Source organism: Equus przewalskii, chromosome X, assembly GCF_037783145.1.
Source record: "Equus przewalskii isolate Varuska chromosome X, EquPr2, whole genome shotgun sequence".
Taxonomy (NCBI): domain Eukaryota; kingdom Metazoa; phylum Chordata; class Mammalia; order Perissodactyla; family Equidae; genus Equus; species Equus przewalskii.
In genome coordinates this window covers 118,564,172-119,140,887 of record NC_091863.1, presented here as the reverse complement: position 1 = coordinate 119,140,887, position 576,716 = coordinate 118,564,172, and the positions used below count along the sequence as shown (strand labels likewise).

General features: G+C 41.4%; 1 protein-coding gene and 1 long non-coding RNA gene across 7 annotated transcripts; both read right to left on the bottom strand.

Moving 5' to 3' along the window:
- Positions 1-91,880: 91,880 nt before the first annotated feature.
- Positions 91,881-564,029, bottom strand: AFF2 (ALF transcription elongation factor 2). Of its 6 annotated transcripts, none has more exons than XM_070604228.1 (21): positions 563,584-564,029; positions 411,434-411,566; positions 401,290-402,150; positions 277,725-277,769; positions 249,605-249,691; positions 244,471-244,507; positions 244,152-244,185; positions 201,749-201,845; positions 184,871-184,908; positions 136,901-137,060; positions 134,064-135,080; positions 132,381-132,502; positions 128,267-128,489; positions 122,719-123,008; positions 121,592-121,655; positions 118,012-118,148; positions 110,111-110,182; positions 109,669-109,762; positions 107,292-107,344; positions 100,876-101,066; positions 91,881-96,432 (listed from the first exon to the last, which is right to left on the bottom strand). In XM_070604228.1, exons 1-21 carry the CDS (start codon positions 563,628-563,630, stop codon positions 96,311-96,313), a joined length of 3,924 nt encoding a protein of 1,307 aa, XP_070460329.1. In that variant the 5' UTR covers positions 563,631-564,029; the 3' UTR covers positions 91,881-96,310. The 6 variants fall into 6 exon arrangements, 5 of the variants coding, with proteins under 5 accessions (XP_070460329.1, XP_070460325.1, XP_070460328.1 ...); XM_070604224.1 differs by having other exon boundaries at positions 411,446-411,566; positions 563,584-563,779; XR_011535908.1 differs by lacking the exon at positions 118,012-118,148 and having other exon boundaries at positions 563,584-563,779.
- A 3,299-nt stretch (positions 564,030-567,328) lies between these two features.
- On the bottom strand, positions 567,329-573,895 carry LOC139080920 (uncharacterized). Its single transcript, XR_011535783.1, has 3 exons — positions 573,744-573,895; positions 571,842-572,022; positions 567,329-570,027 (listed from the first exon to the last, which is right to left on the bottom strand). It is a non-coding gene; the product is annotated as an uncharacterized lncRNA (long non-coding RNA).
- Between the last annotated feature and the right edge of the window lie 2,821 nt (positions 573,896-576,716).

Here is a 576,716-nt window from a genome sequence, read left to right as displayed (position 1 = left end):
CATGGAAGTCATGACTATTTTATTTCTTTTTATTGTGGTAAAATGCGCATAACATAAAATTTACCATATTAACCATTTTTAAGCATACAGCTCAGTGGCATTAAATACATTCACACTGTTGTACAACCATCACCACCATACATCCCCATGATTCTTTTCCTCTTGTGAAACTGAAACTCTATACCCATTGAACATTAACTCTCCATTCTCTCCTCCCCTCAGTCCCTGGCAACCACCATTCTACTTTGTCTCTATGAATTTGACTACTCTAAGTAACTCATATAAGTGGAATCATGCAGTATTTGTCTTTTCATGACTGGCTTATTTCACTTAGCATAATGTCCTTAAGTTTCATCTGTGTTGTAGCAAGTGTCAAAATTTCCTTCCTTTTTCAGGCTGAATAATATTCCATTGCATGGATTGACCACATTTTGATTATCTATTCATCAGTCAATGGACATTTGGGTTGCTTCCACATTTTAGCTATTTTGAATAATGGTGCTAATGAATATGGGTGTACAAATCTCTCTTTGACATCCTGCTTTCAACTCTTTCAAGTATAAACCCAAAAATGGAATTTCTTGATCACATGGTAATTCTATTTTTAATTTTTTGAGGAAATGTCATACTGTTTTCCATAGAAGCTGTACCATTTTACATTTCTACCAACAACACACAAGTGTTCCAATTTCTCCATCTTCACCAACTCTCATTGATTTTTGTTTTTCTGGTAGTAGCCATCCTAATGAGAGTGAGATGGTGTCTCATTGTAGTTTTGATTTGCGTTTCCCTAATGATTGGTGATGCTGATCATCTTTTCATGTGCTTATTGGCCATTCATGTATCTCCTTTGGAGAAGTGTGTAATCAAGTCCTTTGCCCATTTTTAATCAGATTGCATGCTTTCTTGTTGAGTTTTAGGAGTTCTCTATATATTCTTCATATTGATCTCATAAGATATATGATTTGAAAATATTTCTGCCATTCTGTGTGCTGTCTTTTTACTCTGTGGATAGTGTCTTTTGATTCATAAAATTTTTAAATTTGTCTATTTTTTCTTTTGTTACCTGTGCCTTTGTACCATATCCAAGACATCATTGCCAAATCCACTGTCATGAAGCCTTTGTCCTGTTTTCTTCTATGAGTTTCATTGTTTTAGGTCTTACATTTAGGTCTTTAATCCATTTTGAGTTAAGTTTTGCATATGGTGTAACGTAAGGGTCCAACTTCATTCTTCTGCGTGTGAATAATCAGTTTTCCCAGCACCATTTGTTGAAAAAGGAAGCCATGATTATTGATATTAATTTTACAAACAGATTTGAATCAATCACCTCCCCCACCAACTTCTAAGTGTTTTTTAGAAGAACAGAAAAGGTAACACGTTTCTCAACCCATCATAATATATATGACTAAAAGGAGATGGCCGTAACAAGATCTGAGAAACTCATAAAAACGGTTTGAGGAGGACAGTCTGAATACGATCTCCTGCTCTTTTTCACTTTACCCATCACAGCCCTTGGATCCTCCACATTCTCCTATTTCCCCAACTCAACTCCAGCAGCCCTCCCCATGGGGAACTGCCATCGGTCTCTGCTCAATGTTTGCCTGCAGTCCTAACTAATTGCAAGTGGCAGAGCTGAGATTGGGCCTTGATTGCCCAGAAACATGTCAGTTATTTGATGAAGCAAGTAGAATTAACTCTCGGGCCTCTGTATCCTGGTCCTCAGGGATGTTTGTAGGAACCAGCCTTGTTTCTGTCAGTAAGAGGAGCCACAAAGCTTCACCTCTTGCAGCCGCTGCTACTAACATAGATTAAAGCTGGGGTGGCAATTAAAGTTGCTTACAGCTCTAGTGGAGGGGACTCTCAGGGGTTGAGGCGGAGGCCTGCTGAAATAAAGGGAGGCAATCTCCAGGATGTCAAACAAGCCCAAGTGTGTAGGAAGGGTCAATGTGCTGTTTTTACAGGTGTCACCCTGAAGACGCAGTCCTAAAAGAACAGTGTTTGTGAAATGAAACTAAAACTTTTTTCTTGGCAATTAATAAGGATAATCGGTTGCTAAATAACATATACAAACCAGTTGTTATAGTGCAGCATCAACTTCCAAATTGAACTAGGCATTCTCTACTCAACCAAAACACTTGATAAGGTTTAAATAAACAGTGAAGTAATAGATTGCTCAAATAACACACTCTTTGTAGGAGATGAAGGTAACTATAGCCCATCCCGTCAGCAGCACACGTGCCTTGAGTTTGGGATTACACTACATCATTTAAACTCACCAATAATAGTGATGGCAAAATAGCAGCTCCTATCCATTGAGCACCTACTAAGTTTATATAGTAAAATATAAATGCATGATTTTACTTAATTGTCACAACAGACTTTCAAGTAAACAGTATTTTTTTCCTTTTCACAATGGGGAAAATTGAGAAAAATGACATAACTTGTCTGCATTCACACTGCTGGTAGGTTCAGTTCTCACTCTGCTACCCCAGGCTGCCATTTTACTTGTGTTCTTGTCACAGTGTGGCTAGGGAGAGACCACCCTAACAGTTAAGAACCATATGTTCACTTCCTACTCACTGCTCTGTGTCTTCTCTCCCATACTGATGACCTTCTAGAAGTTTCATCCCTTCTTGATCTGGCTTTTTGGCAAAATTGATGTTCCCTGGAGGAGAGAGTAGTGGTTAGAAGGCGGCATGAGGAAGACTTTTGGGATCCAGGTAACAGTCTCTTGATCTGGCTGGAATTCCACGGGTGTTCTCACTTTGAAAATTCATTGATTTTTATACTTTTCTGTACACTATACTTTTTCTAATTAAAAAAAAATCCTACCCTGTTTACCCCGATCTCTGTCTCAATTATTTATCCCCACTAAATCCATCATTTCATCTCCGGGTAACTAGCCAGGAGAAAGGTCCTATGACAAAGTAGTGGGAAGCTAGATGGGATTAAAGGGATAGCAAGCTACATGGCCAAGTGGTCCACATGTATGTAGATCAATCTGGAACCATTGGTCTTCGAGCACTGTGCTCTGTAGATGATTGAGCTAAAGTAGCCAGTCACCACAAAGTAGCCCAGCCACAAATTGGCCTTTTGCATCAAATCCAAATGGTTAGTTTCCATCCCTGGGTGTGCTCTGGTCAGACCTATAAGCAAAGCCTTATCATTTGCATGTAGTTCTTCTGAAAAAGAAAATTGGCTCTTTGGGATACTTCTGAGCACACCTCGCTTAGAAAAGATCAGAAAACAATCTGCTCCATTGATTTATCCTAGGACAGAAGTCAAGTACAAGTTGGTGGCAAGGGTAGGGGTGTTTATCTCCTCACTCCCCATGTCCCAAAGGGGTTGGAGAACTGTGATAAATTTCTCTGACCTCAGGGAATGCCCAAGGCACATAAGCAAAATGGTGGTGGTGAATGATCCTATGATGTTTGTTGAATATCTCATGTGTACTTAGCAAATATATTCTCCTCTTGTCCTGGTTAAGTAAGCACAATTATGTCTATTTTACATATCAGGAACATGATGATCAGAGCATGAAAGTGGTTTGCCAAGAACATATAAGTTGAAGGTGGCAGAACACAGGTTAAAACTTATCCTTTCCACTATCCTACGGTATCCATATACCCAAATCACTTAGCGGAAGGAAATACGTAGGTGAATTGAATCAAACAACTAATTATTTAGCACTGTATATTTAACAACTATATCCAAATTAAAATCGGTCTCTCTCTGCTAAAAAGAAACTTCAACGACATTTTTTTCTTCATATTGGCAAACATGAGTTATAAAGACTTGGAATTGGAGGACCAAACCTGGGTTGGACTCCTGACTCTGCCACAAACTGTGGGACCTTGGAAAAGTCATTTCATCATCTTAAGCCTCAGTTTCTTCACCTGTAAAACAGGGATAGTAAAGCCTTCTTATGTCACAGAGCTGTTAAGAAGATCATATGCACTAACATATATGACAATTTTTGAAAATCAAAAATGTTCTATGTATAAGGAAGAATTATTCGAATATAGGGTAAACAGTGACAAAGCACAACAGAGGTAAAGGGCGAGTATTCTGGGGGTATCAGAAGAGGGAGTAATCACCTCTGGCTGTGGGAAACAGAGAAGACTTCATGGGGGAATGGACCTTTGAACTGAGTCTTGAAGGATGAGTAAGATTTGGATATGTAGGCATGGGATGAGGGCAGGATGTGAAAGATGGAAGGAATAGCTTAAGCAATGAGCCAAGGCTTGGAAATTCTGTTCTGTGTGTGGGGAACAGCAAGTAGTTCGGTTTAGATGGAAGAGAGGATCCCTGGAGGGTAGCAGTACCACAGCATTGGCATGGCAGGGTGGTGCTGGTGGGTCTTCTGGACTCTCATGGAGGTTGACTGTGAATGCCAGGGCAAGGGAATAGAAATTTCTCCTGCAAGCAAATTGAAGTCTTTCAGGGTTTTACGACAGAAGTGGCAAGTAAGGCGGCATATACTTAGGGCTGTGTTTCAGGATAAGTGCTCAGCCACAGTGTGGCAGGTGGAACAGTACAGGTGCATTCATTGGGTGGAACGGCAGGGGTGTGCAGACCCTCAGAGAGATCGTTACAGAATCCCAACAAGAAGTAACTAGGTGCTGAGTGGGGGCAGCCACAGTGAGGATGGAGCAGATAGAAGAGTCTATGAAAGAGAGAAACAACAGGACATAGCAATTGATGAGAGGCAGGAAACAAGGAACAGGAAGGAGCCAAAGGTGGCTCAAAGCCTAGGGCCAGAAGAACAGGCAGGGTGATGATGGGGCAGTTTTTGATGCACGAGGGACTGTAGGCCCACTGCTAGGGTCTGGAGCATTGACCCTCCCAAGTCTGGACACCTAGATCAATCTGCTTCTGCTACTACACAGGGACAAACAGGCAAAAGGTCACACCAGCTTGGGTTGAATAAAACCTCTGGTAAGGATAGCTTTTCCATTGTATTGTTGCTAATAATATAGTCTCAACCACATCTATAGAGAGAGTTCCAATAATATATTTACCACTCTACAAATCCCAAGTTCCAGCACTGGTAAAATTGTAGCGTGCACACAGCCCACTGCTCTCTGGGGTTTAATATGCCGTGAACGCCTTTCTGCATCTTTAACTGAACATAACGCATTTACTCAGACCTCTGGCCTTGTCTCGGACCCATTGTTAATATGATAGACGCAGCCAAATGCTATCAGAGAAGTATGATTTATACATGAAAGATATTGTCAGAAATGGTTGGGGAAAAATGCATGAAGGAAAGGGGCTTTTCATTTGTCTTCATGTAACTCTTTAAAACCAGTGAGAGTAGCAAGATGACTGTGTTCTTCAATAAACCTTTGATAAGGCATTAGGACGCTGACATGGGAGCTCTTGATGGGCCATTACTACCTGCTTTGGATGCCAAGTACTTTCATCCACTCCAGAGGTATATTAATGAGGCAGGAAAGGCGTATCTGGGAAATAAAATCATCATCTAAGCATGGCTTTTCTTCTTTGTTAATCATCACCTCTTTCTTTTTTCTCCTTTCTATTTCAAAAGTTGGTCTGGGCAGAGTGAAGCCTGCTGGAGTTTTAGGAACAAGAAACACACGCTACTGGCTCCCACTGGGTTTCCCTGTTTTTTTTTTTTTTTTTTTAAACACATGCAGGGTGCCCGCATTTTGATGTTTGCTCTAGGACGGCTTTTCCCAGGTGCTTTCCTCCCTCCAACTTCCCCTTTTTGCCGCGCTTCAAAGGGGTAAATGAGGAGTCAGTGGCTACATTTAGCAGCTGAAATAGAAACAATGGCTTTTCAAAGGGGTGCCCCAGAGGCGGAGGTTTGGAAGGTGGCTCCAGCGGCATTTCTGGGAGCAAGGAGAGTTCAGCAGTGTGTGGCAAGTTGCTTCGTCCAACAGAGCTTTGCTAGCATTCAGGAGACTTTCAACTCCAAGCTTCTGCATTTATTTTATTTTAAAGGGGGCAAGAAAAGAAATCGGGAACATTCTTCAGATGCGAGTCACTAGGAGCCCTGCCTGTCTTCTGCACGGAAGCCTGTGTTAATCCGTAAAAAATTGATTTATGTCACTGCCAGTTATGTGCTCGTGTGGAGATGAGAGCGGGCCCCATCGAGATGAAGGGACGCTCTTCATGCCGCATTCGTATGAAGAACTTAGCAACAGAATCACCCTGGTCGTCTCCCCGGCTCCCTTCTTCGGGGAAAGACAGATTTCGGGTGTGTTAAAGAATAGTGTTTGCTTAATGATGCACTTAATGAAAGTCCTTGATCAATGATAATTTGTGGGCTTGTAGTAGGGGAGGCTTGAAAAGCACAATCATTTAGCTAGTAACTATTTTCTCAGGCGAAAAGGGGGAAAATCAATGCTTCAGGTCTAGCAATCTGCAAGAATATGACAGAAAGATATGGATGGATAAATGCTAGATAGACAAAAGCTGTGGATGAGGCTGGGTGAAGGGGTGTAAACCAAAGTGATAATTGGCGAAGCGGAGATGAAAAACGGTGAGAGTGAGTGACGGTGTAAACAGATGGGTTAAATGAAATGAGAGGTGAAATAAAGAGCAGAGTGGGCAGCAAGGGCGTCATTGCTGAGATCAACAAGTTGGGAGAAAAGCACAATATGGAGATCAAAACCAAAATTAAATTGTCTATAAAGCAAGACAGCAAAACAAGGTAAGTGGTTGTTAAGTAATCAGCCACTTGGCATGTAGGAGGCAGTAATTCAATCAGTAATTCAACCAGTGAGGGGAGCTGCTGCAGCAAGGAGAGAGCAGTGCAGTAGAAAGCCCCCCCACACACCCCACGTGACCGGCAGGGACCCAGAGGCCACGGGGAGGGGAGTGACACCCAGCACCCAACCCACCAGGGGATCCCTTGGCTAGAGGGGTGGCCAAAGAGTCTGTGGCACCTGACTCAGTCCCGCCTGCCACTCCTGCATGCCAAGCAGTGCATCCGCTACTTAAAACCAGGGACCCTTTAGGCCAACACATCGTCTGATACTCCTGCCTTCGTCCTTCCCCACCAATCAACTCTAAGATGGTCATCATCAGTCCAGAAGACTACCGTAACTTTGCATTCTGCGGTTGGCAATAAAAAACAAATAGGTTTCCTTCCCTTTTTGAAATATTCAATTATAATATATTCGCATGCCTTTTCAAGTTCCACATACTCTGAGAATCTGATACACCCCCTACCTTGGGGAGTGAAGCCCCCACTCCCACTGAGAGTCACTGAACTAGTGTATCTTTGAATAGATAGTAAGAGCCAATTAACACGAATCTTTAAAGGCAGATTCTTAGAGCTATCAATACCCTTAAACTAACACTTCTCTTTAAAGATGAAGAAACTGAGGCCCAGAAAGGAGAATGTTGTTTAAGGTCACACTTGGAGTTGAAGGCTGAGTCAGGGTTGGAACATAAATCTCTCGAGCCGTGATTTGCTGCTGTTTCTGCCTCCTTTCATTAATTTCTAATTCATCTTGGGTTGAGCTGAAATATGCCTGAGCTTGATCTGGAAATAAAAAGCCAGTTAAGCAAAAGAATTTTGTTGCCTAAATTGTAAAGGAAGGTGTTTCATGTGTCTGCTTCAGGAGTCTGGGAGCAGTGCCTAGCACCTAGCACAGACACTGGCACATCCTGAGAGTGCAGAAGATATTTGTCAAATAATAAATGAATGAACAAATAAAAAAGCAATCATGAGAAAGCTGCCTAGTTTAGGACATAGCCCATGGTGCCCCTTTCTCGGGTGAGCCTCAGTTTCCTTATCAGTTCAAGAAGAGTAATGATGCTCTCTGTCTCAAGTCATCCTTGTGAAGCTCAAATGCGTATTAAAGTGATTTGCAAATAGGAAAATATGAATATGAGCTGGAAGAGCTCAGTGAATTTGTTTGATAAGAAGCCCAGAGAACAGAGATAAATAAAGCCCCCCACCAAACAGAATTATACAAATCCTTTCCCTACTGTGAGTTTCCCTCAAGTAAAGTTCTAGTGTACAGAGCTTTATCTCTGTATACTTTACCAGACACAAATCTCTGGGTGAGTGTCTGTGAGTCATTCCTGAGAGGGGTAATTAAAGAGTGAGGGACCTGAGTGGAAAGAGAAGTGGAGCGGATGTTCAAGCAGGAGTGAGACTGGGTAGTGAAATCAAGCTGGAGAGTAGAATGAAACTCTACTGTAGTTAAGACTATGGCAAACATTTCTAAAATGCAAAGCAAAATTTCAAAGACACAGATTTAAAAATCACAATGACTCACATCTTGATTACACCATGCGTAACATGATATTTACAGGATAACTGTTTTAAAAAGCCAGTCCTCTTTAAAATAAAAAGCAAAATGGGAAAAAAGGGGCCTTTGAGAAATTTGGCAAAATAAGGACAGGCGTAATTACTTGTAAATAAATTGGAATAAGATTTGAATAGGTTATTTTTCTTACTTTAGCTCAGACTTACTCATTGTATTACACACACACCTGTATTCACACACCAGTGTGTGGCATCTACAATTCAAGTGTACAATAATTATAGTTCAGTTCTCTACAAAACAGGTGAAAGATTTGCATGCATAAAAACAAGAAACATTGGTTTGATGAAGAAGGGACAGAAGTTAGCATACTCTTTGAGGTAAGTGTCTGGGAGCTTGGAAGAGACCCAAAAAGTGGAAGTTAACCACATAATTCTAATATAGGAAAGTTCTTGAATGGAGAACTAGATGTACAAAAATAAAATTGTCTTCTCCATCATGTGTAACAAAACAAAACAAATGTAGAAACCTCTAATTCCAATGCTGGGAAGGTGAGATCTAGGGGACTTCCTAGTTGGTGAAGGTTGGTATGTATCAATGAATTGGACAGTTTTCATGTCTCTCGTTTGTGACGTATAAACTCTCGCTGAGATCTTTATTTAGTGATCTGTATTTACTGCTTTATTTTTGTGAAAGTAGAAAGTATTGTTAAGCATTTTTAATTGCTACCTTGGTCCCTCAAGACTACTTTTGGATAAGGTCAGTCAACTGCCAACACAGGAAAAAAAAACAAAACATCATAATAATCTGTTGATTAAGCAAAGCCAATTTATTGCTTACTGCAGTAAGAGACGCCAATATTTGACAGTTTTAGTAATGTCTAGGAAAGGGGAAGTCGAGGATGAGATGTGTATAAGCTTTTAGGGGTCTGATTTAAGGTAGATAATTCAATGCTGGGTATGCTTAGGATTGAACATCCTTTGTGATATATTAAAAGTTTGGAATGGTGGACACAGTGAGGTAAGGGTTTTGAAGTAAGCATTGAAGAGTAACAAGCATATAAACAGTCCGTTGAATGACCTGTCATTTTGAGAAGGGAGCCATCACTCTGGTGAGGGTTAGTTGAGTGTTCTTTTGCTCAAATAAATGAATTTTGAGGAAGTCTATGAAACAATCAAAAAGTTGTGTACAGTTTCATCTTCCTGGATAAGAATTTCATAGGATGGTAAGAGCTTGTTGTTAATCCAATTAAGCCATGTGCCTGTAGATAGTTTCAGTTCTCAAGTGGCAGAATTGAGGCTGAGGGAGTTCTGGTTTCAGATAAGATGGAGAAACCACATTCCACCCTGTCTGTCCTATTGACTGAAGCTATAAAATTTAGGCAGAATACATGGAACAGCTATTTGAGGACTTTGAAAAGTAAGTAGTAAAAGGCAAATTGAAAAGGAAGACCAGATTTTGAAGTACCACCAAATTGGTGGTGATTTTCCCATTTTTTCCTGCCATATCTTCAGTCCTGGGCCCAAGGCAGCATGGAACCTAGAGAAGGCTCCAGGAGAAAACTTCTAGTTCTGGCTCAAGAAGCAGGAATGTGGATAACTAACACTCAGGAAGAGTAGTGGGAATCCCCCATTTTACTCTTTTTCTTGCCCTCATCCTTTTTCATCTCAGCCCCCAGCAATCGCACAGTGATAGTGGTAGTGGCAATAACAGCAATAGCAGCAGGGCTCCTAGGTGCCTAAAACTCTGAGAAAGGGGAATCTTCATCTTTGATCATTGGGGCTGGGGTCATAGGAGTCCCACAAATGGAGGAGAAAGAATGCAGTACAAGAAAAATTTGAAGAAATGATGACTGAAAACTTCCCAAATTTGACAAAAGACATAAACTGGTAGATCTGAGAAGCTCAGTGAAGTCTAAGCAGGTTAAAACCAAAGAAACCCCTGCCCAGACACATAACAATAAAACTACTAGAATTAAATATAAAGAAAAAAATCTTGAGTGCAGCCAGAGAAATAAGAAGACATTACTTAAAAACAATCACTTGAATGACTATGGATTTTTCATTGTAATGGAACAACTCCATCATGGCACTCTGCCTGCTTTGCATGCATCTACATAGACCACACAGTAAAGGCTAAAACATAATTTGACCTAAGCTGTGGGGGACAATTCTGTGATTCTCCCAAAACACGATGAAATCTGCAGCCTTGTGAGGAGCTATTGCTTGCCTCCTTATCTTGCAAGAGGCTGCCATGAGCCAGGTCCTCATCTATCTCCCTGGACTGTCCACCTTGCCTCCTCCCCTTAAGATACAACTGCAGGCAATAAAACTATTTAGCTACAGTGTAGAATTGACTTTTCCATGAGTGAGCTCTGCTCACGTTGCTAATCATTTAGCCCATCAGGTTCAGTGTCATTCTGTAGGACGAGGGATGCAGAGAACTGCCCCCACGCTGATCTTGCTTATGCTGTCTAGGTAACCAACCATCGAACTCCATTTGGGCTTGCTGTCTTCTTACTAGCCAAAGAAGCAAATGCCAGGAGGAAAATGCAAAACATTTTTAAAGTGCTAAAAGAAAAGAACTGTCAACCAAGAATTCTGGGTGGAAATATCTTTCAGGAAGGAACATAAAATAAAGATATTTATTTTATGATAAAGGATGAAGGAAACCCAAGAGAATTCCTTGCCAGTATAAATTCTCTAAAGATTTGCTAAGGGAAGTTCTTCACTCAGTGGGGGATATGATACCAGAAGGAAACTTGGGACATCAGGAATGAAAGGAGAGCAACATAAATGGTAAATATCTGCGTAATTATAATAGACTATTCTTTCATCTTGAGTTCTTAAAATAGATTTGAGAGTTGAAATCAAAAGTTATAACATTGTCAGATTGGGTTTTAATGTACAAAGATATAATACACAACACAATTACAACATAAAATGGGGGAGGGTAAAGGGATCAGTATGGTGGTAAGATTTCTATACTCCTTTGAAGTGGTAGTATATTGATTCTAAGTAGACTGTAAAAAGTTAAATATGTACATTGTAATCACCAGAAAAAACAAATAATAAAAAAGAACTAGTCAAAGATATATAATCCAAAATACAATAGATACATTAACACGCATTACTAACATTTAAATAACCCCAAAGAAGGCAGAAAAGTGGAAAGATATGGGTGAAAAATAGAGAAAACAAATAATAAATGGTAGATCCAAATTCAAACTTATCAACAATTACACTAAACGTAAATGATTTAAGCACACCAATTGAAAGAGATTGTCAGAATAAATTTTAAAAACCCACAGGTCCCAGCTATAGGCTATATACAAGAAACTCACTTTAAATATGATGATAAAGGTAGATGAAATGTAAAAGGATGTGCAAAAATATACCATCAATCATTAAACCAATGAAAGCTGGAGTGGATAAATTAATTTCACAGAAATAAGAATTCAGAGCAAGGAAGATTGTCAGGAAGAAAGAAAGCCATTATATAATGCTAAAAGTGTCAATTCACCAGGGAGAAATAACAATCCAAAATGTGTATGCACTAGCAACAGAGCTTTATAACATATGAAGCAAAAACTGACAGAACTGAAAAGTAGACAAATCTGCAAGTTTAATTAGAGACTTCAGCACTCCTCTCTCAGTAACAGATAGAGTTAGTAGACAAAAAATAATCTAGGATAGAGAAGAACTGAACACCATCAACCGAGAAGAATTAATTGACATTTATGGAATACTCCAGCCAACAACAGCAGAATAAACATTCTTTTCAAGTGGACATGGAACATTCACTAAGATAGATTAAAGCCTGGTTTGTTTGGCTGGAGTTCAGAGATGGAAGAATGGTAGGAGATAAGGCTGGAGAGAAAGGCAGGGCCCAGATCCTACTGGGTCTTATTTAGCCATCTTAAAGACTTTGGTTCATTTTCAGACCAATGGGAAGTCATTGAAGTGTTTTAAATTGCATTGTCGGGGGAACGCGGGTCACACAATACGTTTGTTTAGAAAGACCCACTCTAACTGCAGTGTGAAGAATAAATTGGAGGAGAGTCTATGTGGATGCAGGGGGCTCATTTAGGAGGCTGTTGTGCTATGTGGGTCCCTTTAGGGTCTCCATTGGCATGCAAGAAGGGTCTAGTTAGAGATGTCAGCTGTTATGCACCAGCCTTCAGGGTGAATTTCACTAAGCCCCAAAGCGTGGGTTAAGGAATGGGCTGTATTGAAGGAAATAAAAACGTACAGGGCCAGAATAGCAAGAAAAAAAATGATACAGACCCTCCATTCTCCTGTCATCCAATGGAGAGATGAGCCAAGGGGCAGAGCACCACTAGGTCTCAGTAAAAGAGAGCACACACCCTGTAAGTCCTCCTTTTTATAGGGCAAATGTGAAGAAGCTGTCTTGTCAATAGGGGACTACACAAGCAGCTGAGCAACAGGCAGTTTGGATTTGAGCTGTCAGTGGTTTACAGGAGTTGTCTGGGAATGCCAGGTGCCCAAGGAATGTTAGAATCTCCACTGCTGGAATGAAAAAGGCACCAGTCTTACGGTAACTTGAGCTTGGGTGCACCCCCTTCCCTTCTAGGAGGGGAAACCCTCAGTATCAGCTAGCTCATTCTCCATACGACCCAGAATGAACTGCCAAGGTCATGGTCTGATAGTCCTGCTCATTGGACTGCAGGGGCTGCTGCAGTAGTCTAGAGCAGGCGTTTGCAAACTTTTTCTGTAAAGGGCCAAATAGAAACGTTTTGGGTTTACAAGCCATATAGACTCTGTCACAATTGGATAACTCTGCTCTTGTAGCACAAAAGCAGCCATAGACAATATGGAAACAAATTGATGTATCTATGTTCCAATAAAACTGTATTTACAAAAATAGGTGGGGGGTGGCCAGCCCGGTGGCATGGTGGTTGAGTTCCCGTGCTCCACTTCAGCAGCCCAGGGTTCGTAGCTTTGGATCCCAGGTGCAGACCTACACACCCCTCATCAAGCCATGCTGTGGCAGCATCTCACATACCAAAACTAGAGGAAGATTGCCACAGATGTTAGCTCAGTGACAATCTTCCTCAAGCAAAAAAGAGGAAGATTGGCAACAGATGTTACCTCAGGGCCAACCTTCCTCACCAAAAAATAAATAAATAAATAAAATAGGTGGTGGTCTGGATCTGGCCTGTTGGCTAGAGTTTGCTTATCCTGGGTCTAGGCAAGAGTCAATGGTGCCAATTTATTTTTGACAAAGTTGCAAAAACAATTCAATGGAGAAAGGATAGCCTTTTCAATAAATAGTGCTGGAGCAATTGGACATCCATAGGCAAAACAATAAAGTTTGACCTACAAAAATTCATTGAAAATGTGTCATATATCTAACTGTAAAACCTAAAACAGCAAAATCTTTTAAGAAAACAGAAAAATTTTGACCTGAATTTGGGAGAAGAATTCTTAGCCAAGATACCAAAAACACAACCTGTAAAAGAAAAAAATGATAAATCACACGATCAAAATTAAACATTTTTGCTCTGCCAAAGCCACTGTCAAAATAATAAAAAGGCAATCACAGATTGGGAGAAAGCATTTGTAAACCACATATATGACAAAAGATTTGTATGCAGAATACATACTGAACACTCAAAACTGGACATAAGGAAACAAACAACCTAATTTTTAAAAAGTGAGCAAAATGCTTCAACAGACATTATCAGTGAAGATACACAGAAGGAAAATAAGAATATGAAAAGATGTTTAATATTGTTAGACATTAGTGAAATGTAAATGAAAACAGTAATGAAATACCATTACAAACCTATTAAATGGCTAAAATAAAAAATATTGACAATATGAAGTGCTAGCAAGAATGCAGAGCAACTCTTACACATTGCTGGCAGGAATGCAAAATGGTAGAGCCACTCTGAAAAACAGGCAATTTTCAGGGTCTATTCATAATCACCTGAATAATCAATTGGAAACATAGTCAAACTAGAAACAACCCAAATATCCTTCAATGGGTGATTGGTTAAAAAAATTGTGGCACATTCTTACAATGGAATATCACACAGTCATAAAAAGGGATGATCTATTGATATACACAGCAACTTGGATGAATCTCAAAGGCATGCTGAGTGAGAGGAGCCAATCTCAAAAGGTTGTATATTATATGCTTCCATTTATATGACAATCTTGAAAAGATAAAACTGTAGTGATGAAGAACAGATCAGTGGTTGCCAGGGGTTAGGGTGGGGGGAGAGCGACATTATAAAGCCATAGCGGTGGGTGGGGAGTTTTATGGGATGATAGAACTGTTCTGTGTCCTGACTGCGGTGATAGTCACACAAATGTATACAGGCGTTAAAACTCATAGACCTATACACCCGCAAAAGTCAATTTTACTTTATGTTAATTTAAAAAATAAAATAAAAATCCAGTTTGTGAATAAGCAGTGATTGCTAGAATTGTCACAATTCAGCCTATAAAACAATTTAGTGTTTGTATGATAATTATTGCCCAGAGTCACATTCTCAGGAAAATGCCCCTGTCAGAACCTGAACACAGCACTGTGACTCCAGGTCCCACTTTCCCTCCCAGAGTCCTTAAGCAGGCATTTATTTGTTGCGGTCCCCTGAGGCACCAGCATCTCCCCAGTAGCTGTGAGGGTCACAAACCAGTTACCTGCGTAGGAACTCAGCCAACCAGGACATGGGGATCCAGCTTTCCTACACAGGCAGAGATCTAGCACACCCTCCACCCGCCTTCTTCCCTGAGAAACTCAGTACCTTGCCCCTGCTTAGGGCCCTGCCTGAATGTATCCCTCTGAACTACCCGCTTTTTCTCTTTTTTTTGGCTGGGAAAGATTCGCCCTGAGCTTCCATCTGTCACCAATCTTCCTCTCTGTTTTTCCCCTCTTTTCCTCCCCACAGCCCCAGTACGTAGCTGTATATTCTAGTTGTAGGTCCTTCTAGTTCTTCTATGTGAGCCGCTGCTACCATATGGCTACTGACAGATGCGTGGTGTGCTTCCACGCCCAGGTACAGGACCCGGGCTGCCAAAGTGGAGTGTGGCGAACTGTAACCACCACGCCATCGGGGCTGGCTCGGTACACACACTTTTATGGTAGCAATTGCTTGCTGCCCAGAGAAGAAAAAGGAATCTCTTAAAGCTAATTTTAGAGCAAATTAATAACATCAACAACAATAATTACCAATATGCATTGCTATTCTTTTAAGTCAAATTATATGTTGCTACAAACCAGACCTAAAATACGACGTTCTTTACTAGTGAGTCTTAATTAAAATGATGCATTTTAATATACTTTTGCTACATGATATAAATTATTTCTCAGTATCTCCATTTTTGTATTCTTCCCTTTAATAATCTTTGCTGTGCAGTGTTGAGGAAGAAGAAAACTGGTGATTAATAAAGGCGTGAACAGGTGGCTACACTGCTTCTAAGGGATCAGTAGTGTAATAATTTCTTAATTATTATTATACTCTGTAAGGGTTTTTAAATGCATGATGATATATTTCCTTCTTCTGCTTCTGGCACCCTATAGCTCCTGGCGTTACATTTCATTTCAAATAATAATTAATGAGAAATGAGGTATCTCTATACATTTTATTCCTCTGTTTTAGTCTCTTAAGTAACCATCCTGTCACATTTGCTATGCAAATGCCGCAGCACGGCATGTCATTTCAGCAATATGGGAGACTGCCTCTCAGAATGCCTTCAAGTACTTTTTTGGAATTAACATTTTATTCCTGAAAGCAGAATTTTCCATATGTCTTTCAAAGAAGCAGATGAAAGCTGCATAATTGCTCTGTTTTCATCAAGGTGAATGAACCAATGAAACATTGAAAGTATCAGACAATGGAGGGAAAAATCAGCTTGTCTTTCCTCTGGCACGCTGGTGTCTGAGAAAGGATGCTAAATGTACAATTAGATACAGAGTACCTGCCATCTCCTTAATAACCACCCACTTAGTCGGATAAGTGTCCTGCCTGTCCAGATAAGGCATGTGTTTGATTAAGGGAAATCATTCAGAGTAAATGCTGGTCTATGTAGCCAATCAAAGGCGGAGTCAGCTTGTCTATTATGGATCTGTCAATCTTGTCTGTTTGCTTATTAGAGTTCCTTTGGCAAACCCAGTGGCCTCCCTTTGGTATGCTAAGTAGTCCTGAACGGTGCTAACATCTTGGAGTGAAGTCACAGGCCTTTGAATGACTCTGGGAGAATCTACAAGCCTTCCCCAACTTACCAATGCTGTTTTGTTCCAAAAGTTTGTTTGTAAGTCAGTTGTTTGGAACTTGAGAAGCATTTTTCCCATGGAAACAATGTTACAAATGGTGAGAAGGTTCCCAGGCCAGTCCACAAAAGCCTATTTAACCCAGAATATGGCTGGACTATAGGGCCCATAGTACTAGGGAGCCAGCCACCATTAAGGTCATTGTTTCTATGGGAAAATGTGCTCCTGGGGCTAATTGTGGATGCCAGGAGCAACTCCCCAGTCTTTTCTAGCCTCTGGCAGCTGGAGCCTAGACTCCTCAGTTCCTCCTTCCTGCAGGCTTGCAAGGTGGAAAGGTGGAAAGTCCTGGGGAATCAAAGAGAGGGGTGTGGGAAGTCTAGGGGCCTGGCAGGAGACTCCTGCTAGGGAGAGGGTGGCCAGATGGGCAAATAGTACTATTTGGGGCCTGGTTAAAGTTGACTTTCAGATAAACAATGAATACTTTTTTATATATGTCTCATGCAATATTTGGGATATTCTTACGCTTTAAAAAGTATTTTTTTATCTGAAATTCCAGTTGAACCTGAGTCCTGAACTTCCTTTCACAGTCCTGGGGAGGGATCACAGGATTGGTGGGTTGCCATGGCTGTAAGGATTCTGAAGTAGACAGGCAAGCGTTCAAGCAAGAAGGGTGGAATCTTCACAGGTCAGGGAATGCCTCTTCCAGGAAGCGGCAGAATGCTGCTGGTCCGTATAAGGGCACATTTCAGTTTACAGCCTTCAGCTCAAGATGCTTTGGATTTGAGCCGTTTCCATTAGAAATCTATTGAAGGCAGAGCATATTCTTCCTTGCCTTCTTCAAAGAGTGAATATAAGTTCATCTTGATGATTTAAGAGTGACGTTATGACCTTGGGAAAATTCTTTAACCTTTCTGTGCCTCAATTTCCTCATCTGTAAATGGGGATAATAATATTATCTTCCTCGTTGTTTCGCTGTGTGGGTTAAATCTGTTAATACGTGTAAAGGGTTTAGAACGGTGTCTGGCTCATAGAGTTTTATAGATGTTTATTGTTGTTGTTATTTTATTGTCTTCTATGTTGCCTACTCTCTAAGGAATAGTGAGCTCTGTGGAATTTCTCACCCCACCACTACATGGCCCTAGCTAACTTTTTCCTTCTCTCTCAAGCTCTCTCTCTTTATTTTATATATTAGCTGTTGCCTTTCTCATTGTCTACGTGCCTCAATGCTTCAAAATTGGTGCCTTATTTTGTGTAATTGATCGCAATAAAGCCTGAGGTTTGCTATGGCTTCCCGCAGAGTATAGAACATATGTTTGGATATATAAAAATAATTTCCCCAAACATTTTATAATGAAAATGTTCACTTTACAGCAGACTCCTGTAATAGGTAGCCTTCCAAGAGGATCCCCCCTCCAATATTCCCCACATTCTGATACGAAGGCCTTTGTGTAATCCCCTCCCCTTGAGGGTGGGCTGGACCTAATCACTTGCTTCCAATGAATAGAATATGGCTGATGTGATGGGGTATCACTCCCAAGATTAGGGTGCAGAAGACTGTGACTTCTGTCTTGCTAGCAATCTCTCTTGCTCTATCACTGGACACTCTGAGGGAAGCCAGTGACCGTGTTGTGAGTTTCCCTATGGAGAGACCCATGTGACAAGGAACTAAGGGAGGTCTCTGGCCATCAGTCTGTGCGGAATTGAGTCCAGCCAACGAGCTCTTAAGTAAACTTGGTCCGCTCACAGACAAGCTTTAAAATGACGACATGCTGGTAACACCCTGATTGCAACTTTGTGAGAGACTCTGAGCCAGAAGACCCAGCTAAGCCATGCCCACATTCCTGATCCACAGAAACTTTGAAATATTGAATGTGTGCTATTTTAAGGCACCAACCTTTGGAGTTATTTGTTATACAGCAATAGATATAATATACCCCTATATATCTATATTCTACAATTAATCTTTTACTACACTTGCTTTATCACTATACTTGCTATACCTATCCATCTATCCATCCTTCTATGCCTCTGTCAATCCATCTTATTTTTTGTTTGTTTGTTTGTTTCTTTTATGGTTACATAGCTTTTTCACTTCTGGATTGATGGCTATGTTCCAGATGCCTGAGGATGTCAGAACACTGACCTTTGGATAATTAAAGTAATGGAGTGTTTTATTCTTCCTGAATTATGGCACAAATAGTAATAATCCTATAACCTTGGGACATTGTCCAATAATTTAACCTTGAAAATGAGACTATTGCCTCCAAGCCTTTCTTCCCACTCTGCCTGTGAATCTTTTTATACTGTATTCATTTATTTATTCACTTTTCAACATTACATATTAAGATGTTGCCACCTTTCATTGCTTTAGCAAAAATTTTCATTTTATCGTTCTGTTCCAATTACTATTGCTGCATAGCAAACTACCCCATGAAACAACAACCATTCATTTATTATGCTCCAGGATGCTGTGGGCTAAGAATTTGGACAGGGCACAGTGAAGATTGTTTCACATTTTCTAGGGCCTCAGCTGGGAAGACTCATGTGACCAGGGTAACTTGAACAGCTGAGGACTGGAATTACCTGGAGGGTTCTTCATTCACACATCTGACACCTCTGATGTCTTCAAAGCTAGGCTCAGCTGAGACCATTGACCAGAGCACCTGTATGTGGCCTATCAATATGACTTGGACCTATTATAATATGACGGCTGTTTTCTGAGAGGAGTATCCTTAGATGGAGCCTTCAAAGAAAGCAAATGTTTCAAGACAGCTAGGCAGAATCTGTGTGGTATTTTATGACATAGTCTTGGAACACAATGGCACTTCTGCCTTGCTCTCTAATTGTCAAAGAAAGTCATAAGCCCACCCAGACTCAAAGGGAGGTGGCATGGACCCCATATCTCAATGGGAAGAGTGTCAAAGAATTTGCAGCCATGTTTTACAAGCACCAGGCGTCTTAATTTCTTTTAACTGTTCTCTGTGCCTACTAAAGAAGTAGAATATCTTGGAAGAGGCTACGAAAATTGATCACACACCACTTTCAGACAATCACAGGAAACAATAGTTGACTCAGTAAACAACGTAATTTCCAAACCACAGCTGTTACATGATACTTGAGAAAAATTGATAGAAGTAACTGATGACTCATTTGCAAATTTGGGAATAAAAAGTTGTTGTCATTACAGAGCATGCTGCCATCTCTCACTATCTCAACTGCCAAGAAAGCCACAGCTGAAACACAGACAACTTCCCCCTAAACCATATTTCTATGGGACCTTAAAGTGTACATGCATGTAAGAATCTATGTCCTTCATGCTTCTCTTTTCAGTCATAAACCTACTCATTCAATGAGATGACTCACAACCGCTTAATCAAATAACCTCTTCAAAAACGTTTGTTGAATGAATAATTGAACGGACACATGAATAAAAAATAAATGATTGTTCCTTTACATACGTGAAAAAATATTCAGTGAACAAAACTTATTGGATTTTGGGTCAGGAAATGGAGACCTTTTACCAGATATGAAGAGTAAATTCTGGATTAAGGAGATGACTATGTTACCAGTTTAGTCATCCACCTATCCACCCGTATTTAAGATATATTTGGAACCTAAGTCTCAGAGAACAGAAAGACAGTGGACAAGTAAAATATCTTATTTATATAATGAAAATATATACTGAATACTATGAAGGAGAAGGCCAGGGTGTTCTAAGAGATAATCATGTGGAGATCTACTTAAAGTAGATGGTCAAAGAAGGATTCTCCGAGCAGGAGACATTTAAGCTGAGACTGAAAAACTGGAATGAAAGAATCAAGTGAGGAATGGAAGATAGGGAAAATAACGTGCGTAAAGTCCCAGAAGTAGGGAAGGAGTTTGGAGTGTAGTTGGATTATAACGGACAAAGGAAAGAGTGGTACTAGATGATGTATAGGATTGGGTAAGAAGTTCGGAAGTTTTTAACCAAGGGAGTGATATGATCTGATTACTATTTTTCAACGAACACTCTGACTGCTATATGAATAATGGAGTATAAGGGGTGAAGTTTGCTTTACCCATTGCTAGCCTTTTCACTCTTTGAAATAGGTCTTTTAATCAAAATAAGTTATTTACTGTACTCCAACTTATTAATATTTTCCTTTATTGTTTAGAGCTTTTTGTGTCCCATTTAGAATTATTTTTACGCCTCAGGTTTTGAAGACACTCTCCTATATTAATTTCTAAAAGGTTTACTATGTTGCCATTCACATTTAGTTCTACAACACGCTAACAATTGACTTATGTGTATAAATAAATGAAACGCAGGCTCAATTTCATTTCTTTTCAAATATATATCCTATTGATCCGATACCACTTATTGGGAAGGCTGTCCTTTCTCCAGGGCTCCACAGTGCCACCTTTTACGTCAGACAAGTGTCCATATAAGTGTGGGTTTATTTCTGGGTTTTCTATTCTGATCACTTAATTTCTCTATGTATTCATGCCGTACCGTCTTAATTACTATAGTTTATAACAAGTCTTGATATCCAGTACGGCCAATCTTCCCATGTTGTTCTTATCCATGCACATTCTTGGTCCTATGAATTTTCATATAAATTTTAGAATCAGCGTGTCAGGTTCTACACACACACACACACACACACACACCTGTTGAGTAGAATTGGCACTGAATGTATAGATTGGTTTGGAGAGAATTAAGACATTTTCAATATAGAGTCTTCCATTCCAAGAAGATGGAATATCTCCCCATTTATTTCCATATTCTTCAGTTTCTCTCAATATTATTTTGCAGTTATCTGTACAGATGACTAGCACATTTTTGTTAGAGTTATTTTTGTATAATTACGGTGCTATTTTAAAGGTTACCTATTTAAAAGTTGTATTTATTCAAAACTGTAATCGATTTGTGAGTATTGCTTTTGAATCTAGCAAACCTCTTAACTCTTATTAATTCAAATAATTTACCTGTAAATAATTTTGGATTTTCAATGTACATAATTATATTATCTGTGAACGATAGTTTTGTTTCTTTAAAATTCTTACACTTTTTTCCCTTTACTGTGCTGACCAGGAACTCCAGTACAACGCTGAATAGAGGTGGTGATAGTAGACTGCTTTGTTTTCCTCTTTATCACAAAGTGAGAGATTTGAGTGTTTCACCATTATGTTTGTTGTAGGTTTTTGAAACACACTTTATCAAATTTTGAAAGCTCTCTTCCAGTTAAGAGGGTTTTTTTGTTTCTTTGTAAACATATGTTGAATTTTATCAAACGATTTCCTTGTCTATTGATAAAATCATATGAATTCTCTCTTCTATGTTAATTTAGCGTTAATTTTTCCCTCTGTATTAATGACTTACATAGATTAATATTCTAATATTAATATTAATATTAACCAACTTTGAGTTCTTGAGATTAATCCAATGTGATAATGATGTAGTATGTACTTTTTCCACGTATGATTGGGTTTGATATGCTAGTATTTAAGACTTTTACAATTGTGTCTATGAGCGAAATTGACATCTAATTTTTTTGTACTGTACTTTTCAGGCTTTATATCATAGTAATATCTTCATAAAATAAGTTTGGATGTGTATCCTATTTTTCCTTACTCTTGAAAAATTTGTGTAACACTAGAATAACTTCTTGAAGGTAAAATTCCCCAGTGAAGTCATCCGGATCTGAAAGAACTCAGCTCACACAGAGCAGCTCTGGCTGCACAGTCACTTGATGATTCAGTGTCAGGCACTTCATCTCTATCAGAGCTCAGTAGCCTGCCAGGGACTGTTTCATAAAATGTGTATAATTCTCTGTCATAGATGGTATGGCCTTGGTCTAGAACCCTAGAGGTCTTTGTGATTCTCCTATTTGGGCTTGCCATAAACCCAACTGACAAAAGAAGTTTCCATTTGGCCTTCTCCACTATGGTACCTCTTATATTGCAGGCCAAGAAACTAGTGCAGGGCTTGCGCCAACTTCCATGTATGTCCATTCCAATTCTATACTTGGAGTCTGGATAAATGTCATCAGGTGGCTCTGTGGATCCACTGGACCCATTGTGAGACAGGCTTGGGCCAGGACTACATTTATTATCTGGTCCTCATATGCCCCTGCTCTATGGGGGGATCATGATGATGTTTCAAGTACATGGGTATCAATGGAAACTTGGATTGTATGAAATGTTTGGATAGTCCCCTTTCATGAGTATACAGTTACCCAAGTAAATAGCCATTTGTTCTTTTTGAGAAAACCCAGAAGAACCATTACCATATACACTTGCGTGGTGCTGCAGGATCCTCCCTCCTAGAGACTTAGTCTCGCCTTCATTCAATTGATTTCAGGTCTGAAAAGCAGCTCAGGTGGAAATTAAGCAAGGGATTTTACTTTTTTGTTGTTGTGACTGCTCACATCCTCTTGCTCAACCATCCTTGATTTCTTCTGATGGTGTAGATTGAGTACTACACTTGCTGGCTGCCCATCTGTCTTGTCTCTAGGGGTGCTGTGTTCTCTTAATTATCTCCGTAGCTTTCTATGGATGAGGCCCTCCTTGAAACCCTGATCTTGCTGCTCACTACAGTAATTGCACACATGTGGTTTCTGATGGTAAAATGTCACCACCTGGCCTTTAGTGTTATCTTCATTTCTATCAGTGAACGCAGCTCTATGATTGCCTCTCCTACCATCTACCCTGTCCTGCAAGGGAGATCCACCACTGACCTTCCTAGTGATGCTGGTGCCCCTCTCATGGGAGCTTTCTGGATGGCCTTGGGGAATGGTATATCCTCCAGGCCCTCCTGTAGAACATATTCATCTGGTAAGGATTCCATACTTCCATGGAATAGCTACTCTAGCATGCCCACTTCTGGGAGCCTTTAATCCCTTTTTCTACTGCATGCCTCAACATTTCTACCTTGCTTGGTGTGGACCATTACTTTTTCCATATTTCTACAATTCATCCTAAGCAGTGTTTTCATATTCTCTCCCAGGGTCCTTGCCAGGATGCTAAATCTTGTATCTCTAGTGAGTGCTCCCATATCAATATCTTTTATCCGATAGTATGTCTGCCTCCCCCTTGATCAATTACATTCAGAATTCTGTCCCATGCATACTCTCCTGGCTCCTGCTGGTTCATGCTGACTAGGTCCAGCTGCTCCTTTGAGGTCGAACCCCTTTCCTCCTTTAACAAGTCCAGCACTTCCCCCAGCCGGGTTATACTGTGATGTAATCCTAGCTATTGTCCTATTGGCCAGAAGAGGAGGCAGATGCAGATCCTGAGGGAGCCCATGTCACTTTTCTAGGAGAAGCCTCTGCATCATCCCCAAGAAAGGAGGGAACATTTATAGAAAAGTTTGGGCCACTTTTGCAGATGCAGAAGTTTCAGGGGAATCCTGAGGATTCCAGATTTTCAGGCACATCAACCCACATGTTCCCCTCCCATGATTTGGGGCCCCATTCTTTCCCAACCAGGGCCCTAACCTTGGTCTAACAGATCTACGCTTGGGAGTTTAAGCTTCTATGGAGCTCTGCTACTCAGATGATCAATTTCCAGGCCTGGAACTCAGCTTCCTCTGTTCTCTGGATGTAAGAGGACGAGAACCTCTTTACCTCCTACCAGGGAAGCCCTCTGGTTTTCACATGTAGCTTTTAATTGCTGATTAATCACTCACAGCCTTCTGTTCTCTTTGCCCAAAGCATCAATCTTGCTTAGCAAAGGCCACCCAATTCCACTCTTGCTAGAGAATTTCCTTTCACAAGTATCACATCCCAGTTCCCACAGGTACAAGTGTTAATGATTGAATTGCTACCTGTGCTGGAGTTATTCCTGTGTTACCTATCTCCAGTGAAGGGGACCTCAGTGCCAGCTGTCCGGCAGGGGGTTCCACTCCAGGGTGCTGTCTTAGAGTTTGCTTCCTCAGATTACTGGCACCAACCTCTGCAGTTTAAGTTACCCTGTATTCTGAGAGGGAAATTAGTGTGCCAGAATATTTTTAGGGATTTTTCTTGAGATCAAGTGCTCTTGTGGAATGGCAGCAAGCAGGACTGGACAGAGAGAGAAGTTGGGCTGTGACATATGCACAAGCGAAGACTTCAGTCTCCTCCTTGGTGGGTGCTGAGGCTGGAAAGGCCCTTCAGAGTTGTCCCACATTGCAATGAGGTGGCTGTGTCCTTAAACTTCACCAATGACAAGTCGTTGCATGCAGGCTATGCCCGAGAAGGTGTGAGCTTTCCAGTTAAGGTCAAGTGCCAGAAGCATTCCCAGCAGCGAGGAAATAAGTTCTTCAGTCCCTAAAGGGGCATCTGTATGGCACAGCACAGGATCCACATAAGTGTGTGTGTGTGTACAAAATTAGCTAGAAGAATCAGGGAAGCCCTCTTGGGGAAGGTGATATTAGGGCAGAGGCTTGATTAACAAGAAGGAGCCAGCCTGCACATCTCATCAGGAAGTGTTCCAATTTTGAAGCATCAGGGCTCTGAGGCAGGAGAAGCTCAGCTTGTTTGAAGAACAGAAAGAAAGCCAGTGGTTGGAGCATGGTGAGCGAGGGGACCAATGCCCCAGATGACAATGGGGACATGAACAGGAACCAGCCATGTCATGCAAGGGCCTTGTAGGTCATACAAATCAACAAGAGTTTGATTCTGTTCTAACTGCAATGGAGCCATTGGAAGGTTCTAAGCAGAGGCTTGTTTTAGGTTTGATTAGGCTGTTTTATCAGGATTACTCTGGCTGCAGTGTTGACAATAGGCCAGTGATTTCCAAATTTTGCTGCACATTGGAATTACCTGGAAAGTTTTTAAAAAAAATGCTGGTGCCTGGCACTGACCTCCAGACTTCGTGATTTGATTAGTTTGGAGTGTTCCATGGGCATGGGAAATTTTAAAACTCCCCAAGTGATTCTAATGTGCAGCCAAGTTTGGGAACCAGTAGAATAGATGAAGGAGGCCAAGGGCAGAGGCTGGAAGACCTGTTAAGGAAGCTGTCGTAGGAATCCAGGCAAGAGACGGTGGAGACTTAGACCAAGATGGTAGCAATAGCAGAGGTTAGAAGTGGTCATATCTTGGCTACCTTTCTGAAGCCTTCTTCGACCTTTCCCTTACAACGCTATGCTGCTCTTCTCGCTGTTCCTGGCTCACCAGCTCATTTATGCCTCAAAATGTTTGCACTAGCTTGGTCATCTGACTGGAACACTTTCCCCCAATCTTTGCAGGGTTTGCTCCCCTGCTGCATTCACCCCTCTGTTCAAAAGACACCTCTTCAAAGACACTTTCCTTGATCATTCTATCTGAAAACAGCACCTCTACCCCTAGCCTCACTTACCGTGTAACTTATGGACCCTTTGCCCTGATTCATTTTGCTGCATAGTGCTTGTTACCCCTTGATATTATATGTCCATGTGTTTGTTATCTGTCTCCCCTACTAGACTGCAAGCTCCGTGAGGACAGGGTCTTTGTCCAATTCATTCACTTCTATAAACTCTGTGCCAGATTGGGGGATACATAACCAGCTTCTAGAAAGCTCATAGGACATGTCACCCTGATGCCTGATGTAGTGGGGATTTGTCATCATGACTGCAGTGTTCTTTATGCATATACTCTAATGTCATGTAAACCACAGGGATGAGATTATAAATGAGTGTTCTGTGCCTGGGGTTAATTGATGTTCCTGGTCTGCCTCCATCCATCTTCCATTCTTCATCCCAGCACTCAGAGCCCCACTCCTCCTCCCTTTGGGCTCAGGACCTCACATGTTTATGTAAAGAATATTGACAGATATTAGAACTCTTTTAGGTGGCATAGGCATAAGTAAATGTTGACACCCAACCTGATTAAATTCTGGGCCATCGAGCATTTCAAGTCTAGGGTTTCTTCTACCAAGTGCCTGTGTGCTGGGCTCTTTCCCACAAAGCACAGCAGCAGCCCCTGGCTAAGATCTGTTTTATGGGATCTAATTTTTTTAACATCCCCAGCCTTGATTTGAAGAGGGCTGGATACATTTCACCTCTTGTGACTCCCATGGAACCATCTATGATTTCTCATATTTAGGAGATTAAGCAAATTATATAGATATTTTTCAATTGCCATTTCATGAGTTAGAAAGAAAGTGGATATTTATTGAGCATCTTCTCTGTGCCAGGCACTGTGCTAGATGATTACACGTTACTCATCTAATTTTCAAAATGTACTGGGAGTTAGATGTCCATTTCACAGGTGAGGAAAATGAGATTTAGGCCAGTGAAGTAATTTGTTGCAAGTTTCCAAGTTAAGAGGTAGTGTCTCATTTTGGGTCTAGTATAATTAGGTTCTTAATAAATGTTTTTTGAATGATTGATGGAGGAGTGGAACTGGGATGAAAAGCTGGCCCAGCCAGTCTCTAATCTCAGACCCTGTCCAGTTAGAGAAATGGCTGGAGAAACACCAGGGTCATGGGGGCAATGGCATTAAGGAGGCCTGCCATCCTTTATTTTGTACATCCAAATAAATCATGATGCCCTCACTTGACAGTAATTATACATTTTTGGCATCAAAACGTGTAATTTCTTAATCATTTGATTAAGAAAATGCAGAATGACAGCAAACTACTTAGATTTGGTTACATTTCAAATAAATTTATATTTAAACAAATTTGTGTTTATTATAATAGCTTCTATAGACATTTGAAAAATTGTGGAAAGTGTATAATAATGATCAAATATTTATATGCTTCACATATGCTAAGCCTTGGGTGAATATTATTATTTGTCCCTATTATATAGATGAGGAAACAGGCACGGCAAAGTGAGGAACTGCCAAAACAGCAGAACAGGGATTGAACCCAGGCAGTGTGGCTCTAAGGCCCCTCTCTGACCACTACACTATAGTACCTCCGTGAAGCATTGCACTATTTCTTCAGTCCGAGGTGGAGGCCTGCTTTTCATGCTGCACTCTCTGCACTAACTCCAAAGCCCCTCGAAGCTTTGTGGGTTTGCAAATTGGGAAACATTGATCTAGAGCCCAGGCCAATGGCTCTCCTTCTCTTGTGCGCCCCTGGCCCCCTTTCTCTACCACTCCCTCTGGGCCCAGCACAGTATCAGGCACACAAATGTTCTGCAAACATGTGTATGACTGAGCAAGAGCATGAGGGGACAGAGTCGTGGATGACAGATGAATGAGCTCAGTCAAGTGTGCTGTTCTGGCTCTGAAATGCTGAGCCTGTCCTCAGAAAACATTAGCAATTCCAGCTAGAAGTTGTCCTGAGAGCCGCTGGCCCCAGTGTCAGCAGAATTGGTAGCCTGAGAGGCCCACGGGTAAAGCCCAAGACCCTAGCTTCATGCTTTGTTCCTCGTCTTCTCGCTTGCCAGCGCTGCTCCTCGTGGCCTGTTGGGGTCCATGTTGTGCTTGAGCTGTGGCTGAAGGCATAGGTGATTCAAGTGGCCTTTTAAGATGATGGTAGACATAAAGTCTTATCTGTCTTGTTTAAGAGGAGGAGTGATATATCCTAACAAATAATGAAAAAAGGGTGAAGGTGGCAGGGAAGTGGGATCTGTGCCCAGAGTGGGATCTCTACATCCCCCAACCATTCTGGGCTGGGTAACATCATCTGGGCCCACCACCAACCCAGTGCAGCCAGCGACTTGCAGCTACTGTTGATGCAAATAAAGGGTTATCTTCTTTTTTATTGTGGTAAAAGACACATAACATGAAATTTACCCTCTTAACACATTTTTAAGTGCACAGTACAGTATTGTCAACGGTAGACACAATGTTGTACAGCAGATCTCTAGAGCTTTTCTTTTGGCATGACTGGAACTCTATATCCTTTGCACAGCAATTCCCCATTCTCCTCTCCCCACCAGCCCCTGGCACCACCATTCTATTCTCTGCTTCTATAAGTTTGACTGTTTTAGATTCCACATATAAGTGGAATCATGTAGTATTTATCCTTCTGTGACCAGCTTATTTCACTTAGCATAATATCCTCAAGGTTCATTCATATTGTCACATATGACAGGATTTCTTTCTTTTTTAAGGCTGGATAATATTCCATTGTATGCATGTATACTTTTTATCCATTCATCAGTTGATGGATATTCAAGCTATTTCCACTTCTTGGCTATTGTGAATAATGCTGTCATGAACATGAGAGTGCAGATATCTCTTTGAGATCCTGTTTTCATTTCTTTTAGATATATACCCGCAAGTTGGATCATTGGGTCATATGGTAGTTCATTTCTAACTTGGGGGAGGAACCTCCATATCGTTTTCCATAATGGCTCTACCGATTTACTTTTTCAGCAACCACGTATTAGGGTTCCACTTTTTCCACATCCTTGCGAACACTTGTTATTTTTTAGGATTTTGTGTTTGTGTTTGTTTTTGTTTTTAATAATGACCATCCTAACAGGTGTGGAGTGGATTATCTTCTTTTTTTCGCACGTTGCGTTTTTGCCTGTTGCAAGAGTGGGGCAAAATCCTTAGAGGCAAGAGAGACAAAGCACCAGTGTGGAGAGCACATGATTTGCAGCCTTTGTCGTTGGAAGGAATTTGTTTGCTTTTCTGCCTTCTCAGTTTGGAGCGTATTTATTTGTAAAATCAAATATGTTTACTTATCCTGATTAGAACCTGTTGCACTCCAGAGATTCATGTACTTATGAGAACTGGTCTCTCCAATGAGGGAAAGCTGGGATGAGGGCTGGGAACAGCTACTGGCCTGGCCTGCCTCAGAGATCATTGACTGATGACTGGTATTTGGCAGTCTTTTCAATTTAATGGGCCTGCTCCTGTTAACGAGAAATGGTGACATTAGTGGTTCACAAACCAAGTAACCAACATGTCATATCATAGGAACCCTAAATGGTTAAAGCACCTGAAAAGTGAGCTCTTCCATTTCTTTCGCGTGGCAGGTCAGCCAGCACTCCATTAGCAAAGCATGCTTAGATCTTTTTTTATTATTATTGAAGTATAGTTGACACACAATATTATGTTAGTTTCAAGTGTGTAGCATAGTGATTCGACATTTATGCATGCTCAGATCTTGGCCCCCTGTGAATAAGCCTCTCTGACTATATGTCATAGATGAAGGACTAGGAAGGCTGATTCATGTAGCATTCCCAGGAGTGCTGTCACAGGTCAGAACTGAAACGCCTGCCACAGTACCTACGCCACCACTGCCAAGCCCACTGTCATGATGCTTCAGCTCTAAACACTCAGAGGGGGCAAAATCCATTTTCCTCCAAATTTTAGAAGTTCCTGCTCAGTCCATTAAAATAAAGGCTGAAATGTAAGTGGACATGGATATGCTGGTATGATTTGGAGCCGTTGTGGCAGGAGCCACTTAGGAAGTGGAACCCTCATGCTTATCCTCATCCTTGGAAAAAGCAGAGGACACAGTGCAGAAAGGAACTCCTTCCAGGGTAAATTCCTGGCAGGTGCAAAATGCCCGTTTCTGTAGTTGGGTCACTTTCGACTTGGAGCGACTGTGTGAGAAATAGATATGGCTTATGTTCTACACGGCAGACAAGAGCTCTGATTTGTAGCTAGCAAGTTAGAAAAGGAAGGTATGAAAGGAGCAGCTTGTGGTTCCCCGAATATACCATCCTCCAGGACGTGTGGTCATCAGCATTTGAAATCTGCTTTCTCAGATCTCCATGGTTGTTGGAATAGATGGGGAGAAACAGGGCTTCAAAAAGGACAAAGCACTTTCATTTGGCTTGAACTCTACTCAGGCAAGGCAAGTGAGGTTTCATCTGGGGTCCCCCACATCCTGTGCTGCTTTTGGAGTCTGACCAGCATATTTTGCTCATCACCTTTTCCTCATGTTAGAATTTGTGAGCGGTTGAAGCAAAATCTCATCCAGATGTTGCTGAATCCTTTACAATTATAAAAAGGTCATAAGGGCCTTTTTATGTCCTGACAATCTACAAAGCCTTTGCCAGCCCCTTTCTTCTGACTCAGAAGCAGAGGACACCACAAGGCTCCAGCAGGTCATGGCCTCATTTCAGAACTTAGAAGTCAAGAGTATTCAAAGATTTCAACTCCAGCAGGCAGCCTGTATTGTCTACTTGCAGGGCTGCCCTGGGTTTCAAGGTATGGGTTCAATTGAAAAGTGAAGGAACGAGTTCCATATGTGTTTTCCAGATGCAGACAGGAGGCCCCAGCAGCTGGTGTCCTGGTTTTGTATGCATGCCAGATTTGGGAGTCACAGCAGGCCAGCATGAGGACCTGCTGGGAGGAGTGTCCTGAGAACCACGCACTTGTTTGCTGTCTATGTTAAGTGCATCTATCTATGTCTTTCCCATGTGAAATAGGACGAGAGAGTCAGAGAATTATTTGCAACTGGGAAGCAGTACAGCCATGGGACTCTAGCCCTCCTACTTAGAAGTCGGCGCTCGTCACAGAAATTCTGATTCCAGAGCCCTGAGGGTGGGGAAAAAACAACTGCATAATTTCCAAGGCTGAGTTTAAAATGAAAACGCAGGCCCCCTGTTTAAAAATTATTACAAATTTCAAGACTCCAACAGTAGAGCATCAAACCAAGTACAGGGAGCCCTCTCATGAAGTTGGCTCTGGCTACAAAAAGCTTCCAGCTTCTTGGAGGAGACACTGCGTGATCACATCCTGTCTATATAGCTCCCTAGGTAGAAGGTCTCCCATTTAGGTTTATGGCCCTGGAGCAAAGGCATGGTGGGCTTCACAGCAGGCCTTATATCCCTAATTGACTAGCAGGTTCAACCAGCCTGAGGCGCTCACCTGCGCACACAACTTTTTGGTTTAGTGGGGCTTCCAGAGTTTCCTATGAAGCACTCACTTCCCGGTGTACACTGGTTGCTTACTCACCCAGGATGCATCAAACTGTTTAAAAAATATGTGTGGTTTTTTTTTTTGTGAGGAAGATTCGCTCTGAGCTAGCATCTTTAGTCAATCTTCCTCTTTTTGCTTGAGGAAGATGGTTGCTGAGCTAACATCTGTGCCAATCTTCCTCTATTTTGTCTGTGGGACGCTGCCCCAGGATGGCTTGATGAGCTATGTGTAAGTCTGCACCCAGGATAAGAACTGTGAACCCTGGGCTGCCAAAGCAGAGCACGAGAACTTAACCACTATGTCACCGGGCCAGCCCCCAAACTGTTTAAAGTTTTAAAAGGCAGAACAAAACACGCCATAAAATAAATCAAAAGACAATTGACAAACTGAGAAAATATGTTTGTAACTTATATTATCTCTGATAGAGGGCTAATATCCCTAGTATTTAAAGGCTGAAAAATTTTTGGATAAAGGACCAAAAACCTGATAGAAAAATGTGAAAAACACATGAGCAGATAATTCACGAGAAAGATATGGAACTAGCCCTTAACCATATTAAAAGTTGTTTAATCTTGCTAAGGTAAGAAAATTGCAAATTAAAAAAGAAAACTATCCTAAGAAGTGGAAACTGACCCAAAACTGACACAGATTTTAGAATTAGCAGAGACATTAAAATAGTTATTATAACTGTATTCTATATGTTCAGCTTAGTAGAGTCATAGAAGACATAAAAAGACTCAAGTTGCACTTACAGAGATGAAAACCACAGTGTTTGTCGTGACAGATACATTTGATGGGATTAACTGTAGACATAGCAGAAGGAAAGGTTTCTGTACTTGAAGACAGAGCAGTGGAAGCCATCTAGAATGAAACACAGAGAGTTCATCAGTGTATACAAAGGATAATACACCATGATCAAGTTAGGTTTGTCTTGGGAATGCAGAGTTGGTTAAACATTCGAAAATCAATCAGTGTAATTCATATTACAGTCATGCATCACTTAATGACAGGAATATGTTCTGAGAAATGTGTCATTAGGTGTTTTTGTCCTTGTGCGAACATCATACACAAACCTAGATGGTATAGCCTACTGTACACCTAGGCTTTATGGTACTAACCTTTTGGGACCACTGTCGTATGTGCAGTCCATCATAGACCAAAACGTCGTTATGCGGCCCAAGACTACTAACAAACAAGAAATGAAATGAGTGTGATCATCTCAATACATGCAGAAAGAGCATTTGACAAACTCCAACACGCATTCCTTATGGAATCTCTTAGCAAACTAGAAATAGAAAGGAAATTCCTCAGCCAAAACAAAGCAAAACAAAAAGCCCGCACACTGGAGTTAAATTATAAAAATTTGAGATAATAAAATTTCTCCCAGCAGTAACATAAATACTGTATTCCACACGAGAGAGGAGTAACATTTAATACTCCCTCCTCAATAGAACAAATTTTCAGTAACATTCATAAATTAAAGAAAATAATAATAATGTTTAGAAAATAAACATAACAAAACATTGAACTTTTATATATAATTATAATTATATATGATGTCTGTATAAAAATATATATTTTTACATTCATATATAATTATATAATCATATATAAAATTATATAAAAATAGGAAATTTTAAGAAAACAAAACATCTGCAGAAGATACAATTTAAGCAACCATAGTTAATGTAATTTTATTTTCTTTCTTCATTCTGTAGTTACAAAATAACTGACAATTAAAGAAGAATAAATTTCACTTTTAAATATATTTTTCAAATTCAACAAAATATTTTATGTTCCAATACAAGAAAATTTTGTACTTCTCAAGCAAAAGTTTGTACCTTGCAGTTTACCCTTTGTTTCACTGATTTAGACATAAGTAAAAACAAGTTAATCCATTGTGTCTTTACATTTATAATCTCTGTAATATCCCTGTGTGTTTAGAATCTACCGTTTAAGTAGGATGTGTGTATTACATACACTGCCTTGGGGACTACAGACTGGAAGTGCGAGGAAAGTGATCTCAAACTATTCCAAACCACTAAGAACTTTCTATAGAAGAAGCAGTGACAGCTGTGCCAGCCTCTATTGTGGCCAACTGTGTAACAGGGACTTCTCCAAATTACCTCCCTTTTAGAAGACAATGATTTTTAAAGATAAGCACTATAAATGTGGTCATGTGAAGTGTTATATACACTTTTTTTCTGGAGGTATGCACCTTTTGATTAATATATAAAATATTAAAACAACATAAATCACAACATACTTTTAGGACTTAGACCAATAAAAGTTGGTATTGGCGAGTAAGAGTAATTACTGACGTTATTTTAAAATACTAAAATATGGAGTGATAATAAAAACAGGACTGGTTTTTACTTGGTTTTATTCTCATAATAAAACTGTCTGCAGTCTATGCCGCCCCCCCTTTATTGCCTGCACTGGGTGCAGACCACTGCCCCACTCTTCACCCTAAATTTCTCAGCAAGAAAGTGGCCTAATCAGTGTTTGGTTTGTGAGCTCCAAACATGCCATTCTTCCAGTCCTTTGGACTAAGTTTTAATGGGGTGACATATTCACTTCTTTTGAGGGCCATTGGTTGCTGACATCATAGGACTGGATTGAACAAACACTACTATGAGGTAGGTGGCCTGCAGGCAATTACTTTGTGTGCCTTTTTGGAGACTGGCACTGCCACCCCACAGAGGACACCTCTCCCCGACTAGGTCCACACCCCTGCACACACACACAGAGAAACACCAAGTCCTTTCCTCTTCTCCCGTGGGAAGTTTTTCTTCAGTGCTGCGTCCTGACCCAGTCCTTATCCCCACTGTCAGGCTAACTGGACCTTCTGGTCTGACCCCCGACCCTGCAGGACTCACCTCCCTCCCCCTCACACAGCTGCCTCTTCCCTTCCTTCCCCGCTCCCCCCATGAGAGAACTCACAGAAACACACACATTTTCACAACAGGTCCCTTTTATTTAAATCACCATCAGGGCACCCTGCTGCTGTCAAATGACATCGGCACCACTGGCCATTTCTCAGGGGTCAGACGTTAGAGACTTCTCAGATGATTCCTCTCTGAGGTCTGTGGCCTCGCTCTGAAGTTGCTGGTGGTGCAGGTAGGCACATGAAGTGCTGGGCTTCTCCATGCTCTCTGGGTCCTCCTCTGGCTTATCTTGATTCAGCTCTTCATTCAGCCTGTGATAGTGACCGAATAGGGTTGTTCCTCTCGCTTCCTTAGATTTAACTGAAGAGGTGGGACGTTTTCTAGAGGCTTTTTTAGTGGATCTCCTTCGAAGGCGTCTTTTGGCCCACGTGATTTTCTTGGCCGCCTGGAAAGACAATAGGGTGAGCCCAGAAGGGCATTGGTTTGAGGGAAGAGGGTGGGGGATGGGTGGGAACAGGGGCTTCCTGAGAAGGGACGTGGGCTGAGGAGGGGCTGTGTGCCAGGCAAGGACAGGGGAGTCGTCTTGGTGGGGGGAGTCAAAGGGGAAGAGGAGGAGCTTGGGCGGGGTCATCTCACCTTGACACTCCCTCCGGACCTGGGTTGACAGGAGCCCTTCCTCATCTTCCTCTCTTTGTTCTCTGGCGACGGTTGTTCCGTGACTGTGCTAAAAGCCTCGGATTTCCCGGTCACCTTCGCCATGTCAGCGCCTCCCAGGGGTCTGTCTACCCGAGGTCTGCTGACCTGCCTATATATACCCCTCTCCAGCGAGGGGCCACGCCCTTCAGCTTTGTTTGGTCAGCAAGGCTCTCCTCCAGCCAATGGTAGCCTTGGGTGGGGCCTAGACATCACAAAGCCCCACCTTGACGTCTCTTGGGGAGGATGCGGAGCAACCAAGTTGTTCTGGTTGAGGAAAGGTGGCGTTTTTTAACAGCCCTAAAGAGCCTTCCAAACTGACCTGCCCCCCTCCTCATCTCCCCAGTCAATGCTGGTGGCTCACATGGCAGGGAGAGAGTGTTTCCTCCAAACCTTTCCCCACAGCCACCCTATTCAGTGCTTCATTCTCTTCTTTCCCCCTTCACCACTATCTGGTTTGTGTATGTCGTGCCTAAAATCCACCCATGGTGCTGTGGCTGTGTTTAAGTCTCTGTGGAGATGTGAATCATCCCGCTTCCTGATTACAAATTACTCTAATGCGGCTTGAAGACGATTCGCTTCTGCCAGGGACCTTTTCCATCCCACCTCCTTTTCTCAGGGTCCACATTGCTCTGCTCAGTTTTCTGTTTTCCAGTCTGAAATCACTGCCATCAGGCTGTCAGACTTTAGTGAATAGACCTGTTCCACAGGGTATCTAGTCTTGTTTCAAATCTGGGAGTCATGCTCATTTCATTATGTGTAGTATCAGACTTGGGTTTTAATACCGTAGGGCAATGTGGCAGGTATTCACATGCCAGGAGTTGTGCTGGGTGATTACACGCAGGAAACTACAAACAAAGACTGATGACTATCCTTAGCGAGGGCCTTGGCTTAACCAGAGGTGTGTGAGCCTCATGTGCAAAGGTCTTCTCAAAGTGTGTTCTCACAAACCAGACACTTTAATCACTTTATTTTACTGCTAGCAATGTTAGTGTCCTACCTCTTTTGGAGCTTACCTCACTGTTGAGACAGCGGTAGAGTTCATTTCCATGAATACCTACAACAAGCGTCCAACTGCTTGGAGGAGACACTGCACGATCTAGTCCCGTTCTTATAGGTCCCTAGGTAGAGGGTCTCCCATTCAGGTCGTTGGCCCTGGAGGAAAGGGGAAACAGGTTGTGGGATTCACTGCAGGCCGTATGTTCCTAAAAGAACAACAGATTCAACCAGTCTGAGGTGCTCACCTGGGCTCACAACCTTTTGGCTTAGTGGGACTTCTGGGATTTCCTATGAAGCAGTCATTTCCTAGTGTCCACTGGCTGCTTACTTACTCAGGATGCACCACCCTACTTAAAATTTTAAAAGGCAGAACAAAGCATGCCATAAACAAATTCAGAAGATAACTGACAAACTCGGAAAGGGGTATAGTAACCTAGACCATAAATATCACTAACGTATAAAGACTCTTAAAATTTTTGAACAAAGGACCTAAAACCTAATAGAAAAATGTGAAAAAGACATGAGCAGACAATTTACTAAAAAGATATAGCATGGGCCTTTACCATATTAAAAGATGTTTAAAAGACATGAGCAGACAATTCACAAGAAAGATATAGAACTACCCCTTAACCATATTAAAAAGATATTTAACCTCACTAAGGTAAGAAAAATCAAATTAAACTCCCTTGAGAAATCAAAACTGACCCAGAACTGACACGCATCTTAGAATTAGCAGACAAGGACATTAAAATAGTGATAATAACTATATTCCATATATTCGAAAATTAAGTAGATACATGGAAATTATAAATAGACTCACATTGATCTTATCGAGATGAAAATGATAATGTCAGATGACAAACACAGTACACAGAACTAACAGCAAATTAGACATGGCAAAAGGAGAAATTTGTGCACTTGAAGACATAGCAATAGAAACTACCCAGGATGAAGTACAGAGTCCATCAGTATATAAAATACACCATGATCGAGTGAAGGTTACCCCCCCAAGAATGCAGAATTGGTTAAACGATCGAAAATCAATCAGTGTAATTCACCTTACTAACAAAACAAAATTGAAAAGCCATACAATCATCTCAATAAATGCTTTTCTTCTAAGATCAGGATCAATAAAAAGATGTCAGCTTTCATTATACTGAAGTTCTGCCCATGAAATCAGTCTAGAAAATGATAGAAAAGGCATCCAGTTTGAAAAAAGAAGAATGAAACTTTTTATTTGCAGGTGACATCTATGTAGACTATCCATTGGAATCTACAAAAAAACCCCTACTAAAACTAGTAACTAATTTTAGCCACGTTGCAAGATACAAAGGCAATATATAAAATTCAATTAATTTCTTTTCTATATACTACGATAAGTAATTGAAAATTAAAATTAAAATGTAATAGCATTTACAGTAGCATAAAAACATGAAAAACTTAGGGTTAAACTTGACAAAATACAGGAAAGACAACACCACCAAAAATGGACAAAAGATTTGAACAGGAACTTCACCAAAAATGATATACAGGGGGCAAATAAGCACCACACACTCAAAGGATGACTATAATGAGGGAACAGAAAACAAAAAGTGTGATGAGTATGTGGAAAAATTGAAACTTTCACACATTGCTGGTGGGATATAAAATGGTGCCAAAGAGAATTGCATACATATGTTTATCCAAAGACTTGCACATGAATGTTCATAGCAGCATTATTTACAATAGTCAAAAAGTAGAAACAACTCAAATGTCCATCAATTGACGAATGAATAAAGAAAACATGCGATAGAATATTATTTGGCCATAAAAATGGAGTTCTGATACTTGTTACAACATGCTATAGCTCTGAAATGATTATGCTAATTGAAACAAGCTAGACAAAACGGCTACATATTGCATTATTCCATTTATATGAGTAAATATGTCCAGAAAAGGCAATTCCATAAAGACAGAAAGCAGATTAGTAGATGCCAGGGGCTGGGTGAGGGGGAAATGGAAAATGACTACTAACTGATACAGTGTTTCTTATTGGAGGGATGAAAATATCCCAGATTTAGATAGTGGTAATGGTTGCACAACCTATGAATAAACTACAAATCACTGAATTGCACACTTTAAAATGGTGAGTTCATGTTACGTGAACTATAAATCAATAAATAAAAAGTTTTTTTAAAAACCACCAACCTAGACTTTGACGTCCAAAAAAAATTATCCTTCAAAAATAAAGGAGAAATAAAGACATTCTCATACAAACAAAAACTCAGGAAATTCATTTTTAGCAGACCTGCTTCACAAGAAATGTTAAAAGAAGTTCTTCACACAGAAGGAAAGTGACATTGGACAGAAACGATGAGCTAAATAAAGAAAGGAAGAGTGTCAGAACATGAATAAATGAAGGTAAAATGAAATAAAATCTTTCATTATTCTTATTCTTAATTGGTAAAAGATAAATGCTTGCTTAAAGCAATTGTAATATGACTGTTTTGAGTCTTTATAGAAAACGGATAAGTTAAATGAATGACTGCAATGTCACAAAAGACAGAATGAAGGAAATGGAAATACTCTGCTGTAAGGTACCTGCATTCCATGTGAACTGGCATAGTGTTATTTGAGGGTGGACATATGTTGTTTTACAATGTTTATTGTAAACCATAGTGCAACACTAAAAATGTTTACAAATGAAGTATAAATTTTATGTCAAGAAAGAGGATAAATTGGAATCAGATAAAATGCTCAATTAAAATCAGAGAACACAGAAAGAGAGGGAGAAAAAGAAACAAAGTAAAAATTGGAAGGAACAGATAGAAAACAGTTACAAGGATGGTAGATCAATAATCACTCTAAATGTGAATTCTCTAAATATGTCAGTCAAAGGCAGTGTTTGTCAGAATGGATCAAAAAAAAAAAAAAAAAGAAGACCAAAGTATATGTTGTATGCAAGAAACTCACTTTAATTATGAAGACCCAAATCAGTTAAAAGTAAAGATGGAGAAAACTCCATTATACCAATATTAATTAAAAGAAAGCTGAAGTAGCTATATTAATTTCAGACAAAATATACTTCAGAATAAGGAAGGTTAAGAGGAAAAAAGGGACATTACATAATGATAAAGAAGTTACTTTTACAAAGACACATAGCAATCCTTAACATTTATGCACCTAACAACAGAGCATCAAAATACATGAGGTAAAATCTGATAAATATGAAAGGAGAAATAGTCCACCATTACAGTTGGAGACTTCAAATCCCCTATGTCATTAATTGATAGAGCCAGCAAACAGAAAATCAATAAAGATATAGATGACCTGAACAGTACTATCAATCAACTTGATCTAAATGACATTTATAGCATAATCCATCCAACAACAACAGAATACATTCTTCTGAGGGTCATGTGAAACATTCACCAAGATAGACTACATTCTAGGTCATAAACACCCCTTAACAAATCTAAAAGCAAAGAAATTATATAAAGTTTGTTCTGTGACAAAAGTATAATTAGACTAGAAATCAATAACAGAAAGACAGCTGGAAAATTCCCACGTGTTTGGAAATTTAACTACACACTTCTAAACAAACCATGGGTCACAGAACAAATCTCGAGAGAAAGTTAGAAATATATTGAACTAAATGAAAATGAAAATACAACTTATCAAACTTTGTGATAGAGCTAAAACAATGCTTAGAGGGACATTTATAGAATTACATGCAAATATTAGAAAAGAAGAATGATCTAAAATTAATAACGCCACCTTCTACTTTGGGAAATAGAGAAAGAATAACAAACTAAAGTAAGCAGAAGAAAGCAAATAATAAAAATTAAGCCGGAAATCAATGTAATTGTTGTTCAGTGAAAACAGTAGAGAAAATCAAGAAAAGGAAAAGGTGTATTTTTTAAAAAAAGATCAATAAAATTGATATCTCTAGGCAGGCTAGTGAAGGCAAAGAAGAGAGACATAAATTACCAATATCAGGAATGAAAAAAGGTTCATACATATTGATCGCATGGATATGAAAAAAAGAATACAATAATACTATGAACAACTCTATGCCGACATAGAGTTAACAACTTAGATGAAATGAACTAATTTCTTAGAAGGCGCAAACTATGAATATTCACTCAGTGAGAAACAGGCAACCTGAAAGTGCTATATTTATTAAAAGAAATTGAATTCATTATTACAAATCTTCCAAAAAAGAAAACACCTTGCCCAGATAGTTCTCCTTGTGAGTTCTACCAAATACTTAAGGAAGACTTAATACAAATTTGACACAATCTCTTCTGGAAAATAGAAGAGGGAACACTTCCAAACTCATCTTATGAGACCAACATCGCCCTAATAGCAAAATTAGGCAAAGACATTTCAGGAAAAGAAAACTATATGCCGCTATTTCTCATGAACACAGATGTAAAAATTCTCAAGAAAATGCTAGCAAATTGAATCCAGCAATACATAAAAAATATAACACATTATAACCAAGTAGAGTTCATTGCTGGAATGTAAGGCTGTTTTAATGTTAATAAATCAACCAATGTAATTCATCATAATAACAGAGTGAATAGGGAAAACAATGTGACTATATTAATAGATACAGACAATTCATACGACTAAGTGCTACATCATTCATAATAAAAACTCTCAAAAGGCTACAAATAGAAGGGAATTTCCTCATCCTAATAAAGGGTATATATGAAAAACCTACAGCTAGCATCATACTTAATGGAGAGAGACTGAATGCTTTCCCCCTAAAATAGGAAACAAGTAAGGATGTCCTCTCTCACCATTCCTATTCAACATTTTATTGGAAGTCCTAGCTAGTGCAATGAAATAAGAAAAAAATGTGTAAAGATTGGAAAGGAATAATGTCTTTATTCAAAGATACATGATTATCCATGTAGAAAGCCACAAACAATTTACAAAGTACTCCTGGAACTAAGAGGTGAATATACCGAGATTGCAGGATACAAGTCAATACACAAAAGTCAAATGCTTCCCTCTATACCAGCAATGAACAACTGGAATTTGACTTTCATAAAACAGCACATATAATAGCACCAAAAAATGAAATACTAAGTTGTTAATTTCACAAAATACGTACAGGATCTATACACAGAAACTATAAAACACTGTTAAAAGAAATCAAAGTAGATCTAAAGAAATTGAGAGATAGTCCATGTTAATGGATTAAAAGACTCAATTTTGTAAAGGTGTCGATTCTTCACAATTTGATCTATAGATTCAACATAATCCCAATTAAACTCCTAGCAAGCCTTTTTTTGGTAGATATTGGCAAGTTGATTCTAAAACTTTGCAAGCAAAGGACTTATAACAGCCAACACAATTCTGAAAAAGAAGAACATAGTTGGGGGACTCATGTTACCCAGTTTCAAGACTTTCTACAAACTGTAATCAAGACAGTGTGGTATTAGTGAAAAATAGACATAGAGATCAATGAAACAGAATAGAGAGACCAGAAATAGACTCACACAGTTATAGTCAACAGAATTTTGACAAAGGCACAAAGGCAATTTAATGGAGAAAGATTGTCTTTTCACCAAATGGAGATGGAACAATTAGAGACCCATATGCAAAAAACAAAACAAAGCAAAATAAAATGAACAAAACAAAACAAATGAACCTAGACACAGATCTAACACCCTAAACAAAAAATAAACCAAAATGGATTAAAGACCTAAATGTAAACTGCAAAACTTTTTTTGAAAAACAGAGCTAGGCCCATAATACAAAACTTTTAAATTTCTAGAAGAAAACAGGAGAAAATCTGCATGGCGTTGGATTTTGGTGATAAGTTTTTGCATATAACACCAAAAACATTATCCATGAAATAAAACATAGATAAGCTGGACTTTATTGAAATTAAAAACTTTTGCTCTGTAAAAGACATTGTTAGGAGAATCAAATGATAAGTCACAGACTGATAAAGGACTTGTATCCAAAATACACGAAGAACTCTTAAGACTCAACAAAAGAAAACAAACAACCTAATTTAAAAATGTGTGGACATTAGCAACAACATGGTGGAGTGAGTTATTCCCTTTATCTCTCCCTTTTGAACTACAACCAAATGTACATTCATTGTTCAACGGAGGATGCCCACACAGCACAACAAGATGCCTGAGAGACCCACACAGCTATACATCTGAAGGTGGATGGACTACCCCAGGGAGGTGGTGGAGATAGGTGAGCACTCTCCAGTTCCCTGGCAGCCCTGTGCATGCAAGCGACTACTCTCCTGGCTGGAGTGTTCATAGTCACACTGTGGCCCCAAGGGTGGGAGCACGCCTTGGCACAACTGTGGGAACAGGTGACACCAACCCTGATCCCCGACATGATCACTTTCCCATCCGGTGGGAGAGCCCACAGTGCCACCATGGTCCCAGGGAGTGGCCCAGGCTCGGACCCAGTAGGGAGGCCCTGCCCAACAAGCACACTGACCAGTACAACCTAGGAAGACGCAGTGGCGGATCTGCATGCCCAGGCAAAGAAGTTCCCAGCTGCCATGAATGCCTATAGTACTGCTGTGGCCCCGAAGGTGGGAGCACATCTTCATGGGACTGTGGGAGCAGGCGGCAGCAGCCCTGAGCCCCAGTGTGATCACTTTCCTATCTGGTGGGAGTGCCCACAGTGCTGCTGCAGTTTCAGGGATTGGATCAAGCTTAGACACAGTGCTGCCCACCAAGCATAATGGCCAGTGAGACCTAGGAAGAGTTGGCGGTGCATCTGTGGGCCCAGGTGAATGAGTTCCCAGCTGCTGCAAACACCCACAGTGCTGCTGTGGTCCTGAAGCTTGGAGTATGCCTCTGTGGGACCGTGGGGGCAGGTGGCAGCAGCCCTGAGCCCCTGTGTGATTGCGTTCCCATTTGGAGGAAGAGCCCACAGAGTTCTTGTGGTCCCAAGGAGTGTCCCAGGCTTGGACAGGCACAGTGGCCAGGGATCATGGCAGGCCCAGAATACACAGCTCCTGCCCCCCTCCAGCTCAGTAGTGGCAGGTTGAATCTGCAACCAGATACTATCATTATATGAAGAAACAAATCCACCCCATCAAATAATATGAAGAGGTATGTTAATACTCCAGATCAGAAGGAAAAAGACAAATACCCAGAAATCAATCCTGAAGACAGAGAAATTTACAGTCTAAATGACAGAGAATTCAAAACGGCTATCATAAAAAAACTCAACAAGTTACAAGATAACTCAGAATGCCAGTTCAATGAAATCATGAATAAAATTAATAAACAGAAGGAATTTTTCACAAAAGAGATTGAAAATATAAAGAAAAGCCAATCAGAAATGTTGGAGATGAAACACACAATGAATGAGATGAAGAAAAATCTGGAGTCCTTAAATAACAGAGGTGATATTATGGAGGACAGAATTAGCGAATTAGAGGACAGGAATATAGAAATGCTACAGATGGAGGAAGAGGCAGAACTTAGACTATAAAGAAATGAAGAAATTCTCTGAGAAATATTCAACTCAAGTAGGAAATGGAACATAAGGATTATAGACATTGTAGAAGGGGAAGAGAGGGAGAAAAGAGAAGAGAGCTTGTTCAAAGAAATAGTAGCTGAGAACATTCTAAACCTTAGAAAAGAGGTGGAATTACAAGTAAAAGAAACTAATTTAATTCCTAATCACAGCAATGTAAAAAGACCTTCTCCAAGGCATATATTAGTAAAATTGGGAAAAGTCAATGCCAAAGAAAAAATATTAAGAGAAGCAAGGCAGAAGAAAATAACCCACAAAAGAGCCCCTATCAGGCTTCCAGGAGATTTCACAGCAGAAAACTTACAGACTACAAGAAAGTGGAATGATATATTAAAGTTCTGAAAGACCAAAACCTTCAGAGAAGAATACTCTCTCCAGAGAAAATATCCTTCAGATATTGCAGACATGATGGAGAAATAGAAACTTTCCCAGATAAACAAAAGCTCAGGCACTTCATCACCACAAGACCCCCCTACACGCAGAAATGATCAAGGAGGCCCTCATACCTGAAAAAACATTACAATGAAAATCACAGAAATACAAAGGATTATAAGCAAATACTATGAAAAACTATATGCCAACAAATTGGACAATCTAGAAGAAATGGATAAATTCCTAGACTCATACAACCTCCCAAAACTGAATCAAGACTAAATAGTGTATCTGAATAGACCAATCACAAGGAAAAAGATTGAAACAGTAATCAGAAATCTCCCAAAAAATAAAAATCCAGGACCAGACGGCTTCTCTGTTAGAACGGCTATAATTACCAAGACAAAAGACGACAAATGTTGGAGAGGATGTGGAGAAAAGAGAACTCTCATTCACTGCTGGTGGGAATGCAGACTGGTGCAGCCACTATGGAAAACAGTATGGAGATTTCTCAAAAAATTAAAAATAGAAATACCATAAGACCCAGCTATCCCACTGCTGGGTGTTTATCCAAAGAACTTGAAATTAACAATTCAAAGAGACTTATGCAGCATTATTGACAATAGCCAAGACATGGAAGCAACCCAAGTGACCTATCTACCAATGAATGGATAAAGAAGTTGTGGTATATATATACAATGGAATACTACCCAGCCACAAAAACAGACAAAATTGTCCTATTTGCAACAACATGGATGGACCTTGAGGGTATGATGTTAAGTGAAATAAGCCAGGTAGAGAAAGCCAAGCACCATATGATTTCACTCATATGGAAAGATAAACAAATATATGGACAAAGAGAATAGATTAGTGGTTACCAGAGGAGAAGGAGGTTGGGGGGTAGGCATAAGGGTTAAAGCGGCACATGTATATGGTGACTAACAAAAAATAATGTACAATTAAAATTTCACAATGTTATAAACTATTATGACATCAATAAAAAATGTGTGAAAGGTCTGAACAGATACCTCACCAAAGATGACATACAGAGAGCAAATAAGCATATGAAAAGAAGCCCGACATCATTTGTCATTAAGAAACTGTACATTAAAACAAAAACAAGATACCCCCACACACATATTAGAATGGCTGAAATCCAAAAAAAACCTGACAATTCTAATTTCTGGTGAGGATGCAGAGCGATAGAAACTCTGATTCATTGATTGTGGGAATGCAAAATGGTACAGTCACTTTCCTACGCAATTTGGAAGTTCCTTGCAAAGCTGAATATAGTCTTACCATATAATCCACCAATTGCACTCCTAGGTATTTACCCAACTGATTTGAAACATTTCACACAAAAAAACTGCAAATGAATGTTTATTGCAATTTTATTCATAATCACCAAAATCTGGAAGCAACCAAGATACTTCAATAGGTAAATACATCAACAAACTCTGGTACATCCATCCAAGAAAATACTATTCAGTGATAAGAAGGAATGAGCTACGAAGGAAGCCAGTCTGAAAAGGGTACACACTGTATGATTCCATTTCTATGATGTTCTGGAAAAGACAAAATAGAGACAGAAAACAGATCAGTGGTTGTCGGAGTTTTGGGGAGGAGGTAGCATTGAATACATAAAGCACAAGGAATTTCTTAGTATCATGAAACTATTCTCTGATTACCGTAGTAGTAGATACACAATAATATGCATTTGTTAAAGCCCATAGAACTGTACAGCACAAAGTATGAATTTTTTTAAATCAATTGGGAGATCATGAACCCCACTTGGCAGACTATGACAAAACAATCTAGCTGTTTTACAAATGTATGACATAACTTCACTGAAGGGGTGGGGGACAAAGGTGCTGACCTCAGTAACTTTGGAAATGAGTGGAGATGCTAAGTCTAGAGACAAAAAGAACTGTATATAAGCACCGTATTCTAGTTGGTGAAGTTGTTTCCCATTATATGCGTTAACAATTCTGAAATCATTGTACATGTATAATGAGATTGAAAAATGAATAAATGAATGGCAGATGATGGGAGCTGGGTTTCTCACTGTTAGAGTGAGAGGATAGAGACAGGCAAGGAAGGCAGGCTAAAATGAACTCTGTGGTCCTGGAGTAGAGTCAGAGACAACAGCATGAATTTATCTTTAGCTTATTACAGAAACTAATGGAAATACATTCACAGATAGCTATAGAAATAATTATAGGTATATGTATATACATGGGTTAGGAGCATGGACATATTACCTACCTCTTTCCACTGAGACAAACTAGAAACAATGACACCCCCATAGCAACAAGTGTACCTAGTATCTGGAACTTGGTTTCTAATTCCATTATCCAAAGAAAGAAACCAGGGCTCCTGAGTGAAATGGCAGATTTCAGGGCCAGGGAAGGAAATATACAAGATCAGCCTGGAGCATCTTGTAGTGCCAGGAAGTAAGGACGTGCTCAAAAACACAAAAGGATGAGGGCATGTCAAAGTCACACAGGGGCCAACCTGAAAGAGCTCCCAATGGCCAGAGCTAGAACAGCTGAGTAACAAAATAAGTAAGATAATATTAGATTAGAACTCAAAGCATTAAAAAACCATTCAGGTCTTTACTGACATAAATAAATGATTGAATCAATGATTAAATGAAGGAAAACAGACAAATCTCCTGTACAGAAGTCCCAATAATTTACGTAGATACTACCCCCTTAAGGAGGTAGTGCCTAACTCCCCATCCCTTAAGTGTGGGCTGCGTATAGTAACTTCTTTCCAAAAAGTACAATATGAAGAGGAGGGAAGAGTAACTGCAGTGTAGAAACCTGACACACACTACCTCGGCCAGGTGGTCAAGGTTAATGTCAACAGTGAAAAGTCATACGATAGCATATTCCCTCGAGATGATGAAATGGAAATGGCACTTTGTCTCTGTGATCTTCCCCCAAATCCATAACCCAAGTCTAATCATGAGAAAAACATCAGACAAATCCTAGTTGAGTGTCATTTGACAAAACGCTTGACCAGTACTCCATAAAACTGTCAATATCATCAAAAACAAGGAAAACCTGAGAAACTATCACAGTCAAGAGGAAGCCCAGGAAATTCAGCAGAGTCATCATTATCACATTACCATTACGGTCTTCATTCACATTTTCTATAACACTTACTGTAGTGCACCTTCAAATTGTCCCCATTTACAGATGAGCAAACTGAGGCTCAGAGAGGTGAAATGACTTGCCCAAGGTCACACAATTAATGAGAGGGACAGAATTAAGAGTGGGCCTAGAGAATACTCTAGCAGATGGGCAGATGGCAGAAAGTTGAGGTGCAAACTTGCCTTTTGGTCCTGATTTCATCAATGAAGTAGGAACACAAGAGGGAATAGGTATTGTGACAAGGTTTGGGTGGATGGGAGAGCCAGCTCGTGTCAAATACCAGACCTCCAGAAGTGTCCTCGTCAGCATTTTCCACAGCTCAGGTGTATGTGCAGGCGAGACGGATTAAGTGGCGCAGGAGCAGACAGTCCAGGCCCACTTACCTTTTCTCCTCCATTCCAAAGAGACGGGGGGAGGAAATCATTAAAACCAGTTGTTTGACAAGGCCACCAGTTGATTGTCTGATGTATTTTACCTTTCAGGTTATTTTATTGGCACTTGTGTAGACAGCCTGAGGCCAGGCCTCCAGGCCTGTAATTATACAGGCAACTAAGTCAGTGTTTTCCTTAACTACACAGGAAATGAAGGAGAAGAGGATTATTTTTTCAGCCTGAATTATACAGTCTGACTGCCCAAATTTACAAGGCATTACCAATCCTCTGGACTTGGCAGCCTGGATTTGTCTATGTGAGTTGCAGCGCCTGTACCAACTCCCATGCTGAGCCTAACTGGGAATTACTGCCTCTCCTCTCCCCTGTTAACCAATTTGTATTGTGAAATACACCTTTTTAGGGGGCGAATACATTACATCTCTGTGCTAAAAAATGCAGTTGATCTCCTGCTCAACATCAGCCATCTACATTTGTTTTAACTGCCATGGAGTCACGATTCAATGAAAGCCTAGTAATTTGACTTAAAGGTGATTATGGCATCTCAGCTGAGTTTTGCATTTCCTTCACTCTGTACAATCACATTGCTATTTAGTACGCATTTAAATGGAAAAGGGTATTTATCAAGCAAAGACAAAAGGATGATATGTCCTAATTTGGCAAAAGAAAATGTGGTTTTTATGTTAAACATACACATAACTTTATATCTGTGAACAATAGACAAATTTAAAAATACAATTTTATGGAAGTTGAAAATGTCCACCCACGCAGAAATAATTTCTCATCTTAGGAAGGAAGAGCTATTAAGTAGCCAGGTTGTATCATGGACCCCAAACACCAAAGGGCCTGAGTGCAACAGCCCATCGGGGTCAACTAGATGAGCTTCTCACCTTGCTGCTAGGCTGTGGCCAATAAGCATCTCAATAACCACCATGATGGGCAAAAGAGTAGAGGCTCTTCCTCAATTTTCTTGGATTGAGTAAGCCATGTTGTTCTTTTCAAGTCCATTGGAAATGAGGAGGTTCTCCTAGCATCGCTACCAGTAAGAAAAACAACAAAAATGATGGAGCTCTGTGGAAGGCAGAATAATGGCCCCCAAAGATATCTGTGTCCTAAATTCAGAACCTGTGAATATGTTGCCTTACGTGGCTAAAGGGACTTTGCGAATATGATTAAAGTTAAAGACCTTGAGATGAGGAGATTATCCAGTTGGACCAACTCTGATCCCGAGTCATTAGAAGCAGAGAACCTTTCCTGATTCAGAAAGGGATGTCATCATGAAAGAAGGGTCAGAGAGATGTGACATTGTTGACTTGGAAGGTGGAGGAGTGGGCCATAAGCCAAGGAATGCAGACAGTCTCTAGAAGCTAGAAAGAAGAAGAAAACAGATTTTCCCCTAGAGCCTCCGGAAAGGAGCACAGCCCTGCCAACCCCTTGGTCTTAGCCTAATGAGACCCATGTTTGACTTCTAACCTCTGGAAATGTACGATAATAAGTTCACATTGTTTTAAGCCAATAAACTTGCGGTAACTTATTAGCAGCAATACAAACCAATATGAGCTCAGAAATTGATCAACAAGTGCCTGGTCAGGAAAGTTATTTTCGCTATGAGAGGACAACACTTGCAGCATAAGGGGATATAGTGTGTGCCTCTCACCCAGTAGTAATAAATTCTAGCATGAATAAAGTGGAATTCAGTCTAGCAAGCAGGATTTTTGGTTGGGATAATGCCAAAGAAATGCTCTGAATAAAAAGGCCTACTACATCCAGTTCGTTGTTTTGACTTTGGACTGATGCTGGCCCTGATATCAGTTCCCCTACATCAAACCCAGCATATATGGGGTTAAAACCAAAGCACTCATTCCCTGCTTGCTCCCTGGCTCCCTGGCTCCCTGGCTCCAGAATCCACTATCTGCCATGGAGACAGACACAGCCAAGGACAGCCACCTGGATTCCTTATCATCTGCTCCTCCCAAGGCTGAACGCAGGCTGGTGGGAAAGCTCCGAGCATCAAGGCCACTCACTCCCCTGCCTTTCTACAAGCAGCCACATTTCTCACAAACCTTTAAAACCCCTCACGTCCTCTCTTCTGGGGAGATGAGATGAAAGGAGACAAATTTGAGGGCTCACTCTTGTCTCCCAGCTGATGTCATCGGAAATAAAAACACTTTCATTGCCATAAGCCTGGCATTCCAGTTTTTATTTGGCCCCTCTTGTGTGGCAGGTAAAGAACCTATGTTTGTAGGCAGTAACAGGACCATCAGAACCAACACAGCTTTCCAAGGCACACTGGTCCCTTACCCATGCAGTTTCTGAGGTAGATACACTTAAAGGAACAAGAAAGTAAAATTCAGAGAGAGCAGGAGAGGGAAAAGAAGCAGAAGAGTGTGCTGCCAAATGTTTTTGGTTAAATTTAGAATATTTGATCTTGAAACTCCTCTTAAACATCAATTTTAGCGGTTTTTTTTTTGAGGAAGATTAGCCCTGTGCTAACATCTGCCAATCCTCCTCTTTTTGCTGAGGAAGACTGGCCCTGAGCTAACATCCATGCCCATCTTCCTCTACTTTATATGTGGGACACCTACCACAGCATGGCTTTGGCCAAGCGGTGCCATGTCCGCACCCTGGATCTGAACCAGCTAACCCCGGGCCTCTGAGAAACGGAACGTGCAAACTTAACCGCTGCGCCACTGGGCCAGCCATGAAACTTGGGAGTTTTAATGGCCTAATCTTAAAGAACAGTCTCATAGCATACATCATGCATTCTCCTTTAGAATGTCTTCTGATGTGGTTGTTTCAAATTGCTGCCCAAAGTGGTTGATGTATGCGTGTGTGCACACACACACACACACACACACACACGCCTACATGCCAAATTGGGTAAAAGTGATCTGTAGCTTCAGTCTGCAAAGCACAGAATACAAATATAAGAAGTCACCTAGAGCGTGGGCTTAATGGAGTCTGTCATTTTCTCCAATTTTGCCCAAATGAGGTTTCCTTTTTTAAAAAATCACATTGACACTCTTTCCTAAGATGTTTGTGTGTGTGGTTGGACTATTCATTCTCTATTCACAGAGCCATCCTAATCTAATATGTAACAAGAGTCTAAAAGCTAATCAATAATGGAACACAGATCTGCCTATGGAAGTACCCATGCCTCCTTGGAGAGGAAGCTGCACAAGAGAGCGAGCCTCCAAGGGCAGTTCCAACTTTATATTTATTTTATGATGATTCAACGCCATGTGTAATTCTTTGTATTGTCACTTCCAATTATTTTTGGAACAAAAACGCCAGGGAAATGAGTTACTCATTTCAAAAAGCACATTCATATTTGATAAATAGCTTACAGATTAGAGAGAAGATGTTTACTGAAACCAGGATTCAAAGCTCTTTCCTGGGGATCCGACTAAAGTGCTGGATGAAGGATGACAAATCTGCATTGCCCAGATTATCTGAAGCTAATAGTGCAGGGCTGGGCTAAGTTGCTGGTGAAGGCACTTCCCTGGGAAGTAGCGTTAAGATGAGGCCTTCAGTGGGGTTCTGGCCAGATGCAAGACCCTGGGAGGCCTGCAGCCATCTCCAAAGTTCACTTTCAATAGCTCAGGGGACAGACAGAGTGGCCAGGGTACTCTTCTGGCTTGAGTGGTGAGAACTAACTTCCATCTTTACTGTCCTGGCTGCCCCAAGCATCGTGCTCCTCTGCTCCTGAGTCCTCGGTTCCTCCCCCATTTCCATTTCAGGGCACAGCAGAAGTTTGGGAAGCAATGGAATTCTTTCTCTGTGTCCTGGGCTCTGGGTCCTGCAAAGTAGAAGTGAAAAGCTCTTCTTCCCAATATACTTCTGTTTGTTATTTGGCTATTGGATTGTCAGTCCAATCAGCCTACTATAACAAAATATTACAGACTGGGTGGCTTATAAAGAGCAGACATTTATTTCTCACAGTTCTAGAGCCTCGAAGTCCCAGGTCAGGGTGCCAGCATGGTCGCCTTTTGGTGAGAGCCCACTTCTGGGTTACAGACGGCCATTTCTCATTATAGCCTTGCACGGTGGAAGGGGCATGTGATCTCTGTGGGACATTCATTCCTGGGGGCTCCACCCTCATGACCTAAGCACCCCCCAAAGGCCCCACCTCCTAACGCCATCGCATTGGGGGTTAAGATTTCACCATGTGCATTTTGGGAGGACACAAACTTTCGGACCAAAGCATGGATCATTTCACATAAATCTTTGCTGAAAAAACTTAATATGCTTCATTTGTTTATTCACGTGTGCCACACATACTATCTCAGTATTCTATTATAGGCTGGGACGTACACTAGGTGCTAGGGCTTCAGATCATTTCCATAACTCATCTCAAAAGTAACACCTCTCTTGATTCTTTTGTGTACCTTAACCTCAGCTGACCTCAATTCACAAGCAGAGGGCAGTTTGTTTGGACCGGGAAGATGACTACACATGAGCATCTCCTACATCAGGGTCATTTGGCCCTTTGAAGAACTAAGCAGCTACAGGAGCCTCATTCTAGCTAAGGTCTAGGAAGGTAGTCGGAAGTCTTGACCTCTTTGAGCATCTTCTTCAGAGGGTTGTTTGTGAGCATTAAACAAACATATGTACAATGCTTAGAACTGTGCCTGGCATGTGATTAATGCTTTAGGAATTAAAGATGGTATTTAAGAGTATTAAAAATAATTAAGACCTGGTCTATTCCAGGTGGAGCCTGGAGCCTATGTTAGCCAGTGGGTATGCTGGTTACCATTTCCTACCTTCATAGGCCCTCAAACAACTGGCCAACTGGTCTGGGGAAGCCCTAGTAATTCTGTGAGGAGGGATTGAGCTCTAGCAGGTAATGAAGGCATCCCTCTTTGGTGGTCTGGTCATTCAAGGTTAATTAAGAAACACCTGCACTGGCTCTAGGAGAGAGACCTTGGGTTTTGGGTCTTTCTACTACCGGCTCGAAGACAAGCAACTTGGCAAATGCTGTGGTGGTGGTGAGGAGGTGTAGTGGTTGAGGGCTGAGCTGATGCTGCAGAAATCCCTGGACTGAGCCATGGCAGTGCTTGCTCTGACATCTTTCAGCTACATTTATTGGGGCCTACTAAGTACAGAGCAGCAGGGCTAATGGGAAGACCAAGGGGCAGACTCAGCAGTGGTCCTGGCCAATACCAGGCTATAGCCCCTTGAGTCTCCAGGATCTACTTTTGACTGACTGAGCCATGTCCAAGCGTAACAATCACTGAAGACACCTTTTACCCTTCCAGGAAATTTAAGCTAGAAAACTACTTCAGGAAGGTCACTGAGCATTCCCTTTTTTGAGCACCATATTAAAATAACAATAACAATAATAACAATAGCAATAATGTATAGTCCACGCAATATAACCAATCACCATTCTATAGATAAGGGAGAAATAAGGTGAGTTTTTCTTGAGCCAGAGAGAAGATTATAACCTGAGAAGGCCTTAGAAAGCACTCCAGAGAAGAGTGGTTTTCAGTAAAGTCTTATATCTTTTTAGAACAAAGAACACACATTAAACACACCCAGGATACATTTTCATCAAAGTTTCAAAGAGGCTTTTAGTTGCAAATTAGAAGGTCAACATGACCCTGATGTCAGCAAAGGGGCTAATCCATGCGTTACCAATAGGGCATAGGGGAGGCAGTCTGCATTCTTATCTTAAGGGAGTATATTCTTTACTTTAAGGGTTAAAGCAGATGTACAATGCATGTTTGATAGGCCATGAGTCAGGCTTCTTTAGTTCAAGCCAAATCAGTTTTGAACCCGAATAGTTACCCCATATACCTCAATATGTGAAAATCTCTTGTCAGTATTAAAGATGTAATGAATTCCAGGTACTGTGCTAAGTGCTTTACGTGTATCCTTCCATTAATTCTCAAAACAACTCTATGAGCCCACTACTGTTATTCTCCGTCTTTTACAGATGAGGAAGTTGAAACTCAGAGGAAAATGAGTTTTCTAATATCACCCTACCAGTAAGTGGAAGGGCTGGAATTTGAATCCAGGCCTCTTGGGCTCCAGAAGCTGTACTCTCAAACACTGCACATTACTGTCTTCCCCAACAGGACTACACCCTTGCTGAGAATAGGAGCTCAACCAGGTGTTCTGTCAAGACCCCCCCCCCCCCCGGCTGCAGTGAGTACATGAAGAATGGCATATCCGTCCAATGGGAGTGTTGGATGGAGCTTCTCTCGGGGTGGATGGAGCTTCTCTCTGCTGAGTACTGCAGAAACCTCCCCGGGCCCCATTCATTCCAAAGACGCCTTGACTAGACACTGAATTGGATCAAGGCTTGCTGTACCCAACCACTGGGGCATCCTAGTCTTCACTGCTTGGGGCCAGTATTTGCCTTTCAAGGGCTTTTATTGTTTAATACACAGCACGGATTGTAGGCTTCTCTTTTCAGTTTAAATGGGAAGGCAATAGCTTCCATGTTTGAGGCCTGTTACAAGACTCTAATGATATTTATCTCATGCAGAATAAATACTGTTATGGTTATTGAACACATTGAGCATTATGTCATGGCTATGTCTTCCCAATTAAGCAATTGGCATGTTATGTTGCTAATAATGTGCTAACATAGGAAAAAGTCTTTTAGAAACAGAGAAAGGGGCAAAGTGGGATTCATTGGTAGATGCCAGGTGCATCTGGCTGCCATTTCATATTTTGCTTAGAAATCAAAGTAACATCAGTGTGAACAAAGATCCATTAGGAATCAGCAATACTGTGAACGTCACTTCAACATTATTGTTATATTTGATTAGGATTATAGCACAACTGACATGGTTTATGTGGATGTTCTTTTCAAATTGTGGTAAGAAACACATAACATAAAATTTACCATCTTAACCATTTCAAAGTATGGGGGAGGAAGAACTATTTCCTCTACACTTTAGGTTCTTTTGGCTGATCTAAGAATTAAATTGACATGAGTCAGAGTAACAGGAGAAAATCAAACAAAGGTTGGTAACATGTATACATGGGAGAAACCCAGGAAATCTGAGTAACTTTCCAAAATGGCTGAAGCCACCACTTTAAATACCATCTTCAGCTGAGGACAAAGGAGAATGTTGGTGGTAGTGGTTTGGGACTTCAAAGGGGAGGAAGGCCATTTACATGGAGATGGAAAAGCAAATGTGTGGTAAACAAGTGTTTGCTGGGCCATCTAACTTTGAGAAAAATGGGTCTTTCCAGGTGCCTTTCTATCTAGCACACATAAAGTTATCCATGGTGATAGCTCCTTCCTGGGACAGGCCTTTTATCTTAAATTCTTTTAGGCAGTTGGGGGATGCTCAGAGTTTCTTTTAGAGTCTTTCGTCCTTAAAAATAATCAAGTCAAAGAGACATATTTTGGGGTGGCCAATTCTGATGCCCCATAAAAGTATATGGTTGAGTAATGTTAGGTATATTAGCATTGTTTGCAACCAGTCTCCAGAACTTTTTCATCTTGCAAAGATGAAACACTATTCCCATCGTGCAACAATTCCCCATTCCCCCTCCCCATAGTCCCTGGAAACCGTTCTGTCTCCATGAATCTGACTAATCTAGGTACCTCATATATGTGAAATCATACAATATTTGTCATTTTGTGACTGAGATATTTCACTTAGCATAATGTCCTCAAGATTCATCCATGTTGTACCATGTGACAGAATTTCCTTCTTTTTTTAAGGCTGAATATTACACTGTATGTATAGACCACATTTTATTTATCCATTCATTCATTGACACACACTTGGGTTGCTTCTACCTCTTGAGTATTGTAAATAATGCTTCTATGAACATAGATGTTCAAATATCTCTTTGAGATCTTACTTTCAACACTTCTTGGTATATACCCAGAAGTGGAATTGCTGGATCATAAGGTAATTCTACAATTCTTTAATTTTTGAGGAACTGCTCTGTAAACCCTCCAGGAGGAGGCAGTGATTGTTCCCTCTGTGCCGCATGGCATTATATTGTTGTTCTTTGTCTACATGTCTGTCTCTCTCCTCTAGCCTGTGAGCTTCCCGAGGCAAGGTGGCTATATTTCTAGCACCTACTAGATCTGAGCCCAGTGCTCCATATTGAGGATTGGTCTCTCTAATTCATCTGAGAGCATGCTTAGCTCTATGCTGTTTCTGGGTGCATCTCACAGCACTGCGGAACAGTTAAACAGGGTCATAGTGTGGGCTCTGGGGTCAGACTGTCCGGGCTTGAATCCCAGCTCTGTTATAATTTGCTTTGTGACCTTGGGCAAGCTACTTCACCTCTCTGGGCCTCACTTTTCTCATCTGTTAAATGAGGATAATAGTACCAACTTCAAAGACTTATCGTGAGAAGTAACTTAGTACATATAAAATGCTTAGAACAGGGCTTGGGGAATAATAGGCACTCAGGTATGTTAGCTCTGAGTGTAGCTATAAGTGTTGCCATTACTGTGTTACATTCCAGTCAAGTTCAAGTTGTCTGGGTAGTCCATGGTAGCTGTGCTATGCTCAGACTCCCAGTGTCTATCCCTAGAAAAGGTGGACTCTTCGACAATTATAACTAGATAGGGTGCCTCGAGGAAGGCAGGAGAGGGTAAGGGGATCTAACTTCCCTTTAACTGACAGTTTTGAGTCTACTGTTTAGGGAGTGCAGATCTCTGAGTTAGTACGCCAGGGTGCTTCCCAAGATTGCTTTTGTGGAGATTGTAGGTAGGCCAGGAGCTAGGATGGGACAGGGCCAAGGCATTCTCTAGAGAATAAAACAAAGTTTGCAAGACACTTATCTAGATCCTCGCCTACCTTGGTTAATTTTCCAGTTTTTATTCCTGAGTCCTTAGCAAAGTCCTGTAAATTCTTATTTAAATACTCCAGCTGTCTCTGTTATGCTATGAAGTAATAAAGGGCAGGGTTCTATGTCCACACTGTAGCTGGAATGATGGATAACAGGATGGGCCCACCGCCGCCGCCATGCCCACTCTCTGCCTCTAACAAGGCCAGGGTGCCAGCCATGTCAGGAATCAGCGAGGACGTCATATGAATGGCGCTGTTTGATAGATTGGGGTATAAGACACAGCTTGGAGCGTCACCCTTCTCGCTTGAAGAGTCTCCCTCTGGCATGAGGATTTTCTTAGTCTGCTCAGGCTGCTATAACAAAAATATCATAGACTGGGTGGGTTTAAAGAAAGAAATTTATTTCTCATAGTTCTGGAAGCTAGATGCCCAAGATCAGGGTGCCAGCGTGGTTGGGTTCTGGTGAAAGCCCTCTTCTTGGTTTGTAAATGGCTGCGTTCTTGTATCCTCATAGGGAAAAGAGAGAGATCATCTCTTTGGTGTCTCTTCTATAAGGGCACTAATCCCACCATAAGCGCTCCACCCTCATGACCTAATTACCTCTCAAAGGCCTCAGCTCCTAATACCATCACACTGGGGATTAGGGCTTCAACATATGAATTTGGCAGGATACAAATGTTCAGTCCATAGCAGGGATTGCCAACCACAGTGGTATAAACTTTATTTTATTCAGGAAGGTAGTAATTTCCTTAAAGTCGTCAGAGCCATCAACACAAGTTTATGAACAAAATTTTGTTTAGAAGTATTTAATCCTATGGTGGCAGGACTGGCCTGTAAGACTCTCTGGTTGATCCACTCCTCATTTTATAGCCAGAGAAACCAAGGTTCAGAGAAGAGAACCCTTGTTCCCAGGCACAAAGCTAGAAACTAGTAGAGCTGGAATGAAGACCCAGGCCTCTTGTGCACTTTCTTCTCTACCCAGACCTGTCTCAGGCCCTCCAAAGAAGTTAGAGAGTGAAAGTCAATTGACATCATCTTGGTCAACTATCCCCAACTGAGAGACATGGACCCCCGGAATTTTTGTGAGGACTCTATCAGTTCATGTAGACACTTGAGTATAGATTAAATAATAAAGACATTAAAAATGTTTAGTTAAAAATTCTGCTTTTTTACACGTAGTTAAAATAATCCCATTTTTCACTGGTTTTGCTACCCCTCTGTTACCCTGCAGGCACTCTATTTCCCCATCTCCAGATTAATTAATTTGAGCAGTGATTTTGGCATTGGAGGAGAGACAGAGAGAATCTAAATTTGAATACAATACCTAACATGATGTCCAGAACATCGTAATAATGACACATAACATTTCTTGAGGCCTTCCTCTGTGGCAAGCATATAGGATTTTACCTGGTTTAACTCATTTAATTCTCATGACAACCCTATGTGGGAGGTGAGTCCTATTATCCCCATTTTGCAAATGAGGAAAGTGAAGTACAAAGAACTTAAGTAACTTGTCCTAAATTCACACAGCTACTAAGTGGCATTGCACATGATAAATTCTTAATAATAGGTGGTATCATTATATAATTGTTATGAATATTATTGCCACTAAAAGGTTTAAATTAAGATGTTGAAACTGAAGGACTCTGTAGAGACTTTGTCCAAACTCTCACTTCCCTGATGGAGAAGCTGAGACCCAGAAAATGGTCAAGGTGTCTCTGGGGTGAGTGCCAGAGCCAGAGCGTGAAACCAGGGCTCCTGACTCAGATGGTGTGGTGAGCTTTCACAACCCTGTGACTGCCTTGTGTGAAAGGACAGAATTCTCCATGAAGCATTTCAAAGTCATTTTACCTACCTTCTCTTCCTGTTTGTTGGGGGCTGTGTTGTCGTAGGACTGAGGCTGGATTAGAAAACTCTTCTCAAAATTCCTCAGCAAGACTGCTGGAAGAATCATGTCAGGAAATTCTTGGAAATGAGAGTGGAAAAGACGTTTCTGCTCACTCCTCGTGAGTAAGAGAAATGGTGACCATTACTTAGGTCATACTAGGAAGATTTAGTACCACATTCGTTTTCAAAAGGCCTTTCATTCTTGAAATCTCCTTAATTTCAAGAGTTTTTTCCCACTGGCCCCTGTCTATGGGCTCTGTGAGTTGAATGAAATCCACTCTTAGGCCTGGCATCCTCAGGGAAGAGCCGCCTCTGTGTGTGCGCAGACAGTGCTGACCTTGTGTGTGGGCCTGGAGGGAGAAGCGCTGCGCTCTCACTGGAGGGCGGCAGTGCTTCTGGGACCAGCCAGTATCGGCAGTGACAGAGATGAAGAAGGCAAGAGCAGTTTACCCTTCACAAACATGGATAATGACACAGAACACAAAGCTATAGAGAGATTAAGAAAGTTCATCGGGAGTCTTGGGAGCTTTCCGAACTTTTGAGGATTTATCCAAAATGAACCTTTACCCTTTTTCAGTTCATCCTCAGCTAATAAAAAGAAATCAATTGCAGTTATGATCCTGATGAGTCCTCCAAGAAGGAAGCCATCAGAGAGGACGAATTTTGAGATGTATCTGTCCTTGGAAGACTGGATACAAATACAGGAAATCACTCATTCTCTTTAAACAATATCTTTCTGGCAAGCTGCCCTCCCACCCTCAATGCTTGCAAATACACTGCATTTTCGGGTCAGAGAAATTTCTCTCATTTTGGAGATGAGGAAAAAGCAATTACCACGTGATTCGAGGGACAGCAGTAAGGCTGGATTCCAAACTCTGGATCTGCCACAGAGACAGGACACACTTCCTTAGGCCAAGGTCGCACCAGGATGGGAAGAACCCAGTGCTTTCTCTGAATAGCCCTGGGAAGCAAGGCGATGAAACCCCGGTAGTGAAGGCCTAGGTTCCCATCTTGGACCCATCACTTTCTGGCTGTGTCACTTAACTTGTAGGAGTCCCAGTTTTGTATAAACAGAAGATTCTTATACTACAAATAAGATCATGGCTATTAATAAAAGCTGAGTAGTGAACATTAGTTGGGGGCTTGTTATGAGCTGGGTACTCTTCTCACTCCTTTTCCTGTGCTATATCATTGAATCTTCCCTGCACTCCTATGAGGAATGTTATATTAACCTGAATCACACAAAATTACCAATATTTGACCATTTCTGACCTACAAAATGGCAATTTCATATAGTTCAATCTAATATGGCCCATTTTACAGATGAGAAAACTGAGGTGTATAGAAGCTAAGTAACTTAGACCCAAAACTTGTAAGTTATAGAGGGATTAAGAAGTAACATCTACTTCCTAAGGCTGTCTCAAGGCTTAGATGAGATGGTGCATGCAAACCACCTAGCACAGTGCCAAACCAGAGCGATTGTCAGTTAACACTAGCTCCTAGTATGAACAGATCTCTACTGAGGACAGGGCGAGCCACAGAAGTTTTGAGACCTAGTGCAAAATTAAAATATGAGGCCCCTTGTTCAAAAGTCAGGGAAAAGGTGCCGATAAAGTTACAAAAATCTAAGACTTCTTTCCTTTCTTCCACTGTCTCTCTCTGGACCTATCCTGGTGATTTTTATTTGCTATTTAATGTCACATTCACTTGAGCACAGAGATACTTGCAAAGCAAGTATAGACTCTCAAAGGTGCCCAGGGGGCCCCATGAAGCCTACCAGTTGCCAGATTCCTCCTCCCTCCAGCTGCCAGGTAGTCACACAGTGTCCCAGCTGAGGCCTTGAGGAAAGTCAAGCCAGGGATTTCTCTTTCCTAGCAGACTACCACCTCAATCCATGGCATACAGGAGACCTCCACCCCAGGACACACTCTATACCTAGACCAGCGTAGATATGACTCACCTCTGCCTTGTTGCTGAATGTGTGGTGATGCTGCCAGTCTGGGGAATGGAGGGCCATGGCCAGGTCCCACCCTTATACTTGGCAGTGCTTGTGTGCCTAACTCCGACCCTTCCCATGCCTGTAGCCAGGCCCCTGCCAGGGCCAGAGGGCAGCAGTGGGTCTCTGGCAGGTGGCACTGAGGGAGAGGCCAGGTGCTGCCCAGGAGTACCAGAGTCAGGGGAACAGGTAGCCAAGAACTCAGTCCAGGGAGGTGAGTGGGGTGGGAGGTGCACCGAGGCTCCCAGTCTTCCTCTCCCACTAGACTTCACTTACAAAACTTAAAGGCAAAGATAAGTATTTAGAACTTCAAGACAGTGACCACAGAACATTAAACCAAGCCCAGAGCCCTTCTGAGCTCAGAGCCCTGGGTAGCTACCCTGGCCAAGTGCCCGTGAAGCCAGCCCTGACTAACCACCTCCTCGGTCCCAGGGTCTGTGCCAGTTGCTGCAGAAACCACAGAAAGGAATCAGAGCCTGCCCAGAGCAGAGGCAACTCAGTGAGCACTGTGTGGGCCTCCGGTGCCAGTGAATGGATCTACCATAGAAAGGATGCTGAGAGATGCACATCAGAGGGGCATTCATCCCTGTCCCTGCCTGTCCCAGGCCATCAGGCTGTACTCCAGGTCAACTCCCTCCCCCAGCGCCCTCCTGCCCCTCCACCAGCCACCTGGCTGCTCCAGGCTTCTCACATTTCCTCAGACTCTTCTCAGGCACATACCAAATATGTGTCTGAATTCTGGTTCAACATAAACTCTTTTCTTCTTATATCATTCCCATGACAAGCAATAAAATTCTACGCCTTGGATTTCCAAACCATCGAAAAGAGGGCCATTCCCCTCTCTGGGAGTGGGCCGGCCTCATCTTGGTTTGAGAGACGGGTGAGACATACACTCACAAAGGAGACGCTGTGGAGTTTAGCTAGTTAATACAGTTAAAGTATTTTGAAGATATAAAGTGTTGCATTAATTCTACATTCCATTATTACTAATAAATGCTCAACCTTCACACATTAGAATATCCAGAAAGGGACATTTGATTCATGATGAGCCAAGAGTGATTTAAAATGTTGACCCTAGCTCTAAGCATAGCCAGAGTTTTATGTGCATCATATAATGCAATAATTGCTATGGTAACCGCTCATTTATATTAATTAGAGGAATAAATAGAGTTCCGTAATATATATTCCAGGCTAAGGCCGAGAGCATAAGTAAGATCTCCCCATTGAAAGGTTTAATTGATGCACTTGCCTTGTAGGAAAATTTGCTCTTTTTTCTTCATAGGTATATTTAGCCCATTTAAAGCAATTTTCTTTTATTCTTCCTCTCCCTTCTGCCTTGCACTGCCTCTAGGATTCCAAGGCAATTAGCCATTTGTGTGAAGGAAAAAGAGGCCTTAATGTGCAGCCATCCTGAGATGTTTTTTCTCTGTGAGTACTGGAGACATTTCATGAGTAAATAATAGGAACAGATCCTTCTGAGGCCCTGGCCATTGGAGCAAATCTTCTAGACACGAAGTGTAAAAAGTATAAGGTGAAGTCATCAGTTGCTTTTAAGCTTATCATTTGAAAGATGTTAGAGGAGGCCTATTCTCTGCTCCAGTTCATTTGGATCTCAAATTTGTCAGGAGAAAAATGAGAAACCCTAACAACAATAGAGTATCACCTGGACAGATCCCTCAGGAGGATCTCTGAATGCTGCGATGACCAGAATGCCCTTGTGCTGCAGTAACAAACAATCCCAAATCTGAGTGGTGTGACACAGCAAAGGTCTGGTTCTTGCTCCTGCTATGTGTCTGACATGGGTCAGCAGAGGGACTCTGCTCATCTCAGCCCTTCTGAGACTCAGGCCAGAGGAGGTTTCAGTTCAGTGTGTGATCTCATCATTTCCTCAGTAAGAGGAAGACAACTCAGTGAATTGCTCCCAGAAGTGACATGTGTGCCTTGCACTCATATTTCATGGGTAAATCAAGTCACATAACCAAATCTAACTTCCAAGAATAGGGAGAATAGGAAAGTGCAATCCTACCATGTGCTCTAGAAGACAGAGAGCCAGGAACGTCGGGTGAGCAGCACTGATGACTCCCACAGGAAGACAGACGCAATTGGTTATCCTAAACTGATGTTGGGGGGGGGAGGGGGTTGAGCTAAGGTTACAATATTTCCATGTTCAATAACTCTATCCCCAACACACTACGACAAACCCTCAGGACTCTGGAAAGACGAAGGTCGTTTTTGCAATTTACTTTTCTTTCATTTTTGAAGAGACATCTTCTTTTATTATTACAAAATATATGTCATTACCATAGAAACTTACGAAAATACATAAAAAAGAAACAAAAGAAAAATCACCAGTAATCACATTTTCCAGAGATAACCATTGTAAGCATTTGGAAGTATATCTTTACAATCTTTTCTCCTCCTGTTTTTTCTTTTCTTAAGTCTAAAAATACGTTATCTTGATTGAGCATTCAAGAGTCCCAGCTTTCTGGTCTCCCTCTTCATTTGTACTTAATTTTTTTCCTCCTCTGGCCTCTCCATAAGCCTCTCTCACTCAGAAAATGTTGATTCCGTCCTGCTTTCCTCTTGATGGAGCTGGACGGGAAGATCATAGTGAAATATCTATAAGGAAGCAAAACTTTCTCAAGCTAATATTTACCACCTTTTATGGAATAATTCCAGTGAGATTTTATATCAATGGCTTCCAACTTCCCAAATGCCCCTTCCAGGAAGGGAATGTGGAACTTCTCCCTTCGAGAAGCTCTGCCCTGCATTATGTGCGAGCTGTGTGACTTATCGAGCCCGTCGATTTCTTCCTCCCGTAAGTTGTGCTGACAATTGCTGTCTGATGTCGTTAAAAGTGCTGAATCAGATTGATGATGTTCCTTTGTCACTGTACAGTCATCTCTTCATGACATCTTTTTGACTTCCTTTTCACTCTGACGTGACAGGTTTTACTACTTCATATCATTTCTGGTGCTTCATGCATCCCACTCTTTCCTTCTTGGGTCACTTTTATTCATGCCACTGAAGTGTATCCTTTAGTAGTGGTGGTAAGCTCTCTTATTTTTTGTATGAAAAAACCCGTGTTTTATCTTACCTTTAGTCTTGAATGCTATACTAGTTTAACTTGATATACAATTCTATATATAATGAATAATTTTGCCTACTCCAGAGCTATGATTTTTTTAAAATAAATATTTACTATTCATTGACTTTTGAAGAAACATCTTTCTTATTATACCAAATTTATCTTGGAATAAAATTCTAGATTGTTGGTTATTTTCCTTCAGCATTTTGAAGATATTCTCCCATTATCATTTAGAATCCATTATTGCTGATGAAAAATCTGCCGATATACTTTTTGTTTCTTTATCAGTAATCTGCCAGTGGTAGGCCACCTCTAAAATGAATGGTGCTTCATGATCTCAACCTATTGCTGTGTGTCCCCTTGTATAGTCCTCTGCCCTTTAGTGTGGACTGGGCCTAGTTACTTTCTTCTAATGAATGGAGTATGACAAAAGTGATGTGATTTCGCTTCCAAGGTTAGGTTACAGAAAAACTCTGGTTTCCATCTTGGATGGCCCCTGTTTCCCTCCCACTTGGTTGCTCTCATGAAGTCAGCTGCCATGTTGTGAGCTTCCCTTTGGAGAGGCATACACGGCAAGGAACCAAGGAAGCCCTCCAGCCAACACCTAGAAAAGCCCTGTGGCCCAGTCCAATAACCAGTGAGAAACTGAATCCTGTTAACTTCACATGAGTGAGCTTGGAAGCCAATCCTCCCTCAGTTGGGCCTTCAGATGACATTGTTGTCCCAGCTGATGCCTTGATTGCAGCCTGTGACAGACCTTGAGGCAGAGTCAGCCAGCTAAGCTGCACTCGAATTCCTAATCCACTGAAACTGTGAGATGATAAATGATTGTTGTTTTAGGCCAGTAAGCTTTGGAGTAATTTGTTATGCAGCAATAGAAAAGTAATACACTGCCTTTATGGCAGTGTTTAAGATTTTCTCTTTTCCTCCATATCAGAACATGAGATTTATTATGATGTGTATGGGTATGGTGGGTAAGAATTTGGTTTTATTTATGCTAGTTGTCACTTTAAGTACACTTTTAAAAACTTTTATTACAGAATATTTCACACCTAAAATGATAATTCCATGATATCATCAAATAATCAGTCATGGTTCAAATTTACTTTCAAATTGTCTTATAATGTTTTATACTTGGTTTATTCAGATCAGGATCCAAATACATTATGAATTTATGCTAATACTTCCAATTCAAAACCAGTATTGTAGATTTTATAGTTAATTTCTTCAGTATTATGTTTCTATTTCTTTCTTCTCGTGCAGAAAATCCTAATTGCTGGTGACATTAACATAATTCCTTATTTGTCTTATCTATCTATTGATAGATATATAATTGATTCAGAACAATACCAATTTTTTATTACCAATATGATTACTGAAAACAGTTTAAGGATTTTTTTTCTTGTTTGTTTTCTTTTGTTGTTCTAGGGTGTTTGGTTTGGGTGGCTTAGGTTAGTTTGCTGCTGTTGTTATTTGGTTGGCTTTTTCTGTCCTAGAGTATATCCCACTAGGGATGAACAGTCAAATGACTGCCACTTGGAATAATTCCTTTCTGTGTGGTTCTGCCACTAACTCAATACACAATTCATTTTATTTGCTTAAATTCATTTTCAGCTTGTAAGAATGGGTTTTGTTTTCATTTTCATTTTACTTTACGTTACAATTATGTAAAATGTTTATATCATTCCAAGTCTAGTATACAATCCAAATATACTCTAACAGATATGGCTTTTACCCATTTACTCTCATCCTGTGTCCCCTCTTTCCCTATGAGCAGGCATTTAAAAAAAATTTATGGCTATTCTTCCCTTTCTTGAGGGGGGGTATAAGAAAGACACACAGGGCGGTGTGTGTGTGTGTGTGTGTATTCATGTCTTCCTCCTTTCTAGATAAATGAGAACATATAAACTTTTTCTCCCTACCTTGATATTTTTCACCAGCAGTATATCCTGGAGATTTTAGAAGTCTCTTGTCCATTATAAATCTTCACATGCAGAAATGTGCACAAATCCTAGGGGTGTGGTTTGAAGAATTTTCACAAAGTGAATACATCCATGTGAGTGCCATCTAGATCAAGCAATACAGCACTATCGGCACCCAGAAGCCCTTGCACCCTCCCAATCACTTTCCACACCCTCCTCCTCAAAGGTAACCACAAGTCTAACTTCTACTACCCTAGATTAATTTGCCTACTTTTTGAAGTTTATATACATGGAATTGTACATTATCTACTGATTTCCTTCTGTTTGCCACTGTTTGAGACATTCATCCATGTTGCTCCATGTAGAAGCAGACCATTCATTCTATTATATAAATACAGCATAATTTATTGATTTGTACTGTTGATGGACATTTGGGCCTTAAAAATAGTGCTGCTATGAACATTTGGGTGCATATCTTTTGGTGTACTATATATACTTTTCTGTTGTTTTTAGCTAAGAGTATAATTGTTGGATCATAAGGTATGCACGTATTCAGCCTTAGTAGATACTGACAATTTTCCATTATAGCTGTACCAATTTATACTCCTCCCACTAGTGTTTGAGAGTTCTGGTTGTTTTACATGCTGATCCACACATGATAGTATTGTTCATCTTCTTTTTTTTAAACCAGTTTGGCGGGTGTGTGGTTAATATCTTACTGTGGTTTTAATTTGAATTTCTCTGATGATTAATGAGGTTGAGCACCTTTCATATGTTTATTGGCCATTTGGATAACTTCTCTTATGAAGTGTCTACTCAAGTCCTTTTCCCATTTTTCTAAAAAATGTCTTTTTCTTATTGAATTGGAGGAATTATTTAAATATTCTGCATACAAGGTCTTTATCACTTATATTTATCACAAATATATTTTCTACTTTGTTTCTCGCTTTTTCAATTTATTAATTGTATCTTTGGATGAACAGAAGTTCTTAATTTTAACGTAGCCCAAACCACAATCTTTCCCTTTAGCGTTAGTGATTTTTCCTCCTGTTTAAGACATCTTAGTCTACCCCAAGGTCATGAAGATATTCTCTTATGTTACTGCACTATTTTACTTTTTACAAGTTTTCCTTCAACATCTAAATCAATAATCCATGCGAAATTTATTTGATATACTTTCACATCCTTCTTTAAAGTTCTGGAAAATTCTAAGCTATTAACTCTTCAAATATTTCTTTTCTACCATTTCTTTACTTCCGTAATTCTTAAGACAGGTATGCTGGAATTTCTAAACCTATACTTTATGCCTCCTAACTTTTTCTTTCTTGTACTTTTTTTCATTTTTTTTTTTACTGTCTTTGTCTCTCTGTGCTGATTTTTAGATGAGTCCTTCAGTATTATCCTCCAATTTACTAATTTACTCTTTGACTCTTAATTCCTTCCCATCTATTGAGTTTTATTTCGATCTCTCACTGTGTGTGTCTCTCTGTCTCTGTCTCTGTCTCTCTCTATACAAACAAAATATGGAGCGATAGAACAATTTGAAATTAGAAATACTGGAAATGACATACACACACATATATTTATGTTTGTTATATATTTATGTGTGTATATGTAATTTCCAGTATGTTTATATGTGTATATAATTTCCAGTATCTTAAATTTCTAATCATTTGATTTCTCCATATTTTTGTTTCATAACTTATTGCTCATTTTATTAGTTGCCCCTTCCTTTCTCTCTTTGAGGCTTATAAACATGCTTATTTGAAAGTCCTCATCTAATGATTTTGCACCTGCCTTCATCCAGCCTCCTGGGCCCACAGTCCGGCATAGAACTCCCCTCTTCTCCATGATACTGGGATTATCACAGATCCAACCATAAGACCGTCAGCAGGCTGGCCCAAGGCCTAGATGAGCAGTTTGGTCTGTTTCTTCCCACGTGCCTGGACGGTCAGTGCAGCTTTATATAAGCAGTAGCTCCAGGTACAGTGAGTCACAGCTGGTTTCAGCCTCCATTTGCAGTGGGGGAACCCTATTCCAGCCCATCATTTCAGGCATTTCTTGCCTCTTTTTCCATAGCGTGTGGTATATTCCTGTGCCCCATTACCCATCAGACACTGAACTCCTAGACACTTCTGGTTGTTTTCAAAATTGGTGCCCTGCAGGCTCTCTTGGACCCTTCATCCCTGCTTACTACTTTGCTTTACAGTACCATTTTAAGTCAAGAGATATTATTTTGTTGTGGAACGTGGCTATGTTTTCTTTTTAATTTTCTCTCTACATTTCACCTCACATTGGTGTGTCTGGAGAATGCGAAGGGAAGGCAGGTGGGAGAAAGGGTGATGTGGCAGGACAAGGCTCAAAGTCTGAACCTACAATGCCATCTTGAGTAGAAGTATCCAATTGTTTCTTTGCAAAAACATGCTTGCATTATTATTTTTGCATAATATTGAAAGAGTGTTATCTCTCCTTTTTTATAATCTAGTATATCTCAAACATTTCCACATGCCATTAAATATTATTCTACAACAATATACTTCTATTCATCTTGCTCAAACTTGTGGTTATCTACATGTATGTCTCCCCTGCTATACTGTGAAATCAGAGGCTTTTGGTCAGGCCTTGTTTATCTCTTTCTGTATCCCCAAGGCCTAGCACAGAGCAGGCCTCAGAGAATATGTATTTAATGAATGAATGAGTCAGTGAAGAAGTGACATTTGATTCCTACTATGTGTACATCATTGAGTTAGACTTACTGAATGATTGCTTGGAGGGATGTATAAAGACAAGTAGCTGACAATACTCCAGCCCCAAGGGACTAGTGATACATCTGGAAGCTGACAACCAAGTTGTGATAAAGATGCTGCTTTTCACGCTGTCTCTATCTCTCTGTCTTGCTCATATAACTCCATCATTTAGCTCTGCAGTGTTTCTTGGGCTCTGATAGCTGGGTAACCACAAAAGAAGTGATCACACTTGCTGGAAACTTCCAGGGTTGGAGTAAAGCCAAGACATTTCCTATTGGGATGAGTTCCTGTGTTAAAACAGCTAAAAATGAATTGTCCTTTCTATTGTTTTCCAAGGCATGATTGCTGTGGCTGGAAATTCCAGAATTAATACCTGGCGCCCTCTTGACAGCTACTTTCTGACTAAAACTTTACAGTTCTTAAAGATTCCCAATTTAATTTAGGATTCTTAATGATCTTCACTGTCTTCTTTCCTATTACAAGCCTGCATCCTGTAAATCTGGAAGCTGCTCAGCACGTATGCTGTCAACCACTAAAAATGTCAATATGTTTCAAATAAGTACTGTTGCATCTCATAAAAATCTGTTCCTCATGAAAATCCTCCATTAAATCAATATCATCCATTATTAGTGTTCTATATGCTATATTTCATGGAAAAATGGAGACTATGAAGGACCAGGAAATCATGTAGTCAATCAAAGCTTTGCGTAATAAATTCAGGGAATGCAAATCAACCTCAATACCTCTCTCCATTTATTTCTTTGGCCCCAAAGTTAACCCCCATTATCCTAGGTCCCCTATTTCTAAAATGGCTCCTGGACTTTGGGAGAATTTTGTGGAGAGGTCAGACTCAGCAGTCAGAACCTAGAAGAGCAGAGTCAGTTTTGCAGAGTACAGCTAGAAATGCAAAAATGCCCAAAAGACAGACAGATCCCTCTTGCTCATTCTTTTTCTCTGAGCTGTGACCACTAGGTATTTGGTATCTTCATGTGCTGCAGTCCCATTGAATCATGAGCTACTTCAGGCTTAATAAGGTCACTGGTAATCGGGATGCTAGAAGACAACTTTGGAGAGCTTTAACAGTGTATCAGCTCTATTTTTAATGTAAGCCCATGTAAATGTGGGCTGCACATTTTGGATAATACTTGGTTCACTAACAAATAAACCTCCCAAATGTCAGTAGCCAAACACAATCAAAATTTGTTTCCCATTCAGGTAGCAATGCACTGTGAACATATCTGGTTGGCAGCCTTTACTCCACATGGTGATCCAGGGACCCAGAGTCATTCTCTCTTGTGGCTGTGCCACCACTAAGGCCTCAGATAACTCTGTTTCCAGCTGGTAGAAGTGGAAACAAAAGCAGAAAAGTCATACCTGCTCTCTAGCTAGCTTAGCCTGGAAGCAGCACACTTCAATGCTACTCATTCTCTTGGTGAGAACTAGTCTTATAACTCCACCTAGATTTAAGGAGAGCCTGGAAATACAGCCTCTTGCTGTAATACCACCCTCAGGCATGAACAAGCATGTCCTCTTTCTCATTCCTCAGGAGGTCCCCTCCTTTGGGATACCTTCCAAAATTATCTAAGACCTCCCCTCTGGTGCCTGGGACTAGCCAGGGCCAGCAATGTCATTTAGGCACAGTGTTTCAGGCCTGGACTAGGTCCTGATCACTATAAAGGTCTTCCTTGAAAAGTTTTAAGTTCCCTTCCAGTGACAGAGACCAGCTGGACTGGCAGTGCCATCTGAGCAGGGCACCCTGAGCCTGGACAGGGACGCATGTATATCTCAGTCTCCATTTCTCCTCTCTGGGTACTCTCAGACTATTTCCCTGTGGTGCCCTCACTCTTGACCTTGGGATCAAACAGATGCCCCGGGGAGCTCCCAGACTCATACCTATGGGTTGTTTCAGTGTGTTGTGTGGCATTTCTCTCATGACATTGTACAAGATTGGTTTGCAAGAATAGTGCTGACATGCTGATTTGATGTGACTCTCATTCACGACTGACACAGGATGAGTTCAGGGCTCTGAGCCCCTGTTAGTCTACCACCAATCCTTGGGCTTGAGTTGCACGTATGGGCCTGTGTATGGGGCCTTGCCTGTCTGTGTTCTGACCACAGCCCACCTCCAGTCTGTAGCACCTGAGGATAGGGAGTAGTGGCAGGAATCCTCTCCTTGCTGTGGCCCCTGTTACTGGCACCCAGGACACCATTCCTTCTGTGGGTCTGTACCACTTGTCAAGAAGTCATATGGAGGTGACTGTTGCCTCATTCTTCCATGGACCTTTCTGATAAATGTCCTCTTTTGCTTTCAATCATATGGTGATGTCATGTTCATTCCTTACATGAACGGAACTACTCTTCTTGCTTCATTGATGGCCCCTCAATTATCCTCCCTTCTGGTGGCAGTGTGTGGAATGCAGGGGTGCAGTCAACATGGAAGGAGATCCTAGTCTAGGAACACAGGGATTACATCCTAGGAAGCTCAAGAGAGGACATGGTTGAAAGATGCATCTTCTGCATTTATGCTATAAAATGCCAAACAGTAAATTGAGTGTGACCAGAAAAAAACTTATCACTCACACGTTCCTGCATACTCTGGGGGAGGCTTGCACTGGTGGTCACCTTCAGTGAAACACAGTGACAATGCTAAGAGTCAATGGGAAGCCAAGCCCATGTCCACGAGTGGCCTGAAGGATAATGGCAGTGTCACGAGTAATGGTGTAGCCAGCATGAGGTTAATGGTATCAGGGACCTGCAGAGCCAAGAAGATCTAGATCGTTCCAATACAAGCAGGTTCTGAAGAGTCACAGCATGTGAGAAACAACAGCACTACTTCCATTTCCTCTCCGTGAGAGATATGAAATTATCCATGTTTGGTGCATTGGACAATAAGGAACATGAAGAGATGGTTCCTGGACCTGAATGGCGCCTGAATCCTACATGAACCTTCACTTGCACTGATGGGTCAGTAAACACACAGGGAAGTCCCTTCCTTTCTCCCTATTGTGCTAAATCTTCAGGGACAAATCCCTATACCTCACACAGGTCCATACATTTTGTTATATATGTTTTCCTTAAATTGTTTATATAGGTAGGGGTCCACTGTTGGCCAGGCACTGTGCTAGGCCACAGTGAACAAGACATAAGGGTCTCCCTCACCAGCAGGTGTGACCTATGTGTTTCCCAACAGTCACGATCACTGCACACATTTACATGCAGCTCGAAACAGGAGCGTTTTCCTGTGGGTTGCCATCTCTCCTGCACACGGCTCCTGCTGCTTCTGTGATCTCTGTGAGCTATCTTTTAAGCATGGAATTTGTCTTCAAATGTGGCTCTCCTGTCCACAGCTCTCTGTAGAGTGGCTCAGAAGAGCTATTTGCTGTGCCCCATCGTGGTTCACGCTAACCCGCCCTTTAGGCGCAGGCTTTTCTCCCTGAGGGTATCCCCGGTACCATCTCCTCCGTCAGTCAGACCTCATTAGGCCGGCATCATCAACATCTTAAAATGAAAAATGAATCGGCCTTTGCCAGAAACAGGGTGGAATTTTCATTTTCCCCACCAAGGTTCCATTGAGTGAGTGATTTTCGGACTTCTGCAAACACTCCCAGCCGAGCAGGCTCGGCAGATGCAGCCTTCGCTCATCTCATGCTGAAAGAACCACTCTTCCATGACAGGCGTAGTCCACTCTCACGTATGCAGACATCAGAATGGTAGAGAAATAGCTAGAGAGCAGAGTGGCTAGCTCTTGGTGAACCATTCATAGCGCGGTATATTCAGCTCCACTCCCAAGCAATTCATTCATTCATTCATTTTATCCATTCATTCAGCAAATATTAAAGGAGGGCCTACCATGTACCAGATGCAGGTGACAGGGACACAGCAATGAGTAGAACTCTGTCCTCACAAAATTTTCAGACACAAGGACACAGGTCCCAGAGTCTAGGAAGCCCGGTTAACTATTTTAAAGGGAGTGGCATGAAAATGAAGTAGAACAGTGATTCTTGAAGTGTGGTCCATGGACCCATAGGAGTCCCGAGATCCTTTTGGGGAGTCTATGAGGTCAGACTTATTTGTATCACTTGCCTTTGTCACTGGGTTGACATTTGCAGTGATAGTACAAAAGCAACAGTGGGTCAAACTGCTGGCGCCTGAGCAGGAATCAAGCCAGTGGCCCCAAACCATACTAGTAGTTTGTGTATTCTTCACTGCCACGCGCTTGCAGTTAGCAAAAAAAATGTCAGTTTCACATAAGAATGTCCTTGATGAAGTAGAAAGACAATAACTAATTTTATTAAAGCTCAAACCTTGAGTGTATGTCTTTTTAATATTCTCTACGACAAAGTGGAAACTATGTGTAAAGCATTTGTTATACACCGTGCTGTGATGGGAGACTCAAAGAAAACCACTTGCGCATTGGAGTTGTGAGCTGAACTGGCTGACTCTTGTTTTTTCCACAGGACTCCATTTTTACTTAAAAGAATGAGGGATGGAGAATGGTTATTTAGACTTGGGCATTTAGTAGATGTTTTCTCAAAAGTGAACAAAGTAAGCCTGTCACTTCAAGTAAAACAACTGACAGCAATTTGTTTCTAATGAAAAAAATCTGAACTTTTAAGCAACAATTCTAACTTTGGAAATCTTGGATCCACCACTGTGAGCTTGACAGAGTCCCACTACTTAGAGACTTTTCCCATCAGATTGATGGTGATAGTAATAAACATGACTTTTAGGTATTGCATAATGAAAGGTGCAATCATTTGGAAGAGTGACATAACTCAAGGCACCGGTATTTTCCAAATGACTAATACACAGTGTTACAAAATTATGACTGCTTAAAAGATCCATTTAAAGTAGAAGAGAGACCAATAGATTTTAATACAGCGGAGTACAAAATGGTCATTGATATGGTTTCAGATCTTTATTGTTACTAACCTTTAAAAAAAACTTCCTCTTTTTGAGATTTTCATGTTGTATTAAAGAAGAATATCCACAATTATCTGAGAAGTCTATTAAAATAGCTTTCATTTTTCCAAATCAAATCTATGTGCATTTTCTTCATATAATTTAACTATAACAACATATTATAACAGATTCAATGCAAAAGTAGATATGAGAATGCATCTATCTTTCATTAAAACGATATTAAAATGCTACAAAAATGTAAAACAATGCAACTTTTCTCACTAAATTGTTTTTATTTTGGAAAATATAGTTACTTTTCTTAAAAAATGTTATTTGTGTTACCATGTACTGGATTTATTTTATTTTAAAGTGAATTAACACATTAATACTTTTTAAAATTCTCACTTTTAATTTCTAACATGGTAGATAGTGATAGACAAAACCCACACACATGCAATCTCTCTGGGGTCCTCAATGATTTTTAAGAATATAAAATGGTCCCAAGACCAAAAAGTTTGAGATCTACTGATATGGAGGAAGGGGTGAGGCATGTGGCTATGTCTACATTAACATCCACAGATCACTTAGCACAGGTTTTGTGGGGGCTTCTTGTCTGTCTTCCTTTGAGGAGGGGAACCTGTTGCGTTCATTTTTGTATCCTCCATGCCCTGCATGGTGGCTGGCATATAGCTGGTGTCCAGCGACTGTTGAGCTCATGCAGGCATTAGTGGATAAGACACTGAATAGCTTCAAAGAAGATGGGGGCTTGGAAGTCAGGTAGAGCAGTTCGATTCAATATGAAGCCAGACCTGAGTGGAACTAAATAATGAGATTGTACCTGAAGATCCACTCCAGCTCCTTCAAAAGTGTTGCTTAAGCTGCAGGACCAGCTGTCAGGGCTTATGCCCTTGGCTTCTCTCAAGCTGATCCAGTAGGCCAGGCTGACTCATGGATACACTGGGGAAGGATTGTTACAGGACAAAGAAACTTCAAATAATGTATTTTGCTTGGCTTCATAGCAATGACACAATTCAAAGGGAAATGTGTATTGTCCTGGCTGCCGCCACCATACCAACCAGGCTCATGAAGGCATCAGAGTCTGGGTGGGCACATGCCTATGAGTGGAACCCACTCAGCAACAGAAAGGGCTTTAAACTGCCAGCTTGGTTTATTTAATCCCTTCTGGCCTGAATTTACATGCATCACATGCACTCTGTAATGGCCATTGTCGTGTGCAATAGGCCAAATATGTTGGTCAATCTCCTGCATATACAAGCCAAAGAACCTAGTCATCCTTTCCATGAAGGTGTAGATAGGCCACTACAATGGAAAGATCCTTAGTGGTTCTGCCAGGCCAGAGCCTGGCACCCCAGACAATGGGAATTTTTCTAATTGGAGAGACATGAACGTCCCAGTGGACTTAACATGTTAATGCAGAGCCATAAATCCTTTGGTGCATTTGGAATTTGGGCTGCTGTTTGATGGGGGAGCAGCAGAAGTATGCCTGACACCCATAGGATTTTGATCAATTGAGAAATCTGTCCCCAGCTTTCTAGGCCAGAGAGGACTGCCAGATCTGCCCAATTCCTGCACATTCTTCCAACTGACTATTTCCAAATTAGTACAAGTGTGTGCTTTCTAATATCCTTCCCACCATGAACTTCCTGCTTTATAATCTTAATGTCTTCCATATGAGGAGGATATTCATTTCTCCACCCCTCACCTTGGACTAACTGGGTCCTAACAAGCTCCCAGAAATCCTAACTGGGGATCAACTTTCTGCCTTACCCTTCTGTGGTCCCCAAACCCTTCACCTGGCATGAGCTGGCCCTTTATTGGCCATTGTCTTATTTGCCTGAGGAAGGACCTTGATTGCTTTCACATGCCACTTTGTAGTAACCCGTGAAAGAGCAGAAAGGACTAGCAATTCAGATGTGCTGGTTTTGGCTGGGCCCTCAATCTGAGGATTTGCGGAGGGGAGGGGGCAGAGTAACTCTGAGCTTCCCATGTCTCAGATAGGACTTCCTCCGAGGGAGATTTTGGGCTCCACATGGCCAGGGGCCTTAAAATATCATTTTGTGTTCAAATGGGACATGACAGCCTATTGGCCTGGGCAGCGTTCTGGGGAAGCTTAGTTTTCTCTTTTGAAAAATAGGGACTGTGCTGCAGCTCCGGGAAGGGAAGCATTAACTAGACAAGGGGAAAGGTAGAACAATTCAAGTTAACCGTCACTTTCAGGGCATCAACTCCAGACAAGGCCTTGTGCTAATTGACAGGAAGAAGGAGACAAGGGACACAAAAATGAATCAGATTTTACCAGGCAAAGATGGAGGGATAGGCATTTCTAGGTAAAGAAAATAGTGTGGGCAAAGGAGATCACAAAGTATTTTTTGGGAAAATGGAAAGTGGTTGGGTGTGGCTGGAGTGGAGGAGGGTATGAGAGTATGTTGGAGGGACAGGTGGGGGTGTTGGCAAGAGCTAAGATCTATGAGAGACTCAGCTGGGACAAGGAGTTTCTTGAGTTAGGCATTTATCCTCTAGGTAGCATTTCCCGAACAATGTTTCTTAGAACATTGGAACATTTCATTCTAAGGTGTGTGTGCCAGTGTGTATTGCCTTCCCTTCTCTCATGATGGATGGACTGTCTGTACTCCTATCTAGTGCCAACCCTCCCCAGTCATCCTCTTGCCTGACCTTAGTGCACTTACTACCTGTGTTCTAGATATATGAGTTTATTTTGTGCACTGCCTGTCTTCTTCACTGGAACATAAGCTCCATAAGGGCAGAGACTTCGCCTTTTTGTTTTCAATGATATATTCTCAACACCTAGACAATTCACAGCACAAAGAAATCACTTAATAAATAGTTGCTGAATGAGTGAGGTTACTAGTTGTCCAATAAAAGCCATTGTGGAATATATCTGGAAATCCCGAGGGCTAATTGTAGTTAAACAGCTTTCCTTTTCTAGAGATTTCTAAGAGTCTTCAATAGCTAACATGCAGGTGAGAGATGAAGGTAGCTCGGACTAGGGTGGAGGCAATGGAAGTGGAGAGAAGGAGACAGCTTCTATGGATAGAGTTGACAGGACTTCTTGATGGATTGGGTAGGAATGATTATGGAAAGGAGAAAATCAAGGATAGTGTGTGTATATGTGTGTGTGTGTGTGTGAGTGTGTGTGTGTGTGTAATTTGGGCACCTAGGTTGATTGCTGGCCCATTCACTGACACTCTAAAGGAGTTGGTAATTGGCTGCACCAGGAGGGAGGAGACATCTGGAGAACAAGGCAGGAGCCAGGTCATCCAGGCCTTGTCAAGTCGTGCTAAGTCTTCTGGACTTTATCCTGGCGTAATATCCTGGGCTGATGGGGAGTCCTTTAAGGATTTTAAATGGGGGAATGGCACGGTCAGATTTGCATGTTAGAAAGATGTCTCTGACTGCTGTGTGGACAGAGTATATTGATGGGGGCAAGAGCAGAGGCAGAGAGAAGATAGGAGGCTGTTACTACAGTGCAAGGATGGAGAGCTCTGAACCTTCAAGTTTGCCAAGCAGGTGCCAGTCAGGTTACCTGAGCCAGGTTTAGATCTGATCCTCCCAATGCTCACGTCATCACTCATTCTTCACATTCCCTCCTTCAGAGGACCCTGGGTCTTCACACATTTGTGTGGGATAATGTGCACACACACACAGACCCTGTGCCTAGCAGCCAATCCTGCTGCTGAGCCTCAGATACACTGCCATGGGCACCCTCCTCATTGGATTAGTTTCCATCCAGCCATTGCTATGGCAGGTCAACAGCCCACGTGGTCAGCTGGACTCACCACTTCATCTTATTTCACATTCTCATTGCTGCCTCTTTAGTCATTGTCTAATTTCACTTTGTTGTAGTTCTGCAAATCACAGTCTATGAACTATGCAAAGCCCACTCCATTGGAAGAGAATACGTAGCCGTGAAACAGTGGACAACGTGAGTCTGGGCAGTTGGAAAGTGTGGATATTGAATTCATGAGGTCCAACAGTTCAGGGGGAAGATGGTTCGGTTGTACTAATGGCCAGGTGATGGAGGTGAGACTGGCTAGATGTGGACATGTCTTGGATCTGTAGACTGTCAGAGCTTGGTGAGCACTTAGGGAGCATCTACTCCAACACTCTTACTCTGAAAACAGTGAAACTGAAGTACAGAGAGGGTGATGAGTTGCCAGAAGGATGTGTAGCTGGACTGTATGACTGAGCAATGGGAAACGGGCAGCATGGGTAGGAAGAAATGGGGAGATCTGCCAGGAACGTCTGAAGAGCCATTTTAGATCTATATCTGCTCCTAACTTCCTGGGCCTCAGTTTCCCCATCTGAGCAATGAGGGGGCTGGGACTGGGATTCAAATACAGCACATGGTCCTTGGCTTCTCATCCAGGTTCACCTGAACAGCCTGCAGCGACCTCCCTCCCCCCATGCCAGGTTGTCACCCCTGTCCTCTATAGGCAAGGATGAGGTTTCAAGGACAATAGTTTCAGACCAGCTTCAGACCAGGTCCTGAGTTGCATGAAGAGCATCTAAGAAAACTGCCCAGATCCTAGGCAATGGAACTCAACAAGGTAAAAAAAAAAAAAAAAACCCTACCTGCTTCAAAAGTTTACACCTGAGCAAAAATAAAATGTTATCCAAACAGCAAACCTGCTAGGCTGCAAGTTTAATAAGCTATTAAACGGCACCATCTGAAACCTGCAATCAAAGCAAAAACACTGTAAAATAAATCAAGAGAGATAAGAAGATTTCACATTGTTAAAAGTTTATGCTATTTCTGACTTCTCGAAATGTTACCATTAACCTGGGAGTTAATCAGGGTTTTTCATTTACCTGTTGTTCAGAGCCATAATGAGCACTTTAACAGGGTAAATAAAAAGATCTAAAGAAGCAATAAACGCGAATGTCACAAGTGGCAATCATCTTACCTTGTGAGGCTCATGCGGTACAAAGCGTCGCACAGCTGGAAACAAATGATTCCTCAGAACACTGTAAATAACCTCCAAGCCCACTCCTAATTAAAGTGAAGCCCCACTTTCTCATGGGCATTGAATATATGAACCAATTAAGGCAATATCATTTCTTTCCTGAAAGGGCTGTGTTCTCTTCTCCCTCTCTCTACCTCTCTCTCTCTTTTTCTCTCTCTTCTCTCCTCTCTCTTTCTCTCTCTCTTGCTTGCTCTTTCTCTTTCTAAAAAATTTCCACCAGAGAGCTGGCCCCCGATGCTCCTGAGCCGCAATAATGAGACATCCCTGCTTTAAGCAAATTTTGCACCTGTAACCTGCAGAAATATAGCCATAGCATTTGAAAAATTACCTCCATGCTGCACAGTGCCATGAAAATTTATCTTTGAGATGATTTTATTGCATGGTTACCCTAGGCAATTAAATCAATAAATCTTAACTGTCAGGAAGGTTGGCCCCGTGCCAGAAATAAATGAAATGTGCAAAATCAGTAAATAAAAGGTTCCTGACAACTCATTCCAGAAATTATTTAGCAGTTGGGGTTGTGGGGGGTTTTTCACTCCCCAGCCTTTATTGACATCCTTTCTGAGAAATGATTATGCTAACAAACACAATGGCTCCGCTACAAAGAAGTCAGAGTTTGCCGAGCCATAAATTATAGTCCCTGAAAAGCAGGAAGGAAATACCGCCACATGGCCAGAGGTGGTAGGCCAAGACCAGTTTGGGTTGAGGACAGGTCTAGGGAGCAGCTCCCTCGTGCCCCGGGGAGGGAGCCTGGCCCTGCCTCCTCCTCTTGGTTACCACATCCTCATCCCACTGGCCTTTGCCCTGGGGGGAGGTGCCCTCTCCTCAGGGGCCCAACTTGCTTGACTGACTTGTCACGCTGCACCACCTGTAGTCGGCTATGAATCTAAGGATGTTTACTCTTATGGTTAAGGTCTCTCTGCCATTCTCCATTTCCAGAAAAAATAACCATTCCAAATGTGAGCGTGGCAGGTGGGGTGGGTGTAGGATGGCTGTTAATAATAATAGTACTTATTATTGAGTATTTCTCCCGTACTGTACCCTTTATATAGGTTCAATACTGGGAGGCATCTTTATTATCTCCATTTTACAGATGAGGAAATCAAGACTCAGAAAGGTTAAGTGATGTGTTTGAGATGACTTGGCTGCTAGGTGGCAGAGTGGTGATTCAAGCCAAAGTCAGCCTCCTCATGGCTCTGCCAGGTAAGACGTCTGCTGTCTTTAGTGCATGTCTCATGGCCCTAGGGAGCTGAGAACTGAAGATAGTGTGTGGGCATGCTATTCTTGCCTTAGCTCCCAGGATTTCTTCGCATGTGAATTCTCTCTCCCCTGGCAATAGGTACAGTCCAGTGAGGGTCCTTTAGGGGTGACGTCCCAGAGCTGGCGAGGGCTAAATGGCACTGCTGCGTGGGCTGTGAGGCTGATGGGCATGTTTGAGAGCCCTCTGAGAGTCTGAGCACAGGGCCTTGGCACTGCTGCTTCCTAGGCCTTAACCACTCTTCCCTCTCTGCCATCTCTACTCTCAGATTTCACTCACTTGCCACCTCCTCAGTGAAGCCTTCCTTGACCTGCCATACTCCCATTACAGGCTCCTACAGCACCAGGCAACGTTTCTTCACGGTATTCACCTTCATTGCAATTTCATATTTATTTGTGTGACTATCTGCTGAATGGCTCTCTCTCCCACTGGCCCATAAGCTCCATGAAGGTGGGGAGGGTTTGGTTTTGCCCCCCAAGAGGCCCCAGAACCTCATACTGTGCACATAATGACTATATACTGAATGGATGGATGAGGACAGGTATATTCATTTGCTGGGGCTGCCATAACAAAGTCCCACAGACTGGGTGGCTTCAGCAACAGAAATGTACTGTCTCACAGTTCTGGAGGCCAGAAGTTCAAGATCAGGGTGTTGGTAGTGTTAGGATCTCTTCCTGGCTTGCAGATGTTCACGTTCACGTGGCGTTCTCCCTGGACATGAGTCTCGTCTCCAAATTTCCCCTTTTTGTAAGGACACTAGTAATATTGGGTTAGTGCCCACCTTACTGACCCCATTTTAGCTTGATTAATTCTGTAAAGACTCTGTCTCAAAATAAGGTCACACTCTGAGGTGTTGGAGGTTAGGACTCCAACGTATGAATTTCGGGGAAGACACAATCCAATCCACAACTATAGGCCACTGACCCAGGGACAGAAGTTTCTCAGATGTCTTAATGGCAAGCATTTAGAATTGTTTTCCGGGTCAGAGCTAAGGAGAATAACAGGTCCATTCCCAGCTTACTCCTGCAACCCTGCACATTCAAATCCAATCATCCTGTGCCTGGGAGGGTGGTGGCTGAGCTGCACAGCCCTGTTGCCAATGGCTGCATAGGAGTCTCTTGCAGCTGGTGGAGAGCTGGACTCACCCAACGGTACTGGGCCAGACACAAGCCCTCAGGCTTGGGTGTCTCTAGATTAAGGCTGCTTTCCTTTCCCTCCCACCTACTTGATCCTCTCTCCTGCTATTTATCCATTGACTCCCACGGTGGGCTATGGAGGCAGAGGCTGGGCTGGGCCTTGGGGAGTGATCAGAGGAGAATGGACTCAGGAGGACTAGGTAGGGCTGGGGATGGAGTGGAGTCTTCCCTAAGGGATAAAGGCTAAGCCAGTGGAACAGAGATCTCATATGACCAGCACGAGGGGGGCGTTGCGAGGAAACAGCTCAGGAGGGTATACATAGCCCAAGGGGAAGGGACAGAAGAATGCAGAGACTCGAGAGGGAGGCTCAGATGAATAAGGCTTGGCCCCTTGCAGAGTGTAATGCTATCCGGGGAGCTGGGCTCAGATCTTCCAGGAGGGCCCAGGAAGTGGGGACCAGGAAGGGAAGTTGCCCTTCGCAGCCTCCCAAAGCAGGAAGCCCCAAATCATCTTGGGGCAGCTGCAGCTGCAGTCAAAAGGGAAGAACTGTTGTGTTATACCCCACCCATCAAGAGACTCGGGCTCCTTGGGGCTGTGGGAGATGCTGGAAGCCAGCCCACCGTATCATTCTGCAGTCCCTGGAAGGCAAGAGAGGCAACCAGTGGGAATATGTTCCTCCGGCTTTCTCATTGGTTCTCCTCTTTGAGCTTCAGCTAATGCAAATCTCTTTTTATAATTCTTGCTGGCAAGTTCCCAGGGCAGATAATTCCCCATCAGCACATCATGAGCACCAAGGTGGTTATTTTGAAATTAATGGTTTGAAGCAAAATACGAGCATTGTTATTGAACTGAGGGCCGATAGATGGCAAAGGCACAGTGCCTAATAACTAAGTGCAAAGTTTGTAATGACAGCCACAAGATTTCAAAACAATAATAATTTGCATTTCGATAGCACCTTTCATCTGACTAATTAGCTTAACACAATTAATCCATTAATTTATTATGTTCCCCTAAGCAGCACAGAGTAAGAATTGCTTCAATCATTTTTGCTTGGAGAAACTAAGGCAGGGAGAAAAGGACTAGGCTGGTGGCAGGGCCACAGTTCAAGAAGCTCTGTCTACTGCTCCAGAGATCATGGGGAGGGGGAAGAGTCTGCTACATAGGAGGTGAAGTCTTGTGGTGCCTAGAGAATTCTAAGATGGCCCCCAAGATTCCCATCTCCAATGTACATGGCCTGTGTAAGCTCCCTTAAGTGTGGGCAGGATGTGTGAATAGAATGAATGTCACTTGTATGACTAGGCTACAGTATATGGAAAAGGTGCCAGTATCTTGCAGAAGTAATTAAGGCCCCTAATCAGTTTTATTTAAGTTAATAAAAATGGAGATTATCCTGGGTGGGCCTGACCTAATCAGGTAAGTCCTTTAAAAGAAGGTCTAGAGGACAGACTCCCTCTCCTGCTAGCCTTGATGAAGCAAGGTAACATGAGTTCTACAGCTGCAAAGAAATGAGTTCTACCAACAACCTAAGGGAGGCCGAGAGGCTAGTTGGTCCACTGTTGAGGCTGTCCACATTAGGACAATGAGAACATCAACTGAGGCAGTGGCCAGGGTGATGAAGCGAAAGTGCAAGATTTGAAAGCTATGTTCAGATGTAAACTGATAGTGCATTTGAACTAAAAAGGACCTTAGAGGGTATGCAGGTCAAGGAAATATGCTGAGAGGTTGCTGAGCCATGAATGAGCAAGGAACATCTTCCTGGAGCGTGAATTTAAAAGTTTTAGGGTGAAAAAGGTAATTTCTATATTGATACATAGAATCCATGGAGTCTATGGAATATAATGCAAACTACACAAAAGTGTTAGGATGAATCAGGGGCTTAAAAGAAAGTGTCTGGGGGCCGGCCCTGTGGTTTAGTGGTTAAGTTTGTTGTGCTCCACTTCAGCTGCCTAGGTTCAGTTCCTGGGCACTGACCTCCACCACTCATCGGTGGCCATGCTGTGGCTTCAACCCACATACAAAAAGGAGGAAGATTGGCCACAGATGTTAGCTCGGGGTGAATCTTCCTCAGGGAAAAAAAAAATGTGTCTGCTTTCAGAAGTTTCTTTGGGTAATGCCTCAGACTTTGGGGGCGGATGGGCAGGAAAGGAGGGCACATTTTGAGTCTCCTCCATCCCTGGGGAGAAGAACCAGCCAAGGTCTCATATTAGTTCCTCTGTCAGAGACTGTATGCCATGCCGTAATCATAGCTTTCACTGGGCATCAAGCAAAGCTGTCGTCATTCTCAATGTACCAATGGGACACTGAGGTCCAGAGAAGGGACAGTCACCAGGGAGTTCATGCAGAGCTCAGATGCCAACCAAGGCCTCCTCTTTGCCCCCAACTAAAGGTTATACTCTAAGGCATGTCTTAACTCATAAGGGGGTACAATGTGCACTTGACAGTTGGGTTAGTAACTGTTTTGTGGTTGATTGTTTCTCTTGGTAACAGATTCCACAGGGATTTTAAGAATATTCGGGGAGCCCAGGAGGACACCATGGGGTTTAGATAAGAGGTCCCAAGCCCAAATGTCTACTGGTTTTTCAATGACCTTTGATGCCCTGCCAGAGACAGGCTATGGACCCAGAAATTCAGCCATACACAAGGATCCAGTCTACCAAGGTCAGACTGAGTGGAGGGTGGGGTAAGAGATGAGGTACAGCCCCAGCTGGAGGAATTTTGGCTAGAAAAAATGATTCTTAATCCTGACTGCAATGGAATCACCTGGAGAGCTTTAGCAACTACCCACCTGGGAGGTTGGGGTGGGAGAGCAGTCCTCAAATCAACTAGATCAGAATTGCTTGGAGTAGCCCCCAAGAATTGGTAAGATATTGGGCTGGCCCTGTGGAGTAGTGGTTAAGTTTACATGCTCTGCTTTGGCGGTCTGGGGTTCATGGGTTCGGATCCCAGGCATGGACCTACACACTGCTAATCCAGCCATGTTGCAGCAGCATCCCACATACAAAACTAGAGGAAGATTGGCACAGATGTTAGCTCAGCACCAATCTTCCTCACCAAAAGAAAAACAGAAATTGGTAAGATATTGAGCTCAGCCAAGGTTGAGGTGCCCTGTGTCAGAGGCTGAGAGATGAACTGGGACTTAAGTCCAGAGCAAGGGCAGATGCTGGCTACCAGCTGGCTGAAGCATGGGGCCCGGGGAGACAGCCACTAGAGCAGAAGCTGGGCCTGAGTGACAATGGGGCCCCAGGGGGACCTTGGGGGAGCAACTCTTTCCTAGTGAGGATTTGCTTTAGTGTGTTTGGTGGCTATCACAGGACTTGTTCAGTGAGTCAAGGCCACGACTTGGCCAGTTTAGGGGGTCTCTGGTGTGCTTGGGGACTGCTAGAAGAGGACCCCAAACGGAGCCTGCTACCCCTCCCTGTCAGCGGATCCTTCAGCGCCTGTTTTGCTGCCTGGGTGTAGTGAGTTTGAGGGATTTGGGGGCTGACGGAGGGAAAAGATATGACCACGAGGTGGCAGTAGCACATAACCAGCTTTATTTGCGTGGCACTTTGGCAGGTTTGCAGGTGGGGGTAGTGGTGTCCCTCACAAGAAGAGAGCCAGTGGCCTCCATCCAGAAGAGGGAGAGAATTCCAGGGAAAGGGGGTCAGAGAGTGCCCTAAAGTGTCCAGGTGATGGTGCTCAGCAGCACCATGGGGAGTTGCTGAGCCAGACAGCTCCGAGGGGCCGCGGAGGCTTGGGGCCTTTGTAGCCCCAGAGTTTACCTTATCTATAGCTAGCAGATGTTGGGCAAAGTTTCATGGGGTATGCGAAGCAGGCAGGCTCTAAATGGGTAAAAATCTGTTTATCTGGACTCTATTTAAAACAAATGGATGTGTAAAGTTTTGAGGTCTTTGCTAGTGGGCTTTTGAGCTAACCAGTCCTGGTCTACTGTGAGAAAGTAAACAGCATGGGACCAATGCACAGAGGCCATCATTTACCATTTATATACCACCAGGAGACCTGGGAAGCTTGCCCCCTCTGCTTCGTCTGGAGTTCTCTGTACTGCAAACGCTTCAACCAACTAGGGCTTACAGAGGGTCTTTCTAAACAAAATTCTGTGAGGGAAGCTTCCTGCCTGCTCCCTGGGTTATGCTGGGTCCACAGAGTCAGGAATTCTGGGAGAATCTCAGCTCACCACCATCATCCTCTGCCTAGGTCCAGCCCTGCCCAAGATAATGTTTCCAGAGAGATGCAGCCCTCCTCTTTGGGTTTTCATTCACATGTCTGGCCTGCTGCAGGGCCTCCCTTATTTGTGAAATGACAATAAGTTCAAGTGAATTGTGGTTCGTGCTAACTGGGAAACACCTGGAGAGTTACAAAAGTGTGAAAGGAAATCTTTCCCTGGAGAAGCATACTCTGAGCTTGGATTCCTGTGGGATGTTTTCTCTAGAGGACTAGAAGCACATTACCTCCTGTTCCCTTTTTACTCTCAAAATCTTTCTCCCATCACCCTCGGGAAAGTGAGTAGGATGAAAGGTGGAGAGGCACAGGGCTGGAAAGACAGGGCTTGATCATTTCCTGGCCCCCACTAGCCTGCTGAAGTCACACACTAGGTCCTGTGACTGTCAGTTCCAATAGCCCCCAGCTCACAATCTGGACATACCTATTCACAGTTACACAGGGCCCTGAGAATGCATGTCAATTTCTAATGCATATAGCTGAAATGTGTGGGCAAAATTCTCCTTAACAAACTAAAGTGATCCCTCTTATATCACAGCTAAAGGTTCTACTATTTTATTTTCTTTTCTAAAAAAGGGGAGGGGGGGACAAAATAGCCCACCCAAGCCCAAAATGTGTTTCCTGGAGAAATTCACAAAGCTAAATATGTTCTCTCTCCAAAGCATGAGGCTCAGTGCACTCCTAGCCCTCCATGTGGTACACTCTGCCACCGCCTACCCCCTTGTGGCATATCCCCTGCCAGCAGTGCAAACTTGCAGGTGCCCTCACTACTCTAATACCCTCGGAGGATGGATACTACTGGCCTTCATAATGGCAGTATGTCAGGGGAAATTATTTGGGGCAATACATTCCTCAGTTGTCAAGAGGGGATGTAGGATGAGAAATACTGGTCTTTATGACATCTCACTCATCTCTGGAAGCAGGGAGAAGACTGGTATTATCAACTCCATTTTGTAGAGGAAGGAAGTGGGGCACTGAAAGGTTAAGTATTTCCTTTAAGTCAGGCGGCAAGCGCCTGCTCTAAAATCCTGCCTCAAAGCCTAGGGCACTCTCTCCCCTGGAATGCTCTGCTTCCCTTCTGAACCAGTGTCTGCATGTCAGAGGCAAGGAGTTAAGCCACATTGGGCCTGTCTTCGAAGTGAACTGATTTAAAGCTCTGCCAATCCAAGGCTTGACCATCACCCCAGCAGGAGTGTCCAGCTGGGCCGAGAAGGTGGTACAATCTCTTCTATTGGCTACTTCCAAGAATAAGGGGTCCCACCTCACCGAACCTTTACTGACTTGCTAATTTCACTTGGGCCCTACTCTCAGCCTTCATGCAAAGAGGCATTTCTTGAAGCCTGGCCCAATGCCTTTCCTTTAGAGTCCTCTGGAAGGATCAAGAGGACATCCCTCCCTGAGGGCTCAAGACCCTTCTTTACTTTTGTTTCTAAAATGAAATGATGCTATAGCAGCAATAGCATTATGCACAATAGTGAGAAGTAGAGGGCAATGTTTAAGATCAAGGTCGTTGGGGCCACACTGTCCAAATCCTGGCTGTGTAACCTTAGGCAAGCTGCTTAACCTCTCTATGCCTCTGTTTTGTCATCTATAGAAGAGTGATATAATAGTACCTATATCATAGATAGGAGGATTACATAAGTTAATATATAAGAAAGTGCTAGAACAGTGCCTGGCACATAGTAAGTGCTGCATAAGCTGATCAATTAGCATAATCCCAGCACTCTAATTTTTAAAAATGTCATTCTGCATATTTCTTCCCAGTTCTTCTCTGCACGCATACATACTTTTACCGAGGCATGAGCACGAGTTATGGCATCAGGTTTTTGAGAGAAATAGAAAACAACTTGGTTGCTTGAGAATAAATTTATAATTGATTTAGCTCTATTTACTCAGATCAAATATTTCTTTATTATCTTGTAAGAAAAATGTTCATATTTACCAATATTGTAGGCTTCAAATTTTGGAAAGGATTTAGAATTCTTAGTGATTGTTTCAGCCACATTTAACTACATACATTGTTGTTCACGCATGAACTATGATTATGCAGTTTCAAAATATCAGGCCAAGCAAAACGTAGTTGATTTGTTCACAGGAAATTCAGCTAAGCTGATTGCTAATGTTGCTCACTTACAAGTGTTTTGTCCTGTATAGTGTCTTAGCATTGCGATTTCTCCCTATGCATAGCTGGAGCATACATTCCATAGAAATGAAATTTCCAGATTCCTGAAACCTTCTCTTTCACTGTCTGGAACATGTTTAACACTGCGAAGGAAATAGTTCCAAAATATATGGCATGCTCTTCTGCCTCAGTAAAAAAGATATACTTAAGATAACTTAATCTTTTCCTGATGACTTTTAATCATTACTATGACCAGGCCAGTGGCTGCGTGCCCCTGTGCTAAATGGCCACAGTTGGCTGTACCTGTAAGTTTTTAGTCTAGTTTTGTAATTTCTTCTGTCTCCTCTCTCAGCAACTACTACAGTTATAAGTTTATACTTTGCAAGCTTTTTTGTGCTGTGTACTAGGAACTCAGATCATTAAATATTTGACAATTTTCTCTTAAGTGGGCTTTGAATGATGGTCCAAGGGTCTCTCTTATAAAATGAATTGGCTCTGTGACTTATTTTCTTGATGGCCTTCAGAGATGTTGAGGTGGGTGGGAGCATTGACTATGTATTATAATGCGAAAGAAGTGGTAACAAGGTACTTATGGCTGGAAAGTCTGTAAGCGGAATAATCTACATGTCTAAAATGAGATTTTCATAAAAATTTTATTTCGCATTTTTAAATAATTCAATGCATTGGCAGTATAGTTAATGCCTCTATGAGAGAAACCAACGCACCAGCTCAGCCAATATCATTTTTACAGAGACATCATGTTGGAAAACAACAAAACTACATTAAAATGTTTGTACACAGAGTTACTGTACTGAGAACAAAGCACCAACAAAACGCTTGTGCGCCACACATTTGAAATGCAAAGCAACACAGGCAGATACAGTTTTATACATATAAAGCACATGAAACCAGGTTTTAGGAATCAGATACCATTTCATTCATTGCTTGATGTTAAAACAGTTACCTTGGTCTATACATAACATCTGAACTTACTGAAATTCTGATGAGAGGATCATGCTTGTTAAGAACAGTGACGGTGAATCTGCAATGAGTATGAATATTGGAAATCTGCACCCAAGAAAAAGTGGTTCAAAAGACTAATTGGATAATGGTAAAACAAAGGGGGCACTTTATTAATTATCATGGCATTTCAATGGCCACCTGGGGGGTCCCACCAATGTGGAAAAGGGTCTTCCACTGGGGGCAGGGCCTCAGGAAGTTTTCTTCTCAGGAACCAGGCCAGGCTATTTCTGATCATTCTGCTTGTTTACTGACATGGAGGAAGCCCAGGCCAGGACATTGGCCTAGGGATTTGAGTGCAGTTCAAGGCAAGCTCACTCCAACCCTGGGGGCTCAACTCAGCTCATATGTTGCAGCTGACGTGGCCTCCATCTTCCCTCCCATGCGTATTGACCTATAGTTTTCTCTTGGAAACTCAGCTGGATTTGAACAGAGCCTCTTTCCTCACAAAGGCCAATGGAATCCATGTGGTTGAACCATAATATTATGATAAAAGCTTCCAAGAGGAAAGGAGTTTTCATTTCAAATCACTGCCTTCATATAGCAATGTAGCCATGGCCTCCTGGAACTATGAAAGAATGTTTTTCAAGAAGGGAAAGCTAAAATCCCATGAAAAACAATAAGCCAGACATGTCGCACATGCGCGCGCACACACACACACACACCCACACGGGCGACGTGTCCTACTCCTGCAGTTATGGCCTGCCACAACGGTCCAGTGACACGGCATTGGTGAGCACCCCCCATACAAAACATATGATGACAATTAAATTCCCATTTGCATCCTGGTTACTCAATAAATATTTTCTATGACACTTAAATATACAAAGTTTCTGTTTAAAATATGCATGAAAATGTCTTCTTTTTTTCAAGAACAAGAGAAAGGTTTATAGAGTCACATCTTCATTTACAACATGTGGGGATTAATTTTCTGGTTCTTATATACAGGCTAATGGGAATGTTAGGAAATACTTCAAATGAGCACACAAGACACAAATGTGCCTCTTAGGTACAAAGCAAACACACACACTGTAGACCAGGCAGAAGACACCCCTGGCAAGTCTCAGGGGTATTTTTCAAGTATCAGTCAATGACTTAGTGGAAAAATGGGTGGAGTCATCTGTTAAACTGCATTAGGTCTCAGAGGCTATTATAAAAGTGCCCTTCTGCAAATACTCCCTCTGTCCTTCTTACCTTTTGTCAGTGTGGGGTATGGAAGGGCCCACCGAACATGGAGTGTTCCTCTTCGAAAACCCATCAATATCTCTATAGAGTTAGATTTCACTCCTGGTCTATACATTGGTCTAATGCAGATTTACCAAAGACTCCAGATTTCAGTATTTTAACGTGAGAGACAGAGAGAGAGAAAAAGAGAGAGAGAAGAAATATACATTGCAATCAGTGAAAATATTTCTTCATCCGATAATAAACTCTTTCAAAAAAAAGGAAAAGAAGAAAGCAAAATAAAAGGAAAAAGATGAATCTAAAAAAATACCTTGACTGAAGTGTTCTGGGAAATTTCTTGAACAGAAATTTATTCTTCATGTTTATAATGGTTACAGCAACATCCGAAGATGTTTGCCATTGCCAGGCCTCCAACTAAAGTTCATCGAAAAATCCTGATAGAAACTGTCTCATCTGCCTGCAACCACTCCACTTGCTCCAAAATTATGTTGTAAAGGTCAAAACACTGCTCCACAAAGTTATACAATTGGACAAATGAATTCAACAGACTAATATTTATACTGCCATATAATAATGCAGTTATTATAATACCATGGTTTCATAATACAGCATGCCTTTCCAGGTGGCATGTTTTAAATCAGAACACATCTATTTTATTAATCTGTTATGTCTCAAAAGTGTGAACAAGTACAATTCAGAAGCTCACATTTAATTCAACTATTCATTTGTTTAGAGAGAGAAAGAGCCCGAGCAGGAAAGCGAAAGCCAGAGCCAAAGAGAGAGAGAGACAGACAGACAGAGAAACAAGTAACAACAACAACCACAGCCACAGCCACGACCACCACAAGAACAGAAAAGAAACCAGTCTCTGGAGGATCCTAAGAATTTGTCGCTCAACTAACCAAGTGTGCCAAGGGGAAGAATTTAAGTATCTTCTCAGTCCAAGAAGCATTCTGATCATGGTATCTCTACTGGGCTCACTTTTGACGTATTATTTTATCCGAAGACAACACTACATCAAACGATTTTCAGAAGCACTACTCTGATGAAAACAGGAATAAAATAGCCATTTGTAGAATTGAATAAATGTGAGGGATTTCATCTCAGACATTTTTCTCTCTAAAATATCCAGAGCAGAATCACCCAGGAAGAAAACTATTTGACAAGTAGTCTTGATATAGAATCAATCTCATTTGTAATATTTGTGGGTGAATGTGATTGATTAGTGAGGATGGTTTTGAAATAGCAAATCACCGGATGATGATGAACATATTTCTAGCTCTCCATATCCATGCAAACTGGTCCATTGCCTAGGGCCACTGTGAGTCCCTGTGTGAGGGTGATGCCAATTAAACCAGACCCAGATGTTACCATTCTCCAGGCAGGACAAACGTTGCAGAAACACCACGAGGGGACAGAGGACCCCTCCCCCCCACAAACCCTGTTACTGTGCTGGCCACAGAAAGGACTGTGGAGGCAAAAGAGAGAAAGGCCAGAAAGAAAGAATAAGACATGAATCTCCTCCAGGGCTAACATTCAACCATGGACACAGGCTTGAACAAAACATGGAAATAGTTGAAGAAAAATAGGATTTTAGGGAAAGTTCTTCAACCTTTCCAGATACAAACCTCTTATTAACTGTAGAAGATGCATAGGATGGGAGAACGGGACCTTGGAGACTCTATTCTACCCTCAGGATGATTTATGATGAGAAGTTCTAATAAAAAAGGGTGTGTGTGTGTGTGTGTGTCTTTAATGAAAAACTCATTCTCTTAGAAAATATACTAAAGTTTATGTCTTCTTGTTAGTGACCTTGGTTTTCTTTATATTGGGTAGAAAAGGGAATTATTTTGGTTTGGATAACCATTTCTGAATATTAAACATGTAATTGATACAGGAGACATTCTGGTTTGAATTCAGAGCTAGGACAGTAAGTAGATACTTTTAACTAAAAGCGCACGTTAAATAATAACTTCTATCCCTAATAACTAAAGTAAAAACCTTCTGAACAACAGCAGGGAGATGGGAGAATTATTGAGTTTCCATATTGCAAGAAAACAAGACAATTTATTTTGGATTGTGCTATTCTCCATAGAGACCCTAATGTTTCCTAATGATACAAAGGCTGTCATTAGAAGGAGCAATAGTAAATAATTTATCCAAGTTACATTTACAAGTTAGAAATACCACTTGGACATTTAAAAATATAATAATAATAAAATTACACTTACCTATCCTTATTTTAAACCAATCATGAGGGTTTTCTAAGTGCTTATCTCACTTCCATTTTACCTTCAAGATATAGAGATGACCAAACCACCCCCATTGATCCATCTGTGCTTTGGGCTTAAGAGAGCTTCATTCTTTTCTGCTATCTCCTGCTTAAAACCCATACCTCTAGGGTCTCATCATAAGCTATCTACATTCATAGAGGATTGATTTATATTTGAAAATGATGTAATAGTTTATCATTGAAGTGTATGTGTGTGCATGCACATGAGTGTGTGTGTGCACATGAACATAAATGTGAAATCTGAACCCTCTTTAACTGGCTGCATTCAAGTAGTGCATTGGAACTGGCTTGTCCAGTCTTCCAACTTTGCATGCATCTCTTTCCAACTCTGTGTTCAGTGACATCATAATTAGTAGCTTGAAATCAGCCATGGTGGGAGTATTTATACCATGGAAATTGGCAAATACTACAAATCAAGTGCTTTCTATTCTCAGAGAGCTGGCTGTTAAACATTTCACCAGTACACAACTGGTTGTTTGCCAGGCTGACCAAAAGAGAAGCTAGCTCTTCATCTGGGCAATGTGGCACCAACTCAGGCTCTTTGGGAGTTTCTCCAATTCTGCTTCCTGCCCAGGGGCTCCTCTTCCACTGATTTCACAAGTACTGCAGAACCACAGAAGGGAATGAGCATCAGGGATGCATTTGAATCTCCACTGTCACCCTGCGGGGCTCTACTCTCAGAGACACTTCTCCTATTTGGTAGCCACATGAGTGATGCAGGCCAAACCAAATAGGTAAAGCACTTGCAATTCTTAAGCTCCAGATATGGCAGCTGGCTTCCTGCTGCAGAGGCTTGAGAACAATGAGTCCCTCAGTAGGAACAAGCTCTCTCCAGCTGAAAGCATCCACTGGGGCATTCTTCAGGAGGTTTCCCACAGCTGTTCTGCATGCCGCTGCTCACTAGCAAGTGCTGGCAGTCACTGGGTTTGCCACTGCAGCCTCCTGCCTGGGACCTGGCAGCAGGCTTCCTTTGCTTCCCCCTTCCCTCCTCAAAGTCTGGTACAAATCAAAGAGCCAACAAAATTGAGGTCACTGGCAAAAGAGTTTGAAATTTTGAATGATTTTATTAAACACCATTAGTCTACACTGCACAGTTAATGAAACAGCAAAGCTCCAATCTCTTAGAAGAACGATGATTGATCATGGATTGGAAAAGCAGTTCAGTGTCCCCTAACCCAATGTGAGCCTGATGAATGATGCATTAACATCTCATGTCAGAAGCAGAAAGGGGCAAGAACTGCGGCCTGGCCTGGAAGGGCTTCCTTCCCCTCCACCCCCCACCCTCACCCCCCTCCACCCTCCCCTCAATGCAATTTTCTTTTGAGTTGGTGGATTACAGAGGAAAATGTGATGATCTTGGTAAAGAGGGCTTCTAGATTTGTGAGGAGGAGAATGGAAAGGGAATTAATACTTTTTCTTTCCCTGAAAATATCAGATGGTAGGATTAATGTCTGAGACCAGCCTATCCGATTAACCTCCTGCCAGGGTAAATGCTGATTATCAATACACAGATGCCATTTCTGTTGTTGGAGTTTGCTAACACCAAAGAGAAAATGAATCAGAGTTTAATTATGAGAATAAGGCTGTGCGAGTGGAAATGAGAAACAACAACAACAACAACAACGATAACGACGAAGAATTTAGTCTGCCAGTCGCGCAACAGAGCAGTGACAACTGGCTCAATATGTTTTCCCCACAGAATTGAATTTGGGGGCACTGAGTCGACCCATTCACTCGACATTGTGTAGCTATATCATCTCGCCACACATTTTCTCAATGGGGATAGCGATGCTTCTCTAAGCAAGCAGTTCATTGCCTTACTGAGTAGTCCTACCCAGCGATCCAGTTTGGTTCTCCCACCTGCCAGCTCACGCAGGTGAATTTTATCATGTCTGTTGAGAAGTACGTGAGAGCTTCACCCTCACAGCTAAATCGATTCTGCCTTCAAAATGCTTTCCAACTTCATACTCCAACTTCAACCTCCGGCATGCAAATTTGAATAAAACAAAATCCGAATTAGATAGCTTTGGGAAAGATACGATAGAACAAGTGTCTTTCCAATGCAGACCAAATCCAATGCATTTAGTAATGTGATGTCCAAATGAAAATCCATCCATTTGGAAACTCAACAAAATACGTTTTAGCCAATGGTTTCTAATTTAGCAACTTGGTTTTAGTGACTGAAGATTTGAATCTTTTAATGTCATTACACAGAAAAAAGGCATCCCAACCTCAATTCTTTTCAAAGTTAGCAGCAGCTAATCTGCTTTTCCAATTATGTCATCCAAATATAAAACTACTAGTACTTTCCCAATGAGATTATTAAGCAATTAACAGTCTACAGGCTGGCTAACAACATGCTTACGGCTAAATTCTACCCCGAGGACCACACTAGTATACTCTTTTCAAATTAATCCTACCTACCAAACTCAGACAGTAATATGACAAAACCACTAAAAAATCCAAAGTTAATTAAAAATACAAAGCCAAGCCAACACCATAACACAAATTTGTCAAACTCTCTGTGGTTGGAGCTTGGGTGACAAAGGAAGGCATAGTGGTGGCCCTACCTGGGTCACGTTGCAGGGCTGAGAGCCTCTGTGTCCTCGCGCAGGTGGAGCTGCCCATTACTCTGCCCATTACCCTACCTCCACGTGCTCATTGAGATGCATCTCACCAAGCCTCCATCAAGGTCTTGAGGCAGGATCTCTCACTGCCATCCACGTGTCCTGTATCCCTCCCACAAACTGGTACACTGAAGAGATTTACTTGACAAAATATCTCAGTCCTTCAAATAGCTGCACACCTATGACACACATCACCATTTACAACGTGATGAATAGAGTGCCTAGAAAACAGCAACAATCCTTAATCATGAAACCGAAAGACGTCTCATCTCCAGGGACAGGAAGGCAATTCATCCTCCATGTTTAATTGGTTTCTAAGCTGCTTTACAAATGGGTCTACTAAATAATCAAGTGGCGATTCTGAGCTCGACTGTCAGATTTGATAATCGTGCTGCTGATTTGGCACACACTTCACACTCAGCCACCAGAGGTGACATCAGGCAACAGCAGATTTTCTGCTGCCTCTCTGTTGTATGTAAAGTAGATATAACGACTCGCTGAAACTAGAGCTACAAGTCTTTCATCAGGGCTACATGCTTGTTTCCCTGGGAAACTGCCCCTAGCATTCTAATGTCTAGTTTCTGGAGATTGAATTTCAAGAAGAATCTACTCCTAAATCCATGATGGTCTAGGATCGTGGTCTAGGTTGAACTTACAAGTCAAGCCAGTGGGCTTCATTATATGGTAATAGTCAGGCACTCTACCTGGTAAGCCATGGAAAACAAACAGAGAACTTGAGTCACTGCAAAGCCATCAGCTTAATTTTTATATGTGACACCCACCTTGGGTGTTCAGAGTCTTTCATGTTATAATTTCCCTCATTTAAGAGGCTCAGAAAAGATTCTCTCAGGTTTCATTTGTCTGTGTGTGTGTCTGCACGTGTGAGTGTTGTTGCTGAGACTGCAAACGTAAAGCTCAACCACAGTGGGAGCATAAAAAGTGCTGGGTTGAGCTGCTGGGATGCTCCCAGCAGATATCTTAACAACGTGGCCTCAGCCATTGGAGTACGACTTCCACAACCTTATTATACAACAAAGGGCCTTAAACTCACAGATGACCAGAGCAGAGCTGAAGTCTGGCTCTTTTGCAACTGGGGATATATCTAACCTTGACAATGAGAGTGCAGAGTGATCCCTTGCTGTTCCTGTCACAGACTTGCATGACCTGCTTAAAAATCATACAAGTTTGCATCTTTCATGTGCATATATCTATCATTTATCTGGTCATAACAGTGAACAGAATTCAATAACTCAGCAGATTAAAGGCTACCTGGAATTAAATACTGGCAGGTAATTACAAGGAACTAATGTATGGATAGTGTTTACTACATGTGGGAGATTCTTCTGGTGAGCTGGAACACCAAAGATGATATTTACATTGTGATGTTTATGGACATAAAATGAATGTAGAGGATCATTGCGACTTTGGGGATAGTCACAACTGATGTGGAAATGTCTCCCAATTATGTAAACTGTTCCCAATCTTTTGCGCTTTTTCAAAGCACCTTAGAGTGAAGCATTACCCCAAGACCCATTTTTGTTAAAAGGCTAGATATTATGCAGAGAGTTTGGAGTTTTCTTTGGAATTTTCGTGAAATGATTCATGCTAATAGAGACTTGAATAAAATTGATTGCATTTCAGTCAAAAGCTAATGAGAACAAAAAAAAAAAAAGAAAGAAAAAGGAAAAGTAAAGAAAGAAAAAAGAAAGAAGAAGAAAAGAAACCCTGTAAAATAGAAAATGAGAATAATTGGGCAAGTCCAGATTTTAAAGCCACTAGGAAGCAAACTGCATATTATTACTTCTAGGTAGTGATAACTTTTGTTCCAGAGATTTGAGGAAAATACAATAAAAGAAATCCTGCCAGTTATGGACCCACCTACCAACTGCAAAAGAGGCAGCAGTGTAAATTCCTCGGACATTTTCCAGACCTCTCCTAACTCTTACCTCTAACACTGGAGTGTAGCGTTTTGGCTACGAGGGCATGCACCCACTAAACTGCCCCTGAAAAGGAGAGCTTTACACAAAGAGAGAGCTTTACAAAGAGAATCCCAGGTGAGGATTTACGCTTCAAGTCATGGAGTTCAAAAATATTTATGCCAGCTGATGTCTTTAAGTTGTCGAAATAAATGTTGCCACTCCTTCTCATCATTAAAATTTTAAAAATAGGAAATCAGGGAAGGGATGCTAACAAAAAGTCCTCTAGTTGCATGCCACAGTATCATCTTAAGAGTGGCATTGCTATGCTCATTTACTTTCTTAATACTCTTGATTTTATGATGTTGCTACAACATCTAACCAGTGGGTTTTGACAATGAAAATTCTCACCTGAAGATTGAGTCTGTGGGAACCACAAAAGTTTAACAATGGATTCTGAGATATGTTCTTTTCTGGACATAAAAGTACAGTTTGGGGAATGGTTATTGCTTAAAATTTGAATCTTTGCAGGCCCTCTATGTCTAAGTTCTCATATTTATATGTAAGACACCACATTTCATTTCTCAGGAACCTGTTATCATCACAAGTCCTTTCCATTCTGTGTTTTGGGTAGTGTGGACTGAAAACAATACTGTAGGGACTGTGTCATTCCATCAAGCACATAAGGATGGTGGGATCTGAGAAATGCATATAAAATACTGAAAAATGACTAAGTAATAAAACATACATTGTTCTCAAGTTGTAGTGTCCACTTACAATGACTTCTGTTTTTCACAGCTATCAAAAGAAGCATAAAAACAAACATAATCAAAGAGAACTTTCCCAAATGAGTGGAGTTCCACCAGTGACCGTCGGTGCTCTGGTAGAGGTAGAGTGATGGGTGGTGATGTTGGAGATAGGGGAGCACCCACTACAACAAATGGGCATCGATGCGCAGCCAACACAGTCCCTGGCGAACGTAGCGGACAAGATTGGTCATGCTGCTGTGCTGGGTCAGAGGCCCCATCAACGTGTCCAGATCGCCAAAGAATTCTGAAAGTCAGAGCAGACCTTGGTCAGGTCTTTAAATGATATCATGGAAATATGCACCAGCTTGCTTAAGCTGCCTTAACACAACCACATGGACACTGGAAAAGTTATTCACTGTTTGTTCATTCATTCAACAAAAAGTTACAGAGTATCCACTAGGGGGTCAAAACACCATATGCATGTCGAGCACTGTTATTTTAGTCTTTAGTTAGCTCCCAAAACTCCGCAGCAAAAATAATGTTTGGAAGTGTTCTTGTGATTAATAAGGCACAAATTCATTTAAATCTGTTAATTCATACTAAGTGTTTTCAAATAATTATAGATTTTCTCAGACAGCAGATTCTCAAAGTACATTACAATCCTGTGGAAGTTTGTGAGATACATACACACGTATATCACAATATGTATATATTATATATAAAAACACATTTTTCTATATATTTATATAATAAAGATAGATAATATTTATATATTAAAATATACACACAAAATTGTGTATATAAAATAAAATGCATTTAAATATATTTTTATACTATATATTGAATTTATATTTTTATATATTATAAATTTATATTTAGAAAGGGATTCTTATACACAAAATGGTAGGGAGCCATGATCTATATGATATCAAGCTGTTTGTCATTCTATATGTTATTGAATTGAAAATAATTTCTTTTCCTTTTGTCCAAATGAACTGAGTCTACCGATTTTTCTTGGCATGATGTAGACACAGCCAGTGAACCTGGACAGCAATTATAGACATCAGCATCTAAGGCCAAATAAATGTCTAGAAGGCATCTGATTTGGTAGGTCTTATTACCAATTACTTTAGGGAAGGAAAACAAGCTGCAAGTATCTGTCATGTAACAAGTCTCCCCGCCCCCAGGACGTGGATGGCCAGAATGCCAGGCTGATCCCCCTCCAGCTGACTTGGGGAAGGGGCAGCACTGAGGCCACACTGCTAACCAATGTGACTGGAGTTTTAGACTGTGTGCTTTGGCGTAGGGTGGGGGGTATGTGGGAAAACTATATGATGTCAAGAAACTAGCTAGACGTCCCCTTTTCACATCAGAATTGAATTGTCTGGCACTCCGTGGATCTTGGTTGTGAGAGGGCTCTCAGGCATCCTCCTCGTTAGCTCCTGACAGAGGAGGCAGCCTCAGCCATGAGGAACCACGCCTGTGCCAGTTGGCGGGGAGGAATCTGGTGAGAGTGTGCTGGAGTCCACTTTAAAGTGGTTGGGATGCTCTCCTGCCTTCTTGGAAAGCAATTTTCATGCATGGGTTACATGTGCCTGATTGCCCAGCAGATGGTATTTCACTAAACAATGCATTTATTCTTCATGTTATGTATAACATATGGGCTCCTTCTCTAGGTATCAACTTCATTTGATTATGTGATACTTTTTAACCTTTACTATGCAATAAAAACAATTTCTGCTGATAAAGGAGTAAATTATTTTTGGCATCTAAAATACTTTCTTATGTAATACAATATTAAGGAAAATGTTAAAGGGCCTAGTCATTGTTGAGCAAATGTGAGCCAGGATCTCCCCTGGGTATTCTGTACAAAGCCTGCTGCAGCATACTTAACTAGATACCCAGGTCACAGTTTTAGTAACTGCTTCAAGTAAGCAGCTGGGGAGGTAGGGAACAGGGCTTCTAGACCACAGGCCAGAGGGGGAGCATCAGCCCCACTGGCCTATTTTAGCACCAGAATCTTCTTCAATAAGCCATCTGCAGCTGCATGGACGGGCAGGCACAGGGTGGGGTGGAGACCTTCCACTGGGAGAGAGAACCTCACCCATCTTTGCATAACTGGATGGAAAAAGGTACAAGTACATGGCTGTCTCCAGTGGGATGTGGGGTACCAAGCAAAAAGGAAGCTTCTCGGTTTCCCCATTTCTATGTGGATAGGAAAGATGTGGGAAGAATCCCCAACTCTAAGCAGTTCAGAAATGACAAGTGTGTGAAACTCAAGGTTGTAAACAGAAGATTCCAAACTAGGTCCTTTCTTTAGTCCGCTGAAAATCCCAATGACAATATTAGCAGAATACATTCTATTTCTGCTGGTAGAGTGATGGAGTTTTTTGATTCAATATTAGGCAGGGAATTTAACAACTCCTTGACACACTCTGCCAGGGATAAGATTAGCACCAACTCATTTGAACATCAGCACAGCCACCACATTGCTCCTGGAAAGTTCTGTGGTTAATTTGGAAGGAATTACTTTAACAGATTTTGAAAATGGATGCCATTATGAAAAAATCCATAAATACTGAGTTGCCCTCCAGTTACCAATACAAAATGAGATAGTGGTGGAGGCAGAAAAGCTGGGCAAGCCTTAAGATGCTTATGCCTTTGCTTGTAGTTCTAGAACCCTTGGATGGGGCTGGTTGTCTGGGCCAGTTGTCTTTGGATTTCCAGAAGCCTAGAAAAGTAGACAAGTTAAGAAATGCCCATTACTCAGGTAACTGAGGGCAGGCGCTCACTGAAGGTCTCTAAGGACCCGTTATTAATCTTGCTCTCTAGATGGGCAGTGTAGTCTATTGGTTAAGATTTCAGACTCTGGAATCAGACAGCTGTAGATTCAATTCATGCTTCAAACAGTAAGAGCAGTGATATCACGGGTGAGTTTCCTAACCTCACTGAGCCTCAGTTTCTTCATCTACAAATGAGGATAAATGAGACAATGAATGAGAAAGCGCATAGTGTGGTGCCTGGCATATAGAAACTGCTGCACAATCACATGTAACCAATACATGCAAATAGTCCCAGGAGTCAGTGCAAGTTTATAGCTGGGTTGGGAGTCTCAAATTATGGAATGTGCTTTGATAGCCGCAGAATCTTTGAGTTGTATAGATATATAATAATATGGAGTAAGGAAAGAGAATAAATATTTGTAGGATTTCTACCTTGCACCTGATATTTTATGGTAAGTGCTTTACAATTATTATTTCATTCAACCCATTGCTACCATCTTTCTGGGTAGTTTCATCACCATTGTCATATTATTATTACACTCATTATAGAGATGGGAGCTAGGAAGTAGCTCACGGATTTAAGTAACTTGCCTGAGGCTGCCCAGCCAGTGCATGACCCAGGCAGGATTCAAACTTAAATGATCAGGTTTCAAAATCTGCAGCCTTCCTACTTCAATGGGCCTGCTTCCCCACATGCTCAGCAATGCAGTAGTGAAGGGGCAGCAAGGAGGAGAGGCCTCATTCCATAGTCAGGCACTGGAGAGAAGCACTCTGGAGACTAGCACAGCAGCTTTTCAGAGAGAAGAGAAGCAGGCCAGAACCCTAGGGCCAGAGTGGAAACGAGAGGAGAGCTGCCTGGGCTGTGAGGACTCTGAGGATAGGAAGAAGAGTTGGGCCAGGAGACCCAGTAAGTCATTTTTGACCAAGCCGTGGGACCCGCCACCTGCATCTAGGTGTCCTGCAGCTCCAGCTCCAACCTGATTCCAGGAAAGCCCGATCACGGCTCGGGACCTAGCAGCATCCAAGCCCACGCCATGCGACTTGTACCACATGGTGTCCCAGCAGCAGCCCCCAGACCGTGCAGGATGCCCGTGCCTCCCTGTTCCTGTCAGACAGCTCTAACTGCTCTAAACTGCTGGTCACCTCTTTGCAATCTGATTCTGAAAGGCCCACCTCCATCCCCATGTTGCCTGGAGCAGGGCTGTCTGTAACTGCTGGGCCAGAATCAGCCAAGTCAAATGAATGGCCAGAGCAAAAGTGTGGTTTATTTTTACTTTCCACCTTCATTAGGATAGAGAGGCTTCATTTTGAACCTAGATGACAGCTTGGGTCGCAGATGATAGCATGAGTCACCAAGGACACTCTGGCGAAGCTGGGTCCTCCTTGCATTTGTTTTGTGGCAAACCTCACGTGTTACCATGAACCGGACCCTGATCCTTCATCCCAGCTGTCAGAGTGTGAAAAATGCTAGCTGAGCTTTGGTCCTTGCTTCTGAACGCAAGCTGCATTATCATGGACTCACAGGAGCTGATGATTATATTGAAGGTATAAGGCCTTAGTTTAACCTCACCTCTCCAAAAAAAAAAAAAAAAAAGATTAAAATTGAAAACAGAAACCAATAGGATCTTAATGAATTTGCAAATTTGCAAATCATTCCTTTTTCCTTTGCCTCTGTTTCTCTGTGTGGATCCTTAGCATTGAGTGAAAATCTGAAACAGTCATTTGTCAACACATCACAGTTCCAATTAGTTTAAGCTTTAAAGGAGAACTAAATCCCAGGCCTTTTTCATTCTCTTAGCAAAAATCGGTCACTGTGTCAGCCCTGAGTTAACCCCCTCTTCCCTCATCTAAGTCCTGGAAATCAGAGAGACAGAAAGATAAAGCCACCATAGAAAACTCAGTCCTTCAAAGCACAATTGACTCCACCATGGTCTGTGGGCAATGGGGAGAGCAGGTGAGCATACCTTTGTTCTCTCTTGTCAGTTTGTCGGCCATGTCCCAGTGTTCGTATCCCCGTAACACGTTGCTAGTGATGTTGACATGGCTGGCGGCCATGTGGTGAATGCGCTGAGGGATGGTCACTGGGCCATTGTTACAGTTCCCCATTGCGTTGATGGGAGAGACGTTGTTGAGAGACACCGGGGACGGAGTGTTCCTGGGGAGTGGGAAGAGACAGGCCTCATTAGGCTGGTTGGGAAGAGTGACAGCAGGGCTGTAGGCCTCCCTTATCACACTGGGACCTCATGAGAACACCATTTCCCAGAGCGAGGTTTAGCGTGGTGAACATTTAAGAAGCCCAAGTGGAGTGGAGCTTGTTCCCACATCCCACTGACTCTCCTCAAAGGACATCCTACAGCTTTCGCCAACACAGTAGCTTTCTCCAGAGGCCCCATGGTAGAGAGAGCTTATTATCACCCCATTCCTGCCTCACCTGACCAATCCACACAGGGCTACAGTGCCAGGCTGTAGAAGGAGCCATCCTTCTCTTTTTCTAACGTTCAACACAGAAGTCTCACTGCTTTTGACACCCATTGATGATTCCACGTGCGCTGCTACTTTGGTTTTAAAATACCAGAGATTGCTGAGTGAATTTTTCTCTGGCATTAATTCTACCCACAACTGTAGCTCTTACTTTGAATATATACAACAAGTGTTGTGATGTTTCAAAGAAAGAAAGAGCTCAGAGCTATGATGATTTCTCTACCTGCTGCCAAAATGGCTATTGGCAGTTAGAAAATACTTGACGTGCAATATCGGTCTATTATCAAAGTGTTTTGTGGAAACCACAATGACAGTTTGCTCCAAATAGAGTCACCACCATACGTAAAACGCAATTCTTAAAAGCCCCCCAAGGAGCAGTATTAGAGAGGGTAGAAAAAGTAAGATTCTGAAGATCTCTAGGTTTTTTTAAGACATGCTAACAGGGATGGCTGCTAATTGTTGACCATTCACCTGCACGCTGCTTTATAAAGAGAAGTCGTCGGAGTTCCTACTTCGGGCAGTACCAGTGTTTGGAGATATATTTTTGGTTAATTCTTTAATGTCAGCAACAAGGAGTCACCTGCTGGCTGCACATAGCGTGGAGGGCCTGGACTTAGGTTGGTCTGCTGCAGGCTTGTCCAGGGACAGTCCCATAGGCATGGGTGGCTTCCAGTGCGCCTGGGCAAGGTCCATGTGCACTCCTGGCCTCCCTATCCTCTTTCAGCCAGACTTGGAACAAGTGCCCAGGCAAATGCACCACTTGATTGTGACTGGACATTTTGGGGGAGTAAAAGAAATGGGGGAAAGCTATGTTTGAGACTCCCTGAGTGTCCCTGTTTGAAGAAACCTCCTCCTCATTCCTCTGAATACACCCGCACACCTCAAGGAACCCTCTCTCACTCCCCTCCCCTTTACCAGCTGCTGCCATTGGCAACCCTGGATTTCCAGGGTGGCTGTATTCCTCAGAGCCAGCCCCTGCTCGCAGAATGGATGTGCACCCGACAGGCAGCATCCACAGAGGCTCTGGGGGAAGAGCAATCACAAAACACCAAAATGCTGAAGTGCTGCTGATCCGATCTGGGAACAATTCAAACTGATATACTCGCCTCGAGACTCATGCAGGCTGTGCTACAGCCGCGTGAGAGCTTCTACAAACAGAGGATATCTTCTGGTATGTTCTGGTATGAAGGGGAAAGAGGATCCTCACACTTGCTCTGCACTTGTCTGGTGTAAGAGGGTATGAAGGTTTACCAGCTCTCTTTATAATTTCTGAGATGTTTTGATAGAAAGACTTATTCTCAAGCCAGGGGTAGGGCAGGGATATGTCCAAGCTAAGGGACCTAGGCACAGAAGGGTTAGCTAATGACAAAAGAAAAGCAGTGAATGCTGGATTTCCTTGTCATGGCAGATTGCAAATGCTATTTTCTAGGCATTTTCCCCAGTGGAGGTCATTAACTCTCAAATGTCAATTTAAGGCAAGAAAGGAATAGGTTCTCATTTGTAATCTCTAGAGAAAATTGCAAAGCTGTCAGGTGTCACAAATGTTGAAAGGGGGACTGTGTGGTGCTGGGAACAAAGTACTGGAATCCCAGGAGACCTGGACTCTAGCCCTGGCCCTGCCTTAAGACTGCTGTGTGCTCCTGAGCACGTCCTTTCCGCTCACTGGGCCTTCCCTCCACTGGAAGAAAAGGTTAGATTCGGTGATTTCCACTCATGTCCAGAAGTCACAAGGGGAAACAAATCACTTCTGTTCACCTCGTCCATCTTGAAAAGGCCTTCTTAGTTTATAACACTGAAGTGCTATTGAGGGGCTTTCTTACCCTTCCACTTCCAGTTTCCTTTCTTTCAAATCCTCGGTAGCAGAGGCAAAGGGAGCTAGGGCATGGGTTTGCTTTCGGTCATTACTGATCTCACACGAGGTTCTGTGAGCTACCCTCCTGAACAGCATGCCTGCACACCACATCGTACTAACGAAATGAAAACATTCAAACATGCCGAAGGAATTGTGACTGGCTAAAAGAGGGTGGATGCAGCGCTCATCTCGGTATGCCTCTGACTCCACCTGTCTCTCCCCATTGCTTGGTGTTCCCCAGCCTACGCTCTTTCTGTGAGTCTATTTGCAGATCTCATCCTTTTCTTCCTGTCTATGGCACATGCAAATGAGCATGCACACACAAGCACACGCTTCTCACCACTTCCACCTTCGTCCAACCCACGTCCTCTCTCACCTTCCAGCAACACTCATGCCTTTGCTGTTCTTCTGACTGATTAGTTTCCGACTCCAGAGGTGGTTGCTGTTCCTCTGCTTGGAATGCCCTTCCCCCAAGTATCTGCGTGGCTCACTCTCCCATAGTCCTTCTCTAATGTCCCTATTCAAGATTGTTCCCCTGCTCCCTCCCCAATTCCCAGCAGCTCTTTCCATCTCCTTCCTTCTTTCAATTTGCTCTATGACATTTATCATCATCTAGCATACTGCACATTTTTTGCGGTCTTTCTCCTCCAACAAAATGTGACTCGATGAGGACAGGGACTTTTGTCCACTTCATCCAGTGTTGTACCCCAACATTTAGAACAGTGCCTGCTGCACATACTATGTACTTAATGAACACCAGTTAAGGAAATGAGTAAATTGCCTTCCAGCCATCCCTCTATTATTATTCAGTACCCACTACATATAAAGTGCTCTGGAGAGGTAAGAAGGAGAACAACGTATAGCACAAGGAGAGGGGACATGTTTGTAAAGCGCCTGGCAGAGCGTCTCATACATAGTAGCCACGCAATATTTGGTGAATGAAAGAACGGATGGCCCTATTGAAAAGAGCTAATACTCTGATAGGGCAGCAGAATTCATTAATTTCTGGCAATCTAGGGTAAGGGCCAAAAGCGAGGTATAGATGAAGAGGGGTGGGAGTTCTAGGGGCGGGATCACTTGTGCTTTCCAACTCAAAAAGGTAACAATGATAACAAAAACCGTGGCAGCGGCAGTAGCCACTGTTTGATAAAGTTACTGTGCACCAAGCATGGTGCTCTGGGCTTCACTGATCTTATCCCTAAGCCTCAGGACAGCTCTGTGGTTGAGTATCTCCTGCTACTGTTTCAGAGGTGACAAAAGGGCTCAGAGAAATTCAGCTCCTTTCTGAGGGCCACACAGCAAATCAGCTGAAGAGCCAGGGTTTGAAAAGCAGGTCTGTTTTCCTCCAAAATCCATTTTCCTTCCCTTCCACCGTGTTACCTCAAAGTCTTCCATCCTACTAAAGATTTCACCTGATGTGCGTGTCCACCTCTACCTTCACACTTGTGTCCACAGCAGATTCTTGCCACTGTTCTCCCCAGGCCCATAGGTATCTCATCTATCTTCACACAGGTACAGCCCTCCCTAAACTTGGGGAGAAGTTTTGCTTGATGTGGATGTTCCCTCCAGTGACCACCAGAATCTTCATAATCCTCTTACTAGCCAACGTCTCAAACAAGTGGAGATAACCCTTTTCTTCTAACCCTTTCAATATGGCAGCCACATCCGCCTGTCTCCTGAAACAGCTCTTCTCAAGGCCTCCAGTGGCCTCCTTCTGTCACAATTCCATAGCCTTCCCAGCCTTCTTTCTTCTTATTCTCTCTGTGTGACATTTGAGATTCTTGCTCAGCCCTTGAAAACACTCCACAATGTGGCTTCCATGACTCTATATCAGGGGTCAGAAAATCTAGCCCGCTACCTGCTTCTGTATGGCCTGTGAGCTACAAATGGTTTGAAAAGATAAACATTTGCAATCAATTTGATGAAAAGGAACACTAACTTTGAACCTCAATTAAGCAAAATGTTATTTAAATAAAACTCCATTTTTCTCCTTAGTAGACTTATGTTATAAAAATTGTACTTAGTTGTTATATTTTTAATTTCATCAGCAAAGTTTTTATGGAAATTTGTTTTCTCATTTATGTTCTTTCTCTATAATAGCCTCAGTTTTGCCTCTTGGCTGGCAAAGCCCCAGATCTGCACTATCTAGCCCTTTACAGAAAAAGTTTGCCAACTCTTGCTCTATACTGAGCAGATTTTTCTTCTTCTTCCAGCTGCTTTGTTATACTTTATTCCCCTAGCCCTTAAAGTCAGAGGGTGCTGCTTCTGGAAGGTGCTGTGAGAGGCCCCGTGTGGGGCCGGCCAGCCTCATCCACTGGGGAAATCAGGCTATAGTCTTGCTTGCAGACAAGAAGCCCTCCCTTACCACCAAGGGAGGTCCAAGCTCTCTTTCACTTGGGCTTCCACAGAGCTTTGTTCATACCTGTCGCCTACCTCCCCTGGACTGTGTGTTTCTGGAGTGCAGGTGTTGCAAAGAATTCAGCTGTGTCTTCAGCCCCTTGTATAGAATACACCCAAAGTGTCTGCTGAATGAACGGGATGGAACCCTGGGCGACCATTTTGAGTCGCCTCATTCCAAAGCTCTATGGCCTGCCCAAGGGAGGATGCTTTCTTCAGACAGAAGGTGCTTAAAAAATCATTTCAGGAAGGTTTTAATGTGACTTCACAAGCTTAGGATGTGTTTCAGTTCTTTCGTTTCAGAATTAAAAGACAATTTTTTTTTTTCCCAGTGATTTTAATGGTTGCTTACCTGAACTTGCCCTTGCTCTACTCTGTGCTCAGAGAAAATAGCTTTCTCTGGGCCTTTCACTGGTTATTTGTATTTTCTGAACTTCCGGAGAGAAGCGTTCTTTCGCTTTTGTTCATCAATATAAGGGTAAGACCTAATTCAACAATTTAAACTGTACTTCCTTTCAATACAGTAATTGAGTTAACACATCGGTTTTAATAGATGTGTTCCCTCCCTCTGAATGTTTTTATGATCTCAAAGTAGAGTTCATCATCCCACTGCTTTGGGAGTGAGCTTTGTAGTTATTTATAAAGTGGCAGAGGAGACTACTAACTCTTGAAGAAAGTGTTTTGATCAGAGATGCAAGAATTTTGAAATGGTGAAAAATGGTAAAAGCAGCTCTTTGCAAAAGTATAATCCCCAGTCATCTAGTTTCCCTTCTCACTACTGGTGGTAAGTGGGCTTGGGGTGGTGAGGGAGGTATTAGGATCAGAGGAGAAACTGATGCTCAAGCAAGTAAGCACAGGCACATAGCCAGTTCATGGCTGAGACAGAAGTAGGATTCCAAAGCTCCCTCTTAAAAGGAACATCTCTTCGGATGGGCCCCAGAAGTCATCGGGTCCAACCCTTTCATTTCAGGGATGGAGAAACAAGCCCACAGAGAGGAAGGGGCTCACTTAGCTTACCCCTGGGAGCTAAGGACAGTCTCAGGCCCAGGTCAATGGTTTCCTGACTCTCACCCTACTGAGCTGGCCCAAGCACATACAGCTCTAAATATGGCCGCAGGAGCCGCTAAGTTCATTGAGCCTTAGATCAGCATTATAGTAGATGCTTTCATATTTTAGGTCAGGGTATTTTAGTATTAATATAAAAATCATCATGAAGGCTCAGATAATTGGCTGACTAAGTGCCTTCACATTTTTAGCATTATTATGCCTTTGGTTTTATTAAACAGCACTTACCATATATCAATGACTATTTCATTGGTCTTTCATTACTGAATGAATCATTGAAAAATCACTGCAGTGGAGTTCACTTTACCCTGCCTCTCTGAAATGGCATGGTGCTTGCCATCTCATTAACAGATATTTTTATGCCCATAATTTGGCTTCAAGATCAAACAGTTGAAGAAATTTGGAATCACATCATGTTAAACTTTTCTGTCCCGCCATTAGCTGAAACCTGACCAGAATTTTGTGTGCACAAAAATAACTGTAGTCTCAGAACTGAGCCTTCATTCCCTAATTGTCAATGCAAAATATTTAGGGTATATTAAATCACTGATTTTCATGTAAAAGCAATTTTCATAAGATACTTACTTTCCATTGCCTACCCATGGAGATGGTATCTGAGTGACTTTTGAAGCATTTTGCTAAAAAAGAGAGAGAGAGAGAAATAAGGACATCTATTTTGTGTTTTATTAATTCAGAAACAGATGGAAGTGTGATTTCGAGGACATTAATATTGATTGCAGCATTTCGGGATGCCTCCTGTTTCCTTAGCAGAGCTGGTGTGTATGTGCACGTCAGCACACCACGACGCATACTCGATGAAAATAGCTGGTTAGGATAATTAGTGGGCTCCAATCAGGACCATGAAAGTCACTTGATGAAAGATCTTATACACTAAAAGGCCCAGCGAAATCAGACTCGGTTTGCCAAGAAGTGGTTTAATTATCCTCATCTGAAATTTATTCTGCAAAACAAGCTCTTCAGAGTACAGACAAGCTTTTCACCTTTTGCTCCAGTTGCAAACTTTTTCCCTGGGATGCAGGGTGGGCTGTAATTTCTGATGTCCCAGGAATGTGCCAGGAGCAAGCAGCATCTTTTGGTTTGTTTTTTCATGAATCACCTTGATTTGCTAACTTTACATACAAATCCTCATGGCTGACAGTTTTCCCTGTTTAGCAGTACAACTGGTCCAGGGCTGCGTTGCGATGGAGCACTAAAAATTCTTTTTCCCTCTGATGCCACTGGGCTGGTTTAAAGAATGGGCCTCCTGTATCCTCGTGAAGCACAGGGAAGTCTGACACTCAGTGCCACTACAATAGGACATTGACCTCACCATGTTGGAGCCCAAACAGCACTAGGCTAGGACGCCTGTGTTACTGAGCCCGACTCAGGCCTGCCTCTTCACAGTCACACCCCAGTTATGCTCGTCCTATGCCTCTTGGGTTCCGGCCCAGCCCCCTTTGCAAAAGGGGTGCTAGCAAGAGCATCTGCATTTTCAGAAGCCCAATGAGAATGCGCCATTTCTCTGGAGCAGCAGAGACTCATACCCAAGGTGCATTCTGCAGACTCCAGTTTTTAACCTCAAAGAAGCTAAATGCGTTGCTGGAGGAGTGAGTTATGCAACATCTGTTTGGTATTTTGCAATGCCCTGAAAGCTACACAGGACAGGTCAAAGAGGACAGATACTAGAGCACTGGCTCTCTCACAAGACCAACAGCATCAGCAGCACCCGGGAACTTGTTAGAAATGCCAATTCTCGGGCCCTGTCCCAGGCCTACAGAATCAAGACACTATGGGGATAAGATCCAGCATTCGGCTTTCTCAAGCCCTCCAGAGGATTCAGATGCCCACTCAAGTTCAAGAACCACCCTTCTAGAGCATAGGTTGAGACTGCAGACATACGAAGGGATGGGCAGCTGTTGTAGTTGACCCTGTCCACCTACATGAGCAGTAGCTTTATGGCATTATGGCCACAACATGTAGTAGCTGGCGAACTCACTCTTTTTCCCTACTGTCGGTGTCCTCGTACAGCTGTGCACCACCACACGCTGGGTTTGGATGTTTGATGTAAGGTCAAGATTTGGTTCATTTCAAACAACTGCTTTGGTGCAATTTGGCCAAGCAGTCTCATGCACTTGGTAAAAAATTTAATAATAATAATAAAATTGTCTTTTTCTTTTGAGATCTGCCCAGCAGAAGGAGCCCTGAGTCTTCTCAACTCTAGGTCATGACCAGTGTTGGGGGACAGAGGTAGCAGAAGCCCCAAGGATCAAGCCAGTGGCAACTGGTACAGTGGCCCTGCCTAGCACCAGGCTGCTGCTTGCAGTTTTCATCTAGGCTCATTCCCAAATTTTGGCATTGCATTTTTGCAGTTGAAATATCTTTTCTTGCTTGAAAATTAAAAAAAAAACTTCAGCTCCCTAAACGATGGATTTATTTGTTTATTTGTTGTTTATGTGTTTATTTTGGTAACCAAAGCATTCAGTTGTCTTAAAGTACAATCACTACACTCCAAGACTCTCCATAACCAAAGAACTCCCATGGGTGTGACTATCCTTCCAGAGCCCAGAGTGGCCACAGTGACTTCTCTCACTGCTGAGAAATCTCTGGGTTGGCTTCTCCTTTGACATGAGACTGACCATAGCCACAGCCACAAGCTGTGTCCCCTGGTGGGTCCACTGTGCAGAGTGGGACAGAAGGCATAATCCCCCTGACTGCCAAGGGCCATTTGGTCAGTCTGGAGAATAATCAGGGGATTGCACAAGTGTACCTTCTCTCCCTGGAATCAAATCAAACCTAAGCTCTCCACTGAGCCCCAAGCAGAGGTGGGAGGACTATGGGCAGCCAGGATGAGGGAGGTTAAGCCTTTGGCAACAACAATCTTGACATTTACTAACATGCCTGCTATGTCTCATTAGAGATTTCATTTACCCGGCACCTATAAATTATACAAAATAAAGATTACCTTAAAATATTCCATCAGTGATCTGGAGTACTTCATAGCATGGTCCTTCTTCAGTTTAAACATCCGCAAGTAGAGAAGTGATAAACATCGGTAGCTGTGGTGATGAGGAAAGGATTATGTTAATGCCAGTGCTTAATGAAACCTATAAACTATAAAAAATGCTGATTTATATTTTGTGGTTGCTCTCCTATGGTTATTGAGGAACATAAGTAAAAGAAAAAAAATTAAGTAAAGGGGTAAGCATTAAAATCCCATCTTGATAAGGGTGTAAATTAGGAGAGTAAATGTTTAGTCAGCGACTGAAGAAATCCATTAGTTATCCTTTAATAGTTTAATGGAAAACAAGAATAATGATCTGAGGTAAGCAGCTTAAGTTGATCTGGAGTTTTCAAATCCTTCTGCGACATTTCAGCTGTTTCCTTGTAGCCTCCATGAGACTTACCATAATACTGCCAGCTTTTTGTCCCCTTCTGAAGCCAAGGGGCTTGCAAAGTTCTTCAGTCTCATTGCATACCTTTGAAGAGAAAGGACAAGCTCACGTGGAATCTGTATTACCCTTCAGAAAGCCCCAAAGTCACTGGTATTCTCACTCCTGAGTGCATTAACCCCACCTCTGCTCTGGGCAGGAGGCCTGATAAGGGCATGTGGGCAAAAGCATGCTTTCCTGAAAACATAGACAAAATGATGATCAGAGAGAGCCACAATAGCACTGATGTGACATACAGAAGTTAACTCTGGAGAAGTCAGCTAAAACCGGAGCCCACATTCTAGGACAGTGCTGTGGAATTACCATTAGTTTGGTGTGTATATAAATGCTGACGAAACACTGTTTCTAGGAACATGCTAGCTAAACATTATTGCTTTTCAATGAGAGATGGACACAAATGTCAGTCTCAGTGGAGTTTATGACAGATGAGGTAAATAATACACAACTATGTCTGACATGAGCATGGGGAGGCTGCAATCAGACAGTTAAAAAGGTCTTTTCTAATGGCTCAGGTTTAGAATATATTTCTATGGAAAGTGGTTTTGTTATTTTTAAAGGGAAGGTCGATGTCACAGCATTTGAAGGTCTATGTGCCCTTAATTTATGGTGCTTGTATATTTTGTCTTTCCAGTCTCTTTAATTGTTACTGTTCCACACTGGGGTGATCGAAGGTTGAGTAGTTTCCATTTTATTCTTCTAGCTGAGCACATTCCATTCTGGGCATTTAGACTCTTGAAAATCAATTCATTGCATAAAATCATTGTCTGAGCTTTAATGCAATTTCACAGGTACTTGTGGTGGAATAAGTAACGAAGTTCAGTGTTGCAGAAGGAGGTTGAAAGTGTGCAGGCATCCTGGGCTAGTTCTCATTTATGAAAAGGTGACGGAGAGCCTGCAGCGACGCTGTGCTTGTGCCATGTACTCCTCATGTTCAGCAGCCTTCCCAGAACACCAGCACCCCTGGGCTCGCCCCCCAAGACTCTGCGGCTCCTTGACGTGTTCTATCCACCCTGCTTCCTGGTTATTGTTCCAGTTCTGTTGAGTGAACATTTTCCAACAAAAGGGTCTGTGCACTTGATGTGAGTGCCTCCTCTTGTTGCAATATTAAGCAACAGGATTTTTATTATGTAATAAATCTAACTATCTTTGACAATTGGATCACTGAAATGTCAAGTCATTGTGGTGCCCCACTTGTTTTCACACATACATTTCTGTTGCAGATTCCCAAGGCTCAGAGCAACTATAATTACTTGAATGAAGAAAATGGGTCTCTTTCTCTGTAGCCAGCATGCTGTCGGGGAAAGAGTAATAAAAATATCTGCAACATAATATTATACTACTAAAAACTATGTTCATATCACAGCCACCCTCTAATTGCAACCACTTTGGAAGTGATTTGATAGTGGAGCTTCAATTGCCTAAATGGACCAGAAGACATAGTTGCTTTAGCTCGTTTTATTCCCAACTGAAACTTCTCTCAAAAGAAAAACTATACACAGACATAACTTCATAGAAAACATTAAAAAAACTATATATTTAGGCTCTGGCCTGGCGGCACAGCAGTTAAATGCACACATTCCACTTCTGTAGCCCAGTGTTTGCCGGTTCAGATCCCAGGTGCGGACATGGTACTGCTCAGCAAGCCATGCTATGGTAGGCATCCCATGTATAAAGTAGAGGAAGATGAGCACAGATGTGAGCTCAGGGCCAGTCTTCCTCAGCAAAAAGAGGAGGATTGGCAGCAGATTTTAGCTCAGGGCAACTCTTCCTCAAAAAAGAAAAAAGAAAAAGTCAGTAGAAGGAGGGAAATAATAAAAATTAGAGCAGAAATAAGTGAAATTGAAACAAAAAAGACAGTAGAAAGGATCAATGAAACAAAGAGTTGGTTCTCTGAGAATATAAGCAAAATTGACAAACCCTTAGCCAGACTCACTAAGAAGAAAAGAGAGAAGACTCAAATAAATAAAATTAGAAATGAAAGAGAAGAAGTCATAACAGATACCACAGAAATACAAAAGATTATAAGAGAATACTATGAAAAACTATATTCCAACAAATTGGACAATCTAGAAAAAATAGATAAATTCTTAGACTCTTATGACCTCCCAAAACTGAATTAGGAAGAAATTAGAGAATCTGAATATAGCAATCACAAGTGAAGAAATTAAAACTGTAATCAAAAACCTCCCCAAAAATAAAAGTCCAGGACCAGACAGCTTCTCTGGAGAATTCTACCAAACATTCAAAGACGATGTAATACTTATCCTTCTCAAACTATTCCAGAAAATTGCGGAAGATGGAGCACTCCCTAACATATTCTATGAAGCCAACATCACCCTGATCCCAAAACCTGACAAGGACAACACAAAGAAGGAAAACTACAGGCCAATATCAATGATGAACATAGATGCAAAAATCCCCAACAAAATTCTGGAAAACCAAATACAGCAATACATTAAAAAGATCACAAACCATGGTCAAGTGGGATTCATACCAGGGACACAGGGATGGTTCAACATCCGCAAGTCAATCAACGTGATACACCACATTAACAAAATGAGAAACAAAAACCATATGATCATCTCAATAGACGCAGAGAAAACATTCGACAAGATCCAACATCCATTTATAATGAAAACTCTCAATAAAATGGGTACAGAAGGAAAGTACCTCAACATAATAAAGGCTATATATGACAAACACATAGTCAACATCATACTCAATGGGCAAAAACTGAATGCCATCCCTCTGAGAACAGGAACAAGACAAGGGTGCCCACTATCACCACTCTTATTCAACATAGTACTGGAGGTTTTGGCAAGAGCAATTAGGCAGGAAAAAGAAATAAAAGGAATCCAAATGGGCAATGAAGAAGTGAAACTCTCGCTGTTTGCAGACAACATGATCTTATATATAGAAAACCCTAAAGAATCCATTGGAAAACTATTAGAAATAATCAACCACTACAGCTAAGCTGCAGGGTGTAAAATCAACATACATAAATCAGTAGAATTTCTATACTCTAACAACTAACTAACAGAAAAAGGACTCGAGAACACAATCCCATTCACAATCACAACAAAAATAATAAAATACCTTGGGGTAAATTTAACCAAGGAAGTGAAAGACCTATACAACGAAAACTACAAGACTTTCCTGAAAGAAACTGATGACGACATAAAGAGATGGAAAGACATTACATGCACATAGATTGGAAGAATAAACATAGTGAAAATGTCCATAACACCTAAAGCAATCTTCAGATTCAATGCTATCCCGATCAGAATCCCAATGACATTCTTTACAGAAATTGAACAAAGAATCCTAGAATTCATATGGGGCAACAAAAGACCCTGAATCGATAAAGCAATCCTGAGAAAAACGAACAAAGCTGGAGGCATCACAACCCCTCACTTCAAAACATACTACAAAGCTACAGTAATCAAAACAGCATGGTACTGGTACAGAAACAGGCACACAGATCAATGGAACAAAATTGAAAGCCTAGAAATAGAACCACACATCTATGGACAGCTAATCTTTAACAAAGGAGCTGAGGGCATACAACGGAGAAAAGAAAGTTTCTTCAACAAATGGTGCTGGGAAAACTGGACAGCCACATTTAAAAGAATGAAAATTGACCATTCTTTTTCACCATTCACCAAAAATAAACTCAAAATGGATCAAAGGTCTAAAGGTAAGAGCTGGAACCATAAGGCATCTAGAAGAAAATATAGTCAGTCCACTCTTTGACATCAGCATCAAAAGGATCTTTATGGACACCATGACTTCTCAGACAAGGGAACAATAGAAAGAATAAACAAATGGGACTTCATCAGACTAAACAGCTTCTTCAAGGCAAGGGAAAACAGGATTGAAACAAAAAAACAACCCACCAATTGGGAAAAAATATTTGAAAGTCTTATATCTGACAAAGGGTTAATCTCCATACTATATAAAGAACTCACACAACTCAACAACAAAAAATCAAACCACCCAATCAAAAAATGGCTTCTCCAAAGAAGATATACGGATGGCCAATAGGCACACGAAAAGATCCTCATCATCACTGATCATCAGGGAAATGCAAATTAAAACTATACTAAGACAGCACCTTACACCCGTTAGAATGGCAGAAATAACCAAAACAAAAAGTAACAAATGTTGGAGAGGTTGTGGAGAAAAAGGAACCCTCATACACTGCTGGTGAGAATGCAAATTGGTGCAGCCACTATGGAAAACAGTATGGAGATTTCTCAAAAAATTAAAAATAGAAATACCATGTGACCCAGCCATCCCACTACTGGGTATCTATCCAAAGAGCTTGAAATCAGCAATTCCAAAAGCCCCATGCACCCTTATGTTCATTGCAGCATTATTTACAATAGCCAAAACGTGGAAGCAACCTAAGTGCCCATCAACTGATGATTGGATAAAGAAGATATGGTATATATACATACAATGGAATACTACTCAGCTATAAAAAGGATAAAATCATCCCATTCACAGCAACATGGATGGACCTTGAGGGTATTATGTTAAGTGAAATGAGCCAGATAGAGAAAGACAATCTCTGTATGACTTCACTCATATGTGTAAGTTAAACACGTAAACAAAGAGAGTAGATTAGTGGTTACCAGGGAAAAGGTGGGGTGAGGGGTGGGCACAAAGGGTGAAGGGGTGTACCTACAACACGACTGACAAACAATAATGTACAACTGAAATTTCACAAGGTTGTAAACTATCATAATCTCAATAAAAACTTAAAAAAATTAAAAAACCCAAAACTATATATTTATATATATACATAGATATAGAGAGGGAGAGTGGGTGAGAGAGAGAGGAGACACACAAAGGAGTGCATGTAAAACTGGTGAAATCTGAAAAAAACAAAAACAAAACTGGTGAAATCTGAATAAAGTCCATGGATTATATCAATGTCCATGTCCTGGTTGTAGGACTGTACTACAGTTATGCAAGATGTTACTGTTGGGAGAAACTGGGTGAAGGGTACACAGGAACCTTCTGTATCATTTCTTACAACTGCATGTGAATTTACAATTAACTCAAAATAAAGTTGAAAACTATCGACTTTTTTTTTTTGAGGAAGATTAGCCCTGAGATAACTGCTGCCAATCCTCCTCTTTTTGCTGAGGAAGCCTGGCCCTGAGCTAACATCCATGCCCATCTTCCTCTACTTTATATGTGGGACGCCTACCACAGCATGGCTTGCCAAGCGGTGCCATGTCTGCACCCGGGATTCGAACTGGTGAACCCTGAGCCGCCGAAGCGGGACGTGCAAACTTAACTGCTGCGCTACTGGGCCGGCCCCCAAAACTATCGACTTTAAAGTGAATGTCCATAAATTCTCCATTGACTTTCACCAGGTTCCACCGAAACATACTCCTATGGGGAGTAAACTATCATGTAATGAAAAAAACAAAACAAAACTGTGCTTAAAAAAAAGAATTTTTTTGTGAACAATTAAGAGAAAAGAAGGTTTTTTAATGGAAAGGAGTATTACTCAATGATTCACATTGCATTTTTACCAAAAATGAAATGTGATGTCTTGCTTTTACATATATATGTATATATATATACATATATATATATATATATATATATATATATATATATATATATATATATATATTTGAGGAAGATTGGCCTTGAGCTAACATCCATGCCTATCTTCCTGTGCTTTATATGTGGGACGCCACCTCAGCATGGCTTGATAAGTGGCATGTAGGTCCATGCCCAGGATCCAAACCAGTGAACCCTGGGTCGCCAAAGCGGAGTGTATGAACTTAACTACTATGCCACCAGGCTGGCCCCTTGCTTTGTAATTTTAAGAGACCGTGTGTTTTCCTAAAAGAAAATTAATGAAAAAGAAAGATATAGAAAGAAGTTAAACACCCATAATTTTACCCCCCTATTAACAGCTATGATCTCATTTCCCTTTCAGGTTGGTCCACATGCAGAAACATGCTTTTCATGGGCAGGAATGTCGTGTGTATATAATTCTGTAGCTTGCTTTTACTTTAACAACATATTATAAACATTTCCATGCAGCTACATAGTCTCCATCATTATTGCATTTCAATGGCAGCAAAGTAGTCGGTTGAGCGTACTACGATGTAATTAATTACTCTTCTATTATTGACTATTTGGTGTGCTACTAATTGTGTGCTATAATATATGCCAAACTGAACACTGTACAGATAACTCGTTCTACTCATACAATTATTTTCTTCAGTACAGGAAATTCAAATTTCCGGAAGTTGTCTTACTGCCTCAAAAGATATAGATGGTCACTTGCGTAGGTTTCCCTACACAGTGCTAAACTGCTCTCAAGTCATAATGACCAATTTCCACCCCCATCACCAGCATAGAAGAGTCCTAGTTCACCACTATTTTTGTGTGTGTGCTAACACTAGGTATTAACATCTTTACATTTTCTTGTTAATTTAAAAAGTGCCTTATTTTATTTTGCATTTTGGGATGAATAGCGGGCATTGATGTTCTTCATGTTTGTTCATTAATGTTTCCCTTCAATTTTGAATCCTTATCATTTTTATCAGAATCTTCATCTTGTGCATCTTTGACAATTGCAGACAGCCTTGAATAGACACTGAGAAATCAATTTCCCCTTGAAAGCTACAGAACGGGGGTGATAGCTTTCACAGTACGTGAAGTAAGTTGGAGAGACACTTCATCTCAGAGCAGCGAAAAGCCAAAGATGGCTCACTGGTAAGGCAAGGCTGGAGCTTTCCTCATAATCTCCCTACTTTTGTGATTTTAACTTAATCTTCTGATTCCATGTGAACATAGTTGTTTTTTTAAGAAAAAATTGTTTTGATCTTTTGGAATGCTTCCTGGGAAAACATGCATGCTAAATTTGTCCAATGTTTGTCTGAAGGTTTAGGTACAAGTGTGCTCAGATTTGTAACAGTTTATGCAGATACAGCAACAGTAAAAACCAGGCCTGGCATTATTGATTAATCAGTTAATCGAGCCGGAGGTGACCGGGATATAAGGGCCTCTCAGGTGAAGAGGCACCCACTCAATCAAAAGCAATTATGTAGTTCATCCAGAGAATGATGGTGCTTAGCCACTATTCAGAGGTGGATTAAATTATTTTACAAATATCTGCAGGTTACGGAAAAACATTAGAATGGATATTATTTCTTCTCTTTCTCTTTCTTCCAGGAATTTTTTTGATTACCCACAAATTCTACTCCACCATGACCAACAGGCCAGAAAATTTCATTTAAAATGCAAATGAAACCAATAATCTGTGCAGTTAATATACCTTTTCATAGTCTCATCTCTACCCCGCCCCCTGCTACCACTTTGCCCATTTCCCTTAAATTCCAGATGCATGGAAACTCTACTCCACACCTGCGGCCTTAAACACCAACTTTGTGTTGGAACAGTGCTCCCTCCCTTTTTAATAACCAAGGCAGAAATTCTTAGAAAACCTGGTTTGTAACAGAAATCCTGATAGCACCACTTCTTTTGAATTATAGAACTGCACTGAAAAGACAAGTGTTGATGCCAAACGGTGAAATTATTATACTTCCACCCACTATGTTTCCCTTTTAATCTTATGAATATTGCAAATTACAACATTCGCATTATAACCTCTGAAGGGGATAATTTATAAAAGCAGTGTCCATCAATCATAAATTTTCCATGACACTAATAAAATGGCAAGAACTAATTATGATGACTTCTAAGAAGAAAATGCCTTGGACAAATCATTACTATGTGGAAATGATATTTTTAAAAAACATAGCAGCTTCTAATTGTGACTGAAATGAGCCTAGGAAGATGGCTGCAGAAAGGCCATTAACCTGAGGAGCTCCACAGTCTCGGAGTACATGGTATACGGAGACTTTGCTTCCAGAGGGTCGCGCTCCATCGCATTGCCACATTCGGTGAAGGACAGAGCTGCATCCGCATAATTCACGGCTTTGCCAAATTTCTCGAACTGAAACAGGAAGATCGCTCGTCAACATGATGTTCTCTCTTTTCTCCCACATAGAAAGGAGTGGTTCTCAACCTGGGGCAATTTTGCACCCCTCCCCCACGGAACATTTGGCGATGTCTGGAGACATTTTTGGTTGTCACCACTAGGGACAGGGGGGATCTGGTGGGCAGAGGCCACAAGATGCTGCTAAACATCCCACAATGCACGAGACAGCCCCACAGTGGAGAATTACCCTGCCCATGATGACAAAAATGCCAGTGTTGAGAAACTCAGATATAGAGTGGGGATAATGTATGAATTTGTATTGACAATGACGTAGCTGATTTAAGGTTCTATTGTAATGACACTGAGGCTCGTTGAGAAGAGAAAAATGCAGCCAAAGTATCATGTATGTCGGTATTATCATAGTTATGGTATTACTGTTGTTGTTATGATCTTTTTGGTGGACCAGAATGAAAATCACTGCCTTCACTGGTTTCAATTCACTAAATTTATTAGCCTGGTCATTGCAGTGTCCTATACACAGAGCTTGCAGTGAAACTATGCTTTCTATAAGCCTCACGGACAACAGATGCACACAGTCTTCACTTGGAACTCTTCGCGGGCACATCAAGCCCATCCCCAGGAGAAGAGTAACAAATTGATGCTATTGTCATGAAAAATGTGAAGCTGCAGTGTGACTGTTGACAATAATCACATCACTTTCATTGTAAATGATGGTCTGAAATAGTGTGTCAAAAAGTAAAAAAATATAGCACTACTAAATATTTTAGTTTAGTAAAATTTTATTGCAAAAGGTTTTAGCCCTGATAATGGTCGCGATTAAACTGACTTAGACATACTGATTTCTTTTTTATGTGTAATGAATATTATATATGACATTTTTATAGTGAGTATTTTATAACAGTATTTAACATTTTCAATTTTTGATAGCTGGACGTAAGAATTCCACTAATATGGAATTTTATGTAAAAGAACCAACATAACGCAGATTTAGCTATTTTAATTTCCTTGTACACCTTTTATCAAAATATTTGCTATGCAACTGTGAAGGTTTCAATTCTCAAAATGGTAGAGTAGCTGTCTCTAGCAAAGGATTAAGTGCAACTATAAAATGATGAGTTACAGGCCCTGCAGAATCTCTTGTTGTAAATGACTCTCTTTACAATAAATATTCTTCAGCTTTTATGTACTGCAGGAATTCTATGGCTTCCTTTCTGTAAGCTGTTGTGGAAAAAATATCGGTTTCAACCAAATTCAAAGTGATTTTATGAAAACTCATGTGTGTATATGCAAACTATTGCCCTCTTCTCTTGCCTTACAAGATAATTTCCTTAGGTCATCTCATTCTGACTGGCTGTCCAAGTGGAAACTAATCTTTACATCCTGATTTTTGAAAATGACTTTTCATTCACAAAACCATAGCTGGAAGGATCCTTAAAGATCTCCTAGCCCGAACCTCTCTTTTTCCAAAAAGAGAAACTGAGGTCAAGAGAGAAGATTACATGGCCATAGTGGCAATTAGCGGGCAGGTCATATCCTCTTCCTGGGCCTCAGGTTCCCCATATGTAAGGTTAAGGGCTTGAACTACAAGGCTTCCAGCACTGGTATAGACATAAGCCTAGCAAATATATATTCCTCTAAATGAGTTTTTCTCAGCCTTTTTTTTTTTTTTTCCATTATCGCAACCCCATACCCACCACCAAGGGAGCTTTTTTAGATATTTTTTTCACACACCCCCACTGAAACTTTAATACCAAAGATACACTGATTATGTCTTTGTGTACCATGGCCATTTGGAGAGTTGCACACCATTGCAATATCTAAGACTTTTTCACCTCACCTCCCCAAAACCAATTTTTGCCCCCCATGGGGGCAGAAACTCCCCAATTGAATACGCATTCTCTAAATAGATTAGACCGAAAGTGGTTTTGGGGGGACACATAAACACAACCCTGGAAGATAGAGAGTGATGTTGATTTTTAATCATATGTATGTATCTCCATGGCTCTGATTTTTCTCCGTTCTTCTAACATTTCATTGCCACGGTCTCAGATGTGCATCCTGGTCTTCATCAGCTCATGGAGCAGGTTGTCAAGAGAACATCTATGAGCTCCATTGCCCTGATTTTGACAGAGGACAAACTCCAGAGCCCTTCTGCAGTGCTGCAGAGTTGAAGACATTTAGAGAAAATCTTCGGTCTTCAAGTCAGCAGCACCTACCCAATGCCTTCCAAATCTCTGGCTGCCCACACAGTCGTCACAGGCACAGTCTTTCTAGCATCTCTAGTGGAGCTGGCACCCAGCCTGCATTGTCATTTTTGTCTATAGGAACAGGGGATAAGTGTTTCCAAGGGACAGTTCACACCCTAGAAAGGTTAGCTGCAGACAATAGCTGAGCAATTTGGACCACAGTGAGAAAATGACAGAAAGTAGGGAAGTGGCAGATGCAAGGGCCACACACAAGTCATAGTGCAGAGACTGCCGTGGTACTCCATGACAGCCCTCCCAGTGTCAAACACCACGTGACAGCTAATTCTTGGCTGGACACAATACAATGATGGAGGATATTGTTTTTAACACAGTGGGGTTGAACTGAGACTTCTAAGTGTGCTGGGCTTTAGTCAAAGGCGAGGAGCCTGAATTTAGGGCCTTCTGGAGGGCAGTAGTTCTCAATCTTGACTGGTGTTGGGAATCACCTGGGAGCTTTTATACCCATGCCTGGGTCCCGGTCTCAGGAATTTCTGATTCCATTTGTCCGGAGTGTGGCCTGGGCATCAGGGTTATTTTAAAGCTTCTCAAACGATTGTAACATGTGGCTGAGACCCCTTGTTACGAGGATCAATCAAGTCAAACAACTCAACATGTTGACCTCATCACTGATCATGGTGGCCAAAACCCTTATAGACAGCGGGGCCAAGTGTCCTGGGAAATCCAGATGACAGAACTTCCTTTCTCTGTGCAGAGTCCTAGCCTGCCTGTGGGCCTCACTCTGGAAACCTACAATTAAATGCAGCAAAGAGCTGAATTTTTCTACAGACCCGAGTTTTCCAAAGCCAATTTTTGAGGCCACTTAACCAGCTCTCAACAACCCTCTCCCTGCTCACATCAGTTCTGGTTTACTGGAATCACTGGGAGCTCCCGCCTCCTCCAGGGCAGTTTCAAAAGTCATTTCAAATTCACTTGAAAGACAACAACAATAGTATATGCCATTTAGCTTCTGAAGCTGGGGTAAGGGAAAGAACAGTGGGAAAACAAATACTGTTGGGTCAACACAGTGCAAAGGCCTTTGGGAATTACAGTGCTAAGGAATTAATCAGCTCTGATCTCCCTATGTCAGAGCAGCAATGAGAAAGTTTGACTCAATTGTAAGGTGCCTTCTTTGTTTTCCTTCAAACCATAATACCTTAATGGGAGGAAAGCAATGAGAGGAAGGAAACCTACCAGTGCGTCAGCTTTGTGCTTCAGCTTCTTAGCCTCTTGCATGTAATAATCAGCATTGTGAACCCTAAACAAACAAAACGAACTCTTTCAGAAATCATTGTTTCCTCTTTTCATTAAACTACTGAATAGCCAAAAATGTTTTTGCTATAAATCCATTCCTATGCAGTAGTCCCCTCTTATTCATGGTTTTGCTTTCTGCAGTTTCAGTTACCCACAGTCAACCACAGTCTGAAAATACTAAATGGAAAATTCCAGAAATAAACAATTCATAAGTTTTAAACTGCACACCGTTCGGAGTAGCGTGATAAAATCTCACACTGTCTCACTTCATCTCACCGGGAACCTGAATCATCCCTTTCTCCAGTGTATCCACGCTGTACATGCTACCTGCCCACTGGTCACTTAGCAGCCATCTTGCTTATCAGATCAACTGTCACGGTATCGCAGTTCAAGTCACCCTTATTTTACTTAGTAATGGCCCCAAAGCACCTTTAATCTCTTACCGTGCCTAATTTATAAATTAAAGTTTATCATAAGTATGTGTGTATAGGAAAAAAAAAAAAACATAGAGTATATAGGGCTTGGTACTATCCACGATTTCAGGCATCCACTCGGGGTCTTGGAACATATTCCCCATGGATAAGGGGGGACTACTGTACAATGCCTCTAAAAGGGAAAGTGAATGTTATCATTTCTATAATAACCAACCTTGAAATAATCCTGTAAATGAAATCTGAAGTGCATAATGGCCCACTAGGATAAATAACCACATCCTCCAACCCCAACCATTCCAGTTGTCCAAACAGATCTACCAACACCTAGCTGTAAATCTCTTTGTTGGCACAAACTTCTGAGGTCACAGATGAAAAAAGTGGACAAAACAATCTAGCATTAAGCATCTGCTTTTGGAAACAGTAACAGAGCTCTGTGATTAAAATGGGCCAAAGATGTTTCTTGGTGGGGATAGAGGTATGTCAGGGAGGAAGGATATACTTTCAAGGCTATAGGAGCTGCTGCTGAGGTCTTATGTGGGGTGACACATGCATGGTGCTAGAAAAGCCCTACTGCCCCCACCCCCCATTCACCACTCCCAAACTGTGTCCATGATAATCTGGAGGACAACATACGAGTCATCAAAAGTGAGCTTGGGTCTCCGGACATTGGTGGTGCTGCTGGACAGAAGAGGCAAGGCCGCCCAGGACGTCATCTCCAGGTGACTGCTATCCATGAGGCCAGTAGTGATGGTAGAGGTGATGGTGGAAATGGTAGTGGTAGTGGTTGTGGTAGTGGCAGTGGCAGTGGCCGTGGCTGTGACAGTGGCGGTGACAATGGCAGTAGCAGTGACAGTGGCAGTGGCAATAGCAGTGTTGTTGACAGTGATGGTGGCAGAAGCTGCCTTTTTTGGAGTGTCTCCCTCCTGGGAAAAAGGAGGACAAATAGCTTCCATTAGGTCCAGCTTTTGAGAACATCTTTTCATAAATACTATGACTGTCAAGCACACTAGGAAACAAGGCAAGAGAAGAGAACACAATGCACACATCTTGAGGATAAGTAGTTGACCCTGGTATATTTTATGAACTCCGTGAATCACGAGCTTATGTTTTATGATGATACCAAACACCAAACTAGTCAGGTGCTGTGATTACATAGCCTCATCATCCCATGAAGACAGCCATTTGCAAAGGTCTAAATCCAGTAGGGGATGTGTGAGGGGAAGGGGAGGAAGGGGAACGTGATGGAAGGAGAGAGAGAGAGAGAGGGAGAGGCAGAGGGGTGGGAGAGAGAGAAAGATACGACTCTGACATATATATATTTGATAAAGGAACCAGCCCAGAAACTTTCACTAGCATAGGTAAAGTACTCAGGTCATTCTACACAATACCAGATCCAGTGCAGCAAGTACCAGCAAACCAGGCATTGTACTGCAGCAGTCAGCACCCTGGGACCAAGGCTGAAGCTGCCCTTTTCCTCATGTGAGGAGCTTGACTGTTTTCCGGCTAAGTGAATGCCACATGAGTGCCTCCTCATTTTGAAGTCTTGGGATGGTGAAAGTTCATTTCCACCAGGTCAAAAATCAAATGAGTAAGAGACTTCTGAGTTTCACTCTGAACTGTCATTGCCAAAGAAATAAAGGGAAATAAATAATGGGATCCAGCTGAAGAAAGTTGGTGGTAAGATTTGTAATTAGGGGCAGGCCCCATGGCCAAGTGGTTAAGTTCGCGTGCTCTGCTTCGGCGGCCCAGGGTTTTGCCGGTTTGGATCCCGGGCATGGACATGGCACCGCTCATCAGGCCATGATGAGGCGGTGTCCCACATGCAACAACTAGAAGAACCCACAACTAAAACATAGAACTATATACTGGGGGGCTTTGGGGAGAAAAAAAAAGATTTGTAATTAAGTGACAGTATATGTCACGAGACCATGGGCTGTGTTCCATGGCAGACTCTGCCCTCCCCATCTGGCAACTGTGGGATGATCCTGACTGTTCTATGTCTGACCATACTTGCCATGGTGCTTCATCCTTCCTCTGCTCTTCTGAGTTGGTATCTCCCTAAGGTTGGTATCCCCCAGATTCATTCCTCAGCTCTCTTCCTTCTTGACCTTGACAGGATTTGCCAATCCTGTATGCACTGGCACAGATCCAACAATAAGCAGATAACTCCCAAATGGAAACCTCAATCTTACCCTCCCTCCCAAAGCTCCAGACCTACAGTGACCAACTCTGGATAGTTCCACCAAGATGGCCCATGAGTCCCTCAAATTTCCTTGAAACCAAGTTGATAACCAAAACAGTTCCCACTTTCTGTTAATGGCAAGATAATCTTCCCTGTCACCAAGGCTGGACTTCTCCACGTCAGTAAGGGCGTTGTGGTTATCCCTGGGCGAGAAGCATTGGAACCCGCGCACTCTCTGTCTTGCCTTCCATCTGAGCTGCTCTGCTTTAATCAGCTTTATATAAGAAGTTCTGTAAATTTCATTTCAAAAAAGGATAATGTTCCTAAAACTCTTTTTGAAAATCCTTGCACTATTTCATCTTTACTTTCTTCTTCTCTATTACCCTTATCCAATTAATTACAGAGTCCTATTCATTGTATCTCCCCAACAGCTCTCAAATCTGTCCCTTCCTACTCTGAAGCCTCCAAGGATAGGCCTTCATGGCTTCTGACTGAAACAATCAAAGAGCTTCCTGGCCAGACTCCCAACCTCCAAGCTAGCTTTTTCAATCCACCCTCAATGTGCTGCCTCCCAGCGTGAGCTTCCTAAACAAAGCTCCACATGTTTCCTGGCCTTGAACCCAAATGCAAACTCGAGGCCGAGCTCCTCTGTTGGCATGGAAGGCCCTCCGTGATCTGGCTGCAGCTTTCTGCCTCATCTCCCACTACTCCCTCTCATGGACCTTTCACCAAACGGAACACTGTCCACTTTCTTCACTTTCCTGCTTTGGTTTGTGCAGTCTCAGGCTTGAAAAAGCCTTCCTTTTGTTACCTTTTTTCTCACCTTGTGATAATTTACTCTTTTTTTAATTTTCAAAATTGTGGTAAAATACATATAACATCAAATTTACCATCTCAACCATTTTTAAGTGTGCAGTTTAGTAGTGCTAAGCACATTCACATCGTTGTGCAACCAACCTCCAGAACACTTTCACCTTGCAAAACTGAAACTCTATCCCCATTGAGCAACTCCCCATTGCCTCCTCCACCTAGCCCCTGGCAACTACCCTTCTACCTTCTGTCTCTATGAATGTCACTACTCTAGATGCCTCATATAAGTGGAATCATACATTATCTGCCCACTTGTGACTAGCTTATCTCACTTAGCATAATGTCCTCAAGGTTCATCCATACTGTAGCACATGTAAGAATTTCCTTCCTTTTCAAGGCTGAATAACATTCTATTGAATGGATAGACCACATTTGTTTGATCACTTCCCTTCATTTCTAAACTCTACTCTCTATTAAGGCTCAGCTCAACAAATACCTTCTCCTCCAGGAAAGCTGCCTTATGTGTACGGCCAGAAGTGCTTTAATTCTCCTTGGTGCCTTTGGATATCTGAAGGGTCTGTCTTGATCCTTTCTCTGTGACTGCAATCATGAGCTATTTTATATTCTAGTTCTTTGAGTACCTGTCACATTGCTCACCTTAGATTGAGAGTTCTTTTTTCTTCTTCTTCTTCTCCCCAAAGCCCCCCCCAGTACCTAGTTGTATATTCTAGTTGTGAATGCCTCTGGTTGTGCCATGTGGGATGCCACCTCAGTGTGGCCTGATGAGCAGTGCCATGTCCGTGCCCAGGATCTGAACCAGCAAAACCCTGGGCCACCGAAGTAGAGTGTGCAAACTCAACCGCTCAGCCACGGGGTGGCCCCAGATTGATAGTTCTTTGAATACTGGAGCCATCTCCGATTTATGACACTGCTACCCCTACCCCTTCCCCCTTGCCCCACAGCCCAGTGATCTCAGTTATTTGTTGAATGAATGCATGCATGCTTGTCTTAATCAAAAAGGTCACTTTAAAGATAAAAGCCAAATGTGAACATTTCTTGTATCCATGAAAGTCTATTTTTTCTACTTGACCCTGGACCTTCTGATTATCAAAAATTCTTACCACCAAGAGCTTACTAAGATAAATGTGTTAAGAGGCTGCATATCTAAAAATTATTATGATGAATATGGAGAAAATAGTTTAAAGATTATCATGGATTTTATTCAACCCACACACATAAAAAAATCAAAGTCTTCTGAAACTCCAAGCCAGCTCCGTGTTTCTACTGCCAGAGCTAGATGGCCCAGACCAAATGGTGGAGTCAGCCAAGATAGTGCCTCTTGTCTATATGGTCAAGATATGTGACAAGAACCCTGAAACACCACGTCCACCACACACGTGGCACTGATGTCAATTCTGGCACATCTGATTGGAAATGCTGCATTCAGCCATGATCACGTAAGTTATATAAACATGTCCTCTGTCCACACTCACCCATCCCTTGAGTCAATAAACAGGATTCCATGCATAAATGGAATAGAGAAGAGAGCACAAAATTGAAAACACTTTTGGAGTTGGAAGAAGCCTTATAGACCATCTAGTCAAATCCATTCATTTTATGGACTCAGAGAGGTTTCATAATTTGCCAAGGTCACAGAGCAAATTTGCTATAGTGTTAGCACTCTGCATCAAGTCTCTTAACTCTCAGGCTAGGATAAAAATATACCTGGATTTCAAGCCATTAACAGAAAGAAAGAATGGCCAAAGAAGAGGCAATGGGTGCTCAGTCCTATCAGTGGGGAACTCCATTGATTTCCTTAAGAAGGATGATCCATTTCTAGGTACAAATGTCATCATATTTATCAGGTTTCCCTAGTAGTTTTTAACTCTTGTGGAAATGACTTTGCAGATTCTTGAAAGCATTATCATTGTCATAATAACATCCATATTAAGCAGCTAATTATTTGTGACTATATACTAGGCACTGTACAAAGAAAATTGCCTAGATATGGTATACGCTCTCCAAAAGCTTTCAATAGAAGAGAGCATCAGTTGGAGTTTATAATATTAATTATATTCAGTATGAAAAATAGGATTGGTATTGTAATTACTGTTTAGAATAGATGGCTAAATTCCTAACATTAGAGTCAGTATCTTTAAACATGAATGCAAATATTATGTGTGTGCACACAAACACGAATTTCAAATAGGAAATGACTTCATAACAAAGCAATTTCTTTATATCAGTGATGAAATTTACCTAGACATGTATGTCATCTCAGATGACGGAGGACTAGAAACTGGGATACTTAAAGCTCAGAGGCCTCATGGCATTTCATGGGGTGTTAAATGGGTACTTTTGGTTCAGGGTCTACCACGTTGGCACCAGACATTTGAAAATTCATTGTTTTTTATATTACATTTAAAGAAGACCAGATACATATAGATGCTACATCTGCATATACATGCATTTACATGGGAAGGTGGAAAATTTGTCATTAATATTCACTAGTGGCACTATTGCTAGTGGTGTACATAGTTCATGTACCTATACCTGAGACAGATGAAAAGACATTGAGCATGGATGTGAAAAATGATATAAATTCTCAATTATCTATCTAATTCTGCAGCAGTGCAAAAAATTCAAAGGACTAGATAATCCTTTAGTGGGCTTAGAACCACAATTGTGTGATTTTAGCAACAGAGTCACCTTTTAAATTCTGTCCTTTTTAGTCATTATTTTTAAAAACAATTCACACCTGCTAAGCTGGGTGGTGGAAAGATGTAACTTGGAGTTCCAACCCCAGTTCAGAGACCTTGGGCAGTCACATCCATTTGTTCTTTCATTCACTTAATGATGGGTGCCTACCACGTGCCAGATGCTGTGGTCAGTATCTTGGAAGTGTCTCCCACCCCCAAGATATGAAGGGACTAGACCAAAGGATGCCCAAGGCCCTGAATCTCTATATAATAATCTGTTTGGAGACGTAAGACTGGAATGAAAAATTCATCCTAAATTAGAATCATCGAGATTTGAAATAATGGAGAGTTTGTTTGTACACACATACTTATATTTTCTCTCTGTCTCTTTCTCCCATGCCCCTGGCAACATCCTCATGTGGTCAAGTTCAGTTAGATAAGCTGAGTCAACTTACTTCTACCTGAGAATTATTTCTTCTAACATGCTTACATTTACGGATATCCCTTTGAAAGTAGCACAGAATTTGCCTTCACTCCTCTTAGGTTTGGTAGAGGTGATCTGTCCAATCATAGGGATGTTTTTGTCTTGACTGAAGGGACCATTATTGCCACTGATGTTTCTGCGGCGTGGAGGGTCCTCTGGAAGTGGGGAAAGTGGAGGAGGGAACAGCTTTTCTTCTTTCCTTCTATTTGCTCTCCTGGATGAATTATTTCTGTGTAAACAAAAAGGGTAGGGTGTCATCAAGTTTGGTCTCTCTTTGCTCTGATTTTTCCCACAATGCTGGTTACTTTCAGCTAAAGTAATATTTTAGTTGATGGCCTTTTACCTCTGATAAAGAGTATATACAAAAATGCATATATACATAGATATCTATAGAGAGCTATCCTTCTCTACAGATAAATGCAAACATATGCATCCAAGAAGAAACACGTCTTTGAAGCAGAACTCCATGATAAATATAAATGTCTAATGGAGTGTGCTACAGTGTGATATTTGCAACCTTTCAAGATTACTGTTAATTAGATTTTTATGGAAACTCCAATGCAGACTTTAATCCTATCATTTTTTAGGACGTTACCTACTTATTTTGCCCTAGGTCTTAACTGCACAATCATGCAACAAATGGTACAATAGACAATTAACGGAAGGATATTTTCTCAAGAAATACTATGTTTATACATGACTTAGAAATAAATAATGCACTAAATACTTTGGTGATGCATTGTGAATTGTATGTTCAAAATGTTCTACCGCAACACCAAGGCATAATGAGCCTCCGACTTTAAGTCACTATGCTGAGGTACTGATGCACTTCACTTTACAAGACTCCATTTGAAAAATATTTTGTCATATCGCCACAAGACATCTGCAGTCCTGGAAGTACTCTTGTGCTTTCAAACTGATTTATCTGTCCACTAAATGGGCGCCATCAAATAGACTGAGACTTCAGATAAAACAGAACAACTAAAACCTTATGCGAGCTGCTTAACATGGTAATTGGGTCATGGATTTTCATTTTAGTTACTGTCTTAGACTAATCAATGAAGATTACTTGAATTTTAATCTTTTCTTAGACAACTAATATTGCACTGTGCAGCCATTTACTTTTCATGATTATTGACTACAATTTTCAATAGCAAATTAAGTCAACAAGAATTTATGTTTTCCTCTTGGTCAATTTCAGTCAGTGTCTAGGAATATAGATTTACAATATCTCAAAGCAACAAATCAAAGATGAACAAGCATTCAAGTGGTTTGATTTCCTGAGACGGTAGAAGTCAATGTAGTCTCCTTGTCCCACTTCTGCTGTGTTGCCTAAATTTGCCAATCACAATAATACTTGTCATCTCCACCTCTTGTTTCACAAATGTGGCTCTATGTCAACTTTTGTCATGCAGCAAAACTTTAAAAAACTTAACTGTTTCTGCTATTACCTTAATTGGTTAAAATTAATTTAAAAATATTTGCTAATGGATTTTTAAAGTGCTTTGACATGTAAAACCATTTTAAGATAGTTGTGATGCCTGATTAAAATAATGGTGAACATGTGGATTAAGATTTGTATCCATGGGGAAGTTCTGCAAACATCAGTCTGCACTAGGTGTAATCATTACAGAGGCATTGAACTTTTGGGAATTTACACAGAGAGATTTCAAGCACTGCTGCGGCATTTATAGGAGGTGAATGGTTCATTGGCTCTTCTACCTGAGCTGCCTAAGGAGGTAGAGGGGACTACCAGGGGAAGAGCTGTTTCCCAGAGGCAGTTGATTTGCCATTGGTTACTCTAGTCACGTTGGGTCTTCCCATCTGCCATTGTACACAGTACATTGTACACAGTACAGTACATTCTGTGCAGCGGGCATCAGTTACCTGGCCCCCTTTCCACTTATTTGGTAGTGACCTAGAACCATGGGGCCTCTAATGACTTCCTTGGTGAAAGACATCTATGGAGCATTTTCTAGAGATCACTCTATCACTGTTATGGCTTCTTACTATAAGAATAGTTTTCGCTACTTTGGACACCTCTTGTAGTAGGCCAGAGGAGGACAGCAGACAATAAAATTGCATCAACACCCCCACTCAATGCCTCAGAGGCCCTGCTGATGGCTCAAGTTCCAAAGAACAGGGAGGAACTCAGCAGGGCCCTTCTGTTGGACCACGGGGAACTCCAGCTATCATAGTCTGGTGTGGCATTCTTTGCTAGGTTTAGAATATTCATTTAGAAAAGTGAAGGTTGTCTCATAGAAATTTCCAAGCATTTCGTTTGAAGGGTGAACAAAGCACAAATGAGCAGACAAAGCTTGAGGAGAGTGTTCCCGGGAGAAGACCTCTGAGAGGCCCGTCCTTGCTTTGTTCTCCCTCAACCCTAGAGATTGTTTCGCAGACTTGGATTTGTTAGATGAGCATAAGAACCTGATTCAGGTCCTTCCTGAATGATAAGTGCTACTGGGTAAACACTGCTTTCCTATCTACTACAAAGGCAGAAAGACTATAAAGACGATGAGTTAAAAACACCGTTTTATGAGAACAAATTCAAATTATCGGACATCGACTTAAGACTTGATCATCTCTCTCCCATGAAACAGGAAAAGTGACAAGTTATTGGGTTGCTTAAGGAGACTAGCAATGGAGACTGATGATGTGGCAATGCCCCACTGTCCCCTGCCTTTCCCTTTTGCTTCCAGGTGGCCTGAATTGGTCAGAGCCTGGGAGCTGGGAGGTACTACCACTACAGTGATGCCATTGTAGTCCATCCTCGTGGAGAGGAGGAGGGCCCTGGAATGATGATGTTTGACCACTGGGGAAGAAGCATGTGCCCCCACATGCCTGGCCCACCCTTGGGTGAAGAAGGTCAGCTTGCTCCGCTGGAAGAGTTTCTAGTTCTGACAACTCCAAGTAGGTGAAGGGATGTCTCAGATCAAAGTTATACCAGGAAATACAGATGCATGTCACAAAGAGCAGCAGGTTTTCAGGGAGAGGGGCAGTCCAGGGCCCAAAGCCCCTTATTCTATCCAGCACATCTAGTGGTAATTGGTCTTTTCCTACATTTCATCTTGAAACCACAAGGATCCAAACAAATGTGAGCTGATAACTTATTTCCCACATCCTATCTGTGGCAGATTGATGCCATATCACTGATGTTAAACAGTAATCTGTGAAATCAATTGTTAGCAGCAGTTAGCCAGATTGCCTCTCTGCTCTGGGCTGCTAATAGGCTCCAAAACTGGTCTTTGATGGAAGTAATCTCTAATGTTGAATGAATTTATTGCAATAATTATCCATACGGATTGGTTCCAGTAGCTGACACGATCATTAGTTAACTGATATTTATAAGATGGAAGAATCCGGTCCCATGCTTGGTAGAAACAGAGGGCAGGACTTCTCCAGGGAAGGCTGGGGCCATTTGAGTGAGGAGGAGACAAGGAGGCCTCCTGCCTGATTCTGGCACATTCTGCAAAGAAGGAGAAAGGAGAGGAGGTGCCAGCCGATTGGCTTTCCCCAACACAGAACTGTCCAGCGGGAGGGTCACTCCCAGACAGCTCATCTCTGTGGCCTCCCTAGATGTGTCATTCCCTGGGCCTCTGAGGAGTTCAGAATGTAGTTATTGGTCCTCAAGCTTTGCATTATGGTTAAGTAATGACACAAAAGAGGACGCAGCAGCTGGGTCATCCTGTCAAGGCCAAGTTGTTGAATCACCAGGGAAATTCTTTAATCACCATCAGAACTGGAAGTTGCCCAGAAGCAGGTGATCTGGTTCAAGGGATAGGTGTCTCTCGATGCTGCCCTTTTTAATTCATTTACTTCCTTTTACACTTCACTTAGTGCTAATAGTTCACTTTGGCTGATTTTGGTGATCAGTCTGAGTTGGAGTAAAGAAACATTGCTAGAAAGCTCATGGTGTCACCCAAAATCTGGCAGCCTGTATTCAGCCCCTTATCCACCCTTCGTAGACCAGCGGCCAGGGACAGCCGTCAGGACTGGTCTAAGCAAGTCTAGTTTTTTACCTACCATTTCTCTGGGACAGGACCACCCAAAAGGCTTCATTTGGGATTTTTGAGAGTCTGAACGACCGAAGTATCATACAAAGACAGGGCACACTCACTCTTTAGTGTTGGGAGGCTTGTGGGGTGGGGCTGGCGAGATGCAGGGGGGGAGCAGGCAGACAGTGGCAGCCTCCTCCAGGCGTTGCTTTTTCTCAGGGATTTTCTCTGCAACTTCTGTTGGCTTTAACAGGAAACAAAATACACAGAGTTTGAAATACATGGCACACGCAGACATTTAAAAACAACGAGCAAGGTGGACAGTTTGCTTCTATTTTAACTTCTAGATTAGGTAATGGGGTTCAATGTGCACCTTTGATCAGACAGACAAGCAATCAGCCTTGCCTAGCCTCCGCCTACCAAGAAGCTGGCATTTGAGAGAGTTGAGCTGTGATGTGAACCTCTGATTAAAGAATGGGTGGCGCAGGAATCTCATACCCAAAGTAAAGAAAGTCTATAATTTTCGGACACTTCTCCCATCAACAGTGCCCTCCAAAATGAGTAGTTTAGAAACTATCATTGCAACTCTAACCTGGCATAAATCCTGCCCCAGCAGCATGGGGATGGTGGGTAACATATAAAGGTCACTTACACAATCAACAACATGCAAGGAAATTAACCATGTGCAAGGCACGCCTTTGCACCTTTGCATGTGCTGGTTCTGAAAGTCCACTTTTACCTCTGGTTGTATTGTTGTCATCGCTAAGAGTGGGGAAACAGTGAAAGGGCAAGGGCGCAGACTTCGGTCCCTATTTTGGAATATTCTTATTGAACAAGTGGGTGCACAGCACAGAGATAATAGCCTCTGTTTTTGAATCAGTAAAGCGGAGTGAAGACACAAATCATCCTCGCAGTATCCCATTCAGCAGTATGGCCTGGCCACAGGGAGGACTGCTCCCTAATGAGCAATCTGAGCCCTTTCTGACCTTTCTTAAGTCTCTTCTGCTAAGGGTCAGGAAAAACGGGTCAAGGATTAGGAATCTCGTCTAGCCACTATGGCAGCCATTAAAAACAATATTACCCACATATCCCGTGAGATAATGTTACTTTAAAAAACTACCACAAGATCTGGAGATACGAGAGAAGCCTATTAGATACAAACACTTCGCTAGATGTATTTGAAATGGAAGAGGCCATTCTGGGTTTCACCTTCTGATTGTAGCCCTGGAATTCTGCCCTAACCTCTTTCAGGTGAGATTTTCACAAGCCAAGCTGCCCACACAGGTCAGGGGACCCAGTGGGCTGGGCAGAATACATGTCAAGTGGGAGCCAGGATAATCAAAGTGTAACTGGGTTGCAAAGATGCTGATGTTTGTCCGGAGAAATTATCAAGGCCCAGAGGATGTATTGACCTCTGGAGCACTTGGGTGCTCTGCTGGTGTTGGGATGGGGGACTACAAAGTAATGACCCATGAGTCCGTGAAAGCAGAAGCAGCTTAAGGAGCTGACCCCAGGGATGGGCTGCCTTGGGAAGGAGACTGTCTTCATCTTCTTTTTCCCTACACCTCATAATGCCTCATGTACCATATTGGATACTCTTGATATCGGCTGCCAAACCCTGATCATTCCTCACACTTTCTCCCTGGTCGTATGAAATACTGCATTTCCCATGGAAAGCGTCACTGCCTTCACCAAAGACTGCAATCCACTGCCATTGGCCTCCTTGAAAACGAGACTCAAGATCAAGTTAGCCAACACACAGCCAATGTTCATGAGCACTTGGCAGACCATATCAGACAGCTTACCTTGTGCTTACGCTTGCCCTTAGGGGCGGGTTTTTCTGCAGCTGCAGCAGCAGTCTGACGCTTGGGTTTTGAGGCAGTCTCCTTGTGGTCTGGCTTGGCTGGTGCTGCTTGGAGTGAGTTGTGGCCAGGTACTCTAGACAGCAAGTCAAGGTCAATTTTCACCCAGAGATTTTTCAGATTCTCGTGATCTCGTAGAGGGGAGAGAAGCTCAGTGTGCATGACAGGGATGGGTGAAAAAGTTGGCTCCTCATTATTGATGGATAAGTTGTTGCTGTTGTTGCTGCTGCTGCCACTGATTAAGGTGCTGAGGGTCAGGCTGGCACCACATGTTTCCTTGGATTTGGCAGTATTGCCCCCAGGAGCAATACAAGGAGGCAGGACTTTGATCTGCAGGGTCTCTTCCTGATCTGTGTTGGAATCAGACGTAGACGAATCCGTTTCAATGAATTCCCGGGACTTTGGCACGATCCTGCCAGGCCCTCTATACTTCTTCTTCTCAGAGGCCAAGGGGATGTTAGGCCTTGGTTCTTTCCTAGGGATGGGTTTGTGGGCAGTGGCTTTGTTGCGGCCTCTTGGTGGGTCAGGTAGCTCCACACTTTCTTTTTCTTTGGGAGTGCTGCTGGTAATATTTGGTTTGGGCCAGGTAAACTCATCAATGCTGGTGTTCTTCTCGACCTTTTTGGGCTGTTTTTTCCCAATTGTCCTTTGAGAAACTGTCTCAATAGTTGCTGACAACTTATGCTTCAAAGCCTTTGTTTCTGGATTTTTCTGAGTGGGCCGTGGACGGGCTTTCTCCCTGATGAGACTGAGGAGAGGCCTCTCTTTGGGTTCAGCCAAGACTTGGCTGGGGTTGCTCTTCACTTTAACCTGGACTTCCATTGGTTGGATGATTGGAGGAGGCACTGATATCGTCTCCATGGGTGTTTCATTTTGGCCACAAATAAACGATTTGTTCTGGGATGTCACTTTGTTAAGCCATTTATCCAACTGCCACTTGTTGGTTGAGGGTGGCTCAGGCTGCAGATTGAGAAACAGCAGCAAGAATGAATTTGACATTTGGGAAGAATTCAGGAGGCCCCGCGGTGCACTGGCTGTTTGCTGATGGAAGCTTTGGATGTTAAGTGACCACACGTTTACAAACACATATACATAATCCACATAAATGAACTTACCTAGATCTCCAAATACTCCACAAACAAGCCCCGATCTACTTATTTAAACTAATTTCCACTCCTCTGAAAATATCCTCCACTCTGGCCAGAAAGGAAAGAATTACTCAGAGAGAGTTTTTCCAGAGAGTGAGCAGAGAGGCCTGGGAGGGAAACCTGTTCCCCAAATCCTTTGGTGGGGCTCATTACTCAACCTCTCACCAGGAGGCAGAGGTAATGATCTCTGGTCCTGAAAAGAAATGTAAGCGTGCCTCAAGTGTAATTCAAAAGGAAAGGCCTTCTATCTGCCAAAGTGCCAGTGCCTCCTATACGATGCTGTAATTCACTGCAAAAGAACGGGCTTTTTGTATTTTTACTGAAGGATGAAAAGATTTGACTTCCAAAAAACCACTGCACTTTCCTCGGTGTATGGGCAATAACCAATTTATGGGGACATGCATGCAGACATTAGCGTTCGCTATTAAGCCATGGAAATGATGCGTACAATTCAGGTGCTTGATTTCCAACTCTGAATTCGGCCTATTGAACTAAAAGAGCCATCATTTTTATTAGAACTGCTCTTCTTTTGAAAGCCATCAGCTGAGGCTTATGGCACCAGCCAATAGAGGGTGACAGAATTAAAAACACTTGACTAGCTGTGATTCCAGCCTGCTCAGGGCAATAGCAGGCAAGGGTCGAGGCAACCATCAGCTGCCACTGTTGGCAGCAGAACTCTGGGGTTACGGGCACTGGCTCTGGTCACACATAGAGCCTTATTTCAGTTGTGGCTCTACCACTGTCTACCTGTGAGATCCCGGCAAAGTGCATCCTTAACCTCTCAGAACCTTATTTTCTCATCTGTAAAATGGGGGTAATATCAAGGACCCCATAGGGTTGTTATGAGGATGAAATGAGAACATGCAAGAGCATCTCATAGCCCCTGGCACATGATCCACGTTCAAGAAGGATCAGCTATTACTAATAGCAGCAACACTAGTGCTGCATCTTCTGCTATTATTCTTTTCTGATTCCTGAAAAACAAGTGTGTAAGGAGCCCTGGAAGCATCTGCTGGCTGTACAAGGCGCAGGCTCGGGGGAACTGAGGAGCTAGCGGGGACTCAGAGAGGATGGGAAAACAAAGGCACACTTTTTATTTCAAAATTATAATTTTGGTATTTTACGGGGCTACGTTAAATGTTTTCATGATTTATTATCAAACACACTCAAAGGATGCAAACAGAAATTTAAAAAAAAAAAAAAGTGACCTTTCAAGCATCACACTTCTTGGGTCTTACTTGCCAAGTGGCAATTCATCGATTCAACCTAGAGCAAGGGGTGGTGTTCCTGGGCCCAGAAGTGGTTCCTGACTGGCTTCACGGGTTCTCTCAAACGAGAAGCTGCTAGCCCAGTCATTGCTACTCCAGTGATACATGTGAGGAAGCTTGAGAATCAGAGCAGCTGAGTCACACAGCAAATCAGTCACATAGCAGGAAATGTCTGTCTGTTAGAGACTGTGAATCTATGTTTTAGAGGAATAAAAAATGCTATCAATTATCTGAATACTTTTCTGAAGTATTTATTGTGCTAAAGTAATTATTGTGCTGAAAGTGTGTGTGTGCCTGTGACACGTTGGGGGTGCTACCTCGGTGAGAAGCAAATTGCGGTTGGGGCCCTGGCCACTTCACCCACCTCTGGAGTGGCTGCACGAGGTGCCTCATTGGATTCGCTGTCAGTGGTGCTGCTTTCAGTGTCTGAATCTGACTCGGAGCTGCTCTCTGAGTCACTGGAGCTGCCGGATCCCCCGCTGGCTTGCACCGCAGGTGGGGGCTGAGGTGGAGCCAAGAGCGGGCTGAAAGAAAAACAACATCATTCATTGCCTCATTCAGTCTCAAACCAGCTGGCAAAGAGCCTAGTTCAGCCTAAGGACCTCTGATCTGGGAGACAGAGGCAGAGTGAAGCCTACTGTCCCATTTTGCAGATGGGAAATGTGAAGCTCTGGAGCCAGAGGCCCAAAGTCAAACGTTTCATTAGAACCAGGTCTGTGCGTGTCCAAGTACTTTGGGTTCCAGCACACTGCCTTCCCTCCCAGGAAAGCCTTGCCTCCCACCCTCCGTATGAAAACTTTAAGCCAAGGTTGCATGCCTTCCGGATGCATTTACAGACACACAGTCTTAGATTCTTAATGGTCCCGTTTGTTTTTTTTTTCAATTAAGGTAATTGTTCATTTTCTGTTGCCATCTTGTTCAGAAACCCACAGGTTTGTCAAGGGGCTCTGATCTTAGCTATACACATGGTATAGTCCTCTCACCATGAAGAGGGGAATCAACCCTCATTTTAAAGGAAACTGAGTTCCAGAGAAGGGGAGGGGTTTGCATCTGCTTCACAGCTAGTTGAGAAGCGAGACTAGAACCACGGCCTCCAAGCTCCCTCAAAGGGCAGGGGCTGTGCAAAGCATATTCACTGCCGGGTGCCCAGGGCCCAGCACCAAGGCGACCAGAATTGACTGTAAGAATAAGGGGATGAAAGGATGCACGTCCAGGCCTCCTCCACCGTATTTGTGTGAACTCTTTTGTGAAACTCTTACCAGGAGGTATGATTATAAAGGACCAACCATCTCTAATGATTGATTTTAAATTTGTAAAGCTGACCAAGCAAAGCATTTGAAAATTGACACCATTTGCTACTCTGCATTTATTGATAATCAATATTCCTCCTACTAATCGTTTGCTCTCTGTGCCCCACAACAAATCAACCTCGGCTGCCTCTTGGCATGCAGGGGTATGTCATCGCCTTTCTGTCCTTTGACTCATCGCCTCTTTGGACTGAGTTTTGCTCTGCTTTCACTCAGAAATGGAGCTCTAAACTTAGGGAAGGGTTCTCATCTCCCTCTGTCTCATCAGCCCAATTGCCTCTTTGGAGACAGGTTTAATTGCGGTGAGGGGTGGGCTGGGGGCCAGAGCATATTCACTGCTGTGCGGTGCTGGCCCACCTATCCTCCTGGCTGGCCATCCAAACCTCGCTACCTCTCACACTCCCAGCTCCTGGCCTGGGTCCCCCCCTCGGCTCAGTCAGGTGAGCCCAGTCCTGGCCCTGGAGGGCATCTGGTCGTGTGGCCTCGCCTTCAAACCAGAGAAAGAAGGACCTCAAAGACCTCTCTGCCCAAGACTCTGGAAGCATAGAGCATTATTCCTTGCCTGGCCCCACCCCATGCCCTCATCGGAGCCTATTCTTCTCCAACATTATAGCTCGTGCCTGCTGAGCTGGAGCCACACTCAGCTGCTGCTTGAGAAGGCATAGGATCCCTTTCAAGCCAGCATGGGCTCCTCGTCAGTCACTATCCAATGCAGAGAGCCTTTTCATTACATGTGCCTTGCGTCCCTAAAGACTGCCCCTTTAATCTCCCAGGTAGGTATTTTCTTTCATATAGCAAAAGCTCATTTTAAAATGCTATCTGCTAAGTAAACGCTGTCTGCAAGTACATTTCTCTGCCAAATACATCAAGAGTTTAGGGGAAGCAGAAGAAATAGGGGACAATATTCCTTGGGAAAATATGTGTGTGTGTGTGTGTGTCTGTGTGTGCGTGTGTCTCTGTGCACGCACGTGTGTCTGTGTGTGCCTGTGCATGTGTGAGTGTGTTTGAGTGTCTGTGCATGTGCATGTGTGTGCATGTGTGTGCACATGTGTCTGAGACTGGGGGCAAGGATCTACAAGTCAGTGCCCTCATTTCCCTGCATGCCTTTGCAGATCTCTCCTTAATGTCAGTAACCGCTCCATATTTATGCAAAGTACCCTCTAAATCTAATCAATTGTTTTTCTCTTTGGTTACTAAATAAAGACTGAGGGAACATATTTAATGAGACTAATCCAAAGACTATGCTAAGTTGGCCTCAATTCTCCGCAAGTAAAGTTTCAGATACAGCACAGAGCATCTGCAATACTGAGACTACTGGCTGGTGGATGGAGAGAGGAGATGTAGCTCTCATACATTTATGATTTTCAAGTGAAAAGGCTGTTTCCTAGTTTTCTTTCATCTATGCATTCATTTCTGGCTTCTCGTAAGATTCTAGTCCTGCTAATGTTACCAAACTAGAGTTTAGATTTACTTTGGAATATTTCTGGAGAGAGGTCTGTCTACTGGATTATTTTTGAGCTGCTTCTGTAAGAAACAAAACAATCCCAGGGATTATTCCTTCAAAAGCGAATGCATTGGAGTGATATACATAAGGCACAAGTGTTTTATTTACCAGAATCAACTTATTCTTCCTAAATCAAAACAAAGCCTTCACAGACTTAGTGGGAAACTTGTAGGTGTGTGTTTTATACAGGTGTTCCTGATCCAAAGCCCTTTGGAGGGCAAAAGAATTGTGATATTCAGATTCTTTTTTTAATTTTAAAAAAGTAATTTGGTGAATATTCCATATATATAATACCCCCAGTGGGATCTGGGGAAGCATCCCTTAATAAAATTTGTTAATATTGCTGCAGTAATATTCACAGTAAGAGGAATAAATACTTTAAATACATATTTGCACATCAGTTTAGGTCAGGTTTTGTCATCAAATAAGTGCACCTCAAAGTTACTGAAAATAACAGTTTTCAGGACTTTTTGAATTTCAGAATTGTGTGATTAAGAAATTGTGTATGTGGACAGAAACCATATATAAAAATTGACTATAAGTATATGTATAAGTAAATATAGATCTATAGATACAAAATAAAGGCTATTTCAAATCTAGAGTACCCTTGACTGAGACCCAATAAAATGAGACCCGAAATCATTTTCCCTAAGACTTCTTACAACTAATCTATTGCTGTGTTCTCAGGAACGGCCCCCTGACCAGTCAACATTGACAATGACCACTTAGGGGAAACTAGTATAGAAAGAACAGGAAGAGGTTCATTAGCTTTTCATACCCACACTGATAGACATACACATTTGGGGATGAGAGCGAAGGTGGACTCGAATTCAGAGAGGACACCATGAGAACTCAAAATGGGGGTGAAGGACTTCAGCATCTTTGTGAGAAAGAACTGCTTTCTCCAGGCAGTTGCACAGTCGGAAACAGGGAGAGCCAGCATTTGTGGGAGGGAATAACAGTTGTTTAAAATGGAAACAAAATGCTCTCCTCATTACCTCCTATGCCTCTACTATCTGTCTGCTATTCCCGATGTTGCTGGAGAATCTGGCTGCACTCAGCCTGCTGAGGAATGTAAGCCACACATCTGAGTCTGACCCTTACCTCCTGTGGGCCCACCTTGCACCCAGCTGGGGCCACTCCCAGGGACAAAAAGTGAGTACAAAACCAAAACACTGTCTTCACAGGCAGAACAAACAACAATATCAGAAAGATTGGCCCAAGGCCATGTTCTTATCTAGAATCTACCGTGGAACTTTCAAGCTGGCAAATCATCACAATATTGCACTTTCAGTTTTTCCTGAAACCCGTTAGTTGTTCAGCTAGTTAAATTCCCACTTCTGCTACATTTATTTTCATACGTCGCTGGTTTACTTTCCAAATGTATATTAAAGTGGCTAAGAGTGAAACTAGCCCATGCAATACTTGATTCTGCCTAGGAGATGAAGGACTAACGTGCAATTTGTACATTCTGATTCACCAAACTGCATTCGAATTATTTCCCACACACCATTTCTCTCCTATTTTGATAAACTGCTTTTAAAAAGAATGCTAGCGGTTACAACAAAGATAATGTGTGATACTAAAAATCATTAAAATTTAATATAGTAAACCATCTACTCCAAAGTCTGTAAATATTCAAAGTGTATTCTATCACTTCACCCCTGATGTAATAAAACTTCTCAAAGGACCCATGTTTGTAACAACTTCAAAGGCAACTGCTCAACCTTTTCAAAGATCAGATTTTGCTTTGTGTTCCTCAAAGTGAGCAGTCTTTACTGAGAGGAGCAAAGCGTCATTTTAGTCCCATCCCTATTTGGTAGATCTTCATGGTCATGGGCCAGACTGAGGGCAAAGAAGTTGGCTTAGCAAGTCAATGACCCTACTGAGGAAATCTAGGGCTGGGGAAGAGGACCAAAGAGCAGGCCAGTGGGAGAGACGTTTGGAAAGCATTTAAGATGCCTTCTCCAGACAAGGTTGGCCCTGGTGTGGAAGACTTGAGAGAACCAGGGGGGAAAGATGGGTTTTGAGTGGTAATTTAGGAACCTTAATCTCTAGACATGACAGTCTCTCTTTGCTTATACTGACAAGACCTCTTCTGCAATAGAGGGCTCAATTTGTGATACCATAAGATAGCCTGGAAGCCATATGAAGGAACTGGGACTACTTTTGCCTGGAGAAGACTCTGGGGTGGGGAGGAGGGTGGTTCATATGACGACAGTCTTCAAAAAAACTGAAGGTCTGTCCTGTGGGAAAGGGAGCGGGCTTGTTCTGAGGGCCTGCCAAGGTAAAACTAGTGCCAATGAATTAGAGATCTAGCCAGGAAGATTTCACCTCAACATCAGGAAAGATTTTCAAAAATCTATGCTTGGCCACAGAAAGAAGGCACTACTTCGTAGGCCAGTGAGCTCGATACCCTTAGGTGACCAGAGAGACGGCAATCAAGGCTGCGGGAGAGGGATCCTTAGTGTGGGACCAAAGTGGGTTGGATGATCTTTAAGGTGTCTTCCAATTCAAAGATTATGATCCTTACGAAACTAAAGTGTAGGGGGGATTTTAAGGAAGACTGTTTATGGACCATAGAGAAAAGGTGTGAGGAGACATTTGTACAATCCAACCCACTCCTTAAGGTGGGTCTGAAGTGACCTGCTCTTCACAACACTTTATCAGTCATAGAGCTCTTGTATGAACCTTAGAAGATTAAAGCTGTATTTCTGGAGGGCTATTTCATAAACCAGACTTTTCACTAATTCAGATTAACAGCTTCCAGAAAGCCAAACATCTGCATTGGTGCTCTCTGACTCCAATCCTAATTTAAGTGTAAATTCCTGTCTCAAGAGATAAACAGGGATGATGAATTGGCCACTCTGCTCAATCAAGCTGTGTGGACATCAAAAAAGAAATGTTCGAGAATGGGTAACAACATTGTACTTGGAAATGTACATGGGAAGGATTCGACAAGCAAGTCCATGGGGTTTCGATCTTGGCAACATATTTCACAAGTCCCAGAACTTGCCAAAGACATATAGCATGAGATGTTTGATGAAGGAGTCCTGTATTAAACCCTTGTCTTTAGTTGAGACTTGTACGAATTTCATCAACACGACCCTTTTCCAGCTTTACAGGGATCAGATGTCTCTCTACAAGATAATTTCAAATGCTTCCATGAAATCAAATGTTTTTGATTTCATCAAGTTGTAAAAGGATGGCCCTGATGCAAAGGAATCAACATTTATAGCTGATCTTACCTCTCTTCTTCATTTTCTTCTCTGAACTCTGGCTTCCAGAACTGGAATAATATGTCTGCCTCACCACACCAGGCCACCAGAGGCAGACACTCTGAACACTGAACCTATCCCAGCTAGGGGATGGGAGGAAGCCCTTTTTGTTTGAGTCAGTAATTTTGAAATCTACCCCACCCACTCTAGAAAATACATTTAGACCAACTGTCCAATAGAAAGTGTATGCAGAAGCATAATACATAAAACACATAACAGCAGAGTTGCTCTGGTAGAAACAAGGGATAGGGTAGAAAGTAGGGGGAGGGTATCCCCAGCAGTTCGTCCTCCTCCCTGGGATGGTCCCCAAACACAGTCAGAAAGTAAAATGCTTCATATCCCAATATGATCACAAGGAACTCAGAATAAAGTATGTTCTGTGTTAATGCACTGATGCTATTTTTTTTAACCACTTCAGCTGTGTCCTTCTTCTTTTTTTTTTTTTTTTTGGTGAGGAGATTGGCCTTGAGCTAACATCTGCTGCCAATCTTCCTCTTTTTTTTTTCCTCCCCAAAGCCCCAGTACATAGTTGTATATCCTAGTTGTAGGTCATTCTAGTTCCTCTATGTGAGATGCTGCCACACCATGGCTTGATGAGCGGTGCCACGTCCGTGCCCAGGATCCGAACTGGTGAACCCTGGGCCACCAAAGCTGAGTACATGAACTTGACCACTCAGCCACGGGGCAGGCCCCTTCACTGATGCTATTGATGAGTGGATAGTAAATCACTGTCCAGTTGTAATCCAGACCACACCCTGGTGTGGCTTTGAGGAGATAATCTTTGTCCAACACGTGTATACCAGGTATTTGTCCTTTTGTCTTATGCTGGTATTTGAAATGGAGTCTGCTCATTTATTTGCAAGGAGCAATAAGAAGAGGCACACCTATCCACTCATATTCATTTTCCTGGGCAAGTTACCATACACGACATTGTTTACGGTTCTGATTGACTGAAGAGATCTGTGGTCGGCAAAATAATGACCCCCAAAGATGTCCACTTCCTAATCCCTGGAACCGATGAATATGGCACCTCACGTGGCAAAGGCGATTTTGCAGATATGTATAAATTCTGGATCTGGAGATGGGGAAGTCATCCTGTGTAATTTGGGTGCCCAATGTAATCACAGGATCTCTGGGAGGCAGAGCTCAGCATCAGGGAGGCGCTATTAGATTACTGCCAAAGCAATGTGCGATGAAAGAGGTTGTATCTTCCAGAAAAGCTGCAAGATGACCACTTAGAACCTTCTGGATAACTGGAAATGACGGGCTGATCACATTTTTTGATCAACAGCAGTTAGTGCCTGTTTCTCCTAACTTAACTGACACCTATCTCCTTTGTGAGGCGATAATGCCGAGTGATTTTGGCAATGGCTTTTCACAATTAGATCTGACTCACAATCAATCCCAGCTTCATTACCCTTTGGGTGGACTGAGCAGACCCAGGCCCTTATCTTCCTTTCCTGCCTGCATCCTTTCTCCCATTTTTAGTCTATTTCACATATCTGAATAGTTACATTTCCCCTACTGCTTTTAAAGTGGTAGTTTTAGTGCGGTGGGAAGAGCGTGAGATTGGAAACCAGATAATCTCCTTTTGAGTGTTGCCTTGGATACTTTATTATTGTGTGACCTAAGGCTAAGCTCTTAACATAAGGGTTTCAGTTTCCTCATCTGTAAAATGGGGCTAATACATCACATAAGCTTATAAGAGGACTGAGTGAGGTAATTTAGGTGAGAGAACTCTGTTAACCAGTGCTTCTCAAACTTTAATGTGTGTATGAATCACTTGGAGATCCTATTAGCATGCCGATTCTAATTAGGTAGGCCTGGAACAGGTCTGAGTTCTGCATTTCTTTTTTGTTTTTCTTTTTTGGTGAGGAAGATTCACCCCTGAGCTAACATCTGTTGCCAATCTTCCTCTTTTGTTTTTTTCTTGCTTGAGGAAGATTAGCCCTTAGCTAACATCTGTGCCAGTCTTCCTCTACTTTGTAGGCGGGATGTCTCCACAGCATGGCTGATGAGTAGAGTAGGTCTGTGCCCGAGATTCGAACCCATGAACCTGGGCTGCCGAACTGGAGTGCACAGAACTTTAACCACTAGGCCACAGGGCTGGACCCCTGAGTTCTGCATTTCTAACACAGTCCCACTGATGCAGATACTCCCGGTCGGTGGACCACAATGAGTAGCAAGACGAAAACCTACATGGGCTGTTCAGATGTAAGCTGCTGGGGAAAAAAAATAAGGTGGTGGATTTAAAAGTAAAGGCTAAAACAGTTTTGAGATCAACTGTGAGTTTCATTGTTCTATAATTATCCTGTCCTTTTTTAGCAACAGAGAAAATTGACTGCCTTACGTCATTTTTACTCTAACCTGGTCAAGTTCAAGCTTTCTTTAGGCAATTGTTTCCAGAGAGGTTTTATCAGATTCCCTCTGATAAGCACTGCCTTCAGCTTAGGACTCTCCTGAAGCTACCTGCTTGCACCAGTAGTTGATCAAATGTGTGATTCTTTCCTCTGAATGTGTCCTATGGATCACTGCGAGGGTCAGAGGTGGCTTGCCACTGTCCCAGCCAAGGGTCAGGGCAGTATTAGACTGTATAAATGGCCACGGCGGGACCTAGAGCATAATTCATAATGGCAGTGCTAGTCTTAGCTACGATGTCTGGAGCGTGCTCTGTGTGCCAGGAACCAGGTTCAGCACTGTCCCTGAATTTTCTCTTTTAATCCTCACGACAGCCCAATGAGTGAGACACTCTTACTACTTCCATTTTACGCTGAGAATACTGAGACTTAGTACCAAATGATATCAAGTTGAAAACTAGTTTTAAGGACACTAAGGGATCAATCTTCAATATGCAGTTTCAAAGAAAAATGAAAAGAAACGAGGCATCTGGATTCAGCCCCCTGCAGTAGGGCACTGTGGAGGATGCTGGCGTGCTCCCAGCAGGGCCGGTCAATGCCGGCTAACAGGCCGTTCATGCCTTGAGAGCATGGCAATTTGCATTTGGGAGAAGAAACCGATTTATTTAAATTTTTCTGGAAATGATTAAAAGCCACACTGACTTTTCTGCTACCAGAGCTGTTTCAATCAAACAGATAAACAAGTGGAAAAAATCATATACGACCAAGTATTGTTGTCCCTTTTCCTTTAAAGTCCGTTAAAAAATGGGAAGCAAGAGGACGTGAACGCCGACTCCTGTGAGCCCTCTCTCCACCAAAGCAGAGGATGAATGACTGGCAGCTCACATTCACAAGGAACCAGAGAGGGCCAGATGCCAGGAATCTATAACAATCTATTGGAAGGTCAAAGCCTTTCGGTAAAGAATTACATCAGTCATGAATCCTAGGTGGAGCAGGGGATGTACCTCAACCAAGTGACTTCAACCTGGAAGCTGCTTCCATGCAGGAACCTCCCCACCGTGTCTACAGAACTGGTCTCGAGATGAGGCCCAACTGCCTGTCACGAGAGCCCAGTCAGTGGGCAAGCAGATTCCCTAGGAGAGTACAAAGCAGGCTGGAGACATGCTGGGCTCAGAGCTGCTTAGCACAAGCCTCTGCCTTTTTCGTTGCTTCATGTCTTCTTTCTGTCGCCCATCATGCTTAGAGCCGCCTCTCGACTTGGGAAGTGGGTGTTCCTCTTCCAATCTCTCCCTAGACTACATTTCTTCTTTGATGTCTCTCAACGCCAATCTCCTTATCAGTATTGTCTGCTCCCCTTCATGTCTGATTTGTTACCTGATGTATCACAAACACTTGATTTAGAGGGTAAGCTTCCAAGGCCAGAGGCTTTATCAACCCCACACACACTGTGAAATGCTTGGTGCACTTAAGACACCCCAGAGTAAAGCTATAAAGAAGACTTCTCTATAGATCTCTGGGAGAACTGTCCCTGGGCGCCTCCACTGCCTGCTGTCTATGGCCTTATGTCCTAATAGGATATCACCATCATTGGATCAACAAGACCAAAATACTTTTTGAGTGCAGAGCACTTGATAATGTTCCAGCATGTTCACTCCCATGACCTCATTTGATTGCTATAAGAACACTGGGGGAGGGGGTATAGACAGAACAGGTATCCTCTCCACTTTACCCATGAAGCTCTAGGACCAAAGTCATGTAGCTGGGGTCTGAGGGGGGTTTTTCACCAGGCTACTGTGATTGTTTCCTAAACACCGAGTCTAGCTCGAGGAAATAAAAAGAACCAAGCATCCAGGACAAAATCCACTCTTGTAATCATGTCAAAAGGCAAAAGAAACACAGAATTAATCCCAACATTTCCTTCAAGTGACCTAATGAGGCAGGCTGCAAGAATTTGGTATTGAAAACACTGAAAGCCATCAACCCTTTATGCTGGGAAAACCTTTTTGCATTTGACTCATTCAAATGACAAACCTCACTGAGGCTAGAGGAAAAGATTTACAGTTCATAGCTGATAACTCGTTCCACATAAATTAAGAGTTTGTGAAGATTAAATAGGGGAAATTTAAATATTCTTTATGTTTCATGTCATAGTGTTTATTCAGAAATTCTATTTTTTAAATAGATAATAAACATGGTACTAAATTCAAAAGATAAAGAAAGGGATACAATGAACAGTATATCTTCCGACCCCCTACCGTCACGGCGTCCAGTTTTCCAAAGTTTTCCACTATTACTAGTTTCTTTTAATTCTTCCAATGATACATTTATGAATATTGATATGTGTGCTTTTAAAATAAAGTTTTTTTAAATTATAAAATACCTAAAAAAAAGTTCCTGTATGTGGAATACCAGATATTCAAAAAATGGCATTCAAAGTCACGTACACAATTTCTAAAATAAAACTCATATAGTTTCTTTACTGAATGTGTCTTCAAAACCATGTCTGAAATATATTGTAAACACGAGCATTAAAATACCGAAGTGAAGGGCAAAAGTTGAAACTTGCAAAATTGCAGTGTCTAAGCCTAACACGAGAAAGAGGCAGTAACATAACACATAGCCATGAGGAGTAGAAGTTGCTCAGATAGCCCTTCTGGGTGGGAACAGGCCACAGGTTCCTAACCAGAAAACAGTGGCTGACTGTCCTCCACCATGAAACTTCTTAAAGATGTGGTCAACACGTGCCGGTTCCACTTCTTTACCACTGGAAATTTCTATAAGCCCAGTAATCGGGCTTTGCAATTTTTTTGTTTTGTTTTTTGTGTTTTTTTTTTGAGGAAGATTAGCCCTGAGATAACATCTGCTGCCAATCCTCCTCTTTTTGCTGAGGAAGACTGGCCCTGAGCTAACATCCATGCCCATCTTCCTCTACTTTATATGTGGGACGCCTACCACAGCATGGCTTGCCAAGCAGTGCCATGTCCGCACCAGGGATCCAAACTGGCGAACCCCAGCCCACCGAAGCGGAACATGCGCACTTAACTGCTGCACCACCAGGCTGGCCCCAGGCTTTGTAACTTTTTGATCCACTGAAACTGCTGTCTCAATTGCCATCATTGACCCCTGTCCCGCCCACTCTCCATTACAAAGCAGATATTCTTTCCTAATTCTCCTTGGCCTTAGCTCCCTGTTAGAATAAGAGCTTTGACTTATTTTGCACTTGGTCCCAGCGACCATACACAACATGAGATCTCTTGGTTGCAGAATCCACAATGCCTTCCTTACACATAGATGTACTCTTCTTTAAGATTTTCCAAGCTCTGTCTCCATCACTTTAGTCCCAGTTTTGATTTCCCTCTATTCCCAACACACCTGCCACTTTTGTCTCCTCCCTGCTTCCACACGGCTTCCGTGCCTTTGCTTATCCTGTTTGTTCTGTCTAGAGTGACACTTTTTCCCCTCTCTTCCGCCTGCTTAAATCTTGATCTTTTAAGCTCAAATTCAAATAACATGAGGTCTTCTCCCATGACTTTAATTCTCACAGATACCTCCCTGTTCCGATGTCTTTTCGCTAACTGCATCACAGTTCATCACTTAACTATTCTTGAATTATTTCATTGTGCTAACCTTTTCCCTGCTCAACTAAATTGTACATTCCTTGATGGCAAGGGCCAGATTGCACAGTCATTTTGTGTATCCTAGGGTGACTAGCATGGTAATTTGTATATAATTTTCGTGTTATGAAAAAATACTACAAATGGCCTCCTAATGAATAGAAAATCAGCACAAACAAGGTCACCTGGTAAAAGAACACTACTTAACTATGAAATGTCTATGTATTGCTGACTCTTAACACAAGTCAGTACTTAGGCCAGCCTACCTAACACCAATACATCCTGAATCATAAGTTAATTTGATGAAAATAATTAAGCAAATAAGTTGCCTGATGATGGATTTGTGACCTTTCAACTGGTTGTGTGGGTGCTGGCCCATCACAATGCCTGATTCTTTCTTCAGCTTCAGTTACGCTGACAAAATGCAACTTACTTGGATGGATATTTTTAATGTAATTGGTATTTAGAGCAATAGCTGTTGGTGGGTCGTGGAGTGCACATAAATGCGTGAACATAAGAAATAAATGGTGTGACTCTTACTGAAAATGAGTGCTACATACACACAGACCTCCTATTTCTAATTAAAATGATGATTCCATTATTCCGATTTGTGTGAAATGTGAGCTACTCTCATCATATCATTTTGATACATTAACCAGCCCAGTCTACATCGTGCCTGATATTAACTCCCTTTCTAGTTGATGATTTTTCTAGTGCCATAATTAATTTCCTCATGGAAGAAAAAATATTCAATCAATTTGGGATTAAATATGAGGGTGAAGGGCGTTCACAAAAGACAGAACTAAATCTCCTAGCCTGCATGCGTTGCTAATTATGACACACTCACATTAAGAACAAGAAGGTGTTCCCTTCCCAAGGCAAACGGGCCTGAAAATCCTCCCCAGCATTTACTATAAATCACAACGACCATTAATAAACAGGCAGGAAAAATGACAGTTTCTACAAGAATTCACTCCCATTCTTTGCGTAAGACTATCAATGTCATATTTAAAGCTGACATCTTAAGTCTTCTCTGTAGAAGCCCTCTAAGTCAAAAAGCCCGGCTATTTTAAACAGAATTTCCTACGCCTGCTATTTTGAATGACAGCAAAGGAAATACTGGATCTTTAATCCCGCAATGCTATCTGCCTGAATATCTTGCCTTCCAGCGAACAGTCTCCCTTCTCATCAATGCTAATTTAAAGGAGATCAAGTGCAAATGAGAGAAGAAGAGGGGACCACACTTTCCTCATACTTGGGGAGCACGTTTGATCTTGCACCCAATTCACTTTTGACGTCAAGAGGAAAAGTCTGATCACGGCCACCAGTAATAAGATGGTTAAGTACAGGCAGCCTTATTCAACGTTGACTCCTATAGATGGAAGGTCAGGGCTTACGCTTGAATCTAGATCAACAGCAGCAAGAATGGCAATCCTGTATTACAAATGAACACAGAGCCACTTAAAAGCTGACCTAGAAAGAAATGGAAACAAACTTAGGCATTTCTCCAAAAATTAGGAGGATCTGTGATAATGACAAACAAGCTAGTAGTAATAAGGTCAGGGTGTTTGGTTTTGTCATTAAGAGGAATTTGTCATGTGGAGGCATTTGTCATGTAGAGAATTTTGGAAATTTAGCAATTCCAAAAAAGGGCAGAATTTAGAATAAAAAAGATTTAAAAAACAGACAACTAAAAATGCCTTTTGAGGTTAAGTAAATGACATTTGTGGTCATCAGAAAAACCAGAAGATATTGTTGCTGTCCAACATTTACGTTAATCCCCACTTGGGTTCTAGCCGTGTTTTAATATCACACAAATATGCTTGTTTACATGTATGAGAGTCAAACATTACACAAGTTCTCATCATACACATGAAGGTTAGTCTTACAAATAAGAATACAAGAAGGCAAAAAATTTGAAAGAAGTGAAAGGGTGGTTATTTTTCTATCTGTCGGACATGGCATTAAATATCAAAGGGAAATGTGAACTCTTTCAGTTGGCATGAAACTTGTGAAAACTGAGGAGCTTGCCATATATGGAAACAACCTAAGTGTGAAGAGATGAATGGATAAAGGACATGTGACATATACACATATATACGTAATAGAATATTATTCAGCCTTAAAAAAGAAGGAAATGCTGCCATTTGCAACAACATAGATGAACTTGGAGGACATTATGCTAAGTGAAATGAGCCAGACACAAAGAAAGATACTGTATGTTCTTACTTACATATGGAATCTGAAAAAAAATATCCAACTCATAATAACAAGAGAGTAGAATGGTGGTTACCAGGGGCTGAGGGGGTGGGAGAAAAGGGGAGAGGTTGGTCAAAGGGTACAAACTTTAAGTTATAAGATGAATAAGTTCTGGAGACCTAATGTACAGCATGGTGACCATAGTTAATAACGTATTATATACTCAAAATTTGCTAAGACAGTGGATCTCAAGCGTTTTCATCACAAAAAGAGAAGGTAACTGCGTGAGGTGATGGATGTGTTAATTAGCTTGATTGTGGTATTCATTTCACAATATATATGTATATCAAAACACCACATTGTACACCTTAAATACATAAAATTTTTGTTCGTCAATCACATCACAATAAACTTGGAAAAAAATCCTGATATGCCTCCAGTTGTTGGTAGCACAGTGATAAATTCCTGATGCTGGCGCTGTGGTTTAGATGGAACGGACCTACTCTTCCAGTAGTATAGGTGAGCTAGCGTAGATCTAGTATTGATGATCTCTTTGATGATTTCTGTAGTTTTTTTATCTTGTCAAGAAAAACAACAAAGCATAGAATTGCCTTTCTTTCCTTCTTCCCTCTTCTCTCTCCTCCTCCCTCGTCTTCTTCTGTCTTGTTCTGGTATCTTACTTGTAAAAGTCTCATTATTTAACGTAATACTGTCTATTTTTAGTGGTCCTTTATTTCTTAATTGTATTAGAAAATCACTTGAAAAAGTCCACTTTTAGAAATGTTTCAGTATATGTCTTTTTGAATTATTTGAGTCATTATAACAGGAGAATTTCTTTTTCCAAATCTCCTCTAAATATCTTGTATGCCTATAACAGGCTAATGCCATGAAAAATAACAATACAAGTCAAAGATTTAAGTTTTTAACATCTATATTTCAAATAAGTCTCAGTTAACTACATTCCAGAATGAGCAAGGAGAAAGAACCCAACCTCCTCTAATTTGCATGTTATTAATGTTGTTACAGAAGGGCAAGAAGGGGCATGGCATCAACCGAAACATAAGAGATTTTAATCAATGCTTCCCTTGCTGTGCTCTTTCTTTAGAGACTGCATCTTTGGGCGTCCATCCTGTGTTAATTGTGTTTCCAAATTGTACATGAATCTGAAAGAGGAGACCAAAGCAACTTTTGCTCTGTGATATTACTTTCCTTTAATATGATGGTTTATACACTGTGGTTTATTCATTTATTGGTCTGATGGTTTTTATGAGTTGTGATTCAACATAGGTTCTTTTCTAGTATCGTGTTTTATAAAGATGTGGAGAATGTAATATAAGTCTGATACAATTATGGTTATGTGCCACACAAGACAATACTGTAAATACGAGGAGAATCTGAAAAGCTGCTTAGTAAATGATCTTAATATACAAGGCAGTGTGAAAATGTAAGAGGAATCTATAATGACAACGAAGATTAGCCATTTGCTCTCTAACCTTATTTACAGAAGCAATCAGAGGTATTCAGGTCGAGTTAATGACCCTGTCTCCAATTAATTCAATTGTCTACAAACAACACTGGTGCAGTGGCTGTCTCAAAGTCTGCCACACAGTCTCAGAGGGAATACATAAGACTCCATTAAAAGTGACAATAATAATGCATTTATTACTGAAACACTATTGTATTATAAATAAATTCCTCATGTTAAATTATGCTCCACGCTTTAACAGAAATTCAATTACTGAAATAATAAAAAGATGGTGTATTTGCCAAGTACTTGGACTATAATTTGGCTGCTTAGTTACCAGCGGTTGGCTGTTTTGCAATTTTTCCTTCATAGACTATTTCTTTTGAATAAATGCCAGACTTTTTCATACAAATTTTATGAACAAGTTGCAAAATGAAATTTTGAGCTTTTGAATCCAATTATGAAAGACATAACTAAATCTATTATTGAAAAAAATTCTAGTAAGCCCTTTCTGCCGTTGTTCAGAACTGTCTGGTAATTGAGGTAAGCACAGGTGCTGCTCATTATGGACCATTGTGCACCATCTGAATTCTGGGAACTGTGGGATTCAGATGGTTTAAACTCTGTTTGTGTGAATAACAAACAGGCCTGATTCTGCGCTTGTTTGTACAAGCTTGTACACAGCTCATTTGGGACTTCGAAGACACCTGCTTACCCTTCTGAAGCCAAAACAGTATCATTTATGTTCTGGCTATCCTTTCGATGACAATTTTGCAAAAGCAACAGATTTTGTGCTCTCCCTTCATTCCCACCATCTCCTCTACCATGTAGTAACTTCACATCCTTGTCTTCAGTGATAGGAAAATTAGTTGAGTCAAGCTATGGCAACTATCCAATGACAAGAGAAGACACAGAGCTGTAAGACCAGGCAGAGAGAAAAGAAGAACCAGCTCATCCCATGGGAAGATATCTTTGACAAATCAACTGTCTAGAGTGGACTAGGGGTACGGTTTATTTGCATTTAGGACTAGGAGAATTTTTGTCCTTTCTTTTGCCCTTTCTCCTGGGTTCTCACATTTCTCTTTCTAATGTCTAATCTCCTTGTCTTTATTTTTTTCCAGCCTTGTTGAGATATAATTGACATATAACACTGTGTGGGTTTAAGGCGTACAACGTGATGACTTGATATATATTGTGCAATGATTACCACAATGAGGTTAGTTAACACCTCCATCACCTCACATAATTACACTTAGTGTGTGTGCGCATGTGTGTGTATGTGTGTGGTAAGAACATTTAAGATCTCCTCTCAGTCTCATTGTCTTCAGATGGGTCCTCTGAAAGCAGAGAACCTTATAATAACAGAGACTCGTTTCCTGCTTTCAGAATGCGAAGGAAAAGCTACCCATAACTGTGGTCTCCTCTCCTGTCCCAGAGGGCCACAGGCCAGCGGCGATCAGTTGAGCTGACTTGCCTGAGGATGCTGGAGCCTGCACTGCAGTCCTGAACTTCTGAGTATTGTCACACGCCAACCTGAATATTCCAGGCTGCAGTAGTTTCTCGGTGCTATGGCTAACTTTAATTATTCAGTGACTTTGCACTTTCTCTTGTTTCACGGAGGTCTTACCTGCTATAAGGAGAACACCTAGAAAACATGTAGTAGCAAAGCGGTAGTTCTTTTGCACAGCAGAAAACAAATCTAGATTACCCCTAATCCAGCTCCAACTCTGGGTCCCTCCAAATGCAGCTCACCCACGCCACCCACAATGACTAGCCATGAGGTGACATTCTAAAATCCTGTGTTTGTGAATCCTCATGGTGGGAGTTTGCTTTCATACGACTGCAGGAAACAGCTGGAGATGTAGGGAATGAAACCTACAATCAAGGGAAGAAATTATGGACGCAAGGTTTTAGGTTTGAAAGGTCTACTAGGAGACACCCCAATTCACCCATAGTGTTTATAGAATCCGGAATATAATTCTTCCGCCTTAGCAAACACTCACACTCCAAGGTCCTGGAGAAGTCTAATGGCGAAGCAGAGTAATCAACTCATGTCCATGTGGAAAGGCATAATGGAATATTACCCAGCGCCCTGCGAACCTGACACTTTGTGACCCTTCTATTTACCTTGTCCATCACGCAAACTTACGGCCATGACAATGCTTAATAAAGCCAGTCAAAGTACCGATCAGCCAAAGTAAGTCCCTGTATGTCAGATATTAAATATGACTAATGTGGCTTGACAGTGCTCCACGGAAGGTGCACTGGAACCTCACCTTTTCCCTTATCATTATCACAGAAGTGCAAGGTAAAGCTCTGCAGGAGTATAAATAATTTGGAAACCCTCATAGACAATATTCTGCTGTGTGTCTCATTTGCACTTAAAAAAAGCTGCCCTACAGACCTTATGTACTTTTAAGATTTATCTGAAAGATACTTGAAGAAGACTTCCAGCCAAAAAAAAATGTACATATTTAATGGAATTAGATCTCTAGGCAAGAAAATGTCAAAAGAAAAGGCGAAATATTAAAGTGAATGCGAGGTACTCCTTTCCACAGCTTTCCTGCTTTGATAAATATCTTCTGGGATGTCATTTTCTAGAAAGTCATGGTTTTACAAAATGAAAAAAACCCTGGACTATAAAATATACTCTCTTTATTGCTGAAGTAAGTTGCTACTTTCACATTTCTCTCTGAAATCTGCTTTTGTCAGCCAGAGGCCTTGATATTTGCCTTTATATCTGCCTTTTTATCATTCTTATTGAAAACATGGCAATTATTGTGAAATACTCAAATTGCAGGCAAGCTTCTGATTACATGGCAGGGACAGAGCTGGGGCTCTGCGCTGGCTCAAAGTCCTCATCGCCCTTCCAGCCTTGGGAGGAGGCAGTTTCACCAAAGATCACAGAGTAGGGGTGGGCGGCGTCTGCCAAGAAAGCTGCAGGAAGGTCCAGGAGGAGGTGATGTGGACACAGCTTGTCCCCGAGAGCAGAGAGCGCCAAAAGCATTACCTCTGAAAATGAGCTATCGAGATAGAGGAGGACAGCAGGAATAAGAAATTTGGGCTTGGAATTGTGTAAGAACACATAGATTATATACATAGTTTCAAATCGCAAAGAAATTAAACTCATTGTTAGCCTATCAACGATCTGTAGCTTATAAAGAGAAAGTCTCATATAAATCTAATTTCAAAATAGGTTAGGTTCCTCTCTCTTCTGAGTTTGATGCCTGAGTATAAGACCTGCCCGAGTTATTAGGAAACAATATATATACATCTTTTGTCCAACATTCTTTTACCAGCAAAATCTTTGTTTACCACCATTACCACTCACATTATATGTAATAATGATAATACTACTACTAATTAATTTTATTGAGTTCTTAATGTGTGCCATGACTTGTCCAAGGTCTCATAGCCAGTCAGTGGCTAGGAAGAAACAATCCCACTTTTTGGTTATTTTTCCGTTTGTTTGTTTTGCCAAAACACACTGTGAAAAGTTCTGCTCTATTTCAGCCAATCTCCCATCCATATGTGTATTTTCAGACAGATCTACTGGAGAACATGTACTAAAATCTTTAAAAATATGCTTTCGTGAAATTATTTGCTGTCTTCTCTACTGACAACTGAAAATGCCTAATGTTTACTAGTTATTCTTCAATTAATAACGATGATGATGATGATGGTAGCTACTATTTTATTAGGCTCATGCTGTGTGCCAGGTCCTGTGTCAACCACTTTTCATGAAATCTTACATAATCCTCACAATGGCTCTATGTGTGCATACTGTTAGTATCCTCATTTTACAGGTGAGAAAACCGAGGTTTAGCGAGGTGAAGCAACTTGCTTCAAGATTTGAATGAGGGTCTTTCTGAGTCCAAAGGCTACGAGCTTTTACTACTATGCTATATTGAATTGACTTGGGATTAATTCGATATATAATTTAAATACAATACCCATCACCATCATTTAGGTTTCCGGTTTTGCAAATACCCAGTTTTAAGAGGCAAATGGCCTTCAAACAGCAATTTCATAATAACAGAGCCACATCATAGTATTGTAGAATCATATAGCTGGAGACGACCTTGGGGATTTATTAACCCATGTCTCCGAACTGTCAGAAGAGGAACTGAGGCCAATCAGCAGTATGTTCAGTGAACTAAAGGTGATGTGAGTGAGCCAATCAACCTCCTAACCCTCCATCCTGATGAGATCGGCGGCAGCCAATTGGCTTTGGTGGGAACAGTAACTGATGAATACAGACAATCCAGAGAGGGAAAATACTGTATTTAAAACAACCAGGTCTTTTATTTTGAAAGCTGATTAGTATTCGGCCACAAGCCAGGCATTTGACTGATTCAATGGTCTAAAAACCTAACAGTGACAACATGGTGTGTGTAGTTGTATATGTGTACCTATGCTCAAAGCAGGAAGTCTGATCCATAGGTCTCAAGAAGTGACCTCATACCTAGATTTCTTAACAAGCTTCATAGGTGCATCTGATGTATGTCCAAATTTAAGAGTTGCTGGCTTAAGAGAAATGTCTTTATGTATTTTGGACATTTCCCCTTCATTATTGGTGTTAGAAAGATAATAAGCAACTAACATCCTCCTGGTCCATTTAATGGAAAAAATTATCCAAATATTTCCATATGGTCTCCTTGTTATGCTGTTAATAATAATTATAATGAATTATGCAGTTAATAGCAGTAACATTTTTCCAAGTGCTCAGGCTAAAAATCTTGGACTCACAGGCTAAAACTTTTGGAATCATTCTTGACTTCCGTATTTTTTTCCTGTCTCCAATCAGCTCGCCAGCAAATCTTATCTGTTCTCCCTTCAGAATATATCTCTAATCCATCCACTCTTCACTGCCCTCACCACCACTACCTAGTCCAACCCACCACCACTCTCACTTGGATTATAGCAAAGCTCTCCTTACTGTTTTTTCTGCTTCCACCCCTGACCTCCACAGGCATTTCTCAATAGCCATAGTGTGATTCTATCATGACATAAATCAGATCAGGTCTCTCCTCTGCTCAAAATCCTCCAGTGGTTCCCAACTCAGACTCAAAGCCAAAGTCTTTCCAACGGTCTACTATCTCTTATACAATGATTCTCAGGGAACACTCTGACCTCCTCTCCTAACATTCTCACCCTTATTCTGGTTCAACTGAACTATCTTTACTGTTTCTCGGCACAACAGGGACACTCCTGCCTCAGGGCCTTTGCATGTGCTATTCTTCTTCCTAGAATAGCCTTCCCCCAAATCTCTGCAGAGCTTATTCCTTCATTTCCTGTAGGTCTTTGCTCAGATGCCAGCTCTCAGTAAGCCCTACCGTGACTACCCTGTTTAAAACTGCAACTCCACCCCATCCCTCTTGAGCAGTATCCCCTGATTTTTCTCCATAACACTTATCGCCTTCCAACATATTTTATCATTAAATATTTATGTTGTTTGTTGTCTGTCTCCACCCAATAGAATGTAAACTCCACTAGGGCAGAGCTTTGGACTGTTTTGTTTCCTGCTCTATCTCTAGCTCTAGAACACTGCCTGGCATCTAGTACGTATTTGATAAATATTTGATGCATGAATGCATGAATGAATATGAATAAATGTAAAAGTGTGTGTTTTGTAAATTAAGATAAGGCTGATGGATTCAATGACTGACAAAGTAAACCACTAACAGCAGATGATAGGAATAAGAATGCCATTTATTGAGCATCCACTCTGTGCCAGGGACTGAATACCTGACACAAGTTACCTCAGTCCTCACACTAATTCTCTGAAGAGATGGGAACAGTGTTGGAACCCAGTTGAACCCAATTGGAGGGAGAGAGTGTTTGAGTTTGATGTTGAGGGTGGGAAAGGAAGGCTCCTTAGAGTGTAGCTGGAGCCAGCTTCCTACACACTGAGGCTCAGGAAGCTTAAGTAAGCTTGCCTAAGATCACACAGCTAATAATTGGAAGAGCTAGTAGTCAACTCCAGGTCAGCCTGTCTCCGGAGCTCTTTCTCTTATGCAGAAGGGAACAACAAAGAGAGTGGTGGCTGCGCATGCACCACATTCTTCCCAAACACAAAGAAGATTAATGGCTGCTAAGCAGGCCTGGAGTTTACAGTGAAGTTCCTGAGAAACCAAGAGCAGCCCTCACTTGTTTCTAATCTGGAAAATTCTTAGGAGATTAAGTTGCCCCAGGCCATACCCAATCTCAAACTGAGCTGTACCTTCAGTCCCATATGACTCATCCTCAGAAGCAAACCCAAACTCATAACATTCCACATGGAAATTTTGAGAGTTGGACTTGGAGAATGTCTTACCCATCCCTTTTCCTTAACAGCAGAATAAACTGGGGCCCAGAGAGTGAAGGGACATGCTGAGTTGTGGGCAGATTTGGTGAGAGAGTGCTAGTCTCTTAGCTCCCAGCAGAATCTACTACACATTTGCCTTACTGAGGCTGACATTGGCCTAAGTCATGTTTCCTGGTATCAGCAGTAGCAGCAACAGTGGAAAGATACAAATAAAGCCCCAGTTACATGTCAATAGCAAATGAATGACAAAAATGGTTGGGTTTAAGGATGAACAGATTCTGATTGCCACTCCTTTCCTTTTGGAGTGGATGCTTCCTATAACAGTGTTCTGAGTTAGTCCTCCAGCACTGGGCCAGTCAAGAGACTCAACTTCCTAATGTGCTTTCAGAAAGAGAACCCACCCCCACTACAAGTGTGACACAATACTCGGAGCAGAATTAAATCAGGCATATCAGTCTTCATCTTACTAACAATCATAAGGGAAAACAAGATAATTTACCTTTATCTTTCTGAGTCATGTTAATAAATTTATTTCAACAGCATCAGTCATTATAGACGACAAAAGTGGTGCAAGACATGCAAATTAGAAGATGCCAGCTTGGTGAGATTTGTGTTTATATAATGACTAAGGTTACCAATTAATTGGAAAAGTACCATTTATAACTGTACTCCTCTGATAAATGGGTTATAATGGTTATTATAAACCTCACATTTTTTCTTTTTATTCTAAGAAGCAGAGATATTATTTAAAATATCAATGCACTGCAATAGGCAGATACTGTGAAATAACAGTGTTGAGAATGCAAATCACAAACATGGCTTGCATATGAATTCTTAAATGCTCATCTTAGCAGAAGCACTTTAAAATGCATGCAGTCTTTGATGAAATGAATGAAACCCATTACTCAGAGGCATTTGCAGCTCGCAAAAATATCACTCATCCCAAGAGTCCCTATCTGAAGTCAGCCAGCAGCAGCTGCCAAAATAGTACTGCCTTAGTGGCCACAGGACCAGGAGCACTGTGTTATTTAAACTCCCATCAGCTGCAGGTAAGCAATTAGCAAGATGATAGACATTTTCCCAGTTCCACTAGCCAGAGGCTCCAAAGAGTTCTTGCTTTATTTGTGATGTATGTACATGGTTTGGGACCAATGCAATTGAAATTCGAAGGTTAGAATGCCAGTAGTGAATGAGGATGGAGGACAGAGTATTTGGAGACTTGGTGACTTGAGGGCAAGGCACTGCTGCTCATTGGGCCTGGCTATTTGAGGCAAACCAGTTTCCAGGCTGGAGAAGGAATGCTGGGACAGTGAACTTCACAGAGGTCACAATGGTCCAGGCTGGCTTGGGGGCACAGCGCTCCTGAGTAGTTCCATTCCAGCATAGATATGGCAAGTACCCTGCATGACTCCAACCCCACCAGGGCCTCCATTTTTGCTTTGGCTCCCCCTTTGCTGAGAGTTGCTGATGTGTTCAAGGTGAAAGGTTTTGCAGGTGATTCATAAGACACTCTCTAATGTCTATTGTAGGCCAGAACATGTCGAGGTTTGACATTTTATCCAGTCCTTTCGCCAATGCATGGTGAGAATAATCTCATGTTAGTTTATAGCTTCTTATAGCTTACACATCATTTGGACAAAGAACATTCTCTGTTGTTCCTTGAAGTAACCTTGTGAAGGAGCTAGTGCAGAGATTATTATCCCCATTTACCAGTGAAGAAACTGATGCCCCTGAAGGAAACTGACAAGTTCAAGGCCACAGAGCTAGTATGTAGCAGTGTCAGGATGGCCTGGATCTGTCTGACACACGGTTTCTCATGTCATAGCTCTGCCTGAGGCTGTGACAATGCATGGCACACCCAGGCAAGGTGTGCTGACTTGGTGCCTGTAAGTGGTCCAGGTGGTGGATGCCCTCCTACTTCCATGCACTTGGGCTTGACTCATTTTGTAGGGTCTGTCAGAAGCTGGCTGTGAGCCCTGGCTGGGAACTTCCAGAACTCTTCTGGACTACCATGAATCTGAGTTTCTTTTCATCTTTGCTTTTTTAGGCGAGGAACGGGGATAACACCCACTGGGTCCCGGCTTGTGGGCTGGCTCCCAGCTAAGTGAAGACTAGTGAGCCATCTACAGAGAGTGCCCTTCAGTCATGGAATCAGGATGACTGGGGAATTCTGCAGAACACAGAAACAGACATTTCTGTCTGGCCTCAGAAAGGCTACCTTAGATGGAGACAGATGACAAGGGCATCAGGTGGAATTTGTTTTGCCATATGAAGAAAGTACTTCAGTGAATCACAAGTGGTACAAAAATACTAGGACTCTTGCCTCAGCTGCACTACAACCTAAAGATAATTATGAGATGTCAGGTTTTCTAATGATATTAAAAGAGGTAGTGCTGCTTTTCATTTGATGAAGAAATTGGATTGAATACAGCCGAGATGGAATTTCATTTCATGTATCTTCATTAATGGAGTGCTGCTCTTTAGAGAAATGTTAACTGAAGGGAAACCAGAAACTACTTTTATTGCTCAGATGGAAATATAGACCTAGGTAGCCTGGCTGTGCATTAGCTTGTGATCAACAGTGAATCATAAAGTCATGCTAAAAGACTTGCAATTGTAATCCAGTTAGTTTTCTTACTCTTTGGGGGGATTAATTTAGAGCTAGTGCAAGAAATGCAGAATAGTACATATCCAGGAGATCCGTCAGCTCCTGTCTCCAGTCTGGGAGAACTTGAAGATTAAATTTCAATGTGGTACTGCCAAGAGTGACCCAAGCAGAAAAACATGTAAGGTTTGTGGCTCTGGCCATCACCTGACTCATCAAGTGGAGGAGGAGCCTGTTGTCCCAGCAAGATGCCAGATGGGGAACCCAAGCAACTCTAGGTTGGATTCTCAACCACTGCTAATTAACATTTCTAAACCTCAATTTCCTCATCTGTAGAAAGAGAATAAGGCATTGCAGAGTTGCTGAACTGATTAAAGATGAGACATGTATAATGTGTCATGCCCAGCAGGCGCTCAGTATACATGGCAATTACTGCTGAGATCGCTTTCAGAAGGCAGGCTGGGTCTGCAGAGCCTGAAACGATGGACGAGGCAGGTTGTCTGCTAGTATGAAATACCAAGCACGGCCTGCCTCTGTATGCCATCTTGCAATCTTGGAGTCTGTATGGGATCTCAAAAGCAAGCCCACTCTTTCACTTACTCTATTTCACAACTATCCATCCATTATTTGTAAAACTATTCTTTGAAAGATGTAAATCAAACATCCTGGGATGATTCCCAAATTTGTTACTGATAAATGATGTTGGGTGGCACCTTCCTTTTCTGTGGCTAAATTAACCCAAGAAACACTAATTGCTTTGAAGTTAATAAAAAGACTTTATTGGCTTCAAATAATCGGTGTTTGGTTGCTCAGATTATAGTTATCACACTCTCTACATAATATAAGCTGGCAGAAGTTTCTACCTTTTACAAGTTTTAAATCCCAATAGAATTGACAGAAAAAGCTATAACCACAAATTGGTTTGCAATTTTCCTCTTTCTTCCCAGCAAGTCCTGTACAGTTATATTATGAACCTTGCTTCACACAAACTGCTTGTGACTTTTATGGCCCTTTTGTGATCTAAATGGCTATCTCATAAGATATTCCATTGCAGCTTCTTTTTCAATTGCTTTCACTGTGAAATGCCCTTGTGGAGAGTTCTGGGGACCATTTCACACCCTTATGGTATTGATTTGCTAGACCTGATGATAGGTTTACATTTAAGATACAGTATTGTATATGAACAGAGAGGGAAGCTTATGAAAAACAGAGCCTGAGCTTCCACTGAGGAGATGTTGGATACCACTCGGATGATCTGGATTACAAGGAGAATCCCTAATCATCTTTGCATTCATCTCCTAAACTCAGCAGAATGAAATACCACCTGAAAAATGGCAATATGGTATATTTAGTAGTTCTTTCCCCAATGCTGTTACATTCAAATGAAGTGAAATTTAATAGTGAATACATAAAAATATTATAATATCATTTGTTCAGTCTACTAAAGTAGGGGGTTTGGCAGTGCTTTCATTATAAACGTTTTTCATGACCCTTCACGAAAGAAGCCAACATCTGGCTGGAATGCGGAATGCACGGTCTCTCTTTGCCTTTGGCTGAATTGCTGTTTAGTGCTGGAAATAATAACCAAATGCGAGACTAATTGGAGACCCCTTACCTCTAGTCCAGCCTTCAGTCATTTTTGTTTTCATTCTATAAGTCATAGTGTAATGAGAACGAGGCTACATTTGAGTCCAGGTGAGAAGAATATAAGAATGTGAGACAGAGAAAAAGGAAATGAAAGAGAAGCCAGGGCTGTGAGGGAAAAAGTAAGACAGAGGGAGGCAGGCACAGAGTACGAAGGAAAGAGAAAACAATAAAAGAGAGAAAGGGGAGAGAAGAAAGTAGAAAAGGAAGAATGATTTGCAGTAACAGAGTTATTTATTTAAATAGGAAAATTATGAAGCTTAGCAGTCCGGCTGCTGTCAGGCAGGTCTCTGCCAAGACATATTTCCTGCCTTGAACCTGGCCTCAGCCATACTCCCTTTCTCTAAAGAATTCTCCAGCTACAGCATTAGTTGTTATTAGAAATGTCTATGTACAAGGTCCCAATTTCTCTTCCTTCCAGAATCTATTAGTCCTCTGGATAAATTGAAAAGTGTAAGTCTCAAGCATACTGTAAAAAAAACCCCTAACATTACTCAAACTGGCACCAAAAGGTAAGCCGATGATTAGGATTCATAAACAAAAAATCTCAAACAGAATCACAGGAGAAAACGAGGCCTTAGATCTCAGAGTTGGAGAATCTTAAATAATCTGGGAAGAAACAGAGTTGCGAGGAAGGCACCAGCTGAATGCTTTGTATACTTTTCAATTAGAGCATCAGGGAAGAATTCATAAGCTGCACTTTCCATGTGACAGCAAGGCTTTTAACCTAAGAGATCACCCAAATAGATCCACCAATAAGCTTCCATTTGAACTACAAAAATCAATGAATATGGATTGAAGTGGTGTGCAAGGTTCAATCGCCGGGAAAATGGCGAGGAGGTCATTGCAATTTGGCAATGCTTTGATGTGGGAAGGAGTGGATTGCTGCAAACACCACCAAGATGGACTCTAGCGCATATCCTCTATAATTATGAGCTATATATTCTACTCTATGTTCTCCATATGCTACGTCTTCATTTAGAAACCATGGCATTCATGGCTACTTCCATCTCAGCTCTGCAACGAAATTGATTTCCCCATACATCCTCAACAAGAGTGACTCACAGGAACTTTGATGACTTCCCTTTCTGCTTTGCATAGAAAAGGTGATGTGCCTTGTGGGGCGGCATTGTCCTCCTCCTGAATTATACCATTTGGCCAATGTCAGTAGTGGGGAGCTCATGCAACGAGTGTGATGCAGAGTGGGAGAATGTCCACTCACTCTTTTCATCTCAGAAGAGACCAAATAAATAGAATTGTCAGGCTTTGATGTGGCTAGGCTGCTTTTGGCAAAGGACATGAACACATACTTGGGTATTTTCTTCTATGACATAGAAAGCTTAGAACTAAAATGGAACTTCCAGTACAGCATTGATGCAGCCCCACCGTTGGACTTTTTACATATTGCACAGTACATGAGAAGCAGTAGAGCTGCAAGACAAGGCAAGGAAAATCCTAGAAATATCTGCTCAGCTGAATTGTGGCTTGCTTTTGTGGGAACTTCTCTAAGAACCTGCATCCAGCAGACTCAGCAGACGTTTATCCAGCACTTACCATCTGCCAGGGATTTTTAGACACATTACAAGAGGCATTATCCCATCCTAGAAATAGGGAAACTAAGGCTGAGAAAAGTTAAGAAAACGGCCCAAGGCCACAAAGCTAGCCAGATTGCAAATCCCTGTCTTCTGATACCTGGCCCAGAGCTCTTCCCACTGAACCCAGCTGGTAAGCCTTCCAATACAGGGGCAAACATCATAGCAAACACTTGTATAACTACACTACTCCAAGTGCCTTATGCATAGTAACTCATGTAGTCGCCATCACACCTTATGAAGCAGGTTCTATCATTATCCCCATTTTACAGTTGAGGAAAAGGAGGCAAAGAGAGGGGAAGTAATCTGTCCAAAGCTACCCAGTGGGGAAGGGGCAGGGCTGGGATTCGAACTCAGACACTAGAGCCTGTGCTCCTCACTTCTCCAGACTGTGCCTCTTATAAAACTCGTTCTTTAAAAGCCAGGTAGACAGCCTGGACTCCTGAGGCCAGTGCTAGCAGCCAGCATTTTGCTATGGACGTGACCTATTAGCATCCCTTGGGACAAATGTGTGTGTGATATACTGTGGAAATGCTGTCCTAAAGGCTGAGGTTACCTTTAATATTTCTTGCATCCACTCATCTAAACAAATATTAAATGCCTACTGTGTGCTAGGTACTGACTCTTTATAAACAGGTTAAAACATAAAATTACTTTTCTAAATATAGAGATGATAACATCGTGTCCTTATGATAATATCTTTAAAATTGGGGATAAAACAACTGAATATTCTCAAATTTATCTCTATGGCTGTTCACTGAGAGGAAGCTGTACATTAGGAGAAAGGATTCATGGATTAGACAGGATTGGAGCCACCTGGAGCCTTGGAGCTCATGCATTTCCCTCTTTCATTTGATTCAGGAGGAAATGGAAGCAAACTGGACAGTTACTCTTAAAAGCAAATTACTAAAATAATCCAATCTAATATCATGTGGACCTACTGTTTCTCACTATCTGTGGAATGGTTAGATCTGGATGTGTGTGCAAGTGTCCTGTTATATGCATTTACTTGTGGAGTAGATCTGCCTGGATTGTTTGCTGATATTCAGCATTTGAGGAACCTCCTGGTAAAATCTGAGATAGATGGAGAGCACAGACATTAGAACTCATAAGCGGCGTAAACCCACCTTACCCAAAGCTTGTTGGAACCAGCAGGATTTGTGTGTGTGTGTCGCGGGGGAGGGGGGTGTTGAGTTGATTCTAATATTTTTTAAAAATTATTCTGCATCACACTTGGGTCGGCATCTATCTGGAAGTGAAAGCATCTGTATATCTGAACTCCCTCCGACCCCACAACTAAACTCTAATGCCCCTGTGGGCGGGTGTTGGCGTCCTCATTTTGGCATCCCCTATAGTGTCTTGCAGAGTAGGGGCTCAGCACATTTCCATTCAAGTGCATCAAATCATGCAGAATGCTTTCCCTGGAAGAGGTACTAATTGTCCAAATTATTTCCATGTTCATAATCCCATAAAAATTAAGCATTGTTCATCTAGATGGAAGGCAGAAGATGTAGGTAAGGACCCTGAAGCTAAACAGGTTTGCCTTCAGTGACAGAAAATTGATGTTTGCTAAAAACACACACACGGTAGATTTTTTTACAAGTCTCACTATTCTCTTTTCATTAGCTGGTAGGTTTAATCACTATCTTTGGTCATTAATTATGTCCCTGAAACAAATCAAAGTGCACACAGTACAAGACTTTTATATTTTGAGTTCCCATATTCGCCCTTCCACTCTAAGAGGATTTGAGGCTCATCCATCTGTATAAAGGTGAGATTCAATTCACTTTTTATAGAAAAATCTAAAATCTTGTGGTCATTTCTAATGTTATTATCTATGTCAATAGAGCTGAAGTCTTAAATTTAATTAGGCCCCATTTATCTGCTGGTACCTGCCAAAGTCTAAGCTGTGGCTCCATTTTGACATATTCTACTTTTTCACAAAAGATAAACAGCCCCAGAGAATCACCCCGAACTTTCTTTTTCCGTAAAAAACACATGCAAACAGTCCTCCTCCTTCTAAGGTCTAGATACTCACCAGCCTCATGAACACATGTAACCAGGGAAGCGTTTGGTGGGATTTGGAAAGTGATGTGGGATCCTGTGAGAGGGAATATTTGGTACACTGTGGATTCCCTGGCAGAGAATAAAACCCTTCTAGGCAAAGACTATGTATATCCTATGAGCAAACAATCATGTGTTGTCATAGGAGTTGAAGGAGTTTTCCATTCTCTATGCTCTATCTATGGGACCCTATTCAACTCTGCTAATGCACACTGCGATTTTTAACACATGTCCATATTTTATCTATCACACGTGTTTTGTTTTTACTTACTAGTGAGTTAGACGTGGTTTGCTATGTTTCAATTTCCAGATTTCAGCAAACAGCAGTAGAGTCTAATATTCATGCACTTAGATCTCCCATCACAAAGCTGATCTTAGAGGTAATATTGAGGAATGGCTTTATTAGGGAAGCCACCTTTTAATAAGGTGCTTTTGGCAATTCAGGGACAAAACTCCTTGTACTAGGCATATAAGGACAAAAGCAAACCATTCTAACCCTCAAATCTACAACGTCTGATAAAAGCAATCTATAATTGTCTCAAACTATCATTTAGTCTATTACATATGGGCCAGGGTGGTATGGATATTCTTTTGAGGCATAAACTCCCCACAGTTGTTGGTATGTGAATGGCATTATTTGTTTTATTATCTTAAAAATGTCTGTGTACTTTTTAAAGGGCACCTGTGTAACAATGAGCATGGTGAGGGCCAAAGGACATTAATGCATGAAGAGTGCCAGCCAATTGCTTGCTCTGGCTTCAAAATCTGTCAGTGAAATCTGGCAGAGTCATGTGCTTCCCATAATAAACTTGTTCCTCTGCCCGTGGCTGTTGGATTCCCACACGCCAATGAGCTGTTTTGAGTTTGAAGCAAGAGAATATACCTTGGCAAAGAGGAAGCATTGCAATGAATAATGAATGCTCCTCTTCTTTGCTGGTGGGGAGGGAGTGGGACGGGAGGGGTTCTTCATAGACGACCGACATTGAGTGGCGGGCAGAAGGTTGGAAAACAGGGATAGTAAGTGGGAAAAGATTTAGAATCAAGTATCGGTGTTCTGCTGAGAACATCCGAATAACTGGGAAGAGAGTAGGGATGTCAGAGTGCCCAACAAACAGCACCAAGGTATCTAAACCCCCTTGGCAAAGTCATTCCAGCATCTGAAAAGACAAAGGGAGGGAAAAGAAGGTCCTGAGATATGAACTACTTTCTATTTCTTTTCTTTTTCCAGAGAATATAAAGATGAAACAGATTCACTGAATTCCCAAAAACCAAAACTATACTCCATGAAGACCAAATGGTGCAACATTCGAATTATTCTTTAGCCACAAATTAACACCTCTTAAGAGCTTCATGTTTTTGAGCCATTGATTTTTGATAAATCCTGATTGGCAAATGTGAGAACAGATGTAGGTGTGCCAGATGGTTTTTCCAGACTTACTCAGGTCTAACTGCCAGACTTTCAGCCAACTAAAGCTGAGAAAATTAAAGAAATAATTTATTCTCTTTCTCCTGACTCTGGGGACGGTTCTCTCCGTGCCCACTAGTTCATGCACCATGTGCAATGCCATCCCTTTGGAAGAGAATCACTTATTCAACTTCCAGGCCAAAAGAAATATACCTAGAGAGGGAAAACAAAAAATAGTTTCAAAGAATTAAAATATGCTGGAAAACAGGGAAAATACCAATTATCAGTTATCCAAGATTTTATGAGAAAACGCTTGATTCCTTTGAGCCAAACACTGTTTACAGTTGCAGCAATGAAAATTCTAATTTTGTGCTCTAATGAACACAAAACGATCCATACTCAACCTTGGCAAAACTTATAATGGCTGTGTAATTGAAGTGACTTTGTCATATTAAAATATTTCATAAAATTATAAAAACTGCCAAGAAGTAAGAACATGGACCGGGAAGCTTCGGTTATGTGATACAATAGCCACACCGCCCCCCTGTTTTTTAAGTAGAATGAACAGTTTACAGAATTAAAGAACACCATTCATACTTAACACCAGCTTACCAATCCACAAGATGTTAGATGTTTTTAAGAAGGATCCACACAATAGAGTGATTTTATTCTAAGCATTAAACATATTAAGTTATAAATCACTTTTGTTGCAATGTCTCTCAATATACTCAAAATGCTATTAAATTCCTTCTCAGTATACATTTGGAATGTAGAAAAAGGAAGACTTTTTTCCCTGGTGACATTCCCTACTTAGAGTCAGCTGGTGGTTCTCATTCACTATGGAGGCTACGGGGACTCACAGTCTGCAGCATGGTTATAGGGGAAATACAAATCCCAGGAATTTCTGAGTGCAAACACACAGACTCGGAAAGGACCTTGATCATACCTTAACTCAAAGACTATTGAACAGATTTGAGATCTGATGCCTAATCCCATTCTCTTGGGGCTCTTGGATTCAGAATTGGAAACATCCATTTCTGTACTGAGCTAAAGCTTTTGTCTTTGTGTCACACATACAAAGTCCAGATATCTACTCAAAGGTTGCCTTCTAAACCAAAAGGCTGTGTCTACACAAGTAAAGAGAAGTTAAAAAATGTGTAATTGGGACCAGAATAGCCAAAACAATCTTGAAAAAGAAGAACAAAGTTGGAGAAATCACACTTCCCAATTTCAAAACCTACTATAAATCTATCGCAATCAAGACAGTGTGGTATTGGAATAAGGACAGATATATAGATAAATGGAACAGAAATGAGTCCAGAAATAAACCCTCACATTTATGATCAACTGATTTTTGACAAAGATGTCAGGACAATTCAATGGGGAAAGAATAGTCTTTTCAAGAAACGGTGCTGGGACAACTGAGTTTTTACATGAAAAAGAATGAAGTTGGACCTCTACCTCACACCATATATAAAAATCAACTCAAAATGGATCAAAGACCTAATAATAAGACCTAAGACCTAAAACTCTTGGAAGAAATCATAGGCGCAAACCCTTAAGACCTTAGGTTAGACAATGGGTTCTCAGATATGACACCAAAAGCACGAGCAACAAAAGGAAAAAAACAGAAAAGTTGGATTTCATCAAAACTAGAAACTTTTCTGCTTCAAAGGACATCATCAAGAAAGTTATAAGACAACCCACAGAACAGGAGAAAATTTTTGCAAATCATATAGCTGGTAAGGAACTTGTATCTAGAATTTATAAAGAATCATTACAACTCAATGATGAAAAGACACAGATTATGAATAGGTATTTCTCCAAATAAGATATAAAATTGGCCAATAAGCACATGAAAAGAAGCATAACATCATTAGTCATCAGGTAAATGCAAATTGCAACCACAAGGAAATCCTACTTCACACCCACCAGGATGGCAATAATCAAAAAGACAGATAACAAGTGTTAGTGATGTTGTCAAGAAATTGAAAGCCTCACGCACTGCTAGTGAGAATGTAAATGGTGCAGCCACTGTAGAACATAGCCTGGTAGGTTCTCAAAAGGCTAAAAGAGTTACCATATGATACAGCAATTCCACTCCTAGGTACATACCTAAAAGAATTGGAAACACACATCCACACAAAAACTTGTGCACCAATGTTCATAGCAGCACTATTCACAATATCCAAAAGGTTAAAACAACCCAAATATCCACCCATTGATGAACGGACAAACACGATGTGATCTATCCATAAAATGGAGTATTATTCAGCCATAAAAATGAATGAAGTACTGATTCATGCTACAACATGGAGGAACCTTGAAAACATTATGCTAAGGGAAAGAAGCCAGACACATAGGACCACCTGTTGTATTATTCTATTTATGTGAAATGCCCAAAATAGACAAATCAATAGAGACAGAAAGTAGATTAGTGGTAAGAGCTTGGTGGAGGGCAGAAGGGAGAGTGACTGCTTAATGGGCACAGGGTTTCCTTTTGGGGTGTTGGAAATATTCTAACATTGATTTTGGTACTCGTTGCATAAATCTGTGAATATACTAAAAGGCATTGCATTGTATATTTTAAATCAGTGTACTGTATGGTACGTGAATTATATCTCAAGTCTAAACAACCTTTTGTTTCTGGCTCAGGGGAGGTAGTCTCAAATGAGCATTACTTTGCTTAACCCACTGATGAGCTGACATCATTAATGCAATCCAGCTTTACTTATTCCAGCACGTCTCAAAGTAGATTCAGATATTCCATAAACGAAAGGCTTCTACGTCATGTAAGTTTGGGAAACACTGCAATAAACCATTCCTCCTCTTAGAGATGCAAATGTACACAGAATATTAAGGACTCAAAATTCAACTTAGAAGAAATCTTTTTTAACTCAGCCTTGCCCATATTTCTTTGACCACTCTTCGCCAGACGCACACCCCCACATGCACATGTTTGTTTGCTTTGTCTCCTGCATAACATCGATTAACATCCTTTAAAACACTATCCATAGAACACACTTGGGGAAATGCTATCTTAGCCCATCAGATTGGCTGAAGGAGGAGAGAACCATGACCTTGAAGCTTTCACTGTCTGAATACGTTACCTTGCTTTGAAGAATTTTAGTCTTAAACAATTGAACATGGATGCACAATACTCGAATCCCCAGAATCAGTGTTTCCTAACCATTTCCACATCTTGGTCCGCATAGGAAAGGACTGAAACAGCATGGCTTGCAGTCAAGAGACTCCAGGGCTCCTGGGCCCTGCCAGCCCAAGGATTACAAGGATCATTATATCTGCATTTCTGGACTAGGTGCCATTAAAAGCTGTGGGGAAGTTCTGTTCATGATAACCTATTGCAAACCACCCTAATTCAATGATTCTCATGTTGGAGAATTAGTAGACAAACTGTCTAGGTGACACTTGACTTATCTGGACATTGGAGAATTTGTGCAGACACTACCATAATGCTTTTCACATCAATGTGAGATTGAGTAGAGTTTTGTTGAGGCAGTAGGAAGTGGGTAGAACAAAGGGGTGATTTAACACAAAATTACCAAATCCAGGAACAGAGCTGGACACTTTGAGGAATGAGACTGAGCATGAGTGCATCTAAGCACCTAGAACTTTTTCTCCGTCCTTATGGAGATATAATTGACATATAACATTATGTAAGTTTGAGGTATATAATGTGATACACTATATCGCAAACTGATTACCACAATAAGGTTAGTTAACACATCCATCACCTCACATAGTCACCATTTTGTATGTGTGTGTGTGGTGAGAACTTTTAAGATCTATTCTCTCAGCAACTTTCAAGCATACAATTCAGCTCTGTTAACTATAGTCACCCTGTTGTACATTACATCTCCAGAACTTATTCATGTTATAACTGGAAGTTTGTACCCTGTGACCACTTTTACCCATTTCCCCCACACCCCAGCCCCTGGCAACTACCAATCTACTCTCTGTCTCTATGAGTTCAGATTTTTTAGATTCCACATATAAGTGAGATCATACAGTATTTGACGTTCTCTGTCTGTCTTATTTCACTTAGCATGATGATTTCAAGGTTCATCCTTGTTGTCACAAATGGTAAGATTTCCTTCTTTTTTGTGGCTGAATAATATTCCAGTGTGTGTGTGTGTCTGTGTGTGTGTGTCTGTGTGTGTATTGCATTTTCTTTATCCATTCATCTGTCGAGAAATGCTTAGGTCGTTTCCATGTCTTAGCTATTGTCAACAACGCTGCAATGAACACAGGGGTGCAGATATCTCTTTGACATAATGTTTTCATTTTCTTTGGATATATTCCAAGAGGTGAGGTTGCTGGATCATATGGTAGTTCTATTTTTAATTTTTTGAGGAACCTTCATACTGTTTCCACAGTGGCTGCACCAATTTACATTCCCACCAATAGTAAGCACCCAGAACATTTGAGCAACTAGGATTCATGTGTAGATGGCACGATGAGAACCATTCATAGTGTTAATTTTTTATGGTCTTTCTGAATCACCAAAGAAGGATTAGATTATGCCTGGCATTGTTTCTTGCTGAGGATATTCAATCTCTTCCAACTGCTTGAAAATTGCTGTCTCTATATGTGATAGTTCTGTTAACTAAATTATTTTGATTAACCAGAGCATGTCTTTCCCCAGGCCTGTCCAATATCAAAAGTAGAAATATAATCTTTTTTTCAAACATAGCAATTTTGTTTTTATTATTCATTTGTTGCCTTATTCTTGGTTTGGGGAATTTTAGGTATGTTTATGATTTTTGTAGCAGTAAAAATATTTCAAGGATCAGATTTCAGAAGGCTTCACAATATGCTTTCACTTGAAAGACAAATCCAATTCGACATGAATTTTCATTATGAAGAAACTGTTACATGCGATGACACTGGTTATTGAAAATTGAAATGAAGTGAGAGGAAGCTAACACTAACGTGTATGAGATTCTGCTTTCTTTGAATGACACAAAGAACTCAATATATCTAATCATCTCCGTTATGCCCACTGGGAACTGAGCTCCGGTGATATTGCACAAGGTTGCCTTTTGATTGCTGGAAACCCAAGTATTAAGCCATATGCCACTTACATCAGTAGTTAAAAAGCTTTGTGCGACTGCTGGAGCCTGGGAATTGTTTTACTTTCCCTCTCTTGGTTAAAGTAAATAAGAGTAATAATCTAGGCATCAAATTCATAAAAGAAGGGTACCACCATCCAGCACAGCCTGACATTGTGGCTTTTACACTTAATGTCTGAATTATTACAAACCTAGAAGTAGGCATTAGGCACATCGTCGCTGATCAAGCTTTCTTGTGTTCTGATGAGTGGCCTAAGCAGAGAGACTTTTAACAGGTACACAACAGGGGAATCTGCTCTCTCCTTCCTAATTGTAGGCTTTGCCTAAGAAGCTTGAGGGCTGAGATGCAGTATATACTTTGATGAGCAGCCCCTCTGCTGTTTGCCTCTCTTGTTCATAAAACCATCCTTTCTGCCACCCCCAAACTCTCCTGTGTTCATGAATCAAATCAGCTTTTGAGTACCTTTCCTCTAGCCTCCAGAATCAATGTCATTCCAAGGTTACCTGAGCTCCCTGAAGTGTGGCTTGTGTATCAGTTTCTTCCTTCCCTTCCTCCCTCCTAGAGACTCAATGTATCCTATCTATAATTTTCTCAGTTTCCACTTGGTGGAGTTTGAGAGCTGGGGTACAGTTCTGAACTCGGGTCTCCTGGTTACTTGTGCTGCACTGTGCTGTCAAGATAACTCTGGATTCTTTTTATAATTAAAAAAGTCAACAAGCATGGAATGATTGATGGATGAGCCATGCCTACAAAGGTAGTGTGAGAGCCTCACTACCCAGTCTCACCATCCTCTCTCCTCTCACCCTACCCTCCATAATTCTGCCCTGTCTTCCATCCAGGATCTTTGAGGTCCTAGATCATTACGCAAAATAGTTTTATGATAAGCATTTGAAGTAAAAACTACAGTGAGTCCTGCCACTTCTAATAAAATATTTAATGTGCATGTTAAAAGTTTGATTACTGAACTGTTAGCAAGTAAGTCCCCAAAACAATTCCAAATAAATTTCCTTAATATGTCTAGTTATGCTACCCTGCCTGAAGGATTGCTAATGAATGTGCTGCCTGAATGAACAGAAAGATTGGGAACTCAAATATCACCGGCCTGGATAACGTGCCACTGGCACCGGTAACCAGTTCCATCCCATGAAAAGCTTCCTCTGGAGTATGCTCCTCGTCCAGAGGTGATTTTCCAATAAAATCAGCCTCGATTATTGCAAGCATAAGAGCAATCCTCAAGGGAGGAGATCAGGCAATCCAATTCTAGGAAACGTTGTATGAGGCAAAATTAACCTTGTAGCAGTATTATTTCCTGAAACATGGTCTTGTTTTTTAGTCTCTTTCATACACATCGATATAAAGTGAGGAATTTTTTTAACCCCATCACTGAGATGCGACCAAAGGATTTAATTATTTACATATTCGTGAAAGTAACATGAAAGAAAAGAAAGCTTGTTTAGTTTTACTGCTCCGCAGAGTTGTTGCCTAAACCCTTGTGACTAGAAATGTCTGTGACTCTGTGTGTCAAGCCTTGTTTAAGGACCAGTTCCCTTAGAGTTGCCCTCTCTGGAAGCATCCAACTTCTGAGACTATGGGCCAATGGGGAAAGTCACCAAGGCTTCATGCTGTGACAGTGGAGTATGGTGAGAAAGAGAAAGGGGAGATGAGGTGCTTCTCAGACTCCCCACCTCTGAGGAAGAGGGCAAGTGTGCATGTTTTAGCATTGGCTACTATGAGTCCCATCCTGTTAAATTCTGAGCATCAAGATGGCCTTTGAAACACAGGAAATAGCATGTGTTGTCAGCTGTTAACTTAATGACCTTTCTGTTTCCTTGTCCCACAGTGACAAAAATATGCCTTCTTTCCTTCTTGAAAATGCCTAATGACATCAAATGCAACTGCCCATGCACAAGCCCCACCTACAGGGAGGCTGACATCTTTCCCCCTGTGCCTTCCCTTCCAAACCAAGAGTGGGAATATACTCTGAGTAAGAAGATGGGTATAGACCAAAGGAATCATCTGTGAGGTCAAATTCTAGCTCTATTAAGACAGTCAAACTAACGTTATAATGCCTCAGAATAAAACCAATATGGAATATAGACTATTTTAAAAGAACACTTGGTTCCTTTCCAGGAAAAGTCAGTAACTCACACGAGAGCTAATAAGGTCTTCAGTGACTGTCCAAAGGGCAGTGCAAAATCAGGCTTTCTCTAAGACTAAACTCATGCTCATACTCAACTATGATGGCTGAACTTCAGAGTCATATCCTTAGATGCCTGCATTCATTCATTCAACAAATACTGAGCTCCTACTACATGACAGGTACTGTTTGAGGTGCTGGAGTTACAGCAGTGAATAAAGCAAAGTTCTCGCTCATATGGATCTTACATTCTTGTGGGAGGTGACACTTCAAAACATAGATGATAGATAAATGGATAGATCGATTGATAGACAGACAGACAGATAGATACAGTGTGATGATAACTGCTAAAGAGGAAAAGTAAAGTAGGCTAAAGGGGAGAGGGATGTATATGTTGGTGGGGTTGCTTTTGTGCATAGGGTGCTGGTCCAATGATGTTGCTCTTGCACTAAGCCTTGGTAAAATTCCTCTTCAGGGCATTCACTAGCTGCAAGAGAAAATCACTATTATTTTGAAACAATACCCACATTAATTGCCTTGATTGACCATTTTTTCAACATCCATGGCTCTGAGTCACTGTCTTGGACTAGTCTTCAAAAGTTAAACCCATATTCAAAGGCCTACCACCCACCACTAAGGATCAGCAGGAGAACCTCACACATGTGTGATGGAACTCCCAGAAGATCCCCCAAAAGGCTCTGCACCACAACAGCGTCACAGCAGAAGGGCCTCACTGTGCTCAGTTCTGTCATTGTAGGACAGCTGTCATTTGGGTGGATTTAAAAACACATAGCACTTTCTAGTTGCATCACATGCCCAAAAAGATGTTTCTGCAGTGCTACAAAATAGTAGGGTCTCGGTTTCCTTTAAATTCGTCCTCTACAATCTTGTTTCAATCATGTCAAATCCATTTTTTGGAAAGAGGTGGGATTTAAATTATATATGAGTGTACATAAATATGTGTAGAAAGCGTGTATACACATCTACACATATCTTTAAAGCAAGTTTGCCAGCATGTCTAATTTGCTTAGTAAACCCTTGCATCATAGTTTGAGGCAAGTTAAACTTTCACTTTGCCAATGCGGGTAGTGATACATATCTCCAGCTAGTGGGAAAGATGAATAAGGTGTGCTTCTACATGTAGATACTATTATTAGCAGATTCCTGGCAACTCACACTGCAGGGTTTGATAATGCAGAGGTGAATGAGTATGAAGGAGTCCCTTGGCTGTCCTGGGCTTGCTCTGCCACTACTTCACAGGGCTTGCATGGAGGTACAGTCATACACGCCCTGAAGCTGCTAAGACATAAGCAAAAAGCCACAAGAGTTTTCTGAAATATCTTCCCCAACTACATGGAACCCACTTCTTGGAATCTGGTGCTGAGAGAAGGTGGAAAGCAGTCAAAATATTAGGGAGTGGTGAGAAGAGAGAAATGGACACTGAGAAAAAGATCTGAGAACTTGTATAATTATACCTGCCTCTGCCTGCCCATCTCCAGCAACAATTCTATCTTGGATTTAAATTACTATGGAGCATGAGGGTATATTGATATATGGAGTATATAAATACATGTGCATCTAAAAACTGGATTATAACGATGTGTATATAAATGCACGTGTATATAACAACTGGATTATAACGACATGTAATCTACTGCCACGCTGTAAATTCTACAAATGGAAACATTTTATTGTGGAAGAATGAATTGCCTTTTTAAAAGAATGTTCTCTAGATAACTGCTGTTGGTTTAGGCAAAAGCTTTAATAAAGCAGAAACTACTTGTTTTCTATTTCAGTCCTTGGCCACAGTGAGTCATTTCTATAGTCCTCTGTCCCCCAAGACTAGTAGTCATCTAAACAATAACTTATGACCTGGGGCTCCTGACTTTGAACAAGCTCTGCGGTTGATGGAGGACTGATTGACTGTTTGGAGCCCTGCCTATGATTACCATGGGGGCATGCATCATTTCCGCAGAAATAAAAATGCCCCTATTGTGCTTATGTTCGTGGCTGATAAAAATATATTCAGAAAGAATTTTTGTGTCTGTGAAATGAATTCAGAAAAATGAAGCTAGAATAACAGTCTTATGTGTCCTAAAATACTATATCTTAGTGTATCCTAGATGCTTGAATAATGTGAAAAGAACTATACAAAGTAAAATTTTTAATAAATAAGAAACAATCAAGGGTCGATAAAGCCACAAGGGCACAGCTTGATGCTTTGAGGAGCCCTACCTGAGCTGAGATTTACATAAAAGTCCACAGGGGAGGATTAGCCAGATATAATCAGAAAGCATTTGATATGTCTATTTCTCTGCAAACAGTTTAAAGGGTACCTTATAATCCCTCCCTAACTCTAACCTTTAACTTTCTAGAACAAAAGAATCCTTTTTAGCATTTTCTTAGTTTTGTTTACATTGCACTGCTCTCCTCTTAATGTCAAAAGTGGAGCCCGAGTCTTTGGCAATGTGATGCTTTAGGTATCCTGGCACACGCAGCTACTCTTTCCCTTGTTGTCTCTCTTGCAATTCACAAATTTGGCATTTCCTGCTACTGTGAAAAATGCCCCCTCTTCTTAGCTGCCTCTACCTACCAGACATTGCTCACAACACAGCATCTGCTTTCTTCTCGTCGTGCCTTTCGCAAGTGTCGTTCTGCTCTCTTGAATGGCTTCGTCTCCACCGTTCACTGGGGGCCTCCTGCTGAGCTGGGGAGAGCCCACTCCAAGCAGGAGCTCGCTCCTTCATCTGTGCCTCACTGGATGCTGCACATGCTTCGGTTGCAGAGCCTGTCTTTTCTGTAGTGCAATGATGTGTTTGTTCCCCTACCAGAGGGTGAGGACTTTCAGGGTAGAGACTCGATCTTATTCACTGCCCTATCAACTGAGCCTGGCATACATTAGGCGCACAATTCATGGTTATTAAAAGAACACATGTGCACGGCTTGCTTGCATTTCTAGCAGATCAGCTATTTGATTCTGAGTTTTCAATGGTTTTGGGGAAGATTACTGAATGGCAATGTTAAAATAAAATTCTAGGTCTAACTCTTGTGTACCAAAAACTGAGTTGATTTGTATGAATGGATTAAACAGAGTCACCCGTTCTTGTCTAAGCGGCAAATGCTAAAAAGCACAGACTTAGAAAGTAAGGCAATACTTCATAAAGAACTGGATAAAGAGGTATTTATAAAGGTTGTTGCTAAAAAAGTGGCTTAATTTCCTTTACAATGGTTTGATTCCACATTTGCTGGCTTGTTTGGGGACCCTCAGCTTCACCAATAAATGGGTGCTTTCTATTTCTGTTTCATTATCATGGTTATTAGAGTGTTAACTCATCACCTAAAGAAAAAAAGTTCTCATAAAGCTTTTGGAAAGATGAGTGATGGCAAATGAGTGACAAACCAACTTGCCTGAAGTTTTGAGGAAACTCTTCCTTATAAAGCTAAGATAATCAAAGTTGGCATAATTTTTAAAGTGCCTGCAAACCTGCCAATTCATTAAGTTTTGGAACATTTCATGCCATATTCTAAGAAAAAAAACCTGTTACATAAAGTTGGATAATATGATTTTAAAAACTGACAACAAATTTATACACATTGAAAGTGAACAAGTATGTCTGAAGAGGTGATGAGAATGAGGCAGTGGGTCCAAAGTGGAGAGAATTTCTGGAATTGTGGTGTTCTGGGCAGTCTGCTCTCTAGGTTTCAGTTGTCTCATCTGAGATTGCCCAGATGATGCAACTCCAATTATGAACAAAAGGGAGGGTATCCAGAAATTTGTGCAAGTTTCATTAGCTGTGAGGATGAATGCTGGAACCTTCTGCAGTTGATTATAGTTATATGGACAATACAAAGAGCACAGTTTATTTTACACAGCTATTTAGAGAGAGTTATCTTTCCTTTAACTACCCTTAAAATGGTCAGGGCTGATTAGAGTTTGACTATACTTTTGTTAACATGGTAGGGAGCGCAGTGGTCTGGGTGCCTCACTGTCATGAAATGAGTGGGCCAGGCATCTCATCTACTGCTCTGATGAGGCTCACTGGGGACCGCTGGGCTTCATGGATCTCATTCAGAGAGACTTAACTCTAAATGGCCCTTACCCTCATTGAGGACTTCTCCTTAGGTCATTCGCAAGTCATAAAAATCATTTAGAGTGTGACACTGTAAAAGAGACAGAGGAGATATTTTATCACTTCAGACTTGAGGGATTTCTTTCTTTTCCATGGTTGACTTTTTAAATAATCTGCTCACTTCGAATACTCTTGTTAGAGACTGAATGTAAGTTATTAGGTCCTAGACTTTCAAACTGCCTACAGAGGCCAGGTCTCCATGTGGTCATTTTATTTTACACGGATTCGAGCATCCAATCCCATGGCCCATGAAATACCATGCCGATTAAAGGTGTTCTCTGGTCAAACACATGTGGGAAACCTTGGATAAGACCAAGTTCAGCAGGCCTCTTTCGACAGGACTTCTTGGAGCCTGCATTATGCGAATATGCAAAGGGGCGCTCTAGGAAAGCGATGTGGTAGTGTATGCCAAACCCCTTTGGTGCTGGAGCCTTTTCTTCCTGAAGGAGATAATCCCACAAGACAAGTGTTTGGCAGAACACAGTACAGAGTCCATCGCCTTATCATTCTGAGGGAATGTCGTGATTTCAGTGACATTCTACAGGTCTGTGATGTGCATGTGTCCAAGGGCATCACACGAGATACAGACTCCATCCGCAAAATTACCTTTGGTCATAAGGGGTCATTTAAAAGGCTCAACCCAATGTCCTTGGAGCCACAGTGTTCTCCTATCTAACATGTCTCTTTAAAACTCTGATGATGTGGTTTCTTGACCCTCATTTCACAAATGCACAAGGCAGAAATGATGGGAAAAGGTATCACGTGTGTATGTGTGCATATGTGTATGTATAAATACATATGTATAATATATGCAATGTTTATAATGTATGTGCATGTATGCATCTATATCAAATGTTAACATCAAATATTTCCTAAAATAAACAGAATTATAAATCAGGATTTCAAGCTTTGGCTTTCTTTTAAGAGGTGGAAGAACCATATAAATAATCTAGCTGAGGTCTGTAGCAAGGAAAGAACACGCCCAATTCATATCATAACCTTGTGTCAAATTCAGGACTAGATCCCAGGTCCATGGATTCTTTGTTTATGTTTAATAATTTGGAGATTAATTGATGATTCACAGTAACAAGCTAGAGCTCTTAAATGCTATTTGACTCTACGCCAAGCTAATCTCTTTCATCTGGATAAGCCTCAATGGCCCTAAACCATCATTTCTTCCGGCCTCAAATGACCTTTGACTACCTGCCACCTCAATACCAGTGTCTCAAACCAGCAGTCTTTAAAGTCCTGGTACAAATGTCTCCTTCCCCAGCCCCCTTCTGCAATAGTGACAACTAGAAGTACTTTCTGTCCTTAGAGCTTCCCTCATACTTTATCTGTCCCCTACTTAACAAATGTATCTCTATCTTGTACTTAGTTCTTTACAAACTGATTTTCTCTCTCCTACTGGACTCTAAACTCCTCGAGGGTAAGACCTGTGTCAGATTTATTTTTAATTCCCTCAGCATCTATCACAGTTCCCAGAATGCTGTAGATCCTCAATACATATTCATTGGAGGAATAAATGAATAATACACAAACATCACGGGCAGGAAAGTCTTTATGGCTATTTGTCATTTTCAATAATGAAACCACCGTATCTATAAGATGAGTTGGTTCCTAAATAAAGCTGTAATTTCCTAAGCAGGGTGAATTCTGATCCTGATTTGTGAAAGACAACAAGCACGTTATTTAACATTGTTAAAGTGTAAAAAGGCAAGGAAAAATTTTATGCTTGATGACTGCTTGCTGTTTCCCTCTCTCTCTGTCTCTCTCTCTCTCCCTGTCTCTCTCTCTCTCTACCTCTCTTTTGGTAACAGATGTCAACCTCGGTTAGATTCAACTCAACTTATTAGTGCATGGCTTTTAGCCAAAAGCAATTCACATTTGCAGAAGTGTACTATCACATATGTCTTAATAACAGAAACGTGCTTTTAAAAAAATGTATGTGATAAGTCACATATGGCAGAAAAAATCTGTACATCTCTCAGGCCTTGTTGTCACAATGAAAGCTTGGAGATAATTGCTGCAGAACATTAATATACAAGTGAAAGTCTCTCTGACACATTAAAGAGCCACAGTTTGAACATACTAATCAAGCTTTGATACCGGCATGGTTCCAACAGACTGAGAAATACATGGGCATCTCTTGTCCTGATCACTGATCTTAAGAACATTCAATTTTGATTCTTATCCTCAGAGGTAATATTTAATGTTTCAAGGTAAAGTCATTAGCGTATCCAGGTACATTACGTGCTTACATTCACTAAGCATATATTTAATTTCTCCTTTATATGGAGTGTAATTAACGCGTACCACAGTCTCCCTATGGTGATGAAAGAAGCTTACAACCATGAAGGTATTAAAAATAAATTGAACAAGTGGTTGAGAAATAGGGAGGGGGAGGTGAACCTTTAGAGAGGAAAATATACAAACTACATGGAAATTGTGAATCATTTACCACCACTCTAGTTGAAAGTTTATTTAGCCTTATTTAGATCTTGAGAAGTTACAGAATTTTAGAAAATGCACGTGACTTTTGCAATATATCCATCCACACACAACTTGGAAGACTAGCAGTATGCTCTAGCTATGTGTTTGTTCACTGGTTTCTGAGGCATCACTGCCCTGTCAATGATCTCACATCCATAATGATTTTCAAAGATAGTGAATTAAGAGTGGTCTCTTTGCTCTGAACGAGAATTAGGTGGTATATCAGCCCCAGAAAGCCCAGAACACACAATAAGGGCTTGGTGAATACCTACTCAATGCTTTAAAGGATAAAAAGAGAAAGCGTTGATAGTTGAACCATCACAGTCATGGAAAAGCTTACATCTGTGCCTTTTTCTACATGATCAACTAGAGTAAGGGTTAGCAAAGTTTTTATGTAAGAGGCCAAATAGTAAATATTTTTGTTTTTGTGGTTTGCACAGCCTCTTTCACAACTACTCAACTCTGCCATTGTAGCACAAAAGCAGCCACAGACAATATGGAAACAAACGACCGTAGCTGTGTGAATAAAACTTTTTTATAGACATTGAAATTTAAATCTCATATAATTTTCACTTGTCATGAAATATTCCTTTTCTTTTGATTTCTTCCCCAACCATTTGCCAAACTCTGCATCCAATCACACATATGATCATCTTTACCAATCTGTGTTCATACTTTAGGTGTAAAGGATGCCTCCAGACCTCTACTTTTCCACCAAGACTGTACACGCTTTCCAACCAACAAGCAAATGTTAATTCTTGCATATGAGATCAAACCAGTAACTGGTCGGAGGCAAAGCAGCTAGAAGGAACCAGAGCAACATGGGAACATTTGACGTGTGGCGTAAGTCAAGAATAAGAGACTAGATGACTTGGTCAGTTACAACACACAGGCTCTTCTGATCTGACACTCTACTAGAGTAAAGCCACCAGTCCTATTAAGCCTGCAGGCCAGGTTCCTGAAAGGACTGTTTTCTGGGATGTGTCCAATTTGTTTACTTGTTCATTCATTCAGAAAACATGTATTGAATCCTTACTTTATCTGGGGTCTCAGTGCACTGTGTAAGTGGAATTCTCTGACAGACATCAGAAACGGAAAAAGGACCACTGTACATAAAACTTTTAAGAACTCCGCTTCTGCTCTGCTGTCAGGCAGTGTAATTGAACCAGGCTCTGGAATTTCTGTCCCTGAGCCAAGGTCTTGAAGAGGCCTCTCTTCTTAAAGTGCCCAGATGGTTGTGGCTGGGCAAGTGAGTTAGGTTTCGTGAGCCCAAATGCAACAGGACACCCAAACTCACACTGAGAACAGTACCTAATTTAATTACAAGACATTTCTAAACATCTACCAGTTGATTGTGACTTAGGCTTATTACCAAGCAGATTTTCGAATATATTTAGAAATAAAAAGCTTCATATTCTAGCACTAATCCTTTGGCTCTTCTAGTTTTCCTGTTTTCTCTTTGTAATGTTCCTTAAAGGGCTAGACATTAGATCGAGTCTGCACTGTGAATTAAGAAGAGCTCATAAAAAAAATAGAATTATCTGTAGTGTTGAATCCTCACAACGAGCAGAGAGAAAACTGGTCCCACGTCCAGCTCATGAGAGTGCGGCTTAATGCAACCCCACACACTGCCAGTGGGTCACCTTGTGCACGTCAAGATGGAGCTTAGGACTCACTTCCTATCGAGAGGGCTTGAACTTGGAGATGTTTGTCCCACTGAGGGCCTAGATTTACACTCCTCCAGCCCTTGCCCCATGCCTTGTGACCTGGGGCATACATCTGTATGCAGGTGGACTAGAGGGAGGGGTGCAGTTGGACTGGGGAAATGAAGATCACTAATGGCCCACTCAAGGACTGGAAATCCTGGCCTTGGCCTCATTAGGGCCCTCCTCTAATCCGTGGAGCTTGCCTGCCACGGGCTTGCAGTAGAGAAGCCTTCTGGGCATAGACAGAAAAGAAATTAGGCTGCAGAAGAGATTTCAACACCAACCAAACAACCAGACAAAAACTCAGCAACTAAAAATACTCCCATGGGATGACTACAGCATACCACATGTCCAGACTACAGACACACCTCCAGAGGCTGCAGGAGCCCAATAAGGAACATGCTGTGGTCTAAGAAAAATCAAATTTACAAACAAAGTTCACAAAACCTTTTGGAAAAGTGAATTAGAGCTTGGATTTAATGGTGTGCTAACCACTACCCGGGTGACTTGGAAAAATTAATTCTTTTACAAACATAAACACAAGCAGTCTTCTTGTCATTGGTATTAACTGATCCATTCTCCCAGGAACACTATTAAAAATCAATGCACTCCCCATTTCTGCATTTGGTACCCACTATGATGGAAGTCAGCTGGCATAAAGCAACACGTAGTTCCTAGAGATGTGATATTTCTAGACTGATAATAACCCAGCAAATAGAGCAGGTCTTCCCTAGGCCACATGGTTGGCGGGACTGGTATGCATCATAACACTGCAATCCGATGTCACAAACCCAAATGACAAGACGGACATCCTTCTTAATTTGAAAGTCTCGCTTCTGGAAAAGACAGAACGTCTAAGATGTACTATATTTAAAACAGTGCTGTGTGGCTTGTTTATAATTTAAGAGTATCCCACAAAATGGCTTGGAAATAGCTCTCTGTTAGCTAGAAAGACGTTTAGTTAAATATATTTTTATGAGATTTTCATTAACAGAGTAGCAAGGCCTTGATGCCAAGGTGTCAAACCTCCCCACGTGGCTGGAAATCACTTGGCACATTTTCAGCCATTTACGTCTCTGTCATAGGTCCAAGGTTTGCAATTAAAAATGTAATCTTTTTAGCATGTGCAAAACCCAAAGGCTTGAAGTACTATGCATTGAATATGACTGTAATAGTATTTGGCAGCTATTCACGGATGGCACATATTAATTTATGTAAACTGGGCACAACTTGGGGCACTTCTGCATCAGGACCACAGCAAAAAATAAAAGCTGGTCTTTGCTTATTGGGGTATTTTTTTTTGCTTGTTTTCATTTTTAAATTGTCATGAATAGAGATTAACTCAAAATCCAAGTCTCTTTTGTGACCTTATTTTTTCACATGCATGGAGTCCATTAAAATTAAAATTTCCAACGAATAAAAAAATAACTTACTTCACAGGATTATTCTTAGGTTTTGCCTTTTCAACAGCCTGTAAACAGAAGGAAAAAAAGACAATTAGACAACATGAGCAGGCATAATCTTTGCAACTAGTTACCAAAACAATAAGCAATATAAAATGCTCTTCAGAAACATAAGGAGCTAACGGAAGCAGGCTGCTGGAGGTAAGCAGACAGGAGATGCAGAAAACAAATTTTCTCTCCTGAGAAACGTGGGTGCCTGTCCAAGAGTAGCTTTCAGACACAGGCGGGCACTGTCGGGGCTGCTGGAAAGTTCAGCTGTGCCCATGCGAGTGGGCCCTTAGGTTCACGGCTCGATTCTCCTCTGCCCGCCTTTCACTCTAACCTCACCCATTGTGTGAGCCTAGTGGGGCTCTTATGACAAGGCGAGGAGGTTGGTGTGGAGGGAGTGAATGGTCATGGGCATATGGAGTTTTAGATTTGTGGTGGGGAACCGTTTACCCTGTGTTACTATTGACATCTGGCTGTACCTGCACAGTGATAGAAAGGCCAAAGTATCCATTTCTAAAATCATTTTTATTAGCAGACACCACAAAAGGGCAAGGGATGGCCGACTGCATGGATCAATTTTTTCCCATGGAACCTTTAAGAAAACACACACCAAATCATCGAAATGAGGAAATCTCTGGGCCTCTCGGCCTGCGTCGCCTTAGACATGGAGCCTGGTTCCAGTTTATTGCTGAACCCATTGATCTGTGTACAGTCCATTTATCATTCATGAAAAGAGCTAGTGATCTTCACAGTATATTAGAAGAAACAACTCAGATCATCTGTCAACAGCCCTCTTATTTCTGTTTCCCTCTCCACAGGGATTGCATCTCCTTCGATTCTTCTGGAATTAAAATGTTGCTAAGCAACACAGCTGGGGGCGCTGATGGCAGCATGGCTACAGTCTATCAAACTGTTTAAGCACCTGGAGGGGTTTAGTGATGATTTTTTTTTCATACTTCTGTAGCATAATTATGTAATCAGAACCAAATTTGTACTTCCCTAGACTTTTTCAGGCTGTAGAAATAACGCTTAACAGGGGGAGTGTTGAAGCAGTGGTTTGACAACCTCAGGGTTCTTCAGACTCTTTTAAATAAAAGTATCCATTTGGAGACCTTTATATTTGTGAATCCTGGAGGTGGGTGAGGGCTAAGAGAGGAAGACAATACTGTTGTAAATTAGAATGCAAAGGCAACCACTTGTAACAGAGACAATTTACAATCTAACATTGGACTTGACATTCTGGGTGACCAGTGCATAAGCATACTGAACCCTTATATGCATAACAACAACTCAATGCACTTTGAAGCAATTTTTTAAAATAAATGAAACACTTCCCAAGTTTAGACATTACTGTTGGAAATCCAAGTCCTTCTCATGTCTATTAAGTCTCAGGTTCTGTTGCTAGATAAATACTCATTAATATTTGGGCACTTTTTTTTGGCTCAGTAGGCAAAAATCATTTTCTCACCATCTGTGCCTGAGGTTCAATTTTGGCAAGTGGAGAATAGCAAGAAAGCTAGAGAATGAGGTAACAGATGAAAACGATAAAACAAGGAATATGTGTCTAGCTGGCCCGAGTCATGTCTCACATGTGTTTAGGTTATGAATGCAGTTCCTGTAAAGGATGCTGAAAGGAAGAGAGGGATGCTGGTGAGGAGTGGTGGGTGGACATCCACCTTCACTAGTCTGCCTTTTCTGGCACTTTTCTCCCCCAATCATGGCTGGTTTGGAATAGGATGTGGTAGTGTGCTGAAGACATGTCATTGTGGAAATCACATGGATCCACCTGTCTTGATCCCTGAAAATCCAAACAAGTCTGTTCTAGAAGACTTAGGTTATCATAAAGTAATGGGCATGGTGTTCAAGTGGTTTCCTTTTAAAGCACGCTGGATGTAACAGTATGAGCATGCCACTGGCAGAAGATGGGGAGGGGCGAAATCAAAGCGACATTGCTTAACCTAGCTCTGATTCAACGACATGTTTTTTGAAAATGCTCTCTCTTCGCTGTGCTCCGGGATTGCCAACTAGACCCAGTTATTCTTCTCTGCTCAGGAGGAACATGATTTCGTTCAAGGCCAGTTTCTTTGAAACATATGTCTTTTTATACAGCCATTATAGGAAAATAACTTCCTTCAAATTAATTTTTCCAGGTTGCTTGGCTATTGATTGAAAATATCTGTGCTAAAAGGTTCTCTTTTCTTTGGAAATTAACTCGGGATCATTCCAGAGTACCAACAGCTCGAGTCAGATGTGCTCATGTTATCCTCCTGTGTGCTCAGTACCTTTAATCTCTAAACTAAATGGTTGCAGGGAGTCTCTGCCAGACACAAAACACAGCTCACAATTTGTGTTCTTCACTTTCACTGTAATTTGTCTTTGTTTTATTTTTTATTTTTATCTTTTTAAAGATTGGCCCTGAGCTAAAATCTGTTGCCAACCCTTCTTTTTTTTTCCTTCTTCTCCCCAAAACCCCCCAGCACATAGTTGTATATTCTAGTTGTAGATCCTTCTATACCTGCTATGTGGGATGCCGCCTCAGCATGGCTTGATGAGCAGTGCTAGGTCCACGCCCAGGATCCGAACCGGCAAAACTCTTGGGATCCTGGGCACGAACTTAACCACTCGGCCACAGGGCAGCCCCTTTGTCTTTGTTTTAAGCATGCTATTGGGAATTATTAAATTAAGAGAACTTGAAGAAAGGTTAAGTGAATTATTTGTGTGCAAAATATATATGCCTTTAAGGCATAAGAATTAATCTACAAAACATACAAGAGAAAATTCCTCTTTTGAAATTATAGGACATGAAAAGACAATCCCAAATTCCAGCTACATGTGCCAGAATGTGAGATATTCCGCAAAAGGAAGGGAATCAAAATGACATGATATAGTGTAATTCACCAAGCACGAAGAGGGTTACATATTGGGATTACAGCTAATTTTGAGTTGAAAAACATACATTAAAGTAATTTGAACTGATTGGAAAATAGAGGCTACATAGTTAACACTTATGCTGCTTTAATTTGTAATGCCTATATGCTTTTTAAAGCCTATATTCTACTTATTTTGTGCCATGTTTCCCTAACATAATAGTTATCTTGCCATTAAGGAAGCTCTAGTATAAGAAAGGATGATAAAATATATTAAAATGTTAAAAAAAATAGACTCCAATATGGTGTAATCAGAGGCAACGGGCTAGGGTGGGAAGAGTCTGTGCTAGAAATCCAGAAACCTGTGTCCCACTCCCAGCTTTGCCACTTACCGTTATCACGACATTAGCAAGGTGTCTGACACCTCTGAGCTTCAGCTTCCTCCTTTTAAAAATGAAGATAATCAGTCCTGCTCTGTCTAAATCAAGAGTGGTTGTGAGTAGCCAACATCCATGACAGTGCTCTAGAAAACAGAGCACACTATGCAAACACGGTGCATCTTGATTGTGACTGCTTTCCACACTGGCATTGGCATATAAACTTTTACAGCCAGAGAGTTCATGGGCTTCCTGACCAGGTTGCAGCATCAAACCTATGTAGTTGTTCCAATGAGGATTATAGGAGTCACTCTTTTCCTCTCTCCATATCAGGAGTAGTTCTGGAGTGAATAGAATGCTTCTGTCTGGGCAGTCCTACGCGAGGAAGACTTTGATGTGTTGAGATCCTGACAGACCTAGCCCAGCAGTAGAGAGGGTCCTATACCTTCACGCAGGCCTCTGCCCTGAACCTTCTTAGGGGCTAGTGTTGATGGTAGAGGGGTCAGGGCACCTGAGGTGCTGTGGGGGCACAAGCACGCGTACGTGCACTCAAACCTCTCTCTCTCTCTCTCTCCACAAGGAAGCCTAAGAAGTATCCCTCTTCTCCAGGTGACTCTTCCATTAGCAGTCCTGCCTCTCACACCTCACTCTATCAGGAGGGTCCTTCACTTTTTCACTAATATTTGACCTTGAGGTTGGGAAGTCCTGAGGATGCTACCCCTGGTGAGCCTCCTCCATGATATGTATCTCCAGAAAGTATATGCCACAGAAGAAGGCACTTCTCTCACTCAAGGAGTGTTTAAGAGCTGACTCTTCTCTCGTTACCAGCATTGTACTATTCGTGGTATCCTGCTAAGCAGCAAATTTATCTCCTCAGGAGGAATGATATGGCTAAGGGCATACTCATAGTTGCTCACTCATTAAATCTATCTTCTTAAAATAAGAAGGGCCTTGTCTTTCTGTTATGTAGAGAATCCTTTTGCTGCACTGAAGCTGAAGTGACTTGGGGACCATACTCAACTAAGTGAACCATAAAATGTAGAGCTATCATGAAAAAATAGAGAGAAAGAAGGAAAGAAAGAAAGAAGGAGAGAATGTGGTCGTCTATTGAGTCGCAACCTCCACGGCATACATTACATCATATTTCTTGAGGGAGAAAATGCACATATGAGGCACTTAGGAAACTTTCTAGTCATCTTTTATGTACTGATCGAACTTCTTTTAAATTCTGACCCAGTGATTACATATCATTAACTGTTATTCTAGTCCCAATAGACACATGTATATATTTATAAAAAATTTTAGAGAATATTTTTGGGCTTTTAAGAAGCATGCTCTGAACAGTTATATCAAGACTATGACATTACTCGCCCCCACTCTGAGATTTACAGAAAATAAACTCAATGTAATATGTTTCCTGTTCATTGAGACTGTCAAAGTGAGCCCTTGGATGGCCTAGAGATATTGTAGCAAGGCTACAGATTCAGGTACTGTTTTCTTCCTTAATCAATAATAATGCTGTCAGTCAAGCACAAAATGTGACTCTATTAGCATTGCTCTATATGGCTTCTACATTTCCTGCTTATATGTTTTTTCCTGGCACTATACTAATAGATACACTCAAGCAGGGTCTATACAATACATTTCTTGATAAAAAGTGAAAAGTGAATCATTCAGATAATTTCAAATAACTGGATATTAGGCATTATGGAACAAGACAGAAGGACAATTGGTTGCATTGGTTTTGTGTTTCTATGTTTTAACTTTTTTTTCACTTTTGACAGCACTATTCTACAAGACACAGCCATATCTTAATCTAGCGGCATGTATTGGTAAATTGCATCGATTGCCTAAGTTCAGAAGAGAAACTCCTCTATTAACAAATGAACTCATCATTAGGGTATTCAGATGGTCTAAAATCAATACCTACAGAATTGGTTAAATCAATTAAAGAGACATAAACTGAGAGCACTTGCCCAAATATAAAAATGAATGGGTTAATTACAGCATTTAAATAGATTTCACTGGAATGAGTAAAATAGTAAGAGGCTATATTATATTCTATAGGCTAGGATTTCAGCTGGCAGCATGCATGCACAGCCAGGATTGCAGATTAAGAGGAGAAAATGTCACTCAGCATTTTGCAACACCTGGATGCCTGCCTGAATTTCTGACCTTACATCCAGGGACTGCAATCTTTAGGAAAACACTACCCATGATATTTAACCTTCTGGATAGGTGCCCGGAAGGAAATGTGGAAACGTTCTGTATTTGAACATCGAACCTGTAGGAAGCAAAAACATGTTCCCTATCCATAGAGTATTGGTTTTCTCCCATTTTAATTTAATTCATTGTTTTCTATGCATATGTGAAGTAGGGCTATGCTAGACATAACGGGGGCAGGAACAGAATTTTGACAGGCAGAGATTGGAGGAAATGTGTTCCAGGTGGAGAGAATTGTGTGTTGCACCTAACAGTCACTTAATAAACATAGGGTAGATAAACAAATTGGGGATAATTGTGGAGTCTGAGAGGCCTGAACACTGCCCTGGGTTTGAAAGAGTACCGGAGGGTCTCAAATTCTGTGCAGAGGATAAAAGTGGCCTCTGAAGGAAAAGCCGAGCTCCAGGACCATGTGCATCTGGATCTGTCCTGCAACTGCATGTGAGGTCATATTCACACCCCAAAGAGGAGGGAGTCCAGAGCACCGGCAGGGTAAATTTCCCATCCCGCTTTCTGGCAGAAGGCTGTGCTTTTCTCATTCTTCCTGCAGCTACGGCCGAGCTTGATCCTTATTACTTCTCACCCAGACAACGGCCACTGCCTCTTCACTGGTCCGCTGGTCTCCCTTTTCTTACCCCATTTTATGCTCCACTTTGATCATGTCACTTTTTCTCAGAACCCTTCATGGCTTCCCATTACTCAGTGAATTACTTAAGCAACTTTACCCACTCTGCCTTTCAAGACCCTGCCAATGCCAGCTGAACATCGGCCTCATAGCGGGTCCTATTTGTCCCTGCGTGTGTATTTCACTAAAATGGCAACGAGTAGGAGTTTTTTGAGTGTCTGGTCCAAAGATGATGTGACAACAGGATTTAGAAGTGCATGCATCCCATCAAGGCTTGCTCCCTCCAAGGCTTCTATTTTGCTGGATAGAAAACCCTTCAGCAAGATCCATTTGTCAACTGGCAATTTTGTTTATAACTAAAGTTTTGGCATATTGTAACTTAATGAAAAATGCACTGTCTTTGGCGAAGATGTATGTTTCACTCGCAAGAATCATCTGCTGACACTAATCATTCTCTAAGTGGAGTAAATATGGAAACACCAGGTAGAACATTTCAGTATTGGCTTGAGTTATTTACTCTTCCCATTAGAAGGGCAAATGTAAGTGGCACTCAGTTACTCTGTTCCCCTGGTGTTTGTGAATTCAGTTGAATTTTCAAATCAGCCAATCTGATCCCTCTTGCCCCTGATGCTAGGCGGGCACCCATCACAAAATGACGTGTGTCCTTTGATAGGAGACAATCAATACCTAATAGAAGCTCTCTCCCTACCATGTGTAACCAGGAAAATGGGAAGAGTATTCTTAGCACATAGTAGGTACTCAATCAAGTAAGTATTCCAAAACCTACATGAGAGCGAATATTGATGATGCATCTTTAGCTTTAGCAAACTAGTGTGTTCAGGCTTTCTGTCTTTAGAGCACGTTCTTCTCTGGATGAGGATGCTGCATCCACCTTGAACCACATACCTGTATTAGAAAAACCAGTAGTCTTCCACCTACTCTCACACTGCTACCATACTCACAACACTTCTGATGTGTGGGCTTTTTTCCAACCCAGCAATTCTGTGACACCAGCCGGGTGTCCTACAATTTAACTCAGTTTGGACACTATCTATCTGGCGATAGTGTCAGATCACAGGTTAAGGTTTCAGTCCCACAAGACTGTCTCCTCCTCCCCTTGAGATACCAGTTGCAAGTCTGAGTTGTCATCTGTGCCTCTGACCAATCAGCTGTAAGTCAGAGGGTCCCATGGCCCCCTCCTTGGGTTGGATTAATTTGCCAGAGTGGCCCACAGAACTCAGAAAACCAGTTACTTAACGTTTACCAGTTTATCAAAGGATATGATAAAGGATACGGATGAACAGCCAGATGAAGAGATACATGGGGCAAGGTCTGGGAGGGTCCCAAGCATAAGAGCTCCTGTCCTCAGGGAGTTAGGGTGCGGTCGCCCTCCCGGTACATGGATGTGTTCACCAGCCTGGAAGCTCTCCAAATCCCATACTGTTGGGTTTTTATAGAGGCTTCTTCACATAGGCATGCATGATTAATTATTAACTCCATTCCCAGCCCCTCTCCCCTCTCTAGAGAAGTAGGGGGTGGGGACAGACAGGACTGAAAGTTCCAAGCTTCTAATTCTGGCTTGGTCTTTCTGGTGACCAGTGCCCAATCAGGACCCCATTCAGAGTCGCCTTATTAGAACAAAAGATGCTCTTATCACCCAGGAAATTCCACGGGATTTAGTACCCTGTGTCAGGAAACAGAGCCAAAGACCAAATATTAGAACAAAAGATGCTCCTAGTGCTCTTATCAGTGAGGAAATTACAAGGGACTTAGGAGCTCTGTGCCGGTAACTGAGGGCAGAGACCAATATATATATTCTGTACAATCTCACAATGCCAAATGCCAACTGACTTCTCCATGCCTCGGTGTCCTTATTGGCAAATGTAGACAGCTAGAGTAAAGACTCTCTATGGTCACTTTAAGGCCTGCTAGTCTCTCTATATATTTTTTTAAAGATTGGCACCTGAGCTAACAACTGTTGCCAATCTTCTTTTTTTTTTCTCCTTTATCTCCCCAAAACCGCCCCCGTACATAATTGTATATCTTAGTTGCAGGTCCTTCTAGTTATGGCACGTGGGACAACACCTCAACGTAGCCTGACGAGCGGTGCCATGTCCGAGCCCAGGGTCCGAACCAGCGAAACCCTGGGCCGCCACAGCGGAGTGCGCGAAATTAACCACTCAGCCACGGGGCTGGCCCCCTGCTATTCTATATTTTAATACACAAACAAATATTTCAGATATATATCATACATGATTCAGGGCTAAATATGAAACCTGAGTCCACCTTCATTAGCAAAAAACAAGATTTATTGGCAAGTTTATAAATGTTTATATCTAATATTCCAAAGACTCCTACAAGACTCTGTGAAATAAGCGTTATGCCATCCCATTCATTCTGGAAAGGTCTGCTGCTTTTATCCGCACATTCACTTGACCTTTGAATGGTTAATTGTGGATTGGTAGCTAATCTCAAATCTGGACACCTCTTCTGTGTACTCACACTGCTTGTGCTCTTTGCTCTTGCTAAATAAATAGCAAAAATTAACTAGAACTAGGACTAGGACAGACTCTGTTTTTCATCCAGGACAAGTGCTTGGGTGTTTGCAGCCTGTCTGCTAGCTCCTCCAGCAGAAGGCAGGGATTCGGGGGACAAGTAAAGCATTCCTGGGCCCTAAACCAAGCCCCAGTAAATTTTTCAAAGCCAGCGTATAAATCTCAAAATCTTATATTTTCAGTCTGGCAAAGTGTTTTATTACACAGCTTTTACTGGAGATGTTCATATTGCTCTCGTATGTACTAGAACCCTAATTAAACTCAAGACTTGGAAACTTCCAATAAACTTCGGTGCACGTGGTACCCTGTCCGGGGTTTGTTAGCTAATGACTCCAAGACAGAACTTCCAGGCTCCAACAACGGATTTGGGACCCAAATTGGGGTGATGGAGGAGCCTAAGGAAAAGAATAGGTTTGGAACAAACAAGGAGTGGCGTGAGACTGGAGGGAGGACCAACGCTGTCTAGCCACTTCCTCCAGCCAAGGGGCAGCAACAAGGGCAACACGGTAATGCCTCTGCCTTCCAGCACCTCAATTCAAATCAACTGAGTGATCCCCAGCTTCCCAGAGGTGGCTGCTACTCTCCCTACCACCCTCTTTACATAGCCACATATATGCCACATGTTCTTTGTGGACAAAAGGCTGTGGTTATCCCTGTCCTATATGAGAGTTATCCATATTGAAATAACAGATCATACCCATTTGTTTCTGTGTGGATCTTGGGGCAAGCAGCACAGCCTCACCAATATCTGATTTAAGGGCATTATGAGAAAAGTGTTAAGCTAAGCAAAATAGCCATTGGCTTTGCAATTGAAATGCTCATAGATGGATATTTCACAAATTGTAGTGGACATTAGCCAGTATCTGGTCATCAGCTGTGACGAGCACAACATGTAAAAACGTTGTGCTTCTCTGCATCTCTATGTGCTCAAAGCATTTTATTGAGATTACAATAAAAAGGCAATCTATGGAGATTACAAGTCAAAATATTTGGTACTAAAAGTAGAAGACCTAATTACAATGAAAAAATTCAGCATGCAAGATTCTAAACAGTCACAGACTTGCCTGGAGCATATTAAAAATCACATCATACAAGCCCTAAGCAGTTTCTTATTAATCTAGTCGCTATGCTAATAGAGCCAAATGGGAAACACAATCTTGGGGATATGAAGGCCAATGTTATTCTATTAACCTTATATGTTATCCTATTTACTTTCCTGTCTTTAATGAATAAATTAAAATGTCCTCTCATTCTCTAATTGCTGGATAGTTAGGGTATGATAATGTACCGATTTTATTCAGCTACATTCTGTAGCCTTAACAACCCAAACTCGATCATATTGTGGGGGATTTCAACAAAAGGCAATGACAGAAAAACTGTTTACATTAAAAGAGTCTATCAAAGTTATTTTGCACCTGGTTTCATCCTAATCCATCTGCTGTTTCTATATCTCTGACAGGCTGACCTCTCTGGTTGAGAAAGCTTGGGAGGTAACAACTTATCGAGCACAGTGAAGGAGAACTGTGGCTAAAACATAGAAACAATTACAGCAGAGAGGAGTTTCTGTCGTCACAACAAATGCATTCACTACAGCACGTCAACTTCAAAAGAGCCAGCTGATAGCAGGAGTAAATTTATTGCATCGTTTTCATTAGCAAACCTTAAACACAAAAGTGGGCTTGCATTTAACTTGGCTGGTAGGTTTTGAAAGTTCAGTATGCGTTATAGGTAGAAGGAACACATCCCAAAGCCGTTAGAAAGTTCAGATTTTCTGCTACCATGGAATTTCATCTCATTTGCAATTATCGAGTAACAACCTAGCTAGTTGAGCTGGTCCAACAATAACAACAAAAACAAACAAACAAAATTGGATCAAATATAAAACCAAATGTAAACCTGCATTAAAAGCAAGCTGTTTTGTGTATGAGGTAATTAGTGATCTTCAGACAAAAAAGAAAATTATGAAGTGGAGGAGAAGAGCTAAGAAGACAATATTTTTCTGCACATGTTAACATGTTTGAGGTGCAGCTCTGCCACTAGCATCTAGTTGAAAAGTCCACACATGCCCAGTAACATGCTTTGAATTAAGTGCACATATCTAAGGGTACCAGGGCAATCCTTTGGCAGAAAAAGGGAGAAGACTGGGTAAAATAAAAGTGGGGACACTTACAACAATATATACAGACACAAGTCATTAGAATGCCTTTGTGCTCAAAGAAAATTTGAATTGTTCAACTCTGCTTTTAAAGCACCGACACCACTCCAAGCATTATCTAGAGTCCTTTAGCTGAGCCTGGTCACCAATTAAACCTTTCCAGTCATAGTACCCATTTTCTGAACTTCTACCTGGGCTAAATGAAGTCATCTAAGGTTTCAGTCTAATTTACATAGTAACAAGATGGTATTAATATTAAAATGCCTTGAAGGTGGTTTCTAACAACGCCTATTTCTTTTATGGCCTTTATATGTCTAAAGTCTGCTGCTTCTGATGCCAATCTGAGATGATTAGGGCCTGGGAGAGCCATGCACAGGTCTCACCCAGCTTCAGAACCCTGGCATCACAGACCATCCAGCCACCAGAGCCTAGTAACAGACTACATGCTTAGAGCTGTGTAAATGAAACTATCACTCAAGGCAACATTAAGCAGATGTTTACCTGGTTCTATGAATGTGTGCTCGAGGGAGCTCTGGAGTTTGGCTACCACACATTCTAGAAGCCTTTGGAATAGGGCAAATTGTGGATAGCTTAAAACTTTAAAGACAGCAATTTTGATAACCCTGTCAATACAATTTCTTTGTTAAAAAAACATTTGAGACTGATTAGGCTGCTTATATTGAAAGAGAAGCACAAGGTCTATATCTTTAGATCTTTTATTGAACTCCAAGCACAGCATCAATAACTGCTTCTCAGCTGTAAATGGAAATTGATTCCAGGTTTAACCCCTCATTTTCAAGGGTTCTTTTAATCCCGAGAAACATAAGGAAAAAAATTTGTCCAAAAGGAAAACTGAAGGTTCAGTGCTATGAGGTGAGAGCATTCAGAGAGCCCTACCCCTACACCTACACACTCCCAAGATGCCTGTCCTACTGGAGCATGCCACTCTCTGGCCGAACCCCAGTGGACTCATCCCAGCATCACTGCCTGATCTGGATGGCTTGAAAATGGCAATTCAATAAGTGTTGTATGGGGAAGGCCAGGGCTGGGTTTTGTATGTATGATGCCAAGAGCAGCAGCTGAGAAGTAAAAACGCAGTCAGCTGGCTAATGGACATCCTGAAGCCCGCACATCCCAATCATGTTATGGATATCCAACCTAAAAAAAGAAGATACTGCAATGCATATGTTTATGCAGACACTAAGTACAAAACACTGCGTCCAATTCAAACACTGTTCTGGAACATGCCAACGTCCAATATCAACTTCAAATGATTATTTATTTCCCATTCAGGGTGAGCTCCTGAGAGAAAACCAAGGTGAGTACAGACTTTCTCCAGGGCAGAGTGAGAGCTCAGAAAGAGAAAGTAAGAACTGCAATCAAAAAGGATGACTCAACTCTCCACCCATGGAGAGTCCTTTGAAGAAAAACTGTTTTTTAGAGACGTGTCATTTTCCTGGAGGACTTAGTACGGTGTCGTTGGCAACCAGGCCTTTCTTCCTAGGATGTCTGGTTTAAAACTTGTCACGGCTCGGAGGGGAGGAAGGGTCATTCACATCCAGGGGATGCCTTTGGGATGTAGTTAGGACATTCAATCTAGTTGTTAGGAGATCCCTATGGACACCAAGGCCAAAATGAAGGGCAATATCTCTTTAACAATGGATCCAAAAGCAGGTGGTTCATTAATGTTCAAAAGGGCCATAAGGAAGAATAACCACCTATTTGTGTAGTGCTTGTGGTTTTCAAAGCATGTTTTTATACATGCTCTTCATTTGATCTTCACAATACTCCTAGGAGTTAGACAAGATTGGTTTATCCTAGTTTATTGGTGAGAGATCTGAGATTTAGAGATGTTGGGCGACTTGTCCAATGTCATGCAGCTAGTATATGATAGAGCTTGGATTGAAGCCCAGGATTCTCTTTTCCAAAAACCATGCTTTAATGGCTATACTTACAATTCCTCATGGCCAGAAACACACAGCTAATACCCGTTAGGACAAGACAGAACCTTTTCATTCAAGTTTGCCACGTACTGGCTGTGTTCCAGGTAGTTAATTCAGCAGCTCTCTTTAACATCTCATTTCTTACAAGAAAAGGGAAAGTAATGTATCTAGCATCTCAAAGACATTTTAGATTGTTCCTGGTAGTAGTAACAATGATGATGATCATCATGGAAAGTGGTGAGCACTTACTATGTGCCAACTACAGTGTCAAATGACTTTGCCTGTATTCATTTACTTAATCACTGAATCCTCACTGTGACCCAATGAAGTAGCTGCCACTGTTACCTCCATTTTATAGACACTTAGGACTTTAGCACAAAGTCACCCAGCAAGTGGCAGAGCTAGGATTCAAATCCATTTGACTACACACCTATGCTCTTGCTCACCATCCTACTCTGTGCCAGCACTGCCACACCACCTTACAAGACAGCACGGACATAGCTACTTCCCAAATAGGCCAAACCAAGAAAGCAAAATGCAATGGGGGATGCGGAGAGAATGCATAAACATTTAACAAATATTTTTAGGGTACAACCACTTTTGCTTTTTCACTGAAACCATGTGCATGTGCGATTGTGTATCTCTGACTTCAAAGAGTCACTAGAAGGTAAAATCTTTTGTTAAAAACGTTTTCTTATATCCCTGAGTCTCTATGGCCTGCCATTTGGCATCTTTAATTTGTATATTATAATTCTCCCATTCTGGCCACATGCAGCAGTTTTCCATTTGCAGGAATTATACTTTGCATTTAAACACATCTTAATTGCTCTACTGGTATTTGTGCATAGGACCTGCTCAGCAAGGCTAACACTGCTGTGGAAGGTGCCAGTGGTGGGGCAGGGAAAGGACAGGTCGTTCTGATTATGAGAGGCTTGGGACTGAAATGTCAAATTAGAAACTGACACTACTTGATCCTGTTTTTCATTTTCATACGGGCATTTGAAATGCATTCTCTTGGGATAAGGTCTTAGGAGCTTTTTGGATAAGACTGGTGTGTACTCACAATTTAGCTCTCCTTAGGTGACTCCAGGTGCAGTGAGTATGGATGAGATGATCGAGGATGTCTCCAGAAAGCTAATAGCTTTTTAATTGGACTATGTCTACACAAATGTAGCCGCCGGGTTCTGAGAAAATTTCTAAGTAACATTGCCTCAAACCAATGGTGCGGTTTGGCCCCTTGGACACATCATTGAATGCAGCAAGGCATTTGTTCGTATGCATTCCCCCTAACTGTCCTGCCACAAATAGAATAATTTTGCAATTCCGTACCTCAGACACAAGACCCTAACTTATCTCTAAGGTTTGCTGCAAGGTTTGAATGAGACAGAGCACCTAACAATGTCTGGTGTAGAGCAAAGGTGGCTCCATAAATGGGAGCTCTCAGCATTCATCCTGATGTAGCTGCAGGTATGATGGTCCCATTTATAAGATGAGAGAATAGTATCACGTTATCTATGTGGCACTATGTTGTCTCACCTGTAAAGAAAGTGATTTTGGTGGTTTTTCATTAAGTTAAACATAAAATTACTACATGACTCAACAATTCTACTCTTAGGTATATACCCCAAAAATTGCAAACAGGTGTTCAAACAAAAACTTATACATAAATGTCCGTAGCAGCATTATTCGCAATAGCCAAAAGTTGGAAACAACCAAAATGTCCATCAATTGATGAATGGATAAACGGAAAGTAGTAAATCCACACAAGGGAATATTATTTAGCCATAAAAAGGAATGAAGGACTGCATCCGTGAAGTGACAACATGGGCGAACCTAGAAAACATTATGCTAAGTGAAAGAAGCCAGATACAAAAGGTCACATATTGTATGATTCCATTTATATGAAATAGGTAAATCCACAGAGACAGAAAGTAGATTAGTTGTTGTCAGGGGCTAGGAGGGAGCAGGAAATGGGGAGTAACTGCTTAGTGGGTGTGGGGCTGCCTTTTGGGGTGATGAAAATGTTCTGGAACTGGTGATGAATATACAACCTTGTGAAAGTACTAAATACCACTGAATTGTACACTTTAAAATGGCGAATTTTATGTTATATGAATTTACCACAATAAGAAAAAGAAAATGATTCCAATCCACACATCTTTGAAAAAGAATATTGGGCATACGTAATAAAGCCAGAGCTCACCAAACATTGCCGTCACAGTCACCTCTGCTGTTGCATAAGCGTTCTCTCATGGCCTTTAGCCTTCCAGCCTTTTACCTAGTCCTCAAACTCTACAAGGAGAGTTTATTTGCAAATATTTATAACCTTGTGCCCACTTCTTGCTTCCTGGACCCAGATAGGGAGAATAAGTTGTCATTCTGCCTTACCTTAGGTCTCCCAATTCAACCTTCCCTTCAAATGAGAAGCTTCGTTGAGGAAAGCCTGACTGGTCTAAGGGCAGCAGGCCATGGAAAGCTTCCCACTCACCACTTGGGATTATCCGAGAATCTCAGCACTTACACAGAGCCACCACATACATCCTAAACACCCGGATGATTCCGGTCAACACACCTGATGCCCCTTATTCAGGAAAATACAGAAAATAACAACTTAAGAAGCTAAAAAGCAGACTGCATTTACGTACTCACATAGAGAGGAAGTCAATGTGCAAAATCTACTTTCACTTATTGTTGATTACTGCTTTAAACATTTCCATTAAAAAGTAGTGTTGCATCTGTCAAAATCAATGATCTAGAATTTGTTTTTTGGTTTTATCTACCAATACAATGCTCTTGTCATTGGTGTATTAAATGCAGAAAGCAGGAATGGCAGACACTGGAATCTAACTGTGCATTTTACATTTGCGCTGTAGCCCATGACTCAAATAGGAGAGGGGCCACTTGCATTCAGGAAATGTACAGCAAGCCCCTGGGAGACAACTGTGCTTGTTCTTGATAAAGCACCAAAGTTGCAAAGAGGCAATTTTTACATATTATCAAAAATGCAAGCAGAATAAACTGAAGAAAGTAAAGGAGAGAAAAGTATTGACCACATGACATTGAAGATGTATTCAATTTTAAAATTATATCGAATGGTAGAAGTTCTAGTGTGCTAAACAACTGTAGATGAGAAAGGAGTAGGTGAGTCTTGAGAGTTTTTCCTAAGCCTTTCTTTGCAGGCTCCTTACAAAATATTTAGTGAATATGGATTTCCATATTTGTTAACTACTTTGAAACACCAGTGCAGAGCTTTCCTTAAAATAGCCTGGTTTCAGTTTTATAACTTGGCAGACTTTGCCACAGAAAGAACTTGGTCAGGTATTGGCTTTAAAAAATGGCAATCCTTATTCTGTGTTCCTTATTTGAGGTTATAAGCACCCCCAGAAGGACCCCACATGTGGGACAGTTCTCTGTCACAGAGAAAACACACAAGTACCATTGACACCACACACTACATTGCCATCCTCGTGATTCATAAACGATGCTTGGCCTTTTCAAACCAAGGAGTCTAGGCTCGTTAGAAATGCTGAAAACACATATTCCTGTCATCTAATTTTGTGGTAAGTATTGTAAATACTTATAATGCAGAATGAAAGAAGACAGGGCAACAGAAAGTTTTTGCCAAATGCTTTTTGACTGCAGGTTCATGTAAGCTGCAAGATGCTGGGTACTGATGCTCAGCTGTGTTCTGAAGTGGTGCACCTGGGAAAGGTGAATAGCGCAGTCACATTTATACCCTAATTAATTAACGAGTGTGGGCTCTAAACCTCACACTGGAGTCACTAAAGGAAAGTTACGCCTCAGCCAAGACAATACTTAGTCCAAGAGAGGGAAAGACAATCTCTATTGCTTATTGACGACCAGTATGTGCGTTTGGCAAGGAGGGAGTGAAGGGAGGGGGTGAAAGCAGTTTGCAAGAGTTCAGTGTCCTACTGTAGCTTTAATGAGAGTGTGAGTTGATTCAACCTGTTCCAGAACACTATACCTATATTTCCTTCCTCCCTCTCTCCATTGCCCAGAGACGAAGCAGAGGGTAGGCCTGAGGATGGCAAAACCACCCAGTCCCTTTAGCTCCCTCCCTTTAGATCCCAAACCAAGAGCTAAACTGTTCCTACCTGGTAGAGCTCAGTGGCAGTGCACTGAGTGGCCAAGGGCTTCACAGGCTCTAGGTCGTCTTCGTCACTGCTCAGCTTCAGGTCATCCTCAAGCATCCTACAAAAAAAGCAGAGTGGTGCTCGTGTTAGAAAGCATCTTTTCTAAATCACCCTCAGATACATCTTGCAACAAGGATAAAATATTGGAGCTACAATCTGACAACTGCGATTCTGTCAAAGGTGCAGAGGGAACCAGGATTCTTTCAGCTAATTAGATATTTGAGCTCTTATATTTATGTCATACTCTGCACACTTCTACCCTCTCTACTTTCCTCTAAATCAAGGGGAAAAAAGGACTATTTCAGCATCTCCAGAGATGACTGGAGTCTATATATTTTTACTACTGAAAGTGTAATAAATGTACTGATCAATCACTGCAGAGGTAGGATGTGGCATTGACTCTATGGGAAAAGATGCTCCAAGTCTCCCAGGAAAGAATAGAGGCCTGATCACAGCCCTAGATGTAGAAGCTGTTGTCAAAGTCTGCTCGGGCTCTCGGGATGACAGAGGCAAAAGGCCCAGTGAACTTCCACCACCTTTCAGTGTCCTTTGCACTGTGGCAGCTCAATGGCCACAAAATAGCTGGGCAAGAAATGGCTAGTCATTAACCTTTTGATATATGACCTATCACTTCCTGTAAAATTTGGTCCAAGAGATGTAAGTCCATGATGCAGATAAGAAATCTTTCTCTCCTAAGGCAAGGTACCTGAAAAATACGAGTGGTCTGAATTTTGGTGATGAACTAGCACTTTCAAAATTGTTTATCGAGCACACAGAGCCTTTTGTTTCTACAGGGATATTAATTCCTGTGCCACCCGCTCTATCTCCAAATCTAAGCTACAACAGGAAGAGTGACTTATTATCTGAAAATTCCAGTTACACAGCCTTCAAAGACCACTTGGTGTTTGTATTTTTGTTTATTAAATACAACTTTAAATCTCATCCCCATGTGCCAACTGGGGGCAGCCCCAGCCTCTCTGGACTGATTCCCATTTTCTGAGCTTGCTGTGCTCCTTCTGGCTTCCACACTCAGCATCACGCTCAGCTCCCAGCCTAACACTCCCTTCTTGAACTCTAGAAACCCTGTTTTTCCTCCATAGCTCAGTCAGATCCTACCTCTTCCACAAAAGCTTTTGAGACAGAACTCCCATCTCAGAAAGAACACCCTTTCTCTCTGCCCCACTCCCAGCTCCAGCTGGATCACAGCACTGCTTTCCCCTGAGTGTCTCCTCCACCAGACCCCAGCTCCCACATGGGCAGGAGTTGCAACTTATTCACCTCCGTGTTCTTTACACCATCTTCTCAGAAATGATACAGTCCACCAGCCTCATTTTGCAGACAAAGAAAGAAAGGTTCAGAGAAGCTAAGTGCTTTGCTCAAGGTCACACAGGTAGTTAGTGCTAGAACCAGTCCTAAAACTCCCATCTTCTGATTCCCACCTGTGTATTTTTCCCAGAAGGGAAGCTGGAAGGCAAAAGATAGCTTCTAATTTGATAAATATGGGAACAAGTTATCTTAGACGTTATGTTCAAATGTTAGAAAGATGTTCAGGTCAGAGTGGGTATCCAATAACTCTCCAAAGAAAGCATAGCTCCTCCACTTTCATACTCAGCCACATAGGACCAGGAAGTGTTCACTGAGGTCTGAAAACTGAAGACTGATATAAAGGATGATTGGTGGAAGGACAACTCTTAGAGTTGGTTTCAGATAAACTGAATTTGCAGGATTTATGACTGTCCTTCAAGAGACTAATGGATGTTTTGAAGATCTTAGAGAAGGAGACAAAATGTATCTTCGCATTTCTTTTGCAGTGGCAGGCTTATGACTGTGAACAAATAATTCGTTACAACACATTGTGGTAAGTGAAAACTGTATCAATCTCATAAGCTGTAGAATTCAAATATTCAAAATCTACCTATGCTGGTCATAACGGGCTTCATTCTCCTGTGTGCGTGTGTGTCTGTCTGTCTCAATACAGGTAGGCAACGTCTATGTGGCACTTTATATGTAAGTGGTCAGCAAAATAAATGATTCCTATCATTTAGAGGATCCATTTCTGTGTCAGGGAAGGTGCTAAGAATTTTACCAGCAGCACGTAATTTGGACCCAATGAAGGAAGTGCTATTATCAGCCCCATTTTCCAGATGGAAACATTGATCGTTAGAGAGGTAACGGAATTTGCTCATGATGACACAACTAGGAAATCATGGAGGCAAACATGGAACTCAGACCATCTCCAGCCAGAACTTGAGTATATAATGTTTTCCTAGAGGGTGTAACTTACAAAGGATGGTGTATTTAACAAAATCAACAGCAACAACTACAACAAAAAACACAGAACAAAACATACTGACATGGAGTCAAGATATTTTGGCTGGCTAATCATAAACTCTGATATCTTAAGTAAGTCATTGACTGTCTCTGAGCCTCATGATGTGTCCCTTATCTGTAACATGGGACAATAATTAAACTCTTGCACTGGGGGATGGTGGTGGTGAGCATAACATGAGCGAATGCGTGTGAATTGCTTTATGAAAGCACAAATTCAATGCAGGGCATCGTGATTAGTGTGGAAATATGTCATCTCCATTAGAAATAATGTACATCTTTAACACTAGTAAGAAGTAATCAAAAGCAAAGTCTTCATGAGCTTTTGTTCTTCTCATTTTATTTGCCAAGCAATCTGAAGGTAAGTCATGGTGACTTGGGAAGTGTCTCATGGCATCTCAAAGCTGGATCTAGAATAGGCTCATAGTCTTCAGGCTGCTCTCCGTCAGGTAGAACCAGCCCATCCAGAGCCAGAGCACAGAGGCCTGGACTCAGCAGTGATTTTACTCTCCAATCATCTCCATGTGATTTTAACATGGAGATGAAAGGCCTCCCCACGTCCAATTCTGGAAATGGGCAGCCAAGCTACATAGTGATTGACCCTAAACACAACCCATGCAACAAGCTTGGTAATGATTTGGTTGTTAATAAATTGCAATTTGACGGATATATTCAAGTCTCAGTAAACACAAGTCAAGGAAGTTACTAGGAAGGCAAACTACCATGAGTTACCTCTGGAGGTGTTAGGCATTCATTTCATTCTGTTCCTTCCCTGACCTATTAAGCTTTATTATTGAATATACATGTGCTTGTTTGCATTTCCATCCACAGCTAATGCCGAACATTACTCTAGGGAAACCATGGGATTATGAAAGATTTGGGATTTAATTATTATAGCAGCACCATTCACACCCATTGCAGTTAAGGTAGTCTCAGCAGAAAAATGGTAATCTCCTTTCATGAGGTTATAATTCCATAGACAAATTCATCACACACTGGTATCCCAAAATGTGAAAAAAACATGCTCATATAAATGTGTGCCTGCCTGTGTGAGATCTTAAGAAAGGACAACAGGTGTTCTTTCACTTTACACCTAGATCAAAACAGACCTGGTGGCCTCAGAGGGCTCTTTGCACTGGGATAACCTAGGACACTTTGATATGACAGGCCTCATGTGAGCTGCAATCTTAAAATTACAGAAACCTTGCCACGTTACATGGTGATTTGAAGAGGAAAAAATAGAGGACTTGAAATATCATTACAGAAGGTTCTATGGAAATGAAGCCTTTAGCTGAGCAGCATGGGCTTAAGGGCAAGGGCTTGAGAGCCAGACAGACCTGAGTTCAAATATAGGATTTTCGAATGGGTTTGCTCTCTTGAACTAGCTAATAAAACTCTTCGAATCTCAACTTTTTCTCATGTTAAAATTAGCAAAAATAATACATACTTTGGAGAATTTTTAGAAGGATTAGAAGAAGAAAGTTTATACAAATTGTCTAGGAGTCAATATAGGTAGCTATTGTTTTCATCATGGATAGTATGGCTATTGTTGTTATTATCATTACCTGAGAAATAGTGCTGTAGAGGTTGGAACAATAAAAACACTCTGGTGGTGACCCAAAGACTGGCAGAGGTATCAACTAGAAATCATCTTTGGAAGCCCTTGACCAGATGAAGAGAAGTTCATAGATCCTTAAGGAGTTTGGAAAGCTTCAGGGCTTAGATTTATCCTTCTAGAATGTTCTAAACTCATTATGGCTGTTTTGGGTTTCCTGAGGTCCTCCCAGAGTACTTAAAATCCCCTGGAGATTTGAAAGCCTGTTGCAAGAGGAAACACCTAGACAATTCCAAGTGAGAGCCTTAAAAACATAAGAGTGGCCCTGATGTCCTGCTTCTTATATCTGTGGAGTGACCTGCAGTCCAGAAGAATGGGCCAGGGATGGCCCCCACTGGAAGTTGTGCTCACCTTGAGCACCTTGTCTTTGAGTCTGACTCAGGAGGCAGTTCCAATTTATACCTGGCTCTAAGATTTGTATACAAGGCTGGTCTTCAGAGGTTGTTAGTTGATTCGGAATCCTTGCTCAGAAGCAACTTTAAGAACTCTGAATGGTTCTCAGGGCTTACAGACCTACCTGCGCCTTTTTGTGAATTACAAAATGGTGCCCTTCTGGGCAGATAGCTTATCAGGTGCCCCACTTGATATTGGCTGGATTCCAGCTTCTAGGTATCTATGGAAATAGCTGCAATGTTGGTGACTGATACTGAGATGGACCCTGGCTCTTAGATGGAAGTGCCTGTAAGTATTTTCTATCTCACCTTGTCACCCAGGGGAGGTATCTACAACATCCCCAACATACGGCCATACACCATTGTCAGATGGGTAGCAGGCCATACCCTTCTATTGTTCAATAGCTTTAATTGTTAGAAAGTTCTGCCAGGTAGGAATTTCCCTGTGTTTTCCTCTAGCTTCTGTCTGGTAGCCTGAGCTTTGTTCTCTATAGTCCACACTGGGAGACTGGACTTGGAATGGTGTTGGAGACAGAGCCAGTGCTGCTGTCTCCATTGTGCGTGGGTGGGGAGGCTGTTTCACTCAGGTTTTATGCTCTAAACAAAAATTAGGAACCACAGCCTCTGTCTCAAGTATTTTGGAGTCTTCAGGGGACCGGCATAATTTGCCATTGTCTTCATAAGTATCCAGAGCTGATGGCAATCAGAGTAAGTTTTTTATGGCTCCAAATGGGTAACACAGCTGAGCTGGGCTGGGCATCCCAGAGAGTCAGTTGGATGCCAAAGACTTGTGCCTCCTCATGAGGCAGTGCCTTACTGTGAGCCCTCTTCTAGAATAGTAACTTAGCCCTACTGACTCCTTAAAGGGCACTTCCTCTTCATAAAGTAGGCTGGGAGGAATGAAACATGACTGGTTTAGAATTACGCAGGGAATTATATATTTTCCTACTTAGTGCTTTGTAGTCTCTGCAGCATTGAATAATTTGTTGGTAGTAAGGCAGGCGATGAGGAAGAGGCAGTGATATTTTTCAAAGCATTCATTCTGGTTCCCTGAGGTAAAGGTGCTCAGGCTTTTATCTCGGCAGAAACTGCATTTAATTTTCTCAAGGTTTTAACTTAAAAGTCTGATTCCATGACCACCCCACTGGGAATCCTGGAAAATCCCAGTCTGAGGGCTGTGGCAGTGATAAACAGTTTGAAGATCTAGACTATATTCTATAGGGATTAATCTCCAAGATCTAGTAGGGCCCTCTGGCCCAGTGGGCCCACAGCCTGGGTCTACACTAGATGGTGCACCCTAACAGGGGCATGCAGCCCAAAGAAGGAGTGTCTTGTGTAGGTGATGGCCTTCCAGGAGTTTCAGAAAATAGATATCTCATAAGGTTATCCTGCTTCCTTAGCAAGAGAACTGGGAATTCCCTTAGGGACTACCTAGTCCAGGGGTAGGCAAACTGTGGCCCTCAGTCCAAACCAGCCCTCCCTCGGTGCTGGTACTGCCCAAGAGTTAACAATAGTTTTCACAGTTTTAAATCATTGAGACAAAAGTCAAAAGAATAATATTTCATGACATATGAAAATTATATGGAATTCAAAGTTCATTATACATAAAGAAAATGGTATTGGGACATAGCCACTCCCTTTCGTTTACATATCGGCTATGTTTTTGTGCTACAATGGCCAGGTTCAGTAGCTGTAACAAAGAACATATGGCCCGAAAAGCCTGAAATATTTACTAGCTGGGCCTTTACATAAAACAGTTTGCTGACCCCAGCTTTAAGCCAATGGTTTTCAAACTCTCTTGAAGCCCAGAATCTTCACCGTGCCAGATGAAATCTTACCAGGAACCCCAAATCAAAAAGAGATTAAAGCAGTGCTGCTTTGGTCACAGCCAGGGTGGGGGACCTCTGGAGTGCCCCAGGGATTAGAAGAACATAGTGTGAAAACAACGCATCTAGTCAAGTCTTATTTTTTGGAGGTAGTTGTGGCTCCATGGATATTGCATAGGATTTAGTTAGAGAACCTGAGTTTAAGTCACTGAACTTCTCTGCATCTCAGTTTACTCTTCTGTGCAATGGAAATAAAAATATCTATCTTAGTGATCCAGGAAATGCCAAATAGTCTGTTTGGCCAGAGTGGTGAATACATAAAAGGGAATAGTAGGAAAAAAGAAAACAGCAAACGTCCTTATTCTAGACATACATGTGGTAAATACGGATTTACATCTATTTGCATACATAAGCCAAAGCTAATAGCATGAGCCTTGATGTATGTTACTATTGACTTGTATCAAACTGCCACCTCTTCAACCTTGGACTTCCTTAGAATTGCTCACATAAATTCAGTACAATACCAATTTTCTGTTCCATGGTCATTATTTTGAATGTGATTTTCATTTTCTTGGTATATTTCTCTGGGTTGTGTCATTTTTTTTCCCAATGTGAGAACTCAACTTATCATGCAAATGACAAACTACCTAATAGAATTCAGATGGCTTTCAAGAATGTTACACACACCAAAACACTATTGTATCATTTTTCAGGGGTGTGTGGGGGAAAACACATAAGAGTGGATTTCCCCAGAGAAGATCACAACCCAGTGGACCAGCACGGACCTGAAAACAAATGCTGGGATAATTCCAAAGCGGAAAAGAGAATCTTTTGTCTTGAAAACAATCCCAAGCATGCATCTCAATAGTTGATACTCATACTGAAATAGGACTGTACGAGTCATCTTGAACAAATGTCCTTTGAGTCATAGTGGGTGATATGGAAAGTCACCCAAGTGGAGTGATAGGGATTCATTCGAGACCGTTTACTGGGCCTGTATTTGTGAGTGAGTCAGTACTGCAGCACTTAAGAGCACAGGTTTTGAGTTGGGCTGTGCTGAATTTGAACCCCAGCTCTGAAACTTACTGAGTGTGGACTTGGGCAAGTTACTTAACATATCATAGCTTCAGTTTTCTAATCTGTAAGATGGAATCAATAATAGTACCCATTTCAGAAGGTTGGTATGAAGATTAAATGAGATTATGTATGTAAAATGGTTAGTAAGCACTCTATAGTTACTGTTACCATCATTATTAGTTGCCATGACTGTGCTCAGCCCTGGGGAAGCAATTATAACCATAACATGGTCCCTTCCCCTAATAAGTTTGCACTTTAGCAAGGACAAAGACTTCATAAACGAACCATGGTAATGCAATGTTAGAGGCATGTAAGAAGGGACTCAAAGAAGGAATGGCTAAGTCTACCGAAGGCTACCCAGAAGCAGTAGGCTTAAAGCAATGCCTTGAAGGCAGAATGAACTGCCACGGAGAAAGAAAGGAAAGAGCAGTGTAAGGACAAGGAACAGAGGTACCAAAAGTCTTGAGGTTTCAGGAAGAGTGGGACGCTTGATCTGACTGGAGTACACTCCCTGTAGGTGCTAGCGAAAAGGGATGAGTCTAACGAGGTAGGTTGGGATGAGACTGGGCTACGCCTTTTTTTAAAGAACATTAGGGAGGGAATCAACCAAAGGTCTTAAGCAGGGGAGGGACATGGAGAGTGAGAAGTGGAGATCTCTGGGAGCAAAGAATACAGATTGACTGAAAGAAGAAGATAGCAAGGGAACCAGTTAGACCACCATTGCAGCAGTCCAGGTAATAGAGTGTGGTGGTCTGGGCCAGAACATAGACAGTGAGGATGGGGAAGAGAAGGGAACAGAGTCTAGAGACATGCTGGAATTAGAATCAACTGCACTGGGATATTAATGATCCTGGCACTCAAAGTCTTCTTAGCCATTCCGAGGGCACTGAATTTATATCACGAATTCTACCAAACTCCACAGCATGCACACATTCCCTCACACTAGGCTGCCTGTCTATATTGATGAATGTCTCTTCATTCTCCCAAGGCTCTGATACCAGCACTAGGAGCTTTGCTACCCGGCAGAAGGAATGTCTCTAGTACTCAACCTTTGTCTCTGAAGACAGACCTGGTTAGCTCCATTTCCAATTGATGAGGAAAGGCAGATTTCTTGCCATGAAGGCTTCCTTTTGGGGTTGTCCCTCTTAGCCTCTCTTCAGCTTCTTAGAGCAACCACAGCTGATTAGAGAGAAGAAACCCCTGTGGTTACCTCCAAAGTACCTTCCAATCACAGAGGGTACTTCATTACTTATCTCTCTACATCAGCTCCTAATTGTTAAAGGATTAGGTAAAGAACTCCTTTATCGAGCTGGTCCATTAATCTCCATCTAAGGAAACTCTTCAAAACAACTGAAATATTAAGTTGCTGTTAAGTGCACTACAGCTCGCGCCTGCTGACAGCCATTGTGCCTTACATGAAACTCAACGGGGGCAAGGACCCATTCTTAGCTAGAGCTGAGGCACTGCAAATTCTCAGCCGCCAACAACACAGCACTTTGGCTCGGGGTGCTCTAAACTGTTTCTCGCACCCATTTCTAGAGAAGGGTTGTGGAGAAGGGCTGCTTACCTGAATGGACACAGCTGATAGGATTTCCTTCATGCTGATGCATAAAGAATTCACTTTTTATTTCAAATTGCTTAAGGAAAATAGTCAAACTTGACAATTTAGGCCCAACTAAAATGTTTACAGTTATATTGCTCACTTGCTTATGAAAATCCCATCTGATTTATATGCTCAGTCCTTTCTGCTGCATCAAAATGAACCCCTCCACACACACACACACACACACACACACACACACTTTTGTTTAGGGTAGAAGAAGGTAGATTGTCTTACAACCCACATTGACAGTGTTTCAACTCTATACAATCCTCGAGCTGGAAAGACTTTTTTGAGCACACGTAGCCGAGGACTCCTGTGCGCATTCTATTAGGTGAGCATAGGTACCACCTGTCACACACACACATACAAGACAGGGAAAGGCCTGAGTGATTCAACTAGTAAAGATACAGCAATTTACTTTTAGACTCAGACAGTTTAGTACTTACATAGCAAAAGACAGTTGCCAGCTCCCCGTGAGCCTTGTCCTGCACACCGAAAGGGATGACACCCAAACAAAAGGGGCCTGACAACTGCTGAGCAAGTTGTGGAATATTCTATTATTGAGGAGCCAATTCTAGACTTCAGTTAAGGGCTTTTATAGGCTGCAAGTCTATTCTGCAGGGGGTAGAACAGAATGTTCCATACCTCATCAGAACCTGGGAGGCGATGGGAAATTGTTTCACGACAGCCTCCCAGAGGAGACAGGGGGGCGAGTGGGAGATGGCCTTGAAGTAAGTCTCAAGAGCTTCTTGTCCTCTCCTGTTCTGGGAGGATCACTAGGTGTTCTGCCAAGACTCAGATTAGCTCTGGTTCAAGCCTCGGCCCACATGGCCTGTGTGGATACTTGCAGAGTGTCCACGGTGCCATGGCAGAGATGTTCCCCTACAACACCAGACATCCCATTCGGTTGAAAACTACTCCTTACTGGCCCTGCTTTTCAGAGTCCAGTGCCATGATGATCATACTCATTTATTGATGTTTCATGTCAAATATGCTGCCCACATTTAAGTTCTAAGAAAAGCTAGAGTGTCACTACCATAAGCAGAACAATAGCTAATGGACTTGTTTCTCTGCTAGGAGTGATGAATGCGAGCTAAGCTAGCCATAGCTCGAGTCCAAGGACACACATTCGCAAGAACTAGCCAATGTTCAGATTCCTTGGAGACCAGTAACTTTCCTCTTTGCAAAGCCAACTGACTTGCATGAGGCTCCTGAGCCCAGTGAAGGGCTCACTGTAGTGACTGCACCTGCTCTGCAGTCAGACGGGCTCAGGTTCAAACCCTCACTGGCTGTGTCATCTTGGATCAAATTCCTCAAACTTCCAAGTACCTTGGCGAAAGAGGGATCACAGTAGTACCACCTTGTAGGATTGCTGTAATCACTAAATGAGATAGCCCACTTCAAGTCCCTAGCACATAGGAATCACCCAATCTTTATCATCTATTGTGATTACTGATTCAAGACACTTCAGCCTGGATTATCCTGAATACATCAGATGTCATTTTATTTGGAAACAACGAAAAGTAGAGAAATATGTTCTCATGTTAAAGCAAAAGCTGCAGAAAGCAAAAGATCTGTACCTTTGCCACAAATAGCTTTTACATGCCAGAAGTAGAAGCAGATCAATTGTTTGAGTACAAAGAAAATCTTTATTAATATTATTATATCAACTTCTTTAAATCTGAAAATTTAAATCCACATAAAATGCAGCTGAACTGCATATCATAAAATATTAATCTACCAGATTCCAGGAGCACATAAACAGTTTGATATTGAGAAATCTATTTGTATTATATATCACATCATCAATAAATATAAAAACCAAATGATCATCTCAATAGGTGCCAAAAATATACTTGACGAAATTTCATACCCATTCCTGATACTGAACCTTTAAAAACTAGATAGAGAAGGATAAATCCTTTCTGGATAAGGAATATGTAATGGGAAACTGTCAATCTAAAGGTATGTTTTAGTAGGTAGAAAGTTTAGATCAATTTTTAAACATGTATTTTAAAACAAAAATGAAATCACAGATGACTGTGTTTCAAGTGTTTCTAAAAATCTGTATTAATGTTGATTCACTGGGTAGACAGAAGGCACACAAACAGACTAATATCATCCAATGACACCATTTGTTCTGATAATCACTCCAATTTAAACAGTTTTGAGGCATCACATATGGCTTCCACAAGGAATTCTTTCTGTGTAGGTAAAGACAAAATTAGAAAGTGGCGTGAAAAACCTCAGTTTCCACTTCCATGTTCCATAAAGTATTAATCCTCTAAAAACACATCACCATTTTCTTGACATTCACGTTTGCCTGCAAGCTTTATAAATGCAGAGATGCTGGGGAACATGATTGAAAATTTGATCCTATTGTTTTAACAAAATGAGAATTGTTTTCGAAGGGGCTCCACAATGTCTAGGCATATATTTTCCCTAAGTAACAGTATGAGGCACGCGTTTCCCCCGGGAATTCAACATTTATGTTGATGCACTTGGCTGCAGAGCCGATCCTACACTGGCTCTAATACAGAGGAATTTTCTGAACATTTTGAGTAATGGGACTGAAATAATTTAACGGCTCCTTCTGTGCATGTTAAATGAGTTGCATGATATATTTAGCTTTTGCAGAAAACTTGTTTACACTATAAATTATAGCACATGGCACAATCACATTAACGTGGAAAGCCAGCCACGTTGAGTCATTTTGGTCATCTCTCTCCAAACTTCAGCTCATTGCAAATGAATTCTCTGTGGCTCACCAACATGCCAGGGTGTTTCTTAACCCTGTGACCCTGCCAAACACACGTTAAGGCCATCATTTTAGCACTGCCATTGACTCCAAAAGGAAAGCTGGATTTCTGAGTTAGGAAGACTCTCAAGATAGGGGAAGGTACGCCGTTGATAAGCGAGTGGCATACAGATGTAAATTGTTATGTACTACCATTTATCAACAGATTAGAAGGGATTGAGCTTCTAATTCTGAAACATAGAAATAAGCCAGGTGCCTGACGATTAAGGGCTCTGGTAAATCTGGTCTCCTAAGAGGCGACACTCTGTAAAGGAAAGAGAAAAGACTTGGGAGTTGGATAGACTAGGGTTCCAGTCCGGACTCCTGCATTTACTAGCTGTGGAAATCTAGGCAAGCTGATTGACCTCTCTGAGCCTCCATTTTCTGTCTCTAAAACGAGACTGCTGATATCTTTTTTGCATGGTTGTGGTGAAGAGTCACTGAGATAATACGTGAAAAGAGTATGATGGTAAGTGCCTAATAAGTGCTACTAATTCTATTATTACTTATGTTAGGACAAATGGGAGCCCAATTCGGATATCAACGCATTCAGAAGCAGCATTAAAAGAATTACTGTAGAGCAAATCACCAGGTCTCTGCTGAAGAAAGCAGTTTAAGCAACAACAGAGAGCCATCGGTGCAGGTTTTACCCACAGTAGGTAAACATCTCGGAAAATCAGAGATCTACTCTTTCATGATTTGACTTCAGGTAAGAAAAGTGCCAATTCGGAATACTTGCCCCAACATTAGGCTATTCCTATCCTGTTATTTGCAGACTCACATTTGTGACAGATGGGTAACTAGCTGTCTAGATAGAGAAAGAAACAGAGAGAGCTGTAAATATAGATACATGGAGAGTGGAAAAGCTCAATAATGGCCAGTAGTTACCAGCTCATTTCTAGAACTATAAAACATATTCAGAATAAAAATGTAATCACTCCAAATAAAACTACTCCAGGAATTCTAAGAATAACATTTTCCTAAAATTAAAGCACTCTGAACCTTTCACGTCACACCTGTCAGATGTTTAATTATGACTTGAGGGCTCACACCTTGCCTCTGTCTCACGATACATCTAAGTTAGCCAATACTAGCTAATAACAAGTAAGACTTCCTAAGGTAAGCTTAATGTGTACCAGACATTCACTTCGCTAAGTGCACTAATGGATCAATTTATTGACTCTTTCCAAGAAATCTGGGAGGTTGTACTTGTATTTTGTCTCTTTTTAGGCAAGGAAACTCAGGCTTAGAAAAGTTAAGAAGAATATTCACAGAATGGGAGAAAATATTTGTGGTTCATATATCTAATAAGAGTCTAGAATTCAGAATATGTAAAGAAGCCTGGAAACTCAACAAGAAAATCATAGGTAACCCAATTAAATAGCGGGTAAAGGATCTGAACAGTCATCTCTCCAGGGAAGATATACAAAGAGCTAGTCAACAGATGAAAAGATGCTCAATAATGTTAGCCATCAGGAAACAGACATAAAGTAGAAACAACCGAAATGCCCATGAAATGATGAATGGATAAACATGAACTGATGAATGGATAAATCATGAATGGATGATGTGATCTAGCCATACAATAGAATATTATGCAGTCATAAAAAGGAATGAAGCACTGGTGTATGTTACAACATGGATGAACCTTGAAAACATTATGCTAAGGGAAAGGAGCCAAACACAAAATGCCACATATTGAAAGATTCCATCCATATGAAATGTCTACAATAGAAAAATCTATAGAGATTGAAAGTAGATTACTAGCTGCCAGGGGCTGGGGTGAGGGGGAATGGGGAGTCACTGCTAATGGGATAGGGATTCTTTTGGGGTGATGAAAATGTTCTGGAATTAGATAGTGGTGATGATTGTACAACTCTGTGACCACTAACAACCACTTTACTGTACATTTTGAAAGGGTGAATTTTATGGTATCTGAATCTCAATAAAGTTAATATTAAAAAGAAGTCACACAGCTGGCCAAGTGGGGGAGGGAGAGCTGGGATGACAGCCCACACCTGCCTGATGCCAAAACCTGTGTCCCTAACCACTCCACTCACTGCCCTGCGTGACAGAGATTGGCGGAAGCTCTCAGATGTATTCCAGCTCACATCTACAGAGAAAAATGCTGAGAGAAAAACAGTTATTATGCCCACATAATCTCTTTCTCTTTTCATTTTTCCTACGTTAAAACTGCAGTTGCTTTAGAGCCAGCAGAAGCTTCCCCAGAGGAGAAGCGCTTTGGCTTTTCCAGGAGAGACACAGCATTACATTAAACAGACAGCTGTCTGGATGGGGCAGGGGCCAAGCCAAGAACCCTCCAGCGAAGATGCTCTCCCCCTCCCTGACTTCAGTATTTCCAAACCTGAGGCTAGTAAAGCAAGGAATCTGTCCCTGCAGAGGAAACCCTCTCAACAGGACAAATCGCCTGCCCCACCGCCCAATAAAACCCACCGGCAGACATTTGTTTAATGTGGGCTGACAATTTGGATGAGTTGGTCTAAGCGGATGTCAGGACTGACAGAAGGAGGCTCATTTTAGCAGTTAAAGAAGAAGCTGGGGTGAGGACGTAGACTTGGTCCTCAATTGATCACTTTATAAGGCAATTCACTAAGCACAGGTAGAATGGGACTCTGGGACTCCTCTTTCCTGTTTCGAGGTAGGTAAAAGGAGTTAGTCCTTGCTGGGCTGACGTGCAGGCTGCCTAGGATTGCAGCGGTTTCTCCTCTGTCGAGTCCATGCCAGGCCTGGTGCCCCACTAGCTAATCGATTTTCCAGATCCTGACCCTTGGGATTAGGTAGCTGGGCTCCTAACAGGGCCCAGTGCTGGTGTGCAGCTCTTGTGGTAACGCAAACATTAGATCACAAATCCAATTTAAATCGGGATTCCCTTGAGCTGAGAGAGAATTTTCCTCTAATCCTCTTCTGGTTGTCTACCGTTGAACCTTCACAATCTTAGATATGACACTGTAAAAAATGTCCACACTGCTCCTTTTCACGCTGAGGGAACCCCCCGGCATACACTTACCACTAGTAACACTCTATTTCTAATCATCAGTAGTAAGAATCTACACAGACCTTGAACTCAACACAGACCTGGCTGCCATCTCCCCCACCGCCCACCTTCCATTCCCAGACCTGGCCAAGGAAAACATCCAGGGCTGCTTCGCGGAAGATGCCCTGTTCCCAGGCCTGCCACACTAACTCGGGGCTGGGTTCAAGTGTGGAATATTTGGCTGCCTCCTTGGTTTTCGGACCATGAGGTAACAGGGGTTTTCCCCTCTCTTTCTTCTTGCCTTTTGTTATTTTTAATCGCCTACCTATCAGGGCCAAATTGCCTTGTAACTGTCTGCAGAGCTTGCATCTGACAGAGATAGCTGCTATTGTTAATAGGAGACTTCACTTCAGCCCATTTAACTTGCCTCAGTTTGACAGCTTCACAATAGCCACCTTCCCTCTAAAGAAAACTGTGATTTAGTGGAGAGAGAATGTGGGACAACAGCCTGATCTGTCTCTCGGTCTCCAGTGGGTTCTCTTGGCATAAAATCCCACCACAAAGCCAAAGGATGAACTACCACAGGAAAACAGGCCAGTCAGAAGCTGGGCTTGGTTAAGGACGCCTGGAAAATCCATGGTGCAGAGCTGCTTACAAAGAATGTGGGGGCTGCTTCCTAAGAACATTCTGTCTCCACAGGAAAAAGTAAATCTGTTTGTTTGTTTCATTACTTTATCAATTGCCCAAGTAGTGGTTGAGCAGGCTTTTCTTAACTTGCTAATAGCAGTAACAATGTTATCTGGAAATTACTGCTTGCAGATGCCTCCTGAGTCAACTCCCTGAATCTGTGTCATTCTGAGAGGGCAGAGAAGAAGGGAGCTCAAAGGTGGCTTTCCTGAGGGGGTGATTTCACGTCCCCAAATCCCAACTGTCTGGGATGGGACAGAACTGAACGACTGATCTGCCATCTGAGGGAGCACGTTTGACAAAGATCCTTAGAATCGCTGCCATCCAGAAGAGACAAATTCAAGAAATGGGCTTGTTATGGGCTGACTTGTGCCCCTCCCCGCAAAATACCTATGCTGAAGTCCTACCCCCAGCCCTACTCAGAATGTGCGACCTTGTTTACAAACAGGTTCTTTACAGAGGTAATCAAATTAAAATGAGGTCATTAGGGTGGGCCCTAGTCTACTATGACAGGTGTCTTCATAAAAAGAGGAAATTTGGACACAGAGACACGTATAGAAGGAAGATGATGTGAAGAGACACAGGGAGAAGATGGCCACCTACAAGCCAAGGTGAGAGGCCTGGCACAGATCCTTCCCTCACAGCCCTCAGAAGGAAGCAACCTTGCCCACACCTTGATCTCAGACTCCCCGCCTCCAGAGCGGGGAGACAACACATTTCTGTTCTTCTAAGCATTCCAGCTTGTAGGACTTTGTTATGGTAGCCCCAAAAACTAATAGAAGGCTTTACCTGAACTCCAAGTGTCCCCAAATACATGGATTGGGAGGAATGCATTCACCCCTAATGGTTGTCTTTTCATATACTTGCCTCACCATCTAATGACCTGGTGAAAGAAACATTTAAGAGTATGACAGAAACATGTTTGCTAGGAGAAAATAGCAACTAAGGTGATGGGGGGACTTCACAGGGACCAATTTTCTAAAGTAAAAAATAACTGAAACTTGGGTCATCTGAGCCTCTTGAGTTGAAACAGCATCAACAAACTAAAACTCAACCAAACCCCAAGTCACTCCTCACCCTATTTAAGATATTGTCTTTATTGTTAAGAGAGATTATCAATTATCATTTTGTTTGGTGAACCTCATTGATTTCACTTCTGTTCTTGCCAGTTGTAGAGCTGAATTTTGTTTCCAGTTACCTCTGACAATGCCATCTGAGGGCAGATTCAAACTCTTTAAATGTGTGATATTTTAGAATTGAAGCATTCCTGTACCATGATTTTTCTTCCCTAGAGAGCTTAAAATGTCACCTTTTGGGCACAGTCTGAACTGAGGACCTCAGGACAAGAAGTGAATCACACAGCATGAGGGGTCAAATGCCAGAGAGTATGACATAAAGGAAAAGCTCAGAATGTAAGATGCCAGTAATGGGGCTTATGGTCGCCCACCCAGGAGCATGGGAGAAAGGCGATACAGGAACTGAGTCCCACCTCTACAACTGCTCCACACCAACAGTCTTACCTGCTTTCTCCTCCTTTGCCCACCCACCTGCAACTGCTGCTCTTCCTGTTGATTTGCTTGTTTTTCCACTCTTTCCGGGTGACTTCGTCCACTGCCCTGACTCCCATACCTATATCTTCAGCCTAGAACATTCTCCTGAGCCACAGCCTCACAAATCCAGCTCTCTACTAGACAGTTCCACCACGACGACCCACAAATGCCTCAAGCCAAGGAAAGCCAAAACTCATCATCTCTAGCCTGTAGCCTCCCCCTCCTCCTGCTTTGTTATATTGAAGTATACATCCATCCACTCATTCATTCATTTTATGTTTTTTTAAACTATTTTATTGAGGTCATATTGACATATAACAATGTGTATCTTTCAGGTGTACCCTATAATATTTCAGTTTCTGTATAGACTGCATCATGCTCTCCACCAATAGTCTAGTTTTTATCTGTCACCATACATGTGCGACCCTACTCCCAACCTCTTCCCTCTGGTAACCACCAATCTGTTCTCCTTATCCATGTGTTTGTTCATCTTCCACATATGAGTGAAATCATATGGTATTTCTCTTTCTCTGACATTTTGCTTAGCATAATACCCTCAAGGCCCATCCATGTTGTCGCAAATGGAACAATTTTGTCTTTTTTATGGCTTAGTAGTATTCCATGTTATATATATATATATACCACATTTTCTTTATCCATTCATCAGTTGATGGGCACTTGGGCACTTGGGTTGCTTCCATGTTTTGGCTATTGTGAATAATGCCCCAATGAACATAGGGGTACATATATCTTTTTGAATTATTGATTTCATGTTCTTTGGGTAAATATCCAGTAGTGCAATAGCTGGATTAAATGTTACCTATCATTGTGGTAAAACACACATAACATAAAATTTACCATTTGAAATGTACTATTCAGTGCTTTTTTAGTACATTCACAATGTTGTGCAACAATCTCCGTTATCTGGTTGCAGGACATTTTCAGCACTCCAAAAATAAACCCCCATATGCTTCATCTATCACTCCTCCAATCCCTCCCACCCCTCATCCCCCGGCAACCTCTAATCTGCTTTCTATCTCTATGGATTTGCCTATTCTGGACAATTCATATAAATGGAATCACACAGAATGTGTCCCTTTGTGTCTGGCTTCTCTCACTTAGTGTAAGGTTTTTGAGGTTCATCCAGGTTGTAGCATGGACCAGCACTTCATTCTTAGGCTTTTGTTTTACATCTCTCTATAGTGTCACCATCTACCCCAATTTCCAAGCAACAAAGCTTGGAGTCAATTTGATGTGGGGTCGGCGAGCCGAGGAGTCAAAAGAAAGATTTCTTGGACTCTCAAGGTCTGGCAGTAGTGCTCTTCTATTCAGAGAATAGTGTGGAATAGCATGGGGACAGGACCCATGGGCAGTCAGAGCTGCTGCCATGGGGACAGGACCCATGGGCAGTAAAGAACTGCTGCAAACATGGGTTGAGGGTAGGGCTAAATTTAAGGCACAAGTATGTGAGTTATCTCTTTACAAGACAAAGGAAAGAATATATAAAAAAAGTTGTTAAAATGGTATCAGTGCAGGTGGGGTCTGGTTATTGGGTGGTCCTACAACTTTTATATAAGAATCAAACCACATTAAGTAAATGGCTGAAGCCACCACCTTAAATATTATCTTCAGCTAAAGACAGAGGAGGATGTTGGGGGGGGGTCAGTTACATGAGGTTACTGATGTGGATTAAGGCTGCCCCAGCTAGAGAAGCCCAAGGTGACATGGCCTACATGCCAAACTATACGACCCAGTGGACTTTTTTTATGGTATGAATTAGGACCGCCCCAGGGAGAGAAGCCCAGGGCATCCTCACCTACATGCCGATCTATATGGCCAGATTCATATCTAAAGTTATATGACCGCACAATAACCAGACCCCATCTGCACTGAAATCATTTAATGACTTTTTACATCATCTTTTCTTTTTTCCAGTAAAAATAAGTCACGTACCCATGCCTTATAAAATTAGCCCTAACCCTCAACTCGGGGCAGCAGCAAGAGCTCTGACTGCCCGTGGGTCCTGTCCCCACGCACCAGCTCTGCCTGCCCATGGGCCCTGTCCCCATGCCAGCGGGGGCAGCAGAAGGGGCAGCAGCAGGAGCTCTGAATGCCCGTGGGTCCTGTCCCCACGCACCAGCTCTGCCTGCCCATGGGTCCTGTCCCCATGCCAGCGGGGGCAGCAGCAGGAGCTCTGACTGCCCGTGGGTCTTGTCCCCACACACCAGCTCTGCCTGCCCATGGGTCCTGTCCCCATGCCAGCGGGGGCAGCAGCAGGAGCTCTGCCTGCCCATGGGTCCTGTCCCCATGCCAGCGGGGGCAGCAGCAGGAGCTCTGCCTGCCCATGGGTCCTGTCCCCATGCCAGCGGGGGCAGCAGCAGGAGCTCTGCCTGCCCATGGGTCCTGTCCCCATGCTATTCCACACTATTCTCTAAATAAAAGAGCACTACTGCCAGATCTTGAGAGTCTAAGAAATCTTTCTTTCGACTCCTCGGCTCACCGACCCCGCATCATTTCCCAGACAGTAAACAACTTAAGTCCTTGCCTTCCCCATTAAGAGTTTCTAGAGATAAGGTCATCCGCCCTTCCTCCTGGTACAGAGAGGGAGACACCCCTACAGATGGAGACTTCCTTCACAAATGCAAATGTCTCTCATCAAAGGGCAAGCAAATTCCACTCCTCAGAGCCTCCTTCCTGTCTGCAGTTTTTAAAAGTAACCAGCCTAAAATAATCCTCATCAATTTTAAAATTTCTACCCTGTCCCTCACCTCACATATCTTGTCAGTCATTCACTTCTCTTGATGGGATTGCAGACCATCCTTCCCAGTCTGTCTTCTTCTCCCTCCCCACCTTATCTTAAGCCTTCAGCATCTCAGTCACAGTGATCTTTGAAGGAATAACTCAGGCCATGTAATTCTCCTGATTAAGATCCTTTGAGGGAAACAGAGGCCTCAGTCTCTGAAAATCACTGCTGGGATGTCTGGAATCTGCAGAGTAGTGGGGCCTGGAGGGAACTAGGGTCTGGGGCACGTGGAGGAGGTTGTTTTAAGCGGCTGGTAGGGGGTGGGGAGGTGGTACCATGATGTATCAGGGCAGTGTATGGAACTGGAACGGAATCTGCTGTCAGCATCAGAGCAGGCTGATGAGAAAATGCCACCAGGTGTTCCTGGTGAGGATGCAGGAGGAACATGGGAGGGCTGCTGGGGCTGATGGCACCTACTTCTCCACTCAGGGTAGTGCTTGGCAAGAAGGGAAATGCCTTGAGGGGCACAGAGTCTGTGAGGGCTGGGAGGAGTCTGGGCCCTAGGCTGTAGGGTGTGGCTAGGGAATCAGAGAAGCTATGAGAGATGGCCTCGGAGAAGGGCAGGAAAAGCCTATTGCTTTGGGAACACGGGGTATTTGTGTACATGTGGAGTGACTTCTTGGTGGGAGGCTTGGGTGTTTGTGTGTGATCCTGAGAGATGATTACAAGACAAGGACTCCAGAGCACTGTAGGCAGAAGGCATGCCACATGAGGCCCATGGAAGTATGGACAGGTATGAAAGAGAAGAGCTTGTCTGCAGAACTGACAACAACTCCTACGTTTCTATAGCATACGAACAAATAAGAACCCAGATTAATGTGTTGTCTTCTTGTACTTAGAACTATTCACATTAAAGAAAACACTGTTTAGCCCATTTCTGTGCATATTGTTGCTGATCATTAAAGGATATTTTAATTCTGTTATTCAGGGATAGACTTCATTCTGCTCAATAAAATCTTGTTCTTCTGAAAGCTGCTCAGTAACAGAAAGGCTCTGCTTCGGGAGAAAGCTACCTGGCTCGACCAGCCCGAGGCCTTGTAGTGGAGGGCCTTCCCAGCATCCCTGTCACAAGGCTGGTGCCCTGGTCCTCTAGCTGCTCTGGGTCCTCCTCCAGGACCCTCCACATGGGCTCTTCTCCAGAGAACTGCCCTTGGCAGAAAGAGAGCCACCTTGCTCTTGGACAGGAAGCCCCTATTCAATGACCAACTGACAAAGAACAAAAGGACCCCCGTGGGATCAGGCCAATGGCAGGCTCCAGTCAGGACCAGAGCCTTGCCTGGCTGTCTTCCCTGCCCTATCCTGCTCTCTTCACTTCCTGACAGGTTTCTCCTTCTTTGAAGCATGTTCTCAGGAAATGCCTATGTCAGGTTCTGCTTCTAAGGAAACTGACGTCCGACTCCCTAACTCCAGATATGATTTCTCACACCCGTGGGGCTTGTTGATGAGAATTCTTCGGGTCTATTTCATTTTGGATATCTAATCCCTTAGTCTTCCTGGAGAAAAAAAGTGCTTAATCTAGATTTAATACCTTCTCTATCTCTTCAGAAATGTACACCATCATGCTACAGCATAAGAAAATCTGCCATGTTACTAAAAACAGCTTTAATCCATTCTTTGAGTTCCTTATTAGCACTAAATTGAATAAATGCAAAAATAACCACTTTTGCATAATTCCCAAGCTTGCAATTATAGAGCAAGGAGCATTTGCAGAAAGTTAAAGCATATTTCCACAGAGCTTTGCTTAATATTTATTAGAATGCAGCCACAGGCTCCTTCTTCATCACACACTAACTCTCCGCCATCAGTCATTTTAGCAAAACTTGAGCCCTCTTACGAGGCTGGTGGTCCTTCCCGTTTTACAGATGGGAGTGGTCAGAAATAGAGCATTGTAAAGATGTATCGCACAGCAGCTTGTGGGGATCCGTGCCAGTACAAAACATCGGCGACGTTCTATACTAGTGTGAACATCTAGAATGTGCTGAGATTGTTTTTCTCATCCTTAATACAGCCATTTGGGGTTTTTTTTTTCTTTTTGCTTCTGTTTCTTTAAGCAGGGACAAATACACCAACAAAAAAGTGCCTGTCACTCTATCATATTGATTGTTTCCTACTAATTATGCTTTATTTAATTAAAAATAAAAGCCAATGTATATCCTAGGCAAAGAATCTTACTAAGTTGACAGCTTAGAAATGTGAAGCCTCTCTTTGTTTGGGGGCACAAACAATCTTTGAAGGCTGAAAGCATAAGTTTACCTACACTGCTCTCCCCTTGTCCTGGAAAGAACAGCTCTGGGAGTCGGCAGGGGGTGTGCCATAGAAATAACCTTGTCAATCCCTCCCTGCCAACAAGGGTGCTAATTAGTGCCAATTAAGAGCCTCGTTTTTTGTCTGTGGAACATCTGTCCATAGGCATTGAACTCAAAGCCCCAACTCATTTTATCAAGGCTGAAAATTTCAGACGGCAATTCATTTTGGTCCCTGCTAATGCAGCTTTATTTTAAACTCCTAAGAAGTTCTGAATCCTGCTCTTCTGCATCAGGGTCAGCTACTCTATTCCTAAACACTCTAATCGTCATTCACATTTTTCTTATTTTGATAAAGATATGTCTTCGTGAGGTCTAAGATGCACTGGTTGAGAAGTGGTGAGATAAATCCATGGGAGACCTCCGCTTCTTGCTTACCCTATATTCTGCGCTCTGCCTCATTTTTGTTTTTAAAGTAATGTATTGTTACCTAGATAAATGGTCTTTGTTTGGTCTCTTTTTTTTAAATCCTGGTGGGGTAAAGGCCAGTGTAAAATAGCTTCTTTTTAATTGAACCTATTCGTGGTACACAGTGTGTCCATAAAAGCGCCTCCATCATTAGTGTTTGGTGATGCAAATGAAGTGCCCCGCTGTTTCTTTCTCCCTTTATAAAGTGCCCTTTCAATCATGTTTGGGACAGGACAAGACCCTTACGACTCGCAGCTTGTTTTATTCTGTGTGGCCACGAGAGGACTTTCATTCATTCCAGGGTAGCTTTATAATGACATGTTATCACAGACAGTACCTAGGCTATTTCTTCCTACTGCAAAGTATATGGTATATTTTCTGAATTCACCGCAGACTAGGAGAGCTGTTCGTTTCAGCTGGCAAAGATCCCTTTATTTCGGGTGTTTCTCTGGATTCCATTATGAAACCTTTGTCCTTTCACTTCAAAGTAAACAAACACACTCATTGATCTTTAGAGGACTATCAAATTTTACTGTAAAACGCATTATTGATATATCATTTTCTTCAGTTCTCTAATAACGTTATTTTGCATTATTCAATTTGTGACCCGCCTAGTGCAGCGAAATGTCATGAATCTCCTCAGAGTGAGTTAGAGTCTCACAAGAAGTAGAAAAATAAATTTATTTAAAACAAGATGGAGCTCTTGCTGCTAACACATTATAAATTGCTCTATTTTAAATGTCTGAACTGGGCACACTTAAAATACAAGGGCATATTTCATTAGCATTTATGCAATTTTTCAGATGACTTTTCCCAATGTTTCACTCATCATTAGATGAGAGAGAGCTTGTCAGGAAAAATTACAGTTAATGGTAGTTAATGGTGGCTAAATTCAATGGACTTGTTTCTATTTTGTTTTCCTCTTGCTGGAAATAATGAAAGTATTAGATGAACAACCTTTATGTTGCTTGCAAAAAGCGTCCACTTCCAATGGTAGGTAGCACAAAGCTTTATCTGATTTATAAAACAATCTACGTAAACCTATTTTTATGTTTTATTTGATTCTAGCCATTACCCTGAGCTAGGGAGTAATTCTAAAATATATCTCACAGCAGCAATTTGCTGTACTATGCCATATTAATCTGCATAAATCTAGACCTGTTTCTAGGACACTGGGATGCGTGTTCGTGAAAAAGAAATACATTCAGACTGTCACGTTTGCGGAATTTGGGCGAACGTCAAACCATTGGGCTTCACCTCAAACAGCAATGCTCACCTCCTCAGAGGCAACACCCGTTGTCTATATTAACCGTATCACCAACAAGACTCCTAGTTCTCAATTGTTAAATCAGAAGTGACAGATGCAGAGAAGCCTTTCCACCCTTTTTGGCTGATCTGAAGTCACTGAGTTGGATCCCCAACCAGTTGGAGTTGGACATAGTTTTGAAATACTGCATCAGTTATCCATTTGAAGCCAATCCACTCTGGGCTTTCAAGGTAGGCCAACTGGCAGAGTCGAATTCAATCAGTATTCTGCCTGCTTCTCTTTGAGTTAAACATCCCTCATTGGCCATGCACCAAATGATGAAGATGCGCTCAGAGGGCACTGGACCTTAACAAAGAACACACAGTGCAGCCTCAGCAAATCTCTGAGCCCTTGTTTGATACTTTTTCAATTTCTTTCTCTCTTGGCTTTCATCAGAACTCAGCTGCAGTGAAAGAAAAGCAAAATAAGGATCTCCCACCCCAAGGCCAGGTCCACCTGGGGTTGATTTGCCAGTAGTACTTTATCTTATGGCAAAAAAACAATCTTCTGACTTCTAAGAATCTAATTTCTACTTCTCTTTGTAGATGAAAATACACATTCGTTCTCACATTGCCACCTCGATTTCCAGCATCAATCCCATCCTCCCCTTTCTCCCTGTGGACAAAGAAAAATAGAAGGACAGCAAGAGAAGGCTCAACTCACAGTGAAAAGTGTCCCTACAAAATGATGACTTTACAACTTGAGAAGATAAGCTGGGCATCTGTATCTACTCTTGGTATTTCCTCAAAGAATAACCATGAATTTAGATTGGAAGTTTACTGGTGTGCCTGTAAACGTCCTTGAAAAAGTAACTTGCTACAGCCTGGATGATGTTTCAATCTGAGATCTCAAACCCAGTGAAAAGGCAATCAGTCAACCAGATTTTGCAAATACTAAACGCAGCTGGATGGTCACTTCCTAGTTCAGGTAACCAAGATAATGCAAAGAAGAGTTTGATGTATGGGCAGTGAATTTAACAAGATTAGCTGTGTGATTTTCAGCCATCTCTCCCCAACAACTTCCAACCTGGAAGACTGTACAGTCTTACAAACCATACTTTTGTGCCAGCCTCTCAGGATTTTGTATTTTCATCTTTGTTATTTTGGGGGAGGGATCATTCTTCTATTGTTGAATTTCTTAATTTAATGCCACTGATTTGCTGAGAAACATGATATTTGCAAAAATGTGTCTCATATGCATGCATAAAATAAGTGGTGATAATGATGCATGAGAAAATCCAAAAGCAAAAACTTAATCCCAGAAATAAAAATTTCAATATTTGAGTTCCTCTATATTATAAAGTAGCTGTTATAATGTATTCCAAGTACAATCACTGAACCATCTCTCTCTCTACACATTTTACAAGATGTGTATTAACTAATATTGAGTATACGTCAGAAACAAATACAAAGAGCAATATGTAATTGGCGAAGGCAGAAAGAGCCAAGTAATCAGAACTCATCTCTGCTACCCGTCAATGTTTTGGGTACTTTCATATCCCATCAACCAATAATTATCTACCAGCAAGTCTTGGATAATGTGAATGAGATAAAATATAATGAAAATTATAAATCACTTGTATGTTATATTCTTTATGGTAAAATGTGTTCAAAACTAATGTTTAAGTCAATAAAGTAACTAAAAATGAAAATTAAATGGAGCACTATGTCAACAGAAACATCTTTAATTGCGTAGATCAGAAGACCATGAATCCCAGGGTAGGGGTTTATACCAGCTTAACGACCTAGTAAATGCTCCTCATAACAGGAGATCCGTTATCGAGAAGGTGCTTAAATAAAGGACATATTCTTGGTCTTGTTGAAAATACGATGTGGCTGTTTAGGAGGGAATGCATCAGCTCCTGCTTACTGGTGCTGATAGGGCGAAGCAGCACACAGAAAACCAGCGTCAAATGGGAAATCCTTTCCTCTGGACTCTGGATTGAGTGTGATGCAACCTCTTTCTCAAAATTAAAAAAAAAAAAATTATCTTCTTGATTGTGTTTTTTCTCAATCTAACATTATGCAACTTTGCATTTCAAAAACACATTCCCACAGTGGGTGGGGGAAAGGGAGCCCAGAGCTGCCAGCTAGGGAAGACACAGTTTGAAGTGGGCAATCCACAAGCTTAGATTTGAGAGTTGACTTCATTACTGCATTCTCAATAATACTAGCATTCAGAATGGTCTCAAAAGTCACCAGGATAATAGGACTATTATCTCTCTCGGCAATATCTAATAAAAAGCTCTTAAGCACATCCAGTTCCTGGTTTTATAACACGTGGCAGCAAATTATCTCCCAAGAATGTTCAGTGAGTATGCAGCATTTCTCTCTCTATGCAGCCAGCTTTTCTCCTCACAGTGAGGGAAGATGATCGGAGGATCAGAGGCAAGTACCCAGGAGACAGCTTAAAGTTGCAGGTGGTCCGGGCTAAAAAAACCCAGGGACAAAAGGCTCCTCACAAAGAAATCTTCAGGGTGAAAGTTGGTGGGATTTCAGAACACCCTCCATATTATCAATACAACAAAAAGCCTCCATGATTTTTAAATACAAATTGTAATTTCACAAAGCTGCTTAAAAGGGACATTTAATTTAAAACATACTTTCTGATCTGGTGGGGCAAACAAAGGAAAAGTGGAGTGGAGTGGCAAGATAGAAAAATAATGAGCATCTCCACTTCAGGTAGATATTGAAGCTGAGTCTACTTATGCACAGAGAAGTCTGGAATGAACGAGGGATCTAGATGGATGCAGCCGAAGTGATTCCACATGATATTGGGAGGTATTCTGGGGAAAAACTTTATGGCCAACTCAGTTTGGGAAACACTTCATATTCTACACCCCTCCTGTAGAAACACAGTGGACATTAGCATATTAAAGGCTCGAAGAATTCTGACAATGACAAGACTTGTTAGGTTATTTTTAACCCACTGGTTCCCAAATATACTGGAACATAAAGGTCCTTTTTCTCTGAATAACAATTAGTATTCCATGGCAATATTTTATGGTAAAGCACTCAGGAAAGGTGAAATCTAGATATTTCATATCTAAAATACTTTTTCCTTACACATCCACATAATTGACAGGAAAATGAGGTTATTTTCTTTCCCTCTGAATTGATCTGCCTCAAATATTCACATCATTTGCATGGCATAAATAAGACCATACAGCCAAAGCTCCCAAGGAAAGTGGGTTGACGCTAATAAGAAATTTTCTTTAAAAGCACAGTAAAAACCTGATTTTCAATTAGGAGATGAGAATCAATATACTAAAATTCTCAAAATAATCACCCAGCGCCACATTCATGACTCTCCTGCTGACTTGCCCGGTGGTCACAATTGAACGCAGAAATGGACTTTCTCTTTTGAAAATTGAGAAGCTCAATGTGTTTCCAGGAAATTATCTGAGACAACTACACTCCAAAAAGAGTCTGAAAATACTGCTGTACAAATAAAAGACCCAGGATTAACCCTGTATAATCAGCTCAGAAAAACCTTTGGTAAAACTGTTCAAGCTGAATTCCATATGGAAGTTCAAAACTGTGTTTAGTCGAGCTATTGGGTGAGGGCTTTAAATGCATTTATTTCAGGTCCTGTTAATTTTCATGCAGAGGGAGACAGGTTTCCCAAAGAAAGTATCTGAGAAGAACAGGGAAGCCACAAAACGTCAATCTCTGTATTGCTGTAAATGTACCTGTGTGGTGTGACCCTCTCTTCAACACAGATTAAACACACTTGTTTTTAAGAGCCAAGCCATCCAGCACCTTATTGAAAACATCCCGGTGAAAACAGGGAGGTGTGTCTTCCGTATTCGCGATGTGCTCAGAGTTCCTGCGTGAACAGATCTCATATGATGTTGCACAGCTCATCCCTGGCTCCCTCTCCACTGGCATTTTGCTCTACTCAAAATGATGATTCCAGGTAACCTTTCCACACCGGCTGCCAGGGTTCTTTAGAGAATTCACGTTCTGAGAGATGCTAGGCCGTGTCTCCAGCTACTGATCTGTCCAGTTCACGTTGGCTGTGAATATTCTGCACAGCAAGCATTACATTCCATTTCAAATGTTAGTCATGAAAACTGCTCTAATTTTCTCACTATTTTATTGTTAGATTTTCAGCTCATGCAATGCGTCCATGAACCAGGCAAAGTGAAGGGGAAAGAAGGGACTGAAGGATTAGGTTCCCATGAGAACAAGAACAAGGCCGGGTTTGATTGACTGCTGCTGAAATACGGCATTTCACTAATTATGAATGAGCATTATGGAACTACCTCTGAGGCAGCCTGTGGCATCTCCATCTCTACGTGTGTTAGCAAAAGCTGCTGGACTATAAATAATTAATATTAACGATGAGCATACTCTGTAAACTGTGGACCCCAATTTTTTAAAAAAATATTTTTACCTTTTTATGCTATACAAGGAAGCATTACTTTGCACAATAGATTTGTTTCTGGAAAATGCATGTAAATTGATGTTTTGAAAATCAAACCATATTGTAAATGCATGAGATGAGCTTCTTATTTAGGGAAAACCTGTGGTGAATCATTTTCAAAGTGAAGGATTCTTTTTAAGGGTGAAAAATTACCTTTTTATGTGTTTGGAAATACATGCTAGAATTTTTGTGACAGGCTTGCTTCAAGTGGGAAAACATCTATATACATCTTTTCTTTTTCTCTCCCACGTAAAATTGTGAGTTATAATCATTTAGCGATAACCAACATGCAGCCAAACTACACTGCAATGGAGTGGGCCCAGGGGTGTGTATTTTCTCCATTTTTTCATTATGATTCATGTGCTTTGTCCTTTGCCTTCTTTTGAAAAGGAGGAGCTACTGAAATGCTATTTATGAGAAACATTGCTTTGAAACCTTTCCACGTAAGCACCATTCACATTATTGGAATTAAACCAAGAAAAGAGTTTTATACCATAGGTTCAAATGTGGGAAGTTATTTAATGGCTTTAAACTGGAAATGGTTTGACATGCTCTGAGGTGCATAATGAACTGTCTCATCATATCTCATCAAACACTTTTTACACAGAATTAAAAGACAACAAACCTGAATTGAAACATGATTTAACACGTCAAGTTACTTTAGATCTAAAGGTTTTAGCACGAGCAATAGAGGGATGTATGCCTCCTATTACTCTACAATTTCGGGACAGGGCTTCTAGGAGCTGAACGTAAAACTTTAGGCAAAGATTGGTCTCTGAGAGAGTTGCTCTTCCACAGAGGTGGCCTCTTAACCAAGATAATTCATGCTGTCAAGAGAAAGATCACATTCCAGAACACGGAAATTCATTTACTTGTACTGATATATTTATTTTACCTACAGTTTCAGGCTCTTATAATAAAAAAGGCGCCAGTAGTAAATACAATGGGTGTCAAATTCTAAATTATATGACAGATCAGAAAGATTTCATTGAACCTCTTCGATTCTATTTTACAGTTAATTTATGTCACATTCAGAATCAAACTGTCAAAGACATCCCCTTGCTCAGGATTGTTGTCTTCTAGAACTGTTTTAGAGCTTCACTTAATATATCACTGAACTAAATTCCTTACAGTGTACTTTTCCTAGCAAGGGAAGACAAAAGATGAGTCTATTGGGCCTAAAAGAGATACTCTAAAAAAACACACACAAATATTTCTAAACAGTGCATATCTCCTTTACGGCAATACTCTCTTAACTCAGTGCTTAGGAGTAAGGGAAATAGGACCTCGGTGGATTATTTTTCATAGTTCACTCAGCAATGTGTTTACTAAGTCACTGTTACAACTACATGCTTATATATTTTGATATACAGTATGTTCTACAATAGTGTGTCTTCTGAGATTTCATTCTTATTTTTAAAACCTATTTAAATGTTATTTTACCTTCCCTGCCAGCAAAAACAAGCTTATTTCTCAAGGGATTCATAGTCAAGCCTGATCATAATTAAAGGCAGAGTCTGAAATGTCTTTTTAGACCAAGGAAACAGAAGCAGATATGCAGCATCAGGAATGATTCGCCCAGGCAAGGGAATAGAGTGTTTATTTCACAGAACGGCAGGGGCCAGTACATGAAATTTTATTCACATGTTTTCTTATTCAGACGAATCCCCTTATGCACGCAAACAAAAAAAAATAAGGGACTTCAGAAAAGTATTCTGTTCTCCCTGATTAGAAAACTGCCAGCGTCCTTGTTACGATATTTCAGAAGCTGTTATTCATATACAGGTTTCCCTCACTATCTGAAAGTAGAGTGTGCCTATGAAAGCTTTCATGAGCTGAAATGGCATAAAGCAAAGAAAGAATTACCATTAATACATTAGGGAAAATTTTTTCAGCATCCCCAGACCCAAAAAATAACCTATCAAAATAAATGGAGATAAAGCACAGATGCTCACACAGTTCAAGGCTATGTCGGCCTGATGCTGAGATACTGAGCGTAATTCCTGGGGAAGCAGCATGGAGGCGCCACTCTCGCTGCTGTTGGTGCGCGCATGGCTCCCTGCAGAACAAACGCTGAGGGCTACTTTGCTTTTTGCTTTTTTTCAGAAAAGCAACAATTCAGTTAGCAAAAGCAGGTACTAATGTAGGTCTTCAGAAAAGCGAAGTGGCGTAAAGCAAACTTTTGGATAGTGGAGGAAACCTGTATATGTGAACCAAGCAATCTACAATTATGACTCGGGAAATTACTCCAGAGGTGATTCTGCAAAAGATGAGAGGCTATCCTGGGAATCAGGGAAGAAAAGGTCTTTGGTCAAGCTCTAGTCCTCTGTTATCTCTGAGGAGGTGGTGCCATTTCCCAAGACAACTCAGTCCAGGTGGATCCTGCCATTCAACATTCCATGCGAGGGCAGGAAGGCCAGAGTTCAGGGGTCTCTTACTGGAATCAGCCAGGTTTAAGACATGAACCCACTGCTACTGGCTTCCAGAGCTTAGTTTCAATTCATGAACCTCAGTTCCTCTGGTGTAAAATGTGGGTAATAACAGTGCCTGCATTTCATTGGGTTGTGAATATTCAATCAGCTAGTGGATATAAAACACTCAGCATAGTGCCTGGCACTTAATAAGTCCCGGCTTCTACTTTTTAAAATAATCATAGAATTAAACGTATACTTGTGGCTGTGATAAGATGCTGTGATAAGCTCCAAGAAGGAGAATGTGCCTAGTACCAAAAGCATATGCATTTAAGACATTTTAGTCATTCTTCATTTCTATCCTTGGGGGCTGAGGGAGGTGAGGCAACAGAGGAAATGTTCAATGTAGACCAAGTTTGCCCATTCTGGAGAGTTCTTGCTTCAACTGGGAACCTCTGAGACAAATCAGGGATTGGAGGGAAAAGCTCCCCAAGTGGCTGAAGATTGCAAGGTAGTACAGTCAGTGCTGACTGCGAGCACTCAGTAATAATGATAGGACTAATTATAAGCATAATTAAGAACAATAGTTAATGTCTATTGAGAACTTCCTATGTACCGAGCACTGTGATAAGTACTTCAATTGCTCAGTCTTATGATCTAAGTGCTATTACTATCTCCGTTTTACAGATGAGGAGATGGAGTGATAAGCTAAGTAACTTGCCCAAGATCCAGACTAAAAGATGGTGGAGCTGGTGGAACCCAGGCAATCTGGCTCTGGAGCCTGTCCACTTGATTGTTTTCCATGACTAAACTGTACTCAGACACACACACACACACATATGCACACACACTCATGCATTTATATTTCTTCTTATAATACTACCTTTTTAATATGAATTAGAGAATATAAGAATAAAATATATCAAAATGTTAATATTAATTCAGAAAAACTGACACCTTCTGGATCCTTCCTTCATTACCTACCAGTCACTCAATAACATTTTCTGGTTATCTATTGTGTAGCAGGTCCCATACCAGTTGCTGAGGAAACACAGGTGAATCCATAACACCCCATCGCTAAGGAGTTCACACACTTGTGAACTTATGATGTCAGGAGAGCCAAAGGTGCTGCGACCTGAGGTTTGACAGTCCTCACAAGTAGAACACTGGTGGTGTTTACTGGGCTTTCCTGGCATTCCTTAGGTTTGGAGGAATATTATAATTCACTCATCACTAGCCCAGTCTCCTCAGCACACAGACTGACCAAACCAGAATGAAGAGGCTCTCAAGTGAGGTGAGAGGCAATCCTCCCCAGGTCTTTAGCCAGAGCTACCCCTCAGTGGTGGACGAGAGTTCCTCTTCTCCACATCCCCCACTCCCAACTACCTGATATTGTCCAATGGGCTTAATATTTGCTATCTGTTGTGTGGGAAAGAGTATGCCAACTTTCTCAGAGTGAGATCATCACTTCTGGTCTGAAATTGCTCCCTTCAGAGAGTTAAAGAGACATTTTCTATATGTTGCATAAGAAACACATTAAAATCCTGTTATGAGCCTGACAAAAAAGAAAAAAAAGCCCAATCGAAAGAGAATCGTGTTATGGAACCACAGACATAGCCCACAACTAATTATAAAGCCAGACTCACCATCATGTGCTAGTCTTGAGAGAGAAATGCAAAAAGGAAGGGCAGATGGAGAATCCCTGGGATTTCAAATGCCTCATCTCATCCTCCTCAGAGGTGAGATAGTCTATACAGCTTGTTTCATTTCCCCGGCTTTGGGAGCATCAATGTGATTTCAAGCTCTTTATGCCACTGGGCAAATCAGTGGCTGCTTGCCCTCTTGATCTGAAAGTCTGTCATGTGGCTGCTCTGCATTCTCCTACTGCACAGAGCCCTGGGCACAGCAATCCATAGCTTGAAAGTGGCTGCCATTTGGACCCTGGGGCCACTGGGGTTTGTCCGGGATGGACCCCCAGAAGTATCTTCACGTCTTTACTGTGCATCTTGGCTTCATGCCACCCTAAATATCACAGCTCTTTCTGAATAGCATAAATTGAGCTGAGGTTGATTTCAATTTCACGCAGAAAACTGCTCTGCTTCAAATCACAGCCATTTTTTATGTAAAAAAAAAAAAGTCCATCGAGATATAATCTTTTCGTGGGCACCCCCCGACACAAAAATTCTTTCTAGCAGACGGAAAGGCAGATTATTTCAATTAAGAGGCTGTCACTGACAATTGTAAGCAACCTTTCTTCAAAGTTCATGGCAGCAGTGCACTTTCAAATTTCTTAGTGACTGTCAGGATCTAATTTTCAAGGTATAGTTACCATAGTAGCAACCTGAAATTTTAGTCCAGTAGTAAAGGTCAAGACAGGTCACCGGTTTTAGATCCTCTTCAATCTTAGAATATGAGAGCACCCCAAAAAAAGCACAAAGATAAAGCATGGACCTAACTTCAAATTCCATTCTCTAAAATAGTGAGATTGTAAAACGTATGTGATTTTTTTAAAAGTTTTCAAATTCTACAAATGTTCAAACTGTCACTAAATCGAATAATGATACGTTGGGTGTGAGCAGGTGGGTGGGAAAATGCACTCACTCTTCTCAACATGGTGAAACATCCAGAAACGTGCCGGGGATACCTAATCTAGCTATGAGAGGAGCAGTGCACATAGTGATTGATTTCAAGTCAATTGCTCTCTGTTAGCATTGGGAGTTGATCCTTTGATTCAAACCACATCAATACAACACTCGGGAGATGTAACAGCGGATATTAGTAAACAGAGCACTCAACCAGGAGTCAAGGAGTTCAGAACTCAGCCTTGACAACACTACGAGTTGTATGAGATTGGGCACCTCCCTTAAGCCATCTGGGCAGCACTTTCCTCACTCCTAAAGAAGGGAGAGAAGTAACGTGAGTAATTGACTGCAAAGCCCATTCATAATCATCTAATGGCAACACAATTCACTACGGAGTCTGAGTAATTTTGCAGACCATTCTATATATGATGAAACAAAGACTCAGAAAAGCATCTAGTGACTTCATCAAGTCACATGACAGGAAGTGAGAGAGCTGAGATCTGAGCCACCCAGAAGTGGAGGTCAAGCAGTGGAGGTCTCTCAGGGGCAACAACAACTCCTTCCTCTTGTCTCCAGGCTCCGATGCCATGCTGTGGTAGGCGTCCCACATATAAAGAAGAGGAAGATGGGCATGGATGTGAGCTCAGGGCCAGTCTTCCTCAGCAAAACGAGGAGGATTGGCAGCAGATGTTAGCTCAGGGCTAATCTTCCACAAAAAAAATTTAAAAAAAAAAATGTTTGGGATTTGTAATCCAAGAATCCTAGAATGAAATTCCATCTCCTTCAATAACTACCTATGTGATCTTGAGCAAGTCATTTAACTGCTCTGAGATGAAATTTCCTTCTCCATGAAATCAGTATAATCTTACAGAGGTGCTGTGAGGATGGAAGGCGATGAAATGAGTGAGCCAGAGAAATGGCACAGCGCAAAGTGCACCAGGCAGGCCTGGTTTCCAGTGTTAGCACTGGCACCGGCTGTGCGGCCAGGGGTGTTTGGGGTGTTTGTTAGGTGACTTCTCTGAGCCCTTGAGAGGACAGCCCTGGGAGTGGTGATGATGATGACAGCCCATCTCACAGAGTGGTTGTGAGGATGAAATAGCTAATGCTTGTAAACCGTTTGCCTCAGTGCCTAGCATATAGAAGGTGTTGAGAAGTGGTAGCGATGATGAGCCAAGCACAATGCTCACATACAGTCGCTTTGCTTCCTTTCTCTCTGTATTATATGATACATGAAAGTGACTTTGGAGAAACCCAGAATGATCCTTTCAAATTCTAGATATCCTAGACAATTCCTAGATGTTATGAGGATTCCATACTTTTTCAGATTTTTCTCTTGAAAATCTGGAAATATCCCATGTAGTTATAATATTGCGATACCTATCCGGGATTACAAAAGTGGACAACTTATGCAGAAATGAGGTCACTCCTGAAATTAGGAAATGGAAGTGGCAGAATTGTAGGATGGCTCCTCTGGAAATCGTTACTTTCCACTCCCCTTTCTCCCTCCTCGCTCTCTCAGGCACCATGGAAACTTAGCTAAGGACTAGGCAGTGCACTAGGGGTTTTACTGGTAGATATTGGGTGCCACAATCTCATAGAGTAGCAAAGAAAAGAAATTTTGTGCATTAGGATTTTAGTTGTACCCCAAGCCCGCCCTACTCCATCCCTCTGTCCCATTTTGGCAGCATATTTGGAGATGTCAATCAAAGAGTTTGAGACCTTTTCCTTTTTTGATCCTCAGTATTAAAGTGGAGAGACGAACCGCAAAGAAAGGCATTTGTCAGATTTCTCAAATGATTTTACAGCTGTAATGGTGCAAGCATCTGTGGTATTGTACCAACACTGCTTCCCACTCACAGTAAAATGCAAGGGCTTTTAGCAGCTCTGAGAGGGTGTCAAGAGAAGACCATTTAAACATAACATTCCTGATAATGTAATTGTAGCAAAGGATCTGGCTGTTTGCGAAATGCTTGATAGGATGGAAAAGCAGAATGAATAGTGTAGAAGCAGGGTGGGATATTCCTTCTCATCTGCTCCAGTCTGAGTTGGGTTTTTGTTTGTTTCTTTCTTTTTAATTTCTAGGAATGATCCATGGGGCTTGTCTACACTGCTGCTATATTTTCTTCACCTAGGCCTGGAAGACTTGTCAGTGCTCTGATTGATGAGTTCTGGCCCTGCAGCCATCTGGGAAATCTGGGGACAAAGCAGTATGTTCTAATGGGAATGCAGAATCCTGGCTTCCAGTCCTGGCTCTGCCACTACCTAGCCGGGGGACGCTGGGCAAATATCTTCCCCTCCCTAAGCCTGGTTTCTTTTCACCTGGCTATCTAACAGGATTGCTGTGACATTCACAGGAGGCTAACACGTTGTGTGAAAGTGCTTTATAATAATCAACCACTGTGCACATGAAAAGTAGCCCTGGCCATAGCATTTTACAATCTAGTAACTGAACAAAGAGTGCGCACGTGTGTGTGTGCATCTCGTTAGATGCGACAGCATTAAACAGACCTGATATTCTGGGACACAGAGAGTGTGTGTGCACATGTGCATCTGTGTGTGTTATCACAACATTATGTTCAATTATACAACTGGAATTATTTTAACTTTGGCCCCTTGCTTATTAACTTCAGTGCTTTCCACCAGCATTATTTGCTTCAAAATAATGCTGTTACTGTTCAAAACATCGAGGAGAACTTGGAAACAAGCCATTGGTTAACATTGGGAACATGTTTTAAAACTATTCCACCATGAGGATATAAAGCAACTTTCCAATTATCAATCACATTGGTAAGCATGAAAGGTGATGGATGAACTTCTCATAAAAACAGACCTAAATATCAGTTCTCTTCTTTTCACTTGAATATAGCAAAATAGAGATTTCTGGAGAGAGATGTTCCCATCATAGCCCACTGAAATCAACCTTATAGGGATTTTGCTTGGTGGTATAAGTCCCTTGCAGGCACAGATCCTTCTGCCTCCTCGAAGGAAGCATCTTCCAGGCATGGTGACACAATCTGGCTGCAGGCCCTGAGCTGAGGATGGACCTGTGCTTGCCCACAGAGAGTCCATATTGGCACATGCAGTATATATGAGACCTAACTCAATGACAGTATTCAGATCTAATACTTTCCATGATCTAACTCAAAATGGCACGGACCATTTTGGCCTGCATTGTGGTCAGTGCACTTAGGCCTAATGCCTGAGCAAGATCACACCTGACTCCAAATCAGTAGGGCCACCTCTAAAGTGCCCACGAGATGCTTTAGTATGGGTTAAGACTATGCACTCTGGAGTCCGTTCTCTTCTGGCTTTGTCACTGCGGCCCTTTGGGCAACCCACGCAATGTCTCTGCCTTTGTGGAATGTAAGAAGGGTGACTCCAATGGGCTTATTGTAAAGAGAGAAAGTGTCTGGCACATAGTAGGCACTCAGTAAATACAAGTTAGTGAGGTACTGCTGTTATCAGCGCAACGTCTAATCTTCACTAACCTGTGAGCCCCCTGAAGGAAGGATGTGTGGGGTTTCATCCTGAGCTACCACAGAACCTCACACACGGCCTTTTGCATAATAGAGCCTAATTCATTTTTGTTGAAAGGAATGAAAGCTTGAATGAATGAATATAAATATGGATGCCAATCAAATAGAAAAGAAGGGATACTTGATTTTTCCCCGAGAGAAAGAGAGAGAAACATTTGCTTCTAATTACAGAGGTGTCTCAAAATCCACCTGAAACATGAATCTTGGCCACATGAACAACAACACAAAAACCAAATCTGATCGTTCAAGATTTATGCTGGCTGAGCAAAAACATCTATGTTTTCAGCTTTTGTAATGAAAGTGGAAATCCACAGCTCTCGTTGAAGGAGCCCTAGTTTTCTGTCTTGGCGTCTAAGGAGCACCAGCAGCTTCAGCGCTTCTTGACGCGAACATTCCAAATGCCAATATTGCTTGTTGTCACATTAGCCAATATACAGTCCTCAAAATAAAATCCTCTTGATGTCTGATTACTCTTCTTAAGGACCTCATGCTGATTCATTTCAAACTGTGAATTACCTTTAATTCGCAGCTTGAACAGGCTGCCAAATTTTGTTTTCTCTGCTCCCAGGTGGCTGCCCCTGATGTGGTGGAGAACTTCCAAAAATATATTAAGTCCTTAGGAAAAGTTGGCAAGCTCCGAGATGCAGGGCATACAAGAGAGGTTAAAGGCAGGAGTTGGCATGCATCTTGGTTTGAAAACTGGAATGGCTGCAACTAGTGAAAGTTGCTGAGATGATCAGTTTATGAGGAGAGTTTAGTTTGGCTTCCGTATGCCTCAAACTGATGAGTAGCATTTCGCAATTCCAAGTACCAGAGCATGTATTCTGATTAAGAATTAATATGATTAAGAAAATAATGGTAATTTTTCCCCTGCCTCATTACACAGTCACTTTGCTACCGAAATTGTATCTAAGTAGCAGACCAAACATTTACTTAGGGAAGAATATACGAAATTGCTAGAGATGAGGGTTATTGGTCTGTAATAAGGCACGGCAGTTTTCAAATCTCAAATCAGATTCTCAAAGGAAATGGTTTCGATGATGAACGTTTTAGTAAAAGGATGGTCAGGGTTCTAATGAACGTGAGGGGTTTTTTTTCGATAAAAAGAAAATCTCAAAATTCATCTAAAAATGAATGTAATGATACTGCCGGATATAATAAACTTGGAAAATATTTGAATAATCTTTCTATTCTCTATGGTAATTAAATCTTCAAACTGCATAGAGAAAAGTTTAGAAATAGTTTTATTTAAGCAATTTTGACCCAGTCTTGTGTCATCTAAAACAGAGAGGTATAATTTCTTGTGGGACTCCTTCCCACCAACTTAAGCTCTACAAGTCTATTTGAAGGTTGTGTTCAGGTTCAAAAGGCCAGATTTGGTGTGCCAGATCCCTGAACTCATCAGATCTCATGAGGAAGGGCGGCCTGGTGCGAAGAAAGAGGGCTCTGGGCCTCCACAGCCCTCAGCTCCGTTCAGGTTTTCCCATCAGGGAACAGTGTAACTTTCCTGACCCTGCTGTGTACTCAGAGCCAAAATGTACATTCAAGATGAGTACGCAGTTTGCCTTCCCATTGGACTATGCACGCTTCATGGGGAGGGACTGTACTCTAGCTTTGCTTTTCTCATCTGTAAAATGGGAATAATTTGAAGCCCCTCCAGGACAGTGGCGAGCATACTAGGGTGATGTATATAAAAGTGCCTGGCATGGGCCTGGCACGTGTGCTCAGTAGCACAATGATTATTGTCTGAGACTTCTGACATTCCTGTAATAGTATAATTTCCTTTCCTCCTAACTACTGCTACAGCCAAGGATTTGTCCCCATGGTGTGTATATAGTCATGTACAGGGAAACTGAGGCTGTCCACAACTAGTCTGTCTCCATAAGGCCTTTCATCAACTCTCTGGGTCCATGGCTGGGATGTTTTCAAGCCTGTAGCTAATACCATGACTGGAAGAATTGGTTTTATGACAAGGAAAGAAGAGCATTATGGCTACATGTGCCTTTACATTGGGCTTTTATGGAAACTATCCAGGCATTCTTGACAGCCTGGCTTAAAACACAGGAGCTGCTTGATTAAAAGGGGGTCTGGATGGTTTCCAACTGGACAGAGTCCAGATGCTAACAACCAAGTATAACAAAAGAACTGGATATTTGGAGCTGCCATCTTCTCAACAGTACTCGCAAAATTAGCCGAAGTCAAGGACTGACTAGATGCATATCCTTGAGTTCACGGATGCTGTCAGAAAATGCGTCTCGGGGCAACTGAATACATCTTATCTGTTCCTATTTAGAATGGCTCAAAAAAGACCAACAAGGTTACGTATTTTTGTAAAGCTGCTGTACTGACAAGTAATTGAGAAGATGTTATAATCAAATAGATGAAGCAATCCAACTTAACAAAGAAAATCCAAGTTATTTGGGTTTGGTTTCAGTTTTCTCCTCTATCACTTGTCACTGGCTTCATTAAGAAACTAGAAAGTAACCCAATTTCTGGTGTGTCCATTCAATAGTGGAATCTTGTAATTGGAATAAATGGATCTTTTAGAAGCACAATGGACATGATATTACTATACAAATACACAACTCTACAGCCTGAAAATAGAATTTGGCCTTCATAAACCCATGCCCCACCTTCTTCTTCGGGGCAAGGACCTATTTTAAAGGCGGCTAGAAAATCCATTGGGTTTAGAAGACCCAGGTGAGGCCTGATCTAAGACTGTAATACAGCTCCTACTCATACAGGTTGAGGGAAAGAAGAACCGCTGGGTCTTCTTTCCTCCAGAAATTATTAAGAGTTAAAAGCAATTTTATGCTGTTTAGTTTAATTATTAAAGAGTATAACTGTTTACAATTGAATTCTGACAGGTGTTTGTGCATACACCTGTATGTGTATATGCATGTGCAAATTAATTTACTTAATTTCCCTTAGGGGGCTTTATCTGTGTTCTTTGAACTAAAAATAAATTCCCCCATGATTTAAACTCATATGCCCTGAATCCTGGGTCAGTGCTTTCCCCCAAATACCATAACCGATATGGAGCAGAGACTCAAACACAGGTCTTGAAACTCCCCCAGTCCAATGCTCTTGCCTCATGGGCAGTCAGGGTCCCAGCTGGAGCCCGGAGGATGCCACTCCGTGGATGGAGACCCCATAAAAAGCACTGTATGTCAATGGAGTATACTGAATGAGGAAAGATCCAGTTCTCCAAAAGGCCAGTCATACTGCTGGGGTCAGGCCGGGAAAGAGCAGCGAACGTCAAGAGCACAGAAGGAGCCTGGCTGGTTTCCAGCCTGCACTCAGGCACACACGGGCCAGTGTTTTCAGATCTGGTGCCCGTGCATACAGTCCTTATAAACAATCCAGACTCAAATGGAATATCCATATTTTGTCAAGCAGGGAAAAGAAGCCAAGATGGGGGAAACTAATAAAGCACCCCAGTAATTAGGCGATTCTGTTTTATAAGACTCTCATCTTTCTCTACTGCAGTTAAGCAGCAGGAATGTGTCCAGGACATTTGCTGGCCTTGGGAAAGTGGCTCTCCTGTAGCAGGTCTAACTTAGGGGTTGCTTCTCACCAACCACTGGCCACCAGCAGTCTGTCTACACTCAGAATGTTCTTAGTCACCTGGAGGATTACCCTGCCAAATGGAAAATCCTTGAAGCTGGCTTAAAAAGCTCATTGTAGTAAAATATTGGAGGACGATAGTAGTGACTAAGCTGATAATAATTTGGAAGCTAAAAATTAAAAAATCATCATTATAGCTCTGATCTGTCGTGTGTTAAACCCATATCCTCCCATAAGAAGGGCACCTGGGGCCAGCCCAATGGTGTAGTGGTTAAGTTCATGTGCTCTGCTTAGACGGCATGGGGTTCGTGAGTTCGGATCCTGGGCGTGGACCTACACACCATTTGCTCATCAAGCCATGCTGTGGCAGTGTCCCACATATTAAATAGAGGAAGATTGGCACAGATGTTAGCTCAGGGCCAATCTTCCTCACAAAAAAAAAAAAAGTCAACCAATCAATCAATAAGAAGGGAACTTATTCCAGCTGAAGTCTGATGGACAATGCTTGGACTTTAGATCAGCAGCTAAAAAGTGAGCAGCTCATTCACAAAATTGACTCACTGTTGTCTAGTTTTATCAATGCATCCTATAGCGAACCTTAGTCCTATTGAATAAACTATATACCCCTGTGCTATGAAGTGCTGTTCTGTGGAAATGCTGCCTCTAAATACAAACCACAATTGGTGAGTTTATATCTGTTAGTTACAAACTACTGAAATATTGCGTTTTATAGTCTATATGGAAATCAGCATATTTCACAGCTGGAGCCTAATACTCTTGCTTTAGATGCAAGAGAATTTTATAGTGGGAAAAACATTTTTATATTTTTTCATGTTTGGAAAACTTTATTGATTTCCTAAATGCTCAAGTGTGTGTGTGTGAATTTTATTGACTTTCAATGGGAGTGGGACAACGTAGGAGGATAAGATCTATTGTTTACTAGGATAACGAAAGGAAAGGCAATTCAAAATGTGATTAATGGGAAAGCTGAAATGAACAATATCAAAGATGATTTTGATTTCCATATAATTTGATCCTAAAATCAGGGCACGGTTTTTTATCCCCCTCTCCTATTTTTTTTTTTTTTTCGCTTCTTTAAATGGAGAATTCTTGGGTGTGGAAATTGAACTGTGAATTAGAAGGCACAGATCAGGCCAGAAAACCAAATGAGAATACCAGTGCTGGGGTCATGGCTTTGGGGGCTTTGCTGCTACACAGAACCAAGCTCATGGAAATGCCACTGCCTTGCTCAGAGCCTCTGTCTATTTGGGAGTCATTCCCAGTTGTTTTATGCAATTATTCGTGATCTTCCAAAAGGTGAGCAATTCATTTCAAGTGTGCCATTAGGCCACTTGAAAGTCATAAATTATTTCATTTTGAAAATTTTCAAGTATGTGACTATTACACAGAAAAGTCGACTTCCATTTTCTATTATTAGGAATGAAAGAAGTTGTGAGAGAAATACTCCCTTGATATGCTCTTGGACAAATGGATATTACAAAATCTACAATAGTTAATCTGAGGAAATTGGTTTCTCCATACTTCTCCTTCAGTTAACATTAATAAAAAAAGAAGACAGCGCTGAGTGAATTGCAGGGCCGTGGCTTCTGAACTTCAACCTAGCATCATGTAATCTCTTATTCCAATCTCTTCCTGGCTGCCCTTGTTTGTCTTTAATATATAGTCACCAGATGACCTGCAAACAGCAAGGCCTCAGGCTGACTGGCCATAGCAATCCACTCAACAATTCATGTCCAATCATCGCTGCTTAGACGTGTCCTTTCTCCATCCGAGTCAGTAGTGGCTGACTATTGTGTATAATGGTGCCCGTAGCTAAAGTTACACAATGCTCAAACAATTAGTCAGGAATCACAGTTGTTTTCACATCCCAGGTATTGACCCAGCCTGTGTCTACATTATTAGAGAGTCTAATGGCGATCTCATTCCTTTTTACTTTTACTTGCTTATGATGGGGAATCTCATTCTCCCCTCTAACCCAAGTCCATATTATTATTAGTCAAGGTTCATATTTACAAGCGGCAGGAGACAGAACAAGATTCTCTCAGCACTGAGGCACCATTTCCTTGCCAAATGCCCCTGAAGCAGCGTGTTTTGGAAACCCAAGTACTCACGACTTGAACGATACTGACTTCGTAGCAGCTCTGCTGGTCGGGTCACTCCACTCTGAAAAGAAAGGAAACACACAGTTACCATCCATGTGTTCTACTGTCAAATGATTATGCTGAATTAAATTGGTCTTGAAACATGTAGCTCTTCCAGTCATACTTTTTCAAAGCATCCTGCCATGAATAACAGATGGAAAAAAAAGGAACTAATTGGATGTATCACAATATGACTTTTTGTTACCGTTATTTTATGTTTTAATGATATTAGGTAGGAAAAGGAAGAAAGTGAGAGAGGAGAGGACGTGAATGTTTGGACTAAGAAGAATTTCTTAAAAACACCTACTTTGTAAGGTGAATCCTGGGGTCAGATGTTGGGATTCCTATAAGGAAGAACACAGACAATACAAACATTAGTTAAATGATAGGAGGGGAACAAAAAGTATATCAGTTATTGATACACATGTAACTTGACTAATGTTTGCAAATGGGAAACCACTGTTAACAATTCCATTAATTAGGCTTCTGTCTGTAGCTCTACTTGAAGGACAAATGTTTGCTAGCCAGACCTGCTAGAACATGACCATAACGGTCATTTCATCAGAATCATAAGTAAGACTGGTATCTATCTGGAAATGTGTGCGACATGGGAACAAATGACACACATGTGTGATATTCAAGTGTATAATTTCTCAGTTAGCTAGGCAATGAGGACTCTAAGGAAGGAAAGGGGACTTGGTTCAAACAAACAAATGCTCATGGTTTTTGTAGAAGTGTAAACAAGACCGTAATTAATAAATTTGCTCAGTTGTTCCATTTTATAGAAACAACTCCAATTTTCTACCTTAACTGTGACAAATATGCAATAGATGTATCTCATTTTCACAAGAGGAGTGTTCTTAAAACTTCATTACAAATTTGGTGAAATATAAGAATCAATTTGAAATATGCTAGTGTAGTGCATTATTCAAAGGGACTTAAATTTGATTTGGAAGTCACCCTACACACAATTTATTCACTGTTTTGAGAAATCCGGATTTACCCACATTGGGCTTTCTGCGATTGTGGCACACCTGTGTGCATCCTGACAAAACCAGCGGGCAGAGCACCACAATGACGCACAGGGCATACCCAGCACTGCACAGATAGAAGAGAGAATATCTACTGCAAAGCAAGCGTTCCCAAACTTGAGACAATAAACTCAAGTAAACACAAGAGCTAGTTACATCCATCACTGCTGCAAGTCATCTCCTCTTTAGGCCTAATCTTGCCACACTATAGAGTAAAAATGGGATCACAGCATAATTTATCTTTAAAAGAAGTAAGCAAAAACATAACACTGTGCTTTAATCGAAAGTGAACTTTTCAATCATTTTAGCAGTTTTCTTTTGCCCAAGAGACTAATCTTCTGGCAAGATCACTACTCTAGAAGAAAACCACAAACTCCACAAGAGATGGAAAAGGCCTCTCAGCTAAAGAGCTGTCACAAAACCCGTGCAGTTTGCTGCTCAAAGGCTTCTGGACCCACACTGATAGAGAACTGATTTTTGACAAAGGACTCTAACAAGCTTAGCTATTTGATTCCCACCCCTCAACAAATCATAGACAGCAAGGAAGTGGAAACAATTCCAGAGGCACAGCCACTAGGAACATTGAGACACAAAAACTGACAGCGGGAGGGGGCGAAGAAAATGACACAGCAAAGTCAAAACTTAAAAAGCACAAAAGTCTATGGTCATTTAATATAGGGGCAAGCATTCCTACCCATCTTAATAGCTCCCGAGGGCACAATTACAGCACAGTACAATAACTGATGCTTATCATAATGTCTAAGCTATCAAGAAAGACTAAAGCATGTTCAGTATAATTTTTATAAGAAGTCAGAAAAATATTAATTACATTTCAAAACAATTCCTATTACATGATTTCTATGGAAGGATAACCTCTGGTTGTCCAAGAATTTCAATTATGCAGAACACTTTATTTCCCAGAGTTCCAGATAAATGAGTGGTCGACCATTTGCATATCCTCAACTATATACCACTATTTCTACCTGCTATTTTTTTTAAAGGGATTTCATTACAATTGCATAGTCTTGTAAGGTTAGTCTTGTAAACCTTTATGAATCAAATGACAAGTTCCAAAGTAAAATAAACCAAATATCTGATTAGAGAGTGAAACATGCAACCAGTCTTTGTCATGGTCCCGGAGATCTAGAGAGAATTTTTAACCTTCATCCAAGTATCCTGGACTTTAGACCCAAACAATCAGTTGTTCAGGGCATCAAGGCAGTGATGCATGAAACAAATTGAACGGTTATGTCATTTACCGAATTTGAGTCATTAACGTTATGTATTGTTGATACAATTTTTAATGTTAAGCTAGGTAAGACTTTTTAAAACCAGAATTCCAAACAAATGAAACACCTTTGGATATTACCTATTTTCCTTACATACTCAACTCCAATTGGAAATAGACTGGTCGTGGAAAGCTCCTGCATTGTTCACATAAAAATTGGTGATGGACGTAATACAAATTTTTAAGAAATGTCTGATTTTCATCTCTGCATTTCTTTCATAAACATGTCATATAGGTAATTTTAGCACTAGAATATAATGATGCCCAATTGTTTATGTGAGGCTATTGTAAATAACAGCCTTGATGATAATGCTACTATCAGAGGCTCCAATAGGATCTAGATTCTAGAGCAGGGGTTGGCAAACTTTTTCTCGAAAAGGCCTGATAGTAAATATTTTAGGTTTTGGGGGACATACAGTCACTGCCATAACTATTTAACTCTGCCATTGTAGGTTATAGCAGTCATAGGCAATACAGAATTAGTGTGGTTGGATTCCAGAAAACTTGATTTATAGACGCTGAAATTTGAATTTCATATCATATTATTTCATATCATTCATATTATTCATAATATTCATAATAATATTCAGGCTCTTTTTCTGTTGAAAATTTTAACCACTTAAAAAATCTAAAAACCCATAAGCTGTAGTTTGCCAACCTCTGTTCTGCAGGATATTTACCTCTGTGAAAACTTTACTAAACTTTCCCTGAAGACATTACTAGCTCCCTCAATTCTGCTTAGCAACGTACTTCCTTCCTTGTGAGTTTTTCAATTTTCTTCAAGAAAATGTGATATTTTCAATTTGGGATGGATAAGTAAACTTAAGTAATGTGAGAATTTTCAACTGTATCTGTTTTTATAAGTTTAAAGAATCATAGACTCACCTGAAAAATCCATTGGGATTATATAGTACACAAATACACACACATGCGCACGTGCACGTGCACACACACACACATAGTAGAGATGGGTAACCGAGGCTCAGAAGAACTTGAACAGGACCACACAGCCAGCAAATGGCAGAGCCAGGATTAAAAGCAGCCAGGTCTGCAGCTCCTAAGACAGCACCCTTTTCACCGTGCAAGTTCTGCCATGGATGTCAGAAATGGATGCTTTCTAAGAGGGTGGTGTCACCTAGTTGTGGTGCAATCACTGAGGAAATGGCAATCAACTCGGCTACACGTATTTACTGGAGACACCCATGTTTTGGAAGACGGAATTTGAACTGGGGCATCTGTAAATCTGTGTGATAAACACATCGCCAGAACACTTGGATCTAAAGACTGGTTCCCTCATTTATTAACTGGGTGATTCTGAGCACTTTACTTTACTCTGTGTCTCAGTTTCCTCCTCTGTCAAATTACCACTCTCTTTGGGGTACAGTGAGGACTGAATTATTTACTATGTATTAAGTGCTTAGAATAGGGCGAGGCTATATCACAGCATTATATCTGTTGCTGATGTTATTATTGTTATTTAAAATTTACTTTTCTTCCAAACCAACATTTTGGCAGGAATCTCGAGAAACAAGAGAATGAGTATGTAGCCATCCTGGATTCACCATTTTATCTCACTTGCTTCTACCTTTATCATGGAGTTGATGGTAGCACAGATAATTGGCAGAACCTGCAAATTATGCCTGATGCCAAATTGTGCGCTTACTACAAAAGCCTATTTAAATAACCAGTTCTATTGTATACACCTGTAAATGTCAAAATTGCGACTTGCACAAATTATCTCCAAAATTGGAGAACACAGCTGAGACACTGCAATTGCTGTACAAGTGCTGGATTCAACGCCTGAAATGGCTGGATGGATCCCTTGGTTGGGATGCTAGTGAGAAGGATACCAAGCCCAGAGCAGCCTAAGCAGGGAGAGTGGCGACACAGCAGGGAATGACACACACCTGGACAGGGACAGAGAGGGCTGCTGCTCACTTAGTTCTGACCCCGTTCTAAGGTGGGAGGGGATGATTAAACACAGTTTAGGCCAATGTTATTGTCGAAATCATGACCCTAAAAACTAAAGGATCTAATTGCGTTTCTCCTTCTACAAATAAAGTCCAAACTCCTTGGTTACTATTCAAGGCCTTTTAACAAAGATGCACTTATTGGCCTAGGGTTTACCTCTCTCCACTCCCCATCACACAAACTCTGATTCAGTCACTCGAGACCATATCAGTATGGATCACACCATGATCCCTCATCTCTTTGTGCCTTTGCCCATCCTGATCCTCAGCATGCAGTGTTCCTCTTTGAGGCTTTCTCCACCTGTCAAAGTTGTAGGCATCCTCCAAATGCTGCCACCTCTGTGACCCTTCCTCAATGCCCCAGGGAGTGTTAGATACTTCTATGAGCCTTATATTCTCTATGAAGACACTTTCTACGTTGCTTTGTCCTTTAACTCATAAGACGTAGAGAGTTTTTCCTCATTCCTAACTTTAAGTCTATTGTCTGTCCTCAGTAAACAGTTTCTGAATAAATGGATGGATGGATGAATGGTTAACTGGATGGGAAGAAAGAATAAAGGAAGACATTTTCCATTCTAAAGTGTATTATTAGAATAGCCATTTTTAAAAGGCATTTAAAAAACTGATCATAAGAAAAAATTCATACTGGGAGCAGGTGAGGAAGAACTTATACTAAATATTTGACAACAGACCTGTAGAAGAAAAAGTTCTGTCAATATGATGCGTTGGTGTGTAAAGATTTGTCTGTTTGTGAGCAAGGACTGGAAGGTGATATACAAAAACGAAAATCCATCCATTCGAGTGAAGAGTACAGGTTTTTTTAATTAAAAAAATCTTGGATGTTGTACTTACATCATTTATTTGGTCTTTCTTAAGATGAATTCATTCCTCTCTCTGATTCACCAGCTCTGGGCACAGTGGCTTGCACAAAGGCAATGCTCTAAGCAGTATGATACACATGCCAGTGTCTGTGTGAATATTCTCTTAAAGACTCCCTTTCAAGAAAAATATTTATATTAACATCCTGAGGAGCAAGAGAGAGTCTAGATTTTATGGCACTAGAACACCAAGGCCATCTTTTTTAAGACTCTAATTGGAGGATTAGTATAATTGAAATAAGATAAAGGAAATGGAAGAAGGAAGATAACTGACCTGTCCTGGGATGGAAAATGTGTTCTGCTCAGGGTTTCCAGGAGTATGCATGGCAGTGAGAGGAGTAGGCCAGGGATGGGTCATCTCCTGATGAGGAAAAACAAAGCAATTTTATTTGGGGACACTTAGAAAATTAAACACCTTCTTAGCACTAAGCATAGTAAGCCCTATATAAATACTTACTGACTTAATTCGCCTAATTTTTTTCAGGGGGACTTAAAGTCATTTGTTCCATCCCCCTTCTCCACACTGGTGCTTGAAGCCTATCTGTGATACAAAGGGCCATCCAGCACCCACTTGCACATCACTGGTGACATGGAGCTCACTACTGTTTGAAGCAGCCTGTCCCATGTTGACAGCCTGACCAGACTATTCTTCCTGGAAGTGAAACGCTTGTCTCCCAGGAGCTTCTACCTATGGATCATACTTTGGAGCTGCACAGAACACACCTCCTCTTCTTTTGCATGACAAGCCTTCAGCTGTGGAAAGACAGCAATGCTCTCGCCTGGTGTTCGCTTTTCTCCAGGCTGAGACATCCACCGCTTGTTCATTCATTTGTTGGGAACCTTCAACTTATCTTCTAATGCTTGAGTTCTGCATTCTGTCACTATCTTAGGTGCTCCCAGGAGGGACTCCTGATCGCCTGGGGCTCTTCCAACTCATGGTATCCTGTTTCAGGTGTGATGTGCCAGCTCAGGGGAGGGCAGCACTGTCACCACCCTCATTCTGGATACTCTGATACTCATTTCTCTTTCTGTAGCCTAACAGTTAGTGGCAAGATTACGCACATGCTGTTGATTTTTCCATGCAAAGGCGAGGCAGCCGAGGAGAATTCTTTCTCATTCAGAAAGAAGGTTACTGTGTGACTGGTAGCTCTGTCCTGCCCAGCCATACACACACTGTATTTGTGAGTTCAAGTCTCAGTGTAGGAAAAGCCCCTCAGTCTCCTACTCTCTGTTATCAGCAGGCACACCTTCTCAGTTCTTTCAAACACTCAGTTTGAAAAGAGGTGCTGTTCAAATCTTGCTTAAGTCTTAGGGTTCATGGCCAACATGCTTGACCTGAAGAGGAAGGATAATTAAATCACATGCTCAACATCCCAGCACCAGAGGGATGACAAAGTTTGTGAAGCAGGTGGGTGCCAGCATGTGTTGCGTTCATCAAACATTTTGGTATATAAACATTAAATATAAAAAATCAATGCGATGACGGAAATAAAGGAGAGCTTTGAGGAGGGGTGGAGGGGATCAAAGTTTATGAAGGGCCTTTGTAATGAGGCAGTTACATAATACGTTTTCGCAATCTTTATGGGTAACATAATTAGTCATTTCAAAGATAGTATTAATAAGAACTCTCAGGTAGCACTAAAACATGTTTTTTTTTCCTTCTGTAATTATCCAGTTCAAAAAGAGTCTTTGATGTATGAAGGGCTGTAATGCAAGGAGATACTTTATAGATTCATTCACGGTGGCACTGCTGAAGCAGAATTTGTAAGTATGATTCAGACAAACGCTGACACAGATTGGATTTTACCTAGCACTATTTAAAAGGAAGCAGTAAGTACATTAAAAATGCATACAAGATTTAGAGGGGATGCTTAACCTACTTAAGAGAGAGACTATTTCCAAGTGTTTTTGAGTTGCGCATTTGCATGCAGTTGATAACGTTCGTGACAAATGCTACTTCTATATTCATCAAAATTGGCCCAAACTAACTCTAAGTGACAACAGTTTAAAGCCGAATTCCAATTACTCTGTGTCTTTGAAATACTCAATTGTTTCTTCTAAATTTTAGATAGTTTTTCCTCATTAAGGCTGGTATTCTCAAAATTTAGTCCCGTCATTTAAAAGATACAGGTCCTATTTAGCCAGAGTCAACCAAGGGTCAGTAAGCCCCAGCCTGGAGAGGAGCGCTATCTCTTTTCAGCAAGTAGGGAGTGTGCCTCCATCAATGAGAGCCTGAGTTATGTTCCTTTTCACCACTGGCTTTAGAGGTGTGCCTCTGGGTTTATTAAAAGGTGTTTCAGACACCTGGATGGATGAACTCACTTCTCAAAGGTGGACCTTCTCTCCCAGGTCTTCTGTATTTACTCTGTGTCAGAATCGGATTATCCTGAATTACCATTGGGTGCACCACCCTGCTGGCCAATCCCCACAGAACTGCATACACTTTTGCGCTTTCAATTACAACTGATTCTCTCTATTTGAAAATGCGAGATTTCGTGAAACAGCAGGCCGATTCCATGGTACCATGGACGCGTGTGATTAAGGTAGGGAAGATGCAGTTGAAAGGAATATAATTTCCTGAAAGGATATCGTCAGCAAGGAACATTGGAGCAAGCTCTTTCACTTCTCAAAATGAGTTAGACCTGTAAAATGCGGAAAGCTCACAGCAGATTTTCCATTGTTATCCTCTTCATTCACACTCAAAGGATATTAATCTATTTTTATGTTCTTGCTGTTCTCAAGATAAGAACACTCATACACCCTTATCCAACTGTACTAATCCTTTGCCTGTTCATCAGGCAGGAAACGAGCACCTGCTCCACAGTGTTGCCAAGGCTTTGACAACAGGCTGCAGCGAGGAGTGCCTGTATTCAACACCATGCAGCACTTCTCCATTTAACAACAAAATCCTACACACACGCACACACGCACACACTCACACATGAGGTTGGTCTGAAACTGCTTCATCTCTGCTCCTCTGATCCTCCCCGAGAGAGAGACAAAGCAGGGGTTCATATCCCCACCGGGCGGTTGAAGTAATGAAGGTTCCGAGGGTGGGACCACCTGTGCACAGCCTCGCGGTAGTCGTAAGTGAATCCTGGTGACGGCTTCCCCAGCGCACACTCTTTCCTTTATACCAGATGTTCCGCCCCTTTGTAAGGTTGACTAACATGGTTAATGGAGAAGGGACTAAGGAAGTAACGATGTTTTATTTTTCACTATTTGACAAAGAATAGGTTTCGCAAGGAATAGAGCATTCTACGTAATTCTAACAAAGGGGCAGATGCTACAGAAATGTGAACTGAAGACTCCAGTCAAACTCAGAAAAATCAGATAAGGCCCATTTTCCACCAACGATTATTTCCCAACCGTGTTATTCGTACTATGGCTCATGGCTAGGACTCTAAGGAATCCAAGACAACTTGTGGGGAGCCCTGCTTTGCCCAATTTAGAAACAGAAGCTGGGCACCCCACATGCTGAGGGGCAGAAGACAGTCTGAGTTCCAGACTCTGCTAATCTCAAATGCATCCTATACTCACCTAACACAGAGCTGTTTGAATGGCTGGTATTTTAAGTTACTAGTATGTTCTCCCAAGCCTTGCCTAATTCAACTCTGTATCTCCAGCGCCTAATACGTAGTAACTGCTTCATATGAGATATTATTATTAGTCTCTGAAGTTTCTGTGTGAGAACTACTACTACTAATAATAATGATAATAATAATATTAAGATTTACCAAGTGATTACAGTGCGCCAGGCACTCCCCGCCCATACATGGTCTTTCTGTGCCTCAAACTAAAGATGCAGGGGTTAGCATCAGACTCATTTGTCAGATGAGGAAACAGAGACACAAAGAGGTGAAGTTGCTTGCCCAAGGCCACACGGTTGCAAACAGCAGAGTCTCTCTGGGGAATTCCTTGCATTTTGTTCTACTATCTTGTATCGGGCAGCCATTATGTACCAGTCACTGGGATCTAGAAAGGATAAAAAGTCAAGTTCCTGCCCATGGAGAGCGCACTCTGCTTGACATGCTAACCACTTTGAGGGGGGAATGTGCAAAGCTGTCAGGGAGGAATGCACTGTGCAAGGAATTCACTTGGGAAAGGCTTCACAGGGGAGGCGAGAGAAGCAGTGTGTGTGCACGTATGAGTGCATGTGTGTCCGTGTGTCCCCTTCAGAGACTAACGTTATACCTGGCACATAGTAGATGTTCAAACAATACATGTGTAGGCTAAATAATATAACATAAATATTAAGGTCTTTACTTCAAAGGGTTCAAACTGAAAAGATAACTATAGCAATTTTTCAAATAACCATCCTAACAAATACAAACAATGGTGGTATCTTGCGTATTTCAGTGTTGTTGTTGTTGTTGTTAGAGTCAGAGGGATTCCCCAAAGACCCCTGGACTAAGAGTACAGAGGCTTAACTCACATCTGACTTCTGCCAAAAGCTACCTGAGTGACCGCTGTCAAGTTGCTTGCCCTCTCTGAGCCTCAGTTTTTCTACCTGTAAGGTGTGGGATTTGGCTCAGATGGCTTCTAGGGGTTCTCCCAGCTGCCAGTGTTGTTAAGCTCTGCTTCTACCTCTTCTGCGCCGCCCCCGGGCCTCCACAGCGGAAGGTGAGCTAGCACATGTGCAAGGGCTTGAGAAACTGTACAGCGCCGTACTCATACCAAGCTGCTTGCTACTAGCCCCACAAGCTCAGCTCCAGCATTGGCAGCACGAGCCTGCTTAGCCAACAGGCTCCTTAGGCTGTGACTCGGGCTCTTGATGAGAGAGGCCAGGGACACCTTTCCCCCTTCCCTCTGCTGAAATACCAGGAATGTAATAACCGCAATTTTGGAAGTATTTACAAATTCCTGGGATTAAGAAATATAATAAGTGGGAACAGCTGAGCAGTTTTAAAATACAAATATGACTGAATAGATGGAGAAGAAATCCACACAATCAGGTTAGAGTTTATTTTTCACAGAAACTTATACTTAACTGATTCTCAAGTCATGATAACTGACCTTGGTCTCTGACTTCCTTTGGGGAAGAGGTTACTTTCTTTTTCTTCCAGGAAGTATACTCCCAAATAGTACTGTAATAGGAAAGTAAATATAGACCCTGGGCAGTCTTGCATGCCACCATGGCCTAAGATGCAGGAACATCAGCATCCTCCCTTTGCAAAAACTAATTGAAACCTGAAAATATTGAGTACATGTGTCCTGTCTACGTGAGTGAGGTCTGCGCACTAGACAGTCCAATCTACTTCTTTAGCTAAAGGGCTCTCCCTCCTCCATGTTTGGGGAGGTGTCAATAATTTACCAAAAAAAACTAATTTATTTCAATAAATGGTTTGTATGCATGGGCCCTGACAGTATTCTGAAGAACCAGAAATGGGAGGTGGGGTGGAATTCGGCATTGGGGCTGCCAGGGAATAAGGGACAAGGGTCCTTTAGGATCCCCAGCAGGGGTTGCCCAGGGACTTGGGCCTCAGAAGAACAGCACCAAATCATTCCTTAGCCCTCAATCCACTACCAATTGCTAACTGGCCTGGCTCTGCTCCTCCCTGATAGGAGAGGAAAGCCAGGCAGGGGCATTAGTATGTTAGCTGCAGCAGCAGTAGGGCTGTTAAATAGGAAACGGAGGACAGGAGCTGGAGCAGGCCCTGGGATGGGTCCTGGAGGGAGCTGAGCAGTCAGCTGTAAAAGGATTCACATGCTGACTGTGGCCTGCACAGGCTGCTACTCCCAGTGTGGCGTACCAGAACACAGCCCCACTGCTGTGTGGCCCCTGCAGAAATGTGCACCTGCCTGCTTCTCCTGGTAGGCCTTCCTTGGGCAGGCCCTGGGAGGACAAGGGCTGGAGGATGGAGCCCTGGGCCAGGGTCAGCGAACTTGGCTGTTGTGTATGAAATCCTCCATGCAAGGAAGCGGGGCTCATGGGAAGAGCTACTGGCTTCTCTCTCTCCCCACTCTGGGCACTCCCAGGATGGACATTATGTTTCCCAGAATGTTTGCCCTAAAGATACTCATTCAAAAACACGCTGTCTACTTACGGCTCCAGGGCCTTTTTAAGCCTAGCCAGACCACAGTCGAGAACATTGATACCACTTGGGAAACGAGATCTTAGCTGGCAGACTGGGAAATTGCCATGGACATAGTACATCTGGGCCTCAGCAAGGCATTTACCAAAGTTCATGTATAACCCTTACAGCTAAGGATGGAGATGCATGAGGTGCATTATGATGTACTAAGGGGGATTTACAGTGCAGTTGAATAAGCCTACACTAAATAAGCTGAGTAAGCAAGGTCTACTTAGAAGGCAGTCTCTAGAGGGAGGCCACAGGGCTCTGTCATTCGTAGCTTCCTTATTTACCAGTTTTCATAATGATAATAATGCCTTACTTTTTATTGGGCTCTTTAGCTGAAAGAATTGCTTTCAGAAACATTATCTCATTCAATCAATAACTTAAGAACATATAGAATGTCTGCTTATCAAAATTGCAGCTGACACTAACCTATGTGTAATTAAAACTCAGAAAGATCTTGAAAAACTGGCTTGAAGCCAATAAGATGAATTTTAACAGAGGTATACGAGAACTGCAATCATATTCCACAGACCAAGTGTAAAATCGAAGAATGAGAAAGACCACCTGACATGACTATAATTCGTGGGCTAAAAACTCAAGGATTTTAGTTGAGCCCCAAGTAAATTAGAGGGGGTTTGGCAGCCAAAAGAACCAAGGCCACTTCAGGTGATATTAAGGTAAGTATGATACACAGAACGTGGAAGGCAATAGTTGATTGTATGACAGTACATTGTATGGGACAGATCACAACTGAAGCAGAGTGTGCCATCTCATATGCCCCGTTTCAGCAGGAGCATTGGAACACCGCAATTTCTTAAAAGAGATGGCTGCTAGAACTGTAAGCACGTGCGAAGCTCATCACATACATGAATGACACAGGCACTTTAAAAGAACAGGGAAAGTTTAGTCTACAGAAAAAGGAGACTGAGGAACGTCTGAGAGGTACGTTCAAATACCTGAAGGGCTCTCAGATGCAAGAGATTTGGGACCTGCTTTGTGGACCAAGAGGTTAGGACTAGCCCTATGGGTAGAAGTTAATCAGGGGACCAATTTTATCTCAAACTAAGACGGAATTTCCAATCATGTGAGCTTTCCAATCAGGCAGCCTACTGCTTTAGAAGGTGGGGGAGAGGGAACAGTACTACCTTACATAATCATGTGATCATATTCTTTGTCTCTGTAAAGTCAGTGATATTTATGAGAAAATGCAAAACTCATATGTGGAAGACAAACACACAGATAAGGAGAACAGATTAGTGGCTACCAGAGGGGAAGGAGGTGGGCAGAGGGCAAAAGGGATAAAGGGGCACATGTGTATGGTGATGGATAAAACCTAGACTATTGGTGGTGAACACAATGCAGTCTATACAGAAACTGAAATATAATAATGTACACCTGAAATTTACGGTAAATTATAAGCCAATACGACCTCAATAAAAAAATGAATCTGAACCAGGGTTCATGGGTTTTTGTTTTTGTTTTTTTACATGACATATAAACATGGCTGACCAAATTGGCTAAGGAAATTCATCATTCTCTCAGGGATGGTCGGCGGGACAATGCTTGGGGGGAGCCTGCTGTCTCACAGTGAGGCACCGAACAGCCCAATTTGTCTGATTGTTTACTCAGCTCTTGGAAAGTCTAACGAGAGTGGAACCATAGTCTTTCCTGGGCTTGATCACTAATACTCCCGCCAAGCCTCTCTAGCGGTCTCAAAACCTCGTGTCATTCAATTGAATGAATATTCTTCTGTTTGGAATGCTCTCAAGACAGTCTCCTGAGATTGCATCTCTGATTTCTATGCAGGTGCTAGAAGGGAAGAAGTATAAAATCAACTGTTACATTAAACATAACTTCCCAACAATGGGCCAACACAAAATGCAATCCACCAGAAAAAAAAAAACGGCTAATTTTTTTAAAAGTTTCTAACACTGAGTTATGATTTCATTGACATGGTATAAAAAGCCTGGCAATATTTCTTCAAATAAATAATTGACCGCTTTATTCAAAACTCTTTAGTGCTGGCAGTTGTTTCAGGGAATCTGGAAATTTTCTCCATTGGCCCCAGGACTGTACATGCAAAAAGTCCTGCTCACACGGGCTGCCTTCATCCTGGCAGCCCTCAAACCAAGGTACCACTTTAAAAGAGCTTAATTCTAATTTATAGTTGTGCAACATGGTGACCAGTGACCCTGAAGCTTCTCTGTGTGCTCATTCAGACAATCAGTCAATCCAGCTTCTTGCCATTGCCAGATGCAATCAATTTTATTTCATCTACTAAATATACCAAAATCTACTAAATATAAGAGGGATGTGTATGGCCATGTGCAGGGAACAGACCACCACAGTGACATACTGGGCAGAATTCAACCAGACCCACTGAGTTCCGCACATGTTTGTGTCAGCAGCAACTTGAAGCCACAGCCCATCTAACCAGTGGGGTCTGACTCTCCAACAGATGATTGCCTTGTAAACTTCAACACTTATCAGGACATTTGTCTCAATTAGTTGAAGCAATCAGAACAGAAGATTGGCCACCCCTCTAGGAAATGTTGTCAGATTGAAACTGCCTTCTTTGGATAATTGCAAAATTAGCACAAGTTCAAGGGTAAGAAATGTAAGACCCAGCCATCGAGAAACGTTTTGCAAAGATCTGGAACAAAAAGGAAACCTAGGTAGAGGGCTTCTGCTCAGTGATCCAGTTCAGCCATCAGAGGTTTCTCGAAGGCCGTTTCTTACCTTTCTAACCCATGAACTTGTTTCCTTCATTCGTAAGCTAATTTCGATACTATTACTCCTTTCAAAAATGATTTTTAACTTCGCTGTTGAGTTTCTACCTCTTCTATCTCAAATTATTTTGCCATCAGCTACATCCAAATGACCATCATTTAAGATGCACTAGCTTGAAACAATTCCCCAGGCTTTCATAATATTACAGCCAGGTTTGTTTTCAGAGCCACTCTACTGGATGGAACAACATGCCATATCCTCATAGCATGAGATATTTCTTTATGGTTAACCTCCAATTTGCTCCTTTAGCTCCAGGTCCGCTAAACCAATTTGACAAAACTTATACATCTTCATTGGCTTCTCCCCCAGCACCATCTTTAGTGATCTACATTTAATTTCATTCATTCAAAAAACATTTATTGAGTGTCTACTCTCTGCAAGGCATCTAAGAGCCAGGTGGCTTGACTAGGTCCAAGAACAGGGTGCGGCCAGGCTCTAGGTAGCTAAGGTATTCATAATTGGAACGAGTGTAAGATAATGACAATTATTAGTTACCATTCAAATGTAGAACAAAAATAAACCTGTCAGAGTTGTTGTTTTTTTGTAAGTGTAACATGCAATTTGTTATCATATTTCAGAAATTACCAAAGGGGTTTGATGCTCTCACATTGCTGGACAGATACACAGTGCAGATGCAGCAACACAGCAGTCATTTATAAAGCCAGCTTATGCTACACGTGAAAGGCACTAGAGAACGACAACTCTGGGCAAAGGGAGGCAGAATGATACATTCCTCGCAATCCCCAGTCTAAGCCTTTTCAAAGACGGCACAAGGCGCTAGGATTCCATTTCTAAGGGCTGCTGTAGCTTTTCAAACTTGATAGCTTCCTTATAGTTTACACTTATCATATTAAGAAAAATGGTAATGAGGAGTTCATGACAACTGCTTTTAGAAGGAACAAAGGCTCAATTGCTGAGAAAAAAAGAAGTAATATCTATTTTCATGGAAAGAGGCCTCCAGTGAACAACTTGGCTGTAGCTCTGCTCTCTCATTATTCCCAAGCTCAGTAAAAATAAGGCACCAGGCCACGACTATAGCTGAAACTCCAACCAATATGATTTGCATGGAATTGTCTTTCTTCTCAAACAGCTATTTTGAATCTTCGGATCACAGCTCCAGGGGGATGAAACAGAACTAGTTTGTTCCATTCACATGAAATTAACTAACAAATCGATCACAAGGTGTCGGTGTTCTAACTACTGAACACCAGTTCCCCCCGCCCCCAATACATACCCCCCCAATAAAAATCAAAATAAACCAACAGAGGCATCCAACTCTTGGCAGTTGCCTGAATTTAACAACAACAAAACCAAGACTAAGCCCCAGCGAAACTGATTCAGAAAGCCCCCTCTGAATATTCCAAGCCCCTAACAGGCTGAGTATTCCTGAATGCCTGGACAGTTGCTCCTCTCTCCAGATTAGTTTTTTTCTGCAATTACGTCAAATAATGGGAAATAAATAGCTTCTTTATTCCATATTAAGAGTGGCAAAGAAGCAGCACAAGTGAGAGCTATATCTTTTTCTAAAAGCATGTCTTGACTAATGGAGAAAGAGAACATTCTAAACTCAACATGAACACTCTAGGGGCCAGGCAGCATGGACGTAAAACCTAGCCCCATAGGCATGCTATAAAGCTTCAATCCTATCTTAAAATCAGGAAGGCAGGGCCCTCTCTGCCTTGGTGAAAACAGCCACTTGCCAAATGGCATAAGCTAGGAGTAGCTACTGATATGACACATACTTGGAAATCATACCACGGAAATACTATATACTATTTGCTAAACAGAAATCCAATCTGATTCTTGCATTTTACCACCTAATCATTTTTTTAAATAAAAAGGTAACAATGACACTTGGAGTCTATTATCAAAGCGTCTTTTATTAAGAATCTCCCATTGACATCTTTGAGGCACCCACGCCTGTTCTCTAAAGCATTTGCTTGCCACGAGGAAGGCATGCCCTCCACCTGCCCCCCACCCAAACCTTCCCTAATAGCCCTGTGGGAATTCATTGCCCATGGATGTCTCTAAACCCTCTTTAAACCTATATCTGTTTTCAGCCTATACCATCTCTTGGGGTAACCAGATCGATACTTTTACTTCCTGCTATAAATTTAGTAAAGCACCAAAGAGAAGATTCAAAGAGAACAATGTCAAACCCTCTGCTGGAACAGTTCCAATGAGCAAAGGTCACATTGGGCTCGAGGTAAATAAACAGCACGTGGGAGACTCTCTCCCCTCAACCTGCCTCTCTCAGGCGTGGGCTGCAGACTGTGGTGTGCCATCAATTTGTATCTCTTGTCAAGAAGCCAACCGTCAACCAGAGGTTTTCGACTGGGCTCTAGTCACATCTTTCTTCCCAGTGCAACAGCACACCGCCCCTCCCCTCCACTGGCTCCTGCTCATCTAGTCTCTCCTTCATTTGCTTTGAAAAGGGAAAGAAATGTGCAAAATCATTTTAAAAAATCCTGGTCAGGGATTTGCAAGCTACCCACAGAGACTGTTATACAGCTGACAGAAATCAACGTGGCAGGGTCTCTGGGCTAATTAAACGAATGTGACAATTTAAAAAGCCGCAAAGTGCCTTGTGAACCATGGAGTGGTCAAAAATGAAAAAGGAAAAAAAATCCTTGTACTGCCTTAAAGATATGAAAGAAGCTTACACATTTAATAATTAAGAAAACCATTGCAGGGATAATTTAAACTCCTCGGCCAAATCATATTGGGAGTCTCTGAAGTGATGAAATATGGAATTCAAAGTCCTACTTTGAAAATACTTGGAATTGTTGAACGACAATCAGACAAATCACAATAACATCCAATAGAAGCTTGCATGCATTTAGGGGTTAGAATTCACTGAATGTTTCATTTATCTTACCATATTTCATCCACTCAAGAATCCAGAGAAGTTGCTTCTCTTATTCTTATTTCACGGGTCAAATACCTGAGTCTCACAGAAGAGCAACCACGGGCACAAAGTCATGCAGCCAGCATGTCACAGATCAAGGCTCTCCAGCCGGGTGTCTGGCTTTGTGCGCTGGACTTCTGCCACCACCATGCTCCATAGGATGGGCTCTCTAAAAGGGAACACTGCAGAATGTTCAGCAAGAACCAGGCTTTCTCACCTTTCTGTATGCCAATCATATTTTGGTGGTTGAATGAGCCACTTTATAATTGTTTTGAAACCACTGCTCTTACTCATGCCACTTTCTCAATTCATTGTCATGTGTGTGGGTCACACAACCTGGATGAGGCAAATCAAAGAACATAAGTCTGCCTCTAAGGAGAGGTCTAGATATATTAAATGTATCTTGTCACCAAAATACAATCCAATGAAGGGCTGCTCACAGGACTTAGACCATTTTAAGGTTAATAATTCAGATCTAGGGTCCCTGTAATAGTAGGTCAAAGTGCAGGTGAGCAACTTATGCTACGAAGTAAGGTGTCATCGAAAGTCTCTGGAGCTGTCCAAGTGCTGGCCGTGACCCTTCCTTTGACGATACACCTTAGGTGAGTATCTCAAGAGACGGAAAAGCTGGAGAGGGTAGAAAAGGGAGAGTGAAAGGGTGGGAGAGGAGAGGGTGAATCTGATCACTGGGTTTTTACAGTACCATTTTTCTGGAAAGGACCCTTCCAGGGTCTCATGTACCTGTTCCTTCCCTGGGGCGGAAGGCATTATCACTCCTTTTGAACACAGGGAAAGGACCCTGCCTGAGGTCTGGGTTAGGGGTGGGCACTTACTTCCCTGCACTGCCCTCCAGGCCAAGTGTATATGCCTTAAATTTCTCTCCTCTTCTCTCTTTTGTGGGAACACTCATTTTATCTCTACCTACTCAGACTGATATTTGGTTCTTTTTTTTATACAATAAAGGCAGTGCTCAGAACTGGAGTAGCATTTGACCAATATATTCTACAAAAGCCTCAGGATGGAAATAAATTATTCAGATAAACTCTAAACGTGGTCAAGGGTACAGAGCTGAAAAGGTAGAACAAGATTTGGTTTTACTTAATGATAAGACTCAGAACAAAGACCTAGAGTGGATCTTAAGAGATAATCTAGGGGCAGCTCTGTTCACTAGAACTTTCTGCAGTGGTGGAAATATCGTATTTTTGACTGTTCAGTGATAGCCACTGGCCACATGTGGCTACTGAGCATTTGAAACGTGTCTAGTGGACTGAGGAACTGAACTTTTATTAAAATCTAATTACTTTAGATTTAAATAACTGGCTTTATGTGGCTATTGTTACTGTATTGGACAGCACAAAACAGTCAACACTTCAATTTTACAGATGGAAAACCTGAAGCACATAATGGTTAAGGGAGTAGCCAAGGGTCACAAAATAAGGTAGTGGAAGGGTCAGGACTAGCTTTGAGGGCTCTTGATGCCCAGTCCAGTGTCATTGCCACATTGCTTTCCTCTTAATCACAGTTATTCCACAGGCTAGTACTTAATGGTCTTCGCTCTGTAACACAGACCAGGCTCTGACAACATTGGGGTGGAGCTTCCAGATCAGACCGTCACTCAGTTTTGGATCAAAAGTACTGGGTGAAAGAGGCTATTCTGGGGGCTCCTGGGTTAAAGAGCAGGAAAGAAGCTGCAGAGTTTGAGGGTGGACAAGCTTCTCGGGGTTCCTCCAATTCCAACAGATACTGAGGAGTTGGAAGGGAACTGAATAAAAAACTATCAGAGTTCCAGACAGCCAGGAAGCTTTCATCTGCCTTAGTTTTAGAGGGATCTTAGTTCTCCAGTTTGTGATTCATCAGTTTCTAATTAACATGTTGCCAGGGAAAGCTGGATGAGTCTGTTTGTGTCAGTGTGTTCATCCCAGGATGGACGACGTTGGGGGAACGCTCTGTTTCGACACAACCTTTGTTGTGAGGCTGAGAGTGTTTAATGGAAGCAACCTACAGGCTGAGCCACAAAAAGGTATGGAAAACTCACTCTGGAGGAAAGAACACATCTCATGGAAGCCTCTTTCTTACGACTGCAATGATAAGCACAGAGAATGGACCCAATCAGGCCCTTTAACATTATTCAAGAGACTTGAATCATCTCTCCTCTCTCTGATTATAGCAGCATAGGGAGCCTCACTTTGGGCTTTAATCAATGCTGTGTTTAAAGTGATAAGGCCAACATTATTGTACTTTGAGGGGCAATATTAAAAATAGGCTACAGCAATGGTATTAAATAATACTTGGGAATAGAGAAACAGCACACAAGGTGATGCTAAATACATTATTTGGAGAAATAAGAAATGGAGTCATTATAGTGCCTATTATTTGTATACCATTCTCACTAAACACTATTATCTGCTTATTAACTTACAATATATTCATGGAAAATCAAATAATTATTTTACCATGGGAGGGAATAACACTATGAGATAATTTTCTCTAACTGTTCCTCTACAAATTTAAGTCATTCAACAAACACGGTGCACTTATTCAATGCACTTTTTATACACCTACACTTGTCACCTTCGTGTGCATGTCAGGGCGTGGTGCTTTTGGGCTAGGCCAAAGGAAAAGAAAGATGAGTGTAACACAGACTCTGCTCTTAGGGACCTCACATTATGCCATGAGAGGCAGCACCCCCAACATACAAAGGTGACAAGTGTAGATGTATAAAGTGCTGAGGGGACCCAGGAGAAGGAGAGAGAGAGATTCATCTCATTTGGACAGTGTTAGGGATTCAGAGAAGAAGTTCTCTGTGTTGGCTCTCACAAGGTGTGAACAGGAGTTCTCCAGGCCGACAAGGGTAGATGCAGTTCCAGGCAGAGGGAGGCGCCACACAGAGGTGGTGGGGTGTGTGTGTGTGTGTGTGTGTCATATCTGAGGAAGGGAAAGAAATCCAAGGAAGATGGAGAAAAGGGCACATAACCAGGAAAGGTGGCAAGAGATGAGTAGGCAGGAGTGATGGCACACAGGAGAGGCCCTGACCGCCAAAATAAGGATTTTGGAATTTATCCTCTAGGCGCTGGGGAAGCACAATACCTCTGCTTAAATACTTTTGGTGACAAAGACCTCACCTCCCTTATATCCTTTGACAGATCCACCAATTAGGACAGGGAAGAGCAGAAGGATCTGATACTTATTGAGTGTTCCAAGGACTATTCTAGGGGTTTCACATACATCAGCTCATTCAATCCTCCCACTAATCCTGAAAATTAAGCAGTATTATCCCAATTTTGTAAATGAGATCCAGAAGGGTTAAGTTACCCAAGAATATTCAGCTGGTGAGAAGAGCGAAGCTCCACTTCCTTAACCATGATGTGTCCCTAGAACATCCTTCCTTGTATTGCTCAGATATTTATCCTTGTGTAAAAGCACTCCAGGGATTGGGTCCCACCATTTGGGGCCTTCTGGCCTAAATGCGGTCTCTGAGTCTCTCTTCCAATGGTAAGTCCCTCAGGCAGCCATGGCTTGCTCCCTCTTCTAGTTCAATTTTCGTCTGGTTAGCCTATGTCTTTGGCCATTCCTACTTTGAATCCACTCACTATCCTGCTTACTCTTTGCTAAACGCATTTCAGCTCAGCAGCATCCTTCTTAAAATGTTTTATGAAAGTAATAGAAATTATAAAACTTGAGAAAATTTACAAAAGAAAAAAAATCACCCATAATCCTGTCACTCTAACAAAACAAGAACTATTAGTTCAGAATATTTTCCTTTACTTTTTATTCATATTTTTACATAGCTATAAAAATTAAGTACATAAAATGTTATATTCTGGTTATATCACTTGAGATTATATCGTAAGGTTTTTTTTTTCCATGTCGCTACACCACCCTCGAAGCCGCCATTTTAAAGGCCAATTATTTTTCTGAGTATATAAATCAGAGTTTGCTCAACTACTCCCCTATCGTTGGATATATAGCAGCTTTTTTTGCTCTTACAAATAATGTTGTAATGAATAACTTTGTTCATGAACTTTTTCTGGGGGTTTGGATCTCCCCCATGGCATGGATTCCCTAAAATGGAATGACAGATTACTAATATCCTTGCAAAAACAGGGTGGCCAAGCTAAAAATATGGAGAAGCAAACTGTGTTCATGAACTGAAAATCGCAACCAGGTAAAAACATCAATTCTCCCCAAATTGGTCTATACATTGATAGATGTAATGCGATATGAACCAGCATTTAAGCAGGATTATTTGTAAATACAGACAACACGTTTCTAAAATTCATACAGAAACGAAAGGGAACTAGCATCACTAAACTATTCTAAGGAAAAGGAACAAAGCTGGAGGATTCACATTGTCCTATTTTAAGACTTACTATAAAGCTACAGTATTCAAGACATTACGGTATTGGTGAAAGGCCGGAGACATGGACCAATGGAATCCACTACAGAGTCTAGAAATAGGCCCACATAAATAAAGTCAATCTACTTTCTACAAAAATGCAAAATCAATTCAAAGGAGAAAGACAGTCCTTTCAACAAATGGCACTAGAACACAGTGAACTTCACCTACAATGAAGCTTCAACCTATACCTCACACCATATACCAAAACTAATTCAAAACGAATCAAAGACCTAAATGTAAAACATAAAACTATAAAGCTCAAAACAAAACATGGGAGAAAATATTTACAACCTTGGGTTAGACAACAAGTTCTTAGACTTGACACCAAAATCACAATCCATGAAAGGAAAAAAGGAAAAATTTGATTTCATCAAGTGAAGAACTTTTGCTCTTAGAAGGATACCATCAAGGAAATGGAAAGACAGGACAAGCCCAGTCTGGGAGAAAATATTTGCTAATTACGTATCTGACGAAAGATTTATACCCAGAATATATAAATAACTCTCAAAATTCAACAATAAGGCAACAAACAACCTGATTTTAAAAACGGGCAAAAGATTTGACCAGACATTTCATCAAAGAAGATATGCAAAAATGAAAATAAGCATATGAAAAGATGTTCAACATCATTAGCTATTTGGGAAATAATATTTAAAACCACAATGATATACTACTACACATCTATCAGAAAGGCTTAAATAAAAAATAGGGGCCAGCCCGGTGGCGCAGTGGTTAAGTTGGCATGTTCCGCTTCGGCGGCCCGGGGTTCACCAGTTCGGATCCCGGGTGCGGACATGGCACCGCTTGGCAAAAGCCATGCTGTGGTAGGCGTCCTACGTATAAAGTAGAGGAAGATGGGCAGGGATGTTAGCTCAGGGCCAGTCTTCCTCAGCAAAAAGAGGAGGATTGGTAGCAGATGTTAGCTCAGGGCTGATCTTCCTCAAAAAAGAAAAAACAAGATTAAGTGCTAGCAAGGATGTGAGCAACCGGTTCTTTCATATACTGCTAGTGTGAATACAAAATGGTACAGCCACTCTGGAAAACGATTCAGCACTTTTTTTATAAGGTTAAACGTACACTTGACCTGGCAATCCCACTCTTAGGTATATACCCCAGATAAGTGAAAACTTACTGTTCACACAAAAATCTGTACATTATTATTAGCAGCAACATCATTCATAATCACCAAAAAACTAGAAACAACCCAAATGTTCTTCAGTGAGCGAATGGATAGATAAATTGTAGTACATCCATGTAATGGAATGTTACTCAGGAATAGAACGGAATAAATTATTGCTGCATGCAACAGCCTGAATGAATTTCAAAGGCATATGCTGAGTGAAAGAATCACTACTGAAAGATTACACACTGCATGATTCTGTTTATGTGACATTCTGGAAAAGGCAACACTGGAGGGACAGAGAACAGATCAGTTGTTGCTAGGGGCTGGGGGTGGGGAGAACAGTCTGATCGCAGAAGGGTAATATGAGGGAATTCTTTGGGATATTGGGATTGTTTTGTATTCTGTTACAAGTGGTAATTACAGGAATCTATGCATGTGTTAAAATTCATAGGACTGTAACTAAAAGAAGTAAATAAATAAATCTTCCTGAATGTAATTTGTTAAAATGTGTGGCTAGAAATCAATGCCACAAGCCGGGGCTGGTCTAAGTAAAACAGAGCAGAGGGATTATAGCCCCTTCTCAGTTCCAGGTGTTCTAGATCAGGAGTCAGCAACCTGCCTCTCATAGGCCAAATCTGGCCCACTGCCTGGTTTTCTAAATAAAGGTTTATTGGAACACAGTCACAGGCATTCTTCAACATATTGTCTATGGATGTTTTCATGCTCAAACAACAGGGTTGAGTAGTTGAGACAGAGACTATACTGCCCAAGAAGACAAATATACTTACAATCTAGTGCTTTACAGGAAAATTTTGCCAATCCCTGTTCTAGATTTTTGTCTTCTACTATTATATTTTTGAGCAGCAATATCTATTATTGCTAAACTTGTTCTTGTCTCCTCTAAACATTGGTGGACTCAAGTGCATAACCATGCAGTTACGTTCCTATGAAACTTCATTGTATTAGATTTGATCCATCTGGTGAGCTGTTTTCCTGATTCTGACACATGGTATTATTAGCAATGACGTCTAGCTTCATTGCTATCCACTGGGTCAGGGGCTGAGCCCTGCAATAATCACTTAGAACCTACTCCTTCAGCCCCACATCTTTACGGGGAAAGGCAGAATGCATAATGGTTAACGGCGTGGACTCTGAAGCCATACTGCCTGGGTTGAGATCTTGGCTGTGCTACTGGTTAGCCGTTGAACTTGGAAAGTCACTTAAACTCAAAGCACTTCCATTTCATTATCTGTACTGGGGGAATGATAAGAGTACTTGCTTCCTGACATGGGTAGGGTGATTAATAAGTCACTCTATGTGAAATCCTTAGAGCAGTGCCAGGTGCAAAAAATTGCTATGTAACTGTTTCATATTATTACTAGTGCATACGTTCAATTCAGGCCAACCTGAGTTCCAATCCTGTTTCAACTGCTTAGTAGTTGCTTGATTACGTGACTTGGGCAATTTACTCAACCTTGAGGCCTCCAGGCTGCCCTCGACTCATTAGTCAGTGGTCTCTGGGTAATGAACTAAGCACTGCTGGAGAAAATTACCCAATCTACAGACTGGAGCCTGTATACATTTTATGTCTTCAATATCACCTGGCTTCTTGACATTGCCTCATAATCTTATTGTATTCCTTAGATAGCCCTCTCTCTCCCTTTCAATGACTATTTCAAACCTTCTCCAATCTCCTCAAACCTCTGAAATTTCCCCTGACTGCCTCCTACCGTACCCTGCCGGCTTATTAGTAAACTTGGGCTGGAAATTTAAAAAATTTAAATTCTCCCATATTTACTTCTAATATTTTTGTGTTGGTTTTTAATCTGTAATACATCTGGAAATAACATTGTTGTATGGTGTGAGTAAAGACCCAAGATTAACCTAGGGGAGACAGAAATGTTTTTGACATCATCTTCTTATCCAAGAATGGTATGCCTTTCCATTCGTTTAAATATTCTTTGGCACCTCTCGTAGTGACTTAGGTGTGTTCACATAGTTCTGGCACATTTCTTGTTAAATGAATTCATAAGATATAAATGGAACCTCTTTGCTCATTATATCTCATAGTTGGTTACTTTACATATAAAGATTAATTCTATATATTTATTTTGCACGCTGAAACTTTGCTGAATTGTATTGTTCATAATAATGTTGTGGTTAATTTTCTTGGGGTTTTCAGGAAGACAATCTATATGTAATTTACAAATAATAATCTTACACAATCTCTCCCATTTTAATACTTCTTATTTCCTTAGCTTGTTTAATTGCCTTGGCTAACCTCCAGAATAATATTAAATAATAATGGCAATAAAGAGCATCTAGTCTTTTTTCTTAACTATAATGGGAATGCTTCTAGAGTTTCTCTGTGAAATGAGACAGTAGTTTTTGGGTGGAGATGGATATATTTTATCGCATTAAGGATGTTTCCACCTATTTCTATTTTATCAAGAATGAGTGTTGAATTTTGTCAAGTGTCTTTTAGTATCTATGAAGATGATTATGCAGTTTTTTCTCTTATTCTAGTCATAAAAGGCATTATATTAATAGATTTGTTAATATTTAACCAGCTTTACATTCCTGGAGTAAAACTCACTCGGTCATGGCGCATATCCTTTAAAGTTCTGTCTGATTCTGTTTGTTTGTATTTCATTGAGGAAATCTGCATCAATATTCATAGGTTATATTATTCCATAATTTTCTTTTTTGTATGATCTTTTTGTCAGATTTTGGATCGATATTATGTACTAGTTTGGGTTTTCTAAAAAATACTTTGCAACCTTTTCTTCTTTTGTCTATGTTCTGGCACAGCTGAGCTGTATTATTCTTTAATGGTTTGGTTGAAGAGCCCCATGAAACCCCATGGGACTGGGACTGATAATCTCATTAATGGGGGAGACCAGTCTCCATTTCGTTGATGGTGATAAGTCTGTTTAGATTTTCCCTCTTCTGGAATCAGTTTCAGTCAATTATATTTCACTGGAAAAGTTGTTCATCTTATTTACATGCCTACGTTTATCTGTCAGGGGTGAATAAATTGCCACACACGATTATTTTCATTTTCTCTGTATCTGAGAGGTTATTTCTCTGTATTATTCCTTATTTTATGTATTTTTGCCTTTTCTCTTTTATTCTTGATGAGGTTAACAAATTATTTATTGCTGTTCCTCTTTTATTTAGGAAAAAACATCTTAAATGTGCTAATTCTAATGATTTTCTGTTCATAATTTCTTAGTTTGCAGCTCTTGATTTATCTTCTTTTTAAATAGCATCTTTAAGCTCTTGTGTCACTGTTTGGCTCTTGGTTTTTAGGTAAAATTGCTTCATTTTTTTAACAATTCATGCCACTATGTTGGTCATAGCTTTAATTTATTCCCTAACAACATTTTTTTCTGTTACATTTTTACAGGCTTCTTTTTTGTATTTTTGCATAGCTCTCATAGTGATTCCTTTTTTGATTATTACTAATTTTTTAGTAACAAGAGTTCTTCCTGGACTGTTATTTGCAGGACGTCTTTGTGGCAATGGAGGCTGTGGCTCAATCCCAGACTAGCACGGATTCTCTTCTGAACACGATAGTGTGTGCCCAAACGCTCTGGCCTTTACTTCTGTCTATCAAGAGACATCAGCCCTGCAGGCTGCTCACAAAGCAGCATCTTATTCCTGCCTCAGCTACAAAGTGCTTTCCACAAATGAGGATTAGCTACGTAACTTCTCATTCAATTCTGCCTTTCTCACTTCTCAGATATGTATGTGCCAGACTTGGTCCACGGAAGCTCCCATCACAAGCCTTCACACCCATTCCCATTATTCCAATATTGTTTTTGCTTTTCACGGTGTGCTCCTTATCCTGAAACTCAGTGCTTCGTAACCTATGCCCCAGATCCATGACCACGGAAATCATCTCTTGGATTTTTCCCTGTTTGACCTTCACACAAAAAAATTGTGATTTTGGCTTATGGATGTCTTCTGGTTACATCAATTATGGAGTTTACATTTCTCTTTCTCATTCTCCATAAGGCTTTTGGTGAATAACAAGAGAAGGTGATTAGCAAGCCTTGCTTTGTTCTTTCATTTCAAAACAGGAAGATGCCTACCAAATTGATTCTGAGAAGCCACTTTCTGGATCTATTTTCCAGGGACACTTTAAACAGATGCAAATGGAATGGTTATACTTGCTTACATTACCCTTTTCTTCCCCACCCCAAGTCTGCTAGCAAAGTCAGGACAAAAAGGCTGGTTCTCAAACACCAGTTGGAAGCTATTACTTCTTTCAGATAAGCCTTGACTGCTTTTTGGAAAACCAATACATTGTTTCATTACCCTCTCTGTACACCCAAGATACAGAAAGCAGGTGTAAATTCTACATGTGGCTTAAATTCTCACCTGCTTTCATTCAATTCAACAGAAAATAATAAACCACCATGTTCACAAAAAGAAACAGGTTGACAGAAAACAGACTTATTTTTATAGCACACCTAAGATATATAGGGACTCATATATTTACTCAGCTATTTTAAAGGGGCTACTCTTGCTCACTCCCTGGACAGTTAAATGCTGAGTTGCTAAGTTACTGGTATTTGACATCATCTCTTCCCTGACATATCCCGTGTTTGACAGGTTCCCGTGATTCACTGGGCCAGTCACCTCGTTACTCACGTTACTCATTTTCCCAATGACGTCTGTATAATCATTTAAAATTCACATCATATACTAGCTGCAAACCCCCAGATTCCACATGAAAATATTTAAACTGCTTGACAGGCTCTAAGTGCATTTGGAAGCACACTGGATGGCTTACCTACATTGTGCATGTAATAGTTGTTATAATTAAATTTAGCATCTTTCTTCCGAGTTGGGTTGTGTTTGAGAAAAGAGGAAATGATTACTGGGAAGCAAATAAGGGGTAATATCTCTTATGGGCTAATTTGGTTCCATGAATAGCTCACCTCACATATGTATCCTACGTATTAAGTGCATTAGTGCTTTGAATTAGCTTCAGAAAAGGTAATACTCCATATAATTTACCCAGTCAAGGGCATTTTCACCTGGTGACAAATTTACATATTTCCCAATGTCATTAGGTAAGAGCTAGTCATCAGAATAGCAGAGGGTGCAATCATTAGTTAGTTCATTTATTTGACTCCATCTATGTTAACATTAATTATAGTCTAAATTATATTTAGCAATTGTTGTCTTTCTTGGACGGAACACTATATTGCTATTTCAAGAAACTATAATTTTAAAAGTCCACAGCAGAATAGGATAGATGCTTTTTGAAACATTCCAGAAGGATTAGTATTTAAGACAACTATATAGAAAATCGTTTGCATGTTTCCAATTTCAACATTATTTAGACATTAATTTGACAGGATATAAAATCAATTGCCTAATTATTGGTTAAATTTATCAAAGAAATTCTACTGAAAGGTGCTTGATTATGCTGCATAGTTATGATAATATAATCAAATTTCTTTTCATACATAATTGTCTGACCAATTATGTTCCCTGATCCATTTTTTTCTCACTCTTAAGATGGGCTTTTTCATTTGTTTCCTCTTTAATAGTAAAAAATAGCAAGTACTGTACATGGTTGTCCTGTAATTATTTGGTAAGTTTTTCCATGCTAAAACTGTAAACTTAAACACAGACCTAATAAGTAGAATTGCCATAATTTCGAATGCTGTAAACACAGATCATGCCGTAATCCGAAAGAGGGGCCCGTGCCGGTGTTTACCAAGCTGATCCATACGGCAGGGGGAGATCTGTAAGACGGGTACAGTTTATCAAATCAAGTTCCCTAAATCCTAGCTAGCAAATTCAGCATCCCTCCTAACCAGTGAATTACCCTTACAGATGTTGGCCTATGAAATTATCAACTACTAGGTACTTTGCTAGGAAACACAATCTGTTCAGCGTCAAATCGAAGAGAAGCGCTCGATCTGCATTTTTGACTCTAGAAAGGATTTAATTGATAGTTTGTTGATATTTTTAAGTAAATTCTTGCTAGGAACAAATAAATCATGAGACTGCAGAACAAATAATCATTGAACATCCATCTTTAGCTAGTAGCATTTAGTGCATGCTGCTCTCCTTGGCTTAACTCTTCCAGAAATGATTACTCTAGGACTCATAAAATCCCGTGGAGCTCAGCAAAGAAGCTGCTGCGCCTGCCCACATTATTACATATGAGCAGCTTAGGAATCCCTCATATGACAGATGAATTGTAGCTGCAAAGCGCCATCACTGGGGCCAGAGTTGTTATTATTTTTCATTTCTGTTTGTACTTGAGGGGAGCTTGACTCTAAAGGAAAAATGGCATGCTGACGGAGGCGGCTACACAGGCTGGGCTGCACTGTGCAGGCTGCTGCCCGCGAGTTTCTGATTGGGAAAATTTCTAATAAGTAATAACATACTTGACAAGTAGCAAACATATCTGAATTTATGCAGCTTGTTTTGTGGGAGAAGGGCAGTTGGTGGGAAGGTGTTATACGCTGGCGAATTCTGGTCTGTTTGAAAAACGACTTGAAATTATTTTGGCATATTTGAATTTGTACAAATGAAGAAAAAAACAGAAGCTGAAATGAATTGTTTGTTGATGCCATTACAATGTTAATCATAAAGTAGAGTTGAGCTTGTGAAATAAGGATGGATTCAGGTAAGCCAACAGGAACAGGAGTAATGGATAGCATGACGGTTGTCAGAGACCTGGGGGCAAATTTTCTAACCTCTCTGGTTTCACTCTTTCCTGTTCGGTAAGATGTAACTAATCATACAATCTTTCAGGGTTGTTGTGACGTGTAAATGAGATAATGTGCTAAGTACTCTTCCTGGAACACAGTAAGTGGCCCATTACTACTATTAATTCTTTTACTAGTAGCAGTAATGTGTGTTTTTTTTTCATTATGTGAAATGAGATTTGAAAGTATTAAGAATGGCAGGAAGAAGGGGCTGGCTCGGTGACATAGTAGTTAATTTCGCACACTCTGCTTCAGCAGCCTGGGGTTCGCAGGTTTGGATCCTGAGTGTGGACCTACACACCACTCATCAGGCCACGCTGTGGCAGCATCCCACATACAAAAGAGAGGAGGATTGGCACAGGTGTTAGCTCAGGGCCAATCTTCCTCACCAAAAGGAAAAAAAAGAATGGCAGGAAGAAAGAATTAATTCCTAAGACCTGCTCAAATTATGTTGGTTTGCTGATATTCTCAGTTAAAGTTGCTAGCAGTGAGTCAGCCGGCATGTGAGGCATTGTTTTTTAAATCCAGAGACTCTCACTACAGGTTGGCAATAGGGTGGTTGACAGGTGTTGTGCAAAACAAAGAACAGGTTCTATTTTTGCTTTTGCCATACACGAGCCTCACCCTTGGTTGCAGGTCATTTATAATGTCTCCAGGCCTCAATTTCCTGAAATAATAAGGGACTACCATGTTTCCTATAAAATAAGATAATGATGTTCAAGTTCTTTGAAAGGCAGTCACATGCTACAGGGAAGTAAGGTCGCCAGCTCAGGTCGAGTCAGCCCTAGAAGACCAGACAAGGTGGGCTCCAGGCTACTCTGAGATCCAGGACTGCAAAGAAAGAGAAGTGGAAGCACTGCTCTGAAGGGAGCCAAGCCCCTTATCAGAGAATGGTGAGAGGAACTTTCAAAGAAAGCCAACTGGTTTGAATTTGAACAGCGTTTGGAAAAAGGGGGACAAAATAAAAAAGCATTAGGCAAAAGTATTTCCTTTGCCTAGGGACTGAGGGGTTGGGGGTGGCGAAAGGCCAGTTGTGCTGTACTTGGTTAATAAAAGAAGTCTGTCCCAATGAGAGATGAAGTGGTTTTGCACGCATTTGCCTGTAGAGGGACAAAAAGGTGAGCTCAGGGAGGTGGGAGAGTTGGGAGAGCAAAGAGCCTGACATCTCCATGTCACACACACAAACACTGTGCACACTTCAAAGCTTCCTTCACTGCAAGGGGTGGTGGGCTGGAAGGGTGAATGATTACCCTCTGTTTTCTAGATGAAGAGATTGAAAAGCCACACAGCTAGGAAGTGGCGGAATGTCATAAGCCATCGGAGGCCAGCTCTTCCTGCTCCTGGGCTAGAGCTCCTTCCTCCACGTAGCTCCACCCAGCAGCTCCACTCAGTGAAGGAGAGAAGATGACCTCGCTCTTGACTCTGCTTAGCTTGAAAAGCACTGAGGGGGTCAGAGAGAGGCAGAGAGAAAGAGAACAGCTACTTCGCCCCTAAGAAGGAGGCAGGTGGGGAGGAAGGCAACAAATAGAGCTACTGTGGAACCATCCACGGGGCTCTGAGACCCACAAAGCAACAGGAACACGAACATGTGATAACAAAGATGTCCAGCAAGCACCCTGTTGTGCCGTGTAAGGTGGTCTATAAAAATTTAAGAAGTAGTCATAAAATTTGGACATAAATTTCAGAAAGCTTATTTTTATTCTAAGCATGGGGAATGAAACATGTCACTCTTCAATAAAGGAAAGCCCATTCATTAATGGTGCTGTGGAAAAAGACAAAACAGAATTCTATAGGATCTATAGCCCTTCAAAAGCAAAACAAAACAAAAAGACATTTCCCCAGGTTCTCTTTCAAGAACGACAGAAGGACTGTTGTTACTTTCTCAAAGGGTGCTATCTTTTATGAGCTTGTTAAGGCAACTTGCTTCTTCCCATCTTTAAGCGACATTCTGTTGTTTTTCTAAGTGGCTTCTCTAGGAGACTGGAGTCGCCAGCTTCTGACAGGTGTTCACCGGCTCCCCTCGCTTAGTCACTGTGTGAACCACCTAGGCACCAGCGCCAGGCTGCTCTCAAGTAGACAATTCCAAGTTTGACAAATTAGGGGGTGATTTTGAAATGGGTCTGGCACTTCTTTGGGACTTAAGAAAAGACCACTGACTTCATTTGGAAAAGCAAGACTACTGTGGAGACGAGAGTAAGAAGTTTCTGTCAGTGTCAGCTTTCTTTATGGAAGGCAGCCAAAGCGCTAGCAAGGATTTTGTGTATTTGGTGTGTGTGACCTATCTCTACCCAATGGAAAGAGCAAGCAACTGGGTTTCCAGGGTCATCACACTTGTGGATTTCACAACAGCCGCCCACCCTCCACCCAAACCATTGGATTCCAGGGAGAGACGACTGAGGGGTTCCTGGGCACTCTTCTTACAAAAGTAGCCAGTATATCCCTAATTCATATAGTCTAGCCTCTAATCAGAGTGGTAGGACTCATCTCTTTAATAGTCGATAACAATGTTCTTGGGCTGAAAAAGGTGCACAAATATCCACAACAGGTGAAAACAAGTGGCCAGTCGACTCAATGGTAAACAGCTCTCTGATCTTTATTATTCCTTTAGCAGCATTTTCATAGGGTTTGCTTCAAACACTGGGCTGCTGAGAAGGCACTTACTAGGGAGAGTCTCAAGGGCAGTTGGGGTGACTTTGGTAAGTGAGGAAAGGGGGTACAGAATTTTCACTGGCACACAGATTGTTTTCTTTCCCCAACAGAAAGCCTGCATGGTTTTCTCATGGCCACACTGATCATCATTTATCATAATAATGAGCATTTATATACAGCTTGGCAGCTTATAAGGGAATTAGGACAGGTATTGTTGTTCTCTTTTACAGACAAGGAAGGGAGATTCAGAGATATGAAGTCATCTGTCCAAATCACAGAAGTGACAAAGGTAGAGCCGGGACTGGAACTCACTCCCTTTACTCCTGTTCTTCATATACAGTCACACACCATGTAACGATGTTTCAGTCAACGATGGACTGCATATACGGTGATGATCCCATAAGATTAGTACCATGTAGCCCAGGTGTGTAGGATATACCATCTAGGTTTGTATAAGTACACTCTATGATGTTCACACAATGACAAAATCACCAAGCGACACATTTCTCAGAATGTACCTCCGTCGTTAAACAACACATGACTGTACCATATTGCCTTAGGATGCCGACAGCCAGATATAGGAGATGCATTTGTCTGGCTGGGCTTTGGTTTTTCCTTTTGGTTTCATCCTTTACTTTGGGAGAGATTATTGCCACCTTTTGCAACTTTGTGCTGCCTCCATGCCCTTCTCATACACAAATTCACTTCCATTAGTAACATTTCCCACAACTTACCATCATTCTCCTCTCTCCTCCTCTCCTCCCATCCACCCTCCCACATGTCACCCCCTTGTTACAGGCCACAATCTCCATACCCATGTGCTATCAACAGTGTAGCAGGAGGCAGCAGAGAAGTTGACTTGAGATTCCCTAGAGCAGAAAGGCAAAGATTTAGGGCAGGATGCTTGAACAGGCAAAGTTCCCTAAAGAAGGTAGCGAGCCTCTGTCCAGACCTCAAAAGAAAGACTCAGAAGGAAGAAGAATGGGACAGAAGCTTGGTGAGATTAGGAGATTGAAGGAATTTAACACTTGCCATTTTAAGCCAAGTACAGAAAAGGACTCTTTGTCTAGAATCTTACATGGAACTAAAACTAAAAAGGAAGAAACAGCGATCACATTTTATCTATTTGAGCAAATAAATGAGATAATTTACTATATTTTCTGGGGCCTCAGGAGGTGATGGAAAGAGCACGGCCTTTGAAGCTGGACAGACTTGGATTCAAATCCCAGCCCTCATGCTTAACTTGCTTTGTGCACTTGGGCAAGCCACTTGGGCTTCTCTGAGCCTCTGGTTCCCTATCTATATAAGGGGAATAGGAAAACCCTCGTCTAGGATTGTTGTGAGGTCGAGATGAAGTGAGGTATATAAAGGCCCTTAGCCTGGTAGTGAGTGCCTAAGTCTCCATCAGCACCTTCTGTTCTAATTTCCCTCTGAGGCCCTTGCAAGGGCGTCAGCACCCTGAGCCTTGGGACCACAGAGAAGTTAGCTTGGTGGCCTTGTAAATTGGCTGCCATGACATGATGTGAGAATGGGGAGATGACAGGTAAGAAACGAGACAGAAAGTATAAGCGGAAGGTTCTTGAAGTGAAATGTGAGGATTCCCCATCACGATACTCCCAGAAACAGAACAGAAATTACTTTAAACAGTTTAAGCAGATAGATTGCTTCATTATTAAAAGGCATAGAAATAAAGGTTTAAACTCACCCGCAAGATTTCTTCAACACAGCTTGGATCGCTGGGAAGGCTTACCTAAAACAAAATAAACACAAAAATTTAAGCACAATTTAGTTATTCTCAGAGAAGCTTATTGTATAATACTTTCCTCTGTAGGAAAAATTGTAAAGAAAGTAAATGTAGCTATCAATGTAGTCTTTCCCCTATTAAATACAAAACAGTAAGTATCTGAAAATGGCAATTTTCTTTCACTTTAATGGAGCAGTAAAACCACAGTGCAAGGTGCAGCGAGCGAGTCGTTTTGTCACTGATTTTGCTGCGGGATGCTGAGCCATTCTCCTCCTTCACCTGGGTTTCACTTTGCTCATCTGTCCAAAGAGCAAGCTTGACTTCTTGACCTTTAAGGCCCCCTCGACCCTCTGATATAGTTCAGCATATTATTCATAATCACAGATTTTTAAAAGATGCAGCCTATATGGAACACTTCAATGATTAAGTTCTCTTTTACCTTAGGAGCCCAACGGGATGCCTACAATTCCTATCCAAAACACTAGGCTAAAACTCCTGTGTAAATTGCAGTCTTGCCTTGGCACTTAGAAAGAATATCCCAAATACACAAAGTGAATCCCATGAGCCATCTTTCCCATGAGTGTGTGGCACCTTCCCAATCAATCAAAATTCAAAGCAACTAGCAGAAATGTACTGAGGAGGTACTCCATGTCTGGCACGTGGCCCTTTCCTCCAGGGGCTCCATAATCAGTGAAGGCACGAAGCCAAACACCTAAGAGAGACACCAGCTCGAAAGCAGTGCCTTACTAGGGACTTGGGAGTGGGACAACCAGCTGGAGAAAGGTCTGCAAGGCATGATGTCACCTGTGCAGGTTATGGGTATCTCCCAAACATTCCTAACTCTCTCCTTCACACCTTCACCCTCTCTAGATTGCAATTCGATCACTTCCACTTCCCTCTGGTTCTGGCTGTATGTTCCAGGCCTCTTACGGGGCAATTAAGTCATAGCCTCCTAGTTACTCTTATAGATTGAAGTATGAGTATAACTATACTTGGGAAAATGGGAAATAGAATATGGAGTGTTTCCCTCAGCCTTAAGAAAACACGCTAGAATCATCAGCAAATCTTAAATTAGCATTCAAGTCATTACTGTATATACATTCATTTCGAGCAATATTTATTGAATAGCTTCTCCATGTAAAAGTCCCTGCTCCAAGAGGCATAAAATTCCTAATGGGGGAAGCAGTCTGAGAAGGAGTCACCAATAATGGGGGGGCCATCCATCCTGGATTATCCCATATGGTTCCAGTTTACATCTGTCAACCTGGTGTAATTATTGACAGTGTCCCCTTTCACCCTCAGAAATGTCCCAGTTTGGATGTTAAATTATATAGTCACCTTTCCAAGAACAATATTCTAATACTGGGTAGAAAGAACAGTAGAAGGAAAGGCTGAAAAAGTTGGCTGGACATATGTTGTAAAGAGCCTTAAATGCAGGTTTCTGATAGGGAACCAAAGGTGGTTTGGCCTAGCACAGTTTGTTCATTCATTCATTCATTCAACAAATATTTTTTGAGGGCCGGGGACTGTGCCACCAGGCTGGTGCTAGGCACAGATACAACAGGAAGCAAAAGGAGACACAGCTTCCTCCCTCCCAGAGTTTGAAGACTCAAGGGGAAGATGGATATTAAGAATCACATAGTTAATGTACGACTGTAACTGTGATAAGTGCTACAAAGGAGACCATCCCACCGATACTAGTTCTGCAAAATGAAAGGTTCCGTGTCCAGGTAAGTGTGGGAAATGCTGCAATCCATCCCCCTCTTGGAGATTCATAATGAAAATTAAAGACTCTGAGACAACTATCTAACTGGCTTAATGAAGCACGTTCCCAACTTTTGGACCCCTGAATTCTTAGGTTTTAAATTTGTGTGTGTGTGTGTGTGTGTTTTCCCAATTAACAATTACTGCCATTCCACAGAATGAGATGTTTGCAGAACATCCACTGGAAGACATTGGTCTAACATATTTCAGGATTACAGAACTCAACTGATTATTATTACTTTTTTCTGCTTTATCTCCCCAAATCCCCCCTGGTGCATAGTTGTATATGTTAGTTGCAGGTCCTTCTAGCTGTGGTATGTGGGACACCACCTCAATGTGGCCTGACGAGCGGTGCCATGTCCGCGCCCAGGATCCGAACCAGCGAAACCCCGGGCCACCGAAGTGGAGCGTGGGAACTTAACCACTTGGCCACAGGCCGGTCCCTCAACTGATTATTCTTAACAGCAATTAAAATCTCATTCCAACGCTCACTGTTCCAGCAACTGTATTTTCCAAGACAATTCTAACAAATACCTTCCCAAAACACAAAGGTCAACATGATTATAGCAAAGACTTAAATCTTCAATATCATTATTCCATTGTATCAGTGTGGGCTGCCTGGGCTAAAAATGTACGGCCCACTCTCATGAAAAGGTCTCTGTTCTCTTTTTTTCTGCACAAACACATGTACGTTAATTTGTAAATTAAAGAGGAAAAAAAATATCAGCAATATGCAGACACAGCAAGAACACTTGCCTGTGAGTCTAAAGAGCTGGGTGGGAGTCTTGGCCCTACCACTTGGAAACAGGACTTAGTAACTTTACCCATCTGAGTTCCAGTTTTCCCAACTGTAAAATAAAATAAAATAACAATAACAATAATAATACCTGCTCTTTTCAAATCTCACTGGGTTTCTGTGAGGAGCAAATGAAACACGTAATGTGAATGTGCTTTGTAACCCGAACGCCCCACACAATCACTCAGGTTATTACCCCTTGTCCTCTTGTTGCTTTAGCATCAAGTCCAGCCTTCTAGTCTGTTCACGGTAAGATCTGACTCACTCTTGTCAACTGCAAATATCATCTCTACACCTGGTATTATAAATATCCATTTCCTTATGGGGGAAATACTATCCAAAGAGAAAGAGTTGTAGACTCTGGGGCTTTGCAGCAAATCTAATTATGACTTACTGGGGTCCGAAACACTCAGGATTGGGAAGAACTCTAAAGACAAGAGCAGTCAAATAAATATGCATCCACACTGTGTGTTCAGATTTTTTTTTCCTTTTTTAAAAATACTGGAATCCAGCATTCACATGGAGTCACTAGTCTTGCAAACTCAGCTAGCCTCGCCCCACAGCTGTTTTCACCACAAGACAATTACATTCGAGCCACAAGTGCTTTTGAATTAACCAGCAGGCATTTCCTCCCGTGCCTAGAACAGTGCTAGGCATGCGGAGTCGGTGATACAAATAACTGTGAGACTTGGCCTCGTTCTCTCCGAGTTAAATGTCTAGATGGGGCAGGAAAACAATTAGAGACCCACTGGGACATACATTGTAAGGTAGTCGTGACAAGGGTAATAGGATCGTATTCATTCGCCCGTCGCCTATTCATCAGTTCTCCCATTTATTTCTTTAGACAACAAATCCTGATTGAGCTCACACTGTGCTCAGTATGGTGCCAAGGGGGAGAATTTAAAGACACCGAAGACAACATAATTTCTGCCTTCAAGACTCCACGCAAATTGGGGAGGCAAACATTTACCCGGGAAACAGACAATACCGAACAGGAGGTCTGATTCAGGCGTCAGGGAGAGGGTACCTACCGGGTTCACAGACAGAGCCATGTCCGACAGAAGCTCCCAGCCGCTGAGGTCCCCACTGTAGTCCTCACTCCATATGGGAGTGAGAGGCCAAGGATCTGACATGGCCGAGAAGTGGCGGGGCCACCTGAGGCCACTTCAGTCTCTGAGCCCCCCTCAGAGCCGCGCCGGGGTCGCTCTGCACACTGGAAGAAAGCTGAACTAAGGCTGAGGCTTGGCCCCGAACTTTGCCCAGTTGCTCTCTCTCTGTTTCACACACAGACCTCTTGTGGTACTTCTGGAGGAGTCACTGGGACAGGTGTGAAAGGAGACTGAGGAAGAGAACTAGTAGTGACACTGGGATTAGAACTGCTGCCCGAGAAATTGCCAAGCTGCTGCTTAATTCCGGAGCCACCTTCTCCTCTCTTTCAATCCACTCCTGAGTATTCAGATAGTCCACAAAGCGCAAGTTAGCCACTCAGAGCTGCAGCGTCCTTTTGCATTCCCCCTCTCCGCCCCCTCCTCCTGGAGCAGAAAGCAAGCTGCATGCTGCACAGGAGAGGCTGCGCTCTCACTCCTGGCCCTGGGCGACCCTCTTGTGCTGGGCACGGATGTGCTCCTCTGAGGGCCGAGGAAGGCAGGCGCACGTCGGGCAGGTGGTGAGTTGACTGAGAGTCCTCACAAGTGCCTACTCTGTCTGCATGTGACAGTGCGGGCTGCCACCCCATGTAGCCACAGAGAGACCACGCACAGATCATCTGCCCGGTGATAAATACGTATCTTAGGAGATAATCAGGCTACCTTTAAATCATCAAATATTCAATTAACTGCAGCAACAATAAATGAATTGCATAGGATGTTTTAATCATTCTGGAATTAATCAGTTTGGAGCATACTTCTTGGCGATTAGGGTAATACAAGATATCAAAAATACCCTGATTGTGGCATTGAGAGACATAAGCAGCAGCTAGCACTAATAGAAAACATGGAGATTAATGTAAAACATTAAAAGAATAATGATCATCACATGGTTAACCCGAGGGAGCTCAATGCATGCCTCTGAGTACATTATTATTAAGGGATTGCAAGGAAAGAGAGATCCTTTTTTTTTCTCTAAAATCATCCTGAGGTTATCCCCCGATTCTTGGCAACCAAGGCCACTGTTCCAGGCATATTCCACCTTGATAAAGACTTTGCAAAGTAAAATTCAAAAATTGCAAGTTTAATTGACAGCGAATGCTTGAATTCCCCTAACAAGTGCAAGTGACACTGAGTGACACCCCACTAACACCAAATACCATGCTATTGGCCCAGTTAAACAATATCCATGACTGACACCGATGGCAGCTTCCAAACTCATTTTGCTTGTATTTTCATTAACAAATTGCCACATTTATCCCCATGATGGATTTATGGGACACAGAGCTCCACTGACATGGCATTACTAATAAAATGAAAACTCAGGTTATGATATTGCACTACCAAATGAGTTTTCCATCTTTAAAAAATGTTTAATCCCCATCATTGGTCATTTGTAAAAACAAGGGGCAGCAGCCTCTGAAGTTCTTATTTGCACGGACTTTGGGATCCCTTTGTCTCCCCTCCCCATTCAGGGAGTCCCTGTTTTCCAATTTGGAAAACTGCAAACTCAGTTCACATCAGGATCCTTCTGTCCCTTGCTTCCTGCCTCACCTGAACCTGTCCCCATTCTAGTTTGTATTCATGAGCCTATGATTAAATGGGAACAGTTAATATTACATAAGCTGTAGACAGAAGTCCTCAGGTAATATAACTTCAATCAAAACAAAAAAGATTTCACTACAGTTACACAGTACAGCCAACCAGCTCATCTGCCAATTTCACTTTAATATAGCAAAAGTCTGAAGTGTCCAAAGAGTTGGTGTTTACTTTCAAATACTGCTTCTGGCCAATTTTTAAGGGAGTCACATGGTCAAAATACGCCATGTAAAACAAGCAAGTATTCACCATTCCCTGTAAGAAAGGAAAAAACAAAAAGCAGAGCATGAAGACTGAAGCAATTGAACGCTTGCCATTTTAAGCCAAGTACAGGAAAGGACTCTTTGTCTAGAATCTTACATGGAACTAAAACTAAAAAGGAAGAAACAGCGATCACATTTTATCTATTTGAGCAAATAAATGAGATAATTTACTATATTTTCTGGGGCCTCAGGAGGTGATGGAAAGAGCACGGCCTTTGAAGCTGGACAGACTTGGATTCAAATCCCAGCCCTCATGCTTAACTTGCTTTGTGCACTTGGGCAAGCCACTTGGGCTTCTCTGAGCCTCTGGTTCCCTATCTATATAAGGGGAATAGGAAAACCCTCGTCTAGGATTGTTGTGAGGTCGAGATGAAGTGAGGTATATAAAGGCCCTTAGCCTGGTAGTGAGTGCCTAAGTCTCCATCAGCACCTTCTGTTCTAATTTCCCTCTGAGGCCCTTGGAAAGGCGTCAGCACCCTGAGCCTTGGGACCACAGAGAAGTTAGCTTGGTGGCCTTGTAAATTGGCCCTCGTAATATCTTGTGAATGTCGCTAATTACTAAATCTTACTCAGGGGCCCAGCGTACAAGGAGTCTCAGGCTGCTGCTCCATCTGGTGACTCTCACTGAAAGTTGCAAAGGAGGCTGGAGATGGGACTTGAGGGGGTAAGACAACAGCGAGAGAAAGGGGAGCCAGGCAGGAGGGGTGGGGGAAGGGTGGGCGATGTGCTTCATTATGAGGCCATCTCTTCGCTGATTACATTAGAAATGGGCAATGGCGGAATGCATATGCAGAAAGGCCCATCATTAGCTGAGAGTACCTAATGGCAGATGGAATTTCAAGTGAACAGTACTTAATTCAGTGGGCTCTGAATAGCCATTAGCTCACTGTTCATTTGTCTGGTCTAATAACCTGTTTCTATAGAAGAGTGAGTTATAAATGGGGAGGGGGTTATACTCTTAAAGAAAAATAAGGTACGCATCTCTAAAGATTAGCCTAAGAAACAAAGAGCCTATCTGGAAGTGTCTGGCTGCCTGATCCACATTCCCCCAGGAAGCCTTGCCTCTGGTCACCTGGGCTGGGCAGTGAGGTCATTCTGGCTGCTGCAGCTGCTGCCACTGCCCATACCCATACCGAAGCTGTGTAGTCTGCTAGCCAGGTTCCCAGGGCAGGACCCAATTTGTATACGTTCTCCAGGCTTCTCACCTATATTCCTTAATTTTTCTCCTCACGCTCAATCTGTACTCTCCCACTCCTCTCTGCCAGCCTCACCTTGCTTGCCCCTTCCTGCCTGTGTTCTCAGGTTTCTGTCTGCTTTTGGTTCCAGCCCTACAACCCAGACACCTTCTAGCCATGCATTTGACTCCTCAAGGCCCGCAGAATACCCGCTTCTGTCCTGTCCAAGTCCTAGTATCGCAACCAAGGACCATTTAAGATTAAAGCCTTGATTCCACTAGATCCCTATTTACTGCACTTCCATTGACATTAATGGCTACCTTGTCTGCAGGCCCATAATCACTTCTAGTAAAAGAGGACACTTTAAAAATATAGATGTACAAATTGGAGTGAACTAAGGCAATTTCTGAGCTCTATCAATAGTCACTGTTAACAAAGCTAACATGCACGATCTAAATATATAAAAAAGACATATCAGGAAGCAAGTTCACTTTTGAATTCTGTCAATTGAAGAGTGAATATCACAGTCTTTAGAGTTTTTGTATGCTCTTGACTACTCCATGTTCGTAGCAAACTCTCATAGCATAGAGCAACTAAACAATTTCAAAGCAGTGACCCCACTTCCAGGTAACTATGATCTTATAAAGCAGTGAAGAGAAAAATATACTGACAGTCAGGAAACACTTCCACGTCCAAGCTCTACCACCAAGTAGCTGTGTGATTTGGGACAATTCACTTCTTTCCCCTCTAGCCTATATAACAAAGGCATGGGAATATATTACAAGTTCCCTGTGTTTTATATTTCATATAACAGTACAAAAATAACAGGAGATCTACATAAGATTACCAACTTTCTTATTTTGTCAAGACAAAACATTACAAAAACAATATGCAAAAGTTAGGAAGGATATAATGTCCAACTGAAGGACAGTTTCTGCACAACATACAACAGCAAACACACTCACATCCCATTGTTCTTACTGTTCTCATTTTGCCACCAAATAACAGCACCTTCACCTTGGACTGATTGCCAGACAAGATGATCTCTCAGGTATCTTTTGGACTCTGTGATCTTATTCACTTGCTGCTTTATTCTATTATATGATATATATTGTATTCTATGGAGCAGTCCACTTCTCAACACTCAATTCTCTATCTACTATGCACAGATTATCTTCTCCGTGGATCACTGATGCTAATTACCAAATCCCAGCTACATTTCCTCTTCCCCTGCTGATGGTTTTTAAATGCATGGGAAAGCAAACTAATTTTTGTACTAACCAATACAAACATAATCAAGAAGGCAACCCTTATGTAACAAGTCACATAGCATATGTAGCTTCATCCATAAAACTGGTGTCACACTTTAGTCATCCTAAGATGAAACTGAATCGAAAGACCATTTACAGTCCCTTTTGCTTGGAGTCCACATTCCAGACAGCATAGCACACTATCACATGTCATGTATTCCAAAGCCTAGCATGAATTCTTAGGAGTGGCTAGGGAGGCAGGAGGAAAAGCAGGTAAACAGTATGTCCTAGAAGCCTAGAGAAGAAAGTGCATCAAGAAGAAAGTGGCCATTAAGCAAGAAGAGGATACAGAATTGGCCATTGGGTTTGGCAGGATCTAGTCATTGGCAACCTTGGTCAGAGCTGTTTCAGTGGCACACTGTGGATGCAAACCTGACAGGAGTGTGTTGAGGAGAAAGTAGGAGGGGTAGATGGAGAGAGTAAATAAACAATTCCTACTGTGAAAGGGAGCAGAGAAACAAGATGATAGGAAGTAACGAAGTGGGGGCCAAGGTTTTTTTCTTTGTTTTTTAAGGATGATATCAAGGCATATTTATAAAGCAATGGGCATAACTCAGTGGAGAGGGAAAAATTGTTGCAAAAGAGAAAGTGGATGATTGCAAAAGCAAAGTCCTTGAGAAGGAGAGAGTGAATCAGGACACAACTGGAGAGGATGACCTGAAATAGGAGCATGGACACTTCTTCCACTGTAACAGGAAAGAAGGCAGAGTGCCTAGGTACATAAGCAGGTGGGTTGGAGACATTAAAGACAAGAAGATGAGGTGACACTTGTCTGATTGTATCTATTTTTCTCTATGAAGTATGTGGCAAGGTCATCAGCTAAGAATGGGGAGTGGTTATTGGAAATGTCAGGAGAAAGGAAAGGTGGGAAATAGTTGTCTTGGAGAAAAGGAACACGGATTTGCTAGGGAAGTATAATAGAACTATCTGCAATGTATAGCTATAGTGCAAAACACAGAAGGAGATGCTGTGTATACCCAGAGTATGGAGATAAAGGAAGGAGGAGGCAAGGCAGAAAGGAGTCAGAGGCCAAGTAGCTCTGGCAATTTAGACGGAGGTGACACTCTGCTCCCCACTATTAGCTATTGCCCTTTCCAACACTGATTAGCTAATTAACCACAGTTCACAGTTCTCCAACTGCTCTAATCTATAACAGGCTTCATTGTGAATGGAATAAGTAGTGAGCCCATGAGTAGGAGTAATGATTTTCTAGGGTCCCACAGTGGTAAATTCCATAAGATTACCCAGAAGACCAGATGATATTAAACCCAGAGCCAAATATGGGGCCAGGACTTGAGGATCTCCTCTCGGGGCTAAATGAATTCAACTCTATCTCTTGGGAAGTAGAGAACTTGATTAACCCATATCCTTCTGAGAGAGATCATTCCTATATAACCTTGGAAGGAGTTTCCAAATTGTGTAGAAAAGAGCTATTTTTAATTATTTAAATATTTTGTACTTAAGCACACATCTTACACATTTACTATGTGATCATTAGCATGAAACATTTTAAAATGTGATTATCTTTTATAATGCATCTTGGATTGAAAAGTTCTTCAAAGCTTTTACAGTTTCTAACTACACAAGGACGTCCTCATTGGTGGGGGGAATGGGATGGGGATGGGACAACAATGGGGGACGTGGAGGGGGTAAGGGACACAAAGTAGGACTTCAGCTTCTTCTGATATCTTCTGAAGATATTACCACAGCATATTATGGGGCCTTAAGTGCTGTAACCCCATTTATAAAAGAACCTTTTAAGTATGTATCTCTGGCTCTTATTTTTTGAAAATCTTTTAGAAAAGGTCTATTCCTTGACATTCACAATCCCTCATTGCAAAGAAACTACTTCAATCGTCTTCTAAATGCATAGCTAATGATTTAAATGTTCCGCTTTAAAACAAGAAACTCAGATTTACCTGATTTTTTTCAAGCTAAATTTCCCTTAAAGTAACGTCAGTGGAATAGACTTTATAAATTGTACCCATACACGCCCTCAATAAAAACATGACAACAGAATACACTTGATAGAAAGTGGCTCCGCTTTCAGACTAACCTCTAATGAACGTGGCACCTTCTTCACTCTCTAAACTCTGCACTTCAGATTGTCCTCATTGCCGGGGGATGACACTGCGATTCCACAGAACCAGAGTGACAACTGCTCTCCTTTGACAGTGATGATCCTAAAGAACGAGCCCTGTGCATGGGAACTGAACCCTTGCCAGCTCCCCTATTATTTATAACTCTAATTAAAACACTTTTATCTATTAATGCCAAGTGACACTGCTAAATATATTCAGGGAAGTTCACATTTTTTTCTATACTTCTGAAATCTCTTAGATCTGCACCGACTTACAGGCGGTTTAACTGCTCACTAAAATGAAACGATAGCTAAGAATAACTCGCTTCCATTAGATTTATAAATCTCATTAATTAATTCTACATCTCCAATGGTGTAGAGACCAAACTCAAATGCAAGATCTAATTAAAGAGAAGTAAAAAAATGTTAAGAAACAACACTGAGATTGAAACACAGAAGTAACTGTTTGGCCTCAAATTAATGAGGCGCTATGCTAAGCAAGCATGTCCATTAATCCCTAATGAGGATTTTAAACACATTAAAACTTCCTAATACAAAATGTTTGCCTTCCTTTTATCCAATAACAAATAAGCCAATAATTTTCTGGCTCTAAATGACACTATTAACTGTCACGGCATGTTTATTTGACAAACCCTCCATTCAAATACTGTAAAACCAATTAATTTGCCTGCTGTGAAATGCTTTTCTTGATAGCTTTTATGTGACTTTTTTTCTTCTCAAAGAAATGTAAATAGGAGGTCAATGTAGGTGCCTGATTTTGCTTAAAAAAATATGCCACAGCAGCTATAGGCTGTCTACCCTGTTTGCAATTCAAATGAATTGAAAGACAAACTCCATTTTCAGGTCACAATCTCAAATTGGTCTCCTGATAAGTAAACTGTGCCAGAGTAATAGTTTGATTACCACGAAGAGGGTCTCATATTTGATAATGGAGAGTTGGCAAAATTACCACTTTGTTCGATGGTAAATACTGATTCACAGCCCTGGCCCTTACCCCTTAGCTTTCTTAGGCGGCCTGGCTTTGTTACCCATCTCCCGCTATACCCAGCCTTCCCGCAAATGCACCTGCATGTGTGTCCAGGAAATCGCTCTCTAAAATTGGAGTTTATTCCTGATGCTTTTATTTGAAAACACCACAATTTGTTACACTTTTTTGCTGGCAGAAAAATCAATAGAACAAATACAAGAAGTTCCTGTTTCTTAAACTTCCCCTGGGCCTTACTTAGTATCTCCAGTTAGCTTGAGAGATGGCCCCAAGGCCCCATCTGCCCAGCATTTATGGGACACTCTGAAACACTTGGCTCATGGAAGGGCATGGCACTTTTCCAGAAAATCACTCTGCAAACACCGACCCTTGACACAGTGTCATAAAGAAAGGATCTGTGGCGTTAAGTATGGGCCTGGTCTGTGGAGTGCCTCGAGCCCATTGCATTATACACTGAAGCCCAAAGAGGGAGTGATGCATGGCACACCAAGGTTTATGGAGCCTGACGGTTTATGCCAATTAACATGGACAGCACGTGCATGGCACCAATGATCCTAGCTTGTCTCACATCCACATGAAAATCAGGGATTGATCATTTCTTAGCTGTGAAAGTATGCAGGATAGACAGACACCTGGCAAGTATTTATAATTCCAGGTACAATTACAATGTATTACCGATACAAATAAAATACACTCAGTGAAACAACCACAATTAGGCCTGACCAGAATCGATGTGTTGGAGTATTTCTAAACTTGTAGTTTGTAAAATGGATTCATGTTAAGAAAATTGTCCCAAATGGAAAATATACATTGCACCCCCACTATGCACAGTGCCCTGAACTAAGCATTATGGGAAATTAAATAGATGATAAAGAATAAATGTCCACAGGGAGCTTATACTCTAGATGAGTAGACAAGACCTACATCCCTAACATGACTAATGACAGTGCAAGTTAACACATATTTTCTCATCCCTGAATCAGGCACATGGGCAGAAGGAGGATTTTTGTTTGAGTGGTTGTGAGAACCAGTTTGGGTAACATGACTTAGATGGCCAAATATGGGAATTTCCAGAATATCTAATACGGGGAGAATGAAAGCAATCATTTCAAATCAAGACTGTCCTAGAAATCCCAGACCGTGTGGTACTCCTACTTTTAAAAGATGGATAAATGGCTTTGACAATAACTGTGATAGAAAGTCATAAAAGAGAAAACTGTATGGATCTGGGGTGGTCAGGCAGGGAAGTGAGACTTGCCATTAACTTTGAATAAGAGAAAAGATTCAGATAGGTGCTGACCACCGCACTGTATGACTTTGGGCACATCACAGTTTCTTCAGATATAAACTAGAGAGACTGGCCTAGGATCTAGTCTCTGAAGTGACTCCAATCAGTTAAAACAAGTTGATCAATCTGTGGTCCAAAGCAATTAATTTCAAAACTTCAACTTGTGTTCGCCAGCTGATCTCTAAATAATGGAAGTCTTTCATTAAAATGAAAAGCTATACATTTAGCAGGTCCAGAGCCTACATAATCTACAGAAGGAAAATGTCAAGCCATCCCAACCAATATTTTCAAAATGGAAACAGACAGACAACATGCTTTAGAACTCCAGCGGAAGCATTAAAATGTGGACAGTTCAATTTTTAATATCAGGGAGACCACAATAACAATTAGATGTCATTTTCAAAAATAACATGTTGGCTCCAAAGCCAGAGTGCCTCCATCATGTGAGAGCTGCTCATTGACTTAGAGGTTATTGCTAAATGGTAATGAAAAGATAATCTATACTTGGCCAAGGCAATAAACTTGAAGCCAAAACATGTATAAATGACTCTGTTTGAAAGATTATTTTGAAAAATCCCATAATAGTTCCAAATCTTCCTTTTTTAATCAAGATTTGGGAACATACTGAGACCACCAGACATCAAGTATGCTTGCGACCTTTTCAACTGTCAGACCAGACAGATTTTTATCCTATGCGAATCAACCCAAAGCCTCAAAGGTGCAGTGCCAGAGCATGAATCCATTTCACTAGACAGTCATTGAAATTATAATTCAAAGTTCAACTTACTTTCGCATTTTCTACTGCAATACTTTTGGCAGCCCAGGGCAGAAAGTCGAAACCTGGTTTCCAATGGAGACCACTTCTAGTGGTTTCTAAATGTTGGCAGCAAGAATTCCTTCTTGTCAAAGAGATCAGCAGTCGCTGGCTTTCATTAATTTACTTTCAATGACTGCTACTCACTCTTAGGAAGCCTTTCTTTACCTAAGGATGTTGACCTGCTGTTGGACCCCATCAGAAATAGACGCGAAGAGACACTGATATATTAGGAGATTGGGAAATTCCCTCCAGTGGCCTTCACAGACTCCACAACTTCCATTTATTCTTACTGATGCCATGAGAACAAAAACAAGATTTGTGGCCAAGACATATAGTTGGAATCTATAAAAGCTCCCAACTCAAGATAAATAAACTCACCAATATATATTACACTATAAAGTGTTATTTGAAGATCTTTAGAATAAGTTTTAAGGTCTGTCTTTATTCAAATGGATTATCATAAAGAAGAGGGACTTTTTAAATTTAAAATAATATGCCAATTTAAATGATGCAGTTACTAATATTTAATGTGCATTTAGTTTGGTATCCAAAAGGTTCTGGGCTGAGGGCATACTGTAAATAAAAATTTATTATTGTCACGCTAATCTTGAAATTATCTAGTCTAGCACTTAGGTATACTTATAAAATACATTTCATTAATTTCCAAATGTTTTGCCTTTGTTTTACAACCCATGCTCAAAAGGAAAGCGTGACGCCTTATCAGGGCACTACAAGGTTTTTAAGCTGCATCTAACATCTATTTTGTGATGATAAGCTTTCCAATTAGCATTTTCAAGATTCTCAGTTTCTCTTCTATATAAATGATAATTTAATCCCAAGTGAGATCTCCTAAATCCTTAATGTGAAGATATTAACCCCTTAATTCAAAACTCTGAGAACAGCACCCTGGTGGCATATGAAAACAACAGGGAATGAGGGCTTTTATATGAGGGCGACATTAAGAATATCTCTACTTTTATTGCTACTAAGACCAATGCTCATACAAACAATTCCTGGGAAGTTTAGAGTCCTTGCTGGGCTACAAAGTCCTTTCACATCCTCTCAACTCCCCACTCCCCCAACCCATAATCATTTATTCCTCACAATAGCCCTGTGAAACAGGCAAAGAAGATAGAATGAGCTTGATTTTAAAGATGAAAAAAACAAGGCTTCAAAAGTTTGCAAGACTTGTCTGAGGTTTTATGGCTACGTAGTGGTGAAGACTAGACCCTGGGTTTTCAGCTACCCAATCCAATGTACTTCCCCTATTTCACACTGCAGGTCTCTAAATATAGACTTAGAGAGTTCCCACTAAAGCCACAGCAACTCAGGAGCCAATTTCATGAACTTCAATGAAGGTTCCCTTCCAAGGTGAGAGGATACTTATCTCTGTCATTGGGCAAAAAATGTTTTCACAAATTCCAAAGTGATTATCAACATAAAGGGAAAAAACACTGATGTTCTAAAAAGAGACCTAAAAACGGTATCTTGAAACATTGAGAGGAAGAAGAGCGCCTTGAAGGAGCATCACCTATACCATCAGGACGCCGAGACCGTGCTTTGAAGAGCACCTGCTACTGTCACTGGCAGACCAACTCTTTCCTCTAGGCAGGCCCAAAGTTGCTAAGCATCGAGGACCCAGGTTCAACATTGAGGTCAGCATCTTGCTACTCCAGTTTGACTCCTCCATTAGCTTTTGTTCCTTGGCCATTTTACATCCAATTAAAGGAAATTCCTACAGGTTCATTGGCAATCCAAATATGCCCTGAAAACTGCCCTCCCAACAGCCAGTATTGATTTTAGAAGTCATGAACTTGTGCTGAAATTAGCTTACTGGTGCCATGCCAAGGCCGGAATGAAGAGACACTTGTTCACTCAACACAACATACCCTTCCCCTTTTATTGCTCCATTCAAGGAATGGGGAAACAGCCAAAAAGAGCTGGCAGGGGCAACCCTTCCATCTCCAGAAATTTGGTTACTTAGAGTAAGATGGGCACTCTGAAAAGGCAATGCCCTGGCAGCCATTACAGGTACAGTTGAGGCATCTGTCCCAAAGCATTAAAGCTATGACCACAATCTATTAAATCTGCTAGTGGGCAGGGAGGAGAAGGACCAAGTAATAAATTAAATATCTCTCTTATGATAAATATGTCACCTGCCAGTTGCAAAGCTAATGCAACTGGCTCATTCTCAATGGAATACTTTTCAGTTGCTTGTCCAGTAATGGATGCATTCATCTCATGATAGACTCTTGACAGAGAAAGTGTTCTGGGGGTTTTACACTCCAACCTCTTCCCATGTGGCTCATTTTAAAGATGAGGCCAAATGAAGTGCAGAGGGGTGAAGTGACTTGCCCGAGGTTGCACAGCCGTGTGAATGGAAGGCCTGGGACTAAATTTTGGTCCATCTGACTGAAAAGGCCAAGTTTCTGTAGTCATATTATACAACCACTACTAACATAACTCCCATGACAAGAAACTCATTACTTCATGATTCCATTTGGTTCAATTCAGTTCATTTCAATTTAATTAAGCAATTCGAGAAGTTCTAATCAAGCTGCTTCTACTGGAAGATCTAAAAGATCGATCTACACAGTCTCCTCTTTATTTTGTTGGGAAGTGAGGGAAGGGAGTTGTGCCCCCTTTACCCCTGAATATTCTATTTAAGAGAAATACTCCTAAATGGAGTAGCTCTTTGAAAAATTTTAACTAGTGTGATGATGTAATTGTTAAGACTGTGATGAAAAGATGTCTGAGAGAGCAATGTACAAGCAGAAAGAGAAGACACATAAAAGAGAGGCAAAGTCTGGCATCTCTTTGATATGCTTGCTATCCAGTCACCCAGGAGTGCAGGCCCCCCCTCCTCCCTTCCCTCACCATCACCACCAAAGGCTACATCATTAGGGAGTCAGAATCCAGTTTTGCCAGGTGTGTCAGGCAATAGGCTGGAGCTCCTACTTAGATTCTCTGGCTGTAGAGTACGGTGAGGTTCACTGGGGTGTAGGGATCATGATCACTACACCTTGGCTTTCATGGCACCGCGTTTAGGCTGAACAACTGAGTCAATCAAAGCAATGAGATGAGCAAATACAATGCTAGCAAATTGGAAGAATTAGAAGAGTCGGTTAGATGAATAAACCCATCCTGTAAATTACGATTTAAGTGCAGAAAATAATAGTATTTGTTAACTTCTGGAGAGACATGCGTGGGAGCAGCTGCAAATGCCTTACTTCTGTAACTGATACTTCCGGGCCTCCTTTCTAATGATGTTTATTTCAAAAGCGAAATTCAGCACACTGAGTGGTATTTCTGAAAGTTTAGGTAATTTCCTGTCTCCTTCCTTTCTTTTCCGTGTCTACCCAATTTTACAAATACAGCCCCAATATCCAGCCCTTAAATGGAAGAGCCACACCAAAGGGGAAATGATCAGCTTCAATGAGACTCCCTGATTAGGTATTGTGGTATATGCCATCACCCAACCCGTGGCCTAAGAGCAACCTCCAGGCCTAGTTCATCTAGATTCTAGAGTGAATACTTGGTGGCAGCTGCCCCCAAGGCACACTGAATGCTATATGCTGACCTCTGCAGCTTTGGCATTTTACATAATTATTTTCACAGCTGAATGCTTAACAGTACACTGAGTTAACGGTAAGGTGCAAAAATGAAAACTATGTGTCAACAAAGCTTTTTGTTGTTATAGCTTTAGTGTTAAAATGGTCATGTAAATGACTATTGTGTACTTGTTGAGCACTTACAATGGGCCAGGTCTATTCCTTTATCTTATGTAACCTCCATAACAACACTACGATATAGGCATTATTATCTCCATTTTATAAATGATGCAAGTGACATTCAGAGAGGTTAAGGAATTTGCCCGAGGCCACACAGTTAATATATGATAAACCCAAGACTGAAAACTGTTTTTGTATGACTTCAAACCCACCTTGTTAACCACTGTATAAGACTGACTCCCAATTACATTATCAAAAATAAATATGTAGTAACCGCTATTAAAAATATGAGTTGTAGTATATTATTTCTAATTTGCAAAGCTCTTTTGTTGTGTCAATATAACACAATGTAGTGAACATGAAAATACAAGTTGCAGTTCAATGAGGCCAATTTTCCCATAGTTTTGATAAGCATAAGGTTATATATACCTGGTTCTGTAGGATAAACAAGATATCATGATTATTTCTTTGTATTCACGACTAGTATGGCCAATATAATCACTTCAGATTAATCTATACAAAGTACAATGTGTAGCTCAATGGGCTACTTCATAAGATCTCAAAGAGAAACTGATTAAATGGGCATAAGAGGATTTGGTGCCATTTTTCTTTCCATAGAACAGATTAAGTCAAACTAGGAGGTAAGATTATGTTGAGCCTGTTGAATAAAGACAAGTAATTCAGGAGTGAAAGTTTATAAATATTTAATTGACCTGCTGTGGACTTTTGTACTTTAAACTTCAGTGTTTCTATCTGCAAATATCAAATATGTATGTGCATATACGATAAATATATATTGGCCCACAATTGATAATCTAATGGCAAAATGGGTCCTCCTTAAGGAAATTTCAAAGCCTAATTTTTCAAAGTTTGCATTTCTCACAATTTCCCTCTAATGGGTTCACTACCGGGTTGCTTATTCTATTTGGCTCTAATCAGAGAAAACCTACACTTTTCAGTATTGTCATCACCCAAAGCTTTCAAAGTGAATAGACCTTGTGGCCCAGTCATGTTTGAAATGCTCCTTTGACTTTGATCATGGCCAAGCTGATCATCGGACAACCAGTTCCACTGTCTGGTCAATTCAACATATCAATAGACTTGCATTTCCATCTCTCTGTTTTCAGAGCGCTAGGTTGGACAGCGAATATGTCTCATCATGGGCCTGCATAATTCCACCAACAATAAAGAGGGAATTATAAAAATGCGTGGCTTACTGTAAGAGAAGATAGTGGCCAATGGGAAGGAAGCCCATAGCTGAGGTCAGAAGACCCCGGGTGTACTCTTCTCTCCAAATCTCTCTCAAGTTCTTCACCCATGATATGAAGAGACTGGAAGAGCAGGTATCTCGGATTTTGCGGAGCTCCCCAAGATAAGACTGTGACTGGTGATCAAATAAATTGATTACGCCGATAATCATAAGACCGAAAGTGAGTTATTTTATAATAATCTACAAGTAAGAATTCCTTTTAGGAAGACACGCTATGTTTTTGTCCAGAACACTTGGTAAGGGTTGGACTATCAGACCTTCTTCGTTTTGTCAAGGCAACTTTTGATAGGCTCAAAATACACCATTTGAACCATCCCTCACTATTTATTCTAGTAGTTAGAGGCTATTTTTCCTCAAGTTTTATTCATCTAGCTGTGTGTCTTTGGTGAATCACCTCTATTCTCTGGGCCAAAGTCTCCTCACTATGAAATGAAGTGATCTGATTCTCTCCATCATCTATCCTAGCTCCTATATTATCTAGGAGCCTATATACCTATGATTCTTAAGGCATCATGGAGTTTTATGGTGAAATAATCACCTTTGGCAATAACCAATATTTCTGTCCTATTTCAGGGAACACAGAGTCTCTTGGAATGCTGGTATCATCAGCTAGTGGGAAAAGAAATGGGGCCACAGAAAGCTCAAACCTACCATCTTTTTACTGCATCAAGTTCCACTCATTTTTCTGGGGTCTAGATAAGGATTACAGGCCTAGATTCTTAATCGTCTGCGATAAGGCATGTAGACATATTTTATAAAATTGACAGACTGCTTCTCTGTAGAGGCAACATGTTCTTAGAATACACTTTAAAGCAATTTAAAACCAAATAACAACCATTTCAAGAGAAGACAGAAAATAATATTCTTCAGTAGTCCTGGTGGGAAATATACCATCACAGCCTCTAAATTCATAAAGAAATTAATGCCTTCCAGGAGCGTCATTTCTCTCTCTAGAACATATTCAAGTGGGTGTCACTTAGTTCAGCCTCTTTTGTAAATATGCACTAAGTTGTATACATGGGCACAATAATCTGGGCAAACATACACATGGCACACAAGTGAGTCTTGCAGATGATGCTCATAAATTGTTTTAATGCATTTAAAAAAACCGGAGCAAACATAGCAGTTTAAAACCTGAAACTGATGCAAATCAGTTTTTGAAAATCCAACCGAGGGCTAGGTGAGCTGTTTACTGTGAGAGGCCCTCCCGGCTCTGCCTTCGCAGCACCAGCCCTCAGCCTGCAGGAACTGATGGGAGTCACTGAGAGCAGAGCAGCGGCTGAAACAAAGAGGGCCTCATTACCATGCGCAGCACAACACCCTTCAGATGTGATGAGAAACGTGACTGCATGACAAGCTGGGCCTGGGGAAATTTCAAAATATGACCACCCAAGCATACAGAAGAGGGTGGTAAGAACAGGGGCAGGACAGCGGGTCGACTCTGCACAGAGAATGCTGGTTTAGGCCCCAAATATAAATAGCAATGGCCCCTTGGACCTGCAATCACGCAGATTTTATATTAACAGGGATCCACACAGACAGTTCTTGACACGTGGCTTTGTGGAACTGCTGAAAAGGGAAAACTTAATGGAAATACAATGTTCATGCTTCATTTTTATTATATTAGGCCGTTTAGTACACATTTTACACACAGTTCTATGCTGCTTTAGAGTGACTATGAAACCAATTGCAGCCTGTGGATAATTCTGACAAAAGATAAACCGTCGCTAAAGATCCCCACCCCGAAATGATTTTTCCATGATGTCTAAACCAGTTAGAAGGTGCTGCCAAAGGCACTGAAGCTGCACTTAGTAGGGAGAACGACTTTAACTTTTAGATAACACAAATGACAATTTAGCCTTCCGCTAAGAAGGCTCGCACTAGAACTTGGAAGCTGAAAATGAAAATTAACTCAAACGTGGACTTTCTTCTTCCACCAAATGTGCTACTATATCTTTAAAGGCGTCTGCTACGGTTCTGGAAGGACAAGATAACTCAGAAAGAGAGTTTGCAAATTCCTCTGCTCAGATCAATACAACTCCCAGCTCTAGGGTGTCCTTATTGATGACAATCTCTTTCATTGTAGTGATTAGAGGTTCAACATCTTTTAATCACCTCCAACATGACAACTTCACGTATCTATATCTCTGTGATTTACAGCAAGTGACACAGTGCTAAAAATCAGTGATTAGGAGGTTGGCTTTTTGGTGTTACTGACTTTCCAATCTATTTCAACCAAATAGCAAATAATGCACATTAAGCCTTTGTTGCAATGTTGAGACAAGCAGGCAAAAGGAAATCTGAGTTTGATTTTGACGCTCCTATGCTAAAGAACTGAGACTATAATGAAGAACAATGGCAATGCAAGCTTTCAATTTTCCTACTCTCAAACCGAGGGCCTATTTTCTGCTTCCCAACTACTGAATGTTGTGGACAATCTATGATACATTGTTGTTACTGGAAGTTCTTTTCTTACGAAATGATAGACATTTATGAAATTTAGTAGACACATTTCAGTTTATAGTGATAATGAAACTAGCTTTGCCTATCCACAAAGTAAATATCACATCTCAAGGAGGCAACTTGGACTGCTCAAACACACACACACACACACACACACACACACCCCCAGGGCCACAGTGCTGATTGTTGTTAAAAAATTAGTTCAGAAAGTTGACTAACTTTTCACACCATTCTAAACCACTGCACATATTCCTTCCCATTACACACAGACTGGGCACGAAACTAAGACATGCAATGAAAAAGAGATCACCTTAACAAAGAAGTTAAAAAATCTAATTCTGGCCAACAGGTGTGACTAGCGACCTAGGTTTCAATACATTTTTTAGGTTTCCATACATTTTTTTCATTCATTTTTTCAGTCAACATTTCTGAGTAATAACTACCCTTTACTGAGTATCTATTATGTGCAGGTAGTTGGCATATATATAAACTGTAATGCTCATAATGTCCATGAAGCAGGTATCAGAACCTTACGTTTAGATAGGGAAGTAGGCTTGGACTGGCTAACTGGCCTATGGGTAGAGAGAAATGGGATTAGAAGCCAGGCCTGTTGGTCGCCACCATATCAGGCCCATTGCTTATACGCCACTGGACAATGCTGTAGGGGCTTCAAAGACATCTAAAACACAGGCTATGCTGTCAATGGGCATTCTTATCAGTTGAATTGTGTTCCCCCCAAAATTCATGTTGAAATCATAACCCACAGTACCTCAGAATGTGACCTTACTTGGTGACAAGGTCTTTGCAGATATAATCAAACTAAAATGAGGTCAGTTACAGTGGACCCTGGTCCAATATGACTAGCATCCTTATAAAAGGAAAATTTGGATGAAGACATGCAAAGAGGAAAGCCAGTGTGAAGACAGAGGGATAAGACAGCCACCTATAAGCCAAGGAGAGAGGCCTGGAATGGATTCTCCCTCACAGCCTTCCCAAGATCCAACTCTGCCAAAACCTTGATCTCGGGCTTCAAGCCTCCAGACTGTGAGACAACACATGTCTCCTGTTGAAGCCATCTAGTTGGTGGTTCTTTGTTATGGCATCTCGAGCAAATTAATTCAGTCATATAGCCTAGTTGGTAGGATAAGACAAATCCATGAATGCCTGTGCTACAAGGCAGACTATAGAAAATGACGAAAGGAAGGAAGGAACAATGTTGAATGGCAGGGGGGACACAGTTAATTGCTGGGGGAGGAGGGAGCAGGCAACAGTGCTGCGGGGTTAATTTCCCATATTTATAGATTAAAATGATGACAATAGAAATAATAACAGCAATAACAATAACGATAATAATGATACACATTATAGCCGCATTTACTAAGTACGTAATATGTGCTAGGCACTGTGCTAAATGCCCCACAAGGGTTATCTCATTTAATCTTCACAGCAATCCTGTGACGTGAGTTCTAGTATTATCCTTGTGTTCTACTGGGCACCTGCCAGGCCACGGACGTGGGTAGAAGGCAGGTCAATTCTGCTCCCCATGCAGCAGTGATGCAGAATGCACCTCTTCCACCAGACCAAGTCTGCACTCAGGGACTTCCCTCACCCCTAACCTCAATGCTCCCTCAAAAGGCTCTCTCGTATTGCTCACAAACTGATTTGTCTTATGTGTGGTCCATTTTCCTTTTGGCATTGGGCTCACAAACCAGTGCTAATTAAGTTTTTACAGCTGACCTGCCTTCCTTATAGCAGGGAGGGGATGAAAAGATTCTCATAAGAGAGGCAGTTCCTTAGAGCTTGGCTTACAGAGCACGAAGCAAAACAATAAATAGATGTTGATTGCTAGAAGGGCCTGAGGTGCAATGTGCACGTGGCACATGTAGCCTGGGAGTTCCACATTCCATGTACAAGTGGGTCTAGGGTTACGGAAGGCCATAAATGTCTACCCTGCATCACCCCCTAACTGATCCTCTCCTCCCTTCCTCCCGAGCACACAAGCTCCAGATCAGCGAATGCGTACTTGGCTGTGAATACTCATTTTTAAACTTACCAACTGTGTTATGAAACTAACAGATGGTCGTGACAATAACAGAAACCTATAGCTATGCTGGCCATACCTTTCCAAACCAAAAATAGAATTTATCATCGCAAAGTTCTTTGTGTGTGTGTGTGTGTGTGTGTGTGTGTGTGTGTGTAGAGAGAGAGAGAGAGAAACTTGAGTATATTTGCATTGTAATTCTTACCAATTTCATTCAATTATATACCTAAAATAAGAGTTCCTTCATATAATGTATTTCATTCAATCAAAGCTTTTCCATGAACTGGGCACTTTGCTAGGTGCTGAAACATGGAGCGTTTGCGGAATGAGTTCATAACCTGGGATCCATAAATGGGCTTAAAGAGGTCTGAAATCATATGCAAAATGTTGCACGTGTGCCTCTGTGCATTTTCTGGCAAGAGGTTTCATCATTTTGATCACACTTTCAAAACACACTGTGATCCATCAAAGGTTAAAACTTCTGGTTTATGGGGACAACTGGGCAAAGTATTTGAAATTAGGTTGGTCTTAAAAAATCAAGGGCATGTCTATAGTCTATCTTCCACAGCGTGAGATATACACCTGGCTCCTGATACACAGACGCAGGAGACTTCAGCATTTATCAGATGTGTCGCCAAGAAGGCTCTTACTAGTGCCTTGCACCAAGCCACAAAGTAAAATGAAGCTGGACTGGGTGAAGAGATGAGTGAAAAAGTGAAGTGTGCGTGTGGTAGGGGCCCCTATTTTGGTCCCATTGACATAAACGATCTGAATGTGTCAGAAATCACCTAAATTTCACTTCCCAGGCAGCATCTTACTCTGGAAGTGGTATAAATATCCCGATATTGGGTCCAGATAAATGAGATTGCTGAAACCATATGGGTGAGCGGGAAAGACAGTAATAAAACTTCTGACTAAAAGCTAATCTCACCAGCCAAGGGAACCATCAGTGAAAAGATGAGTAGAGCCAGCTCCACAAACTAGTTTGTGTATGACTGTGTGTCTGTGTCTGACTGTGTAACTGTGTGTGTGCGCCCCCTGCCTCTCTCTGCTAGGGGGAGGGCCCGAGAGAAGCAAAAGCATAAACAGCTGAATTCAGTCAAAGACCTGATTGTTTCCCAAATGTATATGCTGTGGCTCCCAAGTGAAAGCTGCGCCAGATCAACCCCCACTGATGGCCTGTGGCTTTGTGTGCGTCACCCACTTATGTCTGTCTTGGAGAGGGACGGCCCATGCATGGAGACAGTGGGCTGCTTGCGAGCTGCTTCTGCATGTGTAATTAGTCACGGTGCACCTGTACCTAACTGCATTAACAATTAACACAATTACACACACAATTGTGGAATTGCCCCCACTATTTGAATAATTAGTGAGCTAACAACATGATTTGCAGGTGCAATTGAGCAATTATGTACAGTTCCAAAGTGGAATATGCATATTTAGAGGCTAGGATGAGGCCCATTACTAAATCTTGTTCCAAATGGTCAAATTAATTTTATTATTAGAAAGAACGGTACTTAGCGAGAGCTATCTAATCCTTAAGCACTCTAACATTAGGTACCAGGGAATGGTTCATCTCATCGAGGTAGTCAACCAGGGGGTTCAGCAAACACAGGCGCCTTTGCCAGAATGCCGCCAGCCTGCACATTCTCCCCCAGCCTTCCCGAGTCTGGGGTGTCCTTCTTAACTGATTCTTGCCTTTCCTTTAAAATGCTGCTACAGATTCATTCACTCCTTGCAGCTTTTCCTAACTGAGCCCTCTGTCTCTCAAGTCTTGGGTTCGGCAACCTAAGAGCTCAGCACCAGGGACCGAACCAAAACATCACGTCAGCTGCCTCCCGCAAGGAAGCGGCCCGGAAATGTGGTGGCAGTGACCAGGGGCTACCCACCACCAGGCCTCAATGGGCAGGACAAAGAGAAGAGTGACAGCGCTGTCAGATGCTGACAGTAATGGCTGGCACACCCTCCTAGTTCTCTAGCATCAGGTAAGTTTTCTCAATTTTCTCTGCTTTCTTGTTGCCGCCAGGGTAAGTGCATGTCTCTTTGGCCACTGAAAAGGACATTCACTAAAGGTTCAAGTTTCAGACGTGCACCATGGCTAAACCAAGGGGGCCGTGAGCCGTTTGCTCCCATTGCTGTGGAACACTCAGGAGAAGAGGCAGAAGCTAGATTGTAGTAGAAACCCATGGAGACACTGGGGCTGCGGCTGCTGCTGCTGCTGCCTGGTGCCCACTCAGTTTACAAAGCGCCCAGTGCTTGATTCTCCTGTGAACTCAGACTCTTTTGGGAAAAGCTGTAAGTCTTGGTCAAATCTGCCTATAGTTCAGCAACTCCGCCCAGTGTTTTTGCTATCTAAAAGGAAACAGAAGAAAAAGCCACCTATGGGTCTAATTTGAATTACTGTAGATCTCCCAAAGACCAAGGCAATTCTTCCATCTAGAAACAAGTTACAAAGTCACATCTGGAGATGGTTATCATTTCTAGAATGAGCTCCAGTCATGTTGCGGCATCCATTTAGTCGTCTATGGGAGATGTGGGATGCACATCGTAACTGGCAGAGGTGAGAGCAAAGAGGAGGCATGGCCCGCTGATGCATGCAGCGGGGTAACTGTGCATCCTGGGTCTGCTCTTCGTCCTCTTGATAACCACCATGCACAACAGAGAGGGTTTGGGGGATGTCTTCTTTTTGTGTATATGTTTCTGAATATCAATTAGTTATTCTCGATACCACTGAGAGAAAAATGTCAATAACTTCATACTTCCATCATCTAACCAGTAAGATTCAAACAGGAAGACATACAGTTCAAAGATGAGAAACAACCTTATTTTTTTCTATGTTATTTACTCCTTAACATGGCAAATCAGAAATGAAGGCTGGAATAAGGATTGTTTGTAAAGATTCTGGTATGCTTAAAAGTGTCAATCCCCTTTTCCTCATTTGTACTTTGGCTAACTTTTACAGATTGGGAAATGAGTAGAGATGGAAGATGATCTCTGTGTGCTAAACTCATTCAAACAAAACTCCAGGAAAACTATTATTTTGGAATATTGCATTTTTCAGCCACTTCAATGCCATTTTTCTTACTATTCAGCTGCATGAAAAATTACCTAACTTGTTAGAATAGATTTCTTGACCCAAGTATAGCTACATTAAATGGTATAATTTAATGCAATCTAACTAAATTAGCACCAATTAGTCAGGCTAAATTAAAGGGCACATCACTAATAAATTTTATGCTAAACATATTACTGATAATAAGCTCACTAAAATGCATAATGAAAAAAATATTCTTTTTAGCCTAGTTTAGTCTAAATATTATCCAAAAGTCTTTAGTATGAAATATAACAAGCAAGACCCTTACTTACTTATAAAGAAATGGGAAAATAACATCCTGCTGTACTAACTGTGGTGTTGATTTGATTTTATGTTTGTCACTATGACTTCTTAACAATATTCCCAAAACCTTTCTCCTCAGCAGGACTCAGTTTCCTAACCTCTAAAAAGTAGGGGTAACATTGAGTGATCTCCAAATTTATTCTAGAGCAGAGATAAGGTGTAGTTTAAGACGGTATTAGAAAGAACATAGGCTTTGCTGGCAAAACAGTAGACTGCAGCCATTCTTATTTCTGCCACTTACTGATTGGACATTTTTTTTGTTTTTTGTTTTACTTTGTGGTGGACAAAAATGGCATCAAAAAGATATGACCATGTCCAATCCCAGGAGTCTGTGAACATTAAGTTCTACAGCAAAAGATTTGATTAAGTTAAGGATCTGGAGAGGAGGAGCTTATCCTGGATTATCTGGGTGGGCCCTAAATACAATCACATGTATCCTTATAAGAAAGTGGCAGAAGGAGTTTTAGGAGAGACACAGACAGAAAGGTAGAAGACACACAAACACACAGAGGAAAAGTTGATGTGAAGATGGAGGCAGAGATTGGAGTGATGGGGCCATAAGCCAGGGAGTGCTGGCAGCCATCAAAAGCTGGAAGAAGCAAGGAATGATTCTTTCCTCGAGCCTCCAGAGGGTCCTACAGACACCTTCAATTTGTTCTAGCCTCTAGAACTGTTGGAGAATAAATTCCTATTGTTTTAAGCAACTCCATTTGTTGTAACTTGTTACAGCAGCCATAGGAAACTAATACAACCTTGGACCTCACTTTTCACAGCTGGAACATGGGGCTAGCAATGTCTATCTCACAGATTCAATGTGATAAGCTTCTGAATAAGTATTAGTATCAAAGGCTAGTGCTTATGTAGCACTTACCATGCGCTATTGAGAAAGGCAAAGTGCATGCTTGCACAGGGGTCATTATTATTACAGCTTGTCAGTTTCAATAGTTTTAATCTTATAAGTTATTTTCAGATACCACAATAGAACATGCATCTTATATGGGACTTACAGGTAAAACTTGCAAGAATTTGTGAACCAAAAGAAATGGACATCTCTTTCCTGGCCATCTAATCAATTTCTGTAACAAACGCTTTCCCTGATATCAACCATATCTTTGTGTGTATGTGTGAGAAAGATTGGCCCTGAGCTAACATCTGTTGGCAATCTTCCTCTTTTTTTTCTCCCCAAAGCCCCAGTGCATAGTTGTATATCCTAGTCGTAGGTCCTTCTAGTTCTTCTATGTGGGATGCCACCACAGCATGGCCTGATGAGCGGTGTGTAGGTCTGCGCCCAGGATCTGAACTGGCAAACCCCAGGCGACCGAAGTGGAGCATGCGAACTTAACCACCTGGCCACAGGGCCAGCCCCTCAACCATATCTAAATGAACAAGGAGGGCAACAGGATGCTGTAGAGCTTTTCACTAAAGGCGGATCCATTTGCATGCATAATCATTGAAAATAAGGATGTGTTGATTGTGCATAATTACAATGAATCAAGCAAAAGAGCTGAACTATCCAATCAATAAAAATTACTCTGCAAGTTCCAGACCAGTAAAGTCCAACTTACTCTTTCTGATCACTCAAAAGGCCCCCAGAGCATTACATGATGAAACAGTTACCGATTTTTTTTTCCCCATTTGGCCTAAGAATGAGGAACAGCGCTGGACAATTGCCCTGCAGAGAGCAGCCTATCCAGTTAGCAAAGAAATGCACTCCCAACCTCCTGGGCTGATGCCAAAGAAACAAAATTTTCCCCCAAGCAAAACCAATATGTTCCCATAAATGTGAAGGAGAAGGAGGAGGATTCCTGAATTGTATAGGTTGCTCTTAGTCTGATTTTTTTTTTTTTAAGCAGTGGCCATCAGTATTACAATAGCAGTAGCCAACTATAAAGCAGTCAGATATAAATCTGGCGGGAAACACAAGAAAGGTTAATGAATAAGGGAGGAATGTAGGACGTGAAGTCAGCAAAGTGGGAAGGAAGATGGGAAGAGAAAGGAAGAGATAAGATTGTTAAAGTACTTGTCATTAAGTGCAGGAAAACTGTATGGGTCAACAGGGTGTTAGACACAAATCTCTCCGGACTGTTTTGTTTTCTTCCATGTCAACCTGTGCTCATACGAGGAGGATATGACATGTACCTCATGCTAAAAAGATAATTATCAGAGCTGAAATAAGTGCTCCATTGTGGATGGTGATTGTATATGAGGCTTTTGGTATATCTCTTCCTTCTTCTAAATAATTTTTATAACATTTTAATCATTATTTGAATTGCCTTTGCCAATATTCATTTTAAGTTTTTACTGCCTTGATTCATTCTGGGGAAAAGCTGAAAAAGAAGCCAATAATGGCAGGGGGAAGTTAAAAAATGATGGATGTAGGCAGTCATCCCAACCCACCATTTCTGACCAGTATGTGTTGCTGGTTGTATTTGCAGTAACTCAAGATGAGTCCTATATCTTTACTCAAAGAGGAAACTCTCTGAAATGGAAGTTTTCTCCCAAAAGCTCAAGACAGCCTCTGTGAAATAACTTACTGGAGCATGGCAGTCACACATCTCCCATATTTCAACCCTTTGCAAAATGAACGAATTCTAACTCACATTTCCTGAGAGGCCTAGTTTCCTGTGCACTTGGGGGCCTCTTCTTCCCGGTTTTCTATCTATTTCTAATATGGAGGAACTCTGCCGAGCCAACATACTTCCCTAGATGATTTCCATCCTGCACAAGGAAAAAACTACCTTCTGTCCTATTTTCCACCATAAAATCTCCCTGCTTTAATAAAGGGCTCCTGAAATAAGAGCTAATTTTGCCAAACCTTTCACAATGTTTTGTTCAACATCAGCTTTACATCTCTATAGCATACTCATCATTTGCATTTGTCATTCTGATTAATTCTCTCCCCAATTTTGCATATTTCCAGGATGAATCTCATTTACTACTCAGGAGGCTGCCCTCTTCATAAGTGCTTGTGAAATTTCCCTGGCCCTCAATTTGGTTCTAAGAGGCTGGTTAATAAAAGCTGGAAACCAGCCTTCATTGGAGGGCTGCTTTCTCCTCATAAAGATTTGGAAAAAAAAAATGTGACCATAATCAAATGTATAGTCACTATTACTTTAAAAGCTCCCCACACTAATTACTTATTTTTAAATAGATACATAATTTTATTTTATCTTATAACAAAAAAGGGCATGGTTTTTATATGCAATTTTGAAAATACAGGTAACAAAAAAGAAGATTCTATAGCCCCCCACCTAGAAATTACCAGAGTTAACATTTTAGTGTAGGGTCTTCTAGTGGCTTTTTTGTTGTTGTTTTTTTACATACATTTATGTTTTTTCTTTCATGAAAAAGATTATATAATATATAACCAATTGCTTCTTGATCAATGGATGGATGATTATATCATTATAATTTGTCTTCTCATCTTATGTTGGGTTTGATTCCACAGTACTGTAACTCCTTGACAAACAAATGTAAAAGAAAATGTATAAGGCATCTATTTTCTCAGACCCAACTCTAAGCTCAAATATCTCTTATTTCTTCATTGCCTTTGGTTATTTGGAAATTCCTCATAAATCATCAAACAACTTTCATTAGAGGATAAAAGTTTACATCCCAAACAGACTTTTGGAAAGACTTTTCATGGGAATTTTAAAGAAACCAAATATTATACCTGAGATCCACAGGATGCTCAAGTGAGCAAAAAACACCTTGAAAATATAAACCAGTGTTCTATAATGTTCACATGGTATTTCACACAGCCAACGTTAAGCTCATCAAAAGCATCATTTTGCCATTCTTTCCTCTTGGATTCTAAATTTCAAACATCCAAGCTGCTTTCAGATGCCTCTAGAATCCTTTCTTCATGGCTACACACTGTGATGCATAAAGGAGGAGAAATCAAAGTTGTCAGCCATCTGAGAATTCTCAATGTATCAAACACTGCCTTCTAAATACATTTCTATTTCATTTCAAAAACAAAACATGAGTGATTTAGTCTAAAAAAGTCAGTCTGGTTCATTAACCTATAACTGTACCAAAGCAAGAGTCAATTACATTGCCACATCAGATGTGTGTGGAGATAATTACCCTGAAAAGAAGATGTAAGGATGCCCATAAAGGCAGTGAAATGTGACCTATTAAATCAGGCCGTAACCTATTATGGGTCAAAAAACACATTTGTAGGGCCAGCAGTCTCCTGCCTACATCCAGTCTTGCGTGAATTCTGCAGGTGTCTTTTGCAAGTAAACTTTCGATCTGTCCTTTCATTTCAAATTGAGGTCTTGTCTTCCTACCTTCACTACTCCCAGCTATCTGGGATGCGTGTATGCACTTCACAGAACTAATTGCCTACTTAAAATTACATCCCTCGAAATCTATTGGCAAAACCCGACATAACAACAGGCCAAGATCATGCTGTATTAAATAAGCATGGAGTCATTTGGGTTCACTTTCCTGTAAGTTCTCCTCTTGTTAATACTTTGTAACATTGATTTCCATCTCCAACTGCAACTTCTTTTACAGTGAGAGAACAAACGAGTCAGCAGTCAGATTAACTGAGGATCACCTGGTGTTGAGAAAAGAAAAAATATTTACTACTGTCTTTACCCGGATTACTGCCAGTCACAACACACACAAGATGGTGGTGGGGCTAAAAGGTGGCTTCTATTCCAGGAATTTGATGGGTTTGAAGGATGCTCAGTACCAGGTGGTACAATATGGAAATCAGGGGCCACATTCTCGCAATTACAGATGGAAAAGAGGGGGAAAATAGTTCTAAGAAGGAAATGCATGTCTTGGTCCTGTTTGTGGCAAAGCATCAGGTCCTTCTACAACTGGACATACTTCATTTGAAAACTGATATTTTTCTCCTCTTAGATAACACAATGAAGCTAATTAGTCCCAGGTATACTGTAATCCTGTTTTGCAGTGTCCATAAAATCACCCACACATTCAGAGAACTCATGGGACTCAACATAACTACTTACAGCTAAGGTTTCTGACAGTGAAAGGACACGTGACAGGATCATAAGGGGAAAAGACACAGGTGGCATCTGGAGGAATCTATGTGTAGGCTTCCTTATGTTCTCTCCCTCCTGTGAAGGGCCACACAGAGTGCCTTCTGCCCCAGCAGCGAAAATGAAGTCACATGCATGTGATGTTCTGCCCAGGGAAGCCCCTTAGAGACTTAGCACTCAAGGTTTTCATTTGGGGCTGGCCACGTGGGAACTCTCTGCTTAGCATGCACCAAAATTCCAGACTCCCAGAAAGAAAACAGGTGTTCAGCATAAACCACATTGTTTGTGGGAACAGTCTAGGCACAGTGAGCCTACTTTTTCAGTTAGGGATTGTCTTCAAAGCCAAATTCCCCAAGGCCAGCCAAGGGCCAACCTTGCACGCAGGCCTTTTAAAAGATTACAGTGTCAGTACTGCAACGCTAACTCTTTTCTGCACAAATACACTTGCAGTGAAGTATATTTATACTATGAAACTGCAAGTAATTTCAGTGTGCAACTGAAAAGTCATCATAAACAGGTCAAGGAAATCTCTCTGTTAAAGTATGTTTTACCATGGATCCTCACGAAAGGATGAGAGGCTTTCCCCATTCAGGTTCTTCAAATGTTCTACCCAAGACTTCTGTGAGGCCTTTCCAGACTACAGAAGCCATGGTCATCCTTTCTATCTCTCAGTGGATCATGAACTATCTTGCAATATCACTTATTATGCAATTTAAATTTACATGAGATTCCACTCATTGCTCCATGTGTGCATTTCATTTCCTCCACTTGTAGTACCTCCTGCCCTTGAAATCCCGCACCTCCCCCCAACACCACAATTACAAATCCCACTGATACTTCAAAGTTCAGACTAAATATCATTTTGAGCCTTCCTCAAGAACCCTGGCTAGAGTTAATCTGTACCTCTCAGAGCATTTCCTACCTTGAACTATGGTTATTCGTGTGCATATCTTGCCACATGCAAGATTTTCCCTCTAATCTGCAAGCTGCCTGAAGGCAGGGTCCAGTCCAATCATGACAAATTTCTGTACTCTCCAGTCTTTCCCCCATCACACACCACTAATGTCTAACACAGTACTTGCACATAGTAGGCACTGAGCAAGTGTATGTCAGATGGATGGATGACTGAATAATTTGGAAAGGCTTTGAATTGGCCCATATGAATTTTGCTGATAACTGGACTTATAAAGATGGCACACGTTCACAAGAAAGGCTCTGCCTGCACAGCAGGAGTCACAACGCTATAGAACCATTTTTACCTTGAATGCAAAATGTCCTCCTTTGAAATGAACTTCTCATTTAGAAAGCTGGAAATCTGGGGATCTTTCCTGGGAGTCAGCTCAAAATTTAATATCAGGGCAATGAGAAGGGGTCTGCGTTTGGAATCTGCTCAAGTAATTTAGAGTCGTGAGTCCAAGGAGCATTGTTTTCCACATTACTCCAATGATTCTGGCTCTCTCCCAAAATGTTTAGAACCTCTGTTCTGCATTCTCACTGAAACTCCAGCCCCTAGAGGGGAACAGGGGCCAAGTCCAGGGTGTAGGGGCAGGACCAAAGTTTTTGTCGTCTATGTACTAAAAACTGGCTCTACATTTCTGACCGAGGTACTCAGTGACACACCTGGACATAAAGCACAATGCATTTAAAAAGTGTTTAACAGTTTATCAATAGGGAACAAAAATACATCACTGTCAGCACTGCCTGCTACCCTGCCACCTTAGTTTGTTCTGTTACAGGTTTGTATTCTTGCCATTCAGGAAACTGACTCACACTTCATGCTCGTTGGCAGCATTCATGCTGTTACAGCTGCCTTTTATCCAAAGTATTCAAAATAGCTCCTTCGTAAGGAAGGTACATCTTGCTTTCCACAAAGCAAATCCAAATTGTAAAGACTTTTACGATAAGCCTTTTAAAATAAAAATTGTAATTTATCTATTTTTTAACATGACTTTTCATCTATTAAGTTTCCCTCAAGCGGGTCCCCACTCCATTTCACTGGGAGAGCTGAGAGGTGGCACAGTCTCAGAGCACAGACAGCCCGTGTGCTCAGTCCACTCGGTATACACGCTCCAGCTGTACACATGCCAAGCTCCTTGGCCTCTCTGAATCTCAACTTTGTCATCTGTAAATGGGAAAGAATAACACCTACTTCAAAGGGCTGCACGGGGGAATTCAACGAGAAAGGCTGGGATGAAAACAGAGTGAGATGGTGGCAAGATCTGATCCTAAGTCCATGTTGTCTGGGAGGAACCACATGACACTTAAAGACCAGTGGTACAACAATATGCCTGTAACTTTCTGCCAAAACGAGGACAGCTTGGTCAGTGAACCCAAAATGCTGCTTCCTCCCTCCGCCTAATCTCTGCCTGAAAAGGCAATTTTTCTTTTGAATTTATTTTCCATGTGATATCTACGGGAAAGCCTTATCTGTAGCCTAAACCATTAGTCCTCTCAAACTGAAAGGGCCTACAGATCACAGTGACTTACAAATTGTGTGTGTGTGTGTAGGAGTGCGGGCACATTTTTGTTCGATTTTGAAAGAGAACCCCCCAAGATACTCTATAAAATTGTCAGTAAGGGCAGCAGGTGGTAAGGGCACACTTGCACCTCTCAAGACCTAGAAGAGCAGTTAAAGAGGTGCGAATTGCATGTAATTAAGGCCTCTTAATCTCAGCTCCCTGTTCTTGAGGATACGGGACAGCTACAGGTAACTGCGACACATGTCCAAGATGTATGGGCCCCAGGGGTTCACAAGTTTAGTCCGGGAAGCATGCGTGACTAGATCACTGTAGTGAGAGTGATGGATGCTCTATTAGTCATAGGAACAGAGGGAGGTAGGACTAGGGAAGAAAGTGATGAACTGCTTGGGGCGGGGTCAGGGAAGAGAGCTAGGAAGGGAGCAGAGCAAACTTCGGAAGAGAGACCAGGAGTGGACTCTTGTGGGATGAATAAGAGTTCACCAGTCAGGGCAAGTGGGGACAGTCCAATATTCCAAGCAGTAGAAACAACACAGAGGAGGCGTGTGGCCTAATGTAGGCACCAGCTAACTGGATTTACAGCTAGCCTCCCAAGGGCTTGGATATTAGGATATAAGCATTCAGATTACATTGTCAAGTCTCATTATATTGGAGCCACACTTTACAATTATCCTTTCTATACAATGGGCATGGTAATCCCGACCTACTTTACAGAAGGCTTAGAAAGAAAAAGAAATACAATTAACTACAATGATATCTGCAAATGTAAAATGCTATGTAGCTGCATAGTATTGCTCATTTAAAAAGCATTAAATATCCTTCACCTACATTACAAGCCAAGTTGTGAAAATAAAGCTGTCTTATTTCATTAAGAACAACCATCTGAGTCAGTAATGCCAATAATCACCCTCTATCAAGATGGCAGTAATTTGTTTGTCAGCCCTTTTAAGTTCTTGGCAAATTAGTTTGTTCAGCATGTGGTTGTGAGGATATTATGAAATCACAGGCTTTGGAATGCCTTTCTTTCTTAAGACTGAGCTTTAGGTTGCTGGAGGCCTTCGCTGGCAAACCCTGCCATCAATTGGCCCGTATGTCTAAATCTCCCAGTTGAAAACTTTCCTCTGAGTCCATCATTGGTGGTGTTTTATTTACTTCTTAACAACAGAAATCTTCCGAGGATGTTCACACTGATGCCATTTGTTATATCACAGGCTTGCTTTCTTCCCTGAGGTCATTTTCTCAAATAAAGTCCTTGTATTTAAGAAGTTATTAATGTTTAGCTTTTACAACTATCTTTTAATCAACTGTGATCATTTAACCTATATCATCTAACTATATTAATACAAATTGGACATTATGCTAAATTATCATTTTTTATTTTGGCATTGAAAATCCTTTCTCCCTTCCAATTGCCTTTCTTTAACACACTACAATACAGGAATCATTTCTATAATTCATGTTGGCAAGAATTTTATCACCTGTACAATAGAGTGGCCCCCCCTTATCTGCAGGGGATATGTTCCAAGACTCCCAGTGGATACCTGACACCATAGAGGGTACTGAACCCTATATATACTATGTTTTATTCTATACATGTATACCTATGATAAAGTTTAATTTATAAATTAGACACAGTAAAAGATTAACAGTGATTAATAATAAAATAGAATAATTATAACAATACAGTTTTTTAAAAAGTTACTGTGGATTTTAGAACCTTAGCATACGATTTTTTTTTTCCTTATTAGTAGAGAACTTTGACCTTTTCACTTAAAGGAAGCACTTCATGGCTTCTCTGGCAAATCTGAATTGCCAGCATCAGTACTCTTGAGCTTTGGGGCCATTATTCAGTGTAATAAGGGTGACTTGAACACAAGCACTGTGGTACCGCAACAGTCGATCTGATAACCAAGACGGCCACTAAGTGACTAACGGGCGGGTAGGCAGGTAGTGTCTAGAGCATGGATACACTGGACAAATGGATGATTCAGGTCCCAGGCAGAACAGAGCGGAAAAGCGTGAGACTTCATCACACAACTCAGAACAATGTGCAATTTAAATCTTATGAATTGTTTGTTTCTGGAATTTTCCATTTAATATTTTCGGACTGCAATTGACCACAGGTGACTGAAAATGAAACGTGGAACATGGAAAACGAAACCACAGATAAGCGGGGATTACTGTAGTTCATCTGAGAATTTATACTCAGATGCCATTTTGTGTATCATGTTACTGTGGTCCCTAAAATCAGATACTGGTTACTTTCTCATTCACTCTTTGCTTTTAGACCAAAACCAAACCAACAAACAAAAACACAATCCAAACAGAGATTTGAAGGCCAAAGAAAGATAATGTTACCCATAATCAAGGGAGAATCCATACTTCAGTACTACTGGCATTTCTGAACACTGATAAATTCTGAGAGAACACTAAGGCAAGAAGAAAGCTGTCAATGATCAGGATCATAGAATTAGACAAACCTCAAGCAGCATCACCCAAAATAATCCTTGACAGATCAGAATCCTCCTTGCTTATAAAGACCTTTTTAGGAAGGGAATTTACAACCTCACTTAGTAATCCTCTGCGACACTGTAAAGGACCTTAAATGGTAAGGCATTCAATGTTATCCTAAATAGAAATTCTGTATGCTACACAAAAGGGGGTTCCATAAACCCCAATCCACCTATTTTCAGGAAGCAACTAAGGTACACTGTGTTTATACAGAGACAAAATTCTTTACTCACAATCAAGAAGTAAAGGGCTTCGAAACCAAATTCTGCTGGTGTATCTGGGTCCACCTCTCTTGCCAGGAAGCCATACATTTCCAATAAAGATGGAATTACAAGTTTCATAATCCACAATAATGTGCATCACAATATGACAGAATAAATCTAACGGAAAAGAATGAAATTACCCCCAAGGGTCCCTGGATACTTGCTTAGGTAGTTAGGCCCACTGCCGCCACTGAAGATACCAGAAGTTACACCATGGAAGAAGAAAAAGGAAAGAAGAAAAAGAGGAAATAAGAGAAGAGAAACAGGACAAGAGATCAAGAAAAGCAAAGAATACAGAGTGGTAAAGTGCATAACACAGAGCAATGACTTCCGGGGCCCAACGCCTTACCCTGCCTCTCTCAGCTGCCACAATCACTGGAAATGTCACCCAGTCAAAGAGATGGATTCTAGTAAGGAATTCAGGAACAAATATTTCAAAAGGATCTGTCAACGGGAAGCAAATTTTCCCTTTGAGTACAATCACTCAGAAATGGCAAATTTGAACTTCAAGATGAAATAACAGGACTGTATCACAAGGTCTTTTGACATCTGCATTTCTGAAATTGTCACAAACAATTTTTGTACATGCCAAGTGAGCAACTGGATCTTCTGCTTTTATAAGGCATGCGTGTATATAGGTACACATGCAAAAAGAGACTTTGCAAAAGAAAATGAAAGGCAGATTTTAAGAATAAAATCAGATTCTCAAAAAAACAAAGCGAACAAAATTATAATGTGCCATTGACAAAAGAAATTAACATAATTCATAGCATTGCTACTATTAGAGTTACACTCCTAAACTCGCCTCCTGTTCTGATCTCGAAAAAGCAGGCAAATGAATTTGCATGTCCATAGTTCAATTATTTAAACAACTTATTTTATGGCAAAACCCAGAATTCATCAAAGCTGGCATCTTTTAATGCTAATTCTAATTAGAACAAGCATTGCATTTTGTATGCTTTCCAATTATGCATGAGAAAAGTCAGCATAAGTGTCCTCTCTTATCATAATTATCTGTTTCTAATTTCAATTTTGGCTATGACTTTGCACTCAATGATGTAAATGTAACTGTTCCTGTCAGATGAAGATTAATTTGATTTAAGCCCTCTTTGTTCTAATTATATATTCTATTCCTGCTCACTATGCAAGTTTCTTTCTAAGCCACATCTGTATTTTATCACAACAATGGGGAATTTCTTTGGTATTTAAAAGGCAACCATAAGATTTCTTTTCGGCACCGTTATGACAATTTTCATTAAGCCTGTGCCAAAGGATTTAATATTTCAGCTGACTAACCTACAGATTAATGTAATTATTATTTGAATAGTAAAGCATGAACTTTTCTGAAATGAAGTCTCTAAAAGTTATTGCTCTAATTACTCCCTCTGCTCCCAGGAAAACCTTATGGTCGTTAGTCTATTCCCTGAGCAAATTCCTCTATTGGGTGACACCTTGAATGCTATGCTTCCAACTGGCACAACTAGAAAGGAAAAAATTAAAATGAATCACTTGGGAATGAAAGCTGTCTGATTCGAGGTGCGGAACCCGAGCACCCCTGCATTCATCCTCAGTTTCTCTTATTAATTTTCTACCTTGCTATTTCATAGGAAGAATCAGATGAAAAGAAGTGGGAAATAGCAAATTAACCCTGTAGTAAGGTCTGCCTGCTCATTCAAAGTAGAAAGTGGTTGGAATACGCCATCAAAAACTAATTACTAGTTATAGGATCCAGTACTGGAAGTCAACCTGAGGTTTAACACTGCAGGAACATGTTCTGCACACATCTCAGAGACCAACATTTCAGGTTTTGGTTTTTATTCCCCTGCAAAAGCCCAGGAGGTAAAATATGCAGTATAATTCAGTTTAACAAACACTTTTTGAGTGTCCAGCACAATGCCAAGTACTAGAAAAGTTTTTACCAACCAGGAGAATATGGTTAAGTCTGGATGCTTATACCTGTAAAATGCTTTGCAATTCTCAATATTAAAAAATACTTTTTAAAAAATCAATTTTTGTTGTTTTGAGAAGGGCCATGGTACATTTATTTGAAAATATAAAGTAATTCAGCAAAACACGCCTGGAGTTCAAGAAGTAAATTATCCAGAAAAGGTCTCATCAGTCTGGGCTGTGAAGGTCAGTGACCTCATGCCACACGCACTTTTATTTTATATTTTACAAGTTCAATCCTGTTCTGTCACAAAATAGATGTGAGGCAGCTTGTGGAGATAAACATAATACAATGACATAGAAAATGGAAGGCATAAGGACAGTGGGATTAGGTCAAGATTAAGTAGCCCAAATGCTTTCTACAAAGGCCTGGATACTTACGCTAGGTGGGTCAAAAAGGGAGCGCTGTTTCCTTGCAGCCAGAGCAAAGAGGGGCTCCTGAGAGGTTATGAGATGCATGAAATGAGAACGAACCAACAAGATGCTAAGGAAGAGCTCTTTTCCTTGGATGGAGATCTGAGGAAACTTGCTCTTCTGTATCTTCATGATGAGATGCTAAATGACACAATGGATCATGCCTAAGCAGCGCCCTGATATTATAAGTAGTAGATTGAGGTTCATAATTGGCAGAGAAAGGTGCTTGGAGCTAACAAAGTCTAAACTTGCAGAGAACTGTATCACTCACTTTCTCAGTCATATACCCACTCATTCAATCATTCCTCATCTATTCAATAAATATGACTAAGTTCTACTACGCAGCAGACACTATGCTAGGCATTGGGGCAACCACAATGCAAGATATGTGCTTTGCTCACACTCCATGAGGACAGTGACAGTGTCTGCTGTGTTCACTGCTACATTGCCAGCACCTAGCACAGTGCCTGGCATAGAGTTAGGGCTCCGTAAACATATGTTGAATAAATCAATGAATGAGTCTGCACTCTAAAGAGCTAGTAAATCACAGGGAGTTGACCCAACATCAGGGCTTGAACTGAACAGGAAAATAGAGGTAGACTGGATAGTGAATGCTCTCAATTGAGAAAATAATGGAAGAGGCTTTGGGACTTGATTTTGAAAGAGAGTTGAGTGGTATGCCATCACAAACACTCACTTTCTTTATAATTCTGTGTTTTATATCCCCCCTCGCCCCAATATACACACACAGGACTAAGCTGTAAGTACAATGACTTTTTCCTCTAACTTGTAAAATATCAAAAAATAGTTAAAAAGCATGGTTTAAAATAACAAAAAATACTACAATCTCTAAAAGTTTCCAAATAGCTAAATATTTCAACTCTAGTTGGAGCTATAACTACCCACACTTTCGTTCAGCCAACAAAATATTGCTCTTTATTGTCACAACAAATCTGTGAAGTGGTGCGGAGATATAAAGCTCATTTTATATATAAGGAAACTGAGGCCAGAACCCATAGGGACAATGTTATTAAAATGGAAAACTATGCGTTATATTTTCCTTCTAAGGCTGCATAGATGGATGAAGTAACATGGTGAGAGCCTGAGGCAGAAGAGCTGCACTTAAATCTTCCATTGGTAAATAGAGGTGTTTAGGTTCCGTAATTGTAGACTTGGCACTGAATGTCAGGTTAATACAGGCATATTTTAAAATCCTGCATGTTTATATTCTAAAGAAATGGCTCCAACTTTAATAAGAGCAGCATATGCTATTTACTGTACAATATTGACAAACTGTCCAACAATGTCTTGCTTAAGGCACTTTGAAAGTGCTGTAAGTGTTCAAGTAGACGAAGGATATAAAGTCTAGGCTTGAACATCCATATTTCAGAGTATTTCACTCTTTTACACATGGAAAATTTCCAATTTATTTCGAGTGATTTCACCTCTTCTCAAGAACAGTAACAGCTTGCCCTTCCATCGTCCGGTAATCCATTGAGTCAGTCCAGTTGTGAGGACGCAGTTGGCACTTCAATTCTTAAAGCCTCCCTCCCTGTAGGTTTTTGACAATGCCTGAAGGCCAGCTTTCTTCCTGAGGAGTCGCTAAGAGAGACACCATTGAAAGCTTGAGGAAAGTTTTGTGGATTCTGCCAGAAAAGGAGGAAGAAAGGTGACATCGCTTATTCATCCTTTACACTGCTTAATCAGGTGGTATAGGGAGGAATTAGAATCCTTTGAAAGGAGGCCCACAGAAAATTCCACTTTGGCTTTTTAAGTAGCTCCATTCAATGCTGCTTCACAGACTTTAAGAGGTGTGTCGCTGTTTCCATTCTAAATCCTGGTTTGGGTAGGTTTGAAGCTTTGATTATTAAACTTGGCATATTAAGCCTTAGCTTGAGAGTGAGTTATTTTTCCAACCCAATGAAAATTCCAACTATGACACATTGGAACAAAGAAAATAACAAATGGCTTAGTTTCAATGTTTTGTTTTTAACTTTAAAACGCTATTTATTACTATGAAAAGGGTAAAATTGGCTTTGGGGCAGATATGTTTCTTAGAAAAATGAATGCCCTGTTTCAGGTGAATTTTCCACTCTCCAGCCTCTCTACCTGCGTCTCAAAGCAAAAGTGTCAAGAAAATCTCCTTAATAAACACTGAGAGCTTCGTCACTGCCATTAGTCAGTGGCTTCACAGTTTTTTCCACAACATGCCTAAGAATTTGCTGAAGTTACTGTATTCACATGGGGGGACAATGGTTTCTCATCCCAGACTGAGTGTGGCTTGGGTTTCTGAGACACTGTTCAGGCATTCGCACAATCACAGTGTGTAGGTGAAGTGAAGTGAGACACAGGATCAATGTCCCTGAAGCGATTTGAATCTATTTATGGTGGATACAGGGAGGATCAGCGGCATTTCCAATAACAAAACTATCCCGAGGATAACATAATGATCCTTCCATCCTCAAAATATAATGAAAAATGTCTGCACCCTCTATTACCCCCACTGTGATTTGGAATCCACACTGTCTGCGCTCAGTGCATTCTGTGGTTACAACAATGTCAGCTGAGAACTATGTCAGAAAACACGACTTTCAGAACCACTTTGCTTCTCTGAATACCTTGTGCCCTCATTGTCATGCTGCATTCATACTTTCTTATCTCAGTAACAATCCTTGAACTCATTTCACAACATTTCTTGAGGAGCAAAACCCTTCATATTTTCTGGTTTGGGTTTAAATGTGGTTTTTTCATAGTTCAAAAGAAATAAAATATACTCCAGAACCCATCAAGTCACTCAGATAATTAAGTCCAGCACTAAAACTTTTCAATGCTCCAAAAGCAGAATGGTTTATAATTTTGTAAATATCTTCAAGAATCATGTGAACCAAAGGAAAGACTTTTTCTTTTTTTTTTTTTAAAGATTTTATTTTTTTCCTTTTTCTCCCCAAAGCCCCCCGGTACATAATTGTATATTCTTCGTTGTGGGTCCTTCTAGTTGTGGCATGTGGGATGCTGCCTCAGTGTGGTCTGATGAGCAGTGCCATGTCCGCGGCCAGGATTCAAACCAACGAAACACTGGGCCGCCTGCAGCGGAGTGCGAGAGCTTAACCACTCGGCCATGGGGCCAGCCCCAAAGGAATGACTTTTTCACAGAAATGCAGCATTCTGTAAGGACTCCCTCACATTACAAATCTGCTGTCTGACATTTCCAGGATTCAGGTCCTGTGTCCAGGTGACGCTAAGCAAAATAGAGTGAGCAACTATTCTGATTTGCCCAGGACTGCCCAGTTTAGCATTGAAAATGCGGGGCTGTTGGTCTTCCTACCTAGAACATAAGCTCCCTGGCAGCAGGGGCTGAATCTGACTGGGCCGGGCCTGGGCTTGGGTAGCGGGAATAAAAAGAGATCCAGTGTTCCTACTTTGAGAGACATCTTTCCCACAAAGCCTCTTGAATGGCAAAGACTCGGCCTTCTATGTCAGAAGGTCTCCAAATGCCTCAATAATAGCCAATGGAGAGCTAAGGGAAAATATTTTGTAACAAACACTTCAAAATGACACATTTAAACTTTCCAAATGGCAAAACTTTCAAAGTGATGCTACCTAGTGCTGTCAATCAGGAGTAGGGGTTATTGGCATTCTCTCATCCTGCTGGAGGATATTCGGCAACAAGCATCAAGAGCCTTAAAAATGTTCATACCCTCTGATCCAATAATTCCTCCTCTAGGATTTTATCCTAAGGAAAAAAAAGACAGACTTGCACTAAGTGATTCATGCATAATGCTGTTTACTGAAATTCTATTTACGATGCCAAAGAATGGAAACAGTCTAAATGTTCAACAAAGGGGGAATGGTTAAATCAAATATGATGTGCTCATGTTCCATAATATTATATTATGAGGCCTCAAAATAAAGCTTTAAAAATTAATGACAGGTGAGAAAGCTGAAAAAAGCATGACAGAAAAATGTATATACAGTAGGATTCTGTTGGGGGAAGATAGATAACCAGATGGAGAGAGAGAGATCACTGAGATGTCTACAGTGGTCACTGCTGGTGGGTGAGATTATGGGTAATTTTCATTCCATTCTTTACCCCTTCATGCAGTTTCTCAATTTTCCACAATCAACGTCTAGCACTTATATTAAAACAAGTTATTGGAAACGCTTGCAGAAGAATCATCCCAAAAAACAAACAAGCAAAACCACAAAAATGGCTGTCAAATATTTAAGAAGTGTCTCTATGTCTTCAGAATCTACCAATAACTCTCATTTACTGGGCACCTAATGGGAGCCAACCACCATGCTAGAAGCATGGCATAGTAATCTATATTATTCTCTAATTAATATGTATGTACGGTGCTCTAAAATTTATATATTTATTCATACATATGTATATATTATATGCATATTATAAACATATATGTATATGTGTGTATATATACATATATGTGTATAAATACATATATGTCAGCAAATTGTTTCTATAAAGGACTATATAGTATATATTTTCAGCTTTGCAGGCCACACGGTCTTTGTCACAACTACTCAATGCTACCCTTGTAGCACAAAAGCAATCATAGATAATAAAGAAATGAATGGGCATGGCTGTGTGCTGATAAAACTTTATTTTACAAAAACAGGTATCCATAGTTGGTAAACTCTTGCTCTATTATACTAACTGAAATTTGATACAGTGCCGGCTGGAAGCAGAAAGTTATACCCCGAGGCAAGATTGTTACAGAACAAAATTTCCTAAATATATCAGAATGAAATTTCATTGGATAGGCTTCTACAGTTCAACCTCCTCATATTCTTTTCCCCTTTGGGAGACAAGAATTCTGGTCTCCTGATCCTTTTGTTGGATTCCATGTACGCATGTCATGTCATATGGTCACTCTCTGACATTTCTGAACACCCACTCTGATCGGGGGTCAACAGGTCAAATGTAATGACTTGAGAAATCAAGAGTTAGACGCTTACCATTCACTCCTCACATTTATGTGCCTCAGTTTCACACGTGCTGGCTGCTTTCTGAAACACAACTGCCAAGAATACCCATTGTGCTAAGCCGCCACGTGAGCCTTCAAAATATGCATTCTGCGCCATCAAAATCTAATCATCCAGAGAGTGAGGAAGTTTTCACTGCAAAACCTCTGTTTCATTTACTGTAATTTTAAAATTCAAAACTATACTTTTGGTCATTGTGCCTAGGCAGGTTTCAATACTATTCAGACATGGTGAATAAAGACACAAATTTACTAATATGGAGATAACCAAGGGAAATAAGTCAATTCTTGAATTGTCTTATCTTTTATTTCTAATAAATAAGTTGATGGTTCATGGATTATAAAGGACACAAATAACCACTATCAAGTGAAATGTTCACATCTCAGGCATAAGATTCAGAATTCTCATACTTCGCCAGCAAAGAGGAAAGTACAGTTAACTCTTTCATATGAGATCGTCCTAGTTAAAGGTACAAGCACAAGAGGGAGACACACTTACTGTATTAATCTGTTAACTGTTCTTGCCTTCTGCCAACCGTAGCCAGTTCTGTTCTTTGGCCAAGACAGCTCCATTTAAATGTTAGCCCCCACAGAACACAGCTAACATTTTGTGCTAAGAACTTCACATGGTTTATTTCATATGATCCTTCCTGACCCTCTAAGGTAGGCACTATTATGATCCTCATTTTACAGATAATGAAAACGAGATTCAGGGCAGTTGAATATCTTGTGCACACTAGTATAAGACACTCCTTGATGTAAATGCAGGCTGGTATATTCTAAAGCCTATTATATGCTAATCTCCTATCTTATACTGCTCCTCACTGATACAGGCCCACTCTAAATATTTTTGCTGGTCAAGCTCATTCCATCAAACTTGTGAATAATCACTGATCATAAACATTCAAACTAGCCAATGTTTCAACTTCAGCTGTACTGCTTCACTGATTTTCCTTGAAGGAGCAAAGGGCTCAGGTGACCAACAGCAGGTTTGTTTCAGGGAAGGTATTCAGTTCAGAAGCAAAATTTAGGAAACATCTCCCAAGATGGCTAGGTAGACAGATAGATGGAGATATATATATATATGTGTGTGATATAATTAATAATATAGGCTATATAATAATTATATACAATTATATATGTATTTATATATATACATTTATACCCATGAATATAAATATAAACATGGATATTTCATTGTATGACAGTTTTAACAATGGGAGTATTTTAGGTCTTGTTGTTAGAAAATTCTATATACTCCCCTTACCTAAAGAATAAGATGCTGTCACTATGTGCTGTGATCTCATTTCAGACTATCTACACATATGAAGTGACCTCCTCTGTCTTTTTTTTCCTATCGAAATTTGGCCCATTGAGGCAAAAATCAAACAATTTCAACTTACTGCAGACCCTGTCACCCCTCACCAGTTTGTGATTTAGTGTAACCTGAACAGGAACCCCTCTGCTGTTTTGCTGAGGAGCAAATACAACACGATCCAGAACTAAGGGGTCAGGCCAAAGGCTCCGATTAAGGCAGACTGGAAAAAATGGAAACGTTTTTCTGTAACTAAATATCATAATTAGGCACAGACAAAGCAGTGAACTGCCTCAGTGTCACAATGATTTGAAAACAAAAGTGACAAAAGCAGTTACAGTCATGATCAAGATAGGACTAAATATATAATATGGAAAGAATTGATTGAACATGGGAGTTTCCGGTGTGAGTGCATGTAAAACGATAACCTGATGGCAAAGACGAAAAGCAATCAGGAAGTTTCAAATATACTCCTAAACTTGCTCTGACAATTGCAAAAATGTAATCACCACCACAACCAACATGAAAAACCCTATCTATGAAAGTGAACCCGATCAGTATAGTCATGCCTTCATGCAATTTATCCACAGCCCATAAAGATGCTATGGGCGAGAACCCTGTTATTTATTTCACTGTAATCCCTTGTATATTTCTCATTGTATTCGCTTTGTATATAAGCCCTCCTAATAGATTATGAGCTTCTGGAGGGCAGGGGTTACATGTTATTCATCTTGTATTCCTTAACAGCACATTTAAATTGAACAGTCTCTCAACAGGCAAGAAGAGAAGTGCCTCTACTCACAAGAAGTTACCACTTTTCAGCACTTTACACACCCCTCTTCAACAATGGCTAATTGTTCCTTCAACAATGTATAATCAATACCCAAACACTGAATGGAGTCTCTAACAGGGCTCCATTCTGCTGGTGCTGGGAAAGGAAATGGGGGGAGGGGTAAAGCAGGAAGAGGAGGTCAAAGGTGACTGATTCCATTAGTTGGCATTAAGAAAGGTCAGATGTTTGGATCCATAGGAGGAGCCCATAATGAGCCCTGGGATCCCCAAGGCAGACAAGTAAATCTTCCTCCCCCTTTTCATACCTTCTTCCACTACCACAATCATTTGATATTTTGTGATTTCTGGTGGCTTCAGAGACAAACCTGATTTTTTCAGTGGAGTTTTTTTTGGCAGAGGAGAGGTTCAAAACTGAGAAAATAAGAGGACCATGAGGATTCTGGTCCCCAGACTTTTATGATGAAATTCTTTGTGAGGTTGTCAGCGGTTTTGATGTGACAATGGCTATTTCTGCAGAATGGGTATGCATATGAGCGCAGTTCTAAGGTCAAGGGCATGCTCCTGCTGGTCTTTGCTACAGGGAAATTCACTGAGAGGAAAATAACAGGTATCAGCCCATGTTTCCCAGAACAAGAGTTTTAAGTGACATGGAAAACCAACTCAATACCCAAAAGTTCCTTAGGCTTCTAAGAAGCCAAATACAATTATTGGTAATTGAATGTTGAATTAATGCTTATTAGAGTCAGCTTATTAGATTAATAGAGATAAAATGTCTTAATAGTATGGTTGCTCGTGTGTGTTGCATATTATATGTTGTATAATGAGGTCTTGTATAATCAATGCGTATTGTACATTAGTGCTTTTTTTAAATAGGACTTGGAACATAATTTTACTAGTTTCAGTGATTTTTGAGACTTATAGTTGCACTTTATGTTTTCCTAGTCTACTCTGGATCATAGTGCTGATTTATTGGATGGAAAGATCTTGATCAGAAACAAAAGGCCCACTATCACATTGTTCCTTCATGTGTAAAAGAAGAGTTTGCTTAACTATATAAGAGTTCTGGAGTTTGTATTATGTACATCTGAGCTATGTATATCCTACACATGTAATAAGATTGGGAGATAATGATTTTTCCAGAAATAGTGGAAGGCTAAATGGCAAACCAGGCAGCAGTGTCGTCCATGGAATTTAGAGTTAAACTGAAAGAACCTGGACTCCATATGCTATCTTCTGTCAGTGATCTATGCAAAATTTTTGAGTTCAGGGCACTGGATAGAATCTCAGCGGCCACAAGATCCTAGTCATAATTAACAATGATAAGTGGCCCTTCTGCCACTCAGTAAAATGCAGGCTACACAACAGAGCTCCAGGAGACCAACACAGAGACAGCATCATCTTCCCCCAAATGACACAATGTTGATGTTTTGTCAACCAAAGAAATCAGAAAAGTGATTACATGAAAAATGTGTCAGAATAAGTTTAATGAGATAAATAAAGATGTGCCAAAACATATAAGACCAGATGCATATGTTACAAAATCAGCTGGGCCATATTACTGGGAGTTTGCCTCATAAGTCCCTTTATGCTATTGCCTCCAAAGTTTCCTCCAGTGATATATAACTGCACATAAAATTTACCCCACGGTGTATAATTTTCTGAACAAAAACACAAACTTAAAAATAGCCGCGGAACTATCAGAGCAGTTACAACTCACGGATTCTTTTGAAGAATTTAAACTAGCATTATCAACACCCGGGGGCAGTTATTTTTGTAAAACAAGAAATAAAGAACATCTTTCATGACTTCTAGAAAAGAACCAGATTATGCATACTATAAAAATGTAGAGTTGAATGATTCTCGTATGGCTTCGTTTCATTTAATCCCATCTCTTCCCCCACAGACAAACAGCTATATCATCACAGCATACCCAAGGTCTCAGAGCTGAAGAAGAAGTGAGCCTGACAAATGGCTGCTCAAGCTCTCCCGACTTTGGCCTTTGCCTTGAGGCACATTGGATGAGGCATCCTGGGAAAGGAGGAGTATAAGCTGCAACGTGACTCTGGGAGGAAAGCAGGGATTTTAATGTTGTTAAAATGTACAGTTTTAAGAAATGGAGTCGATGTCTGAAATCCTCTGCTCAATGAGGAGATCATTGAGAAGTTCTTGGCAGAATGTCAAATACTGCATTTAAGGAGACAATTAAAACAGTATAATGCAAAAGCTATAATTAGAAACATATCTGTGCAAGTAACATACTATTTTTCTTCTATGCAGTTAAAAGAAAAACATGAATTTCTGCCAATGTTCATTAGGGTCTTCACCAGATAATACTGCTTTATTGAGGAGATGGTTTCAGCTGCCACAAAGGTTAAATTAAAAAACAGCAAATGCCCCAAAAGGGATATGTTCTTACATCACTACTTAGATTTTCACATAACATAATTAAATCAGGGACGTGCTGTGGCTCGTTCAATACTAATGTGACCATGACATTCTCTCACTTGAAATCCAATTTTTTTTAATTGGGATGCTATTCAGGAATAAAACTAGATGTGCAAACTCCATAGTTGGATTATTAACGAGTTGTTTGATTCCCAAGTGGTTTGACTAAATTGCCCCCTTCTGCTTCTCCCTCCCTCTCTCCCTCCCTCCCTTGCTCTCTTCCTTCCTTCTTTCTATAAACACGAAGAGGGATCATCCTAGGTTCAAGAAATTGTGCTGAGTGCTGGACATACAAAGGTAGATGGACAGCCTTGCGGTGGATAGAAGACAAAGACTCACAAAGTTCATTTAATAACTTGTTGGCTCTGTTGTTCTTGGTAGGGGGAGATGCCTACAAATTAGCAGAGAAGAAGGCAGATGGCATTCCTAGCAGTGGGAATAGCACGTGCAAGGGCACGGAGAATGAACAAACTGGTTATGGTAGGGAAAGCAGGCAGAATCCAAGAGGCCTGATTAAGAAATGGTGAGGACTATCAATACCACAATTATTTAAACAATTATTTGGCCACCCAAGACAAGATGGGTTCTGTATTCAGAAGCTCCCAGCACCCACAGGTACGCACACACACATACACACACACAATGATACTCAGGGCAGACTTGCCCAGAGCACACGCCCTGTCTCCCAGAGCCTGCTCAGCACATTCTTATGCTCTAATGTGCTTTCTCCTGTCAGAAAGCCACCCAAGCCATGTGTTCTCTGCCACTGTCAGTAGGACATCTTACAGTTGTGCATAGGTGCTTTAGAAATCTAGGAATCTCAGAATGCTCTGGAAGTACCACATCCCCCTCATTCCCAAGGCAACTCCCTCATTTGGAAAACACCACGATGGCACACAGGGAATGCCCTAGCTCTCACATACACCAGAATGAAGCTAATGAACTAGTAGGATAACTTTTTTGGCCTTTTTTTGCTGTCCACAACAGTTCAAACCCAGAATCGTAAACTGGCTACACGCAAACAAACCATGTGAGTAACTTCATCAAAAATGTTGGTAAGACTAGCACTTCTCAACAGAAACTAGTTCTTCCCTTAAAATATTAGACAATATTGTTAGCACAGAATTATTAATTCTGTGTTGTAAACATGCTATCTTTATCTGGTTTCAATTACAGTCTATAAAAGCTGAAGAATTTGGAAATATGCACAAATTGCTATACTCGGCTCATAGAATGAAATTGAACTAGTATAAATGCTTGCTGTCAAGCGGAGTCAAGGGCACACCTTTTTATTGAGGTAGATTGACAGACAGATATCTGTAGTTCAAGTTGCTTAGGGAGACAAGACACGCACATTAAGAATGACAACGCAAGGCAGGTTGTGATATGTGGCCTAGCAGTGAGCGCTAATAATAGTAGCAACAGCTACCATTTGCTGAGTGCTTATTCTGTCCCAGGCACTGTGTTCAGTCCTCTATGCCCATTATCTCATTGTTAATCCTTCAAAAGCTCTATGAGGCATTATTACTATTCCCAGGTTACAAATAAGAAAACTGAGGCTTAAAAATATTCATTGACTTTCCCAAGGTTACACAGCAAGTACTTTGCAGAACCCAGATTTCAATGCAGGTCTGACACAAGCAGTGGACAGTTAGAAGTTCAAGAGGGGAGTGTGGTAGAGACGGCATAGGCAGAAATACCTGGTTAAGAGAATTGAAGCTTCGGGAATGAATAAATCTGATGACTGAGTTTGCTCAAGGTCAAGACAGTGAAATGATCTCTAAGGCTGGGACATGGAAGGGAAAGACATCAAATGACAGATGGAGAGGTGGGATGAGAACCAATAGGATATAATGACCTGGAAACAGTTTTTGAAAGAAGGATGGGGAACAGTGGCAAATGCTCTCCTTCCAAAAAGTGAGACCAAGAAAGATGAAGCCTGAGAAAGGATCACTGCTTAGGAGGCATTCGTTCAGAAATGAATGGGAGGGGTGCGGGCCAAGGGCGTCAAGGCAGGGAAAGTGCCCGCAGAATAAGGAGAGGAGGAGGTAGGGGTGAAGGGAGGAAATGGAAAGACCTTGACTCAGATTCCACATCAGTCTCTTAATTGCTATGCTCTTAATAACTTAACCTTCCTGAGCCTCAGTTTCTTTATCTGTAAAATTAACTTAATGCCAGCTACTTGTAGCAGCTGTGAGGATTTGATGGCGAAAAGCATGCTGCATTGTGTTGCAGCTCTTGGCTCTGGGGTCAGGCCAAGGAGGGTTGCAGGGCTGGCTTGGTGGCTTTCAGTCATGCAGCCTTGGGCTATTCCTCAGGGGCTCCAGCACTCACCACAGGTTATCCTTACCATCGATATAAAGTGACTAGCCTGGCCCAAAGTAGGCACTCAATCTGTAGCAGATGTAAGTATTCTTAATGAAATTTAGAATCTGGCAATTAAACTAAAGTCTACTCTAAAAAAAGGTCAACAAAATATGCAATAAAAACAGACTATCTAGTCAGGCAACATAAATTTCACTAGGCCAAATAATTCTCAAGCAGCAAAATGATTACATTGTGCGTAATTCAAACATGGGAAGCCAATACTGACACAATTCTATTTAGGGTAACGGGGAAACTAAGATGCATTTGTATCTGAGCTATGTACTAGGGTTTCCCCTTTTAAAATTCTGTGAAGCACAGCTTTTACAGTTCCTCCAAAAATTAGAACAAAAATGGGAGAAACTTTTCCCAAGCCTAAAGGATATTATTCTTGGCAATAAAGAACCATGAAATTAATGAGCTGTCTACTAAAGATCTACCATTAAAAATGTATATGAGAAAACCGGTCTATGCAAACTCCATTCCCTCAATCTGTAAACGCTATCCTGGGAGTTAAGTCAGCACTTAAGAAAGTTCTATTAACTCTTGCAAACCACGGCCATCTCAGTCAGCTGTGAAAGAGGCATTTGTTCCACCCGCCCCCCACCAAAAGGGAACACGCTTTTCCAGGAATGCCCACCGTTGTTCCCAAACAGAGCCCCCAGTGCTCCCATTTGCTAACCAGGGTGCTCTCTGAGCCCCCTAGTCCTGGCAGCCCCCTCCTTCCGAGAGGCACAGCACGCATCCTCCGCAAAGGATGGATAAGGGCCCATTATTAGGCCGTACTAACTGCTTATATTGGAAAATGAGGAAATGCTAATGAAATTGCTTTTATGAGCTGACATTCATGGATGGCAGAAAGGGACATTAGAGAATGAGTCCAGTATTTGCTTTGCGGGAGTATTTCAGCTCCCAGCCAAAGCTCAGTGGCAAAATGCACACGTGGGCACACCCGCCAATGCACCCATGCCTGCACACAATCTGTAAAGGTCACTGAGCACTTGTTAACCTTGAAGGGGAAAGAAAAACCTCAGTATTTTCCCCCAACAACACTCTGAGCCTCTTGTAAATCATATTCATATTCATACACTTAAGCGTTAATTTACATACTTAATTTCTGACAGGCTGACAAGCACAGCCCTTCTACCCTCTCAGTGTAAAGTGAGAAGTCAATTGTTATTCAGTGTATCCGTTACAGTGGTAGTGCCGCTAACTGTATTTTATATAATGTGCTATCTGCAGAAAGGCAGATAAGAATTTGATTTAACATCCAATTAAAAGCCGTCATTGAAAAATTACTTCAAATAAGCCTTTTATTTTCTTTAATCAGTCTTCAATTCAAGCCTTCCTTGCACCTACTGAACCAAGCATCAGGACTCATGAATTTTGATTAAAAAATTTGAGCCCATTTCTAACTTAAGCAGATTTTTTTTGTTGCACTGTTTGATAGAAATTTAATAAATCTATGAATCCTAGCCAGCATCATTTATCATCTTTTTTTCCGCAAGACTGGCCTATTATACCTAGGCAGTAAATTATGAGGGAACCAGCAAACCAAAACTTTTCAGCCCGTTACTGAAGAAGAGATATAATCACTTGCATTGAACCATATAATTATAGTAGAATATGAAGCTCTGAAACATTAGGTCCTGTTTTGAATATGTAATGCCCATGCTTTGAGAGCCTAAAAGATGTGTAGCTGATCTAATATAGCTCAGTTTAGCATCATATTAAACTATTTGCTGTTGATGAAAATAACAGCAAGAAAAAAAAAAAGAAATTTGTAAACAACAAAATAGTCCCAGGCAGAAATATCTGGGAAGTGACCCTGGGTTTTGAAAGGCAAATGAAAAACCAAAAACCTTCAACTTGGTACTTTACAGATCATGCCTTGTGATAAAAGTTCAAACTGTTACTTCCCTTTGCTCTCTAAGCTAAAGGATTTATTTTTGCACATGTTCAAGATGGTAGCTGTATCCTTCATAGAGTTTTAGTGGGCTTAATATATATTCATTTGCACATTCAGAAATTATTTCTTAAGCTTCTTCTAGAGACCGAGCACTATGTTGGGCCTTGAGATGTTAGCAGTGAGCAAGACAGGCAGGCTGGCCTAGTGCAGAAGACAGGCAATTTTAAAAAACCAAATCCATATTGTGTGACAAGTGCTTTGTGACAGTACCAGCAGTCAGGAATCAAGGGAGACTTCCTTGCCAAAGTGACATTTCAGCTAGGCCTTGAAGGGTGAGTAGGAGTTCATGACGAGTAGTCTACAGTACTGCCAACAGTAACTTTTATTGATACCTGTGTCTCTGCATGTGTGAGTCAGGAAGGATTCATGTAGAAGTCACAGGGTCATAGTGGAAGATGCACTTGAAAAAGATTTGTATTTATCTAAGAGAAATAATCAAATAGCTAATGCTTCTCTTGTGTCTAGGAACCCTGTCCCAAGACCGTCCACCTCTGCCACAATGCCAATAACTACACAGGCTGAATTTTCTTCTTTCCAAAGTCAACCAGATCCTTTCACATTTCTATGCTTTGATGGAATCTGTTTCTACTTCCAGGGATGCCATTCCCAACCAATTTCTACCAGTAAGTTGGCCCTCAGACTTCAAGAAGTAAATTCACTCTGGGAAGCCTTCCCTGATGGCAGTGAGTCCCTCCTTGCTCGAGTTCCCGCAGCATCCTGATTATCTCTCTATTAGAGGGCATGGTATTGCCACTGCTCACTTACTTGTCTGTCTCCTGCACAAGACAGAAAGTAGCTCATAATGCAGAATGAATGAATGAATGAATGAATGAGGAAATCGATAAAATGCCTTTAACCACTCACTATGCTGATTTGTATGGCTGTGGTAATTCCTTTCTAGAAGGCAAAACACTAGCCTAAATCCTTTAGGCAGGGGTTTAATGTGCTCCAACAGATAAATGGCATTGATCCCTTTAGAAAAACCAACACTCTGATTGATACAGTAAAAGTAAGAGGAGGGATTCTGCCTTGCTTTGCAAACTACGTTCTCTTATTCGTAGTCTTCCAAAACACTCTGGGTATAAAGGAAGGCAAATGATGTTATGAAATATTCATTTTTTAAAGGCTGCAGAGAGAAAAGGTTAGGCTGTAGCTAGAAGAAAACTAAGCAGTATCTTACAAACAAGGGCCAATATCCAAAGGAAGTAAACAGAATTTTCAATGAAAAGCTTGTCAGGGATTCAGGATTAATTAAGAACAGACATAAGTAGAAGACTATTGCTCCTTGTCTGCCAATAGCATCATCACACACTACTAATAGAGTAGCCATTTCTACTGATATTTCATTTTAGCTTTGGCTACTAGTTTTTTTAAATGCCAAGCTGCACAGTGCATGTTTTCCCCTTCCAGTAATGCAGTATGATCATCAACTTATACCTACTGGTTCTCTAGTGCCCAAATCATTGTAATGGACACTGCAGGCCTCAAGATTTAAAGAGATGGGAACAATAACCATCATATTCAAATAAAGGCACAGGCGCAGGAGCTCTGGGTTAAATTTCAAAATAGTTTTGAAAACATCAGCCAAACTCTTGTTTGTTTGTTTGTTTGTTTGTTTCAGTTTTAAACCAAAGGACATTTCAAGTAAAACAGAGTCCATATGTTGTTGATCCATTTTAAATTAACTCATCAAAACATTGTTTTGCAAGAAGCCAAGAAGCACATGACTTCTAAAAGAAATCCAGAGTTGGGGGTACATGCGGGAAGGGGTTAAAAAAATGAAAAAACATTTTCCACCTCTCCCATCCCTGCCTATGCAGCTCTATTAAAGCACTCACATTTGGTCAGCCACTCACTGTCCAGAATACGATAGATGTATAATAATTTTAGAACTTCTAGGCATGGGGAGATCCGACTAGTCCAACCTTTAGAGAGTCCAACATTTTAGAGATGAAGCCACAGAACCTAAATGATTGGCTTGGGGTCATACAGCAGTTAGAAACACAGCAACATGGAAACCTAGGAGTGCTGATCACTAGTTGATTTACAAAAGGACATTGACAAGAGGATATTTACAAGAGCAATAATCCACCAGCAGGCCCACCTAAGGAAAGCAGGGGACCAGGCACAAAAGTTACCACCCAACACGCCACGGTAGAGACAGCCTAGGAAATCCCAGCCTATCCTTTATTTCCTTAACCAAAGTTAATGTCCAGGGATCCTGAATGTTCATTGAATCCTCCCCTCACCAGTGAGAGGCTCTCCTACTTTATAGATAAGAAATCAGGGAGAGAGCATGACAAGCCTAGGGGTAAGAAGGGAAGCAAGGTCAGCTTACAAATCTGACAGCTGCAGAGGCCTCTCTCTCCTTGCCTTCGTTCTTTAGACCTGATGCGAAAAACAAAACAAAACAAAAAAGACAAAACGCTAGAGTGACATTTCCGTACAATACCATCATAAATATTCGGAGGCTCTTAGAACATCAGCATGTGTCATGTTTCCATTTTGAGCACTGTCACCTTGAAAGGGAGTGGCACAAGCCAGGAGAAAGGCACTGAGAGTTTAAAATTATAATTCTGAAGACTACCTAATGACATGGGTAAATGCTCATGATATTACATTAAGACAAGGTGCAAGACTGATTGCAATGATAATCTCAAGTCTCGCCATCTATATATATATATACACACATAAATGAACCAGCATAGTCAATATTTCCAGGTGGCTATATTACGCCTTAACTTTGTCTTCTTCTCTATACGTTTACACACATGCAAAGTTCTTAACACTATACAATAATAAAATTCTATCAGGAAAAATAGACAGGACACTTGGTTATGAGTCAGGTTTGAGCCCCAGCCCTGCCACTTACTAGCAGTGTACTCCACGGCAGATCACTACTTAACCTTGCTGAGCCTCAAAATAACTACCCTCATAGGAGCTGCTTCCGCACAGGGCTGTTTTGAGCACTTAAAGTAAGGAGGGAGAAGGTAGTGATTTGAAAAGTGTAAGGTGATCTCCTTGGGTTCTTAGCACCATTGCTTACCCCTTTCTTTGGACACATAAGATGTAAACAATTAGGAATAGGATTTCTTAGGCTGTTTCTATACAGAAAGCCCAGCAAAGTGAAAAGAATAATAAGCACACATTCACACATTTCTTTCTATATATTCCTTATACACGCATTTATTTATGCTTCTATCCCCTCTCTAAAAAGCCTTTCAAACAAATCCATTCTATAGTTGGCAGTTTTCTCCATTCTTTGCCAGTATGCCACACCCCACAATCACTTAGTAATCTATTTGTGATGGAAGCCATTAAGGGTTTCATTTTTAATCAAATAACTAGTATGCTGTACTCTGATCCCCAGAGTCCTCTTTATATAGACCACATTAGAGCTCTTGCCTTTTCCACCCATGTATATCCTCAGTGGTCTTTCCTGTTGAGCTAGCAGACATGGTTAAGAGAATAAAGAATTCAGGGCCCTCCGGCAAAATGCAAAGAGCAGAAAGAGGAAGAAAATAGGAAATTCATCATGTGCGCCCACACCTCGCCATGACATATACACACACACACACTTAGAAACATACCCACTCCTCATCCAGAGTTCAAAGGTTCATTACTGAATGTTGGTTTGTACTGTTTAACAAGACGTGAAGAGCAACATAGCCATACACAGGAAAACTATTGGTGTGTGTATGTTGCTCCAAAGGAGTTCTTTTGCTCTATTTAAACACTTGCAACAACTGGTATTCTCAGTACTCCCTTAAAAACATATAAACTTTGATTGCTAAAGTCTTCACTTTCATCAATTGTTACTATTGAAGGACACCAAATGTTTTCCATTATTTAAAATGGAGTAATACCTGCTTGACAAATACTGTTACTCCTCGGAAAAACACCCCATTCATGTAACAATTGATTGCATTTGATCATTATAATATAATGTCATTTGTTTTTATCTCAAGTCCATAAGGTAATAGTATCACAAAAGCTTTATGGACAAAATCAACTGTAAACTGAAAAGAAAATGAAAGTTTTAAGGTCAGATTAGAGAAAGTGAATGTTTGGGCAGGAGGAGGCAGCTAGAAATAGAGTTGCAAACAGATGAACGTACAGGATTTCTCTCTGCCAAGAAACACAAGATAGTAGCAAATCACAAAAAGAAGCGAAAAGCAAGATTAGAAGAGGAAATCAGTTTTAGATAAATGAAGAAAATATAGGCTAGAATGGAATCCAAATAAAATTTCTGAAGCCCAGAGAAGAAATAGAGAGAGCACTTACAGACCTCTTGGGTGACTGCGGGAAGATGGAGGGAGATGCGTTCATGAAGGAGATGGGGAGTCTAGGAACAGAGAGCCCGACCCACTGGGATTTAGGAACCAGTTATCCCACTACTGTGGTCAAATAATACTCAATGCATCTCTTTTTATAACTAATATAGTTCTTAATTTCCATTCCTGCAAAGTAGATGTGAGTTCATCAAGCACATGATGTTAGAATTTTAGCAATCTTAGGGATAATTTAAGTTCCACTTTTATTCTGTAGATAGAAAAACAGAAGTCCAATGGATCCTGAGCCCGATGCAGTACTTACTCCACCATAACATGCTATAGGCCTCAGCAAACTGAAAATGAAATGCTCAGATTAATTTTAGAGCTTTCTATTATACTGTTTGAACTTGAAACTGATCACTAACACCTGCTACAAACTCATACAAAATGGAATCATGAAACCAAGAGTCTTATTTTCTCCTTCTCCATTTTAACAAACATAAGTAAGTCCAAGTTTTGAGGGAACATCGTGAATGAAGCATAATTTTTATCCAGAAACTAACGACAGATTTGTTGCAGAAAGCTGTCTAGTAAACATTGCTGAATATTAATTTGTATTTTAATCTATAAAAGACATAACAGAAGTCTTGAAGTTAATCGATGGAGACATATGAAGCTACAATCTTGATTTTAACTCACGTACACTAACAGAATCTTATCTGTGCTATTCACTTATTTTTACAATTAAAATCACCTCCAATGAATTGCATTCAATTCTTTAAATAAGCAGAAAAAAGTTGGAGATACTGGAAAAAAATTTTAATATTGTAATATGTACCAATCTATATAGTAGAGCCACTCTTCAGCCATGGTCCATCCCCAACGTAGTGTTACTGTGCCTTAACAAAATGCGGAACAAAACGAAACAAGAAACACAGACTGGGCTTAAATTCCCAAGGGCTAAATGTTGGGTTGAAAGAGAAGAACTAAAGAAAGGGTGGGTATATACATAAATATACGCACACTCTCAAATAGAACTGTGCATCAGAGAATCTGAGATAATATGGTTGCACCTATACTCGGATGAATAATTATTTTACTAGGTCTTTGGTTTTTCTAACATCAAAGATAACATGTCATCTCTTGCTTTAATACCTAAGATGTATGTGATTCCCATGCAAGCCAGTTGCACATATCTGTCAAGCCACCGCTCCCTAACGAGTCTGGGTGATCTAATTTATAGCTGTAGGCACACAGTGACATTTTCTTCTGGGTCAGGTTCTAGTGCTGCCACTTGCTTGCTGTGTGACTTAAGAAGAAATAACAGTCTCCTTCGCTGGATCCAAGTTTACTCATCCCTCCGATGTGCTAGATGATCTTGGATGGTTCTTCCAGTTCTCACACCTGTTTCTCTGTACATGTTCACACCAGGTGAAGGCATGCAAACAATACAAAGGCACAAAACTTATGGAAAACCGTGTTTACAAACACTTTCCGTAGACACATTTCACTGCCTCTATTATTTGGTGGAAGTGGTGGGGAAGGGGGCATCTCATTGGTAAATGCTGAGCTGGGCTTTTTAAATCTTCTTAATTTCTAAAACAGTTTTAGTGAACATCTTCAAAATTATGACTTCGGTAGCCTAAGCCAACCAAGAGAATAGCCTGTCTTTAGTAGCTATCATCTATTTCATTTCTAGATTCAACAAGGAAAGATAGAATGGGAGTCAGTGTGGTATAGTGAAAAGAGCACAAGGCAGGGAGTCTACATGGACATGGGTTCAAATCCTGACTCTATGCTTACTACACGGATTTGGGAAGGCTGGCTGATCACACAGTGGGGATACCATACTGGCTCCTATCTGCTAGAGTATTAGGAGGTTCAAGCGAGATGAAGCACATAAAGGCCTAGCAGAGTGCCAAGCACATAGTATATGCTTAGTATCTTTATTCCTTCCCTCTCCATTTTTAATGGCTAATCTCACAGCACCACCATCCTCACAATCTCTTCACCCAAACTTGGGCCAAACTCCTGAGCCAAGATCAGACAAGAGCTCAAGGTCAAGAGCCAAAAAAGGGCCTATTACAGGAAAGGAATCCACAGATAAGTGGAGGCAGAGGAAGTGCAGAGCAAACACTTCTCTACCACCCTCCTGTGTGAGCCTAATGTGGCCTGGGGGTCCCCACTGGGTAGACAGAGGTGTAGGGCACACACGTTCTGTCCCCAGGCTTCTGGTCTCACACCACTATATTTGTATAAGGTGATGCCATGCAAGGATATTTAATAATCTTACTGAGAATGGCACTATTGTCAGAACTGAGGCCACCACATGGAAATAGCTGGGTAGGTTTTGGTCTCCATTCGTTCAAGATTACAGACCACAGCCACGCAGCTGCATAACTGGCTAGTTTTATCTCCCCAAACAAATTAGCACTGGGTCAGGCCCACTGTCAAATTAAGACATTTTCCTGTACTTGGTGAGACTGAAAACCACAATTTCCAAGCATTAATTATATCCACCGGTGGGCTGTGCATATACTGATATGTTAACCCAATGGCAGTGCTCCAAATGAAAAAAAAAACCCTGCAGGCAGAAAAACACAAATCATGGAGTTTCAGGAAGTGTGGGTTTTCCTTTAATAAAATTGTACTTTTGCTCGTCAGTACTGCTTTAATTTTTTCATTTTCATAAAAATTCACCTTATAGATTCCTCCAAGTCAGGAATCACAGATAAAGCTACTGAACCCCACCTCTAGAGTACTAGCACAGTCCCTTAGACAGAATAAAAGCTTATCTCAGTATTTATCAAGCAGATGAATGAATGCAAAAAGAAAGAAAAGTTTACTAGGCTTAAGAGACGTGTTTTATGGCAGAAAAATCCTATAGTATTTAGTACCTAAGGTGACAGTACTGGAGCCGTGGGTGTTATGTCACAAATATTTTGTTGAATAAATGCATGACAATTTCACCCATCCATAATCAAATGTCCTTAACAGATAACATAAAGCATGTGGGCGGTATGTTGCATGAGTGGTCAAAATAAACTAGCATTTGATTACTTTATTCTTACCAGTTCATTGATGGGGCAAAATAGTGAACCCCACGTCCAGACAAAACCTTGCAGGAAAAAGAATAATTATTATAATTGTTGGAGGTCGACCACAGTCATTGGTGGAAAGCTAACTTCACCTCTAAATCAGAGTCTGTGATAACCTCTTGACCAAAGATCAAATCATTTCTAAGCTGGTTCTATTTATATACAAGGAAAAAGAAAGCCACAAACATGTCATTCAGTATTGTTTGAATACGAGAGTGGTCTGCTGGGTTCTTGGATTCTTCCTGCCTCTAGTGACAGGTAATTAACCTGGACAATCACCGGCCCTTTGCTCATAATACATTCCTCATCCCAAACAGAAGCTTTATAATAAACAACCCTTGATAGTTTTCAAAGAAGAAGTATATGGAGCATCTTCTTTGGCACTCCAACTGATGCTGAGAGGATGGCAGGGCAGGTACTAGATATTCCCATTTTATATGAGAAAAGACATAAGATCAGAGTGCTCAAGTGTCTTACCCCAAATCACAGCAATAAAAAATTTGGCAGAATTTCCCCTTGCACCCTGGGCCTTTGAGTCTGTGTCCAATTCTTTCTAAACTCTTCCTTTCTAAGAATAAACAGGGCTTTCTGTCCTGTTCAAAAGGAAATGCCATGTCCCAAATGCTTCCTTTCTTCTGCTACTTCTAACAAAAAGGCAGAGGTTGTACTCTGAAGGAAAATGCTACTTCTTAGATGCTTGGAGGTGGGGTATAAAAAGTGAACCAGCAATCCAATATCAAGTCAAGGACAGCCCCACACTCTCACAGACTAAATCTTCCCATTCCTATTAAAGCAACCCATTTAGATAGATTCAAATTTTGCCACCTCAGTTTAGGTCCTTTGGGACTGGTCCTTCACCAAAACCAGCTGGGAAAGGATACATGCAACTTGGCTCAACACTGCCTAGTCCTGAGGTGCACACATGTGCAGAGGAATGCTTCTCTAGAAGCTGGTCGAAGGCACCTAGAGAAGCAGGGAGACATATCCTTTGGGGTCTTTTTAGGATAGAGGAGCATCAGGAAGATTTAGGCCCCTCAAGGAACTGGATGCCATACTTTGAGGTGGTTGTCTCACTGAAATGACTTGTCAGAAAGAGCTGATCTCTGACATAGTGACCTCTGGGGTCTTGCCCATATGTGTGTGTAGAACCCTTTTGGCTGGTCAACTCCTCATCTGGGAGTAAGTTGCTTGAACACCATCTGGGGTGTCAGTGGCTCAAATGGAGCTTCTTTCTTCCAAAGCTTGGCTTCCTGAGGCCACACCAACAGAAAGCCACATTTCCTGGCAATGGGAAGCTCAGCTCTCACTTGTCTGAATTTCCTGGTAAACTGGTTTTTAAGCCCCAGAAACAGTTTCAGTTGCTTGTTTGCTGGTGGTAGAACTGACATGCACTATTGGCTTTGGGTGTTTTTTTTCCTTAAGTACTGCTAATACCGGCCAACCAACCCCAGATGTTTTCAAAAATGTAATTCTGACGTCAACACATCACAACACACGTGCATCTCATGAATGTGTACTTTTTGCCTTGTTTGGGGTGAGGGGGAGAAGGGAGGGTGAGCTGGATTCCTGAGAGGAAAGGTCATCTAAATCTTCCCTTAATTCAGCTAATGTATTTCCTTAACACTCTACAATAGCCTGAGGTCAGTTAGCAAAGGCATTTTTTTCTTAAAGTTGCCAGCACCATTTTGAAAAATAACAAAGCATCTTTCAGTCACTGTGCCCTTGGGCCACAGGCAAAGGACTCTTCCAAACTCTGAGCCACCCCTGAACTCCAGCTGTCCCCAGTAGACAGACAGGAAAACTCGCCATCTAGCAGTCTCAGGTGTTTGGAACCTCCTTCGAGTTGGCGGAAGGCAGCGTCCAACCTGTTGCAAAAACCCCAGAAAGTTTCTCAAGACAACTTTGGATGTTGCATTTGTCTTATAAAATGAAGCTCTGTGAATGAAATTAAAATGGATCAGAGAGGATTTACAAATGAAAGGGAAACTATCAGGGATTATTGCTTAACGAAATGGTGTCACCCTTTTATTACTTCCGAATGTTTTCTCATACTTAAAATATTTAGTATTGGGAGTGTTGACTTTTCTGAAGATATTGAAGCGCATTAGTGGAAGTATTAGAAATGTTATTAATGGTTATCTCATGCCAAGAACATGCCAGCACTCACACGAATGCGGAGACCATTCCTATGAGGCAATTACCATTGGTGGCAAGAATTATTATCCCTATTTTACAGCTGGTAAAAAGGAAACCTAGAGATACTGAGCAATTTATCCAACTGTACAATGGCTGTGACATAGGCAAAGCAAAGTGGAGAGTCAAGACAATTATCTGGCCAAGTCAAGCCAATGAAAACAAGTGATTGAGAGTTAAGTGCCTCCCTTCCTGCCACCACCTCCATTGAATTAGCCAGATCACTCTCTGCATTGATTAAATCCACTGGATAATTGTTTTAATGTCCCTTTCAAGCCCTCATCAACCCTCCCCTGAACTACTGCGCAATAGCTCCTAACCAGTCTGTCTCCCTGTCTCCAGTCTCATGCCCCTCCAATCTATTCTCCACTCTCCACCAGAATTCAAACGAAGCCTCAACACACTAGTCCCCTTCTCACAAGCCTCTTCTCAACGGAGAGCAAATCCATCCCCCTTCTCACAAACCTCTACAGAAAGAGAATAATCATCTCTGCAGCGTGACATTTGGACCTTCCATCATCTGCTCCACACAGCCTTATGTCCTTTTACATTCTCCCTTATACACCAAGCCTTTCCGCTCCTTCTTGTCTTTGTTGTTCCTTCAATGAGAAGTGGCCTTTCTCCCTACTCCACTTATCAAGAGCATTCTCATCCTTCAAGGCCTTGTTCAAATGGTCCCTCTTCTATTATGCTCTTCTTTGGTCCCTTCAGTCAGAATGTACACGAGGCTCTGCTTGCCCAAGCTATCCCTTAAAACTCTTTTATACACATACATCATTCTGGTTTATTTACATTTCTGTTCTCGCCCCTCTTATGATCCACCCCTCAGGGCTGTAAATTCCTGGCGGGCAAAGACAATGTCTAATTCATCTTACTGTTTCATACACATGCCAGTGGCTGATGTGGAGCTTAGAACACAGGAAACACACAATAACCATATGTATGGACAGAGTCAAACATACCGAGGTGTCCCCAGTAATGCAACACAAAACTATACTCAGTTATATTCAGAATAACCCAAACCTCCTCAAGTCATTAGATCCTACTTCCTTTTAAAAGCTTAAAACTGCGCAATGAATAAAATCTGCATTTATTTTGTCTGTTTTAGCTCCTAAGGAGAAAACGCTGTAAGTTATATATTGAATTTTACAATATTTGCCCAGTCCTGAAATAACTGATTTACTCAACTAGTGGATATTTTTTCCATTTATCAGATTTCTAGACCTGCATGGACCCAGGCTTAGAGGCACTTTGGAATAAAGTGCTTATAAGTTACTGTCAAAAAGGATTTCACAATTGGATCTGCATTTATAAGCACACTATTAAAATATGCTTTAATGTGACCAGAACATTTTCAAACAGCTGGCATAGTCATCTGAAAAAATAATTAGTTTTCAATAAAAGTTTCTTTTTATTACTCAGGAAAAGTTCTCCGGTGACTTTTAAGGATCTGCCAAGTGAAATTGCAAAATGAAAACACAGTATCCCTGCTGGCCAGTGGCCAAGTGGAATGAAACGCAAACACACTAATTTGTGCCAAGCCCTAGACACACTGCACCGAGGCAAAGTGGGTAAGTGCCCGCCTGGATTTAATGTTACATAAACCCGCCCATTGTCCTCTCCAGCTCTGCAGAAAACTGTCCACATGGGGCCTATGGCCCATGGATTGAGCCAGTTTTATCCCTTCCCTTCTTGCTGGCAGGAAATGAAAATGGGTTCGGGAGACGGCAGAGATTCCTTTCCCAAGAAGCCAGACCTGGGGAAGGCTAAAGCCTAGACATTTGTTGCTAAAGAGCCTAAGACAAAGGAAAGTGGACAGGAAACCTGGTGATGCTGTGAGAGCAGCTCTGTTTGGAACGAGAACTGCACACAGTTTCCATCCGTAGCTGGTTATGCACAGTCGAATGACGAAGAGAGGGGATTAGTTGATTTAGCTGCATCCATGTTTACAATCTGCAGCACTTAGCAGCAGTTTTCACTAGTAAAGCAAACAAACCAGAGCCTTTTAGATGATCATCTCTGTTGGCAGCAGTGTTCACCAGCCAAAAGCTTCTCCAGCCCATCTGACATCCCGAAGTCATGTCTTCAAGCACAACTAGTTACTCCCTCTGACTTCTATTTGGTAAGTCTTTCCAGGTTTGTCTCTAGCAACATTTTTCCTGTTCCAAGGGCTCTTTTATATCACTCATCCACCAAAAACAACATCATCAACTATCAAAACCACAACTCTGTTGATCCTTGAATTGAAAAAGTGAGGAATGCCTGCAGGAGAAAACATCAGCCTTGAGACACTAGGAAGCTACGAAGAATGCTAGCAATTCGCCACCTAGGTTTTCTCTAATGTAAGCTATTTCCATGCCCAAGCAGCTGAGGGGCTGCAAGTTCCAATGCTAGCCTTGTGGTCGGAGCAAAAAGAACACAGAAGGGGGAGTCAGAATATCTGTGCTTTGATCTCTACTTTGCTACTTGTTTGTTGGGAGTGAAATGCAACATGTTACAAGCTCCATTTTTTTTTAACCTATTAAGTAAGAATGAAAACTCCAACCTCAGAGTACAGTTGTGAGAAACAATGGGACAACGTTTTGTAAACTATAAAGTGCTGTCTCATTATTGACCTCTTTTTCACTCTCTCCATTCATCTTCATTTCCAAATGTGCTAATGTGAAAGCCAATTTCCCATTTAAGAGACTGCGATTTAGCATTCATAGTCATTTGGAGCAGAAACTACCAATTCTCCAAAGTGTTATGGTTGGAGATACAATGTGCGCAACTGGCAAACAAAGGCTTATGTGAACCTCCGACCTGATTCCCAGATGCTTAGAGGGTCATTTTTATGGGGCCATTTGTTTACTGATAGATTTCTATTGCTAAATGGATCCTAAAATTTGCTAAATATTTCTCTTTGAAGTTAAGGGCAAAATAGCTCAATTCCTATAGATCAGATTTAATAAAATGAGGACAAAATGCTTTCTTCTGTATCTCAACTTACAAAGTATTAGCAGCTAGGTAATTCCAGCCAGATAATTCCAAGGAGAAAGAAGTAGATCTCCACTTTATTTTGCTTAAATAGATTTAATCTTTAGGTCATTATTCATTTTAAATAAATAATAAACAAACATCTAAAAATTACTATAAAGCATTACTCCCAACCTTTATGCCTGCCACTTCCTCTTCCAGTAGGAGGCCACACTGGGGGTTCTGTTAGCCTATACTACCTGGGGTGTCTGGTAATTGTAGACCCTGTTGGCAAGGGGATCACATGGTCCTCAGGGGTTGTACTTCTTGTACGTGCCCTATCATGACACCACCTTAGCCCTGGAGGGTTTTCAGGTCAGCTCCAACTTATTGCCGGGAGTTGTGCTGTATCTGAACTGATGCCGCAGGACAGGCTGAAGAGGTTCATACAGAAACTTAAGAAGGAAGCCATCTGGCTTTATAAGATAGACTGTATGATTCCCTACACTGATATGAAAGTTTCCCTAAGCGATAAGGCTGTTTTGCCCACCTGGGCATTGAACACCCTCAGATTCTGGGAATCTGAAATTTTGGAAATTGCTAGGCAGAGTGGCTCTATGTGACCAGACCCCAGTAAAAACTTTGGGCACTACATCTCAAATGGGCTTCCCTGGGCAGAAACATCTCGCACATGTTGCTGCATTTTTGCTGCCAGGATAGAGCATTCTGTGTGGCCCCTGATGGGAGTGAGAGAGTACAGGAAGCCTGCTTATAGATTCCTCCAGACTCTTCCTGATGTATCTTTTCCGTTAATGACCTGGCTATATACCCTTGCTGTGTCTCTATAATAAATCTGAACTGTGAGTATGACTAGATGTTAAGTACTGTGAGCCCTTCTAGCAAATCAATGGACCCTGGATGATCTTGAGAACTCTAAAACAATCCCCATGTGAACATTACTAAGGAAAAATTGGCCTATTTTTATATAAAATTTCTCCAAAAATATATTTGCTACTAGTTCTTCAACATAGTCTAGAGGACACCCTTGGCCATCCTGAAAAGCCAAGAAGCCAAATTAAAAAGTGGCCCAGTTATTCTGTCCATAACAGTTTCAACACAGTCGTGTGCAACATGAAGACTTGGTCAACAACAGAATGCATAGATGATGGTGGTCCCATAAGATCAGTACCATGTAGCCTAGGTGTGTAGTAGGCTGTACCATCTAGGTTTGTGGAAGTGCACTCTATGAGGTTCACACAACAATGAAATCACCTAACGATGCATTTCTCAAAATGTATCCCTGTCAAGTGGCACATGACTGTATGACAAATAAAATAATTCTGAGTTGCTTAAGTTCTTATTACTAATTGCCTTTTGGGGGAAAAATCAATTAGAGATCACAGATATCTAGACTAATTCCATTAAATATCGCAAAGAGAAAGAAATGTGGAAGTGCAGTAAATGATAATTTGTGTTGAGTAAGAAAAAACATAGGAAAAAAGAAATTCGGGAAAGGGAAAAATGTACTGAAAGTTTACCAAAGATAGGCATTATGTTAAAAAGTAGAAATGGTCTAAAGACACCAGTCACTTCTTAGTGAGCCAAGTTTTCTTAGGACTCAAGCTCCAGCGCTGGTTGCCCACAGAGTGGGACGGAATGCCCTTTAAGACTGTATTAAGTGTTTGAGGCTTTCCCAGAGGTCGCTGGAGCCTGATTTTGCTTCATGTCTTATTGAAGGAGGATAGTCTTCTAATGGAATACAGTACCAATATTCCAGACCCAGGACCTACACCCCCAAATCCTGAGGAGAGGGTCCCGGCAGACACCCACTGCAACTCTACTTGCAAGGAAACCACATTCAATGGAGGATATCTGGGTGGACAGAGATGAGCTGGGGGTAACATTACTCCCAGGCTCCCTTGGGTAGGGGTTTGTGACTGGCTTCTCTGCTCCTCACCCTGCATCTGAGGAGCTCTCCAGGGACTGATGGAATTATTGATGAGTATGGCTAGAGTGGCTTCTTTCAGGCGCTGTGGAAGAGTCCAATGCCACCGCAAGGCTCAGCATGGGGAGTAGGCCGGTGTTTCCTCTTGACTCAAGCTATTGGGCGCCAGCTGTCCCTATCTCCTCACCTGCTTCATGAAATCCACCCCAGTACCTCACTATTATGTAGGGCCAGAACCATAACATTTAGAGGTGAACCATTGGAAACAAAATGTGGCCACCAATAACAACAGTAAAAATTAAAATAATGCATTAATTACTACCACTGTTGTTACAGCTCTGCCTCCCATTGCTATTCCACTACTATGAACCAGCCCAGTATTAGTACCTTCACTACTGCTTCTAATATTTATTTGAGCACCTTACTCTTGAACTATGTGGCGTGGAAACTAACAGTCTTCTGTTCTTGGCCAGACTCATTAAGATTTGGAGGACTGTATTCAAATCTAGGCGGCATCACTCAGTAATTTTGTGGCCTTGGCAAAGCTATTCAATCTCTCTGTTACTGAGTCCCTTCATTGTAACATGGGGTAATACTATCTCTCATGCAAGGCAGTTGGGAAGATTAAGGATAACATAGGTAAAGTGTATCAAAAACTCTCACTAAATGATGCAGATATTATTGTGGTTGGTGTTATTCTTATTTTTAAAAATTTATATTATTGTTCCTCTTATAATGATGATGTGATTTATGCCAAGGTGTCATTCTTGGTCACTGCCTCCGAAGTGTGAGTACAAGCTACTTTCTCAGAGGAGAAGCAAATTAGCAGGCCTTTGTGTGTCAGATCCCATGTCTGCACTGTGGGCTCATTTGTTACCATGATCCAAACACGGGAAGAGCCTTGCTCTGAAGTCTGCCACAGGACAGAAGCGCAGCGATCCTTCCAGCAAGGGCACCCTAAGCAAACAATGCACTAGATTATCCTGGTGTCCATAAAGTCCCATGGAAATCATGAACATGTGGGATATTTTCATTTGCCTTTTTCCATATTCCAGGATGATTTACAGTTAGTCTTTTGTTTCCTGGGAATAGAGCGGGAATAAGTGGCCAACCTTGGTAGTGAATTGCCCCACCCTTCTCAGGCATATGTTTGACAATTAGCATGGCTGTATAATTAACATGACGCTTACTGTCCCCTCTCCATGCTCAATGCCCACCCATCACCAAAAAAACACAAAGCTATTCACACCTGAATACAATTTTGGTTACAGAACAATAAAGGACAGGTGACAGGCCCAGCTGGAAGGCCTCTTTTTCATTTTCCTGTGGCCACAAATCAGACATCTTGGGCTCACAGCAGGACAGGCTCCACTGGCAGTAATTGGCACCATCTGTAGCTGTCAGAGCACTGGCTGGCATTCCAGCATTCCATCTTTCCAGTCAAGGCATTCATCACTCGTCCAAAACTCAGCCAGCTGACACTGAAAGATTAACTTGCATTGATTTGCTTGGCTAAACTCGCCTGAGCTTCAGTTGGTACTGAGCGTTCCTGTTTAATAGCCATCCCCATCACAAGATGTTTACAAGGTGATTGTCTACTGAAGTTTTTTTTCCACTCCTCATCTTCTGCCTAATGTGCTCTCGATAATTAGACTTCGGGAAATGGCGAATTAAAGGAGAGAAAAGCGAGTACTGCATACACTTCCTGCCACATGCCAAGCCCGTGGGCTGGATAATTGGAAAGTTTCTCTCCTCATCTCTCAGGTGCATGAAACTCCTCCCTTGACACAGTGTTTGTAGGTGGTGGAGATGTTTCTACCTGCATTTCTTCCAGAAGACATCAGGGGGTTAGTCATCTCAGAGGCCATGAGGTTGGCCTGCCTCCACCTTTTCCACTCTCCAGCCCATGAACATTCCGTGGCCACCTTCCTTGTGCCAGGCTTACCACTAGGCCTGGGGGCTACAGAGAGGCATGAGCCACAGGCCCTTCCCAAGCCCTCAGTGTGTGGTGGAGTGGAAAACCAGGTTAATCAGTGCTGTAGTACTCTGTGCTGGGTGACAGAGCAGAGCTCTATACCCAGGAAGCATGAGAAGAATGAACACCTATCACAGCCCAGAAAGAGGATCAGAGAAAGGTTCCCAGGGGAGGTGATACTTGAGTGTTGAAAGTTGAGAAGGTGCTAACAAGACAGGGGAATGGGAGAAAGGAAGGGGGCATTCCTCACAGGGACAGGGTGTAAGAAGGAATTGAGCATGACACAGTACGGGGCAGCTGAGGTGCTACAGATGGTAGTTCAGTGTGATGGGAATGAAGGGAGCTTATGGGGGAATGGTGCCCAGTAGTGAAGCGGTAGGCACTTTCAGCCTTTGTGCTAAACTAAGAAGTTTGAATTTTATCGTGTAAGTGTTGCAGAATTTTTGAAGGAGTTTTCAACAGGGGATTCACAGGCTCAGATCTGCAGCAGTATGGAGGATCAATTAGGGAGAAGAGCCTGGAGGCAGAGAAACAAGTTAGAATGAAGGGTGGCCATGTTCCAGGCAGTAAGGGTGAGGGGAGAGGTCCGCTCGACAGCCCACAATGATTGACCAAAGAGGAACGCGTGGAGGCAGGAGGAAGTAGGAAGTCTAGAACGTCTCGCAGGTTTGGTTCCTGTGAGACTGAGTGGAGGCAAGGGCCAGTCCTCAAGTTGGGGAATAAGGCAGAAGGGGCCAGGATGATTCCAAACATCAGAAGGCCTGAGCACTTGTCACACAGCCCATCTTTCCAGCAACTCCTCCTGCCACGCTCGAGGGAAACTTCCACTCCAACAAGCACGTCAGCGTGTTCCCTCCTGAATAAAATCTTGCTTTTTCTATTCCTGAGCCTCAACTCACATGATGTCCCTCACTTATAAGCCTTCCTTCCTTTGCCCTCCCCATCAATCCTTCCAAATTAAGATCAGCACTCAGCACAGAGTGGGACCTCAAGAGATACTTGCTGTTATGTGCATAACTGTGTTCATTCAAAAAATACGTTGCAGTCCTAACCCCCAGTACCTGTGAATACGACTGAGCTGATTTTGGAATGGGGCCACTGCAGATGCAATTAGTGAGGTTAAGATGAAGTCATACTGGAGTAAAGTGAGTCCTTAATCCAATATGACTGATATCTTTATAAGAAGAGAGAAATTTGGACACAGAGAGAACACCATGTGATGATGCAGGCAGAAATGTGCAGGAGGTAGAGATTGAAGTGCTGCAGCTACGAGCCAAGCAACATCTGGCAGGGACCGGAAGCTGGAAGAGAGAAGGAAGAATCTTCCCTGGAGCCTTCAGAGGGACTGTGGCTCTGCCATCACCTTGATTTTGGACTTCTACTTTCCAAAACTGTGAGATAATGCATTTCTGTTGTTTACTTCACCTTGTTTGTGGTACTTTTTTTGTAACAGTCCTAACAAGCTAATATAGTTGTGAATTGAAACAATCAAATGAAATCGTGCCTCCTCAATGAAGTTTACCCTGTTTCTTCAAGCCTGAAATTATCCATTCTTAAAAGTCAGAAAGCAATCATCAGCCCATGATCCTTTCCCGCCCTCCCTCACTGGCCCTAGGTGGATGGGGCCATCCTAACAAGGGGCTGACATAGGCAACCCATCTGCTGAGACAATAATAAAAACTGCTTTCATTTATTAAGTGATTCCATGTGATATAAATATTATCTTGGGCTTTCCTCCCAAGTGATTTTAAATGTACTTGTTTCATTTGAGCCTAACAATGACACCATGAGGCAGGGTCTATTACCCTTGTCTTACAGATGAGCAAAGAGTGGTCCAGAGAAGGACTTTCCGCAGTGCCACATAGCAAATAAGTGGTCGAGCCAGTTATGTCCCACTCCAAAGCATGAGCTCTTCAAGTTTCCATTTGTCCACAGGTAATTATTTTTAGCCTTGCCCAATTTTGTTCAGTTCCATGCACTTCCTGTGTGTAAAAGTTTCCTTCACATTGTGGAACATCTTGCTTTGATTGTGAAATATACACTCAAAAGAAAGTTGCCCTCCACCAACTGAGATGAAGTCTCCATGTGTATGTTTTAAGCCTATAGTGTCAAGAGGCAGTTAGACATGTTGTCAACCCTGGTGGATTGGGATTAATTTAGCTTCCTGAGGAAGAGAAAGCATCTTAGGGTGTAGAGGGAGGTTTTATAGATATAAATATATAGATATAGATATAGATGTAAATATATAGATATGTTTTTTCCTTCGGAACATACCAGGAAACATACATTTCAAAAGAATGATCATAGATCCATTTTGGGGGGAAAAAAATCACAACTCCCAGGACTTGCCTTGGAAAGCAAAGCAAGTGATAAATTGCAAGTCCCACTTAAATTGCCACCCTCTTACTTGACAATGTAAATAAAATGTTCTTCTGTGAATGAAGATGTAGGAGTCAGAATAGCATGACAAATATCTGTTTATATAGTTATTATCAAAATATTACTAACAAATATGCTTCCACCCTCTTTTGGGGAGTAATTGATTGCAACATTAATGTTTACTTTTGTACATGAGATAAAAAGCACTGAGCAATAGCACATGTGTTGCTCTTTCTACCACTATTACCACAGTTACTCATAATAAACATCTCTGGAGCATCAACCATAGATACTTATTAAGCCCAAAGGGCAAAAAACAAGAAAGAATTGACAAGATTTACACGCAAAAGATTAACTATGTGTATATATAGGTTTATGGATAGGCGATTGATGAAAAGAAAAGAGGGAAGCAGGGAGGGAGGGAGGGAAAGAGAAAGGAGACAATGCGCAAGGGACATGGGGACATGGCCTCTCTAACAGTTCCTAGGAAACTAGAGCTACATTTCCACAAGTTGTCCAGCAACAAACTCTCCCCACTAAAAATAAATAAATACATTGCTTTCAAAACAGAACTCAGCAGCCACTTCAGCCAGGAGGATTATTGTGGTTGGAGTGTATTGTGCCCATAGCTTTCATTGGGGAACCAAGCCAAAGGTGGGGGATAGAAAAAGTGGAGTTGAAGAGAACCATGAAAGAAAAAGATTTGAGAGACTACTGAAAGAATAGGAGGGAACAGAGTGAGGGGAAGAGAAGATGTAGGGAGAGAACCTGGAGGCAATGGTCTAAGTGGCCTTACTGGGCAAAATGAATGTTCTGTAGCATTCTATCTGCTCAGTGGCTCTTCTGTATGTCTTACCATTGGGCATCTACTACGTGCCAGGAACTCAGCTAGGTACTTTCAAATGCTGTGTTTTGTTGCTATAATCAATGTTACTATTTTAGAAAGCAACAACTCTAGGTGATAATAAAGAAGTTAATTATGACCTCAACCTCAACCCCCTGATGTTAGCTTGCTCCATCCATTCTCAGATGCATGAGTACTGAAAGAGTGGATAAATGGGTTGTTTGGTTTTGATCCCCGCAACTACTCAGTGAGGTAGGGATTATTATCACTATCTGACAGATAAGAATACACAGAGGATCCTACAGTGAAGTCTCAGAATGACAGTCAATTTGTTTTCTGTCTGCTGTTACGACTTGAGGATCTCAGATACAATCCATTAAGCCCTAGTTTTCCTTAGTTACATTCTTACCAGCCCGAGGCCTTTAACTGGTGCTGGTCCAAGTTTCCACGCTTGGTGAGCAGGGACTCCACAAAATTTCACCTACAAGGAACTGAATTTAATCCAGTGTTTTAGATACTCTAAAGCCAAAGGAATCATCTCACTCTGACCAACGACTCATTATTTTAAGTGTAAAGAGGGAGAAAAGCTCATTGTCAAGGCATTGGCCGATTGCAGGCCTTCTACAGCCTACTCACACTGCCCACCTTCCTCTTGAGAAAGGACTAGAATGCTTGAAGCCATCTTCAGAACCTCATAGACCAAGAGAGGCGAAGCAACTCTTCCATCTGGGACAGATAGATGGGACACTGTGACTTTCCCCTAGGTCACCACAACTAAAACTCACTTTGGTTTTAGTTGCTAGATCACATGGTAAGTTTTCTGAATCATGATTCATAGGGAGCTGATTAACCAATTTCATGCCTAGGCTTTCGACGAGAGAATTCACCCATCTAGATTCCAAAGTCTATACATGGACAGCTACTGACCACGACTGAAATCTCAGATTCTCTTTGGACATATGTGTTCACATGACCCCTGTCATCCTCAACCACATACAGACTCTGATGGGATATGTGCAAGAAGCTTCTCTGTGGTCTGCTCCCCTTTATTATAAGAGGCCAAGTCTGGCAGCATCAGGAGAAAGCTGTACTTAGAAGCAGCCAGGGTGTGTGTGTGCACGTGTGTGTGTGTTGTGTGTGTGTGTGCGTGCGCATGCATGCATGCATGCACCTAAGCTTGCGGGGGGGTGGGGGTATACACACATGCTGACCGTGGGCTTTCTTGGTGGAATACCTGCTTAAGTTGTCCCCCTTTGCTTGTACGCTTAACCAGAAACTGAATCGAGCAATATGACAGGTGCTAGAAGAACATGGTAACTAAAATCCATTTTTACACATTGCTTGATAAGTAACCCATATCCCTTGCTGCTTTGCAAACATAACATGTCCTCTGCCACCTCAGAGTGTCTATCAGTTGCACTCTCCCAGCCTAGACTGTCCTTCTCCATCCCCTAATGCTCAGGTCACTGAGATGCCTCCTGAAGGCCACAACCCCAGTGAAGGTATTCTCAGTTTCTGCTGGCAGGCGTCTTCACTCTTCTCTGCACTCTCACACTGCACTTCCCTGTATCTTTGTTTTTCTGATTCCTGTCTCCGTCTCCAGCCTCCTGCCTCACTCCACCAAGACTTCGAACTACTTGAGGGCAGGAACTATGACTTACATGCCTCAGACCTCAGCACACAGGTATTCAGTAAATGGGTGTTCTCGCATTTGTTCATTCTTTCAAGCACTTACCATGTTAAACACTGTGATGGTTGATTTTACGTGTCAACTTGGCTGGGGATATGGAGATGAACAAGACAGAGGAGGCTCCTGAATGCACAGGCCTAAGGAGAATCTATGAGGTTTCGAAGTGGTCAGTAGCTGTCCACCTATAGACTTTGGAATCTGGAAGATGTCATTCTAAGAGCGAAGGGGACTATAAACAGATTGCTGACGTGACATTTCAGTTCTCAATAACCTTCTTATATTAGGGCCATGGTATATGCTGGTTCATTTTGAAGATGCTGCATGATGATGCTCCATAAACACAGTGCTGCACAGAGTAAGCACTCCACAGTCACTGCATCCATTCAATGGAACTGAACTGAACCGGCGTTATTTTCAAGTCAAACTCAATTGTGCCAAAGCAACCAAACTAAACATGATGACCGCACCCCAGTTCAGACTTGAGTTTCAGAGTTTTCTATATTAAAAATATGCATCATAACTGAAGCCACAAAGTAGAAATGCGAATATTAGCCTGAGAAGGAAGACAAAGGCTAAGGTAACATGTTTTAAATAATCAGGGAGTAATTAGACATAAAGTCGCAAAGCCTGAATCTTACTTTTAAAAAATTATATTTTAGCTTCTTAATACTAGCAATTAATCAAAAGTTTACGTATTTCTTCAGTCCAGATACAATATGTCAACAACTGAAGTTAAATGCATCATAGAAATGGAATGCTCTTGCAGAAGGTTTCATTAAGTCTAACGTGATTTACAGGACTTAAGACACATCGCTGGGAGATTTTTATATCGCTATAGCAAGTACTCCAGGGATGTCTTGACCCACTTGAAATTGTTTTAGCTCCACTATTACCTGGGTCACAACTGATGGCAGCATATATCAATTACATTGTAGTCATTGAAAACATGCTTTCATGTATCTGGTCATCCAAAGATTCACTTCTTTGCGTTTTCATACCCTGAAAGAGCCATTATAACAGAACTTCTTGAGCAGACTAAGGTTAACTCATTTACCTAAATAGGGCCCCTACAAGACAGGTTACTAGGAAATATGCCCCCCTTAAGATTGCAAACGTCCTCTCCCTGCGTTTCTGAAGAGGCTAATTTTTCAATCCTCTTCCTGCATTCTTCTCAGCGTCTTCTATTTTAGAACTGACTCCCCCACACTGATTTTTGGACTCAGAGTCAATAACTGGGCAGCCTTTTCAAGTTGACTTCTGCCAATGGGTAGAAGGGACTGTTTAGATGCCTATAATGAGGCTGACTGCTAGTGGTTTTGGATTGTAATCTATTGTCAGAAATTTTGCATGTTGGGTGGACTAGGAAGCACTGGAAATTCGATACTGGAGGCATTTCCTGTGAAATCTATTACGAATTATTTAAGATCAGGGCAAACTGTGCATCCTTCACTGCAAGGACAACCTCCCTCCACCATGGAAGGTGTCAGTTCTATGACATAAGGGCTTGATAAAAATCCTCCTGCCAAAGTTTACATTATCATACCAAGGGAAAAGACTAAATTTGATGCATGTCTTTATTCACCAAAATACTATGCAAGAGTACCTAGATCATGCTGCTCAAAACCTTGCATGTTACTTAGAGAGAACTCCAGGGCCTTACAAATGGCCTGCAAGATGTTCTATGACCTGCTCTCTGCCCAACCCAAACACAACCGCCACCTCCCTGCCATTCTCCCCCTTGCACACTCTGCTTCAGCCAGCGGCTTGCTTCATATTTCTCAGACATAGCTTTGCACTTGCTGTTCCTCTTGTCTGGAAAGCTTCTCCCACACAGAGTCCCATGGCTTGCTTCTTCGCTTCCTTGAAGTCCATGCTCAAATAGGGCCTCTGCTAACCACTCTTAAATATTGAGCCCCCAAGCCAAGCCCCAAGCCCCTCCCTGCTCTGCTGTTTTCTACTGTACTTATCATCATCCCACATCTTCTATATTTTACATACTTATTTTGTCTATTTTCTGGGGTTTTTTTTTGAGGAAGATTAGCCCTGAGCTAACATCCACCACCAATCCTCCTTTTTTTGCTGAGGAAGACTGGCCCTGAGCTAACATCCACGCCCATCTTCCTCTACTTTATATGTGGGACGCCTACCACAGCATGGTGTGCCAAGTAGTGCCGTGCCCGCACCCAGGATCCGAATTGGTGAACCCTGGGCTGCCGAGAAACGGAACATGCGCACTTAAGCGCTGCGCCACTGGGTCGGCCCCAATTGTCTATTTTCTGTATCCCATTCTCACCTCCCCGTGGAATGTGAGGTTAATGAGGGCAGGGACTTGGCTTATTTTATTCATTAGTATATCCCTAGTGCCTAGAAAAGTGACTGGCACATAGTAGGTACACAATAAACATTGCTGAATGAATGAATGAATATGAATGCACAACAGTTCCTCTCCTCAAATGAGACAAATCATTATATATTGAATTTCTGATTATACTGGCTAAAAACTATATTTAATAGCCGATTTTTCTCCTTTTTTTTTCAATTGAAGAGGAGGTTCCCCATTCCACTGTGACCATTGTTCATCATTCAGGAAAAGATTCCAAACCAAAGAGGCTGTCTAGAAAGAGGAACATGTACTATGTGATCTTTTAAGGTTTGCGTTGTCCTTGTCCCTAGGGAAAAGTGACCTCCTTCACTGTCTTGAGGAGAACGAACTCCAGATTTTTAAAAATATGGAATTCTGGGCTGGCCCCGTGGCTGAGTGGCTAAGTTCACACACTCCGCTGCAGGCGGCCCAGTGTTTCGTTGGTTTGAATCCTGGGCGTGGACATGGCACTGCTCATCAAGCCATGCTGAGGCAGCGTCCCACATGCCACAACTAGAAGACCCACAATGAAGAATATACAACTATGTACCGGGGGGCTTTGGGGAGAAAAAGGAAAAAATAAAATATTTTTAAAAATTATGGAATTCTATGTAAAAACTTTTCAAATGCAACATAATATTATGCTTTCAAAATCAGTTATTTTTGTGAACTTAATCTTTACATATAATTCCATGCATTTGGCACGCAGCAACATTCCCATGTCACAAGGATACCTGGTCTTAATGATAAACACAGATTGTATTCTTCCAAATCCTATGATTCCCTCTTACATCTGTGAGTTGGAAAATACTAGAATATAATCCCTGGTGAAGCAATCTGAGCCCACTTTTCTAGCTGAGGATGGAGGCAGGTGTGGCTGAGTGCTTGAACCCATTACTTTTATTCATGTCTGTTCACTGCACATGGATCACGGTAGGGAGATGCTTCTAACCAATGCCCATGGACTCCAGCAACCACAACCACCACCCCCCAAATCCAAAGGTGTAGATGGGGCAGGGAGAGAGTGGCAGGAGAAGGGCAGGAACAAGACCAAATGGCAGAGGGCTCAAACCAGTACCACAGAAAACATTCAGAAGGCAACATAGAAAGCATTTCTCTAGCAAGATGCATGTGTTAAACGGAACAAAATGGGCCTGGCCCACACTACCCTTTAAGCACTAGTAGTGGGTCAATACAATTGATGAAGTGTTTCCATTTAAAGTTATTAATTGCAATAGTGGCCTGAACTCAATAAAAGGGATATATTGGATAAAAAGGAAAGCCGAACAATATTGTCTTCATTAGCATAAAATCTTCCAGGTTCCCCACTACACTTTCCAAGTGGAATGGAGAGACGCCTTGATTTTAACCAAATTTTTATGGTTTTACAGCAGCCGTGGTTATGCATGAATTTCAGAATACATTTACTTGAAAATTCATTATATGAAACATTTATCCCATGAATAAATTAGAGACTCTGAAATACAGTGCAATAAAACTTTTGCTGCTAGAAGAATTTTTATGGGTGAAATAATGTGAAAATTAGTAACATCAAATATGATTCCCCTTAACCCAGACTAGTCCCACACACAATTATTTTGACATGGTCTGTCATACGTAATAATGCAGATTTTCAAATAATGCTACAGAAAAGTCTTGTAACAATTCTTATCAGAATTTAGAAATACATGATGAATCACTGGGTAAGGAAAATGGCAGTGTATCCATTTTACAGAATGATTTTTTTTTCCCAGAGCCAAATTGGATTGAAGACTTTGCACTCTCTCAGAAATTTTTTTAACTATGATATATTCAAGCAAGGGAAAAAGTAGTTTACATAAAGCCAATGTCTTCATTCCTTGTTTACTCAGTTGCTCTTGACTGTGCTGTCTAAACTCAGCATATTAAGCATTTCAGTGATTATATTTGACTATGGTTGGAACATTTAAACACATGTTAATGCTAGTAACTTCATCAGGTGTAATTTGTTACTGAAAAAAGAGGTTTCAAAATAATTAAACAACATATAAAAACAGCAATCAGTATGAAGAATACGAAAATAAGCCCTGTCATTATTTTCAAGATAGATAATAATTATAGGTCATCCAGCCAACTGACCTAAAACCAGTGCCTCCTCCCATTCTATGGAACTACTGAGATTTCACAGATGCAAAGATGTGAAAATTGCCTCTGAGGAATACAGCATATACCGAGAAGAAAAAAACCAATTGTTTAAATTGGACTTAACAGGGAAAAAATACATAAAATAAACCTACTGTGCAAATTATCTATGTGGAGATGAGGCACCATCTCAAGACAATTTTCCAAAAATCAAGATGTATTTTATTTTCAAAAATGCTATCATACAGCATTTCTGTTTTGGATAATGAAAGTTTTGGAAATAGATAGTGGCGCTGGTTACACAACATTGCAAATGTACTTAATGCCATGGAATTGTACATCAAAAAGTGGTTAAAACGGTAAACTTGATGTTATATATATTTTACCACAGTAAAAAATTAAAATGATACGTTATTTATAAAATCGTAAGAATTTAAATGTTTCCATTTGTCTAAACAGGAAGATGGAACAGAGCCCTAGAAAAATTATAAATGTTGCTCTCAGATCTATATTGCCTATATGATGGATGGAAACTGCTATCAAGGGAGGCAGAGAGGAAGGGCACAGGGAATCATCCATTTTCAAAGAGATCCATTTTATCACTGCATATGTTTTAAGAGCCTTATTTGTCTTCAGTTCTGTTGTGCCATTTTTTCATCCAAGTCAGTGATGCAATGAGAATAACTTGATCAACTTCATCACCAGTTAAACGCCTAATTTCTAATCTGGAATCTTCCCCTTAGAAATCGTGACTGGCCTTGGGGAATTTACTTTATTTAACTGGATCTCCATTTTCAAATATGTTTGGTGAGTAATCCTTCCAGTTCAAATAATCTGTGACTGTTCTAGAGTCTCTGATCATCACGACAATGTCAATTTTTAGATTAAGTGTTTATAGATCGTAAATCTATCCTCATATCAGGCTTTTGCAATTTATATTAAGCTTATAATTGACTCATGGCCATTAAGTATCTTAGAAAAGCCCTTGAGAGAAGGTTTGTCTTAAAACCTTGCCTTCAAGCCCTTCAAGTATTATAATTCCCACTTTACAGGAAAGACAATTGAAGTGAGATAGGTAACGGATGCCTTCCTGAGGTCACAGAACATGCACACTGTGCAATGGGTATCAGAATCCAGTTCTCCCAGGCACTAGTATGTTACTTTTCTACGATGCCACACTGTCTATGTGAGTGTGTGTGTATGTGCGTATGTGTATCTCACAATCAGTTCCAATAGCGAAGGCATTGTAAGAAGTCATTACTCTACTATATACTTTGTACTCCAATATTTGTCGAGTGATTACAATATGCCACATACTATTCAAGGGACCTTATATAATGTATCCTTATATAATTTTGTATAATATATAATTTTATAATTTTATCCTTACACCACCCCTATGAGATAGGCACAATTACAATTTTGCAGAGGTGGTATATAACATATTGTGTTTTTCCCTGAGTGGGTGCTCATACTAAAGACATAACCCATACATTCAATAAATAAACTTTTATTGAGTGCCTACCATTTACTGAGTGCCAGTCACTGTTCCAGGTGCTGAGGATATATGAAAGACATGTTTTGAAAATAGTCACTGTACTCATTCTAAGCCTATCTTTTCACATTCAAGTGAATATTAGTCAGGGAGGCAGTTAAATGACCCCAGCACATTTGGCTAAGGCAGTCAAGTTAATCCAAAGCTTGATTAGCCTAATATTTAGCCGTAAAAGTTGACCCGTGACATCTTGGTCTGAAGTGGTCTGCTTTGCATCACATTACCCTATTTCTAGACTTCTCTTTCAGACCAAAGTAGCTGTAATGTTTTTATTTAGATTAGAAGAAAAACAAAGAGTTCACCCGCTGAAGATATTTTATTGCTTGTGCATTTCCAACTGAGTTCAGTTGATCAAAGAATATAAGAAGAAAGTTATTACTTTTAACACTTACTTTTAATTTAGACAACAATGGTACATGTGAGTAGTTGTCTCTAACAGTGACAGGAGGCAACTTAAATCTTCAATTTAACTCCTATCTATTCCATGGCATAACTTCATAGGATGCTGTAAATATCTCTATGTGGTATTTAAAATATACAGTTCAGGCTCTAATCCATGCAAATTTACAGACAAGCTCATCTATAACATGCCGAAGATTTTTTTTTTGAGGAAGATTAGTCCTGAGCTAACATCTGCTGCCAATCCTTCTCTTTTCGCTGAGGAAGACTGGCCCTGAGCTAACATCCGTGCCCATCTTCCTCTACTTTATATGTGGGATGCCTGCCACAGCATGGCTTGCCAAGCGGTGCTATGTCTGCACCTGGGATCCGAATTGGTGAACCCCGGACTGCCAAAGCAGAACGTGTGCACTTAACCGCTGCGCCAGGCCCTCGAAGATTTTTTAAGATCTAATTACCAGAACATTTTAGGACAATGAGTGAGCATGCATTAAAAAAAAAAAGAGAGAAATACAGAGTGGTAACAATACGCCAACAAATGCAGCTATAAATTAATAGAGCTTAAAAGATTTGGAGGGGCTGCACAATAATTCTAACAACATGGTTTACCCTTTTTATTTTATGAATTTGTTTATTTTATATTTTTAATCAGTTGATCCTGGCCCCTGAGACTGCCAACATTAAAATTTGAGAGACCATCCTTTCTGCATCTCTTTACACCTTAGCTGTTCTTGGAATAAATGACAAGCATTGTGAAATTCTAATAGTGACATTGGATCAAGACTAAAATGCTAATCTAAAACACCATGCCCTAGCCCGGAAGTCTGACTGAATGGATATATTGTAGAATAAAGAAACGTAAGTTCTGAAACTGGATAGATTTGGATTCAAATCCTTTATTCTGTGACCTTGGGCCAGACACTTTAATTCCTCATAGTCTCAGTTTTGACATTTAAAAAATGGGATGATGATAGCATCTGCTTCAAAGAATCACAAAAATTGAATGAAATGATGCATACAAAAACCTACCACACTTTTTGGCACATTTGAGATACTCAATAAATGTAACTTACTTGCCTTTCCCCAAACGACCAAAAAGAAAAAGAAAAAGCATCTATTAGTTTAAATTCTGCAACGGTATACTCTTTATAAAGTGATAAGTATGTCTAATTATGTGATAGAATTTCCAAACACAGAAGTGCCAAACAGATTCTATTTTGGAGAACTAAAACAGATTAATATGTTAATGATTACAATACACACGGATTCTAGTCTCTACAATGAATAGATAAAAACTTAATAAAAGATATCTTTGTACAAATGCAGCAAGCAGAGTCATTTCAACTCTTCAAAGAGATGTATGAGAGGAATGTCAGAGGTCACCTTATTATTATCCCTAGAAATAAGAATTAGATTATCTCTCCGTATGTTCCTACTGCATTTTGAGATTCTTTGATCAGTCTAGGTTCTTCCAATTTGCAAATCAGACCTATTGTTTAGGAAATAAAACTGAATTAAAAGCTAGAACAGATCAAAACTTTCCAAATTAAATTAAAACAATTCACTCCAGCAAACAGCTCCAAAGGCATTACTGTGGGTGCAAGTAATTCTGATAGGCTCTGTGGACACAAGGAAAGAAAGACAAGACAGAATTTCTACCCTCAAGGAGATGACAGACTACTGAGAGAGGCAACTTGACTCTTAAAACCAGACAAGATGAAAGAATGTTATCTATCCTAAAATAGGAATGTTCTGTTTATGTGTAAATCAGATGACACATTTGTAGACAGTTACTGTTTAAATTGGCTGATGAGTTTACACTCAAAAGTGAGTTTCATTCATAGAATAGCCTTGCAAATGGTCAGTGAAGCAGAAATAGAAACACAGAAAGCCAGATTCTTTTCAAATGGGCTCTCCCATTTTATTCTTTCTATGTCTTAAGGAAAGAGTATCCTCGGGTTCCAGGCTAGATATGACATCAACACACCCCATGGTCCTGACCCGAACATTCTTGGTCCGGAAAAAGAAACATACAGGTATTTAAATGTGTCTGGGACAACTCAGTTAAAGCATAGGCACTACAGTAGTGGGAGTTCTTCTCATCTTGTGAGCACCACTAATGTGTTACAACATGTGGGTTTTCTCAAAGTTTTAAATAGCTGAGTTTACCATGACACACAGCTTTTATGCTAAGAGTTATGCTGGTGGATTCAACAGTGGGAGACTTTTTACAGAAACCATAAACAGTTCCTTCTCACCTGCAATTCTCCATATGCCAAGGTTAAGTATTTACTTCCTTGCTGGATGGACAGTGTCCAAGATGACATCCCGTCCATATGGTTTCCTACAAAGAACTATAGCTAGGATGGCCACAAAAAGCACTCATCTCTGAAAGTGCAAGTGCAGGGCAAGCCTCTGAGACACAAGGTTTCAGAGTTAATCAGAGGACGCAGGTGCTTCTGAGACTGAAGTTAAGAGAGTGACATCAGAAGCTAGATAAATCAACTGAATGAACCAACTAAAGGGTTTGTTTGAGAAACCCAGTTGCTTGATAGAGGATTAAAATGTACATCAACAACTTGAGTCCACAAATATTGTGTGAGATGGAGAGGAGAACTCCTCCCAAATGTATGGAACCATAGGCTTGAGGATGGGAAGGACCCTTTAATTGTGGCCATCTAGTTGAAATCCTCCTCTGCTGCCTGACTCCCCTATGCAGCCTCTCTTATCATGGAGCTCTCTAGCCAATCTTCCCATACTTTCTGCGATAGGGAACTCATACTTCCTCTGCCTCAGGATGAGGCACACATGATTGAACACTCAGCCAAAACTGGCCTCCCTAAAACTTTCATCAGATGGTTGGGATTCCATCCCTCACAGCCACATAGAACAAGCTTAACTCCATTTGCCTTCCACTCAACAGATGTCAGATATACGATGAAGGCTCTTATGTTCCCCTAAGTTTGCTGATTCTGCTTCATCTCATAAAGCTTGGAGTCTTCCCCTCCCCCTCCTCCTAACTCATTCCAGTTTATGGTCCCTTTAACTGTGGCACCCAGTCCTCAGTGAAACTCTCATGTCATAGTCTTATAAGTACAGAGTCAACTGCAAGATCACTGCCCTTTGCAAGATACTACACTTCCTCCTCCATGACTAAGAGCCTCTTTGCTGTTTTGATCACAATAAAACATGATATCCCATGGTAACCCCTAAGAAGCATACTGCCTCTGCCATGAGGTCATACCTGTTGCATCTTGACCTTCTGCTAGTTTCTTGGATCCCATTTGATTCTAGCAGATTTAAGTAAATTTACAAACATTTATGAAGTACCTACTGTGTGAATGATACTGTGTTAGGGATTGGGGATATTATGATGAATACAACAAAGGACCTACTCAGGGAACGTACACTCTAGAAGGAAAGATAGAGGTGTTGTAATAAAAGATTAAAATGTGATGTATTTTATTATTAAAATACAGTCATGCGTTGCTTAATGACAGGGATTTGTTCTGAGAAATGAGTCGTTAGGTAATTTGATTGTGCGAACACCACAGAGTGTACTTACACAAACCTAGATGGTATAGCCTACTACACACCTAAGCCATATGTACTAATCTTATGGGACCACTGTTGGATACATGGTCTGTCACTGACCAAAACATTGTTATGCAGCACATGACCATATTTAAAAAGGTCCAAAGAGGAAGTCATCATAAATTCTGCTTAGGAGATTTGGGAGAACTGAAAATGCCCCAGAAGAAGGAAGAAACTTTGTAGATGACTTTAAAGGGTCAATAGGATTTTGATAGGAAGATTATTCCAACCAAAGCAAGTCCATGCCAAAGCACAGAGGTATGAAAGCATTTGGTGCACACAAAGACACTGCAGGCTGGAGCACAAGGCTCATGGAGTGGTTGGAGCTATGGAGGAGTAATGGGAAATGGGCTTGTGGCTGAGCGTTTGGATAAGCTTGGACTTCATTCTGCAGGAAACACCACCGCATCCAGGTTTCTGAGCAGAGAAATAAACGAGAAATATACTTTTGAAAAATCAATCAATTAAAGAATATGGAAAATGCATTAGATGGAAGAGAAAGTCGAAATTGCTAGCAGGACCATTAGTTAGATAGGCTGTTGCAGTCATTCAGACAAGATATGAGGAGGGCCTGAGCTGAAGGATGGAGAGGAGGCTGGCTGTGGTAGAAGCCATGATGGTAAATTGGCAGGCATTACATGATTGGATGTTGGGGGTTAAGGTTTAAGCCTAGGCGCCTGTGCGGATGGTGGTCTTCCAGATGACAAAAATGAAAAAATTACATTATAAGAGAAGATGGTGCTATATCTTTCTGACTTACATAAGATGCCATTAATAATTATACCTCATTTTATAAGTGAAATGCTTAAGAATAAAATAGTTGTATTTTTTTAGTATGTGCAAAGCATCCGGGTAAAAATATAATATGCAGGGGCCGGCCCGGTGGCGCAGCAGTTAAGTGTGCACGTTCCAGTTCTCGGTGGCCCGGGGTTCGCCAGTTCGGATCCCGGGTGCAGACATGGCACAGTTAGCAAAAAGCCATGCTGTGGTAGGCGTCCCACGTATAAAGTAGAGGAAGATGCGCATGGATGTTAGCTCAGGGCCAGTCTTCCTCAGCAAAAAGAGGAGGATGGGCAGTAGTTAGCTCAGGGCTAATCTTCCTCAAAAAAAAAAAAAAAATATATATATATAATATGCAGCTGGAAATTTGAGTGTGGATAGGAGATATAAGTTGGGCATCATCAGGAGAGGGTGCAGAAGAAGGCTGAGAACCAAACAGTCAATGCTATTAAATTCTATCACCTTAGAATCAACCGTTGACACGCTGCATGTCCCACTGGACCAGTAACTACAAAGCAAGGCATTTACCCTCAAACAGCTATGAAACAAAAACTAAATTTCAAAATCCATGACCCACCTAGAACAAACCTACAGTTTCACTTTCCAAATTGAATGTACCTTGGGGGCTGCATATAAGTCATGAGAATCATTTCCCCTGGGATATGTATCCAGCCACAATATGGGAAACAGATAGCGTTTTATGGAACCATTTGGCATGACACATGTTCTTTGTTTATAAATGGGAGGAGCAGTTCATGTTTAGTGATGATTGAGGGGCAAAAAAACCCCAAATCATAATCTCAAATATACTGGTAGAGGCTTGGCATGACTTTGTCTTCATGGCCCTTGATCTGAACAGAACTCTGGCATATCATCTGCTCCTGAACAAGGAGAATGCAGTAGATATTAGAGTAGAAGAATAGCACATTGTTAAAGGCAATGAGAAACAGTGACAGTAGGATAGAGAGGTGTAAACGTCTTGATCCGATGTCTTGATTAAATACTTTTATATGTACTTTTGTTTGTTCTGGTCCCTCAAAGTCTCTATCTCCCCCGACTGGTTTTACCATAAGATAACACAAGCAAATCACATACTATATATAAATATTGACAGCTTTCAGCCTCACTTTTCATCCTGAGCCTAACGGGCAAAGAAGTTTCTGAGTTTGCTGGCTTTTCCAAGTGAGTCTAGACGGGCTGGTTTACCCGAGATGGAACCTTAGGCAAACAGTTCACTATAGCTCTACAAACAAGCTAAAATTATGACCTTATGCTATTGCTTCTCAACCATCCAAAGCTTTGATGCAGACCGTCTGTCCTTTGCAGTACAATTGGATATGCAGCCACTTTTGTTTAAAATGCCCTAGGAAGGTTCATCACTAACCGTGTGGGTTTGCACTGCAACACTAGGTAATTCTGCTGCTTAGATTTCATTAAGTGTCAAAGTGACTCATAAGAATCCTCTGCAAAGGAATGCCTGGTTTTGAGATATCAGGAAGGGCTTTCATGTGACACTCCTGACAGTGCCAAATATTCCTTTACCAGGCGAAATGAACCACCTCTGCCACCAGTGAAGCATGGAAGTGACAGATAGAGGACTAAGATAAGAAAAAAATATCATTACAGAAAAATTTGGAAATGGTGTTTCTTTTTTTTTCCCCATCCATGTTTCTTTAACACCATTTCTACATTTACGTTGCATGGTGCCTAGTTATCAACAACGCACACCATTCTAATGGAACTACTGTTACTCAACATTTCTGACAAGGACCAAGTAAAATTTCCTACTTCCAAGCCATATAGTTCAACAGCTTTAAGTATGAGAAAATTTAGTTAGGTTTGAATTTTAAAAAATGAACTATAGTTATGATAGAGTCCATTAACCAATTCTAAATTAAAGTGGAATTGAAATAAAATTATAGTAGAACATGTATAAAAGAACATGTGACATCCACATGGATACCAAATGAATCCATTATACTAAGTACTTTTCCAGTAATAGCAAATGAATTCATAATGATGGCACACTTAAGATCAAATGAAACCTAAAAATATAAATGTCAAAATATCTATACATGGTTTGCGCTCATAATTTACCTTTTCATTGCACACTGAATACAAAGTCAAAATGCTTCCATGTTGAGGATTTTAGTCTAATGCTTTTCACTTGTGAATTAGGTTTGATGACTGTAAATGGAGTTTTATGTAAATCAGAAAGATAGATGATAAATTTCATGGGTTGGTCATGGCAAAGATGGCAAATTTCACAGTAAGTCACAGACTAATGTACAGACACACAGCCACAAATAAAATCAATTTAACTGCTAAGTAAATTACTCTTCAGGGTTAAAAATGAGTGCAGAGGTGTGCCACACAGTGTTTCCATAAGATGCACTGAAAACTATATTCTAAAACAAAGAGTCTAGAAAAATTCTTCTTCAGGAAAATAGTGCTCTTCTATGAAGATATTCAAATAATTTCAAAATATTGTTGCTATTTTTGAAAATCCAAAATCATAGTCATTGCAAATGATCTATGTGTATACAGTAAATGCAGAGTCTCTTTGGATTAGCTTTCATCATTTGGATTCTATATTAATTCCTTTGAAGTTTTGTCATTTATAATGGCAATAAATAATAGAATAATGTACCCATTTTTCTCATCCATGAAGAAACGGATATCAGAACAGATTGAAAGCCCTATACAGTTTTTAAAGTCTCATGAAAAAAAGAATAGATTAAATGTTAAAACCGGCCAGCGTTCGACCAGGCGTTGAGAGACAGGTCAAACATTCTCCGCACGTAAGCTCATGCTCATCAAAACGCTTACTAGCACCTCACTTAGAACACAATTTTGTCTGCCCATTTAAACACCACTTTTTTCTAAACCGAGGAGGTCTATTTCAATATTATAGACATGATATAATTGCTCCTGCCAGCATTACAGATTTTTGCACAGCTGAGTGGAATCCACCAAGGCAATTTACCTTAATGGTGTGGGCACATGTACACATGGGCACAAAACACATACGCACGCATGCGCGAGCGTGTGTGTGTGCGCGTGCACACATACACACATTCCGTCTTTATCATCATACCTACAAAACAAAGGTTTTCACAGAATACAAAGGACAAAGGCCCTCAAATGACAAATTGAAATTTTCTTAGGGGCATTCTAGTTAAATTCGAGCCTTCTAATCTCTAAGAGCTAGAAGGATTTCCAGCCACAGAAAGCATTTTGACAATACACTTGCTTGCCAATTAAATCCTCAGGAGTACAGCAACAGAGTAGGGCTAAATACAGATAATAGAATTTGGCCTGTTGTTTGCGCAGCAGTAAATTAGAATCTTGAACAATAATTGAGTCCACAGATGTTCTTTCTAAACAACAACAAAAATTTTTTTAAATGCTTTTCTGCAGTTATATTCCAAAACATCCCTTATGAGCTGCTGCTTCCTGGAAGCAGCAGCAAAAGGCCAAGGTCAGAACAGCTTATTGGGAAGGATGTATCAGGGGAGGGTAGGTTGTGGAGGCTGACAGGGCTTAAGTGTCGCGACTGGGGCTTGTTTAGGAATATGGTGGGCACTAAGAATGGCACCTCCCCACTTCAATAGCACACTCCTCTTTGGATCAATATGGGGCTCAAATACTCCCTAGGGTAAAGTGCATCACTTCGGGTGCCTGGTACATTTAATTAAGCTAAGTAGAACGAGAGCCTACCCTGGAGTCAGCCTGCTCGCCTGGCCCTGTTGCAGAGAAGGCTGGTTTGAACAGAGCATCAGGAAGTAGAGATTTGGCAATTTTTCAGTTCATCTGTTCAATGAAAGTGGCCAAGGTAGATTATTTTTTGTCTGAATTATCAAGTTTGGCTGTCTATGTTGATGAAATGACCCAGATAATTGCCAAATCTCCATTTCACCAGTCTCCACAACCCAAATATGTCACCGATCTTTTGAGGATCACATCACTTACCCTGACAGTTTCCCCATTTGTTAAATAAGATGAACAGCGCCTGACATCACATCTCATTTAGAAAGCAATATGTAAGCTTCAGGTGAAATGCATAAATTACTGTGTGTTTAAGCTCTAACAGACAATACAATGACAAAGACCAATACAAATAAAATCTGATATTAAAACCTTGAGATTATATCGGATATATTTAATCTTTATTTTGTCCTTCCTTAGAATTACTGTCTGATTTTTAAGCACTCTTAGTGAGTACACTGCTTTCCAAAGGAAACATATGGCAAGAGAAAATTCAAAGGCAGGGACCCACCAGTTTTCTAGCTGTACTGTCTATTCTGGCAGCTTGTCTAAGGACAAAGTGTGGCTTTCACTGTGCTAAATTTCTAGAAACTGACTTTTTCCTCCTGAAAGACCTAAACACAGACCCAGTGTGAAAGTTCATCATTATCTACCAAGAGTCGTGACTTCCACTATCACTTGGATTTTCTTCTGACTTTGTTACGATAGCACTTGGCCTCCAGCGAGGTGCATTCCAAGCTCTTCCAAGTAGCACCGCCACCCAGATGGCATATAGATGCCTTTTTCAAATTCCGCCCCTACATTTTCCTTGACTGTTCGACACGCTATTAGTCATTATTGTAGCAGCTTACTCTAAGCCAAGGGATATAGATGTGTCTGGAATCTGACTGGCAGGGGTGTCATAAAACAGTGCAGATTGAGTGTGTATGTGTGTGCGTGTGTGCATGCACATGCATGCACCCATATGCACACTCACATATGTATGTGTGCACACACACTGCATATACGCAAACGCACTAGATTGCTTTCTAAGTCTCTCTAGGGAGAAGTAGAAATATATTTTTGTCATGATAAAAATCTAGGACTGATTCCTATGAATCAAGCCCTGTCTCCCTCTATCCATCTCTGCCAGCAGTGTAGCCAGTTACTACACAAGAACCAGTGAGCAACCTCCTGAAATGTTTACTCGAATTATGGCATAGCTACTCCATCAGAAACAGTAGCATTATATCTATTTGAATAGTGGCATATCAAAAGCTGAAGCCCATATAATATTACACATTCTAAAATAACCTGGGAAAAAGGCTTTCTCACTCTCATCAATTGCTGTCAACTGATCTCTCTTATTGCAAAACAAACAGCCATACTTCACAAAACACATATCAGCTTACTATAGTACTAAAGAAATTCAGTCCTATATCAAGTATAGAATCTAGGCTAACATACTATGTGGAAGAAATACTGAAACTCAGAGGGCATCCACCGCTTCAGCTGCACATTTCGTTTTATTTATATCCTAAGCAGGGGAACCCATCTGTAAACATTTTCAAAGTTTCAAGCACAATGCAGAGGGACTGCCTACATTATTATCTATGCAGAGCACGCAGTTTAACATTTGTTTATGCAAACCATATAATTGGAAACTCTGTCCATTTTCTGCTTGTGCTAAGTATTCTGTGTATAAATACTTTTTCATAGTAGATAAATAGGGTTTTTATTTAGGTCTTATCACCTTCATATTACATATTCATTGATTTCTAAACTGCCTTAAACAGCTCTGTAGCTGGGAAACATTATGAATTCAGCTTTGGCACCTTGGTATTAAATTTGCATAGCAGGTCACGCGTCGCTTGACATACATGCAAAATTGCACTGCGGCTATTTTATTACAAGCCACAAAAGATATTCAGGAACTGCATACAGCATCAAAAATAAATTAAAATGGATCAAAGACCCAATAGGAAGCCACATTTTTTTTATTGTTTTGTGATGCCTAAAGCCATTTAGATGTTCTAGTCAATAAACAAAAGTTAGACTAACAATTTTTAGTCTTCCTGGTTTTATATTCTAATTACCAAAGGTTAACACAATTTTTCTTTATCACATCAGGACTGACTTTAGTTGTAGTTAAGAGTTAAATATTAAATCTCCTGTACTAAGATGCCTGCAATTGCATGTATACTCGAGACACACGTGTGTGTTTGTTGCCCTAATAAAATTATGTTTTGTTGCAATACATTCAGCACTTCCACTTCTAAGAGATTGGGCATTTTTAAAAGTGATCAACATCCCATTACAAATTACCTGTCCTGGTGTTTTATGTTCAGATGCATTAGCAAAACATTTTTCTAGGCTAAGGCTATGACACATATTACAAACCAGCTGCAGTCATATCATTTCTAGATGCTCTGAAATCATTTTCAGTATACAAAATCTCAGAGCCCTGGGCTGGACTCTGCTGCATCACGTATACCACACCTCCACCAGGTCCTTTAGGACCCAGTTACCTCAGCTACTCAGGTATGAAGACCATTCATCAAATTGCGAAGTTCAGAATTTTAAATTTACCTAAATTGGCTCTTTTTAAAGGGAACTAGAGATAAGACAAATGTCTCCTGTTGGAGAGGAAGTGGAGAAATTGAAAAAATGGGTAAAGGACATTGCAATCAAGGGAATATGGTATGAACAATGACATAGAGAAAGAAATGTGCCTGAGGAGTTTGGGGTCGTTGAATGGCCCAGTCTATAGAAGATTCTACGTGGCTGTAGGTGGGAAGACACAAAGACAAGACCCATAATTCCTAACTTTGTTTCTTCATCTGGGACAGTAACTCTCAGCCTAGAATGATGATGCTCTACAGTTAGAGAGGCTCTTTCAACTAGCTTTGATTACAACCCTTAGCTGGCCACTGAATTAAAAGATTTCAATCAATGGGCTATCACAGCATTTGGTACATTAAAAACTGTATTATAACTTCACTCATAAAATTGTTAATCCATTTACAAATCTCTTAATCCAAGGCCAAGGCCGTGACTGGACTTCCAGGACATACTTCTCACATAAACCACACCTATAATGCATCCTGTAGGATTGCTCAATTGAGATTCTTGAAAGTGGACTAGGAACTTAAAGACACTTAAAGAAGCAATCTGAGTAGAGAATCTTCTAGATTTTTATCATTTTTTCCTCAATCTTTAATAGTTGTCTCATCAACACCTATTTTGATTGCATTTTTTAATCAACAGAACTTTATTATTGAGACTTGTGGGTATGTTGGGATAGGATGAATGTATTTTGCCTGTGGGATGGACGTGAATCTTTAGGGGCCAGAGACTGGGCTGTAGTAGAGAAAATAATGTTCCCCAAAACATGTCCATGTCCAATCCCCACCAGAACCTTTGAATATGTTCACCTTGAAAACGACACTTTGCAGATGTGCTCAAGTTAAGGATCTTGAGATGGGGAGATTGTCCTGGACTATCCCAGGCCAACATACTCACAAGAGCCCTCAAACATGGAAGAGCGAGGCAGAAGAGTCAGTGACAGAGAAGGCAATGTGACAATGAAAGCAGCGGCAGAATAGGATATGTGAGGATGGAAGCAGAGGTCAGAGAGAGAAAAATTTGAAGATGGTACACTGCTGGCTTTGAAGATGGAGGAAGAGGTTACAAGCCAAGGAGCAAGAGAAAGGGTTATAAGCCAAGTGGTCTCTGGAGGCTAAAAAAGGCCAGAACCAAATTTTCTCCTAAAGCTCCCAGAAGGAATGAACCCTTGCTGGCACATTGATTTTAACTCTATAATTCCAATTTCAGATTTCTCACCTCTAAAAGTGTAAGAGAATAAATGTGTATTGTTTTAAGCAACTAAGTTCACGGTAATTTGTTACAGCAGCAACAGGGAACTGATAGAACTGAGTTTTCTAAAACATTCAACTTCATTTCATAGGAGAAACAATTTCCTTTTCATACTCATTTCTCTTTGGCTTATGCAACCTTGAATTAAATTACATAATTACAACACTAAGTACAAGTAGCATTAACAGGATTGGAAACAAACACAACTAACCCCCACTAGCCAGACAATTTAACTGGTGGGAGCTGAAGCAGCAGGGGTACCGGAAAGTTGCCTCTGGTCATCGGTGCATATGTCTTGTGCTGTGGCCAATAGAATTCCCACAGGGCTTAGAGAGTATTGGTTAATCTTGCAAGGTCCCAAATGCGTGGAGGCAAGTTAAGGGAGCTGCTATGGTATTTGGTGTTAGAGCAAAGGTTCTTCCCACTCCCACCAGTTGCCCTGTTCTTAAAAACACAACTTTGCCATACGACGCGCATATCCTTTGAATAGTAAAGTGAATTTTTGAAACTATATTTTACTTTTTGTCATTTCCATTCAGATAATTGGAAATGCCTAGAGGTGTCACAGAAGAAGTATGAGAAATTTTGATGGACTCACTAGCCTGGCTGCAGATCACTTCTAGAATAAACCTTTGGAGTTAACTGGAGCTGTGCGTATGAAGATAGACAGAGATACAGGTTAAAAGCTCATTTGAAAATATTCACAAGTCCTAGCTCCCCGCTGTTGAATGGAAACAGGTCAGCATCACTCCATCATTCCAAAATAATGTAGCTGTTTCCTGGAGTTTGTTCTCATGAGATATGGTTGAAGAATTGGCATTATAACACTGATAAGCCACAGCTGAGGCGCCTGGTCAAGAACGCATAACTTATTCTTAAAAAGAGAGATTTGTTTCCTTGTCTTGTGAAAGGAGTCTCTTTCTAAATGTCATTTAAGTGCTTACCTTAGGAACCTACTACGTGGTCAAATAATGCCGTGATGTTAGCCTTAGCTCTCGTCTTACTTACATTAGAAGGCTCTACTTTTAGGTAAAATCTACTGGCTGATGGGATGGCTTTCCCCTGGCCTTGCCCTGGCTTCTCTGAGAGATCACTCAAGACGATGATTTCTAACCAGAACCACTTTCTCTGGAGTACCCTTTTTTAAAAGGAACAAATCAGTTCAAAGCATTATTACAGACCACCGTGTGAAATTCCCACATTCTTAGCAGTTTGAAAAATGTTTAATTTATGTTTATGTATTCTTATTCAAAATGTTAGTTAACAGCCTGTAGGGACCCAGTAATAGGACCTTTTTTCTTTTTTATGTTTATTAGCTACATTAATGACTGTTTCTGCAATTCCACTGCAAAGACTTTCGTTAATGAACGCCAATTAATTCTGAAATGATTTTAAACAAAGGGTGATGAGAATAACCAATCAACCATGACAGCGTAAAGAGCAAGCAAGCTGCTGTGGCCTAAATTTCCTGCGTTGATTATTTGCTGTCAGATGGTATTGTTATTCATCAGGCCTGTATTCAGATTCCATATACATGTCATAGACTAGAGTGTCATTATCTCAAACATAGCTGGGGCACTGTCTCCAATGGCACAGATTCCATCATGACCAGGTGTCAGCGCCATCCCAATGCATAGCCTGGCTACCTCTCACCAAATGGGGTCTTATCCTGCAAATACTGCTTTCTACTTAGTAAGCACTCAGTAGCTATTTGTTAAGTTGAAATGAGGCTAGAAGTAAAACCTAGCCCACACAAATGGTAACTGAGTGGGCAGGCTGGATGGTAGTTAACAACGTGCTTTATGATACCCCAATTCATAGTTCAAAACATCCTATTTTCAAATTTAAAAACTAAACAAATTCTCAAAACCCTTACTAGAAATGGTTAATCAAGTAATTTTCCTAAACCCGTTCATTATAATTACATGACAATTGCAGTATGAATGCAAAATGCTTATGTGTATGTATCTCTCTGGAGTTAGAATATCAAAACATTCAAACAAACCCCAGGTGATTTGAGCCAAACAAAGCCGATGTTTTCCTTTAAGATTGAAAATACTCAAACATTTCGCTAAAGAGTAGCTCTGGAATTTTATGAACTTCACTCTCCACCTCCTCCATCTCCTACCTGCAAGTCTGATGGACACTAGATTGTACGCAATGGTCTCTTCGAGTTTAAAAAGAGTAATGCCCTAGAGTACATGCCCTTGAGTTCAGGGTCTTCTTCAGCTAACAGAAGCTTCCTCATAACACAGTGTTCTGCGCTAGGCTGGTCCTAGCCAATTGCACAGCTTTCTGTCCTTGGGTATTTCATTCTTAAATAGGACTCTACTTTTTACTTTAATTTGAAGGGGTAGCATGAGGAGAGGGACTTGAAGTCAACGTAAGTTTATACCAAATGACAACTTATTGCCAGGTGAGGCCAGAAACACTCATTCAGTTGAAACAGTGGATTCTTTCTGGGCAATCCAGTACTTTCCCTCCTTTGGCAGGCACAACCAATGGGCTTTGGTTCTCATATGGATACAAAAGAAAGAATCATGTCAATAAATTGCAAACGATGACCTTTCTTCAAGTGGCTTGGTCCAGGAGGCTAGAAACAAGTATGAGGTTAGCCAATTGAAGAAGAGATAAGGAAATGATGCATATATCAGGCCACTCCAGAGAGGAATGGTGGAAGAACTAAAAATAGGCATGAAAAGTCATAAGCTAAATATCTATTAAATGTGCCACCATCAAAGTAAAGACCACATACCATCAGATGCAAGGGATATGTATATTTGTGTAGATACATGTGTTCACATAGCACCCACAGTCTCCCAGAACCCCACCCCTATTCCAGACAGAAGCACTCATTCCTCTAGCAGCTGAGGGAGTTGGCTGCTGACTGCTCTCAACTGAGTCACCTTTCCAGGAATTGCCCTTAGCCTAAGAAAGCCCCTCACCCAAGGTCACATCCGCTCCCTGGGGACAGCCCACACCCAGTAACTGGTTGATGCAGAGGTTTAAAGGTGTGGCACCTGGCCTCACTCAGGACAACTCTGAAGGCTTATTTCTGTTTCTTTACTCCTTCATAAGTGTTGACCCTAAAAGCACTCCTCAGAAAACTTCCCCCACACAAATCTTCACCTCTGTGTCGGCTTCCCGGGGAAATTGACCTGTGACAGCATCACTATACGGTAATAGCATCCTTTGTCTCTGCATACAGATGTAACATAACTTAAGAAAATAGAACATGCGACTATATCTTAAATTTTATATGTTCATATATAATATATGTGTGGCATTAAAATAACTGTGACTTTATCCTGCCATAAATTAATAGTACATGAATCTTAAAATTATCAGACAAAAGTCACCAAAAGCAAAACTGGTCACCTAAGTTTAATTTACGGTAACAGCAACCTCTTCTACTCCGAACAAAAACATGAGTATTAAAACAGCACATAGAAAAGCAGGTCAAGTAATGGTGACCAATAGACTGTGTTCTAAATGCTTACCTTATTACAATAGAGGGTAATCCCAGGGATTTTGTTTTGTTTGGATTTGTGAGGAAAATCATTTATCCCTTAGAGTAAAAGCAAAAATACTAAGATGAATCATTCTTCGAAACTTTCCATTGTTGAGTTGTCAGCCAAGAGTCCCATGGCCACGATATGATGATGTTATTTGAATATTTCATTGAACTTTAAGAATGTTATAAATTCAGATGAACATGTGGAGACAGTTTTATCTTGTGTTCTTTTAGGAAACCCTTGTAAACCCAAATTGCTCTATCAGATCTGATTCCAGTCCTTCTGAGGAATGTTTCTATCACTTCTACAAATCAGGCAAGGAGGAACATTTTGAAAACTAAAAAATTATATCATTTTAGACGACTATTCCCAAGACTAATTGTTTTTAGGTAAAACAAATGTTTCTGACAATTTTATACATTAATAATTGCCATTGCCTACAGCTGGGACAGACACTAGCTCCAGTTGGAATAGTAATGGCTGTGTTGAGATGGAGTCTAAGGCCTCATTCAGGCTCACTGGAAAGGAGTGCTGCTATCAATCAGGAACGTTGGCCATCACTGTCAGCCAGCTCCGACTTACAGAATATAGCTCTAACCTCCTGAGGATGACACAAAATGTTCAGTCTCACCGCATACCACTTTGTGTAGCACATCTGATGATGCAGCCATAGAACACTACAGTGGGTCCACTCACCACCACGCTCTTGCAGATTCCCTAGCCTTGATGCATACTGTGTCCTAATTTCCCCCCTCATTTGGCTTCTAGGCCAATCCCTACTCATAGTTCATCATTTAGCTCTTGACTCAGATCCTCTGGCAAGCCTTTCACGATCTCTTATACCAAATTAGTTCTTCTGAGTTAGTGGCTCCCTGCTCACATCTCTTTCACCTCATTCACTTACATTGTAATAATGTGTCTCCCCTCTACACTATGAGCTTCCTGAGGTGAGAGATGGCACTTACCACAATATAAGATACACAGACATAAAATAAACATTTGTTGAACAAAGGAATGAAAGTAGGAAAATGTATTTACATTTTAAAAGTCTGCATTTCATATGTTTTATCCACCAGGGTGCTAGGCCCCAAATATACTTCCAGTGCTAGTCACCTAATCAAGAAAGAAGGTTTTATTAAATAATAGCCCATGGGGCTAGAAGCACAAACAGAACCACAATTCCATCCTTTGCTTATTATTTTTACCTTCTGGGACATTATCCAGGATTGTCTCTTTAAACATGTTTCCAGCTCTCAGAACCCTCTGTACGAAGGTTCAATGTGTTTCAAATTATATAGATCCATTTGGAACAGTCTGATTTAGCAAATGAACTTAGATCCTGCTTTTGTCATTTTATGAATTAAAGATCCATTGGAAATTAGGGATGTAGCATTGCTGTGTCTATATAGTCAACAACAAAAACAGCTTCAAAACTATTCTGAACTTAACTTTCCAGAATATCATGTAAGGTTTCAAGAGGGCTTACCATGTACTGAGTACTGTTCTAAGCACTCCACACTGAATCAATTCATTTAATCCCACACCCTCGGGTAGGATCTATTATCATTCCTATTTTGTAGATAAGATAACTGAGGCCTGGAGTCATGGTTATGGGCTGACTTATGTCCCTGAAATGCATACATCGACGTCCTAACCCCCAGTACCTCAAAATGTGACTACATTTGGAAATAAGGTCTTTAAAGAAGTAATTAAGGCAAAATGAGGTCATTGGAGTGAGCCCTAAGCCAATATGACTGCTGTTCTTCTCTAAAGAGGGCATTAGGATACTGACAGGCTGAGAGGGAGGACCATGTGAAAACACCAGAAGAAAACTGCCATTGACAAGCCAAGGAGCCCTCAGAAGAAAGCAATCCTGCCAACACCCTGATCTTGGACTTCCAGCCTCCAGAACTGTGAGACAATACATTTCTGTTGTTGAAGCCACCCAGTCTGTGGGATTTTGTTTTGGCAGCCCTTGCAAACTCATACAGACATGGAGTACATTGCCAAAGGTCATAGAGCTAATATGGGATTCAAACTCAGGCAGTTTTGTTCTTGAGTGCATGCTCTAACCACTAAGCTCTATTGTCGTTCAACTGACATGGACTGCCACAGTACCTGTAAATGGCAAGGTGGCTGGCGGAGGCCTAATCACTCTGAAATGATGAAGAAAGGAGGCTGGACTGAAGGTCAGGAGACTTAAATCCTGGTCCCTGCTATGTCACTAGCACAACACATTGCCCCAAGGAAGTCCCTTCTCTTCTTTGGGCCTCATTTGCCCCAAATGTCTAAATGAGAAGTTTGGACTAGGTGGTCCTGATGGATCCTTCCTTCCTTCTCTGTACTTCTATGATTCCATGGTCCATACCACAAGAAAGTTGGTTGTAACTGATTAGTCCATAGAAAACAAAAAGGTTTTTCCCAGGTTACTGAGTTATCCTTGACTTGCCATCGAAGGATTATATATTCTAACAGTTGGAGGCATCCTCTTTCCCAATTGTTTGATCACACAGCTAAATGTATCAGGTTTCCTCTTGCTGACAAGCCCTCACTGCAAGCTGCAATCAGAGCAGCCACGTAGCCCTTTTCTTCTAGAAGATCTATGATCCTGGAAACTTCCTCTCCTCTGACTCAAGCAGCCTGGGTCTGAGGACATCAGGGGCCCATCGATCCAAACAGGCCTTCCATCAGATGAGCTGTCAGACCTGGCTGAGAAAGGCTGAGTTTTTCAGTAACATTTTAATTTCATATTTCAACTGCACATGGTTCTGGAATTTTGTGTACACAAAAATACTTTAGAGACTTCAAACTATACCAGTCAATCAAACACACCAGGGAGAGAACAGGCCATTGATAATTTATATGTCTCCAAATGAACAAATAGCCAATAGATTCCATTTGTCTATAAGGCAAAACATGTACCAAGGCCAAGTACTTTCTGAGTATCCAAGTTTGCTTTAAAAGTCAACTCAGAGGAGGTAAGGATAAAGTTTTCCAAATACGCTTACAAAAAGTAAATGATTAGATTTGACCACATAAACACAGCATTCTGCTAATGGGCACATCTTACATAGTTAAAGTAGCTTCTGATACTGAGAGTAAGGAGAAAGCCCTCAGGATCTGGCAGTACAGCTGACACAATCAAAGGACACCTGATCCCCTCTGGCCCCCGGAAGAGCCTATTGGCATTGCTGCTCAAGGCATCAGGTCAACTGAAGCCATGAATTAGAAAAAGAGAAACTCACTGCCCAGCAGCGATTGTGGGGAGCACACACACTTAAAACCTGGGGACTCCCCAATACCCCAGAGGCCACTGTGAGAATCCCACTCCCAGCATGTCTTTCATACATAGTAAGATAGGCCTTAAGCAGGACAATTGTCCACTACACTGCCAGTATTTGAAAGGCAAGTGTTATGGGCTGAATTGTGTCCCATCAAAATTCATATGTTGAAGCCCTAACCCCCAGTACCTCAGAACGTGACTTCATTTGAAAATAGGGCCTTTAAAGAGGTAATTAAGGTAAAATGAGGTCAATAGGGTGAGCCTTAATCCAATATAAGTGATGTTAGTATTAATTTTTCTTTTTGGTGAGGAAGATTGGCCCTGAGTTATATCTGTTGCCAGTCTTCCTCTTTTTGCTTGAGGAAGATTGTCCCTGAACTAACATCTGTGCCAATCCTCCTCTATTTTGTATATGGGATGCTGCCACAGCGTGGCTTGATGAACAGTGTGTAGGTCCATGCCTGGGAACCAAACCCACGAAATCTGGGCTGCCAAAGCAAAGCGTGCAAACTTAACCACTATGCCATGGGGCCAGCCCTGAGTGGTACTCTTATGCAAAGAGGAGATTAGGACACAAAGACACATTGGGGAGACTATGTGAAGACACAGGGAGAAGACGGCATCTATAAGCCAAGGAGAGAGGCCCCAGAAGAAATCAACCCTGCTGAGACCTTGACCTTGGACTTATAGCCTCAATAATCATGAGAAAACAAATGTCTGTTCTTTAAGCCACTGAGTCTGTGGTACTTTGCTGTGGCAGCTTGAGCAAGGGACACTGTAGCAAGTATTTATCAGGCCCCTACCTAAGCACGATGCACTGTGATGGTGCTGGGGATACAATGATCAATAAACTTATCTACACTCCCTCCTCTTAAGGAGTTCACAGGCTAGTGGAGAAGAAACTGATATAAAGAGGCAACCAAAACAGAAGGTGAGATGGGCTTCCATTAGAGTAAGGCCAGTGTACCCCAGGGACAGAGAAGAGGGGTCCCTGGCTAGGGAAGTCTTCCTAGAGAATGTAAAGTGTAAACTGAGAGCAGGAGGTGAGAGAAAGTTGGTGCATCTCATATCGCTGGAAGGCAGCATGTGAGGGAGTGCTAAGAGAAGAAGCTGGCAAGTGCAGCAAGGGCCAGGTCAAAGGAAATTTCCAGAGGTTTCACCTATATCTTTAGGCAATGGGAGGCACTAAAAGGTCAGCCTGACAGCAAGGTGGAGAAGGCACCGTGGTGAGGGGCAAGACCAAAGGCAAGAAAACCAGGGGCAGAAATCAATCAAGACATGGTGCTCACCTGGTGTATAGGTGATGGCCAAGGGGTTGGAGCTACAGTTTCAAAGTAAATTTGGAAGGCAGGACTTGATGATTGGTAGGCCATCGAGCAGGATGGAGTAGGAGAGAATCTTTGGTGACTCCAGGTTTGTGGGTCTGATGGTAGTGTCGTCAACTGTTCAGTGTTAGTTATGTTGAGTATGAGGTGCCTGTGGAATGTCAAGATGTCTAGAAGGCAGCGGCATATGCTTATCTGATATCTAGTGCATAGCAGGTATTAAGTAGAGAAGAAAGGGAAGGAGAGAGAGAGAGATGAGGAGAGAGGAGGAAGGTAATGAGATTTAGCATATGTAAGCCCAAATTCTTTACTCAGTTGGTTTTCTTTTCTTTTTTTTTTTTTTTTGGTGAGGAAGATTCGCCCTGAGCAAACATCTGTTGCCAAGCTTCCTCTTTTTGCTTGAGGAAAACTGTCCCTGAGCTAACACTTCTGCCAATCTTCCTCTATTTTGTATGCGGGTCGCCACCTCAGCATGGTCACCAATGACTGGTGTAGGTCCGTGTCCAGGAACGGAACCTGGGCTGCCCAAGCAGAGCGCGACAAACTTAACCACTAGGTCATGGGGCCAGCCCCCAGGCTTTCTTTAACAACTTTAAACGTTTAAACATCAGTGTCTATTAAACACGTTGGCACAACTCCCTACATTCTGGGTTGTTCCACAAAGGAAAAACATTGTATAGAAAGAGAGCAGGAAGTTAGAGATACAAGCTTCTGGCTGCACAGCAGGACCAATGGAAGGGAAATCTCAGCAGTAAGATAATGAGCTCTTCTCTAAGTACCAAGTATCTCAGGAGCAAACTAAATATGTAGAAAACTCGAAATCTCATCAACTAAATGACATTGCAAAATATGCCTTTTAACATTTTTTTCTAGTATGAAAGGCAATACTAAATTTTCTTCTGCTATCAAATCAACATGTTGATATGCACGTAATTGACTTTAATTAAAAATAAAGAAACAAGGCTACCACCACGAGAAAACTTTCGATTTTTGTAATCTCCGTAAGTTATTTTTAAACACCGAAAAAAATTCAAACACATCCCAAAATGGACAAAATTACAGGTTTTAAAACAAGCTCTTGGCAAGATTTAAAACTGAAACCTGATAATTTGTTCTGTTTTTAAAAAATGGAAACCCTGTGATATAGAGATGGTTACTTATTTACTCTCTCTCAGTTGAAATGAAATTGCCAATACACTCTGTATGAAAATAAATCTGATGATTCTTGTACCTGAATGTAGTCAGGAAAATTCCCCTGGTCATAAGCCACTGCTTGACCATCAGACTAAGGTATCTTTAGAGATCACATTAACTCTTTCAGTTCCACGGGTTCTTGTGCCTTCATTCGATGCAGGCGTGCTTTATTTCACCCACCTATCTACACTCATCTTGTTTTAAAAATATTTTTGGTTGTTAAATGAGGGTGTTCGATTAGTAGCTATTTAATTAATTAATCAATTAACTAATGGTTTCATAGTAAATGCAAAGACAAATAAGGCATAGAGCCAGTTCTCCAGTGAATTACAATCCAGGCAGCAGTAGAAGAAGACATGCACGGACACTAAGTACCCCAATAAAAGGCAGCATTCATTAAGCGCCATTAAGTACCAGGCAGAAATGTACAGGATTCCAGGCATGGGGACACTTCCAGGAAAGAGGAAGAAATGAGCCCTTTTGGGGGGCCTACTGTGCACCAGGCACTGTTAGGCACTATACACATGCCACCTGGTGCGTGTGTTATTCTCATCCCCAGTTGAGAAAACGGAGGCTTGGAGAGACTAAGTCCCTTGTCTAAATGTCCCTCAGCTGGGGTCAAGAGCCTGGTGCACTGGTTCCTGTTCCCTCTCACTTTAAAAAATGTCCGAACTCAGAACAATGACTCATATGGTCGTACTCTACCAAGGTCTAGCACAGAGTAGGTGCTCAGTCACTGCATGTTGATTGACTGATTGACTGAAAGAAGCGTGAAAGAGAAGGGGTCACAGCTGCTGTGTACATTTCCGTCAGAGTCTGAAGAAGTGCTGGTGTGAATCGCGGCATAGCCCTATGCCTGGGCCTTTTCTTCAGCACTATAAAAGCGGATCCCTGATTCCACCTCACGCCTCAATTTCTGGATTGCTTCAAATATACATGAAATCATTAGGAATTTGGCAGAATGGAAACCATTACAGAAACCCAACATTTTATTATCATTTTCATTAGGTATCATAGATTTATTTAGATTATGCTAAAAATCAAAGACTTGAAAATTTCCACTGTCAATATACTACTGAATTCCACGTCGGCAATTTCTGAAATTGAAAATGGCATAGGCTTTCAGGCTTCAAATCTCCTAAGAAGAAAATGAAAGCACACATTAGCATGTGTGTGTATGTGTCCGAGAAGGGGAGAGAAAGAGCATCATAACTTTCTCACCTGGACACATTCTAAACACAAAATTTTGAAAGTTTACAAAGGAGTTAAATTGACCTGTAATTTGAAAAATAAAGGTAAAGTGATATTTTGGTAGGGAGTTGTGAGGGAGCTATGCAGAAAAAGGTAGATACTTGGCAATTTTGAGCATTAAATTCCAAAACCCTTACATATACATGAACATAAACTCTGAAATGGTTCATATCTACAACAGTATTTCACCAAAATTGTTGTTATTCATTATATAAAAGAACATCTATTTGTCCACTGAGGTTTTATTCTCCCTTTCTAGAGTTTGGGCCTTTCATTTAGGTATTTATAATTCTGAATATCTTATACAATATTTAAAAATATTCAAACTCAGGAAAATAAAGTCACCATTGGTACTAGTCAGGAATGAAACCTTAAAATCTCTCCGCAAATGCTATAGATGACCCAGTTTATTCCTTTGGCATCTTCCAATAATTCCTGCCATGGGACAGGCGTAAGTGACTAGGTTGAAAATGTTCCTGGTTTTTTAAAAATAAGGCAAGAACTAACTAATGCGTGAAGCTAATTATTAAATTACTTTTAGCCACTGGTTACTGTTCTGTCATCTCCCCTCCCCCCACCCCGTGGAGTCAATGCCAAAATCTGAGCTAAGCCCTGATCTGGCAGATCACTTCCCACTGCCCAGGGCTGTGGTTCAGAGTAAATTGGCTCGCATCAGATTTGACTCTAATTTGGGTTTTAACACGTGTAATTTGAACTTAAGCACCTACAGAAATGCCTTTAGTCGGAAGTGTCTAACCTGGAATCCTGTTCTAAGTTAAGCTACTTAAATAAGAAACGCAATGCTCTCTCCCTGTAAGCTAGAAAAGCTTTTCAACAAGTGCACATTCATTTCCACTTAGCCGGTGGAGCCTAAGAACTGCTTTGGTTTCTAAACATATATAATATAGATAATGCCCCTGGAAAAACAGGTTATAACAAACCCAAGGTTAAAAGATGGCAACGTTAGTCAAAATGAAGACATTTCCCTTTTGAGTTTATTGTACAACAAGGTGCAGCTGCAATGACTTGATTTCTACTTCACCAAATAATTACAATTGCATTTTTCAATTTAGCTACTGGGGTGCTTATTCTGTAAACGACACTTGCTTACTGAGGTTCGCTTTCAAACTTCAGCGCTCTGCTCTGACATTTAGAAGATCAAATAGGTGTGTAGGTGGCTAGGTATATATTTGTTCTAAGTGCTGAAGTGCTATTTTGAGTGGTTACAGCAATTTGTGTTCTGAATGGAGGGCCCAGGTTAGGAAATTGGACTGCCTCATTAATGATGTACTTACAGGTGATCCCTTTATCAATCAAACTTGCTATATTGCCTTTTAAAAACGTTTTCTAGAAATGTACTACATTTCGCAGCAAATGCTGTTTGGGCTCGCACATAACACTGCAGGGACACGTTGCATTTGAAGCTAAATGCACAAATTTAAAGGTCAACCAAAAGCTTCCTTCAAAATCAAAACTTTCGGACATTGCTGAATTCAAATAAGTCAGAATTCTAAGGTCTGACTCGAACTCGAAAGACGTCTGATTAGTAAGGACCAATTATATTCACTAATTATTTTATAACAGTAATGATCCTACTCTTATTAAAAATAGCCTCCAATGCTTCCTCTTCAAGGATGATGCTTTTAAATTTTTTAATGCCTTTCAGATCTAGATTGTCCATTAACCTATCTTCATTTAAAATGTTTGCATAGGCTCTATACAGGGTAACTTCTGGGCAATTACGTATGGGTGAAATTAATGTATACCAGGCACAAATTCATTTTAACGATGAAAAGTGAACAAAAAGCAAGTTTCTGTTGGGCAATGTTGCCTCATAAAAAGAAATGTTCTAAATAGTTTCCAAGTCGCAAAAGCCAACCTAAGTCACTGATCCCAGAAAAGCAGTTTTCTGACAGGCAACGAGCCAACTAAAATTCTCTTACCACTCAGGAAGATCTCAAGTCTAAACCTTGGTCAGAAACAGGCAAAGCATTTGGGGTTGGTGTTTTGTCAAGAGAAAGGTTGAGTGGAATGAAGGACAGCTAGGTTTGAAAAGCTTACAAAGGAGAACAGCAGTTACAACTTATCAATGGAAAAAGGAGAAATAGGCCCCGAACATAAACTCTGTGCTTAAAAAGACATTATCTCCCACCTAAGACCAACGTGTTAAAGGCCCTTGAGTGAAATTAACATAGCAATAGTCCAATACTGCTCCAGACCCTCCCACCCACAAGAAAGCAAAGGAGTAAAGGGCAATTCCACATGAATAACTCTTGAAGTTCAAAAAATCCAAAAGTATAGCTGGAAACGTGATGGTCTAACCTCAGTGTCAATCCATTCAGTAACTGAGCACTATGTAGACTGATAGATTCCTGCTCACAACTACAGTGATGTAGAAGAACACATATGTAATTCCGATTGGACAGATAAAAGGATCTGGGAGGCTCTCATCTTGCACGCACAATGCACTTTACAGTTTACACAGCAGTTGCACATACATGACCTCAGTATATTTTCATATAGCCTTTTACGGAAAGTAAAGCAGGGATTACTTCTCCCTATGACAGAGCTGAGAAATACTGGGCTCAGAGAGTAGATGTGACTTGTTCAATGTATATATGGCCAATAGGAGAAGACCCAAGACCACAAGTCAGATCAGCTAGATGACGGTAAAGTTCTCTTCTGATCTCTCCGCTCAGTTCACCTCAGCCAAGGTTGTGGTGTAGCAAAACACGTAGCCAGTGTCATTCCTGACTCTCCAGAACGATTGTCCTAATAATGATAACAAAAATGAGAAGAAGAATATCTGCCGTTTCCTGAGCAACACAATTCTCCAATATACTTTACCAAAGACATGGGGTTTAGAAATTACTACCTATCCAAATCATCAACTTTTTGGAATTTCTCAGTACAAGAAAAAAAAACACCCACTGGGGACAGCCTGGTGGCGCAGCGGTTAATTGCGCACATTCCGCTTCGGTGGCCCGGGGTTCGTCGGTTCGGATCCCCAGTGCGGACATGGCACCGCTTGGCACGCCATGTTGTGGCAGGCATCCCACATATAAAGTAGAGGAAGATGGGCACAGATGTGAGCTCAGGGCCAGCCTTCCTCAGCAAAAAGAGGAGGATTGGCAGCAGACGTTAGCTCAGGGCTAATCTTCCTCAAAAGAAAACCACCCAAATAATACAGGTTAGGATCATTTTATATAAGATTTTGATTAAAAATGTGGAGTGTTAACTATTGTAAACCAACCACAAGGATCTTGTTTTTAAAAAGTTTCCATTTTCACGTAAGTGAATAAGCATGCCTTGAGGTATTATGAAGATTCTAATCTTGCTATATCGCTGGGCCTGCTTGAAATGCCACCATCATCCATCCATCCTCCATCAACCCATTCGCTAACATACATGAAATACCTATGCGGTGTCTAGTCTTGGACAAGACCTTGTCGCTCTTCTCTAGACCTTGCATTTTGCATCTTTCTTAGGAGCAGGCTAGTCTGGCAGCTCTTTCTTTCCCATGTAACCTGTGAGACCAGATTCACATGACACTTGGCTGGGGCCCATGGTGGCAGGGGGTGTTTGGCCCTTCTATTCAAAGGATTGTAGATGTCAGGAACAAGCTTAACCCACATGGTGTGTATGCTAAAAGTACTTTCAAATAATTACTTATTTTATTTTGGAGAAAATACCCGCAAAGCGATGAAAAGCTGTGTGGAAGGGCTTTTGTTTGTGTGATGAGTATTTATTCCACCAGTTTTCTTAAAATTAGGATTACATATATTTACGCCCTGCAATCAAAATGTTCACAGTATACAAAGGCAACTTGGGTCACCTGTACCATGACCAGCTGAGTAACTTTTGACTTTTAAACCCAACCGCTCATCACCACCCTCCTTTTATTTCTTTACTAAATATCCTCTTTGTAAAGCTACAAGTTTATACAACAACTACAGTATGTATTTGTCACCTGCTGCTTTTGTTCTGTTGTTAGACATGCTTTTATGTGCATATATGTAAACGTTTGTGTGCGTGTGTGTGTGTTTCTGTGTGTGAGGATAGATGCTCAGACCCAAATCTTGAGGAATCCATCAGCAAATCAAAACAAGCCATGAGCAAATACATGAAGACGTCTGCAGGTGTACTTGAGGAGTAGGGAAGCACAAAGCCCTCCGGAGGGGAGGGCGAAACAGAGACCACAAAAGCCCCATTTTAACATTCTATTATTCACACACATACAGAGATGAACGCACATATGTATACCTTTTAGCACGCTGTGATCAACTACATCAAAATAGAACATTTAGGCTCATTTTTGAATTTGCTTATCCTAGGAATCCAGCACGGGATTATATTTCCCAGTAAATTTTGCCCTACATGTTCATTCTCTTTTACCTATTGGGGATTATTTTAAAACACAAATAGTTTGTTGATTGCTAGGAATGGATAGAGGAAAGACAGCACTTAGAAAAATAACCTAGCTATGCAGCCAATTCCCCTGCTCTCAGAGAAACACAGTCGCATGCTATCGTGAAAATTAGAATGTGCTGAGCACCTGGCAAAATAATCGTTGGATGTCTGGTAATTCATTTTATGCTTCAATACTCTGAAGTAGGTATTATTGTCCTTGTTTCATAGATGAGGAAACTGGGGCTCTGAGGGCTAGAGAAACTTGTCCAAATCACAAAGCTAGAGGTGATGGAGCTGCAATTTAAATATAGCTCTACCTTTTTCAAGAGCCGTTTTTTTCCACTCCACCAAAGGTCTCAATTTTGGGTTTATGGACTCCCTCGAGGGTCCATAGAGTGTTTTCAGGAAGTCTACGCAATTGTATACAAAGTTGTTTGGGAGTGTCCATTTGTGCATTTTTCTGAAGAAGGGAACTAGAGGTTTCATTACCTTCTCAAAAAGGTCTAAGGCCCCCAAAGATCACAAACCACCATGATTTCATCCTAGTGCTGCATAGGACCTGGTGCAGATGGCAATCCTTCGCTAGCCCCATCCTGGATCTGCCTGGCAGATGCATCTCTCCCTCCTCCGGGCTCCCGTAGCACCCTGCAGCCTCCTGTGACCCTGATAATTTACCTTGTTTTGTTGTTACTTGTGTACATATCTTAGTTGCTTTGCTAGAGGTAAGGTTCTTGAATGAAGGGCACAGTCTTGTCCAACTGTGTCTCCCTCAAAACCCCAGTACAGTACTCTGCACGTAAGAGGTGCCTGACAAAGGTCAAAGTTGACTTAGTGACTGGTTGTCACCTATCAAAACAATTCTTGCTTCTAATCTCGGTCATCTTAGAAGACTCACCTCCCCAAATCGTGACCTTGTTTGCTGGCCCGTCTCAGGGTCCTCATCATAAAGAAAGGCATAAAATACCCTTATGGTTCCACCTTGTTATCACACAACTGAATACACACTTCCTTGTGATTATTGTCTAATTGCTTCAGATAAGACTCTTCAGTTCTTCAGGGGATTCATTTACTTATTCAGCACATGTTTAATGAGCACCTACTTTGTGCCAGGTACCAGGACTGGAATTGGCAAAACTCCAGTCATCTCTTCATCTAACATTTTCGGATTCCCCATAAAGACTGAGACTACATTATGCATGTAGATGTGCCCAATACATAATAAATTAATGAATAACTATCAACCTAATCTGTAGATTGCTTTTGTTCTTCATAATGGCTCAGAACAGGCTTGTTTTATTCCTTCCATCTTTAGAAACATTGATTTTCTTTGAAACTAGTATGCTTATTCAGAATTATAGGGTTTAATAAGCTTAAAAATTAGTTTCTAATTAATTTATATAGTTAAGAAAATAATCACCTTCATATTTGTATTTGAAATCAAGAGTCACATAAATGGCACTGAGAATCTTCAAAGTTAAAGTAATTGCCTCCTTGCCTGGTGAATGGAGGTGTTAAGGCTTATAATTCAGTGACCTACAACCTTCGGATTTTACATACCTGTGAAGGAAGGGGGACAGGGAAAATGATGGAAATTTATTTTAAGCAGAATCAGAATAAGAAAAAGCAGTGTGGGCTGTTCGAACTGAAATGTATTTACATTGGCAAGGCGAATGGGTAGTGGAGCTTCCATTTGGCATCACTAATGCCTTAGTAGTCCAGGATGTTACCCAACCAACTGAAAAACTGAGGCCATTCATCTGAGATGTAATTCTGTCAGTGGCCTTCCATTTTCAAGATTCTTTTTTTTTAATACTACATAAATGAATAATTAAAGAGGCAATTGAAAATAAATATTAAGAGTTTTCCTAAACCATGTTCTCAAGGCATTTTTATCCCATTTAAATTTTAAAGGTAATTATATTGCCTACTGTCGAGAAAGTTAACACTAATTATTAGAATAAATAATGCTGTACAGATTAAATAGGAATGCAAAGACAAAAATGTCTAATGGTTTATTCAAAACAGGAAGCACAGCACTGTTATTTCTAGCTCTAAGCACTAAATCCTCTTGATTTATGAAGACACAATTTTTAAACTTCTATTAGTGAAATCTTTTTTTCCCATACTGCTTTGACTTTACTGTCAGATTGCCATTTACAAAAATTAACAGTAATCTTTTCTCAGCAGTGATCAAGTACAGTTATTGCTTGTTTGATTACATAGCTTTTATGTGTATATTGTTACACAGTTTAGAAAAATATATATTTCTGTCTGCCTATGAAAATCTCATAATGAACTATGTCCCAATTAAAATTCACAAACGAGATCTAGTATTTTGTCAGTAATTTATTCCCGACCCAATATGTATTTTAACATTCCAAAACATTGATATTAACACACTGAAATTTTAAACATCGATTTTGACTAATCCTATTTAAGAGTTGAGCCAGTGCTGAAGCGAAGGCAGAGAGTGCCTTTTTTGGTTTTGTGTGTATAGAAGGCATTGGCCTTCAATCTTTCAATCTTCCCACACTCTAAAGGCTAATTTCAGGGAGATGCAATAACACACTGCAGCTGCAATTTCCTTTCTTTTCCTCCCAGAAGGTGAAATGAACATATTTACGTGGTAGGGATGCCTTTTCCTTCATAAGTCAAAATATAGAAGCTAGATGTTGTTTTTTCACATGGCTAATATATTTACTGGAGCATCTCAACTAAGGAACTTTTAGGTGTATTTTGAGTTGTGGAAAGTGGCAAGGTTCCATGTTGCACTTGGTTGCTTTTGATGCAAGTGCTCTCAGACGAAGGTTTCACCTGTGGCCTTTCAGGACTTCCATTCCTGAGTGAGGAACGTGCAGCCTATTAGCAGACTAATGTGTTTCTATTAAGCCAGCTTTGCAGAGTCCTTCGAGCATCAAGATTATCTAATTCTATAAATTGTACCACTGTTCTTGAAGATGCTGATCAGTTCTTTGTTGTAACTTAATGTCCAGAGTTATGAATCTAGAGCTGAAGGCTCAGCTCTCTAACTAGGTGTGGTGAGGCTCTCAGCTCCCAAAGTCTCTGTGTTTAGAATAATTTCAAAATAAGGAAATACACAGGAGTTAGAGCATTTCAAACAGTTGAGAACAGAAGAGGAGTGGATAAGTAAAATCAAGGAAATATATTATGATTAATTTTCCTATATTTGAAAAACGATTTCAATCCTAGTAACTATGGAGTGCAAAAATGTTGTAAAATCAGTTCCACTCCTTTATCCTGCTTCCACCACCAGAAATTCATGACCTTAACTGAAAAGTAATGACCATGTCCACCAAATAAAGGCAAGGAAGCAGAGCAGAATAGCTTTTGAGGTAGGAATTTATATAGATAGCCAGTCATAACAACTCTACTCCAAGTCCACCAAAACCAAAGGATGCAATTTCTCACTGAAGATTACGCCATGGTGAGGAGGAGAATGGTGCTGCGAGACAAGTTACCCCAACTCTCCATTGTAAACATGTTTCCCATGTAGACAGTTTGAGTCTAAAGGAAAAAGAATCAGAAAGGATCATAGCAACGTCAACAGCTATCAATACCAGAGAAATTCAACTAGAAATGTGTTCATCTGACTTCCAAAAACTGCAAAATATAAAACATAAATTTAATATTTAATATGCTCCATAACTTATGGGAAATTGTCACTTCCACTTCTGCGATTTCTAAGAAAGTGTTCAGCATATTTTCCCATGTTCTCTAAAGTGCTATAACATCGTTCTGAGTTAAGATATTAATTTTTAAGTAGCGAACCAAAAAGGCCATTTATGGGAAATAAATCCTTCATTGAAGCATAAGAAAATAATCATGATTTTTTGTACAAAGCTTTGCACAAGAAGCACTGTGCAAGCATTATTCAAAGATCATGACAGTCAAAGCCTATAGTATCATAACAGCATGACAATAAAAGAGATAGAAGAAGAAATTTATTTGCTTTGTGAAGATTTCGGTGTCAAAGAAAAGAATCTTGGACAATCGTGTAACCATCCACCAGTTGCCCAAGCTAGAAATCTTACAGTCATTTTTGATTCTCTCTGTTGGCTTCCTCTCAATGGCCCACCTAATTAATCACTGAATCTCGTCAAATCAACCTTAAAAATCTATCTCAAAAAGGACCCTAATTCAAATTGCTGGCATTTCTGGCCTAGAATAGTTTAATAGCCTGCTCAATGCGCTTTCTGCCTCAAATCTCACCAGCCCTATCATGCCTGCTACTCCCTGCCCCCAGACCCCTGCCAATCCTTCCTCCAACATGACTTTCCTAAAACACTATCTACCGTACTTATAGCATTAAAAGGCTCCTCATCACCTAGAGCTAACACCAAGACCCCATCTTCCCAATCAATCACCCCTTCTAACTCCCGCAACACATCTGATTCTTTTGTGTCTCATTAATCCCAGGAGTCAACAGGCCCATTTACCACCCGATGTGGGTTTATATTGTAGGAAATGCCCATACTGCCACTTCTTCACCAAAAAACTTCCAATCACAAGTTCAACAGCTAGCACACAAGTTACTACCTCCTTGAAGAAGCATTCCTGAACACTTTACTCTTAGTCATTCTCTCTGCCCCCACAAAATCCTGAAAAACTGTCTATTATATTTCACTGTGATTTTTTTTTTTTGGTTTTGTGTCCATATATCCCAACTTAAGCTGCTTAAGATAAGGCAGTGCATCATCATCATCTCAGTCTTCCGGCTCCTAGCACACTGCCTGGCACACAATGGGTGCTCAATAAAAGTATGTTGAATGAATGAGTAAATAAAATGAATGGATACAAGAAGATCTTTCCAACAACAGATCTTTCCAATAATGCAAATGATAATATTTTCAGATTTAAAACATCACAATTCATAAAATCAGACTCTGTGAACAAGTGAAAATGGTACACTGTTTTTTGTTGTTACTATTATGGGGTTTTTCTGGTGAGGAGAATTGGCCCTAAGCTAACATCTGTTGCCAATCTTCCTCATTTTGCTTGAGGAAGATTGTCACTGAGCTAACATCTATGTGAATCTTCCTCTATTTTGTATGTGGGACACCTCCACAGCACAGCTCAATGAGCAATGTGTAGGTCTGTGCCCAGGATCCGAACCCGTGGACCCTAGGCCACTGCAGCGGAGCATGCAAACCCAACCACTATGCCACTGGGCCAGCCGAAACACTGTTGTTTTTTTTTTTTTTAAGTTTGTCCCTGGGCCAAATGTTGCATTCAAATATCTAACAAGACCATTTTATTTGAGACTTCTTATGGGTGGATTGTGGATTCTGACTGAACTCTCTGATGTGAGTTCTTTTTACCCATCAATCTTGCCTGGGAAGGGATGTTAGATCTTCCCATCTTCCCAAGGATCTGAAGGCCCCATTTGTTCAAGAAAATAAAGTAAAGATGCAGAGAGACAGTTTGGGTGTCTCAACACACAGGAGAGATCACATGGCGAGACTCCACTCAGGGTGAGCACCCTGGTCTGCATCTCCAGCAGGTGCCTGGGAGGCCATTTCTGGATGTCCTAGAGGAAGCTAGCTTCCCCAGTAAGTTTGCATCAAGACCTGGATGAACAGGAGATGCTGACAGACAGAGAAAGGTAAAAGAGCAGGTTTGCTCTAAAGCCAGGGCCATCTCCTTAACCAGCTTCAAGGGTCACCGTTCACATTGTAGTCTGTATGAAAGGTGGCCCTGAGAGTATACAAGATGGCAGCTACTTTTCCCAACACCAACCTATTTAATGAAATTGCAACACAGCATAACAGTTTATGATACACCCTTTAAGTAGTGAGCTATCAGGACACCCTTATATCACAGGAAGCATGGCCCTTGAAATGCCACCAACTTCCAAGGCTTTATGCAGTCCATTTCATCTGGCTAACATACGACCTCCTTTCTTCCATCAACCCAAGTATTTTAGCTTCTTGAAGCGTTAGCTCAACCTCATTTCATCTTTAAAGGCTTACAGAAATAGATCCTTTCTCCTACCACTCCTTCATTCTAAGTTGCCTCAAAACTTAGATACTGCCCTGGAGGCTGGGAAAAAGCTTCATGAAGAAAGCCATCATTCTCTAGCCCTCTCCTCCCAGAAGTCCACCCACTTTCTCAGGCCCTCCAGAGAGACACATGGACACTGGCACATGCATATGTGCACACACAGACACAAACACTGCCGCACATCAGCTATGAAGAGTCTGTAGGGGCTGCCACAGACCATCAGTCCTTTCACCCCACTTAACACAAAGTCACAGGCTGCGCAAGAGGACTTGCTATTCCTAGAATCGTAGAAATCCCTACCACCCCACACCCAAGTGAAATATATGCTTTAGTCCTCCGGATTCATAAGGGATTCCAGAATCCTAATTGCATTTGGACTAGGTTCGTCTTCTCCCTAGATAAAATTATAGGATTGACGTCCTTTTACTGGTTATCTCTGAGATCATCTCTTTGCATCCTGTGATTCTGAGCCCAAGTCTGGGCATGCAAATTGTTCCCTAGCCTGGTGGCTCAGGCATTCCAATTCTAAGAAAACAAAAGACAAAATGACCTTCGCCTCATGTGTCGCTAAGGAAAAAGACCCTCAGGAATGGAGGTGTGACTTGTGGTGTTGAAGAGTATTTCTAATCCTGGGTACAAAGCCTTCTTAGCCACCTGTCTTTAGGTCTGAGGGAGCCTCTACTCCACTGGCCAGTCCTACCTTGACTACAGACGCCTCTCCTGACTCTAAGATTCTGCTCTCTACAAGTTGCAAGGCTGACCTTCCTACTCTCTCTACTCAAAACCACCTTTCTATTGATGACAGGAAGAGCAAGTCAAACGGTTTTCACTGTCTGAAGCTTTGTTTATATCTAGCCCAGAGGTCAGCACACTAAGTTTTGCAAGTCAAATTCAGCCCACTGCCTGTTTTTGCATGGCTCACAGGCTAAGAATGTTTTTTACACTGTAAGATGGTTGGAAGAAATCAAAAGAAGAATATTTTGCGACACATGGAAATATGTAATATTTAAGTTTCAGTATTCATATATACAATTATTGGCACACAGCCATGCCCACTTGTTTATGTATTGTCTATGACTGTTCTCATCCTACAATGGCAGAGTCGAGTACTTGCCACACACTGCATGGCCCACAAAGTTGAAAATATTTGCTTTACAGAAAAGGTTTGCCCACCTAAGCTCTAGCTATAATCAACTCAACTGCACTGACAAATGTTTTTTTCTCTATTATTTAATTGTAAAAAAAACTTTATACTTACTATGCTAAAAGATTTTCAGAAATCAGTTTTGCACAATTGTATTTACGCAGTTTATCCATAGCAATTATCTTTCACATAGGTGCAGTCAAATTGAAGAGCTTAAAGAGAATTTGGCTCAGAACCATTGTGGACTAAATCTGAAGTCAGTTCTGAGACAGGGAAGCCCATCTCTCTTCTATGGACTAACTTAGGTTTTTCACAATGAACACTGACTAACCTCCCTCCATCCCCAGTCTGGGAAGTGTGCAGAACGATCTCTCTCATAGTGATTTGAACAGTGTCACCCTAAAGTTCATGCCTCCCCAGAACCTCAGAATGTGACTTTATTTGGAAATACGGTCTTTGCAGATGTAATCAAAGATCGAGGCATGAAATCATATTGGATATAGAGGGGGCCCTAAGTCTTATAAGAAAAGGAGAGGACACAAGAGACAGGGAAGCAGGCCATGTGAAGATGAAGGCATAAACTGGAGCGATGCTGCCACAAGCCAAGGAATGCCTGGGCCCACCAGAAGCTATGAAGAGGCAAGAAAATATTCTCCGCTAGAGTGATTGGAGGGAGCTCAGCCCTGCTGACACCTGTTTAATTTCTAGCTTCCATAACTTGTGGGAGAATACGTTTCTGTTTTCAGCCAGCCAGCTGATGATACTTCATTATGGTATCTACAGAACACTAATATATCTCCCATTTTGAAACTTGAAAATTTTTGAAAGACCATTAACCACCATTCAGTTCATTCATTCTTACAGTAATGTCCTAAGGAAGAGTCTAGGGATTACCTGCATTCTTTTGCTGAGGTACAGGGAGACTCACCCATCTAGTATCTGTGAAAAAAAGCCAGAGATCCTGCCTGCTCCTAGCCAGCTACTCTTATAATTTGATGATCCATAAGTTTTTAAAATTAACCTTCTTGGGGGGCTGAAACATTTGAGAGAAGTTTTACTCCTCCTATGGCAATTATTTACATGCCCACTTTAACTGACCTCTCATTCACATCTAAGGTTTATCTTGAGAGTGGTTGTGTTTCGGCCACAGAAATCCAGATTTTAGCAATGTTGTCTGAGCATTCTGCTAAAATCATCCTACCAAATAGACAAAAACTCGGAAACTTTATGAACCAAGAAAAGGTCCTCTAACAAGTTGTGTCATATGTTACTCATTTCAGAATATTGCAAAAACACTACTTCTCACCATTTTTGTAAATGAAAAACACATGACTATAACCTGTTTAATACCACAAGAAAAATTGCTCTTTCGGTATGTTTGGCCCCAGACTTTTGAAATATGAACCCAACAAGGGAATTTCAACTTAAGCTGGATTCAGCTCATTATTCTCTTGCCCCTTATGTGCCAGTAGAGGAGCTGCTTTTAGAAAATTAACCCATACATATACAGTAGCACACTATACACCAAATGCTAACGTGGACATGGCACTGAAGACCTGGGTTCTAGTCCAAGCATGGCCACTTGCTGGCTGTGTGACTTTAGGCAAGTGACTCTTAGTCTCTCTGAGTTTCTCATAGTTTTTACATCTATGAAAAGAGAATGATAATAATCCCAGACCCAGTTAGAACTGGATCAAAACAAGATGGCTACGGAGAGAGGGAAATGGGGAGGTGCTGGTCAAGGGGTACAAAGTTTCAGTTACACAAGATGAATGAGTTCCGGAGATCTAATATACAGCAATGTGACTGTAGTTAACAATACTGTATAACATACCTGAAATTTGCTAAGACGGCAGATCTTAAGTATTCTCGCCACACACACACAAAAAAATGGCAGCTATATGACGTGGTAGATATGTTAATTAGCTTGATTTTGAAGATTGTTTCACAATGTATATGTATATCGAAACATCACATTGTAGCCCTTGAATATATACAACTGTTATTTGTCAATTATACCTCAATAAAGCTGGAAAAAATAAGATAATGTATGCAAAAGCATTTGTAAACTATAAAGTATAAAGGTTTTGGTTATTGTTATCTATACTATAAATTCTATTTGGTATCCAAAGTATAGTACTTTCTAAAAAGATAGTTAATTAAAGATTATTTGCTTTCACACCAATTAAAAAAATACTAACAAGACTTACAACAGCCATAAAGAGTTTTATAACTCCTCTCTAAAGCCCTTTGCATTCACGATTGGGTTGAATCAATATGGTTATCTACCTGTCAATTTTTCTTATTCTTTAACGCAGAATGTGAGCAGTCTGTTTTTTATGACTGGCTCAGAATGTACTAAGCTAATCGATATATCCAGTGATAACAGGATGATTTGGAACGCATGTAACAAAAGCTTATCACTTTACTGCATACTGAATCTGTCAAAATATTTTCCTAGAAGTAATGTGAAAATAGAAGTTCTCCATCTTTCACTATGTTAGTGGGTGGTGACAAAAGGATTAGGAGGCTATTTCCTGAGTTCACAGCTTGGTGTTTTCCAGTGAAATGCAGCATATAGTTGTTTATCTTTTTAGAAATGAGTTAAAATATAATAACACTCGAGGCTGAATTGGTAACCAATGCCTAAAGAAGATGCAATTCTAGTTTGCCCCTAGTCTTAAAAATTCCCCAACTGTTCTGAAGGGTGATAGTGAGAAGTGCACAGCAGGCATGGCTCGCACCCCTCCATGCTGCTCTAAAGCCCACACTCTGGGAGGGTATGGGCGAGGGAAGGCATGGCTGAAGTGACTTTGCAAACAAGGTGGGCTTGCCTTATCCACAAAGGACGAGTACACCCTCAGAGATTTACAGCTGGAAGACACCTCACTGAGCTAGTCTTAACTCCTCATGCAAAAGCACCTTCTCGAGTTCACAAAGCAAGTCCAGGTCAACTGGAAGCCACATCTCAGTAGACTTCGTCCAAACTCTGCATACGACTCTGTAATACATCACACGTTCCCTCACAGAAGATTTACTTTCAGCTATCTCATAAAGCATCACTACAATTATTAATAAATAGTGATGTTTTAAAACATATCACTATTAATGATGATTTAAATTTGCAGAGTACAATAATTGAAGAGGTATTTTTTAACAGAATAAGAATAAATCAGTCCTTTGGCTTCTTTCCAACCAAAAAATGTTAAAAGTGACAAGGTATTTAAAAGCACAGAACACCAAGACAGTTGTGCTGAAACCAAATAGTGTAATTCATTTAATAGATAGAATGTTGAAATAGCTGACGTTGTTCCAGGATGCTAATGGGTAGAATCACTTACACACAGCCTTAGAAAAGAAAATATATATGCAAAAGAACAGGACTTGAGGAAATAAGAAGCAAAAAAAAAATCATGCATTTGCGTAATCTTTACTAAGCCAAAGTTGAGATCTATTCCTGAGTTTGACCAGCACTAATGAGAAATGGAGGGAAAAGGGCTACTGAGGGACAGGGACTCGTAGGGAAGGAGAACACAGTTTAGAACAACCATTTCAGCGCTACTTTAGAAGGAACCTTGGAAAAGCATGTCAAGGAAAATCTGATGCCTACAGGGCAATAAATGATATGTGCTTTCTTATAAGGGAGAAAAGAACACAGGAACTCAGAAATTACTGCTTGAATTGGTGAGAGCAATTGGCTTGAGAGAGTTCCTAGGTCACGACCCATGAAGCCATTGGGAAAGCGAAGTTTCAAGTTCATCATCACAATCTGGCTGCCACATTGCCTAGGCATTCAAGACACTTAAGTGCCTGGCTTTGAGCCCTATCTCACTTCGGTCCTACAAATCCACAGCTGCAGACAATCTGGTCTATCCCCACAATATACCTTGCATGTTTTCAACTCCCTCTTTTTGTACTAGCCATTCTTTCCAACCATCACTGATTTGCACACATAGGAAATGCCCTCCAGTTCCCTCTTCACCTACTGTAATTCCACCCAGTATTCAAGGTCCAGTTGAAAATCTATCTTGCATTCTATCTCTGTGAAAGCTTCCAGGGTTACTCGTACGTGTCAGTGTCTAGTGAAGCAGCCCTATGATTGTGAGCACGGTCTCAGCCACCCCTCCCCAAGACACCTTTCCCAATCACCAAAAGAAGGCAATCTTAACTGAATCCTCTCCTAGCATCTCCGACCTCTCCATCACAAAGAATGCAAGGCTCTTCTACTTGCATTACTCACTATTCTTTTCAGATGTTCAGTTGGGGCCACTTCATTCAGCTTAGGGAGACACTAAAATTAGGGGGAAATGAAGAGGGGAGATAAAGAAAACAAATCTTAATACCAGTGAGACCAAGGAGTTGGAAGAGTTAGTCAAAAAGCACAAACAAAACGTAACCATTAGGTGATGGACTGGCAGAGGATAGACAAAGCTTTCTGGTTCCTACACTTCTACGGAATAAATGCTAAGGTTAAGGTCTCTGCCGGCACCCTGAAGGTGCGAGAATTTTCAGAGGTGTCTGTATTCATTCTCGAAGGGGTGGGAATTAGACCAGTTACAGCCTTAGACTGGATACTATTTTATTTCCATAAGAATGGACAAAAAAATAATAAACTCGTGATGTACACCAAGTAAAAAATGCTTACATGGGTTGCACACAGCAGCAGGAATACCTTCCATTCTTTGAAGGAGCTGCCTCTACGGTTTCCACGTAGCTGCCCAGGCACATCCAGCACATGAATGAGAAGTTGCCAGCATTCTCTGCAGTTCTCACACAAGGGACCTGAGCTTCCTATCTACCTTATAATATATAAAGCCAATTACACCCACAGCATTCACTGCATAGGATAGAAAACAAGACAGGCCCAATCACGAATGTGCACAGTAACTTTTCAGCTGGCTGACAAAGGTAGCCACTCAAATAAGCTAAAGCCAAATCCCATCATTCATATCAACTCCATTAAACTTTTCTAAGAGACTCCTAATTTGGAGCCTCAGCCTTAGGTCACAGTCAAGAACAGCTTGTAAAGCAAATGACCCTCTATGGTGATGTCACGCCACACATTAGTATTGTACTTATGAAAGCTTATTGACCTAGGACGGAAAAACTTAATACATGTCATTGATCCTTTCATTTGCACGCAATCATTTACTTCCTAAACAATACTAATAACAAATTGCACCAAAATACAAAGCTATCTACACTGGAAGATTTTTATTCTAATGCAAAAATAAACAAAAACATCTGTAATGAAATTATACATAAAGCTACATTTATTAACAAATTCATTTCCTAATAAAACCCCATCTGCAAGCAACCCTCACTTGATATAAATAGGTCTTTTACTGTTTTCAGATGCAGTTCTCGGAGAATTCTTCTAAGCTCAACTACAAGAACACATCAGTTTCGTTTGTTTTTTTCTGGTTGCCTGGAATGTTAGTAGATTCTGTAATAGATTTCTGTAAAAAAGTTTTTAAATAAATTATTTGTTTAAAAATCATGCTTCAATTGAAAAGCTGACATTTTGCAATAAAGTTGGTTAGACTTCTAGTATCCTTATTACAGATACAGAAATTCTAAAAAGCAAGGAGATGTTTCAAGGACAGGAAATAAAGTTTCCCCACTGTTTACAGAAGCATAGACAGGTAAACAAACATGGGTGCACACAAGTGCACATTTCACGTCAATGACAATTTATGATCTCTCAACTCACAAATAACATCCTATCTGTTTATCTGTATACCTTAGTATGCTGTCTGTTTTCCAGTCATTCAACCCCCAACGCCTTCCAAATGCACTTCACTAACATGCCAGCCTCCTGTCACTAGAGCCAGGGAGAGAGTTGGGAATACTCAAAGAAATCCTGTGATTGCTCTATTGACAAGCTTTATAGTAATGACTCAAAGAAATGCTACCACTCATGGAAGATGGCTACTTTGACTAGGGACCCAGAACCCAATGCCTGGTTCTCTGGAACTCTTGGCGCCAGGGACTCGGGCTGAATTCTAATGCTAAGTGCTTTTGAAAAGTGCATCAAGATTTAATAGGGTGAATTTCCAGACTTGGTCAGAGTTTCAGCTGCATAAATTCCATTAGGTTCAAAGCGCCATGATACTCCACCCTGTCTATATTTATGCCCACGTTTAATCTACAATCTTCTAAGTTCTCTGTTAGGCTGTCTAACCTCTCATTTCCTTTCCTCTTATTTTTGGTTTTCACATTACCCTTCATATTACCCTATTCTCCTGACTTTAGGACCCTAAGCTTCTCTCTAGTCCTCTTTCAAATCTTTCTTTGAGACCTATATTTTAAAATAGGTACTTTTTTCAATGATCTCTTATCATGATTTTATTGCATCTGACCCATTTTTCATACAAGGTTGTACCAAAGTCTCTTCGTACCGTCACCAAAGGCTATGTGCACACAGGCTGCTCATTGGAGCATCATCTCTGGAGCTGATGACTGCTCAGACTCTCTTTGGAAATGTACCTCTCACTGGTGAGCCAGAGCACTGAGTGAAAGCATAAAGTTGTTTCGGAATCTGAGTCAGACGTGTTGTGAATATATAAGAGAGAGGATTACAGTGGGCTGGACCTCAATGAGTCTGTGACCTGTCACTCTGCTAATGAGGTATGGACAGAAGCTGACGGACCTCTTGATGGGCCATTTCCAGACCAGTCCTGAGTGACGGCACCGCCATGCAAGGAGGGAACAACAGCAGATACCCCAACCTCCCATTATACTCCTTGTTCAAAGCAGGCTTCTTTTTGGTTTTTAAGTATTACAATCGTGTGTTAAGTCATCCAGCGTAAATTAGGATTAGGATTGTACAGGAGCAGGGCAGAATAAGACACTGGCAGACAGAGTACAGTTAAAGAAATGTAATTGAGGATGGATTTCCTAGCAATTGTTTACTTTGGTTCACATTATTTGACTAACATTAAGGCTTAGAAAATGTAATCAAATAACCATTTTTGAAATTCATTCATTCAACAAACATTTATTGAGTATCTACTATGTGCCAGGCATTTGCTAGGCAGTTGGGATACAGAGAAGAATGAGACATTCCTTGCTCTCCAGGAGCTCACAGTCTAATAGAGGAGACAGACACATAAACAGATAACTGGTATACAATGAAATATGTGCCAGTCAAGGGGTATATAAGGTGACGGGGAGCCCGGAGGAAGCAGTTTGTAGTGAAACCTGATGGAATCAGGGAAGCTTTCACAGAGAAAGTGACAATTGAGTAGACTTGAAGGAGAAAGAGGACTTCACCAGGAAGACGAGGGAGAGTAGGGAAAGTCATTCTAGGCTGATGGGGCAGGCACAAAAGCAAGGAAGTGTGATAAAGCATGACAAGACGGGGAGCCACAGGTAGCTCCACATGGCTGGGATTTCATCTGCATATGAAAAAGTAGTGAAATATGAGGTCAGAAAGGGAGTATGAAATCAGAGAGTGAAGAGCTTTGTATGCAGGACTAAGAAATCTGGGCTTTTCTCTGGAAGTGATGAGAAGGCACTGAAGAATCCAAAGCAGGGAGTGACATGGTCAGATCTGGCCATTAGATCAGGCTGGATGGAGGATGGATTGGAAGAGGGTGAGACTAGAGAAGGGAGACTAGATAGGAGGGGCTATCACAGCGGTCCAGGCGAGAGGTGCTCCTGGTGCTTCGAAGGCAGTGCTGGTGAAGAGGTGACGGATTGGAGAGAGATTTAGGAGAAAGTTTGACAAGATTTGATGAATGATGATACAAAAAGCAAAACTGCCTCAGAAAGCAAACAATATTAAAAGCATGCATTCAGAAATTACAACCAGTAACCCCAGTCCTCCCTTCCCTTGTGTTCCAATCGTCCTCTGAAATCACCACATCTGCTGAGTATGAATAAAGGAAGCAGAGCCAGAGGGGACATATGGACAGACTTCTCTAATTCAGACACCACTAACTTGGAATCTGCAACAATTCAGACTGTGACTCCTACTGAGTAAGAATTTCAACCTACTTTCTTCCTCTGTGTCTTTAGTCACCAGTAACAGGAATCCAATCTAAAAGCAGTGGCTTCTTCCAATCAAGTGCTTGAGGTGCAGTAGGCAGCCGTTTACATGGCAGTATGTGAGGGGCACCCAATATGTCCCCCACCCAGGGGCCACAAGGCCTGGGATCCAATCATTAGCGATTCATTCCTTTGGGGGAGGCTTTGGTCCCTCCGGACTTCTCTTTTACAAGGCAATGATTTCAGAGACGGGTAGGACATTTAGTCATTCTAAACCCAGTGGGATTTTGATTGAGCATAATGCCTTTGGCTTTGACAGAAGGGATCAAGGTAGTACAAGAGGGCTACGTAGGTATTTGTAGAAGAAGGTGATGCAGAAGGGAAGATTGAGGGAGACAGAAGGTAACATTAAGGTCTTGCCAAGGAACAGCCCTGCAAGCACTCAAGACACTAAGATTCTTGAAGAATACCTTCCGCTGCCAGTTCCAGCAAACCACACATGTACATTCTTCTACCTTAAGGAACGCCTATATTTTATGTTTATGAAATGTTATTGGATAGTCAAGGCCAGTGGTGACTCACAATCTCTTCCCAGACCTCATACTGCTTATGACCAATTAAAATCTCCAATGTTATTAATTTGTACATAATGTTACTACAAATGCATTGTCTGAAAGTATTTTATAACTCCAACTTTTCATTCACTCAGACTGACCTTGTCGTTGGTCATTCAAAATTATGGAGATTTAACTGTATTTGCAGAGTGTTAATCAGTCAAGTCACAAGCGACAGAAGATCAAGAATCAGACTCTGACCTTGAAGAGTCCCATCTAGGGCTCAAGAAGGTAAATAAGAGCTGCTTGTGAATCCTTGATTATAAAGGTTAGAGCAGCAAACTGAAAAAATGAAACAAAACCAAACAAAACTTTAAAATTACTTACTTCATTTGTTTGAAGAATCGTGAACTTTGGCAGTTTAGTCTTTGAACTGGCTGCACTGGGTTTTCCATCCAAGAGTGATCCAAAGGACAGATTCCCAAAGCTGTTCTCGAATTCAATCGAAGGTTTTAGCGTTGGAGAGATGTCCGGTGCCTGGTCCTGGCCATCCATGGGTCTGACATATGCAGTTGGTTTTTGCTGCCCCATGCTTGTTTTGCAGTAAAGCCCTGGTGGGAAGTTTTGAACTGAAAGGCCACTGCTGGGAGCTAATAAAGAGGAAGCAACTAGGGGAGACCCCGGCGCTTGCACTGTAAATTCAGATTCTTCTGGTGAGTTGGATTGAAAGATTTCTTTGAATGTATCCCCTCCACTGGACTTGAGATTACTGTCTTCCTTTGCAGATGGGTTTGACTCTTCAAGTGCTCCAACTTGAGGCTGTTCAGCTGGGTAGACAAAGAAGTCTTCCAGTCTGGCTTGGGGCTGGTCCTGTGTAGATGGCTGCATCTTGCTTGGCTGACTACCGGCCTGGCTGGCTGGTACAATGCTAGCATTATGAGTATCTCGTGGCCAGTCAGGTTTTGATTTCCTGTTGCTGTGTATTAGAGTTGAATTCAGTATCACGACAGAAGGTGGAGGCATTGGTGCTGAGGCATGAGTGTTATCCTGGTGAGGTGGGATCATTCGGTTCTTTTGTTCTGCAAAAAAGCTTGGTTCGTTTTTGTTGATGGGAGTCTGGGGCATGGAATTCTTTGGGATTCCCACTAGATGATTCTGATTAGAATGATTAGTTAGCAAATCCTTCATTTCGTCATAGTTTCCCAGCGTGTTCTGGACTCGGTTGGCAAGTGCATCACCTTTGTTTGTCTAAAATAACAAAAAGATGGGGGTGGGAGGAGAGAGAATGAATAGGTTTGTGTTTCCTAATGTTAATGTTTCAAACAGATGTTCTAAGTAGACTAACATATAGGGTTCTTTAAAATTCTCATGCTGCCAGATAATTTCATACTTTCCATGTGCTATGTAAGAAAAAAATCAATAACACTATTGAAAGAGCCTCTTGGAATGAGCTGTGCGATGAACATTTGCATACTCCCTGGCCTGTCCTTAAACATGCTCATCGGGAGAAAGTTTGAAATTACATCGTTTATGAATTTTATTAGCAAAACAACTTATTTTATGTCAGATGAGCTGAACTGTTACATTCTCCATTATGATTAACAACTTCCGCTTACCAATCATTGGAATTAAAATGGGATGTTCGACTTATGTTTGCTCTTGACACGTCAGCTTTTGCACTACATTACACCATGAAAAAGGCTTAGCCCATTGGATAAGGAAGTCAGTTAAATTGTGCTATCATGACTACATTCAGTCTAGAAAAGGCATGGGATTAAACAACATCTAATTGAGCTAACATGACTAAAGCAAATCTAATTCCTTTTAATCAAAGGACTGTATAAATTACTGGTGTCTGCCTACATATTCTGGGGGCAACTGTGTTTACATATTGATGATTCATACTCGTTTACTTTGAAATGGTACAATTGTTCATCAACAGTGACTCAAGCTCTCCTGTGTCTTTTCAATGATTTACAGAAATTTATTCAAGAATTTAAACCATTGCTTAAGTAAATCAAAACAAAGTCAGATTTTCAAAGTAATGTTGGCAACTAAATCATTCTACGGACAATCAACATACCAGCTATACCATCCCCAGTAGGATACGTATACTAATCTTATTTAAATGGCTGTGATTGTTTTAAAGTAAATAAGTTCCAGTGTAGGTTTTTGTAATATAGAAAGCGCAGCTTTCATAACTAAAAAATGGTGGATAGCTATATAGTTGGAAATGACTTTGATGAAAGCTCAGCTGTTCATCTTAGAAAGTGACTTTTTATTATTCTCTTTTACCTGCCAAAGGTGTTATCAAAACAAGATGTTGAATTCATAAGGACAAAGGACTTCTTTGTGCCTAGGTTGCACTATCCTGGCCCAAGATGTTGCAGTGAAACAAGGCCACCAGCATCCATGGAGCTATGTGGCAACAGGACCACTGGATGAGGAAGACACCCAACCTAAGTAGCCTCCATGTCCCAGGAGCCATTAGCATGCTCTCCATGCACAGGAGGGGTGACCACCTCCCCATTGGTACAACCTCCATTGAAGATAGATGTTTAACACCTAAGATTTCTCACACGCGTTTAACATAGCCCAGTCTCCTGGCACACACAGAGAGTGTGCCTATCCAAGTCTGGTCTCTCACTCTAAACCTAGGTTGTATGGCTGTGTGCTTTCTCTGTATGTGAAGATGGGAGAATGCGCAGATGAATGGAGGGTGAAGTGCCGGACATGGATGAAATCATCCAGGGGAAGAAAATGTAGAATGAGAAGATCGGGCTCAGGAGGGCACTGTGGAGAACACCAATCTTTAAGGCACTGGGAGAAGAAGAGGAGCCAGCAAAGGATACAAAAAGGAACAACCAGAGAGGGCATCAAACTGGAAACCCTGGCTTTCGTATTAGAATGATCTCCACATACTGTATACAGTATTCAACTCACATCATGTGTTAAATCATACAAGACACTTCCAAAGAAATGAGGGCAGTTAGGGAAATATGATTTCAAAGATTAAGGAAAAGTATGCTAAATATATGCTAAGAGGGCTCTGTTGGGGATGAGGAGTTTTAGAAATCAAATAAATATATGTCAATTTTAGTTTTCTTATCCTCAAGAACATCTTACATTGCATCACATGCAACCTTGGTGCTGAAGTAGTGATTAAACAATTAACATTCCATATAATCCTCAGCTGAATAATCGCTCCATTTTCAGAAGTACATTTGAAAGGCATATTTAATAGATAGAGATGGGTAGAAATCACTTTTATTCCCTGAAAGTCCCTAGATTTGTCAATTTTAATGGCAGAAATTACTTTTCAGCTAAGACAAGAATAAACTCTTTGTATATAGTGGTCTCCTTCAATGGAGTTGCACAATGAACCATTTGGGCACCGGCCAAAACCAGTCTCTCTATTCAATCCCTAAATTCAAAACAAAGAGATTTCATTGTGCTGAGGGCTCAGTAAGAATTTGATGCAGGCTTTCAATACTTGCCGGGTTGTTCCACTCCTCAAACAGCTTACCTCTTGGGTCAGATGATAGCCTAATGAACACTAATACCTGGTTATCTTCAAGGATCTAACCCAACAAGGGGAAACAACACCCTTTCTTTTCCCATTTTAAATACTTTAAGTTTACATTGTTTCATTTAATGAATTAGGATATGTTTCTTTCCATCAGACAAAGAGAATTCTATAACCTATGAGTTTTTCCTGTTCGCCTTAGCCACCAGGAAGCATAAAGTTCAATTTATTGAACTTTCATTGAAAGTTCATTGACCTTTCGTCGAAACAGAGCTTGACAGAATCAGAACCTTGCCCCGAGATGTCACAGAGACGACAAGACCACAACACCTCAAAGCCCTGAGAAGTCATTCACTCTCCCCAGGCCAACATCATCAGGACCCAAGAACCTCAAGGCCCATTTGCTTGCAAGCAAGCTAGTCACATTCCTGTTCCTGTTCAGCAGTCAATAGAAGGAATATGCTCATCCTTTCTTGAATGGAGGGAAACTTAGGTTTTAATGGCTCTTCATTTAAGTCTACTGTTATAATGATCTGGGTTTCTGATGCATGCTTAGAATTTTTTTCCATCTCTAGGTTTTAACATATACTTAAAATTAGGAGAACTCCTAAATTGGTCAATGTCTAAAACTGTGCCTAGATAAATAAAATTAGAGGAAAATTGAGAGTTCTCTGAATAACTCTAGAAAATCAGCCTGCTACCACACAGGGTATACTACAGTTATGATTTCTTTGCCTTCATAAAACTATGAGCTCTTAAAGGTCAGAGACCACCCTTTATTCACCTTTATATCCTCCAGACTTATTAACACCATGTCTGGTGCACATTAGGCACTCAATATATGTTTGATAAATTGAACAGAATCAAATTATAATTCATACCCTACCTATATCAAAATAAAGGATTTGCAATAACATGGATTAAAAGGTACATACATAGAAAAGCAAAAGTCAAGCTCATTTGGTTGCTGTGACTGAACATTAAATTGAACTTTGAGCTTCTTGGTAGCTAAGGGAAAAAGGAAAAGCTCATAGCTTATAGAATTCCCTTTGTTTGATGGAAAGAAGCATATCCTAATTCATTAAATGAGACAAATGTTTGCCAGATACTAAAATGTGAAAAGGAATTCCTCTCATTGGTTCAGTTACAAGAACCTTTGAACAAGAAAGCAATTTTTTCAGCACCAATTTTACAATAGATGCAAAGATGTTCTTCACATGGCTTTTCCTTATGATGACTGAAAAGCAAGAGCATTGCACTGACGGCTACCTCAGCGCAGGCGTGACTGCATGCAGAGTTAGGGGGCTAGGCTAACAGCTCCAAGGGTGGGGCTTTCCTGTGCATTAATGATAGGGCGTGGAGCTGGGATAACCTGGAGGAATGGAAGGATGTCAACTCCCTTAGACTAGCTTCCCCACAGAGCAATTGTCTCAGAGGGACTTGAACCAGAACTGCAGAGCAGACAGTTCAAGGTTGAGTTCACTGGCGACACTTTCTGAGTTGCTGATTGAAGGAAGATCCATATGCTTTGCATAACAGACGAGCTGTGGCTATAAGTAGGAATTACCATGGCCATTCGTAAGACATATACTGGTAAATTCAAAACACTCATGAGGCAGGGTTAGACATGGAGGACACACAGACACACAGCCTCAAGAATTCCACCATTCAACAATCTCCAAATAATTAACAGTACAGGCCAGGTCACCAGAGTCCACTCTCTGCTGTCCCACCACTGGAGGTGGGTAACTATCAATCAGTTTGTAAATTTCTCAAGCTGCAGATATGAGATGCACTGGATAGAAAACCCAATGGGGCCTTAAATACATTTACATACACCTACACAATGTGCTCTCATTACACACCACAGCAACTTCTAATTCACAAAATGTTCTTTTTCACCCTCCAGAGTATCGGTAACCCTATTAAGGAGCAAGGAATTCTTAGCAGTCTTGATTGTACATCATAAACATAGAAAAAGTAAAATTTAGCCATTTCAATCAATTATAGGCTTCTTTCAGTTTGGCCAGTTCTTTACTTCCTGTTCCAGAGAATTGGTTGATTCTTAAAGGTAACTTCTGCAGCCATTATTTTCTAAGTAATCACAATTTCTCCATCATCAAGGAAATGAATTTTCCAAGTATTTTCAGGCATAAATTACATGTTTGCTTTGTGGCTCATGACTAACAGCACTCCTTTATTTAAGCTTTTTGCCTCTCATTACTTCAGGAAATGCAAAGTTGCCTCAGTTTGCTTCTAATGCCATCTACAAATCAGTAGTATAATTTCATTGCAGACTAATGTGCTAGGAGGCTATTGTACCATAGTATTTCTTGTTAATAAAAGTAGCAAAATAATTTAAGTTTTGAGGTTCATTTTTTTTTCTTTTATTTTATTGTGGCTAATGTATATGATTTAGTAATTCCTTTTTTTCTAATTCTAATATTTTTATAGTTAATCTCTCTAAGCCATAAGTTGCTATTTCTTTCTTTACTATAATTATAATAATGATAATACCTTGAATTTGTACAGCACTTTACAGATTTCAAAGCAAGGTCTCCTGGGTTGTTTGACCTGATCCTTACAACAACCATGTGAGTCAGCCCAGCAGCTCTGGTCTCCATCTGGCTTTTACCTGCCCTGACCTAAGTGACCTTGGGTAAGCCACTTAACTTCTCTGCACCTCGGTTTCCTCATTCTTATGGAGCTGTGAAGAACTATAAAAATGTTAGGTGTTGTTATCAGGTAGTATTTTTATTATCAGGTATTATTATTCACTTCAGAGAGGAGGAAACTATAGGTCAAAGGAATGAAGTTTCTTCCCCAAAGTCACACAGGAGGTAAAGTTATCAGGTCTTCTGACTTCCTGTCAGAGGATTAACAGCTTCCTGTTACAGACACAGAATCACTCAGAACTGGGTGTAGATTCACCACCAACACAGATATGAAGCTGCAGAAAAGCCACTTCACCTCTCTGAGGCTCGAATTCATCGTGGGAAACATCGGGGAAAACACGTGCTCTAGTTGTTGTAAGGACGAAACAAGCCCATATATGAAGCCCCAGCACAGTGCCCGGCAGGCAGTAGGCACTTGGTACGTGCCAGTTCCTCAGCAACCCCAATCTTTCCACACTAACCCAGGCATGTAAATGGCTTTCACATTTTTCAAGCACTTTTCAAAATATCCTTTTCAACAGCGTAGCACAAACTCAGATTTCAAAGTTATAAACAAAAAAAGCAGCCACACAGAGAAGGTACCCATCACTAACCAAATCCAAGGCGGTCAACGTTCTTTCCATTCCAGGAGTGGCAGAGGCAAAGCAAAGAAAGGAAGGAAATCAGCCAGGATCATGAGAGCTCACCATTTCTTCCTTCTTCCAAGAAAGGGCAGTGGGTCCCAGGGACCAATGGTCATTAGCTAGTTTATGAACTACCAACACTATTGGAAAAGTGATCAGGCCATGTTTTAGGCATCAGAGTGGTGAGATGTTTCCTGAAAGTCCTGATCCACCACCAAAAATTCCAATTTTTATTTTGATAAGCATTCGCACCACAACCCTAAGGAAGAGCTATGGTACATCCTCGTCTCCACCAGTGGACCATGGGCCAGTTCTAGAACTCCCATCGCCACTGGCATGTCCAGATACTCCCAGGGTGTCCACACCAGTCCAGGTCTGGGGAGATTAGGAGGTGCACATCAGTTCTAGTATCATAATATGGGGAGAGGAGAGGTATACTCTCAAGTGATCGCCCAAGGAACCCTGAAAATAGACACAGCACAAGATGGTAGCCGAGAATCAAAGCAACGGTGAAAGAAGGAGAATTACTAGGTCAGCCACTGTCAGCATCATTCCTCTCCTTCATAGTCTTGACTCAAGATCAAAGGGTTTCCTCCATCAAGAAGCATAAAGGCAACGGGCTACTAATCCCACAACAGGTCTGGCCCTACACTAGACTAATGTCCCCATCTGTGTCTTTACCTGATATACCTTTGTTGTATCAAGACAGATGGCTTTTGAAAACCTCTGACATTGTCAATTACAGGGTTTTTAACTGCCTACTCAAACTGCCTACATCTAAAAATAAATATGCATCTATATTAAAAGCCTTGTTAACAAGAGATGACATTTACCTTAAAAGTACAAGACCATTAATTCAACAGGACTTAAAATTATAAAGGGAGAATAAACCAAGAGTTCTACACCTTATAATAGTGTTGAGCATGGAGTAGATATTGAATTTTAAGAATGAGCACTTTGAGCAAAGCTCATTTTTCTAACCCATCTAAAGATAAGATACAAAACTTATCTCATTTTTCCTCCTTCTCAAGAACGAATGAGGCATCTATCATCCTTTGATCTCTTTTTCATTTTCCGGAAAAAATGGAACCCATAACTTCCTGCCCTGCCCCCATCTTCCTTCCACTCTCCTGATTCGCTCTCATCCTAAAATTCCATCCCCATCTTCCTCCCTATTGTTGATTGCTCATCGTATGCTCTCCATGTTGTGTTTTCTTGTCCCCTCTGGGACTTTGCTGCAGTCATCATCACCTGCCCCTCCTGGATTTCACCCTCTCCTTCTCCATTGACATTAGTTCCTTCCCATCAATCTCTAAACATGTTCAAGTTTTCTCACTTTAAAAACAGCTTCCTTCCATATAATGTCTCCCATTACAGTCTATTTTCCTTTCTTCCTCCCTCCATACAAAAACTCTCTGCAAGAGTAAGTCTACATTCACGGTATCTCTTTCTTTATTTTATCACTTCCCATTTACTCATCAGCTCCTGGCAGTTTGGCTTCCCACAATGACCACCATACCAACAAATAAAAGGACTCGCCCTAAAGTCACTAATTACCCCTTAACTGCAGAATGTGACGGCTACTTTTCAGTCCTTACCTTTCCTGACCTCTCTGACACATGTAACTAGCAAAGCCCTCCTTCATAAAACCCTTTATTTCCTTGGTTTCTATTAAATGATTCTCTCCTAGTTTTCTTCCTACCTCTCTGATCATTCACTCCTTTTTAGTTTCCTTTCCCAGTCTCTGCTCTTACCACTTTACCACTTCTTTTACCCTTTAAATGTTACTACTCCCCTAGATTCTCTTTGTCCTTCTTCTTACTCAGTAATCTGATTCAGTGATAATATTCATTCTCATAGCTTCCAATGCCACCTACATGACAACACCTGCCTCTCCCTCTTGACTACTGTCATGAACTCCAGATCCATATATCCCATGCCTACTATATATCCCTCCCTTGATAGTCCACTGGTATCTCAAACCCAACATGCTCAAAACAGAACTAATTATTTTTCCTCTACAAGCACCGAGTCTGTTGTCCTCCTGAACAACCTGTTAATGATACCACCATCCTCTCAAGTCAAAAAGATGGGAATCATTCATTCCCATCCCACACTCCCCACACTCAACCAGACACCCAGTCCCATCATTTTAACTTCCTCTCTCTATCTTAAGTTCTGCCTGCCATGAAGTCCCCTTAGCCAACTACAATAGCTTCTTTATCTGTCTCTAGTTTCCCTTCCCTCCAACTCACTCTCCACACTTCCAACATCTTCTTTTAAAATTCTTTGTCTGCCCTGGCCATGCCCTTACTTAAAAACTTGCAATGACTTCTCTTCATGTATGGAATCGTGTCCAAACTCCTTGGTATGAGGTAGAAAGTCTTCACGAATCTTCTCCCCGCCTATCTCCCTAGAAGTTACCATGCAGTCATGCCTTTACTCGTTCATGATGATCTCTGCCACTGGACAGGAATTCTGTGAAGGCAGGTCTTATTCTCCTTTGCACCCTAGTCTGAGACATGACTAGCACATAGTGGGCCTTCAATAAATGCTTGTTAAACTAATCATATCTCTAAATACACACAGTCAAATGCAGTATGTAAATTAAATCAATTGAGATAGGAAAAAGGCTTTTAATTATTGACAAACTGAAAACTACTAGGTTAGGTGACCTAAGTCTCTTTGTCAGACTTACCAGACTTGGAAGGCACCTGAGTGTCTCAATCCAGGGCTGCTTATTTATTCTGAATAAGGCAGCAAGACTCTGCTCTCACTAGTCATCAACCCAGCTTCCTCTCTACCCTAAAGTAGTATTTGTGTCTATCCTGTCCTCATTAAGAACTTTCCTTTTCCAGAAGTCACTGTCCTCTAAATAGTACTCTTCTAAAATCACAGCTCTTGAAAATTTTCCCCATTGTTGTTTTACGTTACATCATTTTTGTTTCATTACAGAAAATTACGCTACTACTAAACTTCAATAAAATCCAACCAGCTGCCAGTAATTCAACAAGATTCTTCCCCCAACTTCCACCCCAAATAGAAAGTTCAGAGGCGGTCATTGTGAAATCCATACTTGGAGACATAGCAGTATGACCATCATTGGAGCTACGCACTAGCCAGAATACCACTGGAAAATCAACCTAGCCACACTACCTCCTCTGGTTAAGGCAATCTCCTAACCCATGATTATTAACCACCAGGAAAAAATGATTGGCTTTCCCCTTTCTTGTAGAACAGTGATTTTCAAAGAGCACTCAAACCACCGAACAGCTGCTAACCACCTAAAATGGAAAAGGAAAGCAGTGGCTTTGCAATGGATGGCACTGATTGGGAGGAGAAACAGACATATCCATTGACATTCTGATGAAGTCTTCAGGGGCAGCCTTGCTGACAATCCAAGTGGGAAAAAGCATCAAGGGGGCATTCCTTGCTGTAAGAAGTGGTGGGCAGTAAAGAACTCCTTGGAGACAGGAAGTCTCCCCAGTCCCTTTCACAGTGTACTGTGTTCCCCAAAGAAGATGGAATTTGTCTCTGAAGACTTCCTCAGAAACTTGCAACTGCCCCATATACAGTGTATGTATATATTTCATTTGTAAAATATATTTCCTGGAAATGATTTGGGTACTTTAAAAACAGATTGAATGCTGATTAATGCGTTCAAAAATGTAACAAGCAACCATTTTCCAGAAAGATAAATTACATACATATTCAGCTACCTTGTAGGGCTCCCCAAAAAGATCAAAGCCTGAAGAAAAGAGATCATCTTCTTGCTGGACTTCTTGATTCCTCCGCTCCCATTCCCTTTTTTTAAGTGCACTACGGTCTTGTTCATAGTGACTGATATGAAAAGAAAAAGACAAAAGAAGAAAAAGGTTAATTAGTCATGTAAGTCATTTAGATCACCCTCATTATCAATAAGAAGGAAAAAAATACAAGTTGAGACTACCCAAACTGATACTGCACAGAGAGGAGAGAATCTTTTTCTTTACTCATAAGGGGTTAAGATCCTGACCAGTTCCTCAGAATACAGAAGAAAACAGAAACATGCTTATTAGAAATTCTACTCATGACCACTTAAGTATGGCAGAATCCTCTTTCCTCGTCCTTGCTTGATTACTACAGACAGTTACAGACTCCCCAAAAGTCAGTGCACTGTGTACAAAAGTACCGAATTCAAGTCGCACTGTGTTGCCAATAGCCTAGGGCTCGGAATTCACAGATGTCAGAAAGTCCTAAGGCAAAGGAATTATCAAATAGTTGTGGCAGATAAGTCGGAATTCTGCCCTGAGCCCTTAGCCAGAGTTAGCCTGTTGGAATGAAATCACAGGAGAGCACAAGGGCATTTTTGGAAGTCCACACAAAGCCAAATCACTCACACTCGTTTTCATTCTATTGTTGATGTTGTTTTGGTCTTCCCATAGTTTGTGTTGTAGGTGACTGGAAGCCTTTTGGGAAACTCTTCACAAAGAAAGGGGTCTGGCTTAAACAACAAACTACTAATGATGAAAGGAGTTGTCAAAAGTCTTGAACGACCTTAATGCACAAATGTTTTATAAACACTGTGTAACTCTGTGACTCTCATCGCATTTCAGGCTTTCCCATTGGAGGATAAGTACCAAAGCTTCTAGATAATATCTCAGATAGATTCTGGGCCCTTGGATTTCATAGAATGGAATGCTTCCTTATTAGGAAAACAGTTATTGGGGTCAGCACGATGTCATAGTGGTTAAGTTCATGCACTCCACTTCAGTGGCCTGGGGTTCACGGGTTTGGATCCTGGGAATGGACCTACATACTGCTCACCAAGCCGTGCTGTGGTGGTGTCCCACACACAAAATAGAGGCAGATTGGCACAGATGTTAGCTCAGCAACAATCTTCCTGAAGCAAAAAGAAGCAGATTGGCCACAGATGTTAGCTCAAGGCTGATCTTCCTCACCAAAAAAGAAAGAAAGAAAGAAAGAAAGAAGACACTTATTTTCTTCTTCATGCAAGACTGTGCATATTAAACTGCAATCTGTAATTCTATACAGTATTGGACTGTGTTTTGTTCACTGGGTTTTTTCCTCTACTTTTGATTGTAATCTTACCCAAAGTGAGTACATATATGCAGGGCAAATTTAATTTATATAAATGTATGTAAAATGCCTAGCAGGTGCTGTGTAAATGTTGCTTTCCTTCCCCATGTTATTACTGCCATAGTAAGACTCAGTTAGATAACTGACACGCAAATGAACATAATAGCTAAAGGAATTACAAGAGATAAACTGATATAAAAGTACAGTCAACAGGTTTCAAATACGTCCCAAACCTTAAGGCCTATCATTGGTAGCCTAGTTTGTCCATGAGTATCATAACTTTAATTTACAAAATAAGAGCCCAGAGTATGAAGTATCCATTGTAGCTTAACTAGATATTGATATACATAGAATGTAAGATGCCACTACACTTAATCATCCACCTTTTTCCACAGGAATCCTCAAACTGGCAAATTCAAAGTGACTTTGATAGCTTTATCTTCTGGATGAACAACACTTCATTTCTCCATCTTAAAGTAGTGGTAACATTTATATGATGTTTAAATGTACATTATGCTTCCATAACATAAACAATGCCAGATAAGTAAGAGCTCCCTGGGCCACTCTTGAGTATGCTCAGCAAATGTTATCACTGTCTGGGCAAAACAAAGACCCTCGATAGCTTTACCCAAAGCCCAGGGCCCACATCTGGGCGTCGCCTGGTCAAGAAACATGCCAAGTCCAGATACTGGAAGCCAGCCTATCATTCGTATCTCAGATGCCACCCACAGGTATTACATTTGCTAGCATCACCTCTCATTTCCATTCACGAGCTGAGATCAGAACCCCAAACAGCTGACATGTGTCCCAATGTCTTTGTGTTGGAGTCTGATGTGGAGTCAACCAGGCATAGTAACATCATTAGTCCATGAAGTGAGGAGCATGAGATTCGACCTCAGCACCATGCATTGGCTGTGTGTAACCCAAGCCCATTATCAATTTGTCAAAACCTAAGAAAAATAGAGTGCCGGGGATGGAAGTAGAGGAACAAATTAAAGCATTATCTGTGGGGATGGGAGGAGGGTTTGTTGCAAAGGAGAACACGGACCCAATTTCTTTGCCTTCGCTAGCAGATGATTCTCCATGCATAAACAAGAGCCAAAGTCTCCTGCTTCCGAGGAGTGTGAGCAAGATGTCAGTTTCCTAGCTGTCTGTTCACTCCGCGCACCTGACAGCCCAGAGTGGCAGGCCCATAGATCACATTTAATTCTCCCATGAAGAGAACTGAAGTACTTTGGTCTCTTGGCTTTGCAAACTACCTTCCTTCTCCTCTGAGGGAAAGATATAATTAAAACCCTGAAGGAAGAAAAGGAGAAGAAAGGGAAACGTGTTTCAACTTGCACGACAACCCTTGCAGCGGCCGGCAGTGAGGGCACTCACGGGGCGTTGCACCCGGGATTGATTTGTTCGGAGGCTCTTGGCTGCATTTCGCCTCAGTTCATTAAGCTACCAAATTCCAGACGAAAATCTGAATAGCAGATTGAGTGTGCACATGGGTGTTATCTGTTGCAGGAAAACTGCCTGCTGCATTTTTTAACACATATAACAAAGAACAGTTAATTCTCATATCTCTGGCGAGAATAAATGTAATCTCCATAGAGTTCTATTGCTCTTGGAAGGCAACCAACTCTCTCCAACTCGTTCCTTTTTCGCTCAGCATGGCGTTGTATTGAAAGCTTCACACGGCGAGGTATAATGAGGAATGAACTACACAGTGATGAGGCTTTCACGGTGCAGAACGTCACTGATTTCCGACTGAAACCAAAATTACTAATTGGAAGCACCAGCTAATTAAAACCACAGCTATGTATTTAGCCTCTTGTTATACCTACTGCAGTTTATAATTATGAGGACCTCTTTATCTACTCAATTAAAGTTCTTACGATTCAGGCAGGTTGTGTTTGAACCCGTGAGCCCCACAGAGGCCACAGGAAAGCATATGTCTGTCCCCTGATGATTTGATGTACCTTTACAGTCCTGGGCTTGTTTTCCAAAGACAAAAAGGGCTCCACAACACACAAAGAAATGCTCAAGCCAGAAATCTGAATCAGTCATTATCTTATTGGTCTGAACAGTTCAAGTTTATTCACACTGACGAGGACAGGGTGAATTGGACCTATCAGTGTGAAAACCCTCTTTCGTACAGGGAAGTTGAGCCAAAAAGCTCAATTCAAGGACTCTCCACTCTTAGCAAGTCAGGATGTTCTTCCAACTTTTTTCTCCCAGATTTAACAAAATTTGTCACATTATGGTAATATAAAAACCAGTGAACACTCAAAACTCAATTTTCTCTTAATTAACCAAAGACCTTTAGGTTCCCTGTCCACAGACTAACTTTCTAGAATCCCTGCTTCACTGACATCTGCACTTGCTGGTAGGAAAACCACAGAATGAACAAGTTCCACTTAACCACTCTGTTACTCACTCCAAAGCAAGGCATGATGGCAAGAAGCTTCTCTCTAGAATGGGGCTTTTATATCAGCTCTGACTTTGCCCACGTGTCTGTTTCCCTGGCCTCCAATAACAGAGAAACTGCCCTCATTAACACAGGAGGAAACTAAGGCCCTCCGGACATGAGGGGAGCTGTCCCAAGCCCTCATCAAGTAAATGCATAGGAAGACATGGTCCTGTGTCTCTTCCATCTTCAGGTTCAAGCGATTTCTTCTCCTCATCTTTTCCTTCTCTCAGGTATTCTCCCATCCTTGCCCTTAAACCTGATCTTGTATGCAGATAACTCCCAATTTCCTCATTAAGAAGCCACAGGTGCATTGAGGGGACGATAAAATCCAGAGCACGTGTAGATTCACTGAGATAAGAAAGTTCAATTATGCCGTCTTCATTAGCTCACAGTGGTAGCACGCTCGGGCTGACGATGCAGGCTAGTCTTTGAGAACTGAGACTGGTAGAGCAGGGAGAGGTTAGCAATCACCCACTTCTGGTCCCTTCATTTTACAGATGAAGAAACTGAGCTCGTAAAGGCGATGGGCCTCACAGCAGGTTTGTGGCAGAACTAGGAGATGGGAACCCAGGTTTTCCAGTTCCCAACCGAGTTCTCTTCCTAATACCCCACAGCTTGTCCTTTCTGCTTCCCATGTTTCCATCACACTCCAGAATACATATTAGTCTCATTTGCACTCCGTTGGTCAACTTTCCTTAGGATTACATTTTATTAGAAATTGCCAGTAGGGGAAAACTTCGGGAATTTAATTTGGATTCAGTATAGAAAAACCATTAGTTTCCTTACACCAAAGCATAGACCCAAAAGGGATTGTAAAAATTAACTACATCTGTGGGGAGAAGTTGAGAGATGGAGAGTAAAAACCAGTTTAAGTCCATTTGGTTTGGATATTTCATGAAGTTTAATACTCACTGTTTACCTAATTTGGTTATTTTACAAAGCTAGCTGGGGAAACATTAAAAAAAACACTGTTATTTTTAAGTGACAAGTTTGTTTAAAAATACTGCTAACTAATAAAGGATTTCCTGTAGTAACAATGTACATGAAGGTAAATAATTGTCTCACTTGTTTTCTAATCCAGCTGGCACTAAAATGTCTTTATTTTGGTTAATATCTTTGCAAAAGCATAAAAAATACATATTTAACTCACCCAAGGGACAAACATAAGCTATAACTTACTCCTTGTGGTTCTCCTGGATGAATTTATGCCTCCTATAAAATTTGTAGATATTTATACTTCCTATATGTTACAGAGTTCCAAGTGGTACTTTTCTCAATATCTGGCCCTATTTTGAATTTGACACTGACCTACCCTCTATACAGCTTCTATTAATTTAAAAAAGAAAATCTCTGCTATTCGATACCTTCAAAATCACCCCCAAGTTATATACTTATTTTATCTGCTAATATCTATGAGCACTTAAATGCAAAGTGCTAAATTCAATACTATAAAAAAAGGCGAAAAACAGACCGTAAGTATTTTGCATACATAGGGAAGACACACAAAATCCTTGGATCTGATGTGCCCATGGCCTTAAAAAGGAGTTTCTACAATCAGTAGAACCTCTAAGTCCTATTTAGACAGCAGGACTCATGGAGACCTCTGCACACATCCACTGTCTTCAGCAAACGGTTCCTCTCCCCACTGACACTGGGTCTCATTAAAAAGAAGAAATCAAGATAGGAAGGAAGAGGAGAGGAAGCACGCAAGACATTTACTCTACACATCTGTCAGCTGCCCATCCGGCTATGCCAGTTTCTTTAGGTCTTAGGGAAATGGGCCACTGCCTGTTCTCAGAATTCCCTTAAATCTGTGCTTTTTAAGGTGACGTGTACACCAATACTTCCAGGAGTCCTGGCAGGAGACAGGCTGAATATTCCCCTATAGGGCCACCTTGGGGACGTCCCATTCCCTTCACTTCTGAAAATGGAAGCAAAGAATCAGCTAATCGAGAAGCCTTGTCAAATCATCCTCCAGTGGGGTCAGGCACACGTTCCAAGAAGCACCCCTATCATCTTGTTTCTGTCTCCCCTATTCCTCTTCTCTCTGGTCCCCACCTTCTCTTTTTTTTTCACTATACCAGCTTTATTGAGATGTAATTAACATACCATGTAATTTGCCCATTTAAAGAGTACAGTCCAGTGGTTTTCAGTATACTGACAGAATTTTGCAACTATCAGCATAATATAATTTCAGAATATTTTCATCACCCCAAAAAGAAGCCCCATACCCTTTAGCTATCACCCCCTCCCCCCATCATCCCATCCAGCCCAGCCCTAAGCAACTACTAATCTACTTTGTCTCTGAATGGATTTGGTTATTCTGGCTATTTCACATACGTGGAATTATACAATATGTGTCCTTTTGTGCCTCACTTCTTTCACTCAGCACCATGCTTTCAAGGTTCACCGACATTGTAGCATGGATCAGTACTTCATTCCTTTGTGTAGTTCAATAATATTTCACTGTATGGATATTCCCAGTCCTACGTTATACTGTGCTTATTAAGGGGGTTCACTCTTGTGAGTTTATAGTGATTTAACTGGGGTTCTCTATGTCTCCCATTAGACTTTTTGCTCCTTAAGGAAAAGATCTGTGGCTTTGAAGTCACTTACAGCATGCTATAGGTGATGACAGCAAACCTTCCTGTACATAAATAAGCAATGTCAAATACAGATATTATGAAGAAAACACTTTACAAAAGTGTTTGGCTTAGGATTATGAGAAAATTTTCTTGACTAGCCTATCAAACTCCCCAAATGATGTAATACGTCTAACAAATAGCAAATACGCAAGCTACGAAGATGACTGAATACATCTAGGAATGGTGAAAACCCAGTAAAAACCAAACCTGACACCAACCAAAGAAGGAGGTTCCGTTGCTTCTAAAGAATTTTGCAGTGTGTCCAGAAATGATGGTATCCAGATTCAGAAGTTCTGGGCTAGCACTCCAACTCTTTCACTTACAAGTCACTTGATCGTTTATAAATTGCTTTACATTTCTAAGCCTCAGTTTCCTTACTTGTAAAATGGGAATCATCTTTCTCTTCTCTCTTCATGTGGTTCATGTAAAGGTGAAATATGATAGCGCATGAGAAGCCTTTTGTAAACTACGAACAGCTGCTCACATGGAATGGGTGGCATCATTGGCACCCTGACGGTGCACTACCCTCATCTCATGAAGCTTGACGGCACATGAACTCCTGTGCGCCTCAGCAACACCTGGTAAATTAGCATGATATTTAAGGATGGAAAACTGAGACTCTGAAAATTGTCCCAGCCTATGAGAGCTGCATCCAGGACACCACTCACCTGATTCCTAATCCAGTGTTCTTTCAAAGAGTCTGAGATACGGCTACAAGACCTGCATACGCTAAAGTTATTCAAATACAGCTTTCACAAGTTATCCTGACTCCACAAAAAATAGAGCAGAATTTCATTATCACTGAAATCTAAAGTCTTTCCAGTAACGGACCAGGGTAAAGTAGATTTCAAAAGCTATCCTCTGAAAATTTTTCTCTATAGTCTCAAAAATGATCTTTGAGATAGAGGCACCAAATTGGTCAAAATATAGAATTCATTCAAAAATTAATATTGACAGGAGGATTAAAATAATAACTTTTTAATTTAAAATATTTCTAAATATTACCAATCTTCTATAACCTGCTTCTCAATTTTGGCTGCACATGGGAGCAGCCCAGGGAAGATTTTATAAATCCTCATGCACAGGTCACATGCCAAACGAATTATATCAGGGTCTCCCAGGGTGGGCGCCAAGCATCCAATATAAAACAACTTCTGGTCTTCGTACATGATAGGATCATTCACAGATAAACTTCTTTATTAGACCCGTTTGGGTGTGCCTAAATGTGATGGACTTAACATGAAGGTCAATCAAGAACCAGGCCCCTTTAGAGAGCAGATGTATTCTATTATGCAGAAATTTACATTGCTGATAGATGTCGGCAGAAATGCCTTGAAGGTGAAAAGCAGTTATTACAAGAATAGACTTGTCATGCAGAAGAACAACAATAACAACAACACTAATAGCAACTCTCTGTTGATTCCTTGCTCCATGCCAGACACTATACTAGGAATTTTAAGATGTACTATATTATTTAATCTTCACAAAAACTTGGCTGAGGTACTATCTTCCTCACTTTGCAGATGAGGAAACTGAGACGCATGAAACCCAGAGAGGTTAACACGCCCAACACCACACAATTAGTAAATCGTGCAAGCAGAGTAACTGCTGAGGTTGCCAGAATCCAGAGGCCACCCTCTGAACCAAAAAGAAGAGGCTAGTAGGTAGAAGAGAAGGGCACTGACAGAGAGGCACATGCACACATTTACGCTCTGCTCACACAATGAGCCCAGTGCAGCAGATCCAGAGGGTAGGACTAAAATCTAAACTCTCTGCAGAACATCTCGGCTTAGACGGGGCTCTTTGAGCATGGTAGTACTCAGCATATCAATAACTTTCTAGAAGCTTGTTAAAATGTACTTTAAAAGCAGTTTTTCCAGTGAAATTAAATTCTTTTGTCCTCACACAATATAGCTGTTGGCTAAGAGACATGTTCCAATATCCCTAACTGCTTGAGAGAGGTGTCTGTCTCCCCAACAAGCGTTCCTCCCTTCCTCTCCTAGGCAGCTCAGAATGTGTCAGCTATCCCTTTACAACCACGCGCCCTTATCTTCTTCAACCTCATGTCAAGCATCCCCTCCTCTTCCATACCCAGGCACCCCACTACAAGAAGACTCCTTGCACAATAGATATCTAAGCATCCTGAGTTTCTTTTCTGCTTTTTAAAACATTTTCTTAGATTAAGTGTCTGAGATCTACTTTTATGAAACATAACTTAAAAACAACTCTAGTTCCGACCCATTCATTAAAAATGAGAATTCGCTCTCACTCCCTCTGCTTCATTGACCCACGAGTAACATAAACCGATGTCTTACAAGCACCTAGCATTCAATGAGGCCAAACAGAGAGAGCTGCAACCAATTGCATGACTCAGAAGCTTTCAAAACTACTTCTGAAAGACTAGCAGGGGCCTGGAATAGATACCACAAGCCAAGAAAATATGCAATCAGAGAGTGAATATAGTAAATGTGTTTATTTATATTTATCACTTTTGAATTGGTTCAAAAATTAAAACGATATAAAAATCAAAATGATATAAAATGTTCTCACTTCCACCCTTGTCAGCATCTACCCTGTTCCCCACTGCCAATGAGAGGTAACAATTTTTATTATTTTCTTGTTTATTCTTCCAGTGTTTTTTCATGCACTCTTTAGTCTCAACTTGAAATTAGCTCATTTATAATTCTCTCTTTAAACTAATCACAGTCGGTGCTAATGCTGAGCTTTAAAGAGCGGCTAGATGTAAATCTTGATCTACTTGATGGAAATGCTAGTATGTTTTTCATAATCAGAAATGGTTCCATGGATGCACGTCCGAGGAGGCAGGGACGAGCTTGGAGTATCCGTGATGGCTCAAAAGCATTTTGTGGCTGGTTGAATTCTGCCTTGTGGCAGGCAGGGCACCCTGCTTGGCTGCCCAAGGCTTTGCTTGACCCTCTGCTCTTGGAGATCTCCTGTCCAGCCCCAAGGTATCTTGGCACCATCCCACATGCCACGTCCCCAGCGCCATACCTATCACTTCTGCAGCCAAGCTACACAGAACAACTCTGTCTTTCAATTTAGGAAAAGGCTGCCTGAAGTATTTCCTCTCTATGCCCATTAAATATCAGGAATTCTTTCCCAAGTCTTAATATAACCTGGCTTCTCATAAATGACACCTTTAAAAGATGTTTTATTGTCAGTTCGCTATAAGCAAGACAATTTCAATAACTACTTAAAACAATATTTTCTCAGAAATCATATTCTTAATTAATTTTAAATTAAGGAAATTAGTGCCCTTAATGAGCAGTTTGTAATTGACAGTTATAAGCTGACTCTATTATCATGTCTCAACAAACCCTTTGATTCACATGTATTCATTAATTTTTACCCAGGCAAATTCTACCCCCTGAAGGCTAACCCTTTGGTGCCCTGCCTCTCCATGGCGCACTCACCTCGCAGGGCTCTGGCCTGAGCATACAGACGGGAGCATGAGATCAAGACTGCAGTGAAGAACCGCCGGGCGCAGCCTGCTTCTCCCACCTGCTGCACACTGTCATGACACCAGGCTTGTTTCCTCACATGTCACATGGACCTATACTTGTGACTTTCTCCTAGGCTACACTTCTCACTCTTGCCTTGAAGAGGTGCCTGACAAGGTGCCCCCTCTTATGGGTTGAAGTGTGTCCCTTCAAAATTCATTTGGTGAAGTCCTGACCCCCAGTACTTCAAAATATGACCTTACTTGGAAATGGGGTCATTGTGGATGTAATTAGATAAGTTAAGATGAGGTCATTCCGGAGTACAATAGGTCCCTAGTCCAATATGACTGGTCACCCTATAAAAAGGGGAAATTTGAACACAGGGACACACAGAGAGAATGCTAAGTGAAGATGAAGGCAGAGATCGGGGTGATGCTTCCACAAGCCAACGAAGGCCAAAGAGGGCTGGCAAAACCCCAGAAGCTAGGAAAGAAGCATGGGACAGAACCTCCTCACAGCCCTCAGAAGGAACACACCCTCCCCACATCTTCATTTCAGTCTTCGAGCTTCCAGAACTGGGAGAGAATAAATCTCTGTTGTTTAAACCTCCCAGTTTGTGCTGCTTTGTTACGGCAGCCCTAGCAAACTCATACACGCCCAGACCACATTTCTAAGCCAGTTCACCAGGAAAATTTCAGGCCTCATCATGGTGAGTATAGATAATCAAGACCTTAGAAATCACCTTTTTTACTCCAAATTATATGTTATCCATTCCCCTCCAATCTACCCCAGCGAAACTCTCCTCTGGCTTTCCAACTCATCCTTCTTTCCTCTTTTCCTGCTCTGTCTGAGAGAACTATGCGTGTGAAATGAAACTGTCACCAGAGAGGAATAATGCATTTCGGCTTCCCATTTATCTGGAAAAGTGCCAAGCTCAGTGTTCAGCTCTCAATAAATATTTTTTGACTGACTGAAGGAACAAATGACAGGCAAACATATTTTTTCTGCCCAAGTTCAGTGACAAATGTTGACAAAATATTAATTAATATATTAACTCACTTTATTTAATCAACAAACATTTATCAGGTGCCTACGTCACACCAGGCACCATATTTGGTGCTCAGAAAAAAATAAGACCCAGTATGAGTCTTTGAGAAATTCAGAGCCCAGAAGGGGAGGAACATCCTTTCCAAAATAATCATAGTACAGGGTAACATGTGCTATGCCTACAGGAACAAAGTGCTGTGGGAACATTCTGAGGTTGGCGTGGGTGGGACGGGAAGCAAAATCAGGCAGCGGTATTCCAGCAAGGCCTTGAGCAATGGAAGAGTTCACATTCTGCACATCAGCTACTTGAAGTACACGCTAACCAAGTGGCACTAAAGATGATCCCATGGGACCCAACATGGTTGCGTGAATAAGAGACTAAGGATGCAGGCAAGCTCAGTCCTTTGGATGGTCCATGTTCGGTGAAATTGGTCTACAACACTGGCAGGAAAACAGCAAGATTTTCTGCTCTTTGGGGAAGCTGGAAAATGAGACTTTAGTCTTTGCAAATGCTTATATTCAAGGGTAAAACCCTAACTGCACTTGTGAACCAAGTGAGAGGAAAAGCCTCACAGAGAGAAATGTATGATTGAGATAAGCATGTGAATGGTGAGCTCATAAAGAAGAGATGAGATTTCAAAGGGAAGCATTTATTGTTTCCTGCATTATAGCACATTGTCTCGCAATATGATTAGTTATCAGTCTCAGTTATCCAAAACTAGTATGAAATAAAGCGTTTACGCAGTTATGCTTCATTGATGTCAGCTAGGGGAGCATGAAAATCTCCATGAAGGTGGGTAATTGATGTGTAAATCAGAGCTCAATCACTTTGTAATAGAAATGGTCCCACTGAAAATATGCTTGTTGAACACAATCGCATAGAAGCCAGAGGGAGGGAGGGAGGAAGAAGATAGACAGCTTATTTATTAAAAATGATAACTGGCAATTTGTGCACTTTTCTCTTCAACAGAGGGCTGCTGTCAGAAAAGATTGCAAGCAAGTTGCGACCAATATATCCAGATAGTTTCCTTCTGTTCTAATGAACTGTTTCTGTTTCATTTAAATGCTTGGAGACCATGTTGTGGACATTTAAAAAGCAAATTAAAACAACACGTTCATCTTTTGAAACATGACACATGTTAACGACATAGTAATTGGGTTAACAATACTTATTCTAGGTATGCTTGCTATTGTTATTAAAATCTTTCCGTCACTTTGCATTTGCTCTCTGAAGAGCAGTGAATAAAAATGGACAATACTTAGCAGTTTAATATTTTAATATTTCATATTGAAACAAAATAACTTCTTGTTGGTCAAATAGCAGTTCCTATTTCTATCATTAGAATCATTATTACTTAAGGTGCCATGAAAGTGTTTGGTGGCAGATTTTTCTTCCCCTCTACTGTCCTCACTGAATAAAGAGAAAATTCTCTACAGCAAATACTGCCATAGTAGGTTTAACAGCCAATATTCCTGCCAATTAGTATGAAAAAGAAAGCGCTAGCTTTTTTTTTTCCCAGATCTTGTGAAAAGAATGACTGAGTCAACAGGAAAGGCAGGTTTTTCCTAGGTATCTAGTGTGAATGCAGAGGATTTGCCCACCAGTGTGTACTCCAGTCTTGAGTCTTGGCACAGCACATACACATACCCCCTACCCGCACAATAAGCACATTACATATGGCAGCACAGAGCAACGGCATTGACACAGAGGTGCTCTGCCATGGAGGCGAGGGCCCTCTGCTTACCTGAGGTCACCAGCTCAGGTTGTTGTTCAAAAGGATGTGTGTGCTGACTGCTGGTCTCCCTTCTAGTGCTGGGCCTTAAGCCGAGCATTCGCCCCTTGACAAAATGCCTGTATACGGTGGACTCGCAGCAGGTGGTTAAGGGGAGGGAGGAGAAGCTGGAGGTTGATTGAGGAGAGCTTAGCCTTATCTGTCGTGGTGTAATTTTGAAGGCAAGTGGATTCACGTATTATTGATGTCATTACAAAATAAATAAATAAATGAATCTGGTGTATACTAGGATTTAAAACTTTGCCTCCCTTTTGAAAAGCAACAGAATCATATTTGCATGGTACTTTTCACTTCTCAAAGCACTTACACAAGTATGATCTTATATGAGCCTTGCAACAACCCTGTGAAATAGGCAGGATAGGCACTCAGACCCCCTGTTTCACAGACGAAAACACGGAAACCTAGAAGGGCTAGGTGCCTAATGTTCACACTGTCGCTCAGCTGATGACGGGCAGAACCAGCTGCCAAGGCAAGTTGTCTGTGTCCAGGAGCAGTGTTCTCTTCTACTATACCAACCTGTACTCCAAATCCAAATTGTTTGCTAATTCTGTCATTCCAGAACATGGGAAGAATTGCAAAGTGTTAGAGCAAAGGGGCATTATTTGTAATTTTTGTGAAAATAGCTTTCTATGGATTATTGTTATTAATGGACTAGCTAATAGTAGAAAACAATGAAATGAAGGCACACATACAAGATGGACTCTTGGAAGGAAGCAACGGTACAGTGAAAGAGCTCAGAGAGTGATTGTGCCACTTAAAGATGGGTGACCTTGAACAAGTCACTCGGCCACTCTTAGCCTCATTCCCCACATTTAACACATTCAACCTCACCCTCATAGCCTTCTCAAGAACCACTTATCCAAAGGAGCACGCGATATAGGAGGAAGAGATAAACTGTAATGGAATAATCTAAAATCTCACTAACACGGTAGCCCCTAGCCAAACAGCGCACTCTCAAAATACCTAGTCTGAACTGAGATGTACTGTAAGTATAAAATATACATCGGCTTTCAAAGACCTCATATGAAAATAATATTAAATACAGAATTAATAATTTTATACGGATTGCATGTTGAAATGACATTTGGCATACATTGAGTTAAATAAAATGTTATTAAAATTAATTTCACCTGTTTCCTTTCACTTTTTTTTTTAACGTGGCTACTAGAAAACTTAAACTTACACACGTGGCTTGTGTCTGTGGCTCACATTGTATTTCAATTGGGCAGCACTCACCTAAAAAGAGAGATTTTCTAGGTCTACTTAACAACCCACTTAGCTTAAACAATATTGCTTTCAGTGTTCTGCCTCAGGACAATAAGAGATTGTGTGCCTTTGGGTTTGTTGTTAACAGTCTAACCTATGTTGATTATCTCCCCTTCTCTATTCTCATTTGCTCCCTCAATCTCATTTTCATTTAGACCTTGGGCACATATGCCAGTGTTTATTTTCATGACTGCTGTATTGTCTAATTGGTGCATTGTTGATCAATAATATGTGAGGTGTTGAGCTCTGTTTGTGTACTATGTTTAATATGCTTCTACCCAATGCACCATATGGAGGCATTGCACTGTATATTACGAGCGTATTAATGCTCAGACTCAATTGAGTATCACTGGTGCATACTAAACTAGTAAAACAAAATTATGCTAAGTAGTTGCTGAACATTGTGGTCCCTAATATTTTTAATGAGCATCACAAACACTGTGTTAGCATGTGGGTGCCAGTGCATGCCCTTCTCTCAAATATCAAAAGAGCCTAAGCACTATTCCAGGCTTAATGGCAATTTCATTTTACAAGATGATGACATTTTTCAGGTACAGAAACTAAAGAGAATAAATAATAGAGTGGAACTTAATCTACCAATAACTGTATCTTTAAACTCGGGGCAGTTTTGAAGTCTTTTATGCTTGTTTGCTTTCCAAGGTGCTTGTAATAGCTGGGGAGAATTTTGATTAGCATAAGCCACCAGCAGTTTCTTTCTACCTGTTTCACATACATTTCACACATTACTTTTAAAGCTCCTCAGTTTACTGCTATTTTCTTGGAAAATTGCCAGCCAATCTGTAGCAAAATTAAACTGCGCCTTTTAATATAAAACAATCATTGATTAACACATACTGTTCAAGCCAGATGAATCAGCAGCCTGCGAGGATGAAGCATTTTCTCACAATAACACACCATTCGAATGCTCTGATAGAGGCATTCATTTACTGATGGGCACCGCGACACACAAGAGCACAGACCCACACTCTGCAGCGCTTCACACTCTTGTTCCTCAGCACACAGTGTGCTCAACCACAAGAATGTAGTCAAATGAACAATTTACTATGATTAGTTTAGTTTCATTTGTTAATTACAGATTCAACAAGAACTGAATGCTGAAGCCTTTCAAGTATCAGATACCCATTGATCCATAGCCCCCTACATGCTCAAGCAATACTGGAAGTCTAATATAATTTATTGTTACTTAGAGCACTGATTGGCTAGAGGAATTATACTCCAATAAATGATGGCACTGTCATTGAATCTGCCTATAATTGCTTCCATTCATCGTAATGTATGCTCTAACACAAACTGGAGAGAAAAGAGATGATCAACTTCAAGCTTCAGCTGTTTCAAATTCCAAGTATGTCCCTAAGTTAATGGATATTGAATATTATGCTGATATATATGCTATGTTGCACTAGATGGCTCTTAAGAGAGTTAATATACGCACACTCATATATATTGCATGTATGTAGATTTCAAACAGATCTAGAGTAGATGACCTCCCAGTGGGCTTGCTGGCCTCCATGGAAGCAGATGGGATGACGCTGCCAAGGCTGGGCCAGGGTACAGAATCCTCAGGAGTGGTGGGTCCTCGACTGCTCTGTCCCCCACCCCTCAAAACAAATGGAATCCTCAGGCTATTCATTTCCCTCTGGAATGGCCCTACCTTGGGCACAGTGACACACAGAAAAACTGTGCCCAGACATTCAGGACTCATCTTCCTTGTTGCCTCCTTGAGAAATCCTTGCCTGACACTGCACCTTCCATCCAGGATGGGATCAGAGCCCCTGGTCTCCACTTCCCAGCACTCAACAGCTCCTCCTCAACCTCACTTACTCCACTCTGAAGGAACTGTTCACCGCCAAATAGATGACGAGTTCCTTGAGACAGGCACTATGTCAGTTTCCTGTGACTCCTATAACAAATTACCACAAACTTGGTGGCTTCAAACAACACAAGTTTCTTCTATTTCAGTTCTGGAGGTCAGAAGTCTGAAGTGGATCTCAATGAGCTAAAGTCAACGTGTCAGGAGGGCTGCATTCCTTCTAAAGGCTCTAGGGGGGAATCAGTTTTCTTGCCTTTTCCAGCTTCTAAGGATCACATTCATTCCTTGGCTCGTGGCCCCTCCCTCCACCTTCAAGGTCAGCAGCATGGCACCTTCAAATCTCTCTCACCTCTGCTTCCATCATCACATCTCCTCTGACTCTGACCCTCCTGCCTCCTTCTTATAAAGAGCCTCGGGGTTACCTTTAGGGCCACCCATGCAATCCAGGACATTCCCCAGCTCAAGATCCTGAACTTAATCACATCCACAAAGCGCCTCTTGCCTCTAAGTAACATATTCACGGGTTTGGGGGATTAGGACATGGCCATCGTAGGGGGAACATTATTCTGCCTACCACAGGTACAACAGGTTAATCACTCTTGTCCTCCCAGTGCTTAAGGTCATTACATGACACATAGTAGGACTTCAAAACTCTTAGAAGAGGTGAATGAACACATAAGAATGACTCATTAAAGCTTTCCAATGTCTCTTCTGAAAAATATCTCACACATGAAGAGGGCCCAATGGGTGAGGCAGGGCAAAGCCTGAAGGCTCGTGTTCACCCACACCTGTTCTGTCATTTAATGCCACTTTGGCTCTCCAAGGTTCAACCTTTCTCACCAGTAAGCACCTCCAGGAATTGCTGTGACCCTCAAATAAGATACTGTATGTGAAAATGTCTGTGAAGGTAAATTGCTTTATCCACGTTATTTAGCGTTATCCTTGTTATCTCTAAGAGAAGAGATACTAGGCCTTTGAGAGAGGGAGGTAAGAGAAAAAAGTCCCACTTCTATAGAGATGTAAGGTATTATTACTCAGTAAAACTCAATACATATAACTATCTGAAAGTGACCTGAAAATATGTTTTCTATTCATATGCAAGTAGCTTAAGAGACTGACACAAGACATTTAAATTACTTCAAATAACTAGATGCTCAATTGCTCAAGATAAGTGGGGCCACACTTGCCCTCTTACGTTGTAGTTGAGCACAACAATCAAAGATGGATTCGTCATGTTTACATATTATAGCAGTATAAAATCTGTGGTTACTCATTTATAAAACCCTACACATTAACCCATCAATTTTATTGATTAATAAGAGCATTCCGTGACATTACAACAATAGAGATGACAATACATCTTCCAACAGGAGTAAAATTATCCTGAAAGGCACCGCACACCTGCAAAACACTTTACTGTAGTTCAAACCAGGAACATGAAAACAGGAGAAAATTGAGCATGAAAACAACCTTCAATCAAAGGGTCTTTAGAGGGTATTGAGATGAAAGCCATCATTTTCCATTATGGGGAAGATCAAGTACAAAGAGCGGAAGTGGGTTGCCCAATGTCATCCACCTGGGCAGTGGGATGACTTGGACTGGAGCCCAGGTCTCTTGACTCTTAATTTCGTGCTCTTTTCTCTGCCCCACCCTTTGGGTTTCCTGACCCCTATTCAGATCTCTCAGCTCACTGCTTTGTCAGAGAAAGGGAAGGCAAAAGAGGAAGTAAAAGGAGCATTCCTCTACTCCTGGGGGTTTTAAAGAGGAGGTGGAACAGACAAAATGAGTTTGGGAAGTTTCCTTTAAAACGTTCATGAATCACTAAAAACTAAACAGGAGTTAGTGTCTGCAAGCAGCCCACTCCATGTGAAAAGGCTGTCATATTCCAGACTGTGTGGGATTAGTTGGGAGAGAAGTAACTTGGATGCCCTCCAAGGAAAGTCCATGGTTTGGCACGAGGCAGAGAGAGTTATTAAATAAACGGCCAAGTGAGTGACAGAATGCTTCCTTTGTAACTGGTTGTCTCAATGTTGTCTTGTAGGCACAACCTGAGGCTATTAAACCAAGGAGCTGGCTGAATATTAGGATGCAGTGAATGCTGATGGTGCCAGAGTGTGTGCACACATGCACATCCACAACTTAGGGATGAAGCAGACTTATCGTAGAGCATCTCAGAAGAGACCACAGAAGTCATCTGGTTCAACTGTCCAACCCTCCGCTCATTATGAAAAATCCTTCTTCTGACAAGTGGCAAGTTCAGTTTCAGGACACTCATGACCTCACAGTTTGGCCCAATGATCCATTTGTACACGGCTGTGACTGGGTGAGAAAGGGCGCTGTGCTGAATCCTTCCCCTCTCGGGCCCAGACCTGAGTGCTTGCTACCACACTGTGTAGCACTTGCTGCTATTTTTTCATAGCACTCCTGGAACCCTGACTTGGAGGGTTTTGAAACAAATGAATATATTATCCAGTTGCACTCCACCCTCCAACTGACTCTTGAATGCCCTTTACAGCATCGTTTCCAAGGAATCAAGGGATGTCCGATCCAGTTATTTATTTATATATCTGAAAATAGATCAACCTCAGGTAAGCGCTTGTGGGTTTCTATCTAGGAGTGGTAAAGCTCTCTGGATTGGAGTCTGGAGAGATGGGTTTCCATCTCAGACCTGTCACTAACCAGCACGGGAACATCGAGCAAATCATTTCATCCTTTGGGGCCTCAGTTTTCCCACACGTAAAACACAGATCTTGTACTGCATAATTTCCGGGGTCCTTCTGTGACTGTATTCACCTTTTGGTAACTTCTCCTACCTTCTCCAATTGTAAGCTCATCCCTTTTGCACCACCCCTGAGCCAGCCCAGCCCTGGTCACTAATAGCCTCACAAACTCCATTTTCATCCAAGCTAGTAGATGGCGTTGTGTATGAGCCAGCTTCTCCCTAAGTGTCTCAATAACAGTAAGATCAATGATCAGCTGGCAGACAAAGTACACTTTGTCACAAAACCCAACACATAAGGACAAGCTAAAACTGCACGCTTAGCAGGGTTTATATTTCAAAATTTTTTGCTCGAGCTGCCCCAGTCTCAGTATTTGATGACCCCTAATTCCCCGGGTGTAATGATTACCACACCGTAATTTCAAGTCAAAGTGTATCCTATTTTGAGTTCTACACTCACAATCTGTTGTCTAGTATAAATATTATACCATGTAATGTGTAAATATTAAAATTTAACTTTAACAAGTTGAGTCACAGACATTGGAATTCGGCCAAGACTCTAACACTTTTTCATTATTTCCAAAGAAAGACCAATTTAAGAAATGCAAACCAGTTCCAATTCACTTCAAAATTTGGCTTAACGTCAAAGAAATTTTAATGAAATTCTGTTTAAGCATTAAACATGAAGGTATTTATATGATTATTAAGTTAGCATTCAAGCTAAACAGAAATTAGTTTTTGGTCTCTTACTACTGGTTCATAGGCCAGTGAAACCCAGAATGATGGCTGTATTTCAACAGAATCCCTCATCTCACAGAGGCAGCTTTTAAATAGACACTAAGACACAACATCATTATCTGTGCCTTATCTGGTCCTTTACCGCTGCAGGGACCTGGCTGTGCCAGGGCACCCTGGTGACCTTGCACTGTACGCAGAGGCTTGAACCACAGCTGATCTTGGCAGAATGCCTTGTGTTCCTCCCTAAACACAAAAAGACGCGAGCCCTGTGAAGAGCTGCTCCAAGGCCATCTCCCACACAACTCGCTGTCTCCTCTGGATGACTGTCATGAGACAGTTTCTCATCAATTCCTGAGCTCTGGCCCATGCTCTCCCCTGCCTCCCTTAGAATGGAGCTGTAGAGTAAAAATTCCCTCAGCTGCAGTCTAGAAGGAACTCCTCAGGCACGGGGTATCCCACGGCTCACTCTGCAGTCATTGGCCCTTTTTCCTTCCCCAGTTTCCTTTCCAGTGTGTGAGACAAGGAGGACAGCTCCTTTGGCTGATTCTTCTCTGCATTATCTCTGTAACTACTAAACTGGCTCAGTCGGAAAGTGTCTTTCTGTATCTGTTCCAGTAGGATCAGTCCGGCTTTGACCTTGCCCTTGTCTTGTATGTGCATGCTTGATAGCCATACATATCTTTTTTCTTCTCTCTGAAAACTTCCTCAAGGCAATCTTCTGCAAAATTGGGAGCTTTTTCTCTCTTTCCTTCATGGACTTAAGCAGAAACAGTTTATCAACAGAATCTCCCTACATATTATTAGACTGAGAAGGGATTTACTCATTCGGGATGTAGCTTCTATGGCGGGCAGTCTTCAGGCAAATATAATCCTCTAGAACCCTGACCCTAACATAAAGAGGAAAAACACCCAGTGTTCCTAGACAGATGGGTCAGTTTGGGAAGGTGGCAGGATACTTCTTCCCCTGAGGTGGAAAGCGAGAAGAGAGCCGAAGACCCAGGGATACTTGGAAGCAGGAGAGGCAGTGCGATGGGTGGAGAGGAAGAAAGACGATGAAACTCATGCCAACTGGCCAAATGGCCTTGATCTACTTAGAGATATGGAAGATGAGTTCATCTGTTAAGGGTCAGGGCAAGAGAGGAGGACCTCACCTCACAGAGAGAGGAAAGCTCTGGAATGGCAGCTGTGAAGAAGATGTCAGGCTGAACCCGAGATTTGCTGAGCAGTGATGAGAGAAGGCCCATAAAGGCTGGCAAGGATGAATCTATTCTGGACTCCTCAAGCAGCAGTTTTTGTCTTTCTGCTCAGAAACTTGAGTGAAAAAAGTAGCTAGGAGGACAGGCTACGTGGGGACAGGAATTGTCACAGGAGGGGCAGGAGAGGTCTGGCGCATACAAGGTCCATCCCAGGCTCTGGCATGAATGGGGGCAGCTGAAGCAGAAGGAAGTGCCCAAGAGAAACGTTCCACATTTTGGCCTACACAAGATCAGGGAGGGGTGGAGCAAGGGACAAGCTGTTCCTCATCACAGAAACATTCTTGGAGCTTGCACCCAGGTGACCTTCAGTGTTTCCCACCTGCAAGAATGAGGGAAGTCTTTGAGGACAAGTAAGAAGGGAAATATTTGCCCAGATGCCTTATAATTACATTACAAAGGCAAGTGCAAATGTTATTGGTTATATCCCCCATCACTACTCCCCTCCTTGACCCAGAAAATCAAAACCAAATCACCCCCTGTGGTCCACAGTGCATTTGAAAGCCCAATGAGGAACCAATACCTCCTAGGAAATGGTGAGCTATGGGTATTGTGTAGGAAATGTCCCCTCTCAGCAGAGAGCCGCCTGGGCACGCACAAAGGCCCCCAAGGAGAGTCAGTCTGATTGGTCACCCTGACTCCTCAGAGGGAACATTTCTGTGGGGCCCAGTGCTCTCGAGGGAACTAGGCAAAATGGAATGTGCTCAGCTTCAAGAGAAACAGACCGGGCTCACAACGCTGGCCTGCGGACACTGGCTGAAAGACCCGGGGATGTTTTGCCACCAAAAAGACAAGACCTGGGGAACATACAGGCTCTGTTTCTCAATCTCTGAAGGGCCATCTTGGGGAAGAGGGAGCAGACTTCCAAGGCAGCCCACTGGGGAGAGGGTATTGAGGGGAAGGTTTGGCTCCACCCAAAGAGAAGCCAACCTAGGTTAGCCTGCAAGCTCCCTGTCAGCAGAGGTGCTCAAACAGAGGTTGCGGGACTGCTGGGCTGGGAGGCGTTGAATCAAACAACAGGACGAGAGCCTGATAATCTCCGGAAGGCTTCTCACCTCTGAAATTCTAATTTTCACATTCTTAGAGGACAGTGTGAGCTATACTCACTGGTCAGTGTGCAATGGAAGCCACATTCCAAAAAAAACTTGCTTCTCCACAGTTCCAGGAGGGTCCAGTTGCTTGGCCCAGCTCTCCCTCTGCAAAGAGCTTGGTAAGGGACTGGCATTCTTACAGCAGAGCTGATTCCTTCACATTTGCTATGCTTCACTCACCAAACTATATATCAATGTGCCTTTTGTCTTAAGAAAATACATAATGGGATTTTAATTAAATTACAAATTTACATATTACCAACTGGAAACTAATTTAATAAACAATTTGTTTCAATCAACTAATAGGAACAGATTAATGGTGCAATTAATCAAATATTTGACTTTTTAAAGTTTTGATTCATTAAAGTAAACTAACAGTTTGCCACTTGAAAGCATAGAAGGATTTATCTCAAAATTTTAGGCATGTCTGTCACTGTTCTGTTCACAATATTAGGAGCACATAATATTGACAGTTGAAAGTACTCTCAGAGGTCAACTGGTCCTGCCCCTCATTTATTGATGAGAAAGCTGAGGCTCAGGGAGGTTATCACCTCTTATTCCTCCAATCCTCCCATACATACACACACTCACACACCACGCAACACACTAACTTCTGCCGTATACTCATAATTCACATGAGGGCAATTGATATTCTTTATGAGGTTTCGATTGCCTTTGGATAATTGTTTTACAACAGGATATTTTGGGAAATTCATATTTTATTTCCACATGTCTAATAGGACTATGATAGTCATCAAAAATTACATTTATGTATGCTGCAAATGCTTGTTCCTATGGGCAATGCCAACCAACAGATCCGAAAGAAGTTGGAGTAAAACTGATATCTTAGCACACCAAGAGGTGCCTGCTAGAGGCTGCCTCAGTTCATCTGCCAAGGCAGAATTCAGTTTTCCACTACAGTGCAGCTGTTACATCAATCCAGAGAAGGTGGCAAAGTCTTGGAGAAACTGCCACTCTATCTGTATGGTAATTAGCATATCATTATCTATAAGCATTGTGACTAGACTCCTAACAGCATATCTCATAGCTACCTTCTCTAGTTCCAATGTTTAAACATGGATGTGACCACTTTGGCACTAAGGTGGCCGTGAATTCACAGCCCCATGAATCTTTTTATAATGCCAAGCCAAGATATGCAACAGAGGAAGCAACCCAGTAGGCAAATGGGTTCTCCAAATGCCCAAAGAAAGCAGGACGATTGGGGGCAACTAAGTGACCTTTCTAATCGTGGTTCTCTCAGGCAAATATGCTTAAAGTGGTTTGCTTCCTCTTCCCAATTCTCATTCCCTTAGACTCACCCACAGTATATGACATTATTGATCAGTTCCACTTTTTGGATGGACATATTACATTATTAATTTTTTCCAATTGTGGCTTTATATATATTATATCTTTATAAAAAATAGAAAATTTGCCATTTTAACCATTTTCAAGTGTACAATTCAGTGGCATCAAGTACATTTACAATAGTATCTGACCATCATTCACAATGTTGTACAGCCATCACCACTGTCTATTTCCAAAACTCTGTCATCCTCCACTTTCCTGACACCGGCCTGCCTGGATTCTGGAAAACGGAGCTCAGCAGCTCTGGAATCCTGCTGCTTTGACCTCTCCTTCACTGGCTCCTCTCCTGACACCTTCTACTCCTCCCACTCCCAAATGACGAAGTCCCCAAGGCAAGTTGATCTCCATCCAATCCGTCTCCACCCCAACTCTGCCCCAGTCCCTCCACTGTCCTGTCTCTGCACTCACGCACTCCCACCCAGAAAGTCCCGCCTTCTACATGTCTAAATATAAAAATTATCTCTTCCACTACGTCTTCTCTCATGTCCATGCCTAGAATTTTCTCCTTGTGGTGTGTGGAATAGTGACCTCCAAAAGATATGTCCACCCAGAACCTGTAAATATGACCTTATTTGGAAAAAGGGGCTTTTCAGTGTAGATGTAACCTGTTAAAGATCTCCAGATGAAATCATCCTAGATTTAGGGCAGTCTCTAAATCCAATGACTGGTGTCCTTACTAGAGAAAGGCGGAGGGAGACTGGAGACACACACGGAAAGGTCATGTGAAGACAGAAGCAGAGATTAGAGTGATATGGCTACAAGCCAAGGAACACCTGGGGCCACCAGAAGCAGGAAGAGGCAAGGAAGGACCCTCTCCTAGAAACTTCAGAGGCTGTGTGGCCCTTCCAACACCTTGATTTTGGACTTCTGGCTTCCAGAAGTATGAAAGAAAAAATATGTGTCATTTAAGACACCAAGTTTGTGGCAACTTGCTATAGTAGTCCTAGGAAACTAATAAACCCCTCCATCTCAGTAATCCTAGAGCGTAAACTTCTTTTCCTTTATATCAGTTATAAATTTTTGTCATCTGCCCTGCCCCGATAGATCACAGCACCTGGCACATAGTAGATGCTCATTTGATATTGTTAATTCAAGTGAGAGGGCAGGAGGGAGGGAAGAGACCTGAATGTGTACCAGTAGGGGGAAGAGACTTGGGTATAAGCTGGAAAGCAGAAGGCTTGTCTGGCTTACTATTCCGCATCCCTACTCTGAGCACAAATAATCCACCAAAATGAACTGGTACAGAGACGACACTCTAGGAAAATACAACCTGAAGTTAATGTCTCTGTGGTCCACGATGTCTGAGATTAGGAACTGAATAGAGAATAGGGACAGAAGTCTGCCAAACTTGTGGGCTTGTCTAGGGACCACCAATTTTTCCAAAAGAGTATTTCCTTAGAAATTAAAAAAGGAAAATCACACTTTTGAATCCATTCACTTCTTTCTTGGGCTAACATTATAAAATAAAACAATCAGAGCTCATTAACGTAATTCATGCACCTCTGGGTTTTTTTTTTTTCCGGTTATAACAGCAATAATTACCTCTGAATGGGTTTTTCCCCGGGAATTAAATGACTGATGGGGGTTAATGGCCCTTTGGTTTTGCTGTGGGTCATCAGCTCTCCTGAGTCTGTCATTAATCCCCATGATATGCCCTGCTGAAACAGGTCATCGGTGATAACGGTCTTTCATGCTTAAATTGAACTAATGCATTTTACCTTCTCCTTCCAAGTCAGAATGGCTGAAGGATCCTCTATCTTTAGGAACAAAGACATTTTTCTGATGGTGGAAAGAAAGTATGATTTTTTTTTTTTTACAGCACACTAATAAGACTAGAGAAATGAAAACATCTGAAGTCTTTGATGTCCAGGCAAGAGAAGGAAGGGACAGGCAGCACTAGATCACTAAATGAAGTGTATTCCGATTAGTGCAAGGCAAGATGTGCCTGATAATGAGGCTGATTAGGGTACACGTTCTTTCAGCCTGAAAAGGGCGACCACACTCCTAGTCTTTGAAGTTTCCTTCTGCTTGTTTGACCTTTTAGGGGGAAAGAGGGGGTCAAAAGTCACCACCACTAAGTGTATCTGTCACTGACAAGATAACAATTCCACAAGTCAAGCTGGTCTCAGGTTAGGCCAGCATGCTCAGCCAGCGACAGACACATCAGTCTTGCAGCTGAATGCCTAGTGGTTCATATTCCCAGCTAATGACTGGACCCGACTTCTGGGCTGGGAGCCTCAAGTTACATCTCCCTTATTTGGAATAGCTCATCCCTGTGCACAAGCAAAGCCTGCACAGAAAGCGAATGACTAGGATGAAGTCAGTGCAGAGTGGTAGGTCACTCTTAGTCACAAGGAAATTGCTCAGAAGCCTTTAGAGATGTATACATCACAAGCGGCACTTCATCTGATCAGCATGCAAAGAGTGAGAACAACAGAGGAAATGGAGCTCATAATCAGAGATGCAAAGTGTGGGGAGTGGTTTTCTTATGTTCTCTTGCATTTTGCTATCAGCTAAGTACAAATTAAATGTAAGACTTCCTCAGGCAGTTGTTATAACTCCATTCTTAGGCGCATCAATGTTTCTGAATACAATTTTAAGATGCAGATAATTTCTAAATATAAAAAGGATTGTCGTCATAGGGGAAGAAATTGGATATGTGACAGAAAATTTAGTTCCCATCTGGATTTTGGCTGTCCTACAGTCTTTGGGCAGTAGTAAGTTTTCTTATATTGAAAGTAACTGTGAATATTATTTTGGCATTATAAACTCTACTGATGTCTAAGCAAAAAGAAATGTAGAGAGAATGAATACTAAGTACATTTATTTTGAACAATCTGGTCTTATTTTCCTTCTGGTCATTATTGTTCTATAAAAAGTATGCACGAGTGATGTCAGCAGCATGGTAGTGTGAGCTGTTCCCTTTGTCTCTCCCCCTTCAAACTACAACTAAATGGACATTCATTGATCAGGGGAGGATACCCACACAGCACATCAGGATGCCTGAGAGACCCACACAGCTATACAACTGAAAGTGGATGGACTATCCCCAGGGAGGTGGTGGAGATAGGTGAACACTCTCTGGCCACCAGGCAGCCCAGTACACACGTGCAACTGCTCTCCTGTCTGGAGTGCTCATAGCATCACTGTGGCCCCAAGAGTGGGAGTCCGCCTCGACACAACTGTGGGAACAGGTGACAGCAGCCCTGAGCCCCCAGGCAATTACTTCTCCATCTGGTGGGAGAGTCGACAGGGCCACAAAGTCCACAGGGAGCAGCTCAGGCTTGGACCCAGTGGGGATTCCCTGCCCACCAAGCACAAAGGCTGGTGCAACCTAGGAGCAGGTGGTGGTGGAGCTGCAAGTCTGGGCAAACAATGTCCCAGTTGCCTCAAACACTGATAGAACTGCTGCAACCACAAAGCGGGGAGAACAGCTCAGCAGGACTGTGGGAGGAGGCAGCAGCAGCCCTGAGCCACTGCATGACTGCTTTCTCGTCCAGTAGGAGAGCCCACAGTACCACCAAAGTCCAAGGACATGGCTCTGGCTCAGACCCAGTGGGGAGCACCCACCCAAAAAGCACAACAGCTGGTACAACCTAGGAGCAGCCAATGGCATATGTGTGGCACCGGCAAACAAGCTCCTGGCTGCTGCAAATGCCCACTGCAAAGTACCACTACAGCCCCAAAGTGGGGAGCATAACTTGGGGGGAATGTGGGAGCAGGCAGTAGTAGCCCTGATCCCCTGTGTGATCACTCTCTCACCAAGTGGAAGAATCCAGTCCCACTGTGGTCCAAGGAAGTGGCTCTGACTTGGATCCAGTTGGGAGGCCCCACCCACCAAGCACAACAGCAGGTGCAACCTAAGAGCAGACAGCAGTTAGCTGCAAGTCTCAGCAAATGACCTCCCAGCTGCCGTGAACACTCATAATAGTGCTGTGGCCCCAGGTGGGAAGCGCATCGCGGCGGGACTGTGGGAACAGGCAGCAAGAGCCCTGATCCCCTGTATGACTGCTTTCCCATTTGCTGGGAGACCCCAAAGGGCCATTGCAATCTCAAGGAGACTCTGACAGACGCAGATGACAGGGATCGCAATGAGCTCAGATTACATAGCTCCTGCCCCTCAGCGGGGACAGGCAGAACCTGTGACCAGACACTATCACAAAGTGACCAGACAAATCCACTCCATCTAATGGTATGAAGAAATATATTAATACTCCAGATCAGAAGGAAAAAAACAAACACCCAGAAATCAATCATTATGGCACATAAATCTACACTCTAAATAACAAAGAATTCAAAACAGCCGTCGTAAAAATACTCTATGAGTTATAAGAGAATTCAAAAAGACAGTTCATTGAAATCAGGAACAAAATTAATGAACAGAGGGAATTCTTCACAAAAGAGATGGAAACTATAAAGAAAAATCAAACAGAATTTTTGGAGATGAAATCTCATATGGATGAGAAAAACGAAAAAATGGAGCCCTTACAGAACAGAGCTGATATTATAGAAGATAGAATTAGCAATCTAGGGGATAGGAATACAGAAATGCTTCACGTGGAGGAGAGAGAACTAAGACTAAAAAGAAATGAAGAAATTATCCAAGAAATCTCTGTCCCAATTAGGAAATGCAACATAAGGATTATAGGTATTCAAGAGAGAGAAGAGAGGGAGAAAGGAGTAGAGAGCTTATTCAAAGAAATAATAGCTGAGAACTTCCTAAACCTGGAAAAGGTACTGGAATTACATGTAAATGAAGCCAGTAGAACTCCTAATTACATCAATACAAAAAGACCTTCTCTAAGGTTTATATTATTGGTAAAGCTGGCAAAAGTCAATGACAAACAAAAAATATTATGGGCAGCAAGGCAGAAGACAATAACTTACAAAGGAACCCCCCAGGTTTTCAGAGGATTTCTCAGCAGAAACCTTACAGGCTAGGAGAGAGTGGAATGATATATTCAAAATTCTGAAAGACAAAAACTTTCAGCCAAGAATAATATATCCAGTGAAAATATCCTTCAGATATGATGGAGAAATAAAAACTTTCCCAGAAAAACAAAACATGAGGGAGTTCAATGCCACAAGAACCACCTTACAAGATTTGATCAAGAAGCCCCTCATACCTGAAAAAAAAAGAAAAAAGAGTTTACAGAGCCTCGAGCAAGGAGATAAATAAGCAGACAAAATCATAAAATTATGACTGTCTATCAGAACTGATTAGCAAACACTTAATTATAATTCTAAAGATAAAGGGAACGAAAACATCAAAAATAAATATAATCACTTCACTTTAACCACAAAATCACAACACATAATGGAATAAGTTGTGATGACAACACTTTAGAAGGAGAAGAGGAAAGGGATGAAACCTGCTCAGACTAAGGGACTAAGAGGCTATCAGAGAATGGACTATCACATCTATGAGATATTTTATACAAACCTCACAGTAACCACTAAACAAAAAATCAGAGCAGAGATACAAATGATAAATAAAGACAAAACTGAGAAAACCATCATAGAGAGCCACAAAACTGAATTTGCACTCCAAAATACACAGGATGAGAAACAAGGGGAATACAAAACAACTGGAAAGCAAGCAATAAAATGGCAGCACTAAGCCCTCATATATCAATAATCACTCTAAATGTAAAAGGATTGAATTACCCAATCAAAAGACACAGAGTGGCTGGATGGATTAAAAAACAAGATTCAACAATTTGCTGCCTCCAGGAAACACATCTCAGTTCTAAAGACAAACAGAGTGAAAGGATGGAAGATGATATCCGAAGCTAACAGCAAACAAAAGAAAGCTGGCGTTGCCATACTTATACCAGACAAAGCAAACTTCAAGATAAAAAACACAAAGACAGACAAAGAGGGGCAGTATACAGTAACAAAAGGGAGACTCCACCAAGAAGACATAACACTTATAAATATATATGCACCTAACAGAGGAGCACCGAAGTACATAAAGTAACTATTAATGGACTTAAAAGGAGATATTAACAGTAACACAATAATAGTAGGGGACCTTAAGACACCACTGTCATCAATGGATAGATCAACCAGACAGAAAGTCAACACTGAAATATGGAACTAAACAAAAAACTAGACAAGTTGGACTTAATGGATATATATAGAATACTCTATCCAAAATCAGCAGAATACACATTCTTCTCATGTGCACATGGAACATTCACAAGGATAGACCATATGCTTGGAAAAAATGTAAGTCTCAATAAATTTAAGAAGATTGGAATCATATCAAGCATCCTTTCCAACAATAATGTTATGAAACCAGTCATGAACTACAAGAATAAAGCTGGGAAAGTGACAAATATGCAAAGACTAAACAGTATGCTACTGAACAACCAATGGATCATAGAAAAAAATTAAAGGAGAAGTAAAAAAATATCTGGAGACAAAAGAAAATACTCCATCCCAACTCATATGGGATGCAGCAAAAGCAGTCCTAAGAGGGAAATTCAAAGCAATACAGGCCCACCTTAACAAAGAAGAAAAATCTTAAATAAGCAATCTTAAACTACACCTAGCAGAATTAGAAAAATAAGAATGAACAAAACCCAAAGTCAGCAGAAGGAGGGAAATAATAAAAATTAAAGCAGGAATAGATGAAACTGAAACTGAAAAAAGAAAACAAACCAGTAGAACGGATCAATGAACCTAAGAGCTGGTTCTTTGAGAAGATAAAATTGACAAACCCTCAATCAGACTCACTAAGAAAAAAGAGAGAAGACTCAGATAAATAGAATTAGAAATGAAAGAGGAGAAATTACAACAGATATCACAGAAATACAAAGGATTATAAGAGAATACTATGAAAAACTATATGCAAACAAATTGGACAATCTAGAAGAAATGGATAAATTCTTAGACTCATACAACCTCCCAAAACTGAACCAAGAAGAAATAGATAATCTGACTAGACCGATCACAAGTAAAGAGACTGAAATAATAATCAAAAACCTCCCAAAAAATAAAAGTCCAGGACCAGATGCCATCTCTGGAGAATGCTACCAAACATTCAAACAAGATTTAGTAGCTATCCTCCCCAAACTATTTCAAAACATAGAAGAAGATGGAAAACTTCCCAGCAGATTTTATGATCATCCTGATAGCAAAGCCAGACAAGGACAACATAAAGAAGGAAAACTAGAGGCCAAGATTGCTGATGAACATAGATGCAAAAATCCTTAACAAAATATTGGCAAACTGAATACAGCAACATATTAAAAGGATCATACACCAAGATCGAGTGGGATTTACACCAGGGACCTAGGGATGGTTCAACATCCACAAATCAGTCAATGTGATACACCACATTAACAAAATGAGGAACAAAAATCACATGATCATCTCAATAGATGAAGAGAAAGCATTTGACAAGATCCAACATCCACTTTTGAAAAAAATTCTCAATAAAATGGGTATATAAGGAAAGTACCTCGACATAATAAAGGCCATATATGACAAACCCACAGCCAACATCATACTTAATAGGGAAGAACTGAAAGCCATCCCTCTGAGAACAGGAACAAGACAAGGGTGCCCACTTTCACTACTCTCATTCAACGTAGTACTGGAAGTTTTGGCCAGAGCAATTAGGCAACAAAAAGAAACAAAGGAATCCAAATTGCCAAGGAGGAAGTGAAACTCTCACTGTTGCAGACAATAGATTTTATTTATAGAAAACCCTAAAGAATTAATCGGAAAACTGTTAGAAATAATCAACAACTACAGCAAAGTTACAAGGCACAAAATCAACTTCCAAATATCAGTTGCATTTCTAGACTCTAATAACGAACTAACAGAAAGAGAGCTCAAGAATGCAATCCCATTTACAGTAACAACAAAAAGAATAAAATATCTAGGAATAAAGTTAACCAAGGAAGTGAAAGATCTATACAGTAAGAACTATAAGATACTACTGAAAGAAATCGATGATGATATAAAGAAATGGAAAGATATTCCATGCAGGTGGATTGGAAGAACAAACATAGTTAAAATGTCCATAGTACCTAAAGTAAATTACAAGTTCAATGCCATCCCATCAGAATCCCAATGACATTCTTCACGGAAATAGAACAAAGAATCCTAAAATTCATATGGGGCAACAAAAGACCCCAAATAGCTAAAGCAATCCTGAGAAAAAAGAACAAAGCTGGAAGCATCACAATCTCTGACCTCAAAATATACTGCAAAGCTATAGTAATCAAAACGGCATGGTACTGGTACAAAAACAGACCCACAGATCAATGGAACAGAACCGAAATCCCAGAAATAAAACCACACATCTGTGGACAGCTAATCTTCGACAAACAAAGAACACAGTGGAAACAGGAAAGTATCTTCAACAAACGGTGTTAGGAAAACTGGACAGCCACATGCAAAGGAATGAAGGTAGATTATCTTTCACCATACAAAAATTAACTCAAAATGGATAAAAGAATTGAAGGTAAGATGTGAAACCATAAAATTCCTAGAAGAAACTAAACACAGTACACTCTTTGACATAGATCTTAGTGGGATCTTTTCAAATACCATGTCTACTCAGGCAAGGGAAACAAAGAAAAAACATAAACAAATGGGACTTCATCAGACTAAAGAGCTTCTGCAATGCAAAGGAAATCATGAACAAAATGAAAAGACATCCCACCAATTGGGAGCAAATATTTACAAATCATATATCTGACAAGGGGTTAATCTCCCAAATATATAAAGAACTCACACACCTCAACAACAAAAAAACAACCCAATAAAAAAAATGGGCAGAGGATATGAAGAGATATCTTTCCAAAGATATACAGATGGGCAACAGACACATGAAAAGATGTTCAACATCAGTAATTACTAGGGGAATGCAAATCAAAACTACAATGAGACATCACCTCACACCAATCAGAATGGTTATAATTAACAAGACAAAAACAACAAATGTTGGAGAGGATGTGGAGAAAAGGGAACCCTCATACACTGCTGGTGGGAATGCAAACTGCTACATCCACCATGGAAAACAGTATGGGGATTTCTCAAAAAAACTAAAAGTTGAAATACAATATGACCCAGTTATTCCACTACTGGGTATTTATCCAAAGAACTTGAAATAAACAATTCAAAGAGATTTATGCAGCCCTATCTTCACTGCAGCATTATTCACAATAGCCAAGATGTGGAAGCAACCCAAGTGCCCACTGACAGAAGATTGGATAAAGAAGATGTGGTGTATATGTACAATGGAATACTATTCAGCCTTAAAAATGACTAAATTGTCCCATTTGCAACAACATGGATGGATCTTGAGGGTACTATGTTAAGTGACATAAGCCAGACAAAGACAAACACCATATGATTTCACTCACAAGTGGAAGATAAACAAATACACGGACAAAGAGAACAGATTAATGGTTACCAGAGGGGACAGGGGTTGGGGGGTGGGCATAAGGGGTAAAGGGCACATATGTATGGTGACTGACAATAACGTACAACTGAAATTTCACAATGCTATAAACTATTATGACATCAATTTTAAAAGGTACACATATACAGTACATAAAGGGAAAAATGTAAAAATCAGTTGACACTCATCCTTTGATGATTAGCAAATTAAATATGATCTGCACAGGCAACATAAGAGGTATACTGATACAGCTATACAAAAATAATGCTACAGCTACATGACTTTACAAGGCGCAACTTCAACGCTGATGCATCCAGAGAAAGTCTTTTTTTAAAAGTCATGTTGGAATCAAACACATTTAGAACTAGGTCACTATAGTTTTGTGTGTACAAGATTTTTGGAAAATGTAGGTGGTAAAGGAAAGAAGTCCAAAATAAAGAGTGGCTGGTGACAAGTTTAGAGGTGATAATGACAGGAGGGACCGTGACTGCAAAACCTCTGCTGATTCAAAAAAGCTTAACTTTTAGAAGATGCATTACTCAACACTTCAAAATTGCCCACTAAATCAAAAATTTTAAAGACTCAGCCCTTTAAAAAAAAGTCTATGCTATGTTGTTTATCATTAGTTTGCAATGTCTAGAGCTACTGGTTCAGAAACAAGAATTAAATTAAATGTGTGGCATTTGTCAAACTGCACTTATAAAATCACTAACTGAATATAAAACTGTCAGCTTATCACAGACCTTCCACCGACCCTGTAGGCTTTAAAGGGCACATGTGTTGGCTGAACTGTGAAACCTCATGTTAAAAGACGCAAAGTTTCCAAGGGAGCTGGGATAGGAGATGCTCACTCTGCGGACTGTGCATCTGGTGTCGCCCTTTTAGCTTGAGGCAATTTGAGAAGCTGCAGCTTCTTTTGTGTTAATGACTAAGGCCCACACTGGTCTTCTCTGCAAAGAGGTTATCAGTTTATTTCTCTTATTTTACTTACCTATATAGTTATAACTCTCCTTGTTCCTCAAATTATTTGAGACAGTTTAAAATATGTGGTGATTCATTCTAGACCAAGTGAAAATGAACATCTTCATTCAAATGTTTGAGTGGGACACACACACACACACACACACACACACACACATATATATATATATGAACTGCATAATGAAACTGCTAATACACTTATATAAAACATTAGGACTAAAAGAAACCCTCCAATACTTACGTTCTTCCTACAGTCGGTTTCTGCAAATATTAATATGCATCCCCGCTACCACCAGGCACTAAGCTAGGCACAACAGAAGGGGAGGATACAAAGACGTCATTTCACTTTGTCAAGGCATACCCATTCATACAGATCTTAAGAGAAAAAAAATTCTTTCAAGCTCTAAGCCTCTCAAATGTTTAGAAAACCATGTCTTTGTGATTCTTTCAATATTAAAGACCATTCACGGTCTTCTGCGTGCAAGTCACTTAAACTCACCGGCAATCAGAGCTAAGAGAACACTTCATCTGACCCCTTCATTTTACATGTGAGAAAACTAAGGGCCAGAGAGGGGCGGTGATTTGCCCAGAAAGATAAAGAGCGCACATCCCCTGAGGCCTACTGTGTTTTATATTATATGGTGCTATCTTTATAACACTTTAGGGCTAATTTGAAAGCTTTTTATTTATTTATTTTTTTAATCTCTGGGCAATTCCTACCAGAATCAATGGTTACGCACTGTATCTTAATTATTGCCACCAAGTCTGTAGTTCACCCGTCCTCTTGCCAGGATGCCAACTCACAATGTCCTTGAGGAGCTTGCAGTGTAGTTAGAAGGAAAGGTAAGTGACAATGGAGCTGAAACACTGTACTGAACATAGCTGCCAGTGTGCTGAGTGCAAGGACCCAGAGAATGAGAATGAGACACAGAGAGGAGAACAGCAGGAACAGGCAAACACAGCCTATGTCACAATTCTGGCACAGGCTGGCCTGGAACTACATAGCCACAGGTCATTGGTAATGAACTTCCTTCTATCCCAAAGGGTTCTGATACCCAAGGCAGAAGAATCATGACTTGCAAGACCCCAAGCCCTTGAGGGCAGGACTGAGCCTGTCTGCTCTGTGCTCCCAGCACCAAGCACTGCCCCTTCAGAGAGAAGGTGCTTGTGATGGTTATTTCACGTGTCAGTTTGGCTAGGCCATGGTGCCCAGTTGTTTGGTCAAACATAGGTCTAGATGTTCCTGCGAAGGGATTTTGCAGATGTAATTAACATTTACGATCAGTTGATTTTAAGTAAAGGAGATTATCTTCCACAGCATGGGTGGGCCTCATCCAATCAGTTGAAAGCTTTTAAATCAAAGACTGAGGTTCCTCAAAGAAGAAGGAATTCTGCCTCCAGACTGCAACATAGAAATTCTAAGTTTCCACCCTATAGACTCTAGACTGTAACATCAAGTCTCATCTAAATTTCCAGCCTGTCAGCCTGCCATAAAATTTCAGACACACCGGCCCCCAAAATGGTGTGAGCAAATTCCTTAAATCTCTCTCCCCATCTGTCTATATTTATATATATATACTATCTCCTGTCACTTCTGTTTCTCTAGATAATCCAGACTAATACAGTACTCAATTTATATGCATTGAATGAACAGAAACCATTGACAGAGCTCTCAGAAGGGGCCACCTCGACTGGTGCCTACACCTACTCTTTAAGTACTAGGGTGTAGAAATGTAAGTAAAACATCCCATCTCATCTTGGCTTTTTCAGGTTTGAGAACACAAAATTTTTTAACCACTCAGGAGCTAGATTTCAAGTAAACCACTGACAATGTTAAAGTAACTAAGGAGAAATTAGTGGTACAGTCCTATTGCTCTCGATGATTTAACATCATAAAACAGTAATTACAAATCACGTAAAATGGACTCAAGTAAAAAAAAAACCTCCATATCTATATTTACTTGTTTACTTTCTGTCTCTCCCACTAGAATGTAAGCTCCTGGTGAGGGGGCATTCTAATTTCATTCACTAATATGTTCCCAGCACCTAGCAGAGTACCTGGCACATAGTAGGTGCTCAATAAATAGAATGAATACATGAATAGACGACCCTAAGACATTTTATTTAAAAACTGCTCAACACCCATAGCTAACGGACTCCTCTGTAGGGTGTCTGGACATATCCGTTCTCATTAGCTCAGACGTATGATTACCACGAGGACGTTCTGTTTGTTCCCAAACTTGTTTATGCCAGTTGTAGCTGTTATCATGATTACATAACTAAAACAAATATTAGATAAACTGATTAAATAAGAATAGAAAAACAGAGGTACTTTTAAAAACTAAGCTGAATGTTTGGAAAAGGTTGATTAAAATGAATCATTAAAAAACTCTGCCAAATTAGTTGTGGATTAGACAACAGTCAGGGATTGCTAAAAGAAAAAAGGAAAGAAAAGTGAAAATCCAAAAGACTTCAAAGCTGAGATGATCTTCTAAGTGCCTTTAAGCTCTTGTTTCACCTCAAAGAAATAAACTGGAAATGGATCGTGGCTGTGGTTTATGCAAGAGAGTCAACATGGAACTCTAATCAGCCATCCAAAACCTCAAAAAAGACCACCAAAAATTAATATATATATATATATATATATACTTTATACATGTTAAGTTAAAATAAAACGTTTTATATACTCAACTTTTTCAATAATTCCCCGCTTTAACTGACTTTTTGATTAGTCAACCAACTACTGGTCCCAATCTCATCCAACAAGAGGACTTCAGTTCTTAGTACCTGTATTAGGTACTATACAGGTACTAAGGTACTATAATTATATTAGTACAGGTACTATAATTCAAAAAACCCTACGTCCTTAGCTCCTGCATCACTTTTGCTGGAGCAGCCAAGGCAGGATAGCTCCCTGAGATCATCTCTTCTGAACTCATATACTTGTTTGGTTCATAGCTTTTACTGCCTTGGACGGCTCTCCCTTGAGGGTGCTTCTACCATTATTTCGCTCTCTGAGAGTGTTGTTAGGTGTTCAAATACTCGCTGATATCACCAACAGAGGACAGACCAAGAAAGAGAAGTGTTGAAAACTGCCCATCCATCCTGTATGATATGACCTAGCAGCTCTGATAGAAGTTTCTGTAAAACGGGTGGTTACTACAGTGGGCGAAAATTTGGAGGCTAAACAGGCAGTGCTTTTCTTTTGGGAACAAGAGAGTCCTGAAACGCCTAGATAAAAAAGAAAGCCCCAGTAGGGGTAGAGTAGGTAAGACCCAGTGGAGATGTGTAAACTGACTTGCTCAAAATCACAAAGCATGATCAGAATCGAAGCAAGACTCTTCCAATCTGGACATCTTTTCCAAAGTAAGGCCACACGAAGTTACAAGCAAAAATTCACCATGAAAAGACAATATGGCTATATTTCATATTGAGCCCAGGACATGGTGAGTGACTCAGAAATTAATCAGGGGAGACAAAATGCAGCAATTTCTAACTTCAGTGTCTCCTAAATGAATGGATTAACGTTGATTTTTCAAGGATCCTGACCTTACATTTTTGGAGAGTTCTAAGGTACAGCTTATGAACAAAAATGGTATGATGGAGAAGAGTTCTTGGAAAAAGGAAAACAATCATTATTACAAACCCAACTCTCCTGCCACCTAGCTCATTCCCTCCACATTTGCTGGCCACAAACCACCAAGTATGGATTTCCTAAGAAAATCACTTAAAAGTCCACTGAGTAGGAATGAGAGACAAGCCTTACTTTATACAGCCAATGGCCCAAGGCACTATTCCCCAAGAAAAATTGATGCCTTTGACTCCTGTCTTGGTGACAGCTCTGCCCAGACTAAATTCCAGGGTTGGACAATGCTAACTACATCTGCACGCTCATGTTAGTGGGGGGCCAAGGACTTAGTCCTCCCAAGATAAGCACAAAAGGGCCTGCATCAAGGTGGTCATTACTGTCACTTTCCCAAATGACGAACTTCTAATCACACTGAGGAAAATTCTTCGTCAGGACAATAATCTCAATTAAAAATTTCTTGGCAAAATTGCTAGAGCCAACAAAAATGTGCTAGTAGAGAACACAGAACTCAGAAAACTACACAGCCAGGTGTGAAACAGCAGTCACCAAGATGTCCCTTAGGAGTCACCTGCAGAGGCAAGATGGAAAAAAGCTGATGTTACATATTTAGGTTTGTATCTTCCCATTGACTCCTCTACACAGCTCGTGCAATGGAGAGCTCAGATACGCAGAACATGATAAATCTTCCCCAGGTGGTTGTTTACAGAACGCATATGTGGAACACACTGTTACAGCAATACAGAGAAGTCTTCAATTAATGCTGCATCTCCTCTTCCACCCATCTCTCATCTTCTGGCCATCCGACCACCTTTCAGAAGATTAGTAGCAGGGATAAAAGATGAAACTCATTTTTCTCTCAATATATTTGTTAATAGGTCCGCTAAAGAGAATGTACGCCAAAGACATTGGAGCCATCTGGGAAAATAAGCTGAAGGGGGGCAGTTGGGGGATTTCATTTACATAATGCATCGTCAGGGCTCACCGCATATTTGGTCAAAAGTCCTCGTTCCAGCTCTCCTTCAACAGTCAGACCGCACTCCCACACCCAGCACCCACCAGTCCCGGCGCTGCATTGCTGACATCAGCACCTGGGCCACTCGCAAGAAAGTGTGTAAGTCCAGGACAGGAGAGGTCTGAAGGGCCTCCTGCAGGACAAATGACAGGGTCTTCCTGAGAGCTAGAAGGGGTTGTACGCAGGGCTCCTTATGGAATCCTCCAAAACTCCCAGCTGGAGGGGCTCTGAAGAGGAATAACAGGCCACGGTGAAGGAAAACAGAATATAAGAAGCCGAGGAAGAAAACAACGTTCATCTCGATTCCCCCAGAGTCCTTGGATATTCCATTTAACACTTCTTGGCCTCTGAACAATTGAGCCATAACCTCACTGGGGAGCATGGGTAGTTCTTTGCTCCTGATGAGCTGTCCGCAGTGAGTGGCTCAGAAACAAGACGCAAGGTGCAACAAACTGTTCCAGTTTCAAGAGTCTTGCTCCCCAGGCATCCATCTTGGCTAGAAATCTCCTCCTGTGTAGGGCTTGCCCCCATCTTCCAACAGCAGAATCCACTTTTTTTGTCAATTTGTTTTCTTCATTATGAAAATTATAACCATGCCTAAATAAATCGGGCCAGCTAAAATGAGGCCCTCTTACCAAATGGACCCTGTACGAATTTCTGCTGATGTTATCACACAGGGAAAGATTCATTAAGGAATGAATTGATACAATTTTTTAAAAAATTAGATTCATTCTGGGGGCTGGCCCAGTGGCATAGTGGTTAAGTTTGCATGCTCTGCTTCAGTGGCCCCGGGTGCGTGGGTTCAGATCCCGGGCATGGACCTACGTACCACTCATCAAGCCGTGCTGCGGTGGCATCCCACATACAAAATAGAGGAAGATTGACACAGATGTTAGCTCAGTGACAACCTTCCTCAAGCAAAAAGAGGAGGATTGGCAACCGATCTTAGCTCAGGGCCAATCTTCCTCACCAAAAAAAAAAAAAAGAAAAAAAATTAGATTCATCCCATCTCAAAGGTTACAAGCTTCAGTAGTTCCCTAGGAAAGAAAATGAGTTTGTTTAATGACTCAAACAGATATTTAGAATTCTTATAAGAATTAGTTACAAGAGGAATAGAATTCAGGTTATAAATAACTTTCAGCTTCTTCTAACAATATATTATATATATATACACACACAGAGAGAGAGAGAGAGAGAGAGAGAGAGAGAGGAGGGAATGAGGAAGGTGTATTGTATATATTCTATATACTCTCACTAGATGTCACTTTAAAGGGTTACATGCTCTCCCTGCTGTAAGATACCTTTTAATGGAAAGCAACATTTTTAAATTTGAAGCTTTATATCATAATTTACAGGAACATTGTTGAAACTCTTCTGGCAACTAATCTTTCTGGTAACCAAATATTATGGCATCTTGGGGATAGATATTTTGTATGAGATTCTTACATGCTGGTTTATCAAAAAGGTATACACAAGAAAGATTTTACAAGGAGCTAATGTAAGGCAACTGTGGATCGCATCAACATAAAAAAAATGTCTTTAAAAATGTTGTCCTCTTGTTTTAAAAATTTGAAAACCACGTTTTTAGTTATTGTATCCTCTAGCAACTTACCCACAAGATGCCAAAACAACCTCAAAGCAGGCTAAGAGATTCCAAGAGGCACACTGGCACAGTAATATTCACTAGCAGTTAATTTTCATATACAGGGTAGAGCAAAGGGAATTCACAGAACCCTGGCTTGCAATGGAGTCTTGGCAATTATAGGGTCCCAACTCTTTCCCAGGCTCCTTCTATTTTCAATAGTGAAAGAAGCCAGCTCCCAAGAGAAGTTAAATGAGTTTCCAAAGTTCACACAGCTAGTGACTTCAGGAGGGAGGATGAGAGTTCAGGCTAGTGTGGTTTGTCTAATGAATTACCATAACCAATGGGAGACACAAAATGGCATTTCAGTTAGGCACCTCGGAAAGTGATGACCCTGTCCCTGCCTTGGTGGGGATGGGCGGGGGAGGCAGAGGCAGATGAGGGAGAGAAGAACAAGGCAGGCATGTCACTTTCCGTTTGTGCACTTGGGTAAGCATGAATGAGTTAACACACGCAGAGAGTACACGCTTAGTCTGGGTCTCTACAATGCCAGACATCTGGATGAAAACTGACATTTTTAGTCAAACCCCCAGATATTTATGAATACATGTTTTCATCTAAATATTGGATTGTGCATAGACAGAGCCTTAATGTAGGTAAGTGGAAAACAGAAAATTGCAAATCTCTATGATTGGGCGGATTCTTGCCTTCGGTTGGGGAGGGGGCAAGGGTGGCATGTTCAGTATGCATGAAGCATTTTGAGACATTTACTGCGATAGATATTTTTAAACTCTTTCTAGCCATACATAGAATGCAGAGATTAACACAAGAATGTCTTAATTGGGCCTATTTTATATACAAAAGAATAATGGGCTAAATGGGATGGAATGAATGCCATATTTATCCTTCAAGGGAGGAAAGACACGATGATTCACAGGCGGCGAAGCCAAGAGCATCGAGCCTTCTCATGAGTAGAATAAATATCTCTCCTTTCATAATATCCTGCCTTCGAGTCCTTAAAGGCCCCCTAAAGGCACAAATAGAAAAGAGATGTGAAAATCGGAAACGATTCATTTTAATTTCACATACAGTAATTTTCTTTTAGGGATTATGATGCAGAGCCACGATAATGGTTTGACAACTCTGTCTAAACTGTAAAATGCCCAGAATGACACTGTCAATGTAAAGTTCCATTATAACTCTTCCCAACTTATCACGCAGTGCCTATGTGCAACCAGCCAGTGGCAAAGAGACCTGACAACGGCACATGGGGCTAAGGAGACCTTGTCCTTGGCTTCTGAGAGCATTCTTGCATTTCATGAGTTTTGTTCATTTCAGATTTACTCTCTTAGCCAAAAATGGGCTTGAATTCCCTCAGCATGGACATGACAGGAGGAAGAGGCAGGCATGAATTGTGCTGGGTAGCAAAGGTCATATAAACTTGCTGCAGATATTTAAGAATTGATGACAAAATGTTTGGAACTGAGCAAAAAATTACTCTAGGTAACAGAAATGGACTTTCATTTTGGGAATAAAAAAAAGAAAGCAAATGTGGGAAGATGATGCATAGCATCTCTTACACAGAATCACTAGTTCAAGAAAAGTGATCAGGCCTTTGTCTTTGCCCAGAAAGAAAGGTAAGAGTGAACTTCAATAAATAAAAAAAAAAAAATGACACATAAGAAGTACCCTGCTACAGAAATTTGGATTCTGCTGACTCTGAAGGTTGGTTTCCACAAGTCCTGCTGGCTAGGATGAGGCAAAAATGTTCACCCCACCAAGCAGAAATCATTCCTCGGAGTGGCTGAAAACTGGATACTGTGTCTCCTTCGGTTTCACCTGGCCCCTAGCATGAGATCCACATACGGCGTTAACAGACACCGTTCTCCATCAAAAGGACAACTCAGCTTTCCACCTAATTCTACAACATTGCCCAGGATTTCAGAAAGCCTAGCAGGCTAAAAACGAACAAAACATAGCTTGAAGGTATCACAGGTGTGTGTGTGAACCATGTTCTTGCAAAGTTGTGTGGAAATCAAACTATCATCAGTCAATTTCCACTTTCTCATTGACTATCATTTTAAAAGTGGTTTGTCTTCATTTCCAATTGATCACCAATTAATAGTTTACCCTAACAATTCAGCTCTCTGTCTCTGACAGTCCCACAGCCTCTCCATTAAGTCATTAATGAGCTGCCAACTCTTTATATATCTTATTTAAAGAAATGTGCTCAGATTTTCTTACGCCAAGTTTTTCTCCTAAACTGGATATACAGTTGTTATTAATTTAATGAATTGCTGCCAAAGCACCAGGCCAGGTTTTAGAGGAATACAAAAATGAATGAGACATAAATCACTCTAATTCCAGCCTAAGTACAAAAAAGAGGTATGAAGTGCTGCAGGAATGTGGCAGACAAAGATTTTACCTTTGGTTAGAAGATTCAGGAAAAGTTTCTCAGAAGAGATGAGGATGTGAGGTGGATCTTGACAGATTAGTTAAGGCGTATAATGCAGGGAAAGGCATTTCAGAGAGAGGGAATAGCCTGGGTAAATACAGGAGGCTGGAGCACAGGATTCCAGAGAGTGTGTGATGGGAGACAATGCTGGGGGCCAAATTGTGCTGGGGCTTAAATTCCAAGCTCAAACATCTGGCCTTGATTTTGAACGGGCTAGAGAGGGGTGGAAGGCTGCACCATTACTGAACTCTTATAGGCAGATGGCAAAGCTGGAGTACACCTCTAAATGTCTCCATCCCTACTGTGCCCTGGGTATTTCTATTGTAAAGGGCTTAGGGCAAAGGATCTCTTTTGCCCAGTTAAATAAGGTCAACCGGCAGACAAGCAATTTCATGTTCATTTTCACTCACTCTGGCAATTCTTTCCTGGGACGGCATCTGTATCCATTCAACATTCTTTACACCCATCTCCTCACAAATCCTGCATCCCAGTGCATAACGATCCATTTCTTAAGAGAATTCCCACCAAGACCTCCCTATGGATGCCTTCAAGATTTTGCACCTGCAATTGGCTAATTGCCAGCACAATAGGCCACTTGAGCCTTCAAAATTAAGGATTTAACTATAAGTGGGGAACTGCAATGATAAATGAAAGGCTGAATTCACACTTCTGATTTCTATGGCCTCATATAGTAGGGGGTATAAAATGGAAGCAGGCCACAATGAAGTCTAAAAATGATCCTTATGGCCACCATGGAGTCTCCTGGAAAAAGCCTCTCCAATTTAGAAACTGGAGTGAAAGACTGTCTTAAAACCTACGACGTAATCATTATTATAACCTCAAAAGGCGGCTTCGACACAAATACAGGGATTATTCTGTAACTTCTGTGGAAGATCGACCCCTCCGCCTCCTTTTCAAGGACAGATTTTTTTTTAAAAAAAGGATCACAAAGGCCACATTTTCCAGAGCCTCAAACCACTTAGGAATTTTCACCATTAGGCTCATAAATATTTGCACATTGGTTATCTCCTCTCACTAATCAGAAAATTGCCTTGTACCAAATGTCCAGTTCTAGCTTCTTCCTGTGACTGGGTTGCCACAAGGAGAATAACCAACTCACAAATCCAGCTCTTAAAGAAGCCATAAACCCAGGACAAGTCTGCTGACTGTGTCTCCTTTCTACTCTGAAAGCCTCTAGAAATGCTTTTCCCACACACACAGTGTCTGTTTTCCGAAGCACCTTCATTTGCTAATATGGCTGTAGACACCTTTCAGTTTGGCAGCAGCAGCTGCGGCGGCAGGTAGAAACTATCCCACCGAGAAAGCAGTGTGTATTTCACGGCTTTGGGAGAGAGTTTCCCTCCTCGGATTGAGGGCATCCTTGGAAGAAATAAAAGCCTATGCCTTACAGAAACAGTGCACAAGGAGAGAGGGCTTTGTTAACAGAGGTTTCAGACATATTAAGCAGGGCAAAATGTTTCCATAGATGAGGAGTCTCTTTAGCCAGGCCTGGCCAGATACACGTACTGAAGCTTAGGAACAGTCCCCATTGTCAGAACTATAAAAAGTATCTGTCCAGCTTACCGCAGAACTTACATGAACTTTCATATAGTTTTGCAGTCATAAAAATGAGCCAGTACATAATTTTCTATAGCAGAGGGGGCTTCCACGCGCAAGCTAAGAAATTAAATGTCAATATACTTAAATGGCATAAAGTGCCTGATTAATAGCACAGGAAAATAAATCCCAGAACAAAAGGCCTGCAAAGCTAATCCCTATTCACACACACTGTTCTCAAGAAATATGTATTTAAGGCTTACTGGGTGCTAAATGCTGAGTGGAGAGCTCACCAATGTGAAAGGTATGGCCCCCGATCTCAAGATTACAATTATTTGGAGAAATAAGACCTATTGACACGTAAAGATAATTAACCAAATTAGACACTCCCTAACAACGGCCAAATGAGTGGTATAGATTATAACTACAGAGGGCTCAGACAAGGAAAATCCTTGAAGGCTGGAGTGAGCAAGCATGGCTTCACGGAGGAGCTGAAACTGGAGCTTGCAAGATAGCAGGATGCTGAAGGAGGCCTAGGGAACGGAGATGACATGAGACTCAGGGCTAAGAGTGTACCCAGGCCACTCAGGGGACAGGGAGTGTCCAAGCCTGTCTGAAGAAAGCAAATTTACGGAAGGAATGGAAGACGAGTTTGAGAAAGTAGTTTTTTTGACGGGGGAGGCGGCATCATGGAAGGTATAGGATGCAGGCTGAAGAGTTCAGACTTCACCAAATGGCTTAGGGAAGAAGTGATTAGTGCCAAGGAGTGCTGTGAGCTGAGCTAGGCATAGGATGTAAAGGACTAAAGGGGAAATGACTACAAAGAGGAAAAATCTGCACTCGAATCTGGTCACTGGGAGACAGTAGGAGATATCACATAACAAATGGAAGGTCAGGTAATAAAACAAGAGAGTGAAGAAACCTGTGGATGGCCTATGTTTTAGATTTCAACTAGCATATCATTGTTAACCACTTTGTATTCATATAGAAACTATCCCCCAAGGTGCTTACAGCACTTTGAGGAAAATATTTCACTGAATCTCAAGGAGAAGTGTGAACGGGAAGACGGAGGGGAATTTTCACCAGTCCCTTACAAATGAAGAAACTAAGGCACAAGAAGGTTGAGCACATGTGTGGGAGGCTGAATAATGACCCCACAAAGATGTCCACACCCTAATCCCTGGACCCTCTGACTATGTTACCTCACATGTCAACTGGACTTTGCAGAGGTGATTACATTACAGATCTTGATGGGGGGAAATGATCCTGTTTTATCCAGGGGGGCCCACTGTTATCACAGGGGTCCGTATAAGAAGGAGGCAGACAAGGCAGAGTTAGGAAAGGAGAAGCGGGGGCAACCGAAGCAGAGGTCAGAGTGACGCAGGACCCAGAACCAAGAAATGCGGGCAGCCTCTAGGAACCGGAAAAGGCAAGAAAAGGGATTCTCCCCTAGAGCTTCCAGAAGAAACGCAGCCCTGCCGACCCATTTTAGACTTCCCATCTCCAGAACTGTAAGATAATAAATTTGGCTTGTTTTCAGCCACTAAGTCTGGGGTGCTTTGTTACAGCAGCCATAGGAAACTAATACTGCATATGTATATGCAAATATATTTCTCATTTTCACAGACTTTCATTATGCTAACCACTAGACCATACTACCTGAATTTTGCATTAATTTCAACAAATTGCAGACAAGACAGCAAGACACTGAGAACCATCCACAAGAAATAGGCAACAAGCCAGCTTCTCCCAAGAAAGCACCTTCCAAAATTCAAATGCGTTTCTGGAAGTGTCAGGTGCCAAGGGATGGGGTCCTCAAAATCACAACACTCTCAGAGCATCAGTTGCTATCAATTTTAATAAATTAGAAAGCTACATCACAAGAATGCACCACAGAAAAAACTCTGGGGCCTGACAATACTCACCCAGGGCCTTCCTGACCTGCCAGTACACTTGACCCTGAACGTCCAAGCTCCAGCTTTCTGTCTAACCAAAGCCACATTATATAGCTCATAAACAGGCCTGTTTCCTACGTTCCCACTGGGAACAATAGGAAGACAGAATAATTATTTGAAAAACATTGGGCTGAGTAACAAAAATTACCAAACGTTATTTTAATAGGTTACTGCTTTCATTGTCCACTAATACAATTATTTCAAAGTGGTGTTTCCTCCTTAGCTTTATTTCCCATTAAACAAGCTCCCTGAATTACATTTTAGGGGGAATTTATGTTTAGATGGAGAAATAAAATGTGTGAAAAATATATTTTATTCTAACTCAACACAGTGGACTTTGCAAAGGCTGATATGACTAGTTGAGGCCAGTGTCACCTCTGTGCAGATGACCTGATGCCATTTCCCAAGTGCCAGGTTGTAGCAGCACCCGACATGTCAGCCGCATCAACCCCCAAGCCTCTCCAGGCACGTTACCCACTAGAAATGCAGTTGGAGTGGCAGAAATTCACCGGGGGGAGTAGGTCCCCAGTTGACTCCATAAATCACTAATCTTGTAGACTAAAAAAGAAGCTGTTCCACAACTTTTATGTGTAATACTATGGCTCCCTCAAAATGAAAAAAGAAACAAACAGAAAAGGGAAGCACAACTTGCCCGGTCCTCACTAAATGTTCATTATTTGCAAGGACCTTTGTTTTCTGTTTTGTTTATTTTTTTTTAATTGTTTGAAGAAGAAATACATAAAAACATAGACATCTTCTCACGTGGGATACTGAGAGGGCAGAGAGCATGATGATCAATTGGAATAAACCCTGAACTAGGAGTCAGGCATCCTAGATTCTGATGGTGGATTGACCACTAACTCAAGTTGCCAAACTATCAACAAACCCTATTTTTACCACCTGTGACTCAATACCAAGTCATTCACAACTAGGATTATTAATAGCAGGGAAATGAACAATAGTGATAATAATAATGCACCCAGACTATGGACCAGGAGGTCTGTCTCCATATATGTGTAATCTCTAATTCTTAAAACAATCCTACTTTATAGATAAGGTAAGTGAGGGTCAGCAAGGTTCAGATTACTCAGCGGTGGAGCCCGGAAAGTGCTTGGGGAAGAGCCAAAAGCTTTCACGTGTTCTGCTATACACTCACACTAAGTCTTCATAAGGACAAGCTGGATGTGGGAGGGGCAAAGGGCAGGCCGTTGATCTCAGAGAGCAGTTTCATCTCCTGGGCTGGAGGCTGCCTTTCCATAGAAGCAGAGAAGGATCAGATTTGGTGACAATCCTCATCCTTGTAGTCCCCAGAGTGGGATGTATGTCACCAGGGTCATATCCATGACTGTCTCAGGGTACCGGAGTTGACTGGGATTGTGTTATTTCTTTCGCGGCCGTCATGCAGGCACTGAGTTGAGAAGTGTGTATGGGGAAGAGGAGGAAGAGCCAGCAAGGGAAGTACTCTGGCGGTTCTGCTTCGACAAGAATTAAAAAGTGCAGAAAAGAAGGCATGCTGCCATGTAACTCCCAAAATTTAGATTTGGTTTTGGAACAAAAGCTAAAAAAATAGTGAGAACTCCATATAATCCAGCCAGGCATTAAATACACAGATTCAGATGGAACACAGATCAAATAGTATCCCAGAAACATACCCATGTACATTCAGAACTTAATATAACCCAACTAGCATATAAGGCAGGTGTTAATACTATTCCCCAAACCACATTTCCACAGTATTTCAAATATTTATAGCTTGTTATAAATTACACCAAGGCCACATATCAAAGAATGAAAATCACCCATATTAAATTAATCAGAGATTTTAGAAAATTATACATTGCACATGGTTGAGTATAATCCATTTAATGTTTCAATGTCATGGAACATTTGCTTTATAAATAAAATATGAAAGTGATTAAGATCCCACAGACCCTCAGGAATACTGCAAATCTATATGAGACCACCCTAAGCCTCGGATTTGTATCTCTGGATTTGGGTTAGTGGAGAAAAATAAAAACTCATGCAACGGCACTAGATCTCACTCGTTGGTGATGCTCCAGAGAAAAGTCAATGTCAGCACGGGGAAAAGTGAAATTCAATATCCCCTCTCCTAATACTCCGATTTCCTGCAGCAGAATTCAAATGTTACCCTCAGTCCTGCAAGCTCACTTGCAACTGTCTTTTAATGGAAACTCAAGTGCACACCGAAGGCGGGATTTGGCTCAAAGACTTTCTACACTGCATTAAACATTCCTGTTATTAAAAAAAACACGTCTACACATATGTGCCATTAGAAACTAAGATTGAGGGGGCCGGCCCCGTGGTGGAGTGGTTGAGTTCACGCGCTCTGCTTCATCGGCCTGGGGTTTCGCTGGTTCGGATCCTGGGCGCAGACATGGCACCGCTTGTCAGGCCAAGCTGAGGGGATGTCCCACTGCCACAACTAGAAGGACCCACAATTAAAAACATACAACTATGTACCAGGGGGCTTTGGGGAGAAAAAAGGAAAAATAAAATCTTTGAGAAACTAAGATTGAATTTCAGGACAAGAATATAAAATGCAGACTTCGGAGATGTCTGCAAGCAATTTAAAATATTGCACCAACTCTCCTACCAGAAACCGAACAAAAGCCTTTGCCTCCTTCAGAGAGAGCCAGGCAACTTCCCTAAAGTCACCAGGCAGCCAGAGTTTCCCACCAATTCTGAAGATGCAATTCCCTATCTGTGTTCCTTGGATTTCATGACGCCCCGCCTTCCTTTATAGAGAGGTACTGCATGATTTATATTTCTTTAAAAAAAACTAATTAAAATTAATTTTGCTTTGAGAACCTTTTGATAGCTTTATCACACCATCTGGACAAATTCATTGACACACTGGGGCATGTCAAAGGAAGGGCTGTGAATCCTGCAATAAGCCTTGCCTGACTGTATAATCCAATAACCGACCACAGCTTTGTTGTCAACTTTTCTAATCAAATACCAGATAGAGAGAGAGGTCAGTGCTGATAAAGGACCCTACTCTCATGGGTCATATTCTCTCCTGGACCCCAGTAAAGGCAACAAGGCTAGATTATAGCTGTATGTTGACTTCCCATGCACATAATACAATTGCCTCTTTACGGGATATATTACATATTCCCTCTTAGCAGGAGTTCTAAAGATGGCAAGGCATCACCAACTTCTTATAAGACATCTTCTAATTCCTACTGGAAAACTGCACATGGCAGACAGGAAACATTTGAGTCCAAACCCTCTTCTAGGTCTGATCAGATAGCAAAGGATTACCAGGCACATTACCAGCATATAACTAATCTAAGAGGAAAGAAACTACACAAATTTTTAGAACAATTTCAAAGACATTTGTTCCCTTATAATTAAATCCAAAATAAAGTTTCCATGCCATAAACGCACTGATAGGAATCTTCAGCTGATGAAAGAAAGTGTGTAGTAGGTCACACTTCCCTGATGTAGAGGACATTCCTCCAGGACTTCTAAAGAGTGCTGTGTGCTGCTTTGATGATGCCCTCTAGTTTAGACAGGCCAAGTTCTCAAATTATTGCCTACCCCTGTTCCAGAGACAACCTGGGATAATGCAAAGAACCTAGGTTTTGGAATCTGGAAGATTTGAATGAAAGGGCAATTTACCAGCCATTTACTAGCTGAGTGAGAATGGGGGCCAGTAACTCTACCTCGCTGAGATTCTGTTTTCTCATCTTGAAGTATTCAGCTCATAGTAGGACCTCAATGTTCTTCTTTACATTTTGATGCCCATGACCCTAAATATGGTGTTTGGTACATGAAGTCAAATTCTTATCATGGCGTTAGGGCAATAGAGCTGTGTAATGCCAAGAAATGAGGTCAAGTGCCCTCAAAATTAATGCTTTAAAAAAGAAGAGAACAAGTTATTTATCTCACCCTCATAAACTTGGGCCTAAGTCAGGAAAAAACTTATTTATGTGGCATTGTATCAATCAGAAATTTCTGTGAATTGGCACTTGTGCATGTGTCTCATGCTGTACAATGATAACTGGATGTTCATAATCATGACCTGGAGGTACTGCAAAATCCGGAAGTGTCTCCTGGATCATCAAAGACTCAATTATACAATCTAGATTTAGTATTAAGTGATTGAAAATTGATAATCCTTGTATAGTACAGAAACTGAAAAACCTGCCACAGAGCCTTCACATGTGTCTTAGCCTGCTCAGGCTGCTCTACCAAAATACCACAGACTGGGTGACATAAACAACAGACAGTTAATTCTCACAGTTCTGGAGGCTAAAGTTCAAGATCAGAGTGCCAGTATGGTCAAGCTGTGGTGAGGGACCTCTTCAAGACAGCAGACGGCCACCTTCTTATGGCAGAGAAGAGAGAGGGGAAGTAAGCTCTCTCCTGATCCTTATAAGGGCACTAATCCCATTCATGAGGGCTCCACCCTCATGATCTCATCTAATCTTAATTACTTCCCAAAGGCCCCACTTCCAAATACCATCATATTGGGACGTAGGGTTTCAACATACAAATTTTAGGGGGATACGAACATTCCATTCATAACAACATTCTATGGCATTTACAAGGCTTGGGAACACACTGGAAAATGTGAACGCTGCTAGAAAAAGGGCTGGCTTTGGAAAGTGTTATGGATCTATCTGCAAGGCTGACAATTTTTTTTATTTTGGAGGAATTCTAGACTATATAGAAAAGTTGCAAGCATAGTACAGAGAATTCATGTGCATACTCTGCCAAGCTTTCCATAACGTTAACAACTCACATAACTGCAATACAACCAACAAAAAAATAGAAATCAACATTATTAAAACACAATTAAATTTCACCAGGTTTTCCCCTAATGTCCTTTTTTCTGTTACAGGATCCCATTCAGGACGCCACACTGCATTTAGTTGTGTCTCCCTCCTCGTCCTTTCATAACCTTGACACTTTTGATGAATACTGGTCAATTTCTTTCTAAAAGGTCTCTCAATTTGGGTTTATCAGATGTTTTATCAGGATTATATGGAGGTTATACATTTGGGCAAGAATACCACAGAAGTGACATTGAAATTATCGTACTTTTCTCACTGCATCACATCAGCGAGTTCTCGATGTCAACATATCTCATTACTGTGATGTGAGCCTTCATGGCTTAGTTAAGGAGATGTCTGCTGGGTTGCTAAAGTTAACTATTTTTTTTTCCTCTGTAACTGATCAAAACTTCGGGGAGATATTTTGCGATTACGCTAACCTCTCGTTTCTCCTCAAATGTTTGTCCACAGGTTTTAGTATCCATTGGTGGATCTTGCCTGCCACAATTATACCATGGTCTTTCTCAAATGGTGACTTTGTATTTAATTCATTCATTTATAGCATTATGAACTCATGGATATTTATTTTATTCTATGAGTTATTCCCCATTACTACCATTATTTATTTTATTGCTAAAATTGTCTGAGATTTGACCACTGCGTGCTCTTTCGTGTTGGCTCCTGTGTCCTTTTGATATGCCTTGATCATTTTTTAACACTGCCTTACTTCTAGCACCCCAAGATATTCCAGACTTATTTTAAATTTTTCTTGCCCCAGCACTGGAATCAATCACTTCACCAAGTGTTGCTGGTTCCATTTAGTGGACTATGGTATTTAGAAACCAACATCTGGGTGCTAGGCGTGCTCATTGCTATGAGGATGTGATTAGTTTTAGGCTCTCAAAGCAGATCCAGCTAGGAAATATGCATATGTATACACACATATCTATCTATCTATCTAAAATATGAGTTCATATTGATCCCTCCAGTTGCAATGTAACACCACAGGTTTCATTCTAGCCTTCTCCCATTGCTTATTTGTAACTCCTTTTTCCAACAATGAGAAGCCTTCACTCATTATCTACAATATATTCATGTGTGATTAACCCTAATAAACAGATAGAGTGGTTTCAGAACTATGAAACCATCTGGCTCTGATGCCTTTTTGTGAGGTACTTCATTAATAACTTTCTCTAGTCCTTTCATGGGTGTTGATCTGTTTAAGATTTCTAAATCAAATGATGAAAATTTTAGCAATCTCTATTTTTCCAGAAAATTATCAGTTTTATCTAAGTTTTCAGCATTGGATAGATGACTGAAGAGTAGTCTCTTGTGATTTTTTTAATTTCCTTTTTTCAAATGGATATTTTTTCCTTCTCACCTCTTATTCTGTAAAACTTTCCTTTCTCTTTCTTTTCCTTTAATAAGTTAGCTAGAGGTTTCTTTATTTGCATAATTTTTTAAAAAACACAGGATTTTGATTTATTGATTAGATCTACTCATTTTTTTCTGTTCCCTATCTCATTATTTTCCGTCTTTATCTTTATTATTTCCTTTCTTGTGCTTTCTGTTGGTGTACTTTTTTTTCTAGTTTTTTGATCTGTGTATTTTCCCTTTTATTTCCAGTCTTTCATTTTTATTGGTAAAAGTGTTCACTGCAATGAATTTTCCTCTGATGATTGTTTTAAATGCATCCCATAGATTCTTATATGTAGTGTTTTCATTTCCATCTTTTAACCTATAATTTGTTTGTATCTCCTCTTTCATGTAGGAGTTGTTAATTGGAGCTTTAAAAATTCTAGATAAAAGTGACATTCCACTTTTTATTTTGTTAGTGATTTCTAGTTTTATTACATTGTGATTGGACAGTGTTATTTGTTCTATTTATACTTTATAAAAATAATCAATGTTTGTTTTGTAACCTAATAAATGATCAATTTTTGTGAACATGCTCATTACACAGAAAGTGAAATTTTATCCATATAAATTGAAATCTCCTTTCCAAGAAACAGTTTCAAAGACAAGAGAACTCTAAGCCACCACTGTAAAGAGAATTAAATATACTCAAAAGCAATATTCTCAAAAAGGCATTTGAAGATATGAAAAATTACCTTGAATCAGAAATGCAGAAACTAAAACTAAAAATGTACAGAAAATCCCAGGAAGGAATGAAAAACTGAGTTGATGAAATTCAGGAAGGAAATGGAAAAGAGAAAATAATCTGAAAAATGAAGAATAAATTACCAGGTACACAAGGAAAAATAAATTCAATGACAATTGAACAAGAGACATTGAAGAAAGGTAGGAAAGCAACCAGGAGAATGAAAATGACAGAAAAACAGTAAAAAGGGTCAGAGAGAAAGTAGTGGAAATGGAAGGAAGGCAAAGAAGAAATAATATCCACATTACTGGAGTCCCTGGAAAAGAAAAACAAAATGCTGGAACAGATACAAGAAAATGTTCCCCAAAGAGAAAAAGACCCGAATCAATTCATTGGAAGGGCTCCCTGCATATCTAGGAAAACGATCCACAATGATCAGCTCAAAGACATACGGTAGTAAACGTATTAGATTTGAAAGATAAAGACAAAACTCTCAAGGCCTCCAGAAAAAACCATCAAACAACTTAACAGAGGCAAGAGAACGAGACTGACATCAGAGTTTTCAAAGCCAAGTCAACAATGGAGCCGCATTTAAAGAAAACAAAATTCTATGAAAGAAAGTTGCAAGATTTTGTATCTAGCCCGTCTGTTATTCAAGTCTGTTATACCAAGTTGACAGGAAAAAAAAAAAAGTTTTCAACATCCAAGAACTTAGGGAATTCTGCACTTCTCAGTTCTTTTTGAAGTCTTTCTCCATCTCCCTTTGCTCACTGCAAAGCTTTGCAGCAGAGCAGGGCTGGGGCAGAATCAAGAGCTCATGCACTGGGATTTGGTCATTTTTCCCTTTTTACTCACAGCTATTTCACATTTTTGGCACTCACTGTCTTCAAATTATGCTGAGCATTTGGTTTTGCCTAGAATTCACTTTTCCTATGTTGCAATTTCTGTTGGTTTGTGGGGGGAAATCTTTCGAGATAGCCAGCTATGCTACTGACATTGCCCTTGCTAACTGGGATTTCTAACTTTGCTTTTTAATACACCAAATCAAAAACTCCACATTGGTTGGGGGGTGGGAATCAGTTATTTAATTAAAAACTTATACAAAGTTCCAAAGTTGTTTGTCTCCTAACACTCCTAAGCATTTTACCAGCATTCGTTCTCACAGATTCCATTTTTAAAAATCTACAAAGTAGCTACTATTATCCACCTTTTAAAGATGAGGAAAGTGAAGCCTAGAGAAGCAAAGTAACTTGCCCAAGGATCAAAACCAAGACTGCTCCATTCCAAAGGTGGAGCTCTTAACCATGACTCTACACTGGCTATCTCTTCTCATTATATGGCCTCAACAGTCACATTCAAGTCGTCCTTGATTCCCCATGTTCACTCAACCCCACAAGCAAGCTTCATCTGTCGATCTCCAAAGTGTGTTCCCTTCCTCTTCATCTATAACTCCATGACTCTGGTTCAAGCCAGAATCAACTCTCACCTGGACAACTGCCATAATAACCTCCCTGCACCCACTATCACCCACTCCAATCCATTCTCCACACAGAAGCTGGAGAAAACTTTTATTAATAAAACATAAATCAAATCTTGTCACTGCCTGACTTAAATTCTCCAATGGCTTCCCACTGTACTCAGAATGAAATCTATCTGTCCCTGACTACTTCTTTCCTTTCCAACTGCATCTCATGCCACTCTCCAACTTAATTACTCTCTTCTTGCCAATACTGGCCTTCTTTCTCTTCCTCAAACTTGCCAAGCTCATTCGCACCTCAGAGCCTTTGCATTTGCTGTGCAATTAGCATGGAACACTCTACTCAGGGCTCTTCCTTCAGGTCTTTGCTCAAATATCACTTCCTCCAAAAGACCTTTCCTGAGCACCTATCAAAGGTAGTGTCCTCACTCCACCATTTCACCCAATCCCTCCCCATCATATGAGCCAACGTTATTGCATTCATGATAGTCATGGCTTTTTGCTTTGACTTACTGTTCGCTGTACCCCCAGGTACCTAGAACATGCAGCACATAGTAGCCACTTGATAGAAATTTATTGAATGAGGAATGAATAATCTATATATTGGCCATATTTTGTATATCAATAATGGGGACATAAGGTCTAACAAAACATTTTTATGCTGCTTGCCAAAAGAGGCATCTAGAGCTTGTCATTGGGATAGTGAAATACTGAAATTTCTAAGGCATTTTCATGGTTTAAGGGATTTAAATAAAATCTTTAAAAATGACCTGTTCTTGAAACTTCACAGTATATGGATTTTGAGTACCGAAGTCATTGCCTTAAGAAGGTCCTACTCTCTAGTTGGAAGGGGAAAAATAGAGATACCTGTAATACATGCACATGTAGTTTATGCTAAATGCCAAGTGAGAGCCAGAGAAGTTAAAGAGCAAGGAAGTTTAAAGAGCTGGGAAATCCAAAGGAAGAGGAATTGAAAGTTGATCTTGAAGATTGACAAAGAGAAAGCTTTTCTATTAGATTTTTGTTTCTTAAAGGTGCATTTGGGGTAAACCCATTGAAGAGTTGCATACACGCCAGATTCATCTAAAGTGCAAACTCTCCTCTGATTCTGAGATATTTTAGGAACTTCAGAAAGGTTTTGCCCTTACTGGGGTACAATTTCAAAATGTGAAGCAGATAACTTGCTAAATAGTACCCCTAGTGGTCTCAAAGGGTTCTTTCAGCTTCTTAAGATGTCTCATTCCCCAGGCAAGGAGTAGCCGCACAATCTGAGACTATGATTCCTTAACAATATACGTGCTACACCTATCATTACAATTAGTACGTAAGTAGCAAGCTCTTCCCATGGAGCATCATAATGACACACACAAAAAGAATAGAAAGAGAAAATATTCCAGAAGACTTTTTTTAAATTATGCAGTCACAATCTGTTTGGTGGAGGCTCACTCTAGTAACCAACTCTTGTGGGGCCGGCAGGGGGTTTGAGGGTGGCAGACACGTGAAGAGGGAAGGGGGTGAATCCCCAGGAACGGTAGTCGAGGAACATGTAAGAGTCTGTTCCGCCACATTGAGAGAAAAGGGGAATTGTCAACAAACATTTCCTACACCTGATATCTTTTGTATGGCGCGCGGCACATTTAATAAAGAAGCAGCTGCCACCACTGAACGATTAATCAATACTGGTAAGCTGACATCCTAAGAACTGCTGAACTGAAGCTTTTCTTTCCCTCCTGCATTTACAAATAAAGTGCTCACTATTTGACTAAAGCCTGTCGACTTGCCCGGAAAATATCAGAGTCCTATTTAAATGACATTTGCAGAGAATGAGATTTTCTTCTGGCCACTGCTCCTTATCGCTAATAATAACATCAGATTAGTGGATTTAGGCCAGCGGAGGAGCAATGCTTTTCTGATCCCTTCTTAAAGCAGCCCTTCCCATCTGTCTCGCCAAGCCGTCCCCCCTACTTGTTTGAGCCAATGAGCAATTCCTAAATGGCACTTCGTTGATACCATGTGGGCTATCTACCCAAAGACCTATTGTGTTGCTAAATTGCATATAAGACTTTATCAAGTCCACTTAGCCTTGAAAGATCAAAACACCTGCATTGTTTACAGGTGCAAAGGTTCCTCTATATAGTCTCCACCAAATGTTGATGAGGAGCAGGAATTAAAACCAAAAAATTAACTAATTCCCACCGATAGAGCTTTTCAAATGATCTTCATTCATCAATTTTCATCTGTCGTCATTTCAACTCATCAGCTACAACGAAGTTTTACACTGTAGAGAATATTAAAGTTGTGATGGTTGATTGCTTTGGGGGAAGAAAAATCCATGGCTAAACACATATGTGCGCACTGAGATGATTATAGGGGAAGATGCCTTTATTATTATTTTTACATTGAATTGTGCAAGTATGAAGACCGCACACGGTTTAAAATCTAAATGCCAGGTCTGCCAAGAACAAGTCTAAGTGTTTCTGAAGCTCTATCATAAATAACTACATTTAATTTCCTTTTTCAGCGTTTGGCACTTTAAAAGCCCTTTTACAATTCGCACCTATGCTACTTAAGTTAATAACTGACATTTCCTCCTCGTAATGCATAATGTAAGCCTGCGCGCTGCTGTGAACCTGAGATAAGCCTGGGCCAGGAGACTCAGTGTGAAGCCAATGTTTCATGATCATACCGATCGCCTATCTTCTTGTGTCTATTTTGTGTTTCAATAAGGTCTCGCTTATTCTTAACCCTGATCAAAAGGTGCTTCTACATGGTAGAGAACCCCATGCCAAGCGGAGCCGCCTCAAGCCAAATGGCTTGACTTGCTCAAGCCATATAGCTTGAATCGAATGTTTAGCAAAGTTAAAGTGAGACTGTGCTTTTCAAAAACAGCACTTAGCGACACTTGAAGGAAAAACCCTGGGTCTGTTATCCAACTGTTTTACCTACGTGTTTTTCAATGCATCTCACTGTTAATAAAGTTACATTAAAAACACAATACAAATAATCGAAGGATGCTTTTATGGAAGGGATGCACTCAGTTGTCAATGTATGCAGGTCATAAAGTCAGTAATGTATCCTGCATATGACACAATTTATCTTCATTTCACAGGGTCACAATAAGTACATGGCTACATTTCCTTCAGGAAGCCCACGGATGCTAAATAAGGCATCTTCATTTTGAAAGAAATCTAGGCCAATTTGGATGAACACCTTCAAGAATCAACAACTACTTAAGTTCTGTGTTACTGCTCTAGAGTTAAAAATACAAAAACAAAACAAAACAGAAACACTTTTGAGAAAGCCCTAATTATTTTAGTCAAAAGAGAGGGAGGTAATATAAAATAAATCTTACCATTTTAGGTATAACTCAGATAAATAGTGATTTTTAACAATAAAAAGGGAAGTTTAGTTGATCAAAATAAAGTTGAAAAAGTATCTCTTTACAGTTAACAAGAATGAAATCTTTCTGGACACTTAACACAAACCCCACGTGGCCAGGCACCCTGATGGAAGGTAAGTTTGTCAACCATTCAGTGTTAGTCTACACTCTGTTGTTTAGGAGCTGCTGGTTAGAGTGGTGGGATTTTTGTTTGTTTATTTTGCTTTTCTTTTGTGTGACCCCTGCTCTAACCCCATTATTGTTCCTAAATGAAGAAATAACTCAGTCTGGTGGTTGGGGTGAATTCGGGTTTCCCACACCACGCAGTGTGCAGGCAAGGATAGAGAAACTACTGCCGCGGGACAGTGGTACCCAAGGGAGCAGGACTTTCTACTCTGCCAGTTGGCCCTGGCACAGGAAGGATAGCGGTCATTTTGCTTTGTTCTTGTTTGTGAGGGTTTGATTTCTTTCATTCCTTTCTCCGTTGGAACACAGGGAAAGGAACCATGTCTTAGAAAGATCCAGAATCATTCTCCCTGCTTAAATGGCCGTGCATTCCCACTGTCACATCTGCAGCTGGCTGTACGGTGTGGTGAAAGTCTCAGAGCTGGAAGGGATCTGAGAGATCATGGCTGACACCTAGCAGGTGTATTTTTTGGTCTTTCTTAGACTTTATAAGTTACCCTACTATTCTTTTATGATTTCATTTCATTCAAAAAATGTTACGTACCTTAAATGCAAGAAGTTTCCAATTAGTTAAAATTAATTCTTAGAAGTATGAGCATTTGAAGATTACATTTCACACACCCAAACCCCCAAATGTATGCACTCTCCAAAGTGTAAACGATAAATTTAAAATAGGGCCCAACACCCATAGATGATACGAGAACAGTATGATTGATTATTTAACCTTCTAAAGCACGCATTAACGTTGTCACTATTAATAGATCAAACTTTTATACTGTAGTGAACCGTTTCCTATGATCAAAGTCATTTTTCCTTAATTTATTTCTGCATAAAACGGAAAGAGTTTCCGATTAGCAATAAGACGTCGGCAGGATACGTGGTTATCCGAAGGTAATCACAGCCCTGTGGGAGCAGAGGTACTCAACTGTACCTTTTGCTTTGTGACTCCTCAGGGGGGTGATTATCTCATGATAATCATATACCCCCACCCCACTGTGCCTTATTGCTTAATTAGCTACTGCATGAAATGTAGTTCTGTTTGCATCAACTTTATGTCTACCATAATTGCCCTGAGTTGCAGTTCCAAGATGAAAAAAGTGGATCAAATAACTACATATATTTTGTTTGATTAATCATGAAAAAATCATTAAGGGATTAAAGTGAAACCATTTTACTCCTGCTGATCATGTTCAGCAATTTGAAATTATTTTATGATCCTGATCAATGTAATTAATGAGAATGGCTGTTAATTAGTTACACTAGCAGGTGGGCCATGAAAAATGTATTCACTTAATAATACCATAGAACAACATGCAATTAAGGGTTCCTGTGTGGATCTTACCTGGTGCACAGAAAGAAAGTCCCGGGCCAGCTCGGCGCACTCTTTGAGATACTGCACGCCCTTCTTCACCCCTCTGCTTCCCCACCCCCTTCTAGGGCCTTTCCTCAGGTGGCACACAAAAACAGCAGGGCTGGAGATTTTCAATTCTATTAAGCGTTTTTCAGCTTAAAAGCTCTCCTCTTTGTTGCAACGCCCTGCAAGCAAGGGTTCCTGGTAAATTCCACGGAGGCACTATCCATTTCAAACTAACTGGAGCTTCACCCTGGAAAATACAGTCATTCACACACCCTCATCCTCATCTGCCCCATCTGATGTGACTAACCCTTTCTCTCGAGAGTCCAGCTACAGTAAGCCCTTGGTTGCTGCCTGGTGACAGACAGGAAGTGTTGACATAGCATGTTATTGAGTTATACATTAGTAACGCTGAGAGTTTATCAGGGAGTTTTTATTGTCGCAACATCTATCATGGTCCCTGAGGAGCTAGTCAATACTTACAGTCATCGCCACAGCTTTTATTATGCAGAAATACAAAAGGAGCTGAAAACAGTAACAAATACTTCCGATATTTTCCTGGTTAAACTACTGAGTCGCATCAATTATGTAAATGTCTACAAATATCTGTTAATATAATTTTCCTGCGCACTGAGCACTTGGATTTCATTAAACTCTGCTAACTGGTGCTCAGGATGTGCCTCAGTGTTCAGCCTGTCGCTACTCAGCCTAATTGAGAGAGCTGAATTACGAAAAAAGCCATGCTAATACTAAAATCAGGAAAAACCTCGATTCCTACACAGAGGAGACGGGAACAGAGCAGTCCCACTTCATGCTCTTTTCAGAAGCTACCTCTCAAGCGCCCATTGTATTTGGGTTCGTTCCATTGGATTTACAAGCAATTAAAGGAGAGACCTGGCTAGATGAAGGAGTTTTGTGCAGCTTTCCTGGCCCCTTGGCTAGGCAGTCACACCACAGCACAAGTGGCCAAGAAGTGGTCGGGGCAGGGTCTTGTTCCTCCGGATGCGCTACAGCCCATTTCCTTGGTGTTAGATTCTTTTTTCTTCCGAATTAAGGTTTGAGGAAAGCTGTGCTTCTCTGCTGGTGGACTTCTTTATTTTTTTGTGACCATGACCCGCTTGGTAGGAGTTTCTGTTATTACTTTGTTAATTTTCTATCTCAGGGTATTTTTCATCGTTGTGTTTGCAAAAGCGAGCAGCAGATGCTTGGGGTTTTATCAAATTTATGTATGCACACGATGACAGTCAACTAGTTCCAAACGATTTGGTAAGACAAATAGCAGTCTCCTGCTCTGTACTTCTCCCTCGTCTCCTTCTCCCTTCTCAAGAGGCGACTGTTTGCAACTTTAGTTCATTCTTTGGGCACTTGCCCCCATTTCTCTAAATAACACAAGCGTATTGCTGTTTCTTGATTTTTCTAGTTTCAGGTATTTTCCATTAACTTTCCGCTACAGAAGATGAGCAGTTAGTCTTCTTGCTTTTCCTTTCCCATATATTGAAATACTTCCCATCCCTCCATCTTCCCAATATATTTGTATCAAAAGTTTAGTTACATCAAAATTTATTTTTACATCCTTATGATTATACATGCTAGTCAACACTAAGCCATATACTAAAATATGATTTTCCTTTCCTGCACAACTCTTTGGAGTTAATCATCATCTTTGGCTTTTATTGTTGTTTGGCTTACTTTTCTAGGCACTTATCATTAACACAACCCCAAACTCCCTACCAGCTGTGGAAATCACATCAATAGATTCACTCACATCAGCTACCAATTTCATCTTCTTGATAAATTTCATTCGGAGCTTTCTGAGCTGCTCAAAACTAGAATGGTCGCCTCTACATCTAGGATTCGCTTCATCATCCTGCAGCCTGCCCTTGCCTCTCTCCTGGGTTGGTACTCCTGTTCCCTGTATGGATGCCATCTCTCTTCCTTGATTTATTCCTTCACTTTGCTGAACAAACACATCCTCATCCACATCCTGGAAATTTCTCTATATCTCCTTTTTTCTGGAATGTCACGATGAGTCCCGGCTGCCAGCATTCAGGAGAAGCAGAGTGGCAGTCCCTGAATGTAGATGGTGGTGTATGCGTGTATTCACTTAATTTCCCTGTTTCCAGGAAAGGACCCCAGTACAACCACCTTCTGTTTTAACCGTCTCCGGAGAACAAAGCTCCCATTTTCTGCAGAGGTGGGGGAATGGAATAGTGTAAGAGTGACGGAGGGGAAATAGGGATCTAAGGTCTTCTTACACAGCTTTCACCCCATCCTCTATATTTTAGACCCAATTCACTGCCACTTCCAGCGATATCTGGCACCAGCAATCCCAGGGCTTTCTGAGAGTTCTGTGACATGAACTGAACTGATTCTCAACTTTTCCCACTGCCGGCTTAGGATTTGGATTTCTAGATCTGCTAAATCAGGTACTATTTGGCCAAATGCTTTCCAGCTTCCCAAATTTTGTTGTTTCCTCTTCCATTTTCCCAGCGCTTTGGGGTTTATCCCTTTAAAAAGCCCCTTCGTTATAGTATTGGTGTGGTTTTGGGAGGGAGTGAAATTAGATGCATGTGATCAATCCACCAGTGAAAAAAGTCAAAGCAGCTAATTCACATACAACAACCACATCTCTTTCTCTCTCTTTTTTTAAACATCAATTATGTGGCTGATGTTACACAGTTAGCTCTGTAAACCGAGCAAGAACCTGAAATTTAGCAGACATAAACATAAAGTAAAGAGAAGTCCTGAGGAGGGTGTCCCAGATGTACTTCTGAATTGATTCCAGACCTTAGTAAAGCCTGGCAGGCTCAGCTAAGCAGTTCCAAAGGGCTGTCCTGTAATTCTAACCGAGGCACAGAGTCCGTGCACATTCAGCTGCATCCCACTCACAGTTCTGCCTGTGTGTCTGCAGCTCCTCAGCTCAGGCTGACTTTTCATAAACTCAAATTCCCAGCCCAGTCTTCTTACTACTACCACTACTCATAAACAACATTCACGTGCACATCCATACAGTTTAAAGAGCATTTAAACATATATTAACTCATTTAACTCATGCCCCTGAATCCTGATTTCCTAGAATAATGGTTAAGAGCCTGGACTCTGGAGTCAATGTCACCTGGGTTAGAGTCTCAGTTCCACATTCATTATCTGCATGACCCTGGACAAATTATCCAAACTCTCTGAGCCTCAGTTTGCACATGTGTATAATGGATGTAACTATCATACTCAAATGTTCTGAGGTTTTTTGCAAAGACTAAACAAGATCACACATGTAACACAGTCAGCATCACAGTGCCATGGCTGGTACATGGGGAGCACTTGATAAATAGCAGTTATTACTCTGATTCCCATTCTACAGATGAGGATCCTGAGATTCAAGAGGTTAAATGATTTATCCCATTTCACAGTGCCAATAAGGGACAGAGACTAGGCTAAGAACTCCTGTCTCTGATGCAGAACCTCATGCTGCTTCTACCACACAAGCAGTTCTCAGCCCTGGCTGCACACTCAAATCACCTGGGGAGCTGTGAAAACATCCCCATGCCAGGGCACTCCCCAGAGGTTCGGACTGAATTGCTTGGTGTGGATTCTGGATACATGTATGTTTTCCAAGCTCCCTAGGCGATTCTGATGCTAAGCCAGGGTTGCAAACCTATGCTCTTTATCAGACTTCCTCTTTAGCTCCCAGGTGGCCTTTAATTGTGAATTTTATCTACCACCAGGCTCTTATTCACATCCATGTTCTAGACTCCTTGTCAGTAGAGAGAAAGGCAATCATGATATATCATTTATAAAAAGCGTTAAACAAATACCAAAATTGCTCCCCCCACCCAGTTTGACCACCCCAGGAACTTGCTGGTTTAGAGAATTAATAGCTAGTCATAAACGAGTAGAAATGAGCATGTCAAGTTCCAGCTACAGTCTCGCCAAGTTTTCCTGAATACATGGGGAGGTCATTCTGTGCAGTCAGCCTGGGCCCCCCTGCAGGGTCTGCAGAGTGATCTATTTCAAACACTGTTAGGGCAACCTGAGGTTCTGAACTAAATTATTTAAAACAGGCTTCTGGTTTTCCAAGCCAGAAAGGATACAAAAGAAGGCTGGATCGGGGGCAAAGAGGGAAGTGTCACACGGCTCCTTCTAGGTGAATGAAAGCCTAGAGGAAGAGAAGCAAAAGGCTGCCTCAATCTCAGAGCCGTCACGGAGAGGTCACCTCCCGAGCTCTGCTTGGAGCATACAGAGTTGATGAGACCAAGGTCACGGAGCTGACTCCTCAGGAGGAACTTAGCAGTGCTCTATTCAGAGGCCACAAGCCACAGCCACAGCCCCTAGCCCCATCTAGCTGGCTTTGGGGGGAGAGGGGAGGCCAGTGGTCCTGAGTAATGCCAAGCTCCATCATATGTAGACCACTCCACAGTCAGGCAGGCCAGCAGCAGTTCCAGAATCAGAGAACCTCATGGACCATTTTTATCTTCAACAACGAATGAAAGCTGTCATCACATATTCAGGAAAACTTTGTGGAGGCACTGCTGGAATTTGATATGCTCCATAAACAAGTGTTTACCTTCATTTTTTGAAAGTGCATTTAGAAAAAAAATACATTCTCTATTAGCAGGACTTGGGCTTAATAAGCTTTCTTCCCTTGGTCTTGGGAATAATGAACTTGTCTAGGACATGAACTCAAAATGAAAGGACCAAAGAATCTTCTAAGAGGTGAATGGGGAAATGGCCAAAAGCATCGAGATCAATCTTTCTAGGAACTTCTTCCGCAATAAACTAAAATTAATTTGCATGGCCCATACCTAGTTCCTATGGACTCGGGTAATTCTCATCTGCCCGCCTGGAACAGAATCTGCTGTTCACAGAACTGCAAGCTCTAGGCGGTGTCTATTGGCCTCTTCAGATAAAAGACAATTGGCATCGTCAGGCTCCTGAGCACATTTTCATAATCAGCCTGATCATGGGTGCATGGCAGCTGCTCGATTGATGGTGTTAGACAGGGAATAAAAAGAGATGCCAGGAGTGCCCTCAGATCTGACATAACGAGGCAAACATCAGTCATTTGGCTAAAAGGCTCATAAAGGCTCCATCAGCTGTGACACAGGAGTCTGTCTTAGGCAAAGCTAATGAGGAAATGTGGCGGTAAGCATTTTCCTTAGACAGGAACAAGTTGGGAGTGAGCTGCATTTTTAACAAAAAAAAGAAGTCCTGCTGAAAACGGTGCATAGTCTTGCTCTGATCACAAATGATAGGTCCGTGTTTTGAAACAATTGTCTGAATGGAAAGATGTTTTTTCAAAAGTGTTCCACTTCATTTGCCAAATGCTCAAGAGCACGTAAAATTAGTACTTGAAAGTGGTCACTTGTAGGGAAGGCAACACTACACAGAATGTAATCTTGGCCCTCTCAGAAAAGGAAATTTCTTTGCTAATGATGCAATAAATCCAGTCCATGCCTTGAAAGAGTTGATCATGGCTGGAAGCCATTAAATAAGGGATTTAGATAATAATATACAAGCCACAAGAATAACCAGCATGTGCATGGCACTGTTTGGTATTTAAAGCACTTGTACTATATTTTGTTTGATCCTTAGTGACAAAAGCAGGGTAGAAATGATTATCAGCTTGATTCCTGGGAGAGAAAAACTGAGGCTCTCGTAGGTGAATTAACTCCGCTAAGGCCCCAGAGCTGTCAGCAGTGGGGCTGGGCCTGGAACCCAGGTCTCCCGCCTCCAGAGCTCTGGACCACCTCTCCCTACCCTTGAGCCAGGGGACTGACTCACAGACAAACTTCCAAATGTATCAAGTGTTCCTTCAATTTAAGCACTGCCAAGAACTTTGACTTCAGCTAATTATGATGATCTGTGTGCCCCCTACTCCCAGTGGCCCACGTCTGTGGATGCACCTTAGGTCACCAATATTGTCCTTTGATGGCACTACCAGTGACAGCAGCACAGCAAGAACAATAAGCTCAAGAGAAAGGAAAATTAGACCAAACACATTTGGATGAGGATTGTTAATGTCTCGATGAACATCCAAGTTCATCACTGATATTGATAGGTCTATAATACCCAGGTGGCAGCAAGAGGAATTCAAAGGGAAACAAAAACAACCATCTCGTGCATCTAAGGAAAACTGGAAACTGGGGTTATACAGTAAACTGTACTCCCCCCCCCCCCCCGCCCACCAAACAAAGAGTTGGCATGTACAAGTACTTTCTGAATGGAAAAATCAGAAGAGTAGATGTATGGAGTTATGTCTGGCGTTACGCTGTAGTCATTTTGCACAAATGACCCCTCCCCTGCCTATCTTCACCCTCTATGAAATCATTTACTGGGTCTTGGGAGTAGGAAACATTTCCTAAAGAAAAGAAATATAATAAATGTGGGAATTCATATTTTGGATATTAGCAACCCCTGGGCTCTAACCCCTGTCCTCATAACTCTCTGATTCTTCTAGAAGAGTACATGTGTATTTCTTTGGAGCCACTAAGATGCCACTGAGAGCAGTCCTACACTCTGTGACTACCTGGGACCTTGAATGAGGCAATGCTGGGGTTTGTCTGCACTTGCTAGCAGAGAATCTGGGGAGGAGAGGATGCATTCGTGCAGAATCACCAATGTCTCAGGGCTCCAGAGATGAAAGAAAGAGGAAGGGAGGGAGGGGCGAAAGGCAGGAGAGGGAGAAAGAGAGAGAGAAAGACCTAAAAGCATGCAAAGTACCGATATGCAGAGTTCTCAGTTGATTGCCAGAAGCAGGGCCCAGGTAGGTGTCCACTCATCAGGAAGGGAAAGGTGGTAAAGAGAACACAGAGACAGAAAAACAGTGGTGTGTCCTGTCTAGGTCCTCCTGAGCAATATGTTCCTCAGACAAAGGGGAAGGGCTAATTACATATTGATAGATTAGCTTCCTTCTTTTTTTCTAATAGCCAATGGCTGTCTTTGCTCCTTAGACAGCCAAGCAAATCCAAGAACAACTCTGTGTTCACACTCCAGCTCTGCTCTCTGTGGAAGGTAGTATATTTTAATGTCTATCCAACTGTGTGTTTTGTGGTAATGATTAGCAGATGCCTTTACTAAGGGAGAACTGCACTCGTGTTCTGGAACAGTCTTAACATGGGGAGCAGCTCTGCGACAAGCCTCAGTGCCTAATCCATTGAACAATAGGGCTTTGGTTTTGCTGAAAGTTAATACTGCTGCAGCGTTTTACTGTTTTACCTACTTCCATTTCTAGGTGGGTTTCCTCCATAACGTGGCCTTTTGAGGTTACAATAATATAAATTAAGCACCTGCCTTACAGCTGCACTATTTATACTGGTATTTTTTCGCAGTTTACTTTCTGCAATGTATTTGGGGTAACAAGATTGCTACTTAGTATAATACATTAGCCTGATGGAAGATTGCCTAGTTTGTAAGGAGCTGGTGAAATTTTCCTGAGAAAGAAACACATACCCTAGAGCCACTTGGGTGACATACTAATGGCAAACGATTACAGAGCTTCTGTAAATCTACCTGTTAGTGGCTGCATGGATTACACAGCCATACCGAGAACCCAGATGCAGTGGGGTCTACATGGAATGCAATAAAAACCATATTTCAGAACTCATAACATGCCAACATGCAAAGAAATGAATTCCCCTTTCTGACTGTCACCAGCTGGGTGATTTCCAGGCAGGCCCCGCAGCACTGTCCTGGAACTGTAGAAACAGCAGTCCCCTCTCTAGCACATCTCCCCAGCTTCCGGCAGCACCCCTGGAAGTTCAGGATTCATATTCGGAGCGCTGTGCATAGTAGCCCTTTGGGGATAGATATTAATGAAGAAATGTTCTCATGCCAGAGCTTACTCTTTATCAGAGAGCGAAGGGTACAGTCTGTTCAAAGTGGCTTTTTAATTTCTCATAATTAACCCTGCCAGAATTAACATCCGTGGCATCAGTGACAGCAAATTTAAAGTCACATCAGCACAGTGAAGTGTCTCTCACGGCCTCTGTGTTTCCCCCCTTAATTGGAAAGAGGAAAGTTCTCCAAGTCTGTCAAGTTGATTGTCTGGTCCCCGCGCTGAGAGACCTGCCAGGCAAGGTGCAACGGGGGCACTTTTCCACCTCCCCTGCTTCAAATGCCAGCCTGGCTCAGCTCTTCACCGGCTACGTGCCATGTAGATCCATGCATGGCATGGTTTCAGTTTCTTTTAGTCAATGACAACAGTGGCTCATCTGATTTCCATGGTGAGCCTGGAGAACCAAAGTCTGAGGGTTGCTGCATTCCTACAAGTTCTTTTTTTTTTTTTTTTTGAGGAAGATTGGCCCTGAGCTAACATCTGTTGCCAATCTTCTTTTTTCTTTCTCCCCAAAGCCCTAGTCCATAGCTGTATATCTTTGTTATACGTCATTATAGTTCTTCTGTGTGGGATGCCGCCACAGCACGGTTTGATGAGCAATGCATGCCATGTCCCCGCCCAGGATCTGAACTAGAGAACCCTGGGCCACTGAAGTGGAGCACGCGAACTTAACCAATCGGCCATGGGGCCGGCCCTTCCTACAAGTTTTATTGCTGCCTCTCCATTAAAAGATAGGCCAGTTGTCCTTGACTCGCTTTAATCTAGCTTCACATTAGTTCTCTCGAACAATCTGGGGCAGATGATTAGAAAAAAGAAGACGACAGTGGCGTGTAGGTGACCAAACAAACCTGACTTTGCACTCATAAGCTAGTGTCCATTGTCCAGTGCCTAGATAGTTCTGCCTTTACTTAAAGCACAACTTTTCACAGTGAAGGGAAAGCTTACTAACCAGTTTACAGTCAGATTTTGACTTTTTAAACAAATGTGAACAGGAAATGATTGGTCTGGAGAAGCAAACTCACATGATAATTTTGACCCCTTGACTCACAGAACAGCTCCACAGGCTCACCGCGTTCTTTACTGGAATCACTGGAATCCAGAAGTCATAGGTCAAGCCCTTTTCGGACCTACAGAAATATTTTCCCTCTGTTTTCATCTCCTGGTGCCAAGTAGCAAATTCAAAAGTCAGAAGGGCTAACAAAGGGGAGACCTGATGAGGCGACAACTGTGAAACTTGCACTGCCAGCTGCAGATCTATGGCCTCTGCCAGTTTTGTGAATGAAACCCTTAAAGCAACAGCACTACTGACACTTCATCATTTCAAAGAGTGACTTTGGCCAACTCACATAATTGCATTCGAAATGTCTACATTGTACACATATGAACAAATATTGCTGACTCTGGATTAACACTGACATTTTGTTCACTCGGAGAGCTGTGCTATGTATACGCCCACACAAGTACATGTGCTGCCTAAGAACCTGGCTGGAGACAGTAACCTAGCAGGATATTTTCCTGCTGTTAAACTCCACCAACACATCAAAAAAGCCATTTTCAGGGCTAGCAAAGCCACCACAGCTAAAGCACACTGCTGTTCCCTGAAGAGAGCCTTAGGGGACTGCCTTTTGGGGGAAGCAGAAACCCTACAAAAATCGATGTAATCAACAAACCTGCACAGATTGCCTACTAAGTGCAAAGCGCATGAGGGTAACCAGGAAACTGTGTGACCTGAACACAGAGAAGCGGAACACCACCTAAGAAAACAGGGAGTGGATCTCTAAGCATGCATGGAAAACAAACCGATCTCTAAATCAATAAACCGCTATTTCAATAAGAATGAATATATCTCTGGATTCTGTCTGCCCCATTTGCAAAGACGCTTAGGGATAGCCAGACTATGCGATCGACTTCACCCACTTTTCCCCATACAGCCTCTTTCCCTTGGCAAAGAGACAAAGGCAACTTTATTGTGATGTGTCCTTTAAGGGCTCAACTCAAACTTCCACCACCGGCCTTTTTCAAGATCTAGCACTCTAATGCTAGAGCGGTTATGCACGGGTGTGCTCTTTCAAAGAGTTATTAGCCCCCTTAAAGCCATGGTTTTGTAATCACCTTTCTTTTTTTCAATTATGAAATTTATTACATATTTCATGCTGCATATTACAAAATTCTGAAGCTATTCACAGCACTTTGCTCAATAAAATATTCATACACTAAAATGCATGCTTTTTCATCATGAGTAATATGTTTAAAAGTAATTTCCCATCCCACAGCTAGAAGGACGTGCAACTAAGATATACAACTGTGTACAGGGGGGCTTTGGGGGAGATAAAAGCAGAAAAAAAAAGTAATTTCCCATTGGTCATCCAATTTTGGAGTGGTCGGCCTTTCTGGCTCTGGAAGCACTGTTAGAATCAAGGTAAAACTAATAGCCCCTTCCTGTACCCATCCCCTAAAATATGCAAAATGCTGGCCGCACAATGTTACAAGTGTTTTTGTCTAATGCAGAAGATCTCTCCCTCTCTCGATTGCCTTAGTCAGTGACGCTGGAGCAGAGCAGCAGAGTAACGTATGAGCTTCAGTCTAGTAGACAAGCACTGAGAGTACCGGTCCGGGGTTATGAGAGAGGGGGCATTGCCACCTTGTTCACTGTGGGGTGCACAGTGCCAAGAATGGAGTCTGGCACCTTTTAGAAGGTGCCTAGTACATGAACATTTGTTAGAAGAAAATCAGCGAGGAAGGAGAAGCGAGGGAAGGAAGAGAGAAGAGAGGGAGGGAGCAGAGCAAGAAGTAAAAAGGGAGGAAAGAGAGGGAAGGAAGGGGAGACGGAGGGAGGGAGAGAAGAAGAAATGCTGTACTAGGTGTGACCTTGGGCAAATAATTGACCCTGTAAGCCTCACCCCTACTGGGGCAAATGAAGAGAGTAGACCAGATCATTTCTAACATTCCTGCCAGCTCTCAAAGGCTGTGATGCTATTATTTAAATTGTCCGTTGATGTCAATGGTATTGTAGATAATAAAATCAGGTCTTTGCTCACCAATGAAATATGTAAAAGTATTCAGAAGAGAAGCCCTTATTAACCCAGTGTCTGTCCCATTCTCCAAACACTGGAGAATTCTTTGTTTCAAATATTTAAACTGCACTGGAAAGATGAACTGGGCATATATTTGCTTAATTTGTAGACTGACAGCGCTCAGATTCATAAGTGTTTCCATAGGTTTACTAAAACACTTATCACCACTCTGGTTCAACAATTTGAGTATTATCCTCTTGTAATAATGTATACTTATGAGAGGAAAGAAAGCTAATGTCACCTAAAATGAAGACATGTGGAATATTAATCTTTTGAAATTCTAAAAGCCTAAAAAGTATTTCCATCATGATGTGGCTGAGATTATCTTCTGCTAATTAAAGCACTGCCGCCATTAATTTCCCCACTTCCTAAATTAATGTCTCTCGGAAGTGAGGTAATGAAGTTTCTCCAAGTATCCACAAGACCCTCTAATTCAAGGCTAGTTAATACCCTGCGTTTGCTGAGCTAGTCTTTGGATGACAACGTGCAAGAGAATTTGTGCAACTTCACAGTCAGCGTTAGTGAATCTACAGCAAACAAATTTAGAACGCTTTAAAAGGAAATCATATTTTTTCAAGTTTGAAAAATATTCTAAGATCATACACTTCATCTGAATGCACACTTACCAAATCTAGGACCCAAAGTCGGGACTGTCATTATTCAATCATTTGCTTGGCCCTGGATCAACTGATATCTTTTTACCGCTCTCTCATTCTCTCTCTCTCTCATTTTCTTTCTCTCCCACCGCCCATCTCCCTTTCTCTCTCCTCCTTTCTCTTTTCATGTAAGAGCAGACGCTGGTTGAGCAACTAATTAACTCAAGGAAGTTAATCTAAACAACCTACCCCCTCACACCTATACATACAACTAAAAACTATACATATAAACTAAAACCAATAGCTCCCCATCACCTACAAGAACAAAATCCAAACTCCTTGATCTGACACCTAGGATCCTCCACTAAGAAGCTGTGTGAACTTGGGCAAGTTACTTAACATCTCTGCGGCTCAATTTGCCCTCATCTGTAAATTGGGAATACTAGTAATACCTCTCTCACAAGGTTGGTGAAAGGACTAAATGGATGGATATACGTCAACCACGTAGAACAGTGCTGAGCACCCAGCACCATGTGACCATTAGCTATTATGCTGCTCCCTCCACAATGGAGTTTCAACATGTATTTCAGGTTCTACCTCCCACTGCTCCCGTCTTGAACATTCCAATCCAATCCAACAGATTTACTCACTCTTCTTAAATTCTATTTCCTCCTTCCCTACTTTTGTGCTTTTGCACAATAAATAGTAAATATTTATTGAGAACATGCTATGAGCCAGGCACTGTGCTAAATGTTGCATGGATTATCTTGTTTAAGCTTCACAAGATCTCTATGTGACAGGCACCTCCATCTCTCCATTTTACGGATGAAGGTAACTGACACCTGGAAGGATAAGTGACTTGAGCACAAGAGCAGTGCTAATAAGTGGCAGAACCAGGAGTGCAATCCAGGCAGTCTGGCTCAGGTGCTGTCCTCAGAACCACGGGGATGCACCTCCTCTGTGTGCAGCCACTAGCTACTCCGCCTCCTGAAATAGCTTCCCCGTTCCCCTCACCTACCCATGTGCACTCCAAAACCATCTCAAATCTCATCCTTCAGACACCCCTGACCAGGGCAGTGCTCAGAGCTCTTCCCCTCTGAAGTCTCAGAGCAGTCATGACCTCCTTGGAAGCTGGGACAATCCATTTGTCACATAATTATCTAATGGCCTGGAACAGAGCCTCTATTTTCTTGAATTCTGAAAGATTTGTTTTGCTTTGGGTACGTTTGCCTTCTTTCTCCAATTAGATCTGATGCTCTTTAAGGTCAGGGGCTGCATCTCATGTTTCTTTTGTGTCCTAAATAGCACTTGGCACAAAGTAGATACTCAGTAAAAAAGTGATGATTTGATTTAACTCCAGGGACACATAACTAGGTCAAGCTGACCTTGGAGCCTCACTTTAACAGCTGCTAAGCAGACATAATAAAATTCAGTTTTTCAACCCCTTCCTTGATTACTCAATTATTACATCAGCCATTTTCCTAGTTTTCTCTCTTGGATGTTAACGTTTCCTTTATAATATCTGCCATCATTTTAAAACGTGTCCCAGAACGTGGTATTTGAAAGAAGTTTCAAAATAAAAAAATAAAGTGACTTTTTTGGGGTAAAGAAGCAATAAATTATTTGAGATCCCTTTACTAGAGCTTCATTTAATTAAAATAAGCTTTAAAGTGAGGAAGAGCTCTATGAACTGATGTGGAGTGAGATCCAGGATATATTTTTAAGTGAAAATGTTCTGACATTTGGAACCATGTTAATGTTTCACAATGATTTCAAAAGAAGGAAAATAAATAAAGATGAGGAAACAAAAACCCCAAAAGAAACAAATCAACTGGACTATATTTCAAATGAATAACATAACTACATGGGGGGGGGGGCGGGGACAGAGAACTAACCAAGGCAAGTTTTGAATACAGTCTTTTCAACTATATACCTTTAGGCTAAAGACGAAAAGAAATCTAAGTGGATATTGTACACTAGTTAGTAGGCTTCCTTTCACATTGTCATGGGTTAGCAATTCTAAAACCACTTTCTGTGTATTTAGAATTCAGAAAATAAGTTAATATATGGTGAGTAACGGGATCCAGGTTTCTCAATGTCAGAAAAGGGAGTTACAAATAATGGAAAGGGAAAAGGGAATGAACTCTGTGGTGTTGGATGGGAATTAGAGGTATGCAAGCAAACTCATGGTTTTTAGCATGTGTGTCTGTGTGTGTGTGTATAATATATACATGATATATGTTACATATACATATATATTGAAGTCTATATGAAATATATAGAGAGGTCTATATGAATATATATTTAAGATTACATGAGAGCTATAGAAATATATAATAGATGTGTGTATATATGTACGTATGTATGTATGCATATATCTATATACATGTATTTTCTAGCTTTATCTGCTAAAAGAGCTTAGAATCAATTGCATCCCAGTAGCAATCAGCACATGTAGTGCCCAGATCTTGGTTTTTAAATGCCATTTTCCACTGAAAGTACTCCTTGGAAAATAGCTGATTCCAGGACTGGAAAAGAGAAAGTACAAGATAAACCAGGGTATTTTTTATGCCTGGAATAAAGAAAGACTTAAAGAATGACGGGGGCATTTCAGAAGAACTCGGGAACCACCTTAATGGGGCTCTCACAGGTCAAACTGGGAACAAATTGACCATCAAAACACATGATGACAGTAAAGGATCACAACCCACTGGAAAACATAAGAATCCCCACTGAAAGACCCCGAAAGAAAAAGGAAAGAAGAAGGAAGGAAGGATGGAAGGAAGGAAGGAAGAGGAAAGTCTGTCTTCAATGTAGGAAAGTCAACATACATGTCAAAGGATGATGGAATTTTAAAAATCACCATTTGGCATCCACCGTAATAATTAATTCAATGGAATCATCAGTGAATCATCAACAAATGCTAATTCAGTGGTTTTTAGTATCTTCACAAGGTTGTTCAACCATCACCACTAATTGCAGAGCATTTTTTATTACCCCAAAGGAAACTTTACGCGCATTATGCAGTTGCTCCCCATTCCCCCTTCTCTCAGCCGCTGACAACATAAATGTATTTTCTGTCTCTATAGATTTGTCTGTTCCGGACATCCCATATAAATGGAATCACACAATATGTGGCCTGTTGTGACTGGCTTCTTTCACTTAGCATGTTTTCAAGATTCATCCATGTTGTAGCATGTATTAGAATTCCATTTCTTTTTAAAGCTAAATAATATTCCATTTTATGGATCCATCATATTTTGCTTATCCATTCATCAGCTGATGGATATTTAGGTTTTTTCTACTTTTTGGCTGTTATAAATATTGCTGCTATGAACCCTCATGTACAAGTGTTTGTGCGGATATATGTTTTCAATTCTCTTGAACATATACCGAGGAGTGGAATACCTAGGTCATATGGTAACTCTACGCTTATCTTTTTAAGGAACCACCAAACTTTTTTCCACAGCAACTGCACCATTTTGTATTTCCACAAGCAATGTATGAGGGGGCCGATTTCTCCACTTCCTCATCAACACTTGTTATTGTGTGTTTCCCAGTAGGTGTGAAGTAGGATCTCATTGTGGTTTTGATTTGCATTTCCCTGATGACTAATGATGTTGTGCATCTTTTCATACACTGATTGGCCATTTGTACATCCTCTGTGATGAAATGTCTATTCGCATGCTCTGCCCATTTTTAAATTGGGTTGTGGGTGAAACTTTGATGAGGAGCAAGATAACTTACACAGTCTCAAAGTTATCTCCCCACAAGATACTTATTAATTTCAAAGGGAAAAATATTAACTTTACAGGGGAGGAAGCTGGCAGGCACCACCTCAACCTAGTGATCAAAGTTAATATCACCTGCAACGGGACAAATCAAACAGTATGCGCCTCCTGATATGATGCACTGAGAAGAACAAAACATCACTTCTGTGATATTCCTGCCAATAGTACACAATCGGAATCTAATCACAAGACATGAGACTCACTGAACATGAAGGACACTCTGCAGAATAACTAGCCTGTACTCTTCAAAAATATCATGGTCAGGAAACAACAAAGACACACCGAGAAATTTTTCCAGATTAAAGGAGACTGAAAAAGACATAAAGGGGCTGGCCCAGTGGCACAACGGTTAAGTTCACGCACTCTGCTTCAGTGGCCTGGGGTTCGCTGGTTCGCATCCCAGGTGTGGACCTACGCACTGCTTATTAAGCCATGCTGTGGCAGGCGTCCCACATATAAAGTAGAGGAAGATGGGCACAGATGTTAGCTGAGGGCCAGTCTTCCTCAGCAAAAAGAGGAGGATTTGTGGCAGATCTCAGTTCAGGGCTAATCTTCTTCTTCAAAAAAAAAGAAGACATAAAGACTGAATGCAACACGTGATACTGACATTTCTGTTGCTATAAAAGCCATTATTGGAACAAACAGCAAAATCTGAATATCTCTATATTAGATAATAGTATCATAGCAAGGTTAACTTCCCGATTGTGAATAACACATCCTCTGCTTATGTAAGAGAATGTCTTTGTTTTTAAGAAATATACATTGATCTATTTAGGGCTAAAGGAGTATCGTGTCTACAACTTATTCTCAGATAATTCAGGAAAAAAGTGCATAGATAGACAGATAGATAGATAGACACAGACAGAGAGAAAAAAGGAGAAAGCAAATGTGGTAAAACGATAACATTGGGGGAATCTGGGTGACAGGTATATGGGAATTCTTTGCACGATTCTTATAACCTTTCTGTATGTATGAAAGAATATAAAAATAAAAAGTTAAAAGAAGAAATAAGATTTAATAGTAGTATAAAGTTGATCTTTCTTATTATTTACATTAAGAAGTAAAACTGTTTAATTCCAACCCACTGATATGAGTTGTTTGCTATTTTTTTAATATAGTTGTTATAAACTTATTCTTTCATCAAAGTAACTAACTTTTAATAGTTTCTCTTTAAAAAAAATTTTTTTTAGCCTTTTCCATAACTCCATTTGAATTAAACCTTTTCTTTTCTTGGTTGAGGAAGATTAGCCCTGAGCTAATATCTGCCTCCATCCTCCTCTTTTTGCTGAGGAAGCTTGACCTTGACCTAATATCCGTGCCCATCTTCCTCTATTTTATATGTAGTACGCCTGCCACAGCATGGCTTGATGAGTGGTTCTAGGTCCGTGCCCAGGATCTGAACCTGTGGCCCCTGGGCTGCCAAAGTGGAACGTGCAAACTTCACCTTTACGCCATCAGGCAGGCCCAAATTAAGCCATTATTTTAAAGAACAGGAAAATTATATTTTCCATTTTATTTTAAATATTTTTACCTTAAAAGAAATATCCAATGACCTGGATTTTTTATTTGGGGATTCTTTTACAAAAGGTGGATGGGCTTGTTCCAGGGATAAGCCCACTAAAGCTGAGACTTCTAGCAGCTGAGTTCAATTTGATAACCACAGGCCTCACTGACTCATACATAGTAGCAGCCATCTGGCAAATAGGAGGCACTGGGCACAAAGACATCGGTTATGAATGGGCAAGTTTACCCAGGCAAATCTAGCGCTTCTTGGAGAAGTGACTAAAATGCGAGTTCCATAGCGGCACCTTATTTACAAGCAGCAAAGCATGTTGGGCTCAGATTGCAGTCTCTGAGCAAATACCAACTTGGCTGCAGAGGAGATAGCAGTAACCTCAGCTTACAGCTGGAAAATTTAAAAATCCACGTTATCCCTAAAATACATGCTAGAGATGCAGGGTCCAAAGGAAATGAATTCAATGTGACTGCAAAAGAAATGCTGCCCATCCTCCCCTTGTCATTCGCAGCACACCGAGAACCCCATGCCGAATTCTGCCACTTCTCCTTGTCATTCATAGCACCTCACAATTATTTACTCTAAAGAAGCACTCCTTTTCGATCATGTTTAGTCGGCCACCTTGCCAACGGAATGCAATAAAGCCCAGCTGGGAGTTTCATGACAAGGTTTCCAGGCATAGTCGCAAAACGTAAAGCTATTTTAACTCGGTTTCCACACGCTGCATACAGTGATTGCTCTTTAATTTTATTTAGTCCAGTTTTCATTTAGGTCTCTGAGCATCAAAAGATGCTTGCTATACTATTATATTTAATAAAAAGAACATGAAACAGCATTTACATTGGGGGCATAAATGACTAATAGTATCATTTAAATATATTACTCCAGACAACTCTCTTTTTACTATGGCAAATGACAACAATCACTTTATTTTTCAAAACACGTGTGGCTGTGATATACATGTTGCTGATAAAAGCCTGTTATTCAGTGAACTAAATTGTGCTTGGCCTTGCATTGAACTCAGAGAAAATTGTGCATGTGCATCTCAGGTAAAATTTAGCTCCATATAGATGTGTGTACTACTCCAACGTTATTTACAGACAAAATATATTGGAGACAATCTGGTGAGAAACACAGAGGCTATATTCAGGCACGTCAGCCATCAATTACAGACATACTTGGGCTTTCAGTTCAGCATATGGAGACTAACAATGGTGCTGAACTGTCACAACAAAAATATTTTTATTTCAAATTACTACATGATTTTGTCTGCTGCTGCAGTCCTGACCATAGACACATTTTCCAGAAGTTTATAAGAGCCCTGGTGTTTGATGCTTCAGAACTGCTTAGCTACAGTGCTAACACAGGCCCGGCTCAAGTGCAGCTGACGCTAGCCTAGGAACAGAACCTGCAACTAGGATAATGTGCAAGCCCAGCTTCCGGGAAAGGTGTCCTTTCCAGCGGAACCCGTGGCGCCCCTCTCCAGGGAGACTCTCTTATTTATAATTAATTAAGGTGACAGTGGTAATTGTTTGGGGGGTATCTTTCCAAACCACTTTGCCTAAGAGGTCAGATCCTAACATTTATGTCACTGGATCCTTTCCAACTTTGTTTTTTCTGCAACAGACATGCATACTAAACTGAGAAGTTTCAAAACAATTTAATTTTGTTTTTTTGACGAAGATTAGCCCTGAGCTAACTACTGCCAATCCTCCTCTTTCTGCTGAGGAAGACTGGCCCTGAGCTAACATCCATGCCTATCTTCCTCTACTTTATACGTGTGACACCTACCACAGCATGGCTTTTGCCAAGCAGTGCCATGTCCACACCTGGGATCCGAACTGGCGAACCCCAGGCCACCGAGAAGCGGAACATGCACACTTAACCGCTGCGCCACTGGGCCAGCCCCTCAAAACAATTTAACTTTTTAAATTAATATGTTTCACAGTCTGTATTCCCATATCATTGTCCTGCATAGTGCTAGCTAGGTGACAAATATGGTGTCTCGGAGTATCTCACAACGTGGTTTGTTTTTTTCCCCCAAACAGACCACATCTATAGGTAGCAAAAATTATCCAAGGTAACAAAACAAAGCAGCTTGACAATCTTTGCAGAGTTTAAAATGGAACTATTATTGTCAGGAACATTTACTGGGCACCTCCTATGTGCTGGACACTGTAGAAAGGGCTGAGGATAGAAAAATAAGGAAGAAAGGGTCCTCGTCCATAAGAACCCTGCAGGTCCAGGGCTGTGAGGGCAAGAATGAGGGTAGATGGGTGAAACACTCCTGCCAGCACGGTGGCATGGTCTGCGCACAGGGCATTGGTTCCATCTGGGAGGGGTAGGTGCCACAAAAGGGGAAGAGACGACTCTCAGGTAGAACCTTCAAAGACCAATATGAACAAGCTAGAAAAAGTGATGGGGAAGAGGAAGGATGCTGGGAGCCATTGTAAATGACAGCTTAGACTTTAAGAAATAACGAAGATAGGAAAGGACTGGGGGAATGTCAAAGAGACAGCTTTAGGGATACAGCAGAGGCATATGGGAATAAGAGTCAACAAGCCCTTGGAAGCAGGTAAACTTCATAAACACACGACTGCAATTTCCAAAATTTAAAACCACGAGCAAAATGATATAAGAAAGGGCACCTCGACTAGAGGTATTTGGAATTTTCGGATTAGATAGTTCTCAGAAAAAATTAAAGACTAAGAGCTACAATAAGCAGAACACACGACTAAATGAAAACAGTAAGATAGTGCACCAAGCGAGAGGCCAGAGAAAGAATTTGGGGCTTTTGCTGAAGCATAAGTCCAGCGTTCGTCTGGTAATTCCACAAAGAACTGCAGAGGAGCTGCAACTTATCAACAGATGGGTGGAAGCCGGGCCAGCAATGCAGTCAGAATCCTAACTAAAGCACAAGCCAGCCTGAGAGGTGAAAAGTAGGTGGAACCCAATGCACGTGAGATACTGGAGCACTGTCTAAAGACATTCTGGAGGAAAGGATGAGACCGCTGAGTGTATTCATCCTAGAGAAAGGAGCAATGTAAGACAAGAGGAGAATCTAGTGTTCCAAGGAGGACCCCAACTCTTCAGGGGTACTTGGCAAGGGGGAGCATATATCAAAAGAGTCAAAACGTGTGGGCTTCTACGAGATGGCATATTTTTGTGAGGAAGTCAATTTTAAATAGCAGGCAGAAAACTAGAAGTAGCAACAAAAAGAGGTCTTAGCTTCCCTCTACCCTTTTCACTCTTCGTTCTTTGTTAATGGTCTTGCTAACACTTCCTCCATCAGTCTAGCAAAGCAGAGGCTTGGGAGTCTTAGACACTGCGGTTGTTTGTGGAATAAACCTGAGCAAATAACAGCATAACATGGTTTATGAAACCAGAGGGTTTACACTCTATAAATAACTTCCATTTATTCTTATTCTTTACACGTACACTATTACTGAAGGCTGGATGATAGCTTTTTGCTATTGCCTGGTTGACTTCTCTTCCTCTCTCTCTCTCTCTCACACACACACACACACACACACATCCAGGGTAATGACGATATTGATTCTGAAGAGACACTTTTGGAGACAAATAAAAGAGCCATACAACTGGTCTAACAGAACAGGTCTAGAAACTTCGTGGGAACCCTGGAGTCATTTTTTCAATAGCAAATGTCTTAACACTTTTGTAAACCCTACATCCTAATATCATCAGAGGTTCGGGGCAGCAGTAAAAAGGATGTGGCACCTTGGAGAAACTCAAGACAGCAAGTGGTCTGTGCTATTTTATTGTAAATTACGTTCTACATTTTCTCTTTAATAAAAAAGTAATAACCTGTGGCCATGAACAGCACTAGATAAAGCATGAAAACAGAAGCTTGCATGTGAAAACATTTCAATTAAACGGAGAATCCAAATATAAAGCAAAGGAAACCAATTAAGCAATTCAAACACAAAAATATAAAAAGAACTTTATTACGAAGCATGGATTAGTTCACACACACCAAATAAATAAATAAATAAACCCAAATCTGAGCCGGGGGAATTGGGAAAAATGCTTTTGTCTTTGGGGGATAGCCACCTTTTTTGGTTAAATGTAATATTCAAAATGTGCCTAATTCTTATAATCCAAATATGTGACACTGCTTGGGTTTCCATGACTACTGCTCTGAAAACCATATTAATTATTCAAGAGGCCCATGCCATTCTCCCTGCATGCCCTAAGGAATGCTGGGAACCACAACATGCCATTATAAAGGGAGTAGCTGTTAAACAGACTGCTGGACCAAATCTAAATAGGAAAGTCATTCCCTTGAAGCCCTGACATCGTCCTGACAGCATTAAGCAGTATTATTTAAACTCCTTGGAACAAAATGAAATGAGGGAATGAAAGAGTTTTGCTTCACGTTTAATATCTTAACAATCTTTGTAAGACCATATAATTGTAGCCTCTGCTCATTCCTCTGATAGGATCTTATTTTCAACCAAGTCAGTTGTCTCGCATAGAACAGAGCTAATTCTATGAAACTTTTCCCCCAAAGCTTGCCATTTAGACATTGCAGAACTTGTAGGAAATCAGATAATCAAGTTAATAAGACAAATTGTGACTAGGCATCTGGGTGCCATATCCGCTGACGCCTGAATACCACAATAACCATAATTCGTGCAGCCTGTGATCTCGCTTTCAGCATAAATAACATTATCAAAGCAGAGGCAGGGAGGTCCGAGTGTATTCAAGCAACACACACACCGCTACTGATTTCCTGTCATAGCTAAACTCGCAGTGTCAATCCTATAGCAATGCAATGAGGGGCATTATCGGCCCAATTACTCAAAGATGGGGGAGAGGCAAGCTAGCAGCTATCACTACATGCTCTTGAGCTCCTTCAGGGGTCACAGACGCTTAGACAGAACATTTGCATTTATTTTCACTTGTATTTACTATAATATTGCTATATATCATAACATTATGTCATGCTTACATAATATATGCTATTATATATGCTCTTATATGATTTTATATTATATTATTTGCATTTATATATTATTTGCATTTATTAGCAAAGAAGAGACTGATTTTCAAAGAGATGGGTATTGCAATGGGACACAAGTAGGAGTTTCCAAGTTCAAATTCCGAAGTCTCTGATTTGGGGCATTTAGAGAGATTTACACAATTATTGGGCTTCATTAATACTGAATTCTTATTTATCATGCACACACAGGGAGGAAAAAAGAAGTGCAGATTTTCCAGAAGCAAAGAATGTGAGAGAATTCAGGGTGATTTGAATACACTGAATTCTGTACTGCATAATCTTGCAATCAAATTTCAAAATAATGTGATAAAAAATTATACCCTGTGGAAATGTAATCACCTGCCACAAATGATAAAGAAATGAAATCAAATGATACGTAACAATTATCTAAAACATAATGAACAGTCTATTTGCTAATTAAAGGGAAAACATATCGTGTATTATAATTACTATTCAATATTTAGTAATATAATTTCTCTATAGTTAACTTATGAGCCTCTTCGTGAATTAAATGCCGATGGAAAGGAGTGAAAACTGTGATAAATGCCTACGCCACAAATAAACAACCTTTATTATTAATTATTCTTTCCATCAACCAATTACCACTCAAATTGTCAGAAAGCTAATTATAGAAGGAAAGCCAACTTGCAAAATCTATTTAGTGAGATTTTAATTCAATTCATCTACTATCTATTGAACCTGTTAGGCATTGGCGAAATAGTGCTGTGTGAGACAAAAGAAGTATGGCTCTCGTTTACTGAGGGAGTCTCATGTCCCAGGCGTGGTGCGCAGGTACCTGTCACACACACACACACACACACACACACACCAGCCCACTGGCATGTATTTATGAATCTGCACACTATCCCAACAGAGGCAGGTCATGGTACTAGCCGTAAGGGCTTTGCAGACTCTCAGTTTCATCATCTATAAAATGGAAATAATAATGTGCACTTCTTAGCTTTTTACTGAGGATTCAACGACAAGGTAAGTAAAAGGCATGGTCCAGTACCAGCAAATGGTAGTTATTAGTATTCAATATTAGCAGGTGGGTAAAAGCTAAGGCCAAAGCCACCTATTCCCTAATTGTACAGTCACCTTCACAGGGCACCACCAATTCATCCACTGTCCCCTGCGGGGATATCCCCTGCAACATCCTGAGTCACATCCCCTCCCGGGGAACAGTTTGACCCAAACAAGAAGAAACAAGTTGCCATCCTCCAGAACGAATCTGTGTGTGCCTATTAAGAGAGATTTCCAGGTCACTGACTAGGATCAAAGCAACTAGACCCAGAGCTGTGGTTAGGGCTCAGTCTGCTGTGCTGCAGCCTACAAGAGGCCATGAATCATAATGAAGAATCCACTAACTTTGGCTTTGTCAACACCAACACTTACAGGGCTATTCAGTCAGATCCATTCACAAAGCCTCAACCCTACGCTTGGTCACCAGGGCAGCAGGGCTGGAAGCAATCTACATATCAGAAAATTGCTTCATAGATTGGTGAGAATCGACGATATATCATGCAGAATGAGCGAGCTGTTGCAGATCACTGAATATTTTCATGAACCATCAGTACGCAACAGACAAGGGTTACCAATTTTCAGGAGTCAGACAATGATAAAATCCAGTTGTTGCGAAATCCTTACTGAACACCATTTTCTCTTTCTTTGGATGATTCAGGTCATCATAAACCCTGATGCTGCTGGGGGAAATATAGATTGGGCTAAATCTGTACTATCCCTCCCAAATAACCTCTATATTTATTCTCTTAAAAGATTGTTATCCTTTGTCTCCTCCTTATCAAGGCAGAGTACTCGAGGCTAAGGATAAAAAAATCCAGCTTTAAGCTTTTCAGTTGGGAGCCTCAGAAATGAAAATTTCCCACACATTCTTAGTTTCAATTGTCGGATCAGAACATGACAGCTAATACTAACTTTATTGTTAAATTATGATTTTTCTTTTTCCTCAAATATACAAAATGTTCCCTTTTCTCCACATCTTTTAGCTTCACTTTCTGGAGGAAGAAATGGTAAATAACCACATTATTTAACCCGAACTTGTTTCCAGGACTGCAAAAAACACTGCAGGTCCCCATGTGTGGAAATAAGAAAGACGTTAACCTTAAATGTGCTGTTGGTTTTTAATGGTTGTTCATATTAAAGTTAATTTTCCTCCCCATATGCTTTCTCTGAAAGATGCAATTCAAAATAACCCTGATGTTCAACACAAAAAGATTTGAATTTTATTGTCTTTTTGCTATTCTTGAGAACAAAAGTTGTGTCTTTATCACCATTTTAAAGAGCACAAGGTTAGTATCGACTTGCATTTCACCGACACCCACACAGGAAACTATATGCTAGCCTGGAATTTCAAGTTCCTATCCATTCCACGTAGTATTTCTCCCAGGCTGTGAACTCACCGCGCAACACAAGTCTCCTTTGTCTCGCTTGCTCCCCCTCTAGTGGAGGTGCTGGGGATCAGGGGCCCAGAGGCTGGAAGGAGACTAACTGGCTGATCTTCCAACTGGAAAGCCAGCCAACTACTGAGTGTGGACTGTCACTGCTCACTGGCCCAACACGGAAACCTTTCTGTGTATCTTTTTCTGAAAGCTCGGTGATTCTTGCCTAAATAGAGTGATTAATGTATTCCAATGTAATTTACCTAACAATTTTTTAAGTCTGCTATTTATTTTCACCATGCAGCAGCAATTCGAAGTGCCAGTGATAAAATCCTCCTCCCCGGAAAGAATTTTGTTGGACTAAGTTGTAAACCATGGATCTGGTTACTGCTTTAATGAATCATCAATGAATGTGAAAGCTAGTGAGTGAAACTTTTTTCGTACTGAGATATAATTCATATAAATACAATTCACCATTTTAAAGTATATAATTCAGTGGTTCTTGTATATTCACAGAGATGTGTAATCAACACCACTGTCTAATTCCAGAACATTTTCATCACCCCAAAAAGAATTCCTGAAACTATTAGCAGTTGCTCTCCAGTCTGCCCTCCCCCCAGCTCCTGGCATCCACTCCATGAATTTACCTATTCGGATTATTTTATTTAAATAGAATTGTACAATATATGACTCCTGGGTCTGCCTTCTTTCCCTCAGCATATTTTCAGGGTTCATCCTTGATGTATTAGGTATCATTGCTTCATTCCTTTTTGTGGCTGAATAATATCCCATTGTATGGATAAACCATATTTTGTATATCCATCCATCAGTTGGTGGACATTTGGGTTGTTTCCACTTTTTGGCTATCATGAATAATGCTTTTATACACATTTGTGTACAAATTTCTGTGTGGACATACGTTTTAAATTCTCTTACACACATACTTAGGAGTGGAACTGCTGGATCATATGGTAACTCTATGTTTAACTTTTTGAGAACCACTAAATGGTTTTCACATTGGCTGCACCATTTTACGTTACCACCAGCAATATATATGGATTCCAATTTCTCCACACTGTTACCAACACTTGTTATTGTCTACCTTTTTTTTTTGCCGAGGAAGATTCACCCTGAGATAACATATATTGCCAACATTCCTCTATTTTGTGTGTGAGCCACTGCCACAGCATGGCCACTGACAGATGACTGGTATAGGTGTGTGCCAAGGGAACCAAACCCAGGCTGCTGAAGTGGAGCACATGGAACTTAACCACTAGGCCACTGGGGCTGATCCTGTCTATATTTTTGAGTATAGCCATCCTAGTGTGTGTGAAGTGGTTCTTCATTGTGGTTTTGAATTGTATTTCCATGATGGCTAAGGATGTTGAACACATTTTCACATAATCATCGGTCCTTTGTGTATCTTCTTTGGAAAAATGTCTATTCAGAGGTTTCACTCACTTTTAATTGGGTCATTTCTCTTTTGGTTATTAAGCTGTATCAGTTCTTTGTATATTCTGAATACTAATACTTTATCAGATACATGACTTGCAAATATTTTCTCCCATTCCATGGGATGTCTTTTCACTTTCTTGATGGTGTCCTTTGAAGCTCCCTGTCAATTTTTAAGAAAAATAATTGCTAATTCCTCAGGCTGAATAATTTTTTCATAATTTCTAGAAAGTGCTTTCTAAATATAGATGGAGATAGAGATATTAGTCCTACGAGCACTCGCCCTCTGACCCTGTGCTGATCCTTACTTAGACTGGACCATAAATATTTTACCAGATCTCCATCTGTCCTTAGGACAGTGAACCTTCTCAAACTTCCCAGAAAGCTTTTAGTAGCTTTAAAATGATAATGCTGCATTGCGAAGGCCTGCCTTCGAGCAAGTGAACTCAGTGTTTTGTTTTAAATTGCCATTATTTGACAAGAAGATTTGGGTCAGTAGGTTTTCCCATAGGAATACAGTGTAGCTGCAAGACTTCTGGAAATCCTCCCTTTAATCAATACTACCTTTTACTTTACACTCCAAGACTGCTTTGCCTTCTGGTTTCCCTTTTAAATTAAATTTGCCCCGAATTTTAAATTTTCTTGATACCGTTCAGATCCAGTTAAACTTACCAACCTAGACTAACTGCATTGGGGGCAGGGTGGAGGGCAATCTCGGATGAATTAGAGACAAACCTGTATTCCTGAATATTTGGAAAGTAATGCTACAGTAGCCAATCAGGTATGGTAGTTATGTCTATTTTCAAGGATCCACAGAAGCAAGGCCTCAGGTCAAGTGGCCTAACAGCAGGCCCTGGGCAACAATTTAGCAGTCGACAGGCTTGCCCAGCAAGCAGCTCCAAAGACTGGAGTTGCTTTTTTGAGCTAAAGCTTCAGTTGGACCACAAGTGTCAGAGGCACAGCTGCAAATAACAAACTTTTGGGATGACAGATTGTTATGGGTTGAATTGTGTCTTCCCCAAAAAAGATATGTTGGAGTCCTAACTCCTGGTACTTCAGGACGTGACCTTATTTGGAAACAGGATCTTTACAGAGATACTCAAGTTACGATAAGTTCTTAGGGTATACTCTTAATCCAATATGACTAGCATCCTTATAAACAGGGGAAATTTAGACACAGAGATAGGCACGCACAGAGGGAAATCCACGGGAAGACACAGGAAGAAGATGGTCATGTGAAAGACACAGGAGCGGAGTGATGCATCTACAAAGCAAGGAACATCTGAGGCTACCAGAAGCTCTTTCCCTAGTGCCTTCAGAGGAAGCATGGCCATGCCAACACCTTGATTTCAAACTGCTAGCCTCCAGAATGAGAGACAACACGTTCCTCTTGTGCTAAGGCACACAGTTTGTGGTATTTTGTCACGGCAGCCTTTGGAAACTAATACACAACTCCAGGCACTATGCACAGGGAGAAATTTTGGTATCTCGGGTGCAAGGGTTGTCATGTCCTACACTGGCCCTTCTAGTCACATCTGCATGCTCAGACCTTCAGCATGGTCAGTAGCATCATCTTTGAAATGCACAGGAACAATACACAGGGTACATTCCACATTTCTTCTCTGAAGATGCACATTTTTACTTTACTAAATATTAGGAGACTTCAAGTTGTATTCTGGCTGTGTGTATGGTGTGTAATAAAGGAAGAGTAATGGTTGTCTGGGTAAAACTGACGAGTTTGTGAGCTAAATAAGTCAAGGAATCAGTGAAGAAATCATAACTGCCTCCTAGCCCCAATTCATTCTTTATAAATAATGAAGATGTCTTATTGGGTGATATGAAATTTCATCAGAAGCATATTGAGGGACTATAACTATGCAGATGTTGTGATGCTATGCAACTAGTGGGGTTCAAAAGTGGCTAAATGATGATGATAATGACTTTGGAGATTACAGATCACCTTGACAAACATGTGCTGGGCACTTTGGGTTGGTAGAAACTGTAAATAGTCTGCATCCGGATCCAGTCAACATTAAGTTAAATGCCAATACAATCAATTAAGTAAGTAGAAGATCTTGGTATATATCAAGGAGGCCAGTAAAACAGAGACAAGGATTCTTTCCATTTTACCTACACCTATCCCTTTTTCATACACTGCACGTGGGCTGATAATGCACATGATTGTGTGGGAGAAAAAATCATCAAAACAAATTTATTGAAATTTGGTAAGCATTACACTTTTAGTTGTATTTCATACTATTGTCATTTATTCATTCGACAAATAATTACTGAGCTGCCATCATATGTGTGCTAGTCAACCAAGACTCATCCATTCTAGGAAGAGCTTATGAATACTAATGTCAGAAGGAGCTGATACTGTGACTTCAGTCCCAGAGGTCAAACACACAGAGTTCTCCAGAAAAGCTTTGGGTCTGTCATAGAAAATCTGATGGTTTATTAATTTTAAATTCACAGAAGCACTTGATACATTTTGCATCCTAACTTTACTCCCAGGGAAAAAGAAGTTGAAATAAATGGTGTCTAGAAAATACAGATATTTCTCATTCCATGTATGTTTCTCATTTAGGGAAGTTTGTTTATTTTTCTGCAAAGTATATATTAGCAAAACTTTAGTTCTCATTTAATAGCAGGAAGATGACAGCTGAAAGTTTGGTAGAAGAGAAATGTTCAGTACTAATATAGTTATTTTGAAGGAAGGGGGAAAGTAACATGACATACACTGTACACCTCCTATGTGCAGAGTTTTCTAGAATTCTCTTATTTAAACCTTACAGCAATCCTATGAAAGGGACATTTGCCCCCCTCCTCCTCCTCCTCATTATCATCACCATCACCATTATTTGTATTATTATCACCCTACAGAAGAGGAAACTGAAGTTCAGAGAGGGGAAGTCACTTACCTGAGGCCACACAGCCAGTAAGAAGCCACTTCATACCCTTCTACATTGCAAAATGCTGCCTCCAAAGTACAGCCTCACAGAAGTCACATAGGTTGTAACCCCTGCTCACTAAATGTAGGCTTATACGTTTGCCCTGGTATTTTATTAATAACAATCTATAGTGTTTATAACCCTATAGACTACTAAATATGTTCTTTTTATTTCATAATCCATTCCACTTACGTCTTGTGTTTTCTTGTGATATATTTTACATCTGAGGAAGTTTATATTTCAAAATGATTCATTCTTCTCTGCCAACTGCAAGGCAAGACTGCAATAAATGTTCTCCTGATCAAGAGTGTGTATTTGTGAGCAGAAAGAAATACTATCTAAATTCACATCATGTTTTGGACCACCACCAACTAATACATTGACATGCCAATATACTGGATTGTTTACATACAAAGTAAATGTCAAGCAAAGGGAAAAGCCTTTTGTCAGTTACTAGATATTCCTCTTACCTTCTGGGACATGTCAGATTGAAGCAAAACGCGCCTGCTTCATCCTGTCATTACATTTGACCTAAACTTCATTTAAAAGACTGGAGAAATCATTTTAAAGCTGTAGTATTGATTTGGCTTTAGAAAAGTATTTGCCTTGGAATCTGATTTAAGTCTTGCCCCACATTCACTTGTCAAGAATGTAACAACAGCTTTACAAATGAAAGTACAAAGGAGACATTTAATTCTACTTTCATTCAAAAGAAGATTTTATGGAAGCAGACAAATTGGAAGGGCAACAAATTGCTCTAGCACCCAATGGCTTGAATGCTTGCCTCGGCCAATTTATCACTGATCTAGTCAGGACACGGCCAGGACATTTACTGCCCAATGGTAAGGAGCACGTTTAAAGGCCTGTTGACAGCTGATATTAAAGCTTTCCTTATGTTTATCTTTTTCTTCCTCTTTCGACAAGAGATTCCTCTTAAGAGCCTTTCTGGTTCTATGATGCTGATCGACTGTGGACTGCAGCCCTACTCACCCCATGAAGAAGCCAGGATTTCCAGTAAGATGTCCCCCTCTCCCAGTGAGATCAAAGGGACACAGACAGAGGCACTCCCCCAGCTAGTGGGTCTTTACACCGGCCCTCCAGGGTGCTGGGGACTGCTGAGCTGGCCTTACTACTGTGTACACTTGAAAGAACACCTCACTCCTCCTGATCGCTACTGGTTTCTATAGAAACAAGAAAGAATCTGTTCCTTTGCTAAAATTTTCCCCTAAAGCTTTTTCTAGCACTGTATAAAACATTTATTTTTTGCTATCGCAGTCCTCCATTTAGAGCGTCATTTAACCGATCAAAGAACAATGGGCTGAGTAAAGATGAGCATGTGCTTCGTTTTCAGAAACCAAATCCTACGTACATTAAGCAGCCATGGTCAGTTCATCTCTCCTGGGTCACTTCAGAACTCAAGCATTTTAGAGTAAATACCTGAAACAATGGTATACCAGAGACTGAAAAGGGGTCAACAAGGTATTTGCTCAACCACAAGCTGACTTTTTTCACTTCGGAACACTTCAGCAGTTACAGTATTTAAATGAACTCTGCCTCATCGGTGTCACCATAAATTATCCTTGAGAAGTCCAGAGCTCCTGACCACAGAAACGTGAGTCACGACCTTGATGCCTGTGTGGCTTTGCTTTGAGATAACGGCTGGGTTTCCCTGCTTTATTATTGTGTGCCCTTCTCCAGGGACCACATTTGCTCAGAAGTAGCTAAGGCTAGTAAACATTGTAACCGTCCTCTTGTAATCACCAAGCAAACAGACTTGCCCTCCGTCACATAAAACCCCCAGAGCTGTTAGGTCATGAAAGAGGTATTGAATTAGGGCTGTGCTTAAAAACTGAGACTGGGAATCTCTGTGGCATAAATCAAGACTAAATCCGCTACATGCCTGCACATGTCTAGTCTCCTATCAGATTCCATTCATTTATTCCTGCCTCAATAAATATTAATTGAGTGCCAACTATGTGCCAGTCACGGAGTTTTAAGCACTGCAGGTAAGGTGCAGTACTGAGCAACAGACACAGTCCCTGTTCATCTGGAATTCACAGTCTAGCACGGGGGACAGGCATTAAACAAACAATCACACAAAGAACTAGAATCACAAGAAATGCTACGAAGCAAAAAAAAAAAAAAAAAGGTATCGAGAGTCTACGAGGGAGTCTAACCTAGTCTAAGGGACCGCAGACGCCTGGGTGTGCTGGCACCTTGCTTATAAAGAGCTACAGAGCAGGGTTCGACTTCAGGTGAAACTAACTTGAAACTTGTGCATATTTTGCAAAATCACAGGACTGTCAGAGATCTTGAGAGGTGAATGGCTCAGCTCTTCAGGACAAAAGGTTTTCTCTATCTGGAGATTCTTAAGGATGGGGGCCTCACAGACTTCCTTGGTGGCTCATCTGGTGTTTGAAAACACTGTAAGTAAGGAAGTTCTTTCTTAGCTACCAAGATGTCTAAAGGACCACACAATAAAGTAATTCACCCATAAGGTGGTCTTCAGCTGGGGAGACAGGGAATGCAACTGTCAGTGAAATGCTGTATTTCATGTTCTGAATCAAATACAGACTGAGCACCAGAGTCTGAGGACTGACTCTCTACTCCCAAAGCGTGTATACAATAAAACAAACACATCCTTGGTGTTGATGACGATCCGGTTTTGCTATTCATGCAACCATTTTCATACTTATTCTTTTTTCTTTGATTCTGAATCTGAACTTCTAGGACAAAGTTGGTGTCTGGTTAAACAAGAGACACTTATATACAAATGTACGGTAGTAAAGAGCATGAGCTTGGAAGTCAGACACTTGGGGCTTGAACTGTGATTGTACCACCTATTAGCAGATACCCTTAGGCTAATCGAATTATATTTCTGAGTCTTGGTTTGCTTATCTGTGAAATGGGGATAATCATAACTCATGAAGTTGTGGTAAATATTAAATGAGATAATGCATGTAAACTCTGGCACAGTGCTTGGCAGAGAGTAAACATTCAGGAAATGAAGGCTTAGGATATGCACACATCTGACAATGTACTTCTAACTGACATATACTTTTATACATATTTATGTATAAATATGTAGGTGTGTGTATCTACGTACCTTACTGAATATATATACACATCCATATCTACACATATATACTTCTGACAGCCTTGTTCATCTTTTTTATCTCCAGGGTTGAGCTCTGAACCCAGCACAAAGTTGTTACGCAACAAATGGTTGTTGGAAGAAGGGAAAATAGGAATAAAGCTATATTTTAGAGTTTAAAAATATGGAGTTCTGTGTTAACATGCTATCTTCAAAGACATGTTAACTGTGTTGACAAGAGTTTCTACCTGTACTTTTGCAGTAACTTTGGACCCAATCCTTCTGTTGGTTGTGAACAATTTCAGTGAAATAGAAATAATTGTAATCAAATGCTCAGAGCCATAAACCTATGAGTAAGCATATGGATTACTACATTATATTCACACCCCTAAGGTTTGATAAGCACCTTAGGATGAAAAAAGCTAATAAATATGAGATTTATTTTTATCATTATTAACTTAAAATGAAAAAAGCTAAACATAGCAGTGAACCCAAAAGCTAAAACTAACATATCCAAACAACTATGTATTTAAAATTATTATGGCTAATGACCTTAAAATTTTTCTAGCTCTGTTTCCTAGGAATAAAAACCAAATCATACCTAATAAAAATACTCATAAATTTTTGCTGTTGATGCCTTTGGGAGGAATATTGAGTAAAGTGCTTGAAAGAAGTCAGGATTTTTTACAACCTAAGAAAATAAAATACAGGGGATACAGAATTTGTTCTTATCATGCATATATTAAGAAACGAGAGATGAACATAATGCTCTTCCACGCACACAGAAATATTCAAGTATTCGACTATATACTATGGTGAAGTACGGGCTGTAGTCACAAAGCCAAGCAATGCCAGATTCCTGGGTTGAGACTAACTGTCGGGTCATTAGAATAATGTGCCCCCATCATGCCCACGATTCTACTGATAACAAGCATCCACGCTCTTTCCTCTTCATTTCAGTTCTGCATAATGTATCAGAGCTTGCATCTGTTTCGACCTGCTGTAAAGAGCAGAGTAGAGAGCAGCCAACTCTTCACATATCCTCCTTCTGACGCAGAGGAAGAGGATGAGAAAAGGGCTCATGATATTATTGCAATTCCACTTAGGCATGCACTAAACCTCTATTGAGCATTGCTTTGTGGAATGCACTATCTAGGGACAGTGGAAGATCGGTACAGGGTAGTTGTGTGAAACGGCCATAAAAAATGAACATAACATGAACCAGAGGAAAGTATAAAGTCAGCCTAGGGAAATACAGGAAGGCTGCTTGGAGGAGGTTGCCCTTGAGCTGAACGCTGAAGGATAATTAGGCTATAGGAGATGGGGGGGAACAGAGATGTCTTACTGACCATCGGAAGAGCAAGAGGAAAGGCACAGAAGAGGAATGAAGAAATGAAGAATAGGTGATTGAGAATGTGCAATGATGTAAAACGGCAGAGCAGAAGGAGGGGTGGAAAAGGCAGGTGAGACCACGTCAAGATGCCTCCAAAATAGCGTGCTGAGTCACGTGGATGCTTTTGTCTCTAATCAAGAAGGAGCTACCAAATGCTTTGGAGGAAAATAGCTTTCTTCCAGACAGTTCATTGCCTTGATTGCATCAAATGAATGAGGCAGCTCCTCCATAATTACATAGGCATTTTGGACTTCCCTTTCTTAATAATTTCTTTATTAGTTACTGAATATAGTCTAATGATAGTATATCTGTCATCCTAAGTGTCTTAGACATGTACAAAATATATATTGAAAATCTATCCGGGATTGAATTCAAATGATGAACTGGAGTTGAAATTTCGTCCCACACACTGGATTGCCAGACGGTCAGGTAAGTGCCATCTTTCCACAGTGAGGGAGGAACTATTTACAGTGTGCTTGTTGTTTTGTTCTATTATATTTTTCCCTCCTGGGTACACTGAGTTTTCCTTCCCAGTCTGAAGAGAGCCCCTTGTTCTGATTCCCTTTTCATATCCCCTTCATTTTCATGATACCCATTCGAAATGAAAGGCAGACAAGTTCTAAAGTGGGTCCATTGTGTTTCCTTCCTTCCTTTCAACAAGCATTTACCAAACGCCTGTCACGTGCCAGACACTGACATTGACACAAGACGCGCGAAGAGGAATAAGAAAGAGTGCCCTGGATACCCTCAAGTAGCTCACACTCTCATGGGGGAGACAGCCCAGGCTGAAATTCAGTTCCAAGACTTTTGAAAGCCTACAAATGAGTGTGTGGAACGGAAAGGAAAAGGTACCATTCACGTGCTACAAACGGTTTTATTTTATTCTTGTCTCACCAAAGATAAAACTTCAATCGTTCTTTGGCAAAGACTAGTCCTTTGTTTTGGAAAAATCATCTCAATGGACTCTTTGGTTACATAAACATAAAGCATAATAAATGGCACCACTGTCACCCTGGCCACGTGATACAAAAATTGAGAGAGCATGCCCCATTCCTCCCTTTCACTCACCCTCTAGCCACCACACACATTGGATCCATCAGCAACTCCTGCTGACTCCACCTCCAACATATCTCCTGCATCCGTGCACTTCTCTCCATCCCACACATACCACCATCATCTCTCACCTGTCCCACTACAACAGCCTCAATAGCTGGCCTCGCCTGCCTTTTTCTTGGCCTCCCTACAGTGTGTTCTCCATCCAGCAGCCACAATACCCTTTTGACATGTAAACCAGATCATGCTTTTTCCCTGCTTCCTCTCTTCCAATGGCTTCCCACTGCAGGTAGAGTAAAATTCAAATTGCTTATCTCAGCCTTTGAAGTACCCACTGATCTGGACCTTGCCTACCTCCCTGACCTCATCCTCCATAAGGTTACTCCACTGATCAAGGCTCATTTTGTTCCTTGCACAAGCCAAGCATGTCCCTGCCTCAGGGCCTCGTGTAATTGCGCTATCTCCTCGAACAGCTTCCCCAAGATCCTCACTTGACCAGCTTCTTCTCATCATTCAGGTCTCAGCTCAAACAGGACCTTCTCAGATGACCCAGGCTTAAGTCGGTCCCACCCGCTTCTGTAACTGTGTCACATCATCCTATTTTACTTTCTCCAAATCAATTACTGCACCCCAAAATGAGATGGTTTCTGTCTTTGTTGATTTTCTCATGTCTGCCCACTCCAACTAGGAATGGAAGCTCTGTGAAAACAGGCACCAGGTTCCCTACTGGGCCCTCAGCACCTAGCTCAGGGCCTACCATTCAGCAGGCCCCTTGCAAGAGGCAGAAAGGGCGGAAAAGGACAGAAGGAGGAAAAGATGAGAAAGAGAGGAGAGATGGGAGGAAGAGTGACATCTACTTTTCTTAGGAATATGGATAGAATCACCTTCAACCCGAAGGCACTTTTTTTCAGGTTTGTTTTTCCAGAATGTTTGAGTTGGCCGAGGTCTGTAGCCTCAGTTGCCATAGGGCTTTGGGCAGGGAGGGAAGCACGGCAAAACAGATGGTTTTCTTGACTCCCTAAGCGAGGGGACAGGACTAAGGCCCGTTGATGGCTTGCTACCTGTGGAGGTAAGTAAGGTTTGGGATCTTTCTGAGAGTTGCTTGCAGGAGGCAAAGGGCCAAGGGGAGATGTGGAAGGTGCTGCTTTCCTGAGCGACTTGGCAAGACTGAGCAGCAAGGTCTGAGTTGTTTCCATGGGCTTGTATTATACTGTTGCATGACTTTGACTCACCATTCAACCATGGCTTCTTAACAATACATCAACACACAGCTCCCAGGACAGCACGGGCTGTGGCTACACGATGCGAAAGCAACCTGCCAACCGATTAAATGTGGTTAAAAAAGAAATCAGTGAGACGAGTCATTCAACTCAGGTAGACAGAGCCAAGCTGTCACATGTTGGCACTACTCTGTCATGTTAAATTGCTAAAAAAGTAACAATGGTGCTGGCTGGGGAACTCACCACTTTCACTAACGTTTCCCCATAAGTAGGTTCAATAATTTCCCAATGTCCTGCAGCTAGCATTAGAACTCATGGACTCTTAATCTTAATCATATGAGTTCCACGTGCAAGGGGTCATTCCAATACTGACTTTTGCACCTCTGATGTGAAGTGATCGTGAATATTGTATAACTTGCCCCACCTGTTTTTGGTTTCTTTTGGTAGGGTGCCACAGGATGAACTATTGCAGGTAAGGCCAATTCACCACTGAGCCGCCAACACACAAATACATAAGAGAATGTGGCTCTCAAAACAAGTAAAGCAGCCCCCAAAGAGCTGGACCGCACAGAACCCTCAGGCTAGATTCCTAAGTGTTCCGGAGTGTTCCCCGTGGCCCTTCAGGATCAGGGTGATGGCCCCTAGAGATTCTGGTTCACTGGGGGTGGGGTGGGCACGGTTGAGCGGCACCCTGGGAAAGCACCCCTAGCCCCGATCCTGAGGCGGAGCCAGGGTGAGGGCCCAGGCCGCAGAAGGGGGCCAGGCAGGGCTCCCTGAAGCACCGACTGCAGGCTGGCCCTCTTCAGAACAACACTGCTCTGCTCTGAGGCTGCGCCGAGCCGGGACTGACTCGTTCTTGAGTTTTCCGCAGGCTGTGAAATGAAGTGGGAGCTGGGACGGGTTCATGAAGTGGACTTTGTTTTTGCCCATTTCTCAAACCTTACTCCCTGCTTGATCCTCAGAAAGGAAAGTTCTCTAGAACAGTTCTCTCCATGGGACTTCGATTTCCCAAAGAGAGGGTCCAAAATGACCCACGGTTATAGTCAGGAATATCTGTGGGAAAGATCAACTCGCTAATAAAGCACTAAAGACGCAAAGCTTATTTTCACTTATTCATTGAACTCATTCATTCACTCATTTGTTGTTTTCAACAACCAGCAAATATTTTTTGAGTACCTACTGAATGTCTGGTTGGCATAGTGGATACAAAGAGCATAAGACATGGTTTTTATCCTTAAGGAAGCCATAGTCTTCTGAAAGAGGCAGATACTGCAAACAAATAATTACGGTCTACCACTGCAAATGCTGTCAGATCTGCCGCAAGGGCTGTGGAAGCCCAGAGGTGAAATACATTCTGACTGAGAAGCAAGCCAGAGGAGGGGGAGGGAGAGAAATCAGGGACAACTAGTGAGAGATGGCATCAGAGTTGGGCTTTCAGGGAGACCAGAAGGTGCCCAAAAAACTCAGCCAGCAAGATGAACGGAATTTTAAAGCAATATATATTTTTTTGATTGGCATCTGAGCTAACAACTGTTGCCAATCTTCTTTGTTTTTTGTGCTTTATCTCCCCAACCCCCCCACCCCCCGCCTCACCGTACACAGTTGTATATCTTAGTCACAGGTCCTTCTAGTCTTGGCACGTGGGATGCTTCCTCAACATGGCCTGAGGAGCGGTGGTGTCATGTCCGCACCCAGGATCTGAACCGGCGAAACCCTGAGCCGCCACAGTGGACCGCGCCAACTCAACCACTCGGCCACAGGGCCGGCCCCCAAAAGCAATATTTTTTTAAAAATCAAAATTAATGCAATATTTTTTCCTTTTGCCTCAGGCTCCAATGTGGCTCAGAACAGCACCGTTGCTGATCCTGTCTTTATTTAAAAATTAGATCTTTTGTTCGTTATGGATTTTTTACATTAATTTTGATTTTTTACAAATACCACATTAAAATATTATTTATCTCAATTATTGAGTTTTTGGTGCCACCTAACATGCTGTGCTGGGCCCAGCGCTTCACCTGCCTCACCCTAGTCATGGCCCCTCCCTAAGCCAAGCAATCGGTGTGATGAGGGAGTAGAAAATCCGCCCATTTTCCCACCCAGTCAACTGGAACAGACCAACTCAAACTGCCAAACTAGCTTTCTCCACATTCCCTAAAAAATGACAGGGTTGAACGTGACTTCTCAGAGCGGAAACCGCAGTGGTCACTCCCCTTTTCCCTCCATTATTTAGCAGAGTGAAGGCACCAAGATCTGCGAATGGAAGCACACAGCGCCTGAAAACCGGCTCCCTGGCCTACCGGCGCTCGGGATTCCCAGCGTCTGTTAATGGGTTTCCTCTAAGTGGAGTCAGTGTTTCTGAAAATGGCCATCCCCAGTCATCAGAGAGCTGAATGGCATCCATTGCTATTTTCCTCCCCTTTACTAAATTAATGCATTTGGCACTGGCAAATAAGTTCCCTTTAGCTGAGTAAAGCTAAAGAGCTGGTGCCAGTCTCCCCAAGAGGGGGGATGGAGCCATTTCCAAGAATTCCAGGCTATAATTTTTAGATTACAGCGTTATTACCAAGAGGTGGTTTTGTTTGGCACATCCTTTTCCGTTTCTTTTCTTATATGTTGGGAGTCAGACATGAGAGCATATGTGCTCTCTATTATTTCTTCTAAATATTCCTCTTGTTTAAAAGGGGAAGATGGTATTGGGAATCCAGCGTGGTGACAGAGCAGCTATATATAGGTCTGCAAATGAGAGAACTGTGTGTGGAACAACACCCAAGCCTCCGGCTTCTAGCTTCAAAGATGCACCATGGTGAGCAGGGAAAACACTTAGGCCCACGAAACTGCCTCTCACTCTTAGACCTCATAACCTCATTGATTTTAGTCTGGATTTATGGTCTCATTTGTTTCTGATAAGAGCTACTCGCCTGCATGACTCTACCAGGAAAAGGTAAAATATAACCTAGCAGGGCGAAAGAAAAATCAAACCGAGTGAGGGTTTGAAAGATCCACTGCTTCTGCCCTGATTCTTTGGTTCATTTAATATAACTTGCTCTGTAAAACTTGCCTGAACACTCCTTATGTTTGCCTTCATCCTCCAAGAGAACAGCTGAATGCTGGGAACAAGTAAACCATGGGGCTCTACCCACACTGCACAAGTCTATCAAAAGAAGCGAAGCACTGGGTGGGGGAAAACATCAGATCGGCCTGAGTTCAAATTCCAGCTCAGCCCTTGACAAGCCCTGGACCTTGGGCAAGTTACTTAATGTCGCTGTGAACATAACTGGCACCATTGGAAAAGATGGCTGTCTGAGGTTTTCAAAAAATCATGGGTGAATGAGTTAAAGCAGAGAACACACGCTGCCTGACTCATGGTAAATCTTCAGCAAAATGCTAGCTATTATTACTAACAAATATTTCTGAGAATATTTGCATCCATTTATAGAAAGATATCTTTTAGGAAATGTTTTTAACATGTACGACAGGTCAGAACAATTTTTAGTGTTATTACAGTCAATTACTTAGAATTTTTAAGAAGCCTCCTTTTGTTTATGTGGAGTAGAACCATTGAATAATGAGACTCTTCATGTAACAAACTAGCAGACATTTGACATTCAAATGAATGCCAGCACCTTCGAAGCAGCACCATGAGGAAACTATCCACTGTTTGCAAGGAGACAGGCAGTGCTCGACCGACTTTGGAATTCCTCTGAGGGAATTACCTTCAGCTATAGTTATGAACCATGCATGAAAATGAGGCTCATTATTTTAGAGCCACAGCTCATTTTTTAGTAAAATGTGTATTCGACCTTATCAGCCTCCTTACTCGCCAAATCTGGCTCCAAATTACTTTTGGTTGTTTCAGAAAAAAATCACCGTTGCTATCAAGAAATGAAAATCTGAGGCCTATAATGATATTCAAAAAGAACAAGGCACAGATTCCAAAGGCCACTCACAAAGACGAAACTGCCCAGTGTTCCCCACCCTGTGGGGCAGTCCTGTTGAAATAAGGCCGTGCCTCTCGAGGAGGTCACTCTGAATGGAGCCAAACTCAGGTTGGGTGGGTACGTTCCGGACACGGCAGTTAAATATTAGCCACTTTCTACTTTCTGGTCAACATTATAAAGCCTACGAAAGGGAGGCAAGAGCCATTTATAGTAACTCGATTTCCTAACTAAACATCGTGACCATTTCCACTTTGTGAAAATTAATCTCTGCCTATTTTGAGATTCCACACAGAAACAGCAATCTTAACCAGAATAATCCCTCTGAAATCATATCTTTTTAAAGTTACCCTAAAAGTAGAAAGGCCATTCAATTTTGATCTAGCCCAATATAGAACGGAAATATTTTCCAGAGGGAAAAATAAGCAGCCAGAGGATAAACTTCTTCTACACAGGGTTAATAACGAAAATGCTGATACAACCTTAAGTATGGTGGCGCCCGGAACCAGTGCTATAATTAATCTAAATGTACTGTAATTACACTAAATGTTACTTCTGTAGAATAGTTCCAAATCATGTGGCTTTTTTATGCTTAGATAACATGCAGTTTATTTCCAATCATGGATGTAGGCATGATTTGCTAAAGGAACATTAGGTCTGGAAGCAATATCTTAATCAAATCAGAATTTCTTCTGTAAAACAAATCTTCGACTTTTGAAGAATTAGCAGCATCTAATGCCTTAAGGTAGACATGTGAAACTGAGCTGAAATCCCCACTGTCGATCTCACCCTCCGCCCTCTGGCTTCCAGTCATTCACAAGTTCATCCATGAAGCCCCTACCTACACACCTACACTTTCTATGGTGGCAAACCACCACAGCTATGTCTAAATTACACCCTGAAAACTCCACATTGAAAATCAGTTGCAGAAAAGTTCAGCCCATGTGGTTTATTCATTTCTTCAGAACAGAACCTGGTTCCTTTTGGAAGGAACTCATTTAAAGACAACCTAATAGGAAGCATCCATAAATTAGAGAATCATTGGTATGTGCATAATTTGATGCATAAAAGCTGAATGAATATTCCGCGGCTGAAAATGCAGACTCTTACATATGCAGAAAGATTTCTTACGGTGATTTTAGTTTTGCATGAATTTTAGCTTTTGTATTTCAGTTTTAAATGGGCTGGGACACCTATAGTCATTGGCTGCTGTCATCTTTCTAACTGTTTGGTGGTCCTTTCTCCATGCTCGTCTCCCGAGTGCTGTGGGCTTAATCAGTACCTGTTCAAAAAAAGAAATGCCAATCTTGCGGAAGGCCATGTCTTGACAAATCCAAGTCTGGTGCTCAAATCAGGAAACGGAAGATGTTATAGGTTGAAAAGGTGGTAGAAACCGCCTTATCAGGGCAGAGTTTAGACTCACTCTAGGACAATATTATTATCTACTTTTCAATACAGGTCAGATGATGATTCTTCCTCTTTATCATGCACAGCAATGATCAGGTACTCAGTAGGTGGATGATGAGAAGACAGAGAACCAAACACAGGTTCCAACAGAGACCAGAATCTTCTTGCTGCCTTTTCACTACCCTTTGGAGCAACAATGGAATCAGACATCTCCACCAAAACTCTTGTCAATGTGCTCTGTTTTTGACTGGTGTAAGTTCAGTTCCTCAAACTGTGGGGTAGTGAGCAGCTCATGCAATGTAGGGGCACCAGGGGCCGGGAGAGTGGAAGAAATGAACCCTGGGAGACAGATGATCGTGGAATGTGAAATGAGATCCCAGAAGTCATGTAGTGGAAACGCATTATTTTCTAAGTTTAGAAACAGACCCAGAGGAGTTAAGTGACTTACCCAAGGTCACAAAGCAAACGAATGGCAGAGATAGAGCTAGAATCCAGGTATCCTAACTTCTAGGCCAGGGCTCCTTCTGTTGGGCAGCAAGATGCTTCTCCTCTGCAGGGTTTGACTTAGCAGAGGGCCCTGGAAGAGCCAGAGTGACTCTGCTGATGGTCATGGGCATCAGTCCATCCGTTTGCCCCTCGAGCCACTCAACACACATCCATGGAGCAAACATCATGTGCCAGGCCTGATGCCAGGGGCTATGCATTCAGTGAAGTCAGTAAACACCTAAGTCTGGGCAGCACTGGGAAATGAATCAGTATAGGAGTAAGTAGGGTGAAAGATTCAGAACAGCATGGTCTGTAATCTCAGAGAGTATGAAGTCTAGATGGTAAAATGTGGCAAAAGCAAATTAAACCAAAGTGTCACCCGTTATCCCCACAAGAGAGTAGTCTATTCTGCTTTTATTTAAATACTTGAATAATCTCAAATACTGGTAGACACTGAAGATTTTCAAAATGTTTTCAGCAGGAGTGAGATGCTGATGGAGGCCCCATTCTACCCCTCTAATCTCATCTCCCTCCACTAATCCCCAATCCCCACTCCCAGCAGGCACGTGTAAACTTGCACTAACCCTCTCCCCCTTCCCCAACTGCACCACGGCCTTTCTCACGTCTGCCTCTCCTCTTGATAAAAGAACTGCTCTTAATGAAGCCCCTCATACAGACATCAAGCTTTGGGAGGATACAGATGCTGCTGCTCTATCCCCTGCAACTAGCCTAGCACCTGGCACATAGTAGGTGTTTTAAAGTATTTGTTGAATGAATGAGCCAATCATTGCAATAGATTTTTTAATAATTGCTTTTTGTTTGAGTTTTTGACGGCTCTGCTAGGTAGGTATCATTACCACTGTTTCATATATGATAGAAAAGAGGCCTAAAGATGTGGAGCAATGGCCCAAGGTGACACGGCCTATAAATGGTGACCATCAGTCTATTAATTCATTCTTAGTCCCTGTTCTTTCTGCTCATCCCTTCATTGCTCTTCAACTTCTCACCATGCTTTAAAGGTTAGGCCTCATCTTCCAGAAGCTTCCTCTAATCTAAGGGCTGTGTCACATTTCTCTGAAATGGTGCTTGGAAGTATCTTCTTCCACTGGGTTGTGAGCTGCTCCAGGACCAGGGCAATGTCATCATCCTTCTCTTGCCAGCCCTCTGGAGATGCTCTGCACTTGGCAAGGACTCAGTGACACGAGTGGAAGGAAGTTGGGGGTGGGGAAGAAACGAATAAACAAGAAATAATGGTTTGAGGGCATAGCCTGGGGCTCAGGTACAGTTTGGGCCTTCTGATCATGTCACAGAAGGACTTGTCTGCCTTCTGTCCACAGGGATCCAGAATTCCGAGTCACTGGAAGATGGAAAGCCAGGAGAGCGGTCTGTTTGAGCAGCCCCTACTCATTCAGCTCAAGCACTTTGTCATACTCCTTTCAGAGAAGACCACAGCAAATTTTACGTTATATGTATTTTACTACAATGCTTCTGTAAAAGTTAACATCTGGGTTAAGATTTGTTTTAAGTGTAAACAATATACCAAGTTTCAAAGATTTGTTACCAAAAATGTGTAAAATAGGAATTCTACACATTGTTGAATGTGTTTCATTGTTGAAATAATAATGTTTTAAATACACTGGGTTAGAATTATAGTATTAAAATTAATATCACCTGTTTCTTTTTCCTTTTTCTAATGTGGCAACCAGAAAACTTTAAATCGTATACGTGGCTTCCATTGGATTGCTGTTGGGCAGAGCCAGTCTAATTCTTGTTTTGGGTGGTAGTTACCTGGTGATATGCATTTGTCAAAACTCATTGAACCGAACACCTAAGATCTGTGCATTTCATTGTGTGTTAATTTATAGTTCAATTTAAAAATCACACACACATGAGAGAGGCCACAGAAGAGTCTCCTCTTTTTTAATCCTCAAAGAATGTATTCTGCCATAAAGGGAAACCACTCTGTGCATTTTTTAAATCCCACGAGATGTCAGGTCTTTGTTGCAATTCCCTGTCCCACCACCAGGACCAAACTATTGGTGGGAAAACGTCTCATTTCGTACTGTTTTGCTTTACCTAACACAAAGCAACAAATACTCAGAATGGAGCTGGAGTCCTGACTGACTTGGGCGTCATCACTGCAGAGGCAATAAGTAAGGGATGTCCCCGATTTCCATATCCGGAGGTAAACAAGCTTTGAACAAAACACGTTAGAGAAAAATCGAAAGCCAGAAAGCCTTCCATTCTCCCAGATTTGACTTCTTCATTCATGCAAAGGCTTCTGTGCAATGAAGCCAAGACTCGTGTTGTAATATTAAACTCGGTCCCTCTACTCAAAAACAAAACAGTCAAGTGAGCAGACCAACGAGCATAGCGGGCCGTTCAGGAACACCGCTCAGAACACACTGAGAACGAAATGCAATTAGAGGTCCCGCCTTTGCTCTGCTGGCCTGGTAAAGGAAAACCTGGCAGAAGTACCCACGCGTCTGCCTCCACGGGAAGGGGAGATTGACCAGGAGCCTCCCCAGGCACACAGAGGCCCCAGTCAGCAGTGCAGCCTGCCCCGGCCAGGGCCTTGGGATCCCCCTCTCATCTGGCCTGTGAAGACCCTTCCTACAAGGGAGCCAAACAGCCAGTTCCAGCCTTCCATCAAATCGGAGCTGGCGCACATCGGGCAAGGGCATAGATCTGGGGTCTTCACACTGCAGTTCAACCCTGGTCTTCCCCGAGACTCTGTGATCTAGAGTATATGTGCTTGTGTGAGGGGTCGCCAAGACCAACATCAGGTACGATGATTCATTAGAAGGACTCACAGAACTCATTTATTATATGAGCATGTATAAAAGTAACACAGCATAATTGTAAAAGAAAACGGGAAATTTCAAAAAAGCACAGAAAAGAAAAATTATCATCCAGTATATGTATGTACCAAACTTAATGCAATTCTTCTCTTGCTGTTGGAAATTTAGACTGTTTTCCATTTTAGGCTTCTTTATGACTTAACCTGTATAAACCAATCCATGGAAATCAGTTCCCTCCCTCCACAAGGAGACTTGAGCATTTAAATAATTATCTTCTGCAAATGTACACCATGAAGGGCCTGATTCCTGATATAACTTATTTTCACAATATCCACACAAAATTTCCCGGGTTAATATCCCATTTGTTCTCAATCTTTAACATTATACCGACCCTGACACACTTCACTTGGCTAAATCTGAATTCTGTCGACTCTCATTCTAACAAAATTCCACTCCTGGAGATAAGAAGCAATCCATTGGGGGCTAAACAATAGTAAATCAATATTTTCTAGCTAAAGGACAATTCTGGAGTCACAGAATTATACGGGGGAGGGGAAATCTTTCTCCAGTTCTTGGAGGAAGCTATCTGAAAATGCTTAATAAACTATTAAGCATATCATTTTCAATAACCAAGAGGGAAACGCAGCAGCTTCCTTTTCTGATGCTGTCTAATCACAACTGTGAGTTCTAGAAATAGCAGCTGGGAAAGAAAGAGGAAAGAGTGGTCAAACCAGATTTTGAAAAAACTCATCACAAATCCAACAAAACCTCCATTGTCTTACGGTTTTCTTTATCCACTAATGAAGTCTGTGATAGTCATCATCCAGGTTTAGATGCAAAATGCTCACTAATCCTCTGTAAATCTCACTTTGGCATATTCAGGCCTGGGATCCACAACAGAGAGAGGATTATGATGCACTCGGGGATCAGAGAGCCACAGAGACTCGTACAGCCCTGGAAAGATGGACCTATGAGGAAAGGTAAATGAGGCTGTGATTATTCAGCCAAAAGAAGAGTGGACTGAGGGAAGAATTCATAAGTTCCTTCAAATACAGAGGGGGTGGGAACAGTTGAAGGAACTCACTTACGCTCTGAAAACTGAATAAGAAGAAACTGATTTTATCTGCAACATGCGAAAATCACCTTAGCCATACTGGAAAACTTCCTAGTGGCTTGTCTGTCCATTCCTTCATCTAGGCATTCACTCCACAAATATGTGTTCAGAACTTACTTGCTAGCCAATTAAATGCATTTCCAATAAAAGCTCATTCATTTATTTGATGAGTATTCATTGAGCCTATGCTATTTCCAGGTAAGGAAGGAAATACAGAAATAATTGACACAGCCCCACCCTCAAGGTTGTGCAATCTATTCCTCACAACGCATTTGAAAGCAAATTACGCTTTCATTTGTCTAGAATAGTTAATCTTTATATTATGAGGACAAATCAGATGACCTCTAAAAGTTTCTTTAGAGGTATGGGCCTTACTTTTTAATTAAGTAAAACAAACCAAAAAAATCATAAAAACCAGATACTTTATACCAATGCAGGGTTATTTTCATGACAGATCATACTTGAAGTCTTTAAAAAATGATAAAAGATCTATCTAGCCAGTGTATATTAAGGCACACATATGTAAAAAGATTAAATTTTTATCCTTCTCTTGATTCCATGAGCTAATTGGTCACAATCCATTCTATTAAAGGTATTCCCACCTTATGGCGATGTCTACACTGGAAGACTAGAATATATGTTTTAAAGAAAATTGGAAATAGCTGCTTTATTTGGCCTCATCCTTAGACATGGATGGATCCTGCAGTTGCTGACAGCTCCTAAATGCAAACAATGAGAACTCCGTGCATAGCAAAACACTGGGAAGTAGGGACTGGAAATCAAACATTTTCACCAATATCCCCACCACAGAATGTCAGTTGGTGAAACCCACTGGGCATAGGGCACTGTTTGATGGCCATGCGTGGTGAGAGCAGAAGGAATTGATCTGGCCTCTACCACCAAGGAGTGTCCAAAAGTGTGTCATGAGTACAGCACGAAGCTTGCTGGCACCATTTCAGGGGACCACAACTGACCTGCAGTGAGGAGATGGCTAAGCCAAATTGGCCACACAGCACTGCCATGTCTTGCTTAGCACGTGGCCTCTGTTGAGTCACGAGTAAATGTCCAGTGATGAGAGCTTGGCAGTGAGAGCAATGGAGAGTGATAGGTGCAGGGATGAAGAGGAGATGTCACTCCTTTCTCAGTACACACCTAGGCAGACAGGTAGGACAAAAGAGAAGGGTAACCTCAAGCTAAATCTATATCTTCAAGGAAGGGCTTTCTCCTTATTCAAATTTGATTAAACGTGGACACTTGGGAAGTTAACAATTCTCTCGAGAGTTTCTTAGTTATAGAGGGGCCTTGGGACCAGACCAAAACCATGGCAACTCCATTTCTTGTGCCTTTGCTTAATTCCCCCACATCCTTATTGGAAGCATATTGGAAGCTCTGCTCCTGAAAAATATTCACAGGCCTACCAAAAGGCAAGGATAAAAGAATTCCCCTCCTCAGAAATTTTGAGGATGAAATGAGAGAAGGTATAGAAGATAGCCACCATAGTCATCAGACCACGGTAGGAGCTCTGGTCCCTTCACACATTTCCCGATTTCTCCTGCTTAATGGGCAGGTCACTTGTGGGCAGAGATACATGCCCTTTGACCCTCACCGAGGTCTGTCACAGTATTTCTCAAAGTGTCAGCGCCATACCCCCTGCATCAGAATGGCCCTGTACACAGGATATGTGCTGATTCCGGGGCCACACCCAGCACTACAGAATCTAAAATTCTAACGAGGGCACCAGAGGTGATCCTTAAGCGCACTAGGGTTTGAGACGCACTCGATTAAGACAGATCCCAGAGAAGGATCCCAAGCATACACACAGATCCTCATTCCAGATCATTTATCTTACTAGATCTATGTGGCATATAAGAGCATTTTCAAACTACTATATTCAAACAAAAATATCCACTGAGGAGAAATTGCTCATTCCAAAACCATAAGGCTATTCCAAATGCCTCCACTTATAAGTACACTGGTTGCTAAAACCATTGCCTCCTTTTTCCCAACTGGCCTCCTAAGTGGACTCCCCGGCTCCAATCCCTTCAACCCAGGACACCAACTCAATTGTCCCAGAGCATAGGTCTAATGGCACTCCCTGCTCACTTGCAGCGGCTCCCCAGTGTCTGCAGAACAGACTCCCTGCTCCCTGCCCACACAGCCAAAGTTACCAGCAGTGGCCACCACGCAGGGGCGTGCCCTTACTTTCTGCTACTGCCTATCTTGCAGCCAGGCAAATCCCTCCTACCCTCAGCTAGTCCATGGCCTCCTGCTATATTCCCCGCCAGGCAACTGGCCAAATGAATCTGTGACCAGTTCCCTGGGTATTTTTGTTTGTTTGGATTTTTCCCCCTGTATCCTCCACTTAGACTACCCTTTCTCATCTCCTTATGTGCAAAGCCAATCTCAAGGCTACTCTTTACCCCTCGCCGTGGGAAGGGAGCAGTCCTTCCTTTGAATTCTTGTCAAGCTCTCTGTAGCTCTTCCCCACAGCTCTTTACTCTGTCTCCTTTTTATGGTGTTTGTGGGCGTGTATTATCTCCCTAACAAGACTGTAAATTCCTTGAGGGCAAAGTCAATGTCTTCGTCACATGTTTATTTTTCACAGCCTCTTGCACTTACCAGCTGCTCAATAAATACATGCCTGGTAACACACAAACAACTACTGAGACCCAATCAGTGCTACAGTGTTAATATCTTTTTTCACATGACCACAGCAAACGTAAATAATGTCTTATATCTAAACACCATTACCACCAAAACTCTGAATATACCTGGCCTGCAGAGAAAGAAAACTTGAGGCATAAGTCCTCAGGATTGGTTGTATTATTGAGGTCGTGATTAGAACCACGGTGATGTTCCCATCCAAGCGATTCTCTCCCTCAGACACAAAGAAGATAATAATGTAGGTTTAGAATACTATTGAAGTAGTCAGACATTAATGAAATGGCAGAGAAACAACATGGAAACAGCATGAAACAGCGATACACACTGGGTCTCAAATTCAGTTCTTACATCATTTTCTTCATGTACATTCCTCTGCCACATGGGAAATGATGCAGAACAGACATGGAAGCCACCTAACGGCTGGAGATGCCACTGTTGAACATTGGCAACTATCAAGAAAAAGCAAAAAGAAAGATTGCTACTAAGTTTGCTGTCATCATTATACTTGGTCGTACGTATGCATGCACACATCTATCTCTTCTGTCTTCTCTACACGAAGGCACAAGACATGAGAACATTTTACGTCTTTAGCATGCCTGGGCCATCTAGGAGGGCAGGTGTCAACTGTGTTCCCAAGGCTCCTGCTATAAGTGGGGTATGCTGGCTCTTCTAAGTGGTTCTATTTCTCTTTAGGTAAAAACTATAGATCCAATGCAAAACTGAACATTTGTAGGAGAGAAAAAGGTTTAGCAAGATTTACAGGCTACATTCAAATCAAAGGTTGCTGCATCTGACACCATTTAGGACTATTAATGGTACTTGATAATATTGATGTCACTTTTTATGTACAGCAATATAATTAGCAGTGCTATTACTACTCTCTTGCCTGTGTCACTAACTACATCTCTACAAACATAATTTACTAGATGGGAAAAGCAAAGAATTTTTAAAAATAAATCTATCCCATGGCATCATGCAAGGTATAAAAGATAACATTCTATTAACAAACATTAATAATACCAACAAGTGAAAAGTTTCTTGATGTTAATCAACATACTAATCACACAGCATATCCCTGGCTCTGAAGGTGATAAATCCCACCATTTTTGTTTATATCTTAGCTATAAAAATAGGGTGCAGCACAGAGAGTATCTGTTGGTAATTCTGGCTCAACACGACATGGAGGCCGTGCCCAATACTTAGCCCTGAGAAAGGGGGGCGATATTCCTAACCCTATGCAAGAGCCGAGACATCCAACGACTATGCTGTTGGCACTGTGTCCACAAACCAAGTGATATGAGGGTAAACCTTGTCCAATGACAGATTCCAAAGCAAACCGAAACCCTCTTGAGAAAAGAGTTTGAAGGTTAGACTCCCACCGGCAAACGTCCATGGCTAGCATGATCGGCCACTGCGATACTTTTCCTAGTGGTGTTAGGAGGAACAAACACCCCCATCACTATATACCAGCTGTAACCCCCAAGGAAACCTAATTGTACTGAAAGAATTGAGGGATGGGATGTCCTGACTAACTGCTTTTTCTGCTTAAGTGAAGGGTTCATTGAAAATCTTTTATTCCATCTCTTATTGTTAAAATTCCTTTGAAAATGTGCCATATCCCTTCAACTTCTCTGCCTTAATAAGTACAGTAATAAGGTACTTATCATTCTGGATCCCGTAGAAATTCAAGGTCATTTGTGAACACTATTCAGTACAGTAGATGCAGGCGGGTAGCAGAATGTAATGAATCTATCCTTATTCCATGACATAACTGAGAAATTTAATCCAATTCAACCTAACAAGCATTTACTTATTTACTGTGCTAAGAACTGAGATGAATACTGCATGTCCATGCTGGGAGTGGGAGAAACTGACAGCAATTGTTTCCTTATCTCTTGAACGTAAATAAAAGTCAAGAGTAGGAAAATGCTGATTTAGACTCTCGGTTTGTTGGTGTATAATTAATTGAATTATTACTACACTTGTAGAACTGACTAGGAAGAAAATGATTTAATAAGGGACCAGAACCTCAGTACAACCTTGTCCCCAGAGTCCAGGCAGAGAGGCCCCAAATTCATGTCAGGTGCCCCTGGTGTTCACCCACAGAGCACCCTGGACTTGCCATATCCCTGCCCTTCTTGCAGTGCCTCGTCACTGTCCATCTGTCTCTCTGCTCCCAATAGACTCAGCCCTAGCCCCACCAGCCGGCACAGCGCCCTCATAGTGGACGCCCTCCATCCATTCATCCCTTCACTCACCTGTGAGTGTTTGTCCAACGCTTAGGGCAGCCCATTTCCAAGAGGGGTCCAGGAAAGCTAGCTCTGGGATAGCCTTAGAGTTTGTTATAAATGCCCATTCTCGGGCCCCACCCAAGCCTAATGAGGAACTGTTGGGTGGGGTTAACAATCCCTCCAGGTGACACTGATGCAGAGCAAAAGCCTGAAAACCAGAGCCTTGAGGTGACCGTGTAACTCATCCTCCAAATCTGCACACCTTTGAGGAGGCAAAGGGACACTACTGACAATTACACCTGGAAAACAGGTACAAACTGGGACTGTCCCAGGCAAACTAGGATGCATGGGCACCCCACCTATGCATGGGCACAACACCTATGCTGCCTTATTATAGGCTAACCACTTAAAAGGGATACAAGCTGCATCCATCTTATTCTAAACTCCACTCTCCAGTGGATCGTGCTAGTGAAGTCCCATGTATTTGACAAAGACTTTTAAATAAAGCAGGCCAACACCCAAAAGTTCCTCCTGCATCCAACTATGAAATACAATCAAAACTGTATTATTCAAAAGATAAACAAAAACTACAGCAGGATGAGAGAACGCACCTAGATATTTTGCATAGTGATTCACAGAATGGCACAATACAACGGAGAGGCCTGAACTGTGGGTTCAAAGAGAGCGTGTTCTAATGCTGGCACTGTCCCCAAAGTCACGGCATGATCTTGGGCAGGGCATTCCCCTCTCTAGCCTGTTTCCCAACGTTAAATAAAGGGGTTGCAATGGCTAACACTGGAACGATTTGAGCAACAAAATAAATGACAGTCGTATTAGACTATAACACATAGAATAAAATAAATATCTGTGAGTTCCTACTTATGTAAATAAACGGTTGAATAAATAAAAGGGAAGAAAGAATAGCTCTTGTTTACAGAAGAAGCCCAGTTAATAAAGGTAGAAGGAAGGAGGGAAATGGAAAATCTTCATTAGAACACCACAGTAATAATTTCTGCAGGCAACATCTACCAATGGATGCTAAAATTAGTGGGTGAAACTTTAAGGAACAACAAGATATTTACATATCCTCAAAGTATCTCCTCCCATATTCACTCACGATTGTTACATGGGACCACCGATTCTGCCAATGGCTGGCCTGGCCATCCATATGAACTGAGCTCAGAGAGGCTCAAGGCTTTCTCGCTAAGGGCCTTGTGGGAGAAGCCCTTCTTAAAATCTCATGAGCCTCGGAGCATGATGGTTAACGAAATCTCATAATAAGAAGGAAAAAGACAATAGCTTATTCATACAGAATTGCCCTACATAACGCAGGGAAAAATATTCGGCTCATTAGTAACAAACATGTGGGAAAACCTGCCCATTACAATGTGGCTCTGCAACTGTCCCAACCCCTGAAACAGAGGTGGACCGAGACCCAGACATGCACACTCACACATGTGCGCACATATGTATGTGCACACACACCCAGATGTCCATCATGGAGACTCTCAGTCGGTCCAAGTGTAAGAAACCAAAAAAAGGAGGATAGAAACCCACTTGTTTTCTTAGGGCATCAAACCATTTCCCATCTGGGATGCTTTTAAGAAACAGTCATGAGTACAGGAAAGAAGTCGTGTGGGTAACTCATATGGTGAATATCAAAATTATTTGAAGTTGGAAAGGGTTAGTTTATATTTAAACCTGTAAGTATTTTGTTCAGAGAAAATGTAACTGTAGAATGAACTGGGGCATGCTGTGAAATAAAACACAATGCCTGATGCAGAGGGCAGCCCTGAGAGGTCCCCTGCTTGGAGACCATTCACTCCAAGTTCGAAAGTGACAGTCTCACCTCAGACTGTGGCAAATCACCACCTTAAACTGAGCTGACCTTTTCCATGTTTTCTGTCTTTCCAGCTCCCTCCCATGGGAGGCAATTAGATGTTGTGGCTTAAAAGACTTCTGCCTTCATGGAACATGGAGGGAGGAAAACAGGCAATAGGAAAGGTGGGAGCAAAGGGTTCGATCAGCTAGTTTAACCCTGTTTAATAAAAAGTGGAAAGTAAGACATGAAGATAATTGAGCGTTCAACAAAAGCATCTAGACTGAAAACACTTTTACAACCCAATGTTATTCTTCACAAGACCACCAAATACAGTTCCTGCATGTTTATCAGGAGACGCTGAAAGCTACTAGAAAAAAATCCCTAGTCATTAGGGTTATTAATTAACAATAATGAAATTGTTCCTCTAGAGATGTTCCCTGAAGAACTAGGGCATTCCGAAATATGCTCCAGCAAGGCTCTGAAACCACACAAACCTTAGTTCAAGCACCAGCTTTGACAATTTCCCTGTGACCTTGAGCAAGCTGCTTTGTGTCTTTCAGTCTCAGTATGCTAGTCTGTAAAATGAGGAAGAGAACGCTGATCTCACAGGGGACTAGGGAAGGTTGAGCAAGCACATGTATAACACACCCAGCACGTTCAGGTACTTGGATGGGTAGCAGCTCATCAAGATCAGTTCCCTTCCTCTTCTTTTGCAAAAGGAAAGCAAAAGAACATAAGCTTTACTCACTCAATATAAGATTTATATTTCAATGGACATCAAGCTTTATCAACAGTGTGCACTCAAGAGCAGGTCTTCTCTGTCCTTACAGTACATTTGCATCACCTGTGGATCTTGTGACACTGCCGGCAGTTCAAGAGGTCTGGCTGGGACCTGAGGCTGGGCATTTCTAACAAGCTACATATACCAAGTGAGGTTGATGCTGCTGGTCCACAGACCCCACTTTGAATAAGCCAGGGTCTAGAATTCAGCAGGCCCAGATTCCAGTCCTGGCTCTGCCATCCAAAGTATGAAAAGTTGTCAGGAAGGTGTCAAGAAACCATTTTCTAACTCACACAGAAATGGCCAAGGCCAGGTGGCCTGGTCTGGACCTGGGAGGAATCATAAACAGAGATTTCATTACAGCTCTATACCTGGTGATCCACTTAGTGATGTGGAGGAATGAGCACCATTTCCATGTGTGGACTTGCTGGTGAAGAAGATGGGAATGGCCCCAAGGATCACAGACTGCTGAGTGAACTCTTGGCCAGCGTCCCTTTCCTTTTTGTCCATTCCTTTCACGAATACATATGGAGTTTCTACTCGGCTGGGCTCTAGCCCACCTAGAGAAACTCATTAAATATGACAAGAAATATTCTTGGTTTCAGTTCCCATCCCACTTCCTCCTGTCCTATAACTGCCCTTCACCTGCAGGCACGTGTGTGCATGGATGGATGCCAACCAAAGTAGGGCACTGCAAATCTGCTCCCTCCCCTTCCAGAGACCCAAAGAACTATACCCTATTGTAGAAGATTTTAATTTGTATTCTCTACCCATTTGGACCTTAGAATGTGTAATAACAATACCTACATAAAGGGTTTGAAGGTGCATCCATTTGGGGGTGTGCTATGATTACTGAGCTGAGGCACGGGTTCTGGGTGGCAAATTTCCTTAGCACATCAAGGATGGAGCATGGAATTGACCTCCTCATCCCTCTAAAGGAGAAACTGTTCTAACTGCTGCTTGGGAAATGGTGACTTCCTAAGGGCTGCAGGGCCCAGGCCTGTGTCTTTAAGAACACTCTGCTTTACCAAGAAGTAGATTTCACTCAACCTGACTGAGCAAAATGTTTTTTGAGTCAACTGAAACCACCCACAGGGCATGCTTCCTGGCGCTGCATACAACATATATGACTTGCACAGACAGCATTTGCCTTTCCTTAACAGAAATGCAGAAGTAGCAGACCATGCCCAACAGAGCCAGAAGCAGCACACCGCTATTGTTTAACAAAATAATGCAAAGCCCCGCTTAGCTACAACTAAAGAGAGGTTTAAAGATTGCTGGCATACACTTAGTACAGAATACAACACAGGTCATTCATTGTCACAAGATTTGTGCTAACTAGAAGTTAGTTTCATTTTTCCAGCAAAGAACACACATGGGAAAAACACAAGTCATAATACACGGGATCAAGGAGAATTTAAGTGTGAAGCCATTTCTGCCCAGCTGATCTTCACTCCTCAGGTTATTGAGGCTCACTAAGCCTCAGTTCGCTCATCTGTAAAATAGGGGTACACACTGCCTGTCCTGTGTACCTGCTGAGCATGAGAGAGCCCTGTGAACTCTCAAGTACTCTATAAATGGAAGCTCTTTCTGTTGCCTACAGAACAGAACAACATCTGCTGTAATGTGGTTTGTTTAAAATTAACCTGATGTGGTCCAGCAGCGAACACAGACACCGGCATAATGGTAATAAGATGATATGCTGGACTGATTAAAATTTCAACTATGCCATCCACCCCCATCTCCTTGGAAAGTTAATGAATTAATGAATCTTTAAAGGACAGTCAGGGAGGCCTTAAAAAGAAGATGCCTTTTTGAATAAGGAGAGAAAGTGGTGGATTACAACTTAATGGCTTCAGAATAATGGTAATTTCCCTATTTTCTTCACTTGCCTTAGCTCAGCTAATGGCTTCATTAACGGCCACACTCCCCAGCGAATAATAGAGGCCCTTGTCACATCCATCATAGTCACGTCACAATAAAACCAGTTAAATACAATCCAGCTCCCTGTCTCATGCCAGTCAGCACGCGGAATCAGAATTAGGCGAACAACTCATATGAAAGCTTGTATGTTAAATTCCTTTTAACAATAAGCGCGCAACAGGCTACTGGTAATGAAACGTTAACTGTATTGTACATGCCACGTTGAATAGATAACTATGGCAACAATCAAAAAGCTGTGAGGATGAGCTGCTCTTTATTACAAGTTGAACCACAATGGCTTTATTTCCTTCATTCTAGTTTGATCAAAGTAGCATATTTTCTCACAATTAGCACAATCATGTCAAATCTGCAATGTCATATCATAATCTAAAATGTCACTTCATAAAATCAGGCTGTTTGAATGACTGAGTTCTTTCTTTTCAAAAGCATCTGGTGTAGCTGAAAGATCTTAAATTTTCAGACCTTTTCTTTTTCGCCCGTCTTGGCTACGGAGAGGGAAACTAGCAGTGAGAAGGCAGTTCTGCTTTCGTCAAGGATGTCAATGATTTCTACTAACGGAGGTACCAAGTATGGCTGCTTCACAGCTTTACACTGGATGTAACAGAATTCTGGAAGTTTCAGAAGCATCTTATTGCATGTGTTTTGCACAGCTTACAATGAAGCAGTCTCCTCGTGCACAAGCTACTCCTGCAAGTTAGGATGTTTTAGAAGCTGCATTCATTCATTTTGGGCCACTAGGGCACCATTAACTGTCCTGAAGCAAATAACTAACTGAATGGGACCCTAGCGGCCTGAGACCAACGGAGAGAGCAGCTACCAAAAACGCTTCATTTACTCCTAGGAAGTAGTGTCTGCTCTGGAGGAAGCTGGGTTGATGTGAATTATACTAAAGGACCATCTCTGTTGTGGGGAGAGTAAACTCAGCATCTGTGACGGTATCGCCTTTTCTTTTGTTATATTTTGGTCCTATTTTATAATTCAATTTAATGGGATTCGTTTTTAGATTCAGAGAAAATGAAAAACAAAAGTCAATCTTTAGCTGGTCAGTGCCAGTCTTTGTTCCCGCTGATATTGTTATCTCTTCCCCCCTCTGGCATGCAGCTCATTGCAGATAACGATTTGTCCCTTTAATTTGAAGAATGCAGAAGGTGTCGTGCATTCGTGCATTCGCAGTGCTCCCCTAATCCCGCCTCTGGCAATGTAAATATGAAACAGCTGGACCTGGGAGGGTTTGAGGTATTTCATTTTAGTCTTCATCTTGAAATACTGTTTATATTTAACATTTCTCTTTATTAGCAAATGTAATATATAAACCCCTCTGCCATTCTCTTGAGTAACCCCAGATTACGGAAAGTGCACATATTTTCAGCAGATGCCTTACGGTTATTTCTAATTGAAACAAGCTGGTGTGTAGGGCTATGAGAAAAGGAGAGAAACGATGTCTTATATCTAGCAACTCCGATCATGTCCTTCTAAACCAGGACTACAGACATAATCTAACATTGAAACTTTCAAAGTGACATGTAGCATTTGCCCCTAATTAATGAGAAGCAAATTGCATTCTTTGAAATTGTGAATGCAACAGTGAACGCTGCTCACCTGGAGATACACATGTCCAAAGTGAATACTAGATAGGGCGTATTTCAATCTTAGAGAATCTTGGGGAATCTCTGTTTCAGGCAGTAAAGAGAGTTCAAAAAGAAAACAGATATGAAAGTACGAGGTATTACCACAGTTTAATAAATTATATTGTTTTGTCTGCCCATAACTCTCATAAGACAAACTAAATTTAAAGGTTGCCCAGAGTTTAAGAAAAATTACAGCTCTATAATCCATCACATGCTTATTGGAGGATTAAACAAATTCTAGTTAGCAGAGCCTGTCTGTTTAGCTGTGTGGAGCCATAACGATTCTGCTTAGCAGAGAACACGTCAAAGAAGGCCCAGCGAGGGACGTGATTGACAGAAGGCAGATAGTTTAAATATCAAATGAATGTCTTCAGAGGGGATGCTGAGTAGCTATTAAAGGAAAGAGTACAGTATAAAAGAGAAGTCATGGGGTTTCAAAGTCAGCCGCACCTGGGTTCAGATCTGGAACCTGGCATTTACTTAGCGGTGTGACTTGAGTAATCTCTCAGAGGCTCAGTTGTTTCATCTGTAAAATGGGGACTGTCTTCACTCAACAAACTCTTCTCGGAACTAAATGAGAAAAGGCACACAGAGCACTTAGCCCAAGAGCTTGCACAGGCAAGGATTCACAAATGATAGCTATTCGGGGACTGAAGGCTTGCTTTCTTTTTCAATACTATTCTTGAGGGATCAAATTGTTCTAGGAGTACATCAAAACGCTTTGCTTAAACACTCAGGTACATTCAGCTGGCTTCTCTAGACCTACTGAGTCTCAATCTGGAGTTTAACGCATTAAACTTTGAGCAGCACAGACCTAGTAAGGTGTCCTTCAACACTGCTATTTCCAGCGTGGTCTGGGGTCCAGCGGCATGGGCTTCACCCAGAAGCTTGTTAGAAAGGCAGCTTCTAGGCGCCCAGCCCAGACCCACTGAATCAGAGACCCTGGGGCTGGGCCCAGCAATCTTCATGTTTCTAGCTGTCCAGTGACTGTACTAGGTCCAGTGCCTTACACACGGGAAGCATTTAATACATGCCCCCATAACATCTGCCTGATTTAATTCCTTGATAAACTGTTACTCCATTAGCAAGGGTAGATGTGCTTGGACAAATATCCGTCAGTATTTCCCTATACAGACTTTGATAGTAGGTGGCAGGTTAGTCTAACCACACTGGAGGCTGCCTTTGGGGGAGGAGAAAAATGGACCATGTCTGGGTCTATTTCTTAACTTGTTTCATTACAAACCACCTACACCCCCACACGTCCTACGTGGCACCACAAGGACATAGCTATCAGAGGTTGCCTCGCTGAAAATGCCTCATTTCCTACCATTAGATGGGTGACTTGTTTAATCTTGATGCTACTGATGGGGCCACTTCTGCCTCTGCCCAAGCCACTGCCTTTTTCCCCTCTGCTCTCAGCATTTCATTGCAGGAGAACAGGACAAAGGGGCACCCTCACTATCCCCACTTCCCCAAATGAGCAGAGCTCTATCTGTAACGGTGAGCTAAGCAGCAGGGAGGAGAAGCAACGCACACCATCAGGGAATGGACAGTGAAGGGACCTCAGCAAAAGCTCCTGGAAATAAACAAGAGCCTACACTGCGTGTTAGTTTCCCTAGAGCGCAAAGGCAGGATCCAAGGGGCTCCAATTATATAGGCACTTGCTGGAAAGGAGTAACATCTTGGACAATTCAAAATTTAGAAGTTTCTCCTCCTTTCCTTTCCAATCCCACAGCTACCACTGCAGACCAGGCTCTCATCAGCTTACACCTGGACCAGGTAAATCATCTCAGAAAGCCTTATCTTTGATCCCTTATAACCTAGTGCCCAGCACATGGAAAGCGCTCAGTAAATGTTTGTGCCTGTTGATATGGACCTCTCACCTAAGCAATGTCTATCCTCGAACTTCACCAACCCTCTTCTTTGATACCTCTTGCCATTTCTACCGAACTTGCTTGCAGGATATTAAGAAGCCTTTTCAATTCCATGATTATCTTCAAAAAAACTCAGGCACCTCATCTTTCATAATATTCTTGGATTAAGGTGAAATTAATGTATTACTATTATCAACTTGAAAGTTGAGAAATGGATCCAAAACACTCCCCATGATTTACTCAAAGTTGCGTTAAGAACCATGGCAGATCAAGGCGTCTACTTTGTATTTTGACAAGATGAGGAACTCTCCCCGAGGTTTAGGTATTTCACTGTTTTTATATTTGACATTAAATTTTCTCATAGATCTTACCAAAATATTTTAAAAAGTGCTATCGCACACTAATGGCACTTATGTTTGCATGGTTTTCTAGATGCATTGTATCATTTTAGCGTCACAAAAGCTCTGGGGGCACTGAAAGGGCAGAGATGCTAGCTCAACAGTCTTTATTCTATGGCCTGTACAAGGTCACACAGCTTTGAAAGGGCAGAACCTGAGCCTGAATGTAGCCTTCTCATTCTAGATCCAAGGCTAGATCCACGCCTCCAAGTCATGCTGATCAACTGCCATTGTGGTGCTGTATCAAGAGGCTATTTAGCAAAAGCCGTTTAGTTTCAGTACTGTCAAATTTATTTCCCATGGTTGAAGTGGACATAAACGTATTAGAATATTTCTATGAAGACAGCTTCCCCTTTGACTATCTAACCTTCCCCCTGACCAAAGGAAATTTGATTTGCTGTCTCCATCTCTGTCTAAAACATCTCAACACCCAGCCAGTCTGCAGCCCTTCAGAGGCCAGTCTCCCTCAGCTGTTCCGGCAGAGGGTCCCCCCAAGGCATCTGGGAGATGTTTTCAAATAAGTTAGCAAGACAGATGCATTTGCCATTTTGCTATTTAAATGGCACCAAACACAGAATTCCCAAAGTGCAAGTGCACGAGCTGCCCAAACTCGCCTTTTCTGAGCAAAGTTTCGAGTTTAATTAAAATTTTCTTTAATTAAAATGCAAATATTCTAGGACTTTAACAATAAATTGTTTACACTAGACTGAGTAACAGCCCCCAAAGGCTTTGGGAAAAAAACAGTTTCAATTGCAAGCTATAGGTTCAGATTTCACTGCTCACTGAGATGGCTAAAGATCTTTTTCTCTTTTTTTGATTGGCTTAATCTGTTTTAAACAAAACTGCAGATATCATAACGGGTATCTAGGATTCACATACAGAGACTGCAATTCCCAAAGTCCACAGCTGCTAAGTCAATAATTAGACCAGTTCAATGTCTCCTCTTCGGGTTTTGAAATAACTTTTATAGGACTTGGGGTAGCCAGGTAACACTAAAAACCAAAGCTTGATATTAGTTAATGTTTTCTATGAAGATATTTATTATTCTTTTTACAAAGTTTCAATACAGGTGGTTTAAAATTCTTTTAGTTTGAGATAAATTGATACTAAATATCTGCCTCAGTTTCTTCATGAAAAAACACTGAGAGAAGTTATACCGAGTTTCTGTCTCTAGAAGCTTCACGGTAAGTTGGGGTCTCTACACACATGATCGATTCAACTGGGCAGCCATCGATGGCACCTGAATGACACCAACAGCACTGTGCTAGGCAGTGGCGGAAGGGACAGTGAAGCCTAGCTGGCACCCCGGCCCTCCAGGCTTTCCAACACTGGGGAGGAAGTAGCCAGGCACAAGAAGACCGCCCACCAATGGAAGGCAGGTGGCTGTGAGTGTCTGGGGAAGATGACTAAAGGGTCTTCACAGATGATAGAAGTTTTAAGGAAAACCTATGGGAGTGGGAATGAGGGGGGCACTCCAGGCAGAAGGAACAGCTTGCAGCAGGGGCCTGGCAATTATTCAGCACCCTGGCTACACACCAGCATCACATAGGGGAGCTTTGATAACATGCCAATGCTGGGTCACACCACCAGATAAGGGGAGGCCACTGGCTGGGACGAAGGGGTGTGCAGCCAGGTGGAGAACAGCAGGGAGGGTTATCGGACTGCAGGACAAGGCAGGGCAGTGACTGGTGTGGGCAGCTGGGGCTAGCAGCCATGGGCAAAGAGGGCAAGCCCTCTGAACTTCCATACCACCACACATTTGAGAAGGAAGACTAAAGAAGTGTTCATCAAAAGAAAGGAAAAGAAGAAAACTATTTCTTGCCACAATGTTGTGCTCCGGGGCCTGAGTAGCTCCTTAAGTAGAGACTCAAGGGGAGGGGAGGCTCTGCCTTCCCGGATGTCTTTCCACCCTGGAGGGAGGTGAGGAAGTAGGGGTGGGTGTAGCACATGTGTGAGTAGTGCAGCCAGATCTGACAAATGCAAATACAGGGCCTGGTTAAATCTGAATTTCAGATGAATAACGAATTATTATTCAGTATAGGTATGTCCCACGCAATATGTGGGACAACTTGCCTAAAGCCATGAAGCTGGTCCCGCACAAAGGCCTTTGGACTCTTGGCTCAGTGCTGGCCCACCGCTGCACGCAGTCATCCTATCTGAGACATGCAACAAAGTTTTGACTCACACGCCCACGCACAGCTTCACCTCTTCGGCTGCAGGAGAGTTCTCCTCCAACCCTTTGGCTCGAAATGATCCAGTGAGTTAGTGTGGGCGCAATTTTCAAAGTACAGACCTTGCTCTAAAACCTTCTTTTCCCCCACTGAATTTAACTAGGGAAATGGAGAATCTGGCGAAGGTAACAACAGGGATTACAATTAAGTGTGGTTTGTAAAATAAAACCAAAGGACTTAGTGAGCTAAGTATTTCAAACCATAAAATTTAAACTAAGTCCTTTAGGAGGTTCATCATTCATTAATATATTAAGTAACAAATACTGAAGTTAATGATTTACTCTTCAAATTTTTCAGAATACTGATATATTTTAGGCCACAGCAAATGAAAAGTGGTTTGGAGATTATAGAAAATGCATTCATGAAGCCAGTAAAACTAATCAATTTCTAGATTTGTCTTACTAAAGTTCTTATTAGAATAATGGCATAAACATGACCTTCATGGAAATTCGGTAACACATTCCCTTTATTTTGGTTTAAACTCTCAGGAAGATCACTTGCAATGAATCTGGATTCCCTAAATTCATTGCCGATTAGAGAAACTAAAATGAAATAAATTACCAAAGGCTGACAGAATCTACTCATCACCACAATGCCATGTTTCAACATTACAGCCATTACTGCACTTGCGAATCATAATTTACACACTCCTTCACACAATAATTTTTGGCAAAAGGAAGGATTTATTTTCCTCTCAGAGTTATTGTGTCAATGTGTTTAACCTTTGCATCTGAAAAACCCATCCTGAATCCAAGAGACAGAAAGACGGTTGGCCTTGAGTTCTGTTCAGTGGTAACAGAACATGATTACAAATTCCTGCTTTCCAGAGAAATGGGTTGAGATGAGCTCCTCCATAGCTAGCCTTCTATGAAACACGACTGCAAACTGGCTAAAATCTACTCCCAAGATGCTGACAATTAATTATTTAACCAATGTTTGATAGAGTATGAATGTGTTCCACCCACCGCTAAATACACATAAACATGCACCCGTGTCCAGGTACACTACCTGGTTAAAATATTTATGTATGTCTAAGTGATTTGGGGAAAACCATTGTGTGCCAGGGCGAAAGCACACACAACTGGTTTGACCAAGTCAGGGCTGAATTTCTCATCCACATACCCAGGAGGTGTCTAAAATTATAATTACTTCCTAATATTCTGCTCAAAAGACTGAATGAGATGCCTTGACCTCTTGTTCCATTCTACTTCTTTCAAATATTCTTAACTACATCTCTCCATGTATCTTATTTGTTTTCACCTTTCTAAAGCAACTTTCATAAAAAATGTCTTCCAATGGACAGAAGCTCTATTTTTTTTTTCTGACTGAACAGCCATGAAGACATTCCTTGACCGTTCTTCCTGTGTGTGTTTTGGCTGTGGTGCCAATGGTTAAATAAATCTTACTGAAATGCACAATAGTGTCATCTACAACCAATTACCATCAGCAATTGCTTTGTAAACAACCTCAACAATAAAACAATTTATTTTAGTGAAGAGAATCTATGTCAGTCCAACATTAAGTTAAAAAATAGCATGGAATCCACCTCAACCACAGTAGTGCTTAATTGCTATTCAATTTGCATAATTTATACAAATTAATGTAGACTCAATAATTAGCATTTTCATATGGTTTATTGGAATCTAAAAGGCATAACAGTATGGTCTGTTAGCAATCTGAACATGTTTAAACAATATGTTTTGTGAGTCACTGGCATCTTAAGTCAGCTTTGCACAAAATGGGAATCAAGAAAACGTACAAATGTCAATTTGTATGTTCTGCCTTTGCCATGTTACTAAATCGAGATTTCATTGATGTACTTTTTGGTGATGATGCTGAACTGATTAAAACCCACCATTAAAGAGTGTTAACAACACTTCAACAAATAACAGGCAGACGCTAGTCCAATATTTTACGTTTTTTAAAAGGGCAATTCATGATCTCTTGTAAATACTTATTCTTCCCACATGCATACACAACCATCATAAAAAATAAATAAAAATAAAAGTTGAATAAATCCAGCTGAGTTGTGTAGCTTTTAAAACAACCACATATCTTATCCCTGGCAATACAAACATTTCCAGCTTCTTATGTAGACACACAGACTCTGTATAGCTATAACATTTCCAAATACAAAATCAATACTTGGAAAAGTACTAACGCCTTAACCACGGCACTCCACAAATGCGTACTGCTTAATAGTCTAGAAGTGCTTTCACCCACCCTGCCTCTTAGGGCCTTCACAACAACTCCATCCCACAGATGAAAAGGCTGAGATTTGCGGAGGGCCCATGCTCCTCCTCTATACCATGCTTTACCTATAGGAAGTGGTCACGCACAAATGAATACGTATTTACATTCCTCTTGCCCCAGTGGAATTCATGGTAGCATTGCTGAAGATGCCGATGAATATTAAGTTTTCTACTTAAGGTACAAGGTAAAGGACGGGTTGGAAAAAATGTGGCTTGTACATCATCACTGCATGGAAGATACAGTAGGAAAATATTCAGAGTTCTGGAACGGAACGTGATAGTTCATTTTATTTGGATCAATGCCAAGTTTAATTACCTTCTTTCGTGAAGTTGAATATTCAGTCCTCCTAGTAAATTCAGCGCTTTGTGGAGACTATTTCAGGTGGGGGATTGGTGAGATTGTGGCATCTCGGTTCACCTCTACCTCATCATCCCAAGGTGCATCTGAATGCTATGTTCAGACCTTTACTATAGATATATTTTTTTTGCTTTAATCTTTCTGATATACCTTTAATAAGTATAGTCTGTTTTAACAGACAAAAGTTCTATTTTTCTGAACGAACTACCATGAAAACAATGTTTTCCTGCATGTGTGCCTGTAGAAAAAGCCAGGGCGAAGTTAATGTCTGCTTTCTATTTTTCCTTATCATGGATTCCCAGAGTACTCAGCTGAACGCCTTGCAGACAGGCACTCAAACATTTGCTAAAGGATCAAACAAACAAGAACAGGAGGGTTGAAGCTTTAAATTCTCTCCCAAAAACAGTCAAGGGTACCACACCTAGAGGCATGACGTGTGGTGAGCCAATTCACTTTACACAAGTTCCGATGTTCTCATTTGCTAAGTATGGCACTCATCTGTTTCCCTGAGTCCCAAGCTTCCAATCTTAAAAACGTTGAGGCTGAAACACATCGTGTTAGTCGTCAGCACCTGCTGGTGACATGGAGAAATGCAGCTTAACTATACTAGACATTGCAAGCAGGCTAAAAAGAGGAGCCAATTTACAAGAATTACAACCAGAATAAGGACATCTCAATCCATAAGGTTAATTCGTACGGAAAGGGGAAGACACAGGAGAGAATAAACACAGCGGCATTACGGACAATCTGCAAAATCACCCCGAGGCAATTCCTGCCGAGTCATTCTACCTTGGAAAATGTTTTCAGCTCAACCAAATGGGAGAATCCTGCATTTTCATAACGCAATAATAATTTTAATAGTAACGATACTAATATTTATTGAGCACTTATTAAGGCATAAGCTTATGGACTAAGAATAATAGCTACCATTTATTATCTACTCTTCAATTGAAAAGAATAGCAAACCCACCCGCAAACGACCTGAGAGGGATAATAATTATTACAGCAAATAACATTTCTCGCTTGCTCAGTATGACTCAGGCACTGTTCTAGAGGATGAACTCATCTAATACTCCTGACAGCCCCGTAAAGTAGGCCCAGCTATTAGCACCGGCCAGGCAAGCTTCTCAGCCCATCTAGGTATTAACCAGTCTGACAGCCACAATCACCCCACGGGACATGTGCTATTATTCCCCCTTATTTCACAGATGAGGAAACTGGGGCACAAAGAGGGGAACTGACTTGCCCAAAGTCACACAGCTAAGTGGTAAAGCTGGCATTCAAACATAGGCAGCAGTGTGGCTCCAGAACCTGACTGCCCACCTTGCTGTTTCCTCACCATTTCGGCTGTTCCAGAAGGGTCACTTTTGTCACTTCATTCCCAATGAATGCGGTTAAGAAAAAAGTTCCAATTTTGTTTCAATAATCTTTACGGCCACCTGGTAATACTTAGTAAACTCTGGGTGGGTTTTCAAGATGCCTCGTTCTTTGGTTTGCAAACCTGGTCATGAGAGTGCCAGAAACTTCAAAGCGGGTTGCCATGTGGTGGGACCACTCCTACTCTCGGCATAATTTATTTACTCCTCTAACCTCATTGGAGGATCTGTGCACATCAAAAGGCTGTTGTTCAAAAATCATTTTGCATCAGAGACAAAAGAATAAACACACACCCAATTTATCACTTTTTCAAGCTTGGTTTTGATATGTTAACAACCATCAGTTAAGCAAACAAATGATTAGGTTGAGAATAGAAATGTCAACACAGCCACAGTCTACTCACTTACTCATCAGCCAGTTAGTGGCTGTGTTTATCTGTACCTTATATTTGTGTATAAAGGCCCCATTTCATAGAAACAGAAAACGTGCCTGAGAGATTCTCTGGTCCTCCTCAAGAAGCTGAGGCCCAGAGCCAGTGGGTGGCAGAGCTTCATCATTACGACCTAAGCCTCTTGTCTCCTAGTCCAGTGTTTGATGGCAACACAAAGCTTCAAGTCATCATCAGTGAAAGATGATGAAGGATTGCAGCAAAGCTTCAGTGAAATGGCAAGGATCACGGGGCCAGGCACAGCCATCTACTCTCTCAACCCACCAAAGCCAGCCCGGGGATAGCACAGCTTTTCTTACTAATTAAGGACGCTAACCAAGTATCCTGGACATGACACTGGTGTTCACCTCCATTAGCACCCTTGGAGCAGACAATGGATCTGCTTCTTTTCAGTGGTTTGTGTGTGAATCTTGATGTTTAGTGAGATTTCAGATGTGAAATCTGGGATAAAATTTCATCAATATAATTTTAGCTTACGATTTTCAATCTTATTAGCAAAAAAAGAAAACTGAAGAAGTTGCAAAAGGAAAGTCTTTAAAAGAATTTATCAGCATTTGATCATGTTTTTCACTGTCCTTTGAACGGTGTTTGTATGAATGTGCTCATATATCTATTTAAAAAACCCTCTTTTAAAAATAAAAATAGGGACCACTTGCGTTCAACATGCTGATGTTAAAGCAAATTCCATACCCAGCTGTGTAATTTTCTGAATGAAAATAACATTCATGCGGCTTTTTGAATTCACTGGTTTAAGTAAGTTGAGGACCAATGGTTTCTTTTAGAAATATTATTTTAAACTATTATAGCTACTTAGGAAAAAAAAACAAAAACAATAAACTGAAATGAATCCAAAATGTGATTGGGAAGGCACTGCACTCCCTCCCCAGTTCTGGAAACTTTTCCGACCCAGATGATTCCCATAACTTCATACCCAGCAACAAGTTCCAGTCTGCTTTTTAAGACTATGTAACCCGGAGTTTGTCTAAAGTCTAAGGCTGAACACCAAGAACACCGTGAGGTTTTCTCTAACAGATCTGTGCACTGCACACCTAAAGACAGGTGAATGCAGAAAATATTTCCTTTATCAAAAGTAAGAAGGGATGACTTATTTTACAAAAGAATTAGTCTCAATTTCCCGTCAAATGGGAAGCCCACACAGTAAGTTAAAAATAGTACACAATTTACTAATGTGCTAAAGATTTCCCAAGGTAAACAGACTTCATAAATTGAGATATACTTGTGAAAGAAAATACTAAATAAATAAATTAACAAATCCCTCAAGTTTTTAGTGGCCCTCTTGTTCTTCCTTTTCCAGAGGTAAATTTAAGAAACAAATTGAATTACAGTAGTCTTCGCTCTTCTCCTGGCACAAATTGTTATTTGCCATAAGCTACTTTGGGTATATCAAGGAAGCTGAACGCTGCAATTGCAGGCCACGACCCATGCTTTGCAGCATCATCACTTTCTTGGGGCAGCTAGAGGCAACTGGTCACTGAGCAGCTGGTAAAGAGAAGCAAGTGAAGGAGCGATGTGTACACTCTCCCTCAATTGTTTTCCTGTAACCAGGAGAAGAATGAAATCAACAGGAGAAATGGGATATAGAGGCAGGTTCATCTGAGCCAGAACTAGAGTTAGGGCAAGCAGACAAGAGGGCCTCAGGTTGCTTAGAAGGGACCCTATTACTGTTCCAGAAAATGACAGAGGTAAATGAGTAGATGGGGGTGGGGGGGGACACGACTTCTCATCTCTTTTTCAAAACATTTTTATTGTGAAAAAAATCAAGGTTTCAGAAAAGTTGCAAAAATATTAAACAAAAAGGCCATATATCCTGGGGGCTGGTCTGGTGGTATGGTGGTTGGCTTCGCGCGCTCCACTTCGGCAGCCCAGAGGTCACAGGTTCGGATCCTGGGCACGGACGTACACACCACTCATCAAGTCATGCTGTGGCAGCATCCCACATACAAAAAAATGTAGAAAGATTGGCACAGATGTTAGCTCAGGGACAATCTTCCTCACAAAAAAAGAATAATATTCTATGTTATAAAAAATAAAAAGCCTACATATCCTTCACCCAGTGTAAGCTGAAGACATGATGCCCCTCTACCTCTAAATCCTTCAACGTATATTTCCTGAAAATATGAACATTCTCTTACATAACCACAATATAGCCATCAAGGAAATAAATGATGATGCTCTACTGTTAGATCTAACCTACCAATTTTATTTAAATTTTGTCAATTGCCTCTATAACATCCTTCATAGAAAAAAAAGGTCCAGAGCCAATCTAGGTTCATGCCTTACATTTAGATATCATGTGCCTTTAGTCTCCTGTAACCTGAACAGTTCTTCAGTTCTTCTGTTTTTCGTGACTGACATTTTTGAAGAATATAGGGCACCTATTTTGTAAAATGCTCCTCAATTTGAGTTTGTTATCCGATGTTTCTTCGAGATTAGATTCAAGTTACACACTTTTGGCAGGAATAACACAGATGTGATGCTGTATCCTCTTCAATACCTCATGTCAGGAGGGATTGAGGTTAACTTGTCCCAATACTGGTGATGGTACTTGGTTGAAGGTGGTGTCCGCCAAGTTTCTCCATCCTCAAGTTACTAATCCCTTTACAATTAATAAATATTTTGTGGGGAGATACCCAGAAATTATGTAAATATCTCATTACTCCTCAAACTTCCATCCACTGCTTTTAGAATCCATCAATGATTCTTGCCTAAATCAATTTTTCACAGTGGTGTGGCTAAGCACTCTTGGACTGAGCAAATAACTAAGTGAACTGTGGATCAAGAGAGCTAGGTTTCTCAGGATTAGAGAAGGGAGTTACCAGTAAGTAAAGGGGAAAGACTGGAATGCGGTGGTGTTTGAGTGGAATAGGTGATATCAAAATGACCTCATGGTATTTTAATACATATCCATATGGACAGATATAGAAATAGATACAGATGTGTGGGCATGTATGTATGTGCGTGTGTGTGCATATTAATAATATCTCCTAGTTCTGTCTGCTGAGATGGCCCAGAAATAATGACTCTCTGGTAGTAAAAAGCACACCTAGCCCCCTGCATCTCGTCTCTGAACACCATTTTCCAATCGAAGGAATCAGGGCTCCTAAGACAGATGGCTGATTCTAGGGCTGAAGAAGGAAGGCACAAGATGAGCTGGGAACATCTTGTGCCAGAAATTAAGGAAGTGCTCAAAGATCAAAAGGACACAGGATACAACTTGAAGGGGCTCCCACTGGTCAAGTCTGGAACAACTTGTGCATTAAAATAAATAATGAGGTAGTGATATTGTACTATATTTTTCTAAGACATTACCATGTGGAAAACTGGATGAGGGTACACAGGACCTCTGTGTATTATTTCTTGCAACCGTGCGTGAATCTATAATTATTTGAAATTTTTTAAATAAATATAAATAACGATAGTAATTTATAACTCATTGAATAAAATAAGAATCCACTGATTAAGCAAGGAAATAAATCAATCAGTAAGGGAGAAGGAACAGCTCTTGCTTAAAGGAGAACACTAAGTTTTTTGCCCGTATTTCCTAATCCATTTCTGCCAACGTTTCCTTGCTCACTGAGGATCATTTCATTGAGTCAAACTGATTACTGTGATTGCTCTCAGAAATACCTGGAGATGTCACTGGATCAAGAGTTTGCCTCTGTGAGTTGTGACCGGTGTGCCCGGGCTATTTCAGAGTCCTGGAAGTCCTGAACTTGGCAATCAAGATCTGGTGCTCTATGGAGGTTCTGAGCATTCAGCGCACTCAGGACTTCCAGACTGCTGGTATGCCATCCTAGCCCACCAACACTGGGGCCCCACTGGGGCTACATTATATATATACACACATATATAATACATATGAAACATATATATATATATTATATATATATGGAATAAAGTGTTGCTGCCTTAATTCATCTTCAAACTGGATGAATTATTCAGAATGTTCTTCCTGTCTTTCTCTGTGGATTTCACAATTCAATTGTTTTCCTAACTTTTAAAATCTTTACAATTATGGCTCGGGTATGATCCCTTTTAATGATACTACAAAATACTCAAGTGTTAACTTACTAAATTCATATCTATCTCTTTGGAGCTATATTTTTAGGTAGATAGTGTTGAAATCTATAGCCAAAAATCTAATGTATAATTATGAAGACTTCTATTCTGTTTATTCAAATACAAACTATTTATATATAATATAGATAAGGTAAATGCCCAAATCTGACTAATGGTACCGATATCTCTCAAAGTCAGCCCATTCACGGGTGGAGATTACCACCCACATGCTTGTAGAGTGGCAGTTTAGCGATAAGCCTCACAACTTTGTTTGTTCTTTATAAGCTTTAACATTAGCCAGACCTTTTTGATTAAAGTCAATATTAGCCATAGTACATTGACATTGGCTATAGTTTAGATTTTAAATGTTATGCCAAAGCTCTTTTAATGTCTTATGTTTGGTTACAGAAAGGAAAAAAAGGAAACCAGAGACTCTAACCCCTCTCTTCTTCTCTCTCTTTCTCTCTCTCTCTCTCACACACACAAATGAAATTTTGTACTTACTTCCTTTTATAGAGTTAGCAAGGTCAATATAGCAGGAAAATATTACCCGAACTATTTCTTCCTAATAGAATTCTGACTTCTCTGTTTTTCACTTTTAACAAGCTACAATTACAACTGCAGAGGAAGTTTCTGGACGGGTAATTTGCATTCTGAAAATACCAGAAAATTCAACTGACCTAATTTCTCAAAACTCATTCCTTTAGAACGACACTTAAAAGGGAGAGGTGCCCACAACAGTTGTCGACAAGTAGACTGAGTACTTTATAAGTTGTGGCTCCAAATGGTGATGTGGCAGCCACAGCCCCGAGTCAAGAGGAAGGCGAGCTCCGTGTCCCAGGACACACACGCTGCCTGCCGCCTGCTCTCTGGAAGGAAGCAGCAGCCCGGACAGAAAATGCCTCCGAGTCTACGTCCAAAAACAGTCCTGAGGATGGAAAAGTGCTCTTTCCGCCTGGCTTCTTCGATAGGCACAAGTTTGTCAGTTCAGATTTTGTCTCCTCACTCCCTTTATGATGGGAATATTATGGAAAATTCTACATGACTAAATGTTCATGGAAATCAAGTATCCAGGGATCCTTTTTTAGTCCCTCTGTATCTTTATTTATGAAAACGTTTTAAATGGGGGAGGGGGCTCGTGCTAGGAAAAGAACTCAACACTACAGCCAAATGCATGAGTGAGACTGACACTTTAAAAATAATTTCTTTTGGGAATTCCATATGGTACATTTGGAAAGGCAAATTTTAATACTAAGTTCCTGGGGAAGTACTTATCTGAAAGGCAATGAAGAAATGAGAAGTAAACTGAGCCATTAGCCTGCAAAAATAGAATATTTCTGAAAAGTATAAAGTAATACAAACCCTCTTGGAACAGGATTTGGAGTGGGCAAATTAAAAATGGAAAGGCAAAAAATACATTACCTCCTCTCCTCTCTAGGGGCATATATTTATTTTTACCCGCCCCCCCTCGCATTAAAAGGCTAGGTTATAGTCTGCAGGAGGGCTGTGGATGATTCTCAAACCACCAGCACCAAGACCACACACGCACGCAGGCTTTACCATAAATCGTACATTAGTACTGACGTGCCAACAGTAAGTTTAAGTGGCAAGGACTCTATTTCTGCTATGGTAGTCCAGACTCGGAACGAGAATCATACTGCCCGACAGCTAAGAGCCACTTTGACCCTGTAAGGCTGAGGTGGGTGCCTTTACAAGTCAAAACACAGAGAAGAATTCTTTCTCCTTCTCCTTGACCAGCCTCCTCATCGCTGCCTAAATGATTACCCTGAGGAGTATGTCATTTCTTTCTCAATCTGGAGGAAACGGATCCAAGGATTTTCTGAAGCGGTGACAGGGCTGAAATATCTGCTAAGAACTAAATGAAAGAGAAAAGAAAAGCAGTTATAATTCATTTTTAAACTTGCACAATTTTAAAGCTGCCAAGGAACAGAGATTAATATTGAGAGATTATTTTATGAACAGGCGTTCCAAATTTTTTTACATGAAATCAAACAAAGCAGGCTTCGACTTTGATCCGAATTTCAAAACACTTCTTATAAATGGTTGCTAACATCACTATCTGTGCTGCAAGAGAGCTATTTTCACTTGAACTACATGATATATAATTGAAGTCAGAGCTGTAAATCACTCGGCCATCTGTCCTTAAGCTGTCACAAATCATACATGGAAGAGCATATGTGTAATGAAAATAGACTGACGAACTTTTTCGAGTTTACATGCTTCTGAGTTAATTAACCCTCTGTCCCACACGTTTCCGAGATTCTTCAACAATATGTTTGATGAATCGGTTTAATTACAAGAATGGGGTATGTGTGCATGTGTATGTTTTACAATGTCACTATTAGGAATCCAAAGGAATCCATGCAATCGACTTAACATTCTCACTTAAAATGAAAATAAATAATTTTAATCGCATACAGAACCTAGATCTATCGGCCTCGTTTTTCTCATTTGGTTATTAATGTTGAAAATAGATATTAACGTTAACAGTTACAATAATATCTCACTTTCACCTTAATGAAGATTTATATGCATATACATCACCCTTGCATTCCACAAAGATGCTGCAGGGAGCGAGTGCGTTAGTGACTGGAGCTGACTTCCAATTTCAGGGCTGTCTCGACAATGCTCTCACAGACAGAAAATCTGCTTTCAGGAAAGTTATTTCTGTGTGCCTCAGTTTCTCTTTTAATTTGCGTGTGTGTGTGATCATACAGTCCAGTTCTTTATACTAAGGTACTGGAATGGTTTATAAATCAATATGTGCCAGACGTCTAAGCTGCAATAAATGAACATATAAACATGACCCTATCAACAAGATAGGAATCTCCTAACAAAATAGGGTTGTTGAGGTTTTTTCCCAAAGCTGGGACAGGGCTAGTGATGCCATTCCTGCCGAGCCTGAGTGAGTCTAAATACACATCAATGGCAAGCAATCGTTGTACAACTGTACCATTGTATAAGCAACTGTACCAGCCATTGAACACTAGAAACCCTTTGAAAGACCTGATATGCATTTAAAACTTAACTCCCACTCAATGTAGCCTGAGAACAAATAGTAAAAGAGTGAATACGAAACTGAAAAGGTCCCTGCAGCATGTTCCCCCAGCAGGAAGGAACTGAAGTTTTCCCTCAAAGCCTTTTTTTCTGATGCTTTATAGACACAGTGTAGGCCTGTTTCCATAAACAAGTGAGTGCATGCCCAGAAAGCCTGCGCTCACCTCTTCATGCACAATGCCCAAGAAAATACACACAATGGGAAACTGGCCCTATCACCAGATGGACCAGAGATGAGAGCTGGTCATCCTGCCCCACACAAATGCATGCACAAGCCTTGTCAACTGCCTCTATGACAGCCCACACGGTTAAATATAGAGCGCTGTGCACCTGCAATCCTTGGAGAAGTGAAGACTTTAGGTCCAGTAGGGGTAACCCATGTTTCCTCTTGTCATCGGGACAGGTGGCCGGCAAATAACAGCCACAGTTTGACTATTTTGCATTAGAACTTTTTTGGGGCACACTTAGTAAAAGAACAACAGGGGAGGTAGTGAGAAGCCCAAGGCAACCTGGAATCCACCGGGGCCTGGAGAAGCCAGTTGCACATTCTTGTGCAGCCACCAGCACAGAGGGGAAGGCTCCGGCTCGCTGCAATACGGTGACAAATGCTTGCACTCTGGCAGGGGTTCCATCTGAAGCTCTCTGCCCCCGTTTATTGCCCTGACCTGGCAATGGCAGGAACCCTGCAAAAAGGTGATGCGGTGTGCATGGAGGGAGTGAGGCCTGTTGGAGGCACTGCATCCATGGAACGGGCCTCGCCCCCTCCAAGGACACATTGCCTTTTCAAACCCAGCATCAGGGAGTCCCCGACGCAACTCATTTGCCTTCTTTCTTCCTTTTTTACACTGAATCCACACACTCAAAAGCTACAAAAATAAGGGTTTACAACCAGGTCAAATCTGATCTGAAATATTACTGTGCAATTCCATGTGGCCCCAACTGACAACGGAAGCGGTCATTTAGCCCCCTGGCTTTCACATCAGGACAAATCCAAGGATTGGCCTTAACAGGTTTAGAAATCCCTGGAGATCACTCACTCACACACGCACACACACACAAAATGGAATATACTTTGGTTCTAAGACCTTCTTAATGTTTACGATAGAGGGAAATGTATCTTGATAACTAAAAGAATCTCATATGAAATATGTTCCAGCATTAATTCCTAAACATATTCTTTTTTAAGAGGACTTTTTAGCAAGAGGAGGGCAAAGGTTTTTTCCCCAGGCTGCAGAACTTTTGCGAGTTTTATCTGAATGTACCTTGAGGTCAAGTAATTACTAAATGCTGTATTGGGTTTGCAATTAGCCAGGCCTCTGCATTGTCACAGCGTCCAAGAATGGTGACAGTGGCACCATCACAGGCTCCCCTGCGATGGTACTTGGTGATCTGCCTCCACACTCATATGCCTACAACACGGAAGGTCTGCTTCCCTCAAGCCAAACCCCATGAGGAGGAAGCAGGTTTAGGGCAGCTTCTAGTCAAAGTTCATTTTCAGTGCATAGTAGGCCACGAACTGATAAATGACCATACCGGCCTCAGCAATGTATGCCGTCTTTATGCTCCATTCAACTGTCTGACTTCCACACAAAGACTTCTCTCAGGGGCACTGTTTGGGTCATTATAGAATGGAGTTGTCAGAGGGCTTTGTAATTGTAACCATAAACAAATTACTTTAGGAAAAAGGCCAGAGCCACCAACGGCAATCAAAGAGGTTTGTCAAAACTGTCTCTGAGTATTTTATATCAGATTCCTTACTAAATAGAAAAAAGAAATAACTGCAGGTGAAGCAATTACAATTTTTGCAAAAGCTGTAACGTCTAAAGTAAAAGACAGTCTATAGCTGAGGTACGGAAGCTATTTCCACTCTAAGACATTTTGTTTCAGATGACAAACGAGGACAAATGCCTTTCTTCTATGAAGAGTTGAATGAAAGTTCTGGTTAAGGAGAGTCAATTCCCTGCTCAGTTTAAATTTATTTAGAAATTCATTCTACCGTATCCAAAACAGAGCCAACCGAGCCAGTATGAAGAGACCCAGAAGAGTCCTGGGGAGCCCAGTCAATGCAGCGAAGAAACATGGCGGCCCAGCGCCCACCGCCTGGAGCCCCCCGGCACACGAAGCAATTCAGATCTCAACTCAGTGCTGTCGGGCAGTCCAGTCCATTTACCCTGGGCAAAAGACGCCTCTCTTCTGGGACGTGGGAGCAGGGATGGTGGAGAAGACTTTGAAAAGCTTATTTTAAAAAATGCACAAAAGCTTCTAGAACATCAAATGGCTCTCACCAAACAACATTTTGATGAGTTAAGTGTAAATGAATCAGAAACATATGGATTACATTTCCCTCCAAACACACAGGGGGCTCAAAATTAAAGAGGGAAAGAGGGCTTGGGGCAACATGCATTTGGGGTTTCCCTGAATCCAAGAAAGTCTGAAAAGAGCTCTAGACGAGCAGCAGGCCCCGAGTGCATCCTGGACATTAAGGGGTTTTATAAGTTTGAAAAATGCTGGCTAGTTAAAGTTCCCTCTTTGAAGAATCTCAGATGTAAGCTGGTTTTATATGATTTTTTTCCTTTAAATGCACAAGTGTTCAGGGCAGCTGGCATTGATTATTTTATTCTTAAAAAAAAGAGTGTTTAAAATAAAATAATGGCATAATTTGTTTAGACAAAACAGACCTCAACCAGACAAAAAGGCTAACAGAGTAAGAAAGGCTGTTTGTATATACGGGAGAGGGAGGTGGGATAGGGTATCAGGACCATATATCTTAAGAGTTCAAGTTTCACAAAAGCCTAGAATCTACAGCTAACTTCTGTGTGCATGTATGTGTACATATATGCACATATACATGTGTGTATAAGTATGTATATGAGTGTATACACATTACATTACTAAGTAATGTGTAAACAAGTAAACATTACTATTAACGTATTTCCTCAGGTCTCTGAATGGTCCATTCTAATGTTATTAACTGATGCCACACGCACAGCATGTGCCCCAATGCATGGACACAAGGGATAGTTCAAATTCCTCTCTGAATTTTTAAGCTCTCTTTCTTTTTTTTTTTTGATTAGTAGTCTCTTCTGTTTTGTATTATTCTCATGTCTACATGAGCGGGAGACATTTACTACAAACCAAACTGAACTAGAAATCGCTGCAAGTGATTTCACTAAGAATGTGCTCAAAGACTAATATTTATTCCATGATGTTATGAACAAAAAGAAATAAGATGCTTAGGTTTTATTTTGAAAACAAACAGACAGTGGATAAGAGGCAGATAAATAGACATTGTCCATTGTGAGACTGTTAACATCCCACTCCTGCCCTGGAGAATGGTTAGCCGGCTTCTCCATCAAGCACGTCAATAAGCCAGCGGAGTAGGATCCCTGTGCTCAGTCAGGAGTGGGAGAACGAGGAGGTGTGGGAGGGCAGCGACTAGCTTCACTGCCTCTATTTATATAAGGTGCCATTAAAATGCCAATAGGAGGCAAGGGTAATTAATGGGCTGCATTTGTTGAGCTCACAAACGAGCCAAAAAAATTTTAAAACTCTGTATGTCAGTGATTCTCAATCCTTTTAATTAAAAAAAATTAAATTTTGGAGTATTGATGCTATTTTCATTGTTTATTGCATTTTATATTGCAATAATCTTCCTCCTATCCCCCCTCACATGCCCCTTCCCCCCCCCAAATCAGGCAAAATATTGTAAGCTATATACTTCTAAAATTTACAGTAAGTGTAATGTGATTTGATTTGAGCATTATTTTCCAACAATTTCAAGCTTGAGATTCACAGCCAATGCCCTACACCGCGGTTTTCCTCCTAACGGATTTTAAGGCATCATAAAAACTCAGCAGTTGAAACAACCTCAAAGGTCATCTAGTTCAACCATTATCTAATGCTGGAATTCCCCCTACAACATTCCTGATAAGGGTCATCCAGTCTCAGCTTAAACGCAAGGCATACATCCTCCTCTACCTTAAACTCCAAGAGGTACACTCTACTCAAGGGGAAAGTGACCAAACACCACACGCCACCCCTTCCGCTCCCCATCAAAGCTCAGGCACATGTGGGGTCATTGCTCAGGGCAGAGCACAGAGGACACTGGTTTATAAAGGTCTCACCTGACAGTCAGTAAACGACCCACAGTCATGTATCACTTCTCTGGCAGAAGAGATAGACCTTGCCAACAAAGCATCGCAAATACAACAGACCACTACCCAATTACATACAATAAACTTCTTAACACAAAGGCTGTCATCTGTCACCCACACTGATAGTCAAGGTGGCCCTCTGGAAGAAAACAGCTGGCTCTGTTTGGTCTTATTAGCAAAATCCATACTCCAGTGCCAAGACTAGACCAAAACAAAATGGAATCTAAAGTCTCCTTAATAGGCTATTCCCTCAAGTCAAGAGGAGTCTCTAGTCTGGATTCTAAACTAAATATTTATAAAAAGCCTTTAGGAGCAAGAAACTATTCATCTCGGGATGCCCCATTAATAGCTGTGACAACGATGTGTGAAAAAAATCTTTTCTAATTTAGAGTCTCTTTAGCAAAAAGAATCTATACTGCACAGATGAATTCAGGGGCTTACAATAATTCATCAATAGCGCAGGAAGTACAGGAAGTGGTTTTTTGAAGACTGACTGAAAGGTTACAGTAATCGACAACACAGTGCAATATGGTAGGGGCTAGATTTTGACTTAGGATCACTCTCATGCAACAGGTGGAAATAATGAGTACTACTAGACACTGAAGAAATGATTCAAGGTAGTGTTGGGTCAGCCTAGCCTCCTAGCAGCCACAAAGAAAGCCAGATGCCCTGGGCCATGCATATCAAAATACGATTGATGACTCAAGCCCTTTCAGAATAGTGTCTTTGGAAACGGTCTACAGTGGCTCCAGCCAATCCTCTCTCCTGCTGCTCTCCTTCACAGAAATCTACTGCATGAATCAACCAGGGCAGTGGTACTGAAGGGTAGGCTGAGTAGGACTGGGCAGGGAGTATCCGCTTTTGTCATATTAAAGAGTGCCATAATCCCTGCAATGGAAGGATTTCCAGAGATGACCTCGGGCACCTTAAACAAAGGACTTTTGCCCAACTCTTATCCTACTTTAAGCATTTAATGATCTGACTTCAGGCCACTTATGCAATGGCCACCACCGTATCCCCAGCGCCCATGGTAGACAGTCACAATATATCTGATGAATGAATGTATGTCCATTCCCCTTTTCAAGAGACAAAACTCTTAGGACTCCAGCCATGGCAAAGGTTTGGCTTCAGTACAGACTACGAGGAGAGTGCAGAGTCAGAGTGGAATGCTATTCAGATCCAATCTCTATCTTGCAAGATGAAGCGATAGTCACAGCCAGAGGAAGCAAAGGGTTTTTTCACGCCATCCAAGCAGTAGCTTGTTCAGAAGTGGCCAGAGTGGAGCAACATCTGAAGACGTGGCTCTAAGGAGCTGGATTACAGCGCAGTGCTACAGCACAGGGGTTCAAATCTCTTCTCCTACCTACCTATGTGATCTACAGCAAGTGACTTGGCTCCTCAGGACCTCTATCTCCCCATCGTAAAAATGGCAGTAACCAATGTGTCTCCCGCCTCGCAGGTTTTCCAGAAGGTTTAACAGAGTTTATGTGTGGAAAGCGTACAAAGGAGTGCCTGATGTGCAGTGGCTGCTCAATATACGGTGGCCATTGCCATCTCCCCCAAGTGTAGGCCAACACAGCCACAGTGAGAGGTAGTTTCCCGGGAGGCACCAGGGTTCAACATTAGTTATTTGATTCCTTCTAGGAAAGTTCCCGTTAGGTTTCAATCGTCTGGGCTTCCCAAATTGTGGCAATTAAAGGAGAAGATATCCAGAGGGAGGTTTCCCTGGGCAAAGGCTGGCAATGATCTGCTTGTCAACCAAACTTCTAAAAAAGTTCGTACGGACGAGGCGGAGCGGCCTCTCCCTGCTCTATGTGCCCTAAAAATAGAGCTAGAGCCTTCGGGGCACAGCCGCCTCCCACCTGCCTATCTAGACAGGGTCGCTGTGAGGCTCTCCAGGCAATTATCCACATGCTGGGATGGTTTGCCCTGAGAAATGAGAACACAGTGAACACAGGAGGGCTGCCCTCAGACCCAGGGAGGGCTGCCGGAAACCGAAGAGATTATACTTACTCTGTGTGGCTTCCAGGGCAGAACTACAACCAAGGGCTGGAAGCTCCAGAGAGGCCTTTTCATACATCAATGGATTTCTATCAGAACTGTCCAAAGAGGAAGGAATTAGCGGTCTTGAGAGGTCGTTTGTTCCCCTCTCACCTTTTCTGGACCGGCAGAAGCTGCGTAACCGCTGGTCGGGAGGCTGAGGGGAGGGCTTCAGCACTGTCAGGAGTTGGCCTAGCTCTGATTCCCCTTAAGGTCTGAAGTGCTAAGATTCCACACAACTGCTGGCAAGGGACGCAGAAGCAACCGCGGCGTGGCGGTGAAGCCGACAGAGCGGCTCCTCTCCCCTCGAAGATGGGGTGTCTCACGAGAACTGACACCCCTGCAGCCATCAGTTGTCTGCAACCCACTAACAGTAGCTCACAGTGATTCACGAAAATTGATCATATTTCCTTTTATATTTTTGTAGCTTTTACGATTTTTCCATTTCAGTTTTCAAGTGGGAGATTATCGTTATGGAAAAAAATGTGGCTCAGAGAGAGCCTTACTTCTCGTGTTAATATGCAATGGACGCATACAAAATGTCAGTTCCCACCTAGGAAGGCTTCCGCAGCCACTGTCTATGAAGGAAAAGTCAGTCTCCCTCTTAAACACCAGAAATATAAACAAGTGTGGCTGAACATGCCAAAGGAAAACAGCTAGAATTCCCAGTGTCTTTCCATTTCGTTGAAAATGAAGGTCTAATAATTCGACAATTTCAATTCAAGATGCCTTCTTGGATTTTTCAAATTGATAGGGCATAAATCTCCATTAGCCACAACAGTTTGGGACCTGAAATTTGGAATTCACTGAAACAGCTTGCAAGATATTAAAGGCTTCTGTCCCCTAACTATGTTATTTCCTCTTTTTTTTCTGGTGAGGAAACAGAGCAATTTCTCTATTATCCTTTCAAAATAAACTTGTGAAAGGTAAAAATTGCTATCTTTCCTTTAAAAAAATGTTTCCTTTTGTCCAATGTCCTCAGTCATTCAGGCAAGGCTGCCTCCTTCACTACGACCTTTTAAACATTTCTTCCACAAAATGCACAAACAGTCTTTAGGAGAAATTAGTTCAATGGCTGCCAGAAAGCAGTGTTGTTTTTTCCCTTTTCCAAATGCTGCCGTAAGTATCCCAGACCACTAAGAAAGAGTAAACAAGTCTGAAAATTTGTCAGTTGTAACAGCTATGATTAAAAGGAAGACAATGAAAAATGACAAATGATGCTCATGCAACAGGCTGTCTTTATCTAAATGCTACTAGACCTACCCAAGGAAGTGAATAAAACTGTAACTACTAAGCCGTTTATAGGCATAAATGTCAGGAAGTCAAAAGATAGCGACAGACGAGTGGTGATAGAGAACAGAGGGCTGTGGAGTTGGAACATCAGGCTTCTCCGCAATGGCTGCCGAAGTCCGGCTGAGCTCTGGGCACACTGAGAGAGGGGCCCGAATTCACAGGGGAGGCAGTGGCATGTTAAAGGATCAACATTATACAGGCCAATTCAACTTGGCATTTTCCCATGCCCAACCACCACACCTCCCCTCCTGCCTTTTTTAATGCAGCATTATGGCCGGAACTCTTTCTTTTGAGAATAAAGTAACATCAGAACTACGTTCAGGAAATCCAGGTGCTGGAACGTGTTCGAGCAAACACGAATTCACAAATGTCCATTTCATGACCTACCAGCCAGCCCCACCCCATACATCCTACAAGGTAAGGCCCAAAGTCACAAGTGAGACTGAGGTCAATTCCAAACTTTCACAGCGTGTGGGGAATAAAAGGAAATAAGAGACATAAGAAAATGCCTGGAAAAACAGCCCTAACTTTGGCACTGTACGTTTTCTTCTTTTTTTTTTTTTTTTGTCTCTACATGTTCAACTTTTTTGTTACTGGTATTCACACCTCCGAGGTTTTCTGGTTGATGTTGTTAAATGAATGTGTGCCTATGAAATGTAATCAAAGTCCCATTAACTCCAAGAACCTGGACCACTCCTGTGAAGGCATGTAGCCACATTCATTCAGTTACGTCTTCCCCCTTCTAATTCCTATGAGCAACAGCAAAAAATAATTGATTAATTAAAGCTCCGTGAAGATTTATGAGTAGACTCTCTTCCCAACTTCTGTCCCTGTAGCCGGGTGAGGCAGCTTAACCAAAACATCTCTGAGAAATGCCATGAGCCATGAAGTTTCTGACTTGCGTATCATTTATGATACCCCTGGGGAGCAGGCCTTGCCTGAGAGAACCGAGGCCCAGCACCCCATAAGGTTCTCATTACAAACAGGAATGTGCCAGGCCAGATGCACTGGGGGTTGTCAAGCTTTGCAAACTCTCCCCCCCAAAAAAACTCATAAATTTTGCAGAATATATTGCTTTTCCTTGAATCTTTATGATTATGTTCAATTTAAGGAAATTTACCCCATACATCATTTACCTTACTTTTTAAGAGTTATTTGATGTCCACAAAGTTCTATGAACTTTCTACTAATCATATTTTTTACGTCTTAAAAATATAAACCCACGTATTTCCAGCCAGCCATGAATTTAAAACCTCCCTACTTATTTTGGTATGCAATTGCAGGCCAAACAGATTTCAAGATTTTTCTGTTGGGAAAACTCACTTTTCCATCTTCCATTAAGGCAATGAACCTAATGAGAGACAGCAATAACGGCGATCAGCGTGTACAAGGAAGTGAGGTCAGGCACTGAAATTGAACTTGCGGTGACACTGTAAGGCTCAGCGGGATGCAATACCCTGGTGCAGCCACTGCAGCCTTCACGGCCCAAGGAAAAGACTCCCCAGCCCCAGGCTCAAGGGGAAGGGCAAGACTGGAGATGGTGGGCTGGAGTTGGGCCCAAAGGCAAAATTTGGTGGTCTCTCACATTTTACCTTGTTTTAGTGAATTTTAGTGATTTTAGTGTTATTTTACTAAATTAACTTACAATAGCACATATTCCAGGTCTGAAAATTTAATCAATCTCAAATGGGTTACCAACCAAACATGAAATCTCCAGTTAATCATGCGTTAAGAGGGGCAGTGTTTGTAAACCCTTTCGTCTGCCTCACTGTAGCTGTAGTAGCTCTTAAAACTACACCCCAACCAGAAAGTCTTCCTTACACACCCCAGAAACCCAAGGCCGGACAAGGCCTATAGGATCCAGTCTCATCTAATGAAATATGAAACGGGAGACATAAAGATCCCACTCTATCTACAAATGTTTAGGATAGGAATAAACTACAAAGCCAGATGTAATCCTGTGCTAAATCAGATTAGGAGAAGCAGACAAAATCACAACTTTATTCAATGTGTCATTTATCCCGGGTGACTAATGCATTATTTGTATGAAGTTAAAATTGAGCTTTGAGAAACTATGAAATAAATCAAATGCCCTACTTTATGTAATTTTAACAGACAGATCCCATTAGGATTCTACTATGCATAGCTGTTGGTTAAAATCATTGACCAGTATCCTTATAAATTAATCAACTGAGGTAATACTGGCTGGGCTGTCATCATTTGCTACTAATCTACATTTAGAATTCACTTTAACTTCTCAAGCCCCTCAAAATAGGTTCATCAAATTTCTATTTTTTCTTCAAAATCTATGAGTAACTGTGACTGTTTAGAAGTGTGCCGCTGGTGTCATTTTTCAATGGCATTAGATTGTGCATTGGCATTTCATTGTAATTTCTGAGTAAAATGCTAATAGGAATCCAACCATCATGGTCCACATCATTCTTGATGGGAACTCTTACCACTTGCAGTCTGAATATATGGGGACTGTTGAAATTTACAACTGTTCTAGAACTTCAAAGACAATTGGCCAAAATGCCTAATTGTAGCAAAAGGGATATAGTTAATATTTAATAGCTAGCTTTTTTAAAAGGTCCATCAGAGTTCGTGTGGATCTTTAATACTCAAATATATTTCATTTCTTATTATGAGACAATTTATTAAAGACCCATAAGTACCTACTGTCTCTCCTCCTCGTATGTGCCTCAATGTCTGGTTAATTTAACTAACTGGCTGTTTTATCTGCACTAAAATGTCCTAGATTTCGTCATCACCTTTTATCTTTATGTGTATCTTCCTTGACCTGTGACTGGTCATCTTTAATTTTGCACTGTGAAAACAATAAAATAACTTTTAGAGGTTTTTTCCAAGATTATTTTTAATACTTTGAATTTGCCCATCAAACTCTAATATGTCCAAATCTTACATAGCTGATGCCCAACTCTGTGAAGGCAGGGGTAAAAACAGCTATCTTTTGGGGTGCCTGTTCAATGAGGTGAAGCGTGTAAAGCATGTGACATAACGCTGTGCAGATGCTAGTTCTCTTCCCCCAACTATCGAACTATCTTACAGAGTTTCAAAAATCAACACATATGGAAACTTTGCTACACGTCCTTGGGATGAAATTGTATTTGAACCCTCCAGAGGCGTAAATAGAAAATGTGTTCAGTCTAAAACATATATGTTAGGAAACCAAATCCTAGGTTAGCCTCCAAAGCAGGAAGTACTAAAAAAAAGAAGAAGAAAAGAAAGAAAAAAACCAAAAAAACCAAGGCATCTTGCTCAGAGGAGACAATGCCATAGAAGTGTGGAGAAAAATATTGAGCAAATGTTGAAGGCGAGTAACCCCGACATTTACAAGATGAAAGCCTCACTCCAGTGATGGCTGCAAGCTAGGACACCTTTTTTTGAAAGTCAGCGCAATGCCCCTTACAGCATTGTTGTGGATACTAAATGCAGGTATACCTCACGACAAGAAAATGTTATAGGTAAAACTCTAAAATCACAAATCTGATAAGCTTAGGGCTGTTTGGGAGAGATGCTTCTCATCAACAGAGAATTCTCCACACGATTCCTGGCAAGCAAGAGACACACATAGAGCATTTAGTTCATAAAATTTTTACAAGCATGCTATTTCAGGAACATATCTATTGAAGGTAAGGCAACGTACCTACCTGTCTGACCATTGTGACTTTCGTTCTTCTCTTAGACCTCATTCTTGCCCCTCTGAAGTCTCTCTTCACAAATTTGATCATGCAAAGCATTAAGCAGGTTACTGTATATCAATCCATCCATTCAGTCAACAAAAAGTAATTGAGCACCTACTGTGTGCCCCTGTTCTAAGCACTGCAGATGTAGCAGTAAATAATATCCCCCCCCAAAATCTCTACTCTCATTGAGTTCACGTTCTTGTCAAGTCTGAGTAAAGCCAAGGTTTACAGACCAATGTACCTTCCTCCCAAGCACCGAATCTGGTGCTTACGCTAAAGAGAAGCAGAATCGTGTGTCTCTTGTCAGAGTAGATATTGGGTGAGTTACACCTCATATTTGGTTATGGACTTAAACCCAACGCTGATTCCTAAATACTAAAGATGAGTCAGAAAGGCCATAGCAGAGCCCCACAGCAGGCAGGTCTTGCCACTACGGTAGCATCTCTCCCAGGGTATCATCATGGGTTAGCAGAGCAGCTAAGGACTCGCAAGGCCTGTGCGTTAATTTCAGCTCTGCAACTTACTATCTGTGGGACCTTGTGCAAGTTGCTGAACCCCTCTGTCCCAGGTTTCCTGCCCTGTAAAATAAGGAAATCAGATAACACAAATCAGAGCCTGTCACATAGGAAATGTCAGCTCTAATTATTATTTTCAGTTTTATTATTATTACTGTGGCTTCCCACCTAGACGTAATATTTTGAAGACCTAGCACAGCACCTGAACGAACTGAATAAATGAATGACGCCGCACTCTGAATTGGCTGCACCAGGCTATTACTCTGGGCCAGACACTAGGAATACAGACATAAAAGACATGTTCTCATCCCTCAAAACAAGTGCATTGGAAGGATGTTCAGGGCAGTGTCGGGGCACAGAGGAGAGGCGTCTAACTTGACAAGGCAGGAGTATGTGAGTTTAGGGGAGAGAGAGGGCAGGAGGATTGTAGCTAGTGGCTTCCCAGAGACAAAGCTGAGATTTGTAGGATGAGATAGCCAGATGAGAATTATCTGATGGCCAAACAATTAACGATAAACACAGATGTCAACACCAACCAGACAGTACCAAGGCACCAACTCACTCTTCAGGAAAAAGTAATGCAAAAGGCAAAATATCAGTACACACCATCCAGACAAATGAGCAAATTATTTCTTTTGAAGGACAAAGAACAAAAGAAGAGATATATTTGGGTACATCTTAAGAGCCATGATACACACTTTTTTTGAAAATAGCTATTTTGCCAGCAATTTGGCAATTTACAAACATTTGTTTCAAGTGATTCAGGAAAACAAATTTTCATTTGGTCTTTCTTTGAAGAATGCTTACATAAATATTTCCACAATCCAGACAGTCAAAATAGTTGTCAAGCGTTTTGTGGTTGTCCCTCCGCAAATGGTGTTCAGTGTTAATGAGAATATCCCATTCACACAGCAAAACAGGACTTCAGCAATTATGTGATGAATGTGAGCTACTGTCAAACCAGATAACTCAGGGCCCAAAGGCGATTGTTTAATATTGAGTGTTGGCCGCTGCTGGTCTTCTAAGCAACCAAATTTCACTCCGGACTGTGCTAATAGTACTAAAAGAGTTTCATGGGCCTTGATGAGGACTGCTTCTCCTACCCTAGCTCACATTCTCTCTCTCCCTGAATTCCTATCTTACTTACATCCATGGTTCTACATTCCAATGTCAAGTCAGTGGGGCCAGAGGTCATCTCTCACATTCCTTTCATCTCCCCCTAAAAGTGACTGCCTAGCAAAGTGTTGGGCACAGAGTAGGTACGCAGTAAAAACAGTTCTTGATAGAGCTGATGAACACTGACCCAAGGCACAAGGGCTCCTGATCCAGCTTTGTCACTTACTGTATGTCCCTGGGCCTCAGTCTCCTCATCTGTACAATGAGCAGGCGGGCCCAGATGATCTGGAAGGGCCCTCCAGTTTTGAAACACTAGGTTTGAGGAATTGATTAATGTCTACACACCAGAGCCAAGCCTTCTGCCAGCAAATAAATAATGGCTAATTGATGAGACCTCTCCATGATTCCATGGCACTTCATCAGAAACATCCATCACATTGGAATTTAATTTAGTTACTGTGGCTGTGCCGACCTGGCAGGAAAACAACCAGTTCCTTTGGAAAATTAATTTATTAAAAAAATTAGTTGACCGACATCCTGGGGGGAGAAATAAAGCCTCTGTGATTGCATTTTTCATTGTTCACCAGATAGTTAGGTGGGCATGTACATATTGCCACAGTCAGAAGGTTAAATTGGCCTCATAACACGCTCCTTCTGGTCAGTTGCTTTGATCAAATCATACTAGAGACCCAAAGACCAAGAAGACACCAGACTCCTAAGAAACTTCTTCTTCCAATGATTGTTAAAGCTAAGGTGGCAATTTTAGCACCACTGCAAGATAAGCAGGGTTTTATTTTTATTCATATAAAAAGAAAACATTTCAGTGCTATTTCCAGGAGATATGTTACCTACAAATCACAAAATTCAGATTCCAGGAATAGGGTTTAATCAAGGCCACGAAGTGAACCAGTATCTGCAGCTGAGATCTGGCTTTCTCTGAAGATGGCAGACAATGCAGAGAACTATTATTTGGAAATCTAACAAGACAAACCATTCTTTATAGGATGGAAGTAATGTGGTTTTTCTTTTCCTTTTTTTCCAGCAAAAGGAACATTGAAGAAAATAAACAGGTGAGTGATTCTGAATTTTTAATGAAAACAAAACCTGTTTCCTAAGCTTATTTCCCAATGTGTGGCTTTTAAACCTTCATATACCAGCACAGGCCTTTTGAAGAACCAAATCAAAGATTACTTTAAATCACTGGTTGATTTTCTTTTTCAAATGAAGTAAAATGCACAGGTATATAAAGAAATAGTATTCCATGAACTAAGCAATCCATAATCAAAATCAGACTCTAGCCGTACTGCTATTGTCAGCCCTGCTTCCATCACGCCATTTTATTTAAGCACTCAGATAATTTTTCTCAGCTCAGTAAGTAGGTGGATGTTAGCAGCTAAGGTCATCGAAAAGATTTACTTTAAAATAAATTCAACAATTCAGAGCGTCACCCTCTCCACGGTATAAAGTGTGCCTTGCTTTGAACATGCATATAAAATTTCATTAAAGTGCAACATAAAAGTTTTACATTAGAGGAACCTAGTGCTGGACCTTTGTTTAACAGTCATGATAATTTACGGCGTGGATCTGCTACAGTTAAGTAGAAAAACAGCCTCCTCATGATGAAATACAAGTCATAAAGGCTGAAACTCAAGAAAAGCTGGAAGAATCCCAACCCTCCGACTATTCAATTCTTCTTCAGATTTTTGTCACACATTCTTCTTTAACGTCCTCCGTACGGATTGAGACTCAATACCAGCCCATTAACTCCCGTCCGCCTATGTCTCCAAAGTTGGGTTTTTTCAATTCTAAGCATATCTTAGAATACATAGAAACTGTATTTTTAAAGTCATATCAATAAATAACACGGGTTCTAATTTTGCCTTTTCCTTTTAAGCGTCTTTTGTAACCATTGTTCGTTCTTGTTACTTTCTGCAAGGGCCCAGACTGGCTGAGAGACTTTCAAAAAATTACGATTAAAACACTATCAAACAGGCAGTGGGCCAGCATTAGCACCAGGATTACTGAGCAACTATCTTTCAAAGATACGAGTATTTGCATAGAACGCTCTTTGAGCTGATGGGGCTCTAACATCAATCAACAGATGTTTACTGAGCACCATAACAGGAAAGGTGATACACCATTCCCTTGGACACAATGTGGACATTTAAACATAAACGTCTTAATGCAACAGTGGCGACACAGTGATAGAGCAATAAACACAAATCCGAAGACCATCCTCTTACTGTGTAAACTTAGGCAAGTCACTTAACCTCTCTGAACTTCAGTTTTCTCCTCTACAAAATCAAGCTAATAATACCAGTGCTGACAAACCCACAACGTTATTGTGAGGATCAAATCAAAAGACTAATGTGTAAGTTACAAAGCTTTGGAAAGAAATGTCATCCACCTCCTATTCCCACCTTTGAGGCCTCAAATCAATGAGAGAAACACTGTGGTCTTCTTTATGTTTAAGGATCAAATCTTCAAAATTAGGGTATTCAAATTTAAGTGGACAGTTCTCAAGGACTCGAGTTTTACCTCTTTTTTTTTTTTTATAATTTGCCATTCACACGTTTTCATTAAATGGGGATCCATAAAAGAAGTGTTAAGAGATTGTATCAGTACATAAATTGCTCCTTTTTTAATTAAAAGGGAAAAGCGAGTTCCAAGGCTAGTCAATTACATGGTAACCCCACAGATTTTTTTTTTTCACAAGTGTAATATACACGATCCAATCTGTTTCAGTGAGAGCTAGATGCTCGAGCCCACACAGAAACAGTAACACACAGTAACAGTAAATAACAGGCGAAGAGGTCCACGGAAAGGCACCTGATCAGGAAATTGGGAGATGTGGATTTCTGACCTAGCTCTGTTACTAAACAGGCTGTGGGAACTCAGGTGAGACAAGCGACCTCTCCAGCCCTGTTTGATCATCTGTAAAATGGGAATAACCCCTGCACATTCTACTTCAGAACGACTGAATGAGATGACACAGGGGAAAGAATCCCACATGTTAGAAAGGCTCAGACAAAATGTCAGCTGTGGATGGTGCAGGCTCTGGGTCAGCTCCATCTAGGCTGGAACCTGCATTGCATCACCGAGGAGCTAGTGATTCCACCACTTCACATGTAAAATAGAGATCATAGCAGATCCTATCTCATAAAGCTGTCTGAAGGATTAAGTGAGATTGAGTATTTAAAGCATTTAGTCCAAAGCTTGAGGCACAGAGTGAATACTCAAATAATAGTAGCAACGATGAAGTTGCATTCTACCACACACAGGTGAAACACACACACACACACACCCCCCTCTCAAAAACGTTTCTCCAAGTTGTGGTCTTGAGCTCTCTAATCAGCAATACATTTCTTTCCATTATCAGTAAACAAGTTTTTTAAATCTCTTTCTTTATCCCACAGCAATCAGAAAAGGAAAGATAAAATTAAAAGTGAAAAATGCAGTCACTGTACCAATTGTTTTGTCTACATGACAGACTAATCGAGTACACAGCAGTTTCCCTCTTTGAGGTATGACCTACAGCTATAAGCTCGTAGGGCTACAGCTTCTAGACTGTTCCAGAGATGGCCATTTTACTGGACTTTTACGATTTTGAAATTATGTTAAATATGTGCAAATTCTGCATGCAAGAAATAGTCTTAGCTAAGAATAATGGGCATGAAATAAAGGTTCAGCACATTAAAGCCATTTCTGTTCAACAATAATTAGCATGTTTAAATACAATATAATTTTTATCCATCTACAAAATGCTTAAATGTTTGGAATCTCGTTTATGTCTATAATGACAGATTCATTTTTGAGGCAGTCATTTTCAATCTTGATCTGTATATTTTAAAGTTGTTAAATGCTTGACTGAATCATTAGCAAAACAATTCATGTATCATTAAACTGATTTCTAACATGAGATAATTTTCCTCCTTGTCCAATAGACGTGCCTTTTACGATTTACAGAGATCGCTTTTATTCTTTGGGGGGTTTTGGAGGAGACCTTATCACTCGCTAATTTCACAGCCTTGAGTATCTCCTCCCTATATACCCCTTAAGAAACTCAATCCCAAATGGTTTGCAGAATGAGTGCTCAAACACACTGCAGAATGCATACTGTACTAGCAAAGAAAACAGACCACAGACTGTCTGTGGAAGACAAACAGAGGGGAAGGGAGAAAGATAAATGGATGGAGGTAGAGAATGAGAAATCCTGGCAACCTGTAGGCCTTAGTTAAAACAGGATCCTGCCCCACCGCCTCCACATTCCTACTACCCCCAGGTTGGCGAAGGTTGTGTTCTCTCTCTGCCACAGCTTCCCATCCATAAGCAGGCCAGTTCCACTCTTCCGGAGGACTGCAACTAAGGAGGCCTCGAAGACCTGTGCGCACAGAGCAGGCGGAGGCAGCCGGCTTGCTGCAGTGCACGGGCCATGCGCGGCTGGAGCTGAAACAGTTCACTTTTGTCTCGAAGGCAGGGTCCCCGCCCCCAGCAAGGTCGAGGGAAACTGGGGAAAGTGTGGACTGCTGGGCCAGGCCCCGGGGCTGCCTTCACCCAGGAGGGGAAGCCTGGCCCGCACATGGCCCCTTCCCAGCCTTGACAGCCCCACACAGACCTTTGAACTTTCTATTTATATAACAGTTTAGTGAGTTTAAGTCTCTTCCTGTATGACTGCCCGTTTGCAAGCTCGCCTCTAATTAGGCTACTTGTGAGACATCACTTAAAAACTACAAACAACTGATGCCGTCCTTTGCAGTGGGAAGTCGGCCACTGTCACAATGGCTTAACTATGATTTTCACTAGGCTTTTTAACATTTTGATTTTGCTATCATGGTGGTTTTCTCTTCACTTTTTTATTTTTAAGAATGTGCCCCTTTCTGTATCTGTCTTTCCTTCTTTCCTCCCTTCTCTTTCTTTCCTTCTTTTTTAATAATAAAAAGAAGATAAGCATCCCCACAAAGGACCTTGGTCTGTCACAAAGCAACGCCTGATCAATCCGGGGGTGCGGGGGGAGGCTGCTTACAGAACTGAAATGCTGTGCACTTTGTAGACACTCTGATTTTGCTTTTGCCCCCTTAAATGAGGATTCATGACATCCCCATTGCTGGTAAACAAGTCCAAATCTAGCCACCTGATCTCCGGACACCTCAAGAATTCATTTACTGGGTTACACAAGCAAGTCTATGGAGTGGTTTAAACAATACAATTTGATTTTGTTTCCTTATCTTTTTTTCGTTTTGAAAGAGCAAGTGGTGTCTTTGGTGTGCACAGACAGACATCTGCGCCTTCCTCTTCTTTCACAGAATGGTTCATATTAAATTCAGACTCAGGTGAACATTGCTCACTCATCCAGGAATCTTAAAGAACTTGAGCTTTGGCCCTTTAATCGAGTCCAGAGAATGATCCGTTAAGATATTCTTGCAGTGTGTGAAATCCAGGGATATGTTCCGTTAGGCACTGAGCCCTCCCAGATACAGCACAGACGCACACTGCAGCGTCATTCATGCCCCATCCTTTCCATTTGCATTCACGCTGACAAATGTGCGTGTTTATAAATGGGCACGCACTTTTTGTTTACTATAGGCAAGTGTTTGCAAATAACGCATATGCCTGTGTATGTAAAGTCTTTCTTCATTGAGTCTAGGAAAATGAGTTTGTTTTTTAGCTGGCCTGATCCATTTATTGCCAGACATCTAGGGTTGCAGTAGAGATAGCTCAGAGCTTTCTCTTTCACAAGTGAATGTTGAGAAAAGGTCCAATATAAATGAGATCCTAAACTTGGCTGGTGCCCTTTCCCTCCTTAGACCTCTTGGGGGGTTGGGGCAGGCGGGGGCGGTAGATGCCATCACTCTAAGCAGCTACTCACTCCCCAGGAGGGGAAGTAAACATATAATGAACATGTGATTGGCATGCTCTGGATGTCCAAAGAGAGTTTGGAAAGGTACAGATTTTCATTCAAGGCATTATCCAGCTTTTTGGTTCATCCACTATTGTCACATTTATGTTCCTTTTCTCTGTGGGGGTGTACAAAACACAGATGCATGACTGCATCACAAATGTTTACAAACACAGATGCACAAGGAAGCTTGCCCCTCACAATCAAACAGTGAGGAGAAATTTTCCAGGAACATGTGCACGGAGGGAGAAAGCCGGCTTATTTATGCACATGTGTTATACGAAGTCATCAGTATTTCACACAATATCCTCGGAGCGTCCAAGTCCGCATTTTTTTAACTGATGTGGAATAGTTAGGGATCTGGAGGAAAAAAGGCTTTGCACTTTCCTCCATATAAGAAAAGACAGTCTCCAAAGGGGGGGAGGGGCGTATCTTTCTGCAAAAAGCAATCAAATCTAAAAGGGCCCATCTCCTTTAAATACGCAACTGCATGTGTGTAAGAGTAAATTGAAATTCAAATAATATCATAAACACGTTTTTAAAAACCTAATACCTTCTATATGTTTAACATTTGAACTACACCCACGAAATCAATTATAACAATGTCTGTTAAGTTAATGATGTTACCCACACCATATATTAGGCAAATTGTATGCAAATAATAATGCTGTGGTTATCAGTTGTCTGCAAAATAAATTAGTGAAGCAGAGCAACGGCTGTGTGCAGGAGCATAATATTTAATTGAGCAGTAATTTTAATGTGATCTTTACTTTTAAATAACAGTATGGTTATTAAAAAATTGTAACATAATGCTTTTCTGCAGAACTGATAAAAGCCTGCATGGTATCAAAAACGCCTTACAGATTAATAGTGATACAGTGTAACTTGTGGCTTCAAGGATTTATCCAGAATTGCTATAAAATAAAATGTCTTTAAATTCTGATTATCTTGGATTTGCAACTAAAGGAGTCATGATTGGCATAATGAAGCTATTGGCTAAGCGTATGACCCTTTTCTAAAGAAGGAAATTGCCTAAAATATCACATCAGCAAGGGAAATCCTTGTAAAAATACACAGCATTCATAGCCAACGGCTGCTAGTAGTTTAACATTGCAAAAGGTTTCGCAGGATCAGTCGGTACTACATTATTCTAACTACATTTAAAAAGGCAATATCCAAGAGTGCAACTGGAAGTCGCTGCCGCCGCGCCCTCCCCCCATCCAATTCATAGACTGTGGGGGGGAAATCGATATGTTAAAATGTTGTGACAAATTAACAATGATAATGTTTGTGGCTGAAGGTGAAGTTTTTTAAAAAGTTAATAGGTATGTATATCACTATTTATGCACACGCGCACGCACATCACGCAGAGTAACAACTTTCCGGCTCTCCAGTCACCTCTGCACCATCTTTTCAAAAACCGCTCAGCGACAAGTTTACAGTATTTGAGAAAGAGCGGACTAAACCTTTGAATCCGAGCTGGGTGCCCATTACAAAAACCTGCGGCTGCCTCCCAGTGGGGGGCGGCTGGGGGTCCAGCCGGTAATTAAACGTGCACTGACGTCGGAGCAGCAGACTTCAGGGGCCAACTTCAAAAGCCCTCAGTCTTAAAGCCAAACGCCGCAGTCGGCCCGGGCCCGAGGTCCCCGCGCGGTGGCCCCCGAAGCTGCAGCTCAGCGCCGGAGTGCGGGGAACTTGGGTTGAGCGGGTGGAACGGAAGGTGTGCGCGCCGCGCCGCGCGGGGAAAGAGGTGGCGGCGGCGGGGGCGGTGGCCGCCAAGGAAGCAGAGGGCAATCAGTGGCACCTTGCCGCTGCCTGTCCCCCGCGACCAGCCCCCGGCGGTGGGCACCTGGAAAGTTGAGGCATTTCGGGCGGGCAGCATCCGGTGCGCTGGGAAGCCAGCCCTGCCAGCGTTCCGGGAGAACATCCCGGAGGATGGTAGTGCGGCTCAGCCCCCGTGGCACCGGATCCGATTTGGGCCAAATGCAACTCTTTGGACTTGGAGAGCCAAGCGAGGCTTTCGGGATCCGCATCCCTCCCTCTGTCCCCACTTCCCCCCACCCGGGCAACCGACTGAAGAGTCTCGGCGGCCGGGGCCAGAGGTGGCCGAGAGCAAGTGGGAGGGCGTTCGGGGCGCCCCCACCACGGTCCCGGCTCCCCGTAACAAAGGCGAAAAGCCCAGCGCCAGCCAGGGGACCTGCGTAGCAAAGGATAAGGCGAAAATCAACACCTACCACTGCTGCTCCAAGTCCCAGTCCCTGAAAAAGTCGAATAGATCCATAGCGGCCGGGCGGCGGCGGCGGGCGGGCGTCCGTCCCTGCTGGCGGCGGGTCAGCGCGGCTCTCGGGGCGGCTCGCTCGCTGCTCCCGGCGGCCTGGCTCTCCGGCCCTCCCGCCCGGCTAAAAGTGCCCTGGCCGCATCGGCGGCGGCGGCAGGCGCCGGAGGTGCAGGGTCCTGCGCTCCGCGGCGGTGGCGGCGGCGGTGGCACGGCTCGGGCAAGTGCTTGGCCGCCCGCTGGGGTCCGCTCGGTCCGCGGCTGCCCGCTCGCCCAGCGCCCCGACGCTGAGGCGGCAGCCGCTGCGGGCTCGGGCCGGCGGGGCCGCCCGCCTGGCGGGCTGCGGGCCGGCGGCGGCGGTGGCGGCGGCGGGGGCGGCCGGGGCAGCGGCAGCGGCGCGGCGCGGCGCGGCAGCCGGGGCGGCGGCGGCAGCGGCGGCGGCGGCGGCGGCGGCTGCACAGGCGGCGGCGGCCGCGGCAGCATCACACACTTACACACTCACAGGGGGCGGAGCCTGGACAGCCCGAAGCCGCGACATGGAGCCGGCACGTTATCATCCCCGGATCTGGCAGGGGCCCGCCCCGCCCGCCCGCGCCGCCCGGGACCCCACTCTGTCAAAATCAGCTGGCCTGAGCGGCCGCAGAGCTGGGGACCCGGGCCGGGGCCCGGGCCCGAAGGGCAGTTTCAGAAATGTAGGTGGGGGGCTGGCGGGGCCAGGACGCAGGCTCTGGGAAGGGGACCCCGTCTCTGAACCCGTGCCCACTCACACCACTGGGAGTTACTATTTGGAACCACAAAAGAGCGCACAAACTCTCGCGGGGTGAGGGTCGACCCCCACTGCCCGGCGCGCAGTCCCTGCCTGGGGACACTCCTCGGGCCCCTGAGCACCAGAGCAAACTTTGGCGGGCCGGAGCATCCCTCGGGTCCGCAGCCCAGAGCACACGGGGCCGGGAAGGAGAAGGCGGTCACCTTCACCGTCCCCGCAGCGCCGCGTGCCAGCACCCAGGCCGGCCAGGCATGCCGCAGTGCCCTGTCCATCTGCAGAGCGCGGCGGGCACCCAGTAGGTCTGCAAGCTCTGGGCCCTGGATTCCGTGGGCTGCAAGGGTAGGCACGAATGACTGCCCTTGTGTGATCCTTGGGTTCCGGGCTAGGACGCTGGGGAACTGGGTTGCACTATCACCTTCCCGCACAGCCACCACGTGGCTTGGGGAAAAGACTTTTGCACTTTTCTCCTCTGGGAAAGGGGAAAACCACTGTGTGTGCGCCCACCCTCGCATCCTCCAGCTGCCTGTCTCCCTTCTGGCAAAAGAATCCGTCTCTCTCCACGTGCAGCCTCTTCCCTCCCTTCAGCCTCCACTGGTGATCCAGGAAGGGGTGAATCCCTGCAGTCAGTACCCTCTACCCTCGGGGGAAAGGCTTCCTGGCCTCCAATGCGAAAAGGGATGTCAAAGGGCCGGACCCGGTTCAGGCACTTCGGGAGCAGGACCACTCTGGAGTGCGGACGTCTCATTTGCCTTCTTCATGTCGTTATACAGAGGGAGTAGTATTGGCGCATTCTCGAAATCCTAAGGCTAGGACTTTATTCGGAAGAGCGGTACACTGAGCATTGACAGAGCAGGGTGCCGCTTCTGATTCTGTCAGTGGCTCTCTGTGTGACTCTGAGCAAGTCTTTTCTCTGGGGCTCATTCTCCCCATCCAGAAACAGAGAGACTTGATCCTCCCACCATTCGGCTCTTGCCCTTCTGGCATTCTCCTCTCTACTTGAATATGCTTCTCTAATATTCTCTCACATTGTCAAAATCAAATAGTTTTCCTTTACTCTTTTTTTTTTTTCAGAAAAATTGAAGCACTGAGACTGGGTAATTTGCTCAAGCTCTTGACATTTCTCCTAGAGGGAGAACCCAGATTGGAACCTAGAATCTGGGAAGCCCGTTTAGGGCACAATCCTGCAGAAAGTGCTACAGCTGGAAGAAGTGGATGACTTCAGAATCTGAGCTTGAAGGGCCCCAGAGTTTGGTCTCTCTCCCATTCTTCATATGGAAAAAAGTACATCACCAACATAGAAACAAGGCTCTAAGATACTGCAGCTCTAGCATCCAGGGAGGCTTTGCTCAAATGTTTGTTTGTTTTGCATAGGACCAACTTCTTAACAAATACTAGTGGACTGACTGCAAATCAACCAATGGGCAGCCAAGGAAAGACGACGTTTCAAATTGCTTGTCAGTTTGGCTACTTTTAAACTCCTCTGGTCAAAGACTTGGTGGCAAAAGAGCTACTGGCAAAAATGGTGTCAGGGATTTTCAAATTCTCTCTGTGCCTTGTTTATTCCTGGAGTTCCAGTCTTCAGCCCTAGACTGTGAATCCTTGAGATGGTGGGGACTGCCCTACTCAGGTCTGTGGCCCCCAACCTTTATGCCCTCAGTAAATGATCCTCGAATTGGATTTGATTGCTAATAATGATTGTTGCCAGAGCTAGTGCCTGATCTGCTAGAAAAATCCTTAGAGGAAAACCAGAGTATCTACAATTAACATTTAAATGGTGATTATGATCACTTTGTATCTGATTCACTTTTCTCACCAGGTTATGTTGATTGATTGGGGAAAGATAGAAAAAAATAATGTGCAAGGTAAATAAATTTCCAACAGAAACAAAGCTGCTCCTTTAAGAGTTCCAGACCCCCATCACCCCACTGGTGCGCTTTCTTCCCAATCAGCGGGAGGACCAAGCAGAAGCAGAAGGAGCCAGCAAGAGGCAGCACTCTGAACAGAAGTGCCTGCGGGAAGGAGAGAAGAGACAAGTGGTGCCGGCTGCTGCTTCAAAAGAGGGGCAGGGGCTTTCCCTTCCTGAGATCAAAACCAAGCAGGAAGGCTGGGCTGGGTGGAAGGAGCTCCCACTCCCAGCCACCCTCCTGGAACAGGGATGAAGCTGAGAGAGACAGCACTGAAGGGGCCAGGCTGTCCCTGAGGCCAGCCAGCCAGCCTAGGCCCAGCACATGCTCCCTGTCTGAGCATCAGCTGCTGGGCAGGGTAGAAGCTTGCCTTCTCTGATGCAAGGCGCACTTCCTCCCTTTCTCGGCCTCCTGCCCATCCCCGGCCCTAATGGGGCCAGGAGACTTAGAATTCAGCTCTTTAGTGAACCCTCAGATATGCATCCAACCCCTGCTTCCTTCACCAGGCCAGCAGGAGGGAAGGGAAAGCAGGTTGCAGGGAGGGCAGTAGCAAGAGGAGGTAAAACGGCTATCTGGAGTCAGGGCCAACTGCTGCTGTCAAATGGCTGCAGCTGCTCCGTCCTCTAGTCCCTAGGGGTCAGGTTGCTTCCTTCGCATTCCACTCCCAGGGGCATCTTAGCTAAGGCAGAAGATTCCTCTGAGCCAGCCTATTGTCATGGCTTTGCCTGGAAAAGCCCCTCTCTGATGTGGCAACACAATTCTCAGTTCAACCTAACAGCTCAGAAGTTTCAACCTTCTCCCCTTTGACTCTCCTCTCTCTGTTGGCTTCTCCTATTCCCTCTGACTGGCCCCCTCCACACCTCGCCAATGGCCTCCAGTCACAAACCCCAACCCAAAGAAACCCACTGGGAGGACCGTTAAGCCAACAGAAAGTCATCTTTCCACACAGGACAGAATCAAAATTAAGACTCCTTGTCCCAATCTCTTAAGGCAAAACCAGAAATCATTTTTTGAGAATCTTAATTTTACTTATTTTATTTATTTTTTTTTTACAAGATTGCCACCTGAGCTAACAACTGTTGGCAATCTTCTTCTTTCTTTTCCTGCTTTTTTCTCCCCAAATCCCCCCCAGCACATAGTTGTGTATTTTTAGTTGTAGGTCCTTCTAGTTGCGGCATGTGGGACACCACCTCAACGTGGCCTGATGAGCGGTGCCACGTCGGCGCTCAGGATCTGAACCAGGGAAACCCTGGGCTGCGGGAAGCGGAGCACGCGAACTTAACCACTCGGCCACGGGGCCGGCCCCCAAAGAGCCTGAATTTTATAAAAATGCTGATTCTCAGAATTACCAAAGTAGATTTTTGACTTGAATTACTTTAAAGGAGTTTAATTTGGAGTCTCCAGGTACTAATCTTTGTTTCAAAGAACTTGAAATCTCCATTCTTACAGTTGTAGTAAAGGCACTGTCACAAAGCTTCTGGTAGAGAGTGTCTAAAAATTAAGATTAATTTAAGAAAGTTTCACTGTGCACGTCAGTTCCAGGAAATGAACAAATTGACAGCGTATGATACATGCGTCATCCTGTCACCCCTCAGATTTCCACTTAAAAACTTAAGCATTTGTTTCTGACCTGGTGCAGCCAGGCTGACTTACTTTCTGGGCAGAAATTGTGATCAAGGCTACAGCTCGTCTAAAAGAATTCCGTGGGCTCCTCTGGAAGGCACCAACTTCCCATTACTTTGGGTTTTCCTCTGGCAGAGCAGCCTTGGTGCTGTCGTGAGCTGGGAATGGACCGACTTGCCTCTCTGAACTTGGGGCCGTTTCCACACATGGGCTGTGATATCTGGAACGATCTTCGTCAGAGGAGCATTTCCATCTTTTCTAAACTCAGAATGTCTCTACTTGCTTGTCCCGTTAAGCCTCGTGAGAGTAGGGCCTGGGTCTGTAGTGTCAAAGCCTAGCATGGGATCTGACACGTAGTGGTCCCCTTTAGGGTCTACCCAACCAGTCTCTGTGAATGTGGCAATCCCATGAGCTGATTTCAAATTGAGTCTGGGTCAGGACAATTCTCCCAACTTAGGATGAGCCTCATGAATATACATACCTAATTTTTTTCCAACTCCTGGCTCTACCACTTATTACTTTGGATCTGAATCATGGATCACAATTGAAAATCCCTACTCCTGGGTTTTCTAGTTACTGTAGACAATGACCCCATTTCAGAGATCTTCCAAAGTCCTAAATATCACATACCATGTGACCTTGTCAATCATCTGTTTAATTAGGTTTACCATACTTGAAGGTGATGCTCTTCTGATTTTATATGGTGCATTCTCATGATTCCTCACCTCGATTACCCAGATCCATCATCTCCATTCTTGATCTGGTGATTGAGAAATCTGCTTCCTGGCGCTCAGAGCCCTGTCCCTGGGGTGCTCTCATCAACCAATGCAGCAGCGTGACTGCCAAGAGTCTTTTCAGGGAGCCCGTTCTGCAGGGTTGAAGGGCTAGATTCCAGAGGGAAGTCAAGCAATAAAAGGAGACAGCATTCATTGAGACTTTATTGCACACCAGGCACTGTGCTAAGCATTTTAAATACATTATTTCATTCACTCATCAACATGATTCGCTAAAGTAGATACTAGTATTATACCTATTTTGCAAGAGGAAACTGAGGCTCCCAGAGGCTGAGCACTTGCCCAGAGTCACAGAGCTCATATATGCCATAGCCAGGCTTTGTCCCCAAGTTTCTTTGCTGCCAAAGTCCATGTACTAAAGTACACTGCCCCACAGCCTCCATTCTGCGTTCAGAAAGGGTTTCATCTCACTGTAGCCCCAGAAGGTAAGCAAAGACAGGGCCTTTATCTTCATCGACAGTTGAGGAAACAGAGTAAGTGACTTCACCGAGGTCGCAAGGTGGCACAGCTGAGCAGCTGAGGCTGGGACATGGTCATCTGGGTGCCAAGTCCAGCTTTCATTCTCTTACCACATTATTATTTAGAGTCCCGGGGCCACTCCAGTGAACTATAACACCCTGGGAGTTTGGGACTGCAGTGGCATCAGTTAACTGTTGGATTAAAAAAAATTCTCGTGGTGCAATTTCCCTGATCTCAACTGCGGCTGAATTGGGGGAAGGCAGTTGGCTGAGCTATGCCCTCATATTAAAGAAAGTCAGTCAGATAGGCAACAGGAAGCAAGAAGATGGTGGAGCAATTCTTGCTTCATCGTTTAAGGAGACTCAGATGGGTCTTTTTCCTGGAGATTAGAAATCTGGGGCTAAGATACCGCTTTAGCCGACTGCGGAGGAGTGCATGGTGGCGGGCTGTGAGACAGCCGTAGAGAATTCTCTCCTGCATGAGACTGCGCTGCTGCGGAACTGCAAATCCCTGGCTCTCTCCCCTAACTTCTCTAGGGCTCCATTCTTGTCCATAATATAAACTAAGGGGGTTGGAAGCACTCCAGCTCTGACATTCTAGGGCTCCTTGATTTGGAGTCCCCTGATACGAACCCCTAGTCCACGGCCAAATGCAGACCGGTAATTTATAATGATGCGGGAGACAAAGTGAAGAGTCACCTCGATTACCCAGATCCATCATCTCCATTCTTGATCTGGTGATTGAGAAATCTGCTTCCTGGCGCTCAGAGCCCTGTCCCTGGCGTGCTTTCATCAACCAATGCAGCAGCGTGACTGCCAAGAGTCTTTTCGGGGAGCCCGTTCTGCAGGGTTGAAGGGCTAGATTCCAGAGGGAAGTCAAGCATTTTCCCAGAGGCCAGAGAGAGAACCTAATGTATATGAAAGTGCTCTGTAAATGGTAAAAAGCCCCACACGAACGCGTGCTCTCATCATCCCTAGGGCAGGTGTCTAGAAGCTTCTCCATCAGGTGAGATCAGCAGTGCTAAGTGCACTGGCTGTGTTTGCAGGGTTTTCTTTCATTTATTGTTTTTGTTTATTTGCTTGGAAAATGGATACACATGCCATGGGTTCTAGAGCCTGGTTAATAAGTTACACATTTGGTGCTGTTAAAATAATATTAAAAAGTATAAACTTCTTTTTACTTAGTAATCATTTTTGGGGGGGAGTTCAGGTCATTGCTTTTCATATTGAAACATTCAAAAGAGTTTTAAATCAGTGTCTTTGTTTAAAGTTTCCTGGTTCTTAGCATCATGTGAAACCTTTAGTTTTCTATTAAATTGCTGACAGTCAAATTGTTGGAAATGTCATTAGAAGAAATGAAATGACTGCCTAAAATAAATTTTTACTCCTTCTGCCTCTCTATTTTCAGGAAATAAAATGTATTTGATAGCCCCTCAAGCTTTGAATTATTCTTTTTTTTCAGCTTTACTGAGGTGTAATTGACAAATGAAAGTTGTATATATTTAAGGTGTACAAAGTGATGGTTTACTATATGTGTATATCGTGAAATGATTACCCCAATCAAGCTAATTAACACATCACCTCACACTGTCACCTTTGTGTGTGTGTGTGGTGAGAACACTTAAGATCTGCCCTATTAGCAAATTTCAGGTATACAATACAGTATTATTAACTATAGTTACTGTTAGATCTGTACATTAGATCCCCAGAACTTATTCATCTTCTAATTGAAAGTTTCAGGAACAGCCATTAGAGGTACAATTACTCCAGTTGTTCCATGGGCGAAGGGAGAGCAGAGGCCTCAGCATGGAGATCCTTTGCCTAATTGCCTGACCTCAGGGAACTGCTGCTCCAAAGAGGCTGTGCTGCCTTGCCACTTGGTGGTGGTTCCTTCCTCCTTTCACAGCAGTTAAACCGGATCAGGATGGTGGAGGAAAGACCCAGGGTCGGCCTGCACCGGAGCAGACACACCACTGAGAAGGCTTGCCACTGCCTACCCGGTGACCCCACTTAGGCTCTTTCTTCTCTAAATGTAAACAGCCACCTCAGTGAGTCAGATCCCTCTGGATCCACTGCCAATGATAACTGGAATCTACAGTGAAGAGGCAAGTAGGTCCTACCCATTTCCACCAGATGGTCTACTTTGCTTTGCTATGAGGGGTCCAGTTAAAAGGCGTCCTCCAGTTCAAAGTTTCTTCCCAGGCCTCTGAGAGACTACAGCCAAGAAGAGAGCCACATCCCTCACTGAGCTGCACTTCAAAGTGGCATACTTGAGCCTCAGTAGCACTTCCTTATGTCAACTCACCACACTTTGTGACTTCACTTAGATCATGACATTTTATTACTTAAATTTTAAGTTTATCAGCAGGATGATGCCCCTAATATAGTCTTTTTCTTTTCAGCCATCACTTAGTTTTATATATCATAGAATCATAGAGTATTGGCACTACCAGGATCCTTATTATCTCTAGCCCAACAGAGGCCTGGATTGCTCACCAAGATCACACAGCTAGTTATATCAGAGTCAGAACCATAACCAGGTCTCCTAAGTCTCAGTTGAATACCCAAATCATGCATGCAGTCCTGAAATCTTAAACCATTGCATTTTACATCATTTTTAGTTACATCATAAAATACTTGTTATTTGAACTATTAATTAAGGAAAATCTTACCCTTTGGTAAAACAATGCAAATTTCCATCCAAGAATCTCTAAGAGAATCGTTGAGGTTTTGTTTGTTGTTTTTGTTGTTGTTGTTAAATATGAATAGTCTCTCTAGTTAATAATCATCAATAAGTGTTCATTAATCGCCAAAAGGTCCCGCGTTATATAGACACTTCGCCCCATAGCAGCGCTTGAAAAGAAAAAATGGTAAGCTCTACTTAGAAAACACATGCAATTTACCTTATTTAAAGCAGGTTTTCCTGGAATGAATTATCCTGACTCTATTGAGTCTGAGGTGCGAAAGTAGTTCTCAATTAAAGGATAAAACCAAAAACAAAGCCACAGGCTCTGGAGAGGGAAATGTTCTGGCTGTACTTTTGTTTTCCATTAATCTCATCAATAATGTATGTTTTCTCTAACATGGTATCCTTTACATAGTACATGTGGGTTATGAAAGTCCTGCCAATGTGGGACCTACACGCAGCCTGCTCTCTGTTTCCCCATATCCCTCCTTCGATTTCTATCAGGATACAATCCCTCCCTCCCCATTTTGATTGGCTGGATTGGGTTTGGGCAAATGCTTCGCCTAGACCAAACAGCAACCATATTTTATATCTGAAGCAGGCAAAACTTTTGCTTACTTTGCTCATCCATCTCAAATGCATCAGGAACAAATGTGCTATGTGTGAAGAAACGTTTTTTTAATCTTTTGATCACATACTCGAGAGATAGTGAAGGATGGACGTGTTCCCTGGTCTTTTCCTTCCATTTTCACTTGCCACAATTTTGGTTAGCGTGTCTGCCTTCAGCCTAAAGCACTTTTTTTTTTTAAAGATTGGCACCTGGGCTAACAACTGATGCCAATCTTTTTTTTTTTGTCTGCTTTATCTCCCCAAACACCCCTGTACACAGTTGTATATCTTAGTTGCAGGTCCTTCTAGTTGTGGCATGTGGGTGCCGCCTCAACGTGGCCTGACGAGCGGTGCCATGTCCACACCCAGGATCCGAACCCTGGGCCGCTGCAGCGGAGCGCGCGAACTTAACCACTCGGCCACGGAGCCAGCCCCTAAAGCACATTTTTAATGGGTGGGTTTTTTTCAGATTTATTAACTTATATTAATAGGCCTCCAAGTCGCCAGTTAGAACCCATGCATAGCACTCCGCAAAATGTCCTTTCTCAAAGTTCACTGATAAAATGACGACAGAAACTTTCTGCAGGAATTGTTTACAGTTAGCATTTTCTAAGGTTGAACAGTCATCAGGACAGTTTACAGGGACAAGAAGTTCACAATCTCCATGAGACCCGAAGATAACCATAAAATAGGGAACAAAGTTCTCCCGGTGAGTCCATTAGTCAAGGACCTGGTGTTCCTCTTGGACCAGCAGCAGAACTTTCAACAGCAAACAATCAATGCGGTTAAGACCACACAGGCTATAGTGATGAATAAACAGAGACTTTCTACACAAGCAGGGCATAACATATAAGACTTTTTAAAGTTTTTTTGCAGTTCCCAGGTGCCAGAGTGTGCCTACTGGCAAAATGACTGTGTGGGTAGCATTACCTGGCATTTTGAACTATATAAATACGTCCTATATAAACTTTGATGCATCAACATGTAAATATCAATATCAATGTTGATAGATGGACACGTAAAATTTTGGAAATTGCCGAAAAACTCACAAAAATTTTTAACTAAAAAAAATATTCTTATTATAGAATGTTAGAGCTTGAAGGAAATTTGAGGATACGAATCAGGGCATTTTGCAGCTAACGAAAAAGATCAGAGGGGGAAAATAAGCAGAACACAGTTGAAAATTTTCTAAGGAACAGGGTCAAAATTCTACCCTGTGTCTCCTGCTTCAAGCCCGGTGCTCACTCCTCCCCATCACGTGCTTCTCCAAAAAACTCACCTGTAGTTGGCAGCCTCTAGAAGAGCAGCAAGTCCACAAAGTGAAATACACAAAAATAGGGGTGTACTGAATCCACAGCTGCATGAAGAAATATTGTTCAGTCATTATAGTTAGGTTTGCAAAAGTTTTGTAATAATCCGAAAAAAAGTTTTGTTCTGAAGGTACAGTGCACGTTGCGCAATTATATGAACAGTGTGATCCTGAACGACACAACACAGAGGCGTAGGAAGAGGACTGGAAGTAAATGTCCCAAAAAGTAAATAGTAGTCTTTGGGGGGAGGTGAGATTTGGGTGACTTTACTTTCTCAACTTTTCTGTGTTTTCCAAAAATTTTTATAATTCTCCTGTATTACCTTTTAAATTAAAAAAAGACATAAATTTTCATATAAACAAAGGCTAACTCTGTGCTCAGATTGGGCTAGGATCTCCTCAGAAGCCCCCAGGGCAAATCCCCGCTGGGTATCAAGAATCTGCCCTTTTTTTCTCTAAGAGATGTAAATTAGTTACATCTCCCCAGTGAGATATATTCCTGGGAAGAGGTGAAGAGGATGATTTAGGGAAGACTCCGTCAGAGGAAATTGAAAGTGGTCATGAAAGCGATCAGGGAAGCCAGGAACAATGTCCTTGTTACATCTGATTCAAACTCTTTAGGGCTCCATATATTCATACTAACGTGGAAAACTCAGTAAGGATTCCTAAAAGAACCATTGCAGCAACTCGAGGCAGCAAACAGAATCTGTGACGGTGCAGGAATTTAAGTCTGTTTTCCCCAGAGAGGGCTTAACATGGTGCGTTCGCCCAGCTTTTCGCTATATTTCCCGGGAGGGTAGGCTCCGTTTTTTTTTTTTTTAAATTTATATTCTTATTGTTATTCTTTATTTTTTTTCCCCCATCAGAATGATAGCTTCAGAAGGGGGGGGGGTGGGGATTTTTGTCTGTCTTTTTTTAACTTGTTATTTACAAATGGCTTTAGACTACAGAACCGTTGCAAAAAAAGTAGAGAGAGCTGCTGTATACCCTTCCCCCAACTTCCCCTAATATTAACATCTTCTATGGCCATACCGAAATTACCAAAACCAGGAAATTAAAATTGGTACAATATAGTAACTGAACTACAGAAATCATTCAAACGTCACCACTTTTCTTCCAAAGATCATTTTTTCTGTTCGAGAATCCAGTCTGGGATCTCACATTGCCTTGAGATGTCCTGTCACCTTCGTCTCCTCCCATCTGGGATAGTTTCTCAGTCTTTCCTTGACTTTCATGACTTTGATACTTTTGAAGGTAACTGGTCAGTTATTTTAAGAATGTCCTTCAATTTGGGTTTGTCTGATGTTTTCTTATGATTAGATTGAAGTTATTCATTTCTGGGAAGAATATCACAGAAATAACACTGTACTCTTCTCAGTGCATTATATCATGGGGTTCGTGATGCAAACTAACGTGTTATCACTGGTGACGTTAAACTTGATCACCTGGTTAAAGTGTCTACTGGGTTTCTCCACCCTAAAGTAATGATTTTTCCCTTTGTAATTAGTAAATACCTTGGGAAAGCCACTTTGAGACTATGGAAATAATCTGTATCTCCTCAAATTCTTGCCCCCTAGTTTTAACATCCATCAGTGGATCTTGCTGCAACAACTATTACTGTGATGTTTTCATGGTGATTTTCTATTTCCCTCTTTCCTTCTACATTTGTTAGTTGGCATCGTTCTCTCAGGAAGAGTTGACCCCCATTTATTGAATGATTTATATTACCGTGTACTCTTATATACTTAATTTATGAGTTATAATGCAATACTATCATTATTTGTTTTGTTTCTCAGACTGTTCCATCTTTGGCCATTGGGAGCTCTTTCAGTTTGGAACCTGTTTTCCTTTTAAGACGCACCTATCATTTTGAGCACTTCCTTCTTTTTAGTTACCACAAAATGTTCCAGGCTCATCTTGTATTTACTTTGCCCCAGCTCTGGAATCCACCACTTTTTTGAGGGTCCCTGATTCCTTTTATGAGAGCAAAGTGTTTAGAAACTAAGATCTGGGCACAAGGTGTGTTCATTGCTGCTGGAGTATCATTGCTCCTAGATTCTCCCGGCAGAGCAAGGAAGTGTGTGTGCACATGCATGCGTGCATGTGAGTAGTGTCCCTGTGAGTGCAAATTGTTCTTTTCCATTTCCCGTTATTATTTTGGGTTGTTGATCATTTGCCCCTCAATTTTTAAGAGTTCCTTATTATTATATAAGGATATGATTATATTATTATATAAGGATATAAGTCATTTTGTCAGTGGCATATATTGCAAATATCTTTCTCTCATTTTCTCAGTTGTTTCCGACTTTGTTTATAGTATTTTTGCCTTGTATTTTTTAGTTGTATGTAGTCAAATTCATCAATCTTTTATTTTATTGGCTCTAGATTTTGAGTCATATTTAGAAAGGCATTCTTTAAGTCAAGGCTAAAGGGGAATTCGCCCAATATACTTGTATGTTTTCATTTTTGCCATTTGGCTCCCAATCCATTTGGAGTCTATTCATGTTTTTTACGTGAGATGTGGATGTAATTAATCTTTTTTTCAAATGACTTCTCAGTTTTCCCAGAATACTTATGAAAAAGTCCATCTTTTCCCATCTTTACCCCAGTGATTTGAGATAATACCTTTGTCACATATTAAATTACCATTTTCTTCAGTGTTTTTTTCAAGAATGAATAATGAATTTTGTTAAAGGCCTTTTTCAGCATCTATGGAGACAATCATATGATTTGATTCCTTAGATCTGTTAACACACTACATTAATGGATAGTCTATTATGGAACCAACCTTACAAGCCCAGAATAAATCTCACATGATCATGGTGTATTATTTTCATAATATCGTCTTGGATTCTGTTTGCTAATATTTTATTTAGCATTTTTGCATTGATATTCATGGGTGATGTTCGATAGTTTAGTTTCTTGATATTACCTTCATCTGAT

Bases quoted from the DNA above. Each gene is read 5' to 3' on its own strand.
- AFF2 (XM_070604228.1), bottom strand. From the start codon at position 563,630: ATGGATCTATTCGACTTTTTCAGGGACTGGGACTTGGAGCAGCAGTG. The intron at 277,770-401,289 runs GTAAGTAATTTT...ATTTTGTTTTAG, and splicing joins CGATTCTTCAAACAAATGAA to GTAAGCCTTCCCAGCGATCC. The intron at 110,183-118,011 runs GTTAATGGCCTT...TTCTCTTCAAAG, and splicing joins GAGACTGTGGAGCTCCTCAG to GTATGCAATGAGACTGAAGA.